General features: G+C 46.3%; 1 protein-coding gene, 2 long non-coding RNA genes, 1 other non-coding gene and 1 pseudogene across 18 annotated transcripts; 2 read left to right on the top strand and 3 right to left on the bottom strand.

Annotated features, from left to right (window-relative positions):
* Positions 1-18,474: 18,474 nt before the first annotated feature.
* On the bottom strand, positions 18,475-20,749 carry LOC122684754 (annotated as a pseudogene).
* Positions 20,750-24,603: 3,854 nt separating this feature from the next.
* On the bottom strand, positions 24,604-30,467 carry LOC122684866. Its single transcript, XR_006338171.1, has 3 exons — positions 30,315-30,467; positions 26,700-26,899; positions 24,604-25,229 (listed from the first exon to the last, which is right to left on the bottom strand). It is a non-coding gene; the product is annotated as an uncharacterized LOC122684866 (long non-coding RNA).
* Positions 30,468-57,630: 27,163 nt separating this feature from the next.
* On the top strand, positions 57,631-66,637 carry LOC122684893. 2 transcript variants are annotated; one of them, XR_006338186.1, is made up of 5 exons: positions 57,631-57,913; positions 59,500-59,787; positions 60,664-60,894; positions 61,771-63,642; positions 66,502-66,637. It is a non-coding gene; the product is annotated as an uncharacterized LOC122684893 (long non-coding RNA). The 2 variants fall into 2 exon arrangements; XR_006338187.1 differs by lacking the exon at positions 57,631-57,913 and adding an exon at positions 57,920-59,409.
* NEDD4L (NEDD4 like E3 ubiquitin protein ligase) lies at positions 61,349-426,854 on the bottom strand. Of its 14 annotated transcripts, XM_043889410.1 has the most exons (32): positions 426,201-426,566; positions 313,864-313,937; positions 223,060-223,141; positions 220,266-220,304; positions 217,657-217,710; positions 149,541-149,591; positions 138,578-138,639; positions 138,315-138,417; positions 136,468-136,634; positions 130,939-131,071; positions 129,629-129,805; positions 127,371-127,445; positions 125,755-125,814; positions 120,466-120,597; positions 119,829-119,948; positions 118,596-118,793; positions 112,647-112,724; positions 111,204-111,258; positions 111,062-111,115; positions 104,106-104,164; positions 96,400-96,465; positions 93,824-94,053; positions 91,683-91,804; positions 90,706-90,776; positions 89,132-89,227; positions 78,722-78,795; positions 76,552-76,612; positions 74,835-74,894; positions 73,492-73,599; positions 72,121-72,217; positions 71,152-71,224; positions 61,349-66,070 (listed from the first exon to the last, which is right to left on the bottom strand). In XM_043889410.1, exons 1-32 carry the CDS (start codon positions 426,246-426,248, stop codon positions 65,968-65,970), a joined length of 2,982 nt encoding a protein of 993 aa, XP_043745345.1. In that variant the 5' UTR covers positions 426,249-426,566; the 3' UTR covers positions 61,349-65,967. The 14 variants fall into 14 exon arrangements, with proteins under 14 accessions (XP_043745345.1, XP_043745346.1, XP_043745351.1 ...); XM_043889411.1 differs by lacking the exons at positions 111,062-111,115; positions 426,201-426,566 and adding an exon at positions 426,838-426,854; XM_043889416.1 differs by lacking the exons at positions 111,062-111,115; positions 426,201-426,566 and adding an exon at positions 327,947-327,965.
* On the top strand, positions 410,825-410,897 carry TRNAE-CUC. The gene has a single exon. It is a non-coding gene; the product is annotated as a tRNA-Glu (tRNA).
* Positions 426,855-531,343: the final 104,489 nt, after the last annotated feature.

The raw sequence follows: 531,343 nt of genomic DNA, 5'->3' as shown, positions 1-531,343 counted from the left end.
GATTTTTCTAGAAGATGTGTATAAATCCTGGCTGGGGTACACACGCTCACAGGGTTCTAGCACCTCCCACTCACTCTTGGGGTGGCAAGCGGGCTCCTTCCTGCCAGTCTGGGTCCTGCCCAACTTGGAGCAGAATGGCCCCCGCTGACCCCATCTCTCTTCAAGCGGAGATGCTCTGAAGACAGGTCGCTTACCCCAGAATGAGGAGGCCTCAGGCCCCACAGCAGCAGGTTGTTACCGTCTAATTCACAGACTATTTTTAGAGCCGTTTTAAGTGTAGGAAAATGAATGGGAAGTGTGGAGACGTCTGGTATGGCTTCTTCCCCATTCCATGTTTCCCCCTATCATTAGCTTCTTACATGAGTGTGATCTATTTGTTAAGATTGAGGAACCGATATTGATTCGTGCAAACTCATTCAAGTGCATAGTTTACACTTCCATCCACGCCTGGTGCTCACACTGTCTGGGTTTTGGCACCCACATAATGACATGTGTGCGGCACACCCAGGGCCATCTCAACGCCCCGAACATCCTCTGCGCTCCGCCCATTCCTGCCTCCTTCCCTGCTCCTGGGAGCCGCTGGTGGTTTTACTATATCCGTACTTTTGCTTTTTACGGAAGGTCACATAGGAGGAGCCCCTACAGGATGCCAGCCTTTTCAGATAACTGGCTGTTGTGTAAGATGATCCAGCCACTCCCTGACTGTATCTAGTAGGATGGTTAGGCCGCCTCCTTTGAGGAGGAGGCTCCTCAAATTGAAAATGGACACGAACATGCTGGGGTCTCATGGAAACGCAGGCTCTGATGCTGGGGGCCTGGGACGCTGCATTCCCATCACGTTCCCTGGGAATCTGCATGCCGGCGGGGACCACACTTGGGGGCATGGTGGTCTAGATCATGGGGAGGAGGATCCTGAAATGGTGAGGGGAGCAACGAGACCTCCAGTTCCCCAGGCTGGTCGGCTGGAGGAGGCCCCCAGCTCCTTGGATTCTGGGAGGCGGCGGCCTGGGGCAGGGCAGAAACGCAGCAGTGATCACAGAGAAAGGGGGTCTGCCATGTCGGCCTCTTCTGGTGCAGCAGGCTTCCGTAGAGACTCCTGGCTGCTTCCTCTTGAAAACAGTGCTCCTCCTGCACATGGGGTTTAGCTAAAAAAAAAAAGAATGTAGATGTGATTTTTGTTTTGAAAAGGGATTTGAAGGAGCAAACAGTGCAGCTAGTCACAGTTCATCTTTTCAGAAAATCTGCCATCTCCAGCTCTTCTTCTGACGTGATTCCCCCAGCTACAGATTACAAAACGCTCATTTTTTACGAGGCCGCCTGCAGATGTATTTGGCATTGGAGTTCTAGAACGTTGCATGGTAACAGGGTACAGGGCACATTTTGATTGAAGTTAGTGCGTGTACATCAGTGTGAGTGTGACCTGAGGGCCCTCTCTTTGGTAATTTGTAACTATAAAAATATCAGTACTGGGACTTCCCTGATGGTCTAGCGGTTAAGAATCTGCCCTGCCGGGCCAGGGATGTGGATTTGATCCCTGGCTGGGGAACTAAGATCCCACATGCCTCAGAGCAGCTGAGCCCTGCCCCAAAACTAGAGAGTCAGTGCACCACAAGGAGAGATCCCACGTGATGCAAATGACACCTGAAACAGCCAAAAAATAAATATTTTTTAAAAACATCAACACAAGGGTTCAAGAAAACTCTGGAAAGGTGCGAACTGAAAAGTCGAGGTCATCCAGTAACCCTCCTGCCCTCCAGCTGGCTTTGAATTTGGGCTTGGAGTCAGTTGAAGGGAAAGGATTTCCTCCCAGATTTGGCATTTTGCAGGCAGCCCACAGGGAAGCTTGGATGGCGCTGTCCCTGTCTCCTTTTATGGATGCTCAGATTATTTTTCAAAGTGCCTTTATTGTTTGCTGGAATCTGATTTCGTCTGTCTATAAACATTTGGAGGACCAGGGACAGAAGGGGTGCCTGCAGTGGGGTTTGTCTGAGCCAGTGCTCCTGGGGATGGCCTTTGTGGGGCTGTGTGGCCATCTGTCCAGCCACCCAGACCCTAACCTTCTGTTCTGAGATGAAAGGCAGCTTTCCTTGCACAGTCAAATAACAGGGTGTGTGTGCCATGGGCTCTTGGTTGTTCCAAGGTCTCAGAAATGCCCACGCCTGTTGCCATTATTCTAGCTTGTTTTGCATCACATCCAGTTCTATGTTTTTTCCCACCTGTCTCCAAAAGTGTGAGCTGTTAGGTCTATAAACACAACAAACACTCAACCCAGGACCCAGCTGGGATGGACTGGTGGGTCCAGCTGGGGATTTTGTGCCTGGTGCCTGCAGAGTGGAAGCATCTCCTTCTCCTAAAGGGCTCTGCAGTGGAGCCCCATGATAGGTAGACAGACAATGATAAATGAGCACCTCATTCAAACGCACTTGTGCTCTCAACAGCTGGTTTCATGAGATGGCGGAGAGATGAGGACTTGCTGCCACTGGTATCCTGTCCGGGCGTGTCTGGTTTGGGACTCGGGGCTGCCCAGCCCGTGTGAATATCTCACAGCATCTTGTAGCAGCGCCTCCCCGACTGTACTTCTGATGAGCCTCTTAACAGCAAAGGGTTTTTAATAGATTCTTAATAAGAAGAATACCCAAAGAAGTAACAATTATTTTCTAATTATAAAGTGCTCTTGCTTCTAAATATGCATCCTGTTCTGTGTGTGTGTGGCGGGCACGTGTTCAAGTGTTTGCAGACGGGAGACGCTGGCTTGGCCCTGTCCTGGCTGGCTTCCTTTGTCTACGCTCTGCTCCACCGGCCCAGCATGTGCAGAAGGGAGCAGATGGGCACTTCTCCTCCAGTTAGATCTGCAGATGCCGCTTGAGCTTAGAGCTCTGAAAAGCCAGAGACACAAAAACCTCTCTGCCTTCCAGCTCCCTGCGGTGGCAGCTCCTAAATCCTCTGAAACCAGCTTGCTCTCAACCCCTCTGTAAAAGCTGAAAGGCAAGATAAGATACCAGGTTCATCTGTGTGGTCACGTGAGCAGACTTCAACTTGACAGATGCAATGAACAAATACTTACAGTACAAATTGTACCTGCAGTCCATGCGGTCGCAGAGTCGGACATGACAGACCAACTGAACAGCAAATATAGATCAAGAATTTTTAAAAATCCATTTTTTAATGAGAGGCCCACATGGACCCAGGTAGATATCATTTCAGACATTTTTTCAAAAACCACATATAAAAAAAAAACTATTTTGTATTGAGGTATAGCCAATTAACAATGGTGTGATGGTTTCAGGTGAACAGCCAAGGGACTCAGCCATGCATATACATGTACCCATTCTCCCCCAGAGTCCCCTCCCATCCTGCCCACCACTCCGTGTGCTATACAGATCCTTGTCGGTTATCCATTTTACACGTAGCAGTGTATCCATGTCCATGCCGACTCCCCAACTCTCCTTTTCCCTTATCCCTCCCCACACACTGTATAAGTTCATTCTCCAAGTCTGTGAGTCCGTTTCTAAGTAAGTTCATTTGCATCATTTCTTTTAGATTCCACATATAAACGATGTCATACAATATGTCTTTCTTTGACTTAGTAGGATAATGTCTAGGTCCATCCACGTTGCTGGAAATAACGTTATTTCATTCTTCTTAATGGCTGGCTAATATTCCCTTGTATATATGTACCGCATCTTCTTTACCCATTCCTCCATCGATGGACATTTGGGTTGCTTCTATGTCTTGAAAACCACACATTCTTAATCAGATATGATTGCAAAGAGCAAGTTGGTCAGCATCGATTTCAGGGGCTCAGACTTCCGGTTTAGCACCGGAAGCAGCTCTGATGGGACGTTACCCTCTGTCTCCCTCCCCAGCCCATGCTTTCTCTTTCTCCACCCACCTCTACATGGATGGTAAGGTTTGGCTGCTTCCCAGAGGTAACTTGTCCAGGATACTTCCTCTGTAGTCATTTCCCGGGGCCGCTATAACAAAGCAGCACAAACGGGGAGGCTGAAACAACAGAAGTCGACGGACTCACGGTCCTGGAGGCCGCAGACCCCGGCCCGAGGTGTCGGCGGGCCCTGCGCCCTGTCACGGTCCTGGAGGAGGCTCTCCTCAGGGCCCCCTCCTCAGTTCTGGGGGTCCTCGACCTGTGGCCGTAGGAGGGTGCCCTCCTCCCCAGGTGCGCGTCTGGGTCCGCGTTTCCCCTTCTTATTATAAGGACACCTGTGCCACTGGCTTGGGGTGCTTCCTAATAAAATCCTCATTTTGACGTGACTACCTCTGCATGGACCCTGTCTCCCAATCAAGTCGCATGCCGAGGTCCCTGGGGGTTAGGACTAAGCCATGTGAGTCTTTGCAGAGAGAGTTCAACCCAGAGCGTGTCCTCATCCTTCACCCAGGAGAAACGGGAATGTCGCCCCTTCGTTGTGCAGCGGCCGGGCTGTGAGCGTGAGGCTTGTCATACCCAAGCATGTTTATACGCCGACTCCCAAATCAATCTATCTCTGAACTCCAGACCCACCTACGTCACAGCCTCATCGGCATCTCCATCTGAATTCCCAGGTGGAGCCTCAAACCTAGTCTAGGCAACACTAAGCTCCTGACTTTCCCCAGATCTGTTTCTCCACAGTCTTCCTCATCTCAGAAAATGGCAGCTCCATCCCTCCAGCTGGTCAAGCCCCAAACCTGGCAGTTATCCTTGTCCCATCTCTCGCCACCACAAACCACATCCAGGACAGCACCCAGTCCTGCCGCCTTCCCGTTATGCATACCCACAATCACCTCTGTCCCTCCCTCCTGGGGCCAAGGCACCATCACCGCCCATCTGACTTTCTGCAGAAGCTTCCTACTTTGTCTCCTGAATTCTGGCCTTTTCCCCACTTCAGCCTACTCCAGCAGGGCAGCCAGAGTGATCCTGTTAAAATCAAAAATGGGAGTAAGATGCTGCTCAACTTAGAAACACCCAACACTCTCACAGCATCCCAGCTCCAGCAGAGTAAAGGCCAAATCCACTACAAAGGCTGACAAGACCCCACCCTGTCTCCCAGGTGCCTCTTACCACATCCCATACTTGTTCATTCAGGTCCAGGAACAATGGTCTTGTTATTCTCTCAACACTCCTGCCCCAGGGCCTTTGCTCTTCCTGTTTCTCCATCTGAAACGTTGCTCTCCAGAAATCTGTGACCTCTTTCAAGTTTTTGCTGAAAGTCACCTTCTCGGGGAGTCCTTCCTGACCAAAGAGTCTAACTTGCAAGCCCCCTTCCTGCTTCCCCTTGCTCCCCTCTGAGCTTTATATCTCTAGCTTTTACCACCACATGACCTAATATACCTTTTACTTGTTTTACAATTGTCTATCTCCCCTTGCATCAGAATGTAAGTTCCCTGAGGGGAGGGTTTTTCTTTTCTGGTTTATTCACTGCTGCATCTCAATACCTATGCCAGCTTCCTGGCACAGAGAAGACCCTGTGATACAAAGATTTGTTCACAGAATGAACACCTCTGACCCACCGTCTGGTGTTCTCCTCTGATGGAGGAGTAAGGCATTTTTAAAAAATTGTTTGGCTGCGTTGGGCCCAGTAGTTGTGGTGTGGGCTTCACTGCTCTGAGGCGTGTGGGGTCAAACCTACATCGCTGCAGTGCAAGGTGGGTTGTTAGTCACTGGACCACCAGGGAAATCCCCGCAAGGCATTTACACATATGTCAATGTGATAAGACAAATCTAACTTCCCTTGACACCTTGGCTTGAGACTGTTAGGTCTGAACACCTTCCAAAGCAGGAAGGCAGCATGCCCTGGCCCTCCAGAGACTGGGGGTTCCAGTTTGGCTTCTAACACTTACCAGCTTTGTGTGAGCTTTGAAGAATGACTTAACCTCTCTGAACCAGACTCCCTCACCAGATAAGTTGTTACTGAAGCAAACCTGGGTCCCCTCACCCTCGGGCAGTAAAGCCAGTCTCCTGACACTGGGTGGTGGTGAGGGAAGGTGCAGCTTGTCTTGCAAGGCCGAGCAAGGAGCAAAGGCAGCTCACAGGACGGATTTCAGGCGGAGGCGGGGAGAGGCAGCCCGGGAATGGTTTTCTGATTGGCTGGTGAGGTAATCGAGCGTCAACATCAGCTTTCTGGTTGCCACCCCTCCAGGGTCTGTGTGCTTGGGGTCAGCATGCAGCTGACTTCTTCCACCTGCTGGGGACTTCCAACTCTGCAAAGCAACCTGAGGATATGGCTCGGAACATCATCTGCAGCCCTTGAAGAGGAGCTGAAGTCCCTTATTTTGTCTTGCTTCACTCTTTTCCTTTATTTCTGTGTCTTCTCACTTTTCTGATTACATTTGCTCTTTGGAACTCAGGGACGGCCTCAGAGGCTAAGGTCTTTCCACAGGCAAGAGGCAGAGGGCACAGCAGGGCCCTTTTGGGGACAAAATCAGGATGGCACCTAACTTGCAAGGATGCGAGAATTAATTTACACATAAAGATAACTGACCCGGGGTGGCAGTCAATAAATACAAATCATCACTACAACTTCCAAGCTTTTATATATAATTTTCAGCTTCAAGTTATTTATAAATATCTGTATCTTATTCGTAAGAGAGGAATGAGTTTCCTAAATCATTCCACTCTTTACTAGGGGAAAACAAAAGAATCAAACAGCACCTAAAATGACCTACCACAGTAATAAAAATTATATTTTTTCTTATTGATATTGAGAAAAGAGGAAAATGAGAAGAAATCATGTCATATGTATTTTCTTCAGGGTTCACTTTTCAAGTCATTTCACCATGTTTTTTATTGATCATGGGCTACACAGTCCTACTAAGGGGGTTGAGCAATCAAAGTCTTAATAATTTTCTGCATGTCTCTTAAAAATCCTCAATTTCAAGCATCAAGGAGGCTTCACTTCCTTAAAAAATTGGTCCAGAAATTGCTGACAAGCCCAGCTGCATTATCTTGCTGCTGTTTTTAGATAAGCCCAGCTTTGATCAAAGCCCTTCCAACCACCAGTTCTCCTTTCATCTTTCTTTTTTCTGGAAGAGGTGAATTTTGAACAGAGCATAAAAGGAAGTGACGGATGAACAGAGAGAAGAAAGGAAGCCAGTCCCGTGGGGAGAATCTCAAGAGTTCAAGGTTCAGAAGCAAGCAGAAGAGCGTCCTTTGGACGACAGCAAGCAAATCTGCCTGGAACACAGGGGGCTTCCACTGAACAGGAAGAGAAAAGCCGTGGTCTCGGGGGGCATGATGGAGTGGAGGGCCTTTGCTGATCGGTCAGAGATCGACTTGTTTTTGTGGCTCTATGTGTCACTGGAGGCTTAGCACAGATACAGCTTGAGCGGCTAGAATATGGAGAAGGTGGTGCTTGCCCAGGAAGGAGGCAGGCTGGAGGAGCAGAGGGGTGGGCACCCTGCCACACGAGGCATCTCTGGGCCAACAAGCAGCGGGGAGAGGACCCGGAAACCAGAAAGACACAGCATCCTAAGGGGCTCAGAAGCAAGCCATGGGCAGCCTGGAGGGACCCAGAGATGGAAAGGAGACAGGAGAGCAAGGCAGAAGCCCAACAGGCAGTCCCATTTCAGCATCTGGAAACTTCTCTCTCAACGCAGCTCTTCCGAGGCTTCTACAGGGCAGGGGTCAACCCTGCACACAGGTCTCCTCCACCTGGAAGGACAGCGACCACCTGAGGTGGGAAGATCCTGGCAACTGCAGTTCATTAGAGGCAGCTGCTGTTTGCAGGGAGCTCAGCATACTTCTCAGAATTGGCAGACCATGGAAAAGTTCACCCTCGATAACTGATTCACTTGGCATGGCTGCGGCTTCCTGGGAGGCCAGGCTATGTTGTCACTGTTTGTATCCACGTCTTCCTCAGAGAGTCTCATGATGCAGTCACGAAGATCAACGCGGTCTCTGCTATTGTTTCCAGACCTGCGTTACCAGGAGCCCGCAAATCGAGCCCCTCACTCCTTCCATCCCCTCACTTTCCAAAAAAGTCATAAACAGGGAGAGAAAAGCGCCCTCACTGCAGCAGCCCGAGGGTGTGAATTAGATATGGTGCTGTGCCCGTGAGTCATCTTCCTCCACGCTCCTTCCCGGGGATGCACTTGAGATAAAGAAAACCCACCTCTACCCCGAGGATGCAGTAAGCTGAACCGAGGGCTTCTGCTTTCCTGCCCTCTGCCCTCACCATGTCCCCTCAAGAGTTCCAATCCACTGGACAGTCCCTTTATGCAGCACATGGAGTCCCCAAAACCCCAATCAAGCAAAATTCTCCTTCATCAAGTCCGATTTTAAGTATCCTGGGGGAAGTAGAAAACTCTTAAAAAAAAAAAAAAAAAATCCTTGTAGTTGGTTGGAATTTTGAGGTTCCAGCTGCTGTCAGGTCTGAGGACACGGGCGTTATCTTAGATACTTAAGGCCAGTGTTTCCCAAAGAATAATAACTGTTAGGAGGCACTTAAGGCATTCGAGGTTACTGGAATAACTCCCTTGGTTTCCACCTTTCATTGGTGGTTTGCCCCCAAACTGCTTTTGGCGTCCTTCTTCACACCTTTTTTGAGATCTCTACTCAGAAGTCACCCTCTCAGTGTATCCTCCAGCCCTCCAACCCACTAAGCCAGGCATTTTCAGTCTTGACTGTGCCTTGGAATATCAGAAAGCTTCACAAAACACTGATGCTTTCTAGGTCCCACCCCAGAGCTTCTGACTGAACTGGTCCAGGGTGTACTGTGGGCAGTGGGACTTTTGGACTGACTGTTAACTACTTTGATGAATTTGATGCTTTCCTTTGAAGGGACTTTCATGGAGGCTTTATCACATAGGCATGATTGGTTAAGTCAAAGACCATTGGTGATTAAACTTTATCTGCAACCCCCTACATCTCTCCCCACCCCAGAGGTTGGGTGGAGGGCTGCTGAATATTCTAACTTAATCATAGGGTTGAACCCTTCGAAACCCAACCCTATCCTTAGGTTACCTAAGAACGTTCCAAAGTCACTTTGTTAACATAACAAAAGACACTTTTATAGCTCTCACTGCTTAGGAAAGTGCTGAAAAGGGTTTTAGAAGCTCTATGCCAGGAATGGGGACAAAGACAAAATATATACTTTGTATAAGTCGCAATATCACAAAGTTGCAGAGAGCTATGGACAATGCTTCACAGAACCGTTCCCTGTCCGTGAGATATAGTGGCACACAAGACCCGTACAACACACTCAAGGGCATCTCGGAGTGCCTACCCTTGGCCAAATCATCAAGGGGGGCACTCCAGGTGGAGAGTTTTGGAAAAGGAAGGCGGCTGCTTCTGCAACTTCCAGTTCTACCAAATTGCAAGGGGTGCCAAGAAATGTAAGCATCAGTTTCTGAAAGTGAGGAGCTGTGCTCCTTACGGGTCCAGCCCTGATTGTGGGGATGCTAAGCCTCTGCCCATGTGATCTGAGGTCAGGAGACCCAGAGGTTCTTTTGTCACAAAACACTTTCTTCATCTTTCGTCTCGCACCCAGGAAGTCAACCTTCTGGTGAGAATGTTGCCTCTCAAGATACAATGCAGATAGGTTGCCAGGGAGGATCACTCATGTCATCTCTGCGTAGGAAGCTGGAAGGGAGTCTGGCAATGGGGCGGAACGATGCCACCCTCTGCATGGCGCTGTTGATGTCTTCAAAGTGTGGATGACATCATTAATGCCTGATGACAATCTAGGAAGAGAGGCATCTGGCATCCGAATCCCCCTTTTCACAAGAAGGAAACTGAATGTGGAGGCGATGTTCGGTGTGTTTAGGACACAGCCCCTGAGCCGGCAATCTCTTTAAAATCGTGGTGACACTGGTCTATGACATTATGTAAGTTTCATGTGTGGGTCACTCGGTCGTGTCCAGCTCTGCGACCCCATGGACCAGCCATGGGCTCCTCTGTCCATGGACTCTCCTGGGCGAGCATCCTGGAGTGGACTGCCATCCTTTCTCCAGGTGTCCTGTGTGCACATGACGGTCTGCCTTCTGTGTACACTACAGTCTGCTCACCATCATGTCCAGTTTCCAAGCACACACTTGAGCCGCTTTTCCCATTTCACCCTCCCCCACCTTCTCCCCCTCCAGTAACCACCACCCTGCTCTCTGTATACCCCAAGAAAAGCCCTCAAGCCCTCGCTGAGCTGAGCCCCAGCAACCTCCAGGAGGAATACTGAAGCAAAGAAGGGAAAGCAGAAGGGACCCCCAGCCCAGCTTGGTTGCCCTTATTCTGCTGGGGTCCCACTATCACCACCCCAAGCTGGCCTTCAGGGTCTCAGGCCTGAGTGCCTCCGGCATGTTTCCTAAGACAGAAACACCTCCTGCGTGGGTCACTCCGCTTGTCAGCATTCGCTTCTCAGGGTGCTTACTAGATGCTTCAGCAAATAACTTTAGTCTGTTCTATTTTTATTCTTCTATCTGTATTGCATAACAGTGCAAAAGGATGGCCACAGTTTGTGCAAATACATGCATATGTTTACACCATTTATAGATACACTGTTATAGCCACGCTTTCTGGGAAACAAACTCACTCAGAAGGACAATGCAGATAGTGGAGTGCAGTTTATTACACCGGCAGGCCCAAGGCAGAGTCTCCTCTTAGCCAAGGGCCCCGACTAGCATTTGTGAAAATCTTTTATACCCCATGTGTATGTGTCCAAACCCACCAGCCCAAATCCCTTGAGGCTTACAAAGGAAGGGTAAATACAATCACAGTAACCCCATCATTCACGTGTTATGTGTTCAAACAGTTAATAATCAATAAGCCTATGGTTACATTCCGATAGATACTGTCCGGAGGCAGGGGTGATTAGTGTCTGTTTTCTCTTAGGCAATGAGTAACCTGGATGTGATCTTCAAGATTCCCCTATCCAGAGGGGGTCTTATCCATCCATTGTCATTCCCACAGGCGCTAAGCACAGAGTTCAGAGTCCATTGGAGAGGCGGCCTAGCACGATCAGCACGGACAGGCCTGAGATGGAGTCCAGGCCCTATGAATTCCTTCTTCAACACAATAAATAGTCCTAAATGCACAGCATGTGAGTGCACAGTTTGCAGGTCACTCTGCTTTCTCCCAAAGTCGTGAGTCATCTCTTCCCCAGTTTCATAAAGACCAGGATGCTGGTTCTGACCGCCAGACACCCCTCATATTTAGTCTATGCTGGGATTTGGGTGGGGGGCTTCCGCCACTCTCCAGAGGCCAGGCTTCACCTTCTGTACCCCCTCTGCAGCTCCAGGGGTCACCCCTCTCTGAAAAGGAGGTTACTGTCACAGGCCACTGAAAGGGCTGGGGTGTGTCCACACACGGCACTTGGGGAGGGGCCCAGCCAGTCTCAGGCATAGATGGGCATCTGGACATCCTCTCCCGGACACTCCAGGGATCTGAGCAGGCAGCTGCCATGGAACTGTCCCTCCGCGGTCACCAGTAAACAGATAACGTAAGTCTCGAAATGGTCCCAAGTGCAGCGCTGTAGGCCCAGCCTCCAGGGGTGCCCCCACGGTGCGCCCCTCCCCAGGCCCGATCTGCCCCGCACCCCCACCCACCCTCACCCTTCCCCTCCCCATTCCCCGTGCTGCTCCCAGCCCGATGACCCTCCCTCTCCTTCCTCTCTGGGTGGGAGAAGAAAACTGGTCTGCCTTTTTCCTTTGATTCTAAAGGCCTGCTTAGGGGAAAAAGCATTAAAAACTGTACTTTCATTTTGCCTTTTTTTCCTATTCCTACTATAACAATCTGTTTCTCCTCGAGGCTACATCATATCTGCCTCCCCACTACCAGAACAGTCCATACGGGGAAGAGAGAAAAAAGAAAGCACTCTATCTGTTCCCTCTCCTTCTTTAGAAAAGTGCCTTGGTCGCTCAGTCGTGTCTGACTCTACAACCACATGGACTGTAGACCACCAGGCCCCTCTGTCCATGGGATTCTCCAGGCAAGAATACTGCAGTGGGTTGCCATGTCCTCCTCCAGGGGATCTTCCTGACCCAGGGATTGAACCCGGGTCTCCCCCATTGCAGGCAGATTCTTTACCTCTTCTTTAGAATCAGGACCCAATTTTGTTCAGAGAGGAAAAGTGCTTAGTTAAAATGCTGTTTCCCAGACTCCCTTGCAGCGGAGCATAGTCCCAGTTCTGACCAATGAGGTCTAAGTACTCATGGAGGTGAGTACTTAGTACTGGAGGAAGCCTGGAGGGCTTCCAGGAACTTTCTTTAAAGAGGATTCAGTTAGAGTGCAACTGCACTTTGGGCCCTTCATCCTTTAAGACGTTCCCTCCTGGAACATGAACTTGATAGCTGGAGCTCTAGTAATCATGTTGCGACCGTGAGGACAGAACAGGATGGACACCCAGAAAGACATCAATTGCTGACGACACTGCGAACCTGCTGCCCCAGCCCCAGGCACTTTACCTCCTGATTTTTAGTTAAAGGAGAGAAAAAATGTCTAAATGACTTCTTACTTGATGCATCCTTTTATATAAGATGCTCCTCTTAAAAAACAAAGCTCTCAGTCATTCAAAACAGGACACCTCGTTTAACAGCAGCAGGGGTGCTCCGCTCTGGCTGTGCATTATCGTCAGCTGGTGTGCTTTAAAAATGTCAGTGCCTGGGTCCCCCTGAGATCCTCAGGTAAATCGGTCTGGGGCAGAGCCTTAGGCAATGGGATTTTTAAAGCTCTCAGGGTGATTATGATGTGCAGCCACGGGTGCCAAAACTCTGCTGTTCTAGTTTCCAAGGCAAGAATAATTGGTTAATTGATTCCTTCTGCTGCTCTCATTAAACACTGATGGGCACTGTGGTGGACCAGTCCGTAGCCCAGAGGTTTATCAGCGTCACCTGCAGGGCTGATTAAAGCACAGGTTGCCGGCCCCGCCCCCAGGGCTTTGGCTTTACTGGGTCTGGGCTGGGCCGGAGAATTTGCGTTTCTAACAAGCTCCCAGGATGTCCGGTATCTTTCTGTTTTCCGTCCCCAGGCCCCTCCTCTTGTGTGCTTTTCCTGCTCTGCCCCGCCTCTGGGCCCTGACCGCTCTGCTTTGCTCTACTCTTGTGCCCTCCTTGGAAAGCAGAACATTAGCTTGCTCCCTTGGAAAGGACTTTTAGGCAGTAGCACCCTAGAAGCTTAGGCCAAGACCCTCCCCTCCTCTGTCTGAAAAAACCTTCACTGTCTTCCAAGTTTCCACTCGGAGGTCACCTCCTCCAGGAAGTCTTCCTTTCAGCCCCCACATCTGTGCTCCCAGAGGCCCTGGTCCCTCTGTCTCCTTGCACTTGAGTGCAGTTGCTTTGTTGAATCCCTTTTCTCCTAAGACAGAAATATGCTTTCTCTCTCCATGCCTGGGATTCAGCTGAAGCTCCAATACTTTGGCCACCTGATGCAAAGAGCTGACTCATTGGAAAAGACCTTGATGCTGGGAAAGATTGAGGGCAGGAGGAGAAGGGGACGACAGAGGCTGAGATGGTTGGATGGCATCAGTGACTCAATGGACATGAGTCTGAGTAAACTCCAGGAGTTGGTGATGGACAGGGAGGCCTGGCATGCTGCAGTCCATGGGGTCGCAAAGAGTCGGACACGACTGAGCGACTGAACAACCGCCCTGGTCTCTGTCTTCCTTGTCCTCCAAACACACTTTGCTCTGGGGGGCTGTTGGTGTTGTTTCACTTGGCAGGAGTGGTCTTGCCGGCATCCCAAGCCGCCTGCCATTTCCACCTCTTGTTCTGAAGTTCTCAGTCACAGAGTTGCTCCTTAGAATGGCGGTGCTCACCTGGGGGTGATTTTGCCCCCCACCAGGGGCTCTGTCCACCTCTGTAGATATTTCTGGTGGTCACAACTGCGAGGTCCTAACGGCCTCTACTGGGTCCAAGCCAGGGATGCAGCTCAGTGTCCGACGTCCCTTGGACACTTACCAACGACAGAATCCTCTGGCCCAAAAGGTCAGTAGTGCCGAGGCTGAGAGACCCTCCCCCTCTAAGGCGCCCCTGAGAGTGGAGAGGCCGCTCTGCCCGGCAGGGCTGGGTGGGTTGGTTAGTACCGGCCAGTCCATAACACTACAGTTCCTGGGGTGGGCTGAAGGCTTCTCCAGCATCGGCACAGCTGAGAATCCTCGAGCTGGTGATGGTGGTGGTGACGGCAGTCATTCTGAGCTGAGGCCTGAGGCAGGCCCTCCCGGGCTCAGGGGCAGCTGAGCGGAGCTGGAGCCTCCCACCGCGCCCCAGAGAGGGAGGGACAGCAGCTGTCTTCGTAGGAGAGCTGCCGGAAAGGAGAGGCCTCGCAGAGCCGGTCTCGGGAAGGACCGTGCCTGGGCGCCCTCGGAGAACCTCCGCCTCAGGGACCAATGCCTCTGCCCCCGTCGCTGCGGGGCCTCCGCTCAGAGGCTCTGCGAAATGGGCGGGAATCCTGGCAGGAAGTGGATCCTGGACCGGACGTGCTCACGAAGAAACGCCCGGAAGTCGTTCTGCCGGATCCTGACTGGCAGCTCTTTTCAGACGAGTTTCTCTGACCCAGGACGCGGTGTGTGGGGCTCAGAGCAGCGCTCCTTGCCACCTGGAGAAATCAGCCTCTGTGGGGCCACCCCCGGGGGGCTCAGGGGCCTCAGAGGAGGCTGTGGTTTGTCTCCAACGTTTCAGAATGCAGTGTAGAAGGTAGGATCCTTCCAGAGATGCAAAGAGAACGTCCCAGTGGAACCAGCTGAGTGCTAAGAGCACACATGTCTATCACAAGATACTGGAGAGCAGAAGGCTCCCCACAGGAGGGCCTGAAACACAGACTAAGAGGCCTTGGCGTATGTTTAGGCGAATGACTATTGCTTCAAGTCAGAGCTCCTTAAGCCCTCAGAGGGTCAAGGACCCTCGTGACGGTTGGATGACAGCTCTGGACCCTCACCCTAGGAAAGTGCATCTAGGCATAAAAGGTCATTGTCAGCTTCGAGGGGTTGGAGGATCACCCTGGTTGCATCCCTGGACTCAGGATTTAATGCATCCATCCTCAGGACCAGGGAAATGCCAGCATCTCAGGCTGGCATCTGGCATGAGATTTCCACAGAGCAGATGTTCAGATGATTAAAGACAAGGTGTTTGGCAGGAAAAGAGGCCAGTGGATGAGAGAGACAGGCCAGCCGCATAATTGTAGCAGTATGGATATTGGCCAAAATGAAATATTGATTAGCAATTATATGGTCCAGTGAGTGGGGACAGGTCCCTGGAGCCAGGCATGCAATTCTTGGCTTCAGCAATCATTTATGTAGCCAACAAAACAGCAAGGTCCCTGTCCTTATGTGCCTGACCTTCCAGGGTGGACACGGAAAATAAGCAAATGATGTCAGGTGGTGAAGAGTGTTACAACGAGGAGGGAAGGCTTCACTGAAATGACAGCTTTGAGCAGATATAAGAATAGGGTGAAGGAGTGAAGTGTGCATGTGTCTGACAGAAAGGTTCTGGACAGGAAGCAGCAGGTGCAAATGTCCTGGGGCAGAAGCACACTTGGCACGTTTGAGGATCAGGAAGCTGGTGGGTGTGCCATGGACTGAGCAAGAGGAAGAGCAAGAGATGAGGTCTGTCTGAGAGGGAGGCTTGGGATCCTTGGGTTTTGTTCTCAGTGGGATGAGAAGCCATTAAACGATCATGAGCAGGGAAGTAACACGATCATCATTTAGGTTTTTAAAATGAATTGAGCTCCAGTGGGAGAAAGTGAGTGGGCATGGTCAACATTCTCATGATAATAACAGTCATATTCTCCTGCTTTATCAGATAAGTTATTCACTCTTCCTTGATCTTGATGTGGAGTCAGCAAACTTTTTCTGTAAATGGTCAGATAGTAAATATTTCAGGCTTTGTGGACCATATGGCCTCTGCCATATCTACTCTGCTCTGCCTTTGGAGCTTGAAAACAGCCATCGACAGTAGGTAAATGAATGACCCTGGCCATATTCTAGGGGACCAGCTATCCCAACCTGCCTGGACAGAGGGGTTTTCTGGATTTAAGAGTTGCCTCTTTCTTAGCTCAACTGAGATAGTGTGGGCAAGTGGGGATGGTTGGTGGATTCCAAGAAACCTTTGTGAATGCTGAAATTTGCATACCATCTATATTTTACACGTCATGAAATAATATTCTTTTGATCTTTTCCCCAGTGCTCACTTCGGCAGCACATATACTAAAATCGATCTTTTCCCCAATACTTAAAAAAACATAAAAGCCATGCTTTGCTCACACAAAAACAGTCTGGGTTTGACCCACAGGCTGTAGGCTGTCAACCGCTGGTCTTGGGGACCCATCAGTGACAGGCAGGACCACGCACACCTGCCCTTCTCCTGTGTTCCCCCTCCATCGGGCCGCCAGGGATCCCAGCCCCTGCCCACCTCTCTAGCCCTATCCCCTGCAGGCCACCATGTACCTGCCACACCAGCTGGCTTCACGGTCTTTGTCTCTGTTCCAGACTCCATTCTGCTTGATGACTTGACACATGCTATCCCCCCTCTTCCTGAGAAGTCTTCCCCTAGCTTTTCATCTGGAGAAGGACTAGCTCCTGCTCAGAGTGAAAGTTACACATCACTCTCTGCTTTAGACTTTCTCATACACACGCCCTTTGTTTTTTCTGCCCCAAGGTTGACCAGCAGCCTCTGTCCCGGCCTGGCGTGAAAGATGCTCCTGTGGAAATACAACCAGTTCTCTGGTTCAGGAACCCAAACTGAGATACGGGGAAGGAGGAGTCACTTGGTAGCATATGAGGAAACTGAAAAGACACCCCATGGAGGCGGGCAAGCAGAAGCCATGAAGCAGCAGGGCCATGAGACCCCAGAACCAGCAGAACATAGGAGTAAGCAGTAGTTCTGCTGCTGCTGCTGTGTCGCTTCAGTCGTGTCCAACTCTATGTGACCCCATAGGCGGCAGCCCACCAGGCTCCCCCGTCCCTGGGATTCTCCAGGCAAGAACACTGCAGTGGGTTGCCATTTCCTTCTCCAATGCATGAAAGTGGAAAGTGAAAGTGAAGTCGCTCAGTTGTGTCTGACTCTTAGTGACCCCATGGACTGCAGCCTACCAGGCTCCTCCGTCCGTGGGATTTTCCAGGCAAGAGTACTGGGGTGGGGTGCCATTGCCTTCTCCAAGAAGTAGTTATAGTTGAGCAGAAACTGCAGGTAAGGATGGAGGCAGAAATGGCAGCAGGAAGAGCAACTGTTATGATGGCTGAGACTTGACTTATATCTACAGCCTGCGGGGGTGACCAGACACCCCCGTCTCTGGGGTACTCTTGAATCCTGACTGTCTTTCCACTTTCTGCAAGGCCTTGCCTTACGACTGTTTGGGGCTCCCATGTGATTCCTGTCCTCTGACTGCCGTGCAGCCCCTTCCAAAAAAAGCTCTCCCCAGCTCAGTGCCTTACACACAGTAGATATGTGTGCGATGTGAGAATGCGTGATGAGAAATTTGTAAGAATCTCATCACTTGAGATGATCTAAGAAAAAACTGCTTCCTGCAATCAAAACTTCCTACCATACCACTTACATTCTGAGGTCATGATTTGTATCCAGTTTCTTGGGGATGAATATGGGGCTCTTTCCATGTCTTCCACAGTTCAGCACATCACTCGCTGTAATTGCTGAGCAAAGGATCCCACCTGGAAGAGCCTGAGCTCATGGAGAGACATGGGCACGTGTGTGCTCAGTCGCTCGGTCGTGTCTGATTCTTTGCGACCCCATGGACTGCAGCCCACCGGGCTCCTTTGCCGTGAGATTTCCCAGGCAAGATTTCTGGAGTGAGTTGCCATTTCTTTCTCCAGGGGATTTCCTGACCCAGGGATCGTACCCGGGTCTCTTGCATCTCCTGCATTGGCAGGCAAGATTCTTTACCACTGAGCCACATGGGGAGCCCAGAAAAATCTCGGGTACAGGTTGGTAAGGTGCTGGGAGGGGGGGACCGTAAATACAGCAGCTGGCCATCCAAAGGGTGGGTGAGAATCTCTCACTTCTTTGTATCCAGCAGCTATTGGGAGCCAAGTGGGAGACAGAACATGCTGTCCAGAAGACAGGCAGCCTTAAGAAACGAGGAGGACTTTAATTGGCTCTTAACTGGGCTAAATATACCAGAAAAGTGGAGACTGGTTCTCCAGGTGGAACAAGATTAGTTTTCATCTGGCATGTTTAATAGGTCAGCAGACACTCAATAGAACAAGCTCTTCCACTCCTCTCCCTCTCTGTCGCAAGCCTTTGAAAACTCATTTTATCAAAATTAAAGCTAGATTCTGCTGTCAGCTGCTGCTGCTAAGTCGCTTCAGTCGTGTCTGACTCTGTGCGACCCCATGGACTGCAGCCCACCAGGCTCCTCCGTCCATGGGATTTTCCAGGTGAGAGTCCTGGAGTGCGGTCCATTGCCGTCTCCTCTGCAGTCACTATGTTACATTAAATAACAATGTGCTTGGACACAGGCAGGTGTCCTGTGGCCTCACATGAAGTGAAGGGCTGCAACATCCCCAGAGAAAGAAGCTCCAATCAAGGGTCCGAGAAATGGACAATTCATGGAGATTTAAGACAAAGGAAAGGTATCACAGGGGAGGAGAAGAGCAAAGGAAGGAAACTATATATGAGGGAACTTCTGAAAACTTCACAGAAGCTCACAGTTCCATTGTCATCATCCAGAAACGCTCCAATCTTACCCAGAGGCCTTTTCACAAACTGAACTAAGGGTGGGGAGGTGGTGGACAGAATATACTGACTGTTCACCTTTGTAGAAAACAGAAAAAATGCTTCTTCAGCACCAATACTGATACTGGTATCACTTGTGAAGATGCTTTTACAGACCTCCAGAATCCAGCTGGAGGACTGTGGCACGTCCAGCTCCCAGTAATGCCTCCCGGCGGTGAAGGCCTGAGCTCCCCAGGCCACAACACACGACCCCCCCCCCCCCCACCCCTGGAGCTGTCTGGACACGCCGGGGTGGTCATCCTCAGACATCACACTTGCATCATCGAGGATTGCATGGCGAGCGGTCGTTGTCTGACTCAGAAGATTATTCATGCTGAAGTTGTTCAGCATGTGTAGAAATCCAGAGACAGGCCAGGAAGGGAGCTCTGGGTTCATGGGCTGAGGCTTCTGCATCTCTGTCAAGTCGGTTGTTTCCAGCACATTTTCCAAGCCCTGGAGCAGCTCCGTGTCCAGCTTGTGGCACATCCCAGTCAGCTCTCTGTACATTGCTTTCAGACGTTCTCTCTGTTGAGTTGTTCTGAACACACTCACCTTGAGTTACAGACAAATGCCCTTGGCTTCTTTCTTCAGGGCCTCCAGATGCGGCTGCTCCTCCTCCTGGAGCAAAATGTGTATCCTCTGGTATTCAGCGGTAATCATCACCTTCCTTAAGGCTACATATTCCTTAAATGACTGAATTTTTTCAGCTTCCTGGTTTCAGAATGATTTGCATTTCTTCTCTCATTTTCCGTAAGGAGCCCATTCTCTCTAGAAGTTTCTCCCGGGACTCCTCAGCGGCCGTGTGTATTGGACTGTGGCTGTGAGCTGCGTGCCTGGGGCGTTCAGAGCGGGGCCCACAGAACAGGGTCTGGTCAGCCTCACAGAAGAGGCCTTTGGCTTCCTGGTGTGTCACACAGATCTGCTCCTCAGAGCAGTGGTCGTGGTCAGCTCTGCCAGCTCTGCCAGCAAAGGCTCAGACAGGGACGGCAGAAGTTGTGCCCACAGTTTATGGAGACGGGGTCCAGGGAGTAGCTCATACAGATGGAGCAGGTGACTCCCTTCTGAGGCAGCTCCTAATGAGCTAATTTAGGAAATCCTTGCCAACCGCAGCCGTTGTGATGGGCAGGGACAAGTCCTGCCTGTAGGGGGCGGTATTGCAAGAAGAGCGCGGTCCCTGGCTCAGAGCGCTGGGAACCAGGGGGACGCTGGCCTGAGCGCTTTAGTTTGGAGGTCTTGGCACTGGCGTTCCAGAAAGGAAAAGTCCCAGTTGAATGAGATTTTAAAGGAATTTTACCTAGCTCCTTGGAGAAATTTAAAATTCTTCACATACACATGCACTACAAATACACATATACAAGCACGCATGTGTGTGTACAGACACACGCGCCCCTGCCAAATAGTAAAACGTGTTTCTTTCACTTAAAAGGTGATCTTTTTCCTGAGGCTGTTTGGCTGTACTTTTGAGAGGGGAGCGCCCCACCAGATAAATCCCAGGTTAGGATAAGTCCCAGGTTGCACTGCTTTCTGGGGAATTGCGGGAAACATTTTGGGGATGAAAGGTAACCCAACTTCCGTCACACTGAAAACGTCTACACTTCACTCGTCAAGGTCACAACTGAGTTTCTCTTTATTTTTTTAATTTATTTTTTAAAATTTAAGTCTTCATTGAATTTGTTACATTATTGCTTATGTTGTTTATGTCCTGGTTTCTCAGCCCGTATGGGCCATACGGGATCTTAGCTCCGGGATCTTAGCTCCCCGATCAGGGATCGAACCTGCACCCTCTGCATTGGAAGGCGAAGTGTTAGCCACTGGACCAGCAGGGAAGTCCCCTGAGTTTCTCTTTAATCGGGTGGCTCCCTGAAGCCCCCGAGTGCTGCGTCTTACCCTTTATTCACGCCTTTCTCTCTCACCACAGATGGTGAGGCTTCCTGCCCACCCCCTGGTATCCCTTCTCTTTCCTTCACAGAATCTGCCGTTCAGCGCTCTCTCTCATTTGTCAGCATCCTCACTAGACTGTGTGGTCTGTGCACCACATTCTGGGAGACTGCCTCAGTTCTGCATGCTCGGTGACCAGCTTGGCACCTGACGTGTAGTAGGAACACATGGTTGATGTTGGCTGAATGAATGTCTTCATCTTGGAATCCTATGCAGAGTGTTTAAATATTCTAAGTATATGATAAATATGCATCACAAACCTTTTTTTTTCCCCCCAGAACACATAGGGACCTGCTTTCTAAATTAGGCTATCTTATGAGCGGACCTTGGGAATGAATTTCAGTGGCCATCCACATTTGGTGAGCTTCTGTGCAGCTTGCAGCCCTCCTTTTCCTTCAGAAAGCCAGAAGGAAACTTGAATATTCAAGGGAAGAAAGTGGATGCCCCCTCTGGTCTTCCTCCCCACAGGCCCTAGGGGCACCCGCCATGGCTTTGCCCCCAGCGGCGTCTTTGAGCCCCTGCCAAAGGAGGGGGAATGGATGGGCAGATGGGCGTCTGACTGCTGGCCTCGGGGCTGGCTCTTCACGACAGGGAAAGGGGCAGGGCTGCTGTGACAGGGACCCAGGCTGCATCATGAAAGAACCAACTCACAGCTCACCTAGCTCCTGTGAGGACCGTTCTTCACGCACGTAACTGAAGAGCGCTCAAATCCAGCCCCCAACTCCTCCTCACGCCCCTCAGCAGATCCCGAGCTGCCCCTGAAGCTGGCAAGTGGAGAAGTAAAAGCAGCTAGATCTTTCCCTCAAGGTCCTGCCACCCAACCCAACAACACGCCCTGAACCTACAACCTGTTGGCAAGCAGCCGCGTCAAAATACATGAGTGATTATTTTCCCAACAGTAACTAAAAAAAAAGTATAGCCTCAAACATTCAGGGGTTCTCCATCTGAAAAGACGTGGAGGGCATAACTAAAGTCTGTGGTGCCCTGTCTGAGGCTCCATGATGGTATCTGGTGCCCCAAGGCCTCCGTGTCTTCATCTGGGTGACGACCCAACAACTCCCCGGAGAGCAGCTGGGGAAAGGGATGGGGCCTTTTTCCCTGTGATCCCAGAGCCAGGACAATACCAGACACACAGTCACCGCACAAGCCTTGTCTGTCCAGGGAATGGGAAGGATGAAGAGAAAGCGCGTCATCACAGACTGTCCCCGGAAGTCTAGAATACCAAACCGGGGTGGAGGGTCTCCTTGAAGCCTGAGGAAGACAGTTCTCAGGTGAACAAAAGGGTGGGGGACTTGACATGGCGTCTCGCGACTCGGTCAGCAAGTCAGCTTGACTCCCGTTCACGCCCAGTCTTGGCAGGTGACATTCCACAGACCACCCTGGGGATGAAGCGGCCAGGCCAGCGTCCACCTCGGCCACAGATGGATGGGATGATGGCCTTGCACGTATTCCTTAATGTTCTGGGCTTCCATTTCCTCATGGAAACAAAGAGGAAATGGGTTTCTAGTTCTAACAATATACTGTCTGCTGATTCAAGGAGTAAACAAGCAGAAAACATAGATTTAAGAAGCATTGAGGAAAAAAAAAAAAGGGTAGAATAGCCATATGGTAACTGTTCTGCCACCTTACAGGCCCTCCTTGGGGCTGGATGGGACACTGGGCAGGTCCCTCAGTGGCAACAGGCGCGTTCCAGGTACCCACTGTTCTAAGGTGAAAGGATTCGCCTTGCAAAGTACAGGCCTGTCTCCTGGGGGAAGAAAACATCTTAACATGGCTGTCTGCCCATGTGGGATTTTAACAGCACTTCCAAGTGAACCCTTTCATCTTGCAAATGACATTCGGAGTCAGTCAGCGTCCCTGGGATGCTTTTTGCAGACAGCTGGCAGTAATCATCCCAGTGGGCGCTGGAGAGATGCGAGCTGGGCTGGCGAAGGAGGCCGTGATTAGAGATGTGGGCGTCAGGCTGGAGGAGACGCGGCTTACCCACGCGTGCGCCTCACAGACTTGCAGGAAGAACGTGTCCCCAGCCCTGAATGCGGCACAAACTCAGGCAGGAATTGCAGCGAGCTGTTATGTGAGCCAAGCTGGCGGAAAGGACGCAGGCTCTCCTTTTTATGGGCTCCCTGTTTAGTTCCATCTGAGCAAATCTCCAGCTTCCCAGGTGGCTCTAGTGGTAAAGAACCCACCTGCCAATGCACATAAGAGACACGGGTTCCATCCCTGGATGGGCAAGATCCCCTGGGGGAGGAAATGACAATCCACTCCAGCGTTCTTGCCTGGAGGATCCCATGGACAGAGGAGCTTGCTATAGTCCATAGGGTTGCCAAGAGTCAGATTCAACTGAAGTTTCAGAGCACGCACAAGCAAAACCTCAGGGTGAGTGCGAGTGAGGAGGGACACACGAGGCCATCCTGGAACTGTTAGCCTGTGAACACACTCTGGGGCAGCCAGTGCCTTGCGGTTAGCTGGGTCCCTAAGTTTGCTGGCCCGTGTCTGAAGAGTTTGACCACCTGCTTCCTGATCCCAAACTACTGCTTAGATGTTCCTTCTCTACCCTTATCTTTGACTTCCTGGTTTCAGGGTTTCGTGGTATTTGGCCTTCTCTGCATCTGGAGAACTCACAGGGAAAGATCGTCCTATGACTTACCCCTCTCCTATCCTAGGGGCTTCCCACAGATCCCTGAGAAAGCAGGTGGGGGCGGGGCGGAGAATATGGATCCAACACTGGGATGTTAACCCAGCTTCCACGCAGCCTCAGTCGTGAAGCGTGAGGGTTTGCGGAATAACCAGGTCAAGGAAGGATAATAGCTAAGGGACAGAACCTTAGATTTAGGAGACCCATGTGAGCTGTACTCGCATGACCAGATCATTCCAGAACCATGCCCAGTCTCGGGGGATACCAATTCTCTATGGATTCCAATCCTGGCATCTTTGTTCTGCGTTGTATGGTCAAGTGAAATACTGTGATTTGTGTAAAGTCGTGCTGTCTGTCAACTTTCCTTCAATTAGCATGCTCTCCAGAAAAACACAAAAAAGAAGTTATCAGTGTGTGAATTATTTCAGGGGGGTCCGGTTCCCCTCTTGAGCATGGACAATGTCAGGAGGGAGGAAATGGGAGGGGAAGGAGTTGGGGGTCAGACAGGAAAGGACCCTCCTCTCCTCCGGATGGAAGTCCCCCAGGACCTGTGCTGTGTACAGAGGCCTGTGGGCTGCCCTCACCTGGTCCTTTCCAGCAAGGAACTTGGAAATCTTTTGCAGTTTTGTTCACTTGATTCCCCCCGAAAACGTAACTGGAACAATTAGAATAGTCTCAGATCGTGAGCCAGTGAACACCCACTAATTTAAAAGCCTCCCCAGTGCCTAGGGCAGTGCCTGGCCCAAGGTTGCCACTCAATACATGCTTACTTGATAAATGAGGGGTGGGTAAATAAATAAATCAGAGAATTGGCCTCTGGGGTCGTTCCAACCCCTTTCAACTTGATTAAACCTGGTGGTGGTGGCTTAGTTGCTAAGTCGTGTATGACTTGCGGCCCCATGGACTGTAGCCCACCAGGCTCCTCTATCCCTGGGATTTCCCAGGGCCTGGCACTGAAGTGGGTTGCCATTTCCTTCTCCAGGGCATCTTCCCGACTCAGGGATCAAACCTGCCTCTCCTACATTGTAGGCGGATTCTTTACCACTGCGTCACCAGGGAAGCCCCTGATTAAACATATGTGTTCATTTAGCCAAGTCACAGGAGAGAAGTTTTAGCCCAGCAAAGACAGAACCTACTTCTTACTTTAAACGCTTCTCAGAGAAAGAATGTGTTTCAAACCAGACCACCCAGTTGGTCCAAGTGTCCCAGGTGCTACATGGGGTTTAAAATGCTCAGATTAGCTATGACAGCCCATATGTAGTTCAGGTAATTTCCTGATGGAAACTCATTGAAACATAAGGAAGAAGGACCTAGCATACAAATTCAGTAGTCAGCCTGGTGACTGATCAAAATCAGTAGGAATCAAACACGTTCTAGAATTTCTGAAAGGTCGTTTAGGCCATGTACAAGTTTATTAGAAAGTTGTCTTCATGATGACAAGTAGAAGATCCACATACCTTGATTTTTTATCTATAAGCGTGTGGTTTACAAACCCTAGATTTAAACCCGTTTGTTTTCCACATCTACCCTCTTCCTCTCCATTTCAACTCAGTAAGCATGGGTTGAACAATTACCACGAGACTAACCGTGTGCCTGGGTGCTCTGGGGGACGCTGCAATCATTTTATTGACTTGGGAAAACACAAAGGCTCAAAATCAATTAACTTATTTAAAACAACAGCATGAGAAGAGGCAACATTCAGATGACATCTTGGTTATGAGCACAAAAGGACCAGAATGTCCTCAGCAATGACATGGGACTGGGAGCACCTCTATGAGATGACCTTTCCTGCCCGTACCAAGCAGACGTCAACGCCTTCAGGGAGCGGAAGGATTGCCTAGCAGTAGCTATTTAGTGTGATAATGGCGTTTGATAGCTTGGACACAAACACCATTGTCACACTCCACAGCTCTGCTAAGGGAAATCAGTAGCCATGAAAGTGTTCATTTCACCTGCACCTTCCACCAGAGTCAGGGAGCATCATCAGGGAATCTCATCAGTTTCACGGAGAGACCTGAACAAAGAAGAAAGAGGGATAACAGGTCGGGAGCATCTTGAGCGATGGAGAGAAATAAGGGCGTTGGGCTTGTGTGTTCTGGAACAGACACACTAATAAAGGGTTTATGTGATCTGTGATCTGCGACCACCCGCAATGGGGAAGGAAGACTTCCTGTGGAAATGGATGGGAAATCTGTGTGCATCAATTTTCTGAAAGGGTGAAGAGAGAAAAGGAATCCCTGGTGGGAACTGGTTTTAGGAAACAAATGCTTAGTGGAAGACAACATCATAAACAGTAATAACTCGGCTGGAGTAACGGAGCCTCCCTGACTCTCTTCCTCACCATCCACCCCAATCCATCATCAGTAACTGGGGTCAGACTTGCAGTCTGAGAACAGTTATGTTGCATGGGGACCTAGCGTTTAGACAAGCTGTGATCCACCCTCAGATGGCTGTTGGATACAGAGGCGTTCACAGGGGCTCAGATGTCGAGTCTCACTCACTGCAGTGGTTTCCCGTCGCAGTAGCGAGTGGGAGATGAGGTGAGGGTGGGGAAGGAGAGGAGGAACATGGAAAGAGAGAACTATTCCATTGTTGTTAATAATTCTCCTTTTCTAGCTAAAGGGAGCCTCCTGTGAATAAATCCCTCCTGGTTCATTTGATTTCCTGTTAAAAATGGTTTCTGACTAATATATGAACTCCTGCCCACAATGGAACATGAGAAGAAATAAAGCATTTTATCTAATCCTTTCTTTTCCCCCAAATGCTGGAAGTGGAAAAGGATGGAGCCCAGTTTACTCTTTCCCCCAGGATAACTGAGTTGTTAATCAGAGCCTTGCTTTGGGCATAAAATCAACCCATTCTTAATAACTGGAAAATGAACCCTTCTGTATTTTTTTTTTTTCCAGTAAAAATGTCCCTTATTCACAGGCATGCCTTGAAACAGCCCTCTTCAGCCTAGGCTGTGTGGTTGTGAGCATACCATGAAAGCCACTCAGCTTCTATGGGGTCAGAATGTTGATCTCTGCCTCTTTTTTTCCTTTCCAGTTTTATTGAGATGTAGAACACATTCGTTCTGAGTGTACAACATCAGCATTTTTTTTTTCTTTTCTTTTTTACTGTGTTGATGTGCTCCTCTTTCCATTAAGGACTGACCTCCTTTGGTTCCTGTCTGAGACCCCGGATCACCTTTACAGGGTGCAGAGCGTCAGCAGAGTCCCACCCGGCCCGTGTGAGGTCTGCTCTCTTCAGGGGGAATTCTTCCCCTGGGCACTGCTCCCAGGGTTCCCACTGCAGACCGGCTCTAGAGTTCCAGCTGACCCCAATCGCTGCCACAAACCCCCGGCACGCTGGGTGCGGCTGCTCGTGTGATTAACCATCTCTGGTTTTTCCCCTCTCCTGATGACTTAGCCAGGTTCATCTGCTTTGCCTTTGCCTGAGGGACATAGAACAGAAACCCCTCTTCCCGCTCACTCCAGGGACGTACCGATCATGCTGAGAGGCTGCAGAAATCAGCTCGGTTGGAAAGACTCAGTCACTAGTGGCAAAGGTCCTGGTAGGACACCCTTGGAGGGTTTCCTACCAGACAGACTCCAGAGGTCATTTCACTCCTCAGAGCCTCCCAGCAGTTTCTGACCTCACTCCACGTCTCCAGGGGAGCCCCGTGTCCTTCAGTCCTTCATGAACCTGCAAAAGACAGAAGGTAGAAGCGTAAACAGGGAAAAGAAGAGAGGAGGCAGAGAATGTGTTATTGGTATCGCCTCCTCTAAATAAACCTTCGATTTCTTTGGTCCAGGAAATTCATGGCAAGGAAAAAGTCCTTAAATCTGTAGAAAAGATTTTCTTCTCTACCCATTTGTAGAAAGGTTTACCTATCAGGTTGTTCACAGGGGCACTGTTTATAACAGTAAAAACTGCAAGCAACTGTCCAATTATAAGAGAAGTGTGACATATTTATAATACCTCCTAGTCATTGAAGGTGATGTTATAGAAAAATGGTTGTTGACTTGGAAAGAGATTCAGTGAAGTAGTTTGTAAAACAATTTCAAATGCCCTTTCTGTGAAAACTGGTATATATGCCTGGGGCAGACACACCCACTCTTCACCCTGGCTATGTCTGAGTGGTGGGATTAGTGTGGTTTTGTTTCTCCTTTTGGGTCTCTGCATTTATTAATTCTACAATGAATGTAATGCTTTTGTAATGAGAAAAATCATTAGAATGTAAACATCTTTAAGAACCTTTTTTTGGGGGGGTGTGGATTCCCTAATAAAAATTCCTTCTTGCAGAACACTCCCCTGAAAATTGGGAGGTTAGAATTCACCCTATTCCTACCCCGCTTGCCAACAGGCGTGGAAAGTTAGCGCTACACTGAGATGGAGCCGCAGGCAAGTTTCCTAGCAAATTATTAGCAAACGGCTTTATTATACAGTACAATTATTTTATGGTATTATGGCATCAATCAAACACATTTATTGAGTGCCTATTATGTTCTTGGCCTTGTGAACAATTTTAAATTATAATGGCCATCACCTTTTATTACTCCTTTGGCTTCTGCAGGAGTGGTTGAATTCTGTCCACCTGCAAAGCAGTCGAATGGTCTCGTTTTTTTCAAATGCCATCCAATCATATGTCACCAATAAAAAAAAATTGCAACTGGTTAATGCCAGGATCTACCTGGATATAGTTTTTAAAATTTACATAGTCACTTCTCATTCTGCAGGTTTAAAAAAAACTTTCATAGTTTCACATTTAACCCCTGAACTTAAATAGCACCAGTTAATGAAAAACTGAAAGTAGTTTATAAGCTGGTTGGGAAATAATTACACCTGCTATTTCCTGTGAAAAAAATGAATCCTTAAAGGCAAAGGGGTTGGAAATTAATTCAGGGTGATGCCTCCACATGCCAGCAGTTTTTTCACAGCTAGTAAAGGCCTTGGGGGATCTTGTTAAATTTCTCTCCTCTGATCTCAGCTCCATAAATCTCCCACCATCTCTCCTTGAGCCTTACTTCCTGAGATTTCCTGAGAGAAGCTGAGTCCCAGGCCTTACTAAACGGCTGTTCATTAAAATGAAATTTCTGAGCCGTGTCCTGGGCTCCCCTCCCTCACCTTCCCAACCCAGGCAGATTCTCTAGATGTTTCTAGTTGCCGTGGTCAATTCAGATTGCCATTTTCCTGTTGAGCTTGCGAGTATGAAAATCGGGAGAGACTGGATTAAGGGATTCTTTTCCTAAGTGGGGAACCAGCAGAAAGCGGGGAGTTCGTTGAGAAGGAGGCCTTCACAAAGCTTGATCCTCTAGTGAATTCACCAGTCTGTACATATTCTGTGTGCATCACAGCTCCCTGAAAGATGTCTTGGATTTACAAGTACCCAGCATATCACAAATATGCTGGTCAGATCTGGGCATGAGCGTCCTGGCCTGCTTTCACGTGTTGTTTCCCAGGGTCTGAGAACATTCTAGGGCCAACTCCAGAGGGCTGAGAAAACAGTGCTTTGGGGACCATGCAGCATCACTTTGTTGCAAGCCTACCCCTTCAGCACCTAAAAAAGATTCTTAAAAAGCAAGTGAAACACGGAGATGCGCTTTTTAAAATTCCACATTCGCATTTCCTGTCATTTCAAATAGATGTGTTAAACACATCAATTTGAGTCTTGTAGGCTATTATAGTCTAGAAGACAAAAGAAGTCAATAGCATATGCCTGAGTCTTGTCATTCTGAAAGCACATGGAAATTTTAAAATAGAATGCTCTTTTCAGTAGAGGGCAAGGAAGTATTTCTTTTTTCACTGAAATCTACCTTTTGTTCAGTCGCTCAGTCGTGTCCGACTCTTTGCGACCCCATGGACTGCAGCACGCCAGGCCTCCCTGTCCTTTACCGTCTCCCAGAGTTTGCTGAAACTCAAGTTCATTGGGTCGGTGATGCCAACCAACCGTCTCATCCTCTGTCTCCCCCTTCTCCTCCTGCCCTCTTCTGCCTGAAATCAGGGGAATCTGGAAAGCTTATGCATGCATCTATTATGCCTGCTATCACCAACCAGAGGTGTAGAGAGAATCACTGGGCAAATTCTCAACCAAGTTGGGGGTCTCAGTAGACTTTTTTTTTTTTTTTTTTTTAATATTGTTTGGCTGCACTGGGTCTCAGTCGCAGCATGTGGGATCTAGTTCCCTGACCAGGGATCGAACCCTAGTCCCTGCACTGGGAGCTCAGAGTCTTAGCCACTGGGCCACTGGGGAAGTCCCTCAGTAGACTTTTTAAAGAGAACTGCTGAGGCCTGGGGATTCCTAGGAACCAGTGTCATTTCTATGCAGGTGCCCAGCTAATTCCAGTGCTGTCCAGGGAACAATCCTAGTTGGACAGAGGGAGAATTCCAATGTTGGAGTATTAGAAGTAGAAGAACAAAATATAGGGAGCCTTGCGGTCATGCTTGCTCTGAAAGAAGGGAAAGGGGAGGGTTTCTAGTCAAATAAACGTCCTAACACTAGTATCCTATTGGTAGAATCGCGTTCAAAGGCCTTTACGTTATTGCTAAATCAGACCATCGTAAAACGGGAAATGGCTTCATATGTAGCCACTTCAAGGCCAGAAATAAAAGTCCACAACCCCTCCGTGTGTGTGTGCAAAGTCACTTCAGTTGTGTCCAACTCTCTGTGACCCCATAAACAGTAGCCTGCCAGACTCTTCTGTCCATGGATTCTCCAGGCAGGATTACTGGAGTGGGTTGCCATGCCCTCCTCCAGGGCATCTTCCCAACCCAGTGATCAAACCCACATCTCTCACATCTCCTGCACTGGCAGGCGGGTTCTTTACCACTAGCACCACTTGGGAAGTATCTTCTCCTTTCCCTCCACTGGGTGGGGAAAAGCATCTTTAGGAAAGTCTCTGGTTTTCTTAGGCTTTCTGAAGACACAGAATAGTCATGGCAGATGAATTAAAATGTGGTGTGTGGAACATGGCACATTGCTCATGGGGTCCTTTTAAACACCTGGGTCGCACCTCACCCCCACTTCTCAAAGTCAGCGCTGCCCACCCCCGACAAAGGGACAGCCTGAGTCAGACAGGGGTGTTGGAAGATGCTGGCAAGGGTGTGGGGAGGCACTTACCTTCCAGCCCGCGCAGCTGTCTCTCTGCCCTGGGCCCTTTCTCTGCCCGTGGGATGTGCCTTCTGCCGGCTGGGTGGGGTGGCTCTGGGCGCCGGCCCTGGGCGTCTGTGGGTTTTAAGCCTTTCCCTGCTCCCTTTATGGGATCCAGGGGTTTAAAGTAAACACGTTTCTTTCTCTTTCTGATAAGTCGCAGTAAAGGATCGATTTGGAGGGAGGGCGGGAGGCCACAACCTTAGCCCTTAGTCATCGTCACCTTTGGTCAAGCTTGCTAAGCAGGGCTGGACGGCCCTTACCCCTGCCGAACACATTCCCCTCAGACACGCAGGCTTCAACCTGTTTAACTCTTTCTTCTCAGGAAGACTGCAGTCTATTACCTTGTCACCTCCTCAGAATTCTAGCTCTAGAAAAGTCACCTGATCCTAGGGGCCTATTAAGCATACCCTTGGCTCATCCTACTTCCAACTCTTGACCAACATTTGGAAGCCAGTCTGACTCTCTTGAACCAATCGGTTCTGACGTAGTTACAGTCTACTTATTTGTTCTCGCCAACAATTATTAAGCGCCTCCTTATATGTGCTCAGCTCTGGTATCACAACAGTGAGCAAGACAAATGGAGTTTACATTCTGTAATTTTTTTAAAAAGATAGATAAAAAGAGACATGCAAAAGTAATAACATCCACAGGGCTGCCTCCCCTCCCCCGCCCCTAATGCAGGGGGTCCGCCGCTGGTACTTGTTAGTGTCTCGGATCATTTCTTGGCCTCCTCAGGCCCCTTTGTTGTTTTGCCTTCCTCCCCTGTGAGAGCAAGCTGTTTGTCACTCTCTCTAGTGATAAATGCCGTCTGAAGTGAGGTCTGCTTATTCTGGTCAAAGCTCATGAACCTCTGAGGAGAGGAGGCAGCCTTCACTAGCTGGTATGTTGCCATTTTCCTTACACCTCTGTTTGGTTATCCTGTTATGTCTCAGGTAAAAGTGGGAGGGCAAGCAAAGTGTGCTCTGGCTGTTATTCTTTCCTGAGAACTGACTGCAAGAAATGAGCCCCGAGGTGGCCTCTCTTTTCGGGTCCCTTCCCTCTAACCACTTGAGGTCAAGCTGAGCGCTCGCTCCTAGGAGAGACCAGTGGCCCGTGGAGGCAGGGGTCCCGTGGGGGCTTGGGCCCCGTGGAGGCGGGCACGTTCACATGGCAGAAGCCCCAGCTTCATCCTGATATGGGAAAAGCACTGGAGCAGGCCCTGCGGGGTCGCCCAGGCTCCGGCTTTGTTCACCGGCTCTGGTCGCACCGTGAGGCCTCACCGACCCGCCTGTGGTAACTTGCATTGTACTTTCAAAAGCTGCTTCTCCTGGTTTCAGGAACAGTATTTCTTTTTTTCAAAATTACTGTTGACTTTTCACCTTTTCAGTGAGATGGAATCTCAGTCTCCCTGTATAGATATTCTTTCAAACAGCAGGAGAGGTCCCCCCGGCTCGCAGGCCTCACCGCAGGGACACCCCGGTCACTTTCACCAGCTTCTCTTGGTCTCTGGAAGTTGATGCAAAAAACTGTCAGCAAAAAGCTGACAGTTTCCCTTTCATTTGGAAAACCAAAATGAAGACAAACATTCAACTTTCAGATGACTTCCTTTAAATTCCCAGCCATGGTACTTGCAAGGATTTTGAATTTCAAAGAAAGGGTACACGTTGCCCTATTTATAATCCTAAAACAAACTTCTTCCTGCAAATCACAGAATCTCTGCCTTGGCTGCTTTAAAATGATTTTTTTTTCTTTTTTAAATTAAAGGGGATGCATTCTTTTAAGATTAGATTTGAATCCTGCAAGGTTGAAGTTCAGTGTGGCATGTCTGAAATCCCTAATATTTGTACTCAGGTACAGGCTGCAAAACAGAAAAACAAAATCAGGTAACTTTCCACCCATGCAGCTGGAAGCAGGCCCCGCCCCCTGTGGGTGAGTAACTGTTTTTCTCTTCCTGCCTGAGCTTCAGGCTTTTTGAAATGGAAAAAAGAAGTAATCAGTTCCAATGAAGAATGCTAAACTCTTGCCATGAAGAAGGCTGAAGTTTGGGAACTGGAAATCCTGGGTCTCATTCGAGATTCTTGACCATTCACATTTTTGCCCTTGAAAAACGCACTTTACATTTCTGAGCCTTGAGTTTCCTCTGAGCCTTGAGTTTCCTCTCTGTAGCAGAGCGGAGGGTACTAGCTTGTCATTGGCTCTGAAAGCTTAGGTGACCTAGGAGGTGAATTCATCTTTATGAATGAAGAGAAGCAAAACAAAGATGGATATAGAGAAATTACCAATGTCTTGAACTGTATTGACGCACTGTTTTGTTTATTGGGCTAGTAAAGAAAAAGATGCCCAGGGAGTTGAATTTACCATGTGAGGGAAAGAGAATCAAAGCTACTTTCAAGCCAATGTCCTAATCCAGGACCCTGGTGAAAACGCAGAATGTTGACAGTGAGTCCTGGTTTCATTGCCGTAGTCCCACACCGGCCACCTTCTCCCACTAAAGGTCCTGCTCTTATGGGTGGAAGTGGGCTCAGAACACCATTTGGCATCGTGGAGGCAGGGACCTGACTCCTGAGGGGGCAAAGAGGATGGTCATCATTTGAGTGACCAGTAGGTACTCCCAGAGTGCAGTTACAAACTAGTTGCAGAACTTATTATGCTACTTCTGAGCTAAACATTTCAGCACATGTCCCTGGGGAATAGGAGTTTTCTGCTTAACCTGAATACCATGATCAGAGCTACATTAACAGTAATTCCCTAATTGTCATTTAGTTGCTCAGTCGTGTCTGACAATTTGCGGCCCCATGGACTATAGCCTGCCAGGCTTCTCAGTCCATGGGATTTCCCATAGCATCTAATATGTAGCTCATTTTCAAATTTTCCCAATTATCTCCAAAATCTCTTTAAGAACTCTTTTCTTTCTTTTTTAAAAGCTATGATGCAGGCAAGATTTGATGCCTTGCATTCGGTTCTTCTTTCCTCACTTTTTTAAATCACAAAATTAATCTAGATGCTGTCTAGCACTCTGTCAAAATGTTCTGTTTTCATCCTAGCTTTTCTGAAGGTTGGCCACTCCCCTGGGGCTTCTAATGAGACAAGGTGTAGAATGCAGGCCCTTTAACCTTCTGCCTGGCTTCCCCTCTGTCCTCATGGCCTCCCTGCTCTGAAGATAAGCAGATACTCTCAGAGTAAATCTTCCTTCAACATCGAACAAGAATCTTCAATGAGTCCTCACCCATTCATTCACTCAAGAAATATTGGTAGAAAGCCACAATGTCCATGGCATTATTCTAGATACTTGGTATGCAGAAGCAAAACCTACTCAACCAACCAAGAAAATCAGACTGAAATGCCCTCTCCCATGGAGTTTACATCCAAAAGGAGGTGAGCCATAAACCAAATGAAGTCAGAAGCGGATAGTGAGTTTGAGGAAGGACCCAAGTTGAAAGAGCGATGGTCAGGGCCCCACCATTTGAACAGAGAATAGACAAATAAAGAGTGAGCCATGAGGAAGAGAATTTCCAGGCAGAGGGACCTACATGCTCAACTGTGTCTCAAAACAGGAAGGAGGCCCGTGCAGCCAGTGTTGGGGGGGGGCGCTTGGGGGGGTTAGAAGAGGATGTCGTGTGGCCTGATGCTCATCTGGTATTTAGAGCTCCAGTGTGGGCTTGGCTAGCCACTATCCACAGTAGGCGGACAATAAGTGCTTCATTTTAACTACGTTTATTACAGTAACGATGAGACAAATTGGAATTGGAAGAATTATTCAGAAATTAGTTCCACCTCAAGGTCATTTCCTAATTAAATGAATCTAGCAATTTTTCAGGTATGAACGCATAAGATTTTCAAGATGGTAAAGTGTGGGGGGGAACTGTATCTTTCAAAAACAGTGAAATATAGTCATTTGAGTACCTTTTCCTCTCTGCCTCTTTATGTTTGCTCATGTTCTTACATCACCTAGTTATCGACCCTGAGGTTAAACTGCCTGGGTTTAGACTCCAGCTTTCCCACTTTCCAGCTGTGTGATCTTCAGAGAGGTACTGACCCTCTCTGCACGTCACTTTTCTCACTGATGAATTTGTCTGAATAATAGTACCTGTTTCAAAAGGTCATTGTGAGGATTTAGTGAATTAATATACATAAAGTGCTTAGAACAGTGCCTGGGCACAGGGTAAATAAGTAAACCCTGTTAAGTGTTGTTATTATTAAATCCTTAGAACATCTTTGAGCTATTTCCTGATTTTAAAATTGAAACAAGAATCATCAGAAACATAGCTAATACAGGTCAAGGCAAATTGAAGCTCAATTTTTTTGGAGGCAACTCTGCTGTTCTCTTCAGCTTCCCTACCTAGGGAGGCTGAGTTTCAATACCCGTGACTTTGTTTTTCCAAGCGTAACTCAAAATTCTGGGCACTGGGGACAAACTCTTGTGCGTCACACTGTTTGTGCCCCGGTCCATGACCTCTGTCCAGGTGCTCCCTTGTGTTTTACAACCCACTAACCTGTCACCTTGAGCGTTTCTACTCTGGTGAACACAAGAATGTGGAAGGACAGAGCAAGCCCCTGCTGGGGCTCAGCGGGGTTCCCTGAGAATGGATCTCGGCAGCCACAAAGCTCTGGGCCTCCTTTCTTGAAGGGAGTAATGCTTGTGACTCCTTCCTGCAAGGAGCCCAACGCCCAGGCCAAACGCTGAGTCGCAGACACAGATCCTCAGGTTAGAGGGGCCAATCCAGCTCTTCCTCTTGCCCTTAGTGACTTTCAAGAAATTCTGATGGCACGATCTTCTCCCATCACCAGAGACTTCATATGGAAGAAGCAAAGTCATTTCATGAAATTCCACATGAAGACAAGATTTAGTTGATGCATTCATTTGTTCATGGTCTATCCTAGGTAGCTCTCTACCTGGACTTGGGTTGGCATCACAGAATCATCTCCCCTCCATCCCACCTCCCCACGAACACCTTGAAGCTTCTAAGTATAGTCCCAAAGTCATCTAGATGTCTAAGGATGAAAGGAACAGAGTGAATGACTATTGTGATATGATTGTGATATGTTTAATAATAAATACATATTTGGTCTTCATCCCCAAGTCTGGCACAGAGCTCCTACAACTCTTGAACTTTCCTAAGTGGTAAGAGCTCTAAAGATGCCTTTTGTTACATGAAGGAAGTGACTTTTGGAACCTAGGTAACCAAAAGAGGAGGGCTGGTTGCCAGAGGCCCCAACCACATGACTAAGAGTGGAACTTTGCGTGTCACCCCTGGACCTCTGGTGAGAAGGGTAAGAAGTCAAATCAATAGTCAATAGCCAATGATTTAACCAGTCATGCTATGTAGTGAAGCTTGCATTAAAATTCCAAAGGACGGGGTTCAAAGAGCTTCTGGGTTGTGCACATGTTAGAGGTTTGGGAAGAGTGGCTGGGTGGAAGAAGACACGGATGCTCTATGCCCTTTTCCCACACCTTGCCCTGTAGATAGATTCCTTCTGTCGGACTGTTCCTGAGCTCTATCTTTTTTTTTTTTTTTTAAATAAGAAACTGGTATCTAGTAAGTAAAATGTTTGAGTTCCATGAACCGATCTAGCAAATTAATGCCACCCAAGGAGTGGGTTCTGTGAACCTCTGATTGCTCAGAAGCACAGATGACAACCTGGACTTGCAACTGGGGTGTGAAGTGAGGCAGAGAGTGCGTATTGTGGTACTGAGCCCTTAACCTGTGGGATCTGATGCTGTCTCCAGGTCGATAGGGTTAGAACTGGTTAGCACACCCAGCTGGTGACCGAGAATCGCTTGGTGGTGTGCAAAACACACGTTGTGATTGGCGGCCCAGTCTTAACCACATACTCCGGACAATCTCAAATGCACCCCAGTTTGGTGATCTCTGCTGTAATTTCCTTGAAGGCCAAGGCCTGTGTGGACTAGTTTACAACACACATCCTTGTGTGGAATCCTTGAAATAGAAACTTGGCGGGAAATTCAGAGCTACTTACAGAATTGTTGTAACAATGCTCCTTCTCTTTCCATTTCCTTTTAGACCCTGTCTTGGGCTGAGAAGTTAGGGTGCAGCTTCTGGGTGTGGTTCCCTCTTTTGTGCCCTCCTTGAGCGTGTCTCCTAGACCCCACTCTGCTGGAGAGTTCTCCATTTTGTGTGGGTCATCACTTCCCCTTCTCTCCTTGCTCCCTGCCCCATGGTCTTTCCCTGTTGCATAGGGAGGTATTCACAGACATTGACCTCCAACCCTGGGTCTCCCCTGAGTTCTCTCCACCAGCACCTCTCAACAAAACTTTCTCCACTCTTATTTCCTTTTCTACCCCCACATCTTGGCACACTTAGGTCTCAGTAGAATCAACCCAAGAATTACTCTGAATTAAAAGAACGTTCAGGGACTTCCCTGGTGGTCCAATGGTTAAGCCTCCACGCTTCCAATGCAGGGGGCATGGGTTCGATCCCTGGTCAGGGAACCAAGATCCCACATGCCTCATGGCATGGCCAAAAAAAAAAAAGCTTAAAAAATAAACAAAAACTAAAATAAATAAAACAATGTTCGATGGAAAGAAGTTTTAAAAAGTCAAGTTAGTTCATTTGCTTTCTGTCCTGGCTGCAGCTACTTTCATTTCACTTTTCTTTTCGAGTCAGGCAAAGAATGGAATCAGTACTTAGTGGCTTCAGAATAGAAAATTAACTAACTCCAGAATCTGCTGAGTCAGATGCCAGACCAGTTATTTGGTCAGTGGTCTTGCGGTCAGAGCTGCAGCCCCGAGGCGTGTCAGGCCGGCCCCTCGTGTCTCTCCTGCGGTGGTCCCAGCCTGCTCTCCCTTAGCACCTCCTGCGGTCCAAGTGTCAGCCTGGGGGATGACTGTGGTTAGCACCCACATCCAGTGCAGGAGTGCTTCTGCAGCGCCCCCATCCTGGCCTGGCGGTGGACTCTTGAGCACAGAGAGCGACCATTGCCCACTGCTTGTGTCACGTGAGGAGTGAGGCCTCAAGGAGCTCATGATGGCATTGAAGAGACATGGCTTTAGAATTACTAACTCTGTTGCGATCACATGCATGTCCCCACAGTGGACTGTAGACATAGGACTCTGGTCAGAGCAGGAGTGTCAGACCTGGTCCCAGCCAGCCTCCTGTGGGAGGGGGACTTCAGAAAGCTGATCTGGGCTTGGGCCAGAATACAGAGGTGCTGTGAATACAGAGACCCCAGCCTACCTCAGCGGCCAAGCTGAGAAGGGAGTCTTTAATTCAGCCAGCCACAGGGAACCAGCAGGACCAAGGTGGTATTTAGGAAACAGTATCTGCTAATTTGGGGCACAGAGAGATTGGGGGAGGCACACAAGGCTGAGAGCCAGGCTGTGAGGCACAGGGATTGTGGGGAGCACAGAGGATCGTGGGAGGCACAGGGAGACTGGGGAAGGCACAGAAGGCTGAGATTAAGGCTGGGGGTACAGGGTATTGTGGGGGGCACAGAGGATCATGGGAGGCACAAAGGATCATGGGAGGCACGGGGGGATTGGGGGAGGCACACAAGGCTGAGAGCCAGGCTGTGAGGCACAGGGGATTGTGGGGGGGCACAGAAGATCATGGAGACACAGGATCATGGGAGGCACAGGGGGATTGGGGGAGGCACAGAAGGCTGAGATCAAGGCTGAGGGTACAGGGCATTGTGGGGGGCACAGAGGATCATGGGAGGCATAAAGGATCATGGGGGGCACAGAGGATTGTGGAAGGCACCAAGGATCATGGGAGGCACAGGGGGGTTGGGGGAGGCACACAAGGCTGAGATGCAGGCTGGGGGGCACAGAGGATTGTGGGAGGCCTAAAGGATCATGGGGGGCACAGAGGATTGTGGGAGGCACAAAGGATCATGGGAGGCACAGGGGCATTGGGGGAGGCACACAAGGCTGAGATGCAGGCTGAGGGGCACAGAGGATTGTGGGAGGCACCAAGAATCATGGGAGGTTCACACAGCTGAGTTCTGGGCTGGAGGCACAAGGGATCCTGGAAGTTGCCCAGGACCGAGCGCCCACTGTGGGCACAGGGGATGGTGAGAGAGTGTGGGCTGGCTCCACTAGCTGCTTGGTGTGTAGGTGGGAAGCGGAGAGAGGAAGCAGTTCCAAGGAGCAGGGGTAAAACAGCAGCAGTGGGACTAGTCAGGAGGGGACAGCTCCGGTCAGAGGTCTTCATTCAGAGAGATGTACTGTGGGTAGTGCTTAAGAGCAGGGGATTTGTAGCCAGAGAACCTGAAGCTTGAATCCTGTTCCTGCACTTGTTGGGTGAACTTGAACCTAAATTTGCTATTCTCTAAAATTCAGAAAATAATACCTACCTTCCCAGACTACGGTGAGGATTAAATGCGCGTGTGTTCAGTCATGTCTGAATCTCTTGCGACCTCACGGACTGTAACCTGTCAGGCTCCTCCGTCCATGGAATTTTCTAGGCAAGGATACTGGACTGGGTTGCCATTTCCTCCTCCAGAGGATCTTCCTGACTCAGGGATTGAATCCGCATCTCCTGCATTGGCAGGAGGATTCTTTACCACTGAGCCCCCTGGGAAGCCCGAGGATTAGGTGAGATGTTGTCTATAAAATACTTAGGACGGTGGCTGGCACATAGTAAGCACTCAATAAGCATTATTATTACTGTTGTTAGGCAGATATGATAGAGAAAATATTGAGAGAAAAGACGTTCAACTGGCTGTTGGTAGGGGCATAAGATGGTTTATCCCAGGAGACCACAGGCCCAGTCCTTCATGGCTCCTGCTTTCTTTGTATCTGGGACCATAGACTCCAGTGGCTATGAATTCCCTTCCTTGCTTTGCTGGGGAAGAAGGATCCTTGGGTCAGAGGTTTGGGGCCAGCTCAGAGGGCAAATCTGGCCATTGGTCTGAGCCCCAAGGATTTCCCTCTGCCTGAGGCTCCCAAGTGACCAGGGCAAGTTCCAGATAACAGATAAAATGCAAACTAAGGGGTGGCATTATCCCTGTCTGTCTGTCCCCTCTCGCCCACAACCATTCCTTCTCCTATTGCTCAGATGGCTGCTTTGGCCCTGGGGAGGGAAGCAGGAGAGTTCCAAGCACCATGTGGAGCCGCCTCAACCTCTCCCTGCCTTTGGCTTTAGCTGCCGAGAGCCCAGCCTGGGTTGGACCAGAAGCCAACAGGATGGACAAGGCAGCCAGAGTCCCCAGATGGTGGCTGGACTCCCTACCCTAGCTCTGCCTCAGCCCTCCCTGTCCCTGGTACACAGGCCCAGAAATAAGTTGTCTTAAGTTGCTTTCCTTGGCTTGTCATCAGCAATCCTTCTGTACATTTCTCAGAAACAAAATACATCCCTTCATCTACTTGTGAGTCTCTTTTTCTTGGGTTCTGTAAAGGACATGATGTTCTGCAAGACAATATAGAACTGTGATTATTTCTCCAAGACAAAAAAGAAAATTTGTTTCACTAAAATCTAATTTAGTTCCCTCTACTTTGTTTTCAAGCTTCTGCAGAAAATAACTTTTATTTCAATGCTGAATCATAGTGTAATCTTGGAAGACATTTTCAATGGCAAACTCAAAATATGTTGTACCAACAGTGCAGATAATGCAGTGAGCTGACACCATGCCCAGCAATCACTGAGTTCTCATTGATGACAGTTATATCGTCTGCTGGCTGCCCAACAGCACTGATAATGGCGGTAAATCCTACAGGCATCCTAATTTCAGAGATGCTGAAACATGAGGGGGAAGGTACACTTTAATAGACAAGACAGTTTTTTTTTGCAAAAATATGAAAATTTAGCAGCTTGTATTTTTCATTTAATATTCTACCCTCAACACACTTCCATGTCAATATCTGTATCAGCACTCTTAATAATTTTGGATACCATTTTCTTTCCTTGTGTTCCATTGACTGAACTTATTCACCAAAACTGTATTTTGAAGTAAGGTGGGTGTTTCCTTTTTTATTCAGAATTGTTGATAATGATGCAAAGACCACATTTAAAGATAAATAATTGCACACATCCTTTGTAATTTCTAAGACTTTGATACTTAATGCTTGATTAACTTTTTAGTTTGATACCAAGAAAAATGAGCAAAAATATTTCTTGTCTATGAGATTTAAAGTGTTACAAGGTGACCTTTATGTATTTCTATATTAGTTTCTATGTTAGGAAGTCACTGCTGCAACTCAGCTAATACCTCCTCCAGACCAAGAATATCACAAATCTTGTTACATGTATCAAGAAGCTGTCTCTCCTCTATTAGACTTGTTAGATTTAGCAACTGAAGACACAGAATAGCCAGTTAAATTTTAACTTCAAATATATATATTTTTAGGGTAAGTATGCCCCATGCAATATTTGGGGCTTTCTTATACTAAAAATTATTCATTGTTTATCTGAAATGTGAATTTAACTAGGGATGCTATATTTTATATGGCAGCCCTATCTGAACGTATCCCAGGAGCCTCAGGATCCTGTATTATTTAATCCACTGACCTGGCTCCGTTCTTTTTGGAGGTTGAAGGTCAGCGTCCTTAGAGTTATGTCATTCCTTGAGCACATACATGATTATTTCAGTGAGTGCTGCAGATGATCCTAGCTCCAGGGCAGGAATAGAGATGCAGACACAGAGGACAGACCACAGACAGGATGGAGGAGGGGGGCGGGGAGTGAGGGGGCAGGGGACCTGGGAGACGAGGTTTGACATAAAGACACTGTCGTGTGTACAAACAGACAGCTGGTGGGAAGCCGCTGGTTAGCACGAGGAGCTCAGCTCCGCGCTTTGTGATGACCGAGACGGGTGGGATGGGGGTGGGAGCGAGGCTCGAGAGAGCGGGGACACACGCATACGTACGACTGATCCACACTGTTGTGCAGCGGGAACCACCACGACTTTATACAGCAATGACACCCCGATTTTTAAAAAGCGTTGTAGTTAAGCTTAGCAATTCTGTTCCGTGGAAGCTGATGTAATCAGGAAGGGCAGGGAGAGCCGGGGAAGGACCAGTAGACTGAGTACCAAGAAAGAGATTTTCGTCCAGCTCAGCCCTTCCCACTGTGTTAGCTTTGTCTCCCAGGGCTTCCATTTTCCTATATAAAAATATTAAGAACAGTGTTACGACTCTCCCTGTGTTGCTGTGTGAAACAGCAGTGGGCTGATTTCCATGAAAAGGTTTACAAACTCCAAAACATTACCAGCTAAAACTCATGGGGTAAAGTGCTATGAAGCCAGAGCTTTAGAAATACTGACTTTCCCCCAGGTCTGTGCTTCTGTGGTCTACCAGTATCTGTGTAGCTCACCCTCGTTAACCCTTCCCCTCCACACACACAAAGCTGCCCTGCAGGCCATCCGAAAAGTCCCAACTACTCTCAGAGGTGGTTTAGCTGAAGGCGCACAGAAGACCAAGGGCCGTGGGGGAAGTCCTCTTCCCAAAAAGCTTAGGAAAAGCATTCAAATAGATTCTTGTATTTCAAGGGCAGGACTTTAATTAGACCAGATTTTATGGGATGGCTTATTCAATCAGGACTGTATAAAGGACATTTGAAAATAATCAATAACTAAGACAACAGTTTGGAACCAGGAAAAAAAAATCAATTAAATTAACCTCAAGCGTATTGGTATTTTGGCTGAACTTGTGAATTGGGCAAGGTCTCAGCTAGGACCGTCAAAAGGAAGGTCACCCTTCAGCGTTTTGTTAAACTGATGTCTCAACAGGCACCAGATGAATCTCTAGGACAGACGGTAGTGATTATCTAGCTCTTCCCTTGTGGCTCTAACGGTAAAGAATCTGCCTGCAATGCAAGAGACCCAGGTTCGATCCCTCGGTCAGGAAGATCCCTTGGAGAAGGGGATGGCAATCCACTCTAGTATTCTTGCCTAGAGAATTCCATGGACAGAGGAGCCTGGTGGGCTACAGTCCATGGGGTCCCAAAGAGTTGGACACAACTGAGGGACTACACTTAAAACTGATCAAAATATATGTAATTTTGGGCCAGGGAAGGCATTCTTAAGTAGCCCACAGAGCCTCAAATCCAGACTTTCTAACATTAGATAATTAATAAAGTCAAAAGAAAAAAGATCCAGGGAAAAATATTAGCAATCCAGACCACAGTCACATTTGTTCGGTTTAGAAAACATTCATATAAATAAAAACTGAATAATTCAAGAGGAAAATGAAGAAAGGGAAAATATGAATATGGAATTTACAGAAAAGTAAACACAGGAAAACATGGTTAACTTCATTCATCATTATAGAAATGTTGATGAGAGATCAATTCTCAGTGAGTTCATAGGTCAAAATTAAAAAGCTGGTCAATATCTGGCATTGGTCAGGCTGTGGGCAAGATGCCACTCTCAAATGCTGTTGCCAGAGGTGTTACTGGTCTACTTTTTAAAGGATAATTTGACAGTGAATTAAAATTGGAAGTACATCCCTCCTGATGCAGTAATCCTATTACTGGGAATTTATAAATACAGTCACAAAAGGACACTAAGACATGTATATAAAAGTATTCAGTGCAGCATTATTTGTAAGATCAAAAACCTGAAAAGCAGACTAAATATCCGTATGGCAACTGTGTCTGCTCAGCTGCTTCAGTCATATCCAGCTCCTCGCCACCCCAGGAAGTAGAGCCCGCCAGGCTGCTCTGTCCAGGGGATCCTCCAGGCAAGAATACTGGAGTGGGTTGCCATTCTCTGCTCCAGGGGATCCTCCTGATCCAGGGATCGAACCCATGTCTCCTGCATTTCAGGTGGATTCTTTACCAATGAACCACTAGGGAAACCCAGGTGAGAGTGTAGGTCACTCCAAATTGCAAGGCAATTTGGAAATATCTATCAAAATTACAAATGCGCATAGTTTTTGACACACAATTCCACTTTTAGGAATTTATCCTACAGTGTGCAAAATTGCAGTATTGTTTACATAGGAAGGTATTAGAACATATCAAATATCTATTAGAAATATCAAATTAACATAGGATATATTTACAGAGCAAAATATTCTAGAGCCACCAAAATCGTGAGAAGTGTGTGGGGTTTGTTTTTTTTTTTTTTTAAACAAAACTGATAAAACAATTTCAAAGATCTATTCTTTAAAAAACTCTTAGAATAACTTGAAAGGTTTATGAAGTGAAGGAAGCAGTGTATGCAGCAGCCTGTGTAACCTCTTTCCATTTCGGTAAACGCAGGGAAGGGGTGAACTGTGTCCTTGTTTGTCTAGAAGGGTGTCCAAGAAACTGCTCATGATGGTTGCCAGGGGAAGGAAAATGGTGCCTTGGGGTCTGAGCGGTAGAGACCCCTCAGCTAAGACTTCGTCTCCAAAGGTCCCAATAAAGTTCAACATCTTGGCTGACAGGGTAGCCCATTTATCCAATAGCACTTCAGTGTAGACGAATTAACCACAGTCTCAGTCAGAAACAGAAAGGAGAAGGGTCAGGCAGTCGAAGATCTCACCCTTTCTGGTGCTGGTTTTCCATCCCCAAGGTTCAACACTGAAGTAATAATGAGGTCAGAGGGCAGACCTAGTGCGTGCTGGGGAGGGGTCCTTACCGCGTGCGTGCGGCGCCCAGCGGCATCAATAAAGGGAAGTTTTCATAGTACTCTGATGGTTCCCTTCAAGGTCTGGAGTTTCTGGAAATGTGTGTAGAAGGAAGAATCACTCAGAATATGAGAAAAATTGAGCCTGGGCCCCTCTGCCACCGACGGGTTGTGTGACCTGACTAAGGCAGCTTTCTGACGCAGGTGTCCACATCCGCAAAGTGGGTCTGGAGTAATAATAGCACCCCCTACCTCAGTAGCTGTGATGTTTACATGAGGCCTCGTACAACTAACTAACCCGTCCATGAGTATGGGAGCAAAGCCTGTGCCCTACTCAACAGTGAAAGCTACCAGATTAAAAAAATGGGGAGAGGAGCTGAACAGACATTTTTCCTAAGAAGGTGTACAGGTGGCCCATGGCACATGAAAAAACGCTCAACGTCACTAATTATTGTTGTCAGTTCCATCGCTCAGTCATGTCCAGCTCTTTGTGACCCCATGGACTGCCGCACGCCAGGCTTTCTGGAGCTTGCTCAAACTCATGTCCATTGAGTCGGTGATGTCATCCAACCATCTCATCCTTTGTTGTCCCCTTCTCCTCCTGCCCCCAATCCCTCCCAGCATCAGAGTCTTTTCTAATGAGTTGGCTCTTCCCATCAGGTGGCCAAAGTATGGGCACTTCAGCTTCAGCAAAAGTCCTTCCAATGAGTATTCATAACTGATTTCCTTCTGGATTGACTGGTCTGATCTCCTTGCAGTCCAAGGGACTCTCAGGAGTCTCAAAGCTACAGTGAGATCACTTCAACTTGTTAGATTGGCTATTGTAAAAGAGACAAGAAATAACAAGTGCTGGAGAGGATATGGGGAGAAGGGAAGCCTCCTCCACTGTTGGTGGGAATGGACATTGGTACAGCCATTAGGAAAAACAGTATGGAGATTCCTCAAAATATGAAGAATAGAACTGCTGCATGATCCAGTCATGCCACTCCTGAGTATTTACCAAAGAATGTGAAAATGCTCATTCCAAAAGAAAAGATAAACCCTTATTTACATTAGCCAAGACATGGGAACAACCTAAGTATCCATCAACAGATGAATGGATAAAAAAAGTGTGGTATATCTGTGTACAATGGAATACTACTCAGCCATGAAAAGATGAAATCTTGTCATTTGCAAAAATATGGCTGGACCTTGAGGGTATTAGGCTAAGAGAAATAAGACAGATGATGTCGTTTATAGTCGCTAAGTCGTGTCTCACTCTCTTGTGACCCCATGGACTGTAGCCCACTAGGCTCCTCTGTCCATGGGATTCTCCGGGCAAGAAGACTGGAGTGGATTGTCATTTCCTTCTCCAGGGGATCTTCCCAATCCAGAGACTGAACCTGAATCTTCTACACTGGTAGGCAGAGTCTTTACCACTGAGCCACCAGGGAAAAACCGTAAGTCAGATGGAGAAAAACGAACACTCCATGACTTCAATCATAAATGGAATATAAAAAGCAAAATACAAAATGAATAAGCCAGACCAAACAAAAACCAACATGCAGATACAGAGACCAGAGTAGTGATTACCAGAGGTGATGGAGTGGTGTGGGAAAGGGTGAAATGGGTAAGGGGAGCCACTATGTAGCGATGGATGGAAACACAGGTTTTGGAGAGCACACCCTAGCATAGCAGAAGTAGAAATACAATGTTGCACACATGAAACTCAATGTTTTAAACCAGTGTTCAGTTCAGTTCAGTCTCTCAGTTGTGTCCGACTCTTTGCGACCCCATGAACCGCAGCTTACCTCAATTAAAAAAAAAAAGACCTGCGCCCAAAGTTCTGGATACGGTCATTTCTCCACGTCTCCACTATGTTGCCTCTTGTTCTTTTTTTCCTCTTTCTCTTGAGGATGTTTAATCACCAGCATCTTTTATTGGAAGCTGCCTCTCCTCCTCTTTAGAAACTGGTGATACATGACCGGCGGATTTATTTTTGTGAAAGTAACATGTGGCTTTCCCCTTGCTGTATCTACGCCCCTTTCTCTTTGGCATGCACCACGCACTGGCGATACCCACCGCTGCTCTATCTTGCTCATTTCTTTCTTTTGCTAAATGGATGTAACGACATGTTTAACTAGATCTTCTCTCTCCCTTATCAGCCCAGGGCAGGGGGTTACCTCTATTGAACGCCTGCTCTGATCCATTCTTGGAGCCTTCAGTGAAAATTGAGACCGCAGCCCCCAACCCCAAGGCAACCATTGTTTCTTGTATGGACTGTGAACACGGACACACATGTGTGCATCATAACCATCTTTAAAACACAAGTTGGGGCCAAAATATTCTGAACCTTGCTCTTTCATCTCACAGCATGTCTTTAAGATCACTCAGTATCAGTAGGTGGAGAGCCTCTTTCCTTGGCTGAGTAATAGGATGCTATGTGGAACTTTTCCTATTGCTCTGTAATTGCAACCAAGGCCCAGAGCTGCCAATGACCAATACCAGGGGTCCAGGTGTTTGAAGGGGAGGTCCCGTCGGCTTCCTGGCACCTCCTCAGAGGAACCACCCCTCACCCCCGCTGCCCCCGCCCTGGCCTGTGTGGGGTGAGCCCTGGGGCTGGAAGGAGACAAGGGGCCAGCTTGGGGGTGCACACTGTACCTGAGGAGGAGTCATACTCCCCCCTAACCCAGTGGGTCCCACCCCCACCCCCGGCCACGTGGGTGGACGGGGAAGCCAGCCCCGGGAAGCACCGTGAGGCTCGCTGACAGGAGGGGGCCTGCCGGGTGACGAACCTGGAGCTCGTTGAGCCACAGGACAGACAGCTCCCAGGAGAGAGCGGACAGCTTGACTAGCCCTCTGGCAGCTTGTGGAAAGGCGGGAGGGTGTCAGGGCCCCGCAGGGTAGAGGGGCCGTGCCTGGGAATGAAGGGAGGACAGCCTCACCCTCCCAGTTCCCTGGGCTGCAGTGGGTTCCAAGAGGACCCACCTGAGCTTTCCATGAACTTCACAATGAGGCTCAGACCAGGAGACCTGGGGGCCGGGCCCCCTGTGCCCAGGGAGGGGCTTGGGGGTGTGCCTCCTCCAGTCTGGGCCAGCAGGAGACGAGGCAGCCATCCCTGGCACAGCCCCAGAGCCAGGGGCCCAGGGTGAGGCCGGACCCCATTGCCCTGAAAGCCACACTCACCAAGCACTCAGAGACCACAGGATCTCCAGAGACCCCTCCCCCATTGGTGCAGAGACCAGGGACCCTGGACTCTAACGGGTGGTCGGGGAGAGAGGACTCTGCCGGCTGCTTCTGCTCTAGCCCCCAAACCAGAACACGGAGGGGGAGGAGGACGCCAGGAGAGGCCTCAAGGCCCCGCTCCCGGGGGTGGAGGGAGGGGGCATGAGTCAATAAGGAGGTTGGAGTTTCACAGAGAACGGTGCACATGTCACAAACGGAAAGTTGCGAAGCCTGCCCAAGCTGGCATAAAGGGACGGTGAAGAGAGCGCCCCGACTCAGCAGACATGCCTGTGAGCAAACTCCAGGAGGTGGTGGAGGCCAGGGAAGCCTGGAGCGCTGCAGTCCCTGGGGTCACAAAGAGCCAGACGTGACTTAGTGACTGAACAACAACAAAAGGGAGATTATACGTAGGCCGGGTGAAAGCAGAGACGCGGTGAGGGAAGAAGAGAAAGGCTATGTTGACACTCCGTGACCTGAGTTCTCGATCAACTCCTTCCGGCTCTTGTAAGAGTGCATGGAACTTGTCTAAAATGGTCCCCAGATTCATTCATCTTTTCTCGAGTTCAAACAATGCTGCCACCTAAATCTCTCTATCCTCCTTGAGCTGTGTGTCTGGTGTGAATTACGGCACCGTGCTGAGAGTCATGTCCGACTCTGTGTGACCCCAAGGACTGTAGCCCGCCAGGCTCCTCTGTGCGTGGGATTCTCCAGGCAGGAATACTGGAGTGGGTTGCCATGCCCTCCTCCAGGGGATCTTCCTGACCCAGGGATGGAATGAGCATCTTTTATGTCTCCTGCATTGGCAGGTGGGTTCTTTACCGCTAGCACCACCTGGGAAGCTGGTTTGAGTTAGTCTGCAGGTAAATTCTCATCTCTGAGATGTGAACATCACAGAGCACATTTCTGAATGCAGCCTCTGCCTCTTGGACCGTCGTCCTGACTTAGAATCAAGCCCTTTGGCAGCCAGAAGCTGGGGGTCCCAGACCCAGGGGGTTCCCCTTTCTGATGATTTGAACATGGCGGGCTCAGACTGGGGTATGTGTGTGTGTGTGTGTGTGAGGTTTCCTTTCACTGTGTCCATTTCTGCAAGGAGGACAGTCCTCCACACAGTACTTCCTCCCCCTGCCTGGCTCTTTAGCATGTCCTCTCCTTCTGTGTCTCTGGGGCAGAAACACTCCTGCTGTTGCCTTTGAGGTTGTCTGGGCTTCTCTGCACCACGCGGCTGAGCAGAGGGCGGGTGGCCAGGCAGGGCCCTGTGTTTGCTTGTGACATGGGCCAGGGTGTAATTTACAGGACGAGGGCCTCTGAATTCACTGATCTGTCCTGGGTGACACCACCTGAGAAGCCACAGCCAAACCTGTATCACCTTGAACGCCTAGAAGAAAACCTGATGACCATTTAAGAGAAGCAAGGAGAAGTCGGTTGCTTTCCAGAGCTTGGAACACAGAGGCTCTACCGGCCACTGGTCCGGCTCAGCGAAGGGCAGGCCACATCACCAGGCGCTCTCCCCTCGCTGGTCAGAAATCCTGGGGTCACTGCTGCTGCTAATAAACAAAATGAACGACTTGGTGCTGATGCCCACTGAGCCTCTCTGATCATCCCCCGCCCTGGAGCTGATTTTGAAGCCCACAGATACCCAGCCGCAGAGGCAGACAATTCGCAGTAACCTTTAGAAAAGCCAGTTTCCAGCCATGTGCGACAAAAGGATGATTTAATAGATGCAAATGTCGGGCTCGAATATTTTTAGTCTTTCCCGTCGGTGCGTGAGTCATTTGGAGTGACAGATTGCGTTCAGTGGGAGAGCGAGGCTCTTACAGAACCCCGCTCCTTCCCTGGTTTATTTCCTAACTTTGACTCCGGTGAACCTTCTCGATGATCCTGTGGGAAGCAGCCTGCGGCTTTCTGACCGCCCTTGCACACACATCCCGGATCCATCACCCAGAGCTGCCGCTGGGCCCCCCATGCATTCCTGAGTCAAGTCCCTTAGAGGCGAGAGCAGCTCCCAAGAGCTGGCCCCGCCGTGTTGACCCCGCGCACGCTTGTGATTACAGCGGCTGGCCCAGCCTGTTGCTTTCTGTTGCCACCATCCGCAGCTCGCTCTGCGGGAAGGCTTCTTACTTCGGGGAGTCTTTCGCTGGCAGGTGGTACTGGCCTCCTTTGGAGCAGGTTGGAGGGGGGCAGCTGTGACGGTGCTCAGACACCCTCACTTCCGTCCCTCGTTCCCAGGAACGGGGCTCCCGGGAGCCGCAGCGGGTGGAATTGGGGCCTGTGACTCAAGGGGGTGCCTCTCAACTTGGGCTACAGAATTTGATTTCCTTGGAGCGACTTTTCTCCCTCCCCATGTCCAGAGCTCTGCCCCAGGGCTGCTGCTCTCAGGGGTTAAGGGCGACACCGCGGCCAGTGCTATTTCTTCTGTTTTCTTTTTAAAATTGTGGCTTCAAATTTCTTTTTTAAAAGAAATATGTATCTGGCTGTGCCGGGTCGCAGTTGTGGCATGTGGGATCTGGTTCCCTGACCAGGGATTGAACCAGGGGGCCTCTTGCGTTGGGAGCATGGGATCTTAGCCAATGGACCACCGGGGAAGTCCCCCCAGCACCATTTCTGTAGGGACGAGGGAGGAAGGGAGGGGAAACCACAAAGAATTCTTCCTGGAGCTCTACGTTACTGGTTCATCTCCAGGGTCTAGCCCCTCACTGGCCCATAGAAGATGCCCCAGAGAAGAAATAAAAGGCTGAATGGATGCCTGAGAATGTGAACTGGGAAAATCTGAAGACAAATGACAAGAGGCCAGCGAAGGGCTGTGTGGGGTAAGTGGGCTCGGAGGTACCCTCTCCCCTTGTGAACCAGGTGCTTCGGGCAAGACACCTCCCCTCTCTGAGCCTTTGTTTCCTCATCTGTAAAGCAAGGGGTTTGGAACAAGCACTTCCTACTGTTCCATTTCTAAACTCCTCTGAGTAGACGGTTGCTATGCCGACCCGTGGCATTTGGCCATTTCTCTCGCTTTGGGTGTGATTCCCGTGCTTTCTTTACTGGCTTAAGCTAGAGAGCAGTTGTCCTTGAACAAGAACTCCAGGGCCATCAAATAGAGGTTGCTTGGTGACGGTCTGTGCAGCGAGACTTTCTGCTTAGCATGAGGGGAAAGGCAGAATGTTCCAGGACATTCTCTGATGCCCACGGTAGTTCACAGGTGGGAGGATCGGGGAGGGGCAGATGCACAAGCCTGGAGCGTTTGCTTTCTGATGTGAGCTGCAGGCGTGTGATGGAAGCGTGGAGACCAGACCCTGGCTTTAGAGATTTAAAAGGCAAAATTGACTTTTCCCCTGACCCCGCTCGGTCCGGCCTTGCCCAACACTCTCCAAACACCGCGGGATGGCTGTTTGTGTGGAGATGAAGAGACGCTCTCTGTTGACTTGATTTCCAAACCCTGCCTTTTGGAATTGACACAAGGAGAGGGCGGATCGCTCGGCAGGCTTGGCCATCCGGTCAGGCTGCTCCAAGCCCCGATTCCAGCTCTCTGGCTCCATGTCCTCAAACAGAAGCTATTGAAACAAGTATCAACAACACAGATAAAAAAGGAGAGGAACATGGGCTTTGAACCCCAGGGCCAAAAGGGTCATTGCAAACTGGTCAACTTTTCTCGGTGGTTTCCAGCCCCCAGGGGTGAAAGACCGCAGCTCTTCTCCTCCCCTGACACAGCTGCGTGCGTGGTCTGTCCCTGGGGGGCACAGGGCCGCTTCAGGGACGTGTCATCCACACTCCAAGTTGCCCAGAGCCTCAAATTTGCTGTGACTGCAGATGGAGCAGAGATGCCCAAATCAATGCAAAGAAAGCATGGGATTAAAGCACGAACTCTGAAACCAGACCACCTGGTCTATGCCTTATTGGCTCCATGATCTTGGATGAAGTTTTGTTTTTTTTTTTTTAATTAATCTCCTGTATATCTTGATTTCCCCACCTGCAAAACAGTGATAATAACTTACCTAGTAAGGGTGTTTGGAGGATCGAATGTGTTCATGATTCTAAAGCAGCTTAGAACACCCCCTGGCACATCAGGTGTTTCAAATGAATCAGGTTCTGAAACTTCTGCGTGAATGAGAGTCTCCGGGAGAACTTATTAAGTGGAGACTACAGGGCTCCATTTTCTGAGGGCTTCGGGTTAGAGCCCAGGGTTTTTATTTTCTGCGCCTGGCCCCAGGTGAATCGGAGGCAGGTGGTCAGCGGTGCTGGGTCCCTGCTGTGCCCGCCTCTCCTGCCTGGGCAGCAGGAGCCCCTTCCCTTGGCCCTGGCGCTAGCTGCCCCGGGGGTTGCTCGAGGCTTTGCAGGTGGCGTGTCTGGTGGGTGCTACGAAAGTCTCCCTCTGCACCAGCTGATCTTTTGAGTTTCAGTTCAAGTGATTGCTCTTCTAGGAACAATTCTTTTTTTTTTTTTAATGTGTATAGCATTGGAGTTTGACATCTATACCTTACACAGCATCAGTCTCAGAAGTCTAGTTACCACCTGCCACCAGGAAATTGACTCCCTTCACCCCTTTAACCTATCGCCTAGTCCTCTGTCCCTCTGGTAACCACCAATCTTTCTTCTTATCTATAAGGGTTTTTTATTTTGTTCATGTTTTTTTTGGTGCTTGTTTTAGATTCCACATGTGGGTGAAACCCTAGGGTATTTTATTTAGCATAATACCTTCAAGGCCCCTCCACATGATTACAGATGGCAAGATCTCACTTTTTGTGGCTGAACAATATTCCACTGTATATATACGCCAGGTTTTCTTTATTCATTCACCCATCAGTGAACATGGTTTGTTCCATACCCTGGTGATTATAAATAAGGCTGCAGTGGGCATAGTGGCACAAGCATCTTTTTGAATTAGTGTTCTCAAATTCTTTAGATAAATACCCAGAAGTGGATAGATGGATGAAATGGTGGTTCTATTCTTAGCCTTTTGGGGAATCTCCACACTGTTTCCCAAAGTGGCCACACCGATTTATAATTCCAGCTGTCTACAGGGTCCCCTTTTCTCCATAGCTTCTCCAACACTTGTTGCTTTTTATCTTTTTGATAAAAGCCATTCTAACAAAACTAAGGTGATACACCATTGTGGTTATGATTTGCATTTTCCTAATGATCACTGGTACTGAATATGTTTTCATGTGTCTATTGGCCATGTGCATATCTTCTTTGGAAAAATGTGTATTCAGATCCTCTGCCCATTTTTAAAGCTGGATTATCTGGCATTTTGGTGAGTTGTATGATTTCTTTATATATTTTGGATACTCACCCCTGGACAGATATACAACTTGAAAATATCTTCTCCCGTTCAATAGGTCACCTCTTTTTTGGGTGATAGTTTCCTTTGCTGTGTGGATACGTTTTATTTTTATTTTTTTGGATCTATTTGTTTATTTCTGCTCTCATTTCCCTTGCCTGAAGAGACATATCTAGAGAATGATTGCTAAGATTGATGTCAAAGAGTACAATGCCTGTTTTATTCTAGGGTTTTTATGGTTTCAGGTCTTCCATTCAAGTCTTTATTCCATTTTGAGGTGATTTTTGTGTGTGGCCTAAGAGAGAGGTCTCGTTTCGTTCTTTGGCACGGGGCTGTCCACTTTCCCAGCACCGTTTACTGGTGTCCGTGGTGCGTGTTCTTTCTCCACTGTACATCCTTGCCTCCTTCGCTGTAGGTTAATCACCCCTAGAAGCGTGGGTTCCGCTGTTTCGTGTGTGTATCAGTACCACACTGTTTTGGTCACTGTAGCTTTATGTTTGAAATCAGGGAGTGTGATATTTCCAGCTTGGTTCTTCTTTCTCAAGATTGTTTTGGCTGTTCAGGATCTTTGGCGTGTTTCTCCACACATTTTAGGATTCTATTCATAGTTCTATGAAATATGCCACTGGAATTTTGATACAGCTTGCACTGAATCTCTAGGTCCCTACCTGAATTTTTGACAGACACTGACCTCTAGACAGAGTCACAAGCCCTTACCTGCCATTTCAAATTCATTTTTTATAAAGGTGAAGCAATCCCATTTGGGACAAAAACCTTGTCAGATGACAAAAACCTGACCCGAACTGACGTGAGGCTATTTATAGTGTTTATCCCACTTAGCGTGTGCCTTCACGTGCTTGGCTGTAGAGACGTTAAAGGGTTTGGCAGGGTATTACCCTACCCTGTACTGGCGGCATCACATGAGGCTTGTTGTTTTTGTTTAGTTGCTAGATAGTGTCTGACTTTTTGCAACCCCATGGACTGTAGCCCCCCAGGCTCCTCTGTCCATGGGATTTTCCAGGCAAGAGTACTGGAGTGGGCTGCCACTTCCTCCTCCGGGGGATCTTCCCGACCCAGGGATTGAACCTGAGTCTCCTGCATCTTCTGCACTGGCAGGCAGATTCTTTACCATGCAGTCACCTGGGAGGCCCATTACATAAGGTGTGACATATATTTATATAGAACCCTCGCTTGCAGCTTCTCTCTCCGTCACCTCGGCCGGGTCACTTTCTTCTCCAAATGTAGAGGCGGCCTCCCACGCCCCATGCCAGCCCCTCCAGGACGCGGCTGGGCAGGCACCAGGGAGCATCTGCCCTGCGTCTCTGCTGAGACGGCCACGTGCGGCTCAGGCACCTGAAGGTCTCCAGGGAAACTGCCATCTCTTGAACTGAAGTGTTGTTGATCTACGAGGCTTGAAAACCCCAAGAAGGATGAAAAGCAGAGTGAAAAAGGCACTGTGTTCACTTGCTGTGGTTTTAGGCCGCAAAGAGAGTCGGCAGGCGCCAGAGCACCCGGGCTGAGGCAGCACGACTCTGGGCAGGTCCTTTTCTGCAGCTTCAGGGCCTTTTGCTGACCATCTGCTTGTCTCCTGTCTTGTTCTTCCACCAGAAGCCCCAGATGACTTTCTCATGGTCAGCTGGGTCTGGGGTCCCTCGTCAGGGTCGTGAAGTGGAAGATGCTTGTTTGCCCGACGGGTTTGATTATTACTCAGGAGTGGACCAAGGCGGGGAGCAGTGAGGGGCCTCCCAGGTGAAGCCCACAGATGACCTCCAAGCTCTCTGGAACCTGCAGCATCACCCTGCTTCCCCAGGCACCTAACCAGTTCCCTCTGGCCCAGCCTTATTGAGCAGCCAAGGGACAGAGAGCACTGATGTAACCTATGCTTTCAGAGTGCTTACGGTGATGAAGAGGAAGACAGTAATTATACAACGAACCACAGCAAGAGGCAGAAAGGGGCAGAGTGCTGTAGGTTCAGAAGAGAGATGAAACTTCATTGTGTTGGAGGGAATCAGGAAAGGCTCCCTGGAGGAAGGGACATCTGAGATGCTCTCTGAATTTTAGATAGATTTGGACATGGGGGAGGTCATTTCCAGGAGAGAACGGCGTGACCAGAGGCAAGAAGGAAGGACTGAATGTGGAATGTGCACATAGGGGGTCTTGTCTGTTTGAGGGAAGAGGGGGCAGGGAGGGAAACTGAGTCAGGGACCTGCTCATCACTGGCCCGGAGTGCTTGGCTAAGGGGCTTAGCCATTCATGAGCTGACACTGGCAGCCTTGATGGATTTCCGCCATGGAGGGCGATGATTAGGGCTGTGCGCACACTGGACTGACAGAGGGGAGAAGAAAGGAGTGGGGTGCGCTCGGGGGTCGTCATCATGACTTGGGCTGAAGTTCCCGAGGCCGTAAGGCGCGGGGTGGGCCTGGAGGGGAGCGAGCTGCCGTGGGGGGAGCACGCACGTGCGCCCCAGCCCTGCCCCCTCTGTGGAACCCTGGTGGGTCGGGCCTCTGCTCCCCAACCCCACCAAGACCTCCCCTTCGGAGGTGCCCGGTGAGTCCCTTGTTGCCAGCAGCATCGGACACGTGCCTCCTCGCCAAGCTGCCTTCCCCGCCGCTGAGACTGCATGGGCCCTGCTTTCCTCCCGCCTCCCTGCCGCTCCTCCTCTCCTCCTCTCCTGTTTCAGCCTGCAGTCCGGGAATCCCACCTTCTCAGACTCAGCTGGAAATTCCATCCACAAGCTGATGGCGCTGAAGTTGGTATCTCCAGCCTAGACACCTCCCCGAGCTTCTGCATTCAACTTTGTGCTCGCCTTCCTCAGTTGGAAGGTCCAACCGCTGGCTTGATGTTAGCATGTTCCAGAAGGGCCTTGCCCTTGGATCCCAGCCCTTCTTGGGGCCTTTGTGTTTGCTGCTCCTTGTGTCCACGTGGTCCTCCCCAAGTGGCCATGACTCACTCTTACCCTTGAGATCTTTATCCTGAGCCACTGTGACTAATTTATTTTTTGGCCCCTCTGCGTGGCATTGAAGCATCTTAGTTCTCTGACCAGGGATCGAAACTGTGCCCCCTGCAGTGAAGAGCAGAGTCCTAGCCCCTGGACCACCAGGGAAGTCCGTTCTGTCCAGATTTCCACCCTCCCACGCTATCTCCTCCTTCCGTTTGCTTTCCTTGGTTCCACCAACGTTTAACAGCACACTGTTTACTTATTTATACATTGATTGTCTCTCTGCCTCCACTGGAAGGTGTATTTATTAGAGGGAAGGATTTTTGTTTTGAATGGTTATATTTCCAGTTGCTACAAGTGTGTGGCACATGGTGGCATGTTTATGGATGGATGAGTGAGTGGAAAGCTGAGCTCTTTCCCAAGGCCTTGCTCCCCAGGTCCAAAGAGGGAAAGGTCACAGTTAAAGCCCCAGGGTGGATGCTTGGAAGACACCAGAGCAGAACACTAAAGACTCTTAAGAATTGAAGTCTGGAAGCAGTGGGAGCCTAACCTGGGGCTCTGTGAGTCTGAGTGACCCGGGGGATCCCACGAGGAGGTCCGGGGGTGTTGCAGGGAAGGGTTGAGGGCGATCTGGTCACTGCTCGTGTGGTGATGACTTTAAGCCACAGGGGAGGTGGGGAGGAGAGAGCGAGAGAGGACACCAGGGATGAATTATTGGGAAACACCTGCACGAGGGGCAGAGAACAACCAGAAGGGGAATATGTCATGGAAATTAGGATCGAGTTTCAAGGGAGCAGAAATGGTTGCCACGGAACAGTGCAGGCTGAAGACTGGGAAGGCGGTGTTGGGGGCGACCCCCTGGAGGCCTGTCCTGCTGCCCAGGCGCCCTGCACAGCCCTGAGCACCACGCAGGGGCTGACGGGCAAGTCGTGGACACAGTGACCAGCCCGGCGGTGTGATCAGAGCTGGGCTGGAGGCGGGCTGGCCAGAGTGTCGGGCAGCTGGGAAACGGGGAGAGGGAAGTGGACCCGTGCCTTGCTATGGAGGCCGTCCAGGCCAGTGGAGTGGTCTGGGAGCAAACTTTAAGGGCTGGTGGCTTCCACGTTCAATTTGCAGAGCAAAAAGAATGACTGGCTCCAGGTTGCCAGGGTCTGTAAGTGTCCCGGACCTCCAGGACAGACGGCCATCGCTGGGGACACAGGATGAGCGGCAGCGCATTTCCCAAGGTCACGGTGCTCCAGCCTCTACAGCTAATATTTGCGGCTTATTGACCCAGTACCCAGCCTGTTACTTTTTAACTGGAGCCTGGGGTTCAAAGGGCCTGACTTTTGTTTGACTACGCCTTGGGATGGGGAGGGCATGTCCCCTGATAACCTCAGCTGATGAACAAGCAAAGATCTTCTGAGTAAATACAGGCTGCACAGAGGCAAGACGGGGGCGGGCCAGAGCGGGGAGAGGCTGGGGGTCGGAGGGGAGAGGACCCCAGTGCCAGAGGCGCTCTTCTAACTTGTAAGAGAGCCGAACAACTAGAATTCGAAAGACAAATCCCAAACTCTCCACCAAAATAGTATTAAAGGATTTTAGTGATTAGCTTATGTTTATCCAACAGAAACACTTTTTAAAAAATGTACATCCTGGCGCTTCATCAGATAGTTCCCGAGGGTAGAGAACCCAGCCCCCTAGTCTCCAGGTCTCTACAGCCTGTCACCTCTGTTGGACTAAGCGATGTTCGTGTTGCCCCTGGATCTGGAAAATGTAGGGCCCTTGCTTTTGAAGGTGGAGAGAGCTCTGTGCTGGGGCAGAGAGGCAGTGTGGTCCTGGGGCTGTCCCTGGAGAAGGCTGTCTTTGCAGGTAGGGGTTCCTTGTGTGGGGCCTCCCAGGTGGCTTGGGGGTGAAGAACCCGCCTGCCAATGCAGAAGATGCAGGAGACATGGGTTTGATCCCTGGGTCAGGAAGAGCCCCTGGAGAAGGCCATGGCAACCCACTCCAGTCTTCTTGCCTGGAGAATCCCATGGGCAGAGGAGCCTGGCGGGCTACAGTCCATGGGGCTGCAAAGAGTCGGACACGACTGAGTGACTAAACTGCAACGTCTCCGTGTATGTTGGACACTGTGGCTTGAAGCAGGGCCTTTGTCCTCAAAAGCCCTTTTCCACTCAGCTTGCTGTGAGCTTCCCTGATAGCTCAGCTGGTAAAGAATCCGCCTGCAGTTCAGGAGACCCTGGTTCAATTCCTGGGTTGGGAAGATGCCCTGGAGAAGGGAAAGGCTACCCACTCCAGTGCTCTGGCCTGGAGAATTCCATGGGTTCAAGGGGTTGCAAAGAGTTGGACACGACTGAATGACTTTCACAGAGATGCCATCAGGTCAGTTTTTACTCCTGCTGGTTTGTCTAAGCCTCACCTTGGAGTTTGTAAAAACATCTAGAACGGGTCATGCATTTGGTGTGATCAGTCCTGTGCGTCTCGGTGTGAATGAGTGTCTGGGCTCTTCCCTCGGAGAGGAGGTTTGGTGCAGGGGGTGGAGGATGGGCCAGAGTGAGTGGCTGACGGGAGGCTTTGAGCCAAACCACCCGGGTTCAGATCTGTCCTCTGTAAGACTCTGGGCCTCCCGGTCTGATTCCTCGTGTGTAAGTTGGTGGTGACAATATCTACCTTATGAGACTGAGATTTACGGTAAGCAGTAGTACTGCTATCCCAAGAGAGGGAATCGGAGACTATGGAAGCTTGGCAAATGGCAGGAAGGCCACTCTCCGAAGGGGAGGCTCATTCTGCAAAGAGGTGCTGAAGGCTGCTTGTCCCCGACCCCATTTCCCAGCCTCCTTTGTGGTTAGCTGTGGCCGTGCGGATGGGCAGGGGGTGGAGGGTGGTCTGTCCCTCTGGTTCTCATCCTCTTGCACAACCTTACACTGGCTGGCCGTCCCCCTGCCTGGGGGCTGCGGAGGGTCCTGAGACAGGCGATGGCTGGAGGGGTGTCTGGGACCAGCCCCTCACCTCCCAACCCTTGAGTTCACCGTGCAGACAGGAGGGCGTGCGCTGGGGTGGTGGCTATGCTTAGTCGCTCGCTCGTGTCTGACTCTGTGACCCCCTGGACTGGAGCCCCCCAGGCTCCTCTGTCCCTGGGATTCCCCAGGTACGGACACTGGGGTGCATTGCCATGTCCTCCTCCAGGGGATCCTCCCAGATCAGGCATGGAACCTGTGTCTCCTGCTTTGGCTGGGGGACTCTTCACCACCGAGCCGCCCGGGAAGCCCACAGTTGTGCAGTGGCCCCGATTCCCACAAACTGCTTCTGTGCCCAGTGCTGCGGGGCCCCTACCCTGCTCGAGGGCTCCTCCTGCGTTTTGGAGAGGCTGTGGGGACACCCGCGGTGGCGGAGGGCTCTGGCCCCTGCCAGCAAGAGACGGTTTCCTGAGGATGTTGACCACGGCCTCTTCCTGGCTGGGACGATACTGCTTGAGGTCGACTGAAGCTTTTTACACCATCCCGGTGGCCCGGCTCGGAGGTGGGAGGCTGCCTGGCGTACCCCTGGCACCCGCCTGTGCTCTGGTCCTCTGCCCCCCACAGACCCCCCTGCACTCTGCTCCGCCATGAGGGGTTTACAAGAGTGAGACCAGCTTGATGTGTTTGCAAGTTTCCCTTGACAACCCAGGTTCCCCACCTGAAGTGGGATGTTGAGGGTCTGACCTTGACCCTGGGCCTGGCCTCGCCAGGGAGGGGTGGCCTTGAGGCTGAGGGTGGCTGCCCATTTCCAGCTAGGCATCGGTGGCCCTCCTCTCTCCCCCGGGCCTGGTGGCGAGCGGCCCCTCTGTGTAGACAAGCTGCTGGAGCGCAGAGAGAGGGTCAGAGAGGTCACACCAGCCCGCAGGGACCCACGGGGCAGCGCGAGAAGCTGATCGGCCCCTCCCTGGGGGTCTTCGGTTCCCACGGCCATCATCCTGGGTCTCTGCAGGGCCGCCCCTGAGGGCTAGTGAGGCCAACTGCACGGGGCACCTGGGGAGGAAGCAAGGGCAAGAACTGGGGACTTACGTGGCCAAGGTCCTTCTGGATCAAACATTTGGCAATCATGTGATTAAAGCGTGGTGAGCTCCAGGCATGCAGCAGCGCGCAACGGTCTGCCTTTAGCTGGTCTTGCTCTTCCGCCTGAACAAGGCCACGCAGGGCTGAAAACTGGTAACTTCATTCTGGGAAATGTATGTAAAACTCCCACAGGGCGGGACTGCTTAGCAGTTGCCAGAATGTATGATTTCCCTTTAATCACAGTGAGACCTGACTTTCCCTGGCTGCGGCTTTCCTTCCTGCACGACCCTCACCCCTTCCAAACGGGCCGTCTGCAAGTGAACTTCTCCCGCAGAGAAGAGAAGGCTTTCCCCGGGCACTGGGCGAGGTGAGCGCAGGGCTCGTGGAGGCACCGTGTGTCCTCCCCTCCTGCCGTCAGGTCCTCGACTCCCTCTCTCCAAGGCTGTGTCTGTTGCTGCAGCCAGCGAGGCCCCGAGGCTGCAGAGCCGCAGGCGATGGTGCCCTGTGGACGTGTGGAGAGGCACCGAAGGGGTAAGTGGGCCGGACATCCGGCCAAGGAGGGGACTCAGATAGAGCAGGCAGCTCAGGCTTCAAGATACGTGCAGCAGGCGGACCCAGAGGGGCCAGGGTCTGCTGCTTTGAGCGCGGGGGCCAGGCTTGGGCTGGGACTCGAGGGAAGCCTCTGACCTGCTCTCTGAAGCCCTGGGTGTCCAGGGGGTCCCATCTCCGAGGGGAGATGCCACTTCGCTCGGAGGCAGGGGGCAGCCTCTCCACTGCTTTCCGGTCAAGCTCACCCTGTGACTCGCTGCCAGGATGGACTTGGGCTTGGTTGGGAAAGGGAAGGCACAGCCTGGGGTTGCAGGAAGGGGACAGGCTGATTTCGGGCCACTTGACCTGTTCCCCAGGCTGGCCTGCAGTCAGTCCTACAAAGGGAACCGTGGTCCTGCACTTCCTCAGTCCCCACCAGCAGGTGTCCACCAGGCGGGCCCGGGATCCCTGACGAAGGAGTCCGTCTGGGTCAATAAAAGCCTCCATCGTTTTGTTCTCCTGTCCAGTCCAAGTCCTCTGAACACTCAGAGACCCTGCAGTCCGGGTTCTCTGGGACAGCAGTGTTGAGAGGCGCCGTCTTCCGGGTGGGGGTGCACCAAAGGGGCTGGGAAGCGGAATCTGCCCTCATACGTCCAGGGACCCATCTGGATATGGTACCTAGGACCAGCCACAGTGATGAGAATTCCCAGGTGCCCAGGCTTACCATCAGCTTCTACCAGGCTTTTGAGTTTCAGGAGTGCCTAGGTCACCCTTGGACTTCAGAGCAGGGTACGCGTTTACTAACCCAGCAACCGTGTAAGTGATGTATGGTTTATTCCTCTATTTCATATAAACTCATCATGTGTGTTTCTCTCTGAGGATGGACACATACGAGTTCAGGGTGGCTCTATCCGCTGACATCTCCCCTGTGCATTCCTGCGAGGCTGGAGGAGGCTGCAGGAACTCGGACGCCTACCGACGTCTTTCCAGCAGGACACGGCCTACTTCTAACTGAGAGAGACAAGGAGCAGGAGACCACGACGAAATTACTTCCTGCTTGGATGCTACCTCCTGGCAGTCTCTGAGGGCACAAGTTAAGGCCATCAAGAGGTAAGGAAAAGGAGCAAAATTTGAGGAGACTACCTGTTTTATCAGGGAATTGACATGAGGTCTGGATTTTCTTTCTGAGAACCATCTTAGGCTTCATTACTGAGTCTGATTAACGGACATAAATTGAGGGTTAGTTGGACGAAAACCAGAGATGAAATATGCCTTTCCAGTCATGGACTTTATATTACCACTTGGGTAATCCATCAAGTCGTTAATTCTTAAATAAAAGACAGATGGATAAGAATAGAGGTACATCCCATTAAGCTCAACCCATGTGTTCTGAGAAGTCTTTAATGATGTTTCTAAAGATATGGAACTTCTAGGGAGATGAAGGAAATGAGCATACTATCTACAAAGTTGCAGGCATTTGAATATCACCCCCCAAACAATTAAGACAATGCATTCATGAAGAAGCTTTAAAACAGACAACCTATAATACTTGATGTAGAAAAAGTTCCAGCTTCCACAATCCTTTATTAAATATTTGACAAGTCGCATCACGTCTTTACAATGACTTCATTTTGTCACATTACTCTTTTGTTAAGTCAGGAAAACAATCCACAATTTCTCTTTAGGTCTCTCAAGAAAAACGAAAAGCAAAAGGAATTTGTTCTTCAACAAAACGTTTTTTACCTGTATCAAATTCAACTGTATTTTAAAGCTATTCTGATTGTGAAAATGAGCAGTTAGCCAGACGATGTCTTTTAAAAAATTTCCAAGTTGTTTGGTTTTTAATCACTGTATCAAATAGTACTTGGCTTTGTATTAGCGGTGAGGTTATAATAAAAAGTTACGAAACATTGAGAATTCATTTGGAATGCTTGAAACTTTTCACCTTAAAAGTCACTGTTTTTTTCATGTTTTGTGTGATAATAGATGCTGAATTAAGAGCTAACAGCATATTCTATCACCATTTCCCTTGGGTTCTCTGAGGGTCAGAATTCTCAGGACACAGCTTGGAGGAAACTGTGGCAGGGACTAACCTGTCACTCCCTTTTGAAACCAGATTCCTCAAGGTAGGCGTAAATGCTACACAAACATATACAGATATATCTGGACAGCAGGTGTTCGTACATATATTACATACATAGTAGTGAAGGACGAACAGTTATGCAAAGTTAACATGAAGGAAACCGTGACAATCCAGGTGAAATTAGTCGGAGGGGGAGGGGCAAAGTGGCTTCTTTAGGAACACAGATGTCTGTGGACACAGGTCATGGTCATGAGGCTTACGATGCACTGATACAGGTTGAGAAGGTTGTACACAGAGGTCTGTCACCAGCGCCGTGAGGGTCTACTGTTACTCATACAAACACAAAACCGACCAATGAAGAGACATGCTTCCTAAACATGCATTGCTCTGCACATAACACCTTTAACGAAGGGGAGAGGTCTAAACGAGAGGTTTTCTTGGACGATTCTGTACCAACAGAAAGCTCTCCTTTCCTATGAAACGTACAAGCTCACATCCTAACGCTACAGCTTTGTCTCCAAGACACTGAAAACACTCTGGGGACGGGGGGCGGGGGTGTGTGAATGCAAATGTAGATACACGGTTCGTTAAGGCTTCGATAAATTAAAAAAAAAAAAAAAGTGGTCCAAAGTATGTCACATTTTTCTTCCCAGTTGTAAAATCTAAAGTACAAAGTGGAGTTTATTAAGCATTATTTTAAAAAACACATCTTGGACCTAAAATCGGCAGTTTTGACTTACCAGGATGCACCCCAAAGTCTAAGAGGTAGAGCGGGACCTCCTGGGGCGGGGCAGGGCGGGGCGGGGCAGGCGGGCCCCTGCGCGGCTTCGCCCCCTGCTGGCAGGGCAGGAGTCGACACCGGGGTCCGCCAGGGCTGGGGTGGGGCAGCTTGTGAGGAGGCAAGAGGGGCCTAGCGCACGGCTGGGCGGGGGCGTGAGGACTGGTTAACCCAGGCGCGCTCTCTATGGATCCTGACATTTCAGAGGCGACATCCAAGACTTAGATAACAGCGGAGTCACGTGAGAAACAGTAACTGTGAGGACAATGAGTAGTTTGCCGCACGCTAGCTCTGTTTTCAGGGGAGCCAGTTTGGACCTGGCGAGGTCACACGGCAGCGGTCCACGCTGTCTGTCGAACAGTGTGAGATGCAGAAAGCAGTTCAAATATTTTGCAAACCATTCTTCTCAGAATCTGTGCCTGCATCCTTATGTGGGAGGAACAAACCATGTCAGGTTCTTGAAGCATTTGTCATCTGGCCTTAGGGAGTATCTGGTGGGAGCTACCAAAGCGCCGTGGTAAGTAAAGGGACGTGTTTCAGGAGAAAGGAAAAGAGCACTGAGACCCACGCCTCGCCGTTTCCTGTTGCAGAGGCGGCGGGTGCAGGAGCAGACCCTGCCTGGAGCCAATCCCTCCCCAGATTCACCGTTAGGCCGACAAGAGGGGGGACTAGAGACACGCAGGACTTTTACAGGTGACTGGGTTAGCTGATGTTTAAAAACCTTTCAACCACATGCAATATGCAAATTCTGGAACTGACTTCTTAACCTCATGGCTAAATGGCTCTTAACGGCTCTTTTCCAGGGGCCTAGAGAAGCTGGATTCTGGTCATTTCTAAAAAGGCATCACTGTTAAGAGATCCAGGGGCGGCGACAGCGTCTTCCACCCCCAGGTGTGCTGAGTGGGGTGGGCAGAGGCCCTCTGCTCTTCCTTACTGCTTCCTGAGAGTACAGTGCGACAGGGGTGGACAGCGGTCGTCACGATCAAGAGAAAACAAGGTACGTGACTGTTTTAGACGCAGAGTGAAACCCTGAGGGTGGCTGTGAACTGGGGAAGCTTATTTGGATTCAAGGAAGCCAAAACCCCCAAACAAACTCTAAACCCAGCACTTCTGAGCTGTCACTGAAATCAGATAATAAGGAAGAGATGAACTGAACTGTCATTCACAATTACCGCCTTCCAAGTACTCATGGGGGTCTATTTCAATAATTCTTATCTGTTCTTGGCACAGAAATGATCTTAGAGTGGGTTTTCTTTCGTATTTTCAGTACTTTGCCTAATTTGCATTCAGTGAACATTCTGATTTAAGAATTTATGAAATGACAGAAGAATTCCAGTTCTTCGACAGGGATTGTTGGATTTCTTCCCTATAATTGCACACTTATGAAGCCCATCCCAGCACACTGCTCTCCCAGGCTTTGACATGAATCATAAAAAGCAAGCCAAGGGGCCAAGAGGAGGAGACACTCGTTATTATCAACTGAAGGGACAAAATCCCACCAAGAGGTAAAAATAATGAGCAATATTGTTTTTCTAATTACTCAACATCTAGGTTTTCTGATCACTATGGGATTTTTAAAAAATCACTGTGAAAGGGAACAACCCTCAACTCTGTAGAACTCCACCTTCTTTTAGATGCCAAGGGCTCTGCAGCCTCTTTAAACAACTCAACCACAAACATTCGTGGCTTCCCACAAGCCACCCGGAAGATCCTAAACGGAGGCCCTGAAACCACAGTTTTTTGGGTCTCATCTATGACTGGCAAGTGATATATCCAGTTTCTCTGGACGGCCACCGGAGGGTTTAGGACAACACAGGTTAAGGAGGACAGAAGGGTTTGCTAGACCCCCTTGCCCTGCCTCAGGCGTCCTTTCAAAATACAGTTCTGCAACAAGGCCTCACAAGTGGCCAAGAACCTAAATCCCGCAGAGGCCTCCACCCCCGGCAGGGTCAGCTGGAGAGCCAGAGGTCAGGGCGTCAAATCAAGTCTTCTCCACCCTTTTAATCTAGCACGTGATGGACACAGCTCGGGCAGAGCATGGTATGGAAGCATGCAACAGGTCACTGGGAACGAAACCCGGTTAGATTAAGTGTCTAGTAATCTTTGCAGTGGAGTAGAAATCACAGAACGCTTGGTGAGGACAGGTCTCTAGGCTCAGCTTTACAGCCAGGGTTTAGACACCAGCAGCCAGATTCACAATCAATAGATATTGCACCGGAAGGGTGTGTGCAGAGAGAAGAAATCACATTCAATGCTTATGATTAAAGAAAAAAAAAGAAAACCAGGTATGACCTCCACGTAGTACATAAAGTGCCTTCAGGATTGGTGCAGTTAGAACAAAAGTTGCGTATTCAGCTACCGTTAGCAAACGCATACAAACAGGAGACTCTACAGGTCTGCTTTCCACAGTTTCGAATCACTCGGTGCCAAGTTCCACTCAAGTGTCTCTACTACAACAGCAAGGAGGAAAATACAATAGGAGGACTGTACAGCATTGGGAAGGGTTAAGTAGCTTCTCTTACGAGAAGTGATAGTCCAACCCTGCCTCAAAACTGCTCCAGCACACGTAATCACTTCTAAGGAATAACGGTGTGATTCCTGCAAGTCAACACAAATTTTGTCATGCTATGTTACAATTCTCTCAGTCTGCAGCTATTACACTGAATTTGAACAAAAAAACGTAATATCCAGTTCTCATTCTGAGCATGGAAAAAAATGTCATGATGCCTGATGTTAGAGTATTTGTCTGCAGAAGGTTTTTGGACAGAAGTCAGTCTTCCATAGCTAATCCGGTAGGGGGTGGGGCTTTCCAAGTACTTTAAAAATAAAAACATCACCAACATTAAACCTGGTATGAAGTTCAAATACAAAAAAAAAAAAAAAAAAAGCTCACTTTTCCAAGTACATGAGACATCTTTAATTGTAGTGAAATAAAATCTGCAAATCGGTCTAAATCATTTTAAAAAGTAAACATGAGTTGTAATACTATACCTGTAGAGTGATTAATTCCATTTGCTGTCATTATAAAGTATGGAAAATATTTATTAAGGGCTTGGCCTACAGAGGCACAACATAAATAGAATAAGTCCTCCTGAAATGTAACCAGTATACACATCAACCAGCTGGAAATTGGTGGGAAATGCAGGAACGCGGCCCGGGACGGGGCCTCCCTGTGGGCCGTGGGCAAGTCGGGGGCAGGGGCTCCGCTCCGGGACCCCTCGCCGCGTTGCTCTCTGCCAGCGTCTCTGCAGAGTCTGTCAGGCAAATGCAAAAGTGCAAGCAGGACTTGCTCGAAGAACAACCGCCCCGAGGCAGGGGGCGCTTAATCCACCCCCTCGAATCCTTGGGCATTTTCCACAGCCATGAGAAGCTTCTCCCGTAAATCTTCAAAGGTTTCATACGGAGGTAAGTCAAGGCGATTAAAGCTGCAAAAGCAACAAAGCAGAAGTAAGGAGCCAGCATCTCTACGAGTGTCGCACCTGTGTCTCCTCGATTCGGCCTAAGAGGACACTTGGTGTTTCAGCAAGAGGACTGTGAAAGCCTCAGCACAAAAAATATAATCCAGTGATGACCCTGCCCACACCTGCAGGGGATGAAAAGAGAATTTTCGAATCGTCTGTGAAACCTCCCTACTACAGTCGGACGTGGATCCTAGAAACCCATGCTGGGAAGGGACACAGGACAGGCAAGGTAACTGACGCACACGCCGAGGCTTCAAAACTGTCGAAACTGTCAAAACTTTCCGCAGCAGGACGAACGGAGCTGTCTGACACTATTTTAGGAAGTCCGCGCTTCTGCATGCAGCGCCTCTGTTTTCCGCACAGCCCCTCTGAGCAGGTGTCTCCTCGTTTTGCAGATGCAGGCCCTGCAGCCGGGCGGCAGGTCGCCGTGCCCCAGCCTTGGCCCCGACAGCACCGCAGACCTGAGACCAGAACCCAGGCTCCCGCGGCTCTGGGAGCCCGACACGGAGCGACGCTCTCCCCAGAGTCAGGCAAGTCACTGGCGTGCGGCGTGAAGAGCTGCATCTACCCAAAGCCCCTACCTAGCTGGAGGCCTTGGCTGGGGTGGCACAAGTCGCCCTGGTGACACGGAGACCTCCAGATACACGTGGCCTCTGTGAGCAGCGATTTCACGTGTTCCCAGGGTTGAGTTCAAATCCTGCCTTTGCCACCTGCCGGCCGTGTGGCCCCAGGCGGGTCACTTCCCGCTGTCGGCTCCCCTGTGAAATGCGGCGACCGCTGCAGGGTCAGGTGCTGGGAGCATCCGGTCACACACAGAGGGGTCTGGCACACAGCACGCGCCCACGGGCAGCCCACACTGTCACACGCACCCACTGGGCACTGCCCCCCCACCCCCCGCCCCAGGCACAAGGGAGCCCCAGACACCACGCAGGCGGGCTGCTGGCCTCTGTCGTGACGATGGCCACACATGCTTGAGGCTTGTTTGCACATGTGTGTGCATGTGCACACACATGTGCATCATTATGCTTTTGTAAGCTAACATTCGTGGAGCATTTGCCCCGTGCCAGCGCTGTTAGTGGTGAGCGAGTGAAAGTCGCTCAGTCCTGTCTGACTCTGCGGCTCCATGGACTATACAGTCCACGGAATTCTCCAGGCCAGGATCCTGGAGTGGGTAGCCTTTCCCTTCTGCAGGGCATCTTCCCCACCCAGGAACTGAACCGGGGTCTTCCACATTGCAGGTAGATTCTTTACCAGCTGAGCCATAAGGGAAGCCCATAAACACTGGAGTGGGTAGCCTACCCCTTCTCCAGCGGATCTTCCCCACCCAGGGACTGAACCTGGGTCTCCTGCATTGCAGGCAGATTCTTAACCAGCTGAGCCACCCGGGTGCTACTCCTCCATCACCTCAGCAAATCCCAGCACCCACCTGTAAGGTAGGTAATGCTGCATCCCTACTCATAGAGGAATCCAAGGCACACAGAGGTGAGGGAACTTGCCCCAAATCACCCAGTAAGTGGCAGAGTCCGGATTCAGCCCCAGGTTGGCTCCAAGGCCTGGATGCGGTCAGGCTGCCTCAGCGTCTAGAACTGCCGCTCTGGGCACTGGCATAGGTTTCCGAGGACGAGCAGAGCGGCGTCCTGCGTTTTAAAGCCAATGACTATCAGCAGCAGTGAGACCCGGACGCGTGAGCGGGGCAGGCCCTTTAACAACCGCTGAGTGTCTGATGAGACGCACTGAGCCCTGAGGTTTTCTGACATCAAAGTACACGGCAGAGAAGAGCTGCGCTTCTCAAACCAGAGCTCAGACTCAGGGATCCGGAAAGATTAAGAGGAAAAGAAGTTTTCAGTGTTTGGTTTTCACCGTGATAATGACCTCAAAATGTCATTTCACCAGCGACAAAGACAGAACCCCACTCTGCAGCTACACTTAAAAGACCTTTTCCCAGGAGGCAGCTGTTGTCTTGATTTTAAGCTGGTATTTCACAGTGCAGGGCCTGCAATCCTGTGGGGCTTCAAGAATCTGTGGCCATTTTAAAGAAGGCCCATACACTATTCAAGCTTGAGAAATACTGGAATGATGGGGGCGAGAGAGAAGCAAGTCGGGGAGCGTGAAGAGCTGAGGTTTGGGATGTTGTCAGCTCTCGAGGTGTCAGTTCCTCCACTGCTAAGAAGAGGGGAGTCATCAGACCCGCCTCTCAGAACCGCTGTGACGGTGACGCCGGTTAACACACGCAGCGCTTGTCAGGGCGATGCCTGGAGCACAGTAAGTGCTCACTGTTACCATTACTTCTGATGTCACAGGTCTGGCTCTGGCCTGCCACCAACCAACTGTGTGACCTCCTTACCCTCAGGGGCCTCAGCCTTGTCATGCGGAAGATGTGTGGGCTGAAGGAGATTATTTTTAGGTGGGTCTGTGTTGCTTAGTAAAGAGGAATTTTAAATATATGAGCAGTGACCTTTGATAGAACAAAGGAATGAAGCCGCTCATGTTAGATACTCCACAATTATATGTGAAAGAACCAGCTCCGCTAAGCCCTCCCTCTCCTAGGAAATCAGGTTTTAATCTTGAAGCTTCATTGTGTATTTTATATTTTCATCAAACATGGAAGAGATTAAACACACATATGGCTAGATTTTATTTAGCCACAACTATACTCAAGGAGATCCAACCAGTCCATCCTAAAGGAGATAAGTCCTGGATGTTCATTGGAAGGACTGATGCTGAGGCTGAAACTCCAGTACTTTGGCCACCTCATGCAAAGAGTTGACTCATTGGAAAAGACCCTGATGCTGGGAGGGATTGGGGGCAGGAGGAGAAGGGGACGACAGAGGGTGAGATGGCTGGATGGCATCACCAACCCAATGGACATGGGTTTGAGTAAACTCCAGGAGTTGGTGATGGACAGGGAGGCCTGGCGTGCTGCAAATCATGGGGTTGCAAAGAATTGGACACAACTGAGCGACTGAACTGAATTGACTGATGGTCATCGCGGTGAAGTTTGTTCACAGCGAACCGAGAATGAAGCATGGTCGTTGTGTTTCTATGTTTCAGCAGAAGCTGGGGCTGGCTGGGAGGAGAGCCACAGCAGAGAAAAAAAGAGGAAGTCCCATGCGGCCAGCCAGGGGGCTCCAGCAGAGCTAGTGCTCTCCTCGGGGCCTGGGGAGAGTGGTCTGGGAAAAGGCCCCGGACGCTCTCCTCCTGGGACACTCCACGAGCAGCGGGGCTTCGCTGCAAGCTGGCGGGGCTGCATTCCTCCTGAGGGTCGGCCTCGGTCCTTCCTGAAGATGAGCAGTGATTCTAAACCCCAGCTGTCCTTGCCAACCACCGGGTGGCTCTGCAATCCCACAGCCCCAGTCATAACAGACCAACTGGGTCAAAACCTCCGCAAGTGGGACCCTAGGGCCAGCGTTTGTATTTAATGCTTTCTAGGGGGTTCCAACGTCCAGCCAAGGTCGAGAGACACCCGAGTCAGGGCCTTGTCTGGGTGGCCCTGTATTTTAGTGGTGGCCCAGCACACTGACTCAGATAGAAGAAGCGTTCAACGGCAAGATATCTGTCTGTGGGTCAACAGTAGGATGTGGGATGAGTGCTCAATTACTTGGTTTCTCCTTGAAGAGTCTGGAAAGAAAAGGAACCATGTTCCCATGGTGGCAGCGTAACTACAGCGGTCAGCGTGGAGATTCTAATTCAGGCAGACCTGACTCCAAGTCCTGAGATTTGGGAGCCTGTGAACTCCGAGACCACAAGCAAGCTTGCCAAGAACCCACAGGGACGCTGCTGTCAAGGTGCAGGGGCTGCCCCACACGAGATGGCCGCGCCCAGTGACGCTGCTGTGACTCCTCCTCGAGGCCGGGAGCTCGCTCCCCATCCCGACGGTCCTAGGGCTCAGCTCAGCGCTGGCAGCCTTTCAGATGAAGACTACTGAGCCCAGAAAACTACACTGGATTCTGAAACTGTTTGGAATAAAAGCTCCAAATGGCCAAAACATTCTCCCCGGAGAATAAAGGCAGACGGTCAGGGACACCGACTGCTCCGGCGATTGGCCAGCTGCAGCAAGAGTCAGCCTGCTCTCCTGGCGCTGACAGGCAGGGGCCACATCCATCCCACTTGGAGTTCTCGGAATGGTACAAACAGTGGGGAGAACGTGCTTTCCGGCAAGGCGACGGAATCAAAGAGAAGCAAAAAAGCCTTCCACAGCCCATTTCCCACACATGCACCTGATGAGACCTTCCTCCAAGCCGTGCCAGGCAGCCCAGGACGGCCCGGCGACTCTGGCAGCCCAGGCTTCTCTTGGGGAAGGAGGCCGGGGGGCTGACCATCCACAGGACCCCCTCCACCTGCGTCCTATGAGTAAGAAACCAAAGCCTCGGCAGGGGAAACCAACCCGGGGGACCCGGGAGCCGGATTGAAGGCTCCTGAGGTCCTCTCTGTGGGTCTCAGCAGTCCTCGGGGGTCCTGGAGACCCTCCTCCTCCCACCCCGTTCCTTGGAGGGCTTCTGAGTGCCACTGCACTGAGCCTCCCTGGGGCAGGGGTCCTTGGTCGGACCTGTGACCCCCCTCTGTCACAATCACATTACTAAATCCCAGAGACTCATGGGTTCTGGATGGCCATGGAAAGTCTTTTGAAGACCCTGTTTCTCCAAGGAATCTCATTCCTGGTTCTAAACCAATTTAAGGCTGGAATAAGAATGCATCTGCTCAGAGGCTGGCTGCTGTCACAGCCATGTAGGGAGATGATACAGTAAAATCTCTGCTTCCCAGAATATTTAAGGAAAGAGGGGGACTGGAGGAGGAACGCCCCATGGGAAGCAGGAAGGAGGGACTTAACCCTTCATTATCAAACATACCGGCCCTCTCAACTCATGGTTCAGCTTCATCAGCACCAGCGATGATGATACCTTCGCCTGCATAACTGACATTTCCCACTCTAAATGCTCGGTGGGCAGGGAGCACAGCATGCTTGCCTCTCGCCCCGTGTTATCCACAACTAAGCTTTGAAAAAACAAGCCTGTCTGTCGACAGCTGTGTGGTTTTCCGTCACTCACCACGTGTGAGCTCTGGGCAGTTTTTCAGGACTTCCCCATTGCTCTATTGTAAACAGCTGAGGACCATTGGAACCTAGAGAAAAGAAAAAGAGAACACAATGCTGAGTGCTCAAGGCAAGACGAAGGAGGGGCGGGCAAGGTGTGCCTGGGGTGAGCCCGGGGACCCCTTCTGCATCTGTGACATCACAGTGTATAAAACAGAGGCAGCCATGGTGCTGCACCACCCCAAACCTCAGACCCAGACTCGCGTCACCATCAGGACGGAACTGCGCCACGCTGAACAGAGCAGACGCAACATGGGACGGGTGGAAGCTGCAGCCTTTCAGCCCAGCCCTGCAAGCTTAAATTTAAAACTACTTCTGGGTGGGTGGGGTGGAAACCTGAAATATCGTGACTTTTAATATGCAGAGCAGAAAGTGATTTTTTTAATCTACAGGAAGCGCTAAAAGAATTCTGCCTTGTGGAGGGGTGCAGTACTTTTTAATGTTCAGCTTACAACCACATGGATGATTCTGCAAAATCTAGTTGTTTTGGAAGATGTACCAGAAAAAAGAAAGAGAAGACCAAACTTATGGTTCTCTGTACAAAAACAAAAAGTAAAAACAGTCCCCTGCTTTTATACAGAGGTAACTACACAAACAGAAGGAGAAGGGGGCCACAGAGGATGAGATGGTTGGATGGCATCACCGACTCAATGGACATGAGTTTGAGTAAACTCCAGGAGTCGGTGATGGACAGCGGGGCCTGGTGTGCTGCAGTCCACGGGGTCGCAGAGAGTCAGACACAACTGAGCACTTAAGAGCAGCTGAGGGGGACAGCATGCGGCCGCACCCTTCACGTGGCGGGTCTACCGCGTCCAGACAAAACCCCCGCGGCTGGAGGCCTGGGGGCAATCTTCTGGAGCACAGCGCATGCCTGGTACATAGCACGGGGTGAGGGGAGGACAAGACCCCCTGGTATCCTGCTCACCATAAAGCTCGGCAAATCCGTTCATAGGTACTCGGGACGTCCCCGTGACAAACTGCAGTAACCGGATGCGCTTCTCGGCGTCCATCAGCAGCACAGCCTGCGGACGGGGGCAGAGGTCACCATGTGCCACTGGACGCGCAACGCGGACCGGCAAACCGTCATCCCGCGTGCACTGCGGCGGAAGTCCTAGATGGTCTTACACCCGGATGGGGTAAGGCCGGGGTGCATTTTTTTTAATGGCCATGACACTGGCCTCTGTAATCTCAGAGACCGAGGGATCACAATGTCACTTTCTTCATGTGCCCACTGGTCAAAAATAAGTGGTTTTTTTTAAAAAAAAGGCAAACTCCTTGACGGCACTGAGCTCATGTTTCTGTTTGTGAGGCTTGCCGGTCCGCTCGAGTCAATCAGAAACACACACAATCCTGGGGTTGACGCTTTTCAAACTGTGTGTTTCCGACTGGCTTGAGAGGGGAACCCAGCTTATGAGGCAGGATTTCTGACTGTAGAGAAATTCTCTAAAGATAACATTTTAGAAAAAGAAAAACGGAAGCCAGGCTAGGCCTCTGAAATTACCGGTGTATCTTACTTATCTGAATTATTCTAAGAATCTAGTTGGCTTCACTGGTAAAGTCACTTGAACTGATATTAAAAAAAAAAAAAAATCCAAAATCAAAGCTGAGTGAGACGTGGACTAAGATTTTAGGATTTGATGATTCTGCTTTCTTCCTTTTCTCTATACTTCTCTGCCGCACTTGAAATCTTATTAGTAACAGATGTTTAGAAATTAAGACAATTCAAACAGATTTCTTATTTCTATAAGTAAATAACCAGTGCTCTTCCCCCGGAACTGTTCTTTCAAAGTCAGTTTATACTCTTTTTCAGACCTGCTGTCTCACTTCTCTCCTAAAATGAACAGGATACAAACACTGGCCTTTAGAGAGTGAATCAGATTTCATTTGCATCTCTGATTGAAAGATGTAAACATCAAAATGGCTGTTGTAATTCACAAAAAAAGTTGAGAAAATGGTTTTTTAAACCAAAATGGCATCTTGGAAAAGGCAGCCCCAAAGCATGTATTTGTCCTGAGAAGCCTTTCATTCTTATTCATGCTCTGGAGGACTCGTTCCAATTCTTGAATCCAGCTATCTGCTTTTTAGGGTCATCCTACTCAACAGTTTCCTCAAACAGAAGCACTGGAGTAGGTGACCGAGGAAGACAGCGTGGCTTACTCAGGACAAGTGAGGACAGGCGTCCCCCACGGTCACACAGAAGCAGCGGGAAGGGCTCCGCCGGGCTCAGCAGGCCTCTTCCCTCCCCAGCAGGCCACCGACCTTGGAAGGCAGCACCGGCCCCGGGCCCCAGACTTACCTTCCAGAACCACTGGATCACGGGGTGGTTCGGGCAGTAGCCATTCTTGTAAATAGAATGTTGTCGCCAGTCGTTCACATCCACATCGCCAAGGCCACACATCAGCAACTGGAGGAGACAGACCAGAGGTGGGCAGGGCGCATCGCGAAAGCCCAAGAAATGCGCTCGGAGAAAAGGCCGCCTCTCAACGCCAGCATCGCCTTACGTGCAAAGCCAGACGAGCCAGTGAGCTGGAAGGACGGGTGAAGGGGAACACGTGTGCCACACCCTGCCTGCCGCCTCGGGTCAGAGACAAGAGAGGTAACGAGGGGGCCAGATTCCAGGGCCTGGACGGACCACCGCGTCTGATACTGGAAATGAAAAGTCCAAACTGATCGCCCTCCTGGCCCCTCTGATCTCAGCTCAGTGCTCACGGATTTCCTTTGGCTCGGTTTACATATGCCCGTGACGCTGGCTGTCTGCTCTTCTGACAAGTTATCTGTCTCAATATTTCAAAATACCTCTCCACCCACAGCAGAATTTGTGCTTTATGACAGCAAGAACGTGTCTTCCCCAGACGGATCCACCAGCTCAGGGCATCACCTCACCTCCCGGTGAGCAGACTGGTCCTACATCTTTCTAGGATGTCATCTACCTGGACGTTTCCACTTGAAGGTAGAAGAACAGAAAGCCAGTCTCCAGGAGCCGCTTCACTGGACAAGCGGCCTGAGTCCTGTCAGCAGCCTCTGCACAGACGCAGCCTGCCTTGTCTTGCTTCCCTTGACACAACGGTGAAGAGGCCCCCTGCCCTGCAGACGCTGCGCTCTCGTCCACATCAACACCGAGAGGCTGGCCCAGGCCGGCACGGAGCCACCTCCTGCTCCCGCCTCGTTGCTTCTGCTGCGCTTCCTCACTCAACGCGACCCCTTCACCTTCACGGCAACCGCTGCTCTAGGAGCCCCCCCCCAGACACTCCCGCTCACCTCTGGGCCGAGTCCCCCTCGGCTCTCACGGTGGGTGTGCAGAAAACCCGGGGAGCAGGGCGGTGCCCCCCTCACCTGGCTGCTGCCGCCCCAGCTCTACCGGAAGCAGCAGCAGCTTCCCCGCCAAGCCAGGCCCGGCGGTGAGCCGGCTCAGCGCGCAGGCCTGTCTGCCGCACCCCAGACCTGCCCTCTCCCAGGAAGGAGCGCACAGGCCACGGCCTCTGCTGTTCCCTGCTCCCCGGTCGGCACACAAGCCCCCGGGACACCTGTGGCAGAACTGACCTAAGCTTACTCTCCAGGACGTTGTGGATGAGAGAATATTACAGTATCAGCAGTGAAGCAACGTAAATAAAATCTCCTTTATGTAAAATGTTTACAAACCTCCAGTTCATTTTCATCAAAGATTTTAATCAAATCAATAGGGAGCAGTTCTGTGAATCCCTGAAAGAAAAAAAAAAAAATCACTCTCAATGCCTTTTTCTCTGAAAGAGACAAATTTTACAGGGCCAACCAGCTTTGTGTGGTTAGCTAGGAAAAAATACATTGTTCCCTGATAATTTATAGCTATCAGTGACAATATTCAGTAATTTTAGTTCCAATAAAAACAGCATAATCACAGTATAAAAGATTTAAAGAGTGGCAGACTCCAGAAGATTCAGGTACTTGAGTAATTCCTGAAACACTGAAAATATGAGTTGCTGCAAGTAGGCGGCAGATTCCAAAAGCCACTTATGACACACCGCCGGGAGTGAGGGTGCCCTCAGACACACAGGCCAGAGGCGTGTAAGCAGACCGTTCACAAACAAGGTGCCGAAGGCAGAGATGAGACGCCAGAGGCGGCCTGTGATCAGCAGAGAGGAGACAGGGAGCACAGAGCAACAGCCGGTTCCCAGCTTAGCTGGTCAGTTATCACTGACTGGTGGCTCAGACGGAAACAATCCGCCCGCAGTGCAGGAGAGGTGGGTTTGACCCCTGGGTCAGGAAGACCCCCTGGAGAAGGGAATGGCCACCCACTCCAGTGTTCTTGCCTAGAGCATCCCACGGACAGAGGAACCTGGTGGGTTACAGTCCATGGGGGGTTGCAGAGTCAGACACGACTCAGTGACTGGCACTTTCACTAACCACTACACTGACCCAGGATGGACGTTCCGCGTCACTGGCCCTTCATGTAGTCACTTTCTGCAAGTGAGATCACCTGGAGTGAGGCCACCTGGGTTTCGTGTGTAAATAAGGTGTGAAACCTGCTGTTCTCAAGTGTGTCCAATTCACACATTGCACCCAAAGTCCCGGAATTTTTCCGAGTGTCCTGCCTGGGCTGGTGCTTTATTCACCATGAGCAGGTAACTGGGTGAGGGGTGAACTTAAGAGCATCACTCAACGAGAACCCGGCATCGGTTCAATGAGAACGGAAGCCTGGAGTGGACACCTGGGGTTCGTTTTCTTTAACTACAGCCAGTTATTAGGACTTAAAAAGAAACTGCACTTTGGGTCACAGTGCGCCATTTTATAAAAAATGATGAACCCCTATTCTCTGACGGGCCTCTCTCCTCAGGGGCCTGGTGGCGGCATTGTCGTTAACTACCCGGGTCTGAGAAGTAACCGCTTCACGCTTTAATAGGGTGAGGAATTGTTCAGCCAGCCACGAAGAAAGGGCAGGGGATTAAAAAAAAAATGTTTGGCTGATGAAGGGGAAGGCACGGCTACTGGGGAGGGATGGTATGAATGGAAACTGCCCAGGTCCTCACATTTCTCAGAACCTGCGGTCACCACAGCAAAGCACTGAGATGCTCCCAGCCTTCCCTGGGTACCACTGAAAACTGCAGGGCGATGGGTCTAGCCTCTGGGGGGAGCCGGCCCTTCTGGATCAAGTCTGTAAAGATTTCCCTTTAAAAACAGTCACGGCGAATTAACAACTAAGAGCAGCAAAGCCAGAAAACCCTGAACCAACGCCAACAAACGGAGGGCGGCAGGGCCACACGGACACTCCTGTCCTGGGGCTGCAGGCAGTGGGAGGGGGTCCCCACACCTGCGCCCAGGTCGGGGGCGGTCCTCTGCCAACCTGAGGGCGCAGGCCCGGCTCCCAGTGAGCCTGACTCACCTCCAGGAAGGCGTTCATCTGCTTCTGGACCCTGTTCACGAACCTCCACTGGATGACTAGGCTGCGGGAAGAAACGGACAGCAGTTAACCACCTCCTGCTTTCACTCCTTCCTTCAACACTGCAGCAGCTTCTCGGGCAGGGGAGGAGCCGGGTCCAAAGCGGGCCAAGGAGAGAGGGGCCGCTGGGGCTGAGTCCTGGATGCTTTCGAGAACAGGGGCACACGTGGAGCCTCAAATCTCATTGGGGATTTAAAAAAAAAAAGACACTGGTTTCTTCCCCCTCCCCGCCACCAAGCCTCACTTTACCAAAGCTGCTTTATAAATGTGACTGTCCAGAAAAAAGGGAAAATGGGCCTTGAATACAAACACACCTGGGCATAATGAACATGTACACACAAACCCAAAGATGTATATACCCACACTTACATACAACCTTGTACATATTTTTAAGGGGAATACCCAGCACGACATATGTGAGCATTTGATATTTCGTTCTAGAATCCAATGTGCTGGTTTCCAACGAAGACATACAATCTATCAGCATTTTACCACTAACATTATTACTTTAATGCCAACATTTGGAGGACTAGTGGTAATAAACTTCTGTGAGTCACAGAAATCCACTGAAACCATGTTCCCTGTGACAACGTTCAGTGTATAGCAGCATTTACTACCAGGCGAATCCGCTCTGGAGTCCACTTAAGGCATTCTGTCGTGAAATAGCACAGGGACCTTGTCACCAAGGGCTCTCACTTACAAGGGGGCGCCATGGCAACGGCACCCGGGGACCAGCCTGCCGCCCGCCCACTGCTCAGCATTTTGGGGCTCCCTGGCTGTGCTGCGATCACCAGCCCAACAGCCTCCTACTGCGCCGGGGGCAGGGAGGAGCTGGGAGTTCAATCCGACTTCTGGCGGTGAAGCCAGTGGAGACGCTGCCTGAGGCCCTGCCCCCAACCCCCAACCTGAAACCTCAAAGAAGTAACTGCAAAGAAAGATGCGGTACACGCATCACAAGGCCCAAACCCTCTGACTTCTGGCCCTAGTCGCCCTGGGGTGGAGGGCTGTTAAAAATCGATCCCAAGTCTGTGCTTTCCGAATGAAGACAACAGCGTCTGCTAGGACGCCGCCTGCTCGCTGAGGCTGCCCAAGTCCAGCACAAGTGCCAATTAACGTGGACAGGCAGGGACGGTCCTACCTTACTTTTAGTCTTTGACTGAGAGTAGCAAGTTTTCGAACTTGCAAGTGGAGAAGTCTGTCCTTCATCAGGGTCTGTAGGGACTCGACACTCTCCAACTCCTCCTAACTAGAAAAGACAATAGGCTTTTCTTTGCAGATGCTAGGGAAGGATGCTGAGATCCTCGGCCAGTTCTCTCAGGCCCTGTGACCCATTATAATGAGAGAGGAGGCAACCTGGCTTGTTGAGGTGATGTTCTGAATGCAAACAGGGAGCTCAGGCCGTGGCTGTTAACTCACTAGATGAGCAGAAACTAAGACCCTGGGAGCCAACCACCGTCATGCTGACCTCCCCCTGTGCCCAAGGTTAGCGAGGCAGCCTGGCGATCCTTGGGGGATACCAGGACTGTGTGCGTGAAGCATATGTATACACCAGAGAGGAAAACGTAAGCTGCCCCACAGAGAAAGAACTTCTGCCCAGTACTGATGTCCTAGACTTCCAAAGGACTCAACAGTTTGTTCCACCGATGGAGGCTGAAGAGGCTGAGTAAAGAAAATCACACACATCAGGAACGGTGTTTCAGCATCTGCTCAATTCTCCCTATCCATTTTAAACTCCTTTCCTACACTTTCATTGTGGAAAAGAAGTCAGGAGAGAGATGCAATATCTTCTCTTTGGTTGTTGCTAATTTCACCCCAACTGGCCATGGACACTGTGTTCCATCGCCATGATTCTCAGTGTTAGACGGGATGCCCACTGGCTCCCAGAGTATCTGCCGCGTTACTCAACAAGGACCCTCGTCTCCTCCCATTGCTCCTCCGTCTGGCAGCTCCAAGGAGTCATGACACAAGCCACACTTTCCAGTCCATGAGCCCAAGCCAGAAAGGAACCCGGGCTGTTAGAAGGATGTCCACGACATGCACAAGGTGCTCTGGCAAGGGCCGTCCACCAAACGTGCTGCTCGATTTAATGAAGACAGGGCCGGATGGTACGTACTCTATGTACTCTCTCTTGTTCTCATTCGTCACCATTATTTCTGACCCGTTGGGCTTCAGATCCACTTGATATGTCTGTAATTACAAAGATAAAACAACGATCACCATCACAAAGCTATTTTGCGTATCACCACTGAGTAATAACGTCTCACTATAAAAAGAACATAAGTAAAATTTATTCACAACTCTTTCCCAGAAGATGGGCTCTGTGTCCAAGGGGATATCGAATGAAGCCTTTAAATTGTTAAGATGTTACACGCTTAAAGATGTTATCATCGAAGGCAAATGATTTTATGGTTATTTATGAGTTTTAATTATCCTTCATACATTAGCAACAGTGGAGAACAACACTTTTTTTCATCGGCTGTTGACTTATCAAGAAATTTAATTATGTTTCACAGAAAAGACAGGGTACATCCATCAAGACTGCAGAGATCCAAATTTGTCGCTGAAAATTAGATTTTATAGCCATAAAAAAAAAAAAAGTGGAATTTCTTTCAAAGGGGCAAAACACAGGGACTTAAAAGAGATGCTGAGGAAGTCAAGCTGAGGAATGGATCCGCCTGCCCCTGGAGAACCCCTGCCTTTTCTGTGCATCAGACACCACCTCGGGCTTCCCTGGTGGCTCAGTGATTAAAGAATCTGCCTGCAGTTAGACACAGGTTTGATCCCTGGGTCGGGAAGACCCCTGGAGGAGGGCTTGGCAACCCACTCCAGTGTTCTTGCCTGGAGAATCCCATGGATGGAGGCGCCTGGTGGGCTACAGTCCATGGGGTCACAAAGGGTCGGACACGCCTGAAGGGACTTAGCAGGCACACAACACCACCTCCCGGCTCCCTGGCCCAGAACGTGCCTGCCTCGGTCAGGGCCACCCAGGAGCGTGAGGAGTAAAGACACTGAACCCAAGGCAGAGTCTTCTCCTCCTCTGCCAGCCCTGGCTTAACATCCGAGTGGACAAAGCATTAAGGAGCAGAAGGGAAGGAAGAGTCTACTGATCTAACAGGAAAGTGTTTACTCTCATGGAAATTCTGGGGAAATAAAGAGGAAAAAAATTACCACCCACAGCTCCCCTATTCACAGATAACCACATTTGTATTCTGCTGGGAGTCCTTGCTGTCTTTTCCCCACATGCGTCCGGCTATGTCCAGGAGGAAGCCAAGCCCGAGGGAGCGGGTTCTCCAGAGTAAACATCCAGGTCACATTCCTCACAAGGGATACAGATTCACACCTGAAGAGCCCTGCTCTGTCACAGGTCCACTTTCAGTGACCCCGCCCCAGCTCTAACACTCTGACCACCAGATGAAGAGCCCACTCACTGGAAAAGACCCTGAGGCTGGGAAAGACTGAAGCCAGCAGAAGGGGGCGGCAGAGGATGAGATGGTTAGACAGCATCACCGACTCCATGGACATGAGTTTGAGCAAACTTGGGACTGCCTGCTGCAGTCCATGGGTCACAGGGGTCACAAAGAATCAGAGACCCCTTAGCAACTGAACGGTACAATAGAGTACCCCACCCCGCCACACACACCCAGGATCAGACCGGACGTCTCTGGCCTGCCTACCAGAACCTCTTCCTCTCTAAGCATTTCCTCTGATGGTGTGCTTGACTGTTGTTCTTTTTCACGTGGAGGCAGCTTTTTCAATCTAAGCCTATGAATCCTTGGTCTTGGCCCTTCCCGTTTTCTTCTTCGTCCTTTTCTTCATTATCTGGGAAGGGACCCAGCTTCCCTCCCACATGACTGAACCCCACCTTCTACAACGTCAATACGATGCTTTCCTGTCCCCAGTATGGACTTAACTGCTACTGTATTTTTATATTTCTTCAAATCCTTTCTTCCCACCAGGCTCCCTCCCACGGCTGTCTTCCAGCCTGTCCAGTCGCCCCCCTCTCCCCCCCGCAGCAGGGATCTGCTCTTGTCCTGTGTAGGTCCCAGCACTTCTTGAGGATATTGAATAGTTCCGCTTAGGAAGTGGGATGGCAACAGGCATCAAGATTCTAAGGTGCAAGTCCCTTCTTATAGCTACTTCTCTTTTAGGATTTATACCAACGGTAAGATATTGGTACAAAATGTGTATTTCAGGATTACAGTCCTCATACTGTTTATATGGTGAGATGCTGACATAGCCTAGATGCTGACCACTAGGCCATGGCGAAAAATGTTTGGTCTATGGGGCTTCCTTGGTGGCTCAGTGGTAAAGAATTTGCCTGCCAGCGCAGGAGACACGGGTTCGATCCTGATCTGGTGAGACCCCACATGTGGTGGAGCGACCAAGTCTGTAACTATTGAGCCTGAGCTCCGGAGCCCGCGCGCCCGGCGAGAGAGGCCACTGCGGTGAGCAGCCCCACACCAGACGAAGAGGCGCTCTCCGCTCACCACGCAGAGAAGAGCTCCCGCAGAGCAACACAAGCCCTGCGCAGCCATGAATAGATAAACAGAAGTTATTAAAAAAAGATGTTTGGTCTATGGAATGAAACCCGGCGTAAACTATGGTATTTACTGACATGGACAGCCATCTAGGATTTATTAAGGTAAAACTGTGCACACTCTACAATTCCACTCCTGTAATTAATAAATAAAAATAAAAAAAACCTTGTGTATGTTTACCGAGAATAATTCTGCAAGACACAAACCAAAATTTAATGGTGATTTTTCTCTAAGTGGTAGGAACGAAGGGTGATTTTAATATGTGTTTACTGTACTGACTTTATTACAAAGGTCAATATTTTATTATTATATTTTGTAATCAGATATATAATATTAGTTTTGAAAGTTGAAAAAAAAAAAAAAAGCAGACTGTACTATCTGTGCTAGGGAAGGAACTGCTGGCCAGGGCAACTCTGGGTCACATGGCTGATCCAGGAGGCAGTGATGGGGGTTCGGGGGCTCAGGCCCTTCTCTGGAGAAGGGTAAGTCCTCCCAGAGCCTCAGCTGCACCCCATCCTGGCCTCACACACCCCTGTGGGCAGGAATAGCTGTTATTCAAACTCCATTAAAAACTCACATCCTTTGAGTCAGTGATGCTATCCAACCATCATCTACTGCCCCTTCTCCTTTTGCCCTCAATCTGTCCTTGCACCAGGGTCGTTAAAAATTCCACTTTTTAAAAACAGCTGTTGTCTTGTGTCTGAACTCCTTCCTGAAGGACCCAACGCCGACAAACTAACACAGTGCCTGGCGCACGGGAGGGGGTCAACAAGTGCTTTTGGAAGAAAACTGTTCTTCTTGAAGTCTCCTGGCCCAATTACCAACTCCTCTCTCGCCTTTGTGAAGCAAGACTGCGAAGACCAGCAGACCCTCTGTGATGCAACTCTCACAGAACTGGACCCCACTTCTTTGCTAAGTAACAACTTGAGACTCACACAGGTCTCCCCGATCTTCTGGCAAACGCTTTAGGACAAAGGTCTGAGAAGTCTGCGGAGACACTGGGTCAAATCGGGCGTGCTGGACCTGGTCAGAGGAAGGTCTGGCTGCTTCTCCTTCTGCTCCTGGGTGCTGCTGTCCCCGTCCTCCCCAGCCTCCCCCGGCAATCAGCGCCTCTCCCACCCTCACGCTCCCCGCAGCTGCCCCCTGCCACTTTCCCTGACCTGTCTTGGAGGAGCTGCCTCCTCCCTGGGTTTGTGGTCTGGCCTCTCCCCTCTCCCCACCTGGATCCAGTGTCTGTCTTTCCCCTACTTGCTCTCCCCCACCCAGTGCTTCTCAGCCTTTCTCCCCGTCAGCACCCCCGAGGAGCCTTTTTAGATGCCCCCCCCCCCCCCCACCAACTGCCCCTTTCCTCTCATGCAATCTTACCAAAGACGCCTATGGGACCAGTGGTTTGTTCTGTGGCTGCGTGGAGGACCACAAGCCATTGTGATGGCTGAGACCTCTTGTCCTCTAAGAACAGGTTTTTACCCTCAAAGGGGCACTGTCACCCCAGCTGAAAACGTGTGCCTTCACGCAGCTCAGCCAGGCCCCAAAGAGTTTTCCTGCGTGGCTGCTGCCCAGTCTCTGCCCCGCCCTGCTGCCCGGCTTCTCACAGGTCCACGTGGCGCGTGCCTCTCAACCAAATCAGGTGCTGCTTTGCTGACCCTGCAGTCAAGAGTTCCTGCTTGTCCCAGCTCTGAAAGCATGTCTCCTCCTGGTGGGGCACGTGTGTGTGGGGTGTACATGAATGTATGGTTTACATCTCTGGTTGGTGTATGACCATTGTTCAAATATTGAAATTTGCTCACTTCAAACATTTTTAATAGGCTCCCCCCCGCACCCTGCAGCTCCAGATTCTCACCAACCAGAAAGAAAACAAATCAGAAAAACATGGCAACAGCTGCAGTTCTATTACACGAAGTGGCAGCCACCACCAACCTTCACAGGCTGATATTTCTTAATTACAGAAGGAGAAAAAGCTTAGAGCACTGAGGGAGGCTGACTGCATGCACATCTCGCTTCCGTGGGAACTGCACTCTGCTGAAGGAATGACTTTACTTTTTGGCACAAGGAGGTGTGGGCTCCTTTTGGGTTAGAAAAACTGCAACGCACTGCAGAGCCCAAGAAACCATGAACGAGACGAAAAGTCAACCCTCAACATGGAAGAAAATAACTGCAAATGAAGCAGCTGACACAGGATTCATCTCCAAAATACATAAGCAGCTCAGTATCAGAAAAACAAAACGGCAGCTTCGCAAAGGGCTGGAGAGGGCGACGCTTGCACAAGCCTCTTGCTGATGTCCACGTTCTGGGCTCGACAACTCTGTTCTGAGCACCGGCCTTGCAGCGGGCACTGTGAGGTGGTGAGCAACAGGAAGCTCCAGGACAGCCACCACCAGACTGAGCCTGACGGACGAGACAGCTGCTAAACACGCAACCATACAAATCAGTGGCAAGTCGCTTACTGTACCGGCCACAGGGAGACATGAGACTCTCTCTGAAGGTCGGGGGTCTGGGGTCAGAGCCGGCTGAATGAACCGAGACTGGGAGTGTGCTCCCCACTGAAGGAATGGAATGTGCAAAAGTCCTGAGGCAAGAAGGAGCTTGGTGTGTGCAAGAAGTCTCATGGGACCAGACCCAGAAAGCATGAGAGGCAGCAGTGATGCAAAATGCAGCTGAGACAAATACGCTGGGCCCAGCCACGCAGGACTTCATGGGGCACATAAAGGATTAGGTCTTTGTCTTGAAAGTGACAGAATGGGAAATTTCTGTGCTTTCAGCAGAGGAATGACATGATCATCTCACATTCTGCTAAGACCACTCTGCCACTGTAGGAGGTCAGTTCAGTTCAGTTCAGTCGCTCAGTCGTGTCAGACTCTTTGCAACCCCATGAACCGCAGCACGCCAGGCCTCCCTGTCCATCACCAACTCCCGGAGTCCACCCAAACCCATGTCCATCGAGTTGGTGATGCCATCCAACCATCTCATCCTCTGTCGTCCCCTTCTCCTCCTGCCCTCAATCTTTCCCAGCATCAGGGTCTTTTCAAATGAGTCAGCTCTTCATATCAGGTGGCCGAAGTATTGGAGTTTCAGCTTCAACATCAGTCCCTCCAATGAACACCCAGGACTGATCTCCTTTAGGATGGACTGGTTGGATCTCCTTGCACTCCAAGGGACTCTCAAGAGTCTTCTTCAACACCTCAGTTCAAAAGCATCAATTCTTTGGCGCTCAGCTTTCTTCACAGTCCAACTCTCACATCCATACATGACTACTGGAAAAACCATAGTCTTGACTAGACGGACCTTTGTTGGCAAAGTGATGTCTCTGTTTTTTAATATGCTATCTAGGTTGGTCATAACTTTCCTTCCAAGGTGGATATAAAAGACTAGTTAGACATCTACAAGCGGGGCGCCCCCATTTGCCTACCAGCGTAGGAGACATGAGTTCGATCCCTGATTCAGGAAGATGGAAGACCCCACGTGCTGTGGAGCGCCCAGGCCTGTGTGCCACAGCTGCTGACCTTGTGCTTTGGAGCCCGGGAACTGCAGCTACTGAGCCCCTGAGCCTCAACTACCAAAGCCCATGTGCCCTAGAACCTGTGCTCCACAGCAAGAGGAGCCATTGCGATGAGAAACCCACGCCCCACAACTAGAGGGCAGCCCTGCTCGCTGCAGCCAGAGAAAGCCCGAGTGACAGAGACTCAGCTCAGCCAGTAAACAGATAAATAGTTATATATATATATAAAATATTTATTACTATATATTATGTGCGACCCCATGTACTATACAGTTCATGGAACTCTCCAAGCCAGAATACTGGAGTGGATAGCCTTTCCCCTCTTCAGGGGATCTTCCCAACCCAGGGATCGCACCCAGGTCTCCCGCACTGCGGGTGGATTCTCTACCAGCTGAGTCACAAGGGAAGCCATATGATACGTCTATGGTGGCTTACCCGCAGGTGGGGGCAGACAGGGAACACAGAGAGAGCTGAGGAACAGCAGGGAGGTAAGAATGAACAGGGCCTCGTGATGGACCGAACGTGGGAGATGAGAGCTAGGTGCAGCTGCTTAACTAACTCTGTATTTTTTCCAGAAAACAAAATAGATATGCTAGTTCCTTGTTAATCAGGTTTAGCTCTCTAAAAAGGAAAGGCATTTCACAAATAGGGCACCTAATCATTATCTTACGCATCTCGCGAGTCTGTTTTGATTACTGCATTACTCTACCTGATTCAATTCAAAGTCAGAAAAATCCACATAAAATGAGGCGGCTTGAGAATTGTTTTTAATGAATAGTTGACATGAATTATGATGATCATCAGAATCTTTATCCAAAGTCTACTGAAAAATGCAAACATTTTCTGTTCGGTTTGTACCTGTTAGGTAGGAATAGTTACATTTAACTGTGACTGAGGAAGGTTTCTCAGGGGTCTGCATCTCATCGTGGCATCAGTAATGCCTTCTGAACTGTGTTATTTAAGTCAGTCATATGGAGTTCTATGGGCTTCCCTGATGGCTCAGCGGTGAAGAATCCGCCTGTAAAGCAAGAGACGCAGGAGACGTGGGTTCGATCCCTGGGTTGGGAAGATGCCCTGGAGGAGGAAATGGCAACCCGCTCTAGAATTCTTGCCTGGAGAATCTCATGGACAGAGGAGCCTGGAGAGCTACAGTCCAAAGGGTTGCACAGAGTCAGACACGACAGAGGGACCTGACTGACTGAGCATGGATGGAGCTCTGTAAGTATAAACACATGAGACCCTTCTTTTTGCATCTGACACCCTAAGACTAATTTTAAGTCTCCTTGGCTTTTTACTTCTCCCTCCATGTGTTAAAAATGCAAAGATGACACAGTTCCAGGATGATCAGCCATGTGTTACCCTTTGAAAATTGGCAGTCAAGACCCTTAAAAAAAAGGTCCAGCTTAATAAAAAGTCACCACAATTTCAATTACATTTTGTTTTCTCACACTTGGAGCTTCCATTACTTGTAACATTAAAAAAATGAGATCAGTATGATTCAGTCCTTTGCTCACTAAGCATGCAGTAGGCATCGCTACACGCTGGGCCCTGTAGAAACCTAGGAACCTCGAGGGCCCAGGGGAGGCAGCCGGTCAGTGGTGGCTGGAGGTCAGTGTGGGGAGCGCCACGGGGGCAGGGGGGCTGGCGAGGAGATGGTGCTGCACAGCCAGCAGAGGGCACGGGGCGTCCTGGGGGACAGCACGGTGGGTGCCCCACGGCTGTGAAGGTACAGGAAGGAGGTGTCGGGAGGGCAGGCGAAGGTGCGCCATGCTGGGGAGGCTTCGGCTCACACTGAAGGCACGGGGCAGCCAGTGGGGAAGGTGCTGAGCAGGACAGCTCCGGACCCAGGTGTGCTTTCCACACTCACCACACCCAGAGCACACGTGTGGGGGCCTCAGGGGGAGGGCTGGAGAGGGGACGATGTGGGGACCAGGGGCCGGAGCGAGGGAAGGTGTGGACGAGGGAAGCGATGAGGACTCGTGGGAAGAAAGAGGGAAGAGGCCAAGGTGGAGGGGGTGGGGGCCACTGATCAGACCGAGGCAGGGGCCGGGGCTGGGAGAAGGGAGTGGCTTCAGTTCAGTTCCGGGACCTGTGGGTCTTTCTGGAGAGAGGAGGGGCTCAGGAGCCCAGGGGGAATCTGGACACGGGAGGAGGGGTGTGGACTGGAGATAAGAGACGGGGGTGGGGGTGAGCAGCGCAGAGATGGGTGGAACCCGAACTGCACGGTGACTGAGCGTTGGGGTCTGGAGGAGAAAAGCAGCAGGCAGAGGAGCATCCAGGTTGTAGGGCCGACAGAAGCAGTGGGACTTGGAAGAGCTGGAAGGGTGAAGGGGGGAGGGGTGACGGGGGAGAGGAGGGGTGACTTGCAGGGGCTCAAGGGAAGGGGGAAGAGCAGAGGAAGGAAGCAGATTAAGGGCAGGAACCCATTTACATTTAGTCCTGGGGGGGCGGCTACTGCTAATCTAGATGGGATACCGTGGGGGGGCGGGTGTGCAGAAAAGGTTTCCCTCCCCCTTCCCCACAAGCCTCCCACAAGGACGGGTGGTGTCCACTGGTCTGTGAAGATTTTTGGTCATGAAGCACAATATGCAGCAAAAAAGGGATGGGAGGGCAAACAAGATTTTTAAATGAATTCCCTGATCATTCACATTTATCACAAGGTCTCACTCATCCCTGGTGTTTGATTTTATGAGCCTCAACTGTACCAACCAAGAAGGAGAGAAAACACAGACTCCCCGAGTCCCACCCACTCCCAGGCTCACACGAGTGACTGCTCCTGGCTCAAGCATATGTAACAATAATCCTGGTATCTATGTGATCACCTTGTCGCTGGATAGTTTTTGCCCCCACCTCTCTGTCAGAAATTCCTTCATATCCAGCGGCATCAGCTTCTTTTTTCTAAGACTGTGAACCCAAGAGGGCAGGGACCTGATTTCCTCTCCTCACTTATAAAACTGAGCCCAGCATTGTGACGAGAAAAGAGAATGTGAATGCACTTCTGGGGCAGTGGAGGACAGTTCAGTAATCTCTGATGCAATAAAGAACAAAGCAACATCATTTTTCATAGACAACCCTTAAAATGGGCTCCACCATCTCATGAACTTGGTCAAGGCCATGAGATCTGGTCTGGGAGATGGAACTCTCTCTGGGCTTTTGTGAAAGGACAGGAGCCAGGGCTAGATAACACCTTGAGAAGGCCCTCCCTGCCCACCTGCCCACCCCCCCCAACCATGTTATCACAGGGGACAAACGAATCAGAGATAACACATCCCTACACAACTTCAGGGTGATGATGAGAATTCCAAGCAGGCAATTTTTATCTTTGAAATTAATTTTTACAGTTAACACAGCCTGAGCTATGGTTTTTTCAGTAGTGCTGTACGGATATGACAGTTGGACCATAAAGAAGGCTGAGCACTGAAGAATTGGTGCTTTTGAACTGCAGTGTTGGAGAAGACTCTTGAGAGTCCTGGACTGCAAGGAGATCCAATCAGTCAATCCTAAATGAAATCAGTCCTGAATGTTCATTGGAAGGACTGATGCTGAAGCTGAAACTCCAATACTTTGGCCACCTGACGTGAAGAACTGACTCATCTGAAAAGACCCTGATGCTGGGAAAGACTGAAGGCAGGAGGAGAAGGGGATGAGAGGACAAGATGGTTGGATGGCATCACCGACTCAATGGACATGAGTTTGAGCACGCTTTGGGAGATGGCGAAGGACAGGGAGGCCTGGTGTGCTGCAGTCCATGGGGCTGCAGAGAGTCAGACAAAAACTTAACTGAACCACAAGGACAGTACAGGTGCCAAGCAAGGTCAGAAAACCCTGAGCCTGCTCAGCCCTCAAAGAGAAATTTCATCACGACAAGGGAACTATTAAAGCAGAGGGAAAAAATCAAGGTCCCCCAGACATCACCTACTCTTGGTCACATATTTACATCACTAAGTAAACACTGACACTATACCTATATTTTAAAACCACGGAACCAACATTCACATTCAAATCTACTTTAGATGAGAAGTAGGTACTACTTCATGGCCCAGAGGCCTTAGAATTTCTCTAACTTTGCAGGAAGAGAAATTCTTTGGCTTCCCTGGTGGTTCTGACAGTAAAGCATCTGCCTGCAATGCGGGACACCTGGGTTCAATCCCGGGGTCGGGAAGATCCCCTGGAGAAGGAAATGGCAACCCACTCCAGTATTCTTGCCTGGGAAATCCCATGGACAGAGCCTGGTAGGCTACAGTCCATGGGGTCGCAAAGAGTTGGACACGACTGAGCAACTTCTCTTTTGCAGGAAGAGAGGCAGCTGTAATTGGGATTAGCTTCCTGGCATGACAATAAGGTGCTGGTGATACAATGAGATGATAATGAACACCTAAAGCTCCTGGCGGTTGTTTTTAATTGTCCAGCAAAGTTGTGGTACAGCCTGTGCAGAAGCAAAGACTCTGAAAGTCAAGGGTGAGTGCGGGTGGCCACCTACAACACATACCTGCCCAAAGTTCTCTTCATCAATGCAGAACATAAGGTCCAGTTCAGTTGGGTCATTTTCTAGGATCCATTTCAAAGAGTTGTAATATTCGCTATCCTATAAAAGTGACACAAAAATTAAAATATTTTTTTCAAAACGCTCCTTTGACTTCTTTAAATGATTCTGTCCTCCCAGTGTAATTCCATTTAGAATCTCAAGAAATGCATTAGTTACTAACATCATGTTTGCAGCCCCACCCCACCCTACTCTCCCCTGCTGAGGTTTGTGGTTGGATCCTGTCCTCTGTGAAAACGAAGTGGCCCGCTCTGCAAGGCAGTCAGGAAATCACACAACCGAGCCTGTAGAGCTCAGTACACTCCCCGTGTCTAAAGAGCGACAATATCAGAGGAAAGTAGGAGGGACTGAGAGAGTCCTAATTAGACACCCGTGGTTTCAAGCTGTGCCCCTTCCTGGGCTTTTATCACTCTCTGCAAGTCACTGGGAACAAAACTCAGAACACGGGCCCCAGAGCCTGGGCTCCAAGAAGGAAAAAGAATGTGGGTGCCTACTATCCCCATGGGGGATAAAACCAATTTAGACTTGAAGAGAAGCCTCTCACTCCCAGCTTCCTCGCTGCACAGTAACAAAGCGTACAGCGTAAGCTAGAGGTGAGAGCTGAAGAGAAGCTTGACATGGGCACGGCGGTACGCAGAGCTCCGGGCCCACAGGAAAACCAGCTGAGTGGCCCCGTGTGCACGCTGGCCTTGGCCCTCCTGCCACACCCAGAGGCTGTGTCATGAGCCACACGCTCACGGCTCACGGACCCAACTCCACAACACCAGCAGTCAACGTGGCGGCAAGGCTGAGGGAAGGAAGGCGCTTCCTGGCGGCCCCAGGGAAACACTCCCTCTGGTTCCCACTCCCGTGGAGGTGAGCGGTGGGGTCGCAGGTAAATTAAAAGAAAAACAGAAGCAAAGGATACTGGGAAAAGAGCATCGGATTTTGCTTTTACAGAAAATCCTTTCAACTTTGAAAGGGTCAGCCTAGATTAAAAATGAGCAAGTTAAATGCAACATGAAAACCCAAATCAAAAGTCAGCAATTACTGTTTACTTTTTCATTCTTCTCCTACACTGCAGCCCTTCTTCCCTGTCTAGGGTGACATCAAATATCTTTCCCTTATCTACTGTTTGGCCTGGTCCCCTGCCATTGTTTTAGGTTGGAAAACAAAGAGATGGCAGACAAACCTGTAACCTGTTCAGTATTAGCGATTTCAATGGAAAACACGGGCAATGATGAGGTTTCTAGATGACCCTTGGATTTAACTTGGTCAATCTAGTCCTGGGTAAGCAGAGATAACTGAGCTGTGGGTGTGTCTACCACAAATACCGTGACTCTAGCAAATGTGAACAATGACTTGCTTATTTAAAAAGTTATGGAGATCAGTTAACCTCTTAAACAACTAAATGTTCCCTGCTGCTCATACTGAACGAGGGTGCCTATAAAAATCGCTATGATTACCCCACGGTCTCAGCTCCCTTTCTATAAAGCACAAGCGGCTTGTGATGTCCACCAGAGTAACTCGTATTTACTCACCACAGATTCCATGTCGTTCAGAGTTATCTGCTTTCCCAGCATCATTTTATAAAACGGTCGAATGAAGAAACCTAAAGTGTGGGGAAAACTGGGTTAGTTTCAAATCTTTGACGATGCTGTGCACCAGAGCAAGAACTAAAAACTAACCCGCTTTCATGTGCCTGAGGGGCCAGGAGAGACAGCGAGGCCCCTCTGTAGTCAGACACGGGCCTGGTGTGCACAGGGGTGCGGAGCGGATGGGGAAGCAGGGAACCCTAACCCTAACCCTAACACGAACAGGGGCGGCCCGGCGGAGTGCGGAGGCCAGAAAGGCTGCTGCGAGACGACCGAGCAGCTTCAAGCAGAGGCGGGGACCTGCAGCACAAACGGGGCGAGAAAGGCATGCCCGGCGGGGGCAAGGCGGGGGCGCGCCCGGCCGGCAGGTGGGGAGAGGAGGCGGGGTGAGAAGGGAGCGCGCGAGGCCGTGAGGAGCCTGTGCGGTCTCCCGGGGGTGAGCGGGCGCTGGGTGGGGTGACGGCAGTGAGGACCCCCCGCAGCCGTGCCCGGCCGGCCTGCACCACACACCTCTCCACAGGACGTGGGAACCTCGGCCCCCTCCACCTTCAGTCCCCGTCCTCAGCCCGCCCTCGGTCTCCCCAGGCACCCACCCCCGGCAGCAGCTCCTGCTCCCTCCAGCTCAGTGGGGCCCTAAGATGAGGCTCAAAGCTCTCCGGTGTCTGGGGAGGGAAGAAGGTGAGGCCAGAGACGGGGCTAGGGGGCTGACACCAACATGCTGCGTGTCTGCTCCGTCCGAGGGTATCACGGCCTTAAGAAGCACCTTTGTTATGGGCAAAGCATTAAAAAAAGAATCTACTGATTTACAGAGAACCAGTGAAGCTCTTCTGCTTAAACTCTATGATGTGAATAAGACACCTCATGAAAGAACACAGAGAACAGTGTCCTATTTTTATTAATTCAACACTTTTTAAATAACTTACCATCTAGAAGTTTCCCGTGAAACACTGCCAGTCCAGCAACTCTTCCAATAAAAGTGAAATAGGACAAATGATCTTCATTACAGAGGCCTGAATTGGGATTGATCTGAAGTGTGTAGTTGTCCCTTTTGGGGAGGAAGAGAGAAAAAAGAAATGCAATCAAATCAATCAGTCCTAAAGGAAATCAACCCTGAATAGTCACTGGAAGGACTGATACTCCAATACTTTGGCTACCTGATGCAAAGAGCCAACTGAATGGAAAAGACTCTGATGATGGGAAAGACTGAAGCCAAAAGGAGAAGTGGGTGACAGATGAAACAGTTAAGATAGCATCACTGACTCAATGGACATGAATTTGTCCGGGAGACAGTGCAGGACAGGGGGGGCTGGCATGCTGCAGTCCATGGGACTGCAAGGAGTTGGACACGACTTAGCGACTGAACAACAACAAAAGAAATGCAAGCGTTTGAATTTTGTTTCCGCCTGTCAACAGGCTTTCACAGTGTACCTGTAACATCCTGTACCTGACAGATAAGGAGTAAAAGCTAGAGAACAGAGTTTGTTTAGCGTAGCCTCTCTCCATGACCAAGGACGGAGATCTGCTAGAGCTGCTGAACATGCCCTGTTAAGTTAAACCATAAGGAACTGTGGATATCTGGCTGTGCTGATTGACAGAAACGTCAGTTTCATACGGTTCGGCCAAGTACCTCTGGAAGGTGAGAAACACCACAGACCACAGGGGCTGGACGCAGACTCCCAGCCACATGAGGGTCTATGTAAGAGGGTTAATTCCTTCCAGAGGCTTCCGGTTTGGGGGTTAAGGTTTTTCCTTGGGGCCCAACCCCTGACCCGTCTGGCCAGCACTCCGCCCTGAACGGCCCCTGGTGGTGACACAGGCTGCCCCGACGGCGGGAGCCTTAGAGTGCGGACGTGCACTGGTTTGCCGTCTGGTCTCACAATCACGAGCATCAGTGCTTTTCACAGGCTCTGCAGCCGGACTCCTCTGGGCGCCACGCTGGGATGTGGGTGAGGTGTGGATGTGGTCTCTGATCCTCTCCATTTTCATGGCTTGTGTCAGTTTTACAAAATGGGAAACTCTTGGCCAGACCACTGAGGCTGCCCTCTCCAAAGAGCCCTCAGGAGACCGGCACCAGGGGGAAGGCACGGCAGAAGTCTTGGCCCCAGAGAGCGCGGACTGCTTCTCAAGGTCAACGACTCTCCTACTGAGGGACTGGGCCCAGCCTGAGGCTTTGGGGAAGCCGCAGCCTGGAGGGGGAAACGGTGGCCTTCTAAGCAACCATGGCTTGATTCCCGAGAAAGCCACTGACTGCCTCAGCCTTCATGCCCGGCAGTGATGAAATCCTAAGGCAAGGGGAAGGCTGGGCCTTGCCTTGCAGGCCCAGGACAGTCCTCTGATCCTAAGGGACGGGTCCTCAATTTCCCTTTAAGCAGTATAATGTCAGAAACTATTCCTATTAACAACGACCTTCTGAATTCTGACAGTGACAAATTCCCCTGAATTAACATAACAAATGAAAAGTGCTCTGTTCCTTACCATAAGTACCCAACACGTTTTCAATTTCAATTACATGAACCCAAGAGACAAGAGAAGAATTATTTTTAGGTGTTCACAGTGCACTGTATTTCACCACGTGGAGTCAGAGTCTGTTCTAGGAGGGAGGCGGGAGGGAGGGGCTGAGGTCAGCAGTGTTCCTTCACCTCCAGTGAGCGAGCTGCTTGCCCTCTCACTGTGCGCTCTGTTGCTCGGTCACGTCCGACTCTAAAGCTCCATGGACCGTAGCCCGCCAGGCTCCTCTGTCCATGGGATTCTCCAGGCAAGAATACTGGAGTGTGTTGCCATGCCCTCCTCCAGAGGATCCTCCCAACCCAGGTCTCCCGCATTGCAGACAGATTCTTTACCATCTGAGCCACCAGGGAAGGCCAAGAATACTTGAGTGGGCAGCCTATTCCATCTCCAGGGGATCTTCCCAACCCAGGAATGGAACCAGGGTCTCCTGCATTGCAGGCAGATCCTTTACTAGCTGAACTACCAGAAAAGCCCACTCTCTCATCAAGTTTAAATTCATGAGAAATAAACCTGTCTCCGTGGGGGGACACATTCTGAATGCACTCCAGACACTTACGTTGCCGAGTACTCGAAGAGGCCGTAGTAAGGGTTGAACATCTCCTTGGACAGTAGGAAGAACCACTCTCTGGCCACGCCCCCGTAGTCCAGACCTTTCTCTGATTCAAACTCAATCCACAGCCTCGCTTTCAGGACATCTGGTCTTTTCACAGACATGATTCTCCGATAGGACTCTTCAAATATATTATTTCTGTGAAGTTTCATTTCAAACCTATTTGGAATATCAGCCTAAAAAATTAAAGAAAAAAACAAATAAAACCGACACAGTCAGAGAGTAAAAATACACCTGACTTCCTAACAGAAAAACAGCAAAGAGCAGAAATGATGGAAGCCTTCGAATAATCAGGGATGAATGGTTCCAATTGGGACTCTGCTCTTTCTAGATTTTTCTTCACAGACAGAAAGCCTCGCTACATCAGGAGGAGACACACAGCATCCATGAGCAGCTGTCAGACTGAGTCAGCAACACGTGCTGTGGAAGAAACTATGCTGACTAAAGACAAATCGTCCTGTCCTGCTTTTATGAGCAACTGTGGGGCCCTTATCCACCCGCTGGCAACTGAAACACGGTCAGCTCTCTATATTGTTTCAGTCCAAGAAAGGGACTTCGGTCCAGATGATTAAAACCCATAGACTACCCCCACCTAGCCAGGCTGGGATGACTCTGAGCCCTGGTAGGGGCTCCAGCTGCAGGCGTGGGTCCATGATGCTTAGAAGCTAATTCTATTGCCAGGGTTGGGGTGGGCAGACCTTGATGATCAGGCCAAAGGCCACAGCTATTTGACGATAAATGTGAAAATTAAAAGGCACTTGACTGAAGATGAGAATAACTGCTTCCTGGCAAACAGGCCCAGGGTCGGCTCTCTTATGACAATGGATTTGCAGAGTCAGTGTCCAGGCAGAAGGTACCGCAGAGGGCAAGTGCTACAGAGAGAGACAGGGTGGGCCCCTCAGTCATCACTTATCCTCAGAAGAAATGCAGGCGACTCACAAAGAAACATGGGAATGCCAGGGGTTCAAATCTGAGTCATTCTAAGATGGAGTTGCCAGGAGCTCCGCGATTCAGGGTGATGGAAAAGAGAACAGAACCTGCAGTGGGAGCTCCCTGAGGCGGAGGCTGGGTCCCAGGCATCTCTGTGTCCCCGGTGCATCATCCACAGCAGAGGCAGGGGTGGAGTGGGCTGGGGGCGTGGAGTGGGCTGGGGGCGTGGAGTGGGCTGGGGAGTGGAGTGGGCTGGGGGGGTGGGCAGGAAGCGCAGGCAGACGGGGAGATCTGAGAGGGCTGGGGGGGTGAAGTGGGCTGGGGAGCGGAGTGGGCTGGGGGGGCGGGCAGGAAGCGCAGGCAGACGGGGAGATCTGAGAGGGCTGGGGGCGTGGAGTGGGCTGGGGGGGCGGGCAGGAAGCGCAGGCAGATGGGGAGATCTGAGTGGGCTGGGGGCGTGGAGTGGGCTGGGGGCGTGGAGTGGGCTGGGGGGGTGGGCAGGAAGCGCAGGCAGACGGGGAGATCTGAGAGGGCTGGGGAGGTGAAGTGGGCTGGGGAGCGGAGTGGGCTGGGGGGGCGGGCAGGAAGTGCAGGCAGACGGGGAGATCTGAGTGGGCTGGGGGCGTGGAGTGGGCTGGGGAGCGGAGTGGGCTGGGGGCGTGGAGTGGGCTGGGGGGGTGGGCAGGAAGCGCAGGCAGATGGGGAGATCTGAGAGGGCTGGGGAGGTGAAGTGGGCTGGGGGGACGGGCAGGAAGCACAGGCAGACGGGGAGATCTGAGCTGTGGGAAACACACCCCTTTTCCCAGTGAGCAGAAGCCAATCAACAGTGACCAGTGTGAAAACACCCCAGAGAGAGTGAAGGCACAACTGAGGAAAATCCTCACCAGACAGGTGAGACCACAGTGAAATGGAAGACCCAGTGTTAAGGATCTGGGGAGATATGTCAGTAGGAAATGTAATATTGTAATTTAAAACACTGCCTGCAAAAAGCCTTACAAGGTCTCTTGGTTTTGCCAGAATCTTAATGGCTTTCCCAGTGAGAATTTTTACTCTGAAAATGACATTTGGTCTTAATATGCCAAATATTATAAATTATATTTATGTTTTGCATATCAAAATTAAAACTATACTTTGGAATTTAAATGGACACACTTGAACATTTTTATAATTAGGACTGAGGTTTTATTAAATAGGGTAACCTAAGCAATTGCATAGGCTTCTCCAATTTTTTTCCCTTGGTCCTGAATTATTTTATATCTCATGAAATCATTTCCATCTTTTTATGTATTACATGAGAAATTATCTTCAGGTGATATAATATGTTTTGGGTTGGCCAAAGGTTTTTCCGCAAGATGATATGGAAACACCCAAAGGAACTTTTTGGCCGACACAATAATACTAAGTTAATATTGACTTACCATTTCTGTTAAAAAGAAAATTCAGATTGAAGATCCAGGTGGATTAAAGTGCAGTGAAAAAAGGAAAGTAGCATTTTCGATACAGACATAAAAGTAAGAAACAAGTTCTCACTGAAGTAATTTTGGTAACTTAACAAATGACTAAGGCAGCATTTTTGGAAGACATGTACTCACAGGTTTCTTTAATTTCTTCCTAAAGTAGTCATATTTCTGCTTAAATTCTCTGGAGTAAGGAACAGCCTGGAAGACAAATGTATAAATATAGACAATATGAACAATACAGTTGAAATTTTATGTACATGAAGCCAACATTCAGAAAATTTCATGAATCATGAACCTTAAAATTGTCACTCTCCATATAACCATTGAAATTTACATAATGTCTACACACCATATGGGAAGTTTTAGAAATGATTAAGATTATTCAGCACTGAATGAGGCTTTCACCCCTGAAAACAATACGGATGTTCAAGAAATCACTTAGAGATATTATACATAAATAGACTTTCCATGTGACTTTTGTCTGAATATGCATCAAGGTGCATTGTAATCTTTTTATTGATTGTAGTTTAGATAAGTTATTGGCTATCATATATTTTAACACACAACTCCAAATGAGCTGCACTGTCATTCAGAAAAGACTAACTGAGCTTTAACAATCTTTGGGAGAAAAAGTTAACAGCAGAAAGGCAAGTGAACTGATTCTCTTGTCAAGGAATGAAAAACTGAGCAGACAGCACGCTGGAAACATCCTCATTTTAGGAGCTGATTATTCAGTGGTCGTGGGCAAGGATTTCTTTAAATCTGGAAGGCTGTGTCTAAGGAGCAGAGGGATGATCCCTCAGGAGTGAGCTCAGTAACTGAGCTAACATTATTCATAAGCTCTGGGATCTCTTCAGGTAAAGCAGTAACATTTTTATACCGTCATTCAAATAAATATTCCTTACTTGTTATGCTGTCAGGTAGCTTACAGTATCTGAGAGCCCTGACTTCAAGCTGTTGAAAAGGCTTACAATTCTTTTTCTGAAGCAGAAAGGACTGGCTTTTGCACACACCCAGACAAAACTGTGACAGCCTTACACTCAGAACAACTCATTGCTTTCTGGAGCATAGTGTGAGTCTGGGCAAGAATACGTCTGCTGGTATCATTTTGGGCTGCACTAATGAAATATACTAATCTTTTGCAAAGGGTTTCCAGACTCCAAACCTTATGCTTCAGCCACACTTATTCCTGACCAGAAAGAGAGGAAATGAAGAGCAAGAGTTTCTTCCCTTCATACTGCTTTAAGACATGATCACACAGATAGTAACTAGGCCAAAACAAAAACAAGTAACTGCTGTCACAGAAAACAGTGATCATGTCAGTATCCTGCTTTGTAATTCAAGAGCAAAAGACATTACATTTATGTGTCTTAAGAGCATTCTGAAGACAACTGGCTGTCAAGGGGGAGAGGCAGAGAGACGGACTAGAGGTTGGGGTTGGGAGATGCAAACTGTTACACTTAGAAACGATAAACAACAAGGTCCTACTGTATAGCACGATATCCTGGTATAAATCATACATAGTTTAATATATATGTAACTATATATACATAGTTGTACATACACTCAGTATGTGTATAACTGCGAAAGTGCTGTATGGTGGAGATTGGCACAATACTGCAGATTGACTATACTTCAATTAAAAAAAAGACCATCTATACTACCTATGGTTTGTTCTTCGTTTTTAGTTTTTAAGCCAGTCTTTGTTTGCTTCTCCACTGAACATTAGACATGACTATATATCATATTTATTTTGGACAGTCTGATGAAATAATGTATGAATTCCGCTTCCAGAAAAGGTAGAGGTTTTATCACCATCTGGACAACCACCAGCACAAGGAAATGGATACAATGGTCTGAACTAAGCCAATAAAGACATTATCATGCTTTTTGCTCTACAGCTTTTTTAGAAGCTACTGTGAGCAACGGGCAATAAAAACTAAATGAATACAATAACTAAATGCAAGGCAGGAAAATGATAGAATTCGTCTTACAGGAGATGGTTGGGGAAGGCAGCACAGGAAAGAGAAACCTGAGCAGAAATGAGAGTGACAGGACAGAACAAGCCACGACAGGAACAGTGAGATCCCAACGAAAGCAAAGTGTCAAAAAGGAAAGGTGTTTGTCTGAGGTTCTCGGGTATGATTAACTGTGATAGAAGACAATTAAGCTGGAAAAAAAGAAAGATTTCCTTTTATGGTTTCACGCCAGCTTCAGAAGCCCAGATTTGTAGGACAGATTCCCTGCCAGCTAGCTCTGTCACATAACCTCTCTAATCTCGAATTCTTGCACAGCGAAGTGGAAGGACTCAACTAGACAAATTGTAAGGCTCTTCCATTTCCCCAAATGTCATTCCCAGCAATTATTTTTTGTTTCCTCATCTGAAAACACTGGAAAAAGGCTTGAACATTCATCACTGTGTATGCAAGTCTGATAGTCTTAAATGACAAGTTTCCCAAGGAATGTATTTCAAAGCGTTGCCCTCAGCCCATGGTACCTCCGCCCCTGTCTGGCTTATAATCTGCGAGCTGCTGACTAGCTGTGGGTGGAAATCAGTGCTGAGATATTTCTAGCCTTTCTCCTTCTGAGGAGATGATGCATGAAAGCTAAGAAATCTTCCTCCTTCTCTAATACTCGTATTTTCTCTCTAGGGGTCGTTCTTACAATGGCTTTTTATATCCTTCTTCTAAAAGGATTCCAACAACGTACCAGGATAAAGACATCCATTCACTGCAGCCTCTGAAGAGAATTACGTTTCTTGTATTGGACAGGCCAAACTATTTATTCTCTTGTGAAAATCTGGCATCTTATTTTCTTATACACAACATAACTTTTAAATAAGGGTATTTAAAAAATGAATGTATCTGTTGATTAAAGCTGCCCTCTATTAAATAAGCTTTCTTTTTTGAAGAAAATGAAAACCTGACACTGTCTAAGTGGGTTCTAAGCATCTGCATGCCATCCTTGTCCACTGCTGACATTGGGGCTCCTGGCAGAGAAGGGCCCGGGCCTGACAGAGAAGTCAGTGGGGCCAGGAGAGCTGAGGCTCCAGTCTGGATTCTGACCCAGACTTTAACTTTTAGCAACACAAGTAGCTTCTGAGAAACTGGGAATCACAACTTCTTCCCTACCATCCCTGACCTGACTGCTGTGAGTTTCAAAGCAGTTGGTTACATAAAGTTCTTGAGTAAGTACAAAGCGTTACACAAGCATGAGACAGTGTTCTTAAGAGAAGCAGGTATGCACAGCACTTCACGTTTCCAGGGCCTTTAGTGGTGATGCCTGTCATACCAAGAGCACACTGAATCACAGTAATGTCACAGAAGGGTCTCCTCTCTGCCAGTATGCAGCATTTTTAAAACTTGGGAAAAAGAATCTCTAGGTACCAGATATGCAGAAAGACTCAAAATTAGAAAACTGGGGTTTGGACCCAGACTTGGTGCTTGGGCTTGAGTTTTTAATCCTCACGTGGGGACATGGAACATGGCCTACAGTCTGTATGACCCAGAACACGGTTCCCTGCACAAGACCCTCGTCTGAGAAGCAGACAAGAAAATTCCACCCACAGGCCTGGGGAAGTTGCAAGGAAGCGTACCTTCTGTCCAGGATCATAACTGGGAGAAAAATAATAAACAAACCCAGACCTCTAATAAACTCAAGACTCCATGTCTGTACACCAGAGTGAGTATCAGGCCCATAGTTATAGTAACTAAGGGTGCGTAAACATAAACTAAACAGTTAACAGGAAATACAGTTCAGGACATATGAAGGACCTATAAGATAAAAAAAAAAAAGACGAGTACACACACACTTAAAAATCAAAAAATTATACACTGAACTAGACAATCACCTACCCCTGAGGAGAGTCTACAGACATGACAAGTGAGAGATTTAAAACCACTAAGACCAGAGATGAGAATAAATATAAAAGAGGCTATGAACTAAGTATTCTAAGAATGAGTTAAAAGCTGCATGATTTAAAAGTATGGGTAGAAAAATAAATGAAAGAACAGGACAGAATAACAGTAACTAAAAGGGCCGAGCAAATTTAAAAAGATCAAGCAGAACTTTCAGCAATTAAACCCAGTCACTGAAATGTTGACACAATGCACTGATACAGAGTAGATGATAAAAAGCTTCAAAGGTAATTCACTGGGAGAGCTGAGCCCGCAACATGGCAATAAGACAGACAGAAGATGGACAAGCTCAGAAATAAGACAGAATATGAAACTGAATCAAATACCTAATATGAGCTGCTGATACAGATAATAAAAATGGAAAGTACAATATGCAAAGGAATAACTGTGGGGAACTTTCCCAGATAAAGGAAAGATGCAATCCCCAAAAGGAAGAATCACGATGAACCCAAAGTAGAATGCATAAAAAGAAACCTACACTTATATTCATGATAATAAAATTGTACAATGTTAAAGACAGGGAAAAATTAAAAATCACTGGAGATTTCCTCATCAAAAAAATGACAATTAGACTGACAACAAACTTATTATGGAGGCTGGAAGAGAGGAAAAAAAAAAAACAACAACTCCAAAGTACTGAAGGAAAGTAACTGTTGACCAAGGATTCTATAGTCAGCTAAACTATCATTTGACAGACAGGCAGGTAAGCCCCTTCTCTCTCACACACACGCTCACTGAGATTGCTGGCAGAGCAGAGGTTCTCACACTTGGGTGTGCATCAGAATCCTTGCAGGGGTGTGTTAAAATACAGACTGCAGGGCCCACAGCAAAGTTGCTGATTTTCAGTAGGTCTGGTTTAGGACCTCAAAATGTGCATTTCTAATAAGTTTCTGAATGGTTCTGACGCTGTTGATCTATAGGCAACAGTTTTAGAGTCATGAAGTAGAGGTTAAACTTCATTAAGGAGAAAACTTAACCTGGGAAAAAGTAAATGCAAGAACCAAGGGTAGACAAAGAAATTTGATTATATGTAAGTAAATTAAACAAGCATTGACAGCTTTAAAAAAAAAGAAAATGTTAACAATTATCTGGCAAGTTTTTGGCGCTTCCCTGGTAGCTCAGCCGGTAATCTGCCTGCAATGCGGGAGACCTGGGTTTGATCCCTGGGCTGGGAAGATACCCTGGAGAAGGGTACAGCTACCCACTCCAGTATTCTGGCGTGGAGAATTCCATGGACTGTATAGTCCATGGGGTCGCAGAGTCAGACATGACTGAGTGACTTTCACTTTCACTTTCATTTGGCAAGTTTAAAGATAAAGTAGTTTTAAAATTCCCTCGAACAATGGAAAGTGGGACTGGGAAGAACAGCATTAAAATTTTTTATTTTATTTTATATTAAGGTATAGCTGATTAACAAAGCTTTGATAGCTCCAGGTGAATAGCACGGGGACTCAGCCATACATATACAAGTATCTGTTCCCCCCAAACTCTCCTCCCTTCCAGTCTGCCACAAAACATTGAGCAGAGGTCCCTGTGCTATATAGTAGGTCCGAGCTGGTTATCCATTTTAAACACTGCAGTGTGTATATGTCCCTAACTCTATCTTCCCCTGGGCAACCATTAGTTTTTTCTCTAAGTCTGGGAGTCTGTTTTTGTTTTGTAAGTAAGTTCATTTGCATCATTTCTTTTTAGAAGAACAGCGCTAAAGTTCCCCAAAGTTGTACATTATCCAGGAAGAGAGAGAGAGAGGGTGATTAATTTTGACATTAAGTCAAGTATGTTGGTTAAAAGTTTTAAAGTGAGCACTGAAAGAACAGAAAGAGAAAATACAACTTCCAAGCAAGTATAGAAAGAGAAAATAAAGACTATCAGTCCAACAGAAAGTAAGAAGAGACAGAAAAGATATATTAAGCAAATACTAGTGAAGCAGAGTGAACACAGTGACTGACAAAGCCACAATCATCATGAGAGATTCTGACCCAACTGACTCAATTACACTTGAAAAGCCAGGGAAAGTCATGATGGAAATGTATACTTTGAACACCACAGACTCGATCTAACAGGCATATAAAGAACTCTATACCCAGTAAAGACAGAATATACATTCTTTTCAGATACAAAAAGAACAGTAACAAAAAATGGTCAAGCCTCCAAAGAAGTTTCAGATATCTAATAATATTCCACGGACAATATTCTCTGACAATAATTAGTAAGAAAGAGGTAAAAACCCTCCCAAACTCTTAGAAACTAAAAAGTTTATTCTAAATAATTTATAAGCTAAGGACAGAAAGAAATCATTGTGGAAATTCCCCCAAATTTAGAACTGAATTAAAACAAAAATCACTTATCTACACTAAGGTGATGATACCTAAATACACATGCTCTCACTGACAGAGATACCACTACCTATAATAAAAGAGGAAACAAGTCTCTTTTATTAGAAAATAAAGAAACAAAGATCTTTCCTCACAGCAAATCTATCTGGATTTATGATGCTAAATAATTTCCAGTAGTAATGAATAAGAACTAACAATGTTGCATGAAGACAGATGATCATAATTGACAGATATTTCAAAAGGTTTCAGAATTAAGTCAAAAGTCCTCTGCTGCTTGAAAAACAGCATCGTTTCTTGAATTTACCTTGCTTCTCACGATGGAGAAGGGAAAATACTACTCTGACTTATTGTGACTGTGAATATACCAAAAGGAGCCCACGGCAGTGAGGCAGGTGTTTTTAAGCTACATGGAGAGAACCTGATGTCTGTTTTGACACAGGTGTTATTAGGTATTTTGCATTAACCAGCAGCAAAGCAGCTGAACAAATCCAACAAGTAGCTAAAGGGACGTCAGGCATCAACGTGCATTTGCCCTGTATTATCGTCTAAGTTTTCAAATGGACATAGAATTCAAAACGTGATTTGAACTGAATCAGATTAAAGTCACAAAATTAGTATTAAAAAGATTTTTTTGATGTGGACCATTTTAAAAGTCTTTATTGAATTTGTTGTATGTTTTGGTTGTTTGGTCTCGAAGCCATGTGGGATCTCAGCTCCCCGACCAGGGACTGAACCTGCGCTCCCCACACTGGAAGGCAAAGTCTTAAACAATGGGTCACCAGTGAAGTCCCCAAAACTGGTATCTGAAATACACCTATTGGTCTCTTGGCTCAGCACTCAGTGTAACAAACTTTACTTCCTTTAACTCCTCTAGTTTTTAAAAGATTCCCCAATTTGTAATCTTCTGCTGACTCCAGCACAGTTCTACAAAAAGAGAGTCTCTCCTTACACTTACATAACCACTGACAAAAGACTGCTGCATTCCCTGTAATCATTGTGGCCTATTCCAGACTCCACCCAGGGGTCTGAAACCAGGTACTTCTTAACTCTACCAGCTCTGGAGTTCAGCTACAATCTCACCCAAACCTTTGCAGATTTTTAGAGCCGGAAGAGGTTCAGAATCCAATTTAAATTTATTAGCATGCATATACTACCCGTGGCCTCAGGAAATGTCAAAACTCTATAAATCCAGGACAAGGTTTTGCTTCATATAAAAAGGAAGGGAGAACATTTTGATTGCTGTATTTTAATCTACCCTCTTATAAAATACGAAAGAGAAAGCTTAGTTTTGTTACCACTAGTAAATCATGTTCTCTTCCTTTATATTGAAAACCCTGTGAAAAGGCAAATGCAGCAATCAATGTCTCACTCAGAAATACCAGGGAGGAGAAGATGGGAGTGATGCAAATACAGCAATCAATGTCTCACTCAGAAATACCAGGGAGGAGAAGATGGGAGTGATGTTAAATTTCTCAAGGACACCAGTCAGGCCCTTGGTATCAAGGTAGGCTGGAATATACAAGAAATATGTGCTTAGATGCAACCAAAATAGTATACTGAAGAGTTAGAACTTTAGAATACTGACCGGACCAGTAATAGCTGGGTTCTGCAGTCTTGGGTCTTCCCACTGAGTAATTTTGCTATCTGAAAATATTAAAAATAAATAAAAAAGCTTATTAGTTCAAATCTATTTAATGTTAAAAATGTTTTAGAAAGAGTTATTTCTGGATTTTCCAAAAGTTGCTCAGTTTCCCATCCTGACCCCCAAAGATAAATAGCTTAGTATTTCAGGGTTAGAACAGAATAATAGGCACCTCTGACACTGTCTAGTTAAAAACAATCAATCAAAAATGCACAACTAAAGTAAAACCGTTTATTCACACTTCCTGGCAAATAATCTGCTGGAATTTCAGTTATAAACCCCTGTTCCTTCAAGGATTTATAACTTGATCTTGATTTTCATTTAATTTTTAAAAAGGCATGAAAAAGTCTTAGTACCCCCAAAGCTAACATGGAGACGTGATTCTTCTCTCATTTCAAATACTATTCCCTTTATTTATGGTGCTGCAAACTGCTTTTGATGAGAAGTCCTATGCTGAACGAATGAATAATCCATCACATGTTTCACTCAGATGCACACAAAAATCAAAACAGCTAAGGCAAGCTGAAAAAATGAGAATTAAATACAGCAGAGGATACCAGAGCAAAGATTCCCTTCCGGCCGAGCTGGAGAGAAGTCGTTCTTTCTCCCAAATGAGTCAGTGTCAAAAAGACTGGTCACTGACACCTACACCACCGTTTCAATGGTAAAGGTGGAAACACAAGATAGCTACCTGGGTCACTTGGGATTGGTGACTGTGCATTTGGCTCAGTTGGCAAAGAAGCTGCCTGCAATGTAGGAGACCCAGGTTCAATCCCTGGGTGGGGAAGATTCCTTGGAGAAGGAAATGGCAACCCACTTCAGTATTCTCACTGGGAGAAACCCATAAACAGAGGAGCCTGGCGGACTACGGTCCCTGGGGTCGTAAAGAGTTGGACACGACTGAAGCGACTTAGCACATGTTAATTAAAATGACTTCACGGATTGCTGTGTGTGTTGAGGGCACAGGCAGGGATGGACTCACATGAAAGATGTGGGGAGGGGAGACGGAGTTTCAGGACATCTAAGTTGGCTTTAAAAAAGGGAAATTACTGGTTTGAGAAGAATATTCTATTTCTGGTATACTTAGTAAGTGGACTGATAAGAATAACTAAAATATTTGGTTTTAATGACTATCCCAGGAATTTTCTGAAGTCTGGTATGGTAACCAGAGCAGTGGTAAAGTTTTAAAATAAAGCTACCAAAGGACATGACAATTGCAGATTCTAACAATTCGGTAGAAAAGTTACATGAAATATTTCAATGTTTCAGAGAACGCTGACGGAAGTAAAAGGCATTTTTGGGTTTCTTACTTTGAAAACAGAAGTTTTCAGAAAGTAAGAGCTGCTATTGTGATGGGGAACAAGAGAAAAGAAAACTAAATAAAGGAAAAATACAGCTGAGTAAAAACTGCCTTGGACTATATATAGACTGGGCACCATTATCGAAACAGAAAATAAATGAACTGCTACCTACATATGACAAGACCTGATCTGTCCAGATGGGAACTCTGAGCTGTCATCCTTGACACCAGCACCTGGACTTCCCATGGGAAACACCTCAAACCCAACTCTGCCAGAGTCGAAGTCATAATCTTCCAACACCAAAGCAGTTCACAGAACCTCGTCTTCCTCGTTAACAGCATCGCGATCCATTCCTGGTTCAAATCTGAACCTGCCACCCCCGTCCCCTCCTCAACCTTTCAGCACGGTGGTCACCCCTGTTCCCACCTCTCGCTGAAAAGGCTTCTCTGTGGGGCACTCACCTCTCCCCGCACTTCTCTCCAGGTTTCCCTGGCCTCAGGCTCACTCAGCCCTGTTCAGAACAGCCTTTACAGCTCTGCCAAGGGACTCTTTCGAGAGAACAGATTTGGCCATGTCAGTCCCTTCTGGATGGCCCCTCTGGTGCTCCGGTCTGGCTGCAGAAGGGACCGAGCCCCGGCCCTGGCAGGTTCCCGCTGAGCCTGACCCTGTGTCCTGCTGGCGGCTTGCAAGCCCACTGTGCTTCTCTCATCACGGTGCCACCCGCTTTCTCCCTCCGGAAACCTCTGTGTTGGGCGTGCCCGACTAAACCTCACTCATTATTTTGGATCCACTGGAAAAGTCACCCATTCCACAAGGTCCTCTCTTGCAGCCTCCCTCCCCCTACTGGAGCCCAGCAATTGGACAGAAGAACAGGCTCACTCCCCTAAGGCAGCACTTAAATACCTCCTGGCACTCCCGACCTATTTAAGCTGAGCCCAAGGCGGACAGGGTCCATGCACTGCTCATCTCTGCGGCTTCCTCTCCACCACTGAACACATTTCCCGGCACGCAACAGAAGCCTGGGTTTTTTTAAATGACCAAATGAAGCGGATGGTGAAAACAAACTCCTTTTTAAAACAGTCTAAGCTTTCAGAACCACACACGGTTCTGTATGGTTATCATAATCATCAATTTTGCACTTAAGAATTATCAAGATAACAATGTCGGTGGCCAGTTAACCCATTCGGTACTGAAACGTTTGAACCTAAACTTGCTTTTTCTCTTTGAGCCACAATATTTCAAATAAAGGGGGCAAGAATGAAGTAGAAGAATGAAACTTAGTCCATTTAGATACCATTAAAGGGTTTGGTACAGCTTCCCTGGTGGTTTAGATAGTAAAGAATCCGCCGGCAATGCAAGAGACCTGGGTTTGATCTCTGGGTCAGGAAGATACCTGGGAGAAGGGAATGGCAATCTACTCCAGTATTCTTGCCTGGAGAATCCCATGGACAGAGGAGCCTGGCGGGCTACAGCCTATGGGGTCACAAGAGTTGGATACGGCTTACTGACTAACCACCACCACCACCGCCACCAGTGGGTGTGGTACGACCACACGCAGACTAAGACGAGATTTAGAGCACCCTGGGATTTTATCTTCTAGCTCTGTGTTGATATATAAGCTGCTGGTGGGCACGTACTCAGCACCTGGGCTCCTCAGGTCTTTAAGAAGAACTGTACAATTCCTGAGAGAGGTAGGCTTCAGTTCAAGACCTTGCCGTAACCTTTTACACCAGGCATGAAACATACAAACTATCTGATAAAGTGAAAGTGTTAGTCCCTCAGTGGTGTCTGACTCTTTGTGACCCCACAGACTGTGTAGCCCGCCAGGGTTCCTTTGTCCCTGGAGTTCTCCAGGCAAGAACACTGGAGTGGGTTGTCATTCCCTTCTCCAGAGAATCTTCCCGATCCAGGGATCGAACGCGGGTCTCCTGCCTTGCAGGCAGATTCTTCACTATCTGAGTCGCCTGGGAAGCCCAATCTGATAAATGTCAGCCAAATCAATTGGGGACTCTGAAGAGATTAGTATTGAGTATTCATGCTCTTCTGAAATTAAATCTTTAAGATTTTTAATCTTAAATATGTCTCACTTCTCAAGAATTTATGAAGCAGAAAATGAAAACCCTAATGGATTCGCAGACAAGCGCACTGCTCTCTCCTACAGTCAGTGCACGGCCACGAGCCCCAGAGAAGTGGAGGACGGATGACTGAGCACCTCCCAAGGTGCCTGCTCTCACAGTCGCGTGGCGTGGCGGGGATGGCCTGGTCTCTGCCCAGCAGGCAGCAGCAGAACAAAGTGAGGTGCTGGATTTTGCTGGAACTAAGATTCAGGAAAACTGTTTAGAAGGAGAGACTGATTTGGAAGGTAAGGAAATTCCAGGTAATTCAACCCATTTTGGAGTGGTTCTTTGTACCTGATCAAGTGTCTTAAAAAGAAAACAGCAATGCTGCATTTTTCACAGATTTGGTTTCTTTTGTTCAGAAAGGCATAGGAGTGGAGCTCTGTTTCACTGATATGTACCTCTTTACTGCTTCCCACTGAATAAACCTTGACAAATTAGGGAGAAACGGCAGAAATGTTACACTACCAGCTAACACGTGTGCGTGCCAAGTTGCTTCAGTTATGTCCGACCCTTTGTGACCCCATGGACTAGCCCGCCAGGCTCCTCTGTCCATGGAATTCTCCAGGCAAGAATACTGGAGTGGGTAGCCATTTCCTGCTCCAGGGGATCTTCCCGACCCAGGCACTGAACCCACCTCTAGCAGCTGCAGCACCGGCAGGTAGGTTCTTTACACCAGTGCTGCAAATACCACACTGGCACAGCTCAGGCCAGCCAGGCTCCGTCCGTGGTCTACATCCTATCCTCCGAGTCCCAGGGATGAACAAGGGGGGCTCCCGAGTGCTGCGTGGTCTGGAAAGAGGAACGGGGAATGTCGGAGTGGAGCTTGGAGGGGCTGAAATGAGGAACCGCCCAGGCATTTAGCAAGGGACTACCCTCTCCAAACGAGGGGCTTCCCTGGCGGCTCAGACAGTAAAGCGGCTGCCTGCAGTGCAGGAGACCCAGGTTGGATCCCTGGGTCAGGAAGATCCCCTGGAGAAGGAAATGGCAAGCCACTCCAGTATTCTTGCCTGGAAAATCCCATGGACGGAGGAGTCTGGTAGGCCCCAGTCCATGGGGTCACACAGAGTCGGATACGACTGAGTGACCTCACCTCACCCTCTGCAAACAGGAGTGGGGGCAGGCCTGAGGCTGGAGGCACCGTTCTGCTGATGCCTCTCAAGCCAAGTTCTCTCTGCTTTCTAACCACGGGCATCAACTTCCTAACAACATTGCCACCACCGGCCAGCCGAGTCACCACTTGTCAAGCATTTACTTCATCAGGTCTATGCACGCCTCCAGAAAACCAGGCCATGATTTTTCATATTCCTAATGTATCCTAGTACAGCCCTTTGCAATTGCGCTGCTCTTGCTCCTGGGGCCTTGCAGTACCTCATGACAAGTTCTCTTCAGGCTGCCCTGGCATCACGCTACCAGCCGGAACACGGCCACAATGCTATGTGAGGTCCTTTCTGAGCAAAAGACCAAGGTCGTGCCATCGGTTAAGCCTTTGTTTTAATAAAATGGTCATTATTACTCATACCTCTCTTTGAAAAGTGAAACGGTAACGCACGAAAAAACATCAGACAAGACTGTCTTTTGTTTTTAATGGGAAAAAGGGGTGTGACTATTTTAAGCAAATTATGCTAAGAAACAGCAGAATTATAAATAGAATATTAAGGGGGAAAGTGGGAGGACACATATCTAAAGCACTTATGGCAGCAATTTTATGCTCACTAAAACTCTGGGAAGTAGGCAAAAGTCAGCATTATTACTGGTCAAAGACAAAAATGAGGCCTACGTACCTTAAACTATCTAATTTTGACCAAGGGTAAGACACATCCCTAAACACACCCTGGACTTCTATTTTGATTGAATCCTGAATTGCTGGGCTTTCTGTTTAACTTGACTGATAAAAGCCCCTCTCACTCCTGCGCCTCAAAGCAGAATTCTCTCTACCGTGCACGGGTGGCTGAGGAACCCGGGAAGGGGGTCTGAGATTTGAGACAGCCACAGGCTCCCCCGTAGGAGGGCTCGGGCCAGACTTCCCAGTCAGCTCAGCAAGGTGCTCAACTAACCAGTGCAGTGAGGTAAGAAGATGTGAGAAACCTGATGAAAGTGAAAGAGAGTGAAAAAGCTGGCTTAAAACTCAACGTTCAGAAAACTAAGATCACAGCATCCGGTCCCATCACTTCATGGCAAATAGATGGGGGAACAATGGAAACAGTGACAGACTTTCATCTTCTTGGGCTCCAAAATCACCGCAGATTCACTGCAATTTCATGGCTACAATTAAAAAGATGCTTGCTCCTTGGAAGAAAAGCTATGACCAACCTAGACAGCATATTAAAAAGCAGAGACATTATTCTGCCGACAAAGGTCCATCTAGTCAAACCTATGGTATTTCCAGTAGTCACGTATGGATATGAGAGTTGGACTATAAAGAAAGCTGAGCGCAGAAGAATTGATGTTTTGAACTGTGGTGCTGAAGAAGACGCTTGAAAGTCCCTTGGACTGCAAGGAGATCCAACCAGTCAGTCTTAAAGGAAATCAACCCTGAATATTCATTGGAAGGACTGATGCTGAAGCTAAAACTCCAATACCTGGGCCACCTGATGCAAAGAGCGGACTCATTTGAAAAGACCCTGATGCTGGGAAAGATTGAAGGTGGGAGGAGAAGGGGATGACAGAGGATGAGATGGTTGGATGGCATCACCGACTTGATGGACATGAGTTTGAGCACGCTCTGGGAGTTGGTGATGGACAGGAAAGCCTAGCGTGCTGCGGTCCACAGGGTCACAAAGACTCGGACACGACTGAGCTACTGAACTGAAGAAAATGTGAGGCTAGGCAACCTGGTGTAGACTTACTGCTCACATTTATGAACCAAATGAAAAGAAAGATCAAAATACTATCAGATCACACATATACATGAACTTTAAATCTACCTGAAGACTTCTTTTTAACATACATTTTCAGAAGGTTTAAGGGATATACTAATATGATCCCATGGAGAAAATGTCACTCCAACAGGGAGAAAAAAAAAAAAGAAAACCACAAAGCTAATGCCTAAAAGCAAACCTTTATTAGTTTAACTTTTAGTTGGCACAAGACACCACACGTTTATTCACTGGAGCTGGAGTAAATATCCGCAGCAAATGTACTACAATTTCAAGGAAAGAACTGCGTTTGTATTAGTGTGCTGGGCGCAGGGAGACATGCTGTGAATAGAAAATAAGTCAGAGGGGGCATCTTGCCACGAGACCCCTGAAGGCAGAGTTTAAAAAAATGTGACGGCTGCTTCAAGCCCTGCTCATTCCATAGATTTCTGACTTGAACATCACTTCTCATCTTATTTTCTATCACCAGAGTGTATTTATTAAAAGCACAAAAGTCAAGGGGTCGTCAATCGGAAAAAACATTTTAACTAAAAAAAAAGTTAATAGGTCACAAGGTCAAACTGGGATGGCTGCCTTAAGCGAACACGGGGCATGGACAGTACCGTACGGGGGCACCGAGTCTCTGGCACCGTCCTCGCCACATAGCACCTGGCTGCCTAGATGGAGAGGGAGACGACACGGCTTTCACCGTCACGTCTGAGTCACCCTCGTCCCCCCTGCATGCCCGTGACCGCGCTTACTTACTGTGGTCAATGTAGAACGTCCGGCCATCCAAGTGAATCCTTTCTTCCCAGCCAGGCTGGTATCAGGGGAAGAGAGACACAGAAGACAAACATTAGCCGGCAGTTCCAAAATCAAAGGCAAACGCTAGAGATTCGAGGGCACCTTCTCCCCTGGGGTACATCTTTCCATAAGGAATAAATGAAATGGAAACATTTCAAATGAACTTCAGCACATGTTCTATAGTTTCAGCTGCACTCGCTGGATGATGAACAGGGAACAGGGGTTCTTATTTCAAAAGTTTCAAAGGGAAATTCCAGCACACTGTGAGACAGTTGAGCCTGGGGTTGAATAGTTCATTTAATTAACTGTATATTTATTGAGTAGTAAAGGGAGCAGGAAGGTTGATATAAAATGTGAGAGACGGATGCTATATCTATGTCATCAGGTGGCCGAACAATCTAATATGGCAATTCTCTGTTGTGAACTCTCACTACTCAGGACTCAGGAACCAACAGATCTGGATAATTTTTCCAAGGTCAAGCTGGGATGCCTTCATTATCTGGACTGTGCCCATGTGCTACTGAAGTCTAGAATCCAGCAGACCTAGACAGCCTGCCATCTTCCACCTTCTAAACCCGCTCTCCAGTCTCTCCTCTGGGCTCCTTCCATCTAAACCCTAGAACCCAACATGTGGGGAGTGTGGGATGTTGGTATAACCTGGTGAATAAAGACTTCACCCTGATCTTTCGCGCTTCAAATTTGGCTGTGTATATAATACCATACAGCAGGCAATAGAAAGGTTCTTGGGAAACAATCACCAAAAAAATTCCCAGCACCTTTCCACTTTAAAGTAGTCTTGGAGTGGGCACCACTCCCCACCTTTCCGCCCCTGTAAGGGTTTTTAAAAAATTGGGGGGTGGGTGGGTGGGTCAAGAAGCATGGAGAAGGTTTCATTCAAAATTTAACTTGGGGTGAATAGCTTTTCTCTCACTCAGGCCCCAAAAGAGAACTGATAAAAAATTAGATTTATAAACAGTCATCGACAAGGGGGAATCTGCAGGATAAAGGACTTAGAGAAACCTTCTGCAATTACTTACGCCTTTTTCTCCCACAGTTTTTAATATTTTTATTCCTATGACTAAATCAGCAGTATGGATGGAAATCAATGGTTGCTAAGTTACAAAATAAATGTGTGCTGCTTAACTCGCCACCTGCAGAGAAAGCCTCCAACATCCTAGCGGCCAGGTGTACCTTCCGCTAGCGAGAGGGCAGCCACTCCGACACCTTTTTCAGAAGAGCTACGTGCGGTGTGAACTGTGTAAACTGACTCTGTTAAGAACTCACAGACCAAAGGGGACTCAAAACACCCGGAGAAGGAGAAGATCACAGGGCTTCCCTATCAATACTGAGCCCATGACTCAGGAAACATTTTCAGACTGGCCTGTGGGTCTCCAGTGTACTCACAGGAAGAGGGCCAAGGTCATTGGGGTTTAAGGATGCCTTTGACCGCATGTGTACTGGAAATTTCAGGCGTGGATCTTCCTGAAAGAAAAATGCAAAAGGCAGAAGAGGTTAGGAGTCACCGTCCCTGAGCAGCGCTGGTCCCGCCCTTCGGGAGGCGTGTGCTCCACAGCGACCAGGCTGCTTGTACGCGGGATGCACTCCTGCTGCGTGGGGGAGGGGAGGATCCCACCTCGGCGTAGGAAGCCTGACACCCCAGCTCTCAAAAACGATTCCACTCTTCCTCCTTGTCCTCGATGAAAGGAAGAGAGTAAGAAGTAGAAGGTTTTCCCAAGACCTGGAGCAGATGAAGAGGAAGCGGGTTCCAGCAGTGATGTCACCATGGAAACCAGGGTGGAGGATGCTGGTGAAGACGAGGCTCTGGTCCACAGGGAGGGGGTGGGGACGCTGGTTTGTACAGCTCCCTCTGGACCCTGAGCTCCGGGGTGAGGGCAGCTCGCCTGTTAGCAACAGCCTCTCCATCAGCACTTGAGTCGCTATTGCTCCCTTCCACCCTCTCTTCAGCTAAAGCTGGAAACCAGTCTGGTCGGACTGCCCAGTCATGAACTGCCCCAGGCTTAGCTGGCAACATCTCATCAAGTCACAACCCCAGGAGAGAACTTCACTGGGATTCTTGACCAAGTTCTACAAATTAGATCTTAAAAGTTCACAAAATACTTTTCTTAAGGGATGTGCTTTATCAGATACCACACAGAACCAATGAAAGAGAAATACATGCCCTGACATCTTGGGTCATGCTTTATAACTTACAAAGAGCAGTCAGATGTATGATCCTGCAGCTACCTTGCCAGAAGGTTGGGCTGCTCCCTTAGACAAGGAAACTGAGTCTCACAGAGAACAAGAACTTGCCCAGAGGTTCTGGTTTACAGTCTAGCAGTTGCCCCTTCACCTGTACAGACCCAATTAAAAATGCAGGGCAACCTAGGAATCCCTATTTTAAAGTCAAAAGATTAGAAAACAAACAAAATGATAATCTTTTAAACTCAAACGACTAGAAAACAAAAAGATAATATTAACCAAATAAGCCTAATAGAAAAACAAAAAGTCATCCTAAAATCTTAAAAAAAAAAACTCAAAAAACACTGTATTTCAATAATGCTAAAGCCTTTGTTGCTCTTAAAATTACTAAAAGGTTTTCTGCCTCAGCATTTCCCCAAGTCAGCAAGAAAATGAAATAGTTGGTATAAAACTGAGAAAAAAACAAAACAAAACTGGGAAAATAATAAAACTCACTTTTGGTTGGACATATGAAGTTACATATGATTACATACCAAGACTGTATTAAACATCTCCTGGATTATGGCGCGTGACTGCTAATGGGTATGGGGTTTCCTTTGGCGGGATGGAAATGTCCTGTAACTGATGATGGTGATGGCCACACACATGTGTGAAGCTCTAATCATTCCGAGGTACATTTCAAATGGGTGAAATGTATGGGATGTGCACAATACCTCGACAAAGCTTTAAAAATGTTTCTCCCAAATGAACAGTCTAAACCGTTGGTATCACCAGGTAATAACAAAGTGACAGATTTAGGGGCTGGCAAGAATGACAAGAAAAATCACCCGCATACAAATCAACCTGTGCTTTCTGTCAGCTATAAGCAAACTGTTACAGAAGCAATAAGTCATATTAGCAGTTTTTGATGGAAATCGATCTTGAACCTTTTAAAGGCATAATCAGAGGCCTAAAAAAATTCCAGTATTCTATAGCATACTGGAACACCTACAGTGTAAGTTGATATACAGATAGCTTTAGGATTTAGAAGGTCCAAAAAGCTCATCATCTGGTAAACATCTGTAACTGCTTTGTCATGGAAAGAGGAAAACCTTAGAATAGTGACCTCCACCAAACACATCCAAGGCTAACTGTGAGCTGGCCCAAGTAATGTCCCCACCGTGGGGAACCCCGGGCCCCCCCACAGCCCTGGATGATGCTGAATTCAGAGAAAGTCTGAGGCTGGGATCACAAGGCTGGGGCTCCCGGATGCTCCATGCTTGGAATTACACACACAGGCTACTGCGAAAGACAACCTGCTCTTCTGGCAAAGAGCTGCTGATTGAAAGAAGATAAAAGAAACAAACAAACAAAAAACAACTGCAATTAAACAAAAGTGACCAACAGGGGATGGGGGAAAAAGCATGAAGAGTAAAATAAACTCCGTTTCACAGGCAGGTCTGCTAAAATGGCCTGGCACGGAAACCTGGAACTCACAGAATGTGAGGGCTGGAGGCACCTGGGCGGGGAGGTCGGGTCACGTGATTTTATTATACCAACAAAAATCAAAATACTGCCAGCAGCTGCCATCCATCAGGCTCTGTGGACTCAGCCTACGGGGCCCAGGAACCGCCCTCCTATGGAGTCCCCTGACCGACAGAGGGCGCAGCTGGCGGGGCAGGAGACAGCTAGGGCCCACGTGACCTGGGACAACCTGAGGGATGAGAGTCAGCCGGAATCCTAGCGAGGTCTGAATATGAAAGAATGAACCACATGACGTGTGCTGGGCCGTTTGTCCTCGCCTCAGCACAGGAAGAGCCCTCCTTCACAATTACATCAGTATTTCACAACTGTTTCCCTCAAATACAGTTGAAAGGGCTTTTAAACAGAAGGCAAAGATCAACATAAAAAAAAAAGGTTTCGCGGACTTCTCTAGCAGTCCAGTGGTTAAGGCTTCGTCTTCCAAGGCAGGGGGCATAGGTTCAATCCCTGGTTGGGGAACTAAGATCCCACATGTCTCCCCTAACCTGCAATTTCTTAGTGGACTTACTTAAAAATAGATAATATAAGGGCACGCTGGCCGGTTAAAAACACAGTGGTGCTTTTTCCAGCCTGGAAGGGAGCAACCACCAGGCCTGGACTACATGACTTTTATTAGTCTGGACCTGGGTAGAAAAGAAAACAAGCCTAAAACTTAATTAAGGTATAACCTTTCTTATTACAGAAATAAGCCAATGCTTTGTCCTGTTAAAAACATAAATATGTTCTTACACACATGCTTTGAGCTGCTTCTTCAGCAGAAGGAACAGACACACTACAGCCTCCTATAATCTCTTCTCACCTCCCTGGGGGTCTTCCCGAGATCCACAGCTGTCCCACCCCGGTGGGGACCAAGAGATGTGCATTTGACATGTCTGACTTGATTCCCTACAGCAGGCTGGCGCCCTGCCTCCATGATTCATGAGTGCAAGAGGCCGTGTTTTATAACGAGACTCAAAGGGTGTGTGTGTGCGTGTGTCCGACTCTGCGACCCTATGGACTGTAGCCCACCAGGCTCCTTGGTCCATGGGATTCTCCAGGCAAGAATACTGGGGTCAGTTGCCCTTTCCTCCTCCAGGGGATCTTCCCGACCCAGCGATTGAACCTGCATCTCCTGCACTGGCAGGCGGGTTCTTTACCACTAGTACCACCCCGGGGAAGCAAAGGGAAGGCTCCTCTATCAATGTGTTCAAAGGAGAAGCTTCTGGTCAGTGCAGGCCTCGAGAGCACACAGGGTGCAGAGGGAAGACGTCCGTTTTCATTCCTCTCGACCTGTCTGAGCTGTTTTTCTTTCTTTTATGACAATGCGCAAATCTAAGAATAGCTGTTCTCTCTTTAAAAAAAAAAAAAAGAAAGCAACCCCCAAAGCAACTCAACACAGGTTTTAAGCTGAATATTATCTTCCCGTTTCTCCCCACCCCTCCACCTTTTGTCAGACTAAACACGCGTTCGGAGCGCGTGCTCCGCCGCCAGCGCTGCGGATGGGCCTTTGTTTAGCGGGGATGACGCAGCCGCGTCAGGACATCCGTGCTGAGCGCGGAGGGGTCGTGACGGCTGGTGGACCTCTCTGTTGCTACCTTCAGGATTTTCACGACAGCAGCCACAAAGAAACGCTGTTTTAACAAATTGAAATTTGAAAAATCAGTGAGTCACGAGTATCTGGTAGAAAGGGGCAATGGGAAATTCAAACTGGGCCTCATTCAGCAACAACGCAGGCAACAAACAAAGCGGGTGCTAATATTTAACAGGAAACCTGCCCAGCTGCAATTGGCGCTGCAGCTGTGGCGTGAAAGGCTGTGGAAAGGTTAGGGGATCTGATTACTAAGCTAGTTCAAACTACTAAAATCATAGCTTATGTTGGCAGGCCACAGTGGCTCCATACACTAATCCATCTACTTTCACAGTATTTACCCCTATCTTTGGAGCTCCCATTTCTGGCTGAGGAACTGAAATCCCAGCAGTGCTGTACCAAGTAGAAATGGGTTCAGTAGCAGGGCTGCTACAGGTTCTACGTCCCTGAGGGGAAAAAAAAAAAAGACTTTAAAACCAATCTCTATTTCCCAAGGAGCTTGCTATCTATTACTCTCCTGTTGCCACAAACCTGTAATCTTATCTTCAGATGAAACTGCTATTTATCACACGTCTGAGAAGGAGTGATGAGTTTACCAAATGAATGCTACCAGATCTGAATTTTAAATTCTCTTTGCAGGTTATTCCTTTACTCCAAAATTGGAGTGGTTCTCACTGAGGGGTGTTGGGAAACGCCTGGGGGCCTCCGGGGTTCTCAGTATGATGGGTGGGGGAGGGGGCAGTGGCTATTAGGATTCGGCGGCAGGGGCCAAGGATGTTAAATGTCCTGCAGTAACAAGCACAGTCCTGCCCCAAGTGCTAAGAATGTCCTCGTGAAGACACACCGTACCATGATCCGTGAGATCTGAGAGAACCTAATCCAATTCTCAAGGGACTGAATTACCATCATGCCATGGGCAGAGAGTAAATGACAGTCCAGGTCACTTGGGTCCAGGTCTCTTCCTTCACATGATACTGCTGTTCTAGCAACTGGGTATATTTGGTGTCTTCACTGGAAGTGGGAATTTAAAGCATGTGTTGACTCTTGGTCCAAGACCAAAGAGCCAGGGCCAGTGACAATCACCAAAACTCAACCAGATTTCATGTAATCATCGGTTCTAAACAGCAGTGCAGCACACAGAAAGACTGAGCCCAACTCCATACCTGGATAGTCAGCTGGGGATATAAGGGGAAGGAAGGAAAACAAACCTTCGGGAGCATCAGAAAGAGTCAGAAACCTGAGGACCCACTTCAGGTTAACTACTGGCCTAGAGGTGAAACAGTAGAAAAACACCACTGACTTTAAAAAGAACTCTATGCTACCTTTAATAAGCCACCACTGACTGCCCGAAAGAAAGGAAGAGTGAACAGAGGAATGTAAAGACACGCATACGTCCTTTTCAATAATCTCATTTTTCCCTAAGTTAATACAACACACACATTCTCCCTCGTGCATGATTCAGGGGAACAAGGACGAGTACTGTGATTAAGGAAAAAAAACCGCGACAAGATGCTCACAAGAAAGAGCTATCAAATTTACAAAGTCTCCTAACCTGTGATTAAAAGAATGTAACATAGCACTGGAGGGTAAACACTTATCTGATGCAAACTATACACACTAAAAGGACACATCAAATAAAAACAAAGACGGGTACTGGCAACACAAATGCAAAAAGAAAGTGACACAGAAAAATTCTTTGTAAAAAGATTGGAATTCCCAATAAAGTTACAGCATCCTAAGACAGGAAGCAACAACATCAAAATTCCAGCAATATGGAGCACTACCTTTTTCCAAAACACAGTAAACTGTCAACACTGGAGCTTCCCATGAGCGCTCTGAGGAAAAGGCATCAGTACCCGGGATGGCCGTGAGTCTGTGCCTGTAAATCACCCACTCCCCCCAGCCCCCACGTGCGGAGTCGAGGAGAAGGCTCAGGAGACCCTCAGGGGACACGCTATGGTGCCAGGAAACTTCTCAGCAAGCACCATGGATGCTGAGTCAGGAGATAAAGGGATGGACGCCAGACCCTGGGATGAAAGTGGAGCCAAATAAAGCAGCGGCCTTACCCATGTCGTGGTCTTTGTGTTGTGGTCAATGAAGAAGGGCCGGCCGTTGGGCGCTATCCTCATCTCCCAGCCGGGCGGCAGGAAGCTCTGTGTGACTTTGTGTTGTGGTTTGGGGGAGTTGTAAGGTGATGGCTGTGGGGACTGTGGATTGGAAAGGGTATCTTTCACAGCCCGACGTACGGGTGAGTCCTTGGCGCCCTAAGGAATAATAACGAGCGTTAGAACTCTCATCACGTGCTGGTTCAGAGGGCCATCACGTCCCCGGGGGTCAGGGAATGCTCCTCTCTGAACGGGGACCAGGGGGAAACGCCTAAAAAAACCCTGCTTCTGTCATCTGCTTACTTTAAAAAACAATCTAACTGTGATGCTTTCCTATTGGTTCAATACACAACAATATTAAGTAAGTATAACCACGCTCCTTTGATAGCTGCTCGGTACATACCCCCAAATACTTTTCGGTAGTAACCATTATGGATGGGGATTTTACAGAAGGTGGAGAAAAACGTGCCCCTGCTCTTAATGAGCTCACAGTCTAATGGAGACGGACTGGCAATTTCTGGAGCAGAAAAAAAGCTCTATCAATGGAGACCACCACCAGGGATCGCACAGTTGTTAACCAGGACATCCACATCACAGCCTGGAGGAGGTATCTCCCCGTGCCACTCATCAACCTCCTAAACCCGGGCACAGAGCAGCCCACAGCCAACTTTAAGATGCCCATCACGTTTACAGCGTCAAAGGTTTTAGTCTCCGGCTGTTGTGATATTAAGGGATGTTGCTAAGACCACACAAACAGGAGAGCGCAAAGCGGATGCCCAGCGGTGACTCAGAGATGCAGACACGCATCAGAAACACGAGGCCCACACGATGGAAGACCCTACAGTAGGGAGGGAGAAAGAATGATCGAAGCGACAGCTGTGTGTAAAAACTCAACGGAAGCACTGGGATTGGAAAGAGCTGTTATGTGCGTCTCATGAGGTGACAGGCGGTAAGGAGCGGAACACAAGGATGGAGAGAGTTCGGAAGAGAGGAGCCCCATCCAGCAGGGGGTCGCCGTGGCCACGGCCCCGTGACAGTGAGAATCGGTGTGAGAGTCCAGGGGTGGGAAGCATGGACTGAGGCCTCACCACGAGCACAGCGACGGCCGGAGAGGGAGGCGGCTGCCCCGCGCCCGCCCAGGGCGGAGACAGAAGAGGGGGTGAGGAGGGGTGGGGAGCCGAGTAGCCGTCTCACCTCCAGCGGGGCGGATAAAGTTACTGTTGGCGAGCTGAGGCTACGAGGCCGGCGGATCTGAGGCTCGATTAGGTGGTTGTTACTGTTTGTGGCGGATCCCGATGCGCCGTCTTCTGCGAGCTACGTTGGAGGCAAACACAAGTTAGCGGCGTGCGAGGTGCTCCCTGCGCGGGTGTGGGCCCAGTGACCGCATGGCCAGCGGTCACGAGAGGTCTGGCCTGTGGGCAGCGTGGAGGAGACGACCACACGTGCTAACGGGGGCGGGGGTGGGCGAGGGACGGGGAAACTCACTCCAGGGAAGTAAAGAATGAATCACGAGCCTGGCAGAAGAACCAGCCTCAGAGAAAAGGGGGAGCTGGGAGGGACGCTACCTGCTGGGATCAACGGGCTCTTCCTCTGAAAATCTCTTTTGGGTCAGGTTTTTTTTTTTTAATAAAATGGACCCTCTAGGGAGAGACTGAGTCAGGGACTGATTTCTTTCTTAGGCAAATGTTATGTTTAAAGTAATGCATTTGCAAGAAAAGATTTTCTTTTGATGTGGGTTCCTCAGACGATACCTAAAACTCAGGAATGCGGGGGTCGTGGACATTTTGGCGTCTGAGTGCCTGTGACAGAAGCTGCAGGGCAAACCGCATACCTGCATGATAGGCCGAGTCCAAGTTGTGGTTCGATTGTTATGATTGACATAGTATGTGCGTCCCTTAGCATCTTTCCTCTCTTCCCAGCCCGAAGGCAGGCCCGGCGTGGTGTGTACATAGGCCACTGATGGCTGTTTGTGTAAGAAATCATCATTACTGAATATCCTGCATTTGTTTTTCGATCAGCTTAACAAAGTCATACATACCCCAAGGATTAGCTCTGCTAGACAAAGTGAGTTAATTCTAGTGGTACCGGAAACACTGAATGTCCGGAAAACAGCGACAGGTTTCCGACAGCTTTAAACCGAGGGTGAAATGAACCCCCACCCAAGCTACAGGGCCAAAACCTCACAGGACTCTGCTCCAGGCCACGCAGCCTCCAACGTAGAGGGCTGCTGCCAATGTGATCATAAGGAAGGAGAAGACGATGCCAGGTTGGTTTGGTTACCAAATTTTACTTCAAACCACGTAGAGCTTAAAAGATGTTTCAAACTGTCAAACGTTATCATCTCTGAGAGGGATGCTCTGAGTATCTTTTCCTCAATCTAGCTGCCACTGGAATGTTCTCCTAGCTTATCCCTAAACTCTTCAACAGCTTGGGGCCCTTATATCATGTAACCTTCAGGGTCGGGGAGCGGGTGAGATGCAGAGTCTGTTTTCTATGAGACCCCCTTTTACACCAGTGACCAACCAGAACACCTCAGCTGCCCCGGCCCAGGAGGAGGCAGCCCAGACCTCCCAAGGAACCTGACCGCTGAGGCTGTACTTCCCCCATCCTCCCATGTGGGATTTGTCTCTTTAGAGGGTGAATGGAACGCAGGCAGCTTCCGGGCTGAGAGAGAATGGCTGGCACAGAGGGACTAGATTTAGATGCGCCAGAGGAGATCGCTAAAGGAGTCCTGTGATCTTTCGGCTTCTAAGAAGCAGTCTGAGAAATGCAGGCTGGGTGGAGAAATATTGGGAAAGCAGGATGTCTCAATGACTCATGGAAGCCAAGAGAAGGATGTTTGAGGTTGGTGGTGCCCAGGAAGTCCTGCAGGTACGGATGCTGCATATGAGATCAGCAACTGGGGCAGGGGTGCTGCTCAGGAACAAGAAGCCTCGGCAGTCATGGCTCTTGGGAGAGTGTAAGAGAAACAAGAGGCCTAAACTCAGGAGTAATCTCTACGTGTGGTTACAGAAGGGAGCCACTCCCTTTAGGGCCCATCGTCCCTAATTAGGATCTTCTGAACCTCCAGATGCTTCACCAGGCATATTTTCTTTTCTTTTTTTGTTTAAAATTTATTTTTTTTAATTGAAGGATAATTGCTTTTCAGAATTCCGTTGGTCTCTGCCAAATATCAACATGAATCAGCCATGGGCATACACAGGGTGTATTTTCTTGATGAGGTTGATGATGTTAACCTCTCAGCCCAGCTTCTCCCCGTGTCCATCCCATCTTTCATGTTCACTACCAACATGCCCCCTGGCAAAGAGGGTCCCCCAGTCCACTGTGAAACCTCAAACTGAAAAGCACGATCAGGGAGGCTGCCATGGAATCTGGGGACTGCAGGCAATGAGGCTTAATATCCTACCTCATGAGTTCAACAGCACATTCCAAAAAAAAACACCCCAAAAACTGAGACCATGAAGTGGCTGCCTTAACGCTTATTTCTAAAACACATTAACCCAGCAGGGCAAGCGTATCCGTACGACAACTGCCTGCTAAAGCCTCAGCAAATATTTCTTGACGTTATTCCAGATAAAGTCCCCAAGGTCCCGTAATGGTAATTTCAAGACTCTGACAACGTAGCATCCTGAACGGAGGTGCAGGGATACAACAAGAGCAGAAGAGACACCAGCATGCAGGCTGGATCCTTCTGCATTAAAGACAGAGGAACCTGTCTATGGCTGAAAGCTCTTTCCGCCCTCCTCCTCTTGCTGTGGCACCAACACAAAAGAGCTATTTCCAGGCTACTTTTGATGTGGGCACTATGGCAACGGACTCTGCTGACCTAAGGGGGAACCCAAGTTGTAACCTAAGTTAGTGGTCAATTAGCATTTCTGGCCAAATACATGTTATCAAGCCTTGACCTACTGTTGTTTACATGAGGGCCAAATATGTTTTGGCTGAATGGAATACCAAATGGTATTTGCTGCTTTTCTCCTCCTCGAGTTATTTTTTTGGGGAGAGGCAATTAGATAAGCCTTCGGAAAACTCCATTCTGGAAAACTTAAGGATAGTTTTACAGTTATAGTATCCCTGGAAAGGAGGTTTATGGGGAGGCTAATAAACAAAAATAACTGGGATGTGTCATGGATAATCTCAGGACTGAGCTCTAAAGCTGGGAGACTTCCAGCAGAGTAGTCCAGCAACTAGGTTACTTTCATAGGGCCATAGTTAATAGGACTAATCAGTTTATGGAAAACTAGGAGTGTCGTGGAGAACATGACATTTGAATCAAATGTGCATTCTACCTTGTATAGAGAAGTGACTTGGCAACCTATAATCTAGTTCCACTGATGCAAGGTGGTGTTATTAAAATGCTTCTTTATAGGTTTCTTTCCAAATGGCCATGAAGAACCACCTGTGTGGACGACTCCATCTGTGACTCAAAACAACGCCTCCCACAGCTGGGGAGGAGCGGGGCTCAGCTTCTGTGAAGAGACCAGGGCAGTGGCCCAGCCCGGAGCCAACACCAGACTTGTCCTGCCATGTGTGTACATGTGCGTGCGTATGTGTATGCGTGTGCATGCATATGTGTATGTGCACACATGTGTGCGTGTACGTGTGTGGTATGTGTATGTGCGCATGTGGGCTTATGTGCGTGTATGCGTGTGCGTACGTGTATGTGTGCACATGTGCAGGCGTCTGTACTGATCCTGCACATGTGCATCCCGTGCCACCTCAAGAAACAAGTTAATTAATGGGGAGCCAACTGAAACACAGCTGGTCAGCTGAATCCAGAATTTCACAGCTCTCCGTCTGCATCTACTGTTGTCTTTCATGATGTCAAGGAGCCATTTGACTGCAGCTTCTGGGTGGCTCCATTGAGTTCACTAAAACGAAGCGCTCAATAATGGTGAAGCTATAAAAGTTTCACAACACTTTTAAAGATGATAAACAGCTTGGCGCTGTCACAGAATCCCCAAGATTTGCTCAAGCCCTGGCACACTCTAACCTCAGTGGAATATTACGGGGTATACAGCAACCCCCCCAAACTGTGCTATCCCTTTCATTTTCACAGAGTGGACCCTGGCCCAGCCTAGACAGGGACACCGCCGTGTATTCACTTGTAATGTGTCAGAGCTGTGGGTCCGCAGGCGGGAATTGGGGCGTGCTGACTGTAACCGAGAAGAGAAAGCCCTGCATGGAGACAGCAAGGCCGGGGCGGGTTGGGCCGCGGCTGAGGGCTCATCTTTGTGGGAAACACAGGACTCTGGTGCGTTCACATCCCAGCGTCACAATGTAACGAGGATTATGTAATAACCGGTATGTCCCAGAGAAGTGACTGCAAGTGAGTATCAAGTCGACTAAGTAACATGCATATGAGCTCCGCTTTCTCCCTGTGTGTGTGCACGCGTGTGTGCGTGTACCCACAGGAACATCTGTGAGAGCAGAGGAAGGAGGATGGGGCGTCCCAGGGTGGCTCCAGGCTGACACAACACACCTGGGTGCTGGGGTGGCAGGGAGGAGGTAAGAAAGAGGGAAAACCCACGGAGGAGACGGAATCGGAAAAGCCAAGGCCACTGGTGACAAGGGCTGGCGAGGGTGGGAAAAGAAAAACCAGACGTGACTCTTTCTCAGGTAGTCATAAAGGAGGTTGGCTTGCTCAAGCTGAAAGATCACCAGGTACGCAGAAAGCCTGAGAGCAGATGAAGCATTTAGGAAATATTACTACCCGGTCTTTGACGATAAGACACAAAAACCAAACTGCTATTTTGAGCTCCCTGCTGGGGGGAAGGGGAGGGCACAGGCGAGACGCGTTGTATGGTGGCAGGGCCGCGTGGAGCCCACTGGAGGGGTCACCCTGCTCTGCAGGTGCCTGACCACGGAGCCCGGGATGACTATGGCTCAGTCCATCCTGTCACTGGACACCATCGGCGATCACGACACTCACAGCAGGTACCAAGACCAGTGAAGTGCATGACGGGATAGATGCTCACCGGCCCCGCTTCCTGTTAAAACCACTTCATGAAGTGATCTCATCCACCTCGCAGCTCTACCCCCATGGAAAAGACTTGCGCACAACAGGAAGCTCACTCGGTCATCTGGAATTTCTTCAATTCTCCTGGAGGGTGAGCCTGGCCCACCCAACAGGTGCCCTTTACATCAATCACTGTGGTTCCATACCTTAAACTGGCCTGATTTTTGCTGACTGCCAGTTCGACTTTCCAGGGTACCATGCTGAGCCGTCAATTTAACAATGTAACTAAATCACTCCTTTAAATAAATACCCTGCAGAAAATCAGCAACCATGTATGTATTTCAAGGTGTTCTGGAGTAATAAGCAGCTGTAACAAACATACGAAGGTGAAACAACAAGGAAAATTCTTCCAACAGCCACACCAGCTCCAACCTTAAATTGTAAGCTAGCCTGTGTTTAGGGACCAAGGAGAAAACTGGCGAAGCACACAGTCATGCATTACCCACAAACATGAATAGTAGGAATTATTTAAAACAAAGAGCACACTTGGTTTAGAAACACCATTTTTTTTCTAGATCCTTTCAATTTCTTAATTATACTTTCTCTCTCCTCCTGAATTATATTCATACATTCTCCTCTTGAATATACGTTGTTCATACCTTTGAACCTGTGAGTTGGGGGCCCTGGCAACAGAGAAAGGTCCCTGTTTCTTGCTCGTGATACAGAACATCTAAGTCAGCCTTTGAAATGTGATACTGGGAATACACCACTGAAAATTCACATGCACAAGTGTGTGCAATTTCTGGGGCTTCCTTGATTCTCCTCCAACCAAAATATTTTACCCATGTCTTCTAAACACATGGGGAAGACTTATCAGTACAAACACTAAAAGGCAGAAATAGACTCTAAAAGGTTCAGATTAAAACTTAAAGCTTGACAGCTCTTAGAACTACACGGGACTAAAAATTGTTTCGTTTTACCTGGTACCTTCAAGGAATATGAAAGTGAGAGGTTTTATTAAAATAAGAAATGTGCAGCTCCGTGGCACATCAGAAGCTGCTCTTATCAAAACAAAGAGAAAAAACTGTATATTCACCATTACCCAAATATTAAAACCGACCCACAGTTTTGCCAAGAGTGTCTGAACAAGGGTGTCATTACCGTTGGCGCCTCACCACCCGTGACAGTTGATGAACGTGCTCTCCCAGCTGGGGCACTGGGCTGTTAAATGATAATTTACATCAGTGAAATGCATTCTGGGAGGCCACCCACTGCTTACTGAATCAGGGATCAGAGCTGGTGCAGCCAGCAAGGCAGGTGACATGAATCAGAATCTCTGCAATCTGCCCGGGCCAGACAAAGTGGAGCAACCACTGATGACCAGAGGAAAAGAGGAACACGATCACCCGCCCACCGAGAGAAGGCTCTGGATGCAGCCCCGATCTGGGTGAACAGTGAACTGACAGCCTCAACAGTGTGAGATGTCTTATGAAAAAGAAAGAAAGCACCACAATCGTGCCCTCACTGTTAAACAGTTAGCAGATTCTTAAATCTGCCAAGCTCAAAATTCAAGAGGCCACTGGTGATCAGTGAGTTCACAGTTTCACAGAGCACAAAGAAAGAGGGAAGAATCAATGGCTCTTTTGGCCAACACAACTGACACTGATTTTTGAAAAGGAGAGAAAGTGCCATTAATTCATGAAGGACAAACACAGAATCATCTGAAGAGGCTCCCACTGGCCCACCACAGCTGATTGTTCTGTTTTGGGGGGAGGCCTGCACTGCACCCCAGAAAGGATACTCTTGTCAAGCTTCTGACCTACCAGCGCTTTCCATGAAGGCCACAACTGAATCTAATCTGGTACTCAGAATGGATTTATTCATTCATTCTGTAAACATAAAAGACTTAAAATCTAGGCAAAACACATCCTCTGAAGTTGAGCAGAAATGTATACAACAGGGAAGATGCCATGATTGCAAAAACTGTTAAGTGCAGTCTTCCTTCCCCTTCAATTTCAGATGCAATAAGTATTAGTGCTAACAATGATCAAGGATTTGTCATAATAATAAAAATTGGTCAAGGTCAAATATTAAGTTGAGCATGCTAAAACCACATAATATTTTCTCTTCCAAAACAAGAAAGAAATTTACATAAAATTTATTTTTAACGTGTATACTAACACCTCCGCAGGCAGTTCTGGTCTGCCTCCCAATCAGAACATTCATTTTAAGTCCTATATAATTATTAACACCATTTACACATCCATATTTGCTGCCAGTTATGAAAACTAGTGGGAAAGTGGAAACAAATTATAGCCAAGTCTTGAGTCAAGGGAGCTATCTTTAAAGAGAAGGTACAGAAGCTCAGTGGGTTAAGAGTTAAGCCCGTTAATAATGGAAAGGGCTCCTTGCTGCCCACCCAGAAGAGTTTTTCCTATGTTCCGGAGATACAGGTCACTTAAATACAGCTTTGAGGACCAAAGTAAATTTTTTAAAAAGGAATTGCTAATGTTTAGGTCAAGTAGGCATATCAGAATTGGCATTCACTTGGATGGAAGAGCAAAGCAATGGCGTTTTTAGCATTTCAGAGACTTTGGTGGCAGTGACAACGCTCTGTATTGGAAATCCACTCTCCTTGGGCAATCTGCTAGGACATTTAATGCCTCATGTGAATGGTAAGTAGATTTTGCACAGGAAAAACTCTTCCTTGGTTGCCCAGATGATTTTAAATAAAAGCCGAGAGAGCCAACTGGTGGCTGGAAGTGAGCGTGGGTTACCGGTGGGAGATGAGCCTGCTCCGCGACCGCGTCGGTGACACTGCATGACCTCAGCCTGGAGGACGGCTCTCGCTGCTGCGGGGAGGGAAGCACACGGAGCATCAGGAACACACCCTGAGAAACAAGCTTCCCTGGTTTAAAAAAACTAATCCCTCAAGCCTACTGGCTGCTCTTGGATATTAGAAGGTAACTCAATGAAACACCATCTTTTTGGAGTAATGAACATAATCCTTTAAGGCATCAAGTATCTTTCATTGTCATTCTCAAGTGTCTTGAGCAATAACAGCAAAAATAAGAGGTCAAAACATGAAAGGGGAAGCCACAGGTAATGCTGCTTCAATGACAGAAAAAAGAAGCTACAAGTCATACATTGTGCTTTGGGAAGCAACCTCTGGGTAAATTCCAGCGGAACAGGAATAAAGGAAACGATACTGACCTAACAGTTATCAAACATTCATTGGCTATTCTTATCACTGACAAAGAATCAGCTGGATTCTATTTCTAGGGGAATGCACATATAATCTTAGGCTACTTCTAAAGGGCTAGGTATTAATACTTTCAACTTCTGAATGGAGATGGAGTTGTTCAGAATAGGAATGAAGGAAAATAGGTGAGGTTAATCTAAAAAAAAATCTAGAGAATAATGTATAATATGTTCCTCTCACTTGTTTGTCTTGGTCTATATGGCTTAAAAAAAAACCCAACAGATTAGCAGCAGGCCACACACACAAGGCGGGGGTCAAATGAGCCACAGGTGTGCACATGGGACACGTCTGGAGCATGTCCTCACTGTTAATGTTTTCCGGTGAGGAAAACGGGGTAAGGTCCAAGACAGATGCTGTGGTGGTAAACGGGAGGCTTTCCAAGTCTTTCCACGTGGTTAGCATGAAGGATTCGTTCTTTAGAAGATCACGCTATTGTCCTTGAATACAGAGTGACTCTCACAAGCAGAACTGGAGAAGAATCCCCTCTTTCCTAAATACTTAATAGTTGAACTGGACTCAACACAAACTTAAAATAATTCTGTCACTTATACTTGCATCTTAAAGATATTTTATGAACCTAGAATGAAGAAGTTCCCTATTACAAGTAACTGAAATGATGGTTTTCACTTGGTAGATTAAAGGGATACCATTGCTATGGTTCTGGCAGCACTTACTCCCTTTTATAAGGTTTTAAATACATGACTTCCATGCTTCTGCTGTTTCCACAGCGAGTTTTATCAGTTCAAATACCCCATGTATGCAAACTCTTTGTTTCCCTCTCCCTTTAGTACCACATTTACATCTCAGTGTTACTCCTCTTTCCGAAAGATACTCAAGAGTTTTAACACAAAAGCACATTAACTGAGTAGTCACTGTAACTCCTGATGGGGCCAATGGTATCTTTTAAAAGAAAAACACAGCTGAAGGAGTGACAGTCTTGTGAGCACCTGCTTTTACATTTTATGCAGCCGTCCTAGTCATTTACATGTGATACGGCTGTAATGATGATTATTTTTCTAGGATGCCATCTTCAGCTGAGGGACTACCATCATTTACTACAGTGCATCTGCTGGTTCAGTTTCTCAAGAAATACTGAGGCTGCATTGCTTCTCAATTTTATGTACAAGCAAGAATTTTCTATGGCCTTTTCCTGCAGTTTTGTGTCAAACACAGGTCTTCATGGCTGACTCTGCTGACTCTCACTGGGGCTTGGCCCCACCTGAAGCGTCTAGAACGAATCTGCTCGACGGCTGAGAACTCAGGTTCAAACGCTACGCGAGCGGCAGTGTCACATCTCACAGCCTTTCTCTGGGACTTAGGAGATGACTTCTGTCTCCCATCCTAACCTGTCTTGGACGGGTCACTTAACCATCATGCCGTCACCTGTGAAACAACAATGACAAAGCAGGCAGAGCATGAGACCAACGTGGAGGCCCAACGCTCTCAGGCCCCACTGAGAGACACCACTTTGTGATGAAGGCACTGTTTCACAACCTTTTGCTGGGAAAAGAACTTCTACGAGGTTAATGCTTAACAATACAGAAGTCATAGGTGAGTTATCTATGAATCAAGAAAGTGCTCCGTCTGCTTGGGCTATGTTTGGTGTAGTCTTGCTTCTCCCAGGGAAGAAGGAACTTGGGAAATGTCAAAATTATTTGGGGGCTAGGAGACCCTGGTCATTATTTGCAAACAAGGTTCTCTGAAAAGTGACAACAACAACAAAAATGACAAAATATTCGCTCAACTTCTCATTCAAACAAGACCATGACTTACAATCAAAGACCCAAACTGCTCGCCGTTGGAGTCGGGAGTGACCTGCAGCCTTCTGCTCAGCTCCTCGGACAGCTCCTGGGGGCTGGTCCGGGACACAGGCGAGGCTGGCGGCGGGGGCAGCGCCAGGCTGAGCGAGTCTCCACTCATGTTCACTTCCTCTGAAATGGTCTCCCAAGGCTGCCGGGGGAAGAGACACTGTGGTGAGTGCTGGAACGAGGGACCCTCTCGTGCCCGCCCTGGTAATAACCATCCTAACTGTCGTTCACATTTACTGAGCGCTAAGGAGGCACTCGGTCTTCCCAGCATCCGTAAGGAAGATAAGGCTCCCAGCCTGACTAACAGATGAGGAAACTGAGGCTGAGGGAGTAACTGGTGCCAGGGGCCAGCAAGCCAAGGAAGCCTGTGCTCCTAACCCCTTTAAAACAGCACCTCTCTTAGCAGTGGCTTGCTTCTAGCACTTGATGCTACCTGCACGGGTTAAAAAATATCCTCAGGAATTTACGATTTTCATGAATTTTCTTTTAGTCTAACCACTGAGGATTCACAATGAAAACAGCAGAGATGCTATAAACTGTTAGTAATCACTGGTTATCAAGTAACTTTTAGTGAATTTATTACAGCATCATTCATTTTGTTTTTCCAATTTTGATCACTGGAACATTTTGTGAATGATCTTCCTAACATAAGAATGGATTTCCAATAAGTAAACAGAGTTGTCAAGGCAGCACCGAAGTTACTGCAATTACTAATTTGTTGTTCAATTTATATTTTCCCCAGTGATTTACCATAAGCATTTAAGAGTGAACTTAGGAACATCTATGTTCACCCCAACTTGTATTTTCTTGGTAATAACCTGTTTCACCACGTCAAAACTACTCAAAATTATATTTGGTGCCTGAAGAAGTTACAGGGCAGGTGTCTTCAACTGCTCAAAGATGATTACCATGTTGCCTAAGATACGTTTAGACTCTGGGGAAAAATAAAAGTATGAAGTGAAAATACATTAAGATTTCTGTGCTAAAAAATGTCATGCACTTTCACAGTGATGTAAATTATGTGTGCTCGAAGATGGCCTCTAGAGCACTTTCTAAGTTAGTAAATACCCCAATGGTCTTCAACTAGCTAGAAGACTGTGATCTTTTCTTTTAGACAGTATTTACTGAGATAGGAAATCGTGCCACGGGGTCAGCCTGGAGCACACGGAAAGGAGGCGCGTCGGGGGTGAGCAGGTGGGGTCGCACCTCGGGGCCCTCCCGCCCCGCAGCCCACCGCCAGGGGGCGCTGTAGGGAGTGAGCAGGCAGGGTCGCACCTCGGGGCCCTCCCCGCCCTCGCTGGGCTCCGGCTCCAGGTCCTCGCTGATGTGTCTGCGCGAGCGGAAGCGGCGGTGTGCGGCCTCCTGGTTGATCTGCCGGATGTTGCTGTCGGACTCAGACGACACGTCCCTGGGCGCACACAGAGCAAGGGGGGCAGAAAGAGAACCGGTGTTGATACCTGGCCCTTCAACCCCAGCCCAACATTCACCCAGGGCCCGACACCGAACACGACGTCGTGCTCTCACGTTCAACTCTGAGAATCAGCTGGCCACTCAAAGGAGAATCTGCCAACATCTCTTGGCGAGAGTGTACTTCCACGTCGGCTTCATTGAAATAAACACAGTTTCTAAATGCCTCTGCCACAATATTTTTGAGTATCTTTCAGGGATATACTGTAGCATGTACTTTATAGGGTTTAAGAAAGATGAGAAATCAAAGTCCTCCACCCAGGGGCCCCACGAGAAGCGGCTTTCTGAAGGAGAATGACAGGTGAGCCCTCATTCGAGGGCAGTCAGTGGCGACCCCTCAAGGAGTCCAGCAACGACAAGGTCCAGACTTTTGTTCATCAGCAATCAACCAGTAAGTACAAACAGTGTAAATTCAAAGTTGGGGTCCCGAGGGAACGTTCCTGATTCGACATGAACTTTTTCGGCCGCTGTGGGTTTCATTTTGACAGAACCTCAGATCATGACACTTTTTAAACTCCACTTTTAAACTCCCATTAAACTCTACTTTAAAAATTCACACAAACATCAGGCAATTACCTCCCAAATCAACTAGGATCTGAAGAATACTGTAACTTCATATTCCCCCCCCTTTTTTTTTTTGTCATGTAACTCTTAATTTAGGATTTGAAAAGCACTGATTCCATCTTTAAAACTTCTGCAGTAAATTACAGGCAATTCTCCTTTGGGAGAAATATTACTTGGAGGCTTTTAAAGTAGAGGTTTAAATGTCAAAATGTTTTTCAGAGAAAACTCTTACAGACTCTTTCAATAAGATACCATGATGTTGCAAATTAATATTTCACAATAGCTGAAAACATTATTTTAGACTAACTGAAATCCAGTATTAATCAAGGGCCCTCATTACAGATTTTCCTTAAAACATAGGTTTTAAGACATTCTAATGCAGTCTCAGACATGCTATCTTCCCCCTAAAGAGCCTACTGGGCCCTGTAACAGTGAACAGCCTGCGATATAAGCAGCACTATTTGCAAATAAATAGGCGACTCTTTATCGCCAGCTTCTAAGAGTCTGAACAGTTCCACCAACAATCTTCATGAGTTTTAGCTTTACTGGTAAAGTGACAGTATGAGGTTGGCTTCTATTTAGTCCATATTAAATCAATAACTCTTGTTATTAAGATCTAAATGAAGTTTTACTGTATGTACAGAATGGATACATAAATTCTTAAAACCTCACAGAAATACCTATTTTGCATATTTTATAGATGTATTAAACTATATCTGAAAAAATCACATAAGGCCACAAAGAAGCTAAATAAAATCAAGGGACACACAAGTATACTAATACAATTTATGAAACTACCGAAACAATGATAAAAAAAAACACTCTCTTAGGTATGTTAGAAAATATAATATTATCTTTAGGATTTTACACTGCTACAGTGATTTTTACAGGATATTCAATTCAATTTCACTGTATAATGGCTTTACTTAAAACACTGTATATATAAAAGTTTTGTGAAAATTTTATATCTTCACTTGAAATGTCAGTTGTCACTTAGTCAACACCACATGCGTGTTCTGGGTTGTAACACACACTTGATTTGTTACAGGGATTTTGGAGAGGTTGAGGAGAATAAGGTTTAATATTACTGTATCTGCATTTTCTGAGAAGTATATAAAATTCCATTATTCTGAAAAGGCCTTTTTTTTTTTTTTAAAGGGGCGTTTAAAATAAATTATGTTAATCCGCCTTATCCAACATGCTTGAATAATTAGTAATCAGTGTGAACTAGAAACAACTAAAAAGCATAAAGAAGAAAGATAACTCTGATTCTGAAATTCCAAGTCTGGACTTTCTTATGGTCTTTAGAGACGAAATGAAAATATTCATACGAGGGAGGCCTTTGGCCCTTAATCAAGCAATTGAATGAGAGGGTTGATGAAACTGACAGGAAGTTTAAATGGTCACTGATGGGAAAATGAACATTTAAAAATAGGTCTGAGCTGACAAAACAAACATGATTTTACCGGGGGCAGGGAAAAAAAAACTTAAGGAGTAGCTCTTTGAATTTTCTTCATTCATTAATTTCACAATATATTTTTCATTTGACTTTCATAGGAAATATACAAATCAATAAAGACAAGAAAACCCATACATTTATCAAATTCAGTGCCAATTAAGATCAATGTGTCGGTTCATTTACATCCTATCAGTGACTGTCAGTGACAAATGATGACCTGAGTCATCAAGAGATGATTAAATGATTGCTAAAGGGTGAAGAATTACAAAGTGGTTTAGAAAGAAGTACTAAAAAGAGTTAAAATGAGTGTTTCACAAGTCCATCTTCATTTATAGTCTTAATATGATTCCTTCATTATATTTTTGAACTTCTGCTTTTAACAATAAAAAGTTTATAGTTTACATTTAAATAGGACAAGGACAAATCTAAAATTAAAGGGGTTTTAAAAAGCCACCATCTGACTTGAGAGACCTGGGGGAGTGTTCCGTGGTCACCTTCCATCCTAGTCTCTGCATCCAGTCCCCAACAGTTCACTAAACCATGCGTCTGTACCCACTCTCAGAAACGACTCATCTGTAGTCACTCCTTCAGTTAAAAGCTCCTACTTTGTGCCAGGTGCGAGGGGTTGCTCTGTGAAGAGGAAACCACAGTCCCTGCTTACACAGGCAGTAAGAGAATTATGTGCTCTGTGTCCTCACGGGAAAGCATCCAGCTTTCAGACAGACTGGGACAGAAAAGGTCTGGCTCTCCTGGAGGAAAGGACAGGAGGCTGACATCGGAAGGTTGCCGGGGGGACAGGCACACTCTGGTTTTGTTTTTTGGAGAGGACGCGGGGCAGCACATCTGCAGGGCCCAGGAGAGAAAGTCCTCAAGAGCGGCCTGCAGGGTCAGATGCCCTGTGTGATGGCCGTGGGCGGCGAGAGGCAGGGAGGGCAGGACCCTGCAGGGACAGCCTGAGGGCAAGGGGATGTCCAGGAGGACTTGGCAGGGGCTGAAGCCTGGAGCGCAAGTCTGGGTAAGCACTGAGACTCCCCAGGAGGGCCTTCATTCTCTGTAGAATGTGACCATCACTTCATTATCTGACTTTCTCAGCAGAGATACAGCCTTTTAATAAAGACACTTGTTAATACCCGCCCCGCCCCCCCTCCCTGGAGTGCCTGTAGCATTCTGTGAAAACTGATTTATGAGAAAAATCATTTTTCAATTAAAACAACACTTTAAAATCATCTGGAGGGCTTGAGGGCTCTGGTCAAGCCAAATCAAGTTAAGGACAAAGAACCTCATATTCTCAAACGGTTGAGACAGGAGGTTATCATGGAAACCGACCCTTTCCCCTCATCTCAGTTTTCTCTTGTTTCCTAGACGCCGTGCCTGATGGGAAGGAGGCAGCCGGGAAGCTGCACCCAGAGCTCTGCCAATGTCCCTTCTGGTGAGCCACCTGTAGAGAGCATCACGTCACTGACGCCTCCCTAAACTACATGTGAACCTGAACTTGGAAGAACCAGTTTCCCAATTTATCTCTGGGCTCCCGAGGAGCCAGTATTTATGTAAGTTACGGCTTTTGTTTTGGGTCAGGTCTACAGGACACTGAAGGTGGTGTGTTTAAAAAACGATGAAGTGTTCCTTAGGGATTTCTCCATTAGTTTCACCACTCTCTGAGGCAGAGAAAGTAACAACTGTTCCCATTTACCCCCAAACACAGACTTTGGTCTGCATAATTATTCATGCCAGTGAACATTTCTCCCTATATATCTTGGTTATTAGTCTCTGTGAGCTGCTAGTGGTCACTTTGTTTTCTTACAGAGGTCACATGACACTAGGGTCCCCATGAAGTGTTCCTTTCAGATACTGTTTTCCTATGACCTTTAACAAAGGTAGATAAAGGTACTTTGCTCAGGGTGTTGCTACCAAGAATCTTGTGATGGCTACATGTAACCAAGTCCAAGGTGGTTACTTTTTTTTAAAACTACAAATAACTACAATAGTCAAATGACTTAAAACAGTTTTAACAGCTTTGGTCATTGATTAAAGGGAAATAGTAAAAACAAATTAATTAAAAAACCAATGAAACCATTTCCATTTATATTTCTATATGGAAAAAATTATCACAAAGAAGAGTTTGACATCATCTGGATGTTGGGATACTATGCTGTCTCGGCAGCAATGAGCTGGTGCTCATGCTAGGTGGTCCAAAGCTGACCAAGGGCGCCTGGTATTAAGGAGAACCCACTTAGGGGCTTAGGAAAGACTGGCCTTCACTGTTGCAGATTCTGCAAGCTTTTCCTCTAAATCAAACAACACCTAGACTAGACTTCTTGGCAACTCTTCCCACCACACAGTCTTATGCAGACAACAGTTGCAATTTCTAAAGACAAAAGGGTTATTGACAACACCATCCATCACCTTGCTAACACTTGTTCAAAAACCATCATCAGCTAATTTCCTTCAGAGTCTGGGTTAAAGATAAAATTATCTCACCTGATATACTTGCCTTTATTCATACTGAAAATTATACAATTTACTGATAAATTACTTCCTTGTCTTGGCTGCCGGGGAGTTCACCTTTTCTAGGATAGCCTTTTCCTTTTACATTTTTAGTATTTGTTTTTGTCTTTTATTGTATATTAATAGTTTTAGGTCTTGCTGTATACTATCATTTAAAAACAAGCTACTTCAAATCCTTTTTTACAGTCATGAGGTTTAATTAGTGTTTGCTATTATTAAACCAAAAATTGTCCAGTGAACAAAATAACAATCAATTCACTGTGTCCCTGAGGCTGGCGAGGGACTAGAACAAAGAGTGTTACCAACTGTGAATTAGCAACCCTCCCACCTGCTTCTAATGCTATCACGGGGTGATCTATAAATTCCTCAAAAAGGGGAAAAAAAAGTTTTGAGATAATCAAATAATTATGGAATAAAACTCCAAAAAGTTAAAGAGGAAATGGCACAGCCAATATGTGCTGAGACTGAAGAAGGGAGCAGAGATGTAATCACCATGCATTAAGCTAAACCTAAGAAAAATGATCTTGGTTTTACATCTCATGACTCTACATAAAGATGACATGCAAAGTAAATTAGTGCATATTTACAGCAGGAGACCATGATACAGACGCCAGGGCGTCTTTATAACCTACGAACTCTGTTAGGTTCCCATGCCCTCTAACTACACCAAGAGGATTCCCGTTGCAACGCACAACCACGCGCTTCCATTGATGGAAGACGTGCTTCCCAGCTCTGTCCCAAAGAGCTGCCACGTGGGGGCATCTGTGTGCAGAGTGGGGGACGTGTTCGCGACCACGGATGGCACTCACATTAGGCTGGGTCGGTGCCACTGCGTGGTCCGATTGTTGTGGTTGACGTAGTAAGTGCGGCCCAGGTTGTCCACTTTCTCTTCCCAGCCGGGGGGCAGCGGAGGTGGGGGCAGCTCCTCCTGGTGCTGAGATGCCGAGTCATTGGAGTCAACGACTTCCCACCCAGGCTGTGGGACAGAAGAGAGGGAAGGGTGTCAGGCTGGTTCGCTGGTACCAGGGCATCCATGCCCTTTGTCCTCGCTCCCATGGGCTCCGGCAGTGGCTTCGTGTGCCACGTTTCAAGAAATTCTCAACACTAGGCGGAAAAAATGTCAATTCTAAGAGAGTCACAAAATCGCTCTGAGCCACGGCCAACAAACTGCACTGCCCTCCCCGAGGGCGGTGGTGTGGGTAGTGACATGGACGGGGATCTGAGCAGCCCCTCACATTACCTAGGTCCCATTATGCTCTTTCATATTTCGTGTTTGTTATTTTGACCTGATGGCCTCTGGGGCTGTACAAAGCCATGCCGATCATATGGGTCATGCTACAGCTGTCGTCTTTTCAACACCTCCGGAAGGTAGGAGGGAGCTGGGAAGATGAGCCTCACAGCACGTGCGTTCTTGCAGATGCCACGGGCGGGCCACCAAGAGGCCTGGGGCGCTCTTGCTCCCCAGGGAGGACCACGGGAAAGTGGCCCCCAGAGGAGGGGGAGCTCCCTGACACCCCTCTAGGGAGGACGAGCACGCACGGCAGCCAGAACAGCCTGGAAGCTGCCTCTTCCTACTCAGTCATTTCCCACCTGCTGCCACCCCGTCAGCAGCCTTCACGGTCCCCGAGTCAGAGGTACTCTTTTGCAACACATATTTTCGGCATTAAGTATTCCTTCCTGACATCCCCGAGTAAAGTCACTGGAAAATTAACTAATTCACTGGTTACTGCAGTTGGAAGGCTGGAGGAGTGTAAAAAAAAAAAAAATTCCTTGGATTCGAGATAAAAATGTGTGGATGTGCTTATGAAATCTTAACAGTCAAGACTGCCTACCACCCACTTCAGTCCTTCTCCCAGAGAGAGATGAAAGCCTGCACATGAAATACTGCTTGGAAATATGACCTCTGGGTCTTGGGGGGCGGGTGCAGTTACTTGCCCATAATGCATTATTCACACACCATGTATATGCAACAGCTGCAAACAGATGTGCAAATAGGCCATGGAGAGGTCTCGTGAATGGACATTCTCCGAACAATATGAGAACATGTCTAATGAAACAGCACTGTCTGGAGCCTGTGCTGCGAATGTCCGATAGGACCCACAGTAGACGTATGTGACAGGAAAGTTAAAAGGTGGTATTTTTCTTTTTAACTTGCCAAGAGGGAACAAAAGAAAATTCCTCTGGACAGCTAATTGCAGAAAGGCCTTTCTAGAGGAGAGCTTTTCTAATGCACGCTCTCACCTGCTGGCCAAACGAGTAAGAAACTTGGAACAGCTTCTATATCATTTTACCCACTTTGAAGCCATTCTAAGTGCTACAAGGACTTTACTAAGCGCTAAATCCAAAGAAATAAGAGAATTAAATATGTGGGGGAGAATTTCACACAGTGGTGGGACTGTTAATAGAACAGGGGTTAGAGCAGTTCATAAAAAGACACCTCTTCAATGATTAGTGTTATAAGGTAAAATGAAAAGCTCACCTCTTTTGGTAAAAGCAAACATATTGGTAGATCCGTGGAAGATGCACATTCATGAACACATTTAAGTTCCTTCATATTTATAAACATTTAGTTCCTTAAATTATAAAACCTTCATGTAAAATATCTACATGCTCTTAGGGAAAGAAAACAGACCACAGCCCGGAGTGCCCGGCTTACCTCCATCTCATCCCGCTGCTCACTGTTCTCTTCATCTTGGCCTCCATTTTTGGGCATATAGGCCATTTTCAATCGCAAAAATCCCTTAACCCGAGATTTATGACTGCATGATGGAAGAAAAATTGGTTACAGAGGATGTGACTTGGTTTGACACGTCATATTTATGATGCTTTAAATAGATGCAATAGGGAAAGATGCTAAAATCTTCCTCAGAGAAAATCAAGCCCAAAGCATAAAGAATGGCTTGCAGCCTAAAGCCTCACCTTCTTGGTCGGAGGAGAAAGTCCTTAAACGTGTAGGGTCGCTCCATGGTTGGGTCTTCTGTCTAAAGGAAGAAAAAGCAAGTTTTGGTGCTCCTGAGGTTCTCGTATTTCACATCCACCCAACCAGACGACCGAGGACACACTTGTCTGTTTTAGAGCGTGCTCGGCAAAGACAGAGTTGGCTCCTCAGACAGTACTTGACAATTAATTACATATTTCATAGGTCACAGAACTTTATCTCCTCAAGACCCGCTAGATGTCACTATCAACACCCATTTTTTAGGAGCCAACCCCAGCCTTCCACAAATTTACAAAATTATAGCTGTCACTGCCAAGTGTAATTTCTAACTGCTGGGTGCAGGCCTCAATCTCATGCTGCTGATTAACTCTGGAGAACCAGGGGTCACTGGTGCCTGCCTGCCTGTCCCTTGTGATTCAAGAAATCTAAGAGTGAGGCTAATGGGAAAATATGCAAGATCAATGTGTGAATGCAATTTTACTTTATTTTTAACATTAAAATATGTCCTCAGCCTCAGATAACTGAAAGAGCCATCTCCCCCACAGAGACTGTCCTACGTAGCATCATCCATCAGCCTTTTGCTGGTGCTTATTTCAAAAAGCTATGATGTTATTTATTAATTTTAAATAGAAATCAGTATTTTGTTGTGCAAAATCAGAGGTCAAAACAAGTAGGAAAAGAAATGATACTATCTCATTAATTTAAAAATACACCAAGTGGGCTTTATTCCAGGGATGCAAGGATTCTTCAGTATTCACAAATCAATCAAAGTGATATAGCATATTAACAAACTGAAAGATAAAAACCATATGATTATCTCAACAGATGCAGAGAAAGCCTTTGACAAAATTCAACACCCATTTATGATAAAAACTCTCCAAAAACCAGGCATAGAAGGACCATACCTCAACATAATAAAAGCCATATATGACAAACCCATAGCAAATTACCCTCAACGGCAAAAAACTGAAAGCATTTCCTCTAAAATCAGGAATAAGGCAAAGGTGCCCACTCTCACCACTATTACTCAACATGGTTTTGGAAGTCCTAGCCACAGCAATCAGAGAAGAAAAAGAAATAAAAGAAATCCAGATTGGAAAAGTAGAAGTAAAATTGTTTGCAGATGACATGATCCTCTACATAGAAAACCCTAAAGACACCACCAGAAAATTACTAGAGCTAATCAATGAATATACTGAAGTTGCAGGTTATAAAATTAATACACAGAAATCCCTTGCATTCTTATACACTGACAATGAAAAAACAGAAAGAGAAATTAAGGAAATAATCCCATTCACCACTGCAATGAAAAGAATAAAATACTTAGGAATAAATTTACCTAAAGAAACAAAAGACCTATATATAGAAAACTATAAGACACTGATGAAAGAAATCAAAGATGACACAAATAGATGGGGAAATGTAGCATGTTCATCAACTGGAAGAATCAATATAGTGAAAATTGTATACTACCCAAAGCAATCTATAGATTCAGTGCAATCCCTATCAAGCTACCAACTGTATTTTTTACAGAACTAATTTCACAATTTGTATGGAAACACAAAAAACTTCGAATAGCCAAAGTAATCTTGAGAAAGAATGGAACTGGAGGAATCAAGCTTCCTGACTTCAGACTGTACAACAATGCTACAGTCATCAAGACAGTATGGTACTGGCACAAAGACAGAAACATAGATCAATGAAACAAAATAGAAAGCCCAGAGATAAATCCATGCTCCTATGGACACTTTATCTTTGACAAGGGAGGCAAAAATAGACAATGGAGAAAATACAATCTCTTTAACAACTGGTGCTGGGAAAACTGGTCAATCATGTGTAAAAGAATGAAACTATTGTGAAGCAATTAGAAAAAAAAAAAAAGAATGAAACTAGAAATTTTCTAACACCATACACAAAAACTCAAAATGGGTTAAAGATCTAAATATAAGACCAAAAACTATAAAACTCTTAGAGGAAAATATAGGCAGAACACTCTCTGACATAAATCACAGCAGGATCCTTTATGACCCACCTCCCAGAGTAATAGAAATAAAAACAAAAATAAACAGTTCAGTTCAGTCGCTCAGTCGTGTCCGACTCTTTGTGACCCCATGAACTGCAGCATGCCAGGCCTCCCTGTCCATCACCATCTCCCGGAGTCCACCCAAACCCATGTCCATCAAGTTGGTGATGCCATCCAACCATCTCATCCTCTGTCATTCCCTTCTCCTCCTGCCCTCAATCTTTCCCAGCATCAAATAAACAAATGGAACCTAATTAAACTTAAAAATTTCTGCACAACAAAGGAAACTATAAGCAAGGTGAAAAGGCAGCCTTTGGAATGGGAGAAAATAATAGAAACAACTAATAAAGAATTAAACTCCAAAATATGCAAGCAGCTCATGCAGCTCAATACCAGAAAAATGAACAACCCAATCAAAACGTGGGCCAAGGAACTAAACAGACATTTCTCCATAGAAGACATACAGATGGCTAACAAACACATGAAGAGATGATCAGCATCGCTCATTATTAGAGAAATGCAAATCAAAACCAGAATGAGGTATCATTTCATGCCAGTCAGAATGGCCATCATCAAAAAGTCTAAAAACAATTACATGCTGGAGAGGGTGGGGAGAAAAGGGAACCCTCTTACACTGTTGGTGGGAATGCAAACTGGGTTAGCTACTATGGAGAACAAGGTGGAGATTCCTTAAAAAACTGGAAATAGAACTCCCATACGACTGAGGAAATACACTCTGCACACACACACAGGAAACAAGAATCGAAAAAGACACATACACCGCAATGTTCATTGCAGCACTGTTTACAATAGCCAGGACAAGGAAGCAACCTAGATGTCCATCGGCAGACGAAAGGATAAGAAAGCTGTGGTACATATACACAATGGAATATTACTCAACTATAAAAAGGAACACATTTGAGTCAGTTCTAATGAGGTGTATGAAACTGGAGCCTATTATACAGAGTGAAGTAAGTCAGAAAGAGAAACACCAATACAGTATATTAACACATATGTATGAAATTTATAAAATGGTAACGACAATCCTATATGAAAGGCAGCAAAAGAGACACAGATGTAAAGAACAGACTTTTTGACTTTGTGGGAGAAGGTGAGGGTAGGATGATTTGAAAGAGTAGCATCAAAACATGTATATTACAATATGTAAAACAGATGACCAGTGCAAGTTCAATGCATGAAGCAGGACACTCAAAGCCAGTGCTCTGGGACAACCCAGGGGCATGGGGTGAGGGTTCAGGATGGGGGACACATGTGCAGCCGTGGCTGATTCATGTCAATGTATGGCAGAAACCACAATGTTGTAAAGTAATTAGCCTCCAATTAAAATAAACTAATTAAAAAATTAAGTGATATAGTAAGGGCAGACCACAAGTTATAGTATTTTCTAGAATTACTATGTAGACTTTATATACCTTGCAGCCTGAGTAGGTTGTAATTATGTGTAAGAGCAGGGACAGATCTAGGTTCAAAGCCTGGTTATAGCACTAATTACACTGTTGCTTATTCTCTTTTAACTTCAGTTTCTTTGTCTATAAAATGGAAATGTTCATGCTTATTATTAGAATGTTGTAAGGCTTGAGTGACTCAATGTATGTAAATCCACAGTGACTGGTAGGTTCAAACATAGCAGCTATTACTAGTAGGAATAAAACTAATATTTTTATTGAAATAATTTTATTTCAAAAAAGTAAAAAATAAAAATACTACATGCAGTAAAACTACAAATACCTGGGCTCTTTAATTAAACACAATTTAAAATACCTTTGCAGCAAGAGGGACAAACCATAGCAAAATGATTTATTATAAATCAGAAGGGGGTGTGTGTGTATTTATATTTGTAATATTATCTTTTATATCATTCTCTGCTTTAAACTTTCAATGGCTTCCTACTCTGCTTATAATAGGCTGAAAATTCTTCCCTATGGACCTACAAGGTTAAACATGGTCTGGTTCTTCATTATCTCTCATCTCACTGGGAACCAGTCTTTGCATGCACCCCTGCCTCCACTGAGAGATGGTGAAGGACAGGGAAGCCTCGTGTGCTGCAGTCCCTGGGGTCACAAAGAGTCAGACACGACGGAGCGACTGAACAACCAGCAACTGTCCTGACCTCATCTGTCCTGCGTGCACGTTGTCTAGTCCCGCCCTCGCAGGTCCTTCTGCTGGACAGCCCTGGCTCAGACGGCCAAGGTGGTCTCCACTTTGCCTTCCACGTCCAGAATCCCAAGTCACATCCTCAGACATCGCATCCTAAGTCACCATCACAATCTCCCTTTCTCATCCTCAACCACAGCGTCCTGATTTATCTCCCTCCTTTCCTCTATTTTATTATCATGCTTATTTATGTATTTACCAGTTTATCATCCTATCACCTATAGAATATTACCTTGTGAGATCAGAGACTTGGATTTGCCTGCCACTGTATTCTTGGCGCCAAGAGCACTGTCGGGCACGAAGGAAGCATGAAGTAGCTGATTAATTCACCTGATCTACAGTAAACTGCTAAGGCCACAAAAATCCACCCTCACTAGGCAAAGTCGGTTATATTCTCTAGACTTTTTTCTAAGTCACACACACACACAAAGTCAGAGCTTACAGGGACTCTAAAAACAGAACTGTCCATACACTGCATTGTTTAAATGACAACCACCACAAAGACTCAAGACGTAGACATCCCAGGTCTATGTTCTGGCTTTGCTACCTACAAAGCCACGGGACCAAGGGCAAGGTCTTCACCTCACTGTGCCTCAGTGCTCTCACCCACAGAGTGGGGCAGTAACAGGAGCTTACAGAACTGTCACAATTAAATAGATCAACTGAGCTGGTACATAAAAAGTCCTCACAAGGGCTCCTGCCACACTTAACAAACGCCGGCTATTATCATCATCAGTCAACTCTACATTTTCACGTCACTTGTGAACACTGTCAATGTAGTGCTCTGTAATAAAGACAGGGCATTAGAAGATGAAAATTCACCTCCATGGAAATTCTCCAGCATGAACAAGATGGTAATCTCTGACAACAGGATTCGTCCTGGCACTATTCAGGTTCCCGCTGGATCCCATTCCCTGGAGAAAAGCCCAGGAGAGACTCCCTGAGAGTGTTTCTGGGAGAAAGCCATCTCAAACAGGTCGATAAAATAGGTGCTGCTACCTCCTATCCCAGGCCACGAGCATTCAAAAAAAATCTTTCGGTTACATAACAATTTCACCTTATAAAGATTTATTGCTTTAAACAGAACTGCAGTTACTTGACATATATGTAATGCGAAAAATAACTTTGTGGGCAAGTGAAAGGGAATGTCCTTATCAGGAACCTAGACTCAAAAGAGGGATGTGATGGCTAAAAGCACCCAAGCCTCAGACTAAGCCTCTGTGCCCCCGACTGCACCACAGAGCAATGTTGGAGACCTCTGGTCTGGTCAACCTGCAGATCGCTGGGCAAGTCACCGACCTCTGTGCACCCAGGGGTCCCCATCTGTAAAATACAGGGAGTAGACAAATTGTCTAAAGGGCCTCTAAGCTCCATGATACTGAACTCTGTACATGTGAGAGAGAACCATTACCCTGGTACCAGCTGGAATTATAGGAGGAGTGCTCATCATTTGAGTTACCTTCAAGTACAATTAAGATGACAAATAATAGCACTACCATCCCGATGACACCTCAGTGTAGGAAAGCTATAAATTCAAGTTAACCCTGGTTGCCTTGAGTGGCACCTGACTAAAATAAGAGAAATTCATGTTTTTAAACAGCTCTCTCTACCTCAGTGTGTTTTCCACAGATACAGAGATTTTGCATCTAGGAGGGGTGATGGGATGGGGCTCAAAGGTCAGGGAAGACACTGAGGGAAGAAGCAAGACAAGTTTCAGAGGTGTACATGGCAAACGCCTGCCAGAAATGTCATTCTGTTGTTAACACAAGTCGGAGCTATTTTTGTCTCTAAGTAATTATTAAGGAGAAGTCATAAATACTGTATGAACTTTTGGGGCAATGACACACAGAATTTAATAAACATGTAAAAACGACAGTGTTTCTTGAAAAAAAAAAAAAAGGACAGTTACAGTTAAGGTCACTTTTGGTGATACACTGGAGAAATAAAAGAGGAGCCTTGTTTCAGCTGCAGTACAGACATCAGGGGAGCAGGGCCACCTTCCTAAAATACAGCCTCTGCCCCCGCCACGTGCGTCATACGGCCCAGGTCTCCCCGGTAACACACATGTCATCATGGTCGCAGTCCCTGCTTAGTGAAAGCCACGGGCAGCTAATGCCAGCTAATGCCATGGACAGCAAAGACGCGCTTTCACAGAGCTGGATGGAAACCTGGTATCATCTACGTGAATACTCTCGTTTTATAGGTGAGACAAACAAGAGTCCTGTAAGGGATTACTAACTTATCAAGGTTACCAAGGCAACCTGCCCATCTCCAGGCTCCCAGTCAACTATTCCTGAGAGGTTTTTTAAAGCTTGACATTCGGAGACTTCTGTGGATAGAAATCTATGTTTTGTTAATTCTCAGATCTGCATAAAAGGTCAGACGACTAACCTTATTTACTCTCCCTGTTCCCTCCTCTTTTACTCACTCCCAACCTCAACAGTGGGCTTCCCAGATGGCGCTAGTGGTAAAGAACCTGCCTGCCAATGCAGGAGATGCTGGTTGGATCCCTGGGTCGGGAAAATCTCCTGGAGGGGGCATGGCAACCCACTCCAGTATTCTTGTCTGGAAAATCCCAGGGCGGGAGGGGCTAAGGTCCATAGGGTCACAAAGAACTGGACACAACTAAAGCGATTTAGCATGCATGCACACTCAATAGTAAGTAAAACGGAAAAAAAAAATATTAAAGATGAGTGGCATATTTGGAACAGAAGCCAAGGAAACAGAGGTCCCTACCATTCTGAACTCCCTGGGTCTATTTCTTATCCTCCCCTCCCCCCCTTCACAAATCAAACTGGGAGCACTGGCCTGAGAGCCAAGAATGAAAGTGAGTGAAAGTCAAAATCATTTTCTTTCATCTGGAAGCATTTGATAAAACACTGGGGAATTCATGATCAGAGGAGGGGAAAGAAGTCACTTTTCCTTCTCATCATGTCTCTTTACTCCTTCCTGTTTAAGGGCAAAAATGGAGCTGATGCTGGCCTCCTGGGGCCACTGTGGTCGCTGACGGGGGTACTGATGCTTTAATGCAGAATGCATCTCAGCTTCACACGACCCTCCCGGCCCTGTCTCTCTGTTTGCAGGGGCCTCCTTTGCTTGTCTCCCCAGCAGAATTCCAACCCGGACCATCCCAATGGCGCCCAAGGCCCAGCGGGGCACACAGTTGATTATCCGGGGACCCAACGGTGGGCAGTGGGCCGAGGACCACTGCTGTGAGTGCTCTGAGATGCTAAAGTGCATATAACTTGGCTTGTGTGTCTACCGACGGGTCTGCATTTAAACCAGAATAAACTGGTAGTGGGCTTGCCCTGACCCTCTGGTCTTCTGGGTAGGCTTCTCGAGGTCGGGGAGTTAACAGGTCTGAGTGAGGACAGCTCAGGAGAGACATTCCTAAGCACTTAAGAGCACAGTTTTACACTGCAAATGCCAGTATCCCCCAGCAAATGCGTTCAGGTAGGGGGAAAAAACTGAATCCTGACTGATAATTCTGGTTAGTGGTAAAGAATTCACTTGCCAATGCAGGAGATGAAAGAGACATGGGTTTGATCCCCAGATTGGGAAGATCCTTTGGAGGAGTGCATCGCAACCCACTCCAGTATTCTTGCCTGGAGAATCCCATGGACAGGAGCCTGGTGGGCTACAGTCCATGGTGTTGCAGAGCCAGAGATGACGGAAGTGATAGTACGCACATGCAAAACTTGCATGTGAGAATCCTTCCACCCCCAGTTCTCTCCAATAGGCAGAACTATCAGCTCAGGAGAAGGGAATTCAGAACCATACAGCTTTCACCTAAGCTGGGGAAGTCTGTTCTGATCTCAGCTGAGCCAACTAAGAGGGTGCCATATTGCCACATGTAGCTTTTAAATATAAATTTTAATGACTTGAAATAAAATGACAAATTCCCCATTCTTCAGTCACATTAGCCACATTTCAAATGCTTGACTAACACATGTGTTTATGGCGATGGTGGCCCTGCTGAGATACGTGAGGGAGGAACTTGCTTCACTGATTTTTCCTCAGAGATTAGAATCATGTCTAAATCAGCAAACATCCGTGAAAGGAATAAATCCGCTATCAGAGAATGGGGCTGTATGGAATTAATTAATAACCAGATACCCAATCTGATTCCTTAAATTCTGAGAAGGCCTGGTTAGCACTTCACTACCATAGGACTGCTCTGCACTACCTTCTCTCATGACCAATGAGACAACTTTCCTAAGTTCTTTCACCTAAAATTTGAGGATATTAAAAATCACTGAATCCACAGGCCATATAGCCTTGACAGTGGTCAAGTAGCTATTAAGAAAATAGCATCCATTATCTACCCACGAAATATATTCAAATGCTAGCATCCATTTTACATACTCACAGCTGTGTTATACAACATTAACTGTGCAATTTCCCCACGAGTGTCCTACACAAAGGATCGAACATACACTTGAGAGCACCTCAAATCCTGGGGCCAAAGCCGTGTCCACTGAGAACACGCTGGCTGGGATCCACTACTGCTCAGAGGATGAAGAATGCACCTTCACCTCTCCTCTTGCTTCCAGTGTGATCCATCTTGAGGACTGTCCTGGGCTCCACAAAGCCAGTCAGTTTTAAGGAGAAGACACGGTGGTCCAGGGCACACTCATCCTGGAGATTCAACACTGGGAGGCTCCATTACTCAACAGGCTCAGCTCATGGGCAAGTCCTCAGTCCTCTCTGAGTGCTCACTGTTCCACTCGTGAACCGGTTGGTTTCTCTTCTGGCCTGGAGCCCTTCCTTCTCTGAAAGTTCACTCTTGCCTCCACCCAACTCCAAAGGTAAAAAATATTCTCTCTACCGACTTAGTCTCTGAAAAGAAAACACTCTTCTATCCTCTGAGAGGTCCCCTCAACTTTCAAAACCAATCTGCACTCATTCTCTCAAACAAGGAATTGCTGGAGCAATCTGTTCAAAAATTCCAGCTGCACCTCTTAGGAGAATATCAACGCATAATTTGCCTTGACTGTGATGTGTGTGTGTGCTTTGATATTAATTTGGCTGTGCTGGGTCTTAGTTGCGGCATGTGGGATCTAGTTCCCTGACCAGGGATTGAACCTGGGCCCCCTGTATTGACAGCATGGAGTCTTAGCCACTGGACCACCAGGAAAGTCCCTGTGATGTGGTTTTTATGTTAGGGAAAAGGGTGGTTGGGGATACCCATGTAAGAAATGCCCAAGCAACCAACACTGTCTAAAAATGTGAAGTGATTACAGCTTCAGCCTGAAGAGCATGGAGGGAAGACCCACTGATGTAGAAATACATGAACAATCTTTCTGCACAAAGTGGGGACATCCCTATGCTCTCAACGGGACCGTAAAAGGACAATCAGTGTTCTGAAGGCTCATGGAATCCGTCTTGAGCATGACCACTTTCCGCAAGCATCTTGGAGCTTCAGGTTTTTATGCAGAAATAAACAAAGATATTCTAATGTTACTACTGCTGTTTCCAATCTTTGGGAAGGGAACGAGCTTCAAAAGCCTTTTGTCCTTAATAGCTCCCCTGAGTAAACAAGAATAAAGTGCTGGCCGTCACGGTCCTTCACAACAGATCTTCAAGAGCTTCCTAGGTAAGACGGTCTTTCTTGGTCTTTAATAGAGGGTGATAGCTACAGCTTCAACACAGTGGCAGGCTCATACTAGGTGGTTTGGGTCATTTTCGTTTATAGATAATTTATGCTATTTGCTCACATAGAGCATTTTAAAAAAATGCCCTTGGAAGGCAGAAACATTTGACTTAATTTTCTCTTAGTTGCTATTGTGGGGGTTTCCTTGGTGGCTCAGACGGTAAAGAATCTGCTTGCAATGCAGGAAACCTAGGTTTGATCCCTGGGTTGGGAAGATTCCCCTGGAGAAGGGAATGACTACCCAATCCCATATTCTTGCCTGGAGAATTTCACGGACAGAGGAGGCTGGCGGGCTACAGTCCATGGGGTCTCAGAGAGTTAGGCACGACTGAGCACAATGAGGAGGTGCTACTGTGGGCACTTCATGATGCGCCGGGGACGAGGTGGGGAGCTGGAACACGAGGTCATTCACCTTTCACCCAGGGAGGCCTTGGCCCCCCCATTTGATTGGTACTGGAACACGTGGGAGTCACCTTCCAGTTCAGTCATGGTCAACAGTCCCAGTCCTTTTGCTACACGTCTGAGCACAGAGGATTACTAGCAACAGCACACGTGCTGACCCAGGACAATTTCTGAAGCCAGAGTCTTTCCAGCTGACAAGTTCACTTAGAACCAACAGCATCTTTTCTTTTGTCTCTGTCACCGAGAAAGCCATAACCAAAGCCATGGAAACACAGTCTGTGTAGACGAAGCGCAGGAGAAACAGCGTGTATAATTCCAGACAAAGGGAACACACACGTGAGGAGAGCCGAAGGATGAACTTGAAAGCAAGGACGTTCCAGCGACAAAGAGAAGGGGTTTGGCAGAAGCAGGCAGCTGTTTTGTATGATGTGACAAAGGAAGATGAGATAAGAAAGTAGCTGGCGACACTGATAGGTATCTGTAGATGGTTCAAGGACACCTGGTTTTTGCAATTAAGTGATCTCCTAGCCTCTTGAAAGGACCACCTTCTAGAAGGGGTCAGGCTCACAGTATCTGTGCTTCATCTCAGCCTTCTCCACAGTGTGGAGGAAATACTGCCCTGAAAATAACCCTAAATTGCAGACAAACTGCCGTTCACTGCATGTGTTATAAAGCAGGCAACCGTTCTTACCGGGAGATGACTAAGGGGTATGTCCACCTGTCCCAGGAAGTCGTCTCGTGTCTGTTAAGAAGAGAGAAAATAATTAGTGTTTTCATCTATTCAGTGAGTGTCAACATTCTTAAACGTGTTTCTTTACAAATAGAGAAAGGTCCAGGGAGACCTTTCTGACCTGGGAGAGTGGTGGGGATGGGTTGAAGGCAGAGGCCCAGGTGAGCCACAGATGGTCGCTGCCTTGGAGATGGGTGAGCCCAAAGCCTCACACACATGATCTTTGGCTGCCAGACACCCTGCAAGGCATCGATCACCCAACAGACTAGAGACAGACCCTCTCTTGGACTTGGGGAGCAGGCGATCACCCAGGGAAGGGACACCTGGGACTCCAGAGGGCCTGGGAGCACAGCTGGCCCAGTTTAAAGAGAAGACGGTAAAGAAATGTTGGGGCCAATTTTCATGAATATTTATAAAGTGTAATAAATGAAAGCTCCTTGAGAGCTGAGTCTTGGGAAAGAGTATAGAGGCCAGTTACTAATACATCTTGTATATTACTTATTAAAAAATGGCCCTGAACTTTCAACCTAGTAAGTATACTGCTTCACAATCTAAGTTTGTGGATTATCCACTGGTTATATTTTTGGACACATGGTACTTCTTCCTACTACATCTACTGCACAGACCTCAATGAAAATGTATGTGGATAAGCTCACATGTGCCCTTTCAGGCTCTGGGAGTCATGGTAAGTCTTAAAGTCAGGGTCAGGGGCCCTGGCCTGGACCCCGGGGTGTCCAACAGGTCATATGATACAGTGTCCTGCTTTAGGGGCATCTGTGTCACAGCCCTGATGCCCAGATGGCCTGCAGTGTGAACTGGAGGAAACGTGACGATGGCTTCTGCTACCCTCGTCAACCTTGTCAAAACAAACAAAAACGCCCACATTCAAAATGCCTATGATAGTTAGAAAGTTCTTCACAGACATCATCAGACTCGTCCCACTACCAGCTTGAGGAAGAACCCAAGAGAGAATCCAGAGTTCCAGATTCCAAACTCTGGGCTCTATTTTCAGTCTTTACTGTGAAATTTTCTAATTTATAAAATGAACTTTTCAAATGCACTTGAAAAAAATTCTCCTCTTGCATTTAAAAAGTGGCAGCAGGTAAAATGTGAACGAGATTTACTGCAATGATTTGCTCCATACTTAGGATGTCCTTTCAAGTAATTTTAAAAATTTGATTGACTAGAAAGCTGTCTGTCTCCTCTAAACAATATGTGAAGGGTAACGAAAGATTAACATCACCACTGGCGAAGCGTGCCAAAGCCTGAGAAGAGTCCCCATCCTCCTTCTGATGAGGCTCTGTTTTCTCCTATTTCCTCAGATACATCTGCCTCTGCCCACCAGGCACAAGGCCGTAAGGTGCCAAAGACGTACAGCTTAACAAGCAACAGTCAGCACAGACATCTTCACTGTCCAATTAGGGAGCAGTCCCATTCTGAATGTGGCTGATTTAACTACAGTATAAATGTCAGTTAACTTCACTACTAGAAACGCAGAGCTGCCTGAGTCCTGACTCTAGACTGTGTGTCTACCCACCGAGAGTGATGAGGTTCTATCCTTGTCCCTCTCCCGGCTGGCTACTGGTGCTGAGGCCGCGAAGGAAAAGGACACGGGGAGACAACCATCAGGAGACAGTTTGATCCCAGAGCTCTGTTTCATAATCTGCTCTCTCTGGCTACCCTATCAACTGTTAACCTGAAGGACATCTTCACAAAAATTCACAAAACATCCACATGTCCGCGTTGTCTTGCGAGGGAGATGTTAAGACTTCTAAACCTATCAGATGAGCTCACCATCTGAATCCAGAGAGAGGCGCTGGCCCCTGGGGGCTACGGTGGCAAAGCAGGTGCGGTGTTAAGGAAACACCGAATCCTCAGTGAGCAGCTGCAGTGGGTGGGCACAGACACTATACGCCCATTTTACAGATGGGACCAGAGAGGCTCCTAGCTGGGTAGACTGGTTCCAGAGTCTGGGCTCTTAACCAATACTTTGTCCCCATCCCATTAACAGCAGGAAGACTTGGCTAGGCACCAGCCTTGGGCTTCTCATCAGGATGCCCGCCCTCAACAGTGTGGATGAGAAGGGGCTGATGACAACCTGGTTTATGAGGCTTTGGGGAGGACGGTTCTGCCTAAAATGCCCATCTGGCATGTCATCTTTAACAAAACCTCTTGTTCCAACTCAGCTCCATTCCTCAAAGGAGCAGTTTAATGGATCCCCACTGTACTTGCTGCAAAGCTAGATGGCTTCACTTGTACCTTAATAAGCTTTCTCATTACATTAAAAAGAAAAAAAAGACACACAACAGTTCCTATAACAGAAGAAGATGAGGCAACCTCACCAGGCTCTTATTTTCTGGTTTACATCAAGGGTCACGGTAATAAAATCATTTTAAAAATAAAATGGGGATCAAGTGTATAGAACAGCACATGGTCGAGAAGAATTGGCTTAAACAAGTGATTCGCCAGTCACTGGAACATGCTGGTGAGATCTAGGTTTCAAAACATCCCACTGTTGCCAGAACTACAGACCTTTCAAACAAGGTAGAATATTTAGATTAGTGACACTACACCAATGATAAAATGTACCTCCAATATCACTATTGAAGAGTGCTAGGAGTGAACCACAGAGTCAAAATACATGGCCTCTGCGCCAAAATGAGAAGCAGGGCTATTTCCAGGACACCTGGGGGGTGCTGGGTCCCCACCTGCGGGCCCTGGAGAGCCAAGGTTTGAGGCCATCACAACATCTTGAGGTCACCACTGCCACAGGACGACACCCTGCACCAATGTTATGAAAACACAATATTCAAATCATTTAAATAGTTTCCATTACAAACTGACTTCCACCAAGCATCATGTTAACTCTTGTTGTTGTTTAGTTATTCAGTTGTGTCCAACTCTTCAGTGATCCCATGGGCTGTAGCCTGCCAGGCTCCTCTGTCCATGGGATTTCCCAGGCAAGAACACTGGAGTGGGTTGCCATCTCCTTATTCAAGGCATCTTCCCGACCCAGGTATCTGCGTCTCCTGCAATGGCAGCTGGGTTCTTTACTGCTGAGCCACCTGGGAACTTCCCCTGTTAACCCCAAGTGCTTCAGTTCAGTCGCTCAGTCATGTTTGACTCTTTGTGACCCCATGAACCGTAGCACGCCAGGCCTTCCTGTCCATCACCAACTCCCGGAGTCAACCCAAACCCATGTCCATCAAGTCAGTGATGCCATCCAACCATCTCATCCTCTGACGTCCCCTTCTCCTCCTGCTCTCAATCTTTCCCAGCATCAGGGTCTTTTCAAATGAGTCAACTCTCCGCATCAGGTGGCCAAAGTATTGGAGTTTCAGCTTCAACATCAGTCCCTCCAATGAACACCCAGGACTGATCTCCTTTAGGATGGACTGGTTGGATCTCCTTGCAGTCCAAGGGACTCTCAAGAGTCTTCTTCAACACCTCAGTTCAAAAGCATCAATTCTTTGGTGCTCAGCTTTCTTTATAGTCCAACTCTCACATCCATATATGACCACTGGAAAAACCATAGCCTTGACTAGACGGACCTTTGTTGGCAAAGTAATGTCTCTGCTTTTTAATATGCTGTCTAGTGCTTACAAAAACCAAATTAGTTTCCACTTCACACAGTGCATACTGGCATTTCTTGTGCTCATTTTTAAGTGGTAAATGCTGTCAATTTCAACCTCAATTACCTGTCACGCTGTTCCAGAGGCTGAAAATGTGCAGGCTAGAAACACAATTATAAATGTTCCCTTCTGACAAGCCATCAGATATTTTCCCAACGTAATGACAATGCAAAATGGAGCCCTTGAGATGTGTCGCATAAGGGGAAACAAAAATCTATATTCTATTACTGGAAAAGTGAAATAAATATACTATCTTAGAGTTTGTGTTCCAAATGATGATTAACTATATATAGGCCCACTCTCCCCCATGCCCCTTTAAAGTAACTGTTCCTTTTTAAATAAGAAGGGACAAGGGTGCCAAGTCCACGGAGAAGTGTGTGGGAATGTCACTGGGCCCCAAAGCCTGGGGACCATCACAACAGCTTCAGGGAAACCCCAACACAGCCCTCGGGCATTTCTTCTAGTGCACACTGGGCGGGAGCTGCCTGCCTTGAAGTAGACACCAGGCTTAGCCGTCCTCACAAAATAAATGAGCATCAGTTTCTCAAAGAACACACCCATCCAAGAAACAACACAGACGGTTGGTCTTTAGGTTGGAACTGCACTTGAAGGATGTGATCTGAATCTTACTATGCGCTGATGACCACAGAGGTCACTGTACAAGTGCTAGGCTAGGACTATGCATTTCACATCCAGGCTGCAGGGGATCAGCGGGGCTCTGTGGGGAGAAGAGCCCCGCAAGTCAGGGGTGCTGGCAGGAAAAGCTTGGGTCAGGAAGGCTTTTCAGGAAAGGCTATATAAGAAAGGACTAGTGATTCTCAGAAGGCAAAATGACCCGCAAGTAACACAGGAGCTATACATGAAGGCAGTGTTTTTGTTTTTGTTTTAATTGGGAGTTGCAATCCCATTAGGAATTCATAAGAAGCATCAATGTAATGGAATAGAAAATATTAGAGTCTCACGTGAAATATAAGTACTGTTTCAAGTAATCTGTTTTAGTTACATACATATATGAATGCATGTACTAAGTTATCTTGTAAAATTCATTTAAAATGCCCTGTCACAATCACAAGTTTGACAGCCACTCAATGTTGGCAAATGAAAAGCATCCAGTGCTACCAATGTCACAGAAATCATTAAGGAGTGATGAGAAAACTATATTGAGAATTTCTCAAGACAAATGGAAGAGAAGTAGAGAGGAACCAGGCATCAGTCACAGAAAAGGAATTTAAAGAGTAAAGACATGGAAAGATTGTTGTTGGTTAGTTGCTAAGCCACGTCCAACTCTTTTGCAATCCCATAGACTATAGCCCCGCCAGGCTCCTCTGTCCATGGGATTTCCCAGGTAAGAACACTGCAGTGGGTTGCCACTTCCTTCTCCAGGGGATCTTTTCTGACCCAGGGATCGAACCTTAGTCTCCTGTCTTGGCAGGGGTATTCTTTACCATTGAGAAACCAGGGAAGCCCTATGGAAAGATTAGATCTTCATATATTATAAATCAAGGTAAGCCTCCCAGCTCTAGACAGCGAGACAGAAAAACAACCTTTGTTTTGCTGCTAAACCAGTAAATACGGCTTCCTGGTGAGACACACCACACAGCAGCCCCGACCAGACAGGGAAACAGGTTCTATTTTTAGAGTGACTTCTGAAGCATGGACTTTGAGTTATTTAAATAATGAATGGCTTGGCAAACTTTTGCAGAAGCTTTTAGACAAAACGTGACAAATGTAGTGATGCTCTTCAGCAGTCTACTGTCTGGAGAGTCACCTGGAAGTTGAGATGTACTGAGATTTAGGTGCTGTCTCATTCCTCAAGGGAGCATGAGACGCCTTTGCCGTCACGTCTGAAAGGATGGAGGAGTATCCTTTCTTGCACATCCTCCATGCACTCCAGCGTCTGTCCTCTGACAGCAGAGCTGCCGCAGTTTAGGGAGACAGCATAAGTTTGGTTCCATCCACCCCACACATCCCATGGTTCAACATTTTACCACCTGGTGCCTCTGACTTCCAAGCCTTTCTGACTTCGAAACTGTTTCAAAATACATGGTCAAAGTTACCTTAATCACACAGCCAGGTGGCATTCCACTAAAAAAATAAGTAAAAAGGTATAGTGATGACACCCCCTGAACACACGTGCTCTTACCAAAATCCACTCGACATGCACCAGAACACAAAACCCAAACAAAACTCAAGGGATTTTTTTGCATACAGTTTTCACCCCACCAGCCTCTCTGCCATTTAGTTTTCAGAGGTCAAGGCTGAAACCTCCCATTCACTAAAACAGAACAGGGTGTGTCCTGGAGACACCGGCTCTTATTTCTAACAACAAACAAGACCTCCCCATCAACAAGATGTCAGGGCAAACTCACAGGACTTTTATAGGCTCCCGTAAATTCACACTGGGTAGGCAGGCAGAACCAAACCTTGCTGGCTGGATGTGTGATCATGAGCGCCTCTATTTTAAGGGACACTCTGCTTGAAATTCAGAAGACAAAAACAGAGGTGGGGAGAGAGCACAGAACCATCCCGCTGGCAAAGACTACACAGGCTGAGCAGAAGCGGCCTGGCTTCAACAAGGAGCATGACCAGACCAAGGCAAACTGGGCTGAGAAGCCAGAGCTCTGGGGTCTCGGGGGGCTCCCCACTTCTCCAGGGGTGTCCTGCTTCCACAGAGGGGTGAGATGAGCTTGACACGCCCCCCCCCCCCTCTGGGGGAGGGGTGGTGGTGGTGGAGGAAGCTCAAGGGCACAGCCAGTCCTCTCCCCCCTCCAAGGGTGAGCATCTTGCAGTCCAGGAGTCAGCTGAGGGCCACAGGGATTACAGCCTTCTGCCAAATCTGATACTCTGAACTTACGATCCAATAAACTCTGGGAAAACAAACAATGGAGAAGAGACTTAGGAACCAGACGCGTGAAATGTGGGCAGCTCTGCTGAGGTCACTTCAAGCAGGGGGTCACCCACAGGCAGACTGCACCGCACTGTGCCCGGCCTGAAAGGTACAGACTTGGTGCCCTCACCACCTATGGATGGAAGCTAATCTGCACTGGAGAAATGTAACAGGAGCCACACCTAGAACGTGAAAACTTCTAAGTCCCATTTGAGAAAAATAAACAGGTGGAATTAATTCTAAGGGTATATTTTTAGTTGAGCCAAGATATTAAAAATATTATCATCTCAACATGTAATCAATATAAAGACCATTAACCAAGCCCCTGAAATCCGGCGTATGCTTCTCCCCTACAGCACACCTCGGTCTGGACCATCTGCGCTTCAAGTGCTCTGTAGCCGCGTACGGTGGCCATGGCGGCCACACCTCAGAGATGAGGGATGGGGGCGGGGCGGGGGCGGAAGTGACCGATTCTATCCGGGGTCAAGGGCGGGCGTGCCCTCATGAAGGAGGACATCTTCAGCGGGGTCAGAAGCAGGAGGCTGCCAGGGAGACAGAGCGGGGTGGAACGAGGGTGCCGTGAAGCTGGATCTGGGAAGAGGCTTGGGGGCCTGAAGAGAAGACCAGGGGAAGGGGGGGGCCTGGGGGCGGAGGGGAGGTGATGCGGCCCCACGCGGTGATGGGGGAGTACAGCACCCTGGGGGTGAGAGGCCACATGAGGAAGTGAGCGAGGGACTGCGTTTAAAAAGGTCCCAGGACAGCGGGACGGTGAACTGACTGGAGGAGAGGACTCTGGAGGGAAGTGTTTGGGGAGAGCGCTGAGTTGTTCAGATGAGACCTCTGCGAGGACCTGGCCCACGGGGGTTCGAGAGTGGGGTTGCTGGTTCAGGGCATCCCGCTCCCGGACCCTCCTCGACCGCTAGGAGGCTGTTTACCATGTGACCAGGGAGCGAGTACTGCGACCCGTGCGAGGTCCTGACCGCTGTGCCCACAGGAGCCAGTCACGGCCAGGGCACGGCCACAGGGAGAGCAACGGCTCAGAGGTGACAGAAGGCAATCCTGGAAGTCAGTGGAGGCAACGGCCAGGGACGGGGAGGGCCATGGCTGGGCTTGGGGGTGCCTCCCACCCAGGGCAGAGGGGCTGCCTACGGGGTGTGGGGGTTATCAGCCCCACCAGGCCACCCCAACATTCACCGCTATTCCATCTGTAAGGAAGCTTCCCCTCCAGCCCAGACGTGCTTGGTAACACAGGCTGCGGTCTACAGCTGTGTGTCATTTCAGAGAAGGGAGATGGCCACGGCCAGTCACCCCTGCCCGGCCTAGGGCCTGGCCTGCTGCTCTCTCACATCTGCCTCAGAGCTGCCCAGCTGCACAACAGCTCCCCACCAGCGGCCCTGACAGGTTCCTATCAGGCTAACTGATCTTTGTCAAAAATGCCCTTGGAGAAAAATCTTGGGCATCACTGTCATTCCTTGTGAAAGGAATGGTAAATTTGCTGAATATACTATCAATTTTTAATGACTACAACCTGCTGCAATAAGATAAACATTCACATATATTCTACCTGTTACAGAGCAAACTGACCCAACATTAAACTTCAAAGTTAAAAGGAAAATGTGTCACTGGGTTCATTTAATGACACAATACTGTGTCACTTTGGGATTCTGATCTGATCACACAAAGCTGTTTTCATTTCTCAAGATTTCAGGATATAGTGAGTGATTCTTCGCAGGGTAAGGGTCTCATTCCTTCTCTGGAGAAGTTTAAAAATCAGTTTTTCTGCAAGCAATTTGAACGACAGATTAAATGCATAGAGAACAAGAGAAAGTAAAGATAATTCTAGATTCTGTACTTGATCTGTGAACTTAGCTACCAATAAACTGATTTAATTATTTGATTCACAGGTACCTTCAGTAACCAAGATACAGTGTAAAAGAATGGTCAAGTGACGGAAGAAGGTGCCCCTAGGGACACCATGGGTTCAACGTCATTTTTATAGTTTGATTTCATTAACAAGTTTACTGTTAAAAGGTCTTCCTCATACTTCAAGGCATTTGGAACCAGCAGTCTGTCTCCTTGCTTAGCCGGACAGTGGAATATTGTCCTCAAGCAAAAACAGATCACATGGAACCTAAGTGTGGTGTGGTGTCTTTCTTAAAATTTTAATGAGTGATGACTCTGAACTAGAGCTAAATAGGCTTACACAAGGACACTGACTGACTTTCCTGGAGCTTTGGCATCCCAGGTAGTCCTGATAAGTCTCTTTCTGCATTGGCTGTGTTTTGGCTGAAATCCCATCTCTGGCCAATGGACTCCATCAAAAACTGCCGGCGGGACAGTTCCAGCCATACTCTGGTAAGAACTTCAAGACTGCAAAGAATAAGCTTACTTGCAGCTCATCAGTCATGTGTCAGAAACTGTTTCTGGCAGGTTGAGAAACCTGCCCAAGGTCACTGATCTAGTAAAGCGGCAGGCGGCATGTGAACCCAGGCAGGCTGGCTCTGGGGACTACGCTGTCACCAGCACCACAGGGCTAACCTCACAGTCTGTGCAGGCTTCCCCACCCCCAGAAGACCTTAGTCTGATGTGTTGCAGTCCCCAACTCCAAATCCTGTCAGCTTACATTTGCCAGATACAGTCCCTGCAATCTGTAAACTTCAAAGGAACAAGCTCTAGGAATACTATTTGTCATGTTCATATTTTATACACATTTTTCTCTCTTTACCTGTATTTTAAAATGAAAGTGAAATGAATAAATTATATGTTTGGAAGAGAAATGGCACGGAGCTGACTACTTCTTATTCTTTTACTAATCCCTTCCCTCTGCCCCAAAGCTGATCTCTTCAGACTGCAGCAGGCAGACTCTGAGGATAAACGAAGACTTTTCAGGGAACCTGGGCAGGGACAGTTTCAGAGAAATCATTTTCTTGACCCCTCCATATGGCCTTTTCCCTACCCTCGATCTGCCTGAGAACAGCCTCTGTCTCCTGCAGCCTTGCCCTTCCTAAATCACAACTCCCTTCTCCTGCTTTCCAAAGAGAGGTGTGCTTCTCCCACTCCCTAATCCCACCACGGCACAGTTTGCTGGGTATAAAAACCTCTGAAACCGAAATGAAGGACAGTGTGAAAAGGCCCAGCTCCCAAGCTGAGGGCACAGGAGAGAGACTCCTACTTTCCCTGGAAGAGGGGCTCACAGAATGACAATGTCTTGCACGTCTACCATCCATCCAACTAATTCTCGTTTGATTTAAGAGATGAAATCAGATGTTTAAGTGAGAGGAAATAAGCCTGATAAGGCTGGCTCAGGTTTAGCAATAAGCTCTGATTTGGTTAATTCAATTTTACAGCAGCTATTTTCCATAAAATAAAGAGCTGGGTCTATGATCACAAGATGAGAAAACCAAAATACTGGATATGTTATGAAATATATTTAAAGCACGCACACAATACTTCATACACTAAAAATTACATCTTTGGCAACTACTCGACTAATAACTTATTGAGTTACTGACAAATAATAGATGTCACCTTAAAACATGTGTGAGAAACAGTTCTTCAAATTTATTTATTACGGTTTACTGAGCAAAAAACATTTGGAGACTAGAGTTTAAAGCACACAGTTGATTATAAAGTCAGGCCATTAACTAGGTGGTTATTTAAAAAGTTTCCCTCAAAACTCATTAAGTATCTAAAGCTTCCTCCTCCAGGGCACAGGAACGCAGCCATAAAAACGAAAAAGCTTCTCCTTTGCACAATACACTGTTGAGAATAATAGCCTGGAGAGAAAGCCTTCAAAGCCTTGTGAAAAAATAAAGCAAATGTTTACTTGTACCTTTACATTATACCATTTAAAATAAGGCATTGGAAGGATGAGGAGAAATGTCAATTTAAGATCCCAGTAGGTGTGAATTTAAGACCAGAGAGGGGTCCTCTTCTCCTCGCTATAACCTGTAAGGACATCCTGGAAAGCGAGGCCCAACATCACCTCCTCCGCCTCCTCCTCCTCCTGGTCGTCTCTTCAGGATGGAGTACCAGCGACAGGTACCTGAGTAAGCCCTTCTGAGCAGAAGGAGTGGAGGTGACCAGGGGCTCCTGGCCTGGCTGGATGTTACCATCTCCTGGAGGCTCTCGAATCCCTGCTCCCCAGGCCTCACCTGAGACAATCACATTTACAGCAGAGAGGCCCCAACCCAGGTGAGTTTTAAAAGCTCTCAGCTCATGATTATTTGAGGCCTGGGCTGACAACCAGTGAGTAAATCTCTTGGTTCTCTTCCTTCTCAAAAGAGCAACTGTGATTACCTGTGACACTGGTAGAATTACACTGATTAGCAAACTGTTGATAAATGGCAGTCTCCCTTCCTTTGTGCCTCTGTTGTGCTCCCAGATGAGAACTAGCTGGATTGACTTACACATGCCTGGGCCTGGAATGTGGATGAGATCGGGAGGGGGGTGGGTTTCTGGCTGCCCCTGGATGGAACCCTACCCTCTGCTGATAGGGCTGGGATATTAACAGGAGCAAGACCCACGGGTGCTTGGACAAAGCACAGAGATCTCGCTGGTCAGGGCCAAGGGCTATCTGCTCGGCATTCTAATGCTGGGGCTGAAAAGACAAGTCCCATTTCAAAACAGAATTGAAGAATGTGATCCTTGGGAGCGACCTCAAAAGCCAGTTACTGAAAAGTATATGAGACTCACCTCTCTGTCCATCCCTCAAGTGGCTGCTCATCTGCCTGGTTTTGAACATCATCAGGGATTAGAAGCTCACTACCTATTGGGTTGGCTGAAGGTTTTGGACCCATATATGCCTAATGTCCCTTGTGGCTGGGCTTCCCTTGTGGCTCAGCTGGCAAAGAATCCACCTGCCTTGGTTCAATCCCTGAGTTGAAAAGATCCCCTGGAGAAGGGAAAGGCTACCTACTCCAGTATTCTGGCCTAGAGAATTCCATGGATTGTAGAGTCAATGGGGCCACAAAGAGTTGGACACGACTGAGCGACCTTCACTTATGCCTAATGTCCCATGTCTATCTAGAAACTGCTGAATAGCCAAAGGCAAGTTTCTCAATCACCAGCAAAGTTTGATCTTCTCATCTGTAAAACATGGACAGTAATGACTGTATTTTGCATAGTCACTGGTGTTAGATGGGACAATTAGATTCAATAACCTAGGACTTTTCACCCTCAGCATCACTAGCATTTGGGGCTATATAATACTTTGAATACACAGAAGAACTGTACAAAAAAGATCTTCATGACCCAGATAATCACGATGGTGTGATCAGTCACCTAGAGCCAGACATCCTGGAATGTGAGTCAAGTGGGCCTTAGAAAGCATCACTATGCACAAAGCTAGTGGAGGTGATGGAATTCCAGTTGAGCTATTTTAAATCCTGAAAGATGATGCTTTGAAAGTGCTGCACTCAATAAGCCAGCAAATTTGGAAAACTCAGCAGTGGCCACAGGACTGGAAAAGGTCAGTTTTCATTCCAATCCCAAAGAAAGGCAATGCCAAAGAATGCTCAAACTACCGCACAATTGCACTCATCTCACACGCTAGTAAAGTAATGCTCAAAGTTCTCCAAGCCAGGCTTCAGCAATACGTGAACCGTGAATTTCCAGATGTTCAAGCTGGTTTTAGAAAAGGCAGAGGAACCAGAGATCAAATTGCCAACATCCGCTGGATCATTGAAAAAGCAAGAGAATTCCAGAAAAACATCTATTTCTGCTTTATTGACTATGCCAAAGCCTTTGACTGTGTGGATCACAATAAACTGTGGAAAATTCTGAGAGATGGGCATACCAGATCACCTGACCTGCCTCTTGAGAAACCTGTATGCAGGCCAGGAAGCAACAGTTAGAACTGGACAACATGGAACAACAGACTAGTTCCAAATAGGAAAAGGAGTACGTCAAGGCTGTATCTTGTCACCCTGCTTATTTAACTTATATGCAGAGTACATCATGAGAAACGCTGGGCTGGAAGAAGCACAAGCTGGAATCAAGATTGCTGGGAGAAATATCAATAACCTCAGATATGCAGATGACACCACCCTTATGGCAGAAAGTGAAGAGGAACTAAAAAGCCTCTTGATGAAAGTGAAAGAGGAGAGTGAAAAAGTTGCCTTAAAGCTCAACATTCAGAAAACTAAGATCATGGCATCTGGTCCTATCACTTCATGGCAAAATAGCTGGGGAAACAGTGGAAACAGTGTCAGACTTTATTTTTCTGGGCTCCAAAATCACTGCAGATGGTGACTGCAGCCATGAAATTAAAAGCCGCTTACTCCTTGGAAGGAAAGTTATGACCAACCTAGACAGCATATTAAAAAGCAGAGACATTACTTTGCCAACAAAGGTCCGTATAGTCAAGGCTATGGTTTTTCCAGTGGTCATGTATGGATGTGAGAGTTGGACTGTGAAGAAAGCTGAGCACTGAAAAATTGATGCTTTTGAATTGTGGTGTTGGAGAAGACTCTTGAGAGTCCCTTGGACTGCAAAGGAGATCCAACCAGTCCATCCTAAAGGAGATCAGTCCTGGGTGTTCACTGGAGGGACTGATGCTGAAGCTGAAACTCCAATACTTTGGCCACCTCATGCGAAGAGTTGACTCATTGGAAAAGACCCTGATGCTGGGAGGGGTTGGAGGCAGGAGGAGAAGCGGACGACAGAGGATGAGATGCCTGGATGGCGTCACCGACTCGGTGGACGTAAGTTTGAGTAAACTGCAGGAGTTGGTGATGGACAGGGAGGCCTGGCGTGCTGCTATTCATGGGGTCGCAAAGAGTCGGACACGACTGAGCGACTGAACTGAACTGAACACTTTGTTGGGGAGGGCAGTGTCTGTCTACTCTATGCATTACGGGGTTTTAGAAACACCTGGCTTTTATCCACAACATGCGAAAGCAACCCTAGCCCCTGAGTCGTGACCATCAAAAATGACTTCACAAACTGTCATATCTTGGGGTGGGGGTGGATGACAAAAGTGCCCCCAGTTGAGAACTGCTGTCCAAGTCCACTTTCCTCCCCTGTACTCATTCCATAGGCGCTCACAGTATCTTTGGGGTAATTCTGTAAGAAGGTTCTTATGATCTGGTGTTCATTTTTCAACTCCCTCCCCCTTGAAGCAATAGGGAAGAAAGAAGTTTAACTTTCTATACCAAGAAAGTGGCAAAGCTGAGATCTGAACAAGAGTTTCCTCTGACTTCAATACTTTCATTTGTTTCTACATGTTACTTCTTAGGGGCCAGCTAACTCTGTACATGGGGATGGGATGGCTTAATCATTTATTTGAAGAAAAGTTCCATCCTCATCAGTTTTAGCTGGTTTCCCTCTCCTCCCTCCCCCAACCCAAGGAATTTCAAATGACAGATCTGCTAGCAAAGGTTCATGCACTGGACTATTTCCTAATTAATGGGTAAAACAGAGAGGGGGACAGAGGTCACTGTGTGGCTGCCAGGAAAATCCCCAGGAAGCTGAGACTGATGGCTGAGCTCCTTGCCTGACTGAGCTGTGCTTAAGATCAACAGCAGAAGCTACGCAGTTAACAGGAAGGAACTAGAGCTCTGGGCCAGAAATGTTTCCAGATGAGGAAGCATGTTGTAAAGAGCCAAAACCCAGAGCACACAGTGGGGCAGGCATCCAAGCCAGGAAGGCCCAGAGACATGGGGAGAGCGTGTGAGCGTACCTTAGGTTAAAAACCACAGGGGAGAAAAATGCCCCAACATGCCCTTCGATGTCACATCAAAAGTCTGGATCCCTCAGACCACCAAAGGCAGAAGCAGCATCCTGGGTGCCAGACCTTCAGTCTACTGATGTGTCATAACACAAGGGACACCTGGAAGAAGGCTGCGACTTTTCCTAAGAATCACAGGGGATGAACACTCAAGGGCTCACCACGCTGTGCCAGAAGTGGACGCACACCCATGTCATTTGTAAAACCCACTAGCCCCGGAGCCAGGAAGAGACTAGCGAGGCCGCTCATGCTGATTTAAGTGCTAACTTAAACGTGCACTCTATAGGACTTCCCTGGTGGTCCAGTGGCTAAGACTCCGTGCTCCCAATGCAGGGCACCCGGGTCTGATACCTGGTCAGGGGAATAGATCCCGCATACCAACGAAGACTGAAGATCCTGAGTGCCGCAGCTAAGACCTGGCACAGCCAAATAAATACTTTAAAAATAATGAATTCTGAACCTTAGATGCCTCTCCTGCTCCACCTTACTGCTGGCCCTGAAACCCACCTTTGTTGCACTGTAGGCCCTGCACCAACAGCTCAAAGGAAGTGTGCGTGCATGCATGCTAAGTTGCCCAGACATGTCCGACTCTTTGCGACCCTATGGATGTTAGTCCGCTAGGCTCTCTCCATGGGACTTTCCAGGCAAGGATACTGAAGTCAATTGCCATGCCCTCCTTCTGGGGATCTTCCTGAAAAAGGGATCGACCTCGAGTCTCTTGTGTTTCCTGCATTGGCAGGTGAGTTCTTTACCAGTAGCACCACCTGGGACGCCCAGGGGAGGTACTGTCTTTGAGAAGCACACAGCCTCGATGCACAGGTTTTAAATTATGCGCGTGGATGTGAAGTGTACCGGGGAAAAGAACCCTCAGAGGCGCAGAAGCTGGTTCCTCGGGAGCTAGTGTGGGCTCAGAACTAACCAGCTGCATGACCTCAGGCTTGAAGCTTCCCCTGGACCAGTTTCCTCATCTGGACAAGGGGTGATGACCACCTCTACTTCCTGCTTCATAAACCATCACACACTTCTGATGTCAGTGTGTGTGGAAGGCTTGTGCGGGTTACTACAGAATGGGCTTAAACGGCCTTATATTTTGAAAGTTGAGAAATGGGAGGAGTCAGGGGGGCGGTGTTCCTTGCCAATAACAAGCCAATGATAAAGAAATGGCTATTTTTATTAACTCATCTGGTCTCCAATCAAAAAACTTGCATTGCAAAGAGCTCAGCACAGACAGTTTGAGAAACCCTGTTCCATCCAAAGGGGAGAACAGACGAAAGAGCTTTAAAAACCCAGTGGACTGAGGTAAAGCTAATTATCCCTTAAAAAATAAATACATGAAAAAGAAATGTAATGTCAAGGACTGAAGGAAAGCTAAATAAGAATTAAAAAGCTTAGTCTAAGCTTAGAAATGATTTTTTTTTTAAATATAAAGATGATCTGCAGTGAGGCTATTCATCAACTTATAAAAAAAAGTCATACAGAAGAGTCTGTTTATGCATGTTGGTTGTTCAGAACATTAAATCCATAATCCTAAAGAAAACCGTATCATAAACAGTAATCCCTAGACTACACAACGAAGGCTCAGGAAATCTGTGAAGTAACTGCAGCAAGAAGCAACACTAACCCCCTTCCGTTACTCTCTGACGCCACCCTGGGCTTCTCAGCCAACACCCCCCACTAGCTGGGGCCAGGACGAGCCCCTGCCAACATCACCACACTGCCACCTTTCCAAATGCACACCGCTGGGCACTTCCCTAAGTCTCCTGCAGGGACTGGGAGGGCAAGAGTCTACGACTCTCATGGAAATGTTAATGAGAACTCTGCATAGTACCCACCACGGTAGTCCCATGGCTTATTTTTATAAGATTTAGGATTTTCCCACAAAGATCTTTACGTGAAACTGAGGTTGAAGGAATGTTCCTGCTTTCCTCTTGGGGTCTGCAGATACCAGCTTGGAAAGCACAGGCAGCCCCAGCAGTTGCACGGACCCCAGCAAAACTGTCGAGCGGGGCTCTCTCTCTGACCTTGAGTGAGCTCCTCAACTACCAGAGTGAAACACTAGTGCAAAACTAGCACCACACTGAATAAGCGAGATGCCTGACAAGTGCATTAAATCACTGTTTTTCTACAGTGTACCTCCTTCCCCACAAAGAAGCAGGGATTGGAGACTGTCTTTACGAGCTGGTCTATGTGTTCACAGCCGTAAACTGTACAGAGGTCTATAAAAAAAAGGCACATAAAAATATGGCTACGTTCCCATGTAATTCCTAACTTTCTCATGGGTCAAAGCTTTGGATTTCATCAAAATTAAACACCCAGTGACCGCATTCCTGGGCTAAACATTAATTACTGGAACATGGAAGTGGGTATCAATCTACAGCAATGGCCCCGGGAACTGGCTCAGGTAACCAGATATGAAGTAAACACTTAGATAAGCTTTAAACTGTCATTCTTTTATCTGTTCTCTCACTGAATTTTCCCACAAAGGGAGAAGTACTAAAGGAGTTACCTGGGGCCCTAACTTCCCATGGAATCTTAGCTTCCAAGGAGAATTCTTAAGATTTCTGTGTCTTATCATCTCCATTATAAAATACCATAATTCTAAGCTTCCCAAATGTGTACAGTTCCCAGAACTTAAGAGATAAACTAACTGTACCAGTTTGTCGTGCCCTTCATGTCAATTTTGAACAAAAATATTAACTCAGAAATGTCAACAACAGTCTGTAAATCAAGCAATATGAACCACTTTTTAAATCTGAAACTGAAAGAAAAACCTAGAACAAGAGACAGGGTGGTATATGGCCCAACTCTGCCCACTGGACCTCACACTTGATCACAGTGGGGCCCCTCACACACAGCAGATTCGGAATACACTGAAATTCAATCGTATTTACTACGCCGAGGGAAGCAGGGGCTGTTTTGACTACCATGTCCAAAGAAGCTACAAGCATGACTTCCACAGACTGAACTGCCTTCTTCTCCTTCTGGGAAGCCTCTGAGGATCAGACCCTGTGCCCAGCGGTACGGAGAGAGGGGGTGGTGGCTCTGTCTGACTTTCTTTCTGCTCCCAGCCCTGCACCGTATTTGGACGGTGACTTGATGCAGTTACTTAATCTAAGTTTAAGTTTCCTCATCCGCCATGTGGAAGATGACAACAGCAACGCTGAGAGGTGGCGTGAGATGCACAGTAACTTTCATACTGAAAGAACCAGGAGAGCGTTAGATGTGTCAGGGCCATCAGATGGGAGGGAGTATTAAACCGAATACACCTCTCAGGTACGAAGTGCAGCAAACACTTCTACTGAAGCTGAGGGCAGTAACCCTCCCGGATGTCTGCATGACACAATTCATCTGAAGCAACAAACCAACAGTTACAAGTAGTATATACGGGACACTCCCCCTGGGCCCAGCACACTCTAAGTGCTTCACGTAACTTATCTCCCTCAGTCCTCCTGACAAGCACTAGCTATGGGCATGCAGACCGAAGCCCAGGAAAGGCTAAGCAGTCTGTGCAAGGTCAGAGGGCCAGCGAGGAGCACAGCCCAGGTGTGAGCTCTCACCAGCACGGACACTCTTTGAAGGCTCACGGTATAACCCCCAAGTCTTGTGTCCTTCCGGTTTTCGCTGGATGAAAAATTCTCAGCCCGGTGCTAGCTCACCCTCACCCATTCCTTCAGGAGCCAGTCTGCGGATTATGTCTCAGAGCATAAGGGGACCACAGTCACATGCTGAGGATAAATTACAAAGCTGAGCCTTGCTCTGGATGCCATTCTGAGAAAAACTGAGAAGAGTTACCCAGGACTCTTAAAACCGTTATGAAGGCCAGAGGTCTTTCCTAAGCTCTCCACCACCCTCATCCCAATCCATCTCTAAGACAGGTCATTAGCATAGAGGAGGAGATGGCTTTTCTATGCAATGTATTTATGACCTATGTATATATAACCTGATGATAACTGTCTCAGGCCTTATCTGTAAAAGCTGTCCATGTTTTTCTCTACCTATCCAGAGAAAACAATCGGGGGCATTTCAAAGTCACAGTAATGGAGATTAGCTTCAAAGTGAAATTTTCAAAAAGAAACTAAAATATGTCCCATTTATGCAAAAGCACTGAAAAAGGTTTTTGATTCATTAGTACACACTATTCCATTTCTCTTTTTAGGCATCAATGTGCAAAAAAAAAAAAAAAACACAAAACCAAAACACCTTGGTATCTTGCAGTCAAGAAATCTAACAGCTCTCTCCCTGTGAAGGGGACAGAAGACGGCTCGTGGACAAAGGCTCTGATGTGGCGCCTCCCCAGTCATTTACTATGCTGGGTGCACACGATGTGTGAGCGATTAGTGCCTCTGCGTGGGAGGAATCTTTTTGTTCTTAAAATTCAGGTAAGAACTTTAACAGAATCAACTCCAGGATGTTCAAACCAGAATGGGCCCCGCCACGTGCCTTCGTCAACCTGACCATGCACAGAGGGAGTGTGCATGTGCATGTACATTATGGTTTAGCAGCAACAGTATATGCACACCTTTTGGAGACGCGATTAAAGACGATGGTTACGACTCATCCACTGTCATCGTTAACTGGGATGGCTACTCAGTCCCCAGTCAAGGTCCAAGTCACTCCTGGACACAGGCTGCCAAGGAGCTATTTACTTATTTAGTTTTGATTTTTACTGGAAGAAACACGCTACGCTGCAATTCAAGAAGCCCAGGGAACAAAAGAATGAGAAGACGTTGTCAAATAAAATGGAATTCAGCAGCTTGGTTGATATCCAAGGTGAAACAGTATCCCAGGAAAGGTCGCATTTGTCATCATGTGGTTGTCGGAAGGGACCAGACAGCACAGTATTTGATTATGTAGGGTGGTGTGCTAATCAGGGCCAGTAAACTCGCCTAGCCCACAGACGTTTTTTTGAAAGGAAAAAAGGGGAGAGAGAAGGAAAAGAGAAATTTTAAGGCCATGTTCTAAGCACTTTATATGTATTATCTCATTTAACCATCCTAATAACCCCGAGGGAGGTACCATTATTAGCTCCCTTTTGAAGATGTGAGAATTGGAAAAGTTCAGTGACCTGCCCACACCATCCAGTCAGCACAGCCAGGATCTAAACAGTGATGGACCCAGGATTCAAACTCGGACTTGTCTCATCTTCTCATGTTGTCTCTGTGAATCTACTGAAGACAACCAGGGTCCTGGAGTTAAACTCAACAGCAGACAGCCCTGGACTCTTATCAAAATCATGCACTGCCACTCAGAGACATGTAGTTTCTCTTAAAGTATATACAGAAAAGATCATCATTTTTTAAAGGGATATTATCTTGGTTTTCACTAAGATAGGTGACATTCGTGTAAATTCCAAGTTCCCCAAGGGATAGAGCCTAATCTTGTAATAGATGGATTCTACTGTAAACTTAACATTTCCTAAATTTTATTCTTATTCTGTATCATTGATCTACAGAAGTGATTGTGCTTGCTGGCACAGATGAAAATTCAAGAAACTGAATTGCTGTTTTTTTTGGAGAAAGATACTGAAGAATCGGCACTCGCAGCATCAAAGTCCAACAGGAAGGAAGACGACATCCAAGAAGACACACCTGCAAGAGGCAGCTTTTGGGAAAAGCCCTGGAGACAGCGGAGAACTGCGACGGGGAGCAGGCAAGGGGTGAGTGGACGCGGCCGTCGGAGTCTCTCCTGGGTCGCGTGTTCACGCTCGCAGAGCATCCTCACCGAGCACGGGCAGGGGCTCCAGCAGCCACTGTGGGCACCGCTCCCTGCCTCCTGGGATCTAACGTGACCCTTTCCGCAGGACTCATTTTACATGCACATCTTCCCTTCCAGCAAAATCACAAACAGTCCCAGGGCAGACACAGTTTTGTACATCCTTCTATCCCCCACTGGGCCTAGCCAACACGTGGTACATTTTCAATAACCACTTGATTTAATTTCAAGAATAGAATGACTCCTGTAGGACAGAATCTGAAGCTCTCTCTGTGAGCCGTCCCAGGTATTGAAAATGGGGTATAGGAAGCTGAATAATAATCCACAAAGACATCAGGTCCTAATTCCTGGAACTGGTAGATGTCAACTTATCTTAAAAAAAAAAAGGTTTTTGCAGATGTGACTAAATTAGGGATCTTGAGACAGATTATCCTGGATTATACAAGTGGGCACTACATGAAACTGCAGGTGTCCTTCTAGGAGAAGCGGGCTTCCCTGGTGGCTTAGCGGGTAAAAAACCCACCTGCAATGCAGGAGCCTGGGGTTTGATTCCTGGGTGGGGACGATCCCCTGGAGGAGGGAATGGCTACCCACTCCAGTATTCTTGCCTGGAGAGTTCCATGGACAGAGGAGCCTGGTGGGCTACAGTCCATGGGGTTGCAAAGAGTCAGACACGACTGAGTAACACTTTCAACATTTCACTTGTAGGACAAGTATAGGAGGCAACTGAAGACTGAGGAGGAGGTGGTAATGAGACATGGGAGGCAGAGACTGGAGTGACGTGGCCACAATCGAAGGGATGCTGGCAGCAAGAACCTGGAGGCGGCAAGGGATGGATTCTCCCCTGAGCCTCCGGAGGAGCACAGACCTGTGACATCCTGATTCCAGTCCAGCGATTGTGAGCTTGAACTTCTGGCCTCCAGAATTATGAGAGGATTCATTTCTATGTTTTGAGGCCAGGTCTGTAAGTAAGCTGTTGCCACTGCCACAGGAAACCGATACACGGGAAAAGACCAATCCAAAAACCTGTTTTAGGAAGAGGAGAACTGGAGGGCTGGGAGAGGTCTCGTCCTCGAACCCACAAGGATGTTCTTTGTGAATCCAGCAGAGACTGAACTGCCAGGGGAATCCTGTTTGAAACCAGAGAACATGACCAACAGCGACATGTAACGCCATTCAAACCTTTATCTTGGGCACCACCAGAAATAAAAATGCTATTATGGGTCAAACTCCAATTCTGTGAGAGTGATCGGGCCACCTGAAGATGTGCCCCCGATATTATCTTACCACCAACACATCCATCAGGTTGAGATGCACACCTGTGCATTCTTCCTACCCTGCCCAGTGCTTCTGATCTGTGCACACGCGCCAGGAGGCACTTTCTTTCTGGAAACACAAAGACAAGACAGGCAAAAAAGGAAACACCTGTCTATTCCAAACCCCTTCAAGAGTCTGCTTAGAACTATTTTCCCCCACAAAACCTAGAGGATTCTGAAGGCTGCTGGTAATTTCCTCTTTCAACATTCGAAGTCCTCCTCCATTTTTATTTGCCAGCCCTGAGAGCCCCAGCAGACCTATGGCTGACCGTCCTTCTCCTTACATAGAGTGCGTGCTAAGTCTCTTTGGTCATGTCTGACTCTTTGCGACCCCATGGACTGCAGCCCGCCAGGCTCTTCTGTCCACGGGATTCTCTAGGCAAGAATACTGGAGTGGACTGCCATGCCCTCCTCCAGGGGATCGTCCCAACTCAGGGACTGAACCCGAATCTCTACGTGTCCTGCATAGGCAGGTGGGTTCTTTACCACCCGGGAAGCCCACCGCAGTCATCTTTCTTTGCAATGTTATACAAAAGCACAAAGCAAATGCAGTAATATCCCTCCAGGTTCTGAGCTCACCCGATCAGCTGAGATACTAAAGTACTACTGAAGTACTAAGTGTTATTTGAACTATGGTTTCCTTTAAAATAAAGCTCTGGCCACCTAAATACGTGAAGGTTGGTTGTGGCTGCTGTTTCACCGCTGTTGTCTTAAAACCATTTAATAGTTTAAAATGGAAGATAAACCAACACAATGTGAAATGTGCTTTCAACGTGTTTTAACCTCTGACCTAAAAAGTTGAAAGGAAAAATGAGGCTGGTCTGGCAGTTTCATCAGATGACTTGCTGTGAGCATATCCAGGAAAAACCATACTTGTGACACAGAGATTGCACACACTGGCAGCTGCTTGTTTCTGACAGAGCAACCATTTCTGCTCATTTCAGTACTGCCATATTTTTATTTAGACACTTCTTAAGAAATCTGTGTCAACAGCTGCTTGGTTGAAACATAAAAGACTAACAATTACACTTCAACTTTTTTTTTTTAAGCAGAGAGATTTAAAAAAAAAAAAAAGGATTGAATTTGGAGCCATTCAGTCAAAGTGCTTCCCCCTCAATCCCAGATGCAAACTTGTTCTTTAAAAAAAAGGAGGGGAAACCAAAATGAATCCACGTCAACCCAAATTCAACAGGCCTGATAAAGACACCCCACCAAGACTTTTGAAACTTCCTAATTACCTTGGCTATTTAAATTAAAGAAGAAAATGTAACCAGAAGGTGGCAGGAAGGAGAATCCTTCACTTTACTTTGGGAAAAAGCAGAAAGTGGGGTGTGCATTTCCATGATATGATTCATGATCAGATTTCACAGTGCTAATGTGAAGGCTGGTATAAAATGGGAACGCATGTCACTGAAGACAGATAGTACTGAAATATTTCCTAATACCCAAACCCTTACTCAGGGTAAAGAGATCTTATAAACAAGTCACGAGAACCCATTATTACACAGCAGAGAATACATGAGTCAAAAGCAGTAAGATGTTTTGCAAAGACCTGGTTATGTTAACTAAAATAAAAAAAAAACAAAACACAGCATTAAAGAAGCAGCTTATTATACACACATACATATCACATATGTATCATATACTTACATACTTACATCATATACTTATCACAGCACACATACATATGCTGGTGTACCATTTAGAAGAGCTTTACTGTACGCAGCTTGGGTTATTAAAATTACTGTGCTTTCTAGTGACATTGAAGCACACAACAATTACCCCATATCCAAAAGCTGACATCTTCTTGCTAATTCAAAAGTGGATTTATTACTTTTTAAAAAGGTGATCTGTTCTTTAAATTAAAACCCAGCTAGCCTGGTGCATTAACTTCACTGGCGCTGATTTTGCCAGGAACAGAACAAGCCATTTCTCATCTTAGCTTCATAAAACTATTTTATTAAGAAACATGATTCGACTGTTAAGGAAGAATCCAAAACTGCACTTATCCCCCAAATGAACAACAAACCTGCGCATAGCGTGTACTAGGTAGCCACCAACCAAGTTTTCTCTTTTTTTTTTTCTTTTCTTTTTGACGAGATTCTCTGAGCCACTTGTCTCAAATTCTGGGATGTCACCCAGCTGGATATGATATAATCTAGCAAAATGATTTGCGAAAACAATATTCCTTTAGGTACACCCTCCTCCAAAGTCAGCATTAGTATATTTTGAGCTTCCAATAGACCAAACTTATAAAAGAGTAAAAAATTACATGCGGTCAATTCATTTGTTTTTAAGATAAGTATTCTATGGATCAAAAGATTTCACTTTTCAGATTAAGTCTTATTTTATAGGCATTCACTTACTTAGTACCATTGTAATCCAAAGAAGATTAATATTGGGGAGCTAACATGCCATATACTTATTTGTACTAAAACGAACATAAAATAAATTCATTCAATAATTAACAAGCATTAATCACATATAATGGAAAAGCAAATGGCAGCCCACGCCAGTATTCTTGCCTAGGAAACCCCATGGACAAAGTCTGAGCCTGGTGGGCTGCAGTCCATGGGGTCGCAAAGAGTCGGACACGACTCGGCAACTGAGCTGGAGCAATCACGTGTAATGCGGCGCTGGCTGGTAAGGAACCCGTCTACCCATGCAGGAGACTTAAGAGACCTGGGTTCAGTCCCTGGGTTGGGAAGATCCCCTGGAGGAGGGAATGGCTAGCCACTCTAGTATTCTTGCCAGGAGAATTCCATGGACAGAGGAGCCTGGCAGGCTACAGTCCATAGGGTCGCAGAGAGTCGGACACGACTGAAGTGTATTTAGTTACTAGACAATACGGGTAGAAGGGAGAAAACCCTTAACCTCATAAGCGCTTAGAGAAAGGGAGGTAGACAGAGACACACGTACAGAAACATCTATGAATACAAGGTAGGATGTAACGTAAGTCACGAGCAAGGCAAGAATAAAGCTCTGACTTGGGTGGGATGGCCACACGGAAGGGGGGTGAGGGGACCCCTGGGATGGAGGAGGGACTGGGCGGAGGGGCCCAGGCGAAGGCGGAGGACAGCAGGAGGCGCCGGGCAGGCTGAGCCAGGGGAGGTTCGGCCACGGGGAGACCAGGAGAGCCGTGGTGGAGGGCCACCCCGACAGGTGGGCCTGGGGCAGTGAGGCTGGTGGCGCCTGGGCATCCGGAGTCCACCCGTAGGAGGACGGGGAGCCACAGAGGCGGTGGGGCGCGTGCAGGACGAGGCTCTGGGGGCCGCTCGAGGGCAGCTCCTCTGCGGAGTCCCTGCAGCCACTCAGCTCACAGGGATGTGCTCTTAGGCTTAACGCTCCGTTAAGCGAGGTTGCCAGCACCCGCCAGCCGACACCCAACAGCGACGTGTTCAGGTTCTCATCCTGCTTTCAAGGTGGGAACTGAGGTGCCTCTGGAGGACCTCCAGATCTGTGACCTTTCACGTTACTTTTGCACTTCAGGATGATAGACAATTAATGGCCACATGGCTTATTCAATCTAGCTTCTTAAACTGGTTATACCCCAACTAAGAGTGTGGCTTCCCTGATGGCTCAGCGGGTAAAGAATCTGCCTGCAATGCAGGAGACACAGGAGATGCAAGTTCAATCCCTGGGTGGGGAAGATCCCCTGGAGGAGCAATGGCAACCCACTCCAGTATTGTTGCCTGGAAAATCCCATGGACAGAGGAGCCTGGCGGGCTACAGTCCAAAGGGTCACGAACAGTCAGATGAGACTGAGCACATTGCCACTCTCTGGTAAGAGAAGACAACTTGGGTTGCTTCTTTTTAAATAAGGTGTGTGTGTGTGTATGTGTGAACTAAATGCTAGGAAGCTGCTGGCAAATGTTCACTATACTCATGGTGGGGTGGGGGAACCCTGGAAATTCTTGATTCACATATCAACAATTATTTGCGGCAATTTTTGCTTTGCACTTAGTTTCACCCAACTATGCTTTAGCTTTAAAAACTGATATATGAAATCAGCCTATTGGAGAACACCAAACAAAGATGCCTGCCGCCTCTCTTAGGCAAAGATTCCACGCCACAGGCCAAATTCCATTCATTGTATGCCAATAAGCTGGTACAGTGGGAAAATGAACCAGACTCCGTCATTCTCAGGACTCAGAAAATAGCCGCTTGACACAGACTCGGACAGATTCAATTAGTCCATTTAAATCTGAAAAATGTGGCGCTGGCTTCATCACACCACACACTCACTCACTGATTTTCACATGAGAACGTCACTCGCCAATAGCAAACACCGTTCTCTCTCCTTCCTAGACACAGATGTCTGCACTTCCTGGCCTCCTGGCAGGCAGGCAGAGCCTCCGAGAAGAGGGGACAGAGGCACCTCCTAGCTGGGCTCCTGTGCGACCTCCGCTCCTCTGGGTCTCTGAGTGACCACGCAGATGGGCATGGCCTGCTGACCCGCCCTGGCACGCGGCACAAGCGAGAGGTGTCAAGCCAGTAAGATCTGGGGGCGCCCTAACCGACCTCTCTTTTCTCAAAGCCCGTCACTGCCAGTGCGGCCCTGAGTGGGCCTCCAGTGGACAAACAGGGTTCCGCTTTGGGGGCAGAGGGCGCATCTCCATGAGACAGAATACTACACGTCTGCGTAAATGAACAGCTCCTTTTCATCACAGAGAAACTGGCTACAGTTTCGGTCCACATCCCAGCAGCACTAATCCTGTGCTTCAGAGTCACAGTAATATATGTTCTCGCTCTAAATTGTAAAAAACATTGCTAGGATTCTTTTCTTACACATCATTTCTAATAATGCTGCCTTATACAAACACTATTTTCATATGCAACAAGATAAGGGATTATCTGGCTATTTTTAGATGCTCTACCCACTCTGAGTCTGGCCAAGGTTGTTTATATACATTTGAAGGAACCTCCAAGCTTTCATGCTGGTTATTATTTCACATTTGCCAGGGGTGGGATTTCGTCAGCAATAGCAATACATCATGCAGATGACGGGAAGTTTAATCTATTTCATCCTGCGTTTATGAAGCCCAGTCAAACAATGGTTTGAATCTATTTTAAACTATCCAGTCAAACAATGAAGGTGGAACTATTTTTAATAACAAATCCTTTGCACTAATAAGATTAGCAAAAGAAATCTGGCCAGGGTATTTCCCCACTGAACTTCCTGATTACTAAACTGTGTGATAAATAGTTGGTCTGTTAGTCATTTCTTTGCATTTTCATTCATTCATTCAACAAATACTTGTTTTGTGCCTTCTTTGTTTCAAGCACGTAACAGGCTCCAAGCATGCAGAGTTGAATGCCAATCTATGGGTTTATAATATTAATTTATTAAAATGTCTATCTGCCAGATGGCTTCACAGCTGAATTCTACCAAAAATTTAGAGAAGAGCTAACACCTATCTTACTCAAACTCTTCCAGAAAATTGAAGAAGAAGGTAAACTTCCAAACTCATTCTATGAGGCCACTATCACCCTAATTCCAAAACCAGACAAAGATGCCACAAAAAAAGAAAACTACAGGCCAATATCACTGATGAACATACATGCAGAAATCCTTAACAAAATTCTAGCAAACAGAATCCAACAACATATTAAAAAAATCATACATCATGACCAAGTGGGCTTTATCCCAGGAATGCAAGGATTCTTTAATATCCACAAATCAATCAATGTAATACACTACATTAACAAATTGAAAGATAAAAACCATATGATTATCTCAATAGATGCAGAAAAAGCCTTTGACAAAATTCAACACCCATTTATGATTAAAACTCTCCAGAAAGCAGGAATAGAAGGAACATACCTCAACATAATAAAAGCTATATATGACAAACCCCCAGCAAGCATTACCCTCAGTGGTGAAAAATTGAAAGCATTTCCCCTGAAATCAGGAACAAGACAAGGGTGCCCACTCTCACCACTACTATTCAACATAGTTTTGGAAGTTTTGGCCACAGCAGTCAGAGCAGAAAAAGAAGTAAAAGGAATCCAGATAGCAAAAGAAGAAGTGAAACTCTCGCTGTTCGCAGATGACATGATCCTCTACATAGAAAACCCTAAAGACTCTACCAGAAAATTACTAGAGCTAATCAATGAATATAGTAAAGTTGCAGGATATAAAATTAACACACAGAAATCCCTTGCATTCCTATACACTAACAATGAGAAAACAGAAAGAGAAATTAAGGAAACAATACCATTCACCACTGCAACAAAAAGAATAAAATACTTAGGAGTATATCTACCTAAAGAAACAAAAGACCTATACATAGAAAACTATAAAACACTGATGAAAGAAATCAAAGAGGACACAAACAGATGGAGAAATATACCATGTTCATGGATTGGAAGAATCAATATTGTCAAAATGGCTATACTACCCAAAGCAATCTATAGATTCAATGCAATCCCTATCAAGCTACCAACAGTATTTTTCACAGAACTAGAACAAAGAATTTCACAATTTATATGGAAATACAAAAAACCTCGAATAGCCAAAGTCATCTTGAGAAAGAAGAATGGAACTGGAGGAATCAACCTGCCTGACTTCAGACTCTACTACAAAGCCACACTCATCAAGACAGTATGGTACTGGCACAAAGACAGAAATATAGATCAATGGAACAGAATAGAAAGCCCAGAGATAAATCCACAAACTTATGGACACCTTATCTTCGACAAAGGAGGCAAGGATATACAATGGAAAAAAGACAACCTCTTTAACAAGTGGTGCTGGGAAAACTGGTCAACCACTTGTAAAAGAATTAGACTAGAACACTTTCTAACACCATACACAAAAATAAACTCAAAATGGATTAAAGATCTAAATGTAAGACCAGAAACTATAAAACTCCTAGAGGAGAACATAGGCAAAACACTCTCCGACATAAATCACAGCAAGATCCCCTATGACCCACCTCCCAGAATATTGGAAATAAAAGCAAAAATAAACAAATGGGACCTAATGAAACTTAAAAGCTTTTGCACAACAAAGGAAACTATAAGCAAGGTGAAAAGACAGCCCTCAGATTGGGAGAAAATAATAGCAAATGAAGCAACAGACAAAGGATTAATCTCAAAAATATACAAGCAACTCCTGCAGCTCAGTTCCAGAAAAATAAATGACCCAATCAAAAAATGGGCCAAAGAACTAAACAGACATTTCTCCAAAGAAGACATACAGATGGCTAACAAACACATGAAAACATGCTCAACATCACTCATTATCAGAGAAATGCAAATCAAAACCACAATAAGGTACCATTACACGCCAGTCAGGATGGCTGCTATCCAAAAGTCTACAAGCAATTAATGCTGGAGAGGGTGTGGAGAAAAGGGAACCCTCTTACACTGTTGGTGGGAATGCAAACTAGTATAGCCGCTATGGAGAAGAGTGTGGAGATTTCTTAAAAAACTGGAAATAGAACTGCCATATGACCCAGCAATCCCACTCCTGGGCATAAACACCGAGGAAACCAGATCTGAAAGAGACATGTGCACCCCAATGTTCATTGCAGCACTGTTCATAATAGCCAGGACATGGAAGCAACCTAGATGCCCATCAGCAGACGAATGGATAAGGAAGCTGTGGTACATATACACCACGGAATATTACTCAGCCGTTAAAAAGAATTCATTTGAACCAGTTCTAATGAGATGGATGAAACTGGAGCCCATTATACAGAGTGAAGTAAGCCAGAAAGATAAAGACCATTACAGTATACTAATGCATATCTATATGGAATTTAGAAAGACGGTAACGATAACCCTATTTGCAAAACAGAATAAGAGACACAGATGTACAGAACAGAATTTTGGACTCTGCGGGAGAAGGTGAGGCTGGGATGTTTCGAGAGAATAGCACCGAAACATGTATATTATCAAGGGTGAAACAGATCACCAGTCCAGGCTGGATGCATGAGACAAGTGCTCGGGCCTGGTGCACTGGGAAGACCCAGAGGAATCGGGTGGAGAGGGAGGTGGGAGGGGGAATCGGGATGGAGAACACTTGTAAATCCATGGCTGATTCATGTCAATGTATGACAAAACCCACTGAAATGTTGTGAAGTAATTAGCCTCCAACTAATAAAAATAAATGAAAAAAAAAAAATAAAACGTCTATCTGAACACTGGATAGCTAGCAGTTGTCAATATTTTGCTTTAATAGTACAGAGAGATGCTTATTAAATGTGCCACTTTTAATTGTGACATGCGAGATTACTGAATAAAAAAATGAAGTTCCTGAAAGTCAATTAATTTTATTAAGGAAATTCTGAGTATCAATGGGATACAGCAAGACCTCAGGTTCACGAGAACAAATTCAGTTGATTTATGGGAGAACCTGAAAATTTGCCAAGAGCTGTATAGTTATTCACACTTAGCACACAGAGATTTCAGCGGACTGTATAACTCTGGTAACCCTAAGATGCTTCCATGGTGGTTCAGTGGCAAAGAATCCGCCTGATAATGTAGGAGACTAGGGTTTGATCCCTGTTGGGAAGATCCCCTGCAAAAGGAAAAGGCAACCAACACCAGTATTCTTGCCTGGAGAGTCCTACAGATAGAGGAGCCTGGTGGGCTACCGTCATCGCAAAAGAGTTGACTTAGCAACTAAACAGCAACAACAACCCTAAGACATGCAAAATCCACGGAAGACATTCTCCTGCCTCGGACACTCGATGGGGATGTGGTGGTGATGAGTGTTGGTGAAGGCCTTCGCACCGCGTCACTGAGGGTGTCTCTTGCTTCGGGTCCCATCACCATCAGCAGCTGCCAGAGCGGGAGGATGGGGCTCTGAGTGTGCGCGGCTGACTCACACCCCGAGAGGCGCATGCTCGGCAGACGGCGTGCAAGACACACTTCTGTCTGCTCACAAGCTTACTTTAAAAGCACCCTGAAGAGCAGATTCTAGTCATCAAAATGCTAATAAGAGTTCCATAAACGGAATGGTCAGGCTCAACATTTTTCCTACCCAGACCTGATGCCCGTTGGCCTTGCACACAATCAGCAGTTCCTGAAACAGAAGCTGCTCCTTCCTCCCTGGCTCCTCAGCCCCTCCCAGCAGAGCCTTCCTAGATGCAACTCAGAGTGGAGACCAGAGCCAGAGCCTCGAATCTGAGCTAATTTATGTACAAAGCAGTCACCCGTAAGCACTAGTCATGTGTTACCACATTTACTTGGAAAAACATTCACAATGGATTGAGCACGCATCCCTGCAGCAACGTGGGTCACTCACTCATTTATTTTTACAACTAATCTAGACAAAGGAATAAGCAGGTTGACTTAGTGGTACTGCAGTAGCAATGTTTCAATTCTCAGAATAAAATAGCAATTACTTCTGATTATAACTATACCTAAACCCAGGATATGGTGCCCAATTATGGGTCTGTTCTTTTGTCAGGGTACTTACATTTGTACCTCTGGATGCCTGGTACAAGGAATCATGCTGGATTTACACTGAGAACATGGCATAACTGAAAAACCATCTGTCTGATACTTCAGTTTTTCTAACTGGACCCGGTACAAACTAGTTAGTTAGCTGAGCTGCTCAGTTTTTAGGTAGCAAGTTAGTAATATTTATCTAGATTGCAGAGAAAGTGATACAATGAATGTTCGACATTTAAACACATTTTCACTGGGACCTCAATATTAAAAACAACCTCAGTGGTGCTATTGGTATATATTGGATCAGTATCTGTTGCTAAGCCTTGAAAATAAAAGTCAATATTTAACCAAAACTTATTTTGCCAACAGCAAACTGGAGGTCCTAAGAAGACAATATACTAAACTGTAAAACAGTTAAACCCCTGAGTTTCCCTTCTTCCTTTAGGAAATAAAATTCTGTAATAAAACTCTCACGAAATCATGTTAATACCCACCTCACAGCCTTACATAAACTGTCTGATACTTACCTCCGCAGTTTAGTGCTTTAAAAATTTTACTGTACAATATGAAATTTTATGGCTGTAGTCTCTTAAACTGGGAGACTATTCACAATTATTCATGTTTCTATTTTGTGTACTAAAAAAAAAAAAAATCCTACAATTAAATATGAGAAAGAAAACAGAATAGAAGCCGCTGTTTTCCGTCTCTTGACGGTTTGGTTATGAAACCTTCAAGGTAGGTCACTCCATTTTCCACAATGAGCCTTGAGATAAGAAGTAACATGAGCCTTCTCCACGGCCTACTATTCCATTTTTCTCAAAGTTGGTAGAAGAGCAAGATTTCAGTGAGAACTACTGGGTGGGCAAATTAGTCAGGCATGGATGACCAAAGTTCTACAGTAATTTGATTTTAAAGCTTATTTTCTCGTAATACTTGAGATCAAGCTCAGCTGTAAATGAAACTGCAGTATGAACTAGGCACATGATAGGCACATGACTTCTTCTTGTGTTGTTTTGTTTTGTTAATGGCTGTCAGAGGACTCTTCCCACCATCTGGCGAGGCAGAGCAAACGGGCTCTGCCCTGAGCTTACTCCTTGCTCTTCCAAGTAAAACACACACACACACAACTGATAGAAGGACCCTCACCAGCAGTGAAACCCTAACCCAGTGACTCAATTGTCTACCAAGTCCAATGTTTTCTATTTGATCAAACATAATGCATAAGGAAGCAAATGGAAATTTGCACTAGGAAACTCTTTTTAGACCTCATTTTACAAAATTCTTTATCTATCAAAGATTTATGAATAGCCCGAGAACATGAAAAGCAGTGTGAATGAACAGAGGTTTAGATTCTGCTCTGTAAAGTCAGGATATCATAACTTCAATTTATTCAGAAATGTAGTATAGACATGAACTCATGATCATGAGGGTAAATTCACCCTGCAGGGTGACGGTCCCTGTAGGACCCTTGCCCACAATTTCACTCTGTGGACTCCGTGGTCATGAAGCACTTTCTACAGGAGATTTGTATATTCTACTTTCTTCTTATGGATTTATTTTACATAAACTTATTTCCACTCCGTATTTTAAACACAATTACTGACCAAAGCCTTGTCCTCTGTTTGTAAGTCAAGCATGCAGTTGTCTGAATTCTTTGGCTGAAGGCAAACAAAAACAAATGAGACTGGAATGTCAGGCTGGGTTAAGAGCTGCCTTTTTGATCATATGGACCTTTATTAAGCTCCTTATTATTTGTACAGGAGAAAGTTAAATGAGGACAAAGTTATACAAACTCGAACAATGTCAAACTAGAAGTGTCCAGTAAAAAAGTCAAAGAAGAAAATGTCTTAAAAAAGCTCTTTTAAGTTCTTCAATTAAGTATTACCAGCACACTCAATTCTTTCTCTGTAAATATTAGCCTCCAGGTGCTCATTCTGGGTTGATAAAAAGCTTATTATCATTAAGGTCACAGAACAATATTCTCATACATGCTTGGCCTTTTGGGAAAATTTCTCTTGGCTGCCATGCACGACCTTTGGATCACAGAAATTCCCAAACGCAGGCGATGCACACCAACAACAGCTCACGCTGTCATCACCGCAGCTCCAGCGTCCAGCAGGGCCCTCAGCGGCGTCCTGTATTTGACTGTTTACCCAAACTGACCCGTCTGAATTAGCAGCACCCTGTGGGATGCATCAGCAGTCAGGTCAACATTCCAAGCTGCTGGGATTATCAGTACCTTCAGGGAATCCTCAGTGCGCTAGGCTCCACTCTGCCACATACCGAAAGAGTTTGTTTTCTATTGTTGTCACCATATCCATGAGATAAAGAGGATGGGCTACACAAGGACTGTGTGTTATGCTCATAAGATGCCCTTCTCTTTAAGACACCGTCCACTGACAGGAGTTTGTGACCGAGTTAAATGCATGTGTTTACATGAACAAAACTGAAAAAGAACACAGTACGTTATATAAAGTAGTTTTTAGGTACTTTCTATAAAAAGGACAGCACTCTTTGCAGATGCCAAATTAATGTGTCAAACACGGCACATTTACGGGAATGCTGCCCATGCTGCGGAACACTGAAGACCCGTGTGGCATCTCCTTACATTCTACACAACACGGCACTTCTCTGGGCACATACTCAGCCAATGTCCATCCAGTTTATTACACAGGCCTACATTATGATGTATATAGTATTTTAGAAATTCAGAATTGTCGATGTAAAAGTTCTAATGAATACAGCTTCTATTCCACCCTATACTTAAACACACCCGTGGTGACTGTGAAGACTGATGCCGTGTGCCTAACAACGTGCACCCTCATGCGAAACGCTCCAACAGCTCTGGAATACGGCACAGGTAACAACGGACTCAAGGTATGGGAACTGTGTGTAGTCACTTAGAAAAGAAGGTGGCTTTTTTCATAGGTAAGGAGACTGCACCTTAATAAATGATGTCCTATTTACTGTGGAAGCAGGATAAGAGCTTATTATAACATGCTGCTTGAGTAAGACTGAAAGGGTAGGGAATTCCCTGGTGGTCCAGTGGCTAGGACCTGGCTTTTCAATGTGGGGTCCCAGATTCGATCCCTGGTCAGGGAACTAAGATCGTGTATGCCGAGTGGCACAGCCGGGCTGGGGGGTGTGGGTGGGGGGTAAGGTGCTGGAAGAATGAGGAATGAACCCAACAGAAATCTAGTTCATCTAACATTTAATTTCTACATTCTGCTTTCATAAAATCGCTTGATTAAAAAGTTTGATTCTTGCAAAGAATCATTTGTAAGAGGAGGACAGGTTTTAATATCTGTAAAACTGACTTGCCCATGTCTAGAACAAACTAGACTAGAATCTAGAATGTCTCTTAAATAGCAGTTAGAAACACCTGGTATGAATGAACGCTGACCATTCTATCAACTTCACAGGTAAGCTATTATCAACCGTTATCTTAATTGAGCCTGGTCTCAGAGAAAGGCCTCATTGAAAAGGTAGGAAGTAACCATATGTTAGAAAAATCTAGAAGGCAAAACATGGAATTTTACCTAGTGAACTTTTATCTTAACAATCTGGACAGTTAGGATTGTCCAAACACTCCCAACAGACAACTCAGATTACTGAACACCATCGAGCCAACGAGGCAGACCAACTCCTGATCTGCCTGAAAACAAAACGACAGTGACAACTTAGACCAAGTCCTCTAACATGGCAGTATTTGGACACTCACAGAAGAACTTGGTAATATAAAAGGCCATTTTCCCTGGAACTGACAAATAACAAGAGTTAAGTTTTTCTGTTAAGTACTTTAGGCATATTTAACTCATTTAGACAACATGCATTTATTGTCTATTATCTTCAATACATCATACTAAGTGGTAAGTGATGTTAATTCTGAGCAAATCCATCAAAATGAGGCAAAGAAAAGGCAAAAAAGAACCAACATATAACCCAGAAAGTTGCCAGGCATCTTCACAAACACCCTTGCTGAATTTTTTTCAAGGTGCATACATACTAAGCAGCTTCAGTCGTGTCTGACTCTTCATGACCCTATGGACTGTAGCCAGACCGACTCCTCTGCCCGTGCGATTCTCCAGGCAAGAATAATGGAGTGGGTTGCCATGACCCCCTCCACGGGATCTTCCCGACCCAGGGATTGAACCTGCATCTCTTATATGTCTTGCATTAGCAAGCGGGTTCTTTACCACCAGTGCCAGCTGGGAAGCCCTCTTTCAAGGTGTGGGCTGAACAATGAAAACAGAAACACGTCCAAGGTTTCCAATAAGAAAGTAATTGAAGTTCACCAAAATGACTCTGCCATATCTAGTAATGTGATAATGGCTGGATTAAGGAGATTTAAAGGGGCCTAGAATTAGATGGAAAAGAAAAAGCAGTACTACTAAGAATCAGTACAAAATTAACATGAATCTAAAGAAATCTGATGCACCTGAAAGCTGTTATCCAGGAAGTAAGAAAGGAAGTTGGCAAAAAAAAATTCAGGTAACTAGAAATTAACTCAAGGAGCCTCACGTAACTGTCCTCTTATGACTTCTACATCTCCTGGACTTTTTCTTAAGACCAGAAATTAATGGGAAGAAAACTACAGGTGGGTGGGGATTTAATACATCAATAGGCCAACCATACAAGGATGTCGTCTTGAGAATCTTTCTGTATGTGACCAAAAATTGCAGAGGAACTCTGTTATAATTAATCAGATTGTAAAGAAATGTTCACATGCTTATCGGAAAGGGAAAACATAATAAACCAGTATAAACTCAAAAAACCAGAAACCTACAGCTGCCAGGATAGCTGTGTATAAAGCTTTGGTAATTTATTATAGTGTGAATTGAAGTTTCTGTACTTCTTCTATATTTAAGTAAACAAGAAGCTTGGGGAATTCCCTGGCAGTCCAGTGGTTAGGACCAGACGTTTTCATTGCCATGGGCCCTAGTTCAGTTCCTGCTGGGAGAACCAATATCCCACAGCCAAAAAGAAAAAAATTCACTGTGCTAAGGTCCTGAGCTGAGCTTCTGCCTGAGTTGGGCTTCCCTGGGGGCTCAGATGGTAAAGGGTCTGCCTGCAATGCAGGAGACCCGGGTTCAATCCCTGGGTCAGGAAGATCCCCTGGAGAAGGAAATGGCAACCCATTCCAGTATTTCTGCCTGGAAAATTCCATGGACAGAAGAGCCTGGTGGGCTACAGTCCACAGGGTTGCAAAGAATGACACGACTGAGCGACTTCACTTTAAATAAGAAGCTTGAGACTAGATTGAAGAGCAATAATTTACCCTTATCATTGAGGCAAAACATTTTCAGGATATGTCTTAACCTAGTATTTTTCAACTTAGGTATATACATATATTTAGCCTTAATTTAATAAAATTCCAAGAACAAAGGCGTACTATCTAACATTTGGTATGCAAGTCTTATCTTTTCAAACACCATGTGCATTTCCTGATTGCAGAGGCCATGTATTCAACTTAAATTCCCCTCATCACAGCCATTAGCAGAGCCAGACATATGGAAGGATGTTTAGAAATTGCTAATGACTCCTCTGATATGAAAAATGCAGTGAGCCACTCAAAGCTAAAAGCCATTGTGTCCAAAACAGTCTTTCCAATGACTTAAGTTTCATGTTTTGCTTCCCTTACTATACTGCTACCCAGGCCAACTCAGGGAAATTCTAAACAAAAGAGAAGTGAGAATTTATACAGAAAGAAAAACTGAAGCAACGCATCACAGTGGTTTGAATCAGCATCTAGAGTGAAGCAAGAAGGCTGATGAAGACCTGCTCATTTATGACAGAAGTGAAGGGCTTCACCTGGGAGTACGTGCAGCGTTACTTGAGCAGAGCAGGTGATGGTTCTACTGATCGTCTGTACAATCGGAACAAAGGGAAAATGGAAACGTACGTCAGGAATCAACTCAAGCAGTCATCTGGTTAAAGAAGAGAAAATATTCTATCCTTGGTGTATGATAATCCACTGGAGATACATGGGACAGAGGCAGGGCCCCCCTGCAACCAACACAGTGGCATCAGGGCAACAGTCCAAGTTCATGGTCAACAAAGAGGATGACTTTGTAGGACACGGACACTCGTTCCTGGGGAGGGGTAGCCACGACGTCGTGCCAAAGGGAAGTTTGCAAACACACTACACTACCCAAGGGAAAAGCTGCAATGGGGTAAGAACAGCATACTCCTCATTTCTCAAAGCAAATGGGTTTTAGAATCCCTAAACTAAATATCCTTTTCCACCTTCCCCGACCCTAAGGTGATTATGTCACTCACTGTTTCCCGATTAAGTCAGGGGTAGAATACGAAAGGGCCCATCGGTCCTTTCACTGAGATTTTGCACTGAAAATCACCTCGCCGTAGACCAATCTGCAGATCAATTTTCATATTAGCTGTCAAGAGAAACTCTGAGAGATGATCTTAAATAACGAAGGAATAGCTCACTGATTCTTTCCAGTTCTCAACTTGCCGCTTTGACTTTTGAACTGAATATTTAAGTCAATTTTTGCAATATTACAACCAAGAAATGCTTTGCAATTAAATCTCAAAAGCGGGATAAATGTTTGCCTACAATGATCTCTTACAACGAGTTCAAATTCTGTTATTCCTTCTCTTCAGCAAAAGATGAACTTACTGTACTGCAGCGTTTAACCCCTGAATAAAAAAATTTTTCAAAAAGTATTCTTTATTTATATTCATTTCTTTGGTGACTATAACGAAACTCTGAATTAGAACTGAATATTACAACAAGAGTTTGGGCAGCATATAATTTCAGGATAACTTATATATCCACAAAAAAGACAACAATTTACTAACTTTAATCTACTAAATTTAAAACAGTTAAAGGATTTACTAACAGAAAAGTCTTTACTAACTTCATGAAGCATTTATTTTGGTGATTATGCAAACAAACAGCTATGACCTGCCTTTTTAAAAAAAAATACCCAATAAAACAACACAAATCTTTACAAAAAAACAAGACATCATTAGAACACATGTGGACTTGACTATGAATTCTACCATGATGAAATTTCAAAATTTCACAGCACAACCATTCTGGGCATCAAGACTGCATTAGAGTCACGTGGATTTTTTGTGTTTCAAAATATGCCTGGGTACATCATTTCCCTGGTCTGTTGGCTTCTGAGGGAGTCTCTGAATCAGTCTGTTTACTGGAGACAGAAATCACTTTAACACCCATCCACAGGCCTCAGCACCAGAAGAAAGTGGTAAGCAAAAACACAAAATCACCGTGTGGGAGATTCACACAGTGTGGGAGATTCACACCGTGTGGGAGATTCACACCATGTGGGAGATTCACACAGTGTAGGAAGGGGGACACTGCAGAGAGGATAACTGGGTAACCATTCAGCACCTTCTTCTCAGCACTGATCAATTAAATCCTTTGCTTAAGGCATCTACGTGGAATTTTTAAAATTATATAGCTCTTGACCCTGAAATGTATTAGCATGTGTGTGCATGTATCACATACGTGATGCATGTACAGAGGGGAGAGCAAGCACGAGAATTCCCCACGACAACACACACACACACAGAGAAACACAGCAGATCACCAGCACCTAGAAGTACCAGCCCGGTACCCAGCCAAGGAGCGCTAACCATCACCCATCGGGTAATCCGTAACTCAACAGTGCCCACAGCGTTATTCTCTGGCAATAGTGGAAAAAGCAGGTTCACAATTACGTAAAACATCCAGACACAAGGTTTAGCATCAAATGGGAAGCATCAATTATATACAAGTTTTTCAGGGCAATAAAATTAAGTATTAGACAACTCATCTCTACTGAGAGTAACAAGATGATGCAAAATCAGCCTGCCCAGAAGACCAGACGTTGCCCCAACAATGGAGATAAGCACTGATGGAAGCTCCTGGCATGTCTGTGGATAGCCAACCCTCCCCTCCCCCATCGCTGACTCCAGCCCCCAAAGCATTTTATCCCACACAACCTTTTTCTGTATTGATAACCATGCACAATGGTGTCATAAAGATAGATTATTCATAGTGCTACTATCTGTCATCTCTAAATTTCTCTTCTTACTAATATAGAGTTCCTGAGAACGTATCTTACTCTTTGCTTCCAGGACTGAGACACGAGAGACGTCTGCAGAAAGTTCCCTGCAGGATGGGGATGACGCCAACAACTTCCGGGCATGCAGCGCCAGGGTCATCTGGGCAAGGCTTCATCAGACCTTCCCAAAGTGCCCTGTGTTTTGCTCTCCCTAGCAGGTTTGCTTGTCAGGCCCAGGAAGAATTTTTTAAAAGTGTATTGATGCGTGAATTAGTTTTAATAAGACAGGAGGAGAAGGGGGCAACAGAGGATGAGATGGTTGGATGGCATCACTGACTTGATAGACAGGAGTCTGAGCAAGCTCCACGAGATGGTGAAGGACAGGCAAGCCTGGCATTCTGCAGTCCATGGGGTCGCAAAGAGCTGGACACGGCTGAGCGACTGAACAACAACAAAGTACAGCAAACTGGGTGGCTTACCCAACAGAAATGCACTGTCTCACAGTCGGAGGGCTCCTCTGGTGGCCCAGCTGGTAAAGAATCCGCCTGCAACGCGGGAGACCTGGGCTGGGTCCCTGGGTTGGGAAGATCCCCTGGAGAAGGGAAAGGCTACCCAACTCCAGTATTCTGGCCTGGAGAATTCCATGGATATAGTCCATGGGGTCAACAAACAGTTGGACACAACTGAGCGACCTTCACTTTCAGAGTTATAGAGGCTGGAAGTCCCAGGGCAAGGTGTCAGCACGGTGGGTCCCTTCTGAGGGCGGTGAAGGAGAATCCATTTCAGGCCTCTCCCCAAGCTTCAGGTGGTCTGCTGACCATCTCTGGTGCTCCATGGCTTCTGCTGCATCGCCCTGAGCTCCGCCTGCATCCTCACATAGCATTTCTCCTTTGGGTTTATATCCCTATTTCCCCTTTGTTATAAAGGCACCAGGCTAATTGAATCAGGACCCATCCAAACAATCTTAACTGGTGTCTGCCAAAACCCTATTTCCGAATGAGGTCACATTTTTTGTTCCTGGAGTGAGGACCTCAACATCTTTCTTTGGGGGGTGGGGGGGGGACACAATTCAACCCACAACAATTAGTGATGGTGAAATGGGCAGGAGAGCTGCTTTCTCAGAAAGAGTTTCTCCCGAGTCAGGTGAACGGTGTGTGGCCGGGGCACTGAGCGCGGGGACCCCTGTAACAGGGAGGACCGCGTTATTGCCCTCAAGCCTCGTGATAATTAAGGTGGATAAAAGGGCAGCGTCTGAGTCCTGCAGGCTCTTCTCCAGTATCCCACCTCGCTGCCTTCTGGGCAATGGCAGGCATGCCTTGCTTCTGCCTGAAGTCGCCACGTGGCCTGATGTAGCCGAGGACGGGCCGTGAGCCTTTGCCAGCAGCGTGCCATCTGCCACACTCCTTGCCCCCACGGCAGGGATGGAGGAAGCGCACCACCCCTGAGACTGTGTGCTGTCACCTGGGGGACCTCAGTAACCACATTGAGCCTGCTAACGGATGCTGGACGTCTATCCCGAGCAAAACAAGTAAATAAATCTTCATGGTCTAAGCCACGGAGATTATGTTGCTGCAGCACCACCACGCTGGAGACAGACGGGAATTCCATACTTCGAGTTCATGCTCTCTGCAGTCCCCCGGCTTTCTCTTTTTCATATGTAACCAGGGGAGGGAAAGTCCTTCCACGAGCCCATATGAAGTAACAGGCCTAAATGCAGAATGCTACACCAGCCGGAGCCACCGGGCCCCGCCCACTGAGAGCATTCAAACTCAACGGAGACATCAAAGCCTGCCAGAGAGCTAGACAGATCCAGTCCTGGGCAGATCAGCTCAGAGCGAAACTCACTTATTCATGCATCCAACCTTGTGGTGGGTGTAATTTTTTAATTTAAATCCACTGGACTGAGGCAAAATGGACTGAGTGATCTTTTATTTAATTTCAATCATTGCAATTATTGACAGTATTTCCCAAACCTTTTATTTTGCACTGAATAACTGTTTAAATTTCCTGGAGTGTAAATTTCAGGGGCATTCTAAAATCAGACAGATGAATAATGAGACACCTAAGATAATGAGAAGTAGTTCAACCCTCCCTTCTCAAGGGCAGAACTAGATTTACCAGCAAACAGACAGCACTTTGACCAGGTTAGAAAACACTCCTTCTTGTTGCCAGAAATGAGAGGATCAGATGGAAAAAGAAGTAAGTAGAAACTACTGCTCATGTGGGTGTACTTACTGCTGAAATTGTAAAACAGACACGTCCATCAACTTTGTTTCTTAAAAGTCTTACTTTTAAAATTGTTTCCATAGGTCAGCTGTAACATACTCAGGGGGAAAAAGGCCTTCCCACCCCACCAGACCCCCTCCTTTAAAACAATTTTCCAAAGGTTAGGGGAAACTTTTATTGCCTTGTTTATGAAATGTGGCTTTCCTTAACATTGTTTGTAGGCCTGGAGAGCAGGAGGAGTTCTCATTCCCTAAAGATGAAGAGAGACTGTACGAGATGAATAAGGGAAACCTCATGTAGAGAGGTTGCGAGGAAAACACGATGAGAAACGTGTCACAGAGTGGCCGGGGTCACAGAATAAGAGACCGAAGCCACTTGAGAAGGCTTCAGGATTCTGCACCGCAAGGCCAAGCTAACGCATTTCACTGGAGGCCCCACCACTGGTATTGGGGCCATTCCTTCCAGATTAAAGAAGGAAAAAAAAAAAAATTGAATTATAGCAGAGTTCAGGAAGTGGCACATAAGTGGAAAGTAGCTAATTATGAGGTAAGTCATTTTTTGATTATCCTTTAACACCAAATTTCACTGTTCATCTTTTCGCTGCTTCTCACATATGTAGCAGAGAACAAAAAGTGAGCATCTCTGGGGGATGGGACTTCAAGGTATTAACATATGTTAATTGTGGTTGAATGAGGGAAAAAATGAGAAAATAACTTAAAAGGACTATTTCTCAGCTTCGCCCTCGTTTCCAATCCCCTCTGCCTCTCCGCCCCCCAATCAGTTCCACCACTGTGAGTTCCGTGTGGAAACACACGAACAGCTTTCCAGAAAAGCTTCAAGAGTCAGCCTGTCTTCACAACAAGTCTACATGATTTCTCAGCCCCCAGAGATCTCTGCCTTTTTAAACTGCTCATGTCCATGAGGTTCTTGTGGCAAGAATACTGGAGTGGTTTGCCATTCCCTCCTCCAGTGGACCACGATTTGTCAGAACTCTTCACTATGACCTGCCTGTTTTGGGTGGCCCTGCAAGGCAAGGCTCATAGCTTCATTGAATTATGCAAGCTCCATTGCCATCATAAGGCTGTGATCCACGACAAACCTAGACAACGTATTAAAAAGCAAAGACATCACTTTGCTGACAAAGGTCCGTCTAGTCAAAGCTATGGTTTTTCCAGTAGTCATGTATGGATGTGAGAGTGGACTATAAAGAAAGCTGAGTGCTGAAGAATTGATGCTTTTGAACTGTGGTGTGGGAGAAGACTCTTGAGAGTTCCTTAGACTGTGGGGATATCAAATCAGTTAATCCTAAAGGAAATCAGTCCTGGATATTCATTGGAAGGACTGATGCTGAAGCTCCAATACTCTGACCACCTAATGTGAAGAGCTGACTCTTTGGAAATGACCCTGAGGCTGAGAAAGATTGAGCGTAGGAGGAGAAGACGGCGGCAGAGGACAAGATGGTTAGATGGCATCAGCGACTCAATGGACATGAGTTTGAGCAAACTCTGGAAGATAGTGATGGACAGGGAAGCCTGGCGTGCTGGAGTCCATGGGATCGTGAAGAGTCAGACACGACTGAGGGACTAAACACGACAACAGGTCAGGGCCTATTTGTGCCTCCTAAGTCCTCCCCACATCTGGTCCCTGTAACTTGCCTCTCTGGAGTGCCCGCCAGCTCCTCTTTGTTTATCCAGATTAAACTATTAAGGCTACAGCCCAGCTCAGACTTTCCCCCTTTCTCTACCTCGTACCCTTTCCACGGCCCCTGCTAAAAAAGCCTCCCTAACCCGGCCAGCCCCACGGGCCCTCTTTTCATCACACGTGAGGCCAGGCCAACAATGACACTGTAAACAGAGGCACACCCAGTGCCCTGCAGACTCCGCTGGAGGGAGGCCTCTTCTCAGAGCCTGCTTTGGGGATGGAGGGTGTGGGATCTTGCCAAGAACACTCGGCCCAGCTTAGAGCAGAGACCGAGAAACTCAGAGGCTTTCTCTCCACTCAAAAGCTGTGCATTTCACCACGTAGACTGTATACAATGTGGTGGTCTCCGCTAAACAGACTCTCACATATGTACCACCTGCCCTTCACAGGGAAAAATCTGCTGACTCCTGGTGGAGAGCATAAAACAAACTCTTATTATTATTAAATCAAGCAGAGACAACCGTGTCACGTATCACGGTCCACATTCTGCCAGAACCTGCACCGACGAAAAATCCTGCTGCCACCCTAGCGAACGGCATCTACACGCCTGCCTCACCCACCCCTCCAGCCCCACTTCTCTGCTCACCCACACACCTAACGACCTACACAGGCCGACTCACCTGAGATTTTTCTCTCCTCCTGCAAGGCTTCCTGCTGGAAGGACCCTCTCTGCCTGTCTGACCCACGTATTCTTCAAGATTCCATTCCCTCCGCTATTGCTTTGCAGCCTTCAGGCGATCTCGATGGTGGGAACTGGGGCTTTCACCCATCTCTGTCTCGCTCTTGAACTCTTACCTCCATAACCGGTACCCACTGCCTTGCATGCATCTTTCCCATACATTTTCCACTTTCAGATCTTTTCCACCTCTCCCCAGACTGGAAGCTCCCCGAGGGCAGGCGCCAGATGACTCTGAACTCCCTCACCTGAACTAATGAACATCTTTAAAGTAAAAGAAGCCCAAGGATATACTTGCTGTGTGAACAGTTGATTCTGAAAAACCTGTCTTCAAATTCCAAATTTTTCTGCTTCGCTTGAGAGGAGACAGATACATAGACACAGAGAGGGATGACAGCAGAGACGGAGGGAGGGGGTAAAAGGCGGGTCAGTGAGGGCCTGGCAGGGAGGGGCAGAGGGCATCCTGGCTGAGCCACGGGGATCAGGGTCCAGACAAAGGCGCGGACCAGGGACTGTGTGCCAGGCAACAGGCAGATGGATTCAAGAGATGCATAAGGTGAGAGATGCAAACAGACTGACCCCGCAGGAAATGAGAGGCACTGGGGTCAGCAGAACGTGAGAGGGGAAGATCTGAAGCCCCCAGGATCGTACTTTGGGGCAGCGATGAGGACGATGGATTAGGAGTCAGTCTGGAGACAGTGAACAGCCTGACCAGTCAGGTCACCACTGTCCTGAATGCGAATCTGGCCACAGCAGTGGTGGGGGCAAGTCAGGAGGGGCCCCTGCAGGGGCAGAAGGGGCAGGACCCGACCACCGGGTGGATGTGGGGAAAATAGGAGCACAAGGGGCCTCCTAAGTTTCTGATCTTCCAGTGGCTTTGGCCATACTGAGAGCTCAGACCCCCCCAGCTCCAGAACAAACTGCATCATGTACTGTGAGCTGCAAAACACACAGATTTCCAACATACGTAATGGAGAGACTGCCTCTCTGAATCTCATGGGCGTACCTGCGGGTCAATGCTCTCAAAGAAGTAGACAGGATTGTGGACACACTGCATTTTTTTGGTTATGAAAGAGAAAGCATGTTTGATGTTTTTCTAACAATGGCTTTGCAACTGAAAATAACTAAGCTAGGGAGCAAATATTCCCAGGTTTTCAGTTTTGAGTGAGGCATCACTCAACATCTCAGCCTAACATTTCTCAAAGCAGGTCATGGACCACCTGCATGGGCATCACCAGTGATGCTTATAAACACTGAAGTTTTTAACCTTAACCTATATGTAGCCAATTTAACCAATGAAGATATAACAATCATGGAGAAGCAGTTGAAAATAAGCTGGCAGAGTATGCCAATGGATGTCACACAGCATACAAAGACTCTCCAAACAAAACATATTATCTCACACAGGTTTGTATGTTTAAATGTATCTTAGTTATCTTCATAGCTGTAAGAGGTTAGAAACAATAAAAATGAAGTTCAGGTGAATGCTGGCAGTCTCAGAAGCAGCCTTGGGAGCAAAGTTTAAAAGCCACAGGTTTGAATTACCTCCTTTATAAAACCCACTGAGAAACAAGCCAAAAAAGCAAACGTAACCAATGAGCTGGCCAATGGTCAGCATCTAGCAATTAAACTGTCGTAACAAGTCAAGATCTACCACGTGAACAAGAGGCCTGGTCCTCAACCTTTCTTTTCACTGCTACCAGGCTTCCCAAACCAACCTGACATGCCCAGAGGACATGACCCCAGCCACAGCCTCCCACGCCCAGGACCCTCAGCCTAGAGCCTGCCCTCCTCTGCCGCCTCAGGGACTGTGTCGGAACCCCAGCCTCTATTTCATCTGTTGCTTCTGTCTTTGCCAGAGCGCTGCTTTTCCTTTCCCCTTCTTCATGCCCTCTCCCCTCCTACAGGAGGGAACCCACACGATCCAGAATTCAAACCCCAGCCCCCAGGACAAAGTGGGCTCGGCGAAGCCAAGGCTAACGTGCCTCCCTTTCGATAGCCAAGTCCCCTTTCTCCTCCTGGTCCAGCTCTCTTACCCAGACCTACCATAAATTCCCCCTTATGACCTGGCTGCCCGTCTGCCAAGCAAAAAGCCAAGGGTAGGACAGCCAGCCTGGAGCCTGGCACAAAGAAATAAATACTCTCCAGGGAAGAAAACCAACTCTCTTTAGACAGAAACATTTTACAAACAGCAGGACATGGTCCACCCCAGCAAAGTGCCTGCGCACAAGGGTTAGAAGCGGTGAGAGTGGACATCCAACGCATCCTGACGATTTCACAGGCAGGGCCCACCAAAGATGTGGGCCTTTACATCCTGGAATCTTCCTTAATCACTTAAGCCTGAAATCTTTCTCAAGCCATCATCTGGGAGGTGGGGCAGGGAGGGGGCGCATGGATGGACTAATAAACTTTTTCTAGTAAGCATTTTATCACGAATAACACCATAATCAACCACACTTGTGCAGCACGTTAGCATCACCAGAGCTCTTAAAGCGATCTCATTTATTCCTTACAGAAACTCGAAGGCATGCGCTGTCACTTAGCAAATAAGGAAGTGGGCTCAGAAAAGCTACGTGACCAGGGGTCACAGAAACTGTCAGCAGAGACAAAGGGCCTTAAATCGAGTGCTCTATTTATTTAAAACACTCCAGCAGGGCTATTTTTAAAACTGCAAGCAAAACCTCAACACAAGGCCAGATTTTTTTTTTTTTTTCACCCTTGCTACTGGACTTGAACAAGAATCTTTAACAAAACATTAGTGTGAAAAAGTGTCAAAAGAGGCCAAAGAGTTAACCTAACCAGTTGCTCCCGCGGGCGCAGGCCCACACACACCAGGGCGACGACGACAGGTCGCTGAGCCTCGTCACCAGGGACACCGGCCGCCCCCAGGTGATGGCGGGGTGCAGCGGGGTGGGAGCCTCTGCTTCGTAGGGTGGTCCCACCCTTCTCCAGGCGAGCCAGGACGCGGGCGGGAGCTGTGGCCCCGAGGCAGCAGTGGCGGGAAGGCTGGTGCTCCTCCGCTCAGCCATGTCCACCTCTCTGCAACCCCGAGGACCGCAGCACGCCAGGCCTCCCTGACCACCCCCAGCTCCGGGAGCGGCCCCACGACATGGAGGTGGTTCAGGCCACGGCCAGAGGAGCAGCCGACGCCGCTGCCAGACGGCGGTTTCCCCCGAAACGAGTGCCCGCACGGCTTCGTGTGCAAGACGTGCAACTAGGGCTTTGTATCTTTTCATGTTACTCAAGAAACATGAGAGTCCTTTCACGTCAAATCTGTTTTTTGGGGGGGGGTGTGTGTAGTGGTTAATCACACGGCATGAAGAAAAGCCACCGAAGTACGCAGGTGTGCTTGTAGCCGACATCATTTGCCATGATTTTAAACGTTAACAGATTTTGCTTTAGAGCAAACTTTAGGTAAGTGGTATGTAACATGAACCAAATGACTAGAGAAACTTAACTGATTCCACTCACTGAGCACCTACTATAGAAAAACAAAACGAGAAACACTTTACCCACTGCTACGGCTGTGAGGGGCTACGGGGCAAGGTCAGTGGCATTTTACTGGGCCCTGAAATTCACCAGCAATTCAGAGGGGAGAAGTGAAGACTATCATCCTATATTAAGCCATTTTTTAAATTATTTGGAGGCGGTCCTTCACCACCACTTATTAAACTAGATTTTAACAACTGCATCTTGGGGCAAGCCCTCGGTAAAGACTGCGCCTCTCAGCGCCACTTTAACCGTATGATGGATTTCCTTAAACCACACAGTTCTCTTCCCCCTTCCAGCTGAACGACTCCATTCCCGACAGCGAGACGCCCACTCGCTCGGCTCCTTGGGGCCACTGCAGTTGCCTCTCAGCTGTCTGAGCCAGCGTATCCCTGAGCTATGCGGTCGGCCGGCCTGTGCACGGCGGCCCTCCTCCAGCTTCCGGGAAGAGCAGCTGTCCGAGCCCTTCACCCCACAGCCCGCGGGGTCACCTACAGGAGGCGGCCCTGACGACAAGCAAGGGTTAAACTACCCCCCAAGGCTGAGTGTTAAGTAAAGGAGCTTATCTGTCGCCAAAAAAAAAAAAATCCACCCTGAAGTTTAGGGGCTTAAAACCACCAGAGCCATCTAGATGGTCCATCCAGGCTTCGTTCACCTGTCGGGCACACTGGTGGGGATGATAGAAGGCTGGAACTTTTCTCCACATGGCTAACTTCGGCTTCTTCAGGTGGCAGTTGGATCCTGGAGGCACACATTCCCCAAAGGCAGGAAGCAGAAGCTGCCAGGACCTTTAAAGACTAAACGTCAAGGGAGCCCAGCATCCCTGCCTCTGCATTCACAGTGCCGGCCGATTCCAGGGGAGGGGACACACGCCGCCTCGTGATGGGCAGGGGTGGTGACCCCGGCAGCCACCCTTATCTTCCACGCGGTCTTCTCATGTTTTCTCAAAGAAGGATGTGTGCCTACAATCTCCTGGATTTAACCGGGGTCAGAATGAAATCTGCACTGAAGGTCACACAGCCGACTACCACTGTGGTCCACAAACGGAGCATACTGCCAGCTGGAACGGACTGAATGGATAAATGCATTAGCCCAACTCGTTGCGAGGTCACAAAGCCCTCTCCACAACACCCAGCCGCCAACAACCACACAGGGTCCCGAAAACGGAAAAGAAACAAGACCAGCTTACACTTCGCTGCCCGACATTTCAAAAGTGAAGATGGAATCTAAAGACACGTAAGGAAATCTTTATGACCTCACATATTCCTATCTGTCCTGTTTTCAGGGATCTCAGCAGAGGCTAAATATGAGACACAGAATTTAGGAAAGGAAATAAGAACTGCCTTTGCGGGGCGGGGTGGGGGGGGGGAGTTTGAGATTAGCAGACACAAAGTACTATATCCTACGACGAATTATCAACAAGGTCCTGCTGTATCGCACAGGGAACTATATTCCATATCCCATGATAAACCACAATGAAAAGTGTAAGAAAAAAAATGTAACTAAATATATAACCAAATCACTTACTGTACAGTAGAAATTAACACAATACTCTAGATTAACTATAATTCAATGAACAAAAAAATTTTTAAGTGCCTTCCTATCATGTTCAAGAGCAACAGGGACAGAGTAAAGGGACGAAGTATGTAATTAAATAGTTAATAAAGGGACAAAGTATGTAATTAAATAGTTCATCCCACTAGGGGATGGTAAGTAAAAAATATGGGAGAGCCCTGTAAATTAATGGTTACTCAAGAGAGCAGTTTTGCTTAACCATAAGCCCAAGCAGGCTCGCTTATCAACAAGACCATGCCACAGAAGCACAGGGCATGCCCCCAGACAATACAACAATGGAGACATAGACCCGCATCCTGCCAGTGAGCTCCGTGAGTTAGGGACCCCTAGGACATGCACTCCGCACACATAAAAGACAGTAATTTGTGGGCCTGGCTTGACCACACAGGGATAATAAAACCCCCCTGTTCACCCTGGAGGAGGAGCTGGTGATGGGTGCATGACGTCCACTCAAGAAAGAGGAAGGCGTTCTTCTCCCCTCCCCGCTTCTCCTTCGATTATAAAACTGTATCCCTGTGAGTGATCTCAGGGCCTGGCACCCTCCTGCCCACCCGCCTGTAAGCCTCACAAGCGTCCTATTCTAACAGATCACTTCCCATCTCTCAGTTTGCCTCTGGTTGAATTCTCTTCTGTGCTGAGACATAAAGGACTGTGGTATCAGAGGCTCTTCAGAGCCCCCAAAATGACACCCAAAGGGTTTGCAGAGGCACAACAGGAGTGAGGACCCCTTTATACATCTCAGAGGTGGTATCAGATGCTAAGTGCTCTTCCTCTAGAAAGTCAAATGATCTGTACTTTTAAAAACAGCTACTTTTTTCCCCAGGTTCCAGAGAAGCTGGATCAAAATTTGACTTTTTTAATCTAACAAGGTGCTTCTACATGATCTACGGATAGGACACAGCCTCTGACGTGAAAGCGCTGGGGTCCGGGCACATCTTCTTCAACACCCCGAGGACCACCACCCGCTTCCCTCTCTGCGCTCAGCATCACTGGGATCCCCCTTCGCTCCCCCAACTCCCTTCGCGGGACCTCTGCGGGCCGGAGAGAAGGCTCCTTCTGCCAGAGCGCTCTTCCACCCTCGCAGCTCACCCGTCAGACCCCGGCCACAGTTGGCTACTGAGAGGGCTTCTCCCCACCACCCTTCTTCACACAGGCCTCCCCATCACTCTCCCTGTCTCAGCATTCCATTTACCTCCTTTGGTATATTTACATAAATGCTCACTTCATTTAGTAGTATCTCTTTACTACCTAGCACAACTAGAGTGACTGGAACATAAGCCTCCCAAGAACGGTGGCCACGTCTCTCTTACAAAACACCTGCATCTCCAGAACTGCATCTGGAAGGTAAAAGGAATTCGGAAGGGTCACAAATCCTCCCTGACCTTCAGGTTCATAAAGGAAGCAACAACAAGCAAACCACAAACCTCTCTAGAGCAAATTAATTTCTTTTGGTAAAGGGAGGAAGTTGCATTAAATAATATTAATTTCCTGCCAGCTTCACCACTGAATTATAGCTTATTTCACAGCTGTTACCTAGAGACTTGGGTTTAGTAAATAGTTACTATTTAATCAGTTAAAGATTTGTTTTCTAGTCTCTAATTTCCAGTAAATTTAACACTGCAAAATCTTAACACAAATAAAGATTTGTCTGGGGTAAAAAACTATCCCTGATCTTGTATTACATTTTAAGGATCATAAAGGCATATAAGAAAAGTCTAATATATGAAAAAATCAGAAGTGTTAAAGTCTTTATATTTTTCCTACACTGGAATTTATCTTCTATACCAGGGATGATGTCCAATCTATAAAAAAATGCAGTCCTATGTTTGAAGTTGTAATTTGCTGACAATCTCATTTCAAGCACATCCAAAATTAGCAACTAATTCTTTACACATACTTTATTAATAGACTCCTGAAATTCAGAGATTAGGGAGAAGCACACTGAATGTGAAGTAGGGAAAGAAAAATAAAGGCTCATTTTAATACAGTTATTATCAGGTAAATGTAATCAATGAGGTTAACTCAATTCCTACATTTTTATCCTATTCAACAGCAAAAGACACAATATGTGCACTTACATAACTCTTGATAAAATTACTGACCTATAATCAACTGTACATCATGGTTTATAATTTGGTTTTCAGACTTTACAGAGCTAAAGGGCAAGTTTTAAATTATGACAACTCTGTTTGGATTTAATGAAAATCAGAAAGAACATTCCCAGAAGTACATCTAGGGGAAAGGCAGCCACTATTATAAAGAGATCTTGGTTTGGCCTTTAAAAAAGAGGAGAATAAATCATTTTTGCTACACACCAGAAACTAACACAACATTGTAAACTAACTATAGTTCAATTTAAAACAAAAACAAAAAAAAAGGACAATAAACCATCAAACCCTTGAAAGTGCTTAACTTAAGAGTCTGAAGCTGCCGACACCTGGTAGTTTAGTGACTCATAAAATCTTTTCTAAGGAAACTTTTTATTGATCTTTTCCATGGTTCTTCCATACAGTCCGGTAGAAAATTCATTAACCCTAAAAGGATAAGGACAAAACCCATACAGCAATAAAAATTAAGATGAACCACAAATGTGTGCACAAACATAAAAGCAGATGACAGGTTTGCTGGGCACCCAACCCCTAAACACCTGTGAAGAACTTACATCTTCTCCTTCAGAGGGAAGAATAATAAAAACAACTCACCCTGATTATGCACTAACATACTACATGTGCCAAGAACTGTGCTAAACAGGTGGCACAGATTCTATCCCACTGAATTCTGAAATCTTAAAATGATCTGATTCCAGACATGCTCCAAGGAAAAAAAAGAATAAAATAGGCAAAGGGACTGGAAAGACAAAAGACAAATCACATGCTTTATTCAAAAAGAACGACTCAAATCCTTCCTCTCAGTCTATGTACAGCCTCACTCTATAAACAATCCTAACAAGCTTGCCTAAACACCTCCTGAATCCTTAGCAAGTAAAAGGAAGGCAGGTTACTATCCTCATGGCTATAAGAAGTGGTAATTGGCGAGCAAGAGAGATGGGAAACCAACATAAGCAGCAAGCTCTTCCCAAAGATCATGGGCGTCTTGAGAGCTTTAATGATGATGCAAAATGTATTATATGTCTTATTAAGCCCTGATGGCATCATTAAGAAAAACTTCCATAAAGAATGACTACATTATACAATAATCCTTTGCTGTGAGGGTAACAGTCAAAAACAAACAAAACAAACATAGAGATATGCCTAGAATGTTCTACTTAAGACAGCATGGAGAGCAGTGACAGAATCGTGTGAACGGTCCTTGGAGAGCTCATCTCTAAGACTGCCGGGTGCAGTGGAGTGAATGCTCCCCGTGCTGGGCGCAGTGGGCTTCCGAGGCGGCGCGAGTGGTACAGAGTCTGCCTGCCAACGCAGGAGACTCAAGAGACACGGGTTCGATCCCTGGGTCGGGAAGATGCCCTGCAGTAAGAAATGGCAACCCACTCCAGTATTCCTGCCTGGAAAATTCCATGGATAGAAGAGCCTGGTGGGCTACAGTCCATGGGGTCACAAAGTGTCGGATACGACTGGACACGCATGCACGCCCTGGGTGTAGCAGGAACAGCAACGGTTTGGGCATGAGGCCGCCTGGTATCAAAGCTCTGTGACCCTCTTCCTGTGTGCCAAAACATAAGCTTGCTTGTTTAAAAAGTGAGATACTGGTGCAGCTAACCTTAAAATCCTTTTGCATTTTTAATGTTCTGCTTTTAAACATTACAGGGAAGAAAGCACCTATTACCACTTCTCTGAAATTCATGAAGGCTTGACGCCTTGTCAACACTTCCAAGAAGTGGAGTTTTCCAAACCACAAAAATGCGCTCAGTTAATATTTACAGAAGGAAGATAACTTTCGTTCCCTGGAGAAAAGTCACATTTGCAGGTAAGATCTGACAGGGCAGACCGGTCTTACCTGTCTAGAATTGGAACCCCACTTTCACTTGCTTGTTGCAGTTGGAAACGGAGGAGAAAATCATTGCTTTCATTTCGAAGCAATTTGGGGAGAGAAATTTTTCTCCATACAAGTTGCAAATATCCAACTGGAACACGCTGTTGCTCTTAACACATAGGCCGCCTTGGAATGGAAATTTACCTTGTGGACTAAGCCACAAAAGGACACCCCACTTCCAGCATGAGCCACCACATAGGCAGATGTGTATTTGGAGGGGGGTGATGAGGAAAGAACACATAAGAATAAATGCACTAAATCAGTATTTACACCAGGGGTGATTAATTAACGCCAAGCCGAGATTAAGGTGGTCACTAGCACTAACTTCTTAAACCAGTTGTTCTCAACCCTGGCTGCATGTCAGAGTCACCTGGGTGGCATCCCCCACTCCCAGCAATCACCCGCTCCCGGCCACGGGGTCCTTTAGTGAGCTGGATAATCAGAATCAGTGAGGTTCTCCTTACCCAATCGGCATCATCCTTGGCAGATTCCATTCTGCTAGGAGTCTGCCTGTGAATAGGCAGAAAGAGCAATACATTAAAAGAAAACTGAAAAATCTGTTGACCAGTGGCTTGTGCTGGATAATGTTAATACTTAATTCTTCCTGCTGTGTTGAGCTATCTAAACCCCATTCTGAATGCAGGGTGCAGAGAGAGAGAGGAAAAAAAGAGGCCCTCAATGGGCCTGGAAATGCCTGTGAGAACCTAGGATGATTTTCTGAGTTGTGAAGCAATGGCTTTTTTTTTTTTTGCAATGGCTTTTTAAGCTTCTATCCTGCAGATAAAGACCATTTAGTCCTGTCCCGCCCCCAACACGACCGACCTTCCCTGGCCCTCCACCCCTGCCCCCACCCCCGCTTCAGGGAAGTCTTCCCGCATCTGTTTTGCTTGGCAACACACACCGGCATTCCAACACAGGCCACCTGGCCACCGAGAGAAGGTTGCAACACATTCATGTGGCAAAATAAGAAACCTGCTCAAAAGGAAAAACTATCTGCACGGAGGGTTCTGGGAGCACAGATCAGCAGATGCAGGGCTCTGCTCCCTAAGGGAGGCGCCTCTGAAGCGCTTGGTACCCTGCCCCTGACCCCTTCCTGGTCGCGAGACTGAGACACTGCTCCCAGGCCCGCTCTCTCTAATGGAACTTTCCACCCTCCGAGGCCTCCGTCGGCTTCTCCAAACCCAGCACCTCTGCACAGGCCTGAGGTCGGTTCCAAGAAATGAGGAGAAATTGGCTGGGGCCACTTTCTGATGCCTTAGGCAGGACATCAGCACAAAACATTGGGAGCCTGGTATTTCCCTTTGTTTCAACCCACGTTATCAGGGAAATTGTCACTGGGACAAAGGAGCATCAATTTCCTTAGCCGTGACTTAAGAATGCTCTCCCTGGCTCACGTCTTCTCCCTGAACCGAGGTTGTGACCGTGTTTCAAGGCCTCCGTCTGTCAAGGAAGCACGAGATGAACCAGAGGACAAAAACAATGACCTCAGAAACCGGGGAAAACAGATGCAGCAAGCCCTGCTCCCGGACACGACTTCTGAAAGGCCTGCCTCTCTCTGGGGGTGAGGCCTGCAGGCTAAACGAGCTATTTTAAACGCTGTGGATCTGCTCTGCAGCCCACACATTATTCATCAATGGACAATATGCCTTATAATAAATGCAATCTGCAAATCAGGAGCAGACTGCCTGGTGCAAAAGTGCAAAAAATAAACCCACCCACATCCTGCCATGACACAGGCAGCAGAAAGCATCTTGAAAGAACAGTTGCTTAAAGAGAAAAAATGCCTCCCATTTCCCAGGCACTGTGACACCATAGGAACAGTCTCCAGCACTGAGGTCTGACAGCCTGAGAACCGAGGCTAGACCAACCAGCCTGAGAAAACTCACGGCTCCTCTGAGGTTCTGGAAGAGGAAACGCAGCCAAGGCCCCGGCTCTGCCGGCCCTGTAAGGGGACGGGTGCGGCTCTGAGGCCTCCCCCTTTCCGCCTGCAGCCCCCGTACGGGAGCCGGTGCGGGCCCTGAGGATGTAAACGGGATCGCACCTGCCGTCAGCAGCCTCCTCCATCCGTACGACACCCACTCCATCACCAAGGGCGCTGAACACCCTGTCCCTCTGCACCCACTCCAGCCCTGTCCACCTCCACACCGGTCCTCCTACCTCCAGGCAGGTGCTGGGCAGAATAGGTCTGTGGAAGGCAGGCAGATAGGCAAGGAAGGGATTCACTCAACTCCACATCTGATGGCAAGGGAGGAATTATTCATGCTGATCACCACCCACCCCGTACCCCCCACTCCCCCCGCAAATTCTTCAACAACTGTTCACATTAAGAAACAACAGGTTGAAACTTGCTAACTGTGATCAAGGAATTAAAATTCTTTGGCAAATACAGAAATCACATCACTGGTGGTTTCTACCTTCAGTCTTTCAAAAACACAGCTCCTCCCGCTGACCCACCGAGACAAATCCCGGCCATCTTTCCAGATCTGGTTCCGGCCTTCCCCTTCCGCGACGTCACTCCTGTCCATCATGACCCACAGCTTCTGTCCTGTGTATTAGCATGCCTTAATGGTGGGAATCTAGGAGGCTGGGAAGCCTGGTTTGTAGAACTTTCTATGCAGCAGACAGAACAGCTCAGACAAGGCATGTGTGCCCAGTAGAAGCACTGATTCAGGAGAAGAGACACAGGCAAGCACTGGTTCCCACCACAGGCAGTGGGTGACAGACCGCTTATAGCGCTTTGCACGCTGCATATTCAAAAATAACTACTGCACGCTTGTGAGACACAAAGAATATTCTCAAGGGTGAAAATGACACCCTCAGTTTCCTCATCTTTAAACTGGAAGGGAACTGGTCTATGTAATTCTTAAGGAAACTCCCATCTCTAAGTTTATAAACATAAAACAAAAAAACAACTCTCGCTGCATACACTTGTCAAAGGAGAGTGCAGACTACAGGACACAAGAGCATCTCTTGCTAATATAATTTCAACCGAGGGTGCAGGCAGGCCCTTAAGCACATTCCGCTTCTATGAAACTATTTTCAGCACTTTGTCCTTTGCTACAGCATCTGGGTATCCTCATAATATATGTGTGAACGTGTGGAATATTATATCAGGATTTAAAAAAAAAAAACAACATGGCTTCTACTATAAGAGATTGAAAGTGAAAAAGTGATAGTCACTCAGTCATGTCCGACTCTCTGTGACCCCATGGACTGTAACCCACCAGGCTCCTCTGTCCATGGGATTCTCCAGGCAAGAATACTGGACTGGGTTGCCATGTCCTTCTCCAGGGGATCTTCCCGACCCAGGGATTGAAGCTGGGTCCCCTGCATTGCAGGCAGATTCTCTACCATTTGAGACAAGAGGTTAACAAACTTAAATACTGGAATTACATTAAAATGTTTAAAGTTATACTACAATTTAGCATCTCTTTTTACAAGTGGTAAAGCATGATCACTAAGTACATACTGAATAGATACTAAGCTTACGGTGCTTTTACTCTTGAGAAAGATACTATAAAGAACCCAGAACTATCCATGGCTGATTCATGTCAATGTATGACGAAAACCACTACAATATTGTAAAGTAATTAGCCTCCAACTAATAAAAATAAATGGAAAAAAAAAAAAAAAACCCTTGATGCTAACCTACTAAAATGATTTTTATAAAAAAACAAAAAACAAAAAAACCCCAGAACTAGGCTGTTAGTATGCAGTGTTCAACCCAGCCCAACTCCTTAGGAAAGTTGAGTCCCACAATAGACCTTCTAGCCTGAAAACCTCTCTGCTTTGAAGAAGCACTAGGTTCTTCGGCTGGAACTTAGTACACGTGTTTCAGTTTTTCTACTCCACCTTGACTTTTCTGCTCAGCTCAGATTTTAAACAATCGGACCACAGCAACTTTTCTGTCCTCCTTGAAGAGTCAAATACCTAGCCGGGTATTCAAAAAAAAAAAAAAAACCTCAATAAGTATAATAATGAAGCTTCAAAAGGTCACTCAAGGAACTGGATGAGTTACGACATTTGTGGGTCATTAAATATATTTTAAAAGTTTGTCAGTTCTGGATTATCCCACAGAGAGTAAGAACAAAAAACCATACATTTATCAAATTATTTGAAGCCTCACATACCTAATATAATGACATCCCTACCCTATCTGAACCTCCCAGAAAAAGGTAAGCAACAAAAGAGCACGGATTAAAAGCAGATTCCTCAGAGTTATTAGATGAGAGATGTAAATGCCACCTAACTTGCCCTGATGTATAAAAATGAAGCCCCAAAAGAAGGCTATGCAAATTCTGAAAGGCAAATTTGCCTGGGGAAACGCTGGTCTTTTCCCCCCTGGAGGGACTTCACTTTCTGCTTACCACGTATAGGTCATAATACTCAGTACTAAAATAAACAAGTTGTTTCAAAGAAGAGATAGTTGGGGCAGACACCTGAAGGACCAAAACCAAGTACCTGAACACTTAGTGTGCCCACAGGGGGCTTCCCGTGTAGCTCAGTCAGTAAAGAATCTGCCTGCAATGCAGGAGACCTGAGTTCAGTTCCTGGGTCTGGAAGATCCCTGGAGAAGGAAATGGCAACCCACTCCAGTATTCTTGCCTGGGAAATCCCACGGACAGAGGAGCCTGGGGGGCTACAGTCCCTGGGGTCACAAGAGTCAGTCAAGGCTTAGCGACTAAACCACAAGTGTGGCCACAACAATCAAACCAGAGAAAGCAGGGTCCCTTTCAACTCAATTGATGATACATCCATGACCTATTCCTTCCCATGAAGCAGTCTAGTCCAAAGTGTCAGAACAGCCCTTGGTTCTAAAATGATCAGGGTATAAAAAGCAGGCTTCGTGAAATTCAATCTACTTCACCTCCAGTCTGAAGATTACACTTCCTGTTAAGATGTGGTGATGCCTGGAGACCCCTGAGGTGTCCATTCAGGATTTAGCACAAAACAGGCAGGTCACTGACCATTTCATTCAGGCCCACCCATGCAGCCCACTATTTCACTGCTATTCCCCTCTTGCCCAAGGAAGCTATAGCAAAATAAATAAATAAATAAATAAAAACAAGAGATTTTAAAAAGGAAAATCCATTGGAAACATCATGCATCTGTGATGCATACTGTGTTGAGATTACTTCTAAAAATCTTTCTACCATCTCCATCTGCCCAGAAAAAATCACCAAGCTCCTAAACAACACATTTTAGCGCATATTTTCAACACTCTATCCTCTCAGGCGTTTTTCACCTTAAACTGCAGCTGACTCTACATCGTGGTACACTGGTGTTCTCTCTTGTGGAGGACATGGAATAGTATGCTGCCTGGTATGAATCAAGCGAAGTACATGACTGCAGACAGGTTACCAAACCTCTCAGTAACCACCAGCCAATTGTGGAGTGGGCTTCCTGAGCTTCTTTTGGCATTCAGAATGGAAACTTAGATATTCTGGTATTCGAGCATTCAAGCAACAGTTTCAACACCTTCCATGAATTTCTGCTTTTTCCTCATTTTTTGCAAATGTCTTGGAGTTAAAAAGGGTCAATGTATTTAGGACATTGATCCTTCTCAGCAGTAATGCAGTTGATTAATTTTATTAAAAAAAATCTGCCTGATCAAATATCACAGACTCCTATTCAGAATTTTTATCATCTGAGCTATAGGAAAGTGACTATTTAGATTAGCCTCAGTTAATTTTAAACTATCAACTATACAGAGACACAACGTTGATTAAATTTAAGGTAATTCTTACATGGAGTAAATGTCTTCTGGTATTGTGAACTTTTGTGTAGAGATAACAGTTTTCTTATTAGCACGTATTATAAAATTGTAGTTTTAGTTCAATGCCGAAGAACTATGCCTCCAAGCTTAGCCAAGAGAAGCAGCTGCAGCATTTATGAAAACCTGCAGTATCCAATAAGGCCTATTCCCAAATACTGCCCTCATTTGTAAAGCACACACCGTGGAAATTTTGTGCAGATAACGTTAGATTCCTGCTCAAAAGCCACAGCCAATAAGAAGGAAAGACAAACAACTGGAAACATGGCCTGGTTTTAAAATAAATAAATAAATATATATATACACACACACACATATAGCCAAAATGACATGGCAAACCAACAACATGTCTGAAATGCGAGCAGATATAACTACATTTAAGTTTCAAAATTTAATCGCACAAGCACAATTAAAGGTCCTTTTGTCCGAGGCAGAGCTGAGGAACAAACTGCAGTCTCTTCAAGGCCTGTGTCACCACAGGGCACTGTTAAGGCCTTGTGATGCTGATTATCCGAGGGGCAAACACTCGGGAAGGCTGAGATAACGGGACACAGGAGATCAAAGCCAGTTTCCAAAGCAAACAATTCCAGGTATTCCTTAAATTTCTGTGGCCCTGTGTCTAACGCCCTGTGATCAAAACCGACTGTTCACAGCCACCCAATCGCCTCCCTCGGGGAACAGTGTGTGCCTTACAGAGATGCGGGTAAGAGACGAGAAGACCAATACAACACCGCACTGAAACCTCACCATGAACCCATGAGCTGGGTGTTTTTGGCCTCCTTTTTCACTAACAAGGGAGAACGCTCAGAGAGGGAGTCTCACTTCCTGGGACATGGCAGAAATCTGCAGAGGCCAGTGCTCCGAGGCACCCACTGAAGCTGCCATCTCTAGAATCTTCAGCATTAAAACGTCACATCACATAAAGCTGAGCTGCTACACAGGTGTTTTATGTGCAAAGATAGAAACATATTTCTAAAATTCCCATTCTGCACAGATACAAAAAATGATAGAATGTGATACTGTCGTTAGGGGTGTGTCATCAGTTATCACACCTAATGACCGTACCACATACCTTCACTGGAAACAGTGAAATAACACTATTTTGCTATGTGATGGTCGGAAAAGCTGAGCGAGATAGGCGGATGGTTATATTAAGTGAAATAAAGGCCGGCACTCATTGTGAAGTGCTACAGAGACGTGAGTGATCACCCACAAGCCCTTTGTGCTTCTGTGTGTACCCACCTACGACATTATCACCTACACTTTTCACTAATCCCTCTAAGGTGAAATTCCGAGTTACATAATACTGGAACACGCTTGTATAGAACCATGTTGAGAGAGACAGCTGAGAAGAAAAGTTCACAGAATCCGATCAGAGACCAAGTCAATGAAAGGACTGCTAGCTTTTTTAAAATTCACTATGTTGTGGTGGTGGTGGTGCTTTTAAACAAAGAAAGAATCTGCCTGCAACACAGGAGACCGGGGTTTGATCTCTGGGTTGGGAAGATCCCCTGGAGAAGGGAATGGCTACCCACTCCAGGATTCTCGCCTGAAGAATTCCATGGACAGAGGAGCCTGGCGGGCTACAGTCCATGGGGTCGCAAAGAGTCAGACACGACTGAAGGACTAATGCTTGTACATATTTTCCTAGAATTAATTTTTTAAGGTAAAAAGGAGACACCAACTAATACTAATGTCAAAAATGTTCTGTAGAGTCAAATCACCCTGTCTAAAAGAGATCTAAACTAAAATTCTCCCCAAAGAAAAATAGCTTGGGTGTTCCTCTGCTGTTCAGTAAAACAAATTGGGAGTCACAGACGACCCCCACACCACTTCTGTGACATGGGTGTCCATGGGAAGGGCACAGGGGTAAATTCAGAGAGCCTCGGAAGAAGTAAAGAAAGAACACTCTTTCCCTGTAGCGTATGGCGTGGGTGTCAGAAGTGTTCTGCCCCCGGCCCTTTGATCTCTGTTTACATTATGAATTCTGTGTCAGCAAGAAAAGAAACTTTCCAAGGACCCAGTGTAATGTTATATACACAGTGGGCCTTAAACACTTAATGGCATTATTAATGGGATTAGAAAACCAGCTCCTAAAACTTGTAGGATGCAGAGCCGAGCAGTTACTATGCAGGCAAGCATCGGGAAAGGGCACAGAAACCCCTGATAAACAGGATCCCTCTTCCTCAGAATCACTATTATGCAGTTAGGAAGCTTAACCCAACCAAGGAACTCAAAACACTAATCTAAGAAAATAACTACATTATTCATTAAATAACCATCAAAATGCTACAAAGTAAACCGATAAGTTACAAGCATTTTGAAATACTGTAACATTGTAACTGATAACTCTAAAAAAATCAATTCTGTCTTACATCACAGACTGGGTAGGAAAAAAAAATCAAGGATCACAAGAGGTCCCTGGAATCTGATTAGCATTTTTTTTTGGACAATCATGTTGCATTTTAAATTTATTCGTGACAGTCATGACAGGATGTCTGGGAGGCACAGAGCAAAGTTCTCAACAAAATAACCTTGTAATAAGGTCTAAGGCATGGATCGTGATATCTGAGCACCTTTGCCAAAGGAATCTTGAAAGGTTTTCCCCATCAAGAAAGATTTTTGATACCATTCAAAAGACCTGACTGTAATCGGTTTTTCATGTAAACTAATAACGAAATGCCCTTCTGTCCAAAGCAGCAGATATTTGAAACGTCAAAAGAGCCTGGTGGCGGCCAGACTGCAGACGCCCAAGTGAATGTTTTCCCTCAAGATAAATAAGGCCGTCGCAGCTGCTGCCTACTCTTAACACCCCTGCCCATCTGAAACACGTACGGAGTGCTGAATGGAGCAGACAGTTTTGTGACAAGTTTTGTTTCTGCTTCTTGAAGAAGCAAGTTTTCTCTTAAAAGAAAAAGCCAGCTTCCTACCAACCCTTTGCAAATTTATAGAAGTGTACAAAAATACAAATTCGAAAATAAAAACTACTATGCTCTGGATGGGACTTACTTTCCACAAAAAGCTCGTTATTCTAGAACTTACATTTCCAAATGTGAAGAAATTTTATTTTCCACTCTAACAGCCCTTGAAAGTTAGAATGGCCCTTGCATGTAAATTACACACAGTGTTTGGTATGTTGCACTTGTTTTTTTAATCCCGGGAGAAACGTCAAGCCAAATGAGACTGTAATTATAAAAATCCGTTTGTCCTCAATGCCTAACTGCAAAATGATTTAAAAGTCTGATAAGTTGTCAAAACGTAGGATATGCATGTTGTCAATATTCATGTGGTAGGTTGTCCAAATTCAGCATGAAAATACGCGGCCCTAAGAGGTCTATACCTGTTGTGATGGTACTTTCTTGGGCTGAAGGTTAGATGCTATCATCAGAATTTTGTTGAAATCTGTACCACTGTATAAAAACGGTATTGGTTCAGACCAAAAATATAACATTTCCTAATGAAAGGGCTAGAAATAATAAAAGAAAAGGGTGTATAAAAGAGAAAAGAAGAAACGGTTACATTAACAGTTATAAAGTTATATTAACAAGAAAAATATATTGACATTTAGCACCTGATTATATGCCTTTAAAATGGTGAAAGACAATGATGGATCAGTGATAAAACTTAACTCATACAGCCAAAAATATTTCTCGACACAAAATAATAAAAGATGATACGGTTCCACAGCCAAACTCAGTCATCCACTTTGAAAAGTCGCAACTCACAACTGAAACCAAACACAAAGTCTCCTAGACTGCCGTATCCTGAAATCCAGCAGTCACAGGAAATTCAAGGAAAGCAACCCCAATTCAGAATACAAGGAGCTTGTCCTCTGAGAAAAAATAAAGCACGTGGCCAGTGATTAGCAGTAGTAAAAGCAAGCTAACTGGTGAAACTTCGCATCCAACGACAAACCATGGAAGCTGCAGAGTCATCGTTTGCCTGGTGGAGTTAGCAGCTGTCTGTCTGTACTCCATTTCGCTGGGAGGCAGCGAGCAAGAACACAGGCGCAATGAAGGCCAAAATCTGTTGCTGGGTTTCTGTTTCCACAGCTGGAGGCTGGGCACTTCACTATTCTATATACAGCAGTCCAGCTTAGACACTCAAGTGGGCAGTGTTAAATTGCAGGGGTGTGCAATCCGACCATTAACAAGTCCCCAATCAGTTTCGCCTCGCCTTGGCCCCACAGGCCAATCTGCTTCAAAAACACGTTTCCTCCCAGCCCACAACTGTGGCTACCTTTGTTCACTATTACTTAATGGGACCAAAAAAAAAACCCCACTAAGACAATACATTATACAACCAGCGTCAGCCCTGTACAGCTCAAAGGCCACGAAGATGAATGGGTCCAACTTGACATATGTTTAATTATGAAGAAACCAGACAAGTTTAACCTGAGATTCTCTCACCTGGATTAGAACGGATTATTTTTTAAACCTGAGTGTTGTCACAGCCTGTATCTGCAAGCAGTTTTTTAACGCATTTCCAATGTCAACACACTGGGGCACTGTACATTCACTTAAAAAGTAAGGACATCTTAAAAATTCTTTTATTGAGAAGGGAGGGAAACGGGGGAGAAAGGGTTGTCCGGATTTTTCAAAACAGTTATGTGACTCTGAAGACCTAAGGCTACGATATTTTCTAAAATCGGCTAACTAGTTTCATGGACTTCTACCAAAGGCGGGACCACAAATCGTGGACCCAGAACCTGGCCAAACACACTAAGTTACTCTGGCCCGAAGCAGGGAAAGCCCCAGAAGGGAGCAGGACGTTGTTTATTTTAATTCCGCTGCAGAATACGCCTGCTGAGCTAGAATCAGCCCCTTCCTACTGCGGACGCAAGGCATCGCAGGCTCACTTACCGGGGCGCCGGCTCCCGTGGAAGCCGGGTCGGCCGCGGCGGCGTCCTCCTCGGGACTCTGGGGGGCTTCCTCGGGCCCCCGAGTCACGAGGATTCTGAAGTGCTGCTGCCCCGCGTTTTGATCCTGCCTGATCTTAAACGTGCAGCCCTGGCCCTGTGGCGTCCTCTCGGCCGCCGCGTCGGTCCTGTGGGCATCGGGAGCCACCCTGCGGCCCCGTGGTGGCGCCTCCGGGTCCGCGTGGCTGCGCTCCTCCGTGGGACTCCCACGCTCGGCCCGGGGCTGCGTGGGGTATGAGCTGCTCCTCTCCAGCCGGATTCGGGGATACCTCACCAACCTGTCCCCCTTGGTGCCGGTGAAGCCGAAGTTGAAGTCGCCGCCCGGCGCGGGCCCGCCGCCACCGGCTGGCGGCTGCTGCAGCTGGAAGACAAAGCAGCGCTTCCCGGAGCTTCCAGAAGCGTCTGGAACGTGCTGCAGAGACCAGCGCCTAGGTTCGGGCGCCGCTGCCGCGGGGCCAGCCTGACCCTCAGCCCCCGAGGGCGTCAGCCTCACCGGGCGCACGTCGGCGCTGGACGCGCGGTGCTGGACACGCACGGCCGGCGGCTCGGCCTCCTCGCGGCCGTCGGGGCCCGGCGCTCGGCGGCGGCCGCACGTGCCGTTGAGCTGCGGGCCGGGAGCCCCGGGCCCCCCAGGAGGGGAGCCATCGCCGCCGCCGTGGTCGAGGTTCTTGGCCTCGGGGGGCTCCCCGGGCAGTTCCGTGCCCGCGTCGCCGTCGTCTGGGGCGCCGTCGGCCGCCTTGCGCTGCAGCGAGATCTGCACGGACGAGCTCCGCGTGGGCCGCGCGTCCACGGGGCCCAGCAGCTGCGGGATGAACATGGACGTGCTGCGCTTGAGCGCGCCCACGCCTCCCCGCAGGCCCGCGTCCTGCGCTCCGCTCGGGGCCAGCGCCACCGCGCCGCCCCGCCGCGGGAGCGTGTGGAATGCCATGAAAAAGTCGTCTTCTCCCTCCTGGTCTAGGATCTCTGACTCGGGGGCTGTGTTGCTACGGCAGGAGCCAAAATGAAACCGAAGCCGATGGGCCATGGTGCCCAGAGGGCCAGGGAGGGACAGGGCGAGAGGCAACAACAGGCCCGGCGCTGCCAGCAGTCAACCCCCAAAGACACGGACTCCAAGGAAAAGCGTTCCATCTGCCAAAGCGTGAGCACTGCGGCACCAAGGGCGGCAGATAGCAGAAATAACCCAAGTGGCAAGCGGCATTCCAGGCATGATTGGATAAGAGCAGAAAGCTCTCATCCGCACTGGGACAGAGGGTAGGGTGGCCGGAACCACATGACCGCGGTCTCCCCCTCCAATGCCAGCTTCTGGACTTAGTGGAGTTTTCTTCCCCCTCTCGCTCTCTCTCTCTTTTTTTTTAAACAGCAAGAGCCTGAAACAGCACCTTCCCAGCTGCTGCTTTTCCATCAGACAGGAGTGGCCCCAGCAGGGAGCTCTCACAGCTGACTAAGGCAGCAAACAGTCCGAGCCATGCGGCTATAAATCTCAGCACAGCGCGCTCCGCGGACAGTTCTTTCCAAACCGAGCTGGGCACCCGGGCGCTGTCTCACCGATGCGGGAGAACTGGCACCCAAGGCAGCCACACAGAGGAGCCCCCGCTCCCATCAAACCGGGCAGTGACAAGGGAAAGTGCAGGGGCTGCAGGAAAACCCTTTCGGGAGCAATCGGATGTTACGTGCCCCTCTTACATGTGATATCACCACACTACCACGATGGAATGCAAACTAATAAAACGTACTATAAATACAATTACACACCCCACAGAATGCGTGTCCCTTTAACGCTAAATAATTAGACCATGATCTACAAGGAACAAAATAGCTGAGTGGAGGGAGGGGGGCGACCAACTTACTGCCAGTTGGGGTCTGCCTCTGGCTACCACGACATGTTTTTTTATTTGAAAGATGGGGAGGGCGGGGGACACAATCTCACACATAATATGATTCTCAGATAGGGCAGTGCCAGAGGAAAGGAACCCAGCTGGAGAAAACATCCCCCTCCCCCCATGCCAGATAGGAGAAAAAACAACATCCCCCCACAAAAAAAAAAAAAAAAAAAGGGAAAGATAGTTGAAGAAGCCTGTTGCTTGTGGCTTTTGTAATAAATTAAGTTAAATACCATGCAGAAGAAAAGGCTGCCTGGAGCAGACTGTTTTCCAGTAAGAAGTCAGCAGTATCACCCCAGTTGGGTTACAAACAGAGAATCTTGTTACTTTTGAAGGGCTAGAAAGGACCTAAGTAATAAAAGTGAAAGTCCATGTTCAAAAAACTGTCATCGGACTTGTAGCTAATTTGGATCTATTCTGTGTGTTTTAAAGATACTTTTTTCCGTGAGCCAGAAACATCAGTTATTTAAAAAAAAAAAAAAAAAAAAAAGAGGTTTATTTAGGAGGGAATAAAAAAAAAATGATGGGGGGCAAAGGGGGAATACCAAGCTGCAAAGAGTGACAAAAAGTTTTATTTTAAAATCCGCAAAGCATGACTCTTGTCAACAGCTCTGGAGTCCAGGGTGTGGAGGATTAACCCTGTGTTTACACACATTCAAACCTGTTTTCTAAAGGCATGGGTTTTAAATGCCAAAAATGATCTCTATGAGAGAAATGGAAGCCAGTTTGTTTAACGCGAAAACTGCCGAGCACCACCACAGTCACGTATTGTCTTAGCCGGATTAACAGCCAGCAAAGAAAAAAAGCACCCACAGCAGCGTTCACTGCATAGTCACAGCACTGCCGATGGCCTGGGGCAAAGCTGGGTACACAAAACACAATTTTTCAGATAAAGTTTGTATTCACATGGGATTCCTTAGAGCTTGGCATTCATTCAAAGCCCTGTTGGGCTTGAAACTCTAGTTTAGGGCTCATGGCCAGGCCATCTCCACAGTCATTCTTTTAGATAATGGACATGGAAAACAAAAAAAAAATTTTTTTTACAGTGTATTTCTTTTAATAAAAGAAAAATAATGAGTGAAAACCCATCTGACAGGAGGCAATTTTTCCCCAATGTTGACCCTTTCTTCACCTTCAAGTGTTATTATACTCAATAAATGAGAAAGGAAGAATTAGTCCATGGCTGCATGTGTATCTCCAGGGACTTGATGTTACTTGCTGAACGTTTGTCGAATTCAGTATTTGCTGGATAAGAGATGGAGTGCCAAAAACTGTACTCTCAAGCAGAATTTCTCATTGGATTTAACAAGAAAATAACTTCATACACAGAGCAAAAGTGATTTAGCTATTCGGTACTACTAAGTATCACCTAAGGTATAAAATGTCAACTTTGATGCAAAACCACTGAAAATCTACATATTTTAATAGAAAAAGCTATCAGGATGGGGGGCCAACATCTGTTGATTTCCTAATTTGGAGAGTAATACCAGGCATAGGAGATCAAATATATTCCTAAGTTGCATTCTAAGGGTTAAGGCTTGGCTATGCATCACCACTGGCTTCCCTGGTGGCTCTGTCGTAGAGACACCGCCTGCCAATGTAGGAGATGTGGGTTTGATCCCTGGATTGAGAAGATCCCCTGCAGAAGGAAATGGCAACCCACTCCAGCATTCGTGCCCGAGAAATCCCATGGACAGAAAAGCCTAGCGGGCTATAGTTCATGGGGTTGCAAAAGAGATGGATACGACTTAGCGACTAAACAACAACAAATTCACCACCACTGACCTGAGACTTAAGAGATTAGCAGTTACATAATTACACAAGGGCTCTAGACCTCAGTTCTCTCATTTGCAAGGACAGGACACTAAAGGAGATATTATAAGTCTCCTTCAGATCAAACAGTCTATTAAACTTAAGCTAGTCAAGTAGTTCCAGTTGAATTCTGCAGAAAGTAGGGTGCATAGGAATTTATTTTAAGCAAATAATATATGGTTGAACCTCCATATGTATGTGTTCTACATTCATGGATTCAACCAACTGTGAATCAAATATATTGGGGAAAGGGGGTAATTCCAGCAAGTTCCAAAAAGTAAAACTTGAGTTTGCCTCATACAGGCAACTATTTACATAGCATTTACACTGTATTTGGGTATCATACATAATCTAAATTTCAAGCATACAGGAGAATGTGTTTAGGCTATATGCAAATATTACACCATTTTATATTAGAGACTTCAGGGTCTTTGGATTTTGACATCTGCAGGAGTCGTGGTACCAGGCCCCCCATGGAGACTGAGGGATGACTGGACATTAAGTTTCAGGACATTGAGTTCAGGAACTCAAAAGCAGATTTGAATACAATGACTACAGTCATTTATAATATAAGGTTCGCCAAAAAGTTTGTTCAGGTTTTTCCATAACATCTTACAGGAAAATCTGAACAAACTGTTTGGTCAACTCAATACCACTTCTGAGAGTACATTAAAAGTTTGTACATATCATGATAATATTCATTTTCATAGTTGCAAACCTTGCCTTGTGAGTACTTGGTGTATACATTCTAGGGAGTTAATTTTGGCAAATGTATTAACCCAGATTTGCTTCTGAAATTCCATTTCTAAAATGAAATCTAAGTTGTGTCAGTTACATATGTGTGCACGCACACGTGCGCACACAAAATATACAGCTACCTCCTATCAATCTATATAAAACGTTACTTGCAGCAAATGTATGCCTCAGCATTCTGGTTTTTTGAAGGTGCTTTCTATGAATTTCCTTTGAGAAAGTACCACTTATAAAATAACTTCTTAATTTTACCTGTTAAATATATTCCCTTTTTGCTGTATACTGTTAATTAGATTTTTGTTTTCCCAAAGAGATTTGATACAGAACATGTCACAATCACATAGTCTGGCTTATACATAAAAACCCTGGAAGGGTCACTTACATGAGTAATGGCCTTGATCATTATGAACATTAAGCTAGTAATGGGACAAAAATGGTCTTCTTGAGGGACATGTATACTGACAGAAGTACAACATAAATACAGATTTCTAAAATACAGTGCTCTAAAAAATTCAGTTTTTTTTTTAAAAAAAATGAAGCCAAAATTAAAAACTAGGACCCACTTACCAGTCTGTTTTCATCAAATACTTCAAACAAGAGTCTGTGATTAGATGGGTTTACCTATAAGGTACAGAAATAATATGTTTTAAATGGGCAGAAATAATTCCAAGGAATGAAATAAGGGACTGAAAGAATAAAATACTTTACAAAGCACTCAAATCAATTGTACGCTGTAAACAACCTGCTCTTCCATCTATGAAGTTTTCTATTATTGACTTCTATATTATTCTATGCCTAATATTTAGACATATCAGAAGAAAAGCCTTTTAAGTGCTGCTTTTCTAACATAAGAAAGGATACTTCCACATGGTTTTTAACAGTTCCTAAATCTCCCCTAAAAAGGCACCCTCATGCTTGTATACCAAGACTACACCCTCATCAAGGTCTACGCCTGAGAAAATTTCTTAGGCAACGATCAAAAATCATGAAGGAAACAGTAAAAAGCAGCTATTTACCTTTGTGTGCATGCATTTTAGGCACTGTCTCCTTACTAAATATAAAAACGCATGGTCCCATTTATTCTCAAAGCACCCCTATGATGAATACAACTGCTGCTCCAATTTCACAAATGAGGAGTTGAGACCAGGAGGGTAAAGTAACTTGCCCATGAGCCCGCAGCTAGCATGCAGGGCAACCAGGAGCTCCAGCAGGCCCGGCCCAAGCTTCTACAGAGCCCGCGTGTGGAGCCACGAGAGAAAAGAGAAATAAGAGATGGCCCCTCTTCCAGCAACAGCGGGGTCAGCGTCAGAGCCCCTGGCCTTTCGGTGTCTTTCTGCTTCTTTCTGTCTCTTTTCCCAAAGCTCACTGAAATAGCAGGAATCGTCCTTCAGCCCCAAGTGTCAGATGCGATGTATGCTCATTTCCAGTCCTGTACATAAATCCTGGAAACAGCCTTCCTAAGTCAGGACTCCTCTCTCACTAGGGGAGCCCGTGGGGAGTGTGAGTCCTCAGGTGGCTTCCCCAGGGTCAGAAGGGCTGTCAGTGGGAGAGCTGGAGATGGGACCCAGGTCTCCCAGCACTAAGCCTCAGTTGTCTCACGAGGGAGAAGCCAGTGAAAGAACACTTGATGGTGCAGAGAACACGCCTCGTGCTCCTGACCCCTCGGCTTGCTCTTAACCTGGAGATGGAGCAAGCAGGTGGTGGGGGGAGTGGGCAGTGTCTGTCTGAAAGCTCAGCGTGGACCAGTGCGTCCACACGCCGTGACGGGGGCTGGGATGCAGCAGACACTCCATAAAGATTTGTTCAATGAACGGGACAAAGAAATTTTTAAATGACCCCCCTCAAAAAAAAATCAAGTTTACATATCTTTAGGGCTAATATAACTTGAAAAAAGTTTTGCATGTAGTAAAATTTACAGAAATGTGGCCAAGGTGTTTAATTAATTTTTGTTTCCCTCAAACAGAAAGAAGTCTAAGTAGTTTGGAGTATTACAAGTGGAAAGCTGTATCTGAGAGTTAGTTACGGGCCAATAACATCTATCTGCCCCCATTACTTTTTCAGTCTTTAAAATTTAAAATTTAAAAGTAATTTAAAAATACATCTGGTGGTGACACCATGTAAAAGCCCGTGTGTCCCTCAGGTTCAGTAGAGGCTAGACACAGGATCTCACCAAGAATTCAAATATCAATGCCATATTTTAGCTCTGGACATAATAGAAAACAGATGTCATATGTAGTGGTCCACGTTCGGAGCACATAAAATATATGAAATACTGTTGTGACTGAAAGGACGGAATCAGGGCCATTATCACCAGTCTCATGGTAATATTGTGCTTTGGGAATCGACACCAGTCAGAAGACCTTATCTATAACACTTCTGGAGGTAGTGTAGTTTTTAACAACACAGCTATTCAGACCATTAAAATTAATTCATCTTGAAGAGAAAAACCCCTATTTTCCATTAAATAACTGAACAGAAAAAAAAAAAAAAATAACTGGGCAGCTTAATAGTTTCAAACTTTTAACACCAAAAAAAAAAAAAAAGCAACAACCACATAAACTCACTGAAAAGTAATTTCCATTAATTTACAGAATTCAGTCATTTCTACATATAGCTCTTCTAGATATTAAATATAAAAGGTTGAGGAAATTTTGCCTAATTTGGTGATATTTAAACTGCAGATGTAGTTTTATATTATACACATATGCTCACACTTAATAACTGAATTGTAGAAATTTTCTTTCCAAATTGGAACATGATTAATCAATTTTAGGCTTCTTTTTATTTTTTTTTTTTGTTTCAATTTTAGGCTTCTTTTTAATCATGCTGCTTCTACTGAGCTTATACTTCACTGAAACAATTAAGCTGCTGTTTTAATTTTACTTTATTTTTTAAAGAAAAATTTGCATAAGAAAGCTAAACTTTGCTATTTGGATAACTTTCTTTTTGATTCCCTCAAAGATCCCCAAATGAAACAAGTCCAGATTTCGTTACCACTAGTTATAGTTTTTGCAAATTTGGGATACACTAGAAAGCTACCCAACCTTTTCTCATATTAAAAGGAATTTCGTAATAAAAATTTAATAGCTGTAACTCAGTGAGTCTGTTGAGATTATATATCAATCTAGTCATCAATAACAATTATGATCCCCCGCCCCAAGAAAAGAAAAACTTACTCTAAAATAAAATTCTTCATTCCACTTTGGGTTCAGCGTCTGGAAGAGAAATCATCCTGTAATTTCTTTTACAGTCTTTGCAACGTTAATAGTTACTGGTACAGTGCAGTCTACATATTTGCTTAAACTTTTTTTCCCCCACTAAAACATAGCTAAAGAGATTTTCAAAACGGCAATTAAAGAAGCATTTAAGTTATCTCAGACTATTCTATACACCAAACTAGATGGGGAGGGGATGTGTTTATGAAACAGACAATTCACAGATAAGAAACCATAAATTTCACGCCATGACCATGAAAATAAAGATAGGCTTCAAGAAATTAACATTGATACAATTATTCTATCAAGAACAATGGACTTTGTTCACTTCTCTCAAACTGCTACAAATCTGTTTTGGAGAATCATGAAGCAGGTGGCAGAAGGGTGACAGTATTCACTATTTACACAAATACTGAAATCTAAAGACCATTTTATAAAGAACAACATTGATGATCAGATTATATAACATGCAAAAACTCTGCCAGTTATAAACCAAAAGTGAACTCTTTCTCCCCAAATAACTAGGTTTACATATATTTATTCACCTACCTCTATACTTCAATCCTCTTCTCTATCCATCCACACCCATCCATCCATCCATCCATCCATCCATCTGCATAGCAATCCACATAAACATACATCTCACAAGGTTATGGAAAGTACACTTTTGTCCTCAGCTTTGATAAAAGATAAGACTGACAAACAGCGTTTGAAACTAAGATGAAACATAGTCTGGAAGACTACATATACACATGTGTTTGTGCATTTGGACAAGCATTATGCTCTGAAATGAACATCTCTCTCAAAAACTGTATGTAAAAATGAGATTGAAAAATCACCCCCTCACCAAGGACTACAGAGATTTTTAAGTTAGAATGATATTTGCCTTTATCCATCTATCTTTCTGTAAAACCTAGTGCAAGAAACAGCAAAATAATAACAACAACATAAAAAATAAACATAGGCTGTGTACAACACTGAACTAGCATTAAAGATAAGAATTAGCAATTTCCCCACCCACAGCTCAAGGGGGAAATCGAACCCTAAATAAAAGGGGCTCACGCTTTAGTTCCGGATGGAGCCTGGGATGTAAATAAGTGAACGCGAGCAGGAAGGAGGAAGGGGAGAGGTGCTGCAAGCCCGGGGCTGCGGGGGCTGCAGGGGGCCAGGAGACCCGCTTGGGGAGACGCGGAGGGGGAGAGGCAGAGGACAGGTGGGGTTAGCAGCAGACAGGTGAGGCCACAGAACGCGTGCAGCGCCGGGCACCCGCCCACGAGGAGCAGAGGATGATGCAAACGGTTCTCCAACACCCCGCGCAGCGCAGAAATACTAACCGAGCCGGGCACACAGCGCACCCTCTCCCGTGGGGCGGAGGAGGGGGCCCTCCCCGCGGAAGGAAACTTGGTTCAGTGCCCCCCGATCGCGGCTCCGGTTCTCTGCTCCTTCTGCGTCCGGGCAACCAGGTCCCTGGCTGCCTCCCCCGCCCGGCGACAGCGCCCAACAGGGAACAATGGCCTCCGTCCTCCGCAAGAATCCTCCCCACCCATCAAAATACCGGCCCCTGCTCTCCAAACTCTCCAGATTTTCAGGGCCAGTCAGAACGCCAGGTGGGAGACACGCTTGACTGTTGTCTCTTCCTTTCACAAAATGACCTGGCAACAGACCCCAGGCGTCTGCACAATAGCCGGAAGAGTTAACCATTTTTTAAAAGCCCTCACGCACTCCAGGAATTGCTTATCACAGGGTGTATTAGATTGTTTACCCCCCAGATGGGGAGGGGAAAATAACGGGGATCCATAAATACTGCTGAAGCACAGATAAGAACAGTACTTTTGGTAGAAAACATGCATCTTTAATAAATGCCCCGAATATGGGGTAAATAAATGATTTAACAGATACATATAAAAACATGGAGTAGATGAATTAAGATATAAGTATAGATATAAATCTATGTTCTAATGTATTTTATAGATGCAAATAAAAACATGGAAATATGAATTAAGGTATAATTATGGAAACAAATCTAATGAGATCATGTCTGTAAAATTTAGAAAAGTGACGCATATATACACATATACACAGAATTTTACTGTTAAGATTTTTTATTTGTTTTCATGTAGCTAAGCAAGTATTTTGCTTCCTTTGGTAATACCTGTTTTAAGTTAAACCATTCCCTTTGTTCCTACCAAATCCACAAGCCACTCCATTTCATTAAATATATTTTAAATGGCTTTAAATTTCTTTTTGTAAACTAAGAAGTCAACAAGAACAAATCCATCTTTTGTTTTATTCTTTGCAGGGAAAAAAAATTGCTACTGGTAACAATGCTTCTTTGAATATTGCTTTTATAGTAAAAAAAAAAAAATCCATCTGCCAATTCAGGAGATAGATATAGGAGACCTGGGTTTGATCCCTAATTGGGAAGATCCCCTGGAGGAGGAAATGGTAACCCACTCCAGTATTCTTGCCTGGAGAATCTCCATGGACAGAGAAGCCTGGCAGGCTACTGAGTCCATGGGGTTGCCAAGAATCAGACACGACTGAGCATGCACGCACTTAACCAAAAGCCAAAACCAATGTCTCAGATTAATACTGAAAAGTTTGATCTCTGTTGAATTTACAGATTTCATACTGAGAGAGGTTTAAAATAAAAATACTGCCAGCTTAAAACAAAAACATCTACAAAGCTCAAAGACATAATTAAATCAGATTAAATTATTATTTAAATGATGTTTAATTAAGGATGGACACTTACCTTTTTAATTGTTTTTGTTTGTACCAAAGCAAGTTCCCTGTTCTCATCTGCTACGTACAATGAAAGTTTCACATACGGATCACTGTAAGAAAAAACAGGATTATACTTTTAAGAATACAAAGAAGAAAGCAGCCATAACCTAACCGAAAATGCAAAAATATCAGTTAATGACCCAGTTTATGTAAATATTACAAACTAAGCAGTGACATTTTCAGCATGCTCACCAGGGAAATATACCGAGAAAAGTTTCTGACCAAGGATGTTTATTTAAAACCAAAACTAGCATGAAACTCGTATTCTAACTTTAAAGATCATCTTCTCTATTATTAATTAAAAAGAATTAATTTGCTGTAGTTTCTTTTTTCCTAAGCACATTCAGATTCTGGAAAGATTATACTAAAAATTATTAAAAGGCATATAAAATTTGTCCAGATTAGCAAAATCTAGCTTGAAAATTTAGTTTGCATCTTATTTTTATTCTGATTTCCATTATGTTGGTAAAAATTATTTTTCTTTCAGTGGAGGTAAAACAGGCATTGTTTATCTAAACCAACACGTATCATCTTATAGATGAAAAGAAAGACACATATATATAAAATTAAAGCCCAGTAAGTCAATAGAGAGTTGCCCAAAGTTACAGATTGCAGTAAAGTCTTGATTAAATTTCAGGTTTCCTGACTACAAGTTCCAGAATTCTAATAATTTCCTTGGGAAACTAAAAACTTTTAGCCAGAAAGTATACTGAAAGCATACTTAATGTGGATTATCTACTAAGAACTTGGTAAATCCACTCATCATATGTTCTAGAGTTGCTCATACTAGGATAGCTCAAATCTAGTTAAGCTACAAGAATCTGGAGTCCAGGGTCTTCTGTTTCACACTTGGAATCCTTAAAATCATAGAAAGGGCCTTCATGTATTCAATTCCAAATTTTCACTCATCTAATTATCTATAGCCGATGACTTATTTTCTCCCAATTTGAGAATTATCCTTTAGTAGTTATACACCATGACTATTAACTCTTACTTTGCAACGTCCAAGGTGTTTCTAAAGATTATATGGAACATCATAAAATGCTTAAACATTGGTTTTTATTCGATAGCTCAATAAATAGGCCGTGATTTCCCTTAAGGAAAGAGAAAGTGACAAGATGCAAAGTTTAGTATTAACAGAACTATATTTGATATATATCCGAAAGACAGAAATCAAGAGTCAGTGAAAAATACCGATGGTATACACCTGTAGTATTTATTACCCATAAAATGCATCTTAGTGGAAGCTACAACACATCTCCTTAAACACAAAAAAACCAACAATTTGCTCTGTTATATTCTGAGTAGCTATTTATTTTTTTTTAACATTCTGGTTTAGAAGAAGGTATTAGTTAACCCTTTGTCACTTATCTATAAACCATAGATACCTTTTCACTAAAGGACATCTAACCAGACACACCTACTCCTTCTGATCTGGACACACTCAGCCTCAGAATAAAGACAAATCAAGAGCCAGGATGTAATCTAGGTTTAAAGACCCCGAGACCACCTTCCTAATCAGAGTGATCGTCTGGGTGATGGATCAGGAGCTTATTTCTAGGGTCAGTGGTTCTCTGGCTTTAGCATATCAGACTTGCCAGGGGAAGGGATAGTTATCATAAGATTGCTTGGGCTCCAACCCCAAAGACCCCCACAAAGGTCTAGTAGGTCTGGGGTGGGATCAAAGAATTTGCATCTCAAACAAACACCCAGTGATGCTACTGCTCGGGATTCAGGAATCACTGTGAGAACTACTGCTCCACATGGTATCTGAAAAGAGTATTTTCCAGCTATAGACACCAATTTTCTATTTCCAGCCACCAAGTTATTGCTAAAAAGAGCTCACGGCCTGCTATCCCTGTTACCTCAAGAACAGGCTCCCAGTCTGCCGTGGAGGTGCACACACGCTCACACACACACACAATCCCACGTTACGGAGAAGACAACGGCCTCTGCTGACTGCTATCTCTCCCCGCCATGCCCCTTGGCTTTCACGACTGCTGCCTGTTACATAACTGCTGGAAAGAGCCAGGCGCTGGCTTTAATGGGGCATCCACGTTCTTCCTCTAATCACCTGACCTCAGTTTATACTCCCTTGAAGAGTTCACAGTGATTGAGGGTGTGGTCTCTGAGTCTGGGACAGTGTCCCCTAGCTGTGATGAGGAAGGCTGGTCTGCATCTGTCTTGAGTGTGCATCCAGGTAGAGGTAGGTACTGGGTGACGACCTGAAGGACTGACCAGGAAACTTCCTGGAAGAGAATTCAGGGTGAACAGAGAACCAAAGGCCAAGGTGTGGGAGCTGGTGAAAGGACAGTAGGGTGCGGGTTCAAGGGGAGGGAGCACAGGGCTTGGGGAGGCTGGTGAACGGACGGGAGGGTTCAAGGCGCTGGGTAGGGTGGGGCGGGGAGGGGAGCCCTGCCCAGGGGGCTCTCCCTTTCTGAAGGCACAGCAGCACCTCCTCCATCAGCAAATGTTTACAGAGAGACCACACTCCCGGCACGCCAGCGCTAGTGAGCTGGGGGAACCAGTGGGCCACAGCGAGGACTAAATCAAAGGTCAACATGGATATGCATGGATAAAGAAGATATGGTACATATATACAATGGAATACTACTTGGCCATAATAAAAAAAAAAAGAATGAAATGATGCGATTTGCAGCCAGCATGGATGCAGCTAGAGATTATCATACTAAATGAAGTCAAAAAAAGAAGGACAAATACCATACGCTACCACATATATGTGGAATCTAAACTATGAAACAGAGTCAGGGACACAGAGAATAGACTGGTGGTTGCCAAGGGGTGGGGGTTGGCGAGGCACGGACTGGGAGTTTGGGATTAGCAGGTGCAAAGTGGTGTATATAGGATGGAGAAACAAGTTTCCACTGTGTAGCAGCAGGAACTATATTCAACATCCTGTAATAAACCAGGAGGGGAAAATACGATAAAGAAGGTATGTATATGTCTATTTCCAGTTGTCATGTATGGATGTGAGAGTTGGACCATAAAGAAGGCAGAGCACTGAAGATTTGATGCTTTTGAACTGTGATGCTGGAGAAGACTCTTTGAGAGTTCCTTGGACAGCAAGGAGATCAAACCTGTCTATCCTAAAGGAGATCAACCCTGAATATTTATCGGAAGGATTGATGTTGAAGCTGAAGCTCCAATACTTTGGCTCCCTGATGCAAACAGCCGACTCATTGGAAAAAGACCCTGATGCTGGGAAAGACTGAAGGCAGAAGGAGAAGAGGGCAACAGAGGATGAGATGGTTGGATGGCATCACTGACTAACTGGACATGAACTTGGGCAAACTCTAGGAAATAGCGGAGGACAGGGAGGCCTGGTGTGCTGCAGTCTGTGGGGTCACAAAGAGCTGGACATGACTGAGTGACTGAACCACAATACACACACACATATATAATTGAGCCATTTTCTAGTACAGCAACACTTAACACATTATAAACCAACTATGGTGGTGGTGGCTTAGTTGCTAAGTCGTGTCCTACTCTTGCGATCCCATGCCAGGCTCCTTTTACCATGGGATTCTCCAGGCAAGACTACTACTTCAATTAAAAAATTAAAAACTTTTTAAAAAGATAGCTTAAAAAAAAAAAAAGACATTCATGAATGGCCCTTAGCTCAGCTGAGTGAGGATAACACTTTCCCATTTCACCAAGGGGAAGGCTGGAGCAGAAAGGTGCTCTGCGGACAAGGCATCAAGCATCAGAGAATGAGCAGGGAGATGCCAGCCCAGCCTGAAGAGCCATCAACTCTGTCTCAACTACAAGCAGAGCTGGAACCAGCACCACCATTACGGCTACGGCCGCCACCGGCCCAGCACCCAGCCTCCGTCAAGCATCTGTCTGCACCCAGCCAGTACTCGTAGGCAGCATCTCACTCTGCTTTCTCCATAAGCTTCTGAAGTTGGTACATGTTTCAGATGAGAAAATGAGAAAAATCAAGCAGCTTGTCCATGGTTAAAAAGGAAAGGAGGAGATGGGAAGGAACACAGGCATCTTTGCTCCCGAATCCAACCCTCTTGAGTGGACGGATCCAGCCTTCCCGCAATATGCTACGCTGACCACCAAAACAGCTGGCCGGAAGAAATGTCGAGGGGCAGGAGTTCTCAAAATTCTGCTGAGTTGGAAAAACATTATGTGCTGTAACTGCCATTATGACCTAGTCTGTACCTTATTTATCCATTTAGCTGCACCAGGTCTGAGTTGCAGCATGCGGGATCTTTAGTTGCAGCATTCAAACTCTTGGTTGGGGCACATGGACTCTAGTTCCCTAACCAGGGATCAAATCCAGGCCCCCTGCATTGGGAGCTCAGAGTCTTAGCCACTGAACCATCAGGGAAGTTCCAGGGGGGCTGTTTTAGATGGCTCATCTTATTTTCTTATCCAACTCTGGTTGGGGGAACAACCAGACTTGGGCTGTGTCTTAAGCTTTAAGGAAGATCACACTTTTGAGATTTTATCTCCTTCTCAACACTCCAAATAACCAGCTGTGTGACCTTGAACAAGTCACTTGAGTACTCTGAACTTCGATTTTCCTATCTCCCAAATCAAGAGGCTCGGACTAAATCAGTGGTTTTCAAACTACAGACGCAGCAGAGCCCTAGTTCTGTGCAACTATCTCAGGATAACTACAGGTTAGAATTTGCACCTTAATCTGTCTTATACATTGGTTTTTCATATTAGAATTTTTTGTGGCCAGGGTTCTATAACTTAAAAAATTAAAGCCACTGGACTGGAGGACCCCTTTTGGTTAGAATATTCTGAATCTCAGAACAATTTGAACTTCCTTCTCTTCTTTCATAGTAACAATAGCCCAGCCCATTTTATGAAAATATGGACTGACTTCCTGAAGATAAAATAGGAATAGAGAATAAAACTCTACTCTCTCCATCAGGGTATGAAAGGTGAAGTCCACAATAGTGAGTATGAGAAACCACTCCTGATCATCACTTCAGTTCAGTTGCTCAGTCATGTCCAACTCTTTGCGACTCCATGGACTGCAGCATGCCAGGCCTCCCTGTCCATCACCAACCCCCAGAGTTTACTCAAACTCAGGTTCATCGAGTCGGTGATGCCATCCAACCACCTGCATCCTCTGTGGTCCCCTTCTCCTCCCACCTTCAATCTTTCCCAGCATTAGGGTCTTTTCAAATGAGTCAGCTCTTCACATCAGGTGGCCAAAGTATTGGAGTTTCAGCTTCAACATCAGTCCTTCCAATGAATATTCACGACTGATGTCCTTTAGAATGGACTGGTTGGATCTCCTTACAGTCCAAGGGACTCTCAAGAGTCTTCTCCAACACCACAGTTCAAAAGCACCAATTCTTCGGCACTCAGCTCTCTTTATAGTCCAACTCTCACATCCATATGTGACTACTGGAAAAACCATCACTTTGACTAGATGGACCTTTGTTGGCAAAGTAATGTCTCTGCTTTTTAATATGCTGTCTGGGTTGGTCATCACTAGGGTGATATTTTACACATGTTACCAGCTTCTAACCAACTTACGTACTAGGTCTCAAGAACACATCACCCGAGCAACAACCAAACCAAAAGGCACAAGGCGTGGGTGTGCCTGGAGCCAGGCTGAGGAACAGTAAGCGTCGTCACCAGCTTCTTTTCCTATGCTTGCTCGCTGTCTTCACCTCCAATGACCTTCATCTGAACGTGATGCTCTGCGGGGGGTGCGGGGGGAGGAAGACTCCAGCTCCCAGAGACTTTTTCACACTGATTCACAGAAGCCCCCCGATAAAGGTGGCAGTTCCAGAAGAACCGACTGTCCTCTGACAGGCACTTATCTGACCCTCACTGTCTCCGCACCTTCACTACAAAAGGCCAGCCAAATCCCGAGGCTGATGGTAGGTTATGCTCGAGGCTTCCCTCCCCCCTGCCGAGAACACCAGAAGGTCTAGGAAAGACACAAAGAACCGCGTCTGCACCTTCTCTTGTGGGGAGTAGATACAGGGCATAGCTGTAAGGGTAGAGGGTTCTGGTTTTTCCATGTTACTTCCTATATACTGAGGATTTTCGCTGCTGTTATTAACCATTAATACATAATGCTTTTATAATTAGTAAAATAAAAAAAAAATCTGGAAGGGCACGGGGGGAAGTAGACAAAATGACCACGGATCTTCTGCACTGCTGCTTCTTCATCGGTGCCTGTGACCATCTCCACTGAATCTCCAGTCTCAACTTCACCAACTCTCCAAGTGACCTTCAGACAGTCACTTAACCACTCTTAACTTAGGTGGTTTGTCAAGGAAATGGGAATGACAATTCCTAATTCAGAGTATCACTGTAAGGATCAGAGGATATTATGTATTAATATTAGGGCCCACTTCAGCACCAAACACGCAGTATAAGTGCCCCATAAATGACAGCTGAAACTGTAATTCTGTTTTTCCCTCTTTCAAGACTGTTGAGGTTCTCCGTTGCTCCTTCCAAGTCCCCTGCTCCTGAGGCGACGGCGGATCTGACCTGACACTGATTACCTCATAGTATAAATTGGGGGCCAGCCAAACACAGCACCTTAAGTATTCCGTGCTTCCTCGTGATTCATGCTTGTGGAAGCCGTAAGGGGATCTGGTGGAGATGAGCAAACTGGTCACCTTATTTACAACAAAGCTCATTGCAATTTACTCTTGACAACCAGTTACTATCCTAGTGTCTGGTGTGTGGTACAGCTCGGGGCTGGCATTAACATTCCTCTCTAAGCAGCTCAATGCTTTGTGGATTAGAGGAGACATTCCTTTTGGCAAACCTTTTGCTGTCTCTGCTGCGTACTGAAGCTACTGAGGTATTACATTCTTTCTTTTCAGTCCTTCCAAGGAGACAAACTGATAGTGAAGTCGTTCAGTCGTGTCCGACTCTTTGCGACCCCATGGACTGTAGCCTACCAGGCTCCTCCATCCATGGGATCTTCCAGGCAAGAGTACTGGAGTGGGTTGCCATTCCCCTTCTCCAGGGGATCTTCCTGACCCAGGGATTGAACCAGGTCTCCCGCATTGCGGGTAGACACTTTTACCGGCTGAACCAAACTAGGATTCAAATAGCATCCCAGTATTAAGTAAGTAGGGTTTCCCTGGTGGCTCAGCAGTGAAGAATCTGCCTGCAATGCAGGAAATGAGGGTTCAGTCCCTGGGGCGTGAAGGTCCCCTGGAGAAGGAAATGGCAACCCACTCCAGTACTCTTGCCTGACAAAACCCATGGAGAGAGGAGACTGGTGGGCCATACAGTCCATGGGGTTGTAACAGAGTCGGACACGACTTCTCGAATAAACAACAATAATAAAGTAACTGAGGACTTGCTGCATTCCAGACAAGGACACAGGCATCACAAACAGAAGACGGTGTCCCGGGCCCGTCTGAACGGGGTGCAGAAGCAGTGGCTGGGACACAGTGCCAAGGACTCTGGCACGCGACACTTCTAATATAAAGACCGCAGGGCTGCAGGCCTGCTCTGATCTTAACCAGGACTCCAAGAATTCAGAGACGGGTCTCATTCTGCCTTCATCGCCACTAAGCAAAAACAGCACAGATGAGGTCATTTCTCAGGGAGGGGTAGAAACAAGACTTGCTGGGTTTCCCCACTGCTCAGCCTCCCGGCCGCACTGAACAAGGACAGCTAGGCCCGCCGTGTCACTAAAGCGGTGACCCCCTCCACCTGAGTCACCCAAGCGCTCCATGATAAACCGCAGACTGGAAAGGCGAGTCCTGCTGCACCGGTTACTTGCTCATTTTTCGCAGACTGGTCTTTGATGAGACCGACGTACTCTTTTCAAGGAGGCAGGAGAGTGGGGGGGAGCGGGGAAGCCGAGAGGAGGGCGAAGTGCTCCGGGGGTTAGGTTCAGACTGCGCCACCAAGCCGGAACGGCACCGCCATGTCCACCAGCTAGAAACCTCTCTTTCCAAGAGGCTGGGCTATTACAAGAACAGTGAGAACGGTCTTCGTTTTTCAACCATGCCTCCTGTGGGAGCACGCCACCATCACCTGAAGGAAGCAATCATTCTTTCCCATAAAATGAAGTTGCTTAATATGCTGCCGGGACAGCCTGTAAAAACATCCCGTCTTTGTTCCCTGTGAGCAAAGAGCTGAGTCTAACGTAGCATATTACATAACACTGTAGGTCAAATTTATTTTGACTACCTGATGTATGATACACTAAAACTTGGCTAACCCAGAGAAAATTTCATTGGAAAACCTTTTTTGCTGAAGGTTTCAGCATACCTTTCCACTTTCACTATCATAGTCAGTGTTACATGAGTTACTAGTATCTGTAATAAAGAAATAATGCAAGACACTCACAAACCAATAAGGAAAAAAGTTAGCTAGAAACTGTGAGATAACATATCACATGAATATAGGTGATAATATCAAAATGGAAGTTTTCATCTAACAAGTGGTCACGGATGCAAAAAAGCTAACACTTTCTAAAAAGAGGCAGACATTTTAATACTCTACTACTGCAAAGAAATTATCACAAGTTTTTCTAGAAAGCAACATGGCAGGAGGTATCAAACATTCAAAGAATTGGTGCCTTTGATTCAACAAATCTATTTCTAAGGATTAATCCCAAAGAAATAATCAGAGATGTAGGCAAATATTTATCTGCAAAAGATACTCATTACAGCATCATATGTAAGAAAAAATTAGAAGCAACTTTCCAGTCCAAGAAAGAAGTGATTATATAAATTATGGTGTAATCATCTGCTAGAATATTATAAACCAGTAAATCGTCATTTCAAAGAATATTTTTCATTGGGAAAAAATAATCATAGTATAACATTAAGGAATAAGCACAGTCTAAAACTGTGACTAATTCTATATATATGCAAAAGTAATTGAGAAAAATGGAGCTAAAGTTAGTCGTTCTCTCTAGATGACAACTTTATGAATTATGCTTATTTTCTTCCTTGTGGTTTTTATTTTTTCTAGATTTTCTACTGTGAGCAAGTACTACTTTGATAAGTACAAAAATTATGAAAATAACAATAATAGTTACATATGTGCTTCAACTATAATATACTCTTTAGCAAGGCACAAAACCTTGTAATTTCAGGGTTAGCCTACACCTTAATAAAAACCCCAAAGAGCTTCAGATGCTTTTCCGTACCCAGAAAATTGCCTTAAATGGGTGACTGCTGAAGATTTTTGAAAGAAATATGCACATACCTTCCAACCCTTGACATTTACTGAAAGGCATGAATTACACTCTGAAATACGTCACTTGTCACCAACACTGACAGTAAGCTGCTCTTAAATATGTATGACCTTTCAACAAATGCCAGAAAGGAATGGGTCTACTACAGACAAATGCATTTTTAGTTTTGTCCAAGGGAGCTCAAGAGGCATTAGAACTTTGTATTATAGCTTAGGTGGAGGCATAATCCTCCCAGACTTGAAAGCCACAGTAATCAAAACAGCATGGTACTGGCGCAAAAACAGACACATGGATCACTAGAGTAGAACAGAGAACCCAGAAATAAACCCGCACACCTTTGGGCAATCAATCTTCACCGAAGGAAGAAAGAATAGACGATGGGAAAAAGACAGTCTCTTTGCAAGCAGTACTGGGAAAGCTGTACAGTCACATGTAAATTAATGAAGTTAGAACTCACCCTCACACCCACACACAAAAATAAACTCAGAATGGCTTAAAGATGTGACACCGTACAACTCCTAGAACAGCACATAGGCAAAACATTCTCTGACATAAATCGTAGCAATGTTTTCTTGGGTCAGTTTCCCAAAAGAAATAAAAACAAACATATGGAACCTAATCAAACTTACACACTTTTGCACAGCAAAGGAAACCATAAACAAAACAACCTAAGGACTGGGAGAAAATATTCGCAAATGATGTGACTGACAAGGGCTTAATTTCCAAAATATACAAACAGCTTATACAACTCAATGATAAAAAAAAGAAAAAATCAAACAAAAAGTGAGCAGAAGATCTAAATAGACATTTCTCCAAGGAAGACATACAGATGACCAATAGGCACATGAAAAGATGCTCAGCATCACTAATTATTAGAGAAATGCAAATCAAGACTACAAGGAGATATTACCTCACACCAGTCAGAATGGCCATCATTAAAAAGACTACAAATAACAAGAGCTGGAGAGGGTACGGAGAAAAGGGAGCCCGCCCACTCTGTTGGTGGGAATGTAAATTGGTACAGCCACTGTGGAGGAGGCTCCTCAAAAAACTAAAAGTAGAGTTGCCATGTTGATCCTGCAACCCTACTCCTGGGAATATATTAAAAACAACAACGATAATTTGAAAAGATCTATGTACTGCAATGTTCATAGCCACACTATTTACAATAGTCAAGTTACAGAAACAAGGTAATGTCCAGCAACAGATGAAAGGATAAAGAAGATGTAGTACATATACACAATGGAATACTGCTCAGACAAAAAGAATGAAGTAAGGCCACTTGCAGCACCATGGATGAAGTCAGAGGTTATCACACTAAGTGAAGTCAGAAGGAGAAAGAGAGATACCATGTGATATCATTTATATGTGGAATCTAAAATATGACACAAGTGAACTTATTAGCAAACCAGAAACAGACCCATAGACATAAAAAACAAACATGGTTAGCAAGGGGGAAGGGGGTAGAGGAGGGATAAATCAGCAGATGCAAATCACTGTACGTAGAATGATACACAAGGGCCTCTTGCACAGCATGGCTTCCCTGGTGGCTCAGTGGTAAAGAATCTGTGTGTAATGCAGGAGATGTGGGTTGGCTCCCTGGGTTGGGAAGATCCCCTGGAGAAGGAAATGGCAACCCATTCCAGTATTCTTGTCTGGGAAACCCCATGGACAGAGGAGCCTGGCAGGTTACATTCCATGGGGTCGCAGGAGTCGGACACGACTTATTGACAAAACCACCACCACCACCGTGGGATAGCCCAGTGAACTATATTCAGTGTTCTGTGATAAACCCTAATGTAGAAGAATATGAGAAAGAATGTATGTATGCATATAACTGAATCACCTTACACCAGAAGCTAACATAGCATTGTATATCAACTATATTTCGACTTAAAAAAAAACAAACTACAGTTTAGGCATATTCTGTGAAGCTGCTGGAAAACACACTTTTGGATATCTCAGGAATGACTTTGCTGTCTGGAGCAGCTGGTGGTTTACTTCACCCCAGCACCTTCCCCCTCACCCAAGGCTCGAAATGGCTGGTCAGGATGAACCCTCTCCTCATCCCTTGCCATCTGAAACAAGGTTACTCGCTGGTCCCAACCCTGGATCCCAGGGACCCATGGGGGGCGGGGTGGGGTGGGGACGCGGGAGTACTATAAGTGAACTGTTTATCTCTGACACATATATACACAGTTCTGTTTATATCTATGTAGATACGCACCAGCTCATGAAAATATTTAAGCTAAAAGAGTTTGCTTTTTTAAACAATTTTAATTAAAACCAGTGTATCCTTATCTTCTGGTAGTATAAATATCATTCAGTAGTATAAATATCATTCATTCATATTCACACAGCCATCAAAGAAAGTGACAGTTGTGACGTGCCTTTATCTCCAGCATTTTCTCTTATGTGTTTTTCCCAGACATGTGCTATCACCAGAGATTAAGAAAACACTTTTTTCTTTTATGCTAGTAATAGTTTAATAGAGCCAAGAGAGATAGCAACTCACAAAGTCCTAAGGGAAAAGGGAACCCAGAAACTGCTCCCTCATCAGAAATTGTTCAGTAATTAATTCCTCAAATAGAGTGTCCATCATGCACAAAGGACTGTGGTGGACACCAAGGGGGAAGGTCAAAGAAATGGGGGGGGGGAGGTAAATAGATATAGAATCTGCCCTCAAGGAGGCTATCTACCCCTGCTCCAGAGAAACCAAAGTCAGACAACAGTGAATGCATGTAACGCAGAGGTCAGCTTTATGAAAGTTGGCTACATAGATCTATTAAGAATTCAAAAAAGTCATCAATTTTTATGACTGTTCTCAGGTGATCTGAAATGCAGGGACAATTATGAACACAGTGACCTGCAGTGTTATTTATGAAGTGCTTTCTGACCTCGCAGCACTGTGCTTGGTCCATTACGTATGCATCATCTCGAGTCCTCAGAATGACCTGCTGAGCAGTCATGAAATTAAAAGACGCTTGCTCCTTGGGAGGAAAGCTATGACCAACCTAGACAGTGTATTAAAATGCAGAAGCATCACTTGGCCAACAAAGGTCCGTCTAGTCAAAGCTATGGTTTTTCCAGTAGTCATGTACAGATTTGAGAATTGGACCATAACGAAGGCTGAGCACCAAAGAATTGATGCTTTTGAACTGTGGTGTTGGAGAAGACTCTTGAGAGTCCCTTGGACTGCAAGGAGATCAAACTAGTCCATCCTAAAGGAGACCAAACCTGGAATATTCATTGGAAGCATTGATGCTGAAGCTGCAATACTTTGGCCACCTGATGCAAAGAGCTGACTCGTTGGAAAAGACCCTGATGCTGGGAAGGATTGAAGGCAAAAGAAGGGGGCAGTAGAGGATGAGACAATTGGATACCATCACTGACTCAATGGACATGAATCTGAGCAAACTCTGGGGGACAGTGAAGGACAGGGCAGCCTGGTGTGCTGCAGTCCATGGTGTCTCAGAGAGTCACACACCACTTAGCGACTGAACAACAACGATAAAGCAGGATGTTAGCAATCCCCATTTCATGGATGAAGAAAAGATGATGTCCTCATGTGTGCACACGTGAAATGCCATGGAGCCGTTACAAGGGGACTGATGAAGGATTTGATGTAGTTGCCTGCACTCTGTTTACAGAGAAAATTTAAAAATATAATCAACCTATATTAGCAAATAAAATTAAACCGTAAAAGCAAACACACTTACTGCATTATAAACATATCAAACTGTTAGGTAGTTAGAATAGGGAAAAGGAGTCCAAAATGGCAGTGGCTAAAAGACAAGGAAGGGAAAACCTGTGAAAATAGAACAGAGGAAGGTCCGAGGACCGGAGTGAGGACTTCAGGTAGAACAGCGCTCCTGCCTAAGCCCAATTTGCATAGGACAGGCCCAGGGGGGAGGAAAAAACATATAAAAAGAGGAGCCAAAGAGCTGGGGTGCTCTTCTCTTCGTGTCTGTGGATCGACGTGCCCTCACGCCTCGAAGATGCATTGGCCTGCTATCTTCTAAATAAAATAGAGCTGTAACACTGATTTGTCTGAGAGCTATAACACGGTCCGTTTGAGACCTGAGAGCTATAACATGGTCTGTCCAAGACACAAGAGCTGTGACCCACTGAGGCGGCTTTAATGTCCGTCACTCCAAATCCTTGGTTTGATAAAACAAGAGCCGAGGAGCAAACACTCGCCTGACAAAACTATAAAACAGTGTTCATCACTGTATTTGCAAGACCATGAGAGATTTTTTTTTTCTTCCTTTCATATCTCTCTATACTGCAAATGATGGGGATGGTCACTATTTAGACTGGAACGCTGAGGCAGTGAGGTGATACAGCCAGTCCCTATGGCCAGCTGCTCCCACCTCTCCCCCACAGTGAATTCTCATTGCAAGTGGTGCCCCCCAAAATGGCAGCAACCAGAGATCTCAAGGGACACATATCATACTTGTGTCCGTATAGTAGGGAGGGGTGGAAAGTACTTCCAACTTTAACATCACTCTCTAAGTGAACAGTCGCCTTCCTTTTCAAGTAACGGAGTGGAGACATCTCAAAGGGCCGTTAAAGAAAGGCGTATAAACACCAAGTGGCGCAAAAACAAACGCCCTTCCTCAGCGTCCCCGTTACGTGCCCTGTGGGGGAAATGTGCTTCATCGCCACTGTAATGGGTCCACCTGCGGGGCCACTGAAGGGATGTTTCGTTACCATGTCAACATTCAGCGTCGCCTTTATCATCCCTTTAGGGGGTTTTAAAAATCCACTCTGCCAAAGGCCCCAAAGTGTTCTCCCCCGTGAACATTTGGTGGGTGGGTGGTGGGGAGCAATTCAAATCATGCATTTATAAGAAAAATGACCCATTTTCCAAGCTGATTAGAACAGACCACACAAAAGCACATCGTCTGAAAATGTAGTTCAGAAACGCATCACAGCACATGCACGTCCTCAAACCGTAAGTACATAAACAGCCACTGTTCAACAACCTGAGTGCTTACCAACTGTGGAGGGTTTCACTGCCTAACATGAGTGAATGGCCAAAAGGAGTAATCCATGAAGAGATGTTTTCAATGTGGAGTTCTCAGATTAGAAATGGTACAACAAAGTTAAAACTACTTTGAATCATTTTCTCATGGCATATAGTAGTCCTGTCTCTTAATATGCAATAAACATTACAGACATCATGGAAATCTTTGGCCAAGTGAGATCACTACTTCAAATACTATAATTACATATGCCATTAATTTCAAACTGCCATATGACAGTTCAGAGGTACTTTTAGTCACTTTCTTCAACCTTTATATGAATAGTCATGTTTGTTACCTTCCCACAACTAGTCCAGCATAAAGTAGTAGCTGGACCTCTAAGACCCTTACCTCAAGGACCGTGGAAGCTATCACCATAGGAGTATGTAAAAACTATAACCAATAGATACATGTATTCAGACCACAAACAGAGACAACTCAAGTTCACTTTATATAAACTTTAAATAGCCCTTAAAGGCTCTGGCTGAACAAAAATCTATGTATGAATCATTTCCTCATTATCTCCTATCACAATCCCACAGACAGTTTCATGAGCAGATATTTGTAAAAAAAAAAAAAAAAGTGATTTTAAACACACACACACAATAAAAGAAGTCATACTATTGTTACTTAAAAGAGCATTTGGTCTTTGTCAATAAATTATTTGTGTGTATTTAATTGATTAAAAAAGGTCCCAGAAAAATGTCCAATGGGAAATAAATATACTCACAGGACAATACAGAATCAGCATAATAAATATATGCCTGCTTTTAAATTTACCATACAACTAAATTCATATTTCATTTTCAGCTTTCACTGATGCTAAATATTTATGTAGGTATCCTACTTACTTATGTAACTGGAATTAACATAACCCTAAAGCTGTAAGTTTTCAAAGACCAAGTTATGCCTAATACAGTTGTAAATTCCCTTACCAAATGCTCCACAGAATTAATTCCTGCCTAGAGAAGTGTTATCAGCTGGAAAATATTCATGCGAAGTGTTTAGCACCAAGGGTAATAAACTTGTAGAAGTGAAGGGGACAGGAATTCCAAGAGGCTGTTCAGGCAGGAACTCTACAGATGGGGCAAACATGTTAGTTACAGAAGCAGAAATGAGTCTCAAGGAAGAGTTCACTATACAGGACTCTCCCACATCACCATCAGAGAGGAGAGCCTCACCCCCTGCCTTTGGGCCCCTGCTGCCAAGAGAATCCTGGGCTCATTGGTAGAAAGTTTGAATCTAAGGAGCCCTATGGGTCCTAAAGAACTGTGGGACCTAAATGCTCAATCTTCCCCAAAGAAGATCTTTGAAAACCAGAGTCCGATTCTACTATTTAAGCCGTATACTGGGCTTCCCAAGTGGCGCCAGCGGTAAAGAATCCACCTGCCAATGCAGGAAACTTAAGAGACCTGGGTTTGATCCCTGGGTCGGGAAGATCCCCTGGAGGAGGGCATGGCAACCCACTCCAGTGTTCTTGCCTGGAGAATGCCAGGGACAGAGGAGCCTGGCGGGCTACAGTCCATGGGGTCGCAAACAGCCAGACATGACTGAGCATCTGAGGACACCATAAGCAACATGTGCTCTATACTCTGGCAGAAAGAGAAAGGAAATGTGCTCAACCTGGTGACTGTCCCGGCCAGAGAAGGCAGTCCACGTGGGGCACAGGGAGAACCACCACATGAGAAGTCTTGTGTTGCAAAGAATGTGAATCCTATGACAAATGAGGAGGTTGCTGAGATTTATCATGGAAACATTTTTTAAAATTCAAGTATCGTTTCAGGCCTTTCCTGGTGGCTCAGAAGTAAAGAAGCCACCTGCCAATGCAGGAGATGCGGATTCTGTCTCTGGAGGCATGGCAACCCACTCCAGTCTTCTTGCCTGGGAAATCCCATGGACAGAGGAGCCTGGGTTATAGTCCATGGGGTCCCAAAGAGTCAGACACAGCTTAGCAGCTAAACAACAACAACGATAGTTGCCTCATAATGTTGTTTTAATTTCTGGTATACGGCAAAGGGATTCAGATATAAAACATGCAAGTTTGCCTCTGTTAATCCCCAGCTTCCAATCCATCCTTCCACAACCCACCTTTTGGTAACCACAAATCTGTATCATGGAAACATCCAAATATTCCTCCTAAGTGCCTCCTCCCCCTTCTTAAACCAGTCTCCTGCTCACCTTTTGCCAGGGACCTGCGGAAGGCTTATTCACTCTTATGCTCACTTGGCAGGACCTGCATTCTGGTGGTATTTGCTCACAGTAATGATTAACTAGAACCATCTGGAATACCTCCACATACCCTCCCTGCCGTACGTGCTCTCAGACAAGGCCTCTGCTGCGGTGCAGACGTGTGGATTCCAGCGCCCAGCATCGCCGCAGCGGCTGGGCTGCCTGTAGAAGGCCTGCTGACGTGAGGAATTCCTGCGAAGAGGTTCTCACCACGTGCACACGTCAGGGCTGCCTGGTGGGCTGGGCCCAAGCCCACAGTTTCTGATGCAGATCTGAGGCAGGACCTGATAACCTGCATTTCTAACAACCTGCTCACCTGGCACCCCAGTTTGGGAGCCACGGAGATTCTGCCTTGTCTTTCTTTCTCCAGGACCCAGCGCAAGCAGCGCATTGAACTCAGTACCTCTGTCCGTCTCCAGGCCTTCACTGCTGAGAGGATGGGTGGAGGGGATGGACAGCTTCCTCTCAACTGGGTATCAAGGGCTCTGCCTGTCCTGCTGGGCTTCCCCTGGCCACTGGACACTGCCCACACTTCCTGGGGTCATAGGAAGGGCAACTTACAAGGCCAACCTGTAATTACAATTTACAGTCAGCACAGTTGTTTTGTTCTGTTCGACATGAGGGGTGGGCGTGGGAGCTGAGTAAAGGCAGGTCAGTTTTTGTCCATTTTTAAGAACCACCACCGTGTAATAAGAGGACAGTTCCAAGTACCCTGTAATTATAAGAGCCCATCGGGAGCTCAGTTCTAAAGGAAACAGGGTGGACCTCCCTTGCGGTCCAGTGGTTGGGAATCCGCCTGCCAATGCAGGGGACATGGGTTCGATTCCTGCTCCGGGAGGATCCCACATGCCTCGGGGCAACTAAGCCCAAGTGCCACAACTACTGAGCCCTCACTCTAGAGCCTTCCAGCTGCAACTACTGAAGCCTGCAACTACACCCCAAAGCCTGTGCTCTGCAACAAAAGAAACCCCTGCAGTGAGAAGCCTGCGCTCTGCAACTAGAGAGCGGCCCCCACTCACCACAACTAGAGAAAGCCCGTGTGTGGCATCGGAGACCCAGCACAGCTAACAGTAAATAAATAAATGCTTTTAAAAAAATAAAGGAACTGAGGCAAGGGGACACATTCTGAGACGTGATCCATCAGTTGGCTCTGAGTCTGCTGGACAGTGATTCCCACTTGTTTAGAAGTCAAACCAACTCAAACTTCTTGCAAAGATACATTCCTGGGACATTCCTGGCGGTCCAGGGGTGAAGACTCTGAGCTTCCAATGCAGAGGGCTCAGCTTGGATCCCTGGTCAGAGAACTAGACCCCACGTGCAGCACCACACACACACACAAGATACATTCATAACTGCTCTTAATTATATTTTTAAAAAATAAACTATCTCCCTCCACTCTCCCAATTTATAAAGTCAGTACCTAAAACAACAGGTAAGCAGACACTGAATCACATTAAATCACCAAGGACAGGAAAAGACTCCCCAAGTCACCATTCTGACTCAGAAGTCCATCCCTCGGTCCACCTCACCTGTGCCCTCAGGATGCAAAGAAGCAACGCTGTTCCAGCAGAAGGACTTTGAACTCGATGCCAAAGTGGACCCAACACAGAGGTGCATGGAACTAGAAAAGAGGGCAAACTCTAAGGCAGAAGACTACTCAGGGAATTCAGCCTTTATTAACTACACAGGGAGAAAAAGATACTTTTAATTAACTGTGGAAGAGCCCTGAGTTCTCAGAGCACAGACCGTGTTTGACGTCTGCTCTGCGTGCCGGGAGGGTCTCGGGACCCCTGGACATCAGAGACAGACACTGCTGAGACCCCCGGTGCTGGGTGCTCAGCCACCAAGGTCTCCAAGAAGGAGCTGGATGCAGAGGAGTAAACAGCAGCTGTGCAGACGGGGGCCAACCCTCCTGGGCAGGCAGGGCGCGTGGTGAAGAGAAGGAGGAACCCAAGGACAGCTCGGCAGCCCCTGCGCACAGAAGTGCTACGCTCTCACCCAAGTGTTCCCCACGTGCCGCAGTGCCCTAGACTTTCCTACAATCCTTCCTTTAACGTGGGTGGGAACGTCCCAGGCTTCCCAGGGGTGGGAGTGGCAGTGGTACCAGAGGTACCTCGGGGGCGGACCCCGAGTCCAGTTCCGTTTTCACTGTGATACTCTTTCTTCTTCCGGGCAAGATTTCTCTGAGGGGCATTCCTGCTGCAGAGGAGGCGAACACGAGGCGTGGCACCGTCTCAAGTCTCAAGAGGTGGCCCCTCGGGTGCCAGCCACTCAGCGAAGCAGCTGCCGGGCCACCGGGAGAGTCGGGAGGCCCCGGTCTTGAAACTGGCACCGGCCTGAATGCAGCAAAGATGCAGCAGTGAAACCACCCCCGGCTCACGGGCTCCGCTGGGTCCCCGCAGAACGGAGTGAGAGCCTAATCCCGCAGCCTCGAATGTGACCTGATTAGAAAAAGGGGTCTTTACAGAGATAGTCAGGTGAAGAGGAGCTCGTGGGGTCGGACTCTAATCCAGTCTGACCGTACTCTCGGAAACGGGGAAAACCCAGGCAGACGCGCACACTGGAATGAAGACACAAGGGAGCCGATGGCCACGTAAGCAGAAGGATGTGAACAAGGACCACCTCCAACACCAGAGGAGAGAAACTCGAGGAAGTTCTCCCTAGACCTTGGGGACAGCGTGGCTCTGATTTCAGACCTGCAGCCTCCAGAACTGAGACAACACAGTTCTACGTTTTAAGCCACCCTGTTTGTGGCACTTCACCATGGCAGCTTCAGGAAACAAGGCATCCTTCACTGGAAACCCTAGAGGCCGAATGTGTTCCAGAACTCTGACTTTCCTTCTCATGTTAGATGGTCCTGACTATTCCAGTTACTGCATAACATCCCCAGTGGGGGTCTGGGGGCAGGACCCATAGCCCGATATGTATAAATACTTGTATTATGTGTTTTACATAAAACCAGAAATACTCTCAAGTCCACTGACGTCAGGTTTTGCCACTAAATGAGTTTCCTACAAACCTACAACGACGTTTTCTTTCCAGGGCTTTTTGGATCTTTGAACTGCATGGGATTATGAACCTGTACTAAGTTCGATTCCTGGGTGGGGACAATCCCCTGGAGGAGGGCATGGCAACCCACTCCAGCATTCTTGCCTGGAAAATTCCATGGACGGAGGAGCCTGGTGGGGTACAGTCCACGGGGTCTCAAAGAGTTGGACATGACTGAGCAACTGAGCATGCACACAGACTAAGCTGTAGAACAATACTTAAAATATGCTGATGCCCCCTTGCCTACCACATTCAGACTGCCCTCCAAAGCACAAAGAACTGCCTGTGAAATCCTAGAATTACTCAGGGAAACAAAAACACTTCCTTAACTCTCAAATAAATTGGCCAGATATTTAAAGTTCTGTCTTCAAGGCTATTAAACACACAAACAAACCACCAGAGACTTGACCTTTCCATGATGGTGAGTCCTGCACAACATCACCATAAGGCTTTCCAGAACAGAATTTCAGAAGAGCGGCAAAAACAATTTGCTTCACGGCATTATGACCGGAAGGAAAAGCTACAGCCAACTCAAGGAGGGCTAGCTTATGACAAAGCCCCACCCCAACGGCAGGAAGACGAGCGTCGTGCAGCACATGTTTTCCCAGTTACCCAGATAAATACATGGCAGGTCCTCACATTTGGGCCTCCAGGGCCCTTGTGTTGTCAGGAAGAGAATTTGTATAAGAAATGAAGTTTTCATCAGGAGTAAAAATCTTGACTGATCTCCTCGCCAGCATGAGTAGCACATTTTCAAAGCAGGATGAACAAGGAGATTTTTCCCTGCATTCAGGTATTTTAAAATCCTCTCTGCAGGTACCATGTTGGATGAGACTGGATCTCTAAAGAGTGCCTGGGGTAGGTTCTAGAATTACAGAAGCTGTGTTTCGTACCCACACCACGCCCACCTTGTCAGGGTGTTTGTTACAGCTTATGCTACGAGAAGACTGCTTTATGGATGTATGTGTTTCTCCCTGTCTCTGTGACCCTAAAGGAGGAAAGTACCAAATCATCATGGGGTAGGGGTACCAAGGACAGATTAAGACAATCTACGTGAATAAAATGCAACTTTCCCAGAATAATTATGGAGGTCAGATCTCTAGTATACTGAAACTTGTTTCACTTTTGCCCCATGCTTAATCCATCATTGATGACAGACGTCTTACTACATCTTTTGTTACCTGAATGTTACTGACCAGAAACGTTTCAGTACTTACCTACATAACAAATTGCTGGCCATAAGCACTAGTTTCTGCAAAACAGGACCCATCAGTAATGAGTTAAGAATTTCTATTAGGCAATAAGCGCAGAATCCAATTAAACGACCTTGTCAATAACAGCCACATGTGTTTGATTCCCCATATACACCAATCTGCCACCTTCAAAGTTTTTAGCCCACTCATCCCTGGTGCCTTCTCACATATGGGAGATCCTCTTTTCTCCCCTTCCTCCTGTGGAAATGCTTGATCCTTCCAGGTTCCGAGCAGCCAGTACGCGCTCCTCATCTTCCTAGAACAAACCACCCTATAATAACCAGCCCCTCGGTGCTCCGCGTTCCGACAGTCGTGACTGTTGAGGCCACTCCTGTGCGGTGACTTACATGCCTTTCAGTACTGACTGTCCTTTTTCAAGTATGTAAACCTTAGCACTCTTAAATTAGGTGCATGTCTCTTACGGCCAATATCTATTTCTTAGGCTAGACTGCATTTTCCACAGGACCTTGCAGAGAACGCGCCCTCAGTACGTACTCCGTTCTTGCTTGACTTCCTACTCATCATCTGACAGGGTAACTTCTCCCCAGGGTCACACGTTTGGAAAGGTTTTCTTGCCTCAGCTGCCAAAACATGGAATTCTCATCACATACCTGATACTGATCAACTAAACACATGATGCATTTTCCATGCAAAATCTCCTTTAATTAAACTTCCTTTATTTTCCTCACTTTTCCACAGTGTGGGAGCCACAGGGTCCTTTCCTACATTGTCCTGAGTTATAAGCGAAAACTCAAAGAAATAAGAAAAAAAAAAAATCTCACAGTGAACCTCATTTTCAGCAATCACCTAATACCCCAAACTAACAGAAGTGGGGCTTCCCTGGTGGCTCAGAGGGTAAAGAGTCTGCCTGCAGTGCAGGAGACCCGGGTTTGATCCCTGGGTGAGGAAGATCTCCTGGAGAAGGAAATGGCAACCCACTCCAGTATTCTTGCCTGGAAAATTCCATGGACGGAGGAGCCTGGAGGGCTACTAGGGCGGGGGGGTGGTCACAAAGAGTCAGAGTGAGCGACTTCACGAATGCTAAAATAACAGTATGAATCACCTTTGATTAACAAAAGCAAAAACTTTTAATGAATTATGCAACTGACACACTCTTGAGTGAGAAAGTGAAATAGTCAAATCTAAAGGACACAAAAAATGTTAACGGTTGGGGACTAATTAGGGAGATGATAACAGTTAATTCCAGACACCCTGATTACACTGTTGATAAGCACTTATAAAGCTGGAGAGTTCGTATTTTTAACATGTATCACTAGCTCATTATGCACCATTATGAAATTTTTATTCCAACGGTACAAGTTCTCAGTATTTTTTTTCCATGCTTTTGTTGTCTGCCGCTGATCTCTTCCCCAAGCCTGAAAAGGTTTCCTTTCAAAATAAAGATGTGTAAACCTCAACGTGGATGTGAATTTTCACACCCGAAACAAACTCTTAAACAGCCTTTAATAAAAGCACATAATTGAGAAAACATTCATTGTAATTAGCCTCAAAATTTTTTATTGTAGTGTAGCTGATTTATATTGTGTTAGTTTCAGGTGTAGAACAAAGCGGTGCAGTTATATAATGGATTGGGTTGGCCAAAAAGTCTGTTTCACAAGGTGTTAGAGAAAAACCTAAGCCAACGATTTGGCTCTCTGTGTGTATTCTTTTGCAGATGCTTTTCCATTATAGGCTATTACAAGATATTGAATATAATTTCCATGCAGCTGACATGGATGGTATCATCCAACAGAGATCACAGTCACATCAAATATAAGCCACTTGTGGATGAGGTTGGAGTCACCACGAAAACGAGACTCAATCTCTCTCTCCACTGGGTCACCGGGGGGAAAGTGGGTTAGATGACCCCAAGCAAGGTGGGCGCGCAGGTAGCACGCTCCTCCTTACAAATGACCGCCAAGCCCTACCCAGACTGCTACTGAATGTGAGAAACAGCTCTGCATCCTAGCCAAGTGCCGCTTATTAGCTGCTGATTAGATTTACACTCCGTGTATATTCTAGGGTCTGCAATTTTGAGAAAACTTTGAAAAGCAATGAGATCCTACAGAGAACAGAGAAGAAGAAACAAGCCCTCTGCTTTTACATGACTGGCAAAGAAGTTCTTCAGAAGGGCTTCGAGCACTTTGCCAGGCAAAGCAATCACCTGAGGATTCTGTGTTAATGCTTCATGCTGAAGGAAGTGTGAGGTGAGCCCTGATGATCTGCATTTCTAACAAGCTCCCAGGTGATATGGCTGGTGGGTATAGCAAGGCTCTAAGGGTGATTAGAACACAGAGCAGTCAGGAGTGAACCGCAGGTGTGGACAAGCGCATGGATCTCATATATAGAGTGCAGACTGGGACACCCAGACTGGAGAAACACATGCTATATGCTGGTGTCCCCCCATTTCATCTTTGACCTCTTTTCACTCTACAGCACTCGCTGGGTGGGCACACACCCCCCTTCTTCTCCAAGACTGTTAACGGCTAAGTGGTGGCCAAGTCGACTGGAGCTGGCCCCTAGAGCTTCAGTACCAAAGCCGACAAAGCAACCTTCTGGCCATCCCAGCCCAGTGGTGACGTGCCTCACGGAGGAAACCTGCCCTCAGCTCTTCCAGTCCACATCTTCTTTATGCAGCCGAATGACAACCCGATCGCCCAAGCCACACCCATGGGAATGTGGTTCTTTGTAACCTCAGAGATAAAGTCCAGACAACCGTGGCACCCGCAGTCTGCCCGGCTCTGGCCTCTGCCTGCCCCTCGGAGGTCATCTTCCGTGTGCCTTGCACATTGAGCAAACACTATGCTTTTCCTCCTCTCCTGGAAATGTCCTGATCCCACCGTGCCTGCACCGACCCTCACTCAACCTGAAAGTACAGCTCAGCTGTCTTTGCGGCTTCTTAATGCCAAACCCACACCTACTGGCAGAAGACAACCAGTATAGCCATGGCTTACTTATGTGACTGTTACTGCGACGGGTCTAGGAGCTCCTTGCAAACAGGGCCATGTCTTGGTCACTCGCATACACAACATTCCTGTCGCACAGTAGGTCTGCCACAGGTAACTGCCTTAGAGTGTTCAGTGACGACCCAAGGGCAGATTAGGCATGGAGGGTGGGGTGAGAGGGCGGGAAACCTTGAGCTCTGTCATAGAGACTGTAAAGTGTCACCAGATCTATTCACGTGCTGGGCAATGGCGATCTCCATGAAAGTATAATACTTCCCAAACTGGGGTACATCAGATGGAAATAGAACAGCCTCGCTCACAATTTCTGTTTCCTCATGCCATGACTGAAACAAAGAAACCCCACAGTAATGGAGCAGAAGCTGAAAGTGAAGGACAGCCTGCTCTGAGGGGGGTTGAATGAGAGGCGGTTAATAAAGGATTCAGGTGAAGTAAAACCACAGTGGAGCATGCGACCGTGGCATGCTGAAGGCTGAAAACCAGAGTGGCAATTAGGCAGGGAAAACCCACAACAGGTAAAACACGCGCCACGTCGATGAACAGCTTGTAAGGAGCTCCATGGAGCTAGTCCCCGGGGACCAGAGATCTCTGTGCAACAGAAGCGGGGGCTCGACCCTGACCCGTGGGAAAAGCCTGTGGGAAAGGCTGGCGATGAGACCCCCAGCGTCACGAGAGCCACCCAGCCAAGTCCATTCTGCTAACGCCTCATGATCGTGCGAGGCAAGCTCCAGACAACTCACCTCTAAGCACTGACAACTCAGAAGAAATCACAGCCTCCAGATGACTGAGTCAGGACCCCAAGGACAGCCAGCGGCTCCCTTCGCAGCCCATCCAAAGGCTCGAGTGTCTGGCTTCCTCTCTGCTCCTTCACTCAGGCGATTCACTGAGCACCTACTATGTCTCAGGCATTGGTCTAGGCACCTGTGATCCACCGGGGAAGAAAACATTTGCTTCCTTTGCAAACTTTACCCTACAGCAAGGGGAGACAGGTGGTAAGCACACAGACCACAAATACTAGGGAGAAAAGAATCACAGGGACTTCCCTGGTGGTCCAGGGACTGAGACTCTGTGCTCCCAATGCAGGGGACCCAGGTTGGATTCCTAGTCAGGGAACTAGATCTTACATGCCACAACTAAGAGTTCGCATGCCACAACTAAAGATCAAAGATCCCACGTGCTACAACGAAGACTGGGCACAGCCAAACAGATACATAATTTTTTAAGAAGACACACAGCAGGCAAAGAGGACAGATAGGAGGTGGAGGGAGGCACTGGTTGCTGTTCAACTGGATGGTCCTGGAAGCTCTCTGAAAGGGTGATTTTTGAATAACTTAAAGGAAACGACAAATTATTAAGTGGAAGACCCTCACAAAAATTTAACAATTGCACATTTGACAAAGATAGGTTTTCTTTTATTTTCCTCCTTTAATGGCTGTCCTGGTTTAGTTGATTTAAGACAACAGAGCAACATAACCGGGGGCTTCCCTGGTGGCTCTGGGGTGAAGAATCTGCCTGCAATGCAGGCGAGCCTCGTCTGATCCCTGGGTCAGGAAGATCCCCTGGAGGAGGGTGTGGTAACCCACTCCAGTATTCTTGCCTGGAGAATCCCATAGACAGAGGAGCCTGGCGGGCTGCAGTTCGGAGGGTTGCACCGAGTCAGACACGGCTGAAGCGACTAATCAGCAGCAGCAATGCAATTGAGGGCAGGTGCCCTGGAGTGAGACACAACAGGCCTGTTTCCTAGATCTGCCACCGCACCTGGAAATGATCCGATGTCATGATCACTATCAGCTGATCTCACCAAGAGGAGAGTGAAAGTGTTGGCTTAAAACTCAACATTCAGAAAACTAAGATCATGGCCTCCGGTCCCACCACTTCATGGGAAATAGATGGGGAAACAGTAGAAACAGTGACAGACTTTATTTTTCTGGGCTCCAAAATCACTGCAGATGGTGACTGCAGCCATGAAATTAAGACGCTTGCTCCTTGGAAGAAAAGCTATGACCAACCTAGACAGCATATTAAAAAGCAGAGATATTACTTTGCTAACAAAGGTCCGTCTAGTCAAAGCTATGGTTTTTCCAGTGGTCATGTATGGATGTGAGAGTTGGACTAGAAAGCTGAGCACCGAAGAATTGATGCTTTTGACCTGTGGTGTTGGAGAAGACTCTTGAGAGTCCCTTGGACTACAAGGAGATCCAACCAGTCCATCCTGAAGGAGATCAGTCCTGGGTGTTCACTGGAAGGACTGATGCTGAAGCTGAAACTCCAATACTTTGGCCACCTGATGTGAAGAGCTGACTCATTTGAAAAGACCCTGATGCTGGGAAAGATTGAGGGAGGGAAGAGAAGGGGAAGACAGAGGATGAGATGGTTGGATGGCATCACTGACTCCATGGACACAAGTTTGAGCAAGCTCCAGGAGCTGGTGATGGACAGGGAGGCCTGGCGTGCTGCAGTCCACGGGGTCGCAAAGAGTCGGACACGACTGAGCAACTGAATTGAACTGAATCTCACCAAATGGTAAGGGAGTCTTCCCAATCCTATGCTTTCAAAATAGTAATAATTTACAAGGCTTGGTTCTATAAAATGCTAGAATAAGTTCTGACTTAAAAATGAGAGTTCAGGGTTGGACATCACTTAACTCAACAGGGCTCCACGTGGCAAACAACAAAACTTGTGTCCCGTCAGTGGTGCGGCCACAAGGCCAACCCTTTGCTCTGTATCCAGGCTGCCACGCCTCTGAGAGGGTGGAATAACTCGTCTGTTCTGGACTACTCCATAGATGTACCTGTCCCTGGCTTCCAACACTGGCAAGAAAAGATAAGCATGCTAGGTGAGTGGGAATATTTTTTTCCAGGAAACATCTTTGCATTCTGGTCTAGACGATGAACGGCAGGTGTTTTCCCTTCCGGGCACAATAGCACGCAGCCTTCCATGGGGAGGAGTTGGTAAAGCCTTTTTAAAGCAGGTTTTCTGACCACTATCCTAGTGTCAGCCACGACTTTCAAATTAACCAAACACAGTCATACTGGAAAATGTTAGAAGCTGCCACGTGAGACAGTGACAGAGGAAAAAAACAAAGGCTTGTCCGCCCATGCCATTGCTGTTCCCTCGCTTGGTTATCACACTGATGTGTTCCCTTGGTGACCGCCGGCTGGAGCTCCCTGGGGATGCCGTGTGGCCTACGGCCCGGGTGCCAGCGCACACCTGGCCCCTCCCGCTGCCCGGGGCCTCCCCAGCACGCTGCTCCCGAGTGGCCCCCCAGGGGCTCCATGCACACTTGTTGAATAAATAACTGAGCCTCACCTCAAGACTGGGAAGCCACTTAGAGACTCACTGGTGCGCGCTCTTCACCTGGAACTCACCAACTGCCTTTTCTTTTGTTCCCTGCCCACGCTTCTCCCCTCCCCTAAAAAAAAGCAGCCAAGCCAAATATAGATTGTGCACAAGGACTTAAGGATGACGCAGGTGACACCGAGGCGGGGGTAACTGCAGGAGGCCTGCCGCCCTGGGCCAGGGAGGGGCTGGGGGCACCCCACCCGCGAGCATGTCTCCGAGTCTCGCTGTGAGCTGCGGGTCTCAGCCTCAAGCTGCTTATTGCCTAACTGAGATGCTGGCTTTGTCATCAAAGCTTTCTGTGCTGTGTCATGCTCCAAATCTAATTTTCCCCGTAACATGCCTGCAGCGGGTGATGCCCCATCTCCTGGGGTTTGCAGGTCCCCGGAAATGACAGGGCCCCGTTTTGGTCTTCTCATTTTCATACTCTCTCTCTCTGACAGGCGTACTTTTTAGCTGACGTAATCGTCCTAGCCGTTAAAATTCTTTATTTCCTTCAGAAACAGAGTTCCTCTGGCATGCATGTGCATACACACACAGGGAAAAATCACCGTGTGGACTGTGAATGAACAAAGAATTAAAACGAAGAAGAATTTTTTAACTGGCTAATCAAAATTGGGGAACATATTTTTTCCCAGTCTGCTTAATCTCACCAATCAATTCAATGTTAATTGTCTTTGACGGCCATCCCCACTCAGCCCCATGCTTAGGGGTGGCTAAAGTATGTATTTAAAAAGAAAATCAATCCAGTGAAAGCAAGAATGAGACAGGGGAAGAAACAGCCTTTTAAAAAGAATTTGAGCTCCACAAAAACTGCGAAGTGTAAGTGAAGAAGAGGTCTCCAGCACAAAGATACTTAATAAATATTTGGTCAGAGACAGACTCAAATAAGAAGACAAATTATTTTAAATGAACGAACAAGGATACTCAATAGCCTTGTCAATGAGTTAAGATAGCCACACAAATGTATTACCAGACAGGTCAGTGTCCTTCAGACATACCACTCACAAACCTCACATGCAATCACGCCCTTGAAAATCTCAACACAAGAGGGCAAGAAAGAAAAAGTGGGAGACATTAAGATTCCTTAAAGCCCACCACACTCTTTCCTCTAACAAAGCTGGAGACTTCCTTGAGTCTCAAGCTTGTCTTATACAGCATGGCAGATCTTGGTCAAAATCAGCTTGCCAAGCCTGTTAATTGAGCTGCAGGTTCAAATCAAATCCCTGCCCTGGAAAATGTTTCCAAATGGCCCAGCACCAGGGCTGCCCCTGACCTCTGCTCCCAAATCTGTGACCAGATGCCCTCCGTAATGTGACGAGGTTTCCAGTCACTGGCCTGAGTCAGAGGCACTTTATAATCACATGTGATCCCATCACCCACAGCGGGCGGATGAGTAACAGTGAAGCAAGCAGGACAGCTTACATCACGGCAAGTGGTGATTTTTAAATGTGTTTCTATTCAACCCCAGTTACCCTACTAGAATCTATCATCTCTGAGTTGCCACTTAATTTGGAGCGACACCGCTAACTGCCTCTGGGAGGTGATGCCCTGGGACGTGTCCATGTGCCGTTCTAAACATTTCCATGGACGCCTCTGTTTTCCAGGAGGAGAAAACCAACCCTTGTGATTCCAGGGCTGATGTCGATCGGGAGTTGGAATTTTCACCTTTTCCCCAGTAACTGCTTCTAAGATGAGTAAGCGGCTCACATCGGTTTCAGCTGAGAGTCCAGCTGGTGGTTTACCTGGGAAGATCTCGTGACTGTTTTGGCTGATACGGTTTTGGCAACAACACAAAAGCAGGAAGGAGTTTCTATAAGATCTGGACCTCGGGCCTCAGAAACAAAGCTGTCTGTGATTCCAGGCGGGCAGCTGGGGGGCTGGGTCAGGCCTGACCCCCGAGTCCGGGCCAGCGGGTGTGATGGTGCCTGGGACCCGCCCCCACACGGACGCTGAGAAAGCCAGGCCAAGCTGGAGGGCACACAGACGCGGAGGGCGGGTGCCAAGTGACCCTCTGCGGAATTCGGAGCCGCTGAAGTCAGTGGAGATGGGTTTTGAAAACACCTGAGAAGCTGGGCTTCGGGCATCACCCCGGAGGTGAATGACCTCAGGATCCGATCGAAGAGACCAGGCCACCTGGAGAACCAGGAGTTCTGGATGTGGGCAGCGCGTGAAATCACCACTAACTCAACACCCACGAGGGAAGAAACCACGGCGAGGAACAGGCTTCCGCCAGGGTGGGGGCAGTGGACTTCACCTGAAAATCGATTTGCAAAACCCCTCAGAGGTACAAACACTGTCTGGAAAAAATTCAGAAACACAAAACATCCCTCCCACCCCAGGGCAACCACCATAACCCCAAAGTCTTGTCAACCGCCTCTAAGATGCTGTCAGTCAGCGCACAGGGCTCCCCACACCCACCAACCAAACCACTTTGGAATAAAATTCTTACATTCCTCAAGGAGCAAATTCCTATCATCCTGCTCCTGCCTTCATTTATATCTTTTCATTATACTCCATGGTAATAAAAGGATGTCCTAACAGTGTTTTTTAACATAGGTATATATGTATACCCATGGCTGATTCATGTTGAGGTTTGACAGAAAACGAAATTCTGTAAAGCAAGTATCTTTCGATTAAAAAATAAAACAACAAAAAAGAAACATTTAGTTGCAGTACAAGACTCCAAAAAATATAAAACAAAACCAAAACAAAACCTTTAAAAAAACAAAACAAAAAAAACCACTGTACATGAGAGTCATTCCCGCTGCTCTTCTCTGGTCCAAACAGAAAGCATTTCTTTTTCCTCTCTTCTTAACTTCACCATTGTCTTTCTCAAAATCCCATGGGAATGAACGTTCACCTTTTCCTCCTCACAAATATTTAAAGGGTGGGGGGAGGCATGACTACACAGGTTCTTTAAATTCCCTCTTACAGTTTTCATCGTTTGCTTTTTTTTTTTTTGATGGGCACCATCTAACTCAAACATACATAAACATCATACTTCACAATGTGAACTAAACAGTAACTCAGCTTTGGCTACTGGCTTGGCTATGTCAATTGCTGGTATCTCTTTATCACCTTAAACAACATTTAATATTAGGAACACCTTTTTGAAAGTAACCTGGCTCGTTAATATAAAGGTGCAACCAGCACTCCAATTCATTTTAGCAACATACCGACATACACGAGCTGGTTAACAGTTTATGAATCATCATCAAATGAGACAGTAAAGAAACAAAACTCACGTGTTAATCATAACACACATCCGTACGGATGAGCAGCAGTGGTGGGAAAATGATAACAAAACCTCAAGGGAAAACTGGCTGAGTATGTTCCAGGCTTAACCGTTTGCTCTCTCCAACCAATAAGAATAATAATAAATGCATTTAAGATAAGTCATGTCAGTTAAATACTAATGAGAAGAAAGATTTCTATCATTACCAACCAAAACTTCAGGTATAAACCATAAATCACTTCCTAACCAAGCCATTTTACGACCTGAGATGTTATTTCATCTGAGGCCAAGTACAGCCGGCGTCTCCCTCTTCTCAGTGAGTTTCCTAAGCCAGACATACTCAGGGAAAACAGAGATCCAAAACACAACAGGAAGAAAAACACAATTGTTTCCTCCCCAACCAGTGATTTCTAAATCAGAGAACAACATGCACAGAACTTCAATGATCGACATTTGCCATTATTTCCCAGGGGGAAAAAAAAATTAGAGTATCCACTGTGTTCTCATCTTCGGAATAAAAAATGTATAGTTTTCTAAATAGCCAAAACAGAAGAAAGCCAAGAGCAGAGAATCAGGAATATTCAGCCCACAATTCCTTTCAAGTTTCGTTTTTTGCCGTCATCCTGCCTATGCAGACATAGAACAAAGCTGATCAACTACAAGGAACTCTGAAGAGCCAACACAAGTAGTTTACAAAGGGAAATCTTGATGCTAGAATACTGCTACTGCTGTAAAAAGTACTATACGAAACGCAAACTCCGTGCCAAGAGCAGATGCTATGCATTCACATAATAAAAGCAGACAGTGGTGTCTTTGTTCTTACCTGTAATTGTCCTCAAGGTTCATGAAAAACAAGCCATCTCTCCTGCCGGGAGGCGTCTGGTGGGGCTAGCGCTGTAGTCACCCAGCTGGGAGTCCGCCCCGACGACGCCTAGGCTCCCAGCCTCTGGCTTCCCTGATCCTCACACCTCTGCTGATCCTTGGGGACCACCGGCAAGTTTTTAACACAACTGAGGAAGAATGCCCCGAGCTGGCTACTTATACCGATGATTCACTTCAATGACAGCTAGACAGAAATGCTTGTAGGTGGAAAAGGACTGAGTCAACTCCACCCCTACCGTAAGGATTAAGTAACTCCACCCAGCTCAGCATTTAGCTTCAGCAGCCACTCGGTTCCACAAGGTGAAGCAACCAGCAGCATCGCTGCTCCCACTGGCAGCTCTGAGCGGTAGGGAGACACCGCGGGGCTCACCAAACAGGACGGGCAGCAGCCAGCGAATGCACGGTTCTGTGAATAACTGTAACCTGGGCTGGGCTGCCTGCTCATTTAAAGCTGTATCCAAGTTTTCTGAGCAGACAAGCTACAGGTCTGTCCCTCACCGTTTTTTTTTAAAACATTTTCTTTCTTAAATTTTATTTTTATCTTTCTGCCACGCTGCACAGCATGGGGGATCTTAGTTCCCTGACCAGGGATTGAACCCACACTGCCTGCATTGGAAGCATGGAGTCTTAGCCACTGGACTACCAGGGAAAGCCCTGTCCTTCACCTTTTTACAATGACCTTGGCGTCTACTCAGTTTCTGTGTGGGAAGCCCCGTATGAGGCAGGCTGACAGCACAATCTGTGGATCTCCCCCAGAGAGCTTAACTCAGTCTTGAAGTGGTGAAAAGGCCAGAATAAACATAACTATGATATCAACTACAGACCTTCCCTGGTGGCTCAGATGGTAAAGAATCTGCCTGCCATGCAATAGGCCTGGGTTCGATTCCTGGATCGGGAAGATCCCCTGGAGAAGGAAATGGCAGCCCGCTCCAGTATTCTTGCCCGGAGAATCCCATGGACAGAGGAGCCTGGCGGGCCACAGCCCGTGGGGGCGCAAAGAGTCAGACACGACTGAGCGACTGACACACACACGTGATACAAACTGCAACACCAAACTGAACTGACGGGCTGGGGGTCTGGTGTCATGTGAGAGAGACCACCGCTCTTCAAGCCCGCCATCTCTGGTGTGCAAGCCCGTTGTGGGGTGAACCCACGGGGGGCCCCTCGACATAGGTCAAGGGCATTGCGTGCGGCCGGCAGAGCCAGCTGGATGCCCCCAGCACTGTGCGCTGGGCACGGTACAGATCTCCCCCCGCCCGCCCTTCACGCAACTCCCGCGGCCAAGGAAGACACGCTCCTGCCTCGGCTGTGGGCTCAGTCGCGTCGGACTCTTAGTGGCCCCACCGACTGTAGCCCGCCAGGCTTGTCCGCCCTTGGAATTTTCCAGGCAAGGATACCAGGATGGGTTGCCATTTCCCGCCTTGGCTTGTGACTGGCGCCTCCCTGCTCTTGCTTGAAGCACGTCAACCCTCACTCGGCAACCCCAGCAGGGGCGGCTGCGACAGGAAGTGCCCCCACTTGTAGCAAAAAGCTGGCCTTCCACGTGAACTCCAATGTTCCTGGTGTGTCAGCGGAGAAATCTAACCTAGACCTTCATGTGTCCCACAGGTGCCGGAAGACCGGGATTCCCTCAGGTGCTGGGTCAACCAAACTGATCACCAGGGGAGCCAGTGACCTCTAGTGGCTGGGAGGATCGCTGAAGGCTTGCTGCAGAAAGTCCGCAATGGCTTGCTACCAGAAACCCTGGCCCCAGACACAACCTCAGAGAGGCAGGCTGACAGGTAGCACCTTCTACTTTCTAAACAAGACGAGAAATATCCCCAAATTTGTAGTACTGAGCGTGTGAGGACAGCATACTTTAAGAGCAGGAATTCTATCTTCTTAACCATAGCTACAATTATAAAAGTAAGCCATTTTACAGAAAGAGACTCAGATTTAGAGAACAGGTCACCGTTGCTGGGGGGTAAGGGATGGTTAGGGAGTTTGGGGTGGACAGGGACACGCTGCTATATTTAAAATGGATAGCCAACAAGGACCTACTGTATAGCACATGGAACCCTGCTTGACATCATGTGGCAGAGGATGAGAGAGGAGTTTGTGAAAGAATGGACACATGTGTATGTATGGCTGAGTCCCTTCACTGTTCGCCTGAAACTATTAGACCATGGTTAGTCAGCTATACCCTAGTACAAGATAAAAAGTTCAAAAAAATAAAGCTGTTTCACATTCACACAATGATTGGAAGGTTTAAAAAAAAAAACAAAAAACTACAATATACTAGATGAAACTATACCGAAACGAGTTAAGTAACTATTTGCCTGATGCCTTAAACATAAAGGGCACCTAAACTCCCTTGGATGAAATACTATCCAACTGTTACGGGCTGAGTCGCATTCCCTCCCAAAATGCTAATGTTAAAGTCCTGACCCCAGTTCCTCCGAAAGTGACTGTTTGGAGACAGAGGCTAAAAAGACACGGAACAAGAAGTTGCTGATCCAGTGTGACTGGTACCTTTCTAAGAGGAAATTTGGACGGATAGGTACAGCGGGAAGACGATGTGAAGGGAAGGGAAGGGAGGAGACAGGGTAGCCGTCCGCAAGCCAAGGGGAGAGACCTCAGGGGCAACTAACCTGCTGACACTTTGAGCTCAGGCCTTTAGCTGCTAGAATGGCGAGACAAGTAATTTCTGTTGTTTAAGCCACTCAGTCTATGGCACTTTCTTATGGCAGCCTGAGCAAACTAATGCTCTAGTTAAATGATGATTTCATTCAAAGTAATACCAAAAAATGAAGACAGAATTCAGATTTCTGATTAACAGCCATTCTCCCACAGCCAAATACTTGAGTGTTTACTCCCTCCTTGTCCATTGAGGTTCTGCCTTGAAAAAAATTCATGAGAAAGACCTTATCCTGGAAGAAGAGGGTAAAACACCTACAAATCTTTCCAAGTTCACTTCTGCCACCTCCATTTACAGTCAGGCTTACTGACCAAGGAGTCTCAATCCACATCTTATCCCCCAACCGAAAATCAGCTTCTGCCCAACCTCCACTAAAAGTGCATCCAAACCGCATAAATGACAATCTTAGCAACACAGTTAAGAACTGTTAACAATGGAGGAAATGCTAGGTCTTCTTAGTTCAAGTCCCTCTGTCAAGAGAAGGAAATTAGGATCCAAGCAGAAGGGCACAAGGATCTCAGAAATAAACGCTAAGGCAGATTCAGCCCCGACACAGTCCTAATCCAGTAGTTACCAGCCCTGCTCCTGCTACACTATTAAATGATAGCCTGAAATGATCAAACCTCTCCAGTCTCACAAAGAAAAACTGCTGCTCCCTGGAGCAGCGGCAGTAAAGAGATGAAGATACAGACACTGGATGACGGATGGAGTGTGGCTAAGGTCAGGGACTAAGTCTACAGGCTTTCTTAAACTGCGCTCCACCGACATTCGGGGTCACATGATTCTCTGTCCTGGAAAGCTCTTCTGTGCATTGTAGGAGGTTTAACAGCACCCTTGGCCTCTACCTTTCAGACAAAAGTTCTCCCCAGGTGTGAGCCAAAAATAGCTCCAGATATGGCTAAGTGTCCCCTGGGAAGCGGAAACATCCCTAATTGAGAACCACTGGCTTAAAAGGACAGAACTAGGACTTCCTTGGAGGTCCAGTGGTCAGGACTCTATGCTTCTAATGCAAGGGGCAATCCGTGGTTGAGGAACTAAGATTTCACATGCCAAGCGGCGTGGCCAAAATATTTTTTAAATAAATCAAAGGACAGAACTCCATGCAGAGCAAAGAAGTTGGTGGGACTGGAGAAGCAGGGGGAAGTAGCTTCTGAGGGGATACAGAAGAAAAAAGGACTGATGCTGTGGGAGACGAGCCAGGAACAAGACAGAGGGAAGGCGGCGCACAGCAATTGCCCCAACTGAGGGTCTGTGTTGTTTTTTCCAAAGAAGTAGCAGACAGGGTCATAGGGCGAGGAGATCAGAGACAGAGTCAGGAACATCCAAGTCTGGGGCCACGGGAGAGCAGAAACAGAGCAGAGATGAGTCAAAGACTTCTCAGGAGAGATAAAACCATAAACAGAGTGGCCCCGGCAGGCACAAAACTTGCAGGTTCCTCCAGCAAGTCAGAGGACCCAGGAAGAGGGTGGGAAGGCTGGTTGGGTGGATGTAATTGGAGCTCCTCAAGGGTATACACACAGCGCCAAAGACGAGCTGCGGCTTCCAAGGTCATTGTGGTCAGCGGTAGCACAGATCAACCGAGTCACTGACGCTGAAAACAAGGAAACACGCTAGAATCTGTTGCAATAAAATAAATAAAAGATGAAGAAACCCTAAAGAAGGAGATATCCCTGAGAAGGAAAGAGCCTGTTGACAATCCAGAGGGCTAACTACTCAATACCCTCTGACTTGATTCCAATCCAAGCAATCTTTTCCAAGGAAACAATCAGGTGTGTAAGTTGAGCGTCAAGAAGTTCATTACAAAAATAAACAAAAAACTGAGCAACCTTAATGTCCAATCATAGAGAAAATAAATCACAGCTATCTATAGGCTCACGTTCTCAAGGAATATTTTAAAACATGGGAAAACACGCAGAATATAATGTTTAAAAATGTAAGCTATAAAACTATACATGACATAGCCCAATTTAGAAAGTGTACATATTTACAGGTATACACTTTTAAAGCACCCAAGTCAGTCTCTACCAAGGCAATAGCAGTCATTATGAGATTTCCAAGGTTAAAAAAAATCGTTAAGAAAGGAGGGTGACTGTCCTGGAGAAGCTAGCACAACAGAAGGAGTGAGTAGAAAGGAAAGGAGGGACCCCGGAGCCCAGAGACACCAGAGTCAAGGGCTGTGGAACAGTGAAAAAGGAGTGTGCTGAGCAATTCAGGCCTCCCTGGACTGGGTGAGTGGAAGCTGCTGGTGTCTTAGGACGGATAACGGAGTTTCACAGTGTTGGCAGCACGCAGTTGGCAGAGGGGCTGGAAGAGACCGTAGCCTTCCTTGGGATTCCCCAGAGTCCTTACTGGCAAGACGAGGTCACAGGAGGCCCGCCTGTGGTGAGCAGGTGAGGGTCTACCAGAAGTCTGCCAAGAGGAAACGCTGCTTCTGTCCTTGGGGTTTATTCCTCTATATTTAAATTCTGAAATAATATTAAAAACTTCATGGCAACTCCTTAACTCCCTATTATTCACACAATTAAATGTACAACCTTCATATGGCTCCTAGTAATACTTCTGATAAATACTTTGTATGGGAAAACCCTGATGAACTTTTAGGCCAACACTATACATAAAAAAGTAACTAAATTTTAAGTTCATATGAGCAAAGTATGGAGGCTGACTTCCTTCAAAACAAAACCTTACTAAGAACAGACAATTTGAACTTCAGAGTAGCATTCCAAAGACTTTTTGGTGTTTCTGTTTTACTTGCTTTTGCCTTTAACCTTAGCAAGATTTGTTGATCACCAAAATCATCAAGAGATTTTTTTTTTCCCCTTAAAAGCCAGTGTAAACACACCCATACTCTGCAGTCTTTAAAAATACACTTCTAAAAATAATATTATACGTTTTCATCAACGTTTACCATCATAAGGCAACTATCCTCCAATAAAAAATAAATACATTAAAAATGTTTACCATAAAATATTTGTGAAAAAGCTTGATTCTAAACAACATTATAGCATTATTCCAAATATATAAACTGCTTCCATATACATATAAAAAATACAGCAAAGGACAAGAAAGAAATAAAATTGTAACCAACAACCTCTCTCTGGCTATTCAGATTACAGGTGAATTTTGCTTTATACTTCATCTTTTCCAATGTCTACTTCCTTCATACTTCAGAAAAAAAGAATTATTTAAAAATCGCTAAGAATATACTATCACTTATTTATAAAGAATGAGTAACCAAATGAAGAATCCACATGCTGGGGGAGAAAAAAAAACACCAAGTGTCTGTTCTGTTCAAATCCAGCCACAGTTAGAAGAGAAACTGGGACACTTGGAGGGGGAGGAATAAACTGAACCAAACAAGGACGGCATGACACAGGCAGAAAGCTTTACATAACACAGGCAAGGTTTGGTGACTGTAACACAGTCGTGAATTTCCTCACAAGGTCTTAACTCCTCCTAACTTGGGTTAGCCTTTTCTTCCAAAAAAGCCGTACAAAAAATGATGAGGTGGGGTTTCCACGCTTCGCAGTAGTTAATGCAATCAAGTCACCAGTGACTAAAACATCTAAAAAGAAAATTGTCTCATCAAGTAGGGGAAAAGGTGTCTTGAATCCTTAAACGTCACTCAGTAAACATCATATCCTGCATCTACGCTGCTCAAGGCATTGGCCAGGACCCAGTGGTTTGTATCCTCCAAGCATTTAAAACCTGACAAGCTCACAGACACGGTCGCCCCATTTATGAAGCTCTTGTGTTCCTGATGTTATTCAAGGAACAGGGCAGCTACTCAGAGAACCCGAACACATTTTCACATGGAAGAAATACCTTGTTCTTGGTGATACGGCTCTTTGCTGTAAAGACCATCTCAATGCAAATGACTCCCCCAAAGGCCGACCCGACCCTGCTCTTTCTCTTGAGTGACTTTCTCGTTCACCATCACCTCCTTCAAGTGTCCACGTAGAGGCCGAAGAGACCCAAGAGCTGCTGATTCTGCCTCCACATCTGTTCCCAGCTCACCCTCACGTCTCAGTGGTCGCCAGCTGGAACTTCCTGGACTCTGCTCGTCTCTGTATCCCTCACACATCCAGTCCATCAGGAGGCCCTACGGACTCAATGGCCAAAAAGAAAAAAAAAAAAGCCTTCCCCTTCCCTCCATCCTGCATGTTAGTTACCGCCCAGGTGTTCAAGCCGTCCTCTTTCAGAACCCAGGCCACTGCAACACCCTCCAAACCGGCCTTGAGGGAGGGCCACTCTTACCTGCAACAGGGGCCACCCCAAGCCACTGTCCTGGCTGGCTGGCAGCTCTCTCTGCCAGCTTTCTGCTACCTTAGGCATAAAATGCAAATTCTTCACGGTGGCCCTCACAGCCCCTCAAGAGCCCTGACTCCTGTCTGCTCCACTCCTCTCCGAAGCCCCACTGGCCATAGTCTTCTCCATCAACCTCGGAAGAAACTCAGGTCTGCATGAGCTCTTGCACCCTCTGGCTGTGCCTCCTTCTGAAGGTTCTCCCCCAGATCGTGGGGCCGGCTCTCGTCTTCTGATTGAGGCCAGAGTTTTTATGCTGACTGTCTGTGTGTGTTAGTCACTCAGTTGTGTCTGACTCTTTGTGACCTCACAGACTGTAGCCTGCCAGGCTTCTCTGTCCATGGAATTCTCCAGGCAAGAATACTGGAGTGGATTGCCATTCCCTGCTCCAGAGGAACGTCCCAACCCAGGGATTGAACCCTGGTGTCCTGCCTCACAGGCAGATCCTTCACCATTTGAGCTACAAGGGAGCATCTGCCGGCACCACAATTTGGGAAAGCAAACTGGTAACACGTTCCAAAGGATTTAAATCCTGATTTTTTAAAAATTCAGTAGTTCCATTTCCAGGGAAGTACAGAACTTAATACAACTTAGAATTTCTTGCACAGATATTCACTGTACCTTTTCTTTCTTACATGAGAACAGGACAGAAATGATTAAGATACTGTACCCTGAGAAAAATGGAATGCTGTATATCACACGTGGGAATTTTAAGTGACCAAAAAAAAACAGGCTAAGAAAGTCTACTTACATTCCGAGGTGAATTATGCAAGCCTCATGTGCTGCCGCAGTCCATGCGGTCACAAGGAGTCTGACATGACTGAGTGAACACAACAAATGTAAAAATACACATTCCCTACCAAAAGGAAAAGGTCAGAATACTAAGAGCGAGGTTCCTTCTGCTGTTGGTAGACTTTTCCTTCTAACTTCCTTTTCCTTCTTATGTTACGCGTAACTTTCACAATTATAGGCAGAATACTCCTTACTTTTAACATAAAGAAATAATGCCACCTAAACAGTTGTTAGCTTTTCAAGGAACCACAAAGAAGGCATGTTTAAAAGCACCATGTTAAAGTGAAAAGCTTCTCGATAAGATATGCAATAATTCAAATGAGAAAAACAGGGGTAACATATCACAGACATGGACTCAAACCTCCTATTCTACAGACTTCTTACAAATCAATGAAAATTTAACAGCCATAAGGAAAAATAGATAGAGAATGCAAATGAGCACCACATAAAAGAGGAAATACAAACACATGAAGAGCTATTTGACTTCACTGACTGAAGATACAAAATATTTCACCTTCCATAATGGCAAGGATTGAAAGATTGATAACATGGACTAATGCTGGGGATGGGAAAAACTGGTTCTCTCATCAACTACTGGAGTCAGAGAAACTAGTGTAAAACTTGAGAGGGCAATTTCCCAATATCTATAAACATCGTACTACATCCTAAACCATTGGACCGCCAGGACAGTCCCCCAGAAAGACTCTTGTCAGTCGAACAGAAATAGGACGAGTTGGATGGATGGAAAAGAAAAAACCAGAGGCTCCAAGCGCGCGGGAGAGAGCTGTACGGGTGGACATATTCTCTGGTCCCCAGAAATCCAGCAGTCAGTTGATACCAGGGGCTGGAGAGACCATGGGACAGCTGTCAGGGTGATTAACTGTGGAACTCTGCTTCCTCTAGCTTCTCCGGTCACTGCCACCTTCACGCCGGTGAAAGCGGGAGGGCGGTCCGAAGTCTGGAAGTGCAAGGAGCTGAAGATGGCCAGGAGGGACCCTCAGCAGCCACAGGTGAAAGGCTACCTGCGGGCCCCTTCCAGGGCCTCAACCTGACGCTCACCAGCGTGGGTACAAACGGAGCCCACAGGAGTCACAAACGCCAAGATCCACAGACAACCAAGAATCGTCAAACGTGTGAAAAAAGCAGGCCGTGAAAAAGCCAGGCCATGTAATATCAGGTCACGAGCGTGGAAAGGGAGTGCGCAAACAGACTTGGAAAAACTAAGAATTGCAAAGATGCATCGTCAACATCCTCACAAAATCCGACAGGGTTTCGAGGCATCAAAACAAGCACAGGCTGGAATGAGGAAGAGACGGAATTAGAGGTCTGAGAGGAGGAACCGGGGATTTTAACGTCAGGCCATGTCTGACGTGGGTCAACCCTTACCACGGGCGGGTTTTCCCCCTGCTTCCTCCTGACCTGCCATCATCCACACCAGCCTCCGCTCCGCCCCTCCTGACCTGGAGACGGGGTGCCCTCGTCATCTCCTCCACGTTCACACACTTACGTTCACAGGCAAATACCGAGAAGCGGAGTCCGTGTTACGCTGGGGTGTTCTGTGCTTTTCCACTTCTTACTTATCCTGCACCCAGTTTCTCACAGAAACCCCCTCAAAGCCGATGCTAATGTCGTCTAACTCGTCCCGTTCCATGGTTGCATAATATGACATGCTACGGGTAGTCCATAAAGCTAGCCAGTTGTCAACCAACAGCACTGGTTATTATCAGGATCTTGCCACTAAAATCTTAAAATAAACATCCTTTTACAAATGCCTCTGTGTACAGACACTTTCATGTTTAGAAGACAGACAGGTAAGGCTGCTTAGGAGAAAGGAATATTAATGTTTCACTTTAACATGCACTGCCAGCCTGCTTTCCAAATAAAGCATGGTGATCCACATTTCCATCAGTATTATGAAAGTACCACTTCTATTACATCCCTGCTAGCAAGAAGTGCTATTCTCCTTTTTTTTTTAAGCCAGTCTGATGAATTTAAAGTAACGTCTCACTTCTGTTTTAGTCTGCAATTCCCTAGCAAATATCGACTGTTTTTTGAAAGGTTTCCTGGACTTGTCTGCATTTGCTCTCTGGGAATTGCAAGTTTATATTTTTTGTCCGTTCTCCCCAAGCTGTGTTTGTCTTGTCAATTCACAAGTTACAGACAGTAACCCCTTGACTGTCATACATGTTATATGCTCCCCTCCCCAAATGTCTAGCTTGCGAGTACTGAATCTTGCTTAAAACACTCTCCCTCACTCCAAGATTACACAAGCATTTTCTTACATTTCCTGTACATTTGAACTGCTCGTTTACATTTAACTTTCTGAAGATTCTGGAATTTATTTCTGATTATAATGGAAGACAGAGGTCCATCTCCCCCACACCTCCTTCCTAAAGAGGTGGTTGTGCCAATAGCATCAGACAGATGAACCATCCAGTACGTGAGGTATTCTTTTCACAACAGAATCGAGCTGTTCATCTCATGATGCGTTACGTCTGGTGCTTCAGGATACACAGTCCTGGGTGCTCTCTTCTGTTCCACTGAACCATTTATGTAATCCTGTATCGACACCACCCTGATTTGACCGCAAAGACTTTCTTATTAGCATAGTAATAAGATCACTACTGCGATCACTTCTCAGCTAAGTTTGTCCCTCCCTTCATGGGTTTTACTTTCCACATTTGGACGTGCTCTTCATGGGTATTATGTATTTATTTTTTCTATATAAACTTTAGAAATATTTCATTTAGTTTAAAACAAGGAAAAACCTGCTGCCTTGGAAATTCTCAAGGGAATAGCAATAAATGTATTAATTTGGGGATAACATGTATATATGGAATATGCTTTTGTTTTACATCCTTCACTAGAAAGAGTGGAGGTACCATTCTCGGTCAATTTCTTCCTAGGTTATTTGCTGCTGTTGAGAAAAGAAACATGCACCTTCTATTCCCGATGCTCATTTTCAAAAGAGAGCAGTGACCATATTTAAAGGCTTATTTTATCTAGCTATCATGATGATTTTCCCAACTGATTTTAGATTCTTTTTTCCCAACATAAGCTCTTGTGTTTTCTAGACGTGCAAACATTTCACTAATGACATTCACTATAACCTCTAAGACAATATCAAACTGTAAAAGCAGACATCTTTTTACAATTCCTAATTTCAACAGAAACAGTGTTTTGCCTTTTGGGAAATATCTGCTGTTAGTTGGTCTTGGAGAGTAATAAATAGCCTTTAAGTGATTTCCTTTTATCCTTATTGGTTTTTCAGATTATACTGGGTTGGCCAAAAAGTCCATTTGGATTTTTCCATACCATCTTATGGAAAAACCTAAATGAACTTCTTGACCAACCCAATAATATAATAGGGATGGCTGCTTATATGATCAAACGGCTCCTCTCCTCTGATCTGGGCATAAGTGCTTCTCCTTTAATACGCTGGGGTGCAAAAGTGTGTGGTGGTGATCAGTATTCCTAACACCATTACCCTAGCATTACTGGGACAAACTATTAATCATGGTGCCTCTGATGCACTCAGGAGTCGATCTGTTAGTAGGTTATTTTGAATTTCTGCATTTGCTTTCATAGATATTGGTCTATAACATTTTCTGATTTTTAAAGCTTAGATAAAACTCAGCTAGAAACCCATGGAATCACGATGCCTTTTTCAATGGTCATTTTTAACCACTTTTCCCACCTCTTCTAGACTAAATGGTCTTTTCAAGTTTTCTAAGCTTCTTGAATCCATTCTGGTAATTTGTATTTTATTAAGGAATCAACATTACATTTTTAGATGTGCATCCAGAGGGCTGCATGGAGCACTTCCACATAAAGTCAATTGATCCCTTCGGTGCCTCCCTTCTCATCTGCATCTATTTCTGCTTTCCGTTTGTCTCAGTTAGGATGACGGGAGTTTAGTTTATCGGTCCTTTCAAATAAGCGGCTACTGGATTTACTTATCCTTTAAAATGTTTCGTTAATTCCAACTCTTATCTTCATGTCATCTCTTAATTCCTTTTTCCTAGTTCTTTCTTTTTTATTTAGTTGTGTTTTTTTTCCCCAAATGCATACTCAGTCCTCGTATTTTTCATCTTCTTAAATAATGAAGGTAGTTTCCCAGAAGGTAATATGTTCTGCAATGTCTAGAACATTCATGAAAAACAAGAAAAATACCTAAGATGACAATTTTAAGAGCCACAATATAAGCAGGCAGTGGAATTAGTCCACTAGTTGACATCTGATCAGCAGAGGATGAATAAACCAGTGGAAGAAAGAGGCAAAGTCATCACCATTCCCTTAACACAGGCCAAGTTCAAACAAAATTCTATCATCTCCCTTACTGGCAGGTTTTCACGCTGCATTTCACATTTTTGGAAAAGTGATTTAATTCACAGGTAGGTCTTTCTTTTTTAATCACCACCAGAATAGATGTTGCCATCTGTATACCTTTAGCCTAATATTAAAACTTCTATCTGTACTCAGAACAATGATCTAAATCTAGGGCACCACAAGAGCCTGAGTCAACAAAAATTTGTCATGATCATGAACTTAATGCAAGAATGCGGCCTGTCACATTTGAGCTGCGTCTTCAGGGCGAGTTGATACAAAACTCTCAGGTGATCAGAAGTAAGTCTTCAGAACCCACCCTGTGCCCAGGTTCAGCAGTGTAAGAAGCAACCTTTCCTGTGTGATTGCTTCAAAGGGCAACTCTTAAAAATCGATGCCGAAGGGACAGAGTGTCTGCTGATCCCAGGGTGAGTGGCTCTGACCTAATTCGACAAGTGTCTGAGGCCAGAAGCAAAGCTGCTACTATTGCCTAATCCTCACTACAGGGAACTTTAGAAGACTTACAAGGGCCCAACCTGGCCTGGGGAACTTGAAGATAATGCTCCAAGAAAACCACTTTCATTTATGCTCTACTAATTCAGAATTATTTTTATGATCTGGAAAGAGTCTGGGCTCACGTTTCCATTTTTAGACCCTAGGACAACAGGCGGAGAAGGAGGCTAACCTTACTTATGGGAACAAATTTTAGAAGCTCTGACTCATGTGTAAACAACCAATGTGCTAATAACTTATCTGTTGGTTAAAAGCACACACTTCTATTTGGGTTGCCACCCTAAGTCCTGGTAAGAACTGAAACCAGAAGGAGGTTTTTGTTTTTTTTAAACACGCTCTATGTTTAATTTTTTTCTCACTCTGTTCCTGAATGTTTTCCCCAGTGAATCCCAGTAAATAAAACATTACTATTAAAGCCTCATTATAATAGGTAACAGGACACAATGTTCTCAAGGGTCTCCGAAGCTAGTGAGGCAATCCGACGCGATGAACATGAGTTTGAGTAGGATCCGGGAGATGGTGATGGACAGGGAGGCCTGGCGTGCTGCAGTCTATGGGGCCGCAAAGAGTTGGACACGATTGAGCGACTGAAGAAATGAAGTTCCCTTTAGACTACATGCACTGTTTCTGGGAAAAGGACCACAACTTCACCCCATCCCACAGCCTGCGTAAGTGACCTGCATATCCCGATCAACAGTCCGGTGTCTGACACCAGTCTCTGTGAGCGCAGAGGCAAGGTCAAGGCTGTGCCTGGACCCCTGAGAACATGACAGAGGGGTTGGCGTGGGGACCACTGCCACTAAGTCTAAGACGCGTTAAAAAGGTACATTAGGGCTTGGGGGCCCTAGGCTGTCAAGTCTATAACACCTGTATGCACGTAACCCTGCCTGCCTCAACCCATTCTTTATGGGCTGATGCTACTCCTGAACTATGAATCACTGGTTCATATTCAAGGCCCAGTACCGGCTATAAACAAGCAACTGTTTTCAACTCTCCAGCAAGAAAATCTTTAAAATGAGGTCTTTGGTTGGCTGGCTATTTTTTTTCTGCATGCCATTCTGGTTTTCATCTGTCAAGATGAAAGGGAGACATCTGTGTTTGCCAAAGTTCAATGGCAATCAGCTGCTGGCCATGGTCAAGGAATAATCTGGTTGAGCTGGTTGGAATTTCCAGATATTCTCCTATTATCCTTTGAAGTACTGAAAAATTCACTTTCTGGTGGAAATATTTCAGTTTCTATTCTTAGCAAACAATTACATGCTGAAGTTAAAAATGAAAAGAGGAGATGGCAGACCTGGAGTGTATTTTCACAGTGCAAAGGGCAAGAGGGAAGAGGGGCACTTGGAGGGGCTTGTTCAAGTGCAGGGAGGAGTGGAAGGACCACACCTGAGGGTCACCCCGTCTTCCCATCACAGTGAGTACCGCGGTGATGATGTACAAGGTGCCCGTGTGGGAAGGGGAGTGCTTCCACCAGCTCGTTAGTGTTACTGTACGTGCCTAAGAGGTCACAGAGAGACGGACCCCAGCCCCTACCCAAACCTAAGCACCTTTAACGCCTCCAGACCAGCCGGCCATTCTGTGTCACTCCAGGGGAACAGCCTGTCCCCTCACCTCCATTCCCACTGCCCTCTCTCCACTTTTTTATATTATTGCTGCCATAAAGCTGAGACTATAACACCAGTTCTCTACTCTAATTACTGTGTTAGACAGAGATGGATTAATCCCCTCCTCCAAGAACTGAAATCTGGGAACAGGAGGAGGTTTGGTCCAAGTGGAAAACTTGATGTAACTTTTTTTTTTCATTTATTTTATTAGTTGGAGGCTAATTACTTTACAAATAATAAAATGAGTTCACCAAACTCAGCTAACCACACTCCTGCTGCAAGTTTCAACGAATCCTGCACTCGGGGCATAGGGGAGCACCATGGATTCCTCTGAGGGTGCCCCGATTTCAACTAGGAGGGATGACGAGAACTCAGGAGGCCTGCATGCAGAGGCTGGTGTGGGAACTGGGGCTCATCAGGCAATCAGGGCTCAGACACTCAGGAGACGGAGGGCCCGGGGCAGGGCCCCAAGAATGGGAAAGAACCTCAGGACATACACGGGGAACACAGGCTGTTCAGCTGGCCAGGAACAGAGGCGTGGAAAGGGAAGTGAGAGGGGAACTGGGCTCGGCCAGACCTATATTCAAGGACAGAGGAGCCTGGCGGGCCACGGTCCAGAGGGTCACAAAGACCTGGATGTGACTGAGTGACTAAGCACGCACGCAGGCAGAACTAAAGTCTACCCAAACAGCAGGAAGCGGGTAGGAGACCTTCTCTCGCAACCATTTGCTTTCTTTTCTTCATTGCTGGTGGTTTCCATTATTTTCTCCTCTGTCTTCAACTAACGACGAATGGAAGGCCCTGAAATTTCAAGAGTCTACTTCCCACGTGTTTTCTATTCTTATTCGACACCAATTAACTTAATCATCTCATTTCCTTCTCCCAATTTTCAAACTCCATGGAGCCTGTATCAGTTGCTTCTCTCTCTCCCCCCTTCCCTCCCTCACACACAACACTCCCTCTAGGCAAAACAACCCGAGCTACTTCTGATGATAAAACAAACTTTCAAATATTTTTACCCAAAACATTTCTCCTAAATATAACTCCAAGCATTTTGAGAAAGGCCAAATATTTTTGCCAGGTGACTGTATTTATCTTTCTTTAGTCTCTGTTATTCCTCTGGCCCTTTGTGAACACAACAGATTACCAGGAGGGTGAGTTACCCCAGTGTTTTTAAGTACTAGCCAGATGCTGGTGACCACTAAACCGCCTTAGTTCATTAACAATTAAGAGAAGTAAGGATCTAACTAGCAAGAAGCACAAACGGGCCACAGTGAATAAGGATACCTACCAGTGATTCTACATGCTTACTATACTTGATCTTCGACATCTTAGAATATCTCGTGGTTACTCATAATGTTTATTCAAATAGTTTCACTGTCAACCCAAATATCTTGTATCAAAGAGCTCATGGGCTATTGCTTATTTGCATCTGATACACATTCTCCTTGATAATAACATTGAGTTCCTCTTTTCACTTTTTAATCTATTTTTTCTATCCTTTCTTCATTGTATTCTGTCAGATTTTACAGTTGGAGAGTTTCACGTCATCTGCAGACTATTTGTGGAGAAGGAAATGGCAGCCCACTCCAGTGTTCTTGCCTGGAGAATCCCAGGGAGGGAGGAGCCTGGTGGGCTGCCGTCTATGGGGTCACACAGAGTCAGACACAACTGAAGTGACTCAGCAGCAGCAGCAGACTATTTGAATTTGATCTCCTTTCTAGTGTTTTAATAACTTCCTCCTTTCTTCAACTTTTATATGACTGACTCTCACAAAGATATATAATACTCAGGAAACCTTTTATGTGATGAATGTTTAATGCTATCAACATTATGGGAATTCTTAACCTAATTTTCAAACCACTAGCTAAAGCTCAAAAACATACACAATTCCCAAACCGCATGACCTGTCAGTCAACATAAAGTCATTATCTGTAACAAGAGTAACTGTCATCTATTTAGAGGCCTATTCATTCACTTGGTTGCAGTGATACCAAGATACCCTGCCCAGTGAAGATTTTAAGGTTTCCATTAGTCTAAGTATCTAGAAGTCAAAGGACTTAATCCTCTTTGTATTCCAGATAGTCACCTGTCACATGTACACCAAAAGCAAAACAAACAATAAAAAACCATGCTTATGAAAAAAAATTAATCACCCTGAACCACTGAATATTTTATGAATGTATTAGTACCTAAAAAGTGGAGTGCAGATGTTAGAAAGGTCAGTTAGGCCTCCAAATTCAAAAAAGGTTGAATTTTTTTTTTTTTTTTTAAATTAGAAGTCATTCTTTGGAACTGACTATTGTCTGTAGCTTTTCTCCCCCCATAGCAGTTGACTTCAACTGGATTCAACTAAACCAGGATAAAATTTACTAGTACAAATTTGAAAATACCGAAACTTTTTCTTTAATTAATTATGCCCCTATAATTGCAGCACATAGTTGTTATTTTTCAAATGCTACAAGTTTTTAGGGTCTGATTCACTATCTCCTCAGACAGTCTGGCAAGACTTAATTTATCTGAGAGATCAACTACCAAACAGAGAATTTCATTTAATTATATAAAAAGTAAAAAGAATTTGAAAAATGTTTTACCAGTCACAGTTATTTTAACATTTACTAATTTGAGTGCCGCTAACATCATTTACAAAAAAAAAAAGATCGTCTGTTTCTTAGCATAAAAAGCTGCCTGCCTTTTAAAAGAACTCTTATTCTTGTACATTTACCAACACTGCATATTATTATACTAAAATCTTCCCTCCAGTATACTAAACCTCAGCAATGAATCTAGATAAATTATTACTTCTGCTTCTCAAAAATTGACCTTCCAAAACTAAATGTAAGAGAGACTAGAAATATTGAATTCAACAGTAGAAGGATCTTGCTTTTATTAAGACAATGATTTCACCACTTGTAGTTATTTTAGCTGCCAATTCAGCTTGTGGATAATTTAGGGAGTAATTTCCAATTAAGTTAAAAGTATGCATTGAAGCCAAATATCAGTTATCATTATAGGTGTGGATATAGATACACCGCACAGCAGTAGTAATGCAAAGAAATGGAACTAATAATAGTAACAATAACAATAAAAATAACAGAACTCTTACACAATAGCAAGCATCAATGATGCGAAGATGTAGGAAAAGTCACGAAACAAAAGAGCACTTGCCTGACATGAGAAGCATTACAGAACAGAGGATGAAGGCTGTGGATGGAGGCCGAACGCGGCGGGAAAGGCTCTGCCCCTGAAGAGATCAGTGCTGATCCCCTTACGGGCAGGGACGGGCAGATGGGAGGCGTGGGTCGGGAGCAGGGTGCGCGTCCACCTGTTGGAAGGGACCTGCACCACCCGTGTGGATAAACCACAGCTGTGTCTGATGCAGCCGCTCTCAAACTTGACTGCGCATGAGTCATCCAGGAATCCAATTAAAAGGAGGCTCTGAGGACTTCCCTGCTGGTCCAGTGGTGGAGAGTCCGCCTGCCAATCCAGGGGACGCGGGTGTGATGCTTGGACTAACCTGGACTAACAGTGCCTTGGAGGACACCTGGCCAGCGGAGGGCAGGGAGGAGGGAGGTTTAACCAAGACATTCGCCTGCTGGGTGGGGCGCAGAAGCGCGGGGTTCACGGCTCTCCCCTCACTTTCCGGGTCTCCGGTTCTTCGTCTGTAACAGGAGGAAGATGGGTCCACCTCCCCAGTCTCTGTCTAGCTTTGAGAACGTACAGCAGGGAGGGAGTTTATAGCCTAGAGAGCTTCACCTCTTCAACCTGGTGTCGAAGGGGAGGCCAGTGTGGGAGGGAGGGAAGGACTACCGGAGAGCGAACCTTCCACAAGACAACAGAGGAGGAGCGCATGGACGTGCCTCTTTCGTCTTGTCCCCTTATCCCTGCTGGAATTTTTAGGCAAAAATACAAAATGACGTGCAGGCAAGGCTGTTTATTGCCAAACAATGGACAAGTCTGGGAACAACCTGCATGTCCACTGACAGAGGACTGGCTGAAGAAATTGGGGCCTCCATACGAGGTCTTACCAACACAGCTGGGAGAGACACAGGAAATTCTTTATATGATACTGAGTGAGCCCAGGATATAGTCCTAAGCGAAGAAATAAACAATCAGGGTTCAGAACAGGATATATGTTCTGCTCCTTTATACGGAAGAAGGAATACAAAATACATGCATATATTTAATCTACATGTCCAGAAAGGCCAATGTAGGGAGAACCTCAAATCTAACAAACAACGGTTACCTGTCGGGAGACAGGGATGGAAGGTTGCCTTCATACAATAATCCTTTAGTTATCACTTGGTCGACTAAAAAAGAAAATTAAATTTAGAAAAAAAACAAAAACAAAGTGGAACAAATATAACAATCTGTATCAAGCTGGTGGTGCAATCATACAGAGAAATATTTTTTTACTTGCCTTTGAAATGTACTTTTTTTTAAAGTTTTTAACTTTTTCAGTCAATCTTGGCAATTTAGAGGTAGTACAGTACAATATATACGCATACTCAGTCGCTTCGGTTGTGTCCGACTCTTTGTGACCCCATGGATAGTAGCCACCAGGCTCCTCCTCTCTCCGTGGGATTATCCTGGCAAGAATACTTGAGTGGGTTGCCATTTCCTTCTCCAGGGGATCTTCCTGACCCAGGGATCAAACCTGCGTCTCCTGCATTGCAGGCAGATTCTTTACCCCTGAGCGAAGCCCTAAAATGTATTTTTAATCTTACATGCCTAATGGGATATAATGCCAGTACTAAAAGAATTGCAAGGAAATATTAAACTACATTCAAAAGCGATAAAATGGCAAAGTATTAATAATTGTTAAAGTTGGGTGATGGAATTTCATTATGCTTTTTGCCATCATGCAGTTTTCCCTATTATTGTGTATATCTGAATGATTTTTTAAGAATCAATTTTCTAAGCAAACTTTTTTATTCAACATTAACACACATTCACAGGTTGACACCAAAGCCAACCTTTGTCCACCGAGGGGAAAGTCAATGTTTTTAATATAACTGCTAGTGAGAAGGAAGGCTGCCTCCTACTATAAAGTAATATATTCAGCATCTGAACAGATCTGACATCATTCAAATACATCTCATATTATCTCATTCCCGTTTTCCCAACAAAATTGCAGGATGACAGTTATGCCCGTTTATAGCCGAGGCAACTGCTTCAAACTGATCCAACGTCAAGTTCTTCTGTTTCCACATCCAGTGCTTTTTGGGCGGCCCCTCGGGATCCATACGACGGAGCCCTGGGTGGCAGCTCTGGGCCTAAGAGCTCTGCCACCAATTTCAAGCAAAACGTGACCCATGTGTGTATCCTGTCGCTCATTGCTCCACTGTTAGAGGTGCTGAGTCTCGTGAGGCTGCAGTGAGTCAGGGACATCTGTCACCCAGATGCCTCTAGAAGCCCGACACAAAGAAGGGGCCATGGCCCATCGTCCGGCGTTCACACGGCTGGGGGCATTCCCAGCCTATAGCGTTTCAACCAGCACCTACAAATACACTTTCTGTGGATGTAACTTTTTAACCTGAAAATTCTGTCTAGTCTTTTAAATATATCACCGAGAAATGAGTCATTGCAATGGCAGGCAAATTAAAACCACATGATACGGCTTGAAAAATTGTTCCTACCGATTCGGGTGTATTTTGGAAAGGGGCATTTCTGACTATCCTAAGATAAAAGCTAAGAGACAAACAAGGAATTCAACTTTGTAGCAGCAGCCTGCCCCAAAGAGAAGCAGAACAATAACACTTACTACTATATCCTTTACCAGAATGACAGCAAGTCTTTAAAGATAAAGGTTTAACCTTAGAACAGACTTAGAGAATTATTGCAAAAAGGCACACAGAGTTCCCAGGTATTCTGTATTTGGTTTCTCCCATCATTAAACATTAGCCCGGTACATGTGTTATAGTTAATGAATCAAGGTTAATATATCATCATTAAGTAAAGTCTATACTTTATTACATTATATCCTTTTTTCCCCTAGTGTCTTTTCCTGTTCCAGTAGGCAATTTTTGTTTTCTTTGGATTTTAAATTCAACCACAGGAAGGCTATTTAAGCAAATATAATAAGTACAAGCATAAAAGACTAGAACGATGTTTCTCAAGGCATGTGAAGCCCAAGAAAAATGCAAAATCTGTGAAATCACCACCAATACTCAGCTCTTCAAAAGACCAACCCTGATCAATAGTTACAGTAACATCTTAGGGCTTCCCTGGTGGCTCAGCCGTAAAGAATCCCCCTGCAAGCAGGAGTCGGGGGTTCCATCCCTGGGTCAGAAAGATCCCCTGGAGAAGGAAATGGTAACCCACTTCAGTACTCCTGCCTGGGAAAACCTGTGGACAGGAGCTGGGCGAGCTACAGCCCACGGGGTCACAAGAGTGGGACTTGACTCAGCGACTAAACTTACCACCACCAACCACCATCTTAAGGGAACCTACACGTATCAAGTACATAATGAACTTCCATGTATGAAGACTGAGTTGTTGCATGAAAAACACCAATCTGGAAGTCAGTGCTAGCTACCAGAAGTGGTACACTCATGCTAAGCTGTGCATCATTTAAATCAGGTCAACAAATAACCTTTCAGGGTCTGAAGCTCACAGAACACCTGTCTGGGTGTGTAAGCCACTGTCCCATTCCCAAGTTTAGTTTCGTCTAATTAAGGCGTCAAGAAGTCAACACATAAAAAGTTATTAACCTGGAAGTCTTCAAACAGCAAGACAGAGTGACGACAAAACGTGTCGAAAATGAACACATGACTCACGGAAAGTAAATTCAATAAAAGGGTAAAACGTTCCTCAAGAACTAAATTGAGGGAGGAATCCCATGAGAGTGATCAGAACAGGGAAGCTAACTTCTCTGGGCTGGAGTTTATCCCGAAACAGAAAGTGTTAGGCCAATCTGGCTCTTAAGGTCTCCTTTTGTATCTAAAACCCCACAGTCCTCTCTGATGGCAGTCTCTGCAGCGAGGCTGACGGCAGAGATACCCCCGTCCTGCCCCAGCCACACAGGGACTCAGACAACATGACCACTCAGACCCCTCTCCCCACCAGCGGCCGTGGAGCGATTTCCTCCACAAATGGACAGTGTGTTTCCTGCCCGACCATAGAGGCGAATCCTTCTGGTCAGGTTTATAACTACTAAATAATCTTATAATAAGGCACTCGGCCAATAACGTGAACTGCAAAGAAATGCTTTGTATTGCTGCTGTCTTATATAACTCACACGCTCCGCTAACTTGCTACGAGTAACTCAACCTGGCCCAATGGAGCACTTCTGCCAAAATCAAACTTTTACTCTTTATGGATAGGCTACTCAGAGCCTTCAGATATTCCACGGCATTTCCAATTCTGCACATGCCTTAAAGCAAGGTTTGGCAGCCGTGGCACTACTGTGGCTGGCTGGGGGCACATTTCTTTGTGCTGGAGGGCTGTCCTGTTCGCTGCAAAAAGTTGAGCAGCACTGCTGGCCTATGCCCACTGAAGGACAGTCAAAAATGTCCCCACACGTTGCTAAAGGTCCCCAGGGGTGGGGAGGAGGCTAAATCAATCTTGGCTGAGAAGCACTTGGAGCAATTCATGATACATATAAATAAATATGATTTTAATAGCAATGCACGATCTCAACACGGATTATGTGACTTCTTAAAAAAATATTTTATTAGACCATACAGACGAGTATTTGTCTCAGAAAGTATCACCACTGTGGGTGCCCAAAGAAGCAAAATCATGTTTTCCTCCTCAACTGTTATGAGTTAGTACTTTTAATATATAGTAAACAGTAAAAATATAAAATAAAAATAAATAGGCGTGATAATTTCCTAGAAACAAAGGTTAGAAACCAGCCTTCACCCTCTCCATCCCAGGATTCTATAGCAAACACCAGATTCTACAACCCGCAGCAAACCACACCAGCACAAGGCAGAAGCTGGTCTGGGAAAGAGGCCAAGACGGACAACTCTGACCACTGGGTGCTACCCAACCCGCCCACAGGCCGCCTTCCAGGACCGCGGGGCATGCTGCCCAGGGGTCATCCTGTCACCAGCGATGTTACCCCATTCCCTGGAAGAAAATGAAGCCGGGGGAGAGGAGATCACACGGGAGGAGGAGCTTTCCTTATAAATGCTTTCGGCGAAAGTGTTGAGGTCTCTTAATATGTCACTCTGCTTAATCTCGGGGTGGGGTGGAGAGGAATATTTTATAAACAACAGTAAAACAGGATCAGTAAGTTCTTAAGGGAAACCTGAGAGACTGTGTGGGTTGCTGCCACTGGATTTGTAAAACCTGGTTTTAAGCCTTGTTCCTTATCGTTATAAAGGTCATTTCTCATTTTTGTGAGGAAAGGTTGAAAGCTGATTTCTTCTCTCATTTTAGCTGTCAGTGTGACCCTGTAGAATTCATCTCCACAACCTACTTAGGTCAGAAGAAAGGGGCTAACTCTATCCACCCTGTAAGCTCCATCTGAATGCCTCTTTCCTTCATGGAAGCACGCCAACAGGTGTCTTAGCAGAAAGAAGCTGGGAAGCACAGATGGTGGCCAAGGTGACTTGAAAGAGACCCAGGCAGTCAACACCTGCGGCTGGGCGATGCCCATCACTTGCCATCACCCTCACCTGGACAGAAGTCCCCAAGGCAGGCTCAGAGGAAGGGCTTACCAGGCCAGCCCTGGATCTCGAGCCTCAAAGCCACGCAGGAGTGCTCCATCACACAGGCCACTCTGCCCATGAAGATCTCTGGTTCCACCTCTTCTGGCTCTGCCAACCCCTCCACCACCTCCCCACGCCCAGCGGAAAGCAGGCACTTCAAGAGAAAACCAGCCGTGCCCAGCTCCTACAGGTGGGCAGATGGCGGGCAGAGAGAACCACAGAGGTCAGCCCGTGGGGCACTCACCAAGCTAGATGCTAATCACGGCACAGAATTACTTACATCAAAGATCATTAACCAGGCGCCCAGGCCCCTCGGCAGGGATGGGAGTTTACAAGCTGCAAAAACGCATTTAGATAAAGCTGCAGCCTTTTGTTGCCAAACACTTGGTTTGGGTCATTTCAGGAAAAGGGCACCGCAATGGCCCCGGGGTAGGGGTGGGGGGGGGCCCACCCACACAGGGGCGTCCTGGGAGGGAGGGGGCAGGTCTGGCCTGCCTTCCACTGCTGCTGTCCGCCCAGACCTGCCGCTAAGTCTCCAGGGTTTGTGTCCTGTTCTTCCTTCTCCCTTAGGAGGTATAACTGTCCCCTCAAAGGCAAGGGAGAGGGCAGGGAAGGACGTACAAACAGGTAAAGTCTGGGGTGGGGGTGGGGGAGTCCTGTGTCTGCGATTTCCCATTTTCTCCCAGGAAACATCTCCTTTTAAGGTGATTGTTTCAACTGTAGAGTTGCAAGTCCCACACCAAGAGGGTGGCAGGTCCGTCTTCATCAGAGCTTCGGTGCTGTTTCTCCCACCTCCAGGGACCCAAGGCCACTCGGCTCTCAGGGACAAGAGGTCACCATCAAGCCCACAGGGTCAGAAGTTCAAGTTCATGCCTAACAAGGAGCCAGGGTTGTGAAGAATCCTGACAAGTGTTCTTTCTGACAAGCCTCAAGCGGCTGCACAGGCTCTGGCTTCTTCCCTTCAGGACTCGTAAAAATCAGCGCCAGCTCCCCTCTCATCCTTTGTCTCGGGCAGCCTGAGTTTCTCAGCATTTATGGGCGGACCGGCCCCAAAGAGCAAGCACCCGGGATCACCCAACTCCATTCTATATTTGCCACAGAGACCTTATTTGTGACTAAAGTGTCAAACCGGCAAACCACAGTAATTCCTGCTAGTGAGATTAACCTCACCTGGGAAGACAATGGGGTCGCGGAGATTAATTTCTGGGTTTGTAACGAGGTGTCATGTGAGTGCTCTAACAGTCTAGAAAATGTAAGAGCCGGCTTTCTTCTCTCTCAAAGGGAATACAAGTTTCTGTGTCTGGAGGCTGAGGAACGTGGGGAGAAGACAATGAACAATGATCTAATCATCTGGCACCTCATTTACAATTTTTAAAAGTTCGTAACTGATTATACATCCATATAAGAGCAAAACCGTGTAATCTCTGAACTCAAGTGAAAAACTAAAGTTAGGAGTCACGTGACATCCTCCAGCAATTCCTGTAAAGGCTATAACACAAATGAGGAAGGCATTTATATCCCAGGAGGCAAATCTAAAACAATGAAGAGGTGGACACCTGTCCGACCACCACCTTGCTAGTAGCATCGGCTATGATTCAAACTGAATTTCATGCACAATGAGGTTAAAAAAAAAATTAATAGAAGATCTGTCCTCATTTCGCCTGGGGTTTTGTACCAAATTCCAAACTCAGCATGACAGATCCCTTCCACTGTGTCTATTTTCGACATTTCAGGCACACAGGGATGACAAATGCAGTAATTTATTCATAAAGGGGCAGATGGGGGAGGGAGGCACAAGAGCAGTAGCTGTATTATAATTTTTCAGCGTGCCGAGAAGACGTTTGCAACAAGGTGAGATGGGGGAAACACAATTTTTCACGGTCTATGTTTTGATTACTGAAGCATGCAAAAACGAAAACAAAAAAACGTTTTATGGACATGAAACGGGGGAGGGGGAGGAAAAAGAGAAAGAAAAAGGAACAGAAAGAAAGAAAGAGGAAGGAAAGAGAGGGAAGGGAGAAGGAAGGAGAGAAAGAGACAAGAGGAAAGAAGGATCAAACAACTCCCCCATCCTGGCACACTCAGATTAAAGCTAAAGGATCTATTATAAGAGAACATTTTCCTGATGTTAACGTTAACCACTACTCCTTTTGGCACTTACCCGATGCCAGGCAGGAAGACCTCACTTTAAAGGGGACAGAGCGAGGCTGGAGGAGATGCAGACGCCGTCGGTTTCCCTTAACAACGGCGGCGGCGAGCAGGAATCCCGGGCTCCGCCGGCGCCCCGCCGACAGGTGATCGGCGGCCCGGAGTGGGACGTACCACGTCCGAGGGAGGGGCGGGAGGGCGTGGCGCCGCCGCCGCCCAGGTGGGGCGCCGCCGGGAGCCGCCCACCCCCGACTCCCCGAGCAGGCAGGTCTGGGCCCCTCGCTGCAGCCTGTCTGAGCTGGGAGCGGCTACCGAAGCCTGCCTCGCTCAGATTCGGAGCGGATTCTGATGTGGGGAAGAAGGAAGCGGCTCTTCCTTCGGAGAGGGCAGAGACTACAACAAAACCACGTCTTACAACACAGCCCCCCCGCCCCCCGACCCAGCAGAACAGGGAAGTTAACAGCCAACTCACAGAAAGAAGGGTGCATACCCGCTCTGTCCCCGCCCCCGCTCCCCAGGTGACCCTGGGGCCTTTAGAATCCCAAGGCACCAGGAATGTCTTGTTTGGAAAATTAATGCTATCTCCCCCCTCTAGATGCACTGAGAGGAAGGGTGTTCCAGGAAAGAAGCAAGCCCTCTAGATACTGCTGTTTAAGCAATTGCTCAATTGTCAACATTACATACTCGGAATGAGCATGTATTTCCAGACAACATTAATTTTGGATTCCATCTCCAGCATCTTATCAGCTGGGGGTCTTTGGGCAAAGTTCTTGGTCTACAGTGCCTCCCACTTCCTCATCTATAGAAATGGAGCCTTGAAACCTCCTTCATGGACTGTTATGAGGCACCCCAGGTGGACAGACAGACAGACAACCTTCAGCAACATTAGATCTAATAGTAACGTCCAGAGTCAACCACAGCCACCCTTCACCTCCCTCAGCTAAACACTGACTCCACCCACGTCCAACAGCAAAGGATGGTTCCCTTACCATTTTAAACCAGTGTCTCCAATAAGTAAGGGAGGGGGGGGTTCCAATTAAAAATTATTTTTGCACACAATGGTCAAAGAGCACATGGCCTTTCAGCCCCATCCCTGCCAGGGAACCAAGCTGCAGCCCAAGTTACAGCAGGTTTCTGCCCCCAAGTCCCTCTAACTTCCCAATTCAAGAGCACACCCATGTTTGAGAGCAAGGAGTATTCAGGTAAAGAAGAGGCTCTTAACTGAGCCAGAAGGTTTTTTTCCTTTAATGTTCCCTTTTAAAAGGCAGTTATTTCTCAAAATGGGACTCACAGGTTCCTTGTAAGACCACTCTTTAATCTGAGCAGAAGACAATGGCTTGAGTACCTGTTGAAGGCTTTGCTTTCAGAGACCCTGGCAGGGGGTGGGGGGCACGCGGAGCTCTGCTGGGCCAAGAAGCTGACATCGCCATCTGGTGGTGGCTCGTGCACACTGCAGTTGTGAGCCCCGTACCACCCCCGTCCAGTCTCCAGGAGGCAGCCCATATGCATCCCTGCTGCTTTGACGGCTTCAGGACAACCTTGGCTCTTCCCAACCCAATTCATCTTCCCAACCTCCCTCAGTTGCTACCACCTCATTCCCACATCCAACACCCAGTGATTAAGTTACCAAGAATGAAATTCCCAAGACTGACAGGAAAAAAAGAAGCAAAGAGCCAGGGTGTCCCCCCCCAAATGTAACAGTGGCAAGAGCCAATCCTGATGAAAAAATTAGGAGGCAGGACTTCTGCAACCGAATGAAGAGACCAGCTGAAGATCCAGGACGTGTCAAAGAAGAGACAGCCCTGACCAGTGAGCCAGCCAGCCGTGGGTGGGGTCGCGGAGGAGAGAATGTGCTGGAAATCAGGTCACAAACAAAGGGCCACCACGCAGGTGCCACTGCCAGAAATCACTCTGAACTACTTCCCTCCTCCAAAACCTTCATCAGTCTTGGGTAAATATATCTAAGTCCAGGAGGTTCCCGAGAGCAGAAACCAACCTGGGGAAGAAATTTGCTGGAGGAAGCTGAGGGCCACAGAGAAAGAAGAAATGGGAAGATTCAATAGTTCAGTGGTGTCATTGGAATACACTCTAAAATGCTGCTGGCGATTTCTAAGCAAGAACTGAGGGGGAAGACAACACACGCAGGTTGTATGAAAAGGCCTGGGTGACCAGCTGTGCCTTAGCTGGCAACGTTCTCTCCATGTACTGGCAGCATCTGCTTGGAACAGAAGAGAAGATGATGCCTCTTTGAGCCACAAGAGGACAGAAGAATTCTCAGGACTTTATGCTACTTAAAATGCCCTGCCTTTTCCACCGGGGTTGCCCTAAGATATTTATTTGCAACAACTATAAAATTAAGTATCTGATTGCAATTTAGTTCAATTCTTCTCATTAGAATTAGACTTCATTCAAGAGGTACATTTTATTTTTCAAAGAGGTTTTCTTATTTTTTTTAACTCTTAAGTGTATTTTATTGCATGAAAATTTACCTCCTTATAGTTGATTTGACTATTTGTCTCATTTGTTTCTAGCTTAATTCTACTTTAGTAAAAAAAAAAACGTATTTTTAATGAGTTTGACCCTTCAAAAATTTTTTGGATCTCATTTTTCCTTTTCTTTAAACTGGAGTGCAACTGCTTTACAACGTTGTATTGGTTTCGCTATATGACAAAGTCAATCTGCTAAATGTATGCATCCTGGACCTCTCTCCCACTCCTGTCTTGCCATCAGACGTATACACTTTTGTAAGTGGCTCATATATAAACTAGCCTGTGTCAAAAAAAAATACAGGCCACACAGGACCTCCCCCAACCCACATACACCAGCCTTGCTCTCTCCCTAGATCCTTTACTTTAAAAACCTCTGCAACCAACTCAAGCTGACCACGGTCACACAGGCTGCTGCGTCATGCCAGAATACAAGAGTATCTGACTTGGATACCACTTCTTTGAAACCACCAGAAACTAGGCCAGCAGGCCGAAACCCAGCTCTATATACACTAAGGGATCTCCCCCGCTCCACCCCCGCCTACGTTGTTCCAATCTAGAAATCTATGGCCCATGTTCAAGGGCCAGGCTGAGCTCAAATTAGTAACTGATGATAAGTTCCTGCAGGCCCAGGTCTGTGCTCTCCTGGCTCCCAGCACAGCACCTTTCAGCATGAAGAGACGTTGGCGGAACTCCAGGGAAAGTCAGATATAAGCACCTGCGGGCTACATCCAAGCAAAGCAACCCAGCATGAGCACCGAAGTTTGTGCAGCGCTAGGCAGTGGGCAAACGACCAATGGACACTTCAAAGCTCTTCAAGGCGGCCTAGCAAGAAGATAGTACAGTGGGCGGTCAGCTGTCAAAGGACTACTAGGAATTATTAAATTAAACTGGAAAAGCCACGAGTCAGGAGACCCAAGAACCAGCCCGAGTGAGGCCACTGATGATCCTCTCCACTTGACAGAAGGCAGCTGAGCATCTTCAGTTCAGCTCAGTCGCTCAGTCGTGTCTGACTCTTTGCAACCCCATGAATCGCAGCACGCCAGGCCTCCCTGTCCATCACAAACTCCCGGAGTTTACTCAAACTCATGTCCATCGAGTTGGTGATGCCATCCGGCCATCTCATCCTCTGTCGTCCCCTTCTCCTCCTGCCCCCAATCCCTCCCAGCATCAGGGTCTTTTCCAATGAGTCAACTCTTCGCATGAGGTGGCCAAAGTGTTGAGACTCAGAAATCATCTGTTATCCTGGACCATTCATTTAATCTTCCTCTCAAAATGCCTGTCTGCAAGGTACAGCTTCTCACCCTGCAGTGAGTGACCTGATCCCAGGTTTGTGTACATAGGAGCCAAGGCTGGAAAAGCCCAGTCAGAAGCTTATTCACAACTGTGTTTTAAGCTCCAGCCCTGTGCCGAGTACCATGTTGGCCCTGCAGTTTCTGGGGTAGAAGGGCTTGTCGGAGACCACCTCTCACTGCCCATTCAGGACTGATTTTTCTGAAATAAAAAAATGTCACCTGTGCATACCATTCACCACTGGTTGGTGCACCGACTTCTAGCTTAATGTAATTGCTTTGTAACGAGCTTATCGCACTGGTCAAATTTTCAGCAACTACACAGCAAGGCCAATGTCTGCTTCAGTGATTTACTGATGATCTCGGAGCCAGCCTTCTTGGAGACAGCCTTGGCCCAGGGAACTTAGCTGCAAAACCTCACTAAACACGGAAACAGTATTTGAATTCTGAAACCACAGGCACCACCAACAGGCTCACGGGCTCAGAGCTTCACTTGTTGTAACACCATTCTGGAAAAGCTTCATTATTTAGCTTCCTGTTAGAAAGATGAGGCTTCTAACCTGCAGGAAAGTGTGAGAAACAGCACTGTTGCCTCTCCTAGAAAAACCCAAATACAACAGAAAAAAACACTATTCACTGATACCAAGGGCAATGAAAAATCTCAGCCATTATAACTGTCAATAATCCAGTCGTCAGAAATCTACTCGACAATAATATAAATTCACTGTTTTAATTCTCTTGAAGGCAGAAGACGGGTTTAACTATAGGGGTAAAAGGTCAACTACAAGTTTACACCAACAGGTTCTCACTCAGATAGAGGCAGTTTTCTAAAACTGAAATAAACTTTTCCAATTGCTATAACAGCAAGGTTGATTTTTTTAACAGAAAAATTACACATACACATACAGGCAAAGGAAGACAATAAAGGCCCAGGAATCTAGTCCTGTGAACATTATTTACAGATTTATATTTTAGATTGTCTTCTATATTTTTACATTTGTGTAGATTTCTTACAAAAGAAATAGAATCAAATGATACAAAACGATCTGTAACTTACTTTTTCACTCAGTGTTTTGTTTTTTTTTTTATTAGTTGGAGGCTAATTACTTCACAACATTTCAGTGGGTTTTGTCATACACTGATATGAATCAGCCATAGATTTACACGTATTCCCCATCCCGATCCCCCCTCCCACCTCCCTCTCCACCCGATTCCTCTGGGTCTTCCCAGTGCACCAGGCCCGAGCACTTGTCTCATGCATCCAGCCTGGGCTGGTGATCTGTTTCACCATAGATAATATACATGCTGTTCTTTCGAAACATCCCACCCTTACCTTCTCCCACAGAGTTCAAAAGTCTGTTCTGTACTTCTGTGTCTCTTTTTCTGTTTTGTATATAGGGTTATCATTACCATCTTTCTAAATTCTATATATATGTGTTAGTATGCTGTAATGTTCTTTATCTTTCTGGCTTACTTCACTCTGTATAATGGGCTCCAGTTTCATCCATCTCATTAGAACTGATTCAAATGAATTCTTTTTAACGGCTGAGTAATATTCTATGGTGTATATGTAAAACAGCTTCCTTATCCATTCGTCTGCTGATGGGCATCTAGGTTGCTTCCATGTCCTGGCTATTATAAACAGTGCTGCGATGAACATTGGGGTGCAAGTGTCTCTTTCAGATCTGGTTTCCTCAGTGTGTATGCCCAGAAGTGGTATTGCTGGGTCATCTGGCAGTTCTATTTCCAGTTTTTTAAGAAATCTCCACACTGTTTTCCATAGTGTCACTCAGTGTTATACAATGTTTTCCTATCACTAAATATTTACTAGAAACATCATTTTTTATGACTTCATGCTATTCCAAGATGTTTACCATAAGTGAACTAATTTAGGTTGCTTTAACTCTTTCTTCATGGTAAACGATACTTCATCCTTAAAACTCAACTCCTGGATACATAAGGATATATATATACACACACACATATCCTTTGAAATATAAGGATATAAGACTTTCTTCAGTATTCTCTTAGGGTTCAAATATGTTAGCTAGATCGTCAGGCATGCATGTTTTCCTTTTTCTATGTTTGATAACAATAATATATATTTATAGAAGAAAATTTAGAAAGCAAAAATAACTGATCATCTTACCACCTTGATATGATGTTGGGATTGTGTTATGCACTCTTTCTAGTCTTTTCTATTCATATATATTTAAAAAATTTTTTTGCCTAAAGGAACATTTAGTTTGGTTTTATTGGTTTTTATCTTTCTGGAGAGAATTCCATATAAAACATTCAATTTTCTTACTTTAAATTTAGTAACATGAATCATAAAATTTTTATTCAATAAATACAAAATAGAGACACTTCCCTGGTGGTCCAGTGGTTAAGACTGTCCGCTTCCAATGCAAGGGGTATGGGTTCGATCCCTGGTCAGGGAACTAAGATTCCACATGCCATGTGGCATAGCCAAAAAAAAAAAAAATGTTTACAACAACAACAAAGAAAGAGAATACACTGAATTCTCTCCCTATGGAGACAGGGAGGAAGAAAACGAGGACGGGAAAAAAGGTACAAAAGAGAAGAAAAGGCAAAGAGGAGAAGATATAAAACTGTCCCCTACCACCACCCGTGGGTTGCAGGCTTCACTCTGAATTCTCACCGCCTTGCCTGCCACACAGTGACTTTCATGTCAGGAAAAAGAACCCAAAACCCCTGGCCGAAGAGAAAATCACCCCTTGCTAACCAGGATGTGGTCAAGATCCCACCTCAACACGTTAATCCTGTTTTGTTGCAGTTCACCACCGAACTTGATGGCTGCTGTCCGCTAAAGAACAACGCAGAGCCTGCAAGCTGCGGACCAGGTTTCACTGGGAGACAGGCCCACAGGGAACCCTCTCAGACAGTTCTAAGGACTCCTGTGAAGGGGAAAGGGGCCGGGACATACAGAAGTTTGCAACAGAGACTGGCAGTCAGTATCAGAAAGATTACTGCTCATCACGTCAATGAGTTCAGTGCTTCTCTGAGCATGGGCTTCCCTGGTGGCTGAGACAGCAAACAACCTGCCCACAAGTGGGAGACACAGGTTCGATCCCTCGGTCGGGAGGAGGGCATGGCAGCCCACTCCAGGACTCTTGCCTGGAGAATTCCATGGATGGAGGAGCCTGCTGGGCTGCAGTGCATGGGGTCACAAAGAGTCGGACACGACTGAGACTAACTCGTAACTCTTAGGGCCACTCTCCTGTTTTTCTCCCCTCGGGGTGCAGAGCGGAGGGCAGAGGGTGGATGCAGTGGCCGACGGCTTGATGGGCACATCATCCTTTGTTTATGGATATGGCAGGTGACACTCTTCATCATCCACACTGCTAACTCCTTCGGCTAGGAACAGTCAGAAAGACCTGCCTGAACTCGGACAGCTTCTGCAGAGTCCAAAGCTCAAAGCAGTCTCACTGAACAGGATAAATATGCCCAGGGCATATCCAGACAGACCGATTCACACTCACTTGAACTCCAGGCTCAATGTATTGAAATAGCTTCCTTCCCTCCACTCCCCTACTTGTATTATTTCATCTGTTCTGATGTAAAGGTCATCGCCTGTGGTTTCAGTTCTGGTCAGACCGAGGGAAGAAGAGCTAAACCCCAGAGCATCCCAGGGGGTGGGGTTCAGGTGGGAAAGCAGCCAGAGGTGCTGAACTTTGAAAGACAAAAGATCCCACTGCTTTTCAAACGGCCAACAGAGAGAAAGGCAGCAGAAATCCAATGTGGGCTTTATACACAGTCTAAAATTAGACACTTGAGGCAGAATGGTTTCTTTCCAGAACAATTTTAAAGATTCCCAGGAGGTGACAGGTGTTGAGTAAATACCAGATGAAGACAAAGACTCTCAGAGCCGGTGGGGGAGTACAAAGCCCTAGTCTGGCTTCCTGTCCTCTGCCTGGCGCCCTGGATGGCTGAAAGATAAGCCTTTCTTTCCCAGCCCTGCTGCATAACAAAGGGGCCTGGGAGAGAAGGTCAGGGCTCCCTTACTGATGCCGGAGAGCAGTGCAGAGAAAGAACCAACTCCCCACTTCTTCCCTGCCACACACACTGACTGGAAGAATATTAAGCTGTGCAACCACTTCCATTAGAAAGACAATGAATGAATTAACCTGCCCGCCAGACTATACATCCAGACCACTTGTGCAGAGAGACCATCTTCTCCTTAGGTGTACCTGTGTGCTCAGGGCTTCCCCAGTGGCTCAGCGGTAAAGAATCCGCCTGCAATGCAGGAGTCCCAGGAGATGGGGGTTTGATCCCTGGGTTGGGAAGCTTCCCCCGGTGGAGGAAATGGCAACCCACCCTAGTATTCTTGTCTGGAGAATCCCATGGACAGAGAAGCCTGGTGGGCTACAGTCCATGGGTCACAAAGAGTTGGATACGGCTGAAACAACTTGGCACACGGGCGTGGAAAGTGTGCATTTACTCAACTTCCGTCCATTCCCAGGAGTGGGATGCTCTTGGGAAGGTCAAGAGCAGAGACTGAGGGGCTTGAGGGACACGGTCCTGGAGGGCGCCCCGGGGCCTGCCCTGGTCACTGGAGCACAGGCTGTGCCACGCTCGGGGGCCCATGCCCTCACCCTGTCTCCAGCTGTGATTCCAGGACAAATGGATGAACCTCACAAGTGAGTCCCAGTGTATTTCTGAAGCTCCCATGAGGTAGGGCCAGGCGTGAGAACTCCTGGCTAGCCTAAGGTCTCCTTCAGTTCTAAAAGAGAGCTGAAAGAGACATGTATTCTGCCTTGTATCTCTTCTTCCCCAGTAGGTTAGTGAAGCCCTGTCTGAGGAAAGGAGAAAATGACGCGTGTCAGATGTGGGTCCTGGCCTCGACTGGATCACACACCTCTGTGAATATCACTCATGGAAAGGACCAAGTACATTGTCTGGGCATAATAAAGCTCAATGAACTTAAATCCTAATTGTGTAGTTTCCTAAATTTCCATTTTATTCCTGTCCTGGCTTACAGTGACAACTGAAAGACAGTCACGATCTGGTCCTACAGGGATGAAGTCACTGGCGAGCGCTGCCCTGGCCTTCCACACACCCTGGCAGGGGTTCAGATGGAGGTAGGGGACGGGGCACTCTGCGCTCGGAGAAAACAAAACAGGCCTTCAGGCGAAAATTTTACGAACCCAATTTCTTCCATCTTCTCGTGCCTAGAAGAGCACTAAAATCATTAATGGAGACACCTGCTCTTCATGACTTGGCAGAAACCTTCTACTGAGATGTGTGTTTGCTTGCATGTTGCTGTTGTTTAGTCATTAAGTCATGTCCAATTCTTTGTGACTCCATGGACCGCAGCTTCCAAGGACCAGGCTTCCCTGTCCTTCACCATCTCCCGGAGTTTGCTCAACTCATGCCCACTGAGTGGGTGATGCCATCCAACCATCTCGTCCTCTGTCGCCTCCTTCTCCTCCTGCCCTCCATCTTTCCCAGTAGCAGGGTCTTTTCCAATGAGTCGGCTCTTCACATCAAGTGGCCAGAGTATTGGGTTTCCAGCATCAGTTCTTCCAATGAATATTGAGGGCTGATTTCCTTCAGGGTGGACTGGTTTGATCTCCTTGCAATCTTTGCCAAAATTACAGTCCCCTAATACCGAGCAGGGTCCTGGGCACAAAGCCTTTCTGTGTCCCCCATTTATATGATTACAGGCAAAGCCTTCATTCCGTCTCCACGACCTTCCCTAAATTCCAATGGACAGATTCAAACAGTTGTTAATTAGGGAAGGGAGGAGATGGGAGACCAAGGAGAAACCGCCAAGAGCACCCTTGGGGCAAGGTCCTGTTTCCCCATTAAGGGACACACACAACAATATCTTTGAGCTATTTCTGCAGATACTGAAACCTCTCCAGGTGGGAGAAGTTAACGATTAACACGGTATGCTGCCCACAAGCATGTAGACCCCAGACCAGTTGGAGCATGAAGGTCGATGATGCTGACTCCTACATACCTCAACACCAACATTCAGAAGAATGTCCACAGGCTGATCACACCCTCTTTGAGCCACTACTATAAAACCTCTCACTATCCTCTCCAAGTTGGGATACATAATTTTGAGGCAAGAACCAGCTATGTCCCCCTTTGCCTGGCAAGTAATAAATCTATCCTTTTCTACTTCACCCAAAACTCTTGTCTCTGAGATGTGATTTCTGCACCGATGCACACAGAAGAGAAGCTTTTGGCATAACCCCCCCGCCCATCCTCACCTCTCCAGAACAGTTGCTCAGACCGGTCCGAGAGCTCGTCTCCTGGGCAAGCGTCCTCAGTAAGTTCCCAAATAAAACTGAAACTCACAGCCCTCATGTTGTGTGTTCCCGGTGACAACAACCCTTTTCTTCCCTTTGTAACCTTTCTTCCCCCGTCCCCACCCCGTGCATCGAATTTTCCATCCAGAGCTGCACCTCCTTCTCAGCTTCCAGTCCCCCAGCCCTGCCCCGCCCCACACCTGTCAATGTGGCTGAGTAACTCTTCCAGGCATGAGTGCAGAAACGCAGTCCCCCGAGGAGGACAGACATGAAGTCATCACAACGCTCCCCTGGGTTCCCCGGGCCCGCCTGCAGTCATCTCTCGGGAAGCTGATAAAGGCTGATCATCGAAGACCACCAGCCAGAGAGACAGGAAAGCGAGGTTTTCCCTAGAGCCCTCGAGATGCCCAATGCTTCCTGCCTACAACAGTCCTGCCCACCGTCTGCCGCTTAACTCTTTCCAAGCATCTCTTACTTACTTCAAAGATGACTTTCTCACATACGGACAGGCCTGACCGTGTGAACCAGAGTTCTCTTCCTGAAAGTACAGAAGCAAGGGTCTGAGCCCTTTGCCACGTTAAGACCATCAGCGACCTTCAGCCTTTGCTGGTGGCACAGAGCAGAGGTTCCCAGCGTATTCCAAAGCCCTGGGGGTCTGTGAACACTGATGCCCAGATCTCAGCCCAGGCCAGCTGAATCAAACAGTCTGGGGGCTGGGCCAGGGTGCCCCAAGAGCTACGCAGACAGCGTGGATGAGAACAGAGTCTATGCCAACTGGAGTCAAACCCGGCTCTGCCACCTCCCTGCTGAGATTTTAGGCAAGTGGCTTACCCTTTCTGATCCTGGGTTTTTCTCCACTGGGACCCACAAAGACTAGTTTCTACCTCCTAAGGTTGATATGATGATGGTGATGTAATTATAATGCATAAAACCACAATGTTTCAAAATACAGGTCTTGGACTCTGTTGCTTCATCCATAAATGACAACAAAGGACAGAAAGCCCTCCTGCGACCGCGAAGAGGAAATGAAGACAGGAGGGGGTGAGTCATCCGGTTTGACATTTTTCCTTAATATAAAGGAGTGATTTACTCCACAACAGGTCATTTTAAAGAATGCCCCATTCCCCTGCTCACAGGTCGGGGAGTGACCCAACAGAAGGCAAGTCCTAAACTTTGCCAGAGCCACCCTCTCTCGGTCGTGAATGGGAGTCCAGAGCAGCCATCAGAGAGAGAAAAAAAACCTGGTTGAGAATAAAACCAGCAGAGAAAAGGAGAGCGGGCAGAGCAGACGCTGACGTCAGAACACAAGATTCAGCTGGGGTTTTTTTGCTTTGTTTAAAAACAAAACACTAACCTTTAAAAAAAAATGTATTGAATTATGGCCACACCCCATGACACATGGAACTTCCCAGAGCAGGGGCTGGGAACCTGTGTCCCCTGCATTGGAAGGGTGGAGTCTTAACCACTGGACCACCAGGGAAGTCCCCGGATTCAGCTATTTTTTTAACAGACACTTTGGTTCTTTCTAATCTTTTCTGATTAGATCAACAAGGGAATGTGCATTCTTGTAACCTCTTCACTTCACACAGGTATGAAGTTCAATCTTTTGAATAAAATAGCCAAACTGGGGTGGGTGGGGGGCCTGGCTCCTGTCATTTTAATCAACATTTGCTAGAGGTAGTGTTCACTTCAACGCCCTCCGGTAACAGATTAAAGGGGAGCCATTTCATCACCCTCATATCAACATACTGCTATTAAAATCTTTCCTTTCTGAAAACATGATAGCTGAGAAAGGTTTTCCACTAGAGCTTGAATTGCCACTTCTTTTATTGTACTCGAAGCTCGCTGTCTCCATTCTTTTAATCGATAGTGGTATTCCCTCTTCTCTGAACTCCGTGTGTGGTCTCCGATGATCATTTTCCAATTAGGTGATAGGTCGTTTCCTTGACTTGCAGGCCATCTTTTTCTATGAAGAAAATGAGCTCTTTCTCTGCTCTTATAAACTGGCAGGATTATCCCCAGTCACTCTTTTTAAACTTTCTGGCATCTTCTCGGCCACGCACACTCTTCAGACAGATTTGGCCTGTTCATTCATAACTTCTCTCATTGTTTGTTGTCACTGAGGTGAAACCAACTTGAGCCTCTTTTTTTAAAAAAATATCTTTAAGAACTGTGTGTTTGCTAGGTTTAAAGTGTGTGTTATGGGAAAGGGATCTTTCCTTTTGAAATCTTGCCCCAGCAACTCTTGCTGACTCCAAGCTCCAGATTAGAAACGCCCAGGGAAGTGAGTGATATTCAGACCGCAGACCCGAGCAGCCGCACCCCAGGGTCCTTTCACAACAGACCTCCCCATCACTCCCGAGGCACCAGCGTGAACCCTGCACCCTGCTGACCCTCACTCCACACTGCCCTCCAGCGCACGTGCCTCGAGACCAAGGTGTGTGTGCTCAGTCGTGTCCGACTCTTTGAGACCCCACGGACTGTAGCCCGCCAGGCTCCTCTGTCCATGGGATTCTCCAGGCAAGAAGACTGGAGAGGGTTGCCATGCCCTCCCTCCAGGGGATCTTCTCGACCCAGGGATCTAACCTGTGTCTCTTGCTCTCCTGCACTGGCAGGCGGGTTCTTTACCACTAGCACCACCTGGGAGTACTTTGAAACCAAGGACCATCGATAATTAGCATCACTGATTAATGACCACTAACAGGATGTGGTTTCCTGTTGCCAGAGATGGGAGAGCAGGACTTAGAAAAAGACAACCTTTGACTCAAAAAACCAAGACTCTGAAAAACGCTTCTGGAAGACACCAGGCTAATCATGAAGAGAATCTTTAAACATTGACCCAGCTCCTCTAGAAAACTCCTGTGAGCCAGGGTCCCACGTGCCCCTTCAAGGCCTCTGGGATAGTCCGGGTAGCATCCCCAGCAAGACCTCAGCTCCACACTCAAAACCGTCCAGGAGGATGCTGGTGGGAAATCATGAGTCAGGAAGCTGTGTGAGAGGGTAAACCCCACCTGACCCCAGAACCTTCCTCGCACAAAAGACAACGCCGTGGCAGGGCACGTCCCCAGGATGGCGACACCAGAGCCAGGCACACCTGCCCTCCCATGAATGTCCTGCCACCAACACAGTCAATCCTGAAGACTGCAGAGCACAAGCCTTCTTCCCTTCAGTAGCTGTTTCCTCTTCAACTGATTTTTTCTTTCTATAAATGAACATGGAACTCCTCTGACATCAGAAACTGAAATGAATAAAATAGACTATAAAAAGGAAGAGGGTGGAAGCAAATTTTAAAAAACTTTTTTTAGGCTAAAAAGGGTTTTCGCAAATATAGAGTGAGCTGAAGTAAAACTTCAGTCATTCACATACAAAGAAGCAAGCTAAAGTGATACCCACAAGGGCAAGAAACAACTGTGGCTAAGAAGCCTATGGGTGCAGGCAAGAGCTTTGCAGGCAATACTCAATCTGCTAAATAAGATGCTCCAGCAAGAGCTCCCGGCCAAGAGGGGGCAAGGCGGGCTGAAAAGCTGTGGCTCAGGTGATGGGGTTCATCTGACCTAGAGAGCTTGCTGGAGGATGGCATCGCCAGGGACAGCCAGCTAAGGATTCACTTAGTCCCAACATGAGCGCACCTGAATGGGCAAATGTTCACGCTGAGGATGAAGGATGCTCAACAGGTGACCTCCACCTGGAGCATCATTTATAACCAGTGGCAACCAGATTCCAAGGAGCAAGGGTCCTCCAGCCAGGACCCCCAATGGCAGGTGAAGGTGGGGAGGGAGGGAGGGTGGGCATCTTTCAAAGTGGTTCCCTCTGCAGTTGGCCCAAGACTTTGATGATAAAAAGGGCGTGGAATTTAAGCTCTGAGCGGGCAGGGACGCGAAGGTCCCCCGCTGCCCAGTGCATTCCACGGTACAGGGAACACTGTAGGGGCTCGAAAATATATCTGAAAAAAATCAAGATACAAAGTGCAAGAGTCCGGCTACAACAAGGGTAAGGGCCTGTGCTGTCACTTCTGGCCAAACAAGAAGGCCATCTCTAAGCCAAGCCCAAGCTTCTCTGGACCTGAAGAGACGGTGACCGGCCACTCAACATACTGACTCTGCAGCATTCTCAGACACACTACCTGGCCACAGAAAAGGCTAAGACAAAGATACTTATGAGGGAAACATGGACACAGCGTACTGGGGAAGTACTTCTGAGGGGTGACCCAGAACACGGCCACAGCGTAATGAGGAGGACTTCTGAGGGGTGACCCGGAACACGGCCACAGCATAATGGGGAGTTGAAGAGAAGTTTATAGGATTGTAGGGTATGACTCTCAGGCCCCCCGCAATCACACACACACACACACACGGATCTGGGGGTAGGGAGTATGTTCAAAGGATCTATCTCAGTAAGCTTGGGAGCGAGGCAGAGAGGGGCTTTTATTTCCTGTCTATTAAGTGTTTACTGAGATTTCCACAATTAACAGGCCAAATTCCAAATAGGAAAAGGAGTACGTCAAGGCTGTATATTGTCACCCTATTTAACTTATATGCAGAGTACATCATGAGAAATGCTGTGCTGAAAGAAGCACAAGCTGAAATGAAGATTGCCGGGAGAAATGTCAATAACCTCAGATATGCAGATGACACCACCCTTATGGCAGAAAGTGAAGAAGAACTAAAGAGCCTCTTGATGAAAGTGAAAGAGGAGAGTGAAAAAGTTGCCTTAAAGCTCAACATTCAGGAAACTAAGATCATGGCATCCGGTCCCATCACTTCATGGCAAATAGATGGGGAAACAGTGGCTGACTTAATTTTTCTGGGCTCCAAAATCACTGCATATGGTGACTGCAGCCATGAAATTAAAAGATGCTTATTCCTTGGAAGGAAAGTTATGACCAACCTAGACAGCATATTAAAAAGCAGAGACATTACTTTGCCAACAAAGGTCGTCTAGTCAAGGCTATGGTTTTTCCAGTGGTCATGTATGGATGTGAGAGTTGCACTAGAAAGAAAGCTCAGTGCCGAAGAATTGATGCTTTTGAACTGTGGTGTTGGAGAAGACTCTTGAGAGTCCCTTGGACTGCAAGGAGATCCAGCCAGTCCACCCTAAAGGAGATCAATCCTGGGTGTTCACTGGAAGGACTGATGCTGAAGCTGAAACTCCAGTACTTTGGCCATCTGATGTGAAGAGCTGACTCACTGGAAAAAACCCTGATGCTGGGAAAGATTGAGGGCAGGAGGAGAAGGGGACGACAGAGGATGAGATGGTTGGATGGCATCACTGACTCAATGGACATGGGTCTGGGTGGACTCCGGGAGTTGGTGATGGACAGGGAGGCCTGGCATGCTGTGATTCATGGGGTTGCAAAGAGTCGGACACAACTGAGCAACTGAACTGAATAAATTTCTATATTGCTTCAATATGTAAATTTGAAAGTAAACAACACCCCTCCTCCCCTGCCAGTCTGGCTTTCTTATTATTAAACTTGAAAACCATTTATGATGAGCTGCCCATTAGCACTGTGGGGTTTCTTTTGGGGGCAAGAAAAAAAAAAGGGACAGAACTGAGCCACCTCTATCCAATTTTTTTTTAGTCTGTTCCTTCTTACTATTTGAAGCCAATTTTCAGCCCAGCTTAAAGGACTTAAAAGCCTCTCAGGCATGGCGACATTTCTGTTGCCATCCTCACTGTTTTGAGGGACTCTCTACTTAGTCCACTCTGTAAAGAAAGCCTCAGATGGACCACAAATGCTCGAGGATAAAATAAAGCCAGAGGGAGGCAAAAGGCAGGGGAAGCGAGTGAGGCTGTGACCTAGGGTGACAAAACACGTCTCCTGGGACAAGGGTTAACACCCTCTGGACAGCTGAGCCTCTCTCAGACCTCTCCACCAGAAAGAAGTACCATTCCACTTAGGCAGCATCTTCTTCTGAGCTGAGACGGTTTAGAGTTCTTTTGTTGCTGTGGATGACTCACCTCATTGCTTTGGAGGCAGGCCTTTTTCAGGGGAAGGGGTGTCTAGAGAAAACACACAATAGACTTTGTGTTTGTCTCTTGTCCCAGCCCTGTTAGGGGCTGAGAACATTAGCTCATGAGAGTCCTCCTGACAGCCCTAATAAACTGGAATGTCTTCAACTGAGAAAAAAAATAAACTACTATAATGCCATTACAAATGGACATATAATTTTCTCCCTAATTTTTCTCCCCAGTGCCTCCCAATTTTTTTCGTCCCACTGAAAGCCTTTGTGGCTTTCCTCGTGGTTGTGTCTTGTCGGTATTTACAGACATGAAAAAACACTGAAGGGAGAAAGGAACAAGCAAAATGAGTAGAGAAATGGCCTGGGTTGTTTTCCTCTGGGGCTGTCGGAGCCACTCCCTATTCTGTTGAAATAAGCCCTTGGCTGTAACCTGCCCACTCAAGTAGGTTGCCCACAAAGATGTACCCTCCCCAGCCCCCAACAGAATTTTATCTTAAAAATCCCCAAGCACACCTGAGAGAAAATTAGCCAAGCTTGCATTAAAAAAAAAAAAAAAATTGCTGCTGCTATTGTTCTTCGAGGGTCACTGTCATCAATCTGAAAAGCACTGCTGTCTACATGCGTCATTAAAAATTTACCTACAGGGAAGAGATGACAAGAGAAATATTTTAAAAACCCTCTGGTCTTCCCTAAGTCTGTTTTTCATGTCATAGATTGCTTTCATTAGCTTCTCCATAGTGCTAAAAACTCCCACAACCTCAGACAGAAGCATATGCAAAGTATATTTTTTAATTTCCAAAGCCAAATACAAATATTTTTGAAACCATCCACACCTATCTCCCACATAAGCATGGATATACGTAACTCTTTATATTACTATCTCTCTATATTAAGAATGTCAGTCTGGAAATTCCTTTCATAAAGAAAAATGCATTTTAAAGGTCTGATCCATAAAAACGTGAAACTGAAAATTCATTAAATTCATTTTGTCTTTGAGCCATACTGGACCTTCATTTGAAAAATTTCATTTCTTCTCAATATTTATTTATTACTTTATAGTTCATGGCTTTGTATTGTGATGATCTACAACTCTAGGAAATTATTTGGCAAAGAAAGGGAAGGAAAAGGAGGAAATAAAGCTTAATGCTATGTACCGTCTACTTTAAAACCAACTGTGAAAAGCATGGACTGCTTAAAGTAAAATATTCAATCCTCTGTATGTGTCACTATTGAGAGTAATTCAAATACCTGCCAAACAAACAAGATTTGAATTTTTAAAATTTAAAAAGAACTCCCGAGGATTACTAGATAATGAAAATTATTTTAATGGTCCAGAACGAAAATGCACCTGACGGTCTGGCCACCAGAGGGAGCTAAAATGCCCCCATACACCTGAGTGTAGATACACAGGCTTCAGAAACCTTCACGGTGGGGGATGCTTCACAATGCCTCTCCTCCAGCGAATTCTTACAAGGTCAGAGGGGTTAAGGGTGAGGCCCTCCTTCAAATTAAAGGCAGTTGTGGTGGCTTCAACATAAGAAGCTAAAAGTAAGGTGGTATGTGCTGGTAGAGGCTTTTTTATGTTACTAAACTGTAAGAATGAGGGTCTTAACAATACATACGGAAAAGTAAAATAAGAAATTATGAGATGAGAAGGTAAGGAAAGCTGGAGCGCATACTGAAGAAGGGAGGACCAAAGAAAGAAAAGGAAACTCAGTCTAGCGGCATCCGGGCGCGGAGAACCATGGGAGGTGGGGGCAGGGGGAAATGTGCCACAAGCGCATGCGCACAGCGTGACCGCCCAGCACCTGGCGGAGCAGACGACGCACTGCCCCACACCTGGGCCAGGTGGGCGCGGAGGTGAGGAAAGCCTCCTGCGGGCTATCTCCCTGGGCATCTTTGTGAAGGAGATGGCTGCACGACAGACAGGGGAGGTGCTGGTCGTCCAGGGCGCCAGTTGAAGCACGGAACTGAGCATAGCTCTCGGGGGCGGGGAGCCAGGCCAAACAGAGGGCGCAGACAGAGGGCTCTGGAGTCAGGGCCTTAATTCACCAAAGGAGCGATGGTTGAAGGCCCGCCAGTAGCGGAGTGTGGTCTGAGAGGGAACACTCTCTTCATGGGGCTTACCTGGTGGCTCAGCTGGTAAAGAATCCGCATCCGTTTGCAGTGCGGGAGACCTGGGTTCCATTCCTGGGCTGGGAGGATCCCCTGAAGAAGGGAAAGGCTGCCCACTCCAGTATTCTGGCCTGGAGAATTCCATGGACTGTATAGTCCTTGAGGTAGCAAAGAGTCGGACAGGACTGAGCGACCTTCACATTCTCTTCATGTGCAGAGGGATAAGGGAAGAGGACAGACCTGAAGATGTGAACCCTGCTCAGGAAGCCCTCAGCACAAACAGGGACCAGGAAGAGCTGGAGGGATGAGACAGTCAAGGACAACTCCCCAGTGCCTAACCTGGAGGCCCAGATACACAGACTGTGAAGTCATTGGCTGAGAAAGATTAGTCCAGAGAAAGAACAAATATTTTGACATTTGAGGCCAAGATACTTGTTTGTTGTTGTTTTTGCAAACAAAAGAGGCTGACTCAGGTACATGTCATTCAAATCTCATTTCCAGCACATGCTGGTTCTACTACATACTTAATAACAGAGGGAAAATGAAATCACACTGCAGGGAGCCAGTAACCCATCTGGAAGAAAGGAATTTGCACATTTTTCTGTCACAATCTTTTCTTTTACTGTCCAGACTGTGCAGATAACATAGAAAAGCACTTCAACAAAATTAAATCACTGTATGCAAAGAATTCCCAAGAGTTTACAAGTGAGAGAGAGAGAGAGAGAGAGAGAATATGTAAGCAACACTGTCATTTTCTCACTAGCAAAAAGAAAAAGAAACTGTGATAAAGTTATGATTCATCCATTCTGATTTCTCAACCAGTTTCCCACAAACTTAAAATGCAGTATTTCTTTTGAATGCTTCTCTAGCTTCCTACCATGAATGCCTAATTTCCAGCATCTAAAAATAATAGAGACTTTGAAACAATAATCAGTTGTTCAAAAAGGGAAGCACAACAATGTACCTATAATCAACCCAAAACAGACAGTGGAAACAAACCTTGCAGCTTATTTATGCCGAAGGAATGTCAGCACACACTAATTGAGGCAAGGCTGAACATCCAAGAATTGAAGCTTTGTAACTGTGGTGTTGGAGAAGACTCTTGAGAGCCCCTTGGACAGGAAGATCTGACCAGTCAATCCTAAAGGCAGTCAACCCTGAATATTCATTGGAAGGACTGATGTTGAATCTCCAATATTCTGGCCACCTAATGTGAAGAACCAATTCATTGGAAAAGACCCTGATGCTGGGAAAGATTGAGGGCAGGAGGAGAACGTGACGACAGAGGATAAGATGGTTGGATGGACTCACTGACTTAATGGACATGAGTGTGAGCAAACTCCAGGAGATAGTGAAGGACAGGGAAGCCTGGTGTGCTGTAGTCCATGGGGTCACAAAAAGCTGGACATGACTAAGCAACTGAACAACAACATACTTTTACATCACTTGTGTTGATATTATACAGTAGGAGTACCAGTTCTTTAATAATTTACTGAGGAGTTATACATTGCAAATTCCTTATTAAACATTACCTGTACTAAAGTCGTAAGTTTAAGAAATACTCAGCAGAGAAAACAGGCAGTATTTTAATGGTAACATCCTAATTTAAATGATGTTCTGCATCTGCTGGGATTCCTATAAATAAAACTTTATTTCTTACAAATGTATTAATATAAAGCACTGAGAAGTAATTTTCTCTAAGATAAAAACATTTTATACTCATCTGTAGACTTTGAAATCCACAATGCCTATCTAAAATGTTTGACAAGCTGTATTTTAAGTATGCTGGCTTTGGAGAGTGAAGGAAAAAAAAAAAAGCTACTGCCATATTTAGGAACCTGACTCCTTCATGCCCCAAAAGTCAATACTGGTTGAATTCCTGCCTGTCATTGATCAATTAGCAGCTCAATGAAATAGTTTAATCTGGAAATCATGACCAAATAATATGGGCACTCCCAGTTCTAAATACATGTGTTGTAGAAAATCAATAGCTTATACTCTCAGGGACCAGCAAACTGTGGCCCACAGGCCACTGGTACATGGCCATGCCTATTCATTTACTGTCCTGGCTGCTTCTGTACTCTTGAGAAATCATAAGCCCTGCAAAGCCTCAACTATTTACTCTCTGACCCTTTACAGAAAGGAGTTTGCTGGCCACTGATTCAGACTGCCTATAGCACTTAGGGCTTGTATTTATCACCAAAGAACCTGCTAGATTGATAAAATTTCTAAGCAGACTTTAAAACTTTATTTTCCATGTTCCCGCCCCAAATATTTCATGCAAAGATAGGCACAATAAAGGACAGAAATGGTATGGACCTAACAGAGGCAGAAGATACTAAGAAGAGGTGGCAAGAATACACAGGAGAACTATACAAAAAAGATCTTCATGACTCAGATAATCGTGATGGTGTGATCACTCACCTAGAGACAGACATCCTGGAATGTGAAGTTCAAGTGGGCCTTAGGAAGCATCACTACGAACAAAGCTAGTGGAGGTGATGGAATTCCAGTTGAGCTATTTCAAATTCTAAAAGATGATGCTGTGAAAGTGCTGCACTCAATATGCCAGCAAATTTGGAAAACTCAGCAGTGGCCATAGAACTGGAAAAAGTCAGCTTTCATTCCAATCCTAAAGAAAGGGAATGCCAAAGAATGCTCAAACTACCGCACAATTGCACTCATCTCACAACGCTAGCAAAGTAATGCTCAAAATTCTCCAAGCCAGGCTTCAACAGTACGTGAATTGTGAACTTTCAGATGTTCACAATTCTGGATATATATTCACATGCTGGATATAGAAAAGGCAGAAGAACCAGAGATCAAATTGCCAACATCTGTTGGATCATCAAAAAAGTAAGAGTTTCAGAAAAACATCTACTTCTGTTTTATTGACTATGCCAAAGCCTTTGACTATGTGGATCACAACAAACTGTGGAAGATTCTTAAAGAGATGGGAATACCAGACCAACTGACCTGCCTCTTGAGAAATCTGTATGCAGGTCAAGAAGCAACAGTTAGAACTGGATATGGAATAACAGACTGGTTCCAAATAAGGAAAAGAGTACGTCAAGGCTGTATATTGTCACCCTGCTTATTTAACTTATATGCAGAGTACATCATGAGAAACGCTGGGCTGGAGGACGCATAAGCTGGAATCAAGATTTCCAGGAGAAATGTAAATAACCTCAGATATGCAGATGATACCACCCTTACGGCAGAAAGCGAAGAAGCAGCAAAGAGCCTCTTGATGAAAGTGAAAAAGGAGAGTGAAAATGTTGGCTTAACACTCAACATACAGAAAACTAAGATCATGGCATCCAGTTCCATCACTTCATGGCAAATAGATGGGGAAATAATGGAAACAATGAGAGACTTTATTTTGGGGGGCTCCAAAATCACTGCAGATGGTGACTGCAGCCATGAAATTAAAAGATGCTTGATCCTTGGAAGAAAAGCTATGACCAACCTAGACAGCAAATTAAAAAGCAGAGACATTACTTCGCCAACAAAGGTCCATTTAGTCAAAGCTATGGTTTTTCCAGAAGTCATGTATGGATGTGAGAGTTGGACTATAAAGGAAGCTGAGCCCTGAAGAATTGATGCTTTTGAACTGCGGTGTTGGAGAAGACTCTTGAGAGTCCCTTGGACTGCAAGGAGATCCAACCAGTCCACCCTAAAGGAAATCAGTCCTGGGTGTTCATTGGAAGGACTGATGCTGAAGCTCCAATACTTTGGCCACCTGATGCGAAGAGCTGACCCATTTCCCTGATGCTGGGAAAGATTGAAGGTGGGAGGAGAAGGGGATGACAGAGGATGAGATGGTTGGACGGCATCACCAACTCAATGGACACGAGTTTGAGTAAACTCTGGTAGTTGGTGATGGACAGGGAAGCTCGGCGTGCTGCAGTCCATGGGGTCTCAAAGAGTTGGACATGACTGAGTGACTAAACAACAAAGACAGAGATATCCAAATGGATTCTGGATTGTGCATTTTTATCAGAGCAGTTTTTTTTTTTCCCCCAGTGGGTTTTGTCATACATTGACATGAATCAGCAATAGATTTACACGTATTCCCCATCCCGATCCCCCCTCCCACCTCCCTCTCCACCCGATTCCTCTGGCTCTTCCCAGTGCACCAGGTTCGAACACTTGTCTCATGCATCCCACCTGGGCTGGTGACCTGTTTCACCATAGATAATATACATGCTGTTCTTTCGAAACATCCCACCCTCACCTTCTCCCACAGAGTTCAAAAGTCTGTTCTTTTTTAGGGTTGTCGTTACCATCTTTCTAAATTCCATGTATATGTGTTAGTATGCTGTAATGTTCTTTATCTTTCTGGCTTACTTCACTCTGTATAATGGGCTCCAGTTTCATCCATCTCATTAGAACTGGTTCAAATGAATTCTTTTTAACGGCTGAGTAATATTCCATGGTGTATATGTACCACAGCTTCCTTAGGATTGTGCATTTAAAAAAAAATATTTATTTATTTACTTGGCTGTGCTGGGTCTTAGTTGTTGTATGGGGGGATTGAGTTTCCTGACCAGGGATAGAACTTGGGCCCCTTACCTTGGGAGCACGCGTCTTAGCCACTGGACCACAGGGGACTGTGCATTTTCAGAAGCATTACTTTCAGGTATAACCATTTTTCTACCTTGAATGATGCCATTTTTGTCAACACAGGTGCACAGGGAGCCGAGAGGGCACATTGTCAAGGACCCCCCAGGGCTTCACTGAGAACAGGTTGGCGGGGCGGCTGTCGCCCAGGGAACCATTCACAGTGAGAGAGGCCTCCCTTATCCCTCTGGTGATGAAACTATAGCTGTGAGTGCTCTGCCAGCTGAACGTTGGACCTCCTTCCCTGCAATACCTACTGGCTGTGTTCCTGGAGGCTGGGTTGTTAGCTCCGTTTCTGTAAAATAAATATTGTCTTCATTGTCTTACACATTCCGAAACGCTTTCACTTCTGACTCATCTCAAGCTGGCGAAATTCCCTTCCTTGTCAAACTTTAGTTCCTCATACGCTTCCCTACCTCCCCCCACCAAACGGAAACCTCTGGGAGACAAATACAGAATAAATTTCAGGATAAAGCAAAAGAAGAGTTGTTGGGGTGCAGGTGGGGGACACAGGCGGCTGAGCAAAGAAGGAGAGGCAGGAATGAGGGGCGGGAGGCAGCCAGGGAGGGGGTGAGGCGGAGGAAAGAGGCTGGGTCCCCGGGACAAGACACATCGGACAGAGGATCCAAACTTCACCGCCACTCCCCAGAGGCATCCACGGATTTCTGCTCTCACTGGTGCCCTTTGTAAATAATTACACCAGGGGATTAAAATAAAATATGGTCCACAGCTCTTCAGCTGCTTTTAAATTTTTTCCTTGTCTCAGGCTCCACTCTGATCAGATGAACAAAATTTAGTAAGTATCTACTCTGTGTGGGGTGCCTTCATATTTCTGTCCCTAAATCGTGTCCAGTGCTTTTGAGACCCCATGGACTGTAGCCCACCAGGCTCCTCTGTCCAAGGGATTTCCCAGGCAAGAATACCAGAGTGGGTTGCCATTGCCTCCTCTGGGGGATCTTCCTGGAGCAGGGATTGAACTTGCTTCTCCTGCATTGGCAAGTGGATTCTTTACCACTGAGACACCTGGGAAGCCCTCCCTCATCTTCCTAAAACACATCAAATTCTCTGCCCTGGAGACTCCGGGACCAGAGAGCATCATTCATTGCTGATGGAGGTGAAGGCGAGACATCCTGTAATTTTCCCTTCTGTCTCTGTTAAGCCAGGTGGCCGAGCCCAAGTTCCTTAGATGACAGATGCCAGCACATTCGTGTGTCTGGAGTCAAGGCAGAGGAGGGGGTTGTGAACACGGGATTCTCACGAACGTACAGAAAGGGGGCCTGTCTACTTCACCTGCTTCCTTCACCAAGCCCGGAAAGGCACGAAGGCCAGCTTGTAGGAGTACATATTTAAACCGACCCGATAGTCCCGGCGTTCTGAATGGATGCCCATTCCGGCACAGCCTCTTCAGGGAATCCAGACCGTTCTAAACATCCGTTCTCACAGCACTGGCTCTAGGACAGCAAGCCCCGGGGCCTCACCCAGGACAGAGACGTGCTGGTCCGGTGCGCTGACCCACCTGCCACTTCTGACATTCCTGTCTGGAAAACCCGGTGGCCTGAACGCTATGCACAAGAAGCCTGGCACGTTTTAGAAGGATGCCGCGTCTATTCCTACATACAAAGACTGGGAGATCAGCATGGATTTATAATAAGTTGTCTCATTTCACCTTGGGTCATCCTGATGCAGCTCTTGATGTGAAAATATAATCAAATTCTTTAGATGGATGGCAATTATTGATCTTTTTAAATTTATTTTTAATTGGAGAACACCTGCTTCCCAGTGTTTAGTTCCGTGGTGTGACAAGGTGAATCAGCCGTAAGTGTACATATATCCCCCTCCCTCCGGAGCCTCCCACTCACTACTTAGGGATGTGAAACTTAAAGAGAGCATAATATAGAATAGAATAAAAATAATAAGTTGGGTGGCTGCTGTGGGAATGTCGTTATTTGGGAGGAAAGGGTTTAATAATATCCTTTCGGGGCTTGGGGGTCAGGGGAGTATGACTGGAATGAACAGCCTGTGAGCAGGGTGCTCTGGACTCTCACAGGACTAATTGCGAGAGCTCAGATTTTAAGACAAATACTTTTGGCCCACAGGCCACTAGTGTTGATGCTGTGATGCTCAGCAATGCCCTAGACAGCTGAGGCCACTCCAACAGGCCTGCACAGAGAGAGGGGCAGGTTTGCATGGAGCCGGCAGGTCACAAACAGCCTCAGTGGAGCAGAGAGGCCCCGCTTCCTCCCAGGCGGGCACTGTGCTGCGGGCAGGTCAGCTCTACACGCTGCCGACCACGCACGGCAGAGGCCAGCACCAAACGCCGGTCATCCCTCCAGAGGCCCGAGGGCCCCGTCAGTGGAGAAGGCCAGCTGCTCAAAAGACGGCAGGAGCTGTGGGGTCCGTGGTGGCCCTGAGGTCCCACCCAGAGGGTCTCCAGCAGCTCCAGCCACTCCACCTCATAGGAACATGGGCCAAGGTGTCTAGGTTGCTGAGATTTTTTTTCCAGAAACCTGTTTTTTTAATATGAAATTTCCCAAACCCATTGCTCAAAATAGACAGTAAAGATTCTGCCTGCAATGCAGGAGAGACTTGGGTCTGATCCCTGGGTCAGGAGGATCCTCTGGAGGAGGGCATGGCAACCCATGTCAGGATTCTTGCCTGGAGAATCCATGGACAGAGGAGCTTGGCGGGCTACAGTCCATGGGGTCACAAAGAGTCACACACAACTGACAGACTAACACTTTTCACTTTAATGTACCGCAGACCAAACAGAAGTGCTTCTGGGTTCAGTACAGAACCCCTATTAAACAAAGCCTGACTCTATACAAACCCTGGCCTCATTGCATCCTAGAAGCACTGGCAGTTTAGCAAGGGGACCCTCAAGGCACTTACGGACTGGAGGTTTCTCCATCTGTTAAAGGAGAAAAGTTCTTTTGTTTGCTGTTTTCCAAAAGGGGCAAAGGAAAAAACAACATCTGATCTTTTGGGAGAAAAAGCAAAGTAATATTTAAAATGTACATGTCTCTAGTGCCAAACTGTTCCTTCGCCCAGTTCTCATTGGCCACCTGGGGGCAGATTTAATTTGACAGTGGAGGGAACCGACTTTAAACCGGGGATGGATTTTAGCTCCATCAGTTAGTTACAGGACAACCAGATGCTGGGTCCTGCCTGATCAAACAGCATCCCCCTTTCCTGAACTACAGATTTAAACTGGATTTGATCAAGCTTTCAGATCCAACTCCTAATGTACAGGAAACCCAGGAGAAAGGGGAACACAGTCTTTGATACCACGGGAAGCAATCAAATGTGGTCAGAGAGACAATGTACTGGTCCCTCAAGGTCATTCAAAAAGGGGAGGCAAGACTGTTCTAGAACAGGGTCTTAAGAGAACTCATAGCTAACTGCAATACATGATTCTCAACAGAATTCTGGGTTAAACAGCCCAATCGTAAAAGGCATTTCAGGGCCTTTTATCTGGAGGAATTCAGATAATGGACTAGGTAAGACAGTCCATCAGGCAATTACTGTTAATTTTGTGAAAACTGCATGGTGGTTAAAATGAAAATGTTCTTTACTTTTGTTCTTGCCTTTTTTTTCCGCCTCCCCTAGAGACGCAAGCTGAAGTATTCAGGGGCTAAGTGTCACGATGTCTACAATTCACTTTAGAATACTTCAGGAAAAAAACCAACAGATGCAGCCAACGTAGCAAAGTGTTAACAACTTAAACCTAGGCCATGGGGATGGGGGTGAGCTGGTGCCACAGAGCTATCATTACATGGCATTAAATCCCCATCAGTCTCAGCTGCTAGTAGATGGGAGGACTCTGACTACATCCCTCCAATGTCCAAGTCCGTACGTGTTTTAAATTTCACCAGCTGCCATGAGAAAAAATGACAGCAACTCAACAGGTATAATGTGAGGCTACCAGCTCAACACACAATGGAGAAGAAACTGTACTAAAGAAGCAACTCGACAATGTGTGTCTGGGAGCCTCCCACACAAAAACTTTTATAAAATTCTCTCAATAACCTCAGATACCAGATGACACCATCCTTATGGGAGAAAGCAAAGAACAACTAAAGAGCCTCTTGACGAAAGTGAAAGAGGAGAGTGAAAAAGTTGGCTTAAAACTCAATATTCAGAACACTAAGATCACGGCATCCGGTCCCATTACTTCACGGCAAATAGATGGGGAAACAATGGAAACAGTGACAGACTTTATATTTTTGGACTCCAAAATCACTGCAGATGGTGACTGCAGTCATGAAAGTAAGACACTTGCTCCTTGGAAGAAAAGCTATGATCAACCTAGACTGCATATTAAAAAGCAGAGACATTACTTTGCCAACAAAGGTCCATCTAGTCAAAGCTATAGTTTTTCCAGTAGCCATGTATGGATTTGAGAGTTGGACTATAAAGAAAGCTGAGCGCTGAAGAACTGATGCTTTTGAACTGTGGTGTTGAAGAAGACTCTTGAGAGTCCCTTGGACTGCAAGGAGATCCAACCAGTCCATCCTAAAGGAAATCAGTCCTGAATATTCACTGGAAGGACTGATGCTGAAGCTGAAACTCCAATACTTTGGCTACCTGATGCAAAGAGCTAACTTGTTGGAAAAGACCCTGATGCTGGGAAAGATTGAAGGTGGGAGGAGAAGAGGGCGACAGAGGATGAGATGGTTGGATGGCATCACCGACTCAATGGACGTGAGTTTGAGTAAGCTCTGGGAGTTGGTGATGGATAGGGAGGCGTGGTGGGCTGTCGTCCACGGGGTCACAAAGAGTCGGACATGACTGAGCGACTGAACTGAAAGCTGGTTTGTCTTCACCAAAGCTGCTCAGTTTGAAGAGCAGCTTTGTGATCCCAAAAGCATTTCACCCACCCTAACCTCAAATAAAGACTCTGGTCATAATTAAGGAGGAAAAAAGGGGAGGGTAAATCTAAAACTTGCATTAAATGTTTCTAATTCAGTTACTGCTTAAGCCTATGACTAAAGGTTAAATGTCTCAAGATACAAGCTTAACTAAAAAAGAATACAGTTTGAAACCCCAAAGATATTTTAAGTTAAAAATAAACTTAAAAGATCTTACTTAGCAAAGTACATCTATCTGAAGTCTAATACTTGATGGTCTTTCTCCCTCTTGCATGCTCAGTCACGTCTGACTCTTTGGGACCCCATGGACTGTAACCCACCAGACTCTTCTGTCCATGGGATTCTCCAGGCAAGAATACTGGAGTCGGTTGCCATTTCCTCCTCCCGGGGATCTTCCCGACCCAGGAATCGACCCTGTGTCTCCTGTACCAGCAGACGGATTCTCTACCACTGTGCCACCCGGGAAGCCCCCTAATACTTGATGATATTCACTCACAATTCTAGGAACTTGGTTAGCTGCCATCACACACACTGGCTAGTTCTTTAAATATGCTTTTTAAAAACTGCCTGGTCATCACACCTAACAGTTATCTAATCCAATGGCCCATCTAATAATCTGAACCTTGGTCTCTCAAGATGACTATTACCCTACCATGGGAAAGAGCTCTGAAATCAGATAAATCTGGACTCAACTGGTCCCAACCACTCACTAGAGTGGTTTCATCTTGGGCTGATGACAATGCCTCTGAACCCCGATTTCCTCACCCAAAAGATGGAGACAGTTATTCCCTCTTCGTAAACTTTAGGCAGATTCTGATGACTTCACATCACACTGCATGCACTGGGCCAGCCAACTCCAGGAGCACTCCAAACAGTCTGTGAAAAACGTACGTTTAGAGCCCAGACGCACAGCTCAGAGCTCTCAAACATACTGGTAGTACATAGACTTTGCAGCTTATCTTTTTTGCCTCATTTTCCTTATCTGCAAACTGGAAAGAACAATAGGGCCTGCAGCATAAGGGCTTTGGGGAGAATCCAGTCAGCTCTGTGTAAATAGGTCAGGTCATGCCTGGCACATAGGACACAATCAGTAAACAAAGGCTATCGTGACTCACTCCCCGCCTTCCTCGTACCCCATTTTAGGAAAGCATGGACCCTCAACTGCACACATCACTGTGGCCAAACACCACATCACAAAGTGCCTAAGTCTACGGCCGTACCACCCTGAACACGCCCAATCCAGCCTGGTCTCAGAAGCTAAGCAGGATGGGGCCTGGTTAGTACTTGGATGGGAGAATGCCTAAAAGGCTTCCCAGGAAGTCAGAGTTGTCCCACCTCTCACTGCTGGTGAAGAGCCCAGCTCACTGGTCCCACTTTTCCTGTCTGGACAGACGGCCACATACTCCCCAACCCATGACTCATGCCCTTTGCCCCATCCTGACCCTAATAATGAGGGTCAAGGTCAGGGTCTTGACCTTCCATCGCAGCCCCAGCTCAGCCTCACGCCCCCCACATAGAGCTTTCTAGATCCACTGCCACGAGGAAGTGTGCTCCCTTCTGTGGGCTTGGCCGCGGTGATTCTGCAAGACATCAGCATCTAATGGAGACCCTCCCCCTGCCACCCCGCCGGCCCCTGAGATGGTCTTCCGACACCGGCCTCTGTGCTCCCCCGCCTCACTCTTCAGAGTCCAGGCAGGCTCCCTCCACTGGTCTATACAGACCCTTCGTGAAGATGAACAAAATGAGCTGATGGCACCTCCGAGAATGAGAAGAAAGGGACCCTTCCTCCAGGCTGGCCACCCTGCACCAGCGCTACCATCATCAGACTCTACTACTGAAGCCAAGCCAAGCCAACTGCCCTGTGCCCGATCTCTGGGCTTATTCACAAGAATAAGAGCTACAGCCTCTGTGCTGAGATGAGGGATGGCCGGGGCGGGGTGGGGGGACTGGCAGAGCCAGGATGGCCTGGGGACAAGAGTCATTTCCTCCCCTTGGGCTGGGGAGCCCAGCAGAGGTGTTGCCACCTGAACCGGAGCTGGAGAGATGGGAGAGTGGCGCCAGGAAGGATGTGAGCAGACCCCAGGCCGAGGGGAAGCACCCTCCAAGGCAAGAAGCAGCACATTTTGGGCATTCAGAGGACTGTGGGCTTTCAATGAAGGGTCAGGAAAAGGAGGGGAGGGGAGAGAGGAGGTCATCATTCACTCCTTCTTGAGAAGCCACGATGTGCTGGTACCATGTAAGGTGGGGGGAGTCAAAAATAAGTAAAAATAAACCCTCGCTATCAGAAGTTAAAAATGGAGTTTGGGAGAAAGAATCAGTTATAAAATGACAGAGCGATGCACACAGTAGTCCTTCCAGGCCGCAGGGCCTATGGAAGGATGTGACCTGCTAGGGGACTCGGGGGGATCAGAGGAGGTGACGACCAGCTGGGTGCCTGGCAGGTGAGGGTGCGAGCCAGGGGGGTGGGTGGGCGGTGGCCCAGGTGGGCGGCAAGCTGACCGGTGAGGGCTTGGCACATGGCGTTACCCAGGGACGGGAAACCACCACCTTAGCAGTAAACTGGGTTTTCAGCGCACAGGTGGGGGCGGATCAAACCACACAGGAAGGGCTACCTGTCTAGGTCTGTGCCTCAGCTCAAAACGCTCTGCAGCAGGCTGGGGGGCGAGAGGTGTGGAGGTCAGCGGGTCACTCGAGGAAGCAAGTAGCAGCAATCCGTCCAGCGGCACGGCGTCCAGACACTCCTGGAGGGCAGTGTCTCCTTGACCCTGAAACACCGTGCTAGGTCCCACGAAGACTGCCCATCTCCAAAACAGAAGTGGGAACCCTCTGGATGCAGTGTTTTCAACATGGTTTTACTTCCCTTTTGATGTGTCACTGGCATTTTACACATGGCCTACTTTTGGAAAGAGCCTGATTTTCTTTTGCTCACGCTTAAAAAAAAAAAAGCCTTTCAAAAAGCTCACATGGCATGTTTATCATAGTACGGACCATAGAGACAGGTGTCTCTGCCTTGGGTGACCACTGTCTCCATCTGGACCCCAGGTCCTGACATCCCATCTGATTCAGCACTTGTTCCACACAAGGGTGTCCCTGTTTAGATGACAGATGATAGGTCTGCCCTTCTTCCCCTGAAGGCTGGGTCCAAAAGAAGACATCTTTCTCTACTACAGCCGTTTTCCACACACATCAACGACTCAGAAGTCCCAGGAGAGCAAGAACTCAGATATCATCTTCCAACAAAGGCCCTTTGAATAAAGTGAGACTTTGCTGGACGGAAGCTGCAAAGTGACCCGGTGTCCTCGGCACTGGACTGGGAGGATTTCAGGTGCAGCTGCGTCGGCCACCCAAGCCCGGAGGCAGGTCCGGACACTGGTCCTCAGGGCTGCAGCCTCAAGCAGCCTCCGAGGGGCTGGGAGCCCCCGCCCCCGCCAAGGCACTGGTCACCCCCAACAGCATCACCTACTACGACCAATGCACCCACCCCTCCCCCCACCCACCGTGACCCCCCCACCCCCATCCTCAGGCCAAGTGACCCAGACAGCCTCCTGTGACTCCAGACCGTAAACCCAAATCCCAACAGGTCCAATCCTGTATCATTTCTATCACGTCCAAGTTTCCGACAATGCCATTTATGAAAACTGTGCTTCCTCCTCCACCCATCAGGGTTCCCAGCTCCTACCCAGCCCTTCTTCTGTGAAGGGAGACCTGGGGTCGTGTAAGAAGAGGTCCCCAACCTTCCGTATCTAATGCCTGATGATCTGAGGTGGGCTGATGTAATAATAATAATAATAAAGTGTACAATAAATGCAATGCACTTGAATCATCCCCCAAACCATCCCCCTCATCCCTTCCCCCTATCCATGGAAAAACTCTTCCACAATACTGGTCCCTGATGTTAAAAACATTGGGGACCGCCGCTGTGAGGTGCAGAGGTGGAGGGGACATTCAGTGACAGGGGCTGGGGAAAGGGGGCCTGCCGGGGTGTGGTTCAGAGAAAAGGGTCTCACTCCGGGGGACAGCAGAGAAGGCACTACAGCGTCGGCCATGCTCACGGCTGCCCCCCACCCGGCTTAGGACACATGACTCTCCCGGTGGACCAGAGTCACCCCGGGGTTCTCTCCGACCCCAGGAAACTGCTCTCCTCGCTCCCTGCTTTCCGCTAATGCACCGTGACGGAGATGACTTGAAAGGAGGTGCTCCAGATTACGTGGAAGAAGCTTCAGGTCACCGGGCAAATGACAGGGTGCGAGCCGGCGCCCTTCTCCCGGGAGAGGCCAGCGGGGGGTGGCCCCGCTCGGCCCCCAAACCCACCCAGGGCCACCCACTCACTGGCAAACAGGTCTTTGGAGAACGGTGTCCCCTGGGAGAGAGCTGGCCCCTGAGAGAGGGGGAGAGGGAAGGAGGAAGGTGGGCGTGTGCGGAATTCATTGAACTAAGACAGCGAAGGGCAGAACCGGATTCAGAGCTTCTGACTCATTTTCTGGAACCCAGTCCGTGAAGCCGAGACACTATTTCTCTTTCCACTGAACATCCTGAGGCATTATCTGTAACTCCTCTCTAATCTGTCCCCAAGAAATGATCCCTTCTCTTCTCATAGAAATGATAACAATTCAAGGCTCAGCTCTGCTTGGCTCTTATAATACTTGGAGCTCAATTCTGCTCCAATTTTAACCTCAGATCTTCTGAACAGGCTGAAAAACATCATCTGAATCCATTTCAATTTTTTTTTTTTTATGAAGAGTTTTGGATAAAACAAAACGAAAATGAATTTAAGGAAAAGTGACTGAAATTTTCCAAATCCAGTTTCTTCCTTCCAAACCCTAACATTTGATGCAGAGTCAGTGAGAACGATAGGCATTTTTTTTTTTTTTTTGACATAAAACACAATCTACTAGTCAGTGTGCAAATACGGAACATGAAAAACCAACCGGCCCAGTTCTGTTCTTGATGCTGGTGCGTGTTAAGTAGTAGAAGAAAGATACTAAAAAGTAAGAAGCCTCTGTCTCCAGTAAATGTCTCGTTTAGTAAGAGGAAAGTGAAACGGTTCAGGCGCAGACTGCTCAGGGGGCATCACAGTCAAATAAGAAAGAAGCTGCAGGCGAGATGCGTCTCCCCGCCCAACACCTGGAGCTCAGGCTGAAGGCAGCGCCCCAGAGCACATCATTTCCTGGTGAGACAACTCAGAAAGCTAACCCTCAGTCAGTCATTTCGGCACACCAAGGCATGAGAGATTTCTTTTTAATATTTCCCTGATATTGGACATGCATCATTTTATCTATTTGTAGGAGATACTCCAGCATCAGTTTCAGGGCCCCACAATAAAGCAAATATCATCATACACTGAGCCACACAAACTCTGGCTTCCCAGTACGTATCACATAGTTGTTTTTAGTCTATTAGATGTGCAATAGCTATATATAGTCCATATATTAGTTATTTATAGTCTGCTGGATGTGCAAAAGCATTCGTATTTTAAAAAGTGTAAATACCTTAATTTAAAAATATGTTCTTGCTAAAAAAAATAATGTCAACCATCGTCTGACAACACACAGTTGCCACAAACCTTTCATTTGTTTAAAAGAAAAAAAAAAAAAAAACAAAAAACAGTACTCTGGGAAGTGCAATAAAGTGAGATATGCCTGGATTTCTTGTTGGTCATTTCGCCAGGTGCAAGTCATTAGTAACCTACTGATTACTTTGCTAAATAAAACTCAAAGCAGGCAAGGTGTGACTTCTTCCCTGGGGATCCAGTGGCTAAGCTCCACGCTCCCAGTGCGGGGGCCCCGAGTTCAGTCCCTATTCAGGGAACTAGATCCCACATGCCACAACTAAGACCCAGAGCAGCCTAATAAACAAGTAAGTATTGGAAGGAAAAAACCAGGCCTGATAACAGGACAGCATTTAGAAGAGGTCTGACCAACGGCAGTCAGGGGCTTCGGCGGGGTATGGGAGGATGAGGCAAGCTGGACAGAACGAGCCTCGTCACGCAGGGTCTCCAGGGTCAGGCTGAGGCCCGAGCATCACGGGTCACCGTCCCGGGGGTGCAGACAATGAGCCAGGGTTTCGACAAGGTGACTCCAGCAGCCAGCATGGCCCTCATGGTTCAACCCCAAGGGGTATCCAGCATGAAGAGGGTGCCCTGAGAGGGGGCCAACGATCTGTTCTAGCGCCACTGGCATACATGGTGGGCAACTAGTAGCCCTTAAGGATATAAGAATTAACCTTTCCCGTTTCCATTAAACAGGGAAGATAAATTAGATCAACTTCTGCTATAACCTTTAGGCCAAAAGTTCAAAAGGGCTTTCTTCTCTGAAATCTGGAACAAATTCTAGCTTCCAGCAGCTCCAATCCTCACTCTGCTCCCAGGTCTTATAACTTATGGCAACACACTGTCAAGAGTCAATAGGGCTGACTGAAAAATACAGGAATACCAGGTGCAACACCCAGAATTAAAAAGCTGAAACACCCCCAAATGATCAGGCTGCCAGTGCTTCTGTAAATGACACAGGAATCACCAAATCTCTTAATTCCAAAATTACACATGTCAAAAAATACCCAGTTCTCCCAGGAACAAAATGATCCTTTGTTTCCCTCAGCTAGAGTTGATTTAAAAAAAAAAAAAGCCAACAGGAATATATTAAAATGAACACAAACATATTCTCAAACTTATTTTTCTGCTGCAGAAAAACAGAAACATCTGCATCTAATTTCCTCATTAAATCAACCCATGGGAAGGCCAAGCGAGCCCAGCTGAGACCAAGGTCCATACCCCTGCAAGAATGTGGGCCCTGAACCAGTCATATCTGCATTGCCTACTCAGTCAGAAACTGGTAGAGCGGGCAGCAATCTCTGCTTTAAGAAGCTGCTCCCCCTCCCTCTGGGTGATTCCCATGGATGCCTGAATTCAAAAAGTGTTTGCTTAAACTCCATAAACCTAAACAACAACGAAGCAGACATACCTGGCTCCGAAGATGTCCTTCTTGGCGAGATCGATTCCAGAAACAACCTTCACTCTGAGAATACGGGACTCTCCCTGTGGGAGAGGGGGAAAAATAGATTAAAAAACTGACTTTTGATCCATCATTTTCACAAAGTCAATACACAAAGTCAATGATTCCTCTCCAGTCTAGCGGTGGGATCTGGAACAAAGCAATGCGCGAGCCTTCCTTAGACTAAATTCCAAAGGCAATATTCCTGCTCTGAGATCCTACAACCCTTAGAATACACTGCAAAGATTGAATAAGCAAGTGGATGTCCTACAACCCTCGACATTTAGAGCAACCAAGTTAATTAAGCACAAGTTTAATTCAAACTAGGTCATGTAGATCAATTATTTCTACTATTGATGGGAAATATCTCCCAGCTGGAGCAGAGGGTGCACACATGAAACCACTGCGATGAATGCCCAAGTGCAACAAGACACCATAAATTCCATAAATAATTCCTCCTTTGAAGTTAACGTACATGTGTGTGAGGGCTGAGAGAGCAATTTCACATGGTAAAAATCTCTTCTCAAAAATTACAGTTTCAAAATGTCAGTGTTGGCAAGCAAAACCCCAATACCACTGTGCAGAGGGGGGATGTTGACTGGAACCCCCAGAGGATGGATACCGTTAAAGGAAAGCACTTCATCTCCAGGCCGGTCCTGGATGCTGGCTGAAGCAGATGTGTGATGTAGCAGCAGGAAGGTGAGAGGACTTGTGAGGAGAGGGGAGAAGGAGGAAGGGTCTGCAAAGCAGTAACTCCTCCCAAAGACCAACTCAGAACAGCTCACCTAGTTATGCACCTGTGGCTGATGTGGAGGCAACAAAGAAGGGACAGGGTGACGGAAACCAAGATACAGTCAGTCACGGGCACAGAGAAGACGAGGGCTCTGGTTAGAAATCCCTTGTTGCACAGCCTGTGGGGTTTCGGAAATCCTGGACAGAGTACTGGACTTTCCACCAACTCCATAGGGGGATCAGAGGAACCCTGACTGGGTTCTAAGGAATAAGATGAGCCCTGCTAATGGCAGTGCCCTTGAGTTTAACATTGGGTGAATGTTCTTACATTGGACAGACCTGCTCTGCAAAAAACATACATTTTAAAAATCAGAGACCATTTCTATGAATAAATGAATAAAAATAAGTTTAAATTAAAGGATACTTAGAATTTTTTATGAAAACTGATGCATTCATCAGTAAGCATGAATAATTGTTCTAAGATTTAGGGCTACAGCCATGAAGACAGACAAAACCTCTACCCCACCCCGCCCACCTTTTAGTGTTGAGAGTGTGGAAACATGGGGAAACAAATCCAGAGGGTCTAAACACATTAAACTTTTGTACACACACCAGTTCAGTAAACAAATTCTCACCTAGGAATCGATTCTAAGAAAATAAACAGATACGTGCACTAAAATCCCAAAAACCTAGATAAGAGTCATCAAGTCATTTATGTAAAAGACACAAAAGTAGATATTTAAATATTCATGGCAATTCCATGCAGTGGGCTATAGTACTGTCATTAAAAATGTGTGCACTCTGTGAAGATCTTCATTCATCCCACAAGTATGTATTAGGCAGCCAGGGTGTGCCGGACTCATTACCTCAGGATGTAGATGGGAGCAAAATGAAGCTCCCCCCACCTAAAGGAAGTCACAGTCTAGCGAACAGAGAGGTGGGGTACAAGCAAATCCAAACAAACAAGTCAGATGATTTCTGATGGTGGCAACTGCTCTGACGACAACAGGAAAGTTTAAAAAAAAAAAGCAACCACGTTGAGGGAGGGAGGGAGGAGATCTATGACTGGGAGCTGGCGAGGTGACATCCGAGCTGAAAGCTGAAGAAGACAGCAGGTGATGGGCTGCGGGGGGTTCAGGCAGAGATGCTGGCAGCTCCCATCGCCTTAGAGGACAAGGCCAAGGGGAGAGGCTGGGGGGCCGGGGCAGCAAGCCAGGTGTGGTCAGACGGCCGCGGGGCCAGCCTCGGTGTGGGTGTGTGGGGGGCGCATAACTGCAACCACCTTTGGAAAGTTTCGAGCAGGACAACACTTGACTTCAGTTGCTGGGGGACAGTCACTTCAGGGGATGGAGACCAGGAGCAGGGAGACCAATTATAAGGAGATCTGGAAAGAGAGGGCGGGGTTTCACACACGGTGGAGATGGAGAGGGGGCCAGATTTTGCCCACAAAGTTATGTTTAAAATAAACTTTTTTTTTTTTTTTTTTAAGAAAGTTAAAACGGCTTATACAACTGAGTTAGAGACCAGCACGTTGTTGAACACGCTGTCACCCCTGTCGACTAAGACTGGCAAGTAGACTACATTTCCCAGCACACCTTGCAGTTGGGTGCGGTCATGTGACTAAGTTCTGGCCAATGAGACGTGGGCAGAAATGCCGGCTGCGTTTTCCAGACAAGGTCCGTAAGACCCTCCCACTCACCCACCTCCCATCTCGTCCCTCTTCCCCTGCCCAACGGAGAAAATTCTGAAGGCCAAGAAGGGGGCGACTCTCCTGCCTCACTCTGCCCCTTCCGCCTTCACCTGCTGACCCTTCCCAGGCAGTGAGGGGCAAACAGGCTTGCATAGCTTATTCTCACTGAAAGCTGCAGGTTGCTTTAGCAGTTAGCCTGCCCTCACAATACAGTCTCATTTGAGAATAAATATCAACTATATATACAGGCACACGCAAAGCCCTAGAAAGGGTGACGATAAGAATGATCATCTCTGGATAACGGATAACTTCTTTTTGCTTGTTTGCATTTTTTTCCTTTTGAAACATTAAATATTTTTGTTTGGAAACTACATTTTTGTAGAAACTTCAGAAAATACACGGAGAAAGCAATGGCAACTCCAGTACTCCAGTACTCTTGCCTGGAGAATCCCGTGGACGGAGGAGCCTGGTGGGCTACAGTCCGTGGGGTCGCTAAGAGTCGGACATGACTGAGCGACTTCACTTTCACTTCTCACTTTCATGCATTGGAGAAGGAAATGGCAACCCACTCCAGTATTCTTGCCTGGAGAATCCCAGGGACGGAGGAGCATGTTGGGCTGCGGTCTATGGGGTCGCACAGAGTCAGACACGACCGACATGACTTAGCAGCAGCAGCAGAAAATACAAAAAGGGGAAGAACAGAAAATTTAAATACAGGCTCAGGAATACTTCCTTACTTTCCATATTTCTGAAATGAAGAAATCTTTTGTCACAAGAAAAACACAGCTACATGTTGTATTTTAGCCAACTCGCAAAGGCATAGAGGTGTCTATTTGGAGGACATGAACAGAGTTCTCATGTAATATGGAGTCAACAGCTGGGAGATAAAAGGGGAGAGGGTCTTTATTGGGCGCTTCCTATTTACAAGCTGTGGTTGCAGGAAATTTCACTTCACCCTGAAGTTTAGGAGCAGGAGAGCAGGAAAGAGAGTGCTACTCTAAAAAATAGTTTTTTACACACGGGTTTCAGACATTCAGTAAAACTTCTTATCTTTGCTTCCTCTCAATAACAAGGTTGCACACAGATAAGCAGCCATCGCCACTCTGCAAGGAAACACATGACCAGGTATATGACTCATTTATCAGATGCAGTGGGCCCCACGCCGAGCAGCTACACTCTCTGAAGCATTATATTACTTTCATAAAATCTATGCGTGACATTTTAGCCCCTAGTTATGACTTCCCAGAATCAAATATTTAACTAAGGTGGATTATGACAATGAAGATATTATCTGGAGATGGATTGTATGAGGCAGAGAAGAAGTGGGGCCAGATAACCCAGGCTTTCCCATGACTTTGAGGGTTCCTCCCATTCTGTTAAATCAACTGTCCTGCATTGTTATTTGATAACAAGGATGATTCTCTGCACTTGACATGTTATTTTTCCCTCCCACTTAATTTTCTAATTCTTCATCGAGACATTAAACAAGATAAGGTGCTCAAACCATAAAATGGATGGCATTCTGAAGGCTCATTTTGTTAAGTCAGTTGTTTACAATTCAGTTCAGTTCAGCCACTCAGTCGTGTCCAACTCTTTGCAACCCCATGGACCGCAGCACGCCAGGCCTCCCTGTCCATCACCAACTCCTGGAGTCCAAACTTATGTCCATTGAGTCAGTGATGCCATCCAACCATCTCATCCTCTGTCATCCCCTTCTCCTCCCACCTTCAATCTTTCCCAGCATCAGGGTCTTTTCTAATGAGTCAGCTTTTCACATCAGGTGGCCAAAGTACTGGAGTTTCAGCTTCAGCATCCGTCCTTCCAATGACCACCCAGGACTGATCTCCTTTAGGATGGACTGGTTGGATCTCCTTGCAGTCCAAGGGACTCTCAAGAGTCTTCTCCAACACCACAGTTCAAAAGCATCAATTCTTCAGGGCTCAGCTTTCTTCACAGTCCAACTCTCACATCCATACATGACCACTGGAAAAACCATAGCTTTGACTAGACAGACCTTTGTTGGCAAAGTAATATCTCTGCTTTTTAATATGCTGTCTAGGTTGGTCATAACTTTCCTTCCAAGGAGTAAGCGTCTTTTAATTTCATGGCTGCAGTCACCATGTTCAGTGATTTTGGAGCCCCCAAAAATAAAGTCTGCCACTGTTTCCACTGTCTCCCCATCTATTTGCCATGAACAACTCAGTAGCCTGCTCATATAAACTGTGTGTAAATGATGACCAGATTCCCATGCCCACCCACAAAACCTCTTAAATACATTATCTATCAAAGTGGTTCCTTTGGTAAAAATAAATCTCCAGTCCGACTCAACACAAGACACGAGAATTGACCTTTTCTCCTGTGAATCTGCCTTGAGAAGGTGAACTTTTACACTTTATTTCCTATTATATTTTATTCCCAATTCTTAACAATGGCAAATGATTCCCACCTCAAAAAGGTGGTACCTGGGTTGGGAAATAGTGGTCTTACTTCCACAGGGATCCACTGTGACCCCACATATCACACATACCAGCTGTCCATGAGGACAAGGAAGTCTGGCACCAGGGACTTACCTCTTGATTGTTCTCCCCTAAATTAATTTATGTCTTTACCTTCCATATTCTGTAGTATATTTGTAGTTCTAGTTATTATCTAGTTACTATTAACACTTGCAGTAAACACTCTAGATTAAAAGAGATAATTGATAATTCTGCACCTAAATTAATTTATGTCTTTACCTTCCATATTCTATAGTGTATTTATTGTTCCAGCCATTATCTAGTTATTATTAACACTTGCAGTAAACACCCTAGATTAAAAGAGATAATCGATAATTTTGTACTGCTCAAGTATCTAAGTTATATATACATCAACTAAATTTAGTTGCCTTAAAAAATAAAATGACATGTGGGAAGTGTCCACATAGTACCTGCTACCCAGGAGATGCTGCTAATCTCTGCGTTTCCATCTGGCTCTTGCCCCACCTAGGAGACAAGATCCGGTTCCGTATATTTTTCAAAATCTCCTGCACCGGCCCATCACCTCACCGTCTCATCATCTCCAACTCTTGCTATATCCTGTCCTCTTTACCTCCTTTCTGCCCTTTCTACCCCAATTCCTGTCCCCTAAACCTGTTCCCCTACTCACTCTCGAGGGGTTCCCTGATCTCACAACGCTGGTAACGTTGATCTCCCTCTCCCTGCGCGTTCTCCACTTTGACCTAGTGACGCACTCGACAATAAAAAGATGTGTCGGGTGATTCATCTTCAGGCACTTTGCTAGCAGAAAGGAGGAGCACAAATCTGAGCAAGACAATCTTCTCTGCTACTCGGGGCCTAGCAGTCAGCTGTGGAGGTTCGACACGCACATACCTGAAATACACCTAGAACCCAGGGCTGACACAGCGCTGAAAGATATGTGTGATGGGAACAAACAGAGCACAGAAAACAGGAGCAACTCAATACCAAGACGACATGCCCAGCTCAAGCTCACATGATCATGATGACAGCAAACGCCCCGACCCACAAGACTATCCGAGGTAGCTGTTCACCAATGTCAGCCCGACACATAACATGTGAAACAAGCAGAAGTCCCAAGATAGCAGTTGTGGAGAAAGCTGCAGAAACATCGGATCCTGCACAATCTAAATTTCTTAACTTCTACTAGGTTACAGCCATTCTTCTATCCAACAAATAGGAAGAAGTGAAAAGGATGGCCCTCCAGAGCAGCGTCAATTTGAATGCACAAGGTGACTGACTTTCAGAAATTATGTTGTGTGGCTTTAAAATAGATCCACAAATTCTTGAAATTCCTTGAAGAGGGAGGGCTTCATTTCTCTCCCTGGCAAGGGGTTGGACTTAGCCACGTCTTTCTAATAAGACTATGGGGGAGGTAACAGTGTGTAACTTTGAAGACTGTGTCATAAAAAGCACTGTGGCTCACTCCCTCTCTCGTATCATTCATTCAGGGGAAACCAGACACTGCCATTTGGTGAGGACCCTCAAGAAGCCTGATGAGAGGAGAGGTCCCTGGAGGGAGGAATGGAGGGCTCCCACCGATAGCCACGTGAATGAACCTTCTTGGAAGGGGGTCCCCCAGCCCCAGTTAAGCCCTGTGATGACAGCCCTCCTGGCTGACATCATGACTGCAACGTCATGACAGATCTTATATGCCAGCAAGGCATGAGTCAGAGGCACCCAGCTAAGCCATTTTTGATCTCTTGACGCACAGAAACTATGAGCTAATAATCCTTATTGTTTTAAGATGCTAAATTTGGGGATAATCTGTTACACAGCAATAGAGAATTGACATGCAGGGAGAATTCCACACAACAATGGGCATCTAATTTATCTCCTTGCTAAACTGAGGTTTTCCAGTGCTTTGGGACAACGTCTCAATACAAGAAAAAGAAGTAAAGGCTACTGCCATAAGTCATAAATCACTGTTGCCTTTTTCTTTTCTCTTGTTAGACACTCATATTCTCAACCAAACCTCATGGCTGCACTAATATGGCCGCCACTAGCTATAAAAATCTATTTTAAATGTAATTAAAGTCAGTTAGAATCCAGTTTCTTGGCAGCACTAGCCACATTTTAAGGGCTCAACAGTCCCATATGCCTAGTGGCTACTGTACTGGACAACAGAGAGAATGTTTCCATAATCACAGAAAGTTCTATGGGATGGTGCTGCTCTAAGGGCGCCAATTCAGGGCAAGAAGGGAGCAGCATCTGAATAATGTCCTGAGACAGGGAAGTCAGGAAAGAAGGATGGGAGGCAGGAAGGGGCTGCTATTCTTACCCTAATTACAGCTTAGAACACAGCAGAAAAGTTAAACTATGGGACGCAGCTATCCGGAAATGAGAGAGGCATTATGGTCATCACACGTCCCAGGGTCAGGCTCTCTTTTGAAAGATGAAAGACCAGCATGCAAATTACATGCTTATCAATTAAGAGCTGTGAAGACTAATAAAGCAAATACTATGGAGTGCAGCATGGTCTTCCTGCATCGAGACATTTACAAAATTGTTATACACGTAGAAGCATAGCAGCGATGGTGATTTCACAGCCAGTGTGATGAAGATCTGGGAGTTTTAGCTGATGAGGCCAGAATCATAGCAAGGTTTCAAATCTTGCAAAACATTCACAGAGAAAGCACTTGGGAGGCAAGAAAAGAAGTAGAATGTCAACAGGGGTTCTCGGTACCTTTAAGGGAATTATGGACACCCTGGACCTCGGAGACAAAAGGCTGGTGGGGACTGAAAACAGTGGGTAGAGCTGGGGTGGCCGACCTCCCTAGAGGGAGCCAGACCAGGTCCCAGGGATGCCCTGCAGGAGAAGGAGAGGGCAAGACCATGGGAGGGAAGTCGGGAAACAGCTGGACTTGGGCAGACTGGCTGCAACCATATCTCCTGCTCCAGAAAAGCACGGTTGTTGCAGGAGACAACTAGACAACGAGACAACAATTGCACTAGAATCGCATTCGAGCACGCATACGATTTCTGTCACTTCTTCAAGCCAGTTCTGCATGGCTTGATAGATGCAGGTCTGTCTGACACTCTCCTTTCCATCCCTCTCACCAAACACTGTTTTGACTATTATGCCCTTAAAGTGCTGGCATTACGTTTTCACTCAGCGACAGCACTGGATGTCTGTGACTTCTGGCATTCCCAGTGGTCATCCTAAGTTCCTTTATAGTCACCGATATTCCACATCTTTTCACCTGGAAAATCCATCCCTGAAGAAGAGAAGAAGGAGCAGACGGCCCCAGGGGTCAGTGTGAGGCTGAGGAGTCAGCAGCAGTGCAAGGTCAAGATCAGGGACAGCCTACTGACTCGTGCATTTATTTCCACGGGCCTCGCAGCTAGCATGACTCAAATGCTCGCCTCAGCAAGAATGCAAACTTGTGGATAGGTTTTTACACTGGCTCTCAGTTGGAAATGTTAAATCCTCCAATGCCGAGAATCCACAGTAATTCAGTGATGATGGGGGGAGGCGAGGAGGGCGCCTGTGAACAGCATCCATGGGACGAAGGTGCTGGCAAGAGTCCCACTTCAAGCACGCAGTCACTCTCCTCCACTAATTAAAAATTCTCTTTTTACCAGAAAGACTTGGTAAAACTCCATGTAAAAGGTCTTCAAACAATCCACTTATCAATGGCCTTTTTGTTCCAAACTTAATCATAAGACAGGAAACATTTTTAAATTCCTTCCAGATTGCTAAGACAAGAATTATCTTGTGTTTCTAGTTCTAAAAATGATAATAAACAATTGCACTTTGTTGAAAGCCAAAACTCATAGCTCCAAGTCTAAAATTATATATATATATATATATATAATATACATATTTGTACTTAAAACAAATAAAAGAAGGCTGAGTGTCGAAGAATTGATACTTTTGAACTGTGGTGTTAGAGAAGACTCTTGAGAGTCCTTTGGACTGCAGGGAGATCAAATCAGTCAATCCTAAAGGAAATCAACCCTGAATTATCACTGGAAGGACTGGTGCTAAAGCTCCAATACTTTGGCCACCTGATGCGAAGAACCTGACTCATTAGAAAACACCCTGATGCTGGGAAAGACTGAAGGCAGGAGAAGGGGACAACCAAGGATGAGATGGTTGGATGGCATCACAATTTGAGCAAGCTCCAGAAGACAGTGAAGGACAGGAAAGCCTGGCATGCTACAGTCCATGGGGTCGCAGAGAGTCAGACGTGAATGAGCAACTAAACAACAAAAATACACATATTTTTAAAGTAATTCTATACACTCTTTCTGGCTGCACCACATGGCTTGCAAGATCTGAGCTCCCCAATCAGATATTGAACTTATGACCTCGGCAGTGAGAGCATGAAATCCTAACACTTGGACCACCAGCAAATTCCTTAAAGTTCTCTATTTTTCATGGTAGTCATACCTGACCTCTCACAATAAAGTCTAGACTGCTCTGTGGAGTGTGTAGCTTGGCCAGGAGGAACCGGCAGAAGGTTTGGGTTTCAGGAGGCAGAGACTCCCAAGAGCCCCAAGAAGACAATCCCCAGGTGAACCCCCTGGCGCCAGATCTGACCCTCATCAAGCGGGACTCATGTCGGAGTGCCCAAGAGCTCCCAGCAACTTGACGAGGGCACATAGGAGCAAAGCTAATTTTAAAAAATGCAGTGTTGCCTGTTAGATTTTATTGTGAGAAAATGGCCTGTTGTGTGGATTTGAAGACACAGGGCTGGTATCTTGACTCTAATTTGCATCTGTTCAACTTGCTTTGCTGTTGTTCAGTTGCTAAGTCATGTCCGACTCTGAGACCCCATGGACTGCAGCACGCCAGGCTTCCCCGTCCATCCCTAGATCCAGGAGCTTGCTCAAACTCATGTCCATTGAGTCAGTGATACCATCCAACCATCTCATCCCCTGTTGCCCCCCTTCTCCTCCCCTCCTCAATCTTTCCCAGCATCTGGGTCTTTTCCAATGATTCGGCTCTTCGCATCAGGTGGCCAAAGCAGTGGAGCTTCAGCTTCAGCATCAGTCCTTCAAATGAATATTCAGAGTTGATTTTCCTTAGGATTTTCCTTAGGTTTGATCTCCTTTCTTCTCCAGCACCACAGTTCGAACGCATCAGTTCTTGCCTACAATTAGTCAAGTGACCTCGGAGAGTAATGAGTGTGACCTCAGAACAAGGGCTTAGTTTGAAGACCCCAACACGGGTTGTGCTCATCTCTGCAACAGGGTGACCTTGCCACTACCTCTGAGGTACTCAGGCTCCAGGACAGGCCTTCAAAGAACGGCCCCAAGCAGAAACCCCTCTGGGCTTCGATTTCCTGTGCTCCAGATGGCTCATCCCCACTCCCCTCCCCAGGCTGTCCTGACCACACACAACTTAGGAGGTTTCCCTTCCACAGCAGGCGACCAAATTCCAGCTCTGACTCACGGAGACAGCACCCAAATCACTGCCACTGGAACTGTGGACGTTCCCAATCCCTTTGGTCACATACTTGCACATAATTTCTTGGTTTGGTCCCACAAAGACTTTATTCGCCACCAGATGAATCCTCACAAGGTAACTATTCCTAATTCCTAGAGAAGTCTGAAGAGTTTAATAAAAATAATTGTCCACTCTTGGGCTACAAGTAGAAGCCTTCTTGTGGTAACACTTCCTGACTACATGGAGTCAGTCTGTCTATGTTGGAAAACAACTAGGAGACCCAGAATCCCGAAACACAGGCATGGAGGTAGCAACGAGGCCATCCGGGCTCTGCAAACTGGTTCCACCAAGTGTCCATCCATCATGAGAAACTGAGGGAAACTGCTGGTCATTTCAGAAATTACAGAACCACAGACGGGCAAAGTTCCCAGCGTTGAAAGAAGTTATGAATCACATTATAAATTCTACAGACTGGGCTGATGGCAGCTTCTCCCTCCGCCAGCACCACCAATTTGCTGCTATTTTTGCTCAGATCTCCTTCTTACTTGTCTTTAGGTGTCAGCTTAAATATCACATTTTCTGAACATGTCCTTCCAGGTCTCCGAGACTCGGTAAGTCACCCCTACAAGAAGTTCCCACAGCACCCTACATTTCTCCTCTCACCATTTTTGGTTGCTGGCTTTATAAAATTAGCTATCACGGCCAATGCCGGGAAAGACTGAAGGCAAAAGGAGAATGGGGCAGCAAGGGGTGAGATGGTTAGATAGCATCACTGACTCAGTGGACAGGAATGTGAGTCAACTCCAGGGGATAGTGGAGGACAGAGGAGCCTGGTGGGCTATAGTCCATGAAGTCACAAAGAGTCGGATATGGCTGAGCAACTGAACTACGACATCATGGCCAAGGATGATGCTCTTGGAGAGCAGAGGCTAGACAGATCTTGGGAAGTAACAAGAAGAATGGTCCACAGGTAGCCACCCAAGGCAAGAGAGACACGAGCCGCCCTCTCCCCTTGCTCAGGACCGTCCTCCTAGACTCTAGCAAAGAGCTGGGCATCCCCCATATTTCCAGGGGGAATGAATCAATGATAATGCATCCAAATTTCTAGAGTGAATTGCTAAATATTTTCTGGACATTTAGAAAAGAACAATCTCCAGTGAAGATTTGCTAAGAATATATGACACATGCACGCTTATTCCCTATTCTGAGAAGGTAAAAAGTTCAAGGGCACGCTGCATTACTAGCGGACATGGACCCTGGCCAGCCTTCAACAAGAACACTCTGTATTCTTCTAGACAAGATGATGACGGGAGGGTGAACTGATGTTAAAGTAAGGGTGGGGCTGAGTTGCATCTGGCTGCTAGCTCCTATCCAGAGCCTAATCACTGGAAAAGTCCAGGGGGCCCCCAGGGCTTATGTCAGGGGGCTCTTATGATTAGCTCCATTCTGGGCCACATCATGAGCTGGGAAAATCTGGAGGAGGTTACTGACAGCAGGCTAATCTAATTTGCAGCTGATACACACAGCCAGATGAAAGGTCAGAAGATAGGATCAGAATCCAAAAGATTTCATCAGAATGGGCGATGAGGCCAAAGCTCAAAGGATGGAGTTTTACGGCGGTGAGTGCTGTTGTGTGCTTAGCCGCTGAAGTCAATGCAGAGCGCAGGATGGAAGAAACAGGATGGGAGAGCATCACAAGTGCAGGTGGGGGGGCGTTCCTGGGGGTTTTATTTTGTCTTCAGCACAGTATGTCTCAAACTCTGTGACAGTGTAAACCACATGCATTAGTCCAAGTCCTGAGTCGGGAATGTCCACACACTGTGCCCTGGGCCAGCGGTACACGCAAACCCGAGAGGCATGACTTGGGAGGGAGGTGGTTGCTCAGTTTCTTTTTTAAGTAAATAGGACAAAAATCTATGTGCTAGAACTCTGAACAACCGTAAGGATGAGGATACCCTCTAGGTACAGATTTGAAAATCCGAGATGTACTGTCACATGAAATGACTAAGTGGAGAACACGCAGGGTGATGCCGCTCTTTACACAGAAAGGGGACAGGAGACATGTAGATGCGCACACACGTGAACACTGTGTTTGTGGATCACAAAGTAAACTCTGAAAGGACACCAGAAAATGGTACCACTGGCTGACTCTGAGGACAGAAATAAGATGGTTAGGGACAGAGGTATGAGAGAGAAACAGGACAGGCACACACAGACCACACACACACACATCTTACTGCACGGCCTTCTTTATGCTTTTAATTTAAAACCACTTACACATATTAACAAGTCAAATAATTGTTTTTAAGTACCTATCAGGATAGTTAGTAAACGAACATCAGAGGAAGACTTACAAATGTTTAAAACCTCCCCCCTGCTTTAAAAAAAAAAAAAGAGCAGATTCTTTCTCAGGAAGGCAGTGGGTTTGCAGAAACCAAGTCCTTCTATTCTGAGGCTGCGGAGGACAAACCTTGACCCCAGGAGTGAAAGCTGCAGGAAGGCAGATGCGCCTCGATGAGGGAGGAACTTCCGGCCATTAATCCTGGTCCGATACAGAGCAGGGGGCCTCCCAAGGCAGAGAGCTGGCCAGTTAGTGCCAGAGAGAGAGCGAAGACGGGATCCCTGCCAGAAGGACCGCCAGGGAGGAAGCAAAGGAAGCAGCTGGTCCCCAGCTTCCCTTCCCAGCTCTGAGACGTGGTCTATTTTAGACCGGCATATGGGGGGCCAAAAACTCATCTGAGATTTATGCAAGATCACACACCACCTGAAGCATGTATACGTAAAACTTCTCTAAGGCAAAACCCAGGAGTAAGAATTACAATCCCGTCCACCTCACAGGGAAACACAGCTGTTGATACACCTGGATGCGTCCTAACTCTCAGCCAGTCTCAAAACATTATGAATGAAATAACCATTAGAAATGAAAGAAGGATTTCCCTGGGGGTCCAGTGGTTAGGAATCCACCTGCCAATACAGAGGACACAGGTTCGGTCCCTGATGGGGAAGAACCCACATGCCACGGAGCAACTGAGGCCTTGCACCACACCTGCTGAGCCTGTGTGCTAGAGCCAGCGCCCCACAGCTGGAGAGCGGCCCCCACTCGCCACCGCAACTGGAGGGGGCCCACGTGCAGCAAGGGGGAGCCAGGACAGGCAAAAATAATAAAGAAAACTTAAAGAAAAAAGACATGAACGAAGAGCATTTGTCAACCGTATCCTTTTTTTGGGGGGGGGCGGGGTCTGTTTGTTGATCTGACTCCACACAGGGTCCAAGGCGGCTCTAACTGGCTCTATGTGTGATGTTTAACATCCCTTCATGAAGAACAGCAACACTTCTACAACAGGCTGGTCCCAGAATCATTCCAAGAATTAACACCAGGGAAAAGCCAGGTAAGAGGGCAGCAGGTCACTGATTCCAGGAGTAGCCAGAGTTAGCGTGAACGCTGCAGGAAAAGCTTAACTCAAACAACACGGAGAAGAAGAGTCGCAGCAGCAAAGGGAGAGTCGAGGCAAGTCTCGCCCGGGGAAACACTGCCCGTGGACCTGGGCTGACCAGTCTGAAACTAAGAGGCCACGGGACCCGGTGCCACAAAGCTTGGAGAGCTGCAGGCGTCAACCACGGGATCCTGGAGGGGGTGCAAGGTTAAGGGCACCTGTGTAACTGTCAAGGCCAGAGGCGACCCCTGAGGCTAAAAGCCAGCACCACACCGTGAGGGATGCTTACCTGTAATTTATCTCCGAGGAATCAGGACACCTGAGACAACAGCTTCAGGGTCACTGCAGCTTCACGTTTAAAAGGAGACATGCATGCTGGCTGAACTGACCTCATGTCGGGCAGAACCACTGCTTCTAATAGCTGGGCTTCCTTAAAATGTGCAAATGTGTGTTATCAGATTTCACATTTCAGCTGAGCCTCATTACCCAGCAATGCCACGTTATTACAAGGACATAACTCATATCACCAACTCATTAATGAGATAGCGACTCTGAAAAATGCTATTTCAGAGCTTATCAGAATTGTGCTAAATTATTTTTCCAGTTTCCTCCTAAAAATATGTAAGATTATTTTTAAATTGGTGCTGTGATTTTTTTTTAAAAAAATATCAAAGTCAAGTTCCCCAGCTCTTTTTTCAAACTACGAAATAATCTCAACTACCACGTGGGTGTGTGCTGCTTCAAAAAGAGATAGCCAAGTAATGCCAGAACGAAAGTCACAAATGTATGTTACTTCCAACATAGTGCTTTCAAAGGAAAAGGAAAATAAGAAGGTTCTGGAAGCTTTTTTTCACACAGCTGCAGGAGGCTAGATGGTGTTAGGGTGCTAGTTCTCTGAAACACCATATGAAATACATTTTAAAATATTTATTCCTTTTACAGTAATATTTTATGAAGTTTGATTACTTTCAAATGGTCCTAATATGGATTTCACATAATATAGGAGGGAAGAAATTTCAATATGAAGTTCAAACTTGCTTTCATTTGTTTTTCTACCTTCAAATGTACACAGTAACGCATCTCCCTTTACCTGAAGAGTGTCGGAAACATAGGCCCTCATAAATATTTGATGGGTAACTGGGTATCGTGAATAATATTTGGCTGTTCCACTGGCAGCGCTTCTGAACATCTGGCAAACTGCAGCTTCCTGGTTCCAGACTGAGAGCTGGGACTCAGCAGGTGTTAAAAGTTAAGAGGTGTGATTGTCACCTAGTTCAGCCCCTGTGGTTTCAACACACAACCCCCTATTTTCTTCCTCATGCCCAGTCCTCCGTCTCAGAAACAGAGTTTTATCTGAGAGCAGCAGAAGGCTCTAACGAATCCATCAAACAAACAGGCAGGGCTTGCTCTGCACGGAAGTGAGCTGTTTCCATGGAAATGGGTAAGGGGAGGGCCGTGCATACAACGTTTTCATTTTAGGGAACTTTTCTTGGACTTTTTTAAGCCTTTTTTAAGCCCGTGTCTCAGGTCCATTTCTTTCTAAGAGTTTTCTTTTTTTTTTTAATTGCATAGTTGCTTTACAATGCGTTAGTTTCTGCTTTCCAACGTGAATCAGCTATAGGTATGCATAGGTCCCCTCCCTCCCACCCCTTCACAGAGCACATATTTCATTCATTTGATCGATCTGTTTCTATTTGATGCTATTTCTTTCTATAACTTGAAATTAATATTTAATTTTAACACCAAGCACCTCACACTTGGTTTGACAGTCAATATGTCACTCATCTAGAGCCAGACATCCTGGAATTCGAAGTCAAGTGGGCCTGAGGAAGCATCACTACGAACAAAGCTAGTGGAGGTGATGGAATTCGAGTCAAGCTATTTCAAATCCTAATAGATGATACTGTGAAAGTGCTGCCCTCAATATGCCAGCAAATTTGGAAAACTCAGCAGTGGCCACAGGACTGGAAAAGGTCAGTTTTCATTCCAATCCCAAAGAAGGGCAGAGCCAAAGAATGCTCAAACTGCTGCACAATTGCACTCATCTCACACGCTAGTAAAGTAATGCTCAAAATTCTCCAAGCCAGGCTTCAACAGTATGTAAACCATGAACTTCCAGATGTCCAAGCTGGATTTAGAAAAAGCAGAGGAACCAGAGATCAAATTGCCAACATTCACTGGGTCAAAGAAAAAGCAAGAGAATACCAGAAAAACATCTACTTCTCCTTTATGGACTACGCCAAAACCTTCGACTGTGTGGATCACAACAAACTGTGGAAAATTCTTAAAAAGATGGAACTCCCAGACCACTTGACCTGCCTCTTGAGAAATCTATATGCAGGTCAGGAAGCAACAGTTAGAACCAGACATGGAACAACAGACTGTTCCAAATTGGGAAAGGAGTAGGTCAAGGGTGTATATTGTCACCCTGCTTATTTAACTTCTATGCAGAGTACATCATGCGAAATGCCAGGCTGGATGATGCACAAGCTAGAATCAAGACTGCTGGGAGAAATATCAATAACCTCAGATATGCAGATGACACCACCCTTATGGCAGAAAGTGAAGAAGAACTAAAAAGCCTCTTGAGGAAAGTGAAAGAGGAGAGTGAAAAAGCTGGCTTAAAACTCAACATTCAAAAAACAAAGATCAGGGCATCCGATCTATCACGTCATGGTAAATAGATGGGTAAACAATGGAAACAGTGACAGACTTTATTTTCTTGGGCTCCAAAATCACTGCAGATGGTGACTGCAGCCATGAAATTAGAAGACACTTGCTCCTTGAAAGAAAAGTTATGACCAACCTAGACTGCATATTGAAAAGCAGAGACATTACTTTGCCAACAAAGGTCCATCTAGTCTAAGCTATGGTTTTTCCAGTGGACAAGACTTTAGTGACTGAACAACTCCCAGTGCATGGAATTCGATCCCTGGTTGGAGAACCAAGATATACCACGTGCTGGGGTGGGGGGATGTTAAAAAAAAAAAGGTGTGGGGTGCATCTAAGACAGAGTGTCCCTCTAAGCATTTACCCAGGAAGGGCGCTGACCGCGGAGTTCTCTGAGCCTCAGTCATAATGCTCCTTGCAGAGGTGAGGTGTGGGGCTCTGAGAGTCTGAAAGGTGGCAGGTTCCTCCGCAGCTGCGATGGGACAGGAGGCGGCACTGGGGCTCCTTCGAGGGGCCTGCCCGACCTGGGCTGACCTGGGCTGCACTTGGCGGGGAGTGAGTTAAAGCTACTCCCCTCTTCCCTGTCAGCTGGCGGTGGAAAGTCACCTCGGGGGCAGCCGGCACTTCCACGTGCTCTCCAGAACCACCGGTGCCCTTGAGTTCCCCAGTGTTATCTCACCTTTAATGTTTAGTATACTCGCCTAATCGAGATGGCTTGCACGTAAGGAATTAATGCCTCTTGGTAAGACTCCTCCAGGGGGAGGGCGTTTTATGTTCCTGGGGCATTTTTAAATTCTGTGGATTCATCCAGAGTCACAGCAATTTGACACAACCTCGAGATTCTTCCGCTAGGATTTCAATGCTAACGCGGTTGCCCTAGTTTACTTCTTTCTGAGAGGATTTTGCTCAGACCTCAGGGGTGTGAACTTTTGTGAAGAAGCCACTAAATGGGTCTGACAGATTTTCTTAAACGGAGATGTTGCTTGGGGAAAAAATTTTTTAGAAAAATGCACAGATTTAAAATTGATGAACACTGTGGAAATTATGAATTTGTTTTCTTGAAGGAAAAAGAAATGGGCATCTGTAAATGTTTCTCTTAAACTTTATAGTGAGACATGAAACTTTACTGGGTATGGTAATTTATGCAGTTTATCTGGGTAAAGCTCTTTTTTTTTTTCTTTTATTGAAACGCAGTTGATATACAGCATTGTGCCAATGTCTGTTGTACAACAGAGTGACTATTATATATATACATTAAAAAATATTCTTTTCCATGATGGTTTATCTCAGGAGATTAGATATAATTCCCTGTGCTATGCAGTAGGACCTTGTTGTTTATCCATTCTAAAGACTTTGCATCTACCCACCCCAAATTTCCAGTCCATCTTAAGGCCCAGGGTTGGGGAGGGAGTCCCCCACCCTGGGCCTTAAGATTCTGATACTGAATATTGAATAGAAATGTTAGATAATTTTTTGCAAGAAAGGTGAGTTTTTAGACTTTATAATGCTTCATTATTTGCTTGTTAAAAGGAGCTGATGAGGATTTAAATGTAAATCTAGGGCTTCTCTGCTGGCTCAGATGGTAAAGCCTGCAATGTAGGAAACCTGGGTTGGATCCCTGGGTCGGGAAAATTCCCTGGAGGAGGAAATGGCAACCCACTCCAGTATTCTTGCCTGGAAAATTCCACGGACAGAGGAGCCTGGTGGGCTAACATCCATGGGGTCACAAAGAGTTGGGCACGATTGAGTGACTAACATTTTCACTTTTCGCTTTCACTATGTAAATAGCCAAACTGCATAGCGTTCTGTGTGAAGAGATGGTGCCGTTTAATTCTGCAGTCAGTACGTTCATTTACCTGTTATTTGCCCTGCTGGCCGGTGCCACCATCCTTTACGGTTCTGATAAATTTTAACTACTTGTTGGAAACCTTTGTTTCTAAGTGCTTAGAAGGAGAACATTAAGAGCACCAATTATTCGGACCAAGGAAATGCATTTTAGACCTGAGATGGCTAGATGGCTCTGTGTATTTGCTTACTGAGGGGTAGAGGAGGGGGCCACAGACAGCTTTTTCTGAGATGGGTGCCTGGCATCCCTTCCTTCAGGTAACTGACATTTTGTGAGCTGGCCTGCCTGTACCTGCCGGCTGTCACTGCGTGGTGCCCAGGGTCGGCAGGCGCCAAAGCCAAGGGCACTGTTTCCACACGAGGGGGCCGTGGTTCCGTGGGGTGGGGGTCAGAGTGACTCCCTGTCAGTTGGGATCTTGCCCTGCCCCCTTCCCCCTCCTCCACCAGGTAAATGAGTGTAAACACGGACTCCTCCAGCTATGAAAGCACTTTGAACTTTGACTCTGTTAGAGAGCATAGGCCCCACCTCAACCAGGTACAGAGATTAGAATCTCATCTGCGTTTTTAAAAAAAACCTCTGCAGGGGATTTCATAACTTTCCCGAGTGTCATTTTCTGGTGACTAACGACCTTGGCTTTGGGGAGTCCTTTCTTTGCCAAATGTGCATTCCTCGTGTGCTCTCCCCAAAATGATTCTGAAAATCATTCCTTCCTGTTCACACCGCTGGAACCGGGGCTGTGGGAAAGGGACTGCTCCTGCCGCAGAGGAAACACGGGAGGGGGGAGCCCTCTGAAAACCGCTCTGCAGGCTCCCGTCCACCTGGCCCACCTGTTCTCTTCCTCTTTCTCCGCAGAGTTCATTCAGGCTCCACAGCTTTGCCTCCATACACTCTGATGCTTTTCTGCATCATGGTTTGTTACAGGAGGTCCGGGAGGAGTGGTGGTAATTCAGAATGTAAATTTCTAGCATGCAGTAGGTGCTCAAGTATGTGTGTGTATGTGTGTGCGCCCGCGGGCTCAGTCGTGTCCAACTCTTTGTGACCCCATGGACTGCAGCCCACCAGGCTCCGCTGTCCATGGGATTCTCAAGGCAAGAATACTGGAATGGGTTGCCATTTCCTCCTCCGGGGGATCTTCCCAACCCAGGGATCAAACCTGCATCTCTTGTGTCTCCTGCAATAGCAGGCGGATTCTTTACCACAAGCGCCAAGAAGGGTCACTAAATGTGAAGGTCCAGAATCAGTGTGAAAATTCAGCGGTCACTGTAGCATTGTCACTGATGGGATAGTTGGGAGAGAGAAGGCTGTAGTCTGGTGATGGCACTCACCATGGTACGGATGTGTGCGTGCGCACGTGTGTATATAGGGAGTGGGCGTGGTCTGGACTTGGTGATTAGTATTTTAAGTCATACTGGACACACAGGAACAAGTGTGAATGGCAACGGAGTTGACTGAGTTTTGAAATGAGCCCGTGGCATCTGAGAGCAGAGAGAGGACTATGTCAGAGGGTGGAGCAGGGGACCGTGATCACAAGAGAGCCCTGGGCTGATGCTGACCAGGGCTGTCTGAGGGCTGACGGGTCAGCACGGGAAGAGAATGAGATACTGCAGCAGGTGTTGGGGGGGTGATTCAGATATATTTTTCATATATATATGATGCAGTTGAGTATCAAAACATCTATACCACGGGATAGAAAGAATGGGCAAGACTGGGTAAATATGAGATGACATAAAGAAAAGAATCTATGGTGGCATAAACTGCTTCTACCTCCTCATGAAAACAGTTCCTCATTGTAAAAGTTTAATGAGTGCTCTTTGGAGAAAATAAAAAAGTGCTAAACTACTCGGGTTAACGGTGGACATGAATTACACTCAAAGTGAGAGCCCTTCCTCTTGCCACGCTGGACGAACTGCTGGGAGTGTTTGGGTTTGTTTTCTCCCACATAGTGATTCCTGGTAAGAGTTATTGCGAAGCTTTGAGGTGTTGGAACAGAGGAAGGAGATGAACACTGAGAATCTATTCAGTTTGGAGTACAGATCCCAGTCTTTCTTCCCACATTGCTGGCTCAGAAAGAGAGAGAGACTCAGGGATTCAGGAGGAAGGGAGGTTAGGGTTGGAGATGTGGATCTGGGGCCCCCTGCATATTTAGAAATTTCATTGGCGCGTCTTACATTTTCTGTCCAAGTTTTCCCTGGCAGAGAGGACTATGCCTGTCCCTGAAAATGGGAGGTCTTAAGAACAGATGCAAATTGCCTGTTTTGCTGCACGATGCTTTGTTTAATATAATATTCTTTCTCAAACTTCATGGAGCTTCAGAATCACCTGGGCGTTTGTAAGTGCAAAGCACGGGACCCCAGCCGCAGAGATTCTGTTTCTGGAGGGTGTGAGGGGCACCTGAAAATGGGCGTTTCCACCAAGTGGCCAGGTGATGCTGGGTGGGCGGGGGCCCACACTCGGAGAACCACTGCCGTACCCATCAAGACTTGCCGAAGAACTGGAACTCCAGGAAGATGCTCTGTGCCAGCCCTGCGGCTTCTCAGCACCTCTTCCTGCATAGCATCGTGCAGGGAACGCGCACCGGTCCAGGGTGGGAAATGCATGAATCTCATGGCTCTGAACAGCCACTTGAAGGGTAGGTGGCTGACGCTCTTCTGCACCCTCAGGGGTCTGCAGGGAGGAGGAGAAATGAGCCGGTCCAGGCTGCGGAAGGGGTCTGGCTCCAGGGTCCCTCTGAGTGGACCAGTTGTATCATGAGCTTTATCATCCTGTGGATGGATGGTTGGTTCCTGTCTCTCATTTGATAACAATTTTAAGAACTTTAAAATCATCCTCATAAACAGGACAGGCTCTTTATAGATAGATCTGAGGGACAGCAGAGGCCTTGCAAAAGGTATAAAATGTATCTCTGCAGGGGACAAGATCTCATTTAGAAGCAGGAAGAGGTTGGCATGGGTGTCTCCTAGACTGTGTGTTGGTAGAGTCAAAGGAGAGGCAAGTTGGTAAACTGTTCAGTTCAGTTGCTCAGTCTCAACTGAGTTCCGTTGCTCAGTTCAGTTGTCCGACTCTGCGACCCCACTGACTGCAGCACACCAGGCCTCCCTGTCCATCACCAACTCTCAGAGCTTGCTCAAACCCACGTCCATTGAGTCAGTGATGCCATCCAACCATCTCATCCTCTGTCGTCCCTTTCTCCTCTTGCCTTCAATCTTTCCCAGCGTCAGGGTCTTTTCAAATGAGTCAGTTCTTCGCATCAGGTGGCCAAAGTACTGGAGTTTCAGCTTCAGCATCAGTCCTTCCAATGAATATTCAGGACTGATTTCCTTTAGGATTGACTGGTTTGATCTTCTTGCAGTCCCAGGGACTCTCGAGAGTCTTTTCCAAGAACACAGTTCGAAAGTATCAATTCTTCTGCACTCAGCCTTCTTTATGGTCCAGCTCTCACATCTGTATGTGACAACTGGAAAAACCACAGCTTTGACTATATGTCACGGGGAGAGTGGAGTCCTAACAACTGGACTGCCTGGGAAGTCCTTTAAATGTCACTTTTAATGTCATATTTTTTTCCCCTGTGCAGTGTTCCTTTTCTGTCCCTTCCCATTTATGTAATGATACAGCTGGAAGGAGGTTTATCAGAAAGCATCTGTGTGGTTGCACTCAGGATAAAGGTTCGTCTCCTTGTACATGTGAGACCATCAGCAGTGCATCATCAGGTCAAGGGACATTTAAAGTCTTAGCAACTTCTTACAGCAATCTGATAATGAGATCTTCAAACAGCCAAAATACAGACTCACCTTTCTTCTAAGAAAGACCTAACAAGCCGCTGTCCCTCGGCCTACTGTCACAGAACCATAAACTTAGATCAGAGCTATGGGCTAAGCTATGTGTGGTCCTCCTCTACCCCCACCCCGAAATCCGTATGTTGAAGCCCCAGATCCCTGCCCCTGGCGATGTGACTCTATTTGGAGGTAAGGCCTAGCAGGAGGTGTTTAAAGTTAAAATGAGGCCATGAGGGCTGGGCCCCACTCCAGTCTCACAAGTCAGCCCCCAACATCGAAGAATCACCCAGCCCAAGAGTCCCTGATAGCTCAGTGGGTAAAGAATCCGCCTGCCATGCAGGAGACGCGGGTTCAATCCCTGGGTCAGGAGGATCCTCTGGGGGAGGAAATGGCAACCCACTCCGATATTCTTGCCTGGGAAATCCCATGGACCGAGGAGCCTGATGGGCTACAGGTCACGGGGTCAGAAAGAGACAGGACACACACGACAGTCAACAGTGCCAGCCTGGAGAAGCCCATTCTAGAACCCGAGCCGGTGCAACTACATCCTTGAAGGGATCCACTGCAGTGCAGAGCATTCTGTCTCTCGCCAGGAAAACCCTCCCAGTCCAGGGGCCGCCGCCACCAGCCTAAGCTCACTGGGCTCCGCCTGGATCGAGACAGCGAACCTCCGCCTCCAGCACGGAGCTTCCGGGGGCCCTGCCTCCAACCGCGCCCACTTGGGTCCACTTGCCGGCACACCTCTGCTCCACACGTCCTTTCTGGAAGCTTACACAGTTTGCAGGGCCCAGTGGAAAATGAAAACATGAGCCCTTTGTCCCAAACTTTCAAGACTGTGAAATTTCAAGGGCATTAAACCAAGCACAGGGCCGGCACCCAGTCTGGACCGCGCGGGCCCGCGGGGCCGCAGCAGGCCTGCCCCACTCCTGGCCCTCCCCACCTCTGCACGAGCCCATCGGACGGCCTTCATCTTCATCCTTTTACAAACGCTCCCCCCGCGTCCATTTCACACTGGAAGCATGGCTCAGCACAGAGGACAGGCCCCGGGGCGGGCGGGCCGGAACTGGGGCTTCCCACCTCCATACCGCGGGGTCCCCTGCTGACATAAAGCGCTCACTCTGCCGTTCTATCTACAGACCGCCTGGCCAACCACCCAACGCCCCATCCCTTCCCCTCTTCAGAGGTGACTCTGGAACCTTCCTCCCTGGCTCAGACCCTTCTTGAACCTGCCTGATGTCAGGGCCCAAGCCCACGGGTGCCTCTGTTCACAGATGGGCATGAGATCCACAAGCATCACCCACGCTCCACCTCAGCTACCCGCTGCCATGCTGGACTTCACCCCTACTCAGCAATGCCCTGTCTCTCAAAACCCCCTCTTCAAGCTGCTGATCTCTCCAACTCACCTTTCTAAAACCAACAGACCAACAACGGGAGGAAGAGCTGAAGTTAACAAGTTAGCCGGGAGGGTAGCTACCCAAAGTCTGGCGCTGACTGGGCACTTTGGTACGTTCTTAGCCCCCACCGTCACCCCGTGAGATGGGCATGACTCCTCTAATCCTGTTCTCTAGGGAGAGAAGCGATGCTGAGTGAGTCTGAGAAAACTGATCTTGCTGGACCTGCCAGTGAGCAGTCCAGGCCGCAGGTACTTGATGACAAAGTGGAACTGTTGTCACCTGAGTCTCGGAAAGACAATTTCAAACTTGTCAATAATAAAAAGAATGCAAACAAAAACGAGCAAACATTTTCAACCCAGCAGATTGATGAAAAGCAAACAGAATAACCATATCCAGACTGGTGAGAGTATAGAGGAGACAGGTATTGTTATATGTCAGATTAAAAATTGATATAATAGTTCTAGAAGGCAATCTGGTAAAATATCAATATATGACCAGCCCAGCTTTGAGCAGCAAAGACTTTGATGCCAACAATCCACTTTTTGCAGAAAGATCCAGACAAGTAGGCAAAGATGTACATGAATATTCATCAAGGCAAAAAAAAATTCATTAAACATCATCTGGGAATGATTGGATAACTGTCATTATTATTTTTATTATCACCATCATGTACTGTCACAGCCTGGGTAAAGTGATCATATTTTGAGACATAATCTCATTAAATCCTCACAATTCGGTAGATTTTACAAATGAGGAAAATGTTGCCTAAATCATTAAATAAACTGACCAGTCATACAGCTAATGAGCAGTTCACCTGGAATCTGACTCCAGATTCGGGGCCCTAGAGAAAGCATACAGAGCTGTCTCTGCTGATACTGAAGATGCCCATGATGTATTATTCGCAGTAAAAATGTAAATTTCATTAGAACAGAGCACAACTGGGCCTCCCAGGTGGTGCAATGGTAAAGAATTAGCCTGCCAAAGCAGGAGATACAAGAGATGTGGGTTTAATCCCTGGGTCGGGAAGCTCCCCTGGAGGAGGGCCTGGCAACCCACTCCAGCATTCTTGCCTGGAGAACCTCATGGACAGAGGACCTGGCGGCTGCAATCCGTGGGGTCACAAAGAGCGGGACAGGACTGAGCACAGAGGACGCAGCCCAGAGCAAAACCGGACTCCAGATCGAACTCTTTAAAATGACAGGCAGGCTGGTTGTTTGCTGTCTCCTCGCCTCCAAAGCCACCCCTTCCCTTCTCTGCCCCGGGATGCTGGAACAGCACCTACAAACTGCATTTCCCGGCGCCCCTTTCTGGCCAGCTTCCTGCCGAGAGGAGAGAGCTTCCTCCCTGCCTTGGTCAGTGTCGCCCCGGCACCACCAGAGACCCCAGCCTCTTCCAGGCCTTCAGCGTCCCCCCCACCCCAGGCCCACCCAGCAGTTCCTGCCACAAGTGGACAGCACACCCCCCGCGGGGGTCAGCACCGTCCTGGCTGGGCCACCCACGGCCCCAGGTCCAGGCCACTCCAGTTCTCCCCTGGGCTCCCCCAGGCCCGAGGGTGGTGCCTCTTTCCTGCGGATGCTTTGTTCTTTTAGCTCCCACCCCTGGGGGGCCAGTTCCCAGGGTGAGGTCCCCTCTGTTGCATGCTGACTGGCAGCACTGCACATCCGACGCACCGTTCTGGAGCGCGCAGCGCGCACCAAGGCCCCCCAGGTGCTGGGAACTCAGTACCACCAAGACGGGCTCAGCTCTGCCCTCCGAGCAGCTGCCTCCCAGCAGGACGGGGATGTGCAGAGGGCGAGGTCCAGACATGCCAAAACCGTGACTGCTCCTACCTCAGGCCAGTGAGACGGTGGGTCATTTTTACCCAATGATTTCTGACTTCTTTTCAGTGAACAAATACTTTTATAATCAGGACATCCAATAAATAATTTTAAAATAAAGTAGATAACCTGATGCTGGGAAAGACTGAAGGCAGGAGGAGAAGGGGACAGCAGAGGATGAGATGGCTGGATGGCATCACTGACTCGATGGACATGAGTTTGAGCGAGCGAGTTGGCGATGGACAGGGAAGCCTGGCGTGCTGCAGTCCATGGGATCGCAAAGAGTTGGACACGACTGAACTGAACTGAGACAACCTAGCATCTTCTCTGAACTCCAGAATGCCTCAAAGAGCTTGGTAAGATAAGAACAAACTGGAAAATAAAAACGATACTGCTCTCAATACGTAGTCATAAAATAATATTTGGGGCAGAATATTCTGTTTTGGTCCCCCCAAAAAATAAAGTCAAAACAGATTCATTCCACATACAATTCCAACAACAAAAACAGTCAAAAAAAGCACTCAGTCTATATCCAGGTGGAAAACCATGACTTACTAAAACCTAAAGGAAAGCTATGACAAACCTAGACAGCGTAGTAAAAAGCAGAGACATCACTTTGCCCAAAAAGGTCCATATAGTCAAAGCTATGGTTTTTCCAGTAGTCATGTACGGATCTGAGAGTTGGACCATAAAAAATGCTGAGCGCCTTTTTGAACTGTGGTGCTGGAAAAGACTTGTGAGAGTCTCTTGGACAGCAAGGAGATCAAACCAGTCAATCCTAAAGGAAATCAACTGAATATTCATTGGAAGGACTGATGTTGAAGCTCCAATACTTTGGCCACCTGATGCAAAGAGACAACTCATTGGAAAAGACCCTGATGCTGGCAAAGACTGAAGGCAAGAGGAGAAGAGGATGACAGAGGATGAGATGGTTGGATGGCATCACCAACTCAATGGACATGAGTTTGAGCAAACTCTGGGAGATTGTGAAAGAGAAGCCTGGAGTGCTATAGTCCATGGGGTCGCAAGGAGTCAGACACAACGACTTAGCAACTGAACAACAAGAACAAAGTAGTATTTTAGGTGCCTACTAAGAGAGCGCAGGGAAAAGGCCAATTTCTAGATAATGTTAGTTAATTCCCTTCATACCCAAGCGGGGACAACACAGAGCCTTATGGTTCTAGGACTGGGTATCCGCAAAATTCTAAAGCTGGCCCTCGGGCCCTCCAGCCTCCCTGTGGAAATCCTTTGGCTTGCCTGCCACACACCCACCACCACGACCCCTTTATGAGGACCACTGGCAGCAAGGATTGATCCTACTCCCTGACGATGCCTCCGTCTCTCACAGCTTCCGAAGACATGAACGCAGAACACAGGCCAGCCCGGCCCATGGGGGTCCCCAGAGCATTAACATTCTCCTGCCCCTCTGCCCTGTGGAGCCTTACTGGATGATCTTCAAACAGTATCCCATCATCCCTGGCACTGGGTCTGTGAAATACTGTAACCCAGACGCCCTTAGAGCCTGTTTCAGAGCCAACTGTCATCACTGCTGATAAGAAATATGGAAGGAAACTGCCCTTTTCCCAAAACAATTATGAAAAGTACAGAAATTTCTAGTTCAAGAGATACTACTGATGACATACGCCAACCCTTTGGAGAGAGGAGGCAGCTAGGATCCAATATGCGTGAGTCATCTGACGTCACAAGGGAGGAGGGGTACTTCCAGCGCCATGACCTCGGACACATGAGTAAGCTTCAATTTCCCTCTCAGTGAATAGAAATAGAACCCTTTATCTGGGAAGGCTGCTAGGACAGTGCCAAGCACACAGGAGGACACCAACTCGGTCATTTCCAACGCAGAACAGGTAGCCAGGCCTCCCGACCGCTCACCGGGTGCCTGCCCACTTTGCACCTCAGACCACCCAATCATGTAGTCTGGTCTCCCCTCTCCCAACCGCCATTTCTAATGACTCTGCCAGCATCCACATATACATGGCTTGATAGTCAATAAACATCGGAGCTAGAGGGCACTCTTTAAATGGAGTTAGAAATGCTAGAGAAATAACGAAAGATGAGGCCTGTCATTTTCAAGTTCCCCCTTCAAGCTCCTGTCCAAGGAGATGTGAAATTAAATTTTCATTTCAAGAGTCCTCGTTATCTGGGCCTCAACATGCCTTAAATATCTGACATTTAAAAATGGCAAGTGGAAAGATCTTTTCCTGAACATGCAGACTCCGTTGAGCCAATAATGAGAAACGTTATTAAATGCAGTTGTCTCTACAAAACAGAGAACAAGGTAAGATTCCCCAGACTCTCTTTTGGACGACTTGAGTTTCAAACTCTGCCATCCAGACATCCTCTGAAGTTTACAACATTGGGATCCATTTGTGAGACTATAACAAGTCAGAGGAATCGGTCAATATGAGTTCCTTAAACACCCCAACAGGAGGACACAAGATTCTTCCTTCTGAAAACCAAACAAAATCACAGACATTACATTAGAATCAGAATTTTTAAAATGGGTGGTTCAAATTCAATTAGAAGTTTTGGGAGGCGGAAAAGACAACAGACCGGACGCCTGCCAGTACGACATTTATCTGAAATTTGCCAGGACATAACCTCGCACTTGCTTTCACAAAACAGGGCTGCACTGTTTTCACAGCCCCTGTTTCATCAGACGGCAGCTTGGATGTAAGAGCCCAGCCACGATTTCCAACCACCGGCATGGGTACGAAGATCATTTCGTATTTTTAATCTGGAAACTGGGGACAAGAGATGGAAATTTTCCCAATATTCCTATTAGCTACACTCAATTTAAGTGATATATACATATAAAACACAGGGATGCATTCTCATAACACTAGTCACATGACACACTCATAACACTAGTCACATGCCATACTTTCATAACACTCATCTAGAGGGAGAAACAGAATTTCTTCCTATGAATCCCAATTATTTCTGCACACAATCAGAAAACCAGAGCAAACCATTCCCAAAGGAAGCGACGTAGCACTTGAAGGTTTTTAAAAGAAGAGACTGTAGCTGGAGTCTATCCAACAAAAGAGGGAATCTTTTCCCTCATTTCCACATCACCCCTGATGCTGTAGAGGAATTTTATTTTATTCTCTAATTCAAGATTACTCGTTTCATCATCTGCCCCCTGCCCAAATCAACCTTGTCTCTCTGTGACAATACTGTGCAAGAGTTCCTGTTTTTGCCAATCAGTAATTCACATTGCTTTCTCTCTTAGCCTTACGGTTGAGAGACAATAAAAGGTACTCTGAAAACACGTTGCGAAGTCCCCTGTAAGGCAGCCGCCCTCAGCACCCTTTATCTGCAGGTGAGCCCCTGGCGTGCTGGTCAGCACCGAGCAAAGCGTCAGCCCTTCCTTAGAGGCCAGAGATGGGAAACACCTGGCCAAGACCATCTTCCCAACCGGCCCATGAGGAAGTGTCGCTGTTTCTCTCCTAAAACGGGATGAAACGAGGTGGGAGGGGTGGGGCAGACAGCAAGCCTGAGGATGGAGCTCAGGCTGGGGGGGCCAGGTCTCCTCAAACCCAGGGCTCTCTGCCCACCAAACCCACACTCTTCCACATGGCACTTGCATCGGAACCACGGACTGCCAATTGACAGTCCGTCTGCAGTGTAACGAAATTCTGAACACTGCCTCCAACAGTCTCAGAAAAATAATTGACAACCCCGAGCGAGGGCGACTGCACCTGTTTTATCTCCAGCGGAGATCCGCGGGTGACCGAGGCCTGCACAAAGGCTCCGTTCATGAGAACGTTGCTACAAGGGGGAGCGGGGGAATGGATGGATTACACGAGGCAGACATTCCTCCTCCGAGAAAAACACTTCAAACACACCACTGAAGGGGAAAGGAATCCTGTGCTCGGAAGTGGACAAAAGAATCCATTGATTACTCGACAAAGGCACCAATCTGATTGGAGTTTTGACAGCACGCGGCACTGGTCTGCATTTCTGCGACATGACGCGGGAACACACTGTGTGTCCCTCATGCTCGTGGCCTTTGTGGGGCAAACAGTGGGCTTTTATAAGCCTTGGGAGTTATGATCTAATCCAGCGAAGAAAACTTCACCAGCCCCAACTTGAGGGGTTCCTCGGTCTGCGCAACTAATGTTCAGCCTTCACTCTTCACGCACATAACCCCCTGTAGGACTGCGGGCGGGGGCCTCTGATCTTGAACACACGGAAGTCCTCCGGGGCCAGCTGTGGGTGCCTTGTCAACCCACCCACCTTCGGAGTGCTCCAGCCTTGCTCGGGCCACCAGCATCTCTCGCCTGGACGACTGGACAAGCTCCTAACTCGCGTCCCTGCCTCTGTCTGCCCTCTTCAGTACAATGAAGGCTGAACCAGGGCCACTGTCATTGTTCAGTCGCTCAGCCCTGTCCGACTCTCTGAGACCCCAAGGACTGTAGCCCACCGGGCTTCTTGTCCATGGAATTCTCCAGGCAAGAATACTGGAGTGGGTAGCCATTCCCTTCTCCAGGGGATCTTCCCGATCCAGGGACTGAACTCTGGTCTCCTGTAACGCACACAGATTCTTTACCGCCTGAGCCACCAGGGAAGCCCTGAACCAGGGTGACGGAACCAAAACACAAATGTGATGCTAACACCCTTCGGAAAACTCCCCCGACTCCACGGGCCCTAAAGACCCACAAAGCCCCAGCCTTCACCAGCTCAGCGCTCTCCACTCCTCCCTACAACCCACACGCGGCTCCTGGGGTGGGGAGGGGAGCCCCACCATCCTTCATCGACCCTCCCTCTTATGGAGGTTAGCAAGGAAGCAGATGCAAGAACACAGCTGCGCTGAAGCCAAGCTCTCGCCACACAGTTCTTCCTACTCAGCCAGACCTATGGGGCTCGACCAGAAAGCAGAGTGGCCTGACTTATCACCAGGTAACGAAGACAAAAGACGCCCTCCCTGGACCCCTAAACCTATTCCCAACAACCACAGATAGAGAGGGCTTTTCACTTTCACTGTTTGTCACTTTTCACTTTGTTCACTGTATTTGATTTTTTTAAAAAAACCAAATATGCATTGGTTTAAACACACTTTTCTGATTATAAAATTAATAGAACGGAGTATCTACTGAATCTACCAGCCGCACCTCCCTACGTCATCCAAAGTTTCAGCTCATGAAGGATTCTCTCCCCCAAAATCAACAGCCAAGCGTACTGAGAGGCATGTAAGTGAGGGTCTCGTGCTCAGAGGGGCAGACAAGCAGAAATCTTAGCGCCCTCTCCTCCCAGCTCAGCCCTAGGACACCTGCAGCAGTCATACAAAGACTGCGAAACACAACCTCTGGCTGTTCAAACAGAAAATCACAAGCAGAATTGGCATTGTTAGACGGCCAAGTATTCTAAGTGCAAGGGTAAGTACCAGCACATCAGCTTTACAGGAGGTCTTCCAGGGACCTGGTCGACCCAGTAACAACAAATATTGCTGACATGTGTTTTTGCCAGATCAGACATCATTCTAACCTTGAATTCAACATAAATATGCAACAGCAGATAGCAAACATTTAAGAAAAACAATACGGGAGAAATTCTTTAAATTAAAAAACAAAAAATCTCGTCCATTTCTTGACTTTTGTCTCCTCCCTGTGAATTAATGAAATCAGGTTATGATTCCATTTTAGTGGCAAACACTCTCAGCTTGGCTACCTGGGGATAACCTGTTCAGTTTGGGGTTGTACATTTCGAGGGAGTTGATGAGACAGAAGAGGTGCGCCCGCAGGAAGGTACCGGAGCAGTGCTGGGCCTGGAACAGCCTCTCCTCACACCCCTGATGTCTCAATGCCCGATTCCCTGGGCTTCTCTGGGTCCTTCTAGAATGCTCTTGGTCCTTCTCGTTCCAGCTACGTTAAACCTGAAGAGTTTACTCAAACCCCTCTTAACTCCATAACCCTTCCCATTCACTATTTCAAACTGTATCGAAGTCTCCATCCCTGAAAGACCACTGTATCCTGGTCAGGAGCTCCCAGACTGCCACCCCTTCATTTGCCATTTCCCAACTTTGACCTCTTTGGGTCACCCTGTTAGGGGAAGCATGCTGACTGAGACCGCCCACCCCGGCCAGGCACCACAGTAACTATTTGCATGAGTTGTTTTACGACAGGAGGTCCTGGTAAGGAACACGGAACTAATAGGCCTCCACCAACCGGAAGAGTCCGGGAAAGGTCAAAAGGAGACACCACATGTCCGACCACCTCCCAGAATCCTTCTCTCTGGCATCCATCTTGGCTGGACAAGGCGTGCACCACCAGGAAGGACTCTGAGTCAGAAGGATTGGCTAAAGGCAACCCAGAAACTAGTCCCATCCCCATAAAACCTGAGACTTCAGGCCACGTGGCAGAGCAGTTCTCCTGGGTCCCCTCTCCACCCGGGCGCCCCTTCCCAATAAAATCTCTTGCTTTGTCAGCACATGTGTCTCCTCGGACAATTCATTTCTGAATGTTAGACAAGAGCCCAGTTTCAGGCCCTGGAAGGGGTCATCCTTCCTGCAACAACCCTTGCCTCACCCCCAACCCAGCACGAACCTGGGAAGGGAGAGGGCACTTGGGAAACGAAGAAGCAGCCACACCAGCCCCCGAGACAGCAGACCATTGTTTGTCATGAAAACCCCTTTATCAGCAGCCTGGTCAGGAGGAGACCCCACTTTCTCTGCTCACACAGAACAGCCAGCCCTGAAGCACTTTCTCTGCCAGCTGATTAAGTGAGGAAACCGCTTCCCACAGAGAGCCGAAACTGTTACTAACAGCAAAGACACAGGAAACCCCCTCAGCAGGTGAGCTGTTATCTTCATTATCTACTAGCTTTACCTCTAAGACACAAACATTTCAAACTGAGTTTACACGGGTTCCTTTGATTCCGCTGTGGATGCAGGGACTACAGTGTTCAGCCGCCAGGAGGAGCAGGCATTCAGCTTCCTGGCCCATCACTCCAGGGGCGTATACATCAATGAGCGTGATGTAAATCCAGTATCTTCTTCAGGAATCCCTAGGCAATGACCCTCTGAGTAACCTGGGGTCTCTCTGCCAGAGACATGCTTCTGCTCTTCCCACACAAGGTGTGGTTTCTGGCTTCTCTCTCATTAAAACTCTCACAGAAGACAAAAAAAGATCCCACAAAGAAAGGGGTGAAGGATATTCAAGCCCACGCACCAGGAATACAAATGAAGAAAACTTTGTCAATGTGTTAATTCCACCAGAAAAGCCAAGAACCAGTGGGGAATTTACTAGAAAGAGGCTGGCTGCAGCCAAGTATGCCAAAGGTTAGTTTTTGCAGAACGCTCGAGATCACAACTTGGCGTTTCACAATCTGCAGTAACAGAGATTCAAGGGGAAAAAAAAGAAAAAAGGTGATTCTTCTCTCTCAGTTCAAGGTCAGATGGCCTCCATCTCAAAGTGAATTCAGAATCAGACCAAACAGAAAAAGACACCAAAGACACAGCTCAGCCCTGCCTCTAAGAAGAGGCTCACACACTCAGGTTTTCGACAGACTGCAGCCTAAAAAGCACAGTCCCTCAATAGGAGGGACATCATGGCAATCCACTCCAGGATTCTCGCCTGGAGAATCCCACTGACAGAGGAGCCTGGTGGGCTGCAGTCCATGAGGTCGCAGAGCGTCAGACACGACTAAGCGCCTCAACCACAAACATTACACTGTGAGGCCAGAGTTGCTCCAGATCTCACGATGCTGGGAAGATGCACCACGTCCTCAGTCCTTTCCTTCACATTCACCTCCCCCTTCTTTCACTTATTCACGGCATTGCAACGGGTTTTACTCTGGATGGGCATCATAGCAGAGGCTGGTATTAGACACGTAAGATGGCCTGTCCTTGCTTTCAAGGAGACAGAAATGCAGAAGCAGGCAATTCCAGCAACACGTGAAACCCTTGAATTGAGGGTACAAAGGTCACAGTCCCCTCACAGCCACACCAGTTCTGAAAGGAGAAAGAGTAATTCTGAAACTCCACTTAAGAAGGGGAATTCCTCTGCTTGATTGGTGTGACACATGAGAGCAGAATTAAGAATATGAAGCTCGATTCTCCCTACCTCACAACCTCATCCCCAAAGGAGAATAAAAATTAATACCTCTCTCCGAGACTCGTTATGAGGATTAAATGAGCTCCTACTCTACTCGTAAAGCGATTTGAATGTGGACTAGCACAGAGGGTACACCTAATACCCTGGCCTTTCCATCATCGTTGTGAAACACAGATAAGGCAGTTTAGTGTGGGTGAAAGGGAAAGGGTACCTTTGCTTCATTATGAACATTAGTGTATTAAGGAAAAAATCAATTTGCAATTTAGGAGTTTAGTTTCTTATTTAAATACATATACCTTTTCCCACAAAGGTACCCCCCCCACACACACACTCGTAAATGCTAAGAGCACCTGATCGAAAGTAACAAGTTTTGAGTTCAAGTCCTGACCCGCCACTTCATCTGGCACATGGTCTGTGAACGAGTTCCTTTACATTCCTTTACATTCCACAAGCTCTGACCTCGTCTATCAAGGGAAGAGACATCCATCCCCTGGGGCCAGAATCAAGGTGGGGCCGTGGAAAACCCTTGGCGAAGCCTGCAGCTCTGCAAAGGGAAGTGAAAACAGTTTGCCAAGAAACTCTAGGAGCTCACTCTCCTAACTAGCCCTTTTGCTCAAAACTTCAAAAAAACTCTTTAAAAAGGTTAACATTTCAGTGTATAAAACCATAAGAATTCCATTAGGGTCAAACCCCCAGGATCTGCCAAATAGATCAGAAAAGATACCCAACTGCTCAACTGTCACTGGTGCTCCTCCCACGCTTCGTTTGACAAATGTATACCGAGCACTATCTGCCAGGCACAGAGGAGGATGAAGCCACTCAGCACCACGGATAACTGAAATCCGCAGAGAAGAGAGGCCCTCCACCTGGTTTGGTTTTTGATGCCCCTATTAAACTATTAACCTCCTAAATATGAGTTAACCACATTTGCTATTCAAATTGAATGATTTCCTGATCAATCTGTCTGATCTCATTAAGGATCTCAAGCCTCTACCGACCACACATATTACAGTCACTTTTCACAAACTGTCTTGTAACTCTGACATTGGCCACAAACAAAAGCATTAAACCTGAAAAGCAAATCACAGATACTTTCATCACCTTCAAGAAACAAATCAAATCAAAACAAAACCCAGACAGTAACACCAAGACCTCTGTTTCTGACACCCAGAAAGGCATCTGGGATCAGTCTGAGGACTGGCCATATGCCAAGCACCATATACTTATTAATATATTTATTAATTCCTTAAATTTCATGACTCTCAGAGATATGATGAAGGCACTTTCTGGATGAGGAAACTGGGGAATACACAGTGGATTAATTAACTTGCTAAGAGCATTCTAGTACAGGTAACCCTGTGGTCCCTGGCCTGCCATGTCCTCAGCCTGCCTTCTGTCTGTAGAAAAACTTTAGCCAAAAAATCAGTTTAATGAGAGAAGTGAGAAAATGCAGAAACAAAGGATAACAGTCCCAACAACACTAAATAGTAATAGTTTAGTCGGTAAGCATAGTCAAGGACCTTCAGTTCCTCTTCATGGGCTACAGATGACATTCTGAGTCACAGCGTAGGAGCTGTCCTGTAGGGACTGAAACCCCCTCCAGGTGAAGGACGTTAACTACACAACGACCAGACTGTAGCCGGGATACGTGGTGGTTTAGTCACGAAGTCCTGTCCGACTCTTGCGATCCCGTAGACTGTAGCCCGCCAGGCTCCTCTGTCCATGGGATTCTCCCGGTGAGAGTACCGGAGTGGGTTGCCATTTCCTTCTCCAGGGGATCTTCCCCACCCAGGGATCAAAGCCAGGTCTCCTAAATCGCAGGCAGATTCTTTGCCGACTGAGCTATGAGGGAAGCCGCAGCCGTGACATAAGCTGCCGCAATTCCGAGAACTGGCCTTAAAGGAATGCAGACAAGCCAGCTCAGGAACTGAAGAGCAGCTGACTTTAAGACAACCAGAATGACACTGGTCAGACCCCCGATGAGCAACGTCAAGACGACTGTCAGAGCCGCCTGCGATGTTCCTGTGTGCAGACCCTGCCTTCCATCTATAACAGCTCTGGCCCACTGGTTGTCGGTGGGGCGGGGGCGGGGGGAGTCGGCCTTGGACGGGAAACCCACCCCCACCAGGATCCAAAATAAAGCAAACTTTCTGTGCCTCTTTCCTGGCTTTTAAGGAACCAGACCCCACTTTCAGCAACATAACCTTACCATTATCCAGTCTGACTGATGAGGGTCCAAAGGTAAAGACCCTAAATGATTCAAGTGCTCTTGGCTATACAGCAACCAAACAGGAAACCGCTGGCTCCACGGCAGGACTATACTCGAGAGTTAGCTCCCATCTGCAAAATAACCTAATCGTTTACATACGGCATCCCTTGGACTCATTCCCGTGGGGCGGCCTCATGTGTAATTCATATAATTCACTCTGAAGAAGTCCCACAGGTCTCTCTCCCCCTTTCAGCGAGTGGCAAAACAAACACTTCAGGCGGTGAGATAGTAAGACTCCGGATAAGGTTAAACAGCTTTAGAACACCCAGGACTAGCTAACCCTAACCCTAGCAGAGGGAGAGAAGAACTTAAGAGACTGGGCCAATCAGCCCTGAGTCAGGAATTTCCATCTCCTCTGGTTAAACTGAAGCTTTCAGGGCCCTCTCGGCTTAACTCCTCTGCTCCAGAGATGAGGAGAGGGAGCTGGACAAGGACCCAGAGCCAATGCTGGGTTCTGCTGGCAGGAAGAAGCAAGGAGGCCTGTTTTAGAATAGAAAGTGGATGCTCTCTCCCACCTTTTCAGAATGTATTTATATAAGAACACGTTTCAGGGACTTCCTGGCAATCCAGTGGTTAAGACCTCACCTTACAATGCAGGGGATATGAGTACAGTCCCTGGCTGGGGAGCTCACATCCCACTTGCCTCAGAGCCAAGAAGCCAGGGCGTAGAACAGGTATACAATGGAAGCAGTATTGTAGCAAATGCAATTAAGTTGTTCTTTTTTTTTTTTTAATGGTTCACAAAAAAAAAAATCTTTAAAAATATATACTTAAAAAAAAAACCTCAAAAAAAAAACAAAAAAAAAAAACCTCAAACAATATAATCAAATCTGTTGAGAAACTCGTTCAAAATTCTAAGTTGCTCTTCCCAGAACTATCCAAGAACTCCTCAATCCAAGAGTCCAAGAAGCCACTGTATGTGAAATAACACGAAACACAAGTTCAAAGAGCGTGACCTGGTGAAAAGCATCAGGCCATGGCTCCGCCATCAGCAGTTCTGCGGCCCGTCAGCCAAGCAGGTCACAATGAGGCCATGGATACGAGATGAATCCTGTTCAGCGAGGGTCACAGGGTCCACATTTGGGTTTGTCTGTGAGGCATCTTCCAAGAGTTCATACAAACACGGCTAATGAGATCATCTGTGGATCCACTCTCCCCCCAGCTGGAAGGGACGTAAGACTCTAACACTTAATCCCTCCAACTGAGATGGGCCCAAAAAGAAAAGTGGAGACCTAGTTGGGCCTTCTATCTTGTGGAGAAGCTTCTAGAACAATGGGTATATGATGACCAAGCAAAAGGATGAGCTGGATCCATTAGGTGTTTCCACTCTTTTGTCTGATCTTAGAACACAGAGCTATAACCATTTCCAGCACAACAGGCATACACGTGGAGGCCAGATGTGGAGAGCTCTGAATCAACTGAGATCAACTGCCCTGAATCAAGTCCTGCTTCCCCTCACTGTGGATAGCTGAACATGCACGAGGCCCAGGCTGGACATGAACTTCTCAGTTAGACTCCACGTAAGAAAACACGTCAACTGTCCAGACAACTTTCTCAGGATACTCTCCATCAGCAACCTGGACTGAGCCAACAGCATGAATATATACATGTTCAATAAGGCGATCAGGCACAAGGCTATTTGTTAAATCTCACCCGGGTCATCTGTTTCTTCATTTCACTATTCTGAAAACATGCCAGAAAATCTTACCCCCTGCCAGATCCCCTCTTCTAATAAGAAAAATCTTATACACGCATGACAGGCGCTTCATAGCTTGGAACTAACCGCACTGTATCAGGTGCATGTGGCCAAGCGGGTTACTGTAGGTGGGAAATCATTAACCGCATACAGTGAGAGCCAGTGCCCAATAATCCAAAGGCCAGGCTCAGCCAGGAAAAACAAAAGCATCAACAGCCGTGAGAGAGGCTGTGTTTTTACGATCCAGGCATCTCAATGGGCTGTTCAACCACAGAACGTTAAGCAGGGAAGGTTTTCAGTTCACCGAATCCCAACATTGCACAGTGATAACAGCAAACAGGACTGGAAAGGAAAAAACCTGCAAACCCAGAAAGGCCAGGCCGGGTCTCGGGCACCAATTCGTCAGGTAATCAGACGACAGAAAAAAGGTGACCCAGTGCAAGCGGGGAAGGCAAAGGCATCGGTTGCATTCTGTTTGTATGATGGAAGCTACCGTAGTTTAACTCAAAACGGAATCTATCATTTTTGGACTCCGGTTGTCCACAGCCTTATCCGTATTATGTACTCAGAGGCAGTTGGACATATAAATTCCCATTCCCCCCATAGAAACCATTTCAGAGTACAGGTTCTTCCCCCACCCCCGTTAAGTTTCCTGGGATAAGAAGAATTTTACAACCAACTACAACCAGGGATGTTGAGATGAATAAATGAATTATGATGAGAAAGGTACGAAGAATCTGGCATCTTCGTGCAGCCATATGGTTATGTGTTATGTTGTATTAGTTGCTCAGTTGTGTCTGACTCTCTGTGACCCCATGGACTGTAGCCCACCAGGTTCCTCTGTCCATGGAATTCTCCAGGCAAGAATACTAGAGTGGGTAGCCATTCCCTTCTCCAGGGGCTCTTTCCAACCCAGGGATCGAACCCAGGTCTCCCACACTGCAGGCAGATTCTCTACTGTCTGAGCTACCAGGAAAGCCCATTTCATGCAGCCATGTAACTATCCAATATCAAAACAGCGCCCCCCCGTAGAACTTTCTATGATGCTGGGGATGTCCTACATGGTAGCTGTCAGTCACATGTAGGTAGAGCATTTGAAATGTGGCAAACGCCAACGGAAGCCCTAAGTGTTCACTTTCATTCAGTTTTAATTATCTTAACTTGACTAGCCTCATGTGCCTAGTGCTTCCTGACTGGCAGGTGCCGCTCATTCCCAGGAAGCGGCAGAGGATGCCAGAATGCAGACTGTGATCAGAGAAAAACCACAACAGCATCAGGTGAGGAGCAGAGAAAAAGGTCCTAAGTGGGAGCAGCAAAAACAGTTACCAGGTCTAATTCACCCCCCCAACCCCGGAAGGGAGACAGACAGAAACTCACAGTCAACAGCAAGGGAGGATGGACAGGCTGGGGCGGGGGGGCGGGAACCCCCCTAAGGGGCTGGGGTGGGGTGAGCGAGTGCCCTCAGGGGGATGAGATTCCTAAGAGGGGCTAATCAGCTTGGGTAACTGCTACATAGAAGCCTAAAAAGGATGGAATGACTCTGGGGGAAAACTCGCAATTTGGGGGACAGACTCTCCAAGCAACAGACCTTCTCAGATGAAAGGGAGGCAATTATTAGTGAAGATGAAAGGGCAGAGCATTCAAGGCAAAAGGAACAGCAGATGCCAAGTTCCGAAGACTGGAACTCACCTAGCGTGCCTGCTGGTGGGAGGGGTGAGCCCTGGGCAAGGGGGTGCCCCCACGCAGCTGCTGAAATGGGGCCAGCCCAAAGTGAGACACACTCCAACTGTGAAATAACCTCCACATCCCAAACACCTGGTGTAAAAAGAAAAGTATATAGAAGATCTCAATTTTTTGTTGAGTCCTGAGTACACGCTGAAATATTTTTGATAGAATGGGTTAAAGAAAACATTAAAATTCGTATCATCTGTTGTTTATAAGACTTTGCAGTGGGACCACTAGAAAAGGCAGGGTACATGCGTGGCTTGCCTTCTTGGCTCACACTGTCTTTTCTTGGCAGCACCAGGGCAGAGCAGAGAGGTGGGGCTGGGGGCTCGGGGGCCGATCACGGGAGGCTGAGAGCCAGGCCCAAGCTTTTGGATCCAACTCTGATGAGGAAGGGACAGGATCTCATTTCTCCTTTGGAGAGATCGCTGAGGGCAGGAGGTGGGGGAGGAGGGGGAGGGAGGCGGGGAGGCCGGGCTGGAGACAGGCTCAGCGGCCACCGTTCCTGCTGGAGGCCAGAGACCTTAGGAGCCCAGGATTAGAGTCACAGTGCTTGGGCTCAAATCTTAATTCCAACACTTAGAAAATGTGTAACTAAGGACAAACTACTTAATCTCTGTGTCTGAGCTTTGTCGTCTGCAAAACGGGATACTAACAGCCTTCCCCTAGAGTTTAAGACACGCTCTGTCCAATGTTTAGAATAGTGCATGGCACGTAGTAAGCCCTCGATAGGTGTTCTGCGATTACTATCACTGGATGAGGAATGTGAAAGAAGATGGTAAACTGGGTTAACTAAAAAACTGGGTAAGCGATGGAAGGCAAGACTTTGGGTGGGGAGGGGGCAGACTTGAGAAGGAAGGGAAGTACTGAGTTGGCCAATAAGTTCTTTTGAGTTTTTCCATAAGATAAGATGGAAAAATCCAGAAGAATTTTTTTGGCAACCCAATAGTCTTGCTTTGGCCAGGCTGCATTTGAGATTCCCATGGACCATCAAGTGGATCTGTCAGATGGGAAACTGGCTCTCTAGATGTGAGTTCAGAGACAAAGGGTGCAGGCTGGTAATACAGTGTGAGACACATCAACTCACAGGGAGTGCTTAAAGCTTTGAAACGCCATGGGACAGAGTGCCGAAGGAAAAGAGGGGGCGGAGGGCGACCCTGGGCACCGGCAAACTTTGGAGGCCTGGAAGCAGAGGAGGACCCAGAGGGCGGCTGAGAAGGAATGATTCATAACACAAAGGAAGAAAAGACCAGTGGAGGAGCTGAAAGGCTTCCCAGGAGCAGAGAGAGCTGTTTCAAATGCAGCCAAAGGTGGAGGAAGACAGGAGAGACCACACGCGGCACCTGGACGGCCCGGGCGGGCAGCAAAGGCCGGTGTCCCACCCGGTCACAGCCAGCAGTCACCCTTGTCATTGGAGGAGGAACAGACATACTGACAAGCTTGGAAAAAAGGTAAGAAAGTAGACAGTGGCGAACAGAATCTATTCTCTAAAAGGGTACCTGCTATCAAGTGAAGCACAAGAGATTGACAATGGCTGGAGAGGAACATGGAATTTTTAAGGAAAATTTTCAAAGAGAAACATTACAAGGTCTGTTTTTAATGCCGTTTGGAAGAATCCAGAAGCAAGGAAGAAATGAATCGTCCAGGGGTAAAAAGAGCGAGCTTCAGGAGAGGCACCCTTGAGAAGGTAACAGAAGATTCCTTGTTGGGGGGAGGCCTGGCCTCAGACAAGAGCCAGCCGGCTTCAGCTCCTGTGGGGAGCAAGGCAGCAGGAAGAAGATGCAGCTGGAGGTCAGAAGTCTGCTGGCCTGGCTCCTGTCTCTCAATGAACAAGCAGCGAAGTCCTCAGCTAAGAAGAGGGGGAAGGGGGTGTGGGAGAACGGATGACTGATCAAAAGTTATCAGAGTCTTCTTGCAACAGGTGATAGGACCCAGAAGTGCAGTGAGATGCCTGCGAGATGCCCATTGGAGGGGTGAGGTCACAGATATGAAGGATCCAGTTAACACGGTCTTGCAATAATCGGGAAAATGAGTTTAACCCAGAATGGGGAGTCTTAACCAGGGTTGCTCGGGATCTCCTCCTGAGGAAGTCCAAAGAGTAAGTTGATCCAAATGGTCTGGGCGTTCTCAGGAGGGACCCATGAAGTCCAGGCTGCCATCTCAGGGCAAGGGGGAGGGTGACCACTAGTGAAAAGGGGATGGGGGCCCAGAGAGCCACCGAACTCTGGATTCTGAAGGCAGAGTCTCACGTGGGAAGGACAGGCCTGGACATTTGAGAGTAGGATGTCTTAAATCACGATTCCAGAGGTTAATTGAGACAAGATCTAAAGACGGTCAATAAAATGAGAGGCGCAAAGGTCACCAACGCTGAGGAGGTCAAGAATCGAGAGGCCAGGTTGCTGGTGGATGGACGGACAATGGTGGATGGAGACTGAGCGTGGGGAGGAAGGCATCAAAGGAGGAGGTGATCAGAAGACCAGGACAGAATGAGGGGGGGGAAGCGGAGCTACGGCTGATGGCACAAGTTCCAACGGGAACTGAGGTTTAAAAGAGGGGGACGGGAGGTCAGCTGGAAATGGCAATAAGGAAAAACTACTCCTTGAGAAGCTGCAGGAACAGGCAGCCAGGTTTTCGCAAGAGCGAAGAGGTGATGGAACACTCAGAAGGCGGACGACGTGGGGACTCTGCCAGCGACAGAGGACCCAAAAGGGAACACGGGAAAGGACGGTGTAGCCAATGCATACATTGTAGCGGGTGGCCCTACCTTGTAACGCGTGGTTCATCTGGTGGTGAAAAATACGTCAGCCAGGTGTAGCCTCCTAACTCAGGAGTACCCCAGCACGCCCCATCTGCAAAGTTACCACACGTTCCAAGCCTCTCACAAAGGGCAGGCTAGAGGTATAAAGGCGATGGCAACCCCAGGGTTCGCTAAATTATGTTTCTGACCCTTGTCAGTGACTGACGGCAGCCAAGCTGGTCACCAGCGTGTTGGAACAGAACCATCACCTCCACGCCAGCCCTACGGCAGGCCGGCAGCCAGACACCAAAGTCAGCCACCGCTAGAGGGCGACACAGCCCCGAGACTCGAGCAACTCCCGGGCACTAACCTGGATAAAGCTTTGAGCAGCAGCAGACACTGGTTGACATTTCTCTCAAATTCATAATTCAGTTACTTCAACCTTGAAGACTGAATACTAGAAAAACACAGAGAGGCCATGGGTACAGATTCGCACAGAAAGAGGTCTCAAAGGTTTTAATGACCCTGTTTGCAAAACAGAAAGAGAGGCATAAAGAACCGAGGTATGGATGGCTGCTGCAGTCGTCCATCGCCCACTCCTTGCATCCCCACAGACCGCAGCACGCCAGGCCTCCCTGTCCATCTCTATCTCCCGGGGTCTGCCCAAGTTCACATCCAGCAAATACCAAGAGGGAGAGGGGAGGGTGCGAGGAGCCGAGAGGCTGGGCCAGGCACACACACGTTACTGATATTCTGCATAAAACGGTAACTAGTGAGGACAAACGGCGCAGCGCGGGGGACGCTGCTTAACGCACCGCGGTGCCCGGATGGGAGGAAGTCCGAAAGGGAAGGGACACATGTGCATGGGTGGCTGATTCGTTTTGCTGTAAAGTAGAAACTTAAAACCACTGTAAAGGCAACGATGCTGGGCTAAGTCACTTCAGACGTCTCCAGCTCTGGGCGACTCCACGGACTGCAGCCCGCCAGGCTCCTCTGTCCACGGGGATTCCCCAGGCAAAATACTGGGGTGGGTTGCCATGTCCTCCTCCAGGAGATCTTCCCAACCCAGGGATCAAACCCAGGTCTCCTGCATTGCAGGTGGATTCTTTACCATCTGAGTCACCAGGAAAGTATACTCCAGTAAAAATTAATTTTTTATAAGGTCTCAAAGACTTTTCACTAACCTGGTCGACAGTCGTTCACCTCTAGCTAAGTAAGGAAGTGCACCAAAAAGGGCTCATGTTCACTTTTCCGTCTATATGCCGTGTTTCTCAACAGTGCATTCAAACACACTTTGTGTAACTTAAAAACGCATTAACACTGTGACAATATAATACATAGGAAATTTATCACATTATATGAAACCTTAGGAAGCAGCAGTCACTAGATGGACTCCGAAACAGCAGCAGTGTTCAACAAGGACCTAAAATTTATCACATCTAAAGCTATATTCTTTTCCAAAGGAAAATAAGGCCCCCGGAGATTAAGCAACTTGCTCAAACAATAGGGGCAGAATTAAAATAACAGCCAACTCTCATCCCAGATCCTAAGACGCGGGAATTCTCTCCGTGCTCCATCCTCTATTAAACCTTTAGCATTTAGTGTTCAGTCATCAATTCTCTGCTTCGCCAGTTCTTCATGATCTGTGGTTGGCTGAAGCCGGAGATATGGAGGAACCATGGGTACAGAAGGACGACTATAAATTACTCATGGATTTCTGACTGTTCAGAGGGTCGCCACCCCTCACCCCTGTGTAGTTCCAGGGTCAATTGTACAGGGTTTAATATTACCCATGGTTTCAGGTGTCTACAGGGTTCTTGGAAGGTATCCCACATGCATAAGGGAGGTCTACGTGATCAAGAATTTCCCTGTGGAGGGAGGGGAAACACAGCCGGCCAGCCAACAGCGGAGTCAGGATTTAAACAGAAGTCTGTAATCTATACCTTCTCTAACCGCAGTCCTGGGCAAGTGGATCAGACAGCGTTCTCTCCTTAGGTCTCCTGACATGAATCCCATTCCATCCTCAGCCCCTCTCTGCCCTTGCTGTCTAGCTTTCACAAGATTCTGACGTTTCTATTTGGGTTGCCCAGTTTAGCCAACATCAGTGCAGGCAGAAAGACGGCTCATGGGCCTGGGTCCTAAAGAGACAGCAGGTAAGGGAGGATCCAGAGACAGGCGGGTCAGACCCTGGCAAGAAGAGCGTTTCTTCCTCAAAGGATGGGCAGGTAGAGGGAAGGTCCTCCAAGGCGGGTTAAGGCAGACTGTCAGATGTCTGATGACAGAGTACTTAATCGCTGAGTGTGACTGAGGGAGGACTGGGCAACAGAGAAGAACAGATCTTGGTTCTCAACATAGCTGCTTCGAAGGCTCACCTGTGTAGTTTTTAAAAACATACACCAGTGCTCAGGCCTGCCTGTCCCTGGACCAGTGAAATCGGGGTCTCTGGGCATGAACAGGGCCTCAATTAAAGCTTCAAACTTCCCCCAGGCAATTCTAAGGTGTGGTCAGGACTGAGAAGCACTGAGCCAAACCAACAGCCAAGAGAACTGAACGTGGGCAGGATCAAGGGCAGGGAGGCAGGACTGCAAACTCTCAGAAGTCCAGACAAAGTCAGGAGCATGCACGTGTCATGAAGGTACACAGCTCGGTGACCTTCACCAGCAATTTTATGCAGCAAGGAACAGAAAGAACACCACAGCAAGGACTTCAGGGCAGGTCAGTGGGTCAGGGGCAAATAGGTATGGAGTGGATGCAAAGGCACCGTGGCTGCAGCTGATAAAGGAGACCAGGCTGAATACAGAGGGGAGGCCAGAATCCAGCTGCCAGGCAGGGAGAATCCAGGGAGGTGAAGGGACCAGGCTGGGGGCAGGCAGGGATGTCAGAACAGCCTGGATACCTTTCAACACATCGATGTATCTGAGTGTCCCTACAGCCCACTGTTCTGGTCCTCCCAGGTGTTTCTGAGACCACTGGGACCCCTGGGACAGGAAAAGAAGGTGTGGACAGGAGAAAAATGAAGCAGAAAAGTAATGTCAGAGAGAGAAGACTGCAGAATTTAAGAGCTTAGAGGTCAAGCATCTTCAATGGAAGCCGTGGCTGAAATAAAGAGAAATACTATTGAATTTACTGCGGTAAGAAATGTCAAGGTCGGTGGATGAGGCCATCCACAGGGATATCTAAGACCCTTAGGATGATACAGGGCGTGGGTATGGATAGAAATGAAGAAACGTGGAGGTATGACCTCGGCAGAGTGGGAGCAGGTGGTGTGACGAGGTCAGGATCTTCTTTGTAAGATATCCTGCTTGTACTGCGGGCCAAAGATCATCTGGAATCTGCACCCAGGAGCTGGAAGAGGAGCCACCCCAGGAAGGAGGGAGGGAGCAAAGGTGCTGGGCCACAGTCACTGCAGGGGAAAGAGCAGCAGCTCCCCCGGCTGCTGCTGTTGTTCAGTCGCTTAGTCGTGTCCGACTTTCTGTGACCCCATGGACTGCAGCACGCCACACTTCCCTGTCCTTCACCATCTCCCGGAGTTTACTCAAACTCATGTCCATCGAGTCGGTGATGCCATCCAACTGTCTCACGCTCTGTCGTCCCCTTCTCCTCCTGCTCTCAACCTTTCCCAGCTTCAGAGTCTTTTCCAATGAGTCAGTCAAAGTATTAGAGCTTCCGCATCAGTCTTTCCAATGAATATTCAGTTGGAAAATGAGCAAATCAGACAGGGTTCTCTTCAGCCCTAATGGTCTACAGCTCGGTCATTGTTCTGGGAAACTTTTAAAGATCTGATCCAAAAACTGACTCAGCCAGAAAACATCAATGAAACCAAACAGGAAGAATATGGTTCCTAGAGTCGTGAACAGGCCTGGAAAGTGGCTGTGTTCTTAGAACTAGTTACTCGGGAGTGTTTTTTTTGTTTTTAAATCAGAGGGAGGGAAGATTTTAATTGCTCAAAACAAGAAAAAATGATTTTTTAACTATTAACAAATTTAGCACATTGATCAAGAAGAACTGCTAGTTCTACAAGTAAATGAGACCAAAAAAAAAATACGTAGAGCCCCAAGTTTCCTTCACCAACTCGGTTCTGATCTATTCATAAATGTTTTCGACAGTGAACACTAGGTAAACAGCCTCAAGGGCCCCTGAAAAAGCAATAATTAACATGCAGGAAATGGATCTTCGCTGGTGGTCCAGTGGTGAAGACTCCACGCTTCTACTGCAGGGGAAAGGTTCGATCCCTGGTTGGGGAACTAAGATCCCACACGCTGCACGGCAAGGCCAATAAATAAATAAAGTTAAACATGCAGGAAATGCTGAGTGAGTCACACGGCACACACAAGAGTGTGTCTGGGTTGATAACAGTATGTTCCATGAAGAAATCTGTGGGATTCTTTACCAGAGCAGATGTGTTCCATGCATCATGTCAAGTTTTAGATTTATTGGAACTTTCTGGTAATTCTTGTTTGAACTTTGGGAACTACGCCATGAATGAGAAAGGAAGTAAAGTGAAGTCGTTATTTAAGCGGGAAGGACTCAAAGGGCTGTGGGCGATGCAGCCTCAAGCATGGAGGACGTTCTTCCTTGGGGGCTGTCACTCACGGTAACTAAGTATGCAGCAGCTGGTCTTCCTTTTTTTTGTTTAAAGGGTGAGAAAACACCTGAATAAAAGGAGAGGCAGCCATTAACCAGAGGTTAGGACAGTGTCAATAAAGAAGAAAGGAAACTTTCTGTGTATGTCACAGGCAAAGGCATCGGGGTAACCAAAACCACACTCACTACCATTTCAAACAATTCAAAGGAAAACGCATTCAGAAGCGTGATCTTTCATACCTATGGGACTCAGACTCATTAGCTTATAATTTCACCATTTCCAGTGGGATCTGGCTCCCCAGTAAAGAGTGAAAAATGGCTGGCTGCTTCCCCATAAATAAAGACTGCAGGAGCAACGTGGCTGACCGCCAGACTCAAACGTGTACTTAAGTCATATTTGAACATGATAAAGAATGAATTGACTACATATTACCTTGAACATAAGTTATTCTAGACAGTAATAGGGAGAGGCTGCTTCTCCTGCTCAAAGGCAAAGAGGGTCTCCATCTTCAGTAATATATGTGCTGATTTAAACCAGCATGTGGAACCATGGCCTTACATGGGTACCCGGAAAAACACAAAGCAGGGGAGGAAGAGGCTGCGTCACAAACCCCTGGACTAGGAGTCTCAGTTCTAGTTCTTACTTCAAACCTCAAATATTTACTAAGCACTTGTTTCCCCTTAGGTATTTGGGGCTGAGCAACGCTTCTTTCCCACTCCCCAAATTCCTTTCTAGAGCATGTGTGTGTATGTGTGCACGTGTGTGTGTGTGTGTGCACGCGCACACACACGTGGGCTCAGTCATGCCCAACTCTTTGCAACTCCATGGACCATAGCCCGCCAGGCTCCTCTGTCCATGGGATTCTCCAGGCAAGAATACTGGAGTGGGTTGCCATGCCCTCCTCCAAAAGATCTTCCTGACCCAGGGATTGAACCCCTGTCTCCTGCATTGGCAGGTGGATTCTTTACCACTGCACCATCCTGCTAAGGAGAGAGTGCCAAACCACACCCTCCACCCAAGGCGAGAAGCAGCATCAGCCCTGACTTGAGTTTGGAGGAGAAGCGGCTGGGTCAGGCCAAGCCCCTTCCTCTGGTTCCACCCTTCCCACCACATAGAGAGCTGCCCAAGGAGGGACCCTCTAGCTGGTGAGGCGGCCCAGGCCCGTGCTGGTCCTCCCCGGGGTGGGCATGGGCGGGGTGGGGGCGTTATATCTGCCTGGATCCACATGACCGAGTCCACAGGCCTGGCCACAGAAGCCACGTCCTCCTGTGTCAAGCTTTGGAACAAGTGAAGGTGACGCTCTGGTCCTCTGTCCCCAGCCCTCCCCCACGGAGTCTTCCTCAGCTCCTCTGATGAGGTGCTTTCCCCTGAGTGCTAGCTGCTGCTAGACAGGGCAGAGGGCTTCACGGGGGAGTGGGGGGGTGTCCAAATGTAGAGTGCAAAGACTCATCTGGAGAGGACAGTTTAAAACGCAGATTCCTGACCCTAGGCCCATAAATGCTGATGCGGCAAGCCTGGGGCGCGCTCAGAAAACTGCACCTCTGACAACCACAACTTCACCAAAACCACCCTTGAGAAAGCAAACCTTGGGGAAAGTCCACGGCTCTTTACCTCTGAGCTTAAAAAAAAAAAAACCAGTATGTTAACAATGACTCTGATTTTCCATTTCTGGAAGTGAAATGATTCTATGGCCGATTTAGTGACCCACAGACAATGCTCACAGGGACAAAACTCCAAGGGAGCAATGCGATTCTGAGCGTGCTAAAATAACCACACACGTCAGGTCATCACTGTGCCCAGCTGGACACCAGCCTAAGTCACTCAGGGACCAAGGAGGCGTGCCGGGGACGCGGCCAGGTCCTCACACAGGGCAGGGACCGCTGCGAGGGGACCCAGCAGTGTGGGGGAGGACTTGGCAGTACTGGGTATGACTGAGTTATCTAAAAATCTTTAGGTCTAAATGCATTTCTCCTCGGATAACCTCCCACCTCCCACCCAAACCTGAAGTTCCAAAGACAGAGTGTTGTCTCGGGCCTGCCAGAAAGACACAGTGCACTGATTTTTCTAGTCTCTTAGCAGAAGCAAAAGAATTGTGTTCCAAGGTCTGACGGTCAAGGCTGCACAAAACATGACGCTCAAACAGAACCTGCTAACCCGGTACAAAGGATGTTCCCGGCTGTGCGCGCCTTTACCCACGGCTCAAGTCCCCGTTGTCCCAACAGCGCTGTTGTACGCCCTGTCCATCCAGCACATGTGCTCTCTCTGCCAAGGAGCTATTCAACTGAACTGACAAAGAAAACAAGTCATTCTTTTCTTTTTTCTGGCCGCAACACATGGCATGTGGGATCCTGGTCCCCTGAGCAGGGATCAAATCCCTGCATTGGGAGTACAGAGTCTTAACCACTGGACCACCCGGGAAGTCCCAGGTCATTCTTTCAAAGGTCCTAAAATCATATCATAATTCCTGGTTCTCCGTTAAGACGGCGTTAGCACCCTCCCCAACCCAAGCACTGAAAATCACAGTCTGATTATTTTTCAAAAACTTCTGCAACAATGAAAAACCTTTAAATTAATCTTGGGAGGACTCCTGGGCCTCTCTTGTACTGCTTTAACATGCTGCATTCATGAGAAGAACACAAGGTAAGCCTTCATGTTTCCGCAACAAACCAGTCTTCACGAAAAATCCAAACCTAAGCAGATTCCATCTCTCCTTGTCACGGTTTCAAAAACCTCCACCATCCCCCAAGCCACCGATGAGCTCCAGGGTGAGCTCAGACACGTTCCCAGAAGGTGTTTCCAGTCTGTGATCTTAACGCACCTACTGAGGGCCCAGAATGGCAGGGCTGGGGAGGGGAGGGGAGACTCTAAGGTGGATACCAACAGCAACCAAGTGAAAAGACAAGAAAGCAAGTGCTGGAACCATTTCCTAGTGTCAGAAAGACAAAGTCTCCTGCCACGGCAGGCAGAATAATGGCCCCCAAAGACGGCCACATCCTAATCCCAGGAACTCACAATGACCTCAAGTCAGAGAGAGAAGGGGAGTTAAGGTGGGTCCTTAAAATACCGAGTTATCCTGGATTATTCAGATGAGCACAATGTAATCACAAGGGATCTTAGGAATGGAAAAGGGAGGGGCTTCCCTGGTGGTTCAGCGGTTAAGAATCCGCCTTGCGGTGCAGGGGACACAGGTTCTATCCCTGGGTGGGGGATTCTGACCCCTCATGCCACAGAGCAACTAAGCCAGAGCCTCAACCCTGGAGGCCACGCACCACGACGAGAGTCTGCAGGGCCACGCAATGGGCCGCACGATGGACCCAAGGCCCTGCGGCCTATGACTGAGGGCTGGTCAGAGAGGCCACACGGCTGACTTTCAGCGCGGCTTTCAGACCCATGTGGGACTTCTAACCTACAGAGCTAGAAGATCTGAAGTTTGTGTTGTTTGAAGCCACTACATTTGTGTTGATTTTCTACACTAACCATGGAAAGCCTACCTTCGATGCCACAGAAGGTCTATGGCTCCTTTTCCCAGTCCCAAAATGACTTCTGATCTATGGTGAGTGCTAGGCAAAAAGACATGGGGGCTTCCCAGGTGGCGCTCGTGGTTAAGAACCCACCTGCCAATTCAGGAGACCTAAGAGACTCAGGTTCGATCCCTGGGTCAGGAAGATCCCCTGGAGGCGGGCATGGCAACCCACTCCAGTATTCCTGCCTGGAGAATTCCATGGACAGAGGAGTCTGGTGGGCTACAGTCCATGGGGTCACAAAGTCAGGCATGACTGAAATGACTTAGCACACATGCACAGGAAAAAGACATACTGGATTTTAAAAAGCAAGAGAAAAGAGATAGAGGCTTTTAGAAAAATCTTTCAAGTGATTCTAACAGGAAAATAAATAAATAAATAAAAATACCTTACAAACACTGCCCAACAGGAAAACTGTCACTGGGAGCCACACTTCAGCTCCCCATGTAAATAACAACAAATTTTGCCCCAAGTGTTAGAAGCTTGTGAAAACACATTTTCTAATTTGGTTGATAAATTTTAATTATGGAAGGGTCATTCAAACAATTTGCTTAAGAGAGAGCAAGGCCCTGAAAACTCAAAGATGGCATGTCTGCCTTGTCTTTGCCAGTGGGTTTACAACAGATGTTCGAGGGGGTGTATGTTTGTGGACAGTTGCTCACTCATGTCTGATTCTTTGCAACCCCATGGACTGTAGCCCACCAAGCTCCTCTGCCCATGGAATTCTCCAGGCAAGAAGACTGGAGCAGGTTGCCATTCCCCCCGCCCAGATCTTCCTGACCCGGGGATTGAACCTGTATCTCTAGCATCTCCTGCATTGGCAAGCGTGTTCTTTACCACTAGCGACACCTGGGAAGCCCGTTAAAGGAGGTATCTCCCTGCAATGGAAGTAAGGAGATGGGACCTACCTCGGGTCTAGAAGTACACATATACACATCCTCTTGGAAAATGAAGAGTAAAGCTAGGGCGCTCAAGCCCCAGGTTCAGGGCTCAGCTCCGAGAACACCTCTACTTGGGTTCCTAGGCAGGTAGATCTGACCCCCCACCTTCCTACCTCAATCTGTAACTTGTCCCTGCACCCGTTCCTGCCATCTCCCCGACCCCCTCCCACTGCAATCCATTTGAGATCTTCTCTCTTAAATCCGATGATGCCGCTTCGCTGCTTATGACCCTTCGGTGCTCTCCCACATCATCTTGAATAAAGTTCAAATTATTTGCAGCTACACAAGGCATCGCCCAACGTGGCCGCTACCTGGGTCTTCTTTCTCCCCAGTGCCCCACATGCTGTTTCAGTTCCTCCAGCCCACCAGAGCCTCCCTGCCTCAGAATGCCCCTCTCCTGCCTCTGGGTCTCAGCTGAAGAATCACTTCCTCGCAGAGGTCCTTCCCAACACATCCCCCACCAAACGCAAAGCAAAACCCAACGTGCGATCGCCTGGCGTGGTCCCGCAGAGAGACTTCCTTTGACAGCCCTGTTATATTTTGTAACCCCACCTGCCTTTTTCCCTTACGGTCGTCCCCCGACCAGAAGATACACTCCATGAAGACAGAAACCCTGTCTGAACACCATGGCAGACTAGGCATTCAGTAAAGCGTGGTCACTCAACACATGAACTCCAGAAGGTTCTTATCTCTAAATACTATGTGGTTTTACAAAATAAATATTCAACTGTATGCACTAAGAACCCTATTTCATTTCACCCATCACAAACTGAAGTCAGCTAAAGAATGAAGACAGGGACTTCCCTGATGGTCCAGTGGTTAAGATTCCAGGCTTTCAATGAAAAGGACGCAGGTTCAATCCCTGGTTGGGGAACTAAGATCCCACATGCCTTGTGGAATGGCCAAAACATACCAAAAAATTAAAAAAAGAATGAACACAAACAGGAACGACCACCAAAGTTCCTCAATTAAGTAAAGTGACAGGATGGGATTTTTTGTGGCAAACCAAGTTAATTCTCATTTCAATTTAAACTTGTTTAAACCTGAAACTTTCTCAAAGAAAAGCCACTGGACTTGCCAGTTGGTTAAGCTGAAGAAACTAACATTGAGCAAAATATCACATTTTAAACTGAGAATGTGGGTCCAATACTGAGAGGGAAGCACTTTCCTATGAAACCTACCCGCTGAAAACCTGACAGATCTGTAAAACTCATGTAAAAGCATGAGTTGCCAATGAAAGAAAGGATGTGCAGAGACAGGAGAACAGAACCAGGATATCAAAATCAAATGATTTAAAGCGACACATGCCACCTGCTGGGATGGCTCTAATCAAAGATGGACTGTAACAAGTGTCGGCAGGGACGTGGAAAATGCACACACCACTGGGCGGGGGTGGGGGGGGGGGGGATGTGGAATGTTCCAGCTGCTTTGGGGAAAAACCTGTCAGTTTTTTCAAAGGATCAAACAAAGGTCCGTCTAGTCAAGGCTATGGTTTTTCCAGTGATCATGTATGGATGTGAGAGTTCGACTATAAAGAAAGCTGAGCACCAAAGAATTGATGTTTTTGGTGTTGGAGAAGATTCTTGAGAGTCCCTTGGACTGCAAGGAGATCCAATCAGTCCATCCTAAAGGAGATCAGTCCTGGGTGTTCATTGGAAGGACTGATGTTGAAGCTGAAACTCCAATACTTTGGCCACCTCATGAGAAGAGCTGACTCCTTGGAAAAGACCCTGATGCTGGGAAAGACTGAAGGCAGGAGAAGGCAGAGGATGAGATGGTTGGATGGCATCACAGACTCAATGGATCGGAGTTTGAGCAAGCTTTGGGAGTTGGTGATGGACAGGGAAGCCTGGCGTGCTACAGTCCATGGGGTCACAAAGAGTCAGACACGACTGAGCGACTGAACTGAACTGAACTGATCCTAAAGAGGAAAGGTCCAGACATCTGTGAGCAATGTTGATGCCCCTAGACACTAAATCTCAAGCTCTGTTCTTCAGGGCCAACCCTCCAGAGAGAGGCACTTGCGTTCACTGTCCTTTCCATATGTACACAAGCCCAGATTGAGGGGCTGGCCAGCTACCTGTGGGAAAGAAAGACCTGTACTGTCCCCAGGCACCTCCAAGTCATCCAATCAAAGGTCAGCACCATATCAGCCCCCTCCTCTCCTCCCCAGCCTCTGTATGAATGGCTCCATTAACCACCTAGACACCCAAGCCATCAATAGAAACCCAGTCATCTCCCAGCCACATCCATCCGAACACCAACCCCCCAACAGCTCTGGAACTGGTCCTCTTCTCCAGACTCCAGTAGCTGCAGCCCTAGTTTAGGACAGTGGTCTCATCTGGATCATCACAAAATCTTTCTAAAACTCTTCATCAGCCCGCACCCTGCCTCCGCTCCCAACCATGCTGTGACACCGTCAGCTGAGTCCTCCTCAACTGTTACTGTCCCCACTGCCCAAGCAAAGCACCTCAGCGGCTTTGCGCCGACTGCGGTCTGCCCCCCTTCTCACGTCTGGTCTTGCTCTCCTCTATCGGACACCCTAAACTGCCGCTTTTCAGCCATGCCATGCACCCTCTCCTGTATCTCCAGGCACGCTACTACCACCATCAGAGAAATTTTCCACTCTGGGTGATAAATTTCTCTCCAATATTCAGATTTTAATTCAAGTGCTTGCTCCCCTGTGAAACTCTTCCTCCAAAACTCCTTTTTCTCAGAGCAGCCCTCTTTAATCCCAGCAGAGCAGCATGCACAAACCTGATGGGCAGGACTTAGCACATCCTCCTGGTCCCCCTCTCCTGGCCTGGAAGCTTGCTGAGGGCAAGGGCTTATCTTTTTCTAACCACTGACTGTTTCTCAGACCTTTTCTTTTTTTCACTTTTATATATACATATATATTTCCAGATTACCTTTCTTTACAGGTTATTACAAAATATTAAATTCCCTTTGCTATATAGTAAATCCTGGCTGCTTATCTGTTTCATGCATAGTTTGTACGTGTTAATCGCACACTCCTAATTTTATCCCTTCTCCCTGTTCTCTTTGGTAATGGTAATTTTTCTATGTCAGACATTTTTTTTTTTGGTTATTGAATGAATGAGAATATTAATCCAAAGCTGACATTTCTTTTCCTCTCTTATTTAAAAAAAATAAAAAAGACTTTTTAAAAAGGCCTCTAATTTATCTGCATAACTATATCCTCCATCAACTTTCCACTTTTTTTTTTTTTTTGACGGTATCATGTGGCTTGCAGGATCTTCGTTCCCAGACCAGGGATCGAACCCAGGCCCTCTTCCTGTGCTTCTTTGGAAGCACACAGTCCTAACCACTGGACCACCAGGGGATCCCCTCCACCTCCTTGGATAATCATAAAGACTGTGCCCCACGGGAAAGACACAGTACTACTAGAACCTTCACATATATTACTACATGTACACACTCTGCCAACCCATTGAAATATGTATAATTATCCACTTTTCACAGCTGAGGAAATTGAAGCTCTGCCAATTTGCGTCATGTGATAAATCTGACAAGGCTTGTAAGCGACAAAGCCAAGATTTAAACCCAGATGGTCTTACCTCCAAATTTAAGCTCCACTACGCCACAATTTGGTGATAAAAATAATAACATTTATTAATAAGAAAATTAAGGCATACCTAGGAATTTTAATTTTAGAAAATTTACATCACCTATTTCTCTACAACCACAAACTCAAACAACTCTGGAGTCAGAAGGCATGGGGACTCAAAATCTCCTCTGGTAAGACTGTGTTATGACCCAGTCTGTCATAGCACACTGCCTGCTCCATAAACATTTGCTCGATGATGGACTCTGATGTCTTTCAAAACCACACACCGTGTCTCAGGCTGCTGTTTATCACCCATCCAGTACCTTTTTATTGGTGGGGGGGTGGGGGGGAATGCCATGCAGCATATGGGATCTTAGTTCCCTAATAAGAGATCAAACCCACACCCCCTGCCTTGGGAGTGTGGAGTCTTAAGCACTGACCACCAGGGAAGTCCCCTCAGTACCTCTTCTAATGCACCAAGCTCGAACCAATCATGCGTCTGCTGATCCCAGATCACCATATCCCAGCCATGTTCCTCTCATCACACAAAGAACTCCTTCCTCTTTGTCTGTGACCAGCTACTACGAAAACCATGCCTGGTATCAAAAATCTACCTCCATTGACCCCACCATTCCCTGATTTTGCCTTCATATCAATTCTTGATAACTGGGTGTTCAATTCCTCTGGTTTTGATTACTCATCATTTCCTGTTATGGACTGAATTGTCTCTTCTGAAAATTCACAGATTGAAACCCAAACTTCCAGAACCTCAGAAGGAGACTGTATTTAGACAGAGGGTGTTTAAAGAGGTAACTACGTTCACATGAAGTCATCAGAGCCGGCGCTCATCCAACATGATCAGCTGGATCAAGCACGTGGCTGTATAGAAGGAAACTTGCACACAGGAAGACCATGTGAAGACACAGAAGACGACAGCCATCGGCAAGCCAAGGCGAGGACCCAAAGACGAAACCAAGGTGCAGACGAACCTGACTTTGGACTTCCAGCCTCCAGGACTGCGAGGAAATAAGTGTCTGTCATGTAACCCACCCAAACTGCACTACCTCGTCATGGCAGCACAAAGAGGGTTAGCACTTTTCCTTATCATTCTCCGGGCATGTCAGCCAGGACGCAGAGAGGGGAGGGTTCGGGGGCAAGTTCAGATCCAGTCTCAGCCCCTTTCTAACCCTATGACTTGGGGCAAGTGGTTGAAATTCTCAACAAAAACCAGGCAGGATACCGCCTGCTGTGCGTGACTGTTGAGAATTAAACGTGATGGAGAATGTTAATGCACTCTATTTCTATAATAATAACTATGGTTTTGAAAAACTTACCATCTGCCCAGCACTACTCTCAACACTTTATATACATTAATTCATTGAATTCTCCACAGATAAGCTCCAAGAATATATTGCACAACACTGGCAATATAGCGAATACCATAACTGGAAATGGAATATAACCTTTAAAAGTTGTGAATCACTATACTGTACACCTGCAACACACATTACTGTAGATCAACTATATTTCAATTCTGAAAAAATTATTTAATCCTCATAACAACCCTGACTTGAGTTCTTCCTTAGCCTGCTTTACAGAAGATTTGCCCAAAGTCACAAGTGAGTAGAAGGGGCCCTTAGCCAGGCAGCCTGGCCCTGACTGTGACCACCTCCCCCGACTCGTCCACCCAGAGGGCGAGGTCTGCATCTAACTCTTGAATCCCCAGCACCTGGTTCTCAGGAGACTAAACAACTGGGCGCCTATAACCTCTCCAAGAGCGGCAGCTTTTAGGAGATTTTTGGTAATCTCCCCAGAGTGGCAGGTTCCAAATTATCCTAAATACCTAAAAGAGGCTTCAGCTAAGATTTTAAAACCCTGAGCTAGAGCTAAAGAGGCAAGACTTAACAGCAAGTATACAGGAACCCCCATGACCCCAGAATAAATTCCATCCACAGTCTGAACACGCAGTCCCGGTCAGGAAACTGACCTGGATGGCGTCTCAGGACCCGAGGCCACCCCTGCGGCAGGGACGCCCCCGCAAAGGGAGACCATCCCCGTGAGTGCCCCTGATACCCGGACCGGGCCTCCAGGAAAAGGCACACCCAAAGCCAGCCTGAGGATGGCTCTTTCCACTGGACAACGTGGTCTTCGCTTTGCTGCAAGCTGAGGCAGCAAGCACTGGCTCCCTTCACACATTCCTTTCTCAAGACAGTTCTTGAAATCTAATGGCTCTGGAAGGCTGACCCCTGGAAAATGCAAAATGAGTGCTTGACAAGCTAAGTCCGTCAACATCACAGACTATGACCCCCACCAGATCATTTCTCATGGGTCATCTTCTGCATTTCTTTCTTCCAAAAAGCACCATTTGAAAAAACAACAACAAAAAAACCCCTGGAGTCATTCAATTTGGTTCACTGAAACTAAGGTGGAGTGAGAGGGTTTGGACTGTTACGTGCTGGAGTCAGCTTCACAGTATCACACTGACCTGTGACACAAGGCCAGGATCAATATTTTCTTAATTATTTTCATAATATAAATAAGAAACAGAAGTGAAAAAATAAGCACATGGCTCAGGAAAAAAAAAAGCAACTTGGGCCAGAAAACATTACCAACGATCCCCAAGCAAAACAAACAAACAGATTCCTTTGTTAATTTAAAAGATTTAGACTGAAATCTTGATTTTCTGTAACATTCTTTGAAAGTGTTAGTCATGTCTGACTCTTTCTGACCGCATGGACTGTAGCCCGCCAGGCTCCTCTGTCCTTGGAATTCTCCAAGCAAGAATACTGGAGTGGGTTGCCATTTCCTTCTCCTGGGGATCTAAGTATTTATTAAGCTGCTACTATGCACTGCCAGGTCCAGAAGCCTCAAGAAAAAGACACACTTCCCTGCCCTCAAAAGTCTCAGTCTGTTGGAGATGCTCATGTGCTAACTGAATAGTAACACAAGCATAGCCTGTATCATAATGTGGGGAAAGCTTGAGATGGGGAGGAGGGACCCTCAAAAGCAACTCCAAAATGAATGAATGCTATACAGTGTCATGATGGTTCGTGGTGGCATTCCTGGGCATCAGACGTCTCACCCTATGGTCTCTTTGTTACCAAATTTCCAGAAGCCAAGACATGTCCAGGGCCACCATTTCTTTCAGCTGCCAGTCACGCAGCTGTCAGCCTGCCCCCTTCCGCGCCCCCCTCCCCCCGAGTAGCTGTGAGGTCCATCCACACCTTGTAAGCCAGGATTTCTCATCCGTTCCTAATGCCTGCTGGAGGCTTCCCTGGTGGCTCAAAGGTAAAGCGCTGCCTGACAATGCAGGAGATGCAGGTTGGGTTCAATCTCTGGGTCGGGAAGATCCCCTGGAGAAGGGAATGGCAACCCACCGCAGTATTCTGGCCTGGGAAATCCCATGGACAGAGGAGCCTGGTGGCTACCGTCCATGGGGTTGCGAAAGACACGACTTCGCAACTAAACAACAACAATGCCTGCTGATCTTGACCTTCCCTTTCCTAGGAGGAGCTGAGGGTCCACCAACTTACCTGTTACTATCCCACTTCGAGCTTTCTCTGCTTTTCTGAGAAGCTCAGCACACCTGTCTGCTATAGAGGACACAGCTCAGAATGCTCGAAGGCAGACTGCGTGGTTGTTAGGGCGATGATGTGCACATCAATTACCACGCGTGCATATGGTAACTTATGTACACAGGGAGCCCTAGATTTGTACCATTGTACAAGACCATGAAAACGACCATGCAACCCGAAACCTTGCAAAGTTATCTCATCGATGGAAAAAACCGCAACTGTTCCGTGACCTCTAAAAACTTGTTAAAATATTAAAAACTCTTGTCAGGTTGTAAGTGCGTAGGGAAATTTTTAAAAACAGTAAAACTCCTACCACTTGAGACATTGAGCATTGAAATGTTTTCTTTGTTAAAAACATAGCGTGAATAGTTTTAAAATGCCGGCTTCTTAGAGCATAACTGACAATACAAGGAAGCACCTTGTCTATGCCTTAGCCAGCTCTCGTACAGTCGGGCATCTACATCCGTGGGTTCAATATCCTCCGATTCAGCCAACCACAGACTGAAAACACTTGGTTGAAAAAAATTCCAGAAGGTTCCAACATGCAAAACTTGAATTTGCAGCATGCTGGAAACAATTTACATAGCATTTACACTGTATTAGGTATTATAAGTAATCCAGAGATGGTTTCAAGTGTACATAGGTAGATGTATGGAGGTTATATGCAAATATTATGCTATTTTATATAAGAGGCTTGAGCATGCCTGGATTTTGGTATCCTCATGGGTCCTGGAACAAATCAATTCCCAGAAGATATTGGGGGACAACTGTGTTTCTTAATTGAATTCACATTAAACGTTTTGAAGCGAACAACTCAAAGGTATTTAGTACATTCACAATGTTGTATAAGCGCAATCTCTATCTAGTTATGCAACATTTTCATCACTCCAGGAAACCCTGTACCCATTAAGCAGTTACTCCACCCTGAATTTCCCCTCCAACATTTGACTCCTTTGTGGCACCTTGGTCTTAGTTAGCCTATTCCCTTGCAATTTTTGATGTTTTTGTAACATATCACATTAGTTTATCACAGGAAGATAAGGCGGAAACCCACACACACACTTTGCTGTCTGTGCATGAACTGAGTGTCGTGTGCAATGACCAGGCACCAAGAGACTACAGGAAGTGGTGTGATTGGTCACTGATCACAAGGCACATCTGCTATTTATACAGCTATTTGTGAACTGAAACATGAGCATTCAATTGAGTGCTCTTTATGCAATTACTCACAGTTCAGTTAACACACTGGAATAACTGAAATTTGAATTGTGTTAAGGCACTGGTATTATTGAATGCGTGGTAACAAACTGCTGCATCACCAGAACTGTGCAAAGTGAGGAATGTCTATATACATGAGTATGCAGCAATATAAGGGCTTTCCCGGGAGGCCCGGTGGTAAAGAACCTGCCTGCCACTACAGGGGATGTGGGTTTGATCCCCGGGTCGAGAAGATCCCCTGGAGAAGGAAATGACAACCCACTTCAGTATTCTTGCCTGGGAAATCCCATGGACAGAGAAGCCTACTGGGCTACAGTCCATGGGCGTGCAAGAGTTGGACATGACTTAGCAACTGAACAACAACAACACAGTAATGTAAACTTATACACACATTTATGCACAATTCATAGATCGTGTACAGTTAGTAAGTAGTGTGAGAATGAGCAGCACTGCAGTGAGTCAGCACCACCGCTGCTTCACGCAGAAATCAATACGCAAAATGCAGGGCCTGCTCTCCGTCCCACTCAGCAGGTTCCGGACCCACAGTCACCAAGCGCCCAGGGGGCAGAGGCCAGCTCAGCCCGACCCTCGGGAAGAGCATCTTCGACCTTTCTCGTCCCCTGTGACTGCAGACATCAGATCACGGGCTGGTTTGGGAGCAGCGGGAACAGCAACGGCCATAGGCTCAACGTTTCCATGTTACATTTGTATATGACCTATTTTATTTGACCGTACATATTTTTAGAGGAAAAACAAAATGACCTCAAAATTGGGCCTACGAGAGGGCCCTGAGCAAGAATTCCCTAAAAATGCATAATATTCACTGTACAGAATTCTTGTCACACATATGCAGAAGCCAAAATTTTCAGGTTATAAAATGACAAGTTAAGTTTCAGGTTGATGAGCTATTACAATAACTGTCTTTTTTTTTTTTTTTTAAGACTTCCCAGGACCCACGCCTCTGTAGACAGACACATGGGCTCAGTTCTCCAAGTGCTTGACCCCCCACTCAGCACTGCCTCTGACACAAGGGGTATGTTATCCTGGTGCAGTGTTGGGAGGGGTAGAAGGAGGAGACAGAGGAGAAAGGAAACTATATACCCAACATTATTTCCAAATGAATTATTGGCAGCTTGGGGGGAAAAAAATGTTTAGGAAAAGAAAAACAGAGAAAAGGATAAAATCGGGCTTGGGATGAAGTCACTACACAACCAACCAATCAAGGAACACAATACACAGACTCGGCTCCCTGGCAGCCAGATCAACATGGGCAGCTCAGTAAGGGGGCTAACCACTTGCTTCTATACTAATTTAAGATAATATCCCCATTCATTTCATCATGAATAATTCACCCACTTTTCAAGAAGCACCAAATTAAACAGAAAAAAGTCTTCTACACTGGCTCCTCCCCTTCTCCTGGTTTACTGTTGACACTTGCTACAAAATAATTGACAAGGGCAGAACCAAGCATCTGAAGACATTTAAAAAGGCATCTGTCCTCTGACAAAAATTCATATAATAGAAACAGAATTTTGAATGCAGCTCTCTCTTTCATGATGCCATTCTGTGGGCTACTGATGTGCAGATACACAAATATCTGATTTGCACATGGAGGCCCGCAGGTCCTCAGTGCGATGAAAACACGGTGGCCTGTTACTTAAGTGACACTTGAGTAAACCTAGAAGCACTGATTTGAAACCTCAGCCCTCATTACCCAAAACAAAGCATCAGCTCTTTCCACAACCAGGCACTCCAGACACCAAATGCAAATTAAGCCAACAGAACAAAACCCATATTCAGAAGGCGCAGATTGCAAAAGCCTTGTTCTGAGTTCAGCCATTCATGGGCCCTAAGGAGGACACGGCCCGGGAGAAACACAGCTGGGCCACACTCAACATCCCCAGAAGCCATGCTTCTTTTACAACCGAAGTGTTTGGTTCCACTTATCTTTCTCTTTAATCGGTTTCCTTTCCTGCTTGGCTCTCTAACGATGAAAACTGACATTTCATCTAAAAGAATGAGACAGGTGTTCCCTGCTTGCATTTTTTGCAGCTACAGAGAAACTTCTTAGACTTAAAATCAATTTTTTTAAACACCCTAAAAGAAATGTCATACGCTAACATCCATTTCCATTAACTCCTGTAACAGTGAGGTCGGTAAGAAGAAGGTCTTTTCTTAGGTTTTTTTCCGAAAAGTCAAATTACCTTTGGATTGAGAGTTTGGGATTAATACATGCAAACTGTTATGTACAGAATGAATAAACAAAGTCCTACTATGTAGCATTGGAAACTATATTCAAAAACCTGTGATAAACCATAATGGAAAAGAATATTTAAAAGTGTTTATGTACGTATAACTGAGTCACTTTGTTGTACATCAGTAATTAACATAACATTACAATTCAACTATATTTCAATAATAAATAAGGAAAATAAAGGGGGCTTGATGGTCCTGGGAGGAAAGAAAGGAAGCCAAAAAGTAAAGCTTTTTAGATCTTTGCCACCATCCACAGAGAATATGGCTTATACAAGAGTCAAAATCTCCCCCAAGGGAGAAATAGGAATATTTTAGCCAAGTCTTAGCCTGGTAAGTGTCTCCAGTATGGGAGGGGTGCCCAAAGAGTGCATCACGCCCACCCACAAAACCCGGGTTTAGGGTAACGTGCTGGTGTGGAGGGGTACCGGGCTGTCCTCGCAGGTCTGTCCACTGAAGCGTAAGCGTCACCCGGGAGAGGAAGGCCCTTCCCACCAACTACCCTCACAGGCAGGCGCAGGAAATGCCCACCACACTCGTCACTGCTCTGGCCTCCAGAACTGGCTTTCCGAAGCCACCGTCTAACATCATAATCCTCAACTTTCCAAGAGAAATTTTCCAATCAACCAGGATGACTCTGCCAAGAAAAGATGCGCCCTCCGCCACGCAACCGCTGCTAGACCCCGCCCCCAACTAGACCTCCTCCCAGCCAGACTCTGCCCTCATCTAGACTCCGCCCCCATCAGGCCGCCTCCCACCCAGACTCCGCCCCCAGCCAGACTCCCTCCCATCCAGACTCAGCCCCCAGCCAGACTCTGCCCCCAGCCAGGTCTCCTCCCAGCCAGACTCTGCCCCGCAGACTCCGCCCCCAACCAGACCTCTTCCCATCCGGACTCTGCCCCCACCCAGACTCCGCCCCCACCCGACTCCGCCCTCAGACAGGCCCCGCCTCCCCAGCCAGACCCTGCCCAACCCGCCCCCGCCCCCGCCCCCTCCCCCAGCACCAGGCTGGCAAAACACTACAGCATCTATTCCGGTGAACACACAGCTGCCAGGAGGACATGGGGCCTTCCTTCCTTCAACTGAGCAGGCTTCACCCCAGCAATTGCTCTCCTTGTTCTGGCTGCCAGGAAACTGAGAACTACCTGAAATCCATTTCCTATCCCTTCCTTCCTGGTTCTGTTAACCATTCTCATTTTATTGGGCCTGCACTTTTATGATAAGCTGTCCCATTATTTTCTGTAGCAGGTGGCATACCAAACAACCAAAAGTGGGATATCACCTCTCTGGCATGAGGCTGGGTGTCCTTGAAGGGCTTTTCTGCACTATGCATGGACACTAATGTAGCAGCTCAAACTACTCCTCAATCTCAAAACTCTCAAGGACCACCTCACACATCTTTGGGTCCACTTCAAACGCCCAGGCTAACATTTAAGGATATAACACTTTTCCATTCACATAGAGATAAGAAGTTGCAGAACAAAGAATAACATGAACCCTGGAGAATCACCGGAACATCATGACTCGACCTAGGTGGACAGATACAAGAACAAAGGATTCCGACAGTAAGAAGTTTGTCACAACCAAGGACACCGCCTTCCCTTTAAACATCAACCAACGGCACCGTCTTCCCTTTAAACATAAAAGAAGTCTGAATTCTATCTCAGATAAGGTGGGTTCTTTGGAACCCTAGGTCATCATCTTCTCAGTCTGCTGGCTTCCTGAATAAAGTCACTGTTCCTTGCCCCAGCAACTTGCCTCTTGATATGCTGGCCTGTCATGTAGGCAGTAGCACAAGCCTGGACTCAACAACATGAACGCCTCCAAATGCCTGCCACCCTCGTCTGGCACACCGTCCCAGGTCTGCATCTGAAACCACTCCTCTCTTCTGATTACCATCTGCAGACTTGACTCCAGTATGTGCTACTCAGAAGAGAAGGCCCTTGGGCTCAACTAAGCTTAAACTTTAGATAGCATGTCACACACGCCCTGACTCACGCCAACCAGACAAAGACCCGAGAATTCCTGCTATTGTGCTGAGGATGCAACTTGGGGCTCTGACTTCTGTCTCTGACATCCTTTGCGAATAAAAGAGCAGGGCACTTGGCCTGGAGCTGTAACCGCTCAACTATACAGGTCAGCTGTGGGTTCTCCCTTTACTCCTCGTGGGAACGGAAGGCTTCGCCCACTTGGAATGGCCCATGCGTTCACAGCCTGCTTGCAGACTCCAGATGAATTCTGGCCAAGGATTCAGCAGCTCTGTGTTCTAAACACCACTTAGCACAGAGCTGGCACCGCTAACACACCATCCCTGACAGTAAGTAACAATAGTCTCATTTCCTTCCCATCAGAATAAAAAGCCACAGAGCTGGAGGGTTACGTTCTATGTCTTGGGAACAAAACAAGCCATCATGCATTCACCTTATTTTTTCTTACTTTTTTTTTTTTCGGTAATTTAAGGAAGATTTCTAAATGGTTTGCCACTTGAGATGTCACGGTTTGATCTACAATTTTATGAAGCACTGACCTTAGTGCTCTGAAGATTAGAACCTTAAATGGCTGATGTGAAATCAGTAGAGGAGGGAAACCCCAAGCTTCTAACTGACACCTGCTGTTCTTCCACACACCAATTTGCTGCACTGATACCAATTTTGCAAGGCTGAGAAGAGCTCATGTCTGGACACAAACACATTCCGTGATTGATGGACCTCAGGACAGACGATCACACGGTTCCACCGTGAGAGGAGTAACTCACAACAGCACGGAGAAGCAGAGAGCTGGCTTCTGAATGCACCGAGGCTCCTTGTTTTAAATAGAACTCACCGCGACACAAAATGGAGCTTTACACAAAAGCCTGGGCAGTGAGTTTCAGGTAAAGACGACCACAGAATGACATTTATCATCAAACCTCACTGTAAGGTAATTTAGCATTCAAACATAATCCTCACACAGCTATTGGTGATAAAGTACCCCCTAGAGATGGTGGCTCAGATGGTAAATAAATCTGCCTGCAATGCAGGAGACCCGGGTTCAACCCCTAGGTTGGGAAGATCCCTCGGAGAAGGGAAAGGGAATGGCTACCCACTCCAGTATTCTTGCCTGAAGAATTCCATGGACAGAGGAGCCTGGCAGGTTACAGTCCTGAGGTTGCAAAGTCCATGGGGTTGCAAAGAGTCGGACACGACTGAGCGACTAACACTTTCACTTCTCACTTTCAGAGATGAAGACAACATAAAGAAAAAGACTCAGACACTAACAGTAGGTTCTACCAAGGAGTTCCATTGGGAAGAGACCAGCTCATTCCAGTAAAAGCAGCCCCAAAATGTAAACACTTGGCATTCCTGAAACCTATGGCCTAAAATTCTAGATCCTATGAGACAAAGCTTTCTAACAGAATTTAAAGCGTGTTGGCATGCCTTGTTTTTTTTATTTTTGTTTTGGGGGTTTTCTTTGCTTCTTTGTTTTTTCAGTCAGACCTCACGTGGCAAGGCTTCCCTGGTGGTTCAGACGGTGAGGAATCTGTCTGCAGTGCAGCCCAACACCTTCAGTTTTGCACCTGGCATGCAGGATTTTAGTTCCCTACCGGTGACTGAAGTCGTGCCCCTGCACTGGAGTCTGTGCGTGTGTGTGCTCCGTCGTGTCCAACTCTTTGCGGCCCCACAGACTGCAGTCCGCCAGGCTCCTCTGTCCATGGGATTCCTCAGGCAAGAATACTGGAGTGGGTTGCCAGGCCCTCCTCCAGGGAGTCTTCCCGACCCAGGGATCGAACCCCTGTCTCTTGCATCACAGGCAGATTATCTACCATCTGAGCACAGTCTTGACCGCTGGGACCGCCAGGGAGGTCCCAGGGCATGCCTTATTTTATGCTCAAATAAGAACACTAGAAAAATGCCCCCAGTGAGAAATAGAAGAAAATATGGAAAAGATTACAGGGAACCCACAGAGACATTCAAACTCCACTGAGGATTTGCAGCCCCACTGTCTCAGCATCCAGGAAGCACGCGGGTGAGGGTTCCGTGTGATGCTGGAGGGTGGGCACCTCCAGCCAGACGCCCTCCCAAGGCTGCCCCTCCACCCTTCAGGCCATACTAGGGGGGTGGGGGGGAGATCTGCAATTAGCCCCGCCCACCTGTCCAGACTTCACCTCACCCCACTGCCCCCCACCCTGGGCAAATCCAATTATGCCGCATCTTCTGAAGGGACCCTGGTACTTTCCGGCCTCACCCCTGTGTCCACACTACCCCCATTGCCTGGGATTAACCCCCCCATCCCCACCCCACCTCCATTTTTTCATCTTTCAAATGCCTGCCCGCCCTGCAAGGCCAGCTCACAGCACAGCCTCGTCTGAAGGGACAGAGCCTCCCTCTTTCCTGGACGGCACAGGCCCCAGGCTGCCCCGGGCTCTGGGACAACACAGACAGGCACAACAATGAGTGAAGCAACCAGAGGGACTGAGCAAATAAATCAGGGAGTGTGTGAGTGAGCAGGTGTGAGGGGAGTGGTGAGTGAGTGGGGGGGAGCGGAGCAGAGGGGGCAGGTGCACATTTCCTCCCCCAAGGGCACACTCCTGCAGCACCAGCCTCTATACAGTCTCTTCTCCCTTTCCCAGTAAGCACCGAGCAGCAGGCCCTCAGTAAGGCTCCCCTGGATAATTGTGGCCCTCCTCACCTGGTTCCATGACCCTGGGAGCCAAGTGCAGCTCAGTAAACAGTGGACAACCAGCCCCTCTGGGACTAAGAACTCAGATCAACGACATCATGTTGGGAGGAAGGAAAGAATGAGGAATAAGGGCTTCCCCAGTGGTCCAGGGGTTGCGTCCACTTTGCACTGCAGGGCACACGGGTTCAATCCTTGGCCTGGGACGACCCCACTTGCCGTGGAGCAACTGAGTCCGTGTACCACAGTTATTGAGCCCACGAGCCTCAACTACTGAAGCCTGTGTGCAAGAAGAGAAACCACCACAATAAGAAGCCTGCACACCACAACTAGAGTAAAGCCTGCTCACCGCAACTGGAGAGAAGCGCACACAGCAGTGAAGACCCAGCACAGCCAAAAACAAATATACACATAAAACTGTTTAAAAAACAAAGAGGAATAACAACCTCCTGAACGACAGCTTAACCTGTAACACATCTAGAAAAATGTCTGAATCTACATACGTTTACAATCAGTGGACAATCTATAAATTTTCAGGACACATCTAGAGCCTTCCAAGCCGTCATCCCAGCAGTTGGGAGAGCCTCAATGCTGTCTAAATTTAAAAACACCACCAAGCCTTTGTTTTTAAACTCATAGGCCATGAATGGGCTTCCCTGGTGGCTCAGCTGGTAAAGAATCCACCTGCAATGTGGGAGACCTGGGTTCGATCCCTGGGTTGGGCAGATCCCCTGGAGAAGGGAAAGGCTACCTACTCCAGTATTCTGGCCTGGAGAATTCCACGGACTGTCTAGTCCATGGGGTCGCAAAGAGTCGGACACAACTGAGCGACTTTCACTTCACTTCACTTCACACCATGAACAAGGAAATTCTCTTTGAATTTTTCTTTCAGATTTTCTTTCTAGGTGTTCGTGAAAGAATTGGAGGCAACAGTCTGCACTACAGGCCTACACGTTTTTCATGTGTCACTAAGACAGCTCCAAAGGTGTGGGGTCTGCCTTCACCCCCACACCCCCAGCTGCCTGGTCTCCAAGCCCCCCAGGATCCCGCCGCCCCATCCAGTCCAGCTCTGGGCCATGTGATCCACTGGCAGAGACGAAAGCCAGCTCTGCAGGGGTGGAGTCCATGGAGCAGGGACCGCTGGGCCCTGACGTGTGATCAGCTGAGAAGCAAGGGGCGACGGGGTGCACTGCAGCCAGGGCACGTGGCGCACACGAGGGCACCCAGGTGACAGGAGCGGCAGGCCGGAGGGCCGGGGCGGCCAGGCGAGGCCGCCCCGCAGCTGAGAAGGGCTTTTGGCAAGCTGCACCAGCGACCTGGGCCTTTACTTTGCACAACGCGGAGCCAGCGCCAGGGGACGAGGGGAGGAGGGAGCCGCCTCCACTGTTCCGGAAGCGCCCTGGGTGGGCCTGCACATCCCCCCGCCAACATCATATGAGGCGGGCAGCAAGCTGTAAAGACTGGCTACCACGCGCAGCGTCCAGTAGGAGTCCTCCAATCTGAACCGACTTCAGACCTGCTATTTCACTCGTCTACAAAACACAGACCGTTTCCTTATGGTTATGTTTGGACAGTGGATCTGAGCATTCTCCCCCAGCGAAAATCACACTATGTTTGACCTCTGCATTGTATCAGCAGACAATACGAAAGGACAGGCCAGAGGAGGCCGGGCCCCCAGCTGTGTTACACGCCTTTATATGACAAAGCTTCTCCAAGTGAAATACCCACCACGGAAATGAGTATTTGCAGGCTTGAGAGACTTGGCGGTATCCAGCTTCATTTGGGGTGGGGTAGCAGCTTTTTATTCTTTTTCACCCAGCCTGGAGATAACTATTTTGTTACTCCTGCTTTTCAAGAAAAACCTGCTGCGATACCAGTTAGTCTAAGGGACAAGGACAATTATGAAATGTTATTACTAACCAGCTGTGATAGATTGGAAGGCTGAGTCAGGACAAGTACCTACCGCCATGCCTTATGTATTTCTCACCAAACAGCTTGCTATTTCTCAAGATCACTGTGGAATGAATACTTCTTGAAAAATTCCTATGTGAAAAAGCACCATGCTAGACAGCATGTAATTTAATAAAAATCACTATCTTCAGCAAAACCCACATTGCCGAGAGCTCACAGCCTATGAAGGAACCTACCTACAACCATCTCTGCTTCACGGAAATGTCCTCCTTATCTAAGTGACACTTGCAACAGGAATCCCTGACTGTATCTTAAAATAGAATCTGTTCACATGTTGCTGACACTCCACGGAAAACAGGGAACACATGGGATCTTTCCCTCTCATACTAGGGAAGTGAAAAAGAAAGTGTTAGCTGCTCAGTCATGTCTGACTCTTTGCGACCCCATGGACTGTAGGTCGCCAGGCTCCTCTGTCTGTGGGGATTCTCCAGGCAAAACTACTGGAGTGGGTTGTCATTCCCTTCTCCAGGGGATCTTCCCAACCCAGGGATCCAACCCACGTCTCCTGTATTGTAGGTGGATTCTTTACGACTGAGCCACCAGGAGAGGTACCAAAATCTGTAACTTCTTATATCCCACATAAATCAAAAGGTTGACGCTTTGCACTGCACCTACCTAAAATGCTATTGCTTTTGTGCTGCTAAACAAACTGCAAGCTCTTCTGGATCAAGAATTTTCTCTCACTTATCTCCTCCTCTCCATAACACCTGATAGCACTGTGCCAAGTAGCTGATGGAGTCAGTCCAGAAAGAGCAATTCCTGCTCACCTTCACTTACTCAAAGCAGTCTAGCAGCATTCCTCAACGACCTGTGTACCTCATGCCTTTCCCCTGAATCAGTCCCATCAGAATCATCTTACCTGCTGCTCTCTACCTGTCCTGCTCCGCACTGTGATCTCTGCTATGCCCCTCATAAGACCTGGGCCTTGGCATGTAGTCAGGAATTTCCTTGGTCGTTCAGATGGTAAAGAATCTGCCTGCAATGTAGGAGACCTGGGTTGGATCGATCCCTGGGTAGGGAAGATCCCCTGAAGAAAGGAATGGCTACCCACTCCAGTATTCTGGCCTGGAGAGTCCCATGGACAGAGGAGCTGGGTGGGCTACAGCCCATGGGGTCCCAAAGAACTGGACCCGACTAAGCGGTTAACACTTTCACTTCGGGCACATGTTGCCCCACCAGACCCGCTTCTACTTCCCAATTCCAAATAACAGATGCTCGGCAGTCTTTCCTGCATTCAACACACAAACCCACCCCCTCATCCCAACCTCAAAATTCCCAGCAGATCTGAATCATCTGGGTCACATGATCCTATCATTTATCTCATGTGCAAAACCTCCAGCTGGTGTGTCCACGTTTTTACCCCCCGTGTGGCCAACACCCTGCAGCTAGTCAAAGTATCTCAAACCAGGCAGGAAGATGCTGCTAGCGAGTCGTGGCACCTGCCCTGACTCCAGTCCCTCTCATCTCACCTCTTACCCGTACCTTCAACTTGGTTCTTAGAAGGCTTGTTGGCCACGCTTGGAGCTGACACACAGCTATGAAGAACACTTACAACGTGGAATGACAGAATGACGAGTTCCAGAGACGACACTGAACAAATGAATCTGACATTCCATACCTGGAGCCAAAAAGCAACAGTGTGGGGGCACTAGTGGGAGAGAAATACAACACCCCCTCCCGGGGCACAGGGGGCCTGACTCGAGAGCCCGCAGCGTAAGTGGTTGCACGGGAGCTTCTGCGGTCTCCGGTGACATTCACAGCAATCCTACAGGCCTATTTACAGGAAGACGAAATCTTGTGCCATCATGTGTTAGCAGAACACAGCCCAGAGCTAAGAAGGCAGCTTCTGGACGCCTCCGCGAGGGTGGGAACCTGGCCCCTCCTCCTCCTGGCTGCAGGAGCAAGGACAAGTTACATACCTGTCTCCGAGATGCCAATGGCTCATCTGTAAAATGGGGATAAAGCTAATGCGTACAGTCCTGGCTCACATGAAGATTAAATGCATAAATCCCTGTCAAGCCCTGAGCAGAGGTGCCTGGTACAGAGGAAGTATCAGTCGTTGATCATCCTACCCTGGGTGCTAACCACACACCAGTCCCCACTGGGCAAGCGACACAGACAATCTCACTCCTCCTTTTATAAATGAGGACCCAAGGATCCTTTTATGGGGTCCCAGAAGGTTCAACAATTTGCCCAAGGACAGAGAAGTGCACGTGACCTCGACATCTCAGAGACTCCAAAGCCTGAGTGCTGTCCACCCTGTTGCACTGGAAGTTTCTGGAACCTTCCAGAGTGCCAAATTCTGGTCACCACACTTGAAGAGAGATGCAAACCAGCAGGCAGTCAGTGGAGGGCCTGGTTCTGGCGGAGACGGTTCCACAGGTAGGCAGGAAGGCCCTGGGAAGGTTGTCACGTGGACATGGGCTCAGCCTGGCTCTCTCCCGACTCCTATGATGGAATAAGGGTGAGTGTGTAGAACTGACAAGAAGGCTGATTCCTCCTGTACTAGTCTGCCAGGGCTGCCATAACAAAACACCACGCACGGGGTGCCTTAAACGACAGGAATTTATTCCTCGTGGTTCTGGAGGTCAGAAGTCCAAGATGAAGGTGTCCGCAAGGCCGCTTTCTCCTGAGGTCTCTCTCCTGGGCTGGCAGACGGCCACGTGATCACTGTGTCCTCACAGGGCCCTTTCTCCAGTGTCCTCCTGATGTCTCCTGACCCCTTCTTATCAGGACACCACTCAGACTGGACAAGGGCCCACCCTAAAGGCCTCATTTTAGCTTAATCATCCCTATCTCCACCAAGTCGCGTTCTCAAGAACTGAGGATTAAGGCTTCAACATAAGAATTCGTGGGCGGACGCAGTTCAGGCCATGACCACCCCTCAGATGAAGGAAGACTTTCCTATGTTACTATCCCAAGTCTGGAATGAGGGGCTTCGGGGGTCCCGGACTCCCGGCCAGCAGGGACACGCGAGCAGCAGCAGGACAGTCACTGAACAGAGAGGTGTACCTGCCTGGAGGCTGGGCCACGCCATCTCCACTCAGGCTCTCATAGACGCTAAGTCCACTGGTCAATGGAGCTTTAGGTCGCTGTTTTCTAAGTATTTTAAACAACACACCTCTATACAAACAAACAAACAAAAATTCTACAAAAAGAACAAGCAGCAAAGTCAGAGATTGCAACGGTGGGGCTTCCCTGGTGCTCGGTGCTGAAGAGTCTGCCTGCCGCTACAGGAGACCCGGGTTCCACCCCTAACCCAGGAGGATCCCGCATGCCACAGAGCAACTAAGCCCGTGTACCACAGCTACTGAGCCTGTGCCCCAGAGCCCGCAGCCAAAAGGACTGAAGCCCGTGCGCCCTACAGCCCAGGCTCTGCAGCAAGAGAAGGAACCCACACACGCGGACTAGCGAGTAGCCCCGATCCCTGCACCTAGAGCAAAGCCCGTGCAGCCATGAAGACCCAGCACAGCCAAAAATAGAATTTTTTAAAAAAGGAAAAGAAGTTACAAGGGCAATAAGATAAACCCATAAGATATTCTCTGGATAACACCACTAAGATGAGAAAGAGCAATTCACCAAAGAGCCTAGAAGGAACCCACAAAGGTCACAGGAGCTCGGGAGCTTGTCGTATTGAGCTCACCTCATGATCCAGTGACCAGGACTTTCAGGTCCCCCCCTTCCAGAATAATTTACAGTCAGAGTAAGACCTCCTACAAGGCCCCTCAACTGTTCACATACAGTTTCACTTGTGAGTCAGTCTTGGGGAGCTCTGGGCAATGACCACTAAGTATAAACACAGCCTCAAAGGAAGAGAAGGAATAAAAGGTGACGCTGAGGGCATGACCAGGTTCTGCCCCAAGACCTGAAGAACACCCCTGGGTTCTACAGTTCTGTCCAAAAGGCTGGCAGCTCTTACTGGGAGTCCCTGTTCTCAGGGGACGCAGTGTCTCCCACTCACCTTTCTGAGATGCATTTCAAACCATCTAAACCTGGGGCCTTCCAAGATTCCAATCTTATCATCTTAAGCATCATACCATCTTATTCAGTGCCCATCAGCCACTTCTAAAAGCTTTCTCTCCTAAATCAACAACTCACACTAATCACATTTTCTTCAGGTTTTTTCCTATGAACAAACTAGAATTATGAGATGAAACCTGAATGGAGGAGGAGGCAATGCATATGAATGAGGCTTTCTCTGAGGCCAAATCCTGCAGACTGGAGCAAAGGTTAATGTATTTTCTTATTACTAGACTGGGAGCTATACAAAAGTGAGGTTGCCTATGTTTCACTTCTGTATCCATAGCACCTGGACCAAAGTCCAGCAAACAAGGACTGCAATAAACATTTGTTGAATTCAAGAAGATCTGGCTTTTATCTCACAAATAAATTGGAACATCTCACAGCAAAATATCAAGTAATAAGAGTAGTAATAAGCCAGGATCAACCTAACTGCTATACTTCAACAAATGTCACTTTCAACTTCTCCCTGGCCAAGGAAACACCAGAAACCAAGTTTCTGCTTACACGGATTTCTGGAGGAAAACATTGAAGAAGTTATAAGATGGATATTGAATAATCAACATACAGAGCTGCATTTATGCAAAAATGCAATAATGAAGTCCTCATGGTTCTTTCTTGTGGCCTCTATTAATATAGCAGAGGGCATACAAGTAACATTAAACTTCAACCAGGTGAGGCCCATTCTATGAAGAGTTTTGCAAACAAGGGCCAAATGGTAATAAAAAAAAAAAGCCAATCTAATTAATAGAAATTAGATGGCCTGTCTTTAAAGCAAACCATTCTCACTGGCAAACCATAACCGACGGAGGTATCTCACTGAATTCCACAGAACCTGTGTTGGCCAGCCGTCCTGGTGACCCCCATCATGGGCCGATCCTGATGGGGAGGTGAATTTGCCTCCTGAATTCACACCCTTGTGTGGTCACCCTCCACAATAAACAGCAAGGACATATAACCGAGAGGCTATTGTGGAAGCGACCGGGTGAGATGAGGTCATAAAACACACGGCGGCTTGCGCCTCTCTTCTGAACCCAGTTCTAAGGAAGGACGCCTGCCGTGCCATGAAGGTGTTCCACACAGCTAGAAACTGGCTCCCCCGGCAACTAGCACTAATTCGCCAGGCGTATACGTGAGACAGCTAGGGAGCAGGTCCTCCAACCCCATTCAAGCCTTCAGATGACTCCAGCCAAGGCCAGTGTACAGATGACAACCTCAAGAGACACCCTGAGACATCACCACCCGCTGGAGCCACTCTGGGATCTCCCGACCTGCAGAAAACTGAAAAATGATGTTCGCTGTTCGAAGCCACTGACGTTCGGACTCACTTGTACTGCAGCAATATGTAACTTGTACAGATTTTGGTAACTGGAACTGGTGTGCTGCTATAGGAGAAACCCAAAATGTGCGAGTGGTTTTGGAATCTGGCAGCGGGGAGAAGTTGGAAGGACTCAAGGACAAGCCTGCAGCATTCTGATAAAGAAAGCTCCGCAGAACCCTGACCATCTTTCAGGAGGCTAGGACTTGCGGTGTTCCATGAGGGAAATGCTATTAGAAGTTGTAATGAAAAGAATCCTTATTATCTAGTGAAAGAAAGGTCAGCAGCATTGCTGCCAGCCTGATCTAAGGAAATGTCCAGGCAGCGTGTTGAAGGTGCCACCGACAGAATCTGCATTAAGAACTGAGACGAATTCCTCAGAATCATGCAGACCAACAAAAAGCCTTCTAAGAAGGAAGGCTGTGGCCCCTCGGTACTCTCAGAAAAAGCCCAATGGAGAGAGCTGCTTATCTTGAAGAGATCTGAGGATGTGACTTTCGTCTAATAAAGTGAACCCCCAATAAGATTCATAGGACATCCACAACATTTTTAAAAGAATTATACTAGCAAGAACAATCAACAGTTTGGATTGAAATGCAGAGACGATACAGAATAAAATTCTTTTGGCAAGAAGCTGAGAAATTTGTGCAGTTAGAAACAAACGCTAGCTTTCACAGAAAAGGAAGAATGACTATGACATAATAATTCTTTAAAATTTTTAATTTAAAATAACTGTTTAAATTTTGAGGTTACGCAGCAGTAGAAAACTGGTATAATTAGTAATATACTTTCCCCCCCAAACATAGAGTAATTCCCTTGGATTTAAAAATTCATTTTTAATTAAAAGAAAGTCAGCCAATTTGTAGAAAATCTACAAATTTTAAGTTATACTTAAAATATATCAGACATGTGACCATGTGTCCTATATAATATAGCAGAACAAGGAGGGGAGGCTAAAAACCAAGGACAAGAATTGTTCCCTAACTTTCTTAGAAAGTGAAATTGTTTCTTAAATAAGTAAAATAGGCCCTCTGTATCCACCGGTTCCTTATCCACAAAGTCAGCTAACCATGGATTAAAAATATTCCAAAAAAGTCTTACTGTTTACATAGCATTTACATTGTATTTACAACTATTTACACAGCACTTACATTGTACGGCTATTATAAGTAAGCTAGAGATGATTTAAAGTGCATAGGAGGATGTGGTTAAGTTAAATGCAAATATCATGTCGTTTTATATAAGGGGCTTGAGCATCCATGGATTTTGGTATCTGATCTCCCGCGGGTACCAAAGTAGGACTATAATACATTCATGTCATTCAAAAAAATACCTAAGCTGATACAATATAAAAGCAGCCGTCTCTCACCCTGATCTCATCTGGCCAGGTTCCCCATTCTCCACCAACCCTTTTCCACCCCCCACCACACAGACAAAGCACCACAGGCAACCACTATATTGCTAGGTTTCTTGTCCATCCTTTCAAAGTTCTTTTTGCAGATACAAACAGATATTAAAATCTCTGTTTATTTTCTCCCTCCTGACCCAGCAGGTAATTTATTTTACAGACCATTCTGTACCTCAGCGAGTTTTAAGTTACCTGGAAAGCTATCCACTCAAGGGTCTCTGACAAGAGTCTTATCCTGACTGTCTGGATGATGAATATTCTATGGTGCTCCATAAAGTCAGACCCAAACGTTTTAAAGGATTAAAAGCTAAAGTATGTATGACATTCAACAGCTCAAATTTCAATATCTATAAGCAAAATTCTCCAAAACCAGGGAGTCTACCCTCAGGCTGTGATGGTTAGAACTCAAAATCATAAGTAGTCAGTAGGAATCTTAACCATCCCTTGCCAAGGAACCAGCTGTAAACTCTACTAAACTGTGCAACATAAACTAATGCAAATGATTAACAAATACACTTGTCTCCATCCAATCCCTAGAGTCAGGTTCCTGAAAACTCCCTTAGGAGTCTCTTAGGAGAATCTATGGTTCATGAGTGTGTAATAAAAGATTCCTTTTTCACTAGGGAAAGACTGTTTGCAAACATTCAGCTTGGAAGAAAACTATGAAGGCTGTCCTTTGAAACAACACACTAGAGTGTCAGCAACATTTCACAGAACTTATAGACACTGGGGCCTGTATGTGCACTGACTTCATTTCCCTAGTTCGCATGACTGCATTTACAAGTGTCAAGGGTCCCAACTCTGAAGTCATCTCCGACATTTCAGTTCTGAACTTCGCCTCTCTCAGGCCTCCAGCCCCTACACTTTCCCCACGATTTGCCTCACCATCTTGCACACTCACCTGCCTCCTTCCGGCGTCTTGCCTCTGCAGCACACCAGCAGAGCGACCTGGATTAAGTTTCTGGAAGATGCTTCTGCTACATCACCATCAGTAGATCCCAAGGACCCCGCACTGCCTGGAAGACCAGTGCACACCGCTGACCACCACACACAGCCCTCCGAGACTGGCCCAGCCCACACTTCTATGCAACCTCCCACCGTAGTCCATCCTTTGCCTCCAGAAAGATCTCCCAGCTCCGTGGCCCATGTCTGTATCTCCATACACATGGGTTCCTCATCTCAATCTGGAAACCACTGTTATGGGCTGAACTGTACAGTTCAGTGGATTTTTATATATTCAGAGTGATGCAACCAAGATAACTATCAAATTTTAGGACAGTGTCACCACCTGAAAAAAAAAAGAAAAACTATACCCATTTTCCGCCACCCCCCACTCCTGGCTATAAACAACCATTAACCTACTTTCTGTCACTACGGAGGCATCTCTTCCAGGCACTTCATATAAAAAGACTAATATGTGGCCTTTTGTGACTGGCTTCTTTCACTGCACATGTTCTTAAGGTCCATCTATGTTGTGACACATGTCAGCACTTTATTCCTTTTTCTTGCTGAATAATGGGATGTATGTTTTTGTTCACCAGTTCATCTGCAGATGGACATTTGAGCTATTTCAGTTTTTTAAACCCACCTAATTTTAAAGTCTTAACTCTAATGTGGGCATTAGATGTGGATTCCCTTCCTCTCCAAAACCCAAGACCCCATGTAAATCACCTAGGATAAAGGCCCGGTGTCAAACTGTTAACACAACAGGCATTGGCTATTATCTTAATTACTATGAACCACTGTAGCACTTCCTGTTTATACCACTAACCGAACCCTTTATGATCACTGCCTATCTATGCTCATTCATTCAATCAGTAAGCATTCATTGAGCATCTACTATATGAAGACACCGAGGCAGAGCTCACATCCTCAGTTGACAAAACAGGTACCTTCTCTTATAAATCTTAATCCAGTGTATGCTACTACTTACCTTTGACTTAGAATTTAAGTTCCTCCTAAAAATGCATACACTGTTTGACTCATTAAGAGAAAACAGTAGTAAATCAAAGGAAAGATCACGATGACTAAAGAAGCTTCCCAGTGCCTACGTGTAACATGGGAAACATGAGGGAAAACAGTCCAAGAATATGTAACAGACAAGTGATAAGGGAACGTCCACATAATGGAATACTTTATAATCATTTATAATAAAGTTTACTAAACCTTCCTTTTTTTAAAAAAAAGGAAATGTTTATTTTATGAATTAAAAAGGCAGTGTAAAAATGCATAAAGGGTACCATCTCAATCAATAAAAGAAAATTGATTATAAAACTACGAAAATCATCAAAAAATAACATCAGTTGACTCTGGTTGGGTTACTTGGGATTTTAATTTTTCCTCTTTATGTCACATTTCCACCTATGAACACACATCCCTTAACATTAGCGTAGTAAGGAACTGGAGTTTCTACTTGAATCCGAAAGCTCAGGAGCAAAGGAGTCAAGGGGAGGAACTCTGATGGGGCGGGGCCGTGGACACAGGAGTTCACTGTGCTGCCCCAGAACTGCTTATTTCTGTTTTGTGCACTTTTCCATGTGTTGTATTTCACAGAAGATTCACAAACGCTTGCGGTATGCTCCCTGAAGGCAGGCATTATTTCAAATTAAGTCATTACATTTCCCACATACTTTGCATAAACTACTTGGCTCAGATAGTAAAGAATCTGCTTGCAATGCAGGAGACAGGGTTTGATCCCTGGGTCGGGAAGATCCCCTGGAAAAAGGAATGGCAACCCGCTCCAGTATTCTTGCCTGGAGAATCCCGTGGACGGAGGAACCTGGGGTGGCAAGAGTTGGACATGACTGAGCAACTAACACACATACTTTTGCATAAACTACCACTAAGTAATTATTACATATTTTTAATAGTCACTTACTCAGTTCAGTTGCTCAGTCATGTCCAATTCTTTGCGACCCCATGGACTGCAGCATGCCAGGCCTCCCTGTCCATCACCAACTCCCACAGCCTGCTCACACTCACATCCATCAAGTCAGTGATGCCATCCTAACCATCTCATCCTCTGTTGTCCCCTTCTCCCCCCACCTTCAATCATTCCCAGGATCAGGGTCTTTTCAAACTAGTCAGTTCTTCACATCAGGTGGCCAAAGTATTGGAGTTTCAGCTTCAGCATCAGTCCTTCCAATGAATATTCAGGACAGATTTCCTTTAGGATGGACTGGTTGGATCTCCTTGCAGTCCAAGGGACTCTGAAGAGTCTTCTCCAACACCACAGTTCAAAAGCATCAATTCTTCGGCGCTCAGCTTTCTTTATAGCCCAACTCTCACACTCATAAGTGACTCTAACATAAACACTTAATAAATGCAAATGCACTATAGGCTCATTCTTTATCTTGAAAAGTCATAACACTCACTCTTCTGTGACACGTATAGCTATGACTATTGCTGCTCTGATGTTAGGTGCTCTTAGAAACAGGTAAAAAAATCCAGGTTCCAAATTCCCCCTCCATGAAAACAGCACCCGATACCTTACTGAGTGTAAAACTGCACAGATTTAAAGATCGATTTGCACTCCCAACCCTTGGGAAAGTCTTCTGTCCCTAACAACATGTCACCAAGTAATAAAGCAAACATGGCCAGAAGGTAAGAAAAGCCGAATGCAGAGGAATAAGAATGAATAAAGCGTGGATGATACCAAGATAACGGAAGCAATACATTAGGAATACAGTACATGTCCCGAGCGAAAGCTAAAGCCATTTTTCAAAGTCCGGATAAATAAACAGCTGAGGCTTTATGTTGCGTATTTAGTCCTGGGCTGCAATACCTTTCTGAACCATTCCTTTCTCCAGTGAAAGACACACATTATTTCATGTTCAAATATAAATGGCCTGTCAAATACAGGCAGAGCTTTCTAGATTAGGTAGTTACTGCCAGGTTTAAGGACGGTATCCTTGGGGAAATGGCCAATTTGAATTCTGTACAAAACACATTTGCTAGAGAGAAATTGCCTGGGAAAAGCAGGAAGTTCAGAAGAGTCGGCCAACTCTTAATTACTTCTCTAATATTAATAATTAAGGCAGGTACTCTGAGGTTCAGAGGTAAGAGTGGGAACAAGAGGAAAATAAACAAAGCGTGTAGTTCACCTCAGGGCAGAGGAAGATATGATGGCCTATTTATGTGTTTTGACTCAGGTCATTCTGCATGTTTTCAGATGTCCTTCTGCACAAATAATAAGTCTCTTGCTTTAAAACACAGGCTGACTTTCAAAATTTCATCTGAAAGTCAGTTATCTGAAATTTGGAATCCATATCCCCAAACGCAGATGAGCTTCCAAAGCGAATCCACATCCATGGATTTTACTTGCACTGTAGCTAAAACACCACGAGCTTTATATTCATGGACGGCAGCAGAGGACAACGCCCTGGTGATGCTAAAAGGCCGGGACCGCTTTCATTCCTGCAGCTCTGACGCGGAGGCAGCTGGCTGCATGTGCTTCTCAGACCAGGGCTGCTCCCTGCCCGCCCCGGCCTCTCCCCAGCCCTGAAGCAGCTTTTTCATCCTAAGAAGCTTGAGAGAATGCTCCAGGGGACTGCTGCTCTCCTTTCCTGGCTGAGGTCAGGCAAGGGCAGAGCAAAGAACAGTTGTCCTTGGCCTCCACCAACAGGTCCCGCCAGATACCCTGGGAACTGTTGGTCTCATCTCACATGAGCCAGGCAGCCGGGCGCAGCCCCCCAGGGCCCAGGCTCCCTCATCAGCTAGTAAATGACTTTTTTCACTTTTTCTTTCTTTCTTGCTTGCTTGTACTTGATTGCTAAACAACAGAGGGCCTTCCAAGGTGGTGCGGTGGTTAAAACTCTACACTTTCAACGCAAGGGGGCAAGGGTTTGATCCCGGGTCAGGGAACTAAGATCCCACATGCCACATGATGCGGTCAGAAAATAAAGGGAAAAGGCAGGAAAAAATTTAAAGACACAGGTTAAAAAATATATATTAAATAAACAAACAGAAACCCTCTCTACGGAGAGCCCCTCAGCGTACAATGATTCGGCTTACAATTTCACGGCTCTACAATGGTGCCAAACATTGGCACCCAGAAGGAACAGAGCCTAGATTCTGAATTTCGACCTCTCCCTGGCCCAGTGACGTGCGGAACGCTCTTCCCATGATGTGCCCGGCCAGCGGCCCCCATCACAAGGGCGAACAGCTGATACCCTTTCCCCCTACCTGTATCCAGACTACTGCTCCGCTCTTCACTTTCAGTATCGTCCTCACGAAGTCACGTGAGACAGGCAACACTTCATAAAAGAGGCTTTGTGCTGGGCGATCCTGCCCACATGCAGGCCGACAGAAGTGTCCCGAGCACATTTAACGTGGATGGGGTTTTACGCTAATGCTGTCCGGGAGGTGTATTAAATGCATTTTCTACTTTACAGTATACACAACTTACAACAGGTTTATTGGGCCAGAAGTCCAACACAGGTGAAGGAAGTTCTGTATTTATAGCATCCAAGTGTGGCTTCTCCCACAAACGCGTGGGGGTACTTTGCAAGTAAGCAGCAGGTACGGGAATAAGGAACATCCCCCTGCCTGGCTCTGTGCTCTAGAGCAACAGATGTTTTCCTGACAAGAGCTGTTTCTTCCACGAGTCACCCATGAGGTGGCTCAAACTAATGAATATACGGCTTCTCACCTTTCCAGACCAGAAAGGTCTCTAAGGCAATATGGCGAGCTGGCAGAAATAATCCCACTTGACTATCCGTATCCGCTTCAGTGTCTCCGAAGTCGTGAGAACCAAAAACCTCAAGGGTTGTGAGGTCAAACCAGAAGCTTTTACCAGAATGCTGAAACTTGAGTCAACTACGGTTGCTTTTGAGATAGCCCTGCACCTGCTGGAACCGGCTGTCCAGGGTCAGGGCGGGGGGGTGCTCCTCATCCAAAGGGAATCCTCCATGAGCACTGGATCCCAGCCCTGCCCCTTCCCCGGGGACCACCGCAGTGCCCCTGCTTGCCCTCCACCGACCCATCCTCTTGGTATTAAAATACTTGCACACCCTGTATGAGTGCATGCTAAGTCACTTCAGCCGTGCCCAGCTCTTTGAGACCCCATGGACTGTAGCCCTCCAAGCATCTCTGTCCATGGGATTCTCCAGGCAAAAATACTGGAGTGGGCTGCCATGCCCTCCTCCAGGGGATCTCTCCAACCCAGGGATCAAACCTGTGTTTCTCGCGGCTCCTACACTGCAGGTGGATTCTTTACCACTGAGCCACCAGGGAAGCCTAGCAGTTTAAAACAGAAAAATAACTCCCATAACCCAACCCAGAGCAAAAAAACTCCTCAATTCTACACACACACACACACACACACACACACACACACACACCCCTCAACTCTCATCCCTGAAGCTCACAAGTGCCCCTCTACTCCAGGGACCGCCCCCCTCCAGGATGCCCCTGCAGCCTTCTAAAGCCCTCTGGGGAGCTGGCTAGGTGGTAAAGATCCAAGAGGCAGACTGCCTGCATGCCATCAAGGTCTCCCAGCTGTGATTAGGAGTAAATCACAAACTTCTCTGAGCCTTGGTTTCCTATTCTACATCATGGAGATAGTATTAATAGTACCTATTTATACCTTTACAGGGTGTTTTGAAAATTAAAAAATGAGTATTTTTATAGTCCTGAGGACAGGACCTGGAACACAGCGCTATTCTGCGTTTGTTAAGTAAATGAGAAAGCGTATGCTCACTCCCACCTATCCGCACACTTCCCATTCCCTACTGTCATCCCATTCCCAGAAGCCTTTCTTCCAGAATTCAACAGCAAAGAATGCTAACGAGGAATGGATCTTTAAGATCAGTCAAGTATCTCCACTTCATATATGAAGAAATGAAGGAAAATAAGGGATTTCCCTGGCAGTCCAGTGGTTGAGGGTCCATGGTCCACTGCAGGGGGCCTGGGTCCCACTCGTGGTCGGGGAACTAAGTCCCCACATGCCACATGGTGCAGCCAAAAAAGAAAATGAATAAATAAAAAAAAAAAAAGAAATTAACGACATTAAGATGGGAGAGATTCCATAACTTGCCCAAGGATATGTTGTAACTAAACCCCAGAGCTGCATCAAGATTCCCACGGCAACCACTCCACCAGCATCCCTCGCAGTATTGCCAGCAGGTATTTGCCCTGGGTTACATCTGACTCACAGCTCACAGGTATCGGAGTCTTAGCGCTTTGCCACACTCAGCCCCAGAGCACTCCTACCATCTGGGGCTACACAGGAGGCTTTATCAACACTCTTCCATCCATGGTCTCACTTAATCCACCACCCATTATAAGGGATTATCTTTCCGCAACCGCAGGTGTGAAGTGGTGAAGTGAACGGACCCCTCCAGAGACGAAGTCCAGTTTCCCCCAAGCCAGTGTCTTTTTATTCCCACCACATTGTCTCAGACTGCTGAAACCAACCCAACAAGGAATGGGCTGACCTACGCCCCCTTTTCGCCTTCGTCTTCATCCTCTTCGGCAGGACCAGCACCAGCCGTGTCTCCCAGCTAATCCTGCCATTCTCACGTCAAGAAGCGCTCTCTCCCCTCCTTTTTCTAAGCCCTCTGTTTTTACATGTTGTTTTCCCAAAGATCAGTAAAATGTAAATAATAGCCAGAGCAATACTAGAAATATTTTATTAGTAGTAAGAGCCAGGAAAGCCATTTCTCTATGGAGTCAAATTGGATCTTGTGAAGAACACCCCCATCAAGGGAACTCCCCTGGTGGTCCAGTGGTTAAGACCCCATGCTTCCAGTGCAAGGAGTGCAGGTTCAATCCCTAGTTGGGGAATGAAGATCCCACATGCCACTCGGCAGTACAGCCAAAAAAAAAAAATGCCCAGGCTCCTGGGCCCGGCCCCCACCCTTCTACTTCAGAAGCTCCATGATAGCGCTTGGGAATTCAACCTTGAAAATAATTCCTGCAAGTGATTCATAAGCAAATATTGAACTGTAATGATGTCTGCTGTGTACTCTGCAAACTAACAATAAGATGGGAAGAGGAAACAAGTAAAGCAAATACAGCAAAAATATTAATTGTAGACTCCAGGTGGTGAGTAAATGAATGTTTACTGGATGTTCTTTCAACTTTTCTATAGGCTTGACCCTGATGCTGGGAAAGACTGAAGGCAGGAGGAGAAGGGGACAATAGAGGATGAGATGGTTGGATGGCATCACTGACTCAATGGACATGAGTTTAAGTAAACTCCAGGAGTTGGTGCTGGACAGGGAGGCCTGTCATGCTGTGGTCCATGGGGTCTCAGAGTTAGATATGACTCAGCAACTGAAGAACAAAAACAGGCTTGAAATTTTTAAAATAAAATGTTGTGGGGAGGGGCGGCGGTGTGTGTTGGGGACTGGAACACTTCTTAGGATCATGATTTGAAAACCACTGAAATAAGAGGGACTCCAGCTCTTCTCTTGGTGGAAGGACACGGGCTTTATCTTGCTGTCTCACTTTACCTATTATGGAGTGAGCCCAAAGTTACTGAAGGAGTTCAAGTAAATGGAGCCAAACCTCAAAGAGGATCAAGAAGAATCCTCCAGCCCTTTCCTCCCTCTGTGGCCCTGCTCCTTCTTGCTTTCTATCTTGTTATTCCAGCAAAACAAAACAAAACTGACCATCTGGCCTAATTTTGTCCGTTTTACTTTCCTGTGTTAATCCCCAACCCTGAGGCACAGTTCTCCAGAGGTCTTTAATCAGGCAGTAGCCAAGCTGCTCAGTCGTGTCCGACTCTTTGCAACCCCATGGACTATACAGCTCATGGAATTCTCCAGGCCAGAACACTGGAGTGGGTAGCCTTTTCCTTCTCCAGAGGATCTTCTCAACCCAGGGATCCAGCCCAGGTCTCCCACATTGCAGGCGGATTCTTTACCAGCTGAGCCCCCAGGGAAGCCCATATATGAATGTGCCCAATTTCAGAAAGGAGATTGTCCTGTAAAACATTAAGAATAGAAGTAAAAAAGAAGTTAAGGGTTTGCTCTTCATGTGACACCAGCCACCAACTCTGCCTCCCACACTGCCGTTTATACAACTCAAATTACTTGCGCCATGCCAGTCTGGCTCTGATCCAAAATACAACTTACCTCCAGGTTCACTCATCTGTGGGCTTCTCAGTTTATCAAAAAGTCCTGACCACAAAAGAACTGACAGGTAGCTTTTCCACTGAGCCACAGTCCAAGGCATCAAGGGGAAGGCTCCTCAGCAATCCGGTTTCCTATGTTTACCAAACGGCATAATCATTTCTCTTGATGTCAGCAACGGTTATTTTCCATGGCGCTTTGTGCCAGCCCAGCGTAATGATTACTCTGTGCAGCCAGACCAGGGGAAAATCTGTAACTAAATCCGTAATCTCCAACAACCTCAGACCAAAAAAAAAAAAAAAAGTTCTTAAAACCGCCTCCTGGAGTCTCTTGTGTTTTACTTCCATTTTGCTCTCTAGTACAGGAAATCTTTGTGACGATGATATTCTCTGGTCCAAATACTTCTTATAAATTGGATCTGTGCAAATATACGCCTTCCTCCTAAGAGGACAGGTGAGATGAATCCATTACAGAAAGTATCCAAGATATGTGCAGGTTTTGTTATCGTTGTTATTGTTTTGCCCAAACAACCGCTTGTCCGTTCAACGCCTATGGAGACTTCCTTCCCTCCACCCCGCGCCCCGTCTCTCTCACAGTTTCCGGCACCCCCTCACTCTGAGCCAATCATCCACAACAGCAGCAGCCAATGCTGGCCGATGCCTTAGCGCCCTCCCGTCTATGTGTCCGTCATTCGGGCTTTGTCTCCTCGTCTCAATATGCAGCGCCATTTCTTCCCTCGAGTTAACCAGCAGGAGACAAGAGTTCAGCTTTATTCTTGCTTTGTAAGCAACTGGTTCAACTTTGGGATTGCATACCACCCTTCAGGAAGATGCTTTTTGATAGCCTCAAGCTGGTCAAGAGCCATCTCCAGGGCATTTCCCTTCACTGTGCTACTTAATTTTTTCTTAGCATCATCTTAGGAGGGTGAGAGGAAAATGACGAGGTACAAGTAGCAAGAATGGGGAGAAACACTGACCATCCAAGATCAAAGAAAGCTGAAGCTCCTGCAAGAACCAGGGCAGCCCACGTCACCCTCTCAAGATGGAGCAACACTGCCAAGCGTCTCCCTCAACCCAGTGCCACGGAAGCCAACCCTGCCGGGGGCAGTAGGCTGGGTAGGCAAAATCAGATGCAGAGTTAAAAGAATGCAACCCGAGGCACAAAATGCCCAAGGCCTGCACAAGCCAGATGCTGAAGCCTATGACACGATCTTCTAAACACCCTAGACACACCCGGATGTGCCCCTATCTAGATATTATTTTTAACAGAGTACATCACGTGAAATGCTGGGCTGGATAAATCACAAGCTGGAATCAAGACTGCTGGGAGAAATATCAACAGCCTCAGATATGCAATGATACCACTCTAATGGCAGAAAGTGATGAGGAACTAAAGAGCCTGTTGATGAGGGTGAAAGAGGAGAGTAAAAAAGTTGGCTTAAAACTCAACATTCAAAAAATGAAGATATGGCATCTGGTCCCATTATTTCATGGCACACAGAAGGGGGAAAAGTAGAAGCAGTGACAAATTTTATTTTCTTCGGCTCCAAAATCACTGAGGACGGTAACTGCAGCCATGAAATTTAAAAAATGTTTGCTCCTTGGAAGGAAAGCTATGACAAACCTGGACAGGATATTAAAAAGTAAAGACATCACTTTGCCGACAAAGGTCCATATAGTCAAAGATACAGTCATGTACGGATGTGAGAGTTGGACCATAAAGGTGGCTGAGTGCAGAAGAATTGATGCCTTCGAACTGTGGTGTTGGAGAAGACTCTTGGGAGTCCCTTGGACTGCAAGGAGATCAAACCAGTCAATCCTAAGGAAATCAGTCCTGAAGATTCATTGGAAGGACCGATGCTGAAGCTGAAACTCCAATACTTTGGCCACCTGATGCAAAGAGCCGACTCACTAGAAAAGACCTTGATGCCGGGAAAGATGGAGGGCAGGAGGAGAAGGGGACGACAGAGGATGAGATAGTTCGATGCCATCACCGACTCGATCAGCATGAGTTTGAGTAAGCTCCGGGAGATTGTGGGAACAGGAAGGCCTGGTGTGCTGCAGTTCATGGGGTCAGAAGAGTCAGACATGACTTAATGATTGAACAACAACATTGAGGCTTAATTCCTATATCATAAAATTTGCCCTTTTCCAATATACAATTCACTGGTTTCTAATACATTTACAAAGCAGTGCATCTATCACCATTAGATAATGCCAGAAATCTTTCATCACCCCCAAAGAAACTTTATACCCATTACAGCACACCCTATTCCTCCCTGCCACCAGCCTACAGCAAATACTAGGCTACCTTCTATCTCTCTGGATTTGCCTGTTTTGAACACTTTAAATAAAAGCGTGGCTTTTTGTGGCTGCCTTCTTTCACCTATCAAAATGTTGCCAACGTTTTCTTTTTAGTTACTCTACTTTTCAACTCCAGAATTTTTTTTTAAACAATCTTTATTTTTTTTTTTTAATAATCTTTACCTCTTTGTTCACATTTTCTGTTTGGTGATACAGCATTCCATATTTCCCTTTGACTCTCTAGATGTGGTTTCCTACATATCTATCAAAGTGGATTTAAAGTTTTGTGTAGTATATCCAACACCCAGGCCTCCTTAAGGAAAGCTTCTGTTGACAGTTTTTTTTTTTTCTTTCTGTGTTTGGGCCGTATTCTCCTGTTTCTTTGGGTATCTTGCAATTTGCTGTTGAAAACGAGACATTTAAAGTAATATAATGTATCAATGTGCGGAAAGCAGAATCCAAATTTACTGTTATGAACCCCAGGGTTGTTTGCTGTTGCTGTTTACTGATTTTCTTGGACTGAGCCTATCACGTCTGTATCTCTGGTTCACATGTGGCCACTGAAATCTCTGATTAGTTCACTTAGTGGTTAAGTATTAGTTGAACAGAGATTTCCTTAAATGCTCTGAACTAATGAATCTTCCCTTACCAAGGGCTTCTGTGATGTGCTGGGGCGTGGTTCCCACGCTCTGCCAGCCCATTCATAACTCTCCCTGTGTGGGTCACTCAGTCGTGTCCTACTCTCTGCAACCCTACAGACTGTAGCCCTCCAGGCTCCGCTGTCCGTGGGATTCTCCAGGCAAGAAGACTGGAGTGGGCTGCCGTTCCCTTATCCAGGAGATCTGCCCAACCCAGGGGTCCGACCAGGTCTCCAGCACTGCAGGCAGATTCTTCACCATCTGAGCCCCCAGAGAAGCCCATAACTCTACCTTAGTCTTCACGTTCTGCTTGGGTAGAACCTCAAGGCCAGTCATAGGTGAGACCTCAGGGCCTTCTCCAGTATTCCCTGGCCATGTGCAGAGCCTTGTAGATTCCCAGAAATACGTTGGAGCTTTATAAGGCTCCCACTGGACATTCCAACCCCAGGTTTTTCTTTCAGTACTTTTTGATCAGTTAATTGTTGGCCCCAAATAGCAACACCATCTCAGGCAGCTGTGATGAAACAATCGCAACTGACCATTCTCAACCAACGTGCGGTGGAGTAGGGTCCTTACACAAAGCGTGCTCCAAGTCAGATCAAATAAAGACAAGCCCCAAGAATGGAGTTTTACGCAGGCTGTCAGACGGGTGACACGTCCTTGGAAAGAAGTGGGCCTTTGGAGGAGCTCCAGCCCTGCTCTCGCTCACCCAGTGGCTACGAGACTGCGGGTTTTCACTGCTGCCAGAGCTGCAAGGCCCCTGGCGTCCACGGCCACCATGGAGCTGGGGCAAGGAGGACGGGATCCGCACAAGTTAAAACGCCACGCAAAGCTCACTGCTCCTGCTGAGCTCAAGCTGCTGTGCTTAAACAAATATTACTCTTTTTGTTACAAGTCTTTAATTTCCAAAGGTTTGGAAAAGTTGACATTGATGTGTCTTGCCATTGTTCTCAATGCTTTACCGAGCAGATTTTCAGAAGTCCCTACTCTACAGTTGTGGAATTCTAAGGCCCCTCCCTGGTGACTCAGACGGTCAAGAATCTGTCTGTAGTGCAGGAGACCTGGGTTCCATCCTGGGTTGGGAAGATCCCTAGAGAAGGGAGTGGTAACCCACGCCAGTATTCTTGCTTGGAGAGTTCCATGGACTGAGGAGCCTGGCGGGCTACAGTTCATGGGGTAACAGAAGAGTCAGACACGACTAAGCGACTAACACTTTCACTTTTTCACTTAACTGGTTCTTGTGTAATTTTAGTGAGGTGGTACCCACCAGTTTAAACTCAGGATCCCTGTGTCAGTCAGCATACAAAGTTAACACTTCGTATTCTGAGAGGCTGATGTTCCTCTAACAGCATGCCCAAGAAAGATTCAGAAAATTCACAATCACTGCCCTCAGATCCAGCCAAATGTTCTTCCTCAGGAATCCCTAGGACTGCTTCCTAAAACTGAGCTAACAAGAGAGAAGAATGATTCAAATACAGAGTACTTTTAGTAATAAGTCTCCCAAGTTATTAAACATCTATATTGACTTCAACATCTGAAAGTTGGTTCCCGGTGAGATGGCCTCATTTCCAACTTTAACATCACTGGTACTCAGCTACTTGAAAAGCAGTGGAAATAAAGGCTTTCACAAGAGTGCTTACTCCACTGTCAATACTTGCTGAGGAAGGGCATAAAGAGACAGTTGTCTTTTCTAAGAAACCATGCTAGAGAAAAGAGTGAAACAAGAAGCCAGGGGGAATGCATCCTTTTCGAAAGAAGAACTAAAGGAGCCAGGGCTTCCGAGGCCCCGTTCTGTCCCCAAGATCAGCGTGTATCCGCATCACTTGAGCACCAAGCCTGGGCCACAGCCATGCACCTCAGGGACGTCCCTCAAGCTTCTCCCTTTCTTGCATGAGTAACGGGAAAAGAGAAGAGAAACCGTAAGTGGAGAATGCTGACATTTTCCCCTGGTAGGTCTGTCAACCTTCTGCAGAGCAAGTCTGAGGCAAGAGATAACACCTAACCGAAGACCATTTCAAGAATTTGCTCACGTGGCTCTGAGTGGCCCAGGATCACATTCACTCTTGCCTCACTGAGCTCCCTCACTTTGCAAGTAACCATTTTCCCCTCTTACCAGATGGCACCAGCGGTAAAGACCCCACCAGCCACTGCAGGAGATGTAAGAGACCTGTAGGTTCGATCCCTGGGTGAGGAAGATCCCCTGGAGGAGGAAATGGCAACCCACTCCAGCATTCTTGCCTGGAGAATCCCATTTGACAGAGGAGCCTGGCGGGTTACAGTCCATAGGGTTGCAAAGAGTCAGACACGACTGAGTGACTTAGGACATTTTCCTCTCCGCTGAGACAAGAAAGAAATTGGGATTGAGAACAGTGAGACGTTTCTGTCCTTTGTGTTTAAAAATTCTGCAGCCCTGTTGCCAAATGGTGTAGCCCCGTTCTGCCTCCAGGAAATCCCACCCCTGGGCTCAGCTCCTGCCCCTCACACAGTCCACCTGCATCCCCCGCTGCCTCCACCAGCTGCCATCTGGGATGCTCGCATTCCAGGCAGGCTGAGAAGTGCCAGCTTCCCAAGTCGCCTCGCCTCACCTCACTTTCCATCTGCCCAACGCCGTAGGACATCTCCTTCTCCAGCTTCCGCTACTCAAATAGCTCTGCTGGGACACTAATTATACATGAGAAAGGACAACGCGTGCGGGCGGTCACGGAGGCCCTGGAAGCCTTGCTCAGTTCCCACAGAGCTACTCATCTCACTTCCTCGCCGAGAGCTGGATTTTTAGCTAAAAGACCCTCTTGCAGGAGAACCACAGGTGTGACAAGTGATCCAGGTACGTCTTCAGGGGCCCCCTGGTCAGGTGTGGTAGGTGTTCCAGGTAATCAGGTGTACCCCCACAGTGGTTCACCCCACCCCATCCCAAGTCACTGCTTTAACCAGAACATGTCAAACCACTCTGTGATAACTCCTCAAATGAAAACAGCACAAGGGGATCGCAGGGCTAAGCCGTGGTATTAAGACTGGGGACTTCCGCGGAGGTCCAGAGGTTAAGATTCCAGGCTTCCACGGCAGGGTGCACTTTGATCCCTGGTTGGGGAACTAAGATCCCATACAAAACATGGCCAACAACAAAAATAAAACCCTTCTTTGGGAGCAATTATGTTTATACATACATATATACACACATATATACGTTATCATTTCCTTTTACTGTCACTCTTCAAAGCCTGAGATCAGACGGTATTTCATACATATATACCTCCCCAAAGTTGGTCCAAACACTCACAAGTATGATATGTAAATGTGGGCTTTTTCCCAGACTTGTTTTAAACGAGGACTCCACACTGCTTGATCGGAACCATAATCCAGCACCACCATCCCCCACTATCAATCTGCTTCCGTGGAGCGATGCTGTGTTCTGCCAACTTCTCACTGGATCTACACTTGTTCATTCTTGGCAGAAACCAAAATGCACTTAAGACTTGAACATTCACTTTCAGAGCATGGGCCTTAAGCGCTTAAATTGATAAGCATATTAGAAAAGCATTTAACAAAGACAGGCTCTGACTTATACCCTGTACTTTTATGCTCACTTGTGGGTGTGTAAAAGGGGATCTAAGCTCACAAACCTGCCCCCAAAATAAACACAACCCCCAAACAACCTGCAGCGTTTGGGGAGAAAACGCTCAGCCACTGACTTCCTAGTACCTAGCAATCAATGTCAGAAGTAAAACCCAGAACCTCCTAACTTCTATGAAAATGGAGGCTCCAAAAAAGGATTCCCAAAAGGCTTCAAGAAATGTCAGATGTAACAGGAAAGGGACAAATGACCGAAGTGATTATGAGGGGAAAAAAATTAAGAAAATGTGTATATATTTCTACTGCATAAAAACCCACCAGTAATTTCTGCTCTTTCACTTTTCTTAACAGAAAGTAAGATTTACCAAGTTCCTCTCCTGATTCTTATTCTACAAGGTATAAGCAATAAATGAAAGTGAAGTCGCTCAGCCGGGTCTGACTCTTTGCAACCCCGTGGACTGTAGCCTGCTAGGCTCCTCCATCCATGGGATTTTCCAGGCATGGATACTGGAGTGGTTGCCATATCCCAGGGATTGAACCCAGGTCTCCCGCACTGAGGACAGACTCGTTACTGACTGAGCCACCAGGGAAAAAGAACGTGGCCAGGTCTTTGGCTGTAACACTAAGAAGTGTGGCACGCTGGCACAGTCATCGTGGGGCCCTCAGCACTATTTCCATAGTAAGTCATCATTCCACACCTGGAATTCCGCACTCTCTCCAGGAGGGGCTGCCACTGAAGCCCACACGTCCATTACATCCAACACCCACACTTGTGTCTTCCCAGGGGATAAACTTAACTTCTGGAAACAGCTTGAGAGTCACCCATCCTGACTAAGATGAACCTTCAACCCAGTTAAGACCATTTTAATGAGGTGTTGTTATAAGGTAAGGAGGCTGAGATGGCTAGTAACCTGGCTGAGAAGGCAGTTTTGACAGAGAAAGATTGTGACAAACCTAGACAGCGTATTAAAAAGCAGAGACATTACTTTGCTGACAAAGGTCCATATAGTCAAAGCTATGGTTTTTCCAGTGGTCATGTATGGATGCGAGAGTCAGACCATAAAGAAGGCTGAATGCCGAAGAACTGATGCTTTCGAACTGTGGTGTTGGAGGAGACCCTTGAGAGTCCCTTGGACTGCACGGAGATCAGTCCTGAATATTCACTGGAAGGACTGATGCTGAAGCTCCAGTACTTTGGCCACCTGATGCAAAGAGCCGACTCATTAGAAAAGACCCTGATGCTGGGAAAGATTGAAGGCAGGAGGAGAAGGGGATGACAGAGGAGAAGATGGTTGGGTGGCATCACCGACTCAATGGACGTGAGTTTGAACAAACTCTGGGAGATGATGAAGGACAGGGAAGCCTGGTGTGCTGCAGTCCATGGGGTCACAAAGAGTCGGACACGACTGAGCGACTGAACAACAACAAAGGATTACCAAGGATTTCACTGACCCGTGGTTACCTCATGAAGAGTAGAGGCAAGGCCTCTCAAGAAACCACCTCAAAATGCAATGCTCATTTGGACAGCCAATGTCCAACGCTGTTCAAATAAGTTGCTCCTTGTTTTATTGTCATCCCTGGCTAAGATAACCAAAGGGAGAAAGGCATTTTTTTAAAGGCAAGAACCCTAAGGTATTTGTACAACTTTAGAGGAGTACCACTACAAGTGTTTCGCTGAGCACCCACTCGACAATGAGCAGAGCACCCTGAGTGGTGCCTTGTCGGGGCCTCGAAAGCCAAATAAATAAAGTTTTGTTCGCCCTGCAAACAAGACACAAAAGTATTTATTACTTGGAAAATCAGCAAGATCATCTGATGGTGGCAACAGAAAGAGGGCTTCTAAGGAATAGAAAGATTAGAGCCTGACTGACTTGTGTTCTTTAAGCAGGAAAATGTTCAGTATGAAGCTAAAGACGAGATGGGTGCAAGACCATATAGCAACCGTGGCACTAGAAGTGTTGGACAGTCGACGTTCTCAGTGTAGATGGTTACTAGGCCGGGTGTGAACCATCTGTATTCTGATGAATCACAGTTGTCTGACGGCAGAGCTGATGGACAAAATACACTGGCTGCCCACAGAGGCTCCACCACCACCACAGTAACCATCCCTGCTGGGTGAAGAGTGAGGACCACTTCTGGTCCAGGAAGCCTCAGGCCATGGCGATCTTAATGTACAAATACAAATACATTCGAGACCATCGACATGGCCACCTTAAGTAATGGAGGGCTCACCATGACTTCTGGGGCTAAAACCGGTCTTGTCTTCCCAATCAAGAGGGCATCAGTAATGCCTCTATGTCTCCAGCTAACAAGACTTCAGGTCACTGGTATCTCTGCACTCTAACAGCACATGGTACAAGAACAGGCTGAATAATGGGAATAAGGGAAAACAGAGCGGTAACCATCACCTGGCAGATGGTAGGTCAGGAGACGCAATCTGTCCCAGCAGCCAGTACCTCCACAGGCCACAGCTGTGGCTTTCATAAGTCAGCATCTCCTGCCACCTTAAAAATCACACAGTCGGGACATCCCTGGCGGCCCAGTGGTTAACCCTCTGCACGTCCACCCAAGGAGGCATGGGTTCCATCCCTGGTCGGGGACCTAAAGATCCCACATGCCACATGGTGCAACCAAAACATACAAAAAAAAAAAAAATTTAAATCAGGAAGCTAACTTGAAGACTCTTGAGAGTCCCCTGGACTGCAAGGAGATCAAACCAGTCCATCCTAAAGGAAATCAACCCTGAATACTCATCGGAAGGATGGATGCTGAAGCTCCAACTTTGGCCACCTGATGCAAAGAGCCAATTCATTGGAAAAGACCCTGATGTTGGGAAAAAGACTGAAGGCAAAAGGAGAAGCGGGTGGCAGAGGATGCGATGGTTAGACAGCATCTCCAACTCAATGGACATGAATTTGAGCAACCCCCAGGAGATATGAAGGACAGGGGAGCCTGGCATGCTGCAGTCCATGGGGTTGCAAAGAGTCAGACATGACTTAGTGACTGAACAAAAGTCTCAATTGAATTAGGTCAGGAATCGGATCTGTAATGAAAATGTGTGTTGGTTACAGTGAGAGTTACAGTGATTTATGCACTATAAACACACTCATTCCTCCTTTAATGTTTGGGTATATTTTAAGAAACATTATAATAAAAATAGTTTAAGTCAACCCATGAAATCCTCACTGATGTTCTCTCTCTCAGGAGGGTGTACTTTATTCAGGCCTTAAAAAAACACTATATAATTTTTGCCTGCTGTCTTCCCATTGCAGAAAAGGAAACCCATGATTAACTGTCCTGCCTAAGGCAAGCAATATTAGAATAAGGTATTCCTCATCAGGAAATTTTGAAACAGGAAAAAAAAACACCTAAGCCAAATCAGGTAAGCAATGAGTAATGGTAACATTAATATAGTGAAATTAAAGTGAAAGAGGAAAGTGAAAAAGCTGGCTTAAAACTCAACACTCAAAAAACTAAGATCATGGCATCCAGTCCCATCACTTCATGGCAAATAGATGGGGAAACAATGGAAACAGTGAGAGACTTTTATTTTTGGGGGGGCTCCAAACTCACTGCAGATGGTGCCTGCAGCCATGAAATTAAAAGACACTTGCTCCTTGGAAGAAAAGCTATGAGCAACCTGGACAGCACATAAAAAGCAGAGACATTACTTTACCAACAAAGGTCTGTCTAGTCAAAGCTATGGACGGTTTTTCCAGTGGTCATGTATGGATGTGACAGTTGGACTCTCACAGAAAGCTGAGTGCTGAAGAACTGATGCTTTTGAACTGTGGTGTTGGAGAAGACTCTTGAGAGTCCCTTGGACTGCAAGGAGATCCAACCAGTCCATCCTGAAGGAAATCAGTCCTGAATATTCATTGGAAAGGCTGATACTAAAGCTAAAATTCCAATACTTTGGCCACCTGATGCGAAGAACTGACTCCTTGGAAAAGACCTTGATGCTGGGAAAGATTGAGGGCAGGAGGAGAAGGGGACGACAGAGGAGGAGATGGTTGGATGGCATCACCAACTCGATGGACATGAGTTTGAGTAAACTCTGGGAGTTGGTGATGGACAGGCAAACCTGGCACTCTGCAGTCCACGGGGTCGCAGAGAATCAGACACGACTGAGCGACTGCACTGAATTAGTGAATATATCATGATACTTTTGTGATTATTCTTCAATACAGGGCTCAATTTAGAAGTGCTCTTTTTATTGATTACCCCTGCCATTTCTCTGTCAAAACGTCCTATGGCTACTTCTGTGTTATAGGAATGAATCTGCACAAGGAATCTGAAAAGGAAATACCACACTCAAGTTCAGTGTTGTATGCAGTACAATCCAGGCCAGCAACCGGCACACTGTCAAGTTTGAAGTCCTCCTTTTCTCCACTTTTTTTTTCTTTCGGATTTTCTTTGTATACATGAACTCTCCCAACAGAAAGCTAAAGATCCTGCTGTTGGCTCACCAAACTCCTAAGCGGTCCCTTTCCAACAGCACCGGCATCAGAGTGGAAGGTGCGGCAAACAGGTATTGCCCAGAGAAGCACTGCCTGGATGCGGGCGCCCCAGCATCTTTCAGGACAACAGATCCGAGGGATACAGGACAGAAACTCCACGCTCACCGGATGGGCCCGGCAGCTCAGGCACCAGCACTCTATGAGGCCGGACACAAATATTAACAGGATTGGGGTCCACACAGAGGAATCAGGCCCACACATGCCTATCTCGGGCTCAGCAGGGCAGCCTCATTCAGCTCACCACCCAAAGACCTTAAAATGCACAACCCTGAAAAGCCCAGTGACCTGGCGTTAGACAGTCTTACTGCGGAAACTCTGTCCCTGAGGCTCTACCATCCCGGGCCACCAAGGAAGGCTGCAGGGAAACCAGGGAGCCAGCATTAAAACGCAGACAGCAGTGGACAGATACCGCAACGCCACACTCTCTTGAACTACGGAAAGCCCTCTAGTCAATTCAGACCATACTAAAACCAACTGATTCTCAGAAGGCCTCCTTACCTCTAGCTAGTCAAGGTATTTTTTAATAGTTCTGCTACCTCTAAACCCAGAGTGGTCACGGATGACCCTCCCAATCCCTCCTCTAAGGGATACTCCATAATTAAATCACTGGGAAGCTGCAATAGTTAATATGCACAGGGAAGAAACAGGAATTTATAATTAAATGGAAAATTATAATTTTCCCATTTTACCTGAATTTAACAGCAGTATTTTTTAAAAGGAAAAGATGGTGCATGTGCATATTTGCAGGAGAAAGCCAACACCTAGACAATAACTTCTGTGAACTCCCCACTGTAAGACCTTCAGGACTAGAAAATTCGACCCTATGCAGAGCCGAGTATAAATAACCACCTTCCTTCCTGCCTGCTCCAGTCTGGAGCCAGCAGGACAGAAAAAAAGAGCTCCACAATTCAACAAGCCTCTTCCTCTACAGCCTTGTGAGAAACAAAACCGCAGAACTGAAAGGGGCACATCTCCGCTGGGACGCCGAAGACCCGGGCTCAAATTCCGACTCTGGCCCTCACCAGGCTCTGAGGCTTTGGTCAAGCCACCCGTGACCAAAGCTAAGCTTTGCTTTTCTCATCTGAAAAACGTGAAAAAGAGTATTGAAGAACCCCACGTGTTTGGTTGATGGATTAAATGAGATGATCGTGTAAAACTGGTACACACTAGAGCCAGGCTTCTGCATCCTGGCACTACTGGTGTTTGGGCCCCAGTAAGTTTTTATCCTGGGAGCCTTCCTGTGCTCTGTAGGATGTTTAGCATCATTCCCGGCCTTACCCATGGATGCCAGGAGCATCTCCCAAGTTCTAACCACCAAAAAAGCCTCTCCAGGTATTGCCAAAGGTTCTGGGGGGGTCGGGGGGCTTACCACCCAGTTTAAAACCACTGTACCTGGTATTTAGTAAATAATTTAAAAAAGGGTTTCCCCCTCCCATCCAGTAGTCATCTGAAACAAACCTGGCGGGGCGGGGGAGGGGAGGTGATGGTTATTCTAGCATCTTCCCTTTTTCTAATCTAATTGGTCAGTAGCCACAGCCAAGGCCTTCTGCCTTCCACGTGCCCCTGGCATCACTCTCTGCCTCCCGCACCCGCGCATGGTCAGTCCCATGGCCACGGCCACCAGCTCCGCCCAGCCAGCTACGGGACCGCCCGCCGTGGTCCACCTCCCCGTCCGTTCTCTGCTGGCTGTGGGCTGAGCGTGAGCAAAGCAGAGCTCTACACGCGCTCTCACGGCGCCTCGGAGGACACAGTCGCGGTTCCAAGGCTGCTCACAGACAACCGCCTCCTCCTGTGACTTCGGCCACTCGGGCCCCGGGGGTGGCTGCTCGCCACCCCCTGGAGACCTGCCCTGAGACCCCGCCGGGGGGTGGTTCCCCCCACAGGCTCTGGAGCCCGACCGCCTCGGTTCAAGACCTGGCCCTGCCACTTCCTGGCTCTGTGACCCTCGAGCAAGTTAGCTAACTTCCTGGTGCCTCAGTTTGCCCATCCGTGAGATGGAGATAAAGGACGCACCTCCAGGACTTCCCTGGTTGTCCAGTGGCTAGGATTCTGCACTCTCGATGCAGGGGGCCCAGGTTCAAACCCTGGTTAGGGAACTAGATCCCACATGCCACAGCTGAGACCCCGCACGGCCAAATAAATAAGCAGATATTTTTTAAATGTTTTAATTTACAGAATACCCACCTTCAAGAGCTGTTGTGAAGGTTTGGCAAGTTAGTTTTTGTCAGATACACACTTCAGCACCCAGCACAGGAAAAGTTCCCAAATTTTAACTATTGGCTTATTTTAATCTAAGACTCGACTTAGATGTCACTGTTCGAAGCCAGACACCAGTTTTTCCACCCAGCTTCACATCCCAGACTCAACCGCCCTCCTACACAATTATCGCTGCTACCGCACTGACCACAGTGGCTGCTGCTTACGTGCCTGTCTCAAGTAGATCAGACCCTTCCTCAGAGCGAGGGCTGTGTGTCACTGACCATCCCAGTCCCCAGCATAACATCAGGTCTCGTGCGTGTCCACTCCATGCAAGCCAGGATCTCAGACTGGACAATCTCATCGGATCAGCCAGTCCAGAACACAAAGCCCTTATTTGTTCACGCCATGCAGACCTCCCCTCCTTTTCCTAGTCTATACCCTTAATTCAGATTTTCTTAACTATCCTCCTTCCCTAAAATTCCAAGTGAAAAGACCTCCTGCTTCTCCAAGCCCCCCCAGAGTGCAAATACATTCCAAAGAAGAAGGGCACCTTGGATCATTTTACACTGGTTTTTATTTTCCACAGATTTCTTAAGGGGCAAAGAAATCCTTGGAACTGCCATTGCCCAGACCAGAATATCTGCTTGAAATCGTCATTTTGCAGAATGAAGGTCGCCTGGCAAAGAAGAGCAATGTCCTTGTTGCCCAGGTATTAAAATTGCCACAAGTCTGGGAAACTGAGATAAAGTAGGAGTTTGGGATTAACATACACACATTATTAGATATAAAATAGGTAAACAAGGACCTACTGTATAGCATAAGGAACTATACTCAATAGCCTGTAATAAACTATAATTGAAAAAAATATCAGAGTATATATACATACACACATATATATGTGTGTACAACTAAATCACTTTTGATGTACACTTGAAACTAACAATATTGTAAATTAACTATACTTCCATTTTTTTTTTGGGGGGGTGCTGCACCACACGACTTGTATACGCGATCTTAGGTCCCCACCCAGGGACTGAACACAGCCATTCAGAATCCTGACCACTGGACCGCCAGGGCACTTCCTACACTTCAATTTTTTTTAATTATTAAAACAAACAAAAAAAGATTCGGAACCTGGGAAGTCCCTCCTCCCCGGAGCAACAGGATATTACCAACTTTGGGACTTACCAACCCACCTCATCCCATTCATCAAATCGTCCATTACCGGTCACTCCTGCCCCTTCCTGCAATTATTAATCTTTTTGTGTCCTAAGACCAGTCTCACTCTAACAAGACAAGTGCTTGTTATGAAAGAACAATATACAAAATCTAAGACTATGCAAGGGCTTCGAATGGAGAAATAAGGTCTGAGAATCCCAAAAAGTGATTCTTAACCACTCATCAGAACAGTACTTCTCACACTTGACATTCAGTTCGAAAGGTAAAATATTCTCAAAGCCTCTTTCTGTGCTGACTGAAATTCTTCGGTTCATATTTCATTTATACAAGTGTAAAACTAGGTCTACATCCAATGACGCTCCTTGCCACCAAGCTGGTTCCTTGGAGTTCCACGCAGCTCTGCGATGTCATGTTTGATGTCTCAATTCACGTCTCCAACACCTTTTCCACTGCAGACAGAAACTTCAGTTCACACCAGCAGGCACACAATGCTCTGGCCTTCTCTGGGCAGGAGGATACTGCAGTGTACTGAGTCCATTCTGGTCTTATCCCCTTGGAGTGCGTGCGTGTTCAGTCGTGTCTGCCTCTCTGCGACCCCATGGACTGCAGCACACCAGGTTCTTCTGCCCTTGGAGTTTCCCAAGCAAGAATACTGGAATAGGTTGCCATTTCTTTCTCCAGGGGATCTTCCTGACCCAGTGATCGACCCTTGCCTCTTCTTCTCCTACACTGACAGGCAGATTCTTTGCCACTGAATCACCAGGGAAGCCCAAGTAGGTATATTACTCTTAACCTAACCAAAACACAACTTTGGATCTCCCCTTCTCTCCTTATTATTAGGTAATTGACCACCTAACTGCTCACCCCAAAACCCTGGGTGGTAACTCCATATACATCTATCAAGACCCAGGCACTTCCTCCAAAATACACACCAAACCCATGCACCTCACCACATGGCACCATGCCCTCACACCCCGGCCAACCATCATCTCCCGACCAACCAACTGGTCTCCCTGCTTTCTTTCATGTCCTTCCCCCCACAATCCTTTCTCCCTAGAGGCGCTTCACAAATTAGATCCTGCTACTCCTCTGCTTAAAACCCTCCAACAGCTCCCCAATTCTGCTGAGAAAACCCAGCCCTCCGAATTGGCCCCTGTGGCCTCTGTCCACACCCCTGCCCACACGCCCCAGGCACCCTGCTTTGCTCTCTGCTCCTCAAGCCTCTGTGTCTGCTATTCACCCACCCCATCCTCCCAGTCTGGAATATTCTGTCCCCAAACCTCGAGTAGCCATCAACCCCTCACTCAGGTCTCTGCTGAACCTCTGTCGTACTGGGGGTTCTTGGAGAGCATGGACCCCTCCATGGCACAGGGGGGCACTCTGCCCCCCTCAAGGACGTGAAATCTGCAAAAACGCATCAGAGCTTCTCCCTCATGGCCACATGGCAGAAGCTCACGGCACTCAGCCCACCGAGGCTCTGACTCTGGGAGGAGGAACGCTGCACTTCCCAGCATCAGAAACCACTTCCTGTGTTTGGGGATTCCCACGGCGCGAGTTCCGGGGCAGGCTGGGGCCATCCCCCACGACAGAAACCAAAAGTCTAAGAGGGAGGGGAAACAGACCCCCCCAGCAGCGAGGCAGTGAGCCCAGTCAGAGGTTCCGGCTGGAGTTTTCCACCAGAGACACAAGGGAGAGTAGGCAGAAAATACGCAGTGGAGCGGGCCTGAGGCCGCTGTCTGCAAGTCCGCCTGCAAGACTGGCTCTGGGCTGGCTTCTAGGAACTTGAACGCACACAGCTCCGTCCTCTAACATAAACGTGCCCCCAATAGCGAAGGGTGCACCCAGACGTCTGTGCCAACACCTGCCCTCCTCCTGGGAGCTAGAATTTTAGTACGTGGTAGGCAGGGGGCTCTTACACAGCCCATTCCCAACAAAAAACTTTGGCCCTGGGTCTCTAACAAAAGCCCAGGGAGACAGCATCTCCTCCACGTGGTCCCAGCAGTGGCCGGAGGAATGGAGCATGGCCTGCCTGACGCCCCTGGAGGCGGCCTCCCGGAAGCTCCCCTAAATCTGCTCCGACATCACTCAACACCTTTATTCCTTTACTGATTTCACTTTGCTATCCTTTTGCTGTAACCAACGCTCACTGTGAGTGGACCCGTTTCTGGGTCTTGGGACTCTTTCTAAGGAATCACTGAGCCTGAGAGTGGCTGGGAGGACGCCCACCACAAGCAGGAAACAGGGGGGCTGAGGCAGTTACAGCAAAAGGCGCCCCGCCACGCAGCATCCAAGGTGGGTGGGGGCAGTGTGGGAGGCGGCGTGCAGTGCCCAGGACCCCTGGGGCCCTGTCGGATGCTCCCTGCGGGCTCTCTGGCTGCGAGTCTGAGTGTCCAGCTTCCCTTCGTCCCTGACCGCTGCCCAGGCCTGACGCTCCAGCTTGAGAGGTACTTCTGGGCTTTGCAAAATGCCTTCAGGAAACCCCGTTCTGCTCAAATTCATCAGAAAGGGTTGCTGTTGCTTGTAATCAAGAGCCCCCAACTATCAGAGATTCTGTGATACAAACTGCACTATAAATAAAATTGGAATGTCCAAAGAGGGCCGGGGCAGGCAGAGGGTCCTGTGAGCCCCACGATTCCAGTCCAGAGAAGGTTCTTCTGAGCAGAGTGAGTGTAAGTGCCCTGCTCTCTGTTACTCAAATTTGGTGTCTCTTCATTCGAGGCTATTTTTCAAATCACCTCGAGGCAGAAGCGATGGGATGAGCAGGGCATACAGACCTGTCACTAGATCACTGGCTGTCATTTACCAGCCCATGGAATTGACTGGAAGGAAAAAAAAAACAACTGGAATCTAAGTTTTCATGGGAGCAATACTGCCAAGTATTCCACTCAACTGATACTAGCCTTCGGCTGTTGAAACCCCAGACATATCAGCCTAAAGTCCGAAGCTCACACCCAAGCAGGACCCCAGAGAAGGGGCTCTGCCGGTTTCCATCCGCCCAGGTGCGGCTGCCTGAGACAGGGACCAAGGAAGACCCTCCCAGCGGACAGAAGACAGCAGAGCCGGAAGCGGCTGGACTGGCCGAGCAATGCAAGAGCTCCTTGCTCCTCCTGTTCCACCAGCAACCATACCCTGAGATCCCTTATTTGCTCCTTCTCCAAACGGGAGGTTTATTGTAATATCTTGTTCCTTCTTCGCTGCCAGAGGCTGGATGGATCTAGTGATCAACTACGTCAGAGTCACCAGACATAAAAAAAAAAAGAAAAAACTTCTTTCAGGTGGAAGAGAAGTGGCAGTGTTTCACCCGGAGATCTCTGCAATACTTAAATGAATACTTGGGCTGCCTCTCTGGGGAAAGGGAGCATGCCACTCCATGAGGTCATGGGCATTTCTGAAGGTGGATGAATTATCCAACAGGTGCACTGTGGGGTCATCACGGGGTTCACCCCAGCTCAAGGGCGGGACCAGTAAGGCAATAAAGGTAATCCCACCCCCTCCTTCCCACTGGCTGGCTAAGGGATGCGCAGATCTCAGCTTCTGTGGGCCAGGGAGACACAACAGGAGATTTCCCGGGTGATTATGGGAACGAGATTTTCTTAATCTTAAGCAGAAAGCCACAGGAAGTGATTATCTTCCCTCTGCAAGTAGAAAAGGAGAACAAGGCTCTAACTGCCACTGGCAGGCAACCTCAGACCAACAAAGGCTCCGGACCAGGCCGGGCTACAGACAGCAGGGTAGTGAAACACAGACCTGATTCCCTGATGACGTCACTGAGCCGGCATGTGCCCTAGGGTCCAGGTGGGAGCGCCTTATAATCAGAACTGAACTAGAGAGAGTAAGGCCGCAGTTGCCGTGACAACCACCAAGAATCTACCCTAACACACAAGGTCGAGATTGGCCAAGTTCAACTTTGGGGAGGATGAGGGATGCGGGGGAGATAAGCGAGGGAGGGACCTACCACCACACAAAACACACTTATCAACTGGAAGATGCATCTTTATTTCAGAAACACTATAAGCCGCATGGGGAGGGGGGATAAAGACACGACCCAGGTTAGCTGTTACGTGGCATCGGCCAACCCTGTCCTTCCGTTCAGGAAGGAACCACCGTGAAACATACCCTGGGAAGCACTGAGATTTGAGGGACGTTCCTCAGCTTGAAGGCAAAACAAGGAGGAGCTTCTGGCCACTCTGTAATTTTTACCTAAGACCATAGCTATGCATAGTTATCACTTCGATATCTAAACGCTCAATCTAGATAACACCTCAATGCTGCAATTACATAATGACAAGACCTCTCACTCAAAGCCCAAGAAAACAAAAAAGAGAGAAACAAGTTTGAATTTGATCACAGGCCACAATTTTCACAGTGCACACAGGAGAAAGTCAGAACACTGCTAAAGACGCAGATGACTTCTGTGCAACCACAATACCCTGAAGGATGATCATACAAGCCGTGCGTGTCCATAGTAAAGAAACTGAAACGCCTGGCTTGCAAATTGCTGGGTGAAAAAAAGAATCTGATGTAACACCCACTTTTCCTGAAAAAATAACCAACCTTCTACCTCTCCCCTCCACTTCCCACCTTGGGAGGCTCCTAGAAGGCACCAGGACAGTGCAATGACCTCAATGTCCTCGGATCCAAAGCACAAAGCGGGCTGCTGATAAAACATGCTCAGCCCAACAAACACTGTCCATCTGTGGGCTGAACAAACACTCCCATTTTTACCCAAAGCTTGAAGTATCTACATTTGGGAGGTTTCTTTCTACCTCATTTTCAGACTCACTCTTACGTTAAAGGTGTGTGTGTTGGGGGCGGGGGCGGGGGCGGTGGAGGAGTTCGTTGTAGAAATACAGAAAACATTAAGCAAGCAAAGAAATAAAACCAAAAGTAACTGCAATCCCTTTGCTCAAAGATAACTGCCATCCCTATCATGGGTTGGTTACATTCCTGGTCATTTTTCCTCGGCATAAACACTTTAAACCACAATGGGATTCTACTGTTTTGAAGAAACAGCACACCCACTGTTTTGTAACCTACTTTTCCCACTTATTATATTACTGACATCTCCATGTTATTAAACACTCTTCAGCCTCTCCCTACCCCTCGGCCACCCTCGTGGCTGCACAATAAATAACATTCTCCATCTCACTTCTCCCAGCAGAGAAGGAAAAGCTTTTAGCTCCAGCTTAAATGTTCTCTTTTGCTAATAACACACAGACAATTAAGACCCCTATTTCAAAGGCAGGCAGCACAGCCCATACCAACTTCTTAATTATCAGCATAAACACACTCTAGAAAACACAGACTTCAGCTCCCTCTGGGTACAGTTCCATCCAAGAACCACATTCGTTCATCCTCGGGAGTTAACAGGCGAGGGGGAGACACAGCCAGTTCAAAGTTTAAAAACCAACTGACCGACTGTAATCACAGCTGCCTCCAATGATCGCACTCAGCATACAAAGCACAAAAAGAATTGAAAGAAACTATAAAAGGAAGCAAACTGATTCTCAGTTTTGCTTTAAAAAAAAAAAAGAAACCCACACTCCTTCCCCTTTCCAAACCAAACTGCCTGAGTTGAAGCTGGCGCTCTGATGACAACCAAAGATAAAATCACTGATGAACTGAGACAGGAAAAATTGGAGGCTTAGAAAAAGCACAGGATTCTTAACAGATTCCCATTCTTCAGGAGCTGAAGGTAGCTGGGAGATTCATAAGTACGCAGAGCTTTGAATTTAGCGGGATACACATACACCCCCTTTTTCTCATGAATTGTTAATACTGAGTGCTTACAAGCATGAGAAGTCTCTAAGTAGTGTAGGCTTGCTTTCATTTATCTGGGAAAACCAAAGTGTCTTCCAGCACTAAAAAAAACAAAACTTAATACATGTAAATAAAACACTTTCGATGCAAACAGCTCCAGCTAAACGACAAGAGAAGTTAGTAGAGAGTTTCTTTGTCTTCTGCTATGTTACCTGGGGGCTTCCCTTATGGCTCAGCTGGTAAAGAATCTGCCCACAATGCGGGAGACCTGGGTTCCATGCCTGGGTTGGGAAGATCCCCTGGAGAAGGGAAAGGCTACCCACTCCAGTATTCTGGCCTGGAGAATTCCATGAACTCTACAGTCCATGGGGTCGCAAAGGGTCGGATACAACTGAGCAACTTTCGCTCACTCACAGGTTACCTGGGACCCAAGCCTGTCTGCCCCAGAGACATCTAATGCAGTGACCAAAACCACTGAACACACAGGTCACAGGAAAACGGTTTAACTCTGAAGTTTAAAACGTTAAAACAGACGTTCAACCGGGGCCACTCCGAGTGACCTCTGGCCAGGCGGGAGCGCACGGTCCATCTTTTCACTGCTATGTCAACCCACAAGGGCACGTCCGGCCTCACAAGATGCTTTAAAAGACACAAGGCAAGACCCAGAATGGCACCGGAGCAGGCCAGGAAGAGCCGCGCCGAGAATGAGGCTGAAAAGGGAGTAAAATTAAACTATGGAAGCCGGATGAACAAAGGCAAGACCAAGAATCAGAGGCGCGCACACACCAAAAAAAAGATTCACAAGACGCACAGCTCAGGCCCTTGCGGCTGTTCCGTAGGGTCCCCTCCTGAGTCTGCGCCCTCAGTCTGCAGGGACCAAGTCACACAGAAGATGGGATGCATCCTTTCCACCTGGAAGACAGGAGTGGCCACAGAGGTGACCTGAGCAACTCAAGGGTCCATTAAAATTTCCCTTCAGGGTTTCTCTGGTGATTGTTGTTTAATCGCTTAACTCCAACTCTGTGCGACCCCATGGACTGCAGCACGCCAGGCTCCACTGTCCTTCACCATCTCCTGGAGTTTGCTGAGTCAGTGATAGCATCCAACCATCTCATCCTCTGCGGCCCCTTCTCCTTTAGCCTTCAATCTTTCCCAGCATCAGAGTCTTTTCCAAAGCAAGAACAGTGTACCCAGGAAGCCCTGAGGAGCCCCAGGAGAAGGGCCATGGCCCTAACCAGCGATGGGACTGTTCCCCGGGCAAGTTCCTTCCCCTCCTGGGGCCACCCACCCTACAAACCTGGCCAAGGCCCTTCTACACAGGATAGATCTCACATCGCACGCAGCATTTTACACTAAAAGAAAAGTCACTTTTGAACGGCCCTTTCTTCCTAGTGAACAGGAGGCATAAAAAGAACACAAAACCTCTCAGTGGATGCTTGCCTGCCTGCCAAGAAGTCACCAAGCAGTGAGTCTGATGACAGCAAGAGAATCTGATACCCTCGTCCTTAAACTCGGCCAGTTCTGAATCAATATGGGATTCTGAAATTAGGGACAGAAAGTCGACTAAAGTGTCAAATTTAAGGCTGTTACCCCAGACGTGCTTATGTAATATGGCTTTTCTCACCTAAAACTATTACAATAAAGTCAGCATTCAGGCCACATGGGTTTGGAACAAAGTTTTATGATTACAACGATACTTACATTTTCATGAAATAAGTGTCCCAGATCCTGACTCGCTGCTTCTCTCTCTGCTAGAACCTGAGCCTCCTTCTTGCCTCGGGAACCAAGAACATCTCCAGCAATTCAATACTTGGGAGTCGTGACGATTATCAGTTCCTTCTCAGAGTCAACGGCAACCCAAATGGAATTATTCAGAAGTCCTTACGCACCCAAGAGGAAAGAAGTGACACTGGCCCTCAAAAGACCTTTCCTGTGCATTCACATGCTGTGGGGGCTTCTCCCCCAAATCCAAATGCCTGTGCTTCCCTCAAATTTTACTATGTTCTGGGTAAGAAGAACCTTGAGAAACCTAGAAAACAGATGATTCCTGATACGGCCCACAATGAGAAATATCACTTTGTTTCTAATAAAGAACTGATCTTTTGGGGAAAATATTGTTTTCTAAATCTAGTTTCTTTATCCTCATCTCTAAATTATCCTCCCATTTCTATATTCCACCAACAAACAACTCCCAAGCCAACAGTAATATCATTAAACAGAAACAGAACAAATATTGCCACCTATAGTTGGAAAAACAAAATATATTTGCTTATACTGTGACCTGGAAGAGAAACAATATAAAAACAGAACGTAACGCTGTCACACTCCTCATGCCCTTCACTAATTCTACAACACTAATACTTATCATTATCATATGACTGATTCATTATTTCAATCCTCTTTCACATGGATGGTCAAAAGACTGTGTAGTCTGCTTTGTTACCAATTCACAAATATATCAGTAAGACAGAATCACTTATTCAAAGACCAACTGCAACAAAAAGCTTAAAAACTCAAGTTAGGGTCTCTCTTGATTGCTGCTACTTGTCTAGGACCCAAAATTTAAGAGCAGCAGTAAAGCTGGCTTAGATGTCTTAACTCAAAATTAGAAAATTTAATATGCTCTCAATCTATCACAGAGGAATTAATCTGTTTCTTCCACAAGTCACACAGGGTCGTGTTTTTACCGTGATATAAACAACTGCATAACACACAAAAGTTATTAATTAGCAGTGAACAGAAAGGTTCTTCCCTTAGGGGGCATGCAGAAGCAGTTCAGCAGGAACTCAAAAGTACTGCTGTGATATAGTTCTAAAACCATTCTTAACATCAAGGATTTCTTCCTAGAGATATTTCATGTTTTTCTTGAGGTGTATCAAACATATTGATGCTCCCAGAATCCCCAAACAGCTTTCCAAGGAAGTTTCCTGGGGATGTGGGCACTCACTGCATTGAAAACAAAGATGCCGGGCACCATTCAACCACTTCCTTTAAGTTGCATTCTGGGAATTTCCTGGTGGTCCAGTAGTTAGGATTCCAAGCTTCCAATGCAGGGGACAAAGGTCTGACCCACAGTTAGGGAACTAAAATCCCACAGGCCATGTAGCAAGGCATGTGGAAAATACATAATAAAATTTTAAAATAAAATTAAATTTGCATTCTGCATGGAAAAGAAATTGCAGTCATCTGAGGATTCTCATTTGCCACTCTCTTTATGCCTTTGACAAAAAAAATTTTATTCCTTAATGACACTACTTTTCAGTGATGACATAATAAACATTTAATAAAACTAAAACAGAATATACATTGAAATATCAACTGCTTGCAAATTCTACAGACTCCTGGAAGCAAAGAAAAACCTACAGAGAGAATTTAAAACAACGCGTTATATTGAATGAAAAAATATATAGTATTTATTTAATATTATGTTAAACAATATATTTAAATAATATACGTTAATATTGTTTACTATATATTAAGATATATATTTAACATTATATTTAATAATATATTTAATAATATACGTATTTTTCAAATTGCTTTTAAATGTCACCACAAAACCCATTCTTTTTTTAAGGTTTCTCAAATGCTAGAGGTAAGGACACAGGTGTACATGGGGTAGCCCACGTCCTGGGCAGAGCGCTCGTGGACCAGCAGGGCTAGGCCTGACTCGGGCACTTGGAGCTGGGATGAAGGGACAAGGCTTCCACTGCGGGGACGCAGCCTCTCACCCCCTCCTTCAGATCCAGACAGAGCCCACCCTGATTTCCGAGAGCAATCCTGTGCCCGATTTTGCGCAGCTGCAAGGATGGCCTGCACCGTCTCTTAGCCATCGCTTGAAAACACACGGACCACCTTCTATCGATTAACAGTTCTTCTTAATTACTCACACTTGGCTAAGTCAGGTGGCCCAGGCTTCCCGTTTCTCCTCCGCTAATGCCCATTTAAGAGCCTTCCTCTGAGTCCAATGAGCCTTCCTCTGAGCGCTTTTCTCAAAGAAGAGCAAAAATTTAACTAGCAGTTGACTTAAAATTGTTCACAGATTGGGGGGGTGGGGGGAGGGGAGGGACAGTGAATGTTGAAATTGATGATCCAGGGTTATCCCAGGCTTCCAACTAGAGTAATTCAGGAACTCTAAAACACCCTTGTTTTCATATTTTACACCTCTAAAATAATGATGCTTCATGAAACCAACCGTATATCACAGCTTGAAAGCAATTTTCTTTTTGTAGTGGTGCATGAAACAGCGGTGCATCTTAAACCTGATAGCACCTTGGAGTAAAGAAAACACAACACCCATGTCAAAGGTCAAGCTCATACGTTGTGAAGTGGGAACTATATACCAATGAGCAAGACGACTAAGCCAACAGGGACCAGAGGAGACCGTGGCAACGACATCACAGCCGCCATGATCTCAAGAGCCACAACTCAGATCCGCTAACTGCGGCCTGGCGAGAATGCGGCTCCCGTGAAGTCAGAGTTCTACCATTTTCCACGAAAACTCCCGGGCTTTAAAACACGACAGACAGCACTAAGCAGGGTCCCTGGGCAATTCTGACCTGGAGGCCATCAGTTTACAACCCCTGACATGTATGTCCGTCTTACTTTATCCTGAATAATTCAGCTCCAAAGACTTTTCAAGATACTTGGAAGAGAGGGAGCATGTTAAAAACGAGGGTCGTAGACTCAAACTAGGTTCAAATCCTGGCTCTACAACTTAGTCACTGTGAGTCCTTACGCAGGTCACTTCACGTCTCTGAGCCTTCACTCCTCATCTGTAAATCACAGCATACCTCACTGGGTTTTTATGAGGACTAAATGAGACAGTAAGCATATAAAGGCTTAACACAGTGCCACAGAGAATATCCTTGTTTGTATAAAATTAAGAGGGAAAGCAACGTACCATCCCGTGTCAGGCTGGCCTTCATCTCTATGCCGTCTGCCTCATTCTAACCACCAAAAAAAAATTTAAATGCCATACCTAAGGAAAAAGCTATCAAACTTTCACTCAGCAGAAAATTCCATAAATAAAGGATACATTTTTATGTTGTAATAAAATATTCCAGAAGGTTAACAGCAATATTCACAAGCAGACTTTGCCAAACTGTGCTGCATCTTGCCAAAAAATAAACAAAAACAAAAAAGCAAAAACAAAAAACCACCAAGGAACTAAGCCAAATGCAGAAACTAGTCCAAACTGTTCTGACTCCAAACCAAATCTGATGCTGGGCCCTGAGTCAGAAATTTGGTGAATTTGCTAACCCCTCCAACACCAAAGTCCTTCATCTGATAACAATTTCAAATGTGATTACCTAAATGGGCCTAATTTGGATCTGGTGAATATGAACCATAATTCACCAGAGGAACCCTGGCCAGGAAGGCACAACAAAAAATAAACAGCATGTGTGCTCACACAAGCAAAGCCCGCATTTAATCCCTTTCATTCGACAAGCTGGACAGACCTAGGAACAATGCCCTCTGTCTTGGCATCCCGTGGTTTTCTGGGTTAATGCAGTGCTTCATCACCAGCGGTACCTAGAGCTAAAGCCTCTCCGTGACAGAGGACAACTCAGTGCCCACCAAAGACACAATAATGCTTTTCATCAACCTCCAATGAACACACAAACATACGTCTATGAAATCTGCTAGGGACGAATGCCTATTTTGCTAAGAGGTTTATCAGGTGACTCTTCCACCTGGCAATCAAAATATCTTCCTGGGTGATGATGACCCACTGCACACCAACCGTATGAGTGGAAATGCACGCCTTGGGAAGACTGTTTGTTCCACTGGGCTCTCAGATGCTCTTAGATGCTCAAATCTTCCCCTTGTTTTCTAACACAGGCTAATTCAGGAAGACAAAGCAAGCTGTGCAAATTCAACCATTTCTTGTTAATATTCTACGAAGGCAATCCCTGATCTTCCGAAGGGCAACGTGACAGCATGAAATCACCCATAAAAAGCAAATACCATACACATGTGAAGTCATCAGAACCACCTTGCGTTTCTTCCCCACCCCTAGTAGGAGAAACGGAGATGGATGTGACCTGTCTTTTGGAATACAGTGTGTGTAGAACAAATCAGTACCAGCAACTTGGCCATGGCTCAATCAGTCAATGTAATGTCTTCATCACCTCCTGCTATTCCCCATACAGCCCCAAATCCCCCTCCAGCAACATGAAGGAGTGAATTCAGTCATACTATACACATTCATACACACACACACACACACACACACACACACACACCCCAATTCTGTTTACATTCCATCCTTCACTTTCACCCTAGACACCAGTTAAGATCACCAGAATTAACTCACCTAGACAAAAGTGGTAAGATGTGCTCTGGGTTGATTCTGACACTAGCTGTAAATGCAGACAAAGCATAAACTACACTGGCATGCATGTGATTCATTTACCCAGTTGCATTTCCCAAAATGCTCATTTAGAAAACATTTTTCCCCCCCAGGATTTTAAGAGTAATCATGTAATTAAAAAGAAAAAAGAAAAAGCCCTAAGATGAGAGGCACCGTCTTCGTCCCCCACAACACTTCCTGCCCCTTTGTTCGGGGATGCGCTTCTCACCACCTTTCTCAAAGCTCACCGCCAGCCCTCTATTGCTACTAATTAAATGGGGAAGCAGAGAATGAAAGAGAAAGCGCCTCAAAGAGAAAACCAGGAGAGGAGATCCCCCTGGGTAAATGAAACAAAGCTACTTTTCATCCATCCCCTCGGTCAACGGCACGGAAATGGGGGTATTTTACAAAAGTCCAGCATGGCAAAACGATCGGAAACGCCAATCACATTCCTTGCTTTGCGATCCCTCTTTGATAAAATCAATACCACAGCAAGCTTTACCAAGCACCGTTAAAGGAGGGAGGGGTTGAAACGTACCCCCGACACTTTCCCCACCCTAACACACCTATTCCATTACACACGAAACGCGCGCGCGCGCACACGTACACACACACACACAACCAGGATAGGGAGAGAAGCCATAACACTGTCGAGTCTCAGATAAGAGCCTCTCTATTAACCCCACCCCTATCACCAGAGAAAGAGGGGATCTCAGAAAAGAAAGGAGAGGAAAAAAAGAGAAACCCAGAAATCCCTGAATTTCCAGGCATTAACTTTTCATGAAATGCACAACCAGGATAGGAAATACCTCCCCGCTGAGTAATGCCTCATGGGTTGTAAATTCACCTCTCGAAAGGGGAGCCAGACCTGAGCGCGCACCCGGCCAGATGGCCAACCCCTCCTACCTGCTCCATCCAGCCTGCCCGTCACGCCGCGCCGGCGACAGCCTCCCACCCCTCTTTTTGGCAGCGCAACACACCAATAAGGGCCGAGCCTGGCTGGTCGCGAGAGGGCTGAGCAGTGAGTTAGCAGGATCGCCTCAAAAGCGGGGAGTGGGAACCCGCGAGGAGAGAGTGAGGGTAAAAAACAAAGCCCTTTCCAGGCAAGCCGAAAGCCTCGGGGGCGTGGCTTCCTTAATTGGCTTCATCAATAAAAAAGATCAATGGAGCTTCCTCCTTCCACCCGCCCCAGAGGTGCTGGATCCTAAGGAGGGGGGAAAAAGATGGCAGGGCTGCAAGCGTCCTCCAAGTTTCCAGCAGCACCTGCCACCATGCGGGATCTCCCCGTCCCACTCCAAAGACCCCGAAATGCACACTCTCGGCTTCAGATTCTGCAAGACGGAGGGTCGGACACGCACGGCTCACAAGGTTTCACCCGCTCCCACCGTAACAAGCACACACACGCAGCAGAGCACTTGCTGACACCATCACGAGAAAGTTCCAGGCGGGGAGACAATCCAGGTTTCCGCCGCGGCCCGGGGCTCCCCCGAGAGGCGCGGGTCTCTCCAAACGCGACACCCATCATGGACTCCAGGGCTGCAGGGGCGAGAGGCGGAAAGTTGCCCCACGGCCCCGGGAGACGCGGCGCGGAGAAAAGGGACCCGCGGGAGCAGAGCCGCACGCGCCCCCCTCGCACCCAAAGGCGGGGAGCGCCGAGAGAACCCCAGCTCGCGCCGCTTTATTTACCAACAGAGCGCTGTGCCGGGGGGAGGGGACGCCGGGCGGAAGATTGTGAGCACCCTGCCGGGACCCCTGCCCCCGGACGCGCCCGCCTTTGGGGTGCCCCTGCAGGCGCGGGGCGGGGGGAGGAAACGAGAGTCCAAGGGGGTCGTCCTAGTGCCCACCGCCGGCCGCTGCCGGGTGGGAACTCCCCGGGGAGTCCCGCGGGGAAGGGAGCGCCGCTCACCTCTTCTTCCGAAAGTCCGTAGACCGGCTCCCCGAGCCCGGTCGCCATGGAGCCGGCGCCCCGCGCGGGATCGGAGGCGCTCCCGGGCGGCTGGGCTGCGGCGCGTCTGGGCGGCCGGGTCTCCCCTCCTCCGCCGCCGCCTCCGGGGACGGACGGACGGGCGCCGCAGGTGAGGGGGCCCGAGCGCTCGCGCCCCGGCCGCTGCCTGCGCCGCTTCCTCCCGGAAGGCTGCGGGCCGTGAGCTCCCGAGAGCGCGCCGTGCAGCGGGCGGCGGCGGCGGCGCGGCGCCCCCGGGCTTCCCTCCTCCCGCGCGCCAGCCGTTCTCCGCCCCTCGCCCAGCCCGCTCTCCGGGCTCTGGTAGCCGGCGCGCCCGCCCCCAGGCCCGCTCCCTCCCGGCCCCCGCTCTCCCCGCCCCCTCCTCCGCCCCCTCCCGCCCCGGCGCCCGGAGGGGACCCTCCCCGCCTCCCCGGGGCGGGCACAAGCGCCCCCCAAGCCAATCACAGGCCGGGCTGGCGGGCGGGCCGCGGGGCTGGCGGGGTTCGGCCCCCCCGCGCCCACCCCGGCTCCCCACTGGCGCCCCCGGCCGCCTGGCGGGTCTCGGAGGAGTGCGGGCGCTCGGTCCTGGGAGCTGACCCACCCTCCTCTCCGCTTTGGGGGAGCGGGCGAGCTGGGCATTTGGGGGCGCTGGAAACATTTTCTACAAGAAAGTCCCATTTCTCTTCCCCGAGGTCTTTCTACGAAGAACCCTGGGCTCGCCGTGGTTGTTAAAGGGGGAGGCGGGGGAAGATGGATGTTTCTGGACACCTTTAAATTCTTGGCAAACCCCGGCAAGCCCAACTTGGAGGCTTTGTGGGCGCCCCGGAGCCGGGCCGCGCGGCCGGGGAGAGGCTGCCCCAGCGTGGCCGCGAGCCGCCACTGCCTGCGTCAATCTTGCCGGGAACAAAACCGACCCGGCGCCCGCTCTGAGTACACGCCCACCCCCTCGAAAACCGACAGCGTGGCTCTTTGAGCCAAAGGCCACTCTTTTGTGATCCGCAACGTGAAATCGCAGACTCAAGTTTAAGGTTGTCCTCTGCAGAGGCAAGCTATTAAGACGTCGTATTAGCCACGGTAGGGTTCTTCCCACGTCCCGGCTACTGTTTCTCCAGCAAGCAGTTCATTTAATCCATCAGATGTATAGGAACGCCAGAGACCAAATTAAAGAGAAATTAGTCATTCGACTTTTTCAGGAAGCCTGTCCTTACATTTCGTTGTTAAGTACAGTTGTGGGTTCAGAAAGAAAACAAAAGTAGAACATGCTATTTGCCTTTGAAAAGAAAACATCAAAGTGTCCTCTTTGGTATTCACAGTGTGCCTTTAGGATTTTCATTGAAGTCAGTTGTTTCAGAAAGCACGTGGTCCCAGAGCCTCCCCCCACCAAGCCCGACCGCAGCTCCTGTTTTAAGCATCTAGCTCGTTTTCAAACGAAGGGAAACACCCGTCCTAATAGAAGCTTTCCTTTGCCTCCCGACGACGGCTGTGGCTTAAAGTTGTGCGTACGCTGGATTTTCTTTCCAGACAAAGCCCCTTGGCGTCAACACCCTACTCAGAAGCCTTCTCCCCACATCGTGAGCCAGTAAATCACAGGGCTGAGATGCCACAGAAGCCCAACCGAGGGAAAAAAATCACATTTATGGAGGCAGAGTTAAAAGGACGACTCTCTGTACCTTCTGTCCGGGCCAAAGTTTTTTTACCTTTCCAGATCTAGATTATTTTTCTTTCCATAAAGATTTGCAAACACACACACACACAAAGGCCCCCACAAGAATTGCCATGTGCTCTTCAACAAGTCTGTGATTTCTGCAGGAGTTACTGCTCATGTATCCTCACTGGCCAGGTCTTTGTCAAGTTTTGTACAGTTTTTCTTATGAGGGGAAAGGTAGTCTTTTTTCAAATTTTAAATAGAAACTTGTAATTTCTAATCACACAGGACACCCTACCCACACCTTGTATTGTAGTGTTGGTCGCTCAGTCGTGTCCGATGCTTTGCAACCCCATGGACTGTAGCCCACCAGGCTCCTCTGTCCGTGGGATTTCCCAGCAAGAAGACTGGAGTGGGTTGCCACCCCCCTTCTCCAGGGGATCTTCCTGGCCCAGGTATGGAACCCAGGTCTCCCGCATTGTAGGCAGGCTCTTTACTGCCTGAGCTACCAGGCGGTGCACAGTGCTGGACTGATAGGGGTGAGGCTCTATCATCTGGGAACTCCAGGGGTGTATCCTACCTCCTCCCCCGGCCCTGTCGCCAGGGTTCTGCGCGCACTCGCCCATCACAGCAGTCTGCACCTGCCTGCAGGCTGGGGTCACGCCCTGGGCTTTCCCTAAGGGATGCTATGAGAAGCTACAATATGAAACTTGCCTCAGGTCATGTACTGTAGAGGTGTTGATAAAATTGTGATCCTTACCATTTAGTGTTTCCTGTAAAAAGATTCAAACCAGATACTTATTTCAGACCGAGGAGGAAAAGCCTGGTTTCTTCCAAGGAACTGGTAAGCTTTTGCAGGACGGATGGTGACAAGAATTATTTCAACTAGTGTTGTTTTTCTAGTCACTTTGGCTACCAGGAAACTCAGGACTCATTTTATGGCCCTGAGTCATAAAGTGAAAGTCACTCAGTCGTGTCCGACTCTTTGCAACCCCATGGACTATACAGTCCATGGACTTCTCCAGGCCAGAATACTGGAGTAGCCTTTCCCTTCTCCAGTGGATCTTCCCAACCCAGCAATTGAACCAGGGTCTCCTGCATTGCAGGTGGATTCTTTACCAAGGTATCAGGGAAGCCCTGAGTCATAAAAGAACCCCATAAAAAACCAAAATCGATCCCTTGTGTAATTATGTACCAGCTTTCCCCAATATAGTGGTTCACTACCCTGGATACACATTGTTATCATCTGAGGAGCTTTAAAATGATCAAGAACCCAGTGGCAGGCCTAAGAGACTACAGTTTCACTGGTTCAGGGTAGGCGCACAGGCAGTGGTAGTTTCAGGAGCTTTCCAGGTGATGCTAATGTCCCTGTAAGGTTGAGAATGAGATGGTTGGATGGCACCACCGACTCAATGGACATGAGTTTGAGTAAACTCCAGGAGCTGGTGATGGACAGGGAGGCCTGGTGTGCTGCGGTTCATGGGGTCGCAAAGACACAACTGAGTGACTGAACTGAACTGAACAAGGTTGAGAATGGCAGCCAGGGCCAGTGGTTCCTAAACTTGGCAGCACATGTCTAAAACCACTGCTGCGTACCTCCATCCCCATACACTCTGATTTAGCTATGCGGGGGTACTACCTGTGCATCAGGAGTTTTAGAAGCTCCCCGGTGATTCTAATTAAGGCACAGCACCATCTAGAGATCTCTGGTTTAGACTGATATTCTTCACCTGTTTTCCATGGTCCTGATCTTTTCTTTTTCAGTTTAGAGAAAATCACATCTTTTAAAAACATACTTAAATCCTTTGTGGATGTAAACAAATGTACTTTGTGTGACCAGAATCAGGGAGCAGTTTTACCCACCCCTTACCTCTCTGAAGTCTCAGATTGGCATCCAACTTCTTGCAGGAGGGTAGTTCACAGTGCACAAACCTTAAGAGAATTTCGTCCGAAGTCTTTCCCGAAGTGAACTGTCATGCATTCTTCAGTCGGTTTCATGTCTACCCAACAATTATATAGAACCAAACTTGGAGATTCTTCTCTGGAATTTGTTCTATTTTGCTCCCTTTGGAGGCTGCCTCTAACATCTTAGATGTGATACTGTGGGTGTTGGTGAATGCTCTTTACTTGGATCATCAGAAATGAAAAATTAGCAAGAACAATTTAAAGTACAACGTACAATGGGCAATCACAAATAGGGAACATTTTAATGCAAAGCCTCTTTACAAATTACTGAGTTGGCTTAGCAAGCTATGTATATCTCCATCAAGTCTGGGAAGTTCCCCAAGCTGGGTAACACATAGTGTCACATATCTGCATGTTTCATGTAAATGACACTGGATTTCTTTTCAATTTTTGGTATTTTGTCTTCTTTAAAAAGAAAGCTGATGAAGCAGACATTTTGAAGATGGCCCTGTACCTGTAAAATCCGATGTCATCTTGGGACTTAATGTTCACTGACATATGGAGGAATCTCACAGATTTAAGGCGTTTAGGGTTATGTAATAAAACATGCTTCAAACTTTCAACAAATACAGAGGTGGGTAGCAGACTAGGACTAGTAAATAGCTAATCATTTTGTATAAAAGTAGCTGGGCTTTTTAAGAAACACATTTTGAATACCTATGTGTTATTCATTCTAGCACCCTAATATAATAAAATGTCTAAGGCAGAGGAGCACGATTCCAATTTTGTCCAATCTGACAGTATACCTGCTTTCTATCTGGCTATATTAGCTATTTGCTTTTTCCATTTATTAATATTTCTAAAATATTTGATTTGTTTCCACATTTTACTTTTTTTTTTTTTTACTTTTTAATGCATCTTTTTTAATTGAATTATGCTATTATTGTTACTTGTTTTTTTATGGTATGTTTCCCTCTCCTAGTTGGGATGTTAATCACTACCTTTCTGTTCTTTTCCTGTTTACCTTGGACACCTTACACACATACCTTGCTTGACAAGTCAAAAGCTAATATCTTAATCCCCTATCTGAACAATACAAAAAGTTTAAGGCACTGCTTTTGATCATCAACTCCTTCCGTGGTATTACTGTCCAATTTTGTTCTGTCCATTTTTTAAACCACATTAGATATTTTTGTACACTTTTTTTTTTAGCTTTACCAATGTATTTTGTGGTTTTTTTCGCTTCTTAGACATTCCTCTGAGATTACTTTCTTCTTTAAGGATATCCTTCTAAATTCCTTTAATAAAAGTCCCATCGGTGATAAACTTAGTTTCTGTTTATCTGGAAATGTCTACCCTCGTTCATGCAAAATAGTAAAACATAAATTAGAAGCAGACTCTAAACCACTGTGAAATGTATAAGGAGGTAAATATTCTTAATGTGACTGAGTTTACCACCCCTACCTTTCTGAAGCATCGGTTTGTAAATGAATTTATTTGGGGGTTATTGGGCAGATGGAACCACGCTTAAGAAAAACCACTCAATAGTCTTATCCAAGAAAAAATGATAGTCTCATTCTCAGTGCTTTGAAGATACTATTCTTCTGATTTCTGGCTTCCTTTGTTAACGATTATTGGGCAACTGTTAATGTAATTATTGTTCCTTTGCAGGTCATCTGCCTTATCTTTTGTTGTTGTTTAGTTGCTAAGTTGTGTCTGACTCTTTGCAACCCCATGGACTGTAGTCTGCCAGGCTCCTCTGTCCTTGAGATTTCCCTGGCAAGAATACTGGAGGGGGTTGCCATTTCCTTCTCTAGGGGATCTTCTTGACTCAGTTCAGTTCAGTTCAGTTCAGTCGCTCAGTCGTGTCTGACTCTCTGCGACCCCATGAATCGCAGCACGCCAGGCCTCCCTGTCCATCACAAACTCCCGGAGTTTACTCAAACTCATGTCCATCGAGTCTGTGATGCCATCCAGCCATCTCATCCTCTGTCGGCCCCTTCTCCTGCCCCCAATCCCTCCCAGCATCAGGGTCTTTTCCAATGAGTCAACTCTTCCATTGAGGTGGCCAAAGTACTGGAGTTTCAGCTTCAGCATCAGTCCTTCCAATGAACACCCAGGACTTATCTCCTTCAGGATGGACTGGTTGAATCTCCTTGCAGTCCAAGGGACTCTCAAGAGTCTTCTCCAACACCATAGTTCAAAAGCATCAATTTTTCGGCGCTCAGCTTTCTTCACAGCCCAACTCTGACATCCATACATGACCACTGGAAACACCATAGCCTTGACTAGACGGACCTTTGTTGGCAAAGTAATGTCTCTGCTTTTTAATATGCTATCTAGGTTGGTCATAACTTTCCTTCCAAGGAGTAAGCGTCTTTTAATTTCATGGCTGCAGTCACCATCTGCAGTGATTTTGGAGGCCAAAAAAATAAAGTCTGCCACTGTTTCCACTGTCTCCCCATCTATTTCCCATGAGGTGATGGGACCAGATGCCGTGATCTTTTCTTAATGTTAAGCTTTAAGCCAGCTTTTTCACTCTCCTCTTTCACTTTCATCAAGAGGCTTTTTAGTTCATCTTCACTTTCTGCCATAAGGGTGGTGTCATCTGCATATCTGAGGTTATTGATATTTCTCCTGGCAATCTTGATTCCAACTTGTGCTTCTTCCAGCCCAGCGTTTCTCATGATATACTCTGCATAGAAGTTAAATAAGCAGGGTGACAATATACAGCCTTGACGTACTCCTTTTCCTATTTGGAACCAGTCTGTTGTTCCATGTCCAGTTCTAACTGTTGCTTCCTGACCTGCATACAGGTCTCTCAAGAGGCAGGTCAGGTGGTCTGGTATTCCCATCTCCTTCAGAATTTTCTTGACTCAGTAGCTGCTCTTTATTCTTAGTATTCTAAATTTTCTATTATTTGTCTATATGTGACATTCTTTTTATTTATCCTGCCTAATTATACTTTTCACTGTGGGTTTAAATCTTCTATCCTTTCTGGAAAATGCTCAGGTATCATCTCTTCAAATACTGCCCTTTCTGCATCCTCTGGTTTTTCTGTCCCTCTGGGACTCCGGTTAACCAGATGTCGACCTTCTCCTTCTGTTGTTGATGTCTCTCAGCCTCTGTAACACACTCCGTGTCCTTTTCTGTTGTGTTGCACTCTGACTGGTTTCTTCCCCCTCTCTTCCACTTTGCTAAGTAACTGCTTCTTTGAGTCTAATCTTCTGTTGAACCTGTCAGTTGAGTTTTTTATTCAGCAATCAAATTTTTCCTGTCCAGAAGTTCTATTTAATTTTTTTTCAAATTGTCCTCCTCATTCTTGGTAGTTTCTTATTTTGAGTTTCCAAATTTTATTTCATTGAACTGAATAGCTCATAACTAATTATTTTATATTTTGCTAAGGACTATCTAAAAGTTTGGAATATGTCTTCCATGGGTTCTACTGACTCTTGCTCACTGTGACTTCATTCTATGTGTGTTTAAGGTGAATTCATTTGGTTGTGATTTTGTTTGGTTAATCTTTGTCTATGGAAATGCAGAGTGATTTTGTGTTTGTTTCTGCTAAGGGGACGCTACCACCCTGGGACCACTCTAGACCCATTTGAGAGCTTTGGTTTCATATAGAAGTCTGAGATTCACCCACTGGCCCTTCAAATTAGTCTCCTCTAAATTGCAGTGTTGAACAGCATTTACTTGCTACTTAATTCTTTGGTTTCAGTTAACTTTTTCAGGGTGGAGGGGCATGGAACACTGAATTACTGATCAGGGAATATTTACTTCCTCACCTCCAGGAGGAGTAAATGCCCCTGCCCCAATGATAATGCACTTGACCACGTAACTTACTCCAATGGAATATGAGCAAAAGTAGCTCTGTGACCAGTTCATAACAGAGACCATAGAGGTTTTGCAAATTTTGCCACTTCTTATGTGCTCCCGAGCTACACCATGGGAACAGTTCTTTCCAGGCAAGGGTCGGTCCTCTAGTCTGGGTCCCATAAACACACAAGAAACAGACCTGAACTTGACCTGCAGCCTGGAGCGGGGTCACTCAACTCACACCTGCCAACATGCAGTGTGGTGAACTAGAGATAGATTTATTGCTTTAGCCACTGAAGTTTTGAGATTTTTGCTACACATCATTATCAAAGCCAAGGCTGACTGGTATATGGAACCTCCAGGGTTTAATTTGTTACTTACTGTAAGTCTAACAATACATTTTAGAAGCCAAGATAATTTACAGCAGGAAGACCCTTCAGGGTAATTAGTCCCTGTAAGCTAGCTGAGGAAGCTCTAATGACCTTATTTAGTAGACACGCACTTGAAAGTTAATGCTGTTATGTTTTTCCACCTAAAAGAGGCAGAGTCCTATTTGTTCTTTTGAATAATGCCTTTACATTCTGAGTCCGCTCCCATTGACTTGGTAAGCTTTAAAATCAAACACCAAATTCTTCTGTCCTAGAAGTTTGGAAGTGTGTTAATTACTTTCCTATGGCCACTATAATGAATTTCAATGGCATAAAACAATAGAAATGTATTCTCTTACAGTTCTGGAGGCCAGACGTCTGGAGTCAGCATCACTGGGCTGAAATCAACGTGTTGGCACCCTCTCCAGAGGTGGGGGGCCAGTAGGGTGGGGAATGGGTTGGCGTCTAGAGCCACATTCCTTACATTTCTCTGCTCACAGCCCTTCCCTCTATCTTCAGATCTGTGTGTCTCTTGGTTGAGGTCATTACAATCGCCTTCTTCTCCTCCCCCCACTTTCCCTCCCCTTCCCCTCCTCCTCCTTCTTCCTGTTATCCAATCGCCCCATGCCCCTTTCTTATAAGGACACTAGTGACATCATTTAGGTCCCACCCAGATAGTCCAGGATAATTGTTAAAAAGTGTTCCTCACTCAGCCGTGTCCTCCTCTTTGGGATCCCGTGGACTGTAGCCCGCCAGACTCCCCTGTCTATGAAATTCTCCAGGCAAGAGTAACGGAGTGGGTAGCCATTCCTTTCTCCAGGGGCTCTTCCCAACCCAAGGATGGAACCCGGGTCTCCCATATTGAAGGCAGATTCTTTACTATCTGAGCCACCAGGGAAGCCCCATCTCAATATCTTTAATTTAATTATGCCTACACACTCTGTTGCCGGATAAGGTAACATCACAGGTTCCAAGGATTAGGACCTAGATAATTTTGAAACCCATTTTTCAGCCAACCACAAGAAGTGCAGTAGTAAATTTCAGTCTGCATTTTTCTGGACGCCACGAATACTCAATTATTTGTATCAAATTTTTTTGGTAGAAAGTGGGTGATTTTTTTTTACCCCTCATTACACTGCATTTTCATTTGCCAGAGCAATAAATTATGTCTTTTTAACTCTGTGTTAAAAGTTCTGAAACAGCTGTTCTAATTAACAATTTTGACAGGTTTATTGATTTTTTAATAAATAATAATCCAAGTGACCTGAAAACTCTCTACTTAGTTTAAAGGGTGAAACATGTCTTTTCGTTTTGGAACTCTTTTACCCCACTGATAAATTTTGAAAATATGCTTCTAAGCTGACTTTCTCTGCTTTTATTATTTGTATTAAAAATGGGGAAGATTGGGGCAGTCAGTAAACAACTAAGCTGTAAATCTTTCCCTAGCAATGGTTTGTTTCTTTTCTTTCTTTATTTTTGGCTGAACTGGGTCTTCGCTGCTGCCCTCGGGCTAACTCTGGTTACAGAGAGGGGGGCTTCTCTCGGCCGCGGGCTCTAGGGTGCAAGGGCTTCAGCAGTTGTGGTGCACAGGCGTAGTTACTCCTTGGCATGTGGAGTCTTCCTGGACCAAGGATCGAACCTGTGTTCCCGGCATCAGCAGGCAGTTTCTTAAACACTGACCACCGGGGAAGTCCCTCCCTAGCAATGTTGAGAGAGCATGTGTGTGCTAGAGAAGGGATGGAGTGAGGCGGTGGGGGGCAGGGCTTGGGATGACCAATCTTTTAGTTCCTGAAAGATTGGAAAAAGAGAAAGATGGTTTCACGTACTGAAAGTCCTCTTGAATTACTAGTGGCTTCGCTTTATGAGTTAGCAATGGAGGTAAACCAAACCAACTCACAGAGCTAACAGCAGGGGATGATTATCCTAGGTTTTCTCATTTTTCCCACCTCTTACCTCCAAATGCCACCCCCAGACTGTTCACTGTCATCCCTTCTCCCACCTCTGCCCCACCTCCTTCCAGTGTTGTGGCCTATTCTTTCAATGACCCTGGTTATGTCATCATTTAATGCCCAGCACAGATGACGCTTCCACTCACTCTGGATTCTGTTCACCAGCATCTCTAGAATATATCCCAGTGACTGTTTCCCAGTCTTACCAAGTCGATATGATGGATGTTGGTAAGCTGCTTTGCTTGCCATGGATGGCAAGACTTGAGAGAACAGGATTGAAATACTGAAAAGAAAAAGACCAAAGCTTTGACCACATACTCTGTGAGCAGGATTGTGGAGAAGCAAAATTTTCCCACGTTGCTGGTGAGAATGCCAAACAATCTCTGTGGAGAAGAATGTATTCGTATCTGACAAAAATTACACTGGTAACATTAATCCATCCTACTTCTAAGATGAACAGCATTGGCAAAATATGAAGTGACATGCATTTGAAATATCAGAAGGTTGGAAATAACCCCAGATGTCCATCAATAGAGAAGTGGTGGGATCAATTACTGATCCATCCGCCCAGTGAAGGATGAGGTAGTTGTAAAAATAAATGAGGATGCTCTCTGTATGCAGACATGAAGTAGCTCAAGGTTATATTGTTTAATTAAAAGAAAAAGCAAAGTGCAGAACCATGTTTATCCTAGGATGCCATTTAGATGCAAATAGGAAAATATGTTCGCCTCTAGAAATACAGAGAATATCATAAGGGCTCTGGCACTTGACTCTGCTTGTCTGTGCTTGGCTTCATTCTGCAGCCTGGCTCTTTCTGTATAATAAGTGAGAAGACTGCTTGCCGCCCAAGCTGTTCTGTCAAACCAAGGTAGGTCCAGCCTGAGTCACTGTCCCAGCCCAGTGCAAGGGGGAGGGGAGGACGGGGTGGAGGAGCTGACAGCATCATCTCATATGGCAAAGGGCAGGGAAGGAGCCCAAATTAAATGCGGTCATTGAACGTGCAATGACAGAGGTGCCCATGCATCTTTAAGAACAGGAAGAGACAGTCTCAAAGTATGTCCAGATTTCAAAATTCTGTGAACTATGAAAGACAGTAGATATTGGAAGCCTTCTTCTCCAGGGTATCAGCTGTAAGCATTTCTTAAAACTTCACATCCAAGAACTCAGGGCAATTTATTGGATTCATGTTTGGATTGTACCATAGCCTGCTTCTGATTTCTCCACTTCACTTGCTACATTTTTCAGGGAGTTTGAAGCCTGTCACCCGGCAACAAAGCAGGAGTTTGGAAGGTGAATTCTGAACTGTAAAGGTGGAATAAAATCACCAGGACTCACGCTTGTGCTAGGACAAAACAGCTTTGGGTGTTATGTTTCACACCCAGAGAGCTCTCCCTTGGCCCCCAGAGAATGTGGATGCCTCTGTGGAATTCTCCGGGGCCAGCTGTAATGGAAATCTGGGAGGGAAGGGCGGGTGCTACTTATTGAACGGAGGCTAATGACCTCAGAAGCACTTGGGGACAAGCAGCAAGCCTCGTACACGCTGGCAGCCTGCCCAATCTTAGCATTTACCGAGATGGGCAAAGCATCCAAGTGAAAGCAACCTTTCTGGGCATCTGAAGGTGGTGATGGTGAAGAAACTCAGATTATCTGAGCCACCCCTCCCCGCCTGTCTCAGCAGGAAGACTTCGGAGATCATTCTTGCTAACTACACATGGAAGGTCACAGAAATAATTTCTCTTCCTCTCTTTTCCTTTCTCCGAGAACCAAATATCTTTAGATCACAGGGAAGGAATGCTCTGCTTTTCGTGGCTGAAACAGAGCCTGGGGAAATGGCCTTGCTACCTTCTGATAGATAGTTCCAGTAAGCCCTGCTAAGCTAATGGCCGCTCACTCTGCCTGATCCCCGGGATCTGCTCCGTGAAGCCTCAACTCCACTTAATGTAAAAGCAAGCAAAGCTCCTATGCTCTTACAAGAACAGAACTTTCTCCTAATCATGTAAACTCAAGTTCTTTATAAAATAATCAGAAATCTTCTACTATCTTATAGCATTGGCTACCCTATGTTAAAACAGCAACACATTAAGAATACATTATATTCTTTAGTTTATCATTAAAGTTTCAGCTTGATACTGTAAAGCACTTCTCGGAGGCTTGTGGCATCATGCCACCTTCCTTCCTGTTGCTGCTTCCTTGGGTCTGACCCTTCCCTCCACGTGCCTACGCGGAGTGAAGACTTGGGTGCCTGGTTCACCGCGCTTCCATCCACCTCGATTCCTGGGATACAGTAAACAGATGCAGTGATGTCCCTCCAACTGCCTGGCTTCGCGGGCACTTGACCTCCTCATTTCTAGCGGCCTTCTCCTCTTCTCTCCTAGACCTTGTCAGCATCCAAACTGCTCCAGCCTCAAAAATGGATGGTTTAAAGGCCAACTCTGATCACAGACCCTTACCCCATGTCCCCATGGGAAGTCTCCCATATCCCTTGTCATCATAATCAAGACCAATTTCCTTTCTGCAGTCTTCTAAGACCTCTTGATAGTCATTTCACCACCCTCCTGGTCTAACTTAAATTCCAGTCTCTCCACAGGTGTAAAGTACAGACTTTTGGACTCTGTGGGAGAAGGCGAGGGTGGAATGATTTGACAGAATAGCATTGAAACATGTATATTACCATACGTAAAATAGATGGCCAGTGCAAGTTCGATGCATGAAACAGGACACTCAAAACCAGTGCTCTGGGACAATCCAGGGGGTTGGGGTGTGGAGGGAGGTGGGAGGGGGGTTCAGGATGGGGGGATACACCTGTGCATACATGACAATGTATGGCAAAATCACCACAGTATTGTAATTATCCTCCAATTAAAATTTAAAAAAAAAAATCCCAGTCTCTCATTTCAGTGCTGCTCTTGCAGTTGTGTTTCCCTGTCTTCTATTGTTTCTGTTTTATCCCAGCCAGCGCCTGGGTAGCTGAAGAGCACTGGAGAAAGTAATGAAGCCCTGAAGTTTCTGCCCGCTGTGAATGCATCGTCCGCAACTCAGCTGTGCCCTCTTATGCCTGACGCCCCTTCCACTCCCTCACGTTCGGTGGATGACTTTGATTCCTGGTCCTAGGAGGAAACAGAAGTCATCCAAAAGGTGGCTGACGACCACACCTAGAAACATCACCCCAACCACAGCTGCATCCGGCTGCTGCTACTCTGATTGTATGGATCGGTGTCACGCACGGGGCCTGGACCCCAGGCCTCCCTTCTTTCACCCACTGGATCCTTTCCAGCAGGCCCAGTCTGTCCATTACCTTCTGGAACACCCAGATGAAAAAATACCCTCTGAAATTGAACAGAGGTGGTTTTAGACCTGACACCATGAACAGCAAGCTTGTGAAGCTTGGCCCCTGAAGTGACACAGCCTCAGAAGGACAATGAATTCAAGAGAAGGTTGAGTTAAGTCAGTGGATGACAAGTTCAAGGAGGGCTAGTACCGTCCGTCCTCACAGCAAAGCCTCAACCTCTGGGAAGAGGGCTGTCTTCACTAAGGCCTGTCAACCTTTGGAATTTTGCACCAGGAGGTCAATTTCGGCATCCCATGACACAGCCCCCTCAAGCCACTGTCAGAATATGGGCTTGGTTGGCAGCAATCTAACGCAGCGTGATAAGCTATTTGTTCTTGCCCTTCAGCTCCAGCATTATAAAGGACATTTTATGAATGATTTATCATGTTATTATGAATGCTGCAAGTCTAGACAAACCATCTCAGTCTCTCTCTTAGAACATAAACACAATCCTTTTCGTGTTTTGCTCCAGGCCCTCTGAGCCGGCTCTGTGCACACACACCTGTGTGTGCCTGCGGGTAGGAGTATCATTTCTTCCCACACAAATGAGCACGAAGCTGTAGGTAGCACCCTGATGCATTTCCTGCCTTCACGGTCTCAGAAGCCAGTTTCGTCCTTTGCACACTTATCCCACCCCACCCCCAGCCCCATGTCATCCGGTTCCAGGATGCATGTGGACATCTCAAAACAAAATTCATTTCTTATTTTCTCCAGTTTTGCAAAAAGATATGTGCCAAATTAGACCAGGAACTAATTAGCCCAGGAGGAACTCGTTATTAGAACGAATTAAAGCAAGGTGCAGGTGTCATGGGTCCAGGCACGAATTAAGATGGCACCTTCAATCTCTCTCATCTCATCCATTTGGGATGTAGATCCTTCCTGCTCCGAGCCGAATTCCCTGATCACTCTTGCATCCACTATGTTTAAACAAATTCACAGAATCTGATGCTTAGCTCCTATGCTGAGGCAGTGTTTTTGTTGTGAATACAAAATCATATACTGATCAGATTCACCAGCCAGAATGAAATGAATGTCTGTACCAGTTAATGAAATCATTTGATTAAAAAGAAAAAAACAAACCCAAACGCCCTGGAAAATATCATCAGTTCCCGATGTTGGGGGTAAACTGTCTCCAAGAGGCACCGTGGGACTTTTAGTAAACAGAACTTCATTTTTATTAGCTGATCAAAATAAAACAAAATACAAGACTTCTGCATGGGAAAGAGTGACAGATTTAGTGTGTTTGGTGTAGAAGGAGGGAGGAGCTGAACCGGCTAAGATAAGAAGCCGTGGTTATACAGAATAATCAAGCCTTAAATATTTCTTTTATTATCGCCTTATCCTGGGAAATGGACTTTGGAAAAGTTCTGTAATGCAGCCTGTTACAAACCTCACTTCCATCATAAAAGGCTTTGTTGGACCTCAGTCAATCTTGTTTATGACCTGTTCAGATGTGGGCTATTAGAGGACATAGGGAACTGAAATATTTCCATGACAACAGTTTTTAATAAAGGGAAGGAAATGCTAGATTTCTTTTTATGACCAAACTATTCTGAAATAAATAATTGGTCCAAAAAGGTTATTTGAGAGGCTTTTTTTGCTTTTTTTTTTTAAGCTCAAATAATGTTCCAATGATTAGGTAAAAATTGACTAAGAGCTAAGACTCCTGGCTCCTACTTAAATATATGGATCATGTAATCACTCTATGTTCCATTCTTCTGCACAGAATACAGATTATAATAAGAATGCCATGTAAAGGTAGTTTTAAGATCAATTAACTTATGATTATAAAGTGTGTTTTGAGGTAGTAAAATGAAAAATGTTGTAAAATTTATGATGTCATTATCAGTTTTATAAAATAAAATAAAAATAAAATGTACTCTGCCTCTATTATGCCTGGAAATTATGGGCTTCAGCTTTTGATTTGAAAATTTTTTTATTTTGGCTGCTACAAGTTCATTTTGAAGGGATTTTATCAGTATCTCAAGGATCCTAGTTTAAGAAGTACATGAGTGAATATGCACGTACGCACACACGCAAACTGATAGCCACCAAGACACAATACGTGTTTCCTGATCCTTGAAGGAGATGACCGGAATCTTTGCTCTGATTATACTTCTTGCTTTCACTCCCATTTTTCACTGATTTAGGACGTGAGACCACATCTGCAACCAAGAATTCTTCAACAGTTTCAAAATTTGCTTGCGTGAGCGCTCAGTCCTGTCCAACTCCTTGTCACCCTGGTTAATTGAATTAACAGATAAGCAGGACTTCCAAGGTGGTCTAGCGGTTAAGAATCCACTTTGCCATGCAGGGAACACACATTCAATCCCTGGCTGGGGAGCTGAGATCCCACACGCCACGGACCAACCCAGAGCCCGAGTGCCCCAACTAGAGAGTTTGACCCAACACAGCCAAATAATAAGTAAAGATGTTTTTCAAAGTTTAAAGAGTAGATCTTGAAAGCTCTCATCACAGGAAAAAAATTGTAACTACCTGTGGTGATGGATGTTAACTAGACTTACTTGGTTCTCGTTTCACAATATATACCGTATCAAATCATTACATTACACACTTGGAAATAATGTAACATTATTGTATTATAATATCAAATAGTATATCTCAAAAAATCACTGTAGCAGCAACTGTCCTATATGGTATGTAGTATTTCACAGATAAAGACATGGAGGCTCTGAGAAATGAAGAGCTAGCTCAAGTTCACACGGCCAGGATTAGAGCGAAGGTGTGTCCGACGCAACACCGCTTCTGTGCGGTTTATACCGCGAAGTCTCTGTCTCCACACCCACACAGAGGAGTGACTACGTTCAGTGACGCACACCTTCTCCACGACTCTCAGAGCTTGTACCCCAGCACCAGGCAGCCCGTGCCCTCCGCAAGTCCATGCAGGAGGGTGGGTGACACGACGTGCACAGTCCCACGACCGGCATCTTAATGTCGAGAGGTTACCAGCTCCTCAAGACTGGGTTTGTGTCCTCAGGATAAAATGGCAACCCCCGCCAGCATTCTCATCTGGAGAATCCCACGGACAGAGGAGCCTGGTGGGCTAGAGTCCATGGGGTCGCAAAGAGTCAGACGTGATTGAGCGACTGAGCACTCAGGATATGAGTCTCACTTTCTTTTCGGTTCCTTGATGGTCTGGTGATTCTCTAATGGATGATGATCTGCAACTATAACCTCCTTCATAACAAGACTCCAGGTCAGCTGTTTTCGGCCTCGGCAGCCTGTTACAATAACCCGCGGAGCCTTAAAAAGTACCAACACCAAGGCCCTGTCTCCAAAATACGGGTTTGTTTTGGTCAAGGGTAGGGCCCGGGCATCAGAACATTTTAAAATCTCCCAGGTTAGCCTATTGTGCAGTTCAAAGCACTGCTGTCAGTTAATTTTAAGGACAGTTCATTCCCGTTGGGCTTGAATACGATGATACCTCCATTTAAATGAGCATTTTTTAAAAGCTTATGCAAATAACCACCACTGCGCTGCTCCTCCGTTCAGCTGTGATTGACAGTAAGTTGGCAGTTACCGCTGCGGGCTGACTGGGCTTAGAGGGGCATTATTCCAATAGGAACAAAACATGTTTTCATTAATTTTTTTTTTTGGCTTTGTTGCCACTTATTTCAGCTCAAAGAACCACCACACTCTAGCTTCAATATAATGTTACTCATTTTGTAACATTATTTCTCCTTTTTGTTTTAGAATATGAGATAAGAAAGCTGGCCTACAATATATCCCTGAGGACCAAACTCGTTTTCGCGACTTCCATGAGCTGGGCAATAGGGTGTATAAGCCTCATGGCAGCTGGTAATACATAGTAATGGCAACACTTGAAATGATGATGAATGAGGTCCTCACAAATGGAAATCAACTGTAACCTAGATTTGGACGTTTATAAGACCTGTCTGAAGGCTGGTACCCAAAACATCCACAGCATTTCCAGCTGCACTTGGAGTGCCTTGCATTTTATTCCTCACAGGCCCAGGAGGCAAGTATTTCCCACCTAAGAAATCGATTCCTTTCCTCCTGTTCCTCAGAACTCTCCATTACTTTGCTCTGGTGACTTTCATAAAAGTTTATAATTTATTTCACTAAATGTAAATCAAATGGTGAAACCCGATGGGGGTGTGAGGAGCCCTGAGCTCTTTCTATAAATGTGTGTACATTTTCTCTACTTTAGTACTTTAAGTGCTAAAGTAACACCCTGGAGAATGAAAAGGATAACAGCACAGTCACGGTGAAAAGCTCTTTCCTGCTTTTCATCCAAACACCATGTCACACATGTTTTCAGAAAGCAGAAAAGCTAACACAGATTCCACCTCTCCAGAAGCTCCCTGGACCCTATTTTTTTCCAGCCTATGCTTTCTTGAAGTGGACTGTTTTCATGAGAGTAACAAAAAATAGAGAGATAAAGCAAGAAAGAAAAGACAGTGGAAATTTTTGCAACTAGCATTTTACTAAGTTCTTACCAGAGTGCTGGACTCTGTACTAAGTGCTTTATTTAACCTACAAAGGAGGTGCTATTATTATCTTTCTTTCACAGAAAAGGAGACTGAGATATGAAGGTTAGAATCTTCAGCCCTGACTGGATTCTAGAATGTGCTTAACCAGAGTTGGGCTTCCCTGATGGCTCAGCAGGTAAAGAATTCGCCAGCAATAAAAGAGACACACGAGATCCAGGTTTGATCCCTGGGTCAGGAAGCTCCCCTGGGGGAGGAAAATGGCAACCCACTCCGGTATTCTTGCCTGGAAAATCCCATGGATGGAGGAACCTGGCAGGCTCTGGTCCATGGGGTCGCAAAGAGTCAGACATGACTGAGGTGACTTAGCATGCACACATAATATTAAAGAACTATTAATATTAGGCTAAAATCCAAATAAAAGCAAATAAGTAGAACACTGAGGATGCTTTTTCATTGAGGGTGTTTTCTGAGCTTGAACTTCCACTGTCAAGGCCTCTTAGATAAAGATCCACAAAAGTCAAAGCCCAGGAGTCTAATAGGAGATTTTTCACATGTAAAGTTGGGATCCTATTACTCAGCCATAAACAAGAATGGAATAACGCCATTAGCAGCAACATGGACAGACCTAGAGATTATCACACTCGGTGAAGTAAGTCAGATAAAGAAATATGCGATATCACTTGTGTGTATCTAAAAAATAATACAAACCAACTTATTTGAAAGATAGAAACAAACTCACAGATGTAGAAACAAACTTACCATTACTACAAGGGAGAGGGGAGTGGGAAGGATAAATTAGGAGTACAGAATTAATAGACACCACTATATATAAGATACATAAATGACAAGAATTCACTGCATAGCATAGGGAGCTATCTATATTCAATGACTTGTACTAACCTATAGTGGGAAATAACCTGAAGTTGTACACCTGAGACTAACACAGTGTTGTAAATGAACTGCTAGTTTAATAAGGAAGCTAACTAAAAAACTAAAGTTGGGATCCTAAAGAGTGAGCCGCCATGCCTTCCTCCAGGGGACCTCCCCAACCCAGGGACTGAACCCGGGCTGAATCTCTCGAATCTCCTGCTTTGGCAGCCGGGTTCTTTAGACTAGAGCCACCCAGGAAGCCCTTCCACAGGCACACTAAACGGCTAAGAACAGTCCTGGCCCTGGTATAAGGGGTTTACGTTTTTCTCTTTGCACGTAATGTCGAAAATTACTTTTCCCAGAAAAAAAAAAAGTGTTATCAGATCAGTTTTTTCATTATTTCTGTTTAGGTTAGATTTCCAGACTCTCCTCCATATGCAACCAGAAGGTCAAACTGTTAAGAAACACACACAGCCATATTTATTTGTTTCCTGTGAGGTGGCTAAAGCCATTTGTCCTTGATCTGCACTTTGCCTTATGCAGAGTTCTGCTGTTGTCTTCCTCCATAGCTGTTTACTTTCTCTTCTCAGCCCTCCAGAATACGTCTTGGAGTAGAAGGGAAATTTCATCTTCTTTCCCACCTTGGTGGAATAGGTACTGCAGAGTGGCCATCACTGCATTCTGAAACATGTAAGCTATTTTCTTTACCTTCCATATCCTAAAGATAAACACTGTTCATGACCTTGTATGTTATCTGAAGTCATTAATCAGAAGAGCAGTTTGATATTTCATCAGCTGACACATTATATTACATGTGTTTCAGTGAATGAGGGACGATGGTGAATGGCTCAACTTGAAATGTTACGAAAGAGAGACTGTTAGGGTCGAGATAGTTTACAACCCTCAGAACAGGAATTAAAGGCAGGAAATAAAGAGACACGTTACCGTGGTGCTAAACACACTGAAGGAGAGGATAGCAGGGTCCGGAATCCACCCTGGTGTCTATTAGGAGGGAGAGGTTGAGATCTGGGTAAGGAGTGGGTCCCTCTGAAGCTGAAACTAGCAGGAATAACATAAGTCTACACAGTCCTGGATCTTGGGGAAGGGGTTTGAGAAAGGTCTACTGAGATAGGTCAAATATTCTAATCATCTGGGCTCTTCTCCGGTAAAAGAGCCAAGAGGTCAGCCCTTATCCATAAAATGGAAAGAAAACAAACATTTGCATGTCAGAGAACCAGCATCAGGAAGTGAAAGCATCTTATTTGCAGCAAATCAGGACAAATTTACAGCATCTCCTGGAAGCTGCAGGGAAGAGAGATGTTTCTACTGAAGAAGGAAGGGTGAATTGAATTAATTACATAGCACCCATTAGTACTAATTAAAGATGTGTAATGAATGCATCACTGGTATTTTCCTATTTAGGTTGCTCTTGGCTGCTCATTTTCTTTCCATGAACACAGAAAATATTAATAAAGGCTTTCATAGAATTGCTTTAAACTTTAGAATCCAATTCTTCTTTTACCAGATAGCTCAGAGTACTTAATCTCCTAATTTTCCTTTTATGGGGAAATTCTTCAACTTACTCTTTTAGTTGAGGTCTTATTGTATTTATATTTTTAAAGGAGCGCTTGTTAAATTCATCACTAAGGTATTTGTAAGAGGGTTTATCCTACTTTCAGCCACAACCCCACTTACCCAGAAACTAGAAACCTGTGACCTATGAGCGAAACCTATGACCATAGATTTGGTACCAAGTGATGGAGAAACACTGATGAACAAGACCAAGACTTTTTCTTTAAAAAGATGCAGCTCTGAAAGGGAAATAGACATATAAATAAATAATGCAATTCAATACGGTAAGTGCTCAAATAGATGATTATATATAGTTGAAGCACGACAGAGTAATTTATTTCTTTTTAAAGTGTTCTATTTAAAGTATTTATTTGCACATGGATATTTACAGCAGGTTTATTTACATTTACCCAAACTTGGAAACAACCAAGATATCTTTCAGTGGGTAAATGGATAGACTGTGCTATACCCAGACAATGGAATATTATTCAGCACTAAAATTAAATGAGCTATCAAGCCATGAAAAAACATGTAAGAAACTTAAAAGCATATTTCTAAGTGAAAGAAGCCAATCTGAAAAGTACACATACTATATGATTCGAACTATATGATATTTTGGGAAAGGCAAAACCATGGATACAGGAAAAACAGGGGATGTTGGAGGGTGGGAAGGGATGCATTGTCAGAGCAGAATATTTTTAAAGCAGTGAAAATGCCCTGTCTGATAATCTCCTGATTACATTATGCATGCTTGGGTGCTTGCAAAATCAATTCAGCCATGTCTGACTCTTTGCGACCCCCATGGACTGTAGCCTGCCACGATTCTCTGTCCATGGGATTCTCCAGACAGGAATACTGGAGTGGGTTGCCACGCCCTCCTCCAGGGGATCTTCCTGACCCAGGGATTGAATCTGCGTCTCCTCTGTCTCTTGCATTGCAGGCAGATTCTTTACCTCTGAGCCAGTGGGGAAGCCCATTTGTTCAAATGCATAGAGTCTAGAACAGCAAGAATGAACCTAATGTAAACTGTGGACTTAGATGCCAATGATGTGTCAATGTAAGTTCAGAGAGTATAACAAATGTACCACTCTGCTGGGGGCACTGTAATGGGGGAGGCTTTCCATGTGTGTGTGTCAGGGTTGGGGGGAGGCAGATATGGAAACTCTCTGTACCTTCCTCTCAGTTTTTCTGTGAACATACAACTGCTTAAAAAAATAAAAAGTCTTTAAAAATAAAAATGCAATTAAATTTTTAAAAATACTTATTAAGTAGCTACCAGATGGCACAGTGGTAAAGAACCTGCCTGCTAATGACTTGGGTTCAATCCATGAGTCGGAAAGATCCCCTGGAGGAGGGCATGGCAACCCACTCCAGTATTCTTGCTGGGAAAATCCCACGGACCGAGGAGTCTGGCAGGCTACAGTCCACGGGGTCACAAAGAGTCAGACACACTGACCGACTTAGTATGCATACTAGAGGAATAAGTCTGGCATCCTTTTTGTCGAGGTGGGAGCAAGCTTGAGAAGGATATTGTTCTGAGGCTCTTGGGAAAGGTTAAGGATGGTAACTGTCATTATTTAAAAATCTCCCAACACAGATCCCACTACCTGGGGCCCAATGCTGGAAAAGAGAGACTGAAGAAAGAGTTCTCTCTGCCCAACACTTCCAGCCCAGATCACCCTCTTCCTCCGGCTGCCAGGATGTGTTGAGTCAGGCAACAAAGTCCCCGGAAGTTCCAGAACAATAGCAAGCACACATGGCCAAATGAGGCGCGTTTATCAGAGGCCAGGGCTTCCCGCAAATGTTTAACCAACAGGCTTGCTTTTTACCAGCGGCATAGCTACCACAACCTCTCCTTGCTGTTAGACTTGCTGATCAGAGGTCAAGAGAGGCTTTGAGAATAGTTATTGATTTATGAAGTCGAATTATTCCTCAGTCCTTGCCAAACATAGATTCCATTCCTCACCCAGAGTAACTGGTCTGATGTAGTTGCTACCTGGAGAAAGATATTCTTCAAAGCCCTACTGTATAACAGAATTTGTAATCCTAATGTCTAGGTCGCTGACATCTGACTTCATTCGACACCCAGATTAATTGCCTTTCAAAGAATATGTTGACTTTGCCACCAGGTTAGTCAGTGTTTACTTTGGGATCAATAATGCAAGTCAAAACTTTAAGGATGAAAAAAAAAAAAAAACTTTAAGGGTGGAGCTGAAAGCCTGCAGATTAAAGAAGCTTCAGACATGGAGGAACTAAAGCAATGTAATGAGGAAACAAACAAAAAAAACCCACAGGTGGACTTATAGCAGCAACACTTTTGCTTTGCAAATCTCAATCAGGATTCCTGCTGACGCCAACTCTCGGGGTTTTTTCCAGAAGGAAAATCAGACTTCGGCTGCCCAATTCAGTGAATTGTGCAATGCCGACTGTTTCTTCCCTGCGATGGGAAGTAAATGGGAGTAAAATCTGTGATTCACATCTTTATTAATAGCATTCATCGTGCACACCAAACGTGGCATACGCATGTCACTCAACTCTCATCACACAAACCATCCTACACAATTTGGACTGAAAAAAGCTTTCTCCAGAAGCTACAACGGCCTTTTCAAGCAAAACCTGAGTTTATACTTGAGGAAGCTGAACCTCAGAAAAGTTTTGTTACCCTTGCAAGAGTCCTGCAAGGGACAGTGGAGCTCTGGTTTGCCAGGCTTCCCATCACTGTACAACTCTTACTGCCACCTGACGCTTTGTTCGTTAGCGGACAAACAGCACTGAAGAGCAATGCTTCTCAAACTTTACCTGCAGGAAATTCCCTTGGGATCTTGTGAAACTGAAAATTTGAAGCAGTCAGTCTAGCAAGGACCTGAGATTTGCATTTCTAATGAACTTGCTCCTGGCGGTCCATGATCACACTGAATAACAAGGTTGTAGACGGCTCTGTGCTTTACGTTGCTCTCCCAGGCTCCTTACTGTCAGCATTCATGGTGCCTTTTTCTATCTCATCATGTATGGATTTTGAACTAGTTGGGACCTTATATCAAGTATTGAATCTGCTGCCGGCTCTTGTGTTTTGAGATAGATAATGCTTAAGGGATTTGTTTATTGACCATCTTCTTGGGGAGATTTTTTAAAACTATGTTTAAGCCATTTCCACTTTAATGTCATTCGTTGTGCTCAGCTGCTCAGTCATGTCCGACTCGTCATGATCCTATGGACTGTAGCCTGCCAGGCTCCTTTGTCCATGGGATTTTCCAGGCAAGAATACTGAAGTGGGTTGCATTTCCTCCTCCAGGGGATCTTCCCAACTCAGGGATCAAATCTGCCTCTCTGCGTCTCCTGCATTGGCAAGTGGATTCTTTACCACTGAGCCACCTGGGAAGCTCTGGTGATGATTAGCACTTTTTTTTCCTTGCTTGCCCACTCAAAAAAAAAAAAAAAAAAAGGTGCTAGAAATTTTTAATAAAGAAACAGAGAACTATTTTTCCATTTTAATAACCAGGAAGATTTTAATGACAAAGACTGGAAAATATAAGCTAAGTATTGGCTTCTCTCAGCTTGCTTGTTGCTCTAACAGAAAAATTTGTGGATTTGAAGACAAAATAACATGCTATGTGATCCTGGACAAGTGACTTCATCTCTCTGAGTCTCAGTTTCATCGTCTGCAGAGTGAGGGGGCTGATGCTCTAAGTCCATTTTGGTGCTAATGACCCATAAAATAAATGGAAGCAGTTATAAAATCCTTGGACATAGTCTTGCCTTCTCTTGGGTCCCCCAGCTTTACCCATGATGAAGAGAGTGGTTCCTGATCACAGCCTCCATCCTTAGGGATGGAGAAATTACAAACTCCTGAAGAACAAGGAAGTACCTTTGTTCTATCCTTTCCTCCATCCTTCTTCGAACTGTTGGTGCAGTGAATGAATGAGTGAGTGAGTGAGTCAGCACAGGGCTATAAGAAAGCATCAGAAACACTAAGTTCCAAACTGCCAATGAGCAGTAGCATAGGTCTACAGAGGAAAGCACAGAAGCTGTTGGCCAGAGGGGTAATGGAAGGCATTTTCAGTTCCTGAACTCAACCCCGGATGCAAAGTGACTCAGGTAAGGTTGCTATTAGCAAAGCTACACTGGTGCTAAGGACTTCAAGAGGGAAGGAAAGTAGCAAATTTGGGATACTCCTAGTTTGTATTTTAATCCCCAATGTTAAATTTTAATTTGAGCTGGGAATTGGGTTTAATCAAAAGCATTTCCAAAGGGAACAGAGCTATGAAATTAGAACACATATGTGGCTTGCCTGGGTAGGTTTCAAGAGAAAAAGCCAATCTTGCAGGGAGGCTATGAACGTTTGGGAATTGTGGGCAGAGATAATTAAAAGAATCATAGATGTTAAATCAGGAAAGATCCTCATCAATTAGTCCTACTCTTTGTGTGCTGTTCTCACAGGCAAACTTGAGATGTGGAGACAAGAAAAAGCCCATTGGGAGGCTGCTGACAGGACTCTTCATGCATTTATTTTCATTGCGGGGACTCAGGGTTTTACCAAGTTTCCTCGGTGATTCCCAGACACTGTCAAGTTGGAGAATCTAGCTTTGAGCAATTATCAGTCATTCACACATTTCTGTAAATAGACTTCGATTTCTGGCCTTACTACATGTTGTATTTATTTAAGAAGAAAAGGGAAGAGAACTGTGGTTAAATTTAGGATGCTATTGTGTAATGTTTCTGGGGCAAGGTAAGTTTGGAAAAAATAACCCAAATGGAAAGGTCAAATGCATTGGGGAAAAAAGAAAAAAAAAAAAACTTTTCTCAAAGCTCTGCTCAGGGTTAGCTTTGATTTAAAAAAAATCTTTTTTCAGTATCTCAGCATCAAAACATCCCTTTAAAGATGATTCTATAGAATGAGGAAATGGACCTGCTCTTGAAGCCACCTCACCAGCTCAACTCATCCAACCACAAACTACTTCCCGTGGCAGTGAGGAGAGAGGGGGAGAGCCTTGATACAATTTTCGAGATTAAACCTTCCATGGGGAGGTCTACATGTAGGTGAGCACAACCAAAGTCCTAGGGTGTTTCTCTTTCCTTTTCTCCTGCTACTCCTTGTTGAGATAGAATCCTAAAAGGAAGACATTTCATTGGACCTTCAGCCACCTCCTCAAAATCACACTACGTTTCTTGATGTAACAGGCTGTTTTCTTCGGTTTTTAGGAGGTTATACTTGCTCCATTCCTAAAGATAGAGGCTGTGGTCAGGGACCCACTCACTTCTTCGCAGATAAAGATGGAAGACTGATGAGAAGGGAAAACTAGGTTCAAGAACTTTATAACTGTTTCCACTTATTATGTGGAGTATTAGCCTCTAGTATGGACTTAGAACATCAATCCCATCATTCTGCAGATGATGAAACCAAGATTTAGATGAAGTCACTTTCCCAATGCCACATAGCTTGTCTGTTATCTCCTAATCCACAGTTCTTTCTGAGAGGCTGATAGGTAGACATCTTTTCAGATTAGACTTTTCCAAGATTTGGCAGTAATTTACACACGAAGGCCCCAGGAGAACTGAGGAATCTATATATTTAGTAGGAACAAGCCCAGTCCCTCCATTGAGACCCGAAATATTGAGGGAATATAGATATGGAAGACACAGAAGACAATGTCTCGATGCTCTTTATAGTTTTGTCGGGGAGATGAAACAGACACAATTAAAGCAGAAAGCAGGGTCAGACTCCACACTGCTGTTGCTGTTCAGTCTTTGAGTCATGTCGGATACTTTGCGACCCCATGGACTGCAGCATGCCAGGCGTCCCTGTCTTTCACTGTCTCCCAGAGTTTGCTCAAACTCATGTCCATTGAGTCGGTGATGCTATCTAACCACCTCATCCTCTGCCACCCCTTTCTCCTTTTGCCTTCAGTCTTTCCCAGTATCAGGGTCTTTTCTAATAAGTCAGCTCTTTTTATTAAGTTGTCAAAGTATTAGAGCTTCAGCATCAGTACTTGCACTGAATATTCACAGTTGATTTCCTTTAGGATGGACTGGTTTGATCTTCTTGCTGTCCAAGGGACTCTCAAGAGTCTTCTACAGCACCACAATTCAAAAGCATCAATTCTCTGGCACTCAGCCTTCTTTATGGTCCAACTCTCACATCCATACATGACTACTGGAAAAACCATAGCTTTGACTATATGGACCTTTGTTTGCAAAGTGATGTCTCTGCTTTTTAATATGTGGCCTAGGTTTTTCATAGCTCTCCTTCCAAGAAACAAGCATCTTTTCATTTCATAGCTGCAGTCACCATGCTCAGTAATTTTGGAGCCCAAGAAAATAAAGTCTGTCACTGTTTCCATTGTTTCCCCATCTATTTACCATGAAGAGATGGGACTGGACGCCATGATCTTACTTTTTGAATGCCAAGTTTTAAGCCAGCTTTTTCACTCTCCTCTTTCACCCTCTCCAAGAGTCTTTTTAGTTCCTCTTCACTTTCTGCTATTTGAGTGGTATCATCTGCACATCTGAGGTTGTTGATATTTCTCCCAGCAATCTTGACTCCAGCTTGTAATTCATCCAGCCTAGCATTTCACATGACATACTCTGCGTATAAGTTAAATAAGCAGGGCGAGAATATACACCTTGTATAATATCCTCCTTTCCCAATTTTGAACTAGCCCATTGTTCCATGTCTGGTTCTAACTGTTGCTCCTTGACCCAGAGGTTTCTCAGGAGACAGCTAAGGTGTCTGGTATTCCTATCTCTGAGCATTCATTTAACAAGCTCCTACATAACACTAACCCATTTCCATTTCAAAATTCAGCTCAGGTTTAAAATCCCCCATTTGAAAGGTTTTCTCCCAGACAATGCTTATAATTTTTTTCCACTTGACTCTTAACATGTGACAGGGCTTGCTTGTGCCATAGCTTGGTAAGAATGTCAAAGACCAGGAGAGAAGAAATAAGTATACTTTATAAATGGAAGGTCTGTGAATTGTGGCCAGAGAGCAAACAGTGGCAGATTCTAAGTTCTAAAATGGTCACGCCAACAGATACCCATTCCCATGTGTTTTCTTCAAAATGTAACACATATTCCTTCTATTCAAACATGAGATCAACGTTCTTTCCCCCTGAATCTAGACAGTAGCTCAGGATTGCCTCCAGCTGACAACCAGCAAAGGCCAGGCTTCTTAGTCTCACAGCTCAAGGAAATTAATTCCACCAAATATCTGAATGAGCTTTTCTTTAATATATATACTTATTACATTTATTGTTTATTTGGCTGCACTGGTCCCAGTTGCGGCCCTGGGAGTCTTCAATCTTTGCTGCGGCATGTGGGATCTCTCACTGTGGCAGGTGAACACTTAGTTGTGGCTTGTGGGATTTAGTTCCCTAAACAGGGATTGAACTCAGGCCCCCTGCATTAGGAGTGTGGAGTCTTAGCCATGGACCACCAGGGAAACTTCCTGAATGAGCTTATAAGCATGTTTTCCCCCAGTTGAGTCTCCAGATGGGAGTGCAGCCCAGCCAACATTTTAACTGCAACCTTGGGAGACCCTGAGCAGAGAACCAGGTTAAGCCATGCAGATTCATAGGAAGTGTGAGATAATTGTGCTGTTTAAGTCACCAAGTGTGTGGGAATTTGCGGGGCACCTATGGGTCACCCTGCTGGGGAGGCCATGTGGAAAGATCACATGAAGATAAAGAGGCACCCCAGGAAGCCCAGCTGTTTCAGCCTCCAGTTGTTTGAGTCCTCCCGGCATCAACCAGTAGACATGTGAGTGGCCTTCAGATGATTCCAGTTCCCAGACTCTGAGCCCTGTCAGATGAGGCCAAGAAGAGTAGAGATAAGCTCTTCCCACTGAGCCACATCCAACTATAGATTCATGAACAAAATTTTAAATTGTTTTTGTTTAAAGCCACTAAATTTTGGAATAATTTGTTATGTAGTCAAAGCAATAAGACAGGTTTAGACAATTTCCCAGCTCAGCTCCTTGCTGACCCTGACCTGCCTTTCCTGGCGTGTTTCTTCATTTCTGTCACTCTGATGACGGCTTCTAGCCTTTTGGTGTTGAACACCCATCAGATCTTGCTTTCTGACTGTGGAACATTGGTTACCACTCCGGCAGACTTTTGTGTATGTCCCATACCTTGTACATTATTTCTACTTTGATCCAACCGAACCATTCTTGGAGCACAGGTAAGTTTCAGATGGACCACAGCACTCTGCCTCTGTGTATTTAACATAATGTACTTATCTATGTCAGTGTCCATTAGCCTCAATCCAGGCCTAAGCTCCTCCAGGTCAGTGGATTTGTAATTCTGGATCTAACTCAGGATGTAAGATGCTCAGTCTGTGGCGTGAATGAGTAAATAAATGGATATAAGTTATTTTTGCTGCACGGAAAGTAAAGATCTGTTCAGCATCTTTGCCCTTGAGGAACTTACAATCTGGTAGTAAAAGGTGTGGCCCCAATTATAAATGCTAGGAGAGGAGAGACAGTAGTATTGGCTTGGAAGACTTCAGAGAAGAGAAACTTGAACTTGACATTGGGAAGAAATTTGTTGGATTTTGAGAGCAAAGGAGACCAAAAGACATTTCAAATTGGAGAAGAGCAAGACAAAATTATGGAGGTATGGGGGAGAGAAGAGGAGCAGACTGGTGGTTTGGGTTTTGTTTGTTTATTTGTTTGTTTTTTGCTGTGCAGCAGCCCCATAAGGAATCTGAATTCCCTGATTGGGGATGGAACCTGTTCCCCCTGCGATGGAAGCACGGAGTCTTTTTTTTTTTTTTTTTTTGGAAGCACGGAGTCTTAACCACTGGACTGCTGAGAAGTCCCAAGACCGGCATTTTAAGGACCTTAAAGAAATGCTCCAGTCAGCTCTCTTCTGGGGAGAAGTGGTAATGCCTGTGGCTTCTTCACTACCGGATTCCACAGCACATGCTTATGTGCTTTGGTCCAGCTCTATCATCTAGATATATCGTCCACTGAATACCCAGAGTTTTCATTTGTAGGAACAATGCTTGTTAACTATTGTGTGGGCTATTTATCAACCTTTTGTGGGGATGCCACCAAATTATTCCATATCAACCCCAACTCAATGAAACTCCAGTTCATCTCTGTGTAGATTAACTTGATTATGAATTAAGGTCTACAGTTGCAAAACCAGAACACACAGATTTCTTAAGCACTGAGACTCATGAATAAAGTGAGTCCCACGACTAGAGGCTGCCCACACAAAGTTCACGTAATCCCAGGTGCTATAATGCTAATAACCCTGGCCTCACCAGAGCTGGTTGAGGTATAATGAGACTAGCAAATGTGTGTGTTAACTGGAAACATCTGAGTGGCATGTTGTTATGGCAAACAAATATTATACAACTTACATCAGAGGTTTGCAATGACATAAAAAGGGAAACAGGACCATCCTCATGGAATCTAAATATGTTCAGCCCAGTCACAAAGCAAAGTTCTTAACATAGGAAGAGTGACCGAGCCTCACGATACAAGATTAGGACACAGCTCATCCGGGGAAGAACATGGGAATTGAGTAGAAGGAGCTGAGTCGGGCTACACGACCCGTGCGTGCCTGCACGCTCAGTCTCTCAGTCATGTCCAGCTCTGGGCGACCCTATGGAGAGGATCCTCCGTCTATGGGGTTCTCCAGGCAAGAATACTGGAGTGAGTTGCCATTCCTTTTTGGGAGATATGGACAGCCAGTCCTGCCTCTTTGTATCCACAGACTCCACATCCTTGGACTCAAACCCATGGGTAAGGAGGGCCAACTGTACAGGTTATTTTATGCAAGTAACTTGAGCATCCTTGGAGTTTGGTGTCTCCAGGGGTTCCGGAGCCAATCTCCTGCAGATACTAAGAAAGAACTGTATCTACACTAGGTTGGCAACACATCAGTCAGGGTAACCTGAGTTATGCTGTGTAAACAACACCAAATCGCAGGGACTTAAAATTCCGGGTGCTGGTGACTCAGACTGTTTCTCTGTCATGCATCTACTAAAGGGCTCTATTCTGCTTTATCCTCATGTTAAAAAAAAGAGGACACAGGCCAAGGGAAGCTCAATCTTTGTGTTTCCAAGATTCCCCAGATGGCCAGTGCAAGGGAAAGGAAAACATGGTATTATGCACTGGCTTTGTACATTCTTGCCTTGAAGTGACCGGTATTCCTTCCAGAGACATTACATTGGCCAGAGCAAGTTACTGAACTTAAAGAAACGCAAATTCTAAAGGAGACACAGATGTAAAGAACAGACTCAGGGTCACAGTGGGGGAGAGAGAAGGTGGGATGACTTGAGAGACTAGTATTGAAACATACACATTACCATATGTAAACTGCATAGCCAGTGGGAATTTGCTATGATTCAGGGAAGCCAAAGCAGGTTCTGTGACAACCTAGAGGGGTGGGAAGAGGAGGGAGGGAGGGGACATAGGTATATCTATGGATGACTCCCGGCTTCCCTGGTGACTCAGCGATAAAGAATCCACCTGCTATGCAGGAGCCCCAGGAGACATGCGCTCGATCCCTGGGTTAGGAAGATCCCTTGGAGGAGGATATAGCAACCCACTCCAGTATTCTTGCCTGGAGAATCCCACGGACAAAGGAGCCTGGTGGGCCCCAGTCCCTGGGGTCGCAGAGTTGGCATGACTGAAGCCACTTAGCGTGCACTCATGGCTGATTCGTGTTGATGTACGGCAGAAACCATCACAATATTGTAAAGTAATTATTCTCCAAATAAAATCAAAATTACATTAAAAAAAAGAAAAAAGACATTACTGGTATAAAGTCCTGACAAGAAATTAGTAGTGAAAACTAAATGAAGGAAAGCTAAAAATAAAAAAATAGCTATTTTATGTTTTAAAAAAGAAATGCAAATTCTATAAATAGCAAGGTCCTACTGTTCCCTGGTGGCTCAGACGGTAAAGCGTCTGCCTACAATGTGGGAGACCCGGGTTCAATCCCTGGGTCGGGAAGATCCCCTGGAGAAGGAGATGGTAGCCCACTCCAGTATTCTTGCCTGGAAAATCCCATGGACTGAGGAACCTGGTAGGCTACAGTCCATGGGGTCGCAAACAGTTGGACACGACTGAGCGACTTCACTTTTACTTTCACTTTCACTGTACAGCCCAGGGAACTATAGTCAACATCCTTTAAAAAATAATGGAAAAGATAAAGCATAATGGAAAAGAATATGAAAACGAATACATATATACATATAACTGAGTCACTTGGCTGTACAGCAGAAATTAACACAACACTGTAAATCAACTATACTTCAATAAAATTAGAAAACAATAAAGAAATGCAGATTCTACCACATGCCTGGGGAAAGAAGTGACAAAACAGGGTGAAGAGCGCCCATGAGCAGCGCACCAGCACCAGCGTGCCCCAGCAGGCTTCCCATCCCCAGCACTGCGGACATTCGGCCTGGATGTGCCTTTGTTGTGGGCTGTCCTGTGCAATACCGGATGTCTAGCAGCACCCCTGGCCTCTGACCCCTTCATGCTAGCAGCAGCCGCCTGGAATGGTGATGACTAAAGATGTCAGCGCATTCCATTTGCAGAGGCTGAGAACACTGCACGGCACAGTCTGTACCCTCAGGGACTCTGCGGTGTGACTGCGAAGCTTTGAATCTCCGCTCTTTCTCTTACTAGCTGTGTGACCTTGAGCAAGTTACTTCACCTTTCTGGGTTTGTGTCCTCAGATGTAAAACGAGGGCACCTCTGTCATCTCGTTGTCACAGGGATTGAATGAGGAAACACAATATTTGTAAAGTGCTTAGGACAGTACCTGGCATATGGGAAAATGTATAAAAGTACACCTCAGATTTTTTTTAAAAAAAGCATGTCTTTTTAGAGTGGCCTGAGATATGCAGCAGTATCTCTGGGTTTAGGCTTATTAAGGTTTTAGGTCACAATGAATATGTCATTTAAACAATGAGTCATCAGGACTTAATATTAATTACATACAATAAATCTTTAGTACTCTGTGAGTGACCTTGGAAAAAAACAAAGCAGTTCAATCCCACAGGGTCAGAAATGAGAAGGACTCGGCTAACTAATGAGAGTGGCACAATAGACTGGTATTAAGCTTCCGCTGCTTCCGCTTTTTCCTTCATGGGGTGTTTGTGGAAAGTGTTTTTAGGGGGCAAGAATTCAAAGCCTATTCTTTTTCATTTGAATGCTGAGTCAGAGCAGAGCGCTAATAAGTTTTAAGACCAATCAGTTTGAACCTGAGGAGCCCAGGACTTAGAAAGGTTGCTGCTCATGAAAAGTAAAGTATAGTAACTCTTTTAAGTCCCACAATGTTAGCCTAGATACTCAACTAACACAATTGGCTTTATAGTACTGTATTGCATGAAGTTTTTAATACTCTTTGCACAAATAATACATTAAAAAAAAACACAAAAAGCAAAGAAAATATTTTTAAACTTACAGTACTTTTACAAGTATGGTAGTTCACTGTGACAGCTGGCAGACAGGGGCTGGCTTCACGTGAGTGGGCAGGAAATGTCGCTGACTGAGGAGGGAGGGAAGGTGGAAGACGCAGAGCTGAAGGGCCGTCAGCAGCAGCGGGAGGAGGGCGAGCTGCAGCTGAACTCACGCCGGACGTCGATGGCACAGGTTCTGGCTCCTTGCTGGAACCAGATGCATGTTTGCACCTTTGAAGTCTGCCACTCGAAGGTTCGTATGTAGGGAACTTACTCTAAGGCCACTGAGGGGAGCAGGCAAGAGTCAGGACAGACTCAGAGGCCAGAGGACCCCAGGCAGCCAGCCCAAGTCTTGCTTCAGGACGCAAATGTCACTGCAGTGCAATTCAGCAAACCTTTGCTCAGAGTCCATCCATTTGGATGGTGCTAGTCTGAGACAAGTCCAGGGCTGACCCATAGTATCTGCCCAATAAATGTTTGTGCAATTAAAGGCACTGAACTTCAGAACTAGCTGGCTTTGAAGGGAGGATGAGTAGAGGGGAAGCTTGATTTCCATCTACAAGGAGGGGGGACTTATACGCATTTACTTCTGGTGCCTCTTGAAACCTCACTAAAATAACAGTGGAGGGGTTTTTGAAAAGACACAACCCAGAAGAATGGGGAGCCTGGGAGAGGAGACAGCAGCAACCAGATTTTGGAAGTTGGAAAAATGGCTGGTGAAGGGTCTTGCTTAGCAGAGCCAAGAAAGCTGAATTCGAAACTGGCAGCGGGGAAAATAGAGACCCAATCTGATTAATAACTCAGAATGAATGCCTCAGAGTTCCAGAAATTGGCAGCCGCAGGCACTTTTGAAATTGAGGGAAAAAAACCGATGGCTAAGGAGGCTTGTCCAAATCTACCAAAAAAGCAGTCAGATCCACAGATCTTCCCTCATTATTCCCTCCCTTTGGCAGAAGACTCAGAGGTTTTCTCTGAAGGTGATCTCTGGATGAAGAACATGAGTATTGTAAAGGGTGGGGCATTAGGTAAATGCAAGCCTTCTGCACCCCCTGCTCACCTCCTCTGGGATACCAGAAAGTCAGGCCCCAGACCAGCACCTTCCAGGCAGGAGACTGGAAGAGTCTGCCCCAGAGACCAGAGTCTGCTGTAAAGAATCTGCAGATGGAGAAGAAACACCGAAAGGCACGGATAATATTAGGCTTCCCAGTGCAATGGTCCTGCCAGATCATAGGTTGATAAACCCTAAACACATTCCCAGAGCTTTCTAAGAATATTTTAGTCTCCAGTTCTTACGTATGAATCAACAGCCAAAGTCTACTGCCTGCCAATGAAAGTCTCAAACAAGATAGGCCAAAGTGAACAAATAGAAAAATGCAACCTGGAGGAAACAAACTGTGCAGGTAGAAGAAAACTTGCTTTTTAAAAAAGTTTATTGATATAAAGAAAAGCTTGCAACCACGAAACACAAACATGATGCTATCAAAAGAGAACATTCAGGGAACAAATATTTTGTTAAAAATTTAAAATATGAAGACATAATTTTAAAATAATAAAAGGGTTAGAAAATTAATATAGTTAGGAATATTTTTCAGGTGGCAGAACAAAAGTAAATGAAAAGAGGAGAAAATATAATAAAATTGGAGAATTAGTATAGGATTTCCATAGGAAAAGAGAACAGAAAAACCAAAGAGAAGATATCATCTACGAAATAATTAAAGAAAATTTCTCAGAACTGAAGGATATGAATTTCCAAATTGAAAGGGCCCATCAAGTACCCAGGACAATGCTGAAAATAAAAACACAACCAAGGCACTCTGTCAGGAAGTGCAAAACCACTTGGAACAAGGTAATACCCTAAAACTCAGAGGGCAAAAGCAGACCACAATCAAATGATTGGAAACTAGAATGCCTTGTGAATCAACATGGTAAACCTCAAATTTTAAACAATCAAAGCAAGCTTCAGAAGAATACCATTGAAACAAACTTAAAAACATGCTAAACTATATTAATTTTTCATACATTAATTAATGAGTTCTTCATATATTAATACATTTATGTATATATGTATCTGTAAATAAATGCATAGAGTAATAAACCTCAAATTCAGAATAGCTATTACTTCTAGGGGAATATGTTATTACAGAGAGATACATAAAGTACTTCAAATATACATATATTACATATACATATATATGTATATATGTGTGTGGGTGCTTAGTCATGTCCAATTCTTTGTGACCCCATGGACTGTAGCCCACAAGGCTCCTCTGTCCATGAAATTCTCCAGGCAAGAATACTTGAGTGGGTTGCCATTTCCTCCTCCAGGGGATCTTCCCAACCCAGGGATCAAACTGGCATCTAATTCATTACCACTGCACCACCTGGCAAGCCATATTGCTGCTAAGTCACTTCAGTCGTGTCCGACTCTGTGCGACCCCATCCCTGGGATTCTCCAGGCAAGAACACTGGAGTGGGTTGCCATTTCCTTCTCCAATGCAGAAAAGTGAAAAGTGAAAGTGAAGTCGCTCAGTCATGTCCGAGTCCCATTGCCTTCTCTGTGGCAAGCCATATATATATATATAAACTTTGGTGTAGCAGTTTTCAGTTCAGTTCAGTTCAGTCACTTAGTCATGTCCAACTCTTTGAGACCTCATGGACTACAGCACACCAGGCTTCCCTGTCCATCACCAACTCCCAGAGCTTGCTCAAACTCATGTCCATCGAGTCAGTGATGCCATCCAACCATCTCCTTCTCTGTTGTCCCCTTCTCCTCCTGCCTTCAATCTTTCTCAGCATCAGGGTCTTTTCCAGTGAGTCAGTTCTTTGAATCAGGTGGCCAAAGTACTGGAGTTTCAGCTTCCTCATCAGTCCTTCCAATGAATATTCAGGACTGATTTCCTTTAGGCAGTTTTAGGTTCATAGTAAAACAGAGGAAGGTATAGAGATTTCCCATTTACCTTCTACCCTCATGTACACCCAGACACCCCCATTACCACATCCATTGTCAACATCCCCACCAGAGTGCTGCATTTGCTATAATCAATAAACCTATACTGACACCTCATAATCACCCAAAGTACATAGTTTATCTCTGGGTTCACTTTTGGTGTTACATATTCTATGTGTTTGTACTTATTCACTTTGCGCCCCATTAACTGCAGCCCACCAAACTCCTCTGTCCATGATATTCTCCAGGCAAGACTACTGGAGTGGGTAGCCATTCAGTTCTCCAGGGGATTTTCTTGACCCAGGGATCAAACCCAGGTCTCCTGCATTGCAGGTGGATTTTTTACCATCTGAGCTATCAGGGAAGCCTGCACATTCTATGGGGCTTACACAAACGTGTAATGGCGTATATCTACCACTACAATATATACAGAGTAGTTTCACTAGTCTAAAAATCTTCTGCTATACTTTACTTACTAAAAATAAGGGAAATTTGAATTACATATGGCAAAATGTTAAGGTCTGACAGCTGGGTTAAAGGTGTACAGGTGTGTAATAATCAATTTTCTAAAGTATTCCAAAGCTGTTAAAGTAGTTCAAAATAGAAAAGCTCATTGTTATCTCTTGGGTGACCTTCTGAAAAAGCACCTGAGGATTATATATATATATATATATATATATATATATATATATACACACACATACACACACACACACATTTGTTTTGAAATTTCTCCACCACCAAAGAAATGTATATGGGACCATTCCTCTCCCTTCTGCATCTCTCAGCCTTTATATCAACTTGATTTCATCAGCATAAAAGTGCATATAGGCTCATTCCATGTAGTTTGTCCTGGGTCCTGAGCTCACCTAGAAATAGGAGCCTGGGACAGGTATATGGATGGACTGATGGATCACTGGGAACTGATCTTTGCTGAAAACTCAGCTAAATGCAAAGCCCTTCTGATGCTGAGTCAGCAAGCATTACATTCCCAGTGTCCCAGTATGACTGCCAAGCCAGGTGACTGATTCATTAGGGATAAGCAAACCTCCTTCTCATTACTTTTTTCTTATTGCTTTTTAATCATGGGGGTCCTCAGAAGAGTACCACGATTGTTTCTAGCTGCAAAGGTGACTGGGTAAATTAAGTAGGGATCTCGCTTGTCAGAGATTGGACTGGCTATATCTCAGTCAATTGGCCATATGTATCATAACTCTTGACACTCGAAAAGCTCTCTTAAATCACAAAAATTGTTCACTTTACTTCTGTCAGTCTTTAAAGGATCAAAAGGTAGATGACATGCTAGACTTGGAGGACAGATGTCTCTGGCATTGCCCAGTTCAGCTCCTCACATATCTTGTTCAAGTCTCACTTTCACCTTGTGTTGGATCCTGAAAGACTGGGGAGTGGCATCACTGATTTCCAGTACTGGGGCTCTTATTCATCAAACAGAATCCTATTGGCAGGAATCTATGATGAGGAGCCTGGGAGAGTTCCATGAGCCTGTCATTCCTGAAATATAGACTCAATCTCCATTCCAAGCAGAAATGGTCTCAAAGGTTCCCATAACACACATAATTGATTCAGTGCTAAAACAGTTGAGAGCCAGTGAAAATTTACCAGAAAAGAGAGAGCTCATTTACTGTGACTATTTTGGCCCCAAATAGTGGTTGGAAGGCAGGCTCTAGGGACAAAAGCTTGTCTTAAAAAATACCCAGCAGATTTTGAAAAGGAGGAAGAGAAGAACGTAAACCTTGAGGAGGTATTAAAAGGTATCACCAGGATGGCGCCAAGATCATGCTCTGGTCAAGCAGGATAATGGCCGGGGTTAACCTCAGGCCTTTCAGGTTTCAAGCGTGCAGGGTAAAAACGATAGTAACAGCGCTTTGTCGTGTAAGTCTGAAGATGACATTGGTGACTCACACCGGCAGGATATCATCTACTTATTTTCCCGTAGGAGCCATAGACTTGTGTGGGCTGTTTACTCTCTCCCTGTTCCTCCTGACAAGAAAAGAATGTTCTTTGAGAGGACTGAGCAGCGTCGGGGCAAAATGTGTCTGCACAGAGCAGGTAAGCAGCTTGCCTCCTTTGTAATCCCCTTGGGCCCCAGCTTCCCTCGGTCACATTAATCATGCCTGAAGTTCCTGGCCCTAGAGACTCTTTCCCTTTTCTGGCCCTGTGTTCTGTGGCTGGTCCCTTCTCCAACACCACCCCTCTCTGATCTGCCTTTAAGCCCCACGGACCCTTCCCAGCTCTGAATGAGCTTCTTCAGCTCATTTTGGCAAAAATCAACTCATCTGTCAAAGCCTCTCTCAGTTGTCACCTCCAATATAAATCCTTCTGGGGCTCCATCCAGCAGAACCAGCTATTCTATGCTCTGGGTGGCCAATGGCATCTTGCATTCATGTTTCACATGCATTTGAACTTTAGGAATTCAATAAGTACTGTCTTTTTTTTTTGTGAACATGCACGCTTGGGTCTTCGACCACGAACCCTACCCCACCACCCCAGGCCGGAGACTGAATCTCAATTGTGATATAAACAGTGCTTGCCTCAGAGAAGGGCTCACTAGAAATTTGGTGGATGAAAAAATAAACATCTCTAGGCCAGAGAAATTAGCCCACGCTGAAGCTGGATCACAGAGTGGTTTGATCTCAAATTTTACCAGCACGTTGAGGTAGGACTATCCTGGTTATCTAGTCCAGTAGCAGTCACTCAGGATCAGACCTGTGATAGTGACTACAATTGAAGAAGAAGGCATGAATCTGTGGAGACAAGGTTAAAAAATCAGGATTCAGTACCAGGGGGGCAAGTAGGAATTGATTTGAAATTCTCAAATACTTTCTAAGGAAAACAGTAATCCACTTCCACCTAGAGTTTAAAATAAAATAGCCTGTTCTAAACTATACTTTTAAAAAAAATTGTGATTATTCAAGTGTCTTTGATTGTTTTCCTTTTATATCATTGTGAGGGTAGGGTGGATGATGAATACTTGAGTAATGTCTGAAATGTTCCTTGCATCTTAAGTTAATAATTGAGTTGGTGGCAGGAGCTGCCTGAGAAGGGGGAGGTCACAGGAGGCTGCTGCATTATTTAAGAAACCTTACAGCTTGCTCCCGTCCATTAGCACTAAAGGAAGGACCCAGCGTGGGTACACTGTTCTCTTTAAACACTCACTAAATGGCACTCACTAAATGGATGCTTGCTACGGCCCCAACTGCCAGTGGTACTAAAAACACGATGTAAATATTCACAGTGCAGGAAGGCCCCTGCACACCAATGCAGAAAAATGTCAGCAGCCCCTCAAAGCGAAGACTTTATTTCTAGCATTGGGTATAGAGTCGTGAGGCTTGCCTGGTGACTCAGTTGATAAAGAATCTGTCTGCAACGCGGGAGACTGCCTGCAATGCAGGAGACCCAGGTTCCATCCCTGGGTTGGGAAGATAACCTGGAGAAAAGAATGGCAACCCACTGCAATATTCTTGCCTGGAGAATTCCAAGCACCAGAGGACCCTGGCGGGGTCTCATGGGGGTCTCAAGAGTCGGACATAACTTAGCAACTAAACTACTACTACTATAGAGCTGCAAAGGACTAATTGCTCCATGCTGCATGGTTCTTAAATGAAGATTCCTACAAATATTCATCCATCCCCGGTGCCATTGTCCACGGGGATGTGCCAAAGGCCTTGTTGTTGAACGACTCACTGCCTCTAATCCCTGTGGCTCTGCTGAAGCTCTGGTGTGCGTTTCCCATCTGGCTGCACCAGAGGCGGGAAGCATTTCAGGATGCTTGGCTTGTTAACTCTAGGGGTACCTGCTCTGGTCATTCTCAACTCCTACCAAGAAGTTTATTGAAAATATGGCTGCTTTATGAGGTGCATGGTAGAAAGAGAGCTGGTTTGGTTACCAGCTCATTGGGATCTTCAGCAAACGCCTTAGCTTCCTTCCCCTTTGCCTGACTGGTGAAATTCTGCCAGGACTTTCCACTCTGTCCTCACTCCTCTGTCCCCAGGAGCTTCTTTGGTGCACTTCATAGTTTACTGTACACCACCGATGTCACAGAAGCACAGAACCCTAGAGGTGGAGAGAAACACAATCCACCTCACGCAAAGAAAAGTTAAGAGTGAGCACTGCATGGAAGGTGAGATTCCTGCCTCTTTGGAGTGATTTGGGAGATTCAACAGAATCTGTTGACTTTGTTACAGATCTGGATTCTTGGACTCTTAAATAGAAATTGCTTAAGAGGCCAGATGGTGGCTCAGCTCTAAAGAATCTGCCTGCAATGCAGGTGATGCAGGAGATGTGGGTTTGATTCCTGGGTTGAAAAAATCCCCTGGGGGAAGGAAATGGCAATCCATTCTAGTATTCTTGCCTGGGAAATTCTCTGGACAGAGGAGCCTGGAGGGCTACAGTCCATGGGGTCACAAAGAGTCAGACATGACTGAGTGACTGAGCATGCACAAGAGGCCAGATGAGAATTCAGGCAAGGTTTTGTTGGGAATCACGAGGGAGAGAAAATAAGTAATACGTTCCCTTGCTCACCCCCTGGTTGCAAGGGGCAGTGAGCTGGATCCTTAAAAGAGGTCAGGGTAGGGGCAGATCACTGGGCTGGGCTGGAAGGGTGGGAGGTGGTCCGCCCACCCCCTCAGTGGTGCTGTGAGCAGGGATCAGGCATGGTGACCTGCTTTTCCTCCTGGCACCTCAGAAGCGGCAGTTGGGTTTTGACTGTTTTGTGTCTTATTGTTCATACTTTGCCCCAGCTGCACACGTGTGCAGTTTTTTTAGTCCCTTATCGTTTGTCTTCTTTTGCTCAAAGAGACTTTTGTCCAGGTGCAAGCACTGCCTGTAAGGGTCTCAGGTCCCAGGCTGTCTCCACACTTTGCTGCCCAGCAATAACCCTTCCTTTTGATGATCCTGTCTTTCTGGGTTACTATGTCAACCCTCTTCTCATCACCGAGAATCTATGCAAAATTTTTCACCTTCATTGTTTTAGTTTTGGCTGTGCTGGGCCTTCGCTGCTGTGTGAGGGCTTCCTCTAGTTGCGGCAGGTGGGGGCTCCTCTCTACCGCGGTGCTCGGCCTCCCGGTGCCTGGCGTGTCTCACTGCAGACCACAGGACGCTGCAGCGTGGGCCCAGGGGTTGTGGCACATGGGCTTTGTTGCCCCAAGGCTTGTGGGGTCTTCCTGGACCAGGGATAGAACCGGTGTCCCCTGCATCACAAGGCAGATTCTTAACCTCTGGACTACCAGGGAAGCCCCAAATCTATGCAAATTTAACAGAATTTCTAATAGGTCTAAATCAAACATAACACAAAGCCCTCTTTCTTTGAAAAGGCAAGTGAGAAAATCATGGTTAACAGATTTGGTGAAAAGGGACTGATTTGGATTCTTTGAGGTTGTTGGCAATTTTTAAGAGGGCAGTTTCGTTAAATTTATTATTTTTTTCCGCCCATGACAAATATATGCGGACTACATACTGTGTGGATCCATCTGACTTGAAGAACTGCTATCACAATTTAAAAACCAAAATCCACTCCAGCAAAATGAGTGCCCTGCCCCTTGCCTTTTGCCAAACATAGCTGAGCCCTGAATCAGTCCTGCATGAAAGCATTTGATTGGCAAGACCTAAATTCATCACGGGAACCTAGCTTTGGATGTCGTTTTTCTGCTTCTGGCCTCTGCTGTGCTGAAAGACACGCTGGTGGAGGACTGGCAGAGGCCTAAGCGAGGCAGCCCACAGTCTCTGCCATGCGCGCTCTGGGTGGAGCCTCAGAAATGAAGACGGTCTTGACTGGTCACTGAGGACCCTCCAGTCCACCTCGGGTGACTGTCTTATGTCTATGTAATTATGATTCTGTGTGAGAGGTCCTGTCCACGTGCCAGGAGCCATGGAAACACACAAGAGGGACTCGTTGCCACAGGGAGTCACAGAAGGCTCTGGAAACCAGGGGGTGACCCTAGCGTCTGAGTGGTGAATGTGAGGTGAAGGTGGAGGAGCATCACAGCGGCTGCGAGACATGCAGGGACCTCAACAACCAGGTCGGTAGGAGGAGGGACGAGCTGTGCAACAGGGCACGGCTGGCTGGGTGTTGACCAAACCCAGGTCCAAGCTTAGGAGGACGCTGCACTCAACGCAGCAAGCTCATCGCTTGTGTTCCCCAGGTTAAGTGGAAGCTGTGTGGTGGTTCAGAGCTAAAGGCTCAAAACCCAGCTCCGCCACTTACTATTTGGGATCGAAATATTTATACGCCCTAAGCTTCCATGTTCCCATTTGTACCCATCTCATAAGGTGACCGTTAAGGATTAAAAGTGATGATGATGCAAAGCATCTGGTCCAGGGCCTGGCACTTTGTGTCAGCACAGTACGGTCCTTATTGTCATTATAAGGGTCAGCATTCAGATCCACTGAGGATGAAGGTACGAGTGGATGGGTCTGGACAAAGGTGGGGACTGAAGTCACATCGGTGGCATTTGAGGTGGACAGTCTATTCATGGAAGGCCCTAGGTATACGACACAGGACTCAGCATCCCAGGAGAGGCAGTTGGCAGGGGCAGGTGCCTAGGCCCCTGTGCCCACAGCCTCTCCTTCCTCGGTCATAAAGTTGCTACTCCTACAAGGGACAACAGAGGATGAGATGGTTGGATGGCATCCTCGACTCAATGGACATGAGTTTGAGCAAGCTCTGGGACTGAACAACTGAACAACTGTTGTTGACTGAACAACAACAACTTCTACAAGGGCAGCAGCTGAAACGAAATTCACAGAAAATATACACAGAAAAAAATGCAAGATCCTAATGTCTCTGATGCTACCCTGAGACATTCAGATAAAATGTAAGGCCTTCAAGAGCCCCCGCTCACAGGTAACAAAGAAATGAATGACCTTTCCCTGTCATCAGGTAAGCTAAGTATGATGTGATAAGGCTAACAGCTTTCTTCACATAAAAACAGTGAGCACGTCAGAAATCGTCCATCCCCTCCTCCCTCCATCCGCTTCTGAGAGGGCACCTTGGGGTTTGGACTATAAACCCCCGAGATTCTGGGGAAGGACGGTCAGGTCGCTGTGGTGATGCTCCCCGGGTACCCGGTTGCTGCTGTCCAGCTTGGTCCAGGTTGGTGGCTTGCTCCCTACACTCCAGCCCAGCCTAACTTCTGCTTCTCCTTTCACCATGGATCTGGCAGAGTTTCTGCTGTGTTCTCCATCCAGCCTTGCCTTGGAGGTAGGGGTGGGGAGCTTGTGGGGCTCCTGAACTCTCATCCAGCAGTCTCCTGCATGCCCCCTCAGCCTCATGTGCTGGTGGGACCCTCGAGGTTCCATTAGTGGCACCTGGAGCTACATCCTCCCTCTGCTTAACCCTACTGTGTGACTGCGTTCACTCTGGAGAAACTGCCTGCAACCTGATGCAAGCAGGAGCCTAGAGCCATGAACATGAGCAGGAACCACGCCCCGCTGCCATCTAGATTTCAAGACCTTTCTAAATATTCCTAAAGCTGTTGTGTGTGCTCAGTCGTGTCCGGCTCTTTGCATCCATAGGGATTATAGCCTTCCAGGTTCCTCTGTCCATGGAATTCTCCAGGCAAGAATACTGGAGTGAGTTGTTATTTCCTCCTACCGGGGATCTTCCCAACCCAGGGATCAGACCCCTGTCTCTGGCATCTCCTGCATTGGCAGGTGGATTATTTACCACTAGCACTTCCTGGGAAGCCCTCCAACCTAATCCTTGACGGGGCAGGGAGAGGAAGTGAGGATCTTAGCCTCTGCCTTCCCTTCTGTCCCCATCCCTCCCCCAACTCTGGGCTGGGGTGGGAAGCCCGGTTTTCTCCTCTCCCCTGTATGTATCACTGGGACCTCCCTAATCCAAAACTCTTTGGGCTGGGGACCAGGCTTTTGATATCTCTTTTCTTAGAAGAGATAAAAAGAAAATGTAAATCCTATTTCTCAACAAAGTGGGTAAAAATGTTTAGATGCCAGAAGCCGAATACGAACTCTCTCTTTTCACCCTGTTCTAACACCCACTTCACTGCTTAGAATTCCCCCTCCGCCTCCCCCCCACACGCACGTTCAGACAGGCCCATGTGGAGAAGGCCATGAACAAACATGCAAATAAGGAAAGCACCGTTCCTGTTTTTTTAAAACGTTAAGATTCTGAGCTAGAACTTTCGCTGAGTGGGACTTGATAAGGAGGTGGGCAGAACAGGGCATGGCTGGGAGTCCATGGCTGAGCTCTCAAGCGGCACTGAAGGCATTTCCGGCTGTCATCCCAGCCTGACCCAGGAGCAGGCACTGGCCCACCTCTCAGGATCCCTCCTGACCGCCCAGCAGGGGCCGAAAGCAAGTGGTAGCAGCAGGCAAGTCTCTGCCCACGCTTGCCCGGCCGCCTGCTTCCTCCCTCCAGCCCCAGTTTCCCATCAGCCACCTTGTCGTCTGTGTCTTTGCTGATCCTCCTCAATTCCCTGACCACGTTCTCTGTGTGAGCTTTAAAGAAAAAAGACTTTTAAATATTTCATCCTGGACACATGCAAACAAGTATGGAGCAGAGTAGTGAAGGCTCATGTAGCCATCACCAGGCTCAACAATGATCAACACTTGGCCAATCTTGTTTCATCCATCTTCCCATTCTTCCCCCTTCTCCCAGATTACTTTGAAGGAAATTCCAGGCAGCCTATCATTTCTGGAAGCTTTTTAATAATCCCCTAGGACAATTTGCCATCTCACTTAAAAGGCACATGCCCTTCATTCAGTACCCAGGCTAGATTCATACATCTGTAAGCAGCTCAGACATTAATTCCACTCGCATGTCTTCTTTCTAGGAATTCAGCATGAATCTTCAGTAGTTAGAATAGTAATCCCCAAATTTATCTGCTTTAATGAACTATGACAACAATAACAACAACAAATCAGTGCACCAATGAGTGTAAAAGAAATCAATGCTTTTTAAAGGGCTTTAAGGGACTTCCCTGGCGATCCAGTGGTTAGGACTCCGAGTTTCCACTGCAGGGGGACCTGGGTTCGATCCCTGGTGGGGTAATTAAGTTCCCACAAGCCGTGTGGTGTGGCAAAAAAAAAAAAACGGGATTAGAAGTTACTTCTCTCTAGTAGGAAAAGTCCCACCCTCCTCCTCCCCACAACTTCCCCTGGGCTTTTTACCTTATTAGGTTGCTTAGCAAAACCTGTTTGCATAGATAAGTCAAAGAGATGTCTACCCAGCTCTGGTCAGAGTGAATGAGGTTATATATATTTTGGTAAGTTTTTTCTTAAAGTGGAGAAGAAGCATGTATAACTCGAACCAATTTTTCAGCTCTTGTTAATTGGGAAGGCTAGGTCTGCAAGACAAATCAGAGAATGACCACTTCATGTTGCAGATGGTTTTGAACTTGCTCCTGCACAGGGACAGATCTTAGAGAAAATTATACTCTCTGCTCATTATCCATTCCTTCCCCAGCAGCGATTGTAACATGAGAGTAATAAAAACCTGGACTCTCATTTCCCATAATGTAGAAGTGGCTCAAGCTTCATCACTCACTTATGCCAAAGAATCCCAGAGGCTTGCTTTTCGCCGAACCATTCCGGTGTTCCTAGGATGATGAGCATATTAGCTTTGCAGTGACCGAGTTCAGAGCAAATATGGTGCCATGTTGAGTATTTTAAGCTGAAGGAAATTGAGAAACAGTAGGTGCAGCAGGGACTCACTGACCTTTCCCTAAAGCAGGTCGAAGACCTCCGTGTAGAGCTGCCTTCCCTATCCTCAGAGGGGGTGGACATCTTTATCTCCAATAAGGAGGGACTCCAAGAAAAATCCAAATGAATAGGCCTTACTAAGTTTCCCTAGTTTTATTTCTTTTTTTTTTTTCCTAGTTTTATTTCACTCATACCCATTTCTCTATCACATTTCCCCACAATTTTTTCACAGAACCTAGTATATGGAAACTCGGGTTTAACCATTTCTTATGGTCTTCATTTCCTTATGAAGGCTCCATGTCACATAAAACTATATTAAATAATTGTATATGCTTTTCTCTTGTTAATCCATCTTTTGTTACAGAGTCCCAGCTGATAACCTAGAAGGGTGGAAGAAAAAGGTTGTTTTCTTCCCCTATAGTAATTTGCTCTCTAAATTCTAAGTGTAACCCTTTGCCGTCTATGGGGTCACACAGGGTCGGACAGGAATGAAGCAACTTAGCAGCAGCAGCAGCAGCAGCCCTTGCTAACCTGATAGCAAGTTGTCCCTGTATCTTTGCTGTCAGCAAATGACTAGACAAGTGAGTTGGCCTAAATATTTAGTATTGAAATATGACATATTCTCAAACAGCCTTGTAGGTTTAAGTGTTGAGGGTTGCCAATAGGGCAGATAGCTGACAGTTTTCCCAGATGTATTTTCAGGCACATAATTTCATCACTAATATTGCTCAGAATGAAATATGAGGTCCTTATTCAGGAATAGCATTATATGAAATGATGACTTTATATATTAATATGAACCTTCTTGGAGAAGTATATTTTCTCTCATTTAATAAGGAATTTCCATTTATTTTATTCACCTAAGATTTTTTTTAAAAAAACTACTATATGAGGTCAATTTCTAAACCTTAACTCCTATTCAAATTTTGTAGCTTTAGAACGAATTAAAAATTTGATTTCTGAATTTTTTTTCCCAGAACTAAGAGGTTTGATAAATATTTAAGATGATTGGTAGGAGGGAAAATGAAGATGATTCGGTGTAACCCAAAACTCTCATCTAATGGATAAGAAATCTGGGGCTTCCAGAATTTCACGATGCCGGGAAAAAGAAAGACCAGTTTTTCAATCACATATTCTGACTGCCATCAACCGTACTAGGCCCCCATATTCTTTTTTTGAAACAAACATGATTTCTGGGTGGTTTCAGCATGATTTTATAGCTCAGTTGCCCTTTAGCTAACTTAAACTAGGATTACACACTAAAATATATTTAGCATGTCTAGGATTCTCTTCCCTTTATGGAAATAAAATGTGAGAAAGTCAGTAATCATTGAAACAATGGAAACTGGGGGGTAGAGCCAAGCTCATGCCTCTTATATTCCCTGAACACTTTGGGCAAGTGAAAGGATCTCTGTCTACTTCATTTGGGTCCTTCAAGAAGGGGAAGGATACTGGTCATCATCCTCCTTCATGGTGAAGATAAGTGAGCCTGTGCTGGGCAATTAACAAACAGCAATTCATCACTGAGTGGCAATTGTAAAAGGGAGTACATGCCTGGGGTTCCATGAACTCTTGTGATCACAGACTTTGGTTAAAGTCAGAGCTGGAAGCAACCAGAAGGAAAGTCTGTTAGGTTTCTCTTATTTTATAGATAAGGAAAGTAAGGCCCAGAGAAGGATGAGAAGTAGGTCTACAATAAAATGAAAGAGAGAGTGGAGAAGAGTTTACATGAGTGAGGTGGGGAAGCAGGAACACAAAAAGCAAGAACTCACTGCTCACTTTGTATCGGTGCTTCTCAACCCAGGGGGCGTCAGCCTCCCATGACACCAGCTGGTCCTGGCTGATGCGGATAACTTAAATCCCACTGACTCCCACAGTGAGAAAGAAAAGCATTTCCTTCCCAATGGTCTTAAAAATAAACGAATTAAGATTTAAAAAAATTTACTTTGTTTGAAGAAAAATCTCTGATAAAAATAGTACATGTGGCATGAAGTTGAGGCAAAGTGGGAGAGGTGGTGGGTGACAGAATTGGGAACACTGCAGTAAGTGGACAAAAATGGGTCTGAGGGCAAAAGTGGAGTCTGACACTGATCAAGTGACAAACAGAGCTTCTGTGCAAGAACTAGCTCAGACCCATAAGGAGCTTAAAACACATGTGGGGGAAGAATATACGTAGTCATAAAATAAAATAAAAACACCCAAGTCCAAATGGTGAACTGTCAGGGAAAGCCCCATCTTGCCTCTTGTTCTATCATGGAAGGCACATAGTTGCTTTAAGCACAGGGAAGAGAGACTCCCCTTGTGCTGGACATCGGGAAGGTGTCAGCAGGAAGCAGGACTTTATCCAAGCCTAGAAAAGTACAATTTAAAAATTTAAAGAGAAGAAGGCATCTAACTAGGGAGGTAAAAGACATATCCTTGGAAAACTACATAGGACACTGAAGAGAGAAATTGAAAATGACAGAAGCAGAGGGAAAGACAGCTAATGCTCATGATTTAGAATAATTAGTGTTGTTAAAATGACCATAATACCCAAAGCAGTCTATAGACTCAATGCAATTTCTGTCAAAATACCAATGGCATTTTTCACAGAACTATAACAAATAATTCTAGAATTTGTATGGGAATACAGATGACCCTAAATAGGTAAAACGGTCTTGAGAAAAAAGAACAAAACTAGAGGTATCATGATGCCTGATTTCAAACTATTCCACAAAGCTACAGTCATCAAAACAGTATGGTACTAGAACAAAAACAGACATATAGACCAATGGGACAGAAAAGAGAGCCCAGAAGTGAACCTGCACTTATACGGGCAGTTAATTTATGACAAAAGAGGCAAGAATATACAATGGAGGAAAAGACAACCTCTTCAACAAATAGTATCAGGATAAACAACAACATCCTACCTTATAGCACAGGGAATTATATCCAATATCCTGTGGTGAACCATAATGGAAAAGAATATAAAAAAGAGTGTCAGCATTTGTTTTGGGGTTTGCAGGTGTACTTCCCTAGTGATCCAGTGGTTAAAACTCTGCCCTTCCAAAGCAGGGGCATGTGTTCAATCCCTGGTTGGGGAACTAAGATCCCATGTGCCATACAGTGCAGCCAATGAATAAATAAATAAAATAAATTTTATTTTAAAAATTTTGGAAGAAATTTTAACAAACAAATAAATGGTATTGGGAAAACCAGACAACCAACTGCAAATAAAATCAAATTATACCACTTTTTCACATCATATAGAAAAATAAATTCAAAATTGATTAAAGACCTGAAACCATAACTTCTAGAAGAAAACATAGGCAGTGCATTCTTTGATATCAGTCTTGGTAATTTTTTTTGTTGTTGTTTTTTGGATATGTCTCCTCAGGCAAGGGAAGCAAAAACAGAAATAAACAAATGAGACTATGTTGAACTAAAAAGTGTTTGCACAGCAAAGAAAACTATCAACAAACTGAAAAGGCAGCCTATTGAATGGGAGAAGATATTTGCAAAAGATCTATGCTACAAGATGTTAATATCCAAAATATATATTTAAAAAACCTATAATTCAACATCAAAAAACAAGCAACCTGATTAACAAATGGGCAGCAGAGCTGAAAAGACAGTTTTCCAAAGAAGACATAAGACATAAGAAGACATAAGATGGCCAACAGGCACATGAAAAGATGGTCAACATCACTAATCATCAGGGAAATGCAAACCAGAATCACAATGAGATATCCCTTCACATCTTTAGTATGGCCATTATAAAAAAAAACAACAACAACCAAGTGTTGACAAGAGGGAAACGGGAACCTTCCTGCACTGTTAGTGGGAATGTAAATTAGAGCAACGAATATGGAAAACAGTGTGGAAGTTTCTCAAAAAATTGAAAATGGAACTAGTGTATGGTGAAGAAATTCTACTCCTGGTGTCTATCCAAAGAAAGCAAAAACACAAATACAGAAAAATATATGTCCCAATGTTCATTGCAGCATTGTAATTATACAATCGCCAAGATATGAAAGCAACCTAAGTGCCTATCAATAGACTAATGGATAAAGAATTGGTGTGGAAATATATATATATATATATACATATGCAATGGAACATAAAGTCAGCTATAGAAAGAATGAATTGTTGCCATTTGCAATAGGAATGGACCTAAAGGACATTATGCTGAGTGAAATAGGTCAGATAAAGACAAATACTGAATGATTTCATTCATATGTGGAACCTAAAACCTAGAACAAATGAACAGAATCGAACAGAAACAGAGTCATGGATACAGAGAACAGGTGGTTGTTGGAGGAAGGAGACTGGGGGATGAGGGAAACAGGTGAGCGAGATTAAGAAGTTCAAAGTTTCGGTTGCAAAACAAATGAGTCATGAGTATGAAATGTACAGTGTGGGGAAGATAGTCAATAATTATGTAATATCGTTGTATGGTGGCTTATCATAACTAGATTCATCATGGTGATCATTTTGAAATGCATAGAAATAGCGAAACACAATGTTATATAACAGGAGCTGATAAACTGCTATACTGTATCAGTTATACTTCATAAACCAAAAAGTTGTAGAAAAACAGATCAGATTTGTGATTTCCAGAAGCAAGGGAAGGGAGAGGGGGAAATTAAATGAAGAAAGTCAAAAGCTACAACTTTCCAATTATAAGATAAATAAGTACTGGGGATACAATAAACAACATGATAAAGTGTAATTAACACTGCTGCTGCTGCTGCTAAGTCACTTCAGTCGTGTCCGACTCTGTGCGGCCCCATAGACGGCAGCCCACCAGGCTTCCCCGTCCCTGGGATTCTCCAGGCAAGAACACTGGAGTGGGTTGCCATTTCCTTCTCCAGTGCATGAAAGTGAAAAGTGAAAGTGAAGTCGCTCAGTCGTGTCTGACTCTTTGAGACCCCATGGACTGCAGCCCACCAGGCTCCTCCGTCCCTGGGATTTTCCAGGAGAGAGTACTGGGGTAGGGTGCCACTGCCTTCTCTGCACTGCTGTGTGTTATATATGAAAATTGTTAAGAGTAAATCTGAAGAGTTCTCATCACAGGGAAAAAATACTTTTTTCTATTTCTTTAATTTTCTATCTTTACGAGATGATGGATGTTCACTAAACTTTTTGCAATCATTATTTCATGATGCATGTAAGTCAAACCATTATGCTATATACCTTAAATTTACACAGGGCTATATATCAATTATATTTCAATAAAACTGGAAGAAAAAAACTCGATTGTTTTAAAACTGTAAGAACACACACTCACATATATTCCGATGTGATAGTAACAAATTTAAACATAATGGAGACTGCCAATGTGTTAACTGCGCCAAAAGAGGAATCTGCTCTGTGCTGATCTCAGTGTCTTTATTAATATACTTATGTAAATAATCTGTAATAATGTACCAAGAATAAAAATGAAATGACGTTTATCCCTAATATGCAATTTAAAATATCATCAGTTGTTTTAAAACTTTGGTAAATAAGTGTCAGAAATGAGCACTGAGATTTTTGAGTTTCTTCTTATTTATATCACTGAACGTTTCACAATGTTATATTTGGAAAGTATTTTCTATGAACAGCAAGTATTATAAGTGGTTGAGAAAGCTGTTTATGAACACATTCAAAATTAAACAGTCACCAAAAGGATTATGACTTGTTCTTATATATCTTACAAGCTTTGACTTTGACGTGGCAGTTTCCTATGCCTCTACTCTCGAGCATCTGGTAGACTTTACATGAGTGTAACCTGAGAGCACCAACAAGCTGTGAAATTCTTATCATTTGCAAAAACTTAACAAACTTTTCTTGATATCAAAACAACAACAAACTCAGAAATAAATAGTAGTCCAGATTTCCCTGGTGGCCCAGTGGTAAGAATCTGCCTTGCAATGCAGGGAAGCAAGTTTGCTCCCTGGTGGGGGGAAGTAAGATTCTACACACCGAGGAGCAATTCAGCCCGAGTGCCACATCTCCTGAGCCCACAGGCTGCTACTAGAGAGGCCATGCACCGCAACAAGAGTCCACAACGACGCAACTAAGACCCAACACAGCCGAATAAGTAAGTAAAAAATAAATAAATATTTTTTAAAAAGGGAAAAAAGAAATAAACAGTATTCTGATTCAGTCAGTATTGTTTTTCTTAAGAAACAAAATCAATCCTGGCAATCTTACATGAAATTTGTAAAGGGATATTTACCGCAAGAATACTAGAGGCTCACAAAATAAGAGGGAGATGATAAATTTACCTTGGGATCAATCAAAAGCAAAGGGAATTCAGGAGGGTGAGGCAATAGGAACCCAAGCAGAAATTCCACAGCACAGGACTGGCTCTGGGATCACCTCCAACTATCAACGCCTGTGATACTTGCTCCAGATTTACATTCCCAGGGGAAAGCATGCAATTGGCTGAGGCTAAGTCATGTGATTCTATTCAGGTAACAAGGGGCATATGGCTCCTTTGATTTCCATAGCGGTAATCACCAACTCCCATAACTATACACAACAGAGACACCTCAGGAGAGTTGAGGTAGTAATAGAAAGTAGAGAGGGTTGGACAGTTATCCACTACAGATGGTGAGGCTGATAAGAGACTGACACTGTTGACCATAACTCCCAAGTTCAAGGCTGTAAGTTCATCACACTCAATTAATACCCAGATTTTGGTCTCAGGTACCATGAGACACGCTTTATGGAGAAAAGACTGATTTTCCAGGGACAGCAGCAGGTTAGATATAAGACAGGCCAGGAGGAGGGTTGCCCCTGTGTATGTGGGACACCAAGAAAACAATTCATGCATGTTCTCTGTCTATATAAAATTTTTGATTAGAAAATGAATCACAAAATTCATGAGCACAGATAGAATTAATCATTATGGGATCACACATAGGATATATCACTAAATGCTCAGATGGACTGATAGAGAAGTTACTATGTGCTGACTCTTCAAACACTACACGTGGGATTTCTTCCTGGGCATCCCTTCCTGTTCTTTTTTGTCAAAAGCACTATCCTTGGCTAAATTTATATTTCTTATCACGAAAGAAAAGGTAACAAGACTATTACTCTTGTAATAGTAATAGAGCCATGCCATGGCTCTTCAGAACCTGTTCTTACTGAAACAATACAGATTTTCCTGCCTCTGCACGTCTCTAATACTATTTACTTATGACGCTGCATCATCCATTAAGCAGCCTGTGAATGCAGACCCAATCAAAGGCTGTTACTGTCCTTTGTGCGTCATCTTCATGAAGCCTAAAGTATGCAGGAAAACATAAACGATCTGTTTTCTGGACATGTTAAATTTCCCATTCTGAATTTTACAGCCTAAATGTAGAAAAACATGTCTTCCAACCGTGGCATATCTAGAACTACCCAGGCCTTAATCACTGTGTTCCTGGAATTTGCTCTTTCAATGACTGCACCCCTGCCTTCCACACAGAGAAGACACATGAGGGGCTTATGGGTGGGGTGACAAGAGCAGTGCCATTTGTTCGTTCGAGAAACGTGTATCCCCCCAAGCGTGGCTTAAGGCTCACCTGGAGGGTCGGAAGTGACAGAGAAGCTCATTGGCATTGCAGAGTGTGTGATGAAAATTCACTTCACCAAAAGAGAGGACTGGCCTTTACCCCGGCTTCCTGGGAGGTGATCTCCCAGCCTCTAGAACGTCCTGCCCGATGGGATGTCTTCATCTGCCTAGGAGCCTCGGCTGTCGACCATTTAACCGTGTGATCTCTAATGGAGGCTTTGGGCCATGCGCTGTGTCAGTTCTGATCCGAGAGGAACTAGAAGCTAAAGCTATTAGCCCAGCTTCCACCAAGGCTGGAGACTAAAGGTCAGTCATGTGGGCAGGAGATGCTTGAGCCCCTGTAAAACGCTGGACACCAAAAGCTCAGGCATCCTTGGTCAGCAGTCTCCCTGTATATTGCCTCACATTGTGGCTGGGAGGAGGCCATGCTGTCCGTGACTCCACAGGGAGACCAGAGCTCTGCATTTGGACCCCTCCTGGGCCCTACGCTACATGCCTCTTCCCTTCACTGACTTAAATTTGGATCCTTTCCTTGTAATAAACTGTAACCATGAATCTAGCAGTCTTCCGTGAATTCTGTGAGCCCTTCTAGTGAATGATCACATCTGAGGGTGATTTTGTGAGCACCTCCAAAACTTGCAGTTGGTGTCAGAAGGGAGGGGAGTCTTGGAGGACTGTTCTCTCAGACTGTGCAGTTTAACTAGCTGGTTACAGGGCAAGCATGATCTCACTATGATCTGGGGAATCTGCCTCATTTCTCCCTGGGCTGGACCACCAACCTCCTGGGTCCCATGTCTTGTGCTTTTGTGACTTCTTCCTTCATTTTGCTGGAGCAGAAGCATTGGTATTTTTGAAAGAGACAAATTTCTTGACTCCTGAATTGTCTGAAAATTTTCATACTCTGCACTCACTATCATTTAAGATGGATGATTTGGTTGTATGTGAAGTTCTTTACTGGGAATAATTTTCCTTCAGAATTTTGAAGGCTTTGCACCACTGTCTTCTGGCTTCCAGTGTTGCAGAGGAGAAACCTGATGAATTCTTGATTCTCAATTCTTTGTATATTATTTTGTTTCTTCTTTGGAAGAATTTGGGGATTTTTGTCACATAGGTTCTTGCAACTTTGTGACTCTAGATCTTGATGTGGAATTTCTCATTTATTGGTCTCAATACATGGAGGTCCCTTGCATCTGAAAATTAATGTCCTTCAGTTCTGGAAAAAAATTTTTTTTCTTTCATTTCTTTAATTTTCTCTTCTATCTTGTTTCTTTCTGGGACTCCTATTTTTCCAATTAAAGCTTCTTATCTTTTTTGGTATCATGAACCCCTTTTCACAATAATATTTTTAAATGCATAAAATGCCTAGGATTACGAAGGAAAACATTTATGCTGAAATACAATTAACAAAACATCAAGAAATACATTTGTCATATATTATTTAAAACAAAACAAAACAAAACAAAACACAGGCCTGATACGGCGTCAGTTATGCTAGGCCACGCCAGCAAACCAAGACTTACTACCTAATTTAATTGATGTGTCAGTCTTCCCCAGAAATGTAGTCTTAGCTGGTCAGGCAGGAATTTTCTGGTCTGCGCCAGAGAGGTCATATGGGCCTTCTTTATCCCCCAAAGAAAGATGAGATACCCCACCTTGTAAGACCCCTTTTTTTCCCAAAAGGGAGATGACCTAATAAAACCTTTTTTTTTTTTTTTTCCATTTACAGCTTCCCTGTCCTGTCCTTAAAAACTTTCCCTCTGTCGCCCCTTGGAGCCTCCCTGTATTTGCTAGTCAGGATGCTGCCGACTCACGACTGGTTCAACAAAGCCAATCAGCTCTTCAAATTTTACACAGTTGAATTTTGTTCTTGAATGACAGCTATATGCGTACTTAAAAAAAAAAACACACCAAAATCTAGCTGTATAATAATTACTGTGAATTTTAAAAGTAGTAACGAGTGCACAAACTAATTTCAAAATATCTGAAACAATTGTTACATGGTTTGAAAATATCTCACTTCTCTTGGTGACAGGTGGTGAGATTCTTACATTTTGTTGCTTACATTAATAACAGAAGGAAATGCTGAGGAAATGAGGACAAAGACAAACCCTTAATGATATCCATTCCAGGAAAAAAAAAAATTAAACACTTTTAAGAATCAGAGGGTGAGAAATAATTTTCCACCTCACAGTATGGGCTTGGAGGATTAAATGCGAGTTACCTAGTATGAAAGCAAAAGGAAGATTTACAGATGCTAGTCTGGGATGGTTCAATGAAGGAGAGCAGCTGGCTGATGCCCTGAAGAGCTGCTTTAAAGGGAAAATACTGAACAAAGGAAAATTATTTGTATGAAACTGTAACGAGCAAAGGACTTGGGTGCCTGCAGCACAGAAAGCCTAGCTCTGACAGTGGGAGTTAGCTGCAAAGTAGGGATTTACTGCAGGTCGCCGAGCAAGTGAGTAGGAGACAAGCTTCAGGTTCTTTCCAATTTGGTCTTTGAATTCAGGGTTTTTCAAAGAGAAAGAACAAAGAGGTTGGAGTTAATCGTCATCTCGTGACATTTTTGTCATATTTCTTAATCATAGTTTTGGGAGTGAGGATGTCTCTGGTTTACGACTCTCTGACCAGATGGTCCACAGCTCCGGGGATCCAGGAACTCATCTTGCCCTGGAGAAACAACCCAAGTTTGCACGTTAATGATGACATCTATTAAGAGCAATTCTACTACAGACTTTAGTTATCTGACTCCGGTTGATCAGTGTTTATTTTAAACTGGGTTGTGGTCTGAAGAGAAAGAAAGGGAATGGGGCTTTGGATAGAGAGGTTAATCAAGCACTTGGGAACTTGCTTTTAGAGGGAGTTGGTTTCAAAACCTCTTTTTAAATGGGGATAAGAAAAACAAAGGGCTTCCCAGGTGGCACAGTGGTAAAGAATCTGCCTGCCAGTGCAGGAGACACAAGAGACGTGGGTTCGATCCTTGGGTCAGGAAGATCCCCTGGAGAATGAAAAGGCAGCCCACTCCAGTATTCTTGCCTGGGAAATCCCATGGACAGAGGAGCCTGGTGGGCTACAGTCCATGGGGTCACAAAGAGTAGGGACACAGCTGAAGCAACTGAACATGCACACACAAGAAAGACAAAATGGTATTTAGCTTTGTTTTAGGTCACCTGTGCCTTTAAGAAGTTATGGAAAGACCTTTACCCTGGAAAAGCCTAAACTTAGAGCCACACCAGATTTTGCAATTTCAAATTGTCCATGGAATCCTTGAAACCAACCTGTAAATTCTTAGCCCAATACATTCTCAGGGCTATGCTTGACCTTCAGGTTAAGAATCTCTCTGACTGGGTGTTAATGAGAACCTAAAGGGTGGAGTTTATTTGATCAAGATTATAAACACTTTTCAAGAGCAAAGTTAAGCCAAACACAAAGGATCCAAGTAGAAATTGCTAAAATCAGGAGTTGAAGCTGAGAGGAAAATAGCAACTCTCCCAGGGTGTCATGGAGATGCTTGAGGAGTACCTCTTCAATTGGACACTGTTTATATTTAAATTGCAATCCTTTTGCTTTTTTTGGTTTAAGAAAGACCCACGCCTTGAAAACAGTTACTGGTTCTAAAACACAAAATGATCCCGAGGCTGGGAGAGGAGAACAGTGAGAGGTTAAATTCAACTATTCCTCTAGGAAAATCCCAACACTTCCATTCAGTACTTGTGGCTTCAGTAAAGGGGGCCTATTTAGAATAAATAGATGATTGCCTTTGACAATAGATCCTAATTGATTAGGACCTCAGTTAAGTAATGGAGTAATTACTATTGCCTGGGGAACTGGATCTGGACTGCCATGACACAGAATTAAAGCATGATAGCAGCAGAAAAGAATTCTGAAGAATGTGGCTTTCATGTTTGAGATGTTTTGACAAGCTTATTATCTTAATATTTCATGAATATTGATAAAATACTCAAGCCCCCTTCATGGAAAAATTACTGGATGAGCTTTCGTGTGTGTCATGCTCTCTAGCAGAGGAACCAGCAAACTTTTTATAGAGTCTAAGAAAAATATTTTTCCCACATCACAGTTTCTGCATTTGTAAAAGAGGGATACTTAAAGAATCTCAGGTCTATAGATGACCTTGAGAAAGTCACCTACTCAGTCTTCAAGCAAGATCCCCAGAGAAGCAACTCTGACATCCTTTGATGATCCATTCAGTCCCAGTTAATCCACTGAGATTCTGGAGCCATAGGGAGTTACTTATTCATATTGACTTGGTGCCTTCAAAAGACAGAGGCAATCAGCTCTGCCCACGGGCTTCACTCCGATCCGATCACTGCCTCATGCAGCTGCTGGTCTTTTCTTTGTGACTCTAGACTGAACTAAGAGTTCAGCCCTTGCACTTGGCTCTTTTGAATACTCCCAGGCCTTCTTATGTTATCTGGGGTCTTAACTAGGTCTTGATTCTGAATTTCTTCCTTCCCACCAGTATCCCCTCAGTTCATACCATTTCAATGCCTACCAGCCTGACTTCTGGTTGCCAGCCACTGCCTCTTTGTTTGAGGACTTTCTCCAGCTAACAGTTTCTGCTCTGCTCAAGCTTGCAGCAGGTTGGAAGTGCCAAGGAGGTAATGGTTCCAGGAGCACTCATAGGAGTGGCTGACAAATATTCTAGCAACCTTACCTTTTGGGTAGGCCCCGTCTGAAATGCATAGTCTTCCAGAGCCCCCAGGGATGTTAAGCTCCAGTTCTCTAAACATTAGTAACTTGCTGGATAAAGGACACCCTACTGGATGCCTTCTCTTCCTTATCTCACTTGCCCATCTCCCTACTTGTGTTTCCTTGGATTATCTCCTGAATAAACTACTGCATTCAGACTCCTATCTCAATATTTGTTTCTGGGGAAGCAAGACTAAGACAAGAATCTCAAATTTACCATGTTCAGAACAATTCTTTTCTTTTTTTAATTGAAGTAGAGCTGATTTACAATGTTGTGCTAGTTTCAGTATATAGCAGTGATTGCTTCTTATACATATTGTTTTTCCAATTCTTTCCCACGACAGGTTATTACAGTACTTTGCATATAGTTTCCTGTGCCATATGGTAGGTCCTTGTTATTTATTAGATATATAATAGTGTGTGTCTGCTAATTCCAAACTCCTAATTGATCCCTCTCCTCCCCCCTTAGGTAACCATAAGTTTGTTTTCTGTGTCTGTGAGTTTATATCTGTTTTGTAAATGAGTTTGTTTGTATCATCTTTCAGATTCCACATACAAGTGGTTTCATATGGTATTTGTCTTTCTCTGTCTGGCTTACTTCACTCAGTGTGGTGATCTCCAGGTCCTTCCATGTTGCTGCAAATGGCTTTATCAGAATGATTCTTAACTCTCCTTTGTCCCTCTGTCCTCAACTCACACATTCTCACACCCAGAATATTTCCTAGTCTTCCCCCACCTGAAGCTCCAACCATCACCCTAACTGGACAGCCTACGAACCTAGACGCCGACTTGAGTTCTGTTGTTAACCTCAGATCTATATCCAACTGATCAACAAGACCCATTGGCTCTGCCTCCAAGATTAAATCCCAAACTTGACTGCTTCTTCCCAGCTTCACTTGCTTCTTGCTTGCTTGCTAAGTCACTTCAGTCGTGTCCAACTCTGTGCGACCCCATAGACGGCAGCCCACCAGGCTCCCCTGTCCCTGGGATTCTCCAGACAAGAACACTGGAGTGGGTTGCCATGTCCTTCTCCAGCGCATGAAAGTGAAAAGTGAAAGTGAAGTCGCTCAGTCGTGTCCGACTCCCAGCGACCTCATGGACTGCAGCCCACCAGGCTCCTCTGTCCATGGGATTTTCCAGGCAAGAGTACTGGAGTGGGGTGCCATCCCAGCTTCACTGCCATATACCTAATCCAAGGTTCTGGGGTCCCACCCCTCCCTACTACAATTGCGCCTTACTGTTTCCCTACCTAACACGCTGCAGCCAGAGTGATCTTTAAAAGAGTAAATAAATCCTGTTACTCTCCTGCTTACAACCCTCACATAGCTCCCATTGCTACTGGAATAAATGTGAACTCATAGGCCAAAGGCTGCCTCTCCTTGTCTTCCAGCACCTTCTCTCTCATGCCTTGGTAAGTCCCCTTCCCACTGCACGCACGCACCCAGAGAACTCTCATCTAGGGCTGTTGTATTTGCTGTGTCCTACATCTGGAGTGCTCCCTGCAAGTACTATATTTCATCCTTGTAGATGCTGTGTCAAACCGTTGAGATCCCTCTTCAGAAATGAAGGACTTTTTTCAGGGTCCCCTGTGGGGTTGACTGAGGCCTTCAGTGGGACTGCATCGGATTCAGCCCGACCCCCTCCCCTGCCCAATGCTACTTCCTTCCATTCCATTCCGTGGGTGCCCATCCCAAGAGCACACCCTCATCAGCACCGTGTCTGCTAATCTCAGTCTGCAACCCAACTGGCAGCATTCATCATTGAAATATCAGCCCAGAATCATGTTTTCAGGCTTCGCAGGTAGTGCTAGCAGTTAACGTGTGCAATGCTAATCCCAAATTCAGTTCTTCTTCTTACACAGCACACTTCCTGGCCACTTCTCTGTAGCGTTAATTGGTGTATACTGAAAAACGCAGACTCGTTTCAGTACCAGCCTGAGCAAAACAAAAGAAGGGCACATCAACCTTGAGATAACAAGTCTGCAGATGAACTAGTCGGTGGTTTTCTTCTTCTTCCCCTTTTTTTAAAAATCAACCACTGATATGTATAACACTCAATCAGTGAAAAGTATTTGTTGAAAATCTATGGGTCCAAAATTTTCTTTGATCAACTACTAGTTTGTACACTAATCAGTCAATGACAAGTATCTGTTGGCTATCTCTGTGTTGGGTATCTTTGCTCTCCTCCATTACCATTGAAAACTGAACATAGACTGAGTAAATATTGATGTTTGGCAGATGAATTACCTGATTAGCCTAACTGAGATGAATAAGTAAAATTCATGCTTCATGTAAATTGACTAAGCATTATTGTCTCCTATTTTAGTGGACTCATGTTTATAACCTGGCACAGAATATGCTGAAAAGGCAAGGAATCCACTCTAGTTTTTAATATGTGGCTCTTGTGCCCTGATGCTGGGAAGGACTGAAGGCAGGAGGAGAAGGGGACGACAGAGGATGAGATGCTTGGATGGCATCACCGACTCCATGCACATGAGTTTGAGCAAGCTCCAGGAGCTGGTGATGGACAGGGGGGCCTGGCGTGCTGCAGTCCACGGGGTCACAGAGAGTTGGACACGACTGAGCGACTGAACTGAACTGAACTTGTGCCCAACCCCACCCTGTGGCCCTGATGCCATGTGATCTTTAAAGAATGTGAGACCTGAGTTCAGTTGGGTCTTCTGAGAAAGACGAAAATGGGCCGTTGCTCCTAGAAGGGCTGGCCAAGAGCATGCCCATGTGTATGCAGTGGGTCTGGCTGCAGAGTACACTACTGTCAGCTAAACTTGGAAACATGCTCTAACCAGGACAAAAGGAGTGGCCACCAACCCAGCTGCTCTAGCGGCTGCAGCAGAAGGGCAGCCACGTGGCGCTTGGCTCAAACGCGCTTCCAAATTGTTGCTGGCAGAGCTGACCACCTGGACCACAGGGCCAAGGAACGCATTATCTCCCATATGTGCTAACGCAAATGAATTACTAATAACATGGCTGGATTTCTGATCTCAGAGTGCTTTCTCCAGCACTCTAGCCCTGCCACAGTGTAAAAAGATTGCAGAGCATTAAGAACTTTATTTCTTCCAAATAACATTTCCTTTCCACAAGTTAAAACTACTGAGCATTTGTTTTGACAGGTTTTGCCCAGTCTGCCATTAAGGTGCATAAGCATAGCTCTGCTTAAAGAGAGGTGCCCTGAGGTCTCTCTTCACAAACTTGTCAGCTGCCTCACCCAGAATGTAAATGGGGAAGAGACAGGTGTCCAGGGGACACTAATTTGCATTTCTCTGATTACTAGTGAGACTGAGCTTCTTTTTACGTGATAATTGCCATGTGTATCCTTTGTGTAAAGCCCTAAGCCTTGTCGAAGAAACAGAACATGCCTCTGTAAAGTAAGACAGCTACAGTTTCTCAAGTATGGATAAAAGACAAAAAATGAGCTAAAGTTGTTGCTGGAGTTGGACTGGTATAGCATATGTATTTGGGGACTTGTTACAGAAGTAATATTCTAAAGGTTGCATGGATACAGATGAATTCTAATTTGAACAGAAGATAAATCTGTAGAGAGCATTTCTTTCAGACAACTCCGATCTAGAATATGAAAATCCACATCTAGAGGCAGATTTATTTAGTGATTATTTGCTTTAGAGACAGTATTACCAAAGGGTTCTCATAATATTGGGCTTCCCTGATAGCTCAGTGGGTAAAGAATCCTCCTGCAACACAGGAGACACAGAAGACAAGGGTTCAATCCCTGGGTCAGGAAGATCCCCTGGAGGAGGAAATGGCAACCCAGTTCAGTATTGGAAAATCCCATGGACAAGAGGAGCTTGGTGGGTTACAATCCATGGGGTAGCAGTACTGGCTCCACTGTGTGTATTTAAAATAGAATCCCAACTTAGAACACACAGTGTTAAGAATGTATCTAATATATCTGATACATAAACAGGTTTCCTAAAGTATTTGCTGTTCTTAGAGGTAAAGCTGTTGCATTTTTAAAGAGGCCCATGGAGATGGGGAATGATACAGGCTATCTTTTCCACTTTGCTCTCCCCTTTTCAAACTACAACAGAAATGGGTAAAGGGTTAATGTCCTGCCTTCTGGTAGGCACAGAATCACTGCTGGGATCAACCTGAGTGTGATCCAGCCTGGTTCCCAAAACTGCTGGCACCTCTACCCTGAATTCTTCAGGATGCACACCTAGTCAGCATGTGGCTTCCTGGTCCTGGTTAATGATGGTCCGATCCTCTCCCCATCAAAACTTCTCTACCCAGGCTGTCCCTGAGGTTCGTGGTCACCCCTGGAATCTCAGAAGCATGATGCAGAAACAATATGAACCTGAATCCCAGTTGCATAGTTTTCCTCCAAGGCCCTCCCTGTTATCCACAAACAGGGTCCTCAATTGCTCTCTAACTCCCTGCATACATGCGTGCTATGTTGCTTCAGTCGTGTCCTGTTTTTTGCCACCCTATTCACTGTAGCCCACCAGGCTCCTCTGTCCGGGGGATTCTCCAGGCAAGAATACTGGAGTGGGTTGCCATGCCCTCCTCCAGGGCATCTTCCCCTCGAGGGATTGAACCCCCATCTCTTTCATCTCCTGCACTGGCAGGCTGGGGCTTCCCTTGTGGCTCAGCTGGTAAAGAATCCATCTGAGATGCGGGAGACTTAGGTTCAATCCTTGGGTTGGGAAGATCCCCTGGAGAAGGGAAAGGCTACTCACTCCAGTATTCTGGCCTGGAGAATTCCATGAACTGTATAGTCCCTGGGGCACAAAGAGTCGGACACGACTGAGTGACTTTAACTTCACTCTTTACCCCTAGAGCCACCTGGGAAGCCCTCTAACTCCCTGACTGCCTCAGAAATGTGGCCCCACAGACCTCTTTGCTGGTCTCTGCACTTTTCTGGGATAGGAACCACTTTATCTTGGAAATGAAAGCCCTGGACATGAACTTGACCATCAAGAATTATGTCAGTACCTGAAGTTGGACAGGTTCTCTGTTACCAGGGGCAAGGTCTGCAGGCAGGTTTTAACCCTTCCATACATATCATTCTCCTGAAAATAAGGAGCCGTGGCTTCCAGGGACCCAGGGATATGATAATTTCTAGAACTTTTCAGATCATAAAATAAATTCTCTCATTTAAAAGTGACATTAAAAAAAAATAAAAGTGACATATAGTAGAGTCTTTCCTAGGTTTCTCCTCTGATTTTCTAGAATTTGTTTAAATTGTCTTTTATTGAGGAGGGCAAATACTTCTATAGCTTGAAACATGTTTGTTCATCCATTTCTTTAATCATCTCTCTGTATTCTATTTTTGTTAATCTTCACCATCTAAAATTTTTGGTTAATATCCCTGATTTGAAGTGTGAACTCAATTTTTTTTTTTTACTTATTGATCTCTAGCCCCACAGGTATCATTATTTTAAGAATATCTCTCCATTGTTTTGTTTGACTTCTTCATATTAGACTTTGTGTTTCTTTCAGAACCTATTCTATTTCTACTTTGTTCTGTTGGTCTAGGTTTACGTTTCAGAATAAATCCCTAAGATACTATTTTGACTCTTTCTATGTTACAATAAAATCGATGTTCAGGTAAAATTTGTTCTCTCTCACTGTTCCTTTTATAAGCATGGTCTTTATTTTCCCAGATGAATTTTACACTTATTATATGAAGCTCTGAAAAATATGCAATTAGAATTTTAATTGGAATAGAGTTAAAACTCTGATTTACAATTGGAGAGAATTAGTATCTACCACATTTCCTCCTCCTTGCATGTGTTTTGCCCCAACTGCTTAGATGATTCTTGATCATGTTATATTTTTGCCTAATTTTAGGAGCATTAAGCTGTTTTAATTGTATTTTCTTTTTACATCTGATATTGAAGTTTGGAGATGGCTCTCATAACCAGACATTTTAATGAACTTTTAAGTAGTCTTTACTAATGTTTGTGTTGACTTCTTTGGGTATATTAGGAATGCATTTTTGTCAATTGAAATAATCTTTTTATTTCTTTTCCTAGGATTTTAAACTCTCCTAGGTCTTTCCTACCAGGTCTCATGGTTTTAACAACCAGCCATACGCAGAGGAAAAGATGAAGGCCGACTGTAAGGACCAATTATTTAACATATTGGGATTCTGAAGAGAAAAGTGACCCAGAAGTCAATGGAAGGATGATTTCAAGGTAGGGGATTTGACCCCAAAATTCCACTTCCCAGAATCTCCCTCAAAATAACTAAAAATATGGCCAATATTTTGATGTGTGAGACTGTTCAGGGTACTTCTTATCAAAGCCAAAATTGGAAAACAACCTAAATGAACTGTAATTGGTGGTGGTTTAGTCTCCAGGTCGTGTCTGACTCTTGTGACCCCGTGGACTGTAGCCTACCAGGCTTCTCTGTCCATGGGATTCTCCAGGCAAGAATACTGGAATGGGTTGCCATTTCCTTCTCCAGGGGATCTTCCCAACCCAGGAATAGGACCTGGGTCTCCTACATTGTAGACAGATTCTTTACCAACTGAACTATGATTAGGAAACAGTTAAAATATGACACTCCAGTGATGGAACTGCATGTGAGCATTAAAAATGACGCAATAAGGAGTATTTGACCACCTAAGAAAATGGTCATGAATTGTTTATTTAAAAGACAAGATATGAACTCTATATAATGTGATCACAGGAATGTAAACTGCAAATATAAACATGTATGCACAGAAGAAAGAATTGGAAGATATGTTACTTGCGGTTATCTCCAGATTGTGGCAAGGTGATACATTTTCCACAATGACCATGTGTTACTTCATGATGAAAAATAATTCTACTATAAACCTAATAGTTGTGCCCCAACCCCCAAATTCATAAGCTGAAGTCTAACCCCAAATGTGATGGTATTTGGAGGTGGAGCCGTTAGCAGATCGTTAGGCCTTGAGGGTGGAGCCCTTACAAATAGGACAAATGCCCTTATAAGAAGAGACACCAGAGGGATGATGATCTAATTCTCTCCACCACGTGAGGACATAGAAAGAAGACAGGTGCCTGCAAACCAGGAAGTGGATCCTCACTAGATAACAGATCCACCAGTGTCTTGATCTTGGACTTCCCAACCTCCATGCTGTGAGAAATAAATGTTTTGTTTAAGCTACTCACTCTCTGGTATATTTGTTACAACAGTCCAAATGGACTAAGACAAACACCATATTATTTATTATCAGTACAAAATGTAGAGGCTTCCCAGATGGTGCAGTGGTAAAGAATCCACCTGCCAATGCAGGAGACACAAGAGACGTGGGTTTGATCCCTGGGTTGGGAAGATCCCCTGGAGAAGGAAATGGAAACCCACTGCAGTATTCTTGCTTGGAAAATCCCACGGAGAGAGGAGCCTAGTGGGCTACAGCTCAGTTGGTCACAAATAGTTAGACATGACTGAGCACAGCACACACACACACACACGCACGCACGCACAAAATGTAGAAGAGTGAGGAATAGACAGTCAAGGGATAAGAAGAAAATAGACCCCAGGACTTAGCCATTAGAGTTAAGTCACTAGCATTTGGGTCAGGTGCTGTGGGCATGAAGGAGAAAGTCCTGTGCCCTTGATTAAGCACCTATACTCTGATTAAGCACCTAAATCATAGGATGCAGCTGAAAAGCCTCTGGACCTGCTAGGGGCATTGTTATTCTTAGGGTCAGCGTAGGTGTGATAGATTCAAGATGGCTGCACATACTTTGCTTCTCCTTCACCTGAGGGGGTGGAATTTAATTCATCACCCCTTAAACCTGGGTTGGCCTTCATGTCTTCCTTCCTCGGTAGAGTGCAGTGGAAATGACATCCTGGAACCTCCAGAGTCTAAATCGTGAGCAGCATTAGTTTCCACCAGGTCTCTTAGAATTCTGAGGGAGCCCTGAGGAGCTGAGCGAGAAGTCCAAGTATCCTGCTGTAGCGGGGGCCTCCCGAGCCCCAACCCGAGCCGTGTTGGGCCCTTCCCTCCGTAGTGCCAGCCTGCATTAAGCCAGGGGGTGCTCCCCCACACCTCTCTGCTCAACGCTGCGCCTAGTCCACCAGGCTGGCCCACTCCTGCCACCCACCCGCTGTCCAAGCGGGCAGGCGGGAGCTCCTCTCCTGGGGCGCCAGCTCTGGGGCCACCTCATCAGTCATCGGCTGGCTTGGGGGGCCAGCGGCAGACTGAGCCCAGGGCGCCTGTGACCTCTGACAGGGATACCTTTCAACTGTCTCTATGTGGCCACCATGATCTCCACTGCCTACATACCTCGCTCCTGTGAGGAAGGACAAGGATGCCGGAGCGGCTGGGTACTTCTTCAGAACCGCCTCTTTCTGGAGTCGCACCTTTCTGCTCCAGGTGCAGTGGCAGGGAGGTGGACACAAGCTGTAGTGGCCCTGCTCCATCACTGGTTGGTGCCACAATGCACCCCACCCGCAAGCAAGTGACCGTTAGTGAGTAACTGTCAACCACGACAGTTAGTGGTCCTGTTTCCCCATTGGTCGGTGCCACAGTGGCCCCGCCCCCAAGCAAGTGACCGTTAGTGAGTAACTGTCAACCACGACCGTTAGTGGTCCTGCTCCACCATTGGTCGGTGCCACAGTGGCCCCGCCCCCTCCTCTCGTAAATAAAAGGAGCCCAACCGGACCGAGGGAAGGTGGTTTTCTGAGATGCTAGTCTGCCATCTTCTCAGTCTGCTAGCCTTCAATTAAAGCTAAATGAGTAAGCTAAATTTAGCTAAAGCTAAAATGACTTTCAATTAAAGTCATTATTCCTTGTTCTTAAAATTCATTTCCCTACTCTCCGCCTATCTGCGGCAAGCCGAACGAGCTCGGGCTCAGGTAACACTATCACTCATGATGGGAGAAGTCTCCTGCGGGTCTCCCCTCAACAGTACCAGCTGAACCCAGCCTTTCAACCATCTCTGCCAAGGCAACAGATGTGCAAGAAAAGCCATCTTGGACCCCTTCAACCACATTCCCACCATACCTCCTCTGCTGCTGCTACTGCTGCTGCTGCCAAGTCGCTTCAGTCGTGTCCGACTCTGTGCGATCCCATAGACAGCAGCCCACCAGGCTCCTCCGTCCCTGGGATTCTCCAGGCAAGGACACTGGAGTGGGTTGCCATTTCCTTCTCCAATGCATGAAAGTGAAAAGTGAAAGTGAAGCACCTCAGTCGTGTCCGACTTCTAGCGACCCCATGGACTGCAGCCTACCGGGCTCCTCCATCCATGGGATTTTCTAGGCAAGAGTACTGGAGTGGGGTGCCATTGCCTTCTCTGATACCTCCTCTAGTGATTACCAAATGACCTCTACAGATAACAGAGAAAATGGAAGAAACACCCCGCCACACCCTCCTTGAATTCCTGACACATATTTGGGAAATATTATGTTGTTTCAAGCTAGTACATTTGGGTTAGCTTTTTATGCAGCAATAGATAACTGAACAGTGGAATGTTATCTATTTTTGCAAGAGTTGTTCTTTATTTGTGTAGAAAAGTTGCTGGGCTTCTTTTCTTGGTGAGTTTCTTTCTGGTATCTATAGGAATCATGTACCTCTGGGTACCTCTGGTACCTCTTGTAAGAATTCTAATTTTCACAAGCTTCAGCCTCTTAAATCATCCCTTAAAAACTCCCCCAGGAAAATATCCATGCCTTTCTTCTACAGTGACTATCTGCTAATGGCTTTATTTAAATTGAACTTAGATAGTAATCAAAAGATTTGAATGAGGGCAGAAAGGTGCTCTGGAAAGGAAGGTGCCACATGAAACTGCCTGGAGAAATTTCCCAGCACTGGCAGTGTGCTGGCCCCAGTCAGGAGGGTGAGGCTGGATCAATGGGTGGGTAGGGTTCTGGAACAAGCTCTTTCATTGTCCCCATTGTAGAGACCGGCTGTGTGTTTGGACTGTTTTTACCGCTCCCCTCCCCCACACCTGCAATGAATTCTCTAGAAGGTGTGACGTGCACTTCTGGTCATTGAGTTGTTAGAGTTCAGTGGGTCCCCAGCCATCATCTAATCCCACCCCCTCATTTTACAGAAGAGGACACGTAGGTCTGAAATGGATGGAGGCATTCTAGATTATAGTTTGTAACGGGCAGAGAAGTGGCAAAGAGCCCAATCTACTGACTCCAGACGTGTGCAAGGGTGTCTATTTTTATGTTTGTGTGTCCAAGCTCTCACATACCCTAACATAGAGTCAGTACGTGATGAGAAATGGTGCATGCGTGCATGCTGGGTTGTGTCCGACTCTTTGTGACCCCGTGGACTGTAGCCCGCCAGGCTCCTCTATCCATGAGATTCTCCAGGCAAGGATACTGGAGTGGGTTGTCATTTCCTCCTCCAGGGGAACTTCCTGACCCAGGGATCAAACTTGCGTCTCTTGTGTCTCCTGCACTGGCAGGCATATTCTTTACCACTGAGCCACCTGGAAAGCCCTGACAAGAAATGGGAAGATAGTAAATCTTCATTTTCAGCACGCAATCAGTAGGTTCATCACCTGCTGGTTTACTAACTTTCCCTACCAACAATAAATACTATAAGGTTCTCCCTCACGGTTGCTTATCAATAGGCAGAGACTTATTTGACTGGAGTCAGGTGGGCCTGAATAGAACTGAGTCTTGAGGGGAAAGGGGAAACTTCAGAGCTGGTGGGAAAGAGGCACCCCCCTTCCTAGCCACCCCCCAGAATCTGGGCGGGTGGAGGCCCTGCCTCTGCAGCTTGGCCCTGCCCTGGTAGCACCTGTTATTTTAAGGCTTTTGGAACTGTTATCAGGACACTGTGTTTGCTGGGAACATGCTCTGGAAAAAAGCTTGCTCTGGGTACATGTCTTCTGTCAACCATATGTTGTTTTCTCTTTTCAGTTTCTGAATATGAATGTGCAGCTCTTTGTGTGAACTAACAAAGAGTTACAGATGGAAAGATTCAATAGGTAATATTTACAACCAGGCTAATTTTCTTAATGGAGCTGCTGCAAGAATTTCCTTTTTGAAACTCTTCTGGTGATTTATCTTTACAGAGCTTGTCATCTGTTTCAAGTTTTTGTTCACCCTAAGTCCATGACTGAGACCAGAAAAAAATTAGCAACACTTTATAGTCCTTCTGGTGTTTGAAATTCTCTATGAGATTTTAGATTGAGCAGCAAGAGGTATTGAATTTTTATTGACAGCTGTCTCTAAGAGGTGTACTTTCACTCAGAATACTTCAATATGCTTCCAAGTTGAGGCCTAAGATGGTTCATGCATGCTGTTTTTAAAACGTAAGTGATTCTGAGATAATATAACCATTTCAAACAAATATCAGATGCTTATGGCCCAGAAACTAGATGAACTCTGCTCCATCGCCTGCTCCTTCCTCCACATGCTGTGTTTATGGTGAAATGACAGGTTTGTTCTCTTTGTTCAGACCTTGTTTATTTTGCAGCACTTTGTTGTCTCTTTGTTCAACTCTTGTTTGGTTTTGCAGCACAAGCATTTTGTTTTACGTTCCAGACAACATCTGTCTGGTACAAAGTCTCAGCCGGTTTCTGTGTTACCTGGGCAAAGGAAACTGTGCGAGTGCCCTCAGAGGACTGTAAATTCTCTCGGCAAACACTACGCAACCAGCTCTCTGGGGCTTCCCTGGGGATGCACCATTCTGGAAATAAATCTGAATAAAATGAATAAAATAAAGAACTTACAGTTGTCTGAGCCAATGATCTTGAAAGTGTGAAGAAAGTGAAAGCTCAGTCATGTCCAACTCTTTGCGACCCTATGTAGCCCACCAGGCTCCTCTGTTCATAGAATTCTCTGGGCAAGAATACTGGAGAAGGTTGCCATTCCCTCCTCCAGGGTATCTTCCCAACTTGGGGATCAAACCCAGCTCGCCTGCATTGCAGGCAGATTCTTTACCATCTTGAGCCACCCAAGGCAATGATCTTAGCTAAATTTAATACCAAAGAAGAGAGTAGTGAAATAAAGACTGTAATTATTCTGGCCTTCCTTATTCCTTGAGAGTTTCTCAACTGTGGTCACCTGAGAAGTTCTCTCTTACCAAACCCTGTGAGTCTTCACTGATAAATAAGTTAACAAACCTGTTTGGCTCAGCAAAAGCAACGTTCTTATGAATTATCATTTTACACCAGCACATATATGCACAGGTGGACTCAGTAGACCCTGCTTCATTTCACAAACACTCAAGTAAAGCAACTTCATCTGAACTGTTTAGAATGCAACATTGTGAAAACAAGAAGTTAAAACATCAAGCATAATAATTTTTTAGGCTAGAGAACCTGCAGTTGGCAATTCTTTCTGGGGAAAAATGTGATATAACATTTGTGTAACTATTTTAAAATTTAATCAAGGATTTCAGAGTCCATCCTTTGGGGGAACTGACTGAATCTTGGAAGAGCTCTCTGTACTGATAGGAATTGAACTGGAGACCTGAGGACACTGGGGTCCAGTCCAACCCCAGGAAGAGTGCTGTACAGAACCAAAAGAGGAACATTAAAGTGAAAGTAAAGTCTCTCAGCCGTGTCTGACTCTTTGGGACCCCATGGACTGTAGCCTACCAGGCTCCTCTGTCTGTGGGATTTTCCAGGCAAGAGTATTGGAGTGGGTTGCCATTTCCTTCTCCACGGGATCTTCCTGACCCAGGGATAGAATCCTGGTCTGCCGCATTGCAGGCACATGGCCTCTGCCAAATACAACAACCTTGACCCTGGAGCCCTGTCTGAAGGCAGGGGCCTGCCCTGTTAGGTATGATCAGAACCGGGAAGAGGGGCTCTAGACAGAAAAGTTAACCTTTCGGGTGGAGGAGTAGCCAACACAGGGTTGGGGAGTGAGGAGCCACAGGTGTGCTGGTACATGTTTAACAACTGGCTCTCTAGAAAAAATACATGTCTTTGTGTTTTGTCAATTTTACTGATAAAAAGGATGTGTAGCACCCAGTTTACAAATAATACTAACATATACCATACTCGATTATATATTTCATATAGCCATCTGAGTTTCTCACAAAAAATTTTGTTGTTTTTGTCAAATCCTTATACCCACAGTCACCTGTAGTTGTAAGCCAACCATTTTTTGATAAGTGGAGTTACATTCCAATCCACTATTTTTCCGATAAATTTATTGTCCTTAATTATGACTTGGGGTGTACCATCAAACTCACTCTGGTACAAGTTATACGCATTAAGCAGAAGTCTCTTTCAGCTTCACCACAAGATCACTTTGACAATTTGGCATTTGAGGGATCAGAATCTGAAAAATAATATTATGTTATACTAGTAAAAGTCATGATAGAGGTTAATAGAAAAATTTTTGTAAGTAATTTCTTTATATAATTTTAGAAATGAAATTAATTTTAAATTAAAACATTGACCTTATTTTTAAGTTTACACCTCTGTATCAGGATGACTTGATGTTTCTTCAAAGTCTGCCATCAGTTTTCATAATTCTATCAGCAACAACCATGTCATGAAGTCAGACTATGGCTAAATGCTTGATTATAACTCAATTCAGTGGACAAGTTGCTCACATCATTGATGGATGAGTGTAGTTTTTTTTTTTAATGAGTGTAGTTCTAACATGAATGTTGGTTAATATTTTCATGTGCTTTGACGTAAGATGGAAGTGAAACAATGAACACATACTGGAATTTCATTTATCATGACATGAGTGACTTCCCTGCTGAATCAACTATTTCTGTTACTGAGGAGGTTTCTGATAAACAGTAGGCTATTAGTAGTTAATTGGGGGGGAATCAAAAGTTACATGTGGGTTTTCCACTGCACAGGAGTGGGCACCACTAACTCCTATGCTTTTCAAGGGTCAACTGTAGTTTGATTGTGGTAATAATTTCACAATGTATACTTTTTTTTTTAATGTAGATCATTTAAAAAGTCTTTTATTGAATCTGTTACAGTGTTGCTTCTGTTTTATGTTTTGGTTTTTTGGCCATGAGGCAAGTGGGATCTCAGCTTCCCAATAAGGGATAGAACCCATACCCCCTCCAACCCTTTACCTTTGGAAGGTAAAGTCTTAACCACTGAGTATGTCTTTCACAATGTATACTTTCCTTTTCTTAATTTTTGCAACTTTTTACTATTCTTTTAAATAATTTCCTATGTTTTTCAACCCTTCTACAATTACATGTATCATTTTTAAAATCATAAAAAATTTAAATGCCAATTTTCTTAACTTCTTTTTAAAATATTTTTATTGATATATAGTTGATTTACAATGTTATATTTCAAATGCTCATTTTGGCTCATCATTCTGAACAGAAAGTTTGCCAATCTAGGTATTGAAAACATTTCTTCAAGGGAATGCTCCTCCAATTTTATCAAAAGAAGTAATAAAAGGAAAGATTCGGTTTAGCAAAACTGACTTTACAGTCAAATTTGTAATGTAAACAAAAATAGTTATGCACAGAACTTTGCATTAGATACAGTAAAAATAGAGACTAATGGGAAACAGTTAAAATTACAAGTTTATAATTGGAATCCCATGAAAATTTTCTACAGGAGCCTTTTAAAATGTAACAGAAGCTGATGCCCCATGGAGGAAAGTCTACTCCTTTTGGTGGTGCCTTTGAAACTGAGGATAATCCTCCGTTGGATCCATTCCTCCCATAACCTGCCTTCACAGACCAAGCTCGTTTTCTTTAACTGTTGTGACAAAAACTCACGCGCCCTCCAAGCAGCACAGAGCCTAAACAATAAGACGTTTGCCCAACAGGCACCTAAGACAGGTTAGGACCCTGACTCTCCAACTGGTCATGCACGAATGTCCCCTTGGTGACCTCTTGATGACACAGGACCAAAGCCTCCACACTCAGACCATCCCAGTGCCACCGTTTCTGAACCTGTGTCCTGTGAAGAAGCCTGTAGTTTAGCCAAACCTTCACAGAATGATTACCTCACCTTTTTCTTATTTCCAACCACCTTTCCCCACGCCCCCCATGCCTCAGCCTGCCCTGCTTCCTTGTCGCATAAAAACCTTCGAGCCCCTTCCCCTCTGGGAAGTATTTCTGAGATTTCTCCTGTCTCCTCGCTTGGCTGACTCATAAAACTTCTCTCTGCTGCAGACCTCCTTATCTCAGTGTTTGGCTTGCTGTGGGCCCCCCTCGTGGCTCAGTAGCAAAGAATCTGCCTGCAATGAAGGAAAAGCAGGAGACCTATGTCTGATCCCTGAGTTGGGGAGATCCCCTGGAAGAGGAAAAGGCAACCCACTCCAGTATCCTTGTTGGCAAAGTCCCATAGACAGAGGAGCCTGGTAGACTATGGTCCATGGGATTGCAGAGAGTCAGACACAAATGGGCATACAAGCACGCACGTGCAGGGCAAGCAGGGCAAACACACCTGTTGGCTAACAACACAACGTAGCAGCTGTCTAGATGGTATTGAAGAATTCACTTTGTCACAATGATTTTCCAGGTGATACTAGGAAGTGAGGTTCAGTCTCTTAAGAATAATGGCATCTTTGTTCTTTATTACATTTTCTGCCATTACAATCAATATTGATTAAGTCGTCTAAAAATAAGTGATGTCCTGCTAAGGACTGTGAGAATATTCAAAGAAAGATGTCTAGGAAAACAAAACCAAGCCTGTCATGTGGCCTTCATAATTTGTTACTTTCTTCTCGTTTGGCTGGTTTTTGTTGCTCTGCCTTCACGCTCTCAAATCCTGATTTCATCCCAATTCATTCTTTTTCGACTACCTTTGGTGCTCAGATATTTTTCCCACCCTATTTCAAGCTTGATTATGATCTGTCTCCAAGTATTCTCTAGAAAAAAAATTTTTTTTTACCATAATTTATATTTCAGCACCTCAAAAAGTGCTGTATCACTGTTTACTTATAACACTTGCTCCTCACCCACCTCCATCTACCCCCACCTCCGGGGCACATGAACCAGAGTTGAGCAAAGAATTCACACTGGAAATATTTTTGGACTTGAACTGATTTGACTCTGCTTTTGCAGACTGATTTAGGATTATAAATTCTTCTCTGGCCTTAGGCAGAATAGGTAATATTCAGGGCTCAGAGGATCTGCCAAATGGACCAGACCCTTATACTATAGCCCATGTCCTTTTCTCATCAAATTCAGACTATTTATGACTCACAATCCACATCTCAGATAACTGACTCTTAGGCTTTATTTTTTCCCATTCAAAAAACCCCCTCTTAGCCCCTAAAAGAAATGTAGAGGAGGAAAACACGGTGAATATGATTCATCCGTGTCACTGCACACATTAGTAGTGCCTATTTTTTCTGTTGACAGACCCTTGGATTGTTTCCAGTTTTGAGCTATAACAAATTTAATTGCTGTGAGTATTCTGGTACATGGCATTGTGTGAGCCTGGGTTTTCATGTCTCTTGGGTACCTAGGAGTGGAATGATTGGGTCATATGGTAGATATATGTTTAATTTTATAAGAGAGTAGCTAGTTTCCACAATGGTTGCACCATTTTTTCACTCTACCAGCAATGGACTCTTAATCTTCTGATAATTATCACCAAATTCCTCCCCAAGATAACTTTACTAACACTCTCCAAAAGTGAATGAAGGTCTATTTCTCATACTCTCACCAACATTGTTGGTTATCAATCTTTTTTATCTTTGCCAATCTGATAATTAAAACAATGACTCATTGTTTGGATACGCACTCCTTTTCTGAAAGAGCACTCATAAAGTGTCTATATTTGGTTGGTAATAAACTCATAAGCACTTGGCCACAGGGGACTCTGGTCCATGCCAGGTAGGTCAGACCTGGGACCTGACTTGGAGGTGGGGGACAGTTAGTAGGAGGAGATCCGGTCCAGGGAAATCACCAACAGCTAGAAAGAATAGAAATTCTATGGTCAACACCCCGCGGGGTCCAGGCAGCAGAATTGGGAAATACGCGCCAGGGTTCTCAGCTAAGGAAGTGGGCACAGAGGTGTCACAAAGCCTAAGATAGAAAGTTAGATTTTTTTTTTTTTAAGAATAAATCCCAAAATGGGCTCTGTATAAAAGACACTAAGGCAACAGTAACAGAATGGAACTTTGTATTTATAAAAGGCATTAAAGTGGAGAACTTCCAGTTCATGAATAGGCTGTGTATATGATGGCTTATGATCCTTCAAAATTGCTGTGGATCTCATTTCCCCATTACACAGTGTTTTAATAAGAAATGAGGGTCCTGATCAATGCCTGATGCGCAATGAAAAAACTAAATTATACTAAACAACCATAACTGCCAAGTGGGACAGTCTGAGTTTCGTGGTGACAACAAGAATAAATCACCTCTGGCAAACTTAAGAAGGAAAAACAGTGCCTTGAAAGGATAATGAGTAACCCGGAGAATTGATGGGAACATTGAGAAGCAAGGCTTGGGAAATGGGCTGGAACAAAAGAGAGCACTGGCAGCTGGGAACACCGCCAGACTCTGCTGAGAGGGACGGCCAGCCGGGAATGTGCCACTGCCACATGGCCCCGCACGCTGGACATCACCACGGGCTGCTGGCCGCCCTGCGGCCTCATCTGGCAGTCATCTTCCACTGCATCTTTGCTTCACTCCTTGAGGGTGAGCATCCCAGGTCCCAGAACACAGCTGGCCAAGCCTGGGCTCCACACTCACACCTTTGTCACCAGCAGCAACGGGAGGGACCGGCTGTCACTCTCGCTCTCCCATGGTGGGGAGCAAGTAACTCCTTTCCTGGGCTTCCCAGGTGGCGCTGGTGGTAAAGAACCCGCCTGCCAGTACAGGAGACATAAGGGACGTGGGTTCAATCCCTGGGTCGGGAAGATTCCCCTGGAGGAGGGCATGGCAACCCACTCCAGTCTTCTTGTCTGAAGAATCCCATGGACAGAGGAGCCTGGTGGGCTATAGTCCCTGAGGTCGCAAAGAGTTGGACACGACTGAAGTGACTTAGCATGCATGCATGTAACATTACTGCCAACCAGGAAGGGTATTTAGAGGCAACATAACAAACAAATGAGGACACAACAAAAAGGTCTTCTCCAAAGAAAACAAATCTGTTATCCTTGGTGTAGTGGCAAGCTTAAGGCAGAACAGTCCCAAACATTGACATTATGCTTGGTATAAGGCATTTTTCAACTGCACTGAGCAATCGTATTCTGAAGCGATTCAACCCAGTCATATGTCCCGCAGATCTCCTTAAAAGCTGAGGATAATCACTGTCCACATAATGCTTTCTCCTTTTATCAATCATCTTGCAGTATTAATTACAGATGTGTCAGGAGAGTAATAAGATGAATTTTTTTTTAAACACACACATCAAATTGTTTACGTCTAAATGTCTGTGGTCTTCCTTTCCAGCTGCCACCTTGTGGATTGCAGGCTTGTTCCAACAAGTTGGGCATTTGCTCAACACTCTCCTCATAGACATGTGGTCCAGCAGTCACCATGAAATTGACTCCAATTTTTTAAAAAAAATGTTGAATACCAGTTTTAAAAAGACAAGGTAGGTTGCTGACTTGCATGAAACAGCAATGAAACACACCAGATAGCTGCAAGTGTTGCGTGACTGGACCTCAAAAATGCAATGTTGGACTTCCCTGGTGGCGCAGTGGTTAAGACTCAGCACTTCCGCTCTAGAGGGCATGGGTTCGATCCCTGGTTGGTGAAGTTCCATTTGCCATGTGGTGTGGAAAAAAAAAAATTCTATGTTGACAAAAAGAATCAAGATATAAACGAAAATATACGCAGAAGTTACAACTCCAATCACGAAGAGGACAGTCATGTACATTTAGACAATATATAGATTAGTCAGATATGCATGTATGGTCAAATTATGAAGAAAACTAAAGGAACATTCACAAAAATATTTTCCTCTAATGGGGGGATGTCATCAGAGAGGCACAAAAAGGGGGTTTTAAATGATATAAGCATTATCATTCTATTGATTTAATCTGAGAGGTAAGACTGCGGACATTCATTACCATTCTTTAAACATATATATACAGTTACATGATCTTTTGATAGATTGATGACAAAGATTTAAAAAAATTATCCAAAGATAGCCTTCTTCCACAAAAAAGGAAAAGGAAAAAGATAAGGTGCAGGACTATCTTATATTGTGCTGGGAATGAAAGGACCCTTATCACAAAATTGTTAATAAATTGGAAAAAGTAGAAACAAATCTCCACATGGATGAGTATGGGAGATAAATTATTATGTGTTGGATAATAATATGTTGCTATTCAGGAAAGTCTTCTAAAAATATTTAATAATGCAGGAAGATACTAATGCAGCAATACTAATTCATTGTTAAATGAAAAAGGCTATACATAATCTTAGTTTTGACAGCAATAGATGTGATAGAGCATACGGTCAATAAAAGACTTGAAGGAAGCAGCATAATATTTACAGTGACTGCAGCTGGGTAGTGTTAGATTTATTCTCTTTGTTATGCCCTACAAATATTTTGGAAAACACAAATGAACATGAGTTCATTCTACAATGAGGGGAAACATCATTTTTACAGTGAAAAAAAAATCAGATCATTGTTTAACTTTTCTTTTCCCACGTAGGTAAACACTCACAGGTTCTGAAGACTAGAATGTGGACACTGGAACTTGCCTGGTGGCCCAATAGTTAAGAACCCGCCTGCCAACGCAGGGGACGTGGGTTAGATCCCTGGTCAGGGAACCAGATCCAACGTGCCATGCAGCAACTCGGCCTGCGTCCTACAACTACCGAAGTCCTCAGGCCCTAGGGCCCATGCTCCACAACAAGAGAAGTACCTCAATAAGAAGCCCACACACCACAGCTAGAGAGTCGCCCCTGCTCACCACAACCAGAGAAAGCCCATGTGCAGCAACAAACACCTATCACAGCCAAAAATCAATAATTAATTTTTAAAGATACGTTATTTAAAAAGAAAATGTGGACACCTTTGGGGCACCATTATTCTGCCTACCATAGCAGGCCGTGGTGCCTGGCTTGCCTTAGTATTGGTTATTTTTGTTGTTGTTGCTTTCAACCTTACTCGTGATCCCAGGACCACAGGACAAGTCCCACTCAGCATCTTATCAAATGTTGCTCCTCCAGTAGAACAGACTTCCCAATAAATGATATCTATTCCATGGAGCTGTCATAGGAACACAGGGTGCTGTGCCAGCTAAAGGGCTTAGCATACTGCCTGGCACACAGGAAGGGCTCAACAAGCGTGCCGGCATCGTCAAAGAATGGTAATGAATGTCCACAGTCTTACCTCTCAGATTAAATCGATAGAATGATAATGCTTATATCATTTAAAACCCCCTTTTTGTGCCTCTCTGATGACATCCCCCCATTAGAGGAAAATACTTCTGTGAATATTCCTTTAGTTTTCTTCATAATTTGACCATATATGCATATCTTCTTGGATATATATAACCTGAACATCCAACCAGTCCATCCTAAAGGAAATCAGTGCTGAATGTTCATTGGAAGGACTGATGCTGAAGCTGAAACTCCAATACTTTGGCCACCTGATGCGAAGAACCGACTCATTGGAAAAAACCCTGATGCTGGGAAAGATTGACGGTGGGAGAAGGGGATGACAGAGGATGAGATGGTTGGATGGCATCACCGACTCAATGGACGTGAGTTTGAGTAAGCTCTGGGAGCTGGTGATGGACAGGGAGGCCTGGTGTGCTGTAGTCCACAGGGTCACAAAGAGTCAGACACGACTGAGCGACTGAACTGAACTGAACAGTCACAAAGGCCTCCTCGCAGAAGACTCTACCATTGCATTAATGCTCTGCTGCTATTATCTTGAAATTCTTAGTAATATTTCAACAAGGGACCCCACATTTTCATTCTGCACTGAGCTCCATAAGTTATAAAGATGTTCCTGACGATCACTCCACATGGGAAATTCACTCATAGCCAATTTCCTAAATTCACAGTTCCTGCTGAACATGTAATAAGGCTCTTTTCTTGTAGAGCATGATCTTAGTTTTATTTCCCCAAAAAGAAGATCCTGAAATAAGGACTTGCATGCAAAGTGTTTATTTGAGAAGCACCATGAGGGTGCGGGGCAGTGAGACAGGGTAAGAGAATGGTGAATAAAGGATCCATTCATGAGAGAGTCACTGGTGTAGGCTCAAGCCTGCTGGGGAGTCTCTTAGACACTAGGTCACAAAGACCTCGGAACTGTCCCTTCAAGGAAGAGGTGAGGAACTAGGGGTGCTTTTCTGCCTGTCTCCATCCCTCACTGGTTAAGTGTTGCTCCTGAGGTGTGAATCTACCATTTCTTCTGGTGTGTGCCAGGCGTGGTCTGAAGCCCAGTGTCAAGAAGACCCAAGGCCTTGAGATAGGAAGTCAGTGATGTGTGTCAAAATGAACCACAACACATTTGGTCCTGGGTTTATTCTCACTTCAGAACACATTGATAGGACTCCCCTGGCAGTCCAGTCGTTAAGACTCTGTGCTTCCTCTGCAGGGAGGGCATGTTCGATCCCTGGTCGGGGAACAAAGACCCCTCAAGCTGTATGGTGTGGCTAAAAATGAAAGAGAGAACCAAAGGGTCTGTTAAAAAAACAACTGGCAATCCAGTGGTTAAGACTCTGTGCTTCCACTGCACGAGGTTTGGATCCCACATGCCATGTGGTGCTGACCAAAAAAAAAAACAAAACAAAAGCACATACTGATTGTTGACATACTGTGGTCAGACAGCAAAACCTCCAGCTAGCAGGCCAGACGGTTGGGTCTTAGCTCTGATTCTGCTGTGTGGGCAGGCCAGGCCTCCCAGGGTCCAGGGCCTCTGGTGCCATCTGTGAAAGGAAGAGTTGGATGATATCAAAATTCCTTCTAGTCTCAATGTTCTATTCTAATTTGTCCGCTATAACCAAGAATTTTGAGCTTGAGGGAGGAAAAATGCCAATCTACCAAACAAGGAACTCATTAAAATAGAAGAGTCTCATTAATTTTTTTTTTTTTTTTTTCTGGAGAACTGAATTCTTAAAAATAGGGAGGCATACTGAATAAAGAGCAGGAGCAGCTGTTCTGTTTTTCTCTGAGGATAGAATGAAAGGGCCTGGGCTTGAGCTGTGCCAAAAGGGATTTATTTAAATCAGACCTTAAAGAAGTTGTGAGACAATGCCACGTGTCGCCCCGGGGAGATTTTTTGGAAGCTGCTATCTAGAGAAATGCTTCAAAGAAGGTGTTTTATTTTTGTCCTTTAACGTGTACATATATGTTTCCATCTGGGCTTTTGTACTATGTGTGTCTCATCATAAAATGAGAAAGGGTAGCCAAGTCTTTCTAAGAGGAAACAGCAAGTAGAAGGCAGACTTTCCCCCACAACCACGCCCCGCCCCACATCAATGGCAGACATCACTAATCAATCATTGATCTCTTCCTGTCCCAGCCCAGGCAAGACCTGGTAATTCATCTCAGCGGCAGGACCCAGGCAGCCACTACCAACATCACAGCTGATCAGTGAATAGAAATCTATCTGCCCCCTCAGGTCTTCCATGATTCTGGGGTCTCCACCCATGATGATGGTTATGATTATTTCATTTACACTCGTAGGTGACTAAAAAGAAATTATGAAAAACCTTTGAAAATACAGTGTTCCTGAGCCTCTTCAAATAGGCCAGTCATAGTCCTCCTGCCTGGGAACTTTTCAGCACTTAAGAGTTATTTCTTCTTATTAAGGACCAGATTCCAGGACCTTCCCCTCTACACCCCACCACCACCACCGCCCCCTACCCCTTGCCCCAAAATTCTGATTATTACAAGAAGAGATTCAGATCTTTCATTTTCCCAAATTGTTACCCACTTGGGTCTTTGGATTGTTTACTCAATAAAAATTGATAAGAGGCCATAGAAGAAATGCAAGCAAGGCTTTATTGGGACTTCTGCTTTAGCCCCAGGGAGTGAAAACAATTTAGCAGGTATCCCTGCTCACTCTCTGAGGGGGCGGGCTCATTCATTAAATGAGGTGAGGGTAGGGGCAGATTGTAGACTGGGCTGGTGGGTGGCTCAGGTGATTCTGAGTGCAGGGATCAGGTGTGGTACCCTGTTTTAGCTCCTAGCACCTCAGAAGCCGTGGTTGGCTTTCTATCTTTTTGTGTTTTATTATTTGTAATTTGCCCCAGCTGCTGCGTAGTGCAGTTATTTTCAGTGCCTTTTAGTTCCTTTGTATTCTGTTACTCAAGGACACAAAAAGACCACTTTGTTGAGAGCTTTTTTTTTAAAAAAAATTATTATAAATGGAGGTTCAGTTTTGCCACATGTCCATGAATGTTCACAGCAGCATTATTCATAAAAGTCCCAAAGTGAAAATAGCCTAAATGTCCATCAATGGAGGAAGGGATGAGCAAATTATGATATATCTCTACAGTGGAACATTATTTGGTCACAAAAGCAAAGGATGCATTTTCAAGCTGAAATTATCATGCTAACTGAAATAAGAAAGTCACAAAAGGCCACATAGCATATGATGCCATTTATAATGAAATGTCCAGGATAGGTAAATCTGTAGACATAGAAAGTAGGTTAGTGGCTGACAAGGGCATGGGGAGGAGCTGCTAATGCCTGTGGTCTAGGGGGGAGAAATGTTTAAAATCTCCTATAATTACTTCCAATGGTTACCAAATTGTGAGAATATGCTAAAAACCCACCAAACTGCACACCTTAAAAGAATAAATTTTATGGTATACGAAGTACATCTCAATGTAACTACCTTTTTTTTTTTTAAAGAGAAAGAAATTATATCTACAGAATATACAGAATTACATTTTCAGATTTACAGAGTCCTTGGAGAGGTGGAAGAACCCTGCTTAGGGTGAAATAGCGAGGAACAGTGCCCTAGAAACTGCTGCAGAATGGGTCTACCAGAGTCATCCTGTCTTGGCCCCTGTGTGCTGGGGCCCGCATGTCACCGTGCCTTGAATGCACTCCCGTGGCCCCGGGAGTCCAACCTGCTGCCTTGAGTGTTCCTGATTCAAAATCTTGGGTAGAGTGTCTGATCAGAAAGTTCTAGGGCATGTGCAAGGAAGGCTGCAAGAGTGACTCAGACCACCAAACTCATCAGTGAGGAACCCCAAAGACAACACCACAGGTCAATTGCTAAACTGCCAGAAGAGAATGGCCAGTGATGTCTACAGCATTACATTTATCTTGTGACTTTTCCTGAACCTCTGCAGACAAGAACAAAACAATCTAAAGCACAGCTTCTGTCCTCCCTCCCAATTATGACTTCCTTGCCCCTCAGCTGTTCCCTGAGAACTGCCTCTACTAAATCTCCATTTGCTGCCAAGCTGTATTTCTATTGGCAGAACCAAGACATTAGCTCTTAGGGTTTCATACTGTTCCAGGGTATTTAATTGTAATAGGAAACTACTGAGAATGAAAAAGCTTTTATGACAGGAAGTCTGAGCAGTATGGTGGAAACAGAGCAGGCTTGGGACAAGGACAGTCTTGAATATGAATTTCAACTCTGACCTCCAGTAAGTTTCTCATATTCTGAGTCTCATCGTCTGTGTCTGACCATGAGGTTAATGTTTAACTTCTTGGGTCAGCCTGAGCACTAAAGGGGGTCATATTTGTAAAGTCCGCAGTGCTTGGGCCAGTATCTAGTAGATACTCAGTAAATGGATCTGGTGTAGGACTGCATCAGTGACACTGAGATACTCTGAGGCGACAGTAGCTACAGGCTAAGATGTCCCTGGTCACTGCCCGAAGCAGGTACCCAGGGAAGAGTTAGGCCAGACACCCCTAACAGACCTTGGAGGCCAAGAGAGACTTAAAGGACACCCAGCGTGAGGCTGAGTCCATGTCTGAAGATGGTTATGCTGAGTGTGAAGTCTCTTGCACAGTCTGCTCTTCTAGACTCAGATCAAGCCTCTGTTCTTACGTCTTCAGTTGGTAGGAAGACCTCCTCCTGTTTTCAGGATCCTACAGTTTCCACTTCAGTTAACTTCATTTAAAAAAAAAAAATCAACACCAGATTTCTGTGAAAGAAGTTAAAGCATGTGCATTTCATGACGGCTCAGAGGGCAGAGTCAACAGATTCTATCCCAAGAAATAGAAGATTAAGAATATTAAGAACCAGGTAGCTATAAAGATGGCCTTGGGAAGAAGGATCATCTGTACTAAAGGCTTCTAAATTATTCATTCATTCAAACACATACATGAAGACTACTATGTACAAGCATGCTAAGTCGCTTCAGCCATGTCTGACTCCTATGTGACCCCATGGACTGTAGCCCACCAGGCTCCTCTGTCCATGGGATGTCCCAGGCAAGAATACTGGAATGAATTGCCATTTCCTCCTGCAGGGGATCTTCCTGACCCAGAGACGGTGTCTCCAGTGTTGGCAGGTGGGTTGTTTACCACTAGTACCACCTGGGAAGCCCTGAAGACCACTTATAATATATGGGGCCAAAACTACTTTCCCTTTCACTTCACGTTTCCACCACATGGGAGGAAATGGGGTTCAGAACACACCACCCCCAATATCACAAGCTGAAGGAATTTGAGGAATGACAGGTGCATTTCTGATCTTCCCTTTAAGCAGGTCATAAATTTCTCTTGTGGAAGAAAGGAACATTCTTATCTCAGAGACAAAGGGACACCAAGAAGAATCCAAACAGACCTTGCTAAATGTCCCTGGTTCACTGCAGCTCCCTCTTACATTTTGTTCTACCAAATTCCTCCACGACTGTCCCCTCTCATCAAACCCAGCATAAAACAGTCAGGTTTAACCAGTTCTTCAGGTCTTCACTTCCTTATGAAGGCTCCCATGTCACATAAAACTTATATTAAGTAAATCTATATGCTCTTCTTCTTTCATTCTGTCTTTGACTGTTAAATTCTCAGACCCCATCTGAAAAGGTCAAGGAAAACTCCTCCTGTGCAAAGACAACCATCGGTGTAACACTTCTGACTTTTCACTCGGACACACACACACATACACGGACACACACACAGACACACATGCATGATTGAGAGGGAGACTCAGGCGGGGGGATGGAAGCTTTTCCTCTTGTGTATCTAGGGTGTTGATCTCTCCAGCTGCGGCAGTGACCTTGGCCTCAGCAGATGACTTGAATGGAAGACAGAAAAGGGAACACACAAGTGTGCCCAGGGCCTGCCACCAACATCTTGGGCCACTTCCCCAGGTGTCCTGGCCTGACACTCACTTTCCACCCATAAGCCTCTTAGTGCTGGGGCTGAATTCTGCTCTTTCCTGAGTGGCCCGGAACTTCCTCTCTGGATTAGAGCCACTTCCTGCCTCCCTGGACACAGTTCCACCCTGGGAGCAGGAGGCTTCCTGTGTCATGCCAGCTTGCAGAGTCTGTCTGGCTTGCGGACCATTCTTCTGGCCTGTGCTTTGGCTCCGATACCCAGAACCCACCTTCCCATGAGATCACCGCCCCTGCTTCCCACGAGTGCCCCCTGCCCCTGGCTGGGGCAGCCGCTTCCTGGGTTACTGCCCCTCCCTGAGCTCTGCCCAGGAAACCCTGGAGCTACCCCATCCTCCTCCTCCTCTCCAAAGTCCTGGCAGATGAAACTGGGACAAAGGGACTAAGCGGAAGGGTTAATAACTGCAGGAGACAAAAGAAGCCTTTGCGGTCCTCTGCCATCTCCTGCGGGCTCTGGCCTCTGACACCATCCTGTTAACGTTCACTCACTGATCCAGAGCACACGGTCTCCCCTTCCCACCATCTGTGCAGCAGCTTAGCTGCCTGGCTGTGCGTACCGCAGCCTGTAAATAAACCAGGAGTCTCAACTTCTGAGGGAAAACCGAAGCGCAGAAATGATGGTAATTCCATTCCTAACCCATTGACATGCAGACATTGATACGAATCGCGTTACTGCTCCGGCTGTTTCATTGTCACAAATCATCCTGGGTGATAAAACCTTCAGGATACATAACCAAACAACCCCCTTCCAGCTCCCACGCCTCCCCAGCTGCCAACACAATCTTCTTTAAGTACAGTAGAAAATCTGGTGAAGCAATGGGGGACTGAAGGTCCCCTCCCTTCCCCAGTGATTCACTGTCTAAAATGGATATGACCTGTGATGTTCCAAAGAAAATGTCAGAAATGATAAGCTATTGTGGCTGGATGGAGCTGGGGATTATTTCAGAAGAACTTGGATCCCGGGCACTCAAGTTCTCCTGCTCGCTAAGATCAACACACAACAGCTTCTAAGTGTCGGATCTTATACAATTGTTGAGCAGATGGGCTACAGCCATGATTTCGTGCAAATGTAAATTATCTCCTAAATGAAATGTGCTTGAGAGACATACAACAGGCTCAAATTTCCAAACACAGAAGGGGAAAAACAGCTCACCCAAGTCCCATTATTTACTCAGCTGGTTTTGGATGAGAGTCTCCGAGCCAAGGTTTTGAAGAATCTACCCCACGGGCTGAGGAACAGGGAGCGGCAGGGTGCTCGGTGTGGAATTCTTTCTCTTTCCCAGACTTCAACTGCAAACCCACGCCAGAGACGGAGGAACTTGGCTATTCCCTGGGCAGAGTTCAGGAAGGTTCACATTCTAATTCTTTTTTTTTCTTTAACATACTTTAAATTGAGGTTTAATTAACATACAATGAATTGGGACAGCCCTTAGATGTCTGCAGGGATGAATTTTGACAATTGTCAAATACACTTGGAACCAACACCCAACACAAGATGAAGAACATATCCACCACACCAAGACAGGTCCCCCCCCCCCCCGCCCCCGCCCCCGTCCCCAGCCAGGTGACCATGGATTTGCTTTCTGTCACTGTAGAGTTCATTCTGTCTTTTCCAGAGTGTCATCCAAGTAGAATCATGCAGTGACAACTGTTTCATGGTTTTTAGCTTCTTTCATTCAACATATTGTTTTTGAGTAATTCACTGAGGTTGTTGCATGTATTCACAGTTTGCATTTTTTAAAAAATTGCTGAGTTGTGTTCCATTAGAAGAATATATTATCATATATATTATCATTTACCCAGTTATCTCTGTGGACATTTGGATTGTTTCCAACTGTTGGCTCTAATTCAATGGAGAAAGGAAAGTCTTTTTAACATTATCACTGGAACAAATGAATTCACGGGTAGGAAAAAACTCAATTACTCCATATACGAAAACTAATTCAGAATGGGTCACAGACCGACAGGTAACACCCTCAGCCACAAAGCTGCTAGAATAAAGCGTAATAACTTCATGACCTTGAAGGTCCTAACATACAAAAAGCACTAATCATTAAGACATAAGTTGGGTGTCATCAAAATTTTTAATTACATTTAGTTAAAATACACAAAAGGAATAGACGAATCACAGATGGTCTAAATATAACACATGTGTCTGATAAAGGACTTGTAACCAAAATATATAAAGAATGCTTACAAATCAACAATAAAAAGACAACCCAATTAAAAATGGCAGAAGACTTAGATACTTCACAAGAGATGTGGAAAAGACAAATCAATTTGCAAGAAAAGTGCTTAATACCTTGTCAACCAATTCTTAAAATTTCTATGTGAAATTCTTCTGGTAGGCCCCCACTCCCCCTTTAACACTGGAAAACTGGATATAAAATGCTAAATGGAAATGAATCTTGCGTTCAAACATTTAGGCTCTTAACCCTCCCAGACTCTCTGCTTAGTAATTACAAAGCACTTTTCAGAATTGCTGAGGTGAACAGGCCTGCAGCTGCCAGAACCCTCTTTGTGTGGTTTGGTGTTGCAAAAGGGAAACACTCAGAGAGCTGGCAGCCTCAGGCCATGCAGGGGAAAGGAAGTGGGTGGCTTGTGGGCTTTGAGAAGAGCAGGTGGGAAGGGAGGGAGGGGAAGCGTACAGCGGCTTCAGCAGCACAGGGATGGAAGGCTGGGTGGGGTGGGCTCTGTTCAAGTTCAATGTCAAGTTCAGGTTTGGTGTCGCTTTTGAAAGCAGAGCAACATAAGAATCTCCAAAAGGCTAAGTCATCACCAAGCATTTAAAAGTGAATCCCCTACAGGCTCAAGGTTTCTTCCATGTGACTGGACTTGGGCCAGTCATCCTAAAGAAGAACAGCGTTTATAATTCATCCAGTGCAACTTCTTACTGAGCACCTACCACGTTTCAGCGTCTAAAACAAGCACGGTAAATGTATAGCTGCATAGCGTACATCATCAGGAAGCTTAACAGATTCTAAACAGGCGGTTTTTCCATCTAATTAGTCAACTCTGCATACGAGGTAGCCAAGGAAAGTGAATAGTGACAGAAGCCCCCCTAGTGCAGGGCATTCAGAGCACTGGAAACCCGCTGCTTGCTGGGAAGGCGTTTTGCGTCACTCTCTGAGCCTGGGAAACTGCAGGGGAAAAGGCCAAGCATTTTATTTGGATCTTGACCAGAATCCAATTGAGATTAGATTTCAGGTGAAAACAAGAGTCTGCTTTCTAAACACATTTTAAGAACTGTGGCAAAGTGGAGGAGAAAGTGTACCAAGTGTGCTAAGAAGGAGGGACGCTCTTGAGAATGGCGTTGATGCAGGGTGTGGGAATTAACAGGGGCACAATGACATCTAATCACGTATGGTTCAAGTGTGAGGGCTCCCACATAAATAAACTCAGCAGAAAATTGATTCTCATCTATTTCAAAAAGCAAGTGAATAAAATATAATAATATATTTTCTGTAACTCGATAGACCCCAAATATCATTCCAATATATAACCAGCATGAAATTTACTCCTGAGGCATTTTATGTCCTTTTTTTTTTTAATACTGATCTTTTGCAATCAGATGTGTATTTTACACATAGGGCACTTCTCCATTTGGACTGCATCTCAAGTGCCCAAGAGCCACACACAGCTCACGTGTGTACGCGCTCATGGCCGCTGCCGTACTGGACAGACGGATGTGGGGTCTCACTGCTCAAGCTTGGTCCGGCACTGCTTTTGCACACGCATATTTTCTTCTCAAGAATGCAGCTCCTTAGGGACTAGCCTAGTGTTCCAGTGGCTAAGACTCCACGGTCTCAGTGGAGGGGGTCCAGGTCCTATCCCTGGTCAGGGAACTAGACCCCACAGGCTGCAACTTAAGATCATGCATGCTGCAACTAAAGCCTGGCACAGTCAAATTAATAAATATCTTTCCAGGAAAGGCTGCAGTTCTTTAAAGGCAAGATGGACATCTAATAACCTTGTAACCTCCACAGCACCCTGCCGAAAAGGGCTGTTTATCAAACACTGGTGAGCTAAACTTAATTGAATAAAAACATTGATGAATCAACTAATTTAGCCTCCTGAATTTTTACTCAAAATGTTACTATTCTTTAAAGTGTCATTTTGTGACTTAAAAATGTATGTTGCTCTCTGCTTAATTATCTTGGGTACATGCCGATCTGCTTTCCTGCGGTGTATTTATTTGCTTTCTTTAGAGGCATCCCCTATCTTTCCTGTAAATCAGGAATGAGGATGCAATTCTGCTCCACCTCCCTGTTCCTCCACACTCTGCCTCTCAGGAATGATCCCAGAGTCAGGGGGGACAGTGGGACACAACCCATGAGAGATGCCACTTGCATTTCCCACACCTGTCAGATAGAACGCCTGAAGTGCTCGTTAGAGACATAGATTATCAGTGAAGGAAAAAAAAAAACCACCACCACCAACCAAAAAACCTTAATACTTTATCATTTTACTTGGAAAAATTTCAGAGGTGAAATAACACATACTGTTTGCAAAATATCTTTGAGTTTGACTTATTTTTGATCCTTAACACAACTGTAAGAAATCCCGAGGGTAAATGTTAGGTATGCCTCTTGACGTGTAAGGAAATCTGACTGTCTGGCTTGGGTGTTTTGCCTCAAGTCACACAGCGAGTAAGTGGTGGACATATTTTTGAACACAGGCATACTGATTCCAAATGCCTCTCAAATTTTAAGCCCAACAGTGTTACATCGTGCATGTGTGCTAAGTCAATTCAGTTGTGTCTGACTCTGTGCAATGCTATGGACTCCTCTGTCCGTGGGATTCTCCAGGCAAGAATACTGGAGTGGATTGCCATGCCCTTCTTCAGGGGATCTTTCTGACCCCAAGGATCAAACCCACGTCTCTTATGTCTCCTGCATTGGCAGGCAGGTTCTTTATCACTAGTGCCACCTGGGGAACCCAATTAGACATCATTTCCACCAAATAAATTACCCTGGCTCCACTCCTGTCTTGCTAATTATCAGGAGTGAAAATAGCACACCTTCAGTGTGCCCTCCAGAGAGTTCTCTGAGCATCCCGATGCTACTTCCCACTTGCCCGGGAGCAGGTGCCCCCAACTTCTGCCTTCAGATGTGACTCCACCCTGGGCTTCTAACCACGCTGGCAAGCTCACTGCTCCCTCAGGCGCCTCTGCCCTCTGCTGGTGGTCTTTGCTCATAGCACCTCTCTGACCACCTTTGGGGCATCTTTCCAACGTGGCATCTGCCCTCCTTACTTTACCCGAAGCATCGCAGGGACCAAATGGCCACTCTCGACCAAACTCTACCAGAGTGCTGCTCATGGGACAGAAGAAAAAGATTAAACAAAGAACAACCAAGAACTTCAAAAGTATATGTGGTTATGGGCTGAGCTTCCAGCCTGGACCCATCCTCAGAGTTTTAAACACGTTTGGTAGGTTCTCAACCTACCTCCAAATGTAAGTGTCAGCTCCCAGACTGCTATATATGGAGGCCTAGAAAAAAGTGACATGAAAGCGCAGAGAAAAAAGGGACTTTCCCCCTTCCCTTTGTCATGGACTTCACCTTTCAGGTTCTCATTTCCTGACCTAAAGTGGACTAATGGAATTGACGATGGGAATGACTACTCATCTCAGAAATTCCTCCTCCTCTAAGGTGTGGAGAAAAGGGAGCTCTCCTCCACTGTTGGTGGGAGTGAAAATTGGTGCAGCCACTATGGAGAACAGTATGGAGGTTCCTTTAAAATCTAAAAACAGAGCTACCATATGATCCAGCTGGAGACGGACATGGCAACCCACTCCAGCATTCTTGCCTGGATAAGTCCATAGACAGAGGAGCCTGGTGGGCTACAGTCCATGGGGTCGCGAAGGGTCGGCCACGACTGAGCACATCTGCTTCAACACACGACCTGGCAACCCCACTGCTGAGTGTATATCCCGAGAGGTCATGGTGCGAAAGGACGCCTGCAGCCCCGTGTTCCCTGCAGCACCGCCTGTAACAGCCAACATGGGGGCGACCTGGCAACCCCACTGCTGAGTGTATATCCCGAGAGGTCATGGTGCGAAAGGACGCCTGCAGCCCCGTGTTCCCTGCAGCACCGCCTGTAACAGCCAACATGGGGGCGACCTGGCAACCCCACTGCTGAGTGTATATCCCGAGAGGTCATGGTGCGAAAGGACGCCTGCAGCCCCGTGTTCCCTGCAGCACCGTCTGTAACAGCCAACATGGGGGCGACCTGGCAACCCCACTGCTGAGTATATATCCCGAGAGGTCATGGTGCGAAAGGACGCCTGCAGCCCCGTGTTCCCTGCAGCACCGTCTGTAACAGCCAACAGGGGGCGACCTGGCAACCCCACTGCTGAGTGTATATCCCGAGAAGTCATGGTGCAAAAGGACGCCTGCAGCCCCGTGTTCCCTGCAGCACCGTCTGTAACAGCCAACATGGGGGCGACCTGGCAACCCCACTGCTGAGTGTATACCCAGAGAAGTCATGGTGCGAAAGGACGCCTGCAGCCCCGTGTTCCCTGCAGCACCATCTGTAACAGCCAACATGGGGACGACCTGACAGTCCATCAGCAGACGGATGGATGAAGACGTGACACATACATACAGTGGAAGGCTACTCAGCTGTTGGAAAAAAATGAAATGATGCCATTTAGAGCTACATGTGTGGGCCTAGAGATGATCCTACTAAATAAGTCAGACAGAGACAAACATCATACGATATCGCTTTACATGAGGAATCTTGAAAAAACGACACAAATGAACTTACTTACAAAACAGAGCCACAGATATGGTCACCAAAGGGTAAGAGTGGAGGGGAGGGATAAGTCAGGAGTTTGGGATTGACAGACACACAGGCTGCTCTATTTAAAATAGACAACCAAAGAGACCTGCTGTACCTCACAGGGAACTCTGCTCAGTATCTGTAACAACCTAAAGGGGAAAAGAATTTGAAAAAGAATAGATACGTGTATATGCATAACTGAATCACTTTAATGTACACCTGATGCTGACATGACATTGCTAATAAACTATACTCCAATATAAAATTAAAATTAAAAAAAGGAAGGACCTTCTCCTTCATGAGAATGTGCACAGCCTTGAGCAGGACAAATACTACCCTGGAAAGTGGTAACCCAACATCCCTTCATCCTGGGGTCACATCTCATCATCTAGTCACTCCATTGTGTCTGACTGTTTGCGACCCCATGGAGAATCCATGGGATTCTCCAGGCAAGAACACTGGAGTGGGTTGCCAGTTTCATTCTGGTGTATCCGGATTCAAATGAGTCCACTCCCCCCACCCCCTTCCTGCAGGGTCAACCTTAAGTCTTCAAAGCCCTCCTGTTCCCACGGACACTCAGACCTAGATCTCCTCCTTGTCCCAGAATATACACAACTCTCAAGAACAGGCAATATCTTACAGACACAGAGCTATCTAACTCCCTGCTGAGAAAAAGGAAATCTCCCTTAAGCAAATAAGAAATCTCTGCTTAAAAAAGACACTTGGTTTGTAAAACCAAGAAAAAGCTGACCTTTCTCAGTCTGAGAAATCTGTATCTGGACCACTATCCAAGTCCAGATTTTCTCCCCAAAGAAGTCTCTGCCCCACTAGCCTGACGTTTGGTTTACCCGCAGCAAAGGGGCTTTCTCTGACCAAGGGACAGTCTGCCCCACTGAGACATTTAATATCTACTTCTTAGGAAGTAGCACCTCCTTCTAGCTTTAAAGTGATGCTTTTCCCAGCTACTAAACTCATCAAGATTTCCAAAAACAGATCGTGCTTTTACTCAGGGGATGACGCAAGCCCAGCACTTTGCCTTGTATCCCTCTGGCCCCTGAAACTGTGTAGACGAATAGAACCTCACCTTTGTGGAATGACTCAGCCAGCATTGTGAACATCAATTACTGCACTGTTCTAATACCATGATGCCTTCAGGGAAACTCGGCTGGGCGGGTCAGTTTGCCCCGGTATTAAATGGCCCCAGACAGCTCTCCTTGGAGTTCTGTCTCCTGCTTTTGCTGTCTCCTGTACGTTGCTTTCAAGCTGTCATATTGTTTTCTTCTTGCTGCTGTTGCTGAATCTGTTTCTGAGGCATGATCTTCCCTTCTCAGCCTCATTGTGCACTGACAATCCTGACATCTGAGCTCAGTGGGAACTGTTTCTAAATTAAGAGTGTTTGTCTTCTAAGTGAGGATCTCAGGGCCTTCCATCTAAGTTAAAAGCATGTTTAGCTCCTTAATGTGCTTCTTCTTTTTTTCATTTCAGCTGTGTTGCTGACACTTATTCATCCACCTATTCATTCAATACATATTTATGAAGTGGCTGTGTGCTCGGCATTGGTGCAGTGGCATTCAACCTCGGCCACTGACACAATTGTACTCAACCTTGGCGGCACGTTGGATTCATTGGAGAGATTGAGAACTCTCACAGCTGGGCTTCCATCTCCAGAAGATTCTGATGTAACTGATCCTGGGGTTGGCTTGGACACTAGAACTTTGAGAAACTTCCCAGATGACTGCACTATGCAGACTGACGTAAGAGCCCCAAAGACAACTCTGAAAACCAAGGGACCTCTCCAGAGGTCTGATGCGCCATGCTCTGGGCAAACCCATCACCTTCCTCTCCTCTGGCACCTGACGGCCATTTCCACCTCCAGGAGTTTTCAAAGCTTTACTTTAACCTATGCTTTTTGCTACTTGGAATATTGGAGCCTTTAAGTATACTCTTTGGATATCTCTCTTTTGAATAATGTACTGAATATATGTTTAGAAAGATCAAACCCTTGGACCCAAGTCTGTTGTTATTGCAGGAAAAAAAATTTTCAGTGGTCACAGACTTGCAATCAAATCTTGATATCGAAGAAATCTGAGCATCTTCCTGGAACAGAATTTCATCTTGAGCTATGGAGGACACAACCTGTTCCAAACACTGCTTCTAGACTTGAAACTTGAGGTTCCTCTTCAGCATGGAGATCTGGTCTAGAAGCCCAAAGACTTGGAGTTCTAGTGTTTACTATTCCTTACTGCATGACCTTGGGTCAGTCAGTTAACCACGCTGAGCTCATTTTAAGTTTTCAGCAATATGTGTCATAAACTTAATTTTATACCCAAAAGGATTTTGTGTTCATTGGCTGAGAAGGATTGTTAGTGCATGTTTTTATAGGAAAAAAAATCGAACAGCATTATCCCAAGATAACATACCTATTGTAAATTGGTGTTGGACCTTTGCTGCTTCTCTTTTGCACAAGTTGAACTGTAGTTTAAAACCAGATACACAGATTGATAAAACGTATTCTGAGTCTCTTAGAAGGGATAAACAGTATAATACTTAATGTTGGTATAGAATTTCTTTTGTATTAAATATTTGGCTTAGAATTGGGAAAGTGTGAAAAGGCATAGTGTTTTAGGGAAGCAAGTCCAGCCTTCTGAATGGGAGATAATGATTTTCGGGAGCTGTGAGGGTCTAGACAGTTTTCTTTCTCTACCTGCTACACACAAGAGAAGAATCCCCGGCATCAGGCATGGTACTTCCCAAAGTTAAATGGCCACAACAGAGTTTGTAACGCAACTCAGGTTGGTGATGCTACAGACAGCCTATTAGAAAACGTGTGGTCCCCAAGTTCTATCTGTAGGAAGGACACAGCTCTTACAGGCCCGGAGAGGGCAAGGGGCAGAGATTAACCCTCGCGGTGCCAGAGGAGCCATTCATTTCTAGGTACCCAGGGCTGACAAAGGAAAATCAGGAAGAGAAAAGCGAACTGCCCCTTTGAGTCAGGACCATGCGGCTGGCCTTCCTCTCCTTCTGAACACTCAGCCTCAAGGCACCCTCTCTCCCTCCACACGGCGTCTGTGCCTCCTGGACACCTGGGAGGGGCCCAAAGATTCCCAGGCACACGTGGGGGACGGGGCAGCGGGAGAGGGGGATGGCCCGGGAGAGGGCCCTGGGACCTGAAGGAGAAGAGAGTCTAAGGGACCCATGCAGCGGGAGGAGGAGATGGAAGTGGTGGGGCCAAGGGCGTGTCCCTGGGAGGAGACCCTGGCAGCTCCACTGCGCTGTGCTCTGAGCTCCCTTCACGGGCATCTTCTGACACCCCGCAGCCCTCACGCTGGGCCCCTCCCTCCCACCCACCCCGCCAGCGACCACACCTGGCGGGAGCGACTGGCCGTTCGGGGCCTGGCAGGGGGCTCCCCGCATGCCTGGCTGCACCCCGTCAGCCCAGGACCCCTCCCTTCCCTCTCTCCTCTCACACGTGTCGGACCAGACCCTCACCTACTCCTGGGTCCTTTCCCCTTGCTCTTTCATAGATATGTCCCCAGTAAATCTCTTGCCTGGTTCATCCCATTCTGGGGTCTGCTTCTCAAAGAACCCAAACTGACACAGAGCCACTGGGAGGTCAAGGTCAAGGAAACGTCTGCAGCAGCTGTCCCCATGTCCGTCCCTTCCATCTGCCCATGCACAGTCGCCGCTCTCCTAATGTACGAAATAAAAGTGATACCTCACCTGTGTCCAGCATCTTACTAGGATCATGGCCCCAGAGGGTATTAAAAATGTCCCAGGTGCCAAGACAAAAGGATAATTTGAAATATCAGTATTTGATTCATTTAATCAAGACACTCCTGTAGCGGGGAGAAAAGGGTCTCTGGTGGGTCTGATATTTAAACTGACTGTGACAGATGAACAGGAAAAAAGCATAAGAAATTTAATATACGCTTTATGTGAGATGGGAAACTTCATAAGGAAAAGAGGGCCCAAAGACATGGTTAAAGGGTCTTGAGTGTCAGTGTCCTGAGTGTCTTTATGGCAGATTTGATGAACAGCACACAGCTGTGGAAGGATAGGCTAGGACAGAGAATGAGATAAGGGGAAGAAACTGCGGGAAATTTAGCAAGACCTGTCCAGATTCTTCTCAGCAACCGTCCCTCTTAGAGAGAAGGATGCTTCTTCAGGCATAATAATGAAGGTGCCTCACACAGAGGGCCTTAAGGCCTACTTCAGAGGAGACAAGGAAAATCAGAGTCCTGCCTGCTCCTGTTTTTCCTCAAATTCCTTCTGTTTAAAATATTCAGTAAGCCAAGGTATCATATTTTGGGGTGGTGCATCCTGAACCCCATCGCTGCAAACCAGTTCATTCTGTTCATTTTTTGCCACATGGTGCATCTTGAGGGATCTTAGTTCTCCGACCAGGGATCAAACCCTTGCCCCTTGCAGTGGAAACACAGAGACCTAACCACTGGACCACCAGGGCAGTCCCTGGTCCATTCTTAAGCATATTTCTGTTAAGGCTCAAACCATGGCATTGGAAATGGAGTGTTTTGGCTCCGGTCATCATGTTCTTGTTTCAAATCTACTGAAGATGGGGACAACAGAAGCGATGACAATTTCCATTTAAGTATTTCAGGGGGTGGTCATGAGAATGCCCCTCCCAGACCTCCAAGGACAGGGAGCTCATTTGACTGAGGCCTCATTTACTGCACCCTCAAGTCCATCACCATGCTCCCACCAGCTGTGCTCAGCCAACCACCGACGTGGCCAGGGTACCACGTCAGTCCTGAGAAACTCTGGGCTCCCTGGCTCCCAGCTCTGGCCCCAGAAGCCTCTGATGGCCTTGCTCTGATGGCCTACAAGGACAACTTGCATGGTCCTCCCTCAATCCTCATGGCAGCCTTGGACACTCACCCTCTCCCTCCACGTGGTCTCAGACTCACATTGTGGCCCAAGAAGTCTCCTTGCATTCCGCCAGCCTCTATTTTCTCCCATCCTTGTTTCCTCTAATAGAGTCTTAGCGTTTTAAGCCGATCTTGACATCTGTTTCTCAGAGAACCCAGACTGGCACAGCTCACTTCTTCCACCATAACTCACCCCTAACTTGATGGTCAAAGGCTCTCCTCCTGGATGGAGCCCTGTGATGACCTTGTTCGCCCTCTGAGCCTTGTTCACTCAGGCTCCACATTCATGACGGGCTCTGTGCCTTAGGTCTGCATCCCTCCTACACTGAAGAGTTAGAAATATCATCGAGGGCACACATTAACAGGATGATTTTAATTAAAAAATAAAGTTGGCCTTTTTCTAACATAAAGTAAGTCTGATTTGGCTGGTAGACTTGATGCTGAGAACATTTACATTCCATGGTAGGCATTTTCTGTATACTGAGTGAGCTAAATTCACAGCTCCAAGATCTTGAAGAAAGCTCCATGTGTTTAAGCGTGCAGTTTAAAAATTCTGTATTTTTAATCACATTGATAAGCAAGAATTGAGATGAATGATATTTCAGTTTTCCCAGCCCTTCCTGAGTATATGAGGAATGAAAATAAGCTTCCAAAGTAAGAGTAAGAGGTAGCAGCATTATTTAAAATAACCAGCACACAAAAGCCACCTAAGCTCCATCAACAGATGAATGGATAAAGATGTTTATATACACAGTGGAACATTGCTCAGCCACAAGAAAAAGTATGAAATCTTTGACTTCATGATTATGTGCGTCAAATCATTATGCTTTATACTTTACACAGTGCAATAAGTCAATTGCATCTCAAATGAATAAAAAACAAAACCGAGTAATAGTAACTGGTATAATTAACAGTCACTGGGTAAATGACTTTTGGTGTACTTTTTGGTGTACTTCCTAGAGAGTAAGAAAAATGAGCAACTCTAATATTGGATAACAAACCCTCCCGCATGTCAAATAGTTTCCAATTCTTTGTCTTGAGCAAAACTGAAGGAGTTCTTAATTGAGCTGTCATCTGATAGGTGAAAAATATAATTTTCGGCACATACCTTAGAAGGAGCTCAAAGAATTGAGGGCTGCTCTAAGAGAATTCCTCTGTTTCTACCTACTTTCAAGGTAAGCCAAGGTTTGCCAGCACTTGAATCCATAAAACAAAGCATGAGAATACAATCGTTGCCAAACTTGTCTCATGCATCCCCAAATATGTGAGTTCATTGGAAAAAACACAAAAGCTCACCCCTTCATCTACCTCACTGACATATTCATTTCAAATGCAGTTTTACTTTGCCTTTTCATTCCAATCTCTGGTCTCCATCTTCATATTGCTTTCTCCTTGGTGGGTGTGTCAAATCTCCCTCTCTCTCTCTCCTAAGGCTAAAAGTGATTACCTTTAGGGCACAGATAATGCAGGGTAATATTCCCATCTCAAGATCCTTAGCATAATCATGCCTGCAAAGACCCTTTTTCCAAACTATGTAATACTGACAGGTTTTAGGGGTTAGGACCCGGTATCTTTGGGAGTTATTATTTGGCTAAACCTGATGAAGTGATGGTAGCCTGGTTGTAACAAGTGGCTCCTCAGTAATGGGAATGTATCCACTGTGTGGGCGCTGGTCATAACATCATTTAGGGTTCCTAGTGGTGCAGGGTTACCTCCAGTTACCAACAGCCCTCACGGCCCAGCAAACTCCAGGTGTCTGCCTGAGATAGAAAGTGGGAGGAAAATACTTCAGAGCCTTGTTATGGGTGGGTGTGTGGATGGAAATAGGTCAGTGGGTTCCAGAACCTCATTTGAGAGGGAATGGTGTGGGTCCGCAGAGGAGAAAGGGGGGCCCACTCATCAAACACTGCTCCAAGCCAGGAATGTCACTTTGTAATGGCTAGGGAGTCCTGGACATCTAGGTGGCCTCAGGGGGCTTCTGGCCGGAGGAAGGACGATTTTCTAGGCCAGTTGAGGTGGTCAGTCTGTAACCCTAAACATGCCCCCTGAATGGCGATGAGAAAAGAGAGAAAGGAAGCCACAAGCAGAAGAGCGCGAGAGTTCATGCCCTGCCCTGGATGCTGGTGCAGAAGCAAGCCGGACACTGAGAGGCGTGAAATCTCAGTGGAGACCCTCCATCCCTGCGGCGCTTCCAGTGCACTAGTGAACTGGAGGTGCTACTATTTAATGTCTTCCAGGACAGCCACACAAATGGGCCGCTATTTTTGGAAACTTCTCTGTGAGGACCCAGCATGCGGTAAGTCCCCATTAAACATTTGTTGATACCTTGGTGCTTCCATTCTGGAAAGAAGGGCCTCAGCCATGCAAAGCACTTCTTTTTTTTTTTTACTTTGGGTAGATGATGAATCCCTTTTATTCTGTCCTGACATTTACCGTGCTAAGAGCTCTGGGATTCTAATTCAGGCAGCCTCGCATTGTGTTTGGATTAGCGCTGAACTCTTCTTTTGAGCCAACACAGATGGTGGATAAAGGGTTTTCCTGGGGGTTTTAAAAGCATCATCTCTATCCATTTGTGGTGTTTATTCCATTCTGAGTCGATGGGTTCAAATAAATAACTCAACACTTTCCTCCTTTACTGATCTTTTTAGTTATTTATCTTCTCAATGCTTCTAAGCTATTTTGCTTTTCTAAAGTATCAGCTCTTTCACACACACACACACACACACACAGCATGTGGTGTCCCTCATAACTTGGTCCCAGCTGCAATGTGACTAGTAGGCAATTACAGTTTCCTCTTGAGAGTCAAGGGAATATTAAATATTAAGAGTCTTCCGATTAGGTGTGAGTGTTTGGGTAATGATGTTTTTTTCATTGGCCAAGCCATAGGGCCCTCCTTCCCCCACCAGGGACCAGATCCATGCCCCCTGAAATGGAAGCACAGTCTTAATCAATGGCCCATCAGGGAATTCCCTGGGTAATGATTTTAATCACTTTGAGGCTGAAAAGACAGCAACCTACTATAATCCTTCCAGAACAGAACCAAACCTGGGGCTCTAGTGACTATCCTAGGAGGCACAGAGTCGAATTCCAGGTCTGGCTCTGCTGTTAATTTGCTACCTTGCTTCTCTGCCCTTGGGAGTTCTGTGCCTGGAGCTTTCTGTCCCACCTTCTACCTGACTCTTCACCCCAGAGCCTCAGATTCCAACCTTCATGCCATCCTTCAGGGATGTCTTTCCTGCCCCAGAGTCTAGTGTGGATTCCCCTGCTACATTCCCCTTGCCCCGCAGACCCTTAGCACCCAGCACCCATTCACTTACCCATTCATTTGAATACCTAATATGTCCCATGCAACCGTGCCAGATGTCAGGCTCGCAGCGCGACGAGGAGAAAGTGGCCCCTATGGAGAGAGGGCCCCTGGAGAAGGAAATGGCAATCCGCTACAGTACCCTTGCCTGGAGAATCCCACGGACAGAGGAGCCTGGCTGCTACAGTCCATGAGGTCCCAAAGAGTCAGACACAACTTAGCGACTAAACAACAACGTATAATTAAGATTAGGTTTTCATCATTGGGGAAATGTTTTAACAATTGGTTATCCACTCTCCAAAAAAAAAAAAAAAAAAAAACCCAAAAAAGCATACCTAGACCTTACAAAGAAATATGAGACAATTGTATTTGGCAGCTCTAATTATGAAATAAATGGCAACCCACTCCAGTATTCTTGCCTGGAGAATCCCTTGGACAGAGGAGGCTGGTGGACTACAGTGCATGGGGTTGCGAGGGTCGGACACGACTGAGCTACTAAACCCCCACCACCATGGAGCGCGGCAGCGCATGGGGGAGAGGGGACGGGTGTCGGACACACAAGTCCGCCCTGAATGGAGCCCAACCCTGGCAGGGGCAGCAAAGGCAAAGAGCAGGGAATGTGGGAGAAATTCACCGAGGACAGAGGCGCTGCCCTCAGCCCCCAAGTCCACGGGAAGAGGTGGTGGCCCCGCGGCCCTTCTTCCCAGGGGCCTGCCCCACCCACGGCTCTCGCGCTGACCCTTCCATGGAACGCTGGGTACAAGGCCTGCTGAGCATCAGCCCCTGACGCGACGCTGCTCCCAGCCCTGAGCACCGCCAATCCCAGGTGCCGTCGAGTCCGCAGTGGGCACAGGCTTTGTACTGAGGTCGGGGGCTTCCAGGCGCTTCGATGACTTGACGGGGATCAGCAGAAGGCACAGTGCCGTGCATGTGAGAGGAGGCAGCGACGGGGCATCAGGGAATCCACCGTGAAGCAGGAAGCCGCAGCCAAGCATAGAGCAGGTCTGCGTGCGGACGTCACTCTGGCGGGCCCCTGGTTTCTCTTCAAATGAATGCTAGACAGACGGCGGCCAATGGCCATGGCCGTGCCACGCCCCACGGCCCACAGATGATGGGACTCCGGCGGAAGGGGACAAACACCCGATGGAGCTGGGCCAGAGTCCTCGGTCCCGCAGCCGCAGCTGATGGGGCCAGAAGCCCGCCCATCCCACAGCGGAGCGATCGGAAGGTTCTGGAAGGTTCCTCTCCAAAGTGGAGCCAGGAGGAGGGGCCAACAGTCAGGTGCCCGGAAGGGAGTGCGTTCGGAGGCGGTCTGTCCGCAGGAGCGGAGAGGAGGAGAGAAGGGAGGCGGTGAAGACCAAGAAGCGCAGGAAAGAGAGAGAGAGAAAGGATGGGGGCGGCAGGGTGGCAACAGAAGGAGAGAGGCAGGGAGACAGAGAGGCCGTCGGGGGGCCCTGAAACACAGACGTCAGCCAGCTTGCCCACGGTCAGTCACAGCGTAAGTGACAGACAAGTCTGGCTCCACAGCCTCCCGTCTAAGCCTACCCACCCCACCATGCTGCCGCTGAACGTGGTACCAGCCACCGCAGCACAGGTCCTTCACAGTCAGGCGGGAGGACGGGCCTGGGTGCCTTGTGATGACTCCATTCCTCCACCAGTTTTCTCCCCGGGAACTACTGAGAAACATTCGTTTCTCCATCAAAGCTTTAAGTCATTTGACCTCCACTGGACTAGCATAGATGAAAAATGCAACTGCACACGCTGGCACTAAAATTACTTAAGTCAGGGATCAACACACCGTGATTCATAGGCCAAAGCCTGCCTGCTGCCCGAGTTTGTAACTAGAGCTTGATTATGAGCACAGCCCGGCTCATTCATTTGTGTCATCTACGTGTCTCTGTCTGCTTTTGCACTCCAGTGCTGAGTTGGGCAGTTGCAATAGAAACCACATGGCCCCCCAAAACTTCAAATATTTACTATCTGGCCCTTTATACAAAGAGTTAGATGACGCTCTCTCTAGATGAAATACATTGTATTCATTTTATTTTTATAGACTGTCATCAAAAGTAGAACATATAATTTCTCATAGAAAACTCAGGGGAGGTGGATGTCAGTAGAGAAACATTTTAGAAGTTAGTTACAGGAGATGCAGGCTCTGAGTATTTTAGAGACATTGAAAGGAGAGTAAAACAAAGCATTCTTTCTTTCTTTCTTTTTTGAGGAATCTGTAAACTGAATGCGTTATTACCCACTCTGAGGGTCCTCAGTTTAGTCGCTCAGTTGTGTCTGACTCTTTGAGACCCCATGGACTGCAGCACGCCAGGCTTCCCTGTCCATCACCAACTCCCAGAGCTTCTGCAAACTCATGTCCATTGAGTCAGTGATGCCATCCAGCCATCTCATCCTCTGTTGTCCCCTTCTCCTCCCACCTTCAATCTTTCCCAGCATCAGGGTCTTTTCAAATGAGTCAGTTCTTTGCATCAGGTGGCCAAAGTATTCGAGTTTCAACTTCAGCATCAGTCCTTCCAATGAATATTTAGGACTGATTTCCTTTAGGTTGGACTGGTTGGATCTCCTTGCAGTCCAAGGGACTCTCAAGAGTCTTCTCCAACATTACAGTTCAAAAGTATCAATTCTTCAGTGCTCAGCCTTCTTTATAATCCAATTCTCACATCCATACGTGACTACTGGAAAAACCATAGCCTTGACTAGACGGACCTTTGTCGGCAAAGTAATCTCTCTGCTTTTTAATATGCTGTCTAAGTTGTTCATAGCTTTTCTTCCAAGAAGGAAGTATCTTAATTTCATGGCTGCAGTCACCATCTGCAGTGATTTTGGAGCCCAAAATACTGAGGGTCCTCAGTAGGACCCTTTGGGAGGCACACGTCTGCATTTGGACTAGAACCTGTAATGCCACATCCCCAGCTCACCTAGGGCTGTACTTCTTAACTCCCTTTGTGGGTTGCTTGGGGCCATGTGACTCTTCCAGTGAAGGAGTCCTGAGCAGAAGTGATTTGTGCCTTTTTGAGCAGGTACATTTAATGATCAGTGCCAGACCCTCCGGAACTCTTTCTTTCCAACGAACAATTGGTGATATTCAAGACGGTGGCTGTCCTATGAGCCAGGGTTCCTAAGTGACCATCCTTAGCACAGCCTTCTTACCCTGGGTACTTAGCGTAAGCAGGCTATGAACCTTTGGGTGAGTTTGCTAGGGCTGACATATCAAAGCACCAGGTTGGCTGGCTTCAACCACGGGTACTTTCTCATGGTGCTGCAGGTTAGAAGTGCCAGCACAAAGCCCCGGCTCCATTGGATCCTTAGAGGCTGTGAGGGAGGAAGCTGTCTCGAGCCTCCCTCCTTGGCCTACAGAGGATCATCTTCCCTTTTTATCTTTGTATCCTCTTCTCTCTGTGTGTTTGTGTGTCCAAATGTTCTCATGAGAACCTGCGTCATACTGGATTAGAACCCACTGGAATGACCTCACTTTAATTACCTCGTGAAGACCCTCTCTCTCCGAACATGGTCACATTCTGAGAGATTGAGACCTGGGACTTCAGCATAAAAATTTGGGTGGGAGAGGGGAGGGACACAACTCAACCCATTACAACCTTTATTGTTTTACGCTACTGAGATTTGGGGGGTGTCAGTCACCACAGCACGACCGAGACTACCCTGACTAACAAGGGAACAGTCACCCGTAGACTCAGAATGACAGCTTCTTTGAGTTGTCTATACATGTTTACGGCCCTGGCTTCCCTGGTGGCTCAGTGGTAAAGAATGCGCCTGCCAATGCAGGAGACTCGGGTTCGATCCCTGGGTTGGGAAGATCCCCTGGAGAAAGAACCACAACCCACTCCAGTATTCCTGCCTGGGAAGTCCCATGCTCAGGGGAGCCTGGTGAGCTACAGTCCATGGGATTGCAAAGAGTTACACATGCCTGAGTGACCAATAACAACAATTTATGGCCCTATTAAAAACGACGTGGGGGACTTTACTTTTAAAAATATTCACAGGTGCCACAGGCATGAACATAGCCTTCAGCAGTATTTTTAGAGCTGCAACTTTTTTCCTGCCTGTTTCAGGAATGGAAGTGAACTCTGGCAGACAGGGAAGTCCCAGCCCCAGGATGACTCCCAGTCACATGCAGGTGCCCGGAGCCCGGCCTCCTTCCCGCCTCACCAGGAGCCCGGATGACCCTGCCAGTCACCCAGGCAGCATTTCCTCCCCTCAGGCCAGACCTGTCAGCGACTCAGAGCCCGTCAGGCCTCCGTGGTGGTTCTGAACTCAGGATGCCGCTTGCTCACCGAGATGTTATCATCTGACTTCTGACAGAGTAATCCCTTAATCGCCTGTTTGAGTTTTTCCAATTAATGTTAAACCTCACGTCCTACTTCCTCATGGTTATGAGGTGTTGAGAGCTTAGACGTGGTTCACTCCTTCTCCAGGAAGGGAGGTGGTCCTTCAGACTCTGAGAGGGACTCCTCAGGGAAGGAAAATACCCTCTGTATTAGTTACCTGTAGCTGCTGTAACAGTTGCCACAAGCTTGGTGACTAGAAGCAAAACAGACAGAAATGTGTTCTCTCACAGCTCTGGAGGCCTGAAGTCTGAACTCCAGGTGTCCTCTGAGCCACACGTCCTCTGAAAGTTCAGGAGGAGAGTCCTTCCTGGCCTCTTCCAGCTTCTGGCAGCCCCTGGCCTTCCTTCTCTGTGTCCCTCCAACCTTTGCTCTGTCTTCACGTGACCTTCTCCTCCCGTGTCTCAAATCTCTCTCTGCTCGTCTCTTGTAAGGGTGCACGTCATTGGATTTAGGGCCCACCTGGATAATCCAGGAGGAGCTCCTCTCAGGACCCTTGACTTATTTACATCTGTGGAGAAATTTTTTTCTGAATAAGGTCACAACTACAGCTTCCAGGGATCAGGACAGGACAATATCCTTTGCAGGGGCCGCCGTTTGACCCACTATACTGTGTGTGTAAGATTTATGAAAGCTTCTTTCCAGGACAAATGTGGGATGTGAACGAAGTCTGTAGTCTACCGGTTGCCCCTTTCTTCACTGGTCTGCCTCCTCTTAGCCCGCTGCTTCTGCCTTTTCTGCACAGCCCAGGATACTCCTGTTCACTGCCTCGCTCAGTCTAAGGTTTTAAGGGATCCGTATGTGGTTCCTCCACAGATATTTCCAGTTTAAATTTATATAATACAGAGGGTAATGCTAATGCCAGTAGGGAAAAGTTCTTTAAAATTTTGGATGTTGAAAAAAGAATAAAATACTTAGGAGTATATCTACCTAAAGAAACAAAAGACCTATACATAGAAAACTATAAAACACTGATGAAAGAAATCAAAGAGGACACAGATGGAGAAACATACCGTGTTCATGGATTGGAAGAATCAATATTGTCAAAATGGCTATTCTACCCAAAGCAATCTATAGATTCAATGCAATCCCTATCAAGCTACCAACGGTATTTTTCACAGAACTAGAACAAATAATTTCACAATTTGTATGGAAATACAAAAAACCTCGAATAGCCAAAGTAATCTTGAGAAAGAAGAATGGAACTGGAGGAATCAACCTGCCTGACTTCAGACTCTACTACAAAGCCACAGTCATCAAGACAGTATGGTACTGGCACAAAGACAGAAATATAGATCAATGGAACAGAATAGAAAGCCCAGATATAAATCCACGAACCTATGGACACCTTATCTTTGACAAAGGAGGCAAGGATATACAATGGAAAAAAGACAACCTCTTTAACAAGTGGTGCTGGGAAAACTGGTTAACCACTTGTAAAAGAATGAAACTAGAACACTTTCTAACACCATACACAAAAATAAACTCAAAATGGATTAAAGATCTAAATGTAAGACTAAAAACTATAAAACTCCTAGAGGAGAACATAGGCAAAACACTCTCCGACATAAATCACAGCAAGATCCTCTATGACCCACCTCCCAGAATGTTGGAAATAAAAGCAAAACTAAACAAATGGGACCTAATGAAACTTAAAAGCTTTTGCACTACAAAGGAAACTATAAGTAAGGTGAAAAGACAGCCCTCAGATTGGGAGGAAATAATAGCAAATGAAGAAACAGACAAAGGATTAATCTCAAAAATATACAAGCAACTCTTGAAGCTCAATTCCAGAAAAATAAATGACCCAATCAAAAAATGGGCCAAAGAACTAAACAGACATTTCTCCAAAGAAGACATACAGATGGCTAACAAACACATGAAAAGATGCTCAACATCACTCATTATTAGAGAAATGCAAATCAAAACCACAATGAGGTACCATTACACGCCAGTCAGGATGGCTGCTATCCAAAAGTCTACAAGCAATAAATGCTGGAGAGGGTGTGGAGAAAAGGGAACCCTCTTACACTGTTGGTGGGAATGCAAACTAGTACAGCCACTATGGAGAACAGTGTGGAGATTTCTTAAAAAACTGTAAATAGAATTGCCATATGACCCAGCAATCCCACTTCTGGGCATACACACTGACGAAACCAGATCTGAAAGAGACACGTGCACCCCAGTGTTCATCGCAGCACTGTTTATAATAGCCAGGACATGGAAGCAACCTAGATGCCCATCAGCAGATGAATGGATAAGGAAGCTGTGGTACATATACACCACGGAATATTACTCAGCCGTTAAAAAGAATTCATTTGAATCAGTCCTAATGAGATGGATGAAACTGGAGCCCCTTATACAGAGTGAAGTAAGCCAGAAAGATAAAGAACGTTACAGCATACTAACACATATATATGGAATTTAGAAAGATGGTAACAATAACCCTAT

The sequence above is a fragment of the Cervus elaphus genome, chromosome 27 (genome assembly GCF_910594005.1).
Source record: "Cervus elaphus chromosome 27, mCerEla1.1, whole genome shotgun sequence".
NCBI classification, from domain to species: Eukaryota; Metazoa; Chordata; class Mammalia; order Artiodactyla; family Cervidae; genus Cervus; species Cervus elaphus.
The sequence above is the reverse complement of the archived record's forward strand: the minus strand, read 5'-3'. Positions and strand labels throughout refer to the sequence as shown.

What these genes read in the sequence shown, in the direction of transcription:
- NEDD4L (XM_043889401.1), bottom strand. Translation starts at nt 213,668, where the DNA reads ATGGCCCATCGGCTTCGGTTTCATTTTGGCTCCTGCCGTAGCAACACA. An exon ending in TACCCCTTAGTCATCTCCCG is followed by an intron (nt 138,640 to 149,540) that starts GTAAGAACGGTT and finishes TTCTTCCTTTAG; the next exon opens with ACAGAAGACCCAACCATGGA. An exon ending in ATGACCTTGGCCCTCTTCCT is followed by an intron (nt 111,259 to 112,646) that starts GTGAGTACACTG and finishes CCCTGATACCAG; the next exon opens with CCTGGCTGGGAAGAAAGGAT.